The 570,379-nt window shown below is 47.2% G+C and overlaps 19 protein-coding genes and 3 long non-coding RNA genes across 40 annotated transcripts in view; 6 read left to right on the forward strand and 16 right to left on the reverse strand.

The window, feature by feature from the left end:
- Positions 1 to 4,080: 4,080 nt before the first annotated feature.
- LOC310686893 (uncharacterized protein) lies at positions 4,081 to 70,187 on the reverse strand. Its single transcript, XM_083461388.1, has 6 exons — positions 68,823 to 70,187; positions 26,108 to 26,280; positions 24,737 to 24,875; positions 21,507 to 23,060; positions 8,425 to 8,856; positions 4,081 to 5,858 (listed from the first exon to the last, which is right to left on the reverse strand). The coding sequence occupies exons 4-5, from the start codon at positions 22,935 to 22,937 to the stop codon at positions 8,707 to 8,709; spliced, it is 1,581 nt and encodes a 526-aa protein (XP_083317514.1). The 5' UTR covers positions 22,938 to 23,060; positions 24,737 to 24,875; positions 26,108 to 26,280; positions 68,823 to 70,187; the 3' UTR covers positions 4,081 to 5,858; positions 8,425 to 8,706.
- Positions 32,058 to 63,914, reverse strand: LOC310686836 (uncharacterized protein; the record flags this gene model as incomplete). Its single annotated transcript, XM_083461175.1, has 2 exons — positions 32,058 to 37,520; positions 51,856 to 63,914. The coding sequence occupies one exon, from the start codon at positions 63,912 to 63,914 to the stop codon at positions 61,800 to 61,802; it is 2,115 nt and encodes a 704-aa protein (XP_083317301.1). The 3' UTR covers positions 32,058 to 37,520; positions 51,856 to 61,799.
- Positions 70,188 to 79,611: 9,424 nt separating the features above from the next.
- Positions 79,612 to 193,730, reverse strand: LOC310686842 (uncharacterized protein). The gene is made up of 4 exons (XM_083461187.1): positions 193,547 to 193,730; positions 187,587 to 187,731; positions 84,459 to 86,655; positions 79,612 to 81,996 (listed from the first exon to the last, which is right to left on the reverse strand). Exon 3 carries the CDS (start codon positions 86,472 to 86,474, stop codon positions 84,465 to 84,467), a length of 2,010 nt encoding a protein of 669 aa, XP_083317313.1. The 5' UTR covers positions 86,475 to 86,655; positions 187,587 to 187,731; positions 193,547 to 193,730; the 3' UTR covers positions 79,612 to 81,996; positions 84,459 to 84,464.
- Positions 93,922 to 96,430, forward strand: LOC310687065. The gene is made up of 2 exons (XR_014516173.1): positions 93,922 to 94,679; positions 94,764 to 96,430. It is a non-coding gene; the product is annotated as an uncharacterized lncRNA (long non-coding RNA).
- LOC310686837 (uncharacterized protein) lies at positions 104,680 to 330,424 on the reverse strand. 3 transcript variants are annotated; one of them, XM_083461176.1, is made up of 6 exons: positions 330,252 to 330,424; positions 312,343 to 312,453; positions 216,854 to 217,026; positions 163,314 to 163,452; positions 161,367 to 161,501; positions 104,680 to 107,171 (listed from the first exon to the last, which is right to left on the reverse strand). In XM_083461176.1, the coding sequence occupies exon 6, from the start codon at positions 106,821 to 106,823 to the stop codon at positions 104,709 to 104,711; it is 2,115 nt and encodes a 704-aa protein (XP_083317302.1). In that variant the 5' UTR covers positions 106,824 to 107,171; positions 161,367 to 161,501; positions 163,314 to 163,452; positions 216,854 to 217,026; positions 312,343 to 312,453; positions 330,252 to 330,424; the 3' UTR covers positions 104,680 to 104,708. The 3 variants fall into 3 exon arrangements, with proteins under 3 accessions (XP_083317302.1, XP_083317303.1, XP_083317304.1); XM_083461177.1 differs by lacking the exons at positions 104,680 to 107,171; positions 161,367 to 161,501; positions 163,314 to 163,452 and adding an exon at positions 154,621 to 156,752; XM_083461178.1 differs by lacking the exons at positions 104,680 to 107,171; positions 161,367 to 161,501; positions 163,314 to 163,452 and adding an exon at positions 154,621 to 156,752 and having other exon boundaries at positions 216,849 to 217,026.
- Positions 117,936 to 119,243, forward strand: LOC310688123. Its single transcript, XR_014516790.1, has 2 exons — positions 117,936 to 118,320; positions 118,402 to 119,243. It is a non-coding gene; the product is annotated as an uncharacterized lncRNA (long non-coding RNA).
- LOC310686961 (uncharacterized protein) lies at positions 154,487 to 181,591 on the reverse strand (the record flags this gene model as incomplete). The annotated part of the gene is made up of 2 exons (XM_083461532.1): positions 154,487 to 154,625; positions 180,495 to 181,591. One exon carries the CDS (start codon positions 181,589 to 181,591, stop codon positions 180,617 to 180,619), a length of 975 nt encoding a protein of 324 aa, XP_083317658.1. The 3' UTR covers positions 154,487 to 154,625; positions 180,495 to 180,616.
- Positions 236,419 to 249,638, forward strand: LOC310686797 (uncharacterized protein). Its single transcript, XM_083461046.1, has 10 exons — positions 236,419 to 236,684; positions 239,528 to 240,032; positions 240,224 to 240,305; positions 240,556 to 240,638; positions 241,116 to 241,242; positions 242,939 to 244,240; positions 245,254 to 245,384; positions 245,468 to 246,357; positions 246,779 to 247,441; positions 248,789 to 249,638. The coding sequence occupies exons 2-9, from the start codon at positions 239,619 to 239,621 to the stop codon at positions 246,945 to 246,947; spliced, it is 3,198 nt and encodes a 1,065-aa protein (XP_083317172.1). The 5' UTR covers positions 236,419 to 236,684; positions 239,528 to 239,618; the 3' UTR covers positions 246,948 to 247,441; positions 248,789 to 249,638.
- On the reverse strand, positions 258,938 to 294,785 carry LOC310686894 (uncharacterized protein). Its single transcript, XM_083461389.1, has 6 exons — positions 294,565 to 294,785; positions 293,437 to 293,609; positions 272,844 to 273,099; positions 269,733 to 271,286; positions 263,281 to 263,712; positions 258,938 to 260,714 (listed from the first exon to the last, which is right to left on the reverse strand). Exons 4-5 carry the CDS (start codon positions 271,161 to 271,163, stop codon positions 263,563 to 263,565), a joined length of 1,581 nt encoding a protein of 526 aa, XP_083317515.1. The 5' UTR covers positions 271,164 to 271,286; positions 272,844 to 273,099; positions 293,437 to 293,609; positions 294,565 to 294,785; the 3' UTR covers positions 258,938 to 260,714; positions 263,281 to 263,562.
- On the reverse strand, positions 285,839 to 298,405 carry LOC310687012 (uncharacterized protein). Its single transcript, XM_083461630.1, has 2 exons — positions 298,338 to 298,405; positions 285,839 to 287,094 (listed from the first exon to the last, which is right to left on the reverse strand). Exon 2 carries the CDS (start codon positions 287,072 to 287,074, stop codon positions 286,493 to 286,495), a length of 582 nt encoding a protein of 193 aa, XP_083317756.1. The 5' UTR covers positions 287,075 to 287,094; positions 298,338 to 298,405; the 3' UTR covers positions 285,839 to 286,492.
- LOC310688155 (uncharacterized protein) lies at positions 309,006 to 327,989 on the reverse strand. The gene is made up of 3 exons (XM_083464278.1): positions 327,807 to 327,989; positions 321,087 to 323,632; positions 309,006 to 309,805 (listed from the first exon to the last, which is right to left on the reverse strand). Exon 2 carries the CDS (start codon positions 323,507 to 323,509, stop codon positions 321,191 to 321,193), a length of 2,319 nt encoding a protein of 772 aa, XP_083320404.1. The 5' UTR covers positions 323,510 to 323,632; positions 327,807 to 327,989; the 3' UTR covers positions 309,006 to 309,805; positions 321,087 to 321,190.
- LOC310686879 (uncharacterized protein) lies at positions 309,006 to 343,187 on the reverse strand. 3 transcript variants are annotated; one of them, XM_083461345.1, is made up of 2 exons: positions 343,165 to 343,187; positions 309,006 to 311,813 (listed from the first exon to the last, which is right to left on the reverse strand). In XM_083461345.1, the coding sequence occupies exon 2, from the start codon at positions 311,626 to 311,628 to the stop codon at positions 309,937 to 309,939; it is 1,692 nt and encodes a 563-aa protein (XP_083317471.1). In that variant the 5' UTR covers positions 311,629 to 311,813; positions 343,165 to 343,187; the 3' UTR covers positions 309,006 to 309,936. The 3 variants fall into 3 exon arrangements, with proteins under 3 accessions (XP_083317471.1, XP_083317470.1, XP_083317469.1); XM_083461344.1 differs by lacking the exon at positions 343,165 to 343,187 and adding an exon at positions 328,604 to 329,347; XM_083461343.1 differs by lacking the exon at positions 343,165 to 343,187 and adding an exon at positions 312,266 to 312,333.
- LOC310686928 (uncharacterized protein) lies at positions 339,417 to 347,479 on the reverse strand. Its single transcript, XM_083461475.1, has 2 exons — positions 347,376 to 347,479; positions 339,417 to 342,305 (listed from the first exon to the last, which is right to left on the reverse strand). Exon 2 carries the CDS (start codon positions 341,954 to 341,956, stop codon positions 340,697 to 340,699), a length of 1,260 nt encoding a protein of 419 aa, XP_083317601.1. The 5' UTR covers positions 341,957 to 342,305; positions 347,376 to 347,479; the 3' UTR covers positions 339,417 to 340,696.
- A 19,762-nt stretch (positions 347,480 to 367,241) lies between these two features.
- LOC310686846 (uncharacterized protein) lies at positions 367,242 to 376,453 on the reverse strand. Of its 2 annotated transcripts, none has more exons than XM_083461199.1 (2): positions 376,274 to 376,453; positions 367,242 to 371,308 (listed from the first exon to the last, which is right to left on the reverse strand). In XM_083461199.1, the coding sequence occupies exon 2, from the start codon at positions 371,179 to 371,181 to the stop codon at positions 369,199 to 369,201; it is 1,983 nt and encodes a 660-aa protein (XP_083317325.1). In that variant the 5' UTR covers positions 371,182 to 371,308; positions 376,274 to 376,453; the 3' UTR covers positions 367,242 to 369,198. The 2 variants fall into 2 exon arrangements, with proteins under 2 accessions (XP_083317325.1, XP_083317324.1); XM_083461198.1 differs by having other exon boundaries at positions 367,242 to 371,332.
- A 3,243-nt stretch (positions 376,454 to 379,696) lies between these two features.
- On the forward strand, positions 379,697 to 388,952 carry LOC310686800 (uncharacterized protein). 2 transcript variants are annotated; one of them, XM_083461051.1, is made up of 7 exons: positions 379,697 to 380,101; positions 382,216 to 382,716; positions 382,905 to 382,986; positions 383,233 to 383,315; positions 383,792 to 383,918; positions 385,615 to 387,518; positions 387,943 to 388,952. In XM_083461051.1, the coding sequence occupies exons 2-7, from the start codon at positions 382,345 to 382,347 to the stop codon at positions 388,441 to 388,443; spliced, it is 3,069 nt and encodes a 1,022-aa protein (XP_083317177.1). In that variant the 5' UTR covers positions 379,697 to 380,101; positions 382,216 to 382,344; the 3' UTR covers positions 388,444 to 388,952. The 2 variants fall into 2 exon arrangements, with proteins under 2 accessions (XP_083317177.1, XP_083317176.1); XM_083461050.1 differs by lacking the exon at positions 379,697 to 380,101 and having other exon boundaries at positions 382,191 to 382,716.
- Positions 388,953 to 417,270: 28,318 nt separating this feature from the next.
- LOC310686895 (uncharacterized protein) lies at positions 417,271 to 442,212 on the reverse strand. Of its 2 annotated transcripts, XM_083461391.1 has the most exons (4): positions 442,148 to 442,212; positions 441,019 to 441,191; positions 435,645 to 436,026; positions 417,271 to 418,754 (listed from the first exon to the last, which is right to left on the reverse strand). In XM_083461391.1, exons 3-4 carry the CDS (start codon positions 435,666 to 435,668, stop codon positions 417,762 to 417,764), a joined length of 1,017 nt encoding a protein of 338 aa, XP_083317517.1. In that variant the 5' UTR covers positions 435,669 to 436,026; positions 441,019 to 441,191; positions 442,148 to 442,212; the 3' UTR covers positions 417,271 to 417,761. The 2 variants fall into 2 exon arrangements, with proteins under 2 accessions (XP_083317517.1, XP_083317516.1); XM_083461390.1 differs by lacking the exons at positions 435,645 to 436,026; positions 441,019 to 441,191; positions 442,148 to 442,212 and adding exons at positions 421,001 to 421,139; positions 421,367 to 421,641 and having other exon boundaries at positions 417,271 to 419,324.
- LOC310687060 lies at positions 427,662 to 483,291 on the forward strand. The gene is made up of 2 exons (XR_014516168.1): positions 427,662 to 433,184; positions 480,340 to 483,291. It is a non-coding gene; the product is annotated as an uncharacterized lncRNA (long non-coding RNA).
- LOC310687442 (uncharacterized protein) lies at positions 454,542 to 459,953 on the reverse strand (the record flags this gene model as incomplete). The annotated part of the gene is made up of 3 exons (XM_083462492.1): positions 459,929 to 459,953; positions 458,874 to 459,399; positions 454,542 to 454,641 (listed from the first exon to the last, which is right to left on the reverse strand). Exons 2-3 carry the CDS (start codon positions 459,212 to 459,214, stop codon positions 454,542 to 454,544), a joined length of 441 nt encoding a protein of 146 aa, XP_083318618.1. The 5' UTR covers positions 459,215 to 459,399; positions 459,929 to 459,953.
- LOC310686844 (uncharacterized protein) lies at positions 459,942 to 542,032 on the reverse strand. 7 transcript variants are annotated; one of them, XM_083461190.1, is made up of 7 exons: positions 541,843 to 542,032; positions 540,477 to 540,649; positions 538,387 to 538,529; positions 537,095 to 537,272; positions 515,866 to 516,010; positions 474,059 to 474,197; positions 465,861 to 469,304 (listed from the first exon to the last, which is right to left on the reverse strand). In XM_083461190.1, exon 7 carries the CDS (start codon positions 469,179 to 469,181, stop codon positions 467,199 to 467,201), a length of 1,983 nt encoding a protein of 660 aa, XP_083317316.1. In that variant the 5' UTR covers positions 469,182 to 469,304; positions 474,059 to 474,197; positions 515,866 to 516,010; positions 537,095 to 537,272; positions 538,387 to 538,529; positions 540,477 to 540,649; positions 541,843 to 542,032; the 3' UTR covers positions 465,861 to 467,198. The 7 variants fall into 7 exon arrangements, 5 of the variants coding, with proteins under 5 accessions (XP_083317316.1, XP_083317318.1, XP_083317317.1 ...); XR_014516123.1 differs by lacking the exons at positions 465,861 to 469,304; positions 474,059 to 474,197 and adding an exon at positions 459,942 to 460,022; XR_014516124.1 differs by lacking the exons at positions 465,861 to 469,304; positions 474,059 to 474,197; positions 515,866 to 516,010 and adding an exon at positions 523,710 to 524,536.
- Positions 489,523 to 499,100, reverse strand: LOC310688131 (uncharacterized protein; the record flags this gene model as incomplete). The annotated part of the gene is made up of 5 exons (XM_083464257.1): positions 498,865 to 499,100; positions 497,493 to 497,665; positions 495,407 to 495,549; positions 492,101 to 494,294; positions 489,523 to 489,593 (listed from the first exon to the last, which is right to left on the reverse strand). Exons 4-5 carry the CDS (start codon positions 493,944 to 493,946, stop codon positions 489,523 to 489,525), a joined length of 1,917 nt encoding a protein of 638 aa, XP_083320383.1. The 5' UTR covers positions 493,947 to 494,294; positions 495,407 to 495,549; positions 497,493 to 497,665; positions 498,865 to 499,100.
- Positions 542,033 to 544,378: 2,346 nt separating the features above from the next.
- Positions 544,379 to 558,579, forward strand: LOC310686848 (uncharacterized protein). Of its 3 annotated transcripts, none has more exons than XM_083461206.1 (8): positions 544,381 to 544,770; positions 548,361 to 548,825; positions 549,009 to 549,090; positions 549,366 to 549,448; positions 551,092 to 551,218; positions 552,124 to 553,508; positions 554,604 to 555,422; positions 555,766 to 558,579. In XM_083461206.1, the coding sequence occupies exons 2-6, from the start codon at positions 548,424 to 548,426 to the stop codon at positions 553,227 to 553,229; spliced, it is 1,800 nt and encodes a 599-aa protein (XP_083317332.1). In that variant the 5' UTR covers positions 544,381 to 544,770; positions 548,361 to 548,423; the 3' UTR covers positions 553,230 to 553,508; positions 554,604 to 555,422; positions 555,766 to 558,579. The 3 variants fall into 3 exon arrangements, with proteins under 3 accessions (XP_083317330.1, XP_083317332.1, XP_083317331.1); XM_083461205.1 differs by having other exon boundaries at positions 548,407 to 548,825; XM_083461204.1 differs by lacking the exon at positions 555,766 to 558,579 and adding an exon at positions 549,759 to 549,836 and having other exon boundaries at positions 544,379 to 544,770; positions 548,365 to 548,825; positions 552,124 to 555,423.
- Positions 551,330 to 570,379, reverse strand: part of LOC310686947 (uncharacterized protein) — a 20,130-nt gene continuing 1,080 nt past the window's right edge. The window contains exons 2-13 of one of the 4 annotated variants that reach the window (XR_014516132.1): positions 570,126 to 570,169; positions 569,404 to 569,467; positions 568,502 to 568,642; positions 567,931 to 568,032; positions 566,913 to 566,971; positions 566,624 to 566,764; positions 566,479 to 566,521; positions 565,766 to 565,846; positions 563,706 to 563,802; positions 563,451 to 563,601; positions 561,413 to 561,483; positions 558,953 to 559,990 (exon numbers count right to left, since the gene is read on the reverse strand). Coding sequence is in view for 3 of the 4 variants with exons in the window: in XM_083461507.1 (XP_083317633.1) it covers positions 559,829 to 559,990; positions 561,413 to 561,483; positions 563,451 to 563,601; positions 565,766 to 565,846; positions 566,479 to 566,521; positions 566,624 to 566,764; positions 566,913 to 566,971; positions 567,931 to 568,032; positions 568,502 to 568,642; positions 569,404 to 569,467; positions 570,126 to 570,169 (1,059 nt within the window). In the remaining variant the exon portion in view is untranslated. Of the gene's footprint in view, positions 551,437 to 558,952; positions 559,991 to 561,412; positions 561,484 to 563,450; positions 563,602 to 563,705; positions 563,803 to 565,765; positions 565,847 to 566,478; positions 566,522 to 566,623; positions 566,765 to 566,912; positions 566,972 to 567,930; positions 568,033 to 568,501; positions 568,643 to 569,403; positions 569,468 to 570,125; positions 570,170 to 570,379 lie in introns of those variants that run through there. The other 3 variants (XM_083461509.1, XM_083461507.1, XM_083461508.1) reach the window with 3 other exon arrangements.

Raw genomic sequence — 570,379 nt, forward strand, 5'->3', positions numbered from 1 at the left:
GCAGACTCAGCCTCTTCTTCCTCCCCCTCAGAACCTTCCTGTTCTGAATCAGAAAGACATTCTGATAGAACATCACGCTTGACAGGAGTCTTTGACCTTCCATCCTCCTCATAGAACTCAGCGTGTTTGCTGATCAGCAGTTTACTCTGATCACCTGATGGGAACGCAAACCTCCATGCACGCGCTGCTGGCTCATACCCACAGAAGATCATTTTCCGGAACTTGGATCCATCTGGCCCTTGCAAAACTTCAGGCACCGGCACAGATGCATGCGAACCAAACCTGCGCAAAAAATGAATCTGGGGTTTCCTGCCATGCAACAAACTAAACGGTGTGTCACCTACCACTGAATTGTATGTCCGATTCCAGGTGAAGCTCACATATCTGATTGCCTCCAGCCAAAACTTTGGTGGCAACCCAGAATCCTTCAGCAACACCTTTGCAGTCTGGACCAGAGCCTGACATCGGAGCTCTGCCTCCCCCCTCTGATTGGGTGAAGTCACTGTGTGACGTATCCCTTTCTTGCGAAAGAACTTCTGCAAAGCAGAACCTGTAAATTGAGCACCTCTGTCACTTATGACAGCTTGCACTTTGGTGGAAAACCTTTGTTCCACCCCCTCAATCCACCCTTTGATCAGCTGTGCTGCATCATCCTTGGATTTGAGACCATGGGTCCAAGAATTCTGCGTAAAATTATCCTGCATCGTGAGCAGAAACCTTGACCCTCCCAGACTTGGATCCTTTACAGGACCCCACAAATCAATGTGAACTAGCTCAAAAGGTTTTTCGGTTACCCTATCCACTTTTGGGTAACTGCACCCTTTTACCTTTGCATGTCTGCATGCTTCACAATCCATCGCACATCCACATTCTACAATGTGGCAACCGTTAGCGACCTCGGGTAGCGTCTGTAGTTCTTCTACAGAACCATGAGCTGTTTGTGCATGCCAAGCATGGACACATGAATCATGATTGGGAATTGTAGCACGCAGTGCTTGTGCTTTCTCAACCTTCCCCTCACCCTCCAGAGACGTTTTAAGAATGAAAAGATCATTCTGCCCCTTTTTAACCTTGGCAAGCATCCTCCCTCCTTTGGAGATTGTGCAGACGTCATCCTCAAAAGAAACCTTAAATCCCTTTTTTAACAAATAAGGCACAGATAAAAGACAGTGGTGCATCCCAGGAACGGTACAACACTCCAACGTTTCCTGTAAAATAGACATAAAGAGATTTGTAACGTTAGTCACATTTCTTTTCTGTCCATTTGCAAACAGTACAGTTTTCCCGGCCGGAATTGCCTTGCAGTTCCACATCTCGACAGCAGGGGTCTCTGGAATCAAGTTGCGATTAGCTGCAGAGTCAATAACAAAACGAAACTCTGAGCCTGTCCCACAGCTGTCTTCAGACAAAGCCAGACTAGCTGTGATCTGATACGTCTCCTCCTTGTGGTCACGTCCACCTGACTCAGTCCCCCGCCTGGCTGCTCTCCCAGGCTGGTTGCCATGGAAACCCGACTGATTCCCATGGGAGCTGACCTTGACAACATCCTGTGCAGCTGCCCTCGCTCTCTGTGGGCAGTTTCGACGTACGTGGTCAGCTGACTTGCAAATGTAGCAACGACGAACTTCAGTGGAAAAACACTGCCTGGGGCTCTTTTTAGCTGGCTTGGCCCTCCTTCTTCCGGAAAAGCACTCCTTGCCAGATCCGCCCCCTCTGAACTGCACTCCAGCAGGCACAGTGGAAAACTTTTCAAACCTGCCTTTGGAATTTTCCGCCCCCCCCCCGACTTGCTCACTAGCACTCCTTGAGGCTAAATCATCAGGAACAGGGGCTCCAGCCATCTCTAGGCTTTCAGCTTCCATCTGCCCTTGGCCTCCTGCTGAGTCTTCACACAGACGTTTCAGCACTCTCCAGGCCTCACACGCAGATTCAACGCCTCCCAGGTGATGTTGCAGATTAGCATGCACACCTGCTCTCAACATGCAGATCTCAGCTCTCTCAGCTTTCTCTCTCTGCATTTTCTTCTCCAGAGAAGCAGACTTCAGCTTTCCTGCATCTCTGTCCACCAGCCCCGCACTTTCAGCAGCAGCCGGTCCGCTTGTGGACGGCTCTTTCTTGCTTACGTCCCACAAGCCAGTTGCCCAAAACCAGGCTCTCACCCTTCTGACCCAGATTTCCCACGACTGGGTGGTGAGCTCTTCAAGCTGTTCAAACGGAGCTTGAAACACCTCCTGGCCATCTGCCATGTTCTCCCGTTCTCCCAAGGGGCCCCAAGCTGTACTTACAAAACACCAGCTCTTCCGGCTCCTGCTGCGTGGAGAAACGATTTCCGCTGTTCTCAGCTCTGCTACATTCAGCACAGGCAAACCTTTGCGTCTTTCAGCTAGCTGCTTGCCTCAAATTCCGGCCTCCGCAGCATTCAGCCCAGCGTCTTTCAGCTTGCTTGCTTGCTTGCCTCAAAGACAGGCTTCAGCCTCCGTTGCGCAGAACTTCAAAGCTCCCCGACAGCCTCCAGTGACAGCTTTACGATCGGTGATTAAGGTTACCCATAACCTGTAGATGTTTTGATTAGTCCTTGACGTGCTAATTGATTTATAATCCGCAACTAGCTCTTTATGGCAGCTTCGGCAGGTCCGGCACACTTCCTCTGCGCGATCTGCTCCTTCTTTCAGTCAAGCCTCAGCAGAGTAAAACACAGCAGCAAACTGTCACTTAGATTTGATAAACACACAGAGCACAGTAACGTCCATTTACAGCTCTTTATTGCATCATTTTCTCAGAAATTTCCAGGACTCCTCGCAGCCATTATGAACTGCGTCTCTCTCTCTCAACGACCGGAGAGGAACAGACAGGAAAGCTCCTCCCAGCTTCCAAATCTGACGTCAGAATGCTGAGGCATCATGGGAACAACTTAACCTGTTAAGTTCCAACTCCCATAATTTATGCGTTGGGATTCGGCTGCAGAACTGCAGAGTTTACTAAGCACACTTGCTGGGGGAAAGTCTACACTAGCGTCCATCTGGCATACTTCTGGGCAAACATATGCAGGGTTTTATTGCAGGGTCTTCAGTAGTTTAGCCCTAAACTGAGAATTTTGGTTTGCTCCTTGGCGTATTGAGCTCCAAATTGCTGCTTGACTTCTCATGAAGCAAAGCTGCCACAAAGCACACTTGCCTCAAGGAAGACGGAGCTCACACCCACCTAACAATATGCATGCCCTGACGAAGCTAGAAGGTGCTGGGTCCCCCCCACAAAAAAAATAAAAATTATTGGTTTCCTCTTGTAATTTTGTTGTTGTTTAGTCGTTTAGTCCTGTCCGGCTCTTCGTGACTCCGTGGACCAGAGCACGCCAGGCTCTTATAATAAATAAACATAAACACAGAGAAGAACATTACATTTAACACAACTTAACAACAATAAAAATGCAAAAGATAAAAGAATATTTCCCCCCCTTCTTATTCCCTGGTATATTTACATTGCTAGAAGACTTCCTCGACACCTTCCAATCTGAATTTCATCATAACACATATTTAGCAGTTCCCATCATAACACATATATGCATCAATATCCTCTTTCATTACAAACTTCTTATCCTTACTTCCAATTGTAATCCATAATAATCATTATTATTGATCTTTCTCTATCTCTTAGCCTCATCTGTTACTTCTAGGAGTTTCTTAATTTATCTTATCGTTTACCCCACCCCTTGCGAAATCTTCAGCTCCTGCTTTCAATTACAACAAACAAGGCACGGGAGCCCTGCTTTGGGGGGGGGGGGCACAGGAGGGCAACCTGACAGACAGAGCAACTCGGGAGGCAGCCGCTCAAGTGCATCCCCCCCCCCAGCAGCCAACTCTGCCCCCTCACTTGTTGGCTCGCCTGCCTCCGTTCCGCCCCGTCTTCTTCCAAGCCTGCCTCCTCCAGCCGAGAGCGAGGTGGCAAAGCGTGGGCACTGGGGCAGCCTGCCCCCACCGTCACCGCTTTGGTTTGCCTCAATTAAATATCCACACCCCAATTAAATACCCAATCATAATACTTCAATTAAAAAACTAAAAAAACTAAAATAAAAAAGATCAAATTATAGTCCAAATTGTATTTATTAATTTCTTGGGGCTCCCCACGGTCTGGATCTCTGGAGCAGATCTCCACATCTTAGTTCTGCTTCTCCTTGTGCTTTCCATATTTTCCACATTTTGTTTCCATTATTCCACATCTTGATATTTGTTGTTGAGTCGTTTAGTCGTGTCCGACTCTTCGTGACCCCCTGGACCAGAGCACGCCAGGCCCTCCTGTCTTACACTGCCTCCCGCAGTTTGGTCAAACTCATGTTAGTGGCTTCGAGAACACTGTCCCACCATCTCGTCCTCTCTTGTCCCCTTCTCCTTGGGCCCTCCATCTTTCCCAACATCAGGGTCTTTTCCAGGAAGTCTTCTCTTCTCCTGAGGTGGCCAAAGTCTTGGAGCCTCAGCTTCAGGATCTGTCCTTCCAGTGAACACTCAAGATTTTTTTTTGAAAATCAATAAAAATTATTAAAAATAAAATAAAATCCACACCCCAGGATATTTCCCCTATCACCTCTTTTCCACCTGAGCCTCAGCCCCATACCTAAAACCCAGACATCCTCCAGTATGCCAGGATTGTGACTCCTGCCCTCAGGAAACAAAATAGCTCCCCCCCCCAATGCTTAGGTGCCCTGAGGGCTGTGCAGGACCCCCAATCCTTGAAATGAAAAAGGGAGGGGCTAAGGAACCCTGAAGGGAGCAGGCAGGGAGGGGGCTGCACAGGATCCAGAAGCTCCTTCTCGCTGATCCCCCCCCCCATGAAGTTCCTTTAAGACCCCACGTTTCAGGGGGCAGGCTCACCTGCAGCGAAACAAAATGCAGCTGCCCTGGTCGAGTGGAGCCAGGCTGGGGGGCACCGTGGGGACCCTGGAAATGCGCCCCTAGAAGAAATGCGCCTCCCCAGTTGGAGGCAGCCCTCCTTCTGAAACACCAAGAGAGTAAACGGGCAGTTCTCTGAATGGAGAGGAGCAGAAAGCGGAGTCCCCTCAAGATCAGTATTGGGACTTGTGGCTTTTCAACTTCTTCATAAATGACCTAGACTTAGGAGGGAGCAGGGAGGGGGCAAAGTTTGCTGATGGCAGTAAATGTCCTGGGGTACATGAGTGAACGTGGGGCCCCCAGGAGACTTCCCTAGTATCTGCAGCCCCTCCTTCTCTCTCTTGAAATTAGGCTTGGGGGGAAATCCAACATTCAATTTCAGTATTCCAAGTTTTCTTCAGAACGAGCATGGCAGGAGGCAGCGATGAAGTTCTGGTGAAGAAGCTGTGCTGGGAGATCATGTGGTGGGGGGGTGAGAGAGTTTGGTGAAAAACAAAGGTACTTTCATCTAAAATTATACTCACTATTGTGAGATGCTTCCTTCTTTCATTATTATAATGTTTTACATATAAACACCAGAACTTCACATATACCTCATGCTTTTAGGAATGATTTCCTGCTGAGTTCATTGCTCAGAGTGGACTCTGAGGGGAAGAAGTCCCACACTCCATACATCTAAATGGGTTCTCCCATGTGAGAGTCCTGGGATGTTCCTTGATCACTCTATTATAAATAAAGCACTTTTTGCAATCTTTTCATTTAAACTGCTTCTCCCCTCTGAGTTTGTTGATGGTTTGAAGGATTTCAACTCTTAAAGTTCTTCCAGTCCATAAGTCTTTTGATTCTGAACTTCCACTAAGAGGAACCTCTATCTACTTTCTTGATATTTGTATGGTTTGTCTTTTGTGTGAGTTTGTTGACAAAAATCAAGGGTTCCACTCTGACTGAAGCTCCTTCCACAGTCCATACCTTTAAATACTTTCTTTCTTTTTTTAAATAAATTTTTATTGGTTTTCCAAACACAAAATAAACACAAACAATATACAATACATAGACATACACACATATAAACATGTATAATTTCATAACCATCTTTTCATAAACCTTACTTCCCGGACTTCCCCATACCTCCCCCTTTCTGCATCCTTGTTTTATATTTCTTCAGCAACTCCTCAGTTAACTAATTATTCAATTCAATTTCTTTTAAATTCTTCTTAAACTTATTGATTACAGCTGCAGTTCTCTGTTTCCCAACCCCTTGACATTTAACACTCCTGAATTTTACACAAGTTCTAAGATATACTTTGAATTTCTTCCAATCTTCTTCCACTGTCTCTTTCCCCTGGTCACGGATTCTGCCAGTCATCTCCGCCAGTCCCATGTAGTCAATCACCTTCGTCTGCCATTCTTCCAGCGTGGGTAGTTCTTGTGTCTTCCAATACTTTGCTAGGAGAATCCTTGCTGCTGTGGTCGCATACATAAAAAACGTCCTATCCTTCCTTCTCACCAATTGGCCGACGATGCCCAGGAGAAAAGCTTCAGGTTTTTTAGGGAAGGTCCATTTAAGAACCTTCTTAATTTCATTATAGATCATTTCCCAGAAAGCTTTTATCCTCGGGCAGGTCCACCAAAGGTGGTAAAAGGTACCTTCAGTCTCATTACATTTCCAGCATTTATTATTGGGCAAATGATAAATTTTTGCAAGCTTGACTGGGGTCATGTACCACCTGTACCTCATTTTCATAATGTTTTCTCTTAAGGCATTACATGCCGTAAATTTAGTACCGGTGGTCCATAACTTTTCCCAGTCAGCGAACATAATTTCATGGCCAATATCTTGTGCCCATTTTATCATAGCTGATTTCACCGTTTCATCTTGTGTATTCCATTTCAACAGCAAGTTATACATTCTCGACAAATTCTTAGTATTGGGTTCTAGCAGTTCTGTTTCTAATTTTGACCTCTCCATCTAGAAGCCTATTTTCCTGTCCTGTTTAAATATCTCATTTATCTGAAGGTAGTGCAACCAGTCTCGTACTTTGGACTTTAATTTCTCATAACTCTGTAATTTAACTTTTTCCCCATCTTGTTCTAAAATTTCACAGTATTTTGGCCATTTAGACTCCATATTAAGTTTTTTCACCTCTTTAGGTTCCATTGGTGACAACCACCTGGGAGTTTTACTTTCCAATAAGTCTTTATACCGCATCCAAACATTGTATAATGCTTTCCTAACAATATGGTTTTTGAAACCTTTATGCAATTTTACCTTATCATACTATATATATGCATGTCAGCCAAATCTATTGTCAAACCTTCCAGATCCAAAATGTCTGTATTCTCAAGAAGCAGCCAATGTTTCAGCCAGCAGAAAGCCACCGATTCATAGTAGAGTCTTAAGTCCGGCAGGGCAAACCCCCCTCTATCTTTTGCATCAGTTAAAATCTTAAATTTTATTCTGGGCTTTTTGCCCTGCCAGACAAATTTAGATATGTCTTTCTGCCACTTCTTGAAACAGTCCATCTTGTCCAAAATCTGCAACGTCTGGAATAAAAACAACATTCTAGGCAATACATTCATCTTGATAACAGCAATTTGGCCTAACAAAGAGAGTCTCAACCTTGACCATATTTCTAGATCTTTCTTTACCTCTGTCCAACATTTTTCATAATTGTCCTTAAATAAGTTCACATTCTTAGATGTTAAGTTTACCCCCAGGTACTTCACTTTTTTCGTTATCACTAAACCTGTTTCACTCTGAAACTTCTCTTTTTCAGTCAATGTTAGATTTTTCTCCAACACTTTCGTTTTCTGTTTGTTCAGTTTAAATCCTGCTACTTGACCAAATATCTCAATTAGTTCTAATACTCTTTTAGTACTAGTACCTGGCTGTTGCAAGGTCAATACTAGATCATCTGCAAATGCCCTTAGCTTGTAATGTCTAGCTCCGACCTGAACTCCTTTAACCAACTGGTCCCCTCTGATCATGTTTAACAAAACCTCCAGGACTGATATAAAAAGTAAAGGGGATATTGGGCATCCCTGTCGTGTACCTTTTTCTATACGTATTTCTTCCGTAACCACATTATTTACAATTAACTTTGCTTTTTGTTTAGAATATATTGCACCTATACCGTTTTCAAAACCTTGGCCTACCCCCATCCCTTGGAGATTTTTCTTCATAAAGCTCCAGCAAATATTATCAAAGGCTTTCTCCGCATCCACAAAAATTAAAACAGCCTTCCTATTAATGTCCACTTCTAACAGTTCCAAAATGTCTATAATGTTCCTCACATTGTCTGACATATGTCTCCCTGGAAGAAAGCCAGTTTGGTCCTTATGAATCTCCCCTACCAGCACTCTCTTCAGTCTTTTTGCCAAAATGTCTGCAAAAATTTTGTAATCCACATTAAGTAGTGATATAGGGCGGTAGTTTTTAACCTGGTTCTTTTCAGTCTCAGTTTTCGGTATAAGTGAAATAAAAGCTTCATTACTACTTTATAGTCTAGATAGTCCATTAAAGTCTCATGCAACCTTTAAATACTTTCTCCCCTGTGTGTCTGCTGATGTTTTCTAAGATTTCCACTCTGAGTGAAGCAGTTACTGTACTCCATACATTGAAATGGTTTCTCCCCTGTGTGTGTCCGTTGATGTGATCTAAGCTTTCCATTATCACCAAAGGTCTTTCTGCACTCCATACATTTATATGGTTTCTCTCCTGTGTGAGTCTGTTGATGTTTCCTAAGGCTTCCATTTTCACTAAATCTCTTTCCACACTTTATACATTTAAATAGTTTCTTACCTATGTGAGTCTGTTGATGTATTCTCAGGTTTCCACTATAACTGAAGCTCTTTCCACACTCCACACATGTAAATGGTTTCTCTCCTGTGTGAGTCCGTTGATCTGATCTAAGGCTTGTATTACAACGGAAACTCTTGCTCTGTAGGGGTACTCTGTAGTCGCTTGGTAGGGGTACTGTTAAACTTGACTTTTTAAACATTACTCTAGCGAACTGCATTTACTGCCCATCAGTGGACAATTTATTATCAGTAAGGTGCTTTGCTCGTCAAGGCATAACTGTGCGTTTCTTAAAGTCAATGTTTGAGTTTTTCGAGGGGAACAAATGTCTATTGTATGCCCGGGAATCTGATGGTTCATATAGACTGTACTTTTGCACCTACTCACAATCGCCTATAAATTGCAGAGCAGCACAGTCAAGCCAGGGGTTGAGGAATGTAAGGCCACATTCCGGGTGTGTCCATGAGGCACACAGAATTCTGGGACATCTGAATTTTGCTGGTGTAATTAAGACAAAGAATATTGTTAATGGTCTCAAATTAAAACCATGTAAATTCTTTATGCAATGTCTATCCTGTTGCAAGAATAAGATTAAGGTTGCACGCAAGGGTAAGTGCTCAGATAGGAAAGTAACTGAGCCATTTGAGCGTGTACATTGTGATTTAGTTGGACCACTCCCACCATCATTAGGAGGTTCTAAGTACTGGCTTACCCTGATAGACCAGTATAGCAGATATTGTTGGATTTATGCAATAGTTGAGAAGTCCCAAGCATTTGAGAAGTACAAAGTTTTTTGCAACTGGGTAAAAACGCACTTTAACAAACCTATTAAGAACCTGTTTTCTGACCGGGGCGGGGAATTTGTTTCTGCGGATTTTGAGAAATTCCTGGAAGCGCAGAAGAAGAAGAAGAAGAAGAAGAAGAGTTTGGATTTGATATCCCGCCTTTCACTCCCCTTCAGGAGTCTCAAAGCGGCTAACAATCTCCTTTCCCTTCCTCCCCCACAACAAACAGTCTGTGAGGTGACTGGGGCTGAGAGACTTTAGAGAAGTGTGACTGGCCCAAGGTCACCCAGCAGCTGCATGTGGAGGAGCGGAGACGCGAACCCGGTTACCCAGATTACGTGACTACCACTCTTAACCACTACACCACACTGACTACAGGGGAGTACTCATGAGTTATCTTGCCCCCGAAGTCCCTGGCAAAATGGGCTTGTGGAGGTTGTGCAGCGTGACCTGCAGGCAGGGGTTAAAACTTATCTGAACGATGCCAATCTGCCCAAAGTCTTTTGGGCTGAAGCACTCAATGCCTTTTGTTATGTTAGAAATCGCAGTTATTCTGGTTTAGATGTCACCCCCTATGAGAAGTTGTTTAAAAAACGCCCTAATCTGAAATACCTACATATTTGGGGTTCAGATGTAATAATGCATTATCCCGCTAAGCAGAAATTGGGTGAGCGTAGTTGTCAGAGCTGCTTGAAGATCCTAGCTCACAGAGGATCACGCTAGCCAGCGGTCATTAAGTAAAAGTCTTTATTGAATTACAGTTTCCATTCTCACGCTGCTGCGCGCAACTCTACGCCTAGTAGCTAGGTCGGCGAAGCTCCGTCTGAGTCTCCGCCCTGTGTGCACCAACTTAATATCCTAGCCTTGCTCCACCTTTTCCTCCTGACTGTCCTCCTCTGGGTCCCTCTACCCCCCGGGGCTTCTTCCTTCCGGGATTCTTCTGACGCTGACCCAGACCCTCCTGTCTCCTTGCGCCGGGCTTTAGGACCTGGCTCTCTTTCGGGGCTGCTTACTGCGCCGCCTTCCTCTGCATTTGAACTTGGCGCGCGCGCCCAACCTTCCACTTTCCTCTCAACCGTTTCTTCGCTCCCCGATGGAGGTGTGGCCATCCCCGACTCATGTCCTCCCTCCTGTGGAGGTGTGGCCACTCCTGACTCATGTCCTCCCTCCTGTGGTGAGCTGCCAGCGCTTCCCCCCTGGCTCCCTTCCTCTTCCCTGCTTCCTGGCGGTGACGCTGGTCCCGATTTCCAGCTGCTCCCCCCTGAGTCCTCTCTGGCTCTGTCTTCCTGGGGTGCCCCCCTAGACTCCCCCCTTGCCCTCGCCACTGGTGCTCCTTTCTGTGAATCCTCTGATTCACTGGAAAGACTAGGAGATCTCGGGTCGTCGTCGTCACTCATCTTTTCTTCTGCCTCCTCCCCTTCGCTCTCTGTTTCCTCCCTTGCCCGTGCTTCTGCTCCTAAACCCCTGACATCCATCCCCCCCTCGAAGCCCCCCATTCCCCCCTCCCCTCCTTCCGGTGCTGGAGCTGGGGGCTGCTGTTGCAAAGGGACGAACGTCGGGTATCGGTCGCTTCCCGTGGCAGGCCTCCATCTGAAGTCTCCCTGGTCTTCCTCCCCGCTCTCGTCGACGACAGTCACCTCCGCTTCCATCTCTGTGCCGCCGTGCTCGAAACCAGGGTCGTCCCCGAAAACGTCCATGTCCGTCTCTCCCTCACTTCCTCCTGTCGGTGTTGCTCGTCCTGGGCCTTCCAGCCACCGTCTGCGCCACTGCTCCTCTGGCCTATCGTCCCACCAATACGAGGGTTCTGATGCAGATCCCGAGGGTGACCCCTCCGGGGAACGGACGTCTTGTGTCGGGTCCTCGTCCGAGTCGAACCCCCGGAAAGTGCTGGCCGAAAGTGTGGGCGTGAAAAGCCAGTCGTCAAAATATTCTGCTGGCATAGGTCTATGGGGAAAGAGGGCATGAAACTCGTCTTTGAGGAGAGGTTCGTCCAAGGCGTAGCCCGGCACCCAGCTGTTCGCACTGGCCGGGGTGCCCTCCTTGGCGAGAAAGTATTCTACCCCCTCTTCCCCCCATCTGGAGTCCAAAATCTCAGTGACTTCGTTGATGCGCTCCTTCTGTGCCACTTCTGCGTGCCCTGTTCTGTCTCTGACCGGACTCGGCGCTGTTCCGGGTTCCTGGAACCTGTGCGGTGCCTTGTAGGGAGTGAGCACCGATCTGTGGAATACCGGATGCATTCTGGAACCCTCCGGAAGTGCCAGTCTGAAAGCTACCGGGTTGACCTGCTCTTCGACTTGGTAGGGCCCCAGTTGCTTATGCCCTAGTTTCTTCTTGGCCAACGACCTGGCCGGCACTGCGTGGGCTGCTAACCAAACCCAGTCTCCCACGTGGAGCTCTTCTCCAACCCTTCTGTGTTTGTCTGCTTGTACCTTGTATGCGTGCTTGGCCAGCTCCAGGTGGCGCCTCAGCTGATCGTGGACCTCCTGCAGCTCCGACGCGAACGCATCTGCTGTCTGCGGCTCCCCCTCCCCCATTCTTTCCAGTCCCGGGAAGGTTCTGGGGTGCCTCCCGTTGTTGGCGAAGAACGGCGTGACCCCCGTGGACACGTGCTTCGTGTTGTTGTAGGCGAACTCGGCAAGCGGTAGGTAATCCACCCACGTCGCAGGCTGTTGATTTGCATAACATCTCAGGTACTGCTGCATGATGGCATTGACCCGCTCCGCTTGCCCGTTGGTCTGCGGGTGTCTCGCCGACGCCAGGTTGATCTTGACGTTCAGGAAGCCCATCAGCTTCTGCCAGAAATTCGAGATGAACTGCCGCCCCCGGTCGGACAGAATAGACCGTGGCAGACCATGAACCTTGAACACGTGGTCTATGAACAGTTTGGCGGTTTGCTCCGCCGTGGCCACCTTCGCACACGGAATGAAATGCGCCATCTTGGAAAACAGGTCCACCACCACCAGCACTGCCGTCTTGCCCCTTGAGCTGGGCAGATCCGTGACAAAGTCCAGAGCCACCCTTTCCCAAGGTTCGACCGGAGTTTGCAGCGGTTCCAACAGTCCGGCCGGCGGTTTGTGCACTGGTTTGGCCCTCTGGCAGGTGTCGCACCTCGCCACGTAGTCTGCGACCTCCCCTCTCATTCCAGGCCACCAGAAATCCCTGGCTACTAATTCCACCGTCTTCTCCTTGCCAAAGTGCCCGGCCGTGGGCGCGTCGTGCAGCTGCTGCAGCACCTTGGCTCGAAGTTCGTCTCCCGGCACGTAGATGGCCCCTTTTCGGATGAGCAATCCATCTCGTAGCCGGAAACCGTCGGCCGCTGCCTTGCCCCTTTGCACCTCTGCCATCTTTGCTTGTGCGAAGGAGTCCTCCTGCAACGCACGTCGCACCGCCTCTAGGTCCACGGTCGCCGCGGCGCACGCCCACACTGCTGGTGCGAAGATGTGCATGGCGGCCGCTGGCGTTGCGTCCTCCAGATACTGTGGCTTACGGGAGAGAGCGTCTGCCATGATGTTGGTGTCCCCCGGGACATACTCTATTCAGAAGTCGAAGTTTGCAAAGAACTCAGCCCAACGTATCTGCCTCTGGTTCAGGAACTGTGCCGTGCGCCAGTGCTCTAGATTCTTGTGGTCCGTGCAAACCTGCACCGTGTGCTTGGCGCCGATCAGAAAGTGCCTCCACGCCTTGAACGCTGCGTGAATGGCCAGCAACTCCCTGTCCCAGATGGTGTAGTTCTGTTCGGACTTGCTGAGCTTCCTGGAGTAAAACGCTCCCGGTCGCCACACCCCCTGCGGGTCTTGCTGCAACAGGACCGCCCCCACGGCTCTGTCCGAGGCGTCTGTCTCCACCCTCATCGGCTTGCTGGGGTTGACATGAAGCAGCTGCTCTTCCGACGCGAAGAGACGCTTGAGTGCCTGAAAGGACTGCTCCGCCTGCGCTGTCCAAACGAACTTCTTCTTCTTGGAGCTAAGCGTGTCAGTGATGGCCGCTGTCTGCATCGCGAAGCCCTTGATAAACTTGCGATAGAAGTTCGCAAAGCCGACAAACCGTTGTACCTCCTTCCGGTTGCGCGGACTCTTCCAATCCAACACCGCTCGAACCTTGGCGCTGTCCATGGCGAGCCCCTTGTCAGACAGCTTGTAGCCCAGAAAATCCACCTCCGGCACGTCAAATTGACACTTCTCCAGCTTGGCGTAGAGCCTATGTTGCTTTAGCCTGCTCAGCACTTCCTTGACGTGTCCGTCATGCTCCTGCTGCGACTCCGAAAAGATCAGGATGTCATCTAAGAAACAGACGCACGTCTTGTAGAGAAGTCCCGCCAACACGTGATGCATAAACGCTTGAAAAACGTGGGAGCCATTTTGCAATCCAAAAGGCATAACTCTATATTCGTAGGTCCCCAGTGGCGTGAACATGGCTGTCTTCCACTCATCTCCTTCCCGCATGCGAATGAGGTTGTACGCCCCCCGCAGGTCCAACTTGGTGAACACTCTGCCCTTCCGTACCTTTGCGAGGAGGTCGTCAATACGGGGCATGGGGAAGTCCGATGGCCTAGTCAGACTGTTCAAAATCCTGTAATCCACTACCAGTCTTTTCTGGGGCGTGTCCCGCTTCTTAACAAAGAATACGGGACTGCCCCCCACTGCCCTGGACTCCCGGATGAAGCCGCGTTGCAAATTATGGTCAATGAACTCTTTGAGTTCCTGCAGTTCGTCCTCTGACATGGAATACAGTTTCCCTTTAGGCAGCGCCGCCCCCGGCAGCAGGTCAATTTTGCAGTCATATGGTCTGTGAGGGGGTAGCCTGTCTGCCTCCTTCTCGCAGAAAACTTCCAAAAATTCAGCGTACTTGTGTGGAATCGCTTGCAGCGTGCCTAGCAGCAGCTGTGACTCCTCTTCCTCTCCTTCCTGCCTGGGCACGATGCAGTGTTCAGCACAAAAGGAAGAGCCGAAGGTCAGCTGCCTCTGGTACCAAGCCATCGCTGGGCTGTGCTTGTCCAGCCAACTCATGCCCAATACAATGGGCGTGTCAGATAGTCGAGTGACGTTGAAGCTGATGATTTCTCTGTGATTCCCAAGTCGCATCACCATTGGTGGCGTCTGCTTCACCACTTGCCCCCCGAGCAGCTCCCTGCCATCCACCGTGACAACCTGCAGGGGCAGTGTGGCCGGCAGCAACTGCACAGCGTGCCTGTCGACAAAGTCCTGCCCTATAAAGTCCGCATTGCTGCCTGAGTCAATGGTGATTGGCACGTCCATGGTGATTCCATTGGGCAGTTGGAGAGACGCTGTGAGCCTCACTACTGGTTTGGGCGGGAGGGGGTTCACGGGCTGTAAAATCGCTGGGGACTGCGTCACTAACACGTCTGGCTGGGCCCCAGTGCCTCTTCCTCCAGCCAGACAGCCTCGTTTCCCTGCTGTGGTCCTCCTTGCTGTGTTCATGCAGTTACCATTGCTGAGGCTGCAGTGAGCTTGTGGGGCCTCTGGGGACACTCTTTCGCCATATGCCCTGGCTCCTCACAGACGTAACACTTCCTGTTCCCTCTAGGAGGCTTCGCTTTCACTGCTGCTGGTGCTAGGGCTCTGGTTGCTGACTGAGCCCTTGCACCTCCCACCTCCATAGGTTCGGCTCCTCCTCCTGGCGGAGGCGTGGATTGCGCCCGCGCTGCTTCTCTGGGAAAGAAGGAGGGGCCCCCGGCTGGTTCGCGCCCTCCACGCCCTTCGTCCCTGTTCCACGGACGTCCTTCCAGCCTCACCCCCACTGCCAGTGCCCTCTGAACGACCTCCTGGGTGGTTCGGGGTCTCTCCCCCCTGGCGATCTCATCTTTAATCGAGTTATGCAGCCCCTCCCAAAAGAGGTCTCTTACAGGAGCCGAATCTCTGTCCCATTCCAGGGCACTGACCAAGGCGAAAAAGCGGGCATGGTACTGCCTGACGCTGGCCCTCCCTTGTCTCAGCCCATGCACCTCCTTCCGTGCAAGATCCACGTCAATACTTGATAAAAAACACCCATCCATTGCTTTAATAAAGGCATCTGCATTCTGTAGCGCCGGATCCTTATCTCTCCATAAATTGCGTAGCCATGCTCTCGCATCCCCATGCAGATGGGACATGATGAACCCCACTCTCTCTTGTTCATCTCTAAAGTCTTTATGCAGCAGTTGCAGTGCGCACAGTACGTCGGCTCTAAAGTTGGGATACTGTTGCAGGTTCCCATCGAAGTGAGAGACCAGCCCGCCTGTCCGTCTCGCCAACCCAATGCCCTCCTGCCGGGGTGTCTGCTTTGTCAGCACGTCTAACCTGACCTGGAGATCCCTGCAGGCTGCGGCTGCTTCCTCCTCCCTCTTCCTGGATGCTAGAGCCTCGGCGTTCAGTTGTGCCACCGCGTTTCTGAGTTCCTCTATCTGCTGCTCAGCCGTCATGTCGTCTGCCGTTCGTGAGCTTGCTAGTAGGCACCTGTGTCTCTCCCCTCCTCGAGGCTGTAGATGCCCACAAGTTGAGACGGAGCTTACTGTCAGAGCTGCTTGAAGATCCTAGCTCACAGAGGATCACGCTAGCCAGCGGTCATTAAGTAAAAGTCTTTATTGAATTACAGTTTCCATTCTCACGCTGCTGCGCGCAACTCTACGCCTAGTAGCTAGGTCGGCGAAGCTCCGTCTGAGTCTCCGCCCTGTGTGCACCAACTTAATATCCTAGCCTTGCTCCACCTTTTCCTCCTGACTGTCCTCCTCTGGGTCCCTCTACCCCCCGGGGCTTCTTCCTTCCGGGATTCTTCTGACGCTGACCCAGACCCTCCTGTCTCCTTGCGCCGGGCTTTAGGACCTGGCTCTCTTTCGGGGCTGCTTACTGCGCCGCCTTCCTCTGCATTTGAACTTGGCGCGCGCGCCCAACCTTCCACTTTCCTCTCAACCGTTTCTTCGCTCCCCGATGGAGGTGTGGCCATCCCCGACTCATGTCCTCCCTCCTGTGGAGGTGTGGCCACTCCTGACTCATGTCCTCCCTCCTGTGGTGAGCTGCCAGCGCTTCCCCCCTGGCTCCCTTCCTCTTCCCTGCTTCCTGGCGGTGACGCTGGTCCCGATTTCCAGCTGCTCCCCCCTGAGTCCTCTCTGGCTCTGTCTTCCTGGGGTGCCCCCCTAGACTCCCCCCTTGCCCTCGCCACTGGTGCTCCTTTCTGTGAATCCTCTGATTCACTGGAAAGACTAGGAGATCTCGGGTCGTCGTCGTCACTCATCTTTTCTTCTGCCTCCTCCCCTTCGCTCTCTGTTTCCTCCCTTGCCCGTGCTTCTGCTCCTAAACCCCTGACAGTAGTGTTCAGGGAAAATTAATGTGCTACCAGCAGGGGGCGTACAGAATTTACATACCAGCAACTGGCAAATTTCATATTACCAGAAGCATGATACAAACTGTAAATTGGAATGGAGTTGCTGTTTTCCAAGATACTAATGGTATAGATAATACAGAAGAAGAAGCAGCCGCAGCCGCAGGAAATGGTGCTTCTGAATTAATGGGAAAAGATGAAAAGCCTGTTGAATTTGCTAATTTGTTTGATGATTTAAAGTCACAGGCACCCGAGGGGAGGTTATATTCTCTTGAGTTTTCTGACCGTGGGCTTAGCCCACAGGCATCTCTTCAGCCTGACAATGATGATTTACAACCTGAAACTAGTAGTTCACTTAGTCCCATTAAGTCTGAGGAGTCTGACTCTCCTTCCGGACTGAGGCGTTCAGATAGAAAGAGGCAGAAGCCACAACATTTTGCAGATGAACATTTTAATACTGTGTATGCCAATAAGGCGGTTTTTGAGCCAAAAAGCTACAATGATGTTCAGAATTTACCTAAGCACCAAGCTGCGAATTGGTATAAAGCTATGAACTCTGAGATAGCTTCTTTAAAAGAGCACAACACTTGGACTTCCGGGTTGGCGCGACTGGCTAATGGCAGATTCCCTCCGAGCTCCGGAGGGAATCGGCGTGGCAGGGGACTGGGTCTTGCCGTGCTGGCGACACGGGGACCCTTAAAAACCACGGGCACGGAGCCCGTGGACATAGTGACTCGGCGGGCACCGTAAGCGCCCTTCCGACTCGTGAAAGAGCCTTTTTAAAGGCTTCAGATCGGGTGCCAGGGAGCGGCGTGGTGCTGTGAGTCCTCCGCTCCCCCTGCCGAGCGAAGCCGCATGCCATTCTTCGGTCAGCGCTGACTTCTTCCTGCTAAATTTGGACTTAAAAGCAAGAACATCAACCCGTGAGTAATTTGAAAATTGGATTACAATATTTTCGGTCTTGGATTTGGCACGAGCGGGGGAGCCGAAAAAAAAGGAAGTCCGTCTCCCCCCTATTGTAAACAGTGCAAAGCAAGGACTTATCAACTAAAGTTGTGTGATTGGATAAGGATACTAATTCCACAGATTTAAAACGACTAAGCTAATGTGCTGGAGGACTAGAGTTTACCTTGTTTGAATCAAGTACCACTTTTCTCAAGCCCGGGAGCAACCCGAGTTAAGAGCCTGCTGAGGACATACAGGAATCTTTGACAGCTGTCAAACTAGCTGTCAAAGTTGGAAAAACTGAAAATTGAAACTCTAACTGATTAAATTGCTACAAAATATTGAAAACAAAGAAAGATTGTTACAAACAAATTTGACTTTTGGATCGGAAGGGAAAAGAACACTAAGTAACCAGAATCCCTCTAGAGGGGATCCTTGGACATTACAAGAATGGAGCTAAAATGGGGAATACAGGAAATACGTGCTGGCTTGGAGAAGCTGACTTCTCTCGTGGGAAAATTGTTAGAGATGAATGAGAAAGGCCTTGTTTTGTCTACGAGCCCTTCAAACCCGAAGTTATCTGAAAATACACCAACTGAATTGGAAAGGGATTCATTGTCCAAAACACAGGCAGCTGGACAAGAAAAAGAACCAAAGATTGAGGAGGGAAAGACATCTGCCAAGCAAGAGGAGCTGAAAGAAGGGATGGCTGAGACATCACAGAAGAGAGAAGAGAGACGGAGATCTGCTAAGAAGAAACTCAAATTGACCAAGGTGAAAGTTGGACTATTTGGGACATTTAGATTTATGAAACAGCGCTGGAGCACCATCTTTAAACAAGTAGGTCTCGTTGGAAGAATTATGGTCAGCATGGAGAAAATACCTCTTCGATCCTGGGAGTTAAGTATGAGAGACTTTCAAAGAAATCGGCTGAAAGGGACTGTGAGAGATTTGCGTGCCTCGGACGTAAGATCACCAGGCTAAAAAGATGGACTAAATGTATTTTGGTGAAGGATTGAAACCGGGGAGAGAAGGGTGGGATTTAACAGTCCGAAGGGGGTTTGTATTTTTTTTTTTTTTGCTTTTGCAGTATAAAAATTATAGGTTTTTTATTATTATAAGAATGGGGAATTCGTGGAGGGGAAATAGTGGCAACTTTAGGAAAGGTATCTTTTTTAGTTTTACACTTACATTTTTGGTTTTTTTTCTATATATAGGGTTAAGGTATATATTTTAATAAAATGCTAAGGTATAACAATGAATTAAAGTTCAATTCTACTATAAAGAACTATTTTAATTAAATTAGGGTTAAGTGATTTTAATAAACTAAGTTTCAGGATATTAAGGGGAAAACTTGCTTGAATAAATAATCAGAGCTGGAAAACAATAAGGGGAAACGTGGGGAAGTTCTGAAAAGAAGTTACTGAAAATGTGTGTTAAAAGGTGGAAATTTTCTTTGTTGTTTTTTGTTTTTTCTTCTTCTGGTTTTCTTACTTTTTTCTCATTTTTCTATTTTTTTCTCTGCTTTGTTATGTAACCTTTTGAAAATTTAATAAAGATTATTATAAAAAAATAAAATAAAAGAGCACAACACTTGGTCTCTTGTACCACAAACCCCAGATATGAGACTTATTGATTCAAAATGGGTTTATAGAGTTAAAATGAATGACAAAAATGAAATTGTAAGGTACAAGGCTAGATTAGTTGCTAGGGGTTTTCAACAAATTCCAGGCGAAGATTATGATTTGTGTTATTCACCAAGTGTAAAATATGAAACAGTTAAGCTTTTGTTAAAAGATGCATCACAACGTGGACATTCTGTTTATCACCTAGATATAAAAACTGCACATTTGTTTGCAGATTTAAAAGAACAAATTTTTATGCGTGTTCCTGAAGGCATAGATGCCGCTGAAGGTTTGGTATGCAAATTAAATAAATCCCTTTATGGTCTGCACCAAAGTGGAAGGAATTGGCACCAAACTTTAGCAAAAGAATTGCTGGATATTGGTTTTTCAAAAGGAAAGGCAGACAATTGTGTGTTTAAAAGGAAAGGGCAAACTCTGTAGCAAAAATATGTGTGTATGTAGATGACGTGTTAATTTCTACAAAAACTAAACAGGAATATGAACAGGTAGTAACACAGTTACAGAAGAAATTTGATGTGGTGGAATTAAAGGTAAAGGTAAAGGTACCCCTGCCCATACCGGCCAGTCTTGACAGACTCTGGGGTTGTGCGCCCATCTCACTCAAGAGGCCGGGGGCCAGCGCTGTCCGGAGACATTTCCGGGTCACGTGGCCAGCGTGACAAAGCTGCATCTGGCGAGCCAGCGCAGCACACGGAAACGCCGTTTACCTTCCCGCCAGTAAGCGGTCCCTATTTATGTACTTGCACCCAGAGGTGCTTTCGAACTGCTAGGTTGGCAGGCGCTGGGACTGAGCAATGGGAGCGCACCCCGCCGCGGGGATTCGAACCGCCGACCTTTCGATCGGCAAGTCCTAGGCGCTGAGGCTTTTACCCACAGCGCCACGCGCGTCCCTCAGTGGTGGAATTAGGCATAGCTAAAATTTACTTATCCATGCAAATTGAGAAAGGCAAAAATGGATCTTTCCTGGTTCATCAAACTGCAAAAATTGATGACCTTGTTGAAATGCTATGTTTAGAAAATGCAAATGGGGAGCAAACGCCTATGGTGTGTGGTTTCACCTTTACAGGTGAAGATAAGCCATTTCCTAACAAAACTCTGTATCGTTCTGCTATAGGCAAGCTAAATTTTATTCAAAGAATCTCAAGACCAGATATAACTTATGCTTTTCACTTTCTGGCAAAATTTGTGGAAAAGCCCACTACGCAATGTTTCTCTGCTCTTAAGAGAGTGGTGATGTACCTTAAACATACCAAACATTATAGGTTGCAGTTTACATCAAGTATTGACAAAGGTTTTGAAATTTTCTGCGATGCATCTCATGCAGTGGTACAAAATAATTGCAGGGATGTGTCTGGTATGGTGTTTTGTTATAACGGTTGTCCATTTGAATGGAAGTCCCAGACACAAACGATTATTTGTCTCTCCACAGCAGAGAGTGAATTATGTGCATGTGTTCAGGCCACTCGTGATGTGGAATGGTATCTGCAGGTATTCGCAGACCTACAGGTGCAAGTAACACTACCAGTAAGAGTTTACCTTGATTCCCAGAGTGGACTCGCTATCCTGTGTTCAGAGACCAATACGCAGTGCACTAGAGTCTTAAGATTACGTTTACAGTTTGTAAAGAAACTAATTGCTGACAAAATGGTTGTATTTGAATATGTTCCAGGTGACAATCAAATTGCAGACATTTTTACAAAAGCACTTCCAAAGGTTACACATGAAAGACATGTACAAAATATGCTTTATGTTTTTGTTCCACAATGATGAACCACAGGGGAAATGTTGAATGGTTACTTTAAATGTAAAGGTTCATCATTGTTCCACCCAATGTGTATGTCTTTAAGGGGCCGGAGCAAGATAACAAGACCCAGCTTTACAGCTGTGAAACATAGCAGGTGCTGCTGAGTTGTATTGATTAAGCTGTGTTGACAATTGGGTGTAGTATATAAGGAGCAGCACCTAGCTCTCCCATTGCCCTGGGGGATGGGGTGGTGGTTGAGTCATGTTTGTTTGTTGATGTATTTAGTGTATAAGGAGTTTTTGTTTTTGTAATTAAAACCTTGTTTAAGTTATTTTTGAGTCCTTTTTTTAACTGCATGGTCTCCCCAGCAAGCTCTCTGCAGCACTACCATACTGCAAATAGCCAACACTTTCCACACTCCATGCATTCAAATGGTTTCTCCCCTGTGTGAGTCCGTTGATGATTTCTAAGGTGTGTACTCTGACTGAAGCTCTTTCCACACTCCATGCATTTAAATGGTTTCTCCCCTGTGTGAGTCCGTTGATGTCTTCTAAGGTTTCCACTTTCTTTAAAGCTCTTTCCACACTCCATACATTTATATGGTTTCTCCCCTGTGTGAGTCCGTTGATGTGATCTAAGCTCTTCACTCTGACTGAAGCTCTTTCCACACTCCATGCATTTAAATGGTTTCTCCCCTGTGTGAATCCGTTGATGATTTCTAAGGTGTGCACTCTGACTGAAGCTCTTTCCACACTCCATGCATTTAAATGGTTTCTCCCCTGTGTGAGTCCGTTGATGTCTTCTAAGGCTTCCACTTTCATTAAAGCTCATTCCACACTCCATGCATTTATATGGTTTCTCCCCTGTGTGAGTCCGTTGATGATTTCTAAGGTCTGCATTCTGACTGAAGCTCTTTCCACACTCCATGCATTTAAATGGTTTCTCCCCTGTGTGAGTCCGTTGATGTCTTCTAAGGTTTCCACTTTCTTTAAAGCTCTTTCCACACTCCATACATTTATATGGTTTCTCCCCTGTGTGAGTCTGTTGATGTCTTCTAAGCTCTCCACTCCGACCGAAGCTCTTTCCACACTCCATACATTCATATGGTTTCTCCCCTGTGTGAATCCGTTGATGATTTCGAAGGTGTTCACTCTGACCGAAGCTCTTTCCACACTCCATACATTTATATGGTTTCTCCCCTGTGTGAGTCCGTTGATGTGATCTAAGCTGTCCACTCTGACCGAAGCTCTTTCCACACTCCATACATTTATATGGTTTCTCCCCTGTGTGAGTCCGTTGATGTGATCTAAGGTCTGCATTCTGACTGAAGCTTTTTCCACATTCTATACATTTATATGGTTTCACCCCTGTGTGAGTCTGTTGATGTGTTCTAAGGCTTCCACTATTACTAAAACTCTTTTCACACTCCATACACTGAAACGGTTTCTCCCCTGTGTGAGTCCGTTGATGTTGTCTAAGGTGTCCACTCTGACTGAATCTCTTTCCACACTCGATGCATTGAAATGGTTTCTCCCCTGTGTGAGTCCGTTGATGTTGTCTAAGGTGTCCACTCTGACTGAATCTCTTTCCACACTCGATGCATTGAAATGGTTTCTCCCCTGTGTGAGTCCGTTGATGTTGTCTAAGGCTTCCACTATCATTAAAGCTCTTTCCACACTCCGTACATAAATATAGTTTTTCCCCTGTGTGAGTCCGCTGGTGTGTTCTAAGTTTTGCATTGAAAGAGAAGCTCTTTCCGCACTCCATACCTTTAAGTGGGTAATTTCCTTTTTGTGTTTGTTGATGTGAACTATGTGTGCTCATTCAGTGTAGCATATTCCACATTTCACACATTTTAATGGCTATTCCTAATGAAACGAAAGGTGCCCTGTCCCCTGCAATTCTGTCTTCTCCATCCCCTTTTTCAGAGTGGGCAGAAAGGAAATCCTGTTTGGGCTTCAGGAAAAAGAACACACACACAAAAAAGGATGCATCAATCGCCATCAGCACCTTCTCTTATTTCAACATCTCCTACATTCTCTCATGTCCTCCCCATGTTCCCGATTTTTAGGAATTGAAAATGGTATGATGTCTAATGGTAGTAATGCATCAGGAACCTTTCATAATCCTCAGTCATCTTTAATAACACAGCATCATCTTGGAATACTGTTGTCCTGTGGGACTGCATTTCAAATCAAGTGGTTGCCCCTGTTTCCACCTCTAGTTCTTCATGAATCACCTGCACAGTCCCACTGACCTCAGGAGGTCGATATGGACCATTTTGGGAGACCCAGGCCTTCATCTCTTCCAGGGACTTTGGTCTGGGTCAGTCAGAGAACTAGTGACAAGGCTTGGTGCCTGGGGTCAGCTGAATGGGTGCTCAGGGAAACTCCTGTTCTTGGAGATGGACCTCTGTCTACATGCCTCACGTTGCATGGAGAGAACAGGAGAAGCAGAAGGAGAGCAGCTGGCAAATGGGAATCCCAGGCGGAAACACCCACCCCAATGGTTCTTTATAATGATGATGTGCTGCCTGATCCTCTGCTTGTCTTCTGACAGAGGACTATCCTAATCTGGCGCTGAAAAGCAGGATATTCAAGGCGAGGAGATAACTGTACTTAATGGTAGGTAGACATATTGGTCTGACACAGTTGAAGTAAAAAAATTAACAAAAATAGTCCAGTAGCAACTTAGGGTCTTGGGAGAAAAGTAATGACAAACCTAGACAGCATCTTTAAAAGCAGAGACATCACCTTGCCAAGAAAGGTCCTTATAGTTCAAGCTCTGGTTTTCCCAGTAGTGATGTATGGAAGTGAGAGCTGGACCATAAAGAAGGCTGATCGCCGAAGAATTGATGCTTTTGAATTCTGGTGCTGGAGGGGACTCTTGAGAGTCCCATGGACTGCAAGAAGATCAAACGTATCCATTCTTAAGGAAATCAGCCCTGAGTGCTCACTGGAAGGAGAGATCCTGAAGCTGAGGCTCCAAGACTTTGGCCACCGCCTGAGAAGAGAAGACTCCCTGGAAAAGACCCTGATGTTGGGAAAGTTGGAGGGCACAAGGAGAAGGGGACGACGGAGGACAAGATGGTGGGACAGTGTTCTCGAAGCTACCAGCATGAGGGAGGCAGTGGAAGACAGGAGTGCCTGGCGTGCTCTGGTCCAGGGGGTCACGAAGAGTTGGACACGACTAATCGACTAAAAAACAACAACAGCAACTTAGGGAACAACTAAGTTTGTTCTAGGTATAACCTTTTGTGTGCATGCAAACTTCTTCATATAGTGAAGGGTAGTAGGAGATGGTAGTAGGAGTACCTTCTGAGAAAAACCCCACCCCACCCTCCCACGATATACAAGGCTCTGGTGACATCTGTGTCAGTGTATCTGAAGAAGTGTGCATGCACACGAAAGCTTTTATCTAGAACAATCATAGTTGTTTTCTAAGGTGCTACTGGACTATTTTTTAATTTTTTATTTCAACTACATCAGACCAATACGGCTACCTACCTGAATCTAGATGTCATGGGGTGTTGGGGAGCAGTAGTTCCTTTGGTGGGGGGCATGTCCTGCACCTCCTGGGGTCATTTTTCCACCCTTGGTCCCCACCCTGCACTCAGCTCTCACCTGTGGCTTCCAGAAGCTGTCAGCATGCAACAGGGGTTCAAGCAACGGCTTCAACCGGCCGGCTAAACCAGGTGAGGAAAGCTGATGGGTCTCAAATCCTTGGGGGGCTGGGGAATTCTGCTGCACCTGAAGTCAAGCCCTGGTGGATGGAGAGGAGGAGAACAACAGTCAATCCCACAGTCCAGAAGGCAGATTCTGCCCGTGCGGAAGAGGAACGTGAAGGGCAGGTGGGGCACGTCCACCTGGAGGCTTGTTATCTAGTCCCAGGGTTACTCTGACATTGAATTATATATAAAATACAGTATTGAAATGCGCCTGCTCCCACTTCCTATTCTGATATTACTCTACTGTTTGTCTGTTTCTTACTTGAGTGCTGTTTTGGCCCCTGCCTTGGCCCTGTGGACCTGAAGGAGCATCTTCACCCCCATCGCTCAGTCTGGACAGGGAGGTCCTCCTCCGAGGGTCTTCTGCTGGTTCTCTTGCTGTTAGAAGTGAAGTTCCAGGGAACCAGGCAGAGGGCCTCCTGCCCCATGGAATGCCCTCCCTTCAGAGGGCAAGGAAACAGGCAACCATCTGACATTTAGAAGACAGCTGTAGAAGACAGCTGTAGAAGACAGGTTTTTAATATTTGATGTTTTACTGTTATGTTTATGTACTGTAGGGACGCGGGTGGCTTTGTGGGTTAAACCACAGAGCCTAGGGCTTGCCGATCAGGAGGTCGGAGATTCGAATCCCCGCGACGGGGTGAGCTCCCGTTGCTCCTGCCATCCTAGCAGTTTGAAAGCATGTCAAAGTGCAAGTAGATAAATAGGTACTGCTCTGGCGGGAAGGTAAACGGCATTTCCGTGTGCTGCTCTGGTTCGCCAGAAGCGGCTTAGTCATGCTGGCCACATGACCCGGAAGTTGTACGCCGGCTCCCTCGGCCAGTAAAGCAAGATGAGCGCCGCAACCCCAGAGTCGGCCACGACTGGACCTAATGGTCAGGGGTCCCTTTACCTTTACCTATATGTACTGTAAGTTGCCCAGAGCGGCTGTGGGAAAAGAAGAATACTATGACGCCTAGAGTGGTACCTCGAGTTACAGGCGCTTCAGCTTACAGACTCTGCTAACCCAGAAATAGTACCATTTGTTAAGAACTTTGCTTCAGGATGAGAACAGAAATCGCACGGCGGCAGCAGGAGGCCCCATTAGCTAAAGTGGTGCTCCAGGTTAAGAACAGATTTTTTGTAGTTATTTTGGATTTTTTACTGCAAAATTAGCTTATGAAATATTACGGGTGGAGAAAATCACAGGGTTGCCGTAAATTATAATCCCACCCACAAACTCTCATTCACATATAGTCTGTAAATTTGGGAAGGTCACACACCTCACCTGTGCTAATACTGGCAGTTTTTGGCCTCCACAGGCACACCCTGTGTGTAGAGCCTCCAGCCCCAGGCACTGTCTATCATGAAAATGGGTCCTTTGACTGGGAAGATTCATGCAGTCGCTGTCATCAGATGATGAAGGATTGTATCTCAGCTTGTCAGTCACTCTGACATGGCCTATGAAGAATAAGAGGAACAGAAATGCTTTGGAGGTGCAACTTCTGTATCAATCCTGAGAGCCATTCCATGGACTCTGCACCCCTGTTTCTGATGACAGGTGTACATTATCCTCATTCTCAGCGGAAAAGACACTTAAAGATGGAAGCCTGAGAGAGAGGAAAAGGTTTCTGGCTGCTTCCTGGGTGGGATTGCAGAAACCAAGAGCCGCTTCTGAGAAGGCCCCTCCTCTCCCCTCTTCCTCTGGGGATTTCCTCTCCTCTCCAGGGGACCAATGGGTGGACTGGGCAGAAGCGCTGCATCCGGACAGGGCAGGGACTTATGGGGTGGGAAGAGGATGGAGGTTGCAGGAAGGAAGGGGTGGGGGGACTGGACCCCCACTTTCCAGGGATCCCTCTCTGGTCGCCTTGAAGGGGGGTGTCGATTTCTGGGCGGGAGGGAGAAGCCAAGGCGGCCCCTCCGGAGAGACCCCAAGGAAGGCACGAGGGAGACTTCTCCCCCAAGACTGGTCTGCCTAGCTCTCTCACCCTCGCCAATGCTGCCCTTCCTCCCGCCCCCCCCCACGTCATTGACCCTCTCTCTTTCTCCCGGAGTCTCCCCTGCATCCAGAGGCTTCCTTGGCTCACCCCTCTCTCCTCACTGGGGGTCTCTATCCAGGCGCCTCCCGCACCCCTTAACCCTTTCCTGGCCCGCTTCTCCGCGCCCCAGGGAGTCCTCGTGGGGGGGGGCGCCCCATCTCCGCCCCTGCGAGGAAAGCCCCCTTCGCAGCACGCGTGCAGGCGCTTGGGGGAGCTGGCGGGGGTCTCTGGGTCCTTTTCTCCCCTCTCCCCCCCACTCGCGACCCCTTTACCTTTTTGTCCTCGCTCCCGATTCTCCTTTCCTGCAACATCCACGAGGGGGGGGGTCCCCTGCCTCCTCCCTCCCCTTTCCGAAAGCGCCCCCCCCCCCAGCTACGGGGCAGAGCAGCAATCCGGAGTGGAAGCTCCACTTCCGGGAGAAGCAGGCAGGGTGGGAGGGGGGGCTTCCCCCCCCCGCATTACCGGAGCAGAAGCCGGATTGGAGGAGGAGGAAGAGGAGGAGCTATGTATTTGGGGGGTGTGATTTGGGATTGTGTGGGCGGGATGAGAGAAGGATGTGCCGGGAGGGGAGGGAAAGTGTTGAGCGGGTGGGGGGGGGGAGAAGGAGGAGTAGAAACCCCCCCCCCCGGTCTTCCTTCTGGGATCAGGAGAGCGGGGAGGGGCTGATCCCGACAATCCAACAGCGAAGTCACAAAATGAGTTCTGCATGGAAATCAGATCAGACTCCGAGTTCGTGTTTTGGCAACATGACAGGTCTGTCCGTCGGGATGCCTGAGGATTCCTGCTCGCTGCCTTTTCCTGGCCAGCCTGAGAGATCACTGGAAATGGAGGATTTCTTGACTCCAGAATCCAGCATCGCAGACCCGTTTCATTCAGGCCTAGAGATCTGTTCTTTGGACCAGTCTGCTTGGATCATACTGATCTTGATTGTCTTCTGTCTGGGATCATCTGGGCAGGGCTCCTGCAGATGTGCTGAGACAGTGAAGGGATTTTGGCTGACCCCCCTTTGTTAGTTCTTGTCATATGGAGTAAAATAAAAATGGAACAGTGCAAATCCGATGTATGGTTGATTTTCTATGAATTTATAACAGAAATGTGGCGTATGTAGTGTGTGAGTGTGAGTGTGTGTGTGAACTTTGTACAAACAGAATGATTGGGGGGGGGGGTTCCTGCTACAATGTGGATCCTCAATGGATCATATCTGGATCATCACTGATGGGGGGGGGGAGCTCAGGAAGAACCTCCTGCCACGTGACTGGGGGAGTCTGGAGGCTGACGGGGATCAGACAGGGCTGCTGTTTTGCTCTCTTTCCTATTTCAGCTCAGGTTTTCCTGGCAGAAGTTACATCTCATCAAGAAATGTGTCTACTTTGTAACCATCCAGGGAGTTGTGTTGCAAAGGCCATTTGCAGAAAGGTTTTGATAAGGAAAATTCTGGGGTTGAGAGTCTACTCAACAGCTCAGCTCATCAGGGTCCGAGTCCCCTGCGGGTCCATGTGGTCAGCAAAAGAAGGAAATTCCAGTGAAGCAATTTGGAGTAAAAGAGCAGTCAGTAGACTGAGATCCTTTATTGTTGTGCAACAGGTTCAACAACAGCGAGTGAACCCAGAGCAGGGGGCGACATTGGCATTTAAAACTTTCCCACCATATCCCAGAATACCGTTCGCACAGCATCACCAATATATCTTTTTTGCAGTGCCTTTGGCCAGGGCACAGTCCGACCCCCCCCCCTGTAATCTTCATAGAACCCTAACCCAATGGTTGCCATTAATTTGATTCTGAATTGATTCTAGAATGTATTTTAATTAATTGACTGCAATTTTCTGTACACTGGGCTATTTTTACTTGTTGTTAGCCGCTCTGAGCCCGGCTTTGGCCAGGGAGGGTGGGATACAAATAAATTTATTATTATTATTATTATTATTATTATTATTATTATTATTATTATTATTACAGTGGGATGAAGATCATATGAACTTAAGGCATTTGCAAACAACCTGGTAATAATGGTAGAAGCCCACTGGAAAGTATACCAACAGTTTTCAACAAGATTAATCAATTTGGCCAAGTCGCAGGTGTTAAATTGAATAAAAATTGAAATAAATTGTTGGTAAAAATATGAGACAACAGAAGAAAAATGAGTAGAGACAGATAGCAGAGCTGGGGATAGAAAAGATGGTGAATTTTTTTGGAGTGTGGCAGACAACAAAAAATATAAACATTTAAAAAGATCATTATTGGTAATGAAAAATTCTGGGGTGAGAGACGACTCAACAGCCGAGCTCTTCGGGGTGCTACTCCCCCGCGGGTCCATGTGGTCAGTAAAAGAAGGAACATGGTCAGTAGACCATGATCCTTATTGTTGTGCAACAGGTCCCCACAGGAGTAAGAACCCCGAGTAAGGGGTGACCCCCCTCTTTTAAAACGTCCCACAATATCCCAGAATACACTTGGAGCAGCATCACTGAGACATCATCGCTACATCACTAGCATGTCACAAAGGGGGAGGGGTCTACAAGGGTGACACAAGTCCAACATTAGGTCTCTTTATCAGGCCCCTTTCCCAACACCTCTTAAGTCCCCATCACAGGAAGAACAATAAAACTCTTGACATCTCCTTGCCCTCAGGACTGGTCTGGAGATGGGCTTTCAGAACACCTCAACTGCCTCTGCAGATGTCTATTGTTGCCCCCCTGGTCACTCCCTGGATGGGGGTCCGTGTCTCTGCTCTTACGCTTGGGGGATTATGGCGGGATGCCCTGTTCCTGCTGCCTGTTAGATTTCCAGCTCCGTGATTGCAGTCATGGCATTTTTGTCTATCACATGACGGTGTATGTTTTGACTCCACAGTGGGAAGTGATGGAGACTATGTTCCTGAAGTGAGACTATTGTCCTTTGTTCTCTCTCTTTGCTGTCTGATGCTAGAGAGAGAGGGAGCCGTGTTGCAGTGCTCCGTGTGTGTTTACATGTAAATAAAGTAGATTAGCCAAAATGCTGAGTTGCTGAGCTCTGTTACGCAAACTGCAAACACTCTGCAGATCCCTAAGTGTGCCAATGTCTGTTGGCATCAGTTGCTGTGAAGCTTTTGAAGCTCCCGAACGAATGACTAGGAGGGAGAGAACATGCCAGTCGGGCATGTGTCTCTACCAGGATCCTACTCGAGTGTAGGATGAGCGCTTGACACTGCCGATCTGATTTTCTGCTTCTTGGTTCACAGAGGGAGGTGGAGCCCAAATTCCCCTTTCTTTAAGGATCAAAATGGCATTGGAATGAGGAGAGTCAGTTAAAGTATGGATTTTCTACACATTTATAAAGCTAGGTATCTTCCCCGAGCTGTCAAGTCGAATGGATACATTCAGGCATAATATTTGCAACATTATCATCATGGCTTTCCCAGTAGCCAAGGCCATGTTAAAAACTAGGCTGTGGGACATAGATCTCCAGGAACTAATCTCAGCTGCGGAAAAAACATGGTCCCCTCTTTATTTTCGACTCTCTAGGGTGCAGGAATTTAACCTTAATTATTTACAATTTTTGTTTAACCTGCAAGGAAAAAGGGCTTTTTCTCTGCCTAGGTTCAAGTCTAATCCTCCTAACCTCCTTTGGGGCAGGTTTGTGGGTTTGGCAGAAGGAGATAGGATCTGCCCATGCGATGCCCACCTGGTGGAAACTCTAGCTCACATGGCCCTTAAATGCAAAATCTATGATGATCTTTGCCAACAATTTTTAGACCACCTATGCATTCCAACATGGAAACCAGAGAAGGAGGTTGTACACTTCTTATTCCAGGGGAGAGACCAGGAGCTCCCCAAGACACTAGCTAAGTTCCTCTATTTGATTTTTTGTCACCAAAGTACGCTGCAGGATCCTGCCCTTGCTGGAGAGATGAAGTAGATTGCTTGCCTCTTCTTCCCTTTGGCAAATGACTGTACTGTTGAAATGGAGACGAGATCGCACTGGCCTACTTATTCTGAATGTTTGTAAGTGATGCCAATAAAGGTTTGATGATTTGTAACATTGCAACAACTTTAGTTCCTTGTATCTGAAAAAAAAAAAAGCTTTACAGAGAACAATTAAAATTGCCCAGAATGTTATTGGGCTCCGACTACCAACCCTGGATGAGATCTTCACGTCTCGCATCTTGAAGAAGTCACATAATATTCTGAGAGATCCCACCCACCCTGCTCACAACTTCTTTGAACTATTGCCTTCGGGCAGAAGATATAGGACAATGAAAACACGAACCACACGCCTTCTGAATAGTTTCTATCCAAGAGCTCTGATTGCACTAAATAATGATCTCAGGGCCAGTTGCAAGGTTTAGCAAGCGGGGAGCAGGAAGGAATGAGATAGGTTTTAGGTTATGTTATGCCTTTAATAGGTCATGCTATATTCTGGATTATGTTATGTTTTATAGATTATGTCTGAATAGGATGAGAGTGTCGGAGATACGTGCAAATGTATATGTGAACCCGGTCTTTGGGTGGGTGTTTGATTTTCGTTGTTGTGTATACTGTGTATATACGGACAATGACAATAAATTTATCTATCTATCTGAAGAAGTGTGCATGCACACGAAAGCTCATACCAAGAACTAACTTAGTTGGTCTTTAAGGTGCTACTGGAAGGAATTTTTTTATTTTAACAACTTTAAAGATGTGGGTCCCACTTGTCATTTCCATAACAGTGCAAAAAACCACAGTCACACGCAGACGCACCGTCTTGCATGCTTGAGTAGAGCAACTCCAGGCCATGAGCCAAGTAGCAGCAGGGTAGGGGCCACGTGTAGAGCAAGTCCCACACTGAGGACAAAAACGCACACAGAGGCAGCAGGACTTCTTCAGTAATAGTTTACTGAGCTTTCAAAGCATACAGTTCTTTCTCACTGGGTCCCCAGTGAGGCACAAAACTTTGCTCCTGAGAGCAAATCCAGTTTCAGCCATAAAAAAATACACCACACAGGATATCTAAGTCAGGCAGACACAGACCGGCAGAAGGGAGCAAGGGAGGAAAGAGGCTGGAAGGACACAGGGCAATGGAGGCGTGTCTTTCGCTTCCTGTCGTCTGGGAGGGAAGTCAGCAACTCAGCATCTGCAGGGGCTTCACGAAGAAAAGCTTTCTTCTTTTTTTTCAAAAAAAATTATTCATTTTATAACACAAATAAAGAACACAAACAGAAAAACAAACAATGCAAACAGATTATTCTCTTATCCTTATTTTTCTAAACATTGTTAAGTGGGCTTCTCCAAGTCCCACCTATCTGATTTTCATTTTACTTCTTTAGCAGTTTACATATATCATAGTTTCTAACCATCTTTTTTTATCACACTTAAATTAACTTCACATTTTATCGCTTGCAGATAATATTATTTTAAAATACACTATCTTCTACTTCTAACCCTACAGCCTATATCCACTTCCAAAGCTATTCTAAGATTTAAATATTAACATATTTTTTCAAATATTCCTTAAGCTTCTTCCAATCTTCTTCCACCATCTCTTCTCTCTGGTCTCAGAGTCTCCCGGTCAGTTTGGCAAATTCCATATAGTCCATCATCTTCATCTGCCATTCTTCGATAGTTGGTAAATCTTGTTTCTTCCAATTCCTTTTTCCACAATTTATCCCAATCCACCATCATGATATTGTGCCCCACATCCCTGGCCCATTCAATCATTACAGATTTCAATTGTTCATCTCTCGTATGCCATTCCAGCAATAAATTATACATCTTAGATAGGTATTTTGTTTTTGTATCTAATAATTCCATTTCTAGTTTGGATTTCTCTGTTTGAAAACCAATTTTCTTATCCATTTTAAACATTTCATTTATCTGGATGTACTGGAACCAATCATCTAATTTATCTTTCAATGGATCATAAGATTTTAATCTAAATTGGTCCCCTACTTCCATCAAACTATCATTATACTTCAACCATGTATCTTTCATATTCAACCTTTTATGGGTCTTAGCTCCCAATGGTGATATCCATCTGGGTGTTTTCCTTTCTAACAAATCCCTGTATCTTATCCAAACATCATCCAAAGATTTTCTAGTTATATGATTTTTAAATCTTTTGTGAGCTTTTAGCTTGCCATACCATAAATATGCATGCCAACCAAATACATTATCAAAACCTTCTAAATCAAAAACATCTGTATCTTCCAATAAAAACCATTGTTTCAGCCAGCAAAAGGCTGCAGCTTCAAAGTAAATCCTTAAATCTGGCAGGGAGAAACCCCCCCTCTCTTTTACATCTGTTAATAATTTAATCTTAATTCTGGGTTTCCCCCCCTGCCAGATAAATTTAAATAATATCTTTTGCCATTCCTTAAAACAATTCAACTTATCAATGATAGGGAGTACTTGGAACAAAAATAACACCTTAGGCAATACATTCATCTTTATCGCAGAAATTCAGCCCAACAAAGATAGTTTCAACCTTGTCCAAATATCCAAATCTCTTTTGATATCTTTCCATAACTTTTCATAGTAGTCTTTGTACAAATGCATTTTTTGCAGTCATATTTACACCCAGATATTTCACCTTTTTCACAAACTTCAGCCCTGTGGGTTCCTCTAAGTTAAGTTTTTCATGTATCGTTATTCCCCCCCCCTAAAACTTTGGTTTTATTCTTATTCAATTTGAAACCCGCAACTTGTCCGAACTGTTGAATTATCTTCAGTGCTTTGATTGCACTGATCTCAGGGTCCTGTAAAGTCAATACCAAATCATCAGCAAAGACTTTTAACTTATATTGTTTAGTTCCCACTACTATGCCTTTAACTTCCTCATCATTCCTTATCCTATTCAGCAGCACCTCTAGGACAGCACCTCTAGGGGGAAAAGTGGGCACCCTTGCCTGGTTCCCTTCTCAATCCTAATTTCTTCTGAGACCACATTGTTAATTATAATTTTTGCTTTCTGCTCCAAGTAAATTGCATTAATACCATTAAAAAAATTTTTGACCGATCCCCATATTACACAAGTTCTGTTTCATAAAACTCCAAGAAACATTATCAAAGGCTTTCTCTTCATCAATAAACATAAACATTGCTTTAGGATTCTTTTTTGCCTCTAATCTTTCCAGCACATTCCTAATATTATCTTTCATATGCCTCTCAGATAAAAAATCTGACTGATCTTTATGTATGTGCTTATTCAAAATCTTCTTCAATCTTGTAGCCAAAATATTTGCAAATATTTTATAATCCACATTCAACAAGGAAATTGGTCGCTGATTCCTTACTTGAGCTCTATCTGTATCTGGTTTGGGTATCAGAGTGATGAAGGCCTCTTTCCAGGACTCGGGTGCTTTGTCCCCCTTTAATATTTTGTTACAACATCCATCAATGGTTGTATCAGCCAATCCTTAAATATTTTATAATACTTGGAAGTTAAAGCATCAGGTACCAGTGCTTTGCCTATTTTCATTTGGGCAATAGGAGTATAGCATCTAGATCAAGGCAAGTAATAGTGCCACTGTATTCTGCTCTGGTCAGACCTCACCTGGAGTACTGTGTCCAGTTCTGGGCACCACAGTTCAAGAAGGACACTGACAAACTGGAACGTGTCCAGAGGAGGGCAACCAAAATGGTCAAAGGCCTGGAAACGATGCCTTATGAGGAACGGCTAAGGGAGCTGGGCATGTTTAGCCTGGAGAAGAGGAGGTTAAGGGGTGATATGATAGCCATGTTCAAATATATAAAAGGATGTCACATAGAGGAGGGAGAAAGGTTGTTTTCTGCTGCTCCAGAGAAGCGGACACGGAGCAATGGATCCAAACTACAAGAAAGAAGATTCCACCTAAACACTAGGAAGAACTTCCTGACAGTAAGAGCTGTTCGACAGTGGAATTTGCTGCCAAGGAGTGTGGTGGAGTCTCCTGCTTTGGAGGTCTTTAAGCAGAGGCTTGACAACCATATGTCAGGAGTGCTCTGATGGTGTTTCCTGCTTGGCAGGGGGTTGGACTCGATGGCCCTTGTGGTCTCTTCCAACTCTATGATTCTATGATTCTAATTGCCCCTTCAACTTCTTGTCTTGTAACCAGTTCATTTAGTAGGCTTGTTTTGTCCGCTGGAATTTTCTGCAATCCATTTTTGTCCAAAAACTTTTCCATTTTATCCATTTTTCCTTTTTGTAAAGCTGCTTATAGTACTTTTGAAAACATTTTCTAATCTCTGTTGGGTTCTCAATATTCTTACCATCCTCCATAATATTAATTATTGTACTCTCCTTCTGTCCCCAAGCCAATAATTTTCTGCATTTATTTGCCGATGCAAAAGTCTTTTGTTTCATCAATATAATTTTTCATTCAATTTCTTGGTTTACTCTTTGTGAAGACTAAGATTGTAATGGTTTAATTTCCTTTTGAATCTGTTGATTTTTTGGGTTACATCTTAGCTTTTTCTCTTTCTCCTTTGAGACAGAACTTTTTCCTTTTGCTCATTCTGATAGAATTCTGTTGAATCAAAATACCTGGCATTACCACTTTACTTGCACCCCTTGCTTCAATTCCAGGATTCAGGTTCAATTCAAAATAGTCCTTTAGGGTCTTTTGAGCTTTATTTACGATCAATTCATTTCTCAGTAAAACATCATTCATCTGCCATCTAAAAGTACCCTGTAGAGACAATTTTAACTCTGTCAACACAGCACTACGATCAGAACAAGTCCTTGGGCAAATCTCTGATTTAGTGACTCTTGAGGTCAGGTCTTTAGTTAGCTGTCAGGGAATTGGAGGCTGCGAAAGAGCTGATGGGGAAACAGAAAGGCAAGAGTATCTGGTGGCGTGGGAAGGGGCCCCTAGTTCAGAGAATACCTGGGTCCCGAAGAGTTGTATCACTGATGAGGGTCTAGTGGAGGAGTTCCACAATTTCTTCCCCGACAAACCCAAACCCCGGGGTAGATTTTTCCAACAGGTGTTCGGGCCGACGGACGATGAAGAGGATTTCGAGGGATTCCCACCATCTGACGAAGAGGAAGAAGAAGAGGGAACACGAGGAACTGTGGGTTTGAGGGAGGACTGGAGGACGGTTTTTGAAGATACGGATGAGGAGGAGGGTAGTTTTCCAGGCTTCACCCCCGCCACTCCGGAGAAGGGTAAATTGGGGGTGGTCGATTCTCCCGAGGGGAAGGGGGCCTTTGAGGAGGGGGTGGATGTCAGGGAATTGGAGGCTGTGAAAGAGCTGAGGGGGAAGCAGAGAGGCAAGTACAGAGAGCCCACGCCGGTAATTAGCAGTTTCTCTTCCACTTCAGAGGAGGAAGCTGGGAGGGGGGAGCCAGTACTGGGAACCAGCCACTCACAGAGCAGAGGAAGCAAGAGGCGTGGGCTCAGGAAATGGGCTTGCTGGGGGAGGCGTAAAAAAAGTCAGGCGATTCATCTGACTCCGAGAGATGAAGTGTGCCTTTGAACTCTTGTAACTGCTTTGAAGCTTAGCAATAAATCTCTTGGACAGAGATGGCTGTGTGCCCGGAGCATTATCTCAGCTAGCTTGTCAGCACAACCCCTACATTAGCCATATATAATCCAAACGTAAAAGGTACACACAATACAGTCCTTTTGATGTTGGAAGAATTGACCGCTAATGCCTCACAGTCTCGCAGCTTCGTATAATCACAGGAAGCTTTTTGTCCGATGTGTCGCAGCTCCAACCCCCTCGTTCTCGGAGCTCAAAAGCAGAACTTTCCAGGGAGGGGGGAGCCCACTTTTGACACCTGCCAGATTCCATGTCCTCAAAATGCTCGATTTGAGGTTTTTCCGGGGGTCTGCTGCGCTGGAGCAGTTTCCCCTGCCTTTGATATACCGAGGTCTCCTCTGATAAAGAGATCTCCGACTGTGATGGCGAGCGATCAACCAGAAGCCCTTCATGAAGCAAAGCTTTCTGCTGGCTGCTTCCAGGCAAAAGGGCATCCCAGAAACACACACTGGGATTCGTGGTGTATTGCCATTTTGGTGTATTTTCCAAAGGTTATCACAATGTAGTCTAGAAACTGGTATAGGATGAGATCAATATATGGCCAGCCCTAATCCTCACTCACCACCAGAAATACAGATTCACCCTCTCCCCCTCACTATCAAAAGGTACCTTACATCTAAAATTATACTCATTATTGTGGGATATTACCTTCATTATTTCATTACTATACAGTTTTACATATAAACACCAGAACAAATACATGACATGCTTTGAAGATGGATTTTCTGCTGAGTTCATTGCTGTGAAGAGTAAACTCTGAAAGGAACCCGTTCCTCACTCCATACATTTAAATGGGTTCTCCACTCTGAGAAGAAGAAGAAGAGTTTGGATTTGATATCCCGCTTTATCACTACCCGAAGGAGTCTCAAAGTGGCTAACATTCTCCTTTCCCTTCCTCTGTGAGGTGAGTGGTGCTGAGACAATTCAAAGAAGTGTGACTGGCCCAAGGTCACCCAGCAGCTGCATGTGGAGGAGCGGAGACGCAAACACAGTTCCCCAGATTACGAACCGCTCTTAACCACTACACCACACTGGCTCTTAGATGTTCCTTAAACACTCCATTATAACTAAAGCACTTTCTGGAATCTTTCCCTTTAAACAGCTTCTCCTCTTTGAGGGTTGATGGGTTTGTAGGGTGTCAACTGTTAAAGTTCTTCCTGTCCATGAGTCTGTAGATGTAGGACTTCCATTAGGACTGAACCTCTGTCTACTTTCCTGAAATTTATATGGTTTGTCTTTTGTGTGAGTTTGTTGACATAAATCAAGGCTTCCACTCTGACTGAAGCTCCTTCCACAGGCCATACATTTAAACAGTTTCTGCCCTGTGTGTCTGCTGATGTGTTCTAAGGTGTCCATTCTGACTGAAGCTCTTTCCACACTCCATACATTTAAATCGTTTCTTACTGATGTGAGTCTGTTGATGTCTTCTCAGGTTTCCACTATAACTGAAGCTCTTTCCACACTCCATACATTTAAAAGGTTTCTCTCCTGTGTGAGTCCGTTGATGTTGTCTAAGGTATGCACTCTGACTGAAGTTCTTTCCACACTCGATACATTTATATGGTTTCTGCCCTGTATGAGTCTGTTGATGTTGTCTAAGGTGTCCACTCCGACTGAAGTTCTTTCCACACTCCATACACTGAAACGGTTTCATCCCTGTGTGAGTTCGTTGATGTGTTCTAAGGCTTCCACTATCACTAAAACTCTTTCCACACTCCATACATTTATATGGTTTCTCCCCTGTGTGAGTCCGTTGGTGTTTTCTAAGGTTTCCATTTTCACTAAAGCTCTTTCCACACTCCATACATTTAAATGGTTTCTCTCCTGTGTGAGTCCGTTGATGTTGTCTAAGGCCTGCATCGTAACTAAAGCTCTTTCCACACTCCATACATTTAAATGGTTTCTCTCCTGTGTGAGTCCGTTGATGTTGTCTAAGGTGTTCACTCTGACTGAAGTTCTTTCCACACTCCATACAATTAAATGGTTTCTCTCCTGTGTGAGTCCGTTGATGTTGTCTAAGGCCTGCATCGTAACTAAAGCTCTTTCCACACTCCATGCATTTAAATGGTTTCTCCCCTGTGTGAGTCCGTTGATGTGATCTAACCTCTCCACTCTGACTGAAGCTCTTTCCACACTCCATACATGTATATGGTTTCTCCCCTGTATGAGTCCGTTGATGCATTCTAAGGTTTCCAATCCGAATGAAGCTCTTTCCACACTCCATACATCTAAATGGTTTCTCACCTATGTGAGTTTGATGGTGTAAAGTTAGGTGCGCATTTTGACTAAAGCTCTTTCCACACTCCATGCATTTAAATGGTTTCTCCCCAGTGTGAGTCCGTTGATGTTGTCTAAGGTTTGAACTGAAACTGAAGCTCTTTCCACACTCCATACATTTAAATGGTTTCACTCCTGTGTGAAAATGTTGATGTTTTCTAAGGGTTCCACTATCACTAAAGCTCTTTCCACAAGCCATGCATTTAAACGGTTTCTCCCCTGTATGTGTACGTTGATGTATTCTAAGGTTTCCATTCTGACTGAAGCTCTTTCCACACTCCATACATTTAAATGGTTTCTCCCCTGTGTGAATCCGTTGATGTGTTTTAAGGTCTCCATTCTGACTGAAGCTCTTTCCACACTCCATACATTTAAATGGTTTCTCCCCTGTGTGAATCCGTTGATGTAGTCTAAGGCTTCCATTGTTACTAAAGCTCTTTCCACATTCAATACATTTAAATGGTTTCTCCCCTGTGTGAGTCCGTTGATGTAGTCTAAGGCTTCCACTATGACTAAAGCTCTTTCCACACTCGATACATTGATATGGTTTCTCCCCTGTGTGAGTCCGTTGATGTTTTCTAAGATATCCTCTGTTCCTAAAGCTCTTTCCACACACGATACACTTATATGGTTTCTCCCCTGTGTGAGTCCGTTGATGATTTCTAAGGTCTCCATTCTGACTGAAGCTCTTTCCACACTCCATACATTTAAATGGTTTCTCCCCTGTGTGAGTTCTTTGGTGTAATTTAAGGTTTCCACTCTGACTGAAGCTCTTCCCACACTCCCTGCATTGGAATCCTTTCTTACCCATGGCAGTCCGCTGATGTATTCTAGGTTTTTCACTATCAGTGAAACTCTTTCCACACTTCAAATCTTTAAAAGGTTTCTCTCCTGTGAGTTTGTTGATGTGAGCTATGTGTGCTCATTCAGTGAAGCATATTCCACATTTCTCACATTTCAATGTCTATTCCTGTCCCCTGGAATTCTGACATTCTTCTGTAACACCTTCTTCAGAGTGGGCAGAGAGGAAGTTCTTTTTGGATTCCAAGGAAGAGAACAAAGGGAAAAGAACAAGTCAAACACTATTTGCCCCTTCTCTTATTTCACACATCTCCTACATTCCCCCGCTTTCTACCCATGTTCCCAATTTTTATGAAATAATAATAATAATAATAATAATAATAATAATAATAATAATTTATTATTTATTATTTATACCCTGCCCATCTGGCTGGGCTTCCCCAGCCACTCTGGGCAGCTTCCAGAAAAACATTAAAATACTGTAATACATGAAACATTAAAAGCTTCCCTAAAAAGGGCTGCCTTCAGATGTCTTCTAAAAGTCTGGTAGTTGTTTATCTCTTTGACATCTGGTGGGAGGGCGTTCTACAGGGAGGGTGCCACTAGCGAGAAGGCCCTCTGCCTGGTTCCCTGTAACTTTGCTTCTCACAGTGAGGGAACCGCCAGAAGGCCCTCAGAGCTGGACCTCAGTGTCCAGGCAGAACAATGAGGGGTGGAGACGCTCCTTCAGGTATACTGGACCGAGGACGTTTAGGGTTTTAAAGGTCAGCACAAACACTTTGAATTGTGCTCGGAAACATACTGGCAGCCAATGTAGGTCTTTCAAGACCGGTGTTATGTGGTCTCGGTGGCCGCTCCCAGTCCCCAGTCTAGCTGCTGCATTGTGGATTAGTTTTAGTTTCTGGGTCACCTTCAAAGGTAGCCCCACGTATAGCGCATTGCAGTCCAAGCGGGAGATAACCAGAGCATGCACCACTCTGGCAAGGCAGTCCACAGGCAGATAGGGTCTCAGCCTGCGTACCAGATAGAGCCGGTAGACAGCTGTCCTGGACACAGAATTGACCTGCGCCTCCATGGACAGCTGTGAGTCCAAAATGACTCCCAGGCTGCGCACCTGGTCCTTCAGGGGCACAGTTACCCCATTCAGGACCAGGGAATCCTCCACACCTGCTCGCCTCCTGTCCCCCAAAAACAGTACTTCTATCTTGTCAGGATTCAACCTCAATCTGTTAGCCACCATCCATCCTCCAACCGCCTCCAGACACTCACACAGGACCTTCACTGCCTTCACTGGTTCTGATTTGAAAGAGAGGTAGAGCTGGGTATCATCCGCATATGGATGAACACCCAGCCCAAACCCCCTGATGATCTCTCCCAGCAACTTCATGTAGATGTTGAAAAGCATGGGGGAGAGTACAGAATCCTGAGGCACCCCACAAGTGAGGGCCCAGGGGTCTGAACACTCATCCCCCAACACCATTTTCTGGACACGGCCCAGGAGAAAGGAGTGGAACCACTGTATGACAGTGCCCCTGCTCCCAGCCCCTCAAGACGGTCCAGAAGGATGTTATGCTCAATGGTATCAAAGGCCGCTGACAGATCCAGCAGAACTAGGAAACCTTTGTCCCTAGCCCATCAGAGATCATCAACCAGTGCGACCAAGGCAGTTTCAGTCCCATGATGAGGCCTGAATCCCAACTGGAAGGGATCCAAATGGTCCGCTTCTTCCAGGCGTGCCTGGAGTTGTTCAGCAACTACTCGCTCAATCACCTTGCCCAGGAATGGAAGATTTGAGACTCAGTGATAGTTGGGCATCGTGGCCGCATCTAAAAATGGTTTTTTTAAGAAGCGGTTTAAGAACTGCCTCTTTCAGTGGGTCTGGAAAGGCTCCCTCACGGAGGGAAGCATTCAGCACCCCATGAAGCCCACCGCCCAACCCTTCCCGGCTAGCTTTTATCAGCCAGGATGGGCAAGGATCAAGGAGACAAGTGGTTGGTTTCACTTGTCCAAGCAGTCTGTCCACATCCTCGGGGGTAACAGGTTGGAATTGATCCCACACAACTTGACTAGACAGACTCTAGCACTCTCCCGCCCCGGCCCTGATGCCACGGTGGAGTCTACCTGAGCGACTTGAGCAACTTGAGTGAATCTGAGCGACTTTATCTGTAAAAAAACTTTGCAAAATCATTGCAGGAGATCATGTGGGCCGCACTGAGCCCTGATGGAGCAGGTGGTTCTGCTAAATTGCGAACCACCTGAAAAAGTCTCCTGCTGCTGTTTTCTGCAGATGCAATAGAGGCGGTGAAGAAAGTAGTTTTCGCCGTCACTACCGCCACTTGGTAGGCTCAACATTCAGCTCTAACCTGTGTCCGGTGAGCTTCAGAATGGGTCACCCGCCACCGGTGCTCTAGCCGTCTCAACGATTGTTCCATTGCCCTCAGTTCCGTGGAAAACCACGGGGCTGTCCGGGCTCCATGCAATCGGAGAGGGCGCTTCGGAGCCAGACAGTCGATAGCCCTGGTTAACTCCGCATTCCAGCGGGCCACCAGGGAATCAGCTGAAAGGCCATCAACATGGGATAAAGCATCCCCTACCACTCTCTGGAAACCATTTGGATCCATTATATGGTGGGAGCAGACCATCCAAATCGGTCCCACCTCCCTGCAGAGGGGAAGGGTCGCGGAGAAGTCCAGTTGCACCAGGAAGTGATCTGACCATGGCACTTCTTTTGTTTTGCTTTTACTTAGTGTCAGATCATGAACATCCATAGAGGTAAACACCAGGTCCAAGGCATGTCCGCGGCTATGGGTTGGGCCAGACTTATTCAGGGACAGCCCCATGGAGGCCATGCTTTCCACGAAGTCCCGAGCGGCCCCTTGTAAGGTCGTGTCGGCATGAATGTTAAAATCCCCTAGGACAACCAAACTAGGTGTCTCCAGGAGAACATCCGCCACGACCTGAAGCAGCTCGGGCAGGGAATCCTTGGTGCAGCGGGGAGGTCGGTACACCAATAGGAATCCTTACTGCCCCTATTGCCCAACTTCCAGAACATGCACTCGGAAAACTGGGTCTTCCGAATAGGACGCCTGGTGCAAACTAATGACTTCCTAAAAATCACTGCAACCCCCCCTCCCCGCCCACATGACCTGGGTTGCTGTGCGTAAGAGAAACCTGGTGGACAAGCAGCGGCAAGGACAGGCCCATCTGCTTCATCCAACCAAGTCTCTGTTACACATGCCAGGTCAAATCCTCCATCCACGATCAAGTCATGGATCACAATGGTTTTATGGATCATTGACCTGGCATTGCACAGCAGCACCTTCAGGTTGTGTGGGTATCCCTTGCTGATTCCAGTATCCCGTCTGGTCAAGACCAGACCTGGAGGCAGGGATAGTCCTCAAACAATGACTAAGCCCGCTTCCTCGGTAATGACGTGGTCTGGTCTTAGCGTAGCTCCTCCTCCTACCCGTGATCACTGAGATTGGTTGTCCCAGTACATCCCCCCCCCCCGTGGAACCTGCCCCAGCCATTTTGTTTGTTGGGACCCACTCCCAGGCAGCCCTGACCCCTCCCCTCAAAATCAAATTAAAACCTATACAAAAAACAAACTAACAAAACAATAAAACAAACAAAAAAAAAGAGAATGTTACAAACACACCATAATTAAATTAAACAAATTCCCGCACCCAACTAAACACCACCCCACTCCTCTTACGCACAGCAAATGAAAAAGCAATGTCATCAAATGATAGTAATGCAGCAGCAACCTTTCATAATCCTCAATCATCATTAATAGCACAGCATGATCTTGGAATACAGCCTTTTCAAATCAATTGTTTCCTCACAGGAAAGGCAGCTGCTCTCTGTCCATGAAGAGGCCCTCTCTTTCTCTGGTCCATCGTTCCTTTGGACATTCCCCATCCTCTGCATCATAATCCTTCATCCACCTCTAGATCTTTATGAATCACCTGCACAGTCTATATCTTGTCCAGGGACTGTGGTCTGGGTCAGTCAGAGAACTAGTGACAAGGCTTGGTGCTTGGGGTCAGCTGAATGGGTGCTCAGGGAAGCTCCTGTTCTGGGAGATGGAGCTCTGTCTACATGCCTCACATTGCATGGAGAGAGCAGGAGAAGCGGAAGGAAAGCAGCTGGCAAATGGGAATCCCAGGCGGAAACACCCACCCCAATGGTTCCTTATAATAATGATGTGCTGCCTGATCTCGTGCCTGTCTTCTGACACAGGACTACCCTAATCTGGCACTGACAAAGCTGGATATTCAAGGCAAAGGGATAACTGTACTTAATGAAAAGTTCAACCTTGTAACACTGTCCTAAAGGATCTTCACTCGCTCTCAGTGCATTTCCGAGCACAATTCAAACTGCTTGTGCTGATCTTTAAATTGGTTGCATCTTTCAGGCAAGAAAAGTATTGATCTGACATATAGAGATTCATTCCTAGTCTGGTGGTTCAAGAAGGTTCTGGTGGTTTTACTCTGTGTGATTCAAAGCTGGTGTTTTCTCCAGCTGGAACATCTTACCTGATCAGGGAGTTTCCTTTCTGCTGAGAGCAGGGGGTGGGATCAGTTGTTATGAGGTTATGCTGAACCTTCCTTGTTTCTGGGAACCAGAAGAAGCTGGTTTAAACTGGAGTGAGCCAAGCTTGTTATCCAGTCCCAAGGTTACTCTGACATGGAATTGTCTATAAATCACAGTATTGAAAGGTGCCTGGTCCCACTTCCTATTCTGCTATTCTCTACTCTGCTTGTGTCTTTCTTACTTGAGTGCTGTTTTGATAAGCTAATTTAGGGTTTTACTGTAAATTCAATTTTTGGATAGTCATGCTTCTTTGCCTTCTGTACTAAATTTATCTGCTGAATGGATTTTTTGCTGCCTCTGAGTGTTTTTTCCTATTCTGCTAACTATATGTTGGACTTGGAGATCATTAAGGAGGAGCAAGATCGGTGACCTAAAGCCCTCAACCGACTTGGCCCTGTAGACCTGAAGGAGCATCTCCACCCCCATCCTTCACTCTGAACACTGAGGTCCTCCTCTGAGGTCCTCCTGCTGGCCCCCTCTCTGTGATAAGTGAGGGTACAGGGAAGCAGGCAGAGGGCCTTCTCGGTGGTGGCGCCCGCCCTGTGGAACACCGTCCCTTCAGAGGCCAAGGAAATGAACAACTACCTGACATTTGGAAGACAGCTGAAGGCAGCCCTGTGTCAGGAGGTTTATAATGTTTGATGTTTTCCTGTCTTTTATATGTAGTAGATAGGTAGCCGTGTTGGTCTGCCATAGTCAAAATAAAAAAATTCCTTCCAGTGGCACCTTAAAGACCAACTAAGTTAGTTCTAACTTAGTTGGTCTTTAAGGTGCCACTGGAAGGAATTTTTTTATTTTGTCTTTTATATGTACTGGAAGCTGCCCAAAGTGGCTGGGGAAACCCAACCAGATGGGCAGGGTATAAATACTACAATTATTATTCTTTTGTGATTTTTTTGTAGTTATTTTGGAATTTGTACTGCAATATTAGCTCAAGAAATGTTATGGGTGGAGAAAATCACAGGGTTGCCATAAACTATAATCCATAAACGAACGCACATTCACATACATTCTGTAAATTTGGGGAGGTCACACACCTCACCTGTGCTAATACTGGCAGTCTTTGGCCTGCACAGGCACACCTGGTGTGTAGAGCCTCCAGCCACAAGCACTGTCTATCATGAAAATGGGTCCTTTGACTGGGAAGATTCGTGCAGTCACTGTCATCGGATGCTGAAGGATTGTATCTCAGCTCGTCAGTCACTCTGACATTGCCTACGAAGAATAAGGGGAACAGAAATGCTTTTGAGGTGCAACTTCTGTATCAATCCTGGGAGCCATTCCATGGACTCTGCACCCCTCTTTCTGATGACAGGTGTACATTATCCTCATCCTCAAGAAAGGACAATTAAAGATGGAAGCCTGAGAGAGAGGAAAAGGTTTCTGGCTGCTTCCTGGGTGGGATTGCGGAAACCAAGAGCCGCTTCTGAGAAGGCCTCTCCCCTCCTCTCTTGTCACGGCTAAAAATTGGCCGCTGTTTCTTTAATGCTTAAAAAGCTGCAGGTTGTATATATAGAGTGAGAAATGTTAGTTTGGTGTTGGGTTGGTTGGTTGGTGAAAGCTGGCAGTGTTGATGTGTGTACAGTTGGTCAGTCGCTTTTGCAGAAAGACTTTTGAGAAGACAGTGGTACCTCGGGTTAAGTACTTAATTCGTTCCAGAGTTCCATTCGTAACCTGAAACTGTTCTTAACCTGAAGCACCACTTTAGCTAATGGGGCCTCCCGCTGCCGCTGCACCACCACCACAATATTTCTGTTTTCATCCTGAAGCAAAGTTCTTAACCTGAGGGATTATTTCTCAGTTATCGGAGTCTGTAACCTGAAGCGTCTGTAACCCGAGGTACCACTGTAAAAGCAGAAAGCACTCTGCAAGGATGCTCTTCTCGTGGACTCTTTCATGCTGACAAGGGCCCAAGGACCAGGCTGAGGCGACCAAGGGAGGCCAGAACCTTCTCTTTTCTTTCCACAAATACTGACATCTCTTCCTCTGGACTTCCTCTCCTCTCCAGGGGACCAAGGAATGGACTGGGCAGAATCGCTGTGTCTGGACAGGGCAGGGGCTTATGGGGCAGGAAGAGGATGGAGATTGCGGGAAGGAAGGGTGGGGGGACAGGACCCCCCACTTTCCAGGGATCCCTCTCTGGTCGCCTTGAGGGGGGGGTCGATTACTGGGCGGGAGAGAGAGGCCAAGGCTGTTCCACCAGAGATCCCCCCCCAGCTGCCACAATGGAGACGCGATATCTCTTCCCCCCCCCCGCCAATGCTGCCCTTCCCTGCCCCAGGGATGCTCCTCGCCCTCCCCCCCCAATTTCCTTGACCCCCTCCTTCTCTCCTGAGTCTACCCTGCATCCAGAGGCTCCCTTGGCTCTGCTCACCCCACACCCTGCGCCCCCATCTCTCCAGCCGGAGGCGCCCCCCCCAAGAGAACATGGGAGGGACAGGGGGTCTCTATCCAGGCGTCTCTCGCGCCGCTTAACCCTTTCATGGGCCGCTTTTCTCCGCGCAGAGCCAGGGGAGACGGGTGAGGGGTCCGCCCTGCGAGGAAAGCCCCCTGGGGGCGCCTGGGGGAGCTGGCGGGGGTCTCTGGGTCCTTTCCCCCCTCTCCGCCCCCCCGCGACCCCTTTACCTCTTTGTCCTCGCTCCCGATTCTCCTTTCCTGCAACATCCACGGGGGGGGGTCCCCTGCCTCCTCCCTCCCCTTTCAGAAAGCGCCCCCCTCCCAGCTATGGGGCAGAGCAGCAATCCGGAGTGGAAGCTCCACTTCCGGGAGAAGCAGAAAGGTTGGGAGGGGGGCTCCCCGCCCCACATTTCTGGAGCAGAAACCGGATTGGAGGCGGAGGAGCAATGTATTGGGGGAGGGATTTGGGATTGTGGGGGCGGGGTGAGAGGAGGATGTGCCGGGAGGGGAGGAAAAGTATTGAGCGGGTGGGGGGGAGAGAAGGAGGAGTAGAAACCCCCCCCCCCGGTCTTCCTTCTGGGGATCAGGAGAGGGGGAGGGGCTGATCCCGACAATCCAACAGCGAAGTCACAAAATGAGTTCTGCATGGAAATCAGATCAGACTCCGAGTTCGTCTTTTGGCAACATGACAGGTCTGTCTGTCCGTCGGGATGCCTGAGGATTCCTGCTCGCTGCCTTTTCCTGGCCAGCCTGAGAGATCATCGGAAAGGGAGGATTTCTTGACTCCAGAATCCATCACGGCAGACCCCTTTCATTCAGGCCTAGAGATCTGCTTTTTGGACGAGTCTGCTTGGATCATGTGGATCACCAATGGATCATATGAATCATCACTAGATCATCCATGATGTCATACCCGTCTCAGGGGGGGGGGCTCAGGACGAATCTCCTGCCACGTGACTGGGGGAGTCTGGGGGCTGACGGGGGTCAGACAGGGCTGCTGTTTTGCTCTCCTTACTATTTCAGCTCAGGTTTTACTGAAATGGGTGGATTCATTGAGGAAACGGGGCTACGTTGCAAAGAGGCAAATGTCTCTACTTTGTTACCACCCAGTGAGTTGTGTTGCAAAGGCCATTTGCAGAAAGGCTCCTATTGTATCACCTGCGGCCACATGCCGGAGTTTGGGTGTTTTGTGGAAATGTGTCTCTATAAATGCATTTATCCCCGTGCATTTATAATGGCAAGACATTAAATCCCATGAAATGTGCAAACTGGAAGCACCACTCTGCAGCCCTGCCTGATGCACGCTTACTTAGGAGTAACCCCTACGCGGTTCATAGGGATTTGCCGTTCCATCTGATGCACGCTTACTCAGAAGTAAGTCCCCATAGTCGCCTTTGGCTGGACTTGACCATCCAGGGGTCCTTTACCTTGGGTAACAGGGGCCAGCCCCCGGCTGCAGCCCCAGCCCCTGCTGGCTGGTCACATCTTCCACGCCAAGAAACTGGGCAGAGCCTTTAGGAGCCTCTGTCTGAACCTGCTGCTCTTCTCCCTGGCACCGCCATCTCCACGCAGGTGCCCCCGAGGCAGGTTGGCCTGCAGTTCCCCTCAGTGCCAGCCAGCACGATGCCTGCACTCAGAACACCTGGAGGGCACTGGCTGAAGTCTGGGAGCCCTCGGTGCCAATGCGCAGCTGCTTTGCTTTTCCTCCGCCTGGCGGACATCAACACAGCACCCTACAGGGGGGTGGTCTCTTGTTCAGATGCCCTCCCTGGGGAAGAGTCTTTGGCCACAGGAAAGTGTGCCAGGAGGGGCCATTGAGAGGTCAGTCTGGCACAGCCAGTGGGGAGAGTGCCTTCCTTGGGTGGGGTGGGGGGAGCTTGGATGGCCCCCTGCCTGTGATGCTTAGCTGAGATTACTACTATGCTTGGGGTTCAACTAGATGACTCAGGAGGGCCCTCCCTACTTTACACTTGGAAGCCCCCGCACTGCCCCCTCCACACCACCCAGATGGGACTCTCTTGTCCAACCCCACAAGGCCCACGGGGAGGCGGAGATAAGGTTCGCCAGCACTGCAGCCCCTAACTTTCAAGCTGGGGGAGAGATGCAGATGCTCCAGGGTCTGGGCTGGCCACAGGCCCCCATGGGCGTGGATGTTGAGCCTTTCTTTGGGAGGGGGGGTGTTACAGAAAAATCTAGGTGCGAGGCTGCTCAGTCCCCCAGCTCGTCGGGCTGAGCCCTTCGGGTCCCTGCGGAATAAAGGGAGGAGTCCAGCCAACCAGAGCAAAGAAAGAGAGATTGCAAGGAGAGAGATAGCTAGGAGCTCCAAAGGGACTTCTCCAAACGGGCTGAATGGGCCGAAAATACAGTTCATTGTCAATGAGATTAAAGTGATGCATGTTGGGACAAAAAAACCCTACGCCCGTTAATATAATGTACAGGCTCATGGGTCTGAATTGGATTTCTCTGTGTGCTCTGGGTCACCTCATGAGAAGAGAAGACTCCCTGGAAAAGACCCTGATGTTGGGAAAGATGGAGGGCACAAGGAGAAGGGGACGACAGAGAATGAGATGGTTGGATGGTGTTCTTGAGGCTAGCGGCATGTCCATGGGGTCACGAAGAGTCGGATACAACTAAACGACTAAACAACAACAAGTGTGCTCTGGGAGACCTGGGGAGAGGGGAGCTGGTCGCAGCAGGAGGGGGAGTCTCCCTGGATGCTTCAGCAGCCGGCCTCCTCTGGGTCTCCTGGCCCAGAAAAAGCAGAAACAACAGTAAAATCAGTATGATAGCAATATGAACTGTGGGCCTCTGGTAGGAAAGCTCCCTAGCAGCATGACTGAATAAAAACTTCTGGGACTATGGAAAAATACTACCTTCCCCAAACCCCAGAAAAAGCTGGAGCTCTGGGGTTGCCCCATGGGGTTCAAGAGTGAAGATGGGCCCATCAGGAGACTTCCGTGGTCGCTGCAGCCCCTCCGTTCCCCTCTTGCAATTAGGCTTGGGGGGAAACCACCCATTAACTTACAGTATTATCAGTTTTCTTCAGAATGCTTAGGAGGCAGGGATGAAGTTCAGGTGAAGAAGCAGTGCTTGGAGATCATGCGGTGGGGGGATGACAGAGTTTGGTGCAAAAACCGTCTTGCATGCTTGAGTAGAGCAACTCCAGGGCATGGGCCAAGTAGCAGCAGGGTAGGGGCCACGTGCAGAGCAAGTCCCACACTGAGGTCAGAAACACACAAAGAGAGGCAGCAGGACTTCTTCAGTTATACTTTACTGAGCTTTGAAAGCATACAGTTCTCACTGGGTCCCCAGTGAGGCACAAAACTTAGCTCCTGAGAGCAAATCCAGTTTCAGCAATAGAAAAATACAGCACACAGGATATCCAAGCCAGGCACACAAACCGGCAGAAGGGAGCAAGGGAGGAAAGAGGCTGGAAGGACACAGGGCAATGGAGGTGTGTCTTTCGCTTCCTGTCGCCTGGGAGAGAAGTCAGGAACTCGGCATCTGCAGGGGCTTCACAAAGAAAACCTTTCTGCCAGCTGCTTCCAGGCAGATGAGCATCCCAGAAATCCAGATTCACCAACTCCCCCTCACTATCAAAAGGTACCTTACATCTAAAATTATACTCACTAGAGTGAGACGTTACCTTCATTATTTCATTACTATACAGTTTTACATATAAACAGCAGAACCTCAAATACATGACATACTTTTAAGATGGATTTCCTGCTGAGTTCTGTGGAGTTTGGATGAAAAGGTATGAACCTTTTAAGAGATCTCTTGCAGACAGTAGTCTTTACATTAGAGATTCAGGCTTGAAACAATAAGTGGATCAGGTGTTTGTTGATGATATCTTGATCATGGCACAGACAAGTAAACAGGTGGAGAAGTTTGCTAGGGAGCTTGGAAAACGGGTCAAGATCAAGCAGCTTGGAGATGTCAAATCGTATTTAGGCTTAGAGATCACAAGAGCAAGTGATGGATGCTTTTTGCTTCGCCAGAAAGGTAAGATTGAACATTTGCTTGAGAAGTTCAGGATGTCTGATTGTGCAGGTGCCAAAACTCCCATGGAGGCTGGATACGTGAAGGAGTGTCAGCAAGTAGAACGCATTGTGTTTGAAAATACTGAACTCTTTCAGTCAGCTCTGGGTAGTCTACTGTATCTGTCACAGTGGAGCAGACCAGACATAGTGTTTGCTGTCAATCTGCTCAGTAGAGAGGCTTCAAGTCCTAGTGTGCAGGCCTGGAATGGTATTAAGCGGGTGCTACGTTACCTGCAAGATACCAAAGATTTTTGCCTCAAGATGTCAGCTGAGGGCGGTGTCAAGCTGACCGCATGGGTGGATTCGGATTGGGCTAACCTTGAGGACCGCAAATCAGTGTCAGGCCTAGTGGTGAAGTTTGGAGACTCAGTAGTTGGGTGGAGGTCCCGGAAGCAAAGTCTCATAGCGCTTTCATCTACTGAAGCTGAGTTCTGTGCTCTATCAGAGGTTTGCAGAGAGCTGGAGTTCTATGTGTGTTTGGTCGAGGAAATCTGTGGAGAGCATTGTCTGCCCATTGTGGTGCATGAAGACAATCAACCATGCCTCAAATTGGCCAAGACGGGGCAATTCAAGGCGAGGACCAAACATTTGGACATACGTTTCCGGAATGTATGTCAGAGTGTTCATGAGGGGCTAGTTGCTCTGAAATACTGTCCCTCAACCAAGAACCTCGCTGATGGTTTCACAAAACCATTAACCTTCCAGAAGCACGAGGAGTTCTGTGAGGGTCTGTGTATGGGGAAAGCATTGTTGGCTATTGTCCCCAGATGCAGGACAAGAGGGGGTGTGGAGTTTGGAACTGACAGGGTTAAAACTCCATGGTGTCCTGTATCTGGGAGGAGCTTGACGCAGAGAAGTGAGTCACAGTCTGTATCTCTGTTCAGACTTGCTTTCGATTCTGCCTAAGACGCAGCTCAACTCAGAGGCTGCGTGTGTGCTTTTGAGCACAGAAGATGCCGGAAAGCTCCGATGGAATGTGACTGATTTATGGCTTGTAAATAAACGCTTCTAGAGATAAGAACCGAACTGTCTTTGGACTTGATTTATCCCTCATCTCACACGGACGCAGGACCGCTGCTACTCTGCTCTCCTGCCCAGCTCAGCCTCAAGCCCCAAAGCAGAGCTGCACAGGGGAAGCGCTGACTGGACGCAGGAATTGATTCTCCCAAAAGTTCATTGATGTGAACAAAAGAGTGGACTCTGAAAGGAACATGTCCCACACTCCATACATCTAAATGGGTTCTCCCCTCTGAGTCCTTAGATGTTCCTTAAACACTCCATTATAACTAAAGCACTTTCTGCAATCTTTCCCTTTAAACAGCTTCTCCTCTTTGAGGGTTGATGGGTTTGTAGGGTGTCAACTGTTAAAGTTCTCCCTGTCCATGAGTCTGTTGATAATAGGACTCCCACTAGGACTGAACCTCTGTCTACTTGACATTTATATGGTTTCTCTCATGTGGGAGTTTGTTGATGTAAATCAAGGGTTCCACTCGGACTGAAGCTCCTTCCAAACTCCATACATTTAAATGGTTTCTCCCCTGTGTGAGTCAGATGATGTCTTCTAAGGCTTGCATTGAAACTGAAGCTCTTTGTATTGATGGAAGAGATTCATAAAGACCAAGCGGGCTTTCTCCCGGGAAGACACTTGTCTGATAATTTGAGGAACATAATTGATATTTTGGAAAAACTAGAAGTGAATATAAACACTAAAGCAGTTCTGATATTTGTGGGTGCGGAGAAAGCTTTTGACAATATCTCTTGGAGTTTCATGAAGAAGAACCTACAGGGGATGGGGGTAGGCCAAGGTTTTGAAAATGGTATAGGTGCAATATACTCTGAACAAAAGGCTAAATTAATTGTAAATAATGTGGTGACGGAAGAATTTAAGATAGAAAAAGGGACACGACAGGGGTGCCCAATCTCCCCACTGCTTTTCATATCGGTCCTGGAGGTTCTGCTGAATATGATTAGAAGGGACTGGTTGGTTAAAGGTATACAGGTCGGAGCCAAACAGTACAAACTGAGAGCATTTGCAGATGACTTAGTATTGACGTTACAGGAGCCAGAATCTAGTACTAAAAGGGTTTTAGAATTAATTCAAGAATTTGGTCAAGTGGCAGGATTTAAACTGAACAAGCTAAAAACTAAGGTTTTAGGGAAAAAATTTAACACCAATTGAAAGAGAGAGGTTTCAGAATGAGACAGGCCTGACTGTGGTTAAGAAAGTGAAATACTTGGGGATTAATATGACAGCCAAAAATGGGAACTTATTTAAAGATAATTATGAAACATGTTGGACAGAAGTGAAAAAAGATTTAGAAATTTTGTCAAATTTGAAGCTTTCACTGTTGCGTCGTATTGCTGTGATAAAAATGAATGTATTGCCTAGAATGTTGTTTTTGTTTCAGACATTGCAAATTGTGGACAAGATGGACTGTTTCAAGAAGTGGCAGAGAGATATCTCTAGATTTGTCTGGCAGGGCAAGAAGCCCAGAATAAAATTTAAGATATTAACTGATGCAAAGGAAAGAGGTGGATTTGCCCTGCCAGACTTTAAACTTTACTATGAATCAGCAGCTTTTTGCTAGTTGAAAGAATGGCTACTTCTTGAAAATACTGACATTTTGGATCTAGAAGGCTTTAACAACGTATTTGGATGGCATGCATATTTATGGTATGATAAGGTCAAAGCACATAAAGCATTCAAAAATCATATTGTCAGGAAAGCATTGTTTAATGTTTGGATAAGATACAAGGATTTATTGGAAAATAAAACCCCAAGGTGGTTGTCACCGATGGAAGCGAAAGCTCTGAAAAGGCAATGGACAATGGTTCTGGGATCGAAACCGGGGAAGGGAGGGTGGCGTTTGGAAATCCAAAGGCTGTTTGATTTTTTTAAATTTTGTGTTGTTATTAGTATAAAAATGGGGAATCCGTGGAAGGGAAACTGGGTTGACCTTAGAAAAAATTTTTTTTAAGTATAAATGATTGATGTATATAAGTTAAAAGTTGATATGTAAACTGAATTAAATATGATAACAAATTAAGGCTAAAAATTTAGGGATAAGAACTTGTTGGATAAATATTTGGACATGGAATACAAGAAGGGGAGGTGAGGGGAAGTTCTGGAAGAAAGTTATTGAAATTTTGGATTATAAAGGGGGAAATTTTCTTTTTTGTTCTTTTTTCTTTTTATCTTTTGTCCTACTTGAAACTTTAATAAATATTATTTTTTTTAAAATAAGAACATTGGCTTCCAGGTGGAAAAATCAAAATTAGAAACAGAACTGTTAGAACCCAAAACTAAGATTTTGTCAAAGATCTATAACTTGCTGTTGAAATGGAATACTCAGGATGAAATGGTGAAATCTGCTATGATTAAATGGGCACAAGATGTTGGACATAATATTATGTTTGCTGACTGGGAACAGTTGTGGAACACAGGTATGACGTTTACGGCATGTAATGCCCTAAGAGAGAATATCATGAAAATGATATACAGGTGGTACATGACCCCAGTCAAGCTTGCAAAAATTTATCATTTGCCCGATAATAAATGCTGGAAATGTAAAGAAACTGAAGGTACATTCTTTCACCTTTGGTGGACGTGCCCAAGGATTTATTTATTTTTTAAAGATATTTATTGAAATTTTAAATAATAAAACTAACTTTATAATCAACCAGAAAAAAAGAAAACATTATCACATTCAAACAGAAACAGAAAAATACAGCAAAAAAACATACAAAAAGTAAATAAAAGAAAAACAGAAAAAAGAAACATGAAAATCCAATTTTTTACTTATTATTTTTATAACCTTCTTTCCTGACTTCCTCACACCTCCCTTTTCTTTAACACACTCATATTCAGCAGTACCTTACCTTCTTTCAAATCTTATTCTATATTTATACTTTCCAACCTATTATGTCTCCAATTTTTCCTTTCCTTGTACGTCCATTTTTACCTGTTCTTTATAACTTAATCCCTTTGTGCCATTTAGTTTAAATTTGACATAATATTATTCAATTCTTTTTCACCCTTATTCTTTTAAAACATTTTTTACATATTCCTTTCAAATATGTCACTAATGCCATATTATCTTTATAGCCTGAACATCATTTTAACATTCAAACACTTTGCAATGTTTTTGCAGGTAGTCTTTGAACTTCTTCCAATCCTCTTCTACTAACTCTTCTCCCAGGTCTCGGATTCTGCCAGTCATTTCTGCCAATTCCATGTAGTCTATCACTTGCATCTGCCATTCTTCCAGGGTGGGTAAATCTTGTGTCTTCCAGTACTTTGCGATGAGTATTCTTGCTGCTGTTGTTGCATACATTAAAAAAGTTCTGTCCTTCTTTGGCACCAATTGGCCGACAATGCCCAAAAGGAAGGCCTCTGGTTTCCTAGGGAAGGTATATTTAAATACCTTTTTCAGTTCATTATAGATCATTTCCCAGAAAGCCTTGACCTTTGGGCACGTCCACCAAAGGTGAAAGAATGTTCCCTCATTTTCTCTACATTTCCAACATTTATTATCAGGCAAATGATATACTTTTGCAAGCTTGACTGGTGTCATGTACCACCTATATATCATTTTCATAATATTTTCTTTTAAGGCATTACATGCCGTAAATTTCACACCGGTGGTCCATAACTGTTCCCAGTCAGCAACATAATGTTATAACCAATGTCTTGCGCCCACTTAATCATAGCTGATTTGACCGTTTCATCCTGAGTGTTCCATTTTAACAGCAAGTTATACATTCTTGAAAGTACCTTAGTTTTAGGTTCTAACAATTCTGTTTCTAATTTCGATTTTTCCACCTGGAAGCCTATTTTTTTATCCATATTAAAAAGCTCTCTAATTTGATAATAATGTAGCCAATCTTGCACTTTATCTTTTAATTTCTCAAAACTCTGCAATCTCAATGTGTCTCCATTTTGTTCTAATATCTCCCAATATTTCGGCCACTTGGCCTCCATATTGAGTCTTTTCAGAGCCTTAGCTTCCATGGGTGATAGCCACCTTGGGGTCTTGTTTTCTAATAAATCTTTATATCTTATCCAGACATTAAACACTGCTTTCCTGACAATATGGTTCTTGAATGCTCTATGAATTTTAACCTTGTCGTACCACAGATATGCATGCCACCCAAACGCATTGTTAAACCCTTCCAAATCCAAAATGTCAGTGTTCTCCAGAAGTAGCCAGTCTTTCAACCAGCAGAATGCTGCTGATTCATAATACAAATTCATGTCAACTTCTCGGTAGTGGCGCCCGTCCTGTGGAACGCCCTCCCATCAGACGTCAAAGCGATAAACAACTACCTGACATTCAGGAGACATCTGAAGGCAGCCCTGTTCAGGGAAGTTTTTAATATGTGACATTTTAGTGTATTTTTTATCTTTGTTGGAAGCCGCCCAGAGTGGCTGGGGAAACCCAGCCAGATGGGCGGGGTACAAATAGTATATTATTATTATTATTATTATTATTATTATTATTATTATTATTATTATTATTATTATTATTATTATGTCTGGCAGGGCAAACCCCCCTCTTTCTTTAGCATCAGTCAATATTTTAAATTTTATTCTGGGCTTTTTGCCCTGCCAGACAAACTTAGAAATGTCTCTCTGCCACCCCTTGAAACAGTCCATCCTGTCCACAATCTGCAAAGTTTGAAACAAAAACAGCATTTTTGGCAGTACATTCATCTTTATGGCAGCAATTCAACCCAACAAGGAAAACTTCAATTTTGACCAAATTTCTAAATCTTTTTTAACCTCTGACCAACATTTTTCATAATTATCTTTAAATAAATTCAAATTTTTGGCCGTCATATTAATCCCTAGACATTTCACTTTCTTCACCACATTTAAATCTGTCTCCTTCTGAAACCTTTCTTTTTCCATTGTTGTCAAATTTTTCTCCAAAACCTTAGTTTTTTGCTTGTTTAATTTAAATCCTGCCACCTGACCAAATTCTTGAATCAGTTCTAAAACTCTTTTCGTACTAGATTCTGGCTCCTGTAATGTCAAAACCAGGTCATCTGCAAAGGCCCTGAGTTTATATTGTTTAGCTCCGACCTGGATTCCTTTAATCAACCGGTCCCTCCTAATCATGTTCAGGAGCACCTCCAGGACCGAAATAAATAGCAATGGAGAGATAGGGCAACCCTGTCGTGTTCCTTTTTCAATTTTAAACTCTTCTGACACCACGTTATTAACTATCAATTTTGCTTTTTGTTCTGAATAGATTGCGTCTATACCATTTTCAAACCCCCGTCCCACTCCCATTCCCTTAAGATTTTTCTTCATAAAATTCCAAGAGATATTGTCAAAGGCCTTCTCTGTATCAATAAAAATCAAAAGTGCTCTTGTGTTAGTGTTCGTTTGCAATAACTCCAAAATATCAATAATGTTCCTTGTATTGTCAGACAAATGTCTGCCTGGGAGGAAGCCTGCCTGGTCTTTATGGATCACTTCATTTAACACTCTTTTTAATCTGTTAGCTAAAATATCTGCAAAAATTTTATAATCCACATTTAAAAGGGAAATGGGACGGTAGTTCTTGAGTTGTGTCTTTTCAGCTTCAGATTTTGGTATAAGTGTGATGAAAGCTTCTTTCCACGACTCCGGTGCCTTCTTCCCCTCCATAATCTCGTTGCACACCTCCTTTAATGGTTGAATTAAATAGTCTTTCAAAGTCTTATAATACTTGGAGGTTAACCCATCCGGCCCTGGAGACTTGCCCAGTTGCATGTTCTGAATGGCACCTTCAATCTCCTGTTCCATTATCTTATGGTTCAATATTGTCTTGTTTTCTTGAAATAGTTTTTGTAATCCATTAGTTCTTAAAAATTGGTCTATATCTGTCTCTTTCTGCGGCCCCTGTGTATAAAGTTGTTTGAAGTATCTCTGGAAGCATTTTCTAATCTCCACAGGATTTGGATATTTCTCCCCTCAATCTCAAGATTGGTAACCGTGTTCAACTTCTGTCTTTTTTTCAACTGCCATGCTAGCAGTTTTCCACATTAGCCGATTCAAAGGTCTTTTGTCTCATTTGTTTGATTTTCCATTCGACTTCCTGATTTATCAATTTCATATATTGTACTTGATATAATTTAATTTCTCTCAGAATCTCCTGTGACTTTGGTTTCAATCTTAATTTTTTCTCTCCTTCTTTTATTTTCTCCAAAATTCTGTCTTTTTTCTCATTTTGGGTTCTCTTTTTTATTGCATTCTGTTGTATCAGAAACCCCCTCATCACCGCTTTACTTGCATCCCAGATTATTCTTTTTTCCACTGTGGTTTTCAAGTTTACTTCAAAGTAGTCCCGCAGGTTCTTTGGGGCCTTCTTGACAATCTCTTGGTCTCTTAATAAGGTGTCATTCATCTTCCATCTGAAGGAGCCAGTTAAATTTAATCTCATTTCCATCTTTACTGCATTATGGTCGGAGCAGGTTTTTGGGCAGATTTCCACCTTTCTAGTCTTGGGAGCCAATCCTCTAGTTATCCATATTTGGTCAGTTCTTGTCCATGTCATTTTGGCTTCAGAGAAGAATGTCCCTTCTCTTCCTAAGGGGTTTTTTGTTCTCCAAATGTCAATCAGATCCATGTTGTCAGTTAGTTCAAAAAAAGGTTTTGGTAGCCTGCCCTCTTTTGTTATGCTTTGACTTTGCGCTTTATCCATATTCGTAGATACCACCCCATTCATGTCACCCATCATAATGATGTTATTATAGTCCACATAATCCAGCATTGTCTCATGCAACTTCTTGTAAAATTCCGACTTCCCCTCATTTGGTGCATAAATTCCCAAAATCAAAAAAATTTCTCCTTGTATTTGAATTTCAATTGCCAAAATTCTTCCTTGCTCATCTTTAAAAAGAAATTTTGGTGATAGGCTTTCTTTTGCATAGATAGCAACTCCTCTCTTCTTCACTCTATCAGATGAAATAAATTCTTGACCCAGTCTCTTATTGATTAAAACTTTCCTATGGAGCCTAATCACATGTGTTTCCTGTAGGCAAATTAAGTCTAATTGTTCCTTTTTTAATAAATGAAAAATCTTCTTCCTTTTCTCAGGGGAATTAAAACCATGAATGTTCCAACTTAGTAGTTGCAGAGACATGTTGAGATAGTTCTATTCTCCCTTTGGCGGTGGTATCACTTTCTCAGGCTCATCAGAACCCAAAGGTGTAGGTATAAAACTTTGTGGTCCAGATCCTGAGGCTCTTGATTCTCCTTCAGTCCCTTTCTGAAGGTCTTCTCCGTAGTCAAAACAAAAAAAATTCCTTCCAGTAGCACCTTAAAGACCAACTAAGTTAGTTCTTGGTATGAGCTTTCGTGTGCATGCACACTTCTTCAGATACACTGAAACAGAAGTTGCCAGATCCTTCTATATAGTGAGAAGGTGGGGAGGGTATTACTCAGAAGAGTGGTGGGAATGGGTGATTGCCAGATAGCTGTGATGAGCCTGTTGACGACTCTAAACGACTGCAATAGGTCTTACAGGAAAAAGCAAGGGGTGAGAAGGTGAAAAATGGCTTTGTCATGTATAGTGAGATAAGAATCCAATGTCTTTGTTCAGCCCAGGTCTTTCCATGGTTTTAAGTTGGGTAATGAGTTGTAATTCAGCAGCTTCTCTTTCCAGTCTATTTCTGAAATTCCTTTGTAGTAAAACAGCTACTTTGAGATCTTGTATAGAATGTCCTGGGAGATTGAAGTGTTCTCCTACTGGTGTCTCTGTCTTGTGATTCTTGATGTCAGATTTATGTCCGTTTATTCTTTGGCGTAAGGTTTGGCCTGTTTGTCCAATATAGAGAGCTGAAGGACACTGTTGGCATTTGATGGCATATACAATGTTAGACGATGAGCAATTAAATAGTCCTGAGACGGTATGTGTGATGTTGTTGGGGCCAGTAATGGTGTTGTCCGGGTGTATGTGGCAGCAAAGTTGGCATCTGGGTTTATTGCAGGCTCTGGTGCCAGTGTCCGTGTTATGTCTGGTTGTAGTATTATTGTGGGTTAGGAGTTGTTTGAGATTGGGTGGCTGTCTGTAGGCAATGAAAGGTCTTCCTCCCAGAGCTTGAGAAAGAGAACTGTCATTGTCCAGGAGAGGTTGTAGATCTCTGATGATGCGTTGTACTGTTTTAACTTGGGAGCTGTATGTGATGACTAGAGGTGTTCTGTTATTTTCTTTTTTGGGTCTGTCTTGCAGCAAGTTCTCTCTGGGTATCAGTCTGGCTCTGTTGATCTGTTGTCTAACTTCATCTGCTGGGTATTTTAGTTCTAAAAAGGTTTGCTGTAGATCTCTTAGGTGAGAGTCTCTGCCTGTAGAATTGGAACAGATACGGCTGTAACGTAGTGCCTGGCTATATACAATGGACTGTTTGGTATGTTTGGGATGGTAGCTAGAGGCATGTAGATATGTTTGTCGGTCAGTTGGTTTACGGTATAAGGTGGTGTCTATGCGCCCATCCTGTATTTTTATAGTAGTGTCAAAAAAATGTATTTCTTGCATAGATTGATTCATTGTTAGGTTGATTGTGGGGTGAAATCATTGAATTTCTGGTGGAAGGTGTCCAGGGTCTGTTGACCATGTGTCCAGATGATAAAAATATCATCAATGTATCGCAGGTACAAGAGAGGTTTGAGTGGGTAGGAGTTTAGGAAACATTGTTCTAAATCTGCCATGAAGATGTTGGAATACTGTGGGGCCATGCGGGTGCCCATTGCTGTGCCGCTGATCTGAAGGAACAGGTCATCACCGAATTTGAAGTTGTTGTGGGTAAGGACAAATTGGCAGAGTTTGGTGGCAAAGTCCGCTGTGGTTTTATCTGAAATGGTGTTCTGAAATGGTGGGAACACACTACAGCACTGTGGTCCTCTGGTGGGAAAACTCCTGAGAAGCATGATTGAATCAAAAATTCTGGGACTATGGAAAAATACTATCTTCCTCAAACCCCAGAATGAGCAGGAGCTCTGGGGTTGCCCCATGGGTTTCATGAGCGAAGATGGGGCCCCCAGGAGACTTCTCTGATACCTGCAGCCCCTCCTTCCCCCTCTTGAAATTAGGCTGGGGGGGAAATCCCCCATTCAATTTCAGTATTTCAAGTTGTCTTCAGAACGCGCAGGGCAGGAGGCAGCGAAAAAGTTCTGGTGAAGAAGCAGTGCTGGGAGATCATGCGGTGGCAGAATGACAGAGTATGGTGCAAAAACCAAAGGTACTTTCATCTAAAATTATACTCACCATTGTGAGATGTTGCCTGATTTCATTATTATAGTTTTACATATAAACACCAGTTACAGATAGGTAGCCGTGTTGGTCTGCCATAGTCAAAACAAAAAAAATTCCTTCCAGTAGCACCTTAAAGACCAACTAGGTTAGTTCTTGGTATGAGCTTTCGTGTGCATGCACACTTCTTCAGATACACATGCACACGAAAGCTCATACCAAGAACTAACCTAGTTGGTCTTTAAGGTGCTACTGGAAGGAATTTTTTATATATAAACACCAGAACTTCACATATACCTCATGCTTGTAGGAATGATTTCCTGCTGAGTTCATTGCTCAGAGTGGACTCTGGGGGGAAGACGTCCAACACTCCATACATCTAAATGGGTTCTCCCATGTGAGAGTCCCTAGATGTTCCTTAAATAAAGGTAAAGGTAAAGGGACCCCTGACCATTAGGTCCAGTCAAAGACGACTCTGGGGTTGCGGTGCTCATCTCACTTTATTGGCCGAGGGAGCCGGGCTACAGCTTCTGGGTCATGTGGCCAGCAGGACTAAGCCGCTTCTGGCGAACCAGAGCAGCGCATAGAAGCGCCGTTTACCTTCCCATCAGAGCGGTACCTATTTATCTACTTGCAATTTGACATGATTTCAAACTGCTAGGTCGGCAGGAACAGTGACCAAGCAACGGGAGCTCACCACGTTTGTCGGCCTATAGGACACATTTTTCCCCTCCAAAAATGAAGGGGAAATGTGCGTGCGTCCTATGGGGCGAATGCAGGCTTTCGCTGAAGCCTGGAGAGCGAGAGGCATCTGTGTGCACCGACCCCTCTCGCTCTCCAGGCTTCAGGAAGCTATCGGCAAGCCTCGCGCGCCCAGCGGCAGCTCCCACCGGGTTCGCAAGGCTTGCAGGCGGCAGCCTGCAGCCCGAATCATGGGGCACGCTGCAGAGCCCACCCCGTGCTTCGGGCAGATGTCCACAAGCCTTGCGCACCAGGTTCGCAAGGCTTGCAGGCAGCAGCCTGTTCTGGGGGCTGGGGTCGGGGGAAGCCAGCCAGGAAAAAAATATTTTTTCTTTATTCCCCCCCCCCTGAAAAAAAACTAGGTGTGTCCTATGGGGCGAAAAATACGGTATCTGGTTTCTCCCCTGTGTGAGTCCGTTGATGATTTCTAAGGTCTCCACTCTGACTGAAGCTCTTTCCACACTCCATGCATTTAAATGGTTTCTCCCCTGTGTGAGTCCGTTGATGTCTTCTAAGACATCCACTATCACTGAAGCTCTTTCCGCACTCTATACATTTATATGGTTTCTCCCCTGTGTGAGTCCATTGATGGTTCCTAAGCGTTCCATTTTCACTAAAGCTCTTTCCACACTCGATACATTTAAATGGTTTCTCCCCTGTGTGAGTCCGTTGATGTGATCTAAGGCTTCCACGATCACTAAAACTCTTTCCACACTCGATACATTTAAATGGTTTCTCCCCTGTGTGAGTCTGTTGATGTGTTCTAAGGTTTCCACTCAGACTGAAGCTCTTTCCACACTCCACACATTCATATGGTTTCTCCCCTGTGTGAGTCCGTTGATGTCTTCTAAGATATCCACTCTGACTGAATTCCTTTCCACACTCCATGCATTTAAATGGTTTCTCCCCTGTGTGAGTCCGTTGATGATTTCTAAGGTCTCCACTCTGACTGAAGCTCTTTCCACACTCCATGCATTTAAATGGTTTCTCCCCTGTGTGAGTCCGTTGATGTCTTCTAAGGTCTCCACTATCACTGAAGCTCTTTCCGCACTCTATACATTTATATGGTTTCTCCCCTGTGTGAGTCCATTGATGTCTTCTAAGGCTTCCACTATGACAAAAGCTCTTTCCACACTCGATACATTTAAATAGTTTCTCCCCTGTTTGAGTCTGTTGATGTGATCTAAGGCTTCCACAATCACTAAAACTCTTTCCACACTCGACACATTTAAATGGTTTCTCCCCTATGTGAGTCTGTTGATGTGTTCTAAGGTTTCCACTCAGACTGAAGCTCTTTCCACACTGCACACATTCATATGGTTTCTCCCCTGTGTGAGTCCGTTGATGTCTTCTAAGATCTCCACTCTGACTGAATTCCTTTCCACACTCCATGCATTTAAATGGTTTCTCCCCTGTGTGAGTCCGTTGATGTGTTCTAAGGCTTCCACTTTTACTAAAGCTCTTTCCACACTCCATGCATTCAAATGGTTTCTCCCCTGTGTGAGTCCGTTGATGTGTTCTAAGGCTTCCACTTTTACTAAAGCTCTTTCCACACTCCATGCATTCAAATGGTTTCTCCCCTGTGTGAGTCTGTTGATGATTTCTAAGGTTTCCACTCTGACTGAAGCTCTTTCCACACTCGATACATTTAAATGGTTTCTCCCCTGTGTGAGTCCGTTGATGTGTTCTAAGGTCTCCACTCTGACTGAAGCTCTTTCCACACTCCATACATTGAAATGGTTTCTCCCCTGTGTGAGTCCATTGATGTTTCCTGAGGCTTCCATTTTCACTAAAGCTCTTTCCACACTCGATACATTTAAATGGTTTCTCCCCTGTGTGAGTCCGTTGATGTCTTCTAAGATCTCCACTCTGACTGAATTCCTTTCCACACTCCATGCATTTAAATGGTTTCTCCCCTGTGTGAGTCCGTTGATGTTTTCTAAGGTTTCCACTCCGACTGAAGCTCTTTCCACACGCGATACACTTAAATGGTTTCTCCCCTGTGTGAGTCTGTTGATGTGTTCTAAGGCTTCCACTCTGACTGAATTCCTTTCCACACTCCATGCATTTAAATGGTTTCTCGCCTGTGTGAGTCCATTGATGTGATCTAAGGCTTCCACGATCACTAAAACTCTTTCCACACTCCAGACATTTATATGGTTTCTCCCCTGTGTGAGTCCGTTGATGGTTCCTAAGGCTTCCATTTTCACTAAAGCTCTTTCCACACTCCATGCATTCAAATGGTTTCTCCCCTGTGTGAGTCTGTTGATGATTTCTAAGGTTTCCACTCCGACTGAAGCTCTTTCCACACTCGATACATTTATATGGTTTCTCCCCTGTGTGAGTCCATTGATGTGATCTAAGTTGTGCACTCTGACTGAAGCTCTTTCCACACTCCATGCATTTAAACGGTTTCTCTCCTGTGTGGGTCCGTTGATATCTTCTAAGGCTTCCACTATTATTAATGTTCTTTCCACACACCATACATTCATATGGTTTTCCCCCTGTGTGAGTCCCTTTGTGCAATTTAAGGTTTCCACTCTGACTGAAATTCTTCCCACACTCCCTGCACTTAAAACGTTTTGTCTCTGTGTGAGTCCGCTGGTGTGTTCTAAGTTTTCAGTTGAAAGAGAAGCTCTTTCCGCACTACATACCTTTGAATGGCTTCTTTCCTTTTTGTGTTCGTTGATGTGAACTATGTGTGCTCATTCAGTGATGCATATTCCACATTTCACACATTTTAATGGCTATTCCTAATGAAACGAGAGGTGCCCTGTCCCCCGCAATTCTGTCTTCTCCATCACCTTTTTCAGAGTGGGCAGAAAGCAAATCCTGTTTGGGTTTCAAGGAAGAGAACAAAGGGAAAGAGAACACATCAACCGCCATTAGCACCTTCTCTTATTTCAACATCTCTTACATTCTCCCATGTCCTACCTATGTTCCCAATTTTTAGGAAATGAAAATGGTATAATGTCAAATGGTAGTAATGCATCAGGAACCTTTCAAGATCCTCAATCATCTTTAATAACACAGCATGATCTTGGAATACTGTTGTCCTGTGGGACTGCCTTTCAAATCAAGTGGTTGCCCCCGTTTACACCTCTAGATCTTCATGAATCACCTGCACAGTCCCACTGACCTCAGGAGGTCCATATGGATTATTTTAGGAGACCCAGGCCTACATCTCTTCCAGGGACTGTGGTCTGGGTCAGTCAGAGAACTAGTGACAAGGCTTGGTGCTTGGGGTCAGCTGAATGGGTGCTCAGGGAAGCTCCTGTTCTTGGAGATGGACCTCCATCTACATGCCTCACATTGCATGGAGAGAGCAGAAGAAGCAGAAGGAAAGCAGATGGCCCATGGGAATCCCAGACGGAAACACCCACCCCAAAGGTTCTTTATAATGATGATGTGCTGCCTGATCCTGTGCTTGTCTTCTGACAGAGGACTATCCTAATCTGAAAGTCAGGATATTCAAGGCAAGGAGATAACTGTTCTTCATGGTAGGTAGACATATTGGTCTGACACAGTTGAAGTAAAAAAGTAAAAAAATAGTCCAGCTGCACCTTAGGTCTAGATATAAGCTTTTGTGTGCATTCACAGTTCTTCATATAGTGGGAGATGGTAGTAGGAGTACCCTTCTGAGAAAAACCCCACCCCACCCTCCCACGATATACAAGGGTCTGGTGACATCTGTGTCAGTGTATCTGAAGAATTGTGCATGCACACCAAAGCTTATACCTAGAACAATCTTAGTTGGTCTCTAAGGTGCTACTGGACTATTTTTAAATGTTTTATTTCAACTGTGTCAGACCAACACGGCTACCTACCTGAATCTAGATCTCATGGGGTGTTGGGGATAAGTAGTTCCTTTGGTGGGGGACATGTCCTGCACCTCCTGGGGTCATTTTTCCACCCTTGGTGCCCACCCTGCACTCGGCTCTCACCTGTGGCTTCCAGAAGCTGTCAGCATGCAACAGGGGTTCAAGCAACGGCTTCTACCAGCCGGCTAAACCAGGTGAGGAAAGCTGATGGGTCTCAAATCCTTGGGGGGCTGGGGAATTCTGCTGCACCTGAAGTCAAGCCCTGGTGGATGGAGTGGAGGAGAACAACCGTGAATCCCACAGTCCAGAAGGCAGATTCTGCCCGTGCGGAAGAGGAACGTGAAGGGCAGATGGGGCACGTCGACCTGGAGGCTTGTTATCTAGTCCCAGGGTTACCCTGACATTGAATTATATATGAATTACAGTATTGAAATGCGCCTGCTCCCACTTCCTATTCTGATATTACTCTACTCTGCTTGTCTGTTTCTTACTTGAGTGCTGTTTTGGTTTGCTAAGTCAGGGTTTTACTGTGAGTTACATTTTTGCTATCTTTTTGGATCCTGTCATGCTTCTCTGTCTTCAGTAATAAATTTCTCAGATGAATTATTATTTTTCTGCCTCTGAGTGTTTTCTCCTACTCTGCTATCTATACATCGATCATTATGGAGGAGCAAGATCTGCAACCTAAAGCCCTCCTCAGCCTCGGCCCTGTGGACCTGACGGAGCATCTTTACCCCAGTCGTTCAGTCCGGACAGGGAGGTCCACCTCCGAGAGTCTTCTGCTGGTTCCCTTGCAGTTAGAAGTGAAGTTCCAGGGAACCAGGCAGAGGGCCTCCTGCCCCATGGAATGCCCTCCCTTCAGAGGGCAAGGAGGTAGGCAACTATCTGACATTTAGAAGACAGCTGTATCAGGAGGTTTTTAATTTTTGGATGTTTTACTGTCTTGTATATGTACTGTAGGGACGCGGGTAGCGTTGTGGGTTAAACCCCAGAACTTAGGACTTGCTGATCAGAAGGTCGGCGGTTCAAATCCCTGCGACAGGGTGAGCTCCCGTTGCTTGGTCCCTGCTCCTGCCAACCTAGCAGTTCGAAAGCACATCAAAGAGCAAGTAGATAAATAGGTACCGCTCTGGCGGGAAGGTAAACGGCGTTTCCGTGCTCTGCTCTGATTCGCCAGAAGCGCTTAGTTCTGCTGGCCACACGACCCGGAAGCTGTACGCCGGCTCCCTCGGCCAATAAAGCGAGATGAGTGCCGCAACCCCAGAGTTTCCCGCAACTGGACCTTCCGGTCAGGGGTCCCTTTACCTTTACCTATATGTACTGTAAGCTGCCCAGAGTGGCTTGGGGAAGATACTAATAGTATAACATCTAGAGTGGTGCCTCGGGTTACAGGCGCTTCAGGTTACAGACTCTGCTAACCCAGAAATAGTACCTTGGGTTAAGAACTTTGCTTCAGGATGAGAACAGAAATCCTGCTCTGGTGTGTAGGGATATTGCGGAGTGGGCAGTGGGGTCCGGAGGGAGACACTTTCCACCAGCAGGCAGCCACAATCTGCCTGCACGCGTGACCTTGGGGTGCAGGGCAACCCCCCCCCCGACAAGCCACAGCTGTCTGTATATCGTTCCACCTCTGCCTGACCTTTTGCGATCTCAGCAGTTTGCGGTGTCCTGTCTGTAACCCTTTTCCATGAGACGTTTTTCTCCATTCATCATACATTGAGCAAGGGGGAAATGACGCTGTGGAACAGGTGCCAAAATAGCTTTGTACCACCCCACGATTTTGGGACGGAAGATGTAAAGGTCACAGCCCAAAAATGTATTTGCCTGGCTTGCATACTTGTGTCAATAAAAGGAGGCTCCACAGGAATGGCAGTAGCTCGCTTCAGCCCACCTGTGCGCAGCTCACATGATGATCAACACCTGTCTTGGGCAGCAGGAGGCCCCATTAGCTAAAGTGGTGCTTCAGGTTAAGAACAGTTTCAGATTAAGAACAGAGCTGCAGAACGAATTCAGTTCTTAACCCGAGGTACCAGTGTACTATTATTATCATCTTGTGATTTTTTGTAGTTATTTTGGAATTCGTACTGCAATATTAGCTTACGAAATGTTATGGGTGGAGAAAATCACAGGGTTGCCGTAAACTATAATCCCACCCACAAACTCTCATTCACACACAGTCTGTAAATTTGGGAATGACACACACCTCACCTGTACTAATACTGGCAGTCTTTGGCCTGCACAGGCACACCCGGTGTGTAGAGCCTCCAGCCCCAGGCACTGTCTATCATGAAAATGGGTCCTTTGACTGGGATGATTCATGCAGTCACTTTCATCGGATGATGATGGGTTGTATCTCAGCTTGTCAGTCACTCTGACACTGCCTACAAAGAATAAGAGGAACAGAAATGCTTTTGAGGTGCAACTTCCATTCCATGGACTCTGCACCCCTGTTTCTGATGACAGGTGTACATTATCATCATCCTCAAGAAAGGACAATTAAAGATGGAAGCCTGAGAGAGAGGAAAAGGTTTCTGGCTGCTTCCTGGGTGGGATTGCGGAAACCAAGAGCCACTTCTGAGAAGGCCTCCCCCCTCCCCTCTTCCTCTCGGGATTTCCTCTCCTCTCCAGGGGACCAGTGGTTGGACTGGGCAGAATCGCTGTGTCCGGACAGGGCAGGGGCTTATGGGGTGGGAAGAGGATGGAGATTGCAGGATGGAAGGGTGGGGGGGCAGTACCCCCACTTTCCAGGGATCCCTCTCTGGTCGCCTTGAAGGGGGGGCATTCCTGGGCGGGAGGGAGAAGCCAAGGCGGCCCCTCCGGAGATTCCCCAAGGAAGGCACGATGGAGACCCCCCCCCCCAAGAGTGGTCTTCCTATCTCCCCCCCTGCCAATGCTGCCTTCCCTCCTCCCCCCACTTCCTCGACCCCCTCCCTCTCTCCCGGAGTCTCCCCTGCATCCGGAGGCTTCCTTGGCACCACTCCCCCCACGTCCTGCGCCCCCATCTCTCCAGCCGGAGGGGCCCCCCAAGACGAGCCGGGGAGGGACAGGGGGGTCTCTATCCCTCGTGCCCGTTAACCCTTTCGTGGCCCACCTCTCTCTGCGCGGAGCCCCTAGCGCTCCGGATATTCCCAGCGGGCGCCACGATGGAGACTTCTCCCCAAATACTGGTCTTCCTATCTCACCCCCCCCCGCTGCCCTTCTCTGACCCAGGGATGCTCCCCTCCCTCCCCCCATTCCTCGACCCCCTCCCTCTCTCCCGGAGTCTCCCCTGCACCCAAAGGCCCCCTTGGCTCGGGTCACCCCTCGCCCTGCGCGCCCACCTCTCCATTCGCAGCCCCCCCGACAGGAGCAAGGGAGGGACAGGGGGGTCTCTATCCAGGCGCCTCCCTCACCCCTTAACCCTTTCCTGACCCGCTTCTCCGCGCCCCAGGGAGTCCGCGTGGGTGGGCGCCCCATCTCCGCCCCTTCGCAGCACGCGTGCCGGAATCCAGGCCCCACGGAAGGCGCTTGGGGAGCTGGAGGGGTCTCTGGGTCCTTTTCTCCCCTCTCCCCCCCCCCCGGACCCCTTTACCTCTTTGTCCTCGCTCCGATTCTCATTTCTTTCCTGCAACATCCACGTTGGGCGGGGATCCTCCTCTTCCCGTCCTCCTCCCCCCCCCCCCCCAGATACGCCGCAGAGCAGCAATCCGGAGTGGAAGCTCCACTTGCGGGAGAAGCAGACAGGTTGGGAGGGGGGCTCCCCCCTCATTTCCGGAGCGAAGCAGGATTGGAGGAGGAGGAGGAGCAATGTATTGGGGGAGGGATTTGGGATTGTGTGGGCGGGATGAGAGGAGGATGTGCCGGGAGGGGAGGGAAAGTGTTGAGCGGGTGGGGGGGAAGGAGGAGTAGAAATCCCCCCCCCGTCTTCCTTCTGGGGATCAGGAGAGGGGGGAGGGGCTGATCCCGACAATCCAACAGCGAAGTCACAAAATGAGTTCTGCATTTAAATCAGATCAGACTCCGAGTTCGTGTTTTGGCAACATGACAGATCTGTCTGTCCGTCGGGATGCCTGGCGATTCCTGCTCGCTGCCTTTTCCTGGCCAGCCTGAGAGATCACTGGAAAGGGAGGATTTCTTGACTCCAGAATCCATCTTGGCAGACCCTTTTCATTCAGGCCTAGAGATCTGTTCTTTGGACCAGTCTGCTTGGATCATGTGGATCACCAATGGTTCATATGGATCATCCATGATGTCATACCCATCTCACGTGGGGGGGGGGCTGAGGAAAAATCTCCTGCCACGTGACTGGGGGAGTCTGGGGGCTGACGGGGGTCAGACAGGGCTGCTGTTTTGCTCTCCTTACTATTTCAGCTCAGGTTTTACTGAAATGGGTGGATTCATTGAGGAAACGGCGCTACGTTGCAAAGAGGCATATGTGTATACTTTGTTACCACCCAGTGAGTTGTGTTGCAAAGGCCATTTGCAGAAAGGCTCCTGTTGTATCACCTGCAGCTACATGCCGGAGTTTGGGTGTTTTGTGGAAATGTGTCTCTATAAATGCACTTATCCCCTTGCGTTTATAATGGCAAGACATTAAATCCCATGAGATGTGCAAACTGGAAGCACCACTCTGCAGCCCTGCCTGATGCACGCTTACTTAGGAGTAACCCCTACGCCGTTCCATCTGATGCACGCTTACTCAGAAGTAAGTCCCCATAGTCGCCTTTGGCTGGACTTGACCATCCAGGGGTCCTTTACCTTGGGTAACAGGGGCCAGCCCCCTGCTGCAGCCCCAGCCCCTGCTGGCTGGTCACATCTTCCACGCCAAGAAACTGGGCAGAGCCTTTAGGAGCCTCTGGCTGAACCTGCTGCTCTTCTCCCTGGCACCGCCATCTTCACGCAGGTGCCCCCTAGGCAGACTGGCCTGCAGTTCCCCTCAGTGCCAGCCAGCACGATGCCTGCACTCAGAACACCTGGAGGGCACTGGCTGAAGTCTGGGAGCCCTCGGTGCCAATGGGAGGGGGGTGTTACAGAAAAATCTAGGTGCGAGGCTGCTCAGTCCCCCAGCTCGTCGGGCTGAGCCTGTGGGTCCCTGCGGAATAAAGGGAGGAGTCCAGCCAACCGGAGCAAAGAAAGAGACATTGCAAGGAGAGAGATTGCAAGGAGCTCCAAAGGGACTTCTCCAAACGGGCTGAATGGGCCGAAAATACAGTTCATTGTCAAGGAGATTAAAGTGATGCATGTTGGGGGAATGCGCCAATGCGCAGCTGCTTTGCTTTTCCTTAGTGTTATGTACTGAGTTGAATAGGATCCAAACTGCAGCAGTCTGATTGGTCCTAGAACAATAGGATCCAAAATGCAGCAGTCTGATTGGTCCTAGAACAATGCAGCAGTCTGATTGGTTGGCAGGAACCACCCAATCCTGCTCCAGATAGAAGTGAATCCACAACCTGATTGGCTTACAGTAGAATTCCGGAATTAGCCAATCATGTGCGGCCCATTGTGTAAATAATGTATATAAAGCAGATACTGTGAGGGGACATTCATTCATTCCTCCTCACCACTATGAGCTGAATAAAGAGCATGAAATCACTTTGCGACTCTGAGTATATTTCACTGGCGACGAAGGTGGGATTCCGCTGAGCTAACTGCCACACACAGCACCGCAGCACCGCCGCCTGCCGCACCGCTGCCTCGCACCGTGTATCCAGGCTTCAGCTCCGGGACACAAGGAACGCAGAATGGCAGCCAACAGCAGCTTCTCGCCATTCAACCCAGCATCTGGAGACTGGGAAGCATACGCCTCCCATTTCACCTTCCTCCTAGAAGCCAAAGGGGTCACCGACGAAGAAGACGCCAAGAAGAGGGCGATATTCTTCAGCGTCTGCGGAGAGGAGACGTTTGAAATCGCCTGGGCTCTCCTTGCACCTGAAGACGTCGCTACTGTTCCATACAAAACAATAATGGAACAGCTGAAGGGGCACTTTTCGCCGCAGCCTTCAGTGGTGGCTCGTCGAAATGCCTTCTGCACAAAGCGACAAGCCCCTGGGGAAACCGTAACTGGGTTTGTGACCTCTCTCCGCCAAGCCGCCCGGTTCTGCAACTTCTCAGAGCTGGAGAACATGCTTCGTGACCGCCTCGTCGGTGGCCTGAAGGATGAGAAGCTGCAACGACGCCTCTACGCTAAGAAGGACCTAACGTTCCAGGTCGCTCTAGAGGAGGCCCTGGCAACGGAAGCTGCCGAGAGGTCGACACAAGAGGCACGGCCGAGCCTGCCATCCCAACCGAGGGTCCACCACGAAGACCTCACCGACGACTCAGGATCCGACAGGGAGGAGGTGCACCGAGTACAGCAGCACACTCAAGCAGCGCACAGACCACAGCTGCCTCGACGAGAAGGAGGAAACTGCGCAAGCTGCAGGGAGAGTCACGAGAGGAGGACCTGCTGTTTCCGCAACGCAGAGTGCAGGCAGTGCAGAAAATCGGGACACATCGCCCGGGTGTGTCGGGCTCGGCCCACCCGACACCAGGCATCAGATGACCAATCCAAGAGCCCCAGGTCCCGGGGCCCAACGCTCCAAGGCAACTCAACGGAGCTCACGGACTGCCAGGTATACCAGTTGCCCCACCCCAACGTAGAGAAAATTTATGTAGAGGTACAGATAGAGGGGGGCCCCATGCCGCATGGAGCTTGACACGGGCTCAACTCTATCCATAATCTCGGCAAGGACCTTAAGGAAACTGTGTCCTACTGGGGGTCCCAAACTCAGGCCGGCCCCATTCACCCTACGGGACTTCCAGAAACGTAAGGTCCCTTGCTGACTCTCCACAGAGAAGAGGAGGCATGTCCTGCCTATTAACTTATTCTGCCCAGCAACATATCTGTGTGTGAGAGAGAGAGTCAGTCAGTCAGTGTATTGGAGAGAGTGAGAGTGTTAGAGATCCTAGAGATTAGATTGCTGCTAAGAGCAGCTGCAGACTCTCAGTGTAGCATTGCTTTTATGCTTAGAATACGTACCTCTGTATATAGTTTTGTACCATAGTTATAGTTATAGAATAAAAGGAAGATATTTTACAGAGCTGCTCTCCGAGTGGTTTATACTCTGCAAGACTCTGCAAAACTCTGCTGCGCAACGACTGAAGTATTGAGACAGTGAATCCGGTGCTCTCAGCTCTAAGCTGTGAGTCCACAGCACTGTGACCATTTCCTGCGGGAAGGAGGTCTCTGGCGGTGCTACCCAGCTCGCTCAGCCCAGTCGGGGTTGAGGTGCAAGAGTCCAGTTGGTGCACTGGCTCTCTAAGGCGATGCTGACATCGGTTATGGGCCCAGTCGTTGTTCCAGTCGTCTGACCTGACGTTGTCCCAGGCGTCCCAGTCGTCCCAGTCGCCAGAGGTTTCTGTCGCTGATTGCTGGACGGTGGAACGGACGCTGCATGCTGGACTGATTTGTGGTGCCCAGAAGCAGAGCTGTTTTGGAGCAGAGTGTTCAAGCTGCCGCTGTTGCTGTTGCTGCTGCTTGATTTATGGAGGTATGTTGCTGACTGCCAAAGGAAGAAGATAGCATCCCTGTTTGCCTGTTAATTGCGCTCTGAGTGGGAGAGAGAGTGGCTGAAGGAGTCAAGGCCTTATCTGTGTTGCACGAGGGAAGTGTCTTGCTCTAAGTAATAGCAGACATGGCCTGTGCACATTCTGGCCAGATGGCTCTGTCCTTTCCCCTCCTGACGCCTGAAAACTATGGAGTTTGGCAAGTAAAGATGAAAGCGCTTTTACAGAGGGAAAAGCTATTTCACACGATAGAAGATGAGCCTCCAGATAAGGATGATGATGGTTGGGCTGAATGGCATGCTGCAGATATGAAAGCCCGAGGGACAATTATTTTGAGTGTTTCAGACCACTTGCTGGTGAACCTAGAGGGTCAAGAGACTGCACAAGCTGTTTGGAATAAGTTGAGAGATATGCATCTGAGGCAGAATGCTGGTTCCAGTGTGATTTTCTTTAAGAAGCTGTGCAGGCTGCAGTTGGAGAAAGGTGGTGATTTACCTAGCCATCTATCTCAATTAAAGCGTCTCAGACAGGACCTTGTTCAGCGATACCTGGCTATTTCAGAGGCTGTATTTGCAATGCTGATGATCAATAGCCTAGATGAGTCTTATGATGGAGTAGCTGCCCAGATTTCCACAATGCCTTCTGACCGGCTAACAGAAGATTATGTCTCTAGCGTGCTTCTGAATGAGTGGGATCGCAGACAGGCTGTTAGAGAAAGCCGGGAAAATTGTGCTGTTAAAAATGTGCTTGAAAATGTGCCTGAGTCTTCAGCAGGGGAAAGTGAAAGTGAAACTGCTGCTGTTAAAGCTTTGAAATTGAAGCGGTGCTATTCGTGTGGAGCACAAGGCCATTTGAGTTTCCAGTGCAAGAAATCTTCAAAGAAGAAGGGAAACTTCAGAGGCAGAGGGGGAGGAGGAAGAAATCCCCAAGCATCTGCTGCTTCAAAGGCCTTGATCTCTCGCTGTTCCAGTCAACGTGGGCGGAGTTTCTTCGTGGTCGACTCTGGCTGTTCAAACCACGTGGCCAAAGATAAGAATCTCTTTGTTCAGCTTGAGAAGCAAGAGAAAGAAATTCATCAAGCAGATGGGACAGTTCTCACGAGTGTGGCTCAGGGAACTGTGTTCTTAAAGAGCCTGAATGCAACTATTAAGAATGTTCTGTATGCGCCTGATATTCAGGACAATTTGTTGAGTGTTTCCCAGCTTGATCGTCAAGGGTTTAAGGTGGTGTTTGCTAAATCTCGCTGTGAAATTCTTAGAGATGGCAAGCTCATTCTGTATGCAAAATGTGTAAATGGATTGTACCAATTGCCTTTTGTTTCAGGTACAGGCACTGCAGAAGCAACTGAGAAAGAGTGTTGCAATTTGTCTGTAGATAAGAATGAGAAGTTGCATGACCAATGTATTCATTATTACCACCGTATTTATGCTCATCTGAATTTCCAGGCTGTGGCAAAAATGCCTGATATGGTTCAGGGTATGAGGTTGAAAGAATGTCCCTACCACATGAAATGTGTTTCTTGTGCTGAGAGTAAGGCAAGGCAAGCTCCCAAAGGTACAGAGTCTGGGAGAGAGGCCAAGAAACCATATGAAGTCATTCATGCAGACTTAGTGGGGCCTCTAGCGCTCTCTAGAGGCAATTCAAGGTTTTTCATGGTTCTGATTGACTCCTATTCAAAATATGTTTGGGTCTATGTGCTGCAGAAAAAGTCTGAAGCCTTTACCAAGTTTCGTCAGTTTTGTAAATGGCTCAGAAATGTACATAATGAGAATGTACATTTTCTTTTCACAGACAGGGGTGGAGAGTTTTGTTCAGAAGAGTTTGAGAGTTTTCTTTCTGAACAGGGCATTGAGCATAGGACCGCCACGCCCAGATCACCCTGGCAGAATGGTTTATGTGAGAGAGTGAACCAAACCCTGCAGCAAGGAATCAGAACGCTGTTACATGATTCGGGGCTGCCCAATCCCTATTGGGCTGAAGCTCTTTCGTTTTTCTGTCACGTGTATAACAGGAGGTACCAGTCTAGTATAAATTGCACCCCATATGAGATGCTTCACGGAAGAAAGCCATGTGTAAAGCATTTTAAAATTTTTGGTTCGCAGGTTTGGGTGCACACCTTGCATGGTGACAAACTGAGCAAGCGTGGAGAACATGGCATTTTCCTAGGATATGAGAAAGGGTCTTATCGTGTTCTGATCACAGACACGAAAACCATAAGGCTGACCAGGAGTATTGATGACAATCCACAATGGGACAGAGTTGGTGTTTTTCAGTATCATCCCATTTGTGATGATGGTGCAAAAGGGGCAAAGAAAGTTAAGAGAGAGGCAAGTGTTGTTGGTGGTGATAATCCTGATGCCAATGTAGTTCCAGATGAAGGCACAGATTATCAGAGCCCAAAAGCCTCAGGTGAGTCTGACGCTGACTCAGACTTAGCAGCTTCATATACTTTAGCTCCCCATTCTCCCAAAGAGGAGGAAGCACCAGAACAAGAGAATCAGAGAGTTTTGCGCAGATCCGAGAGAACAACCAAGGGTGTACCACCGAAAAGGTTTTCTGAAGAGTTTGCAAAGACTGCGGTCACGAGCAACTCTGGTGGGGTTTTTAAACCTAGCATGAAGTGTGCTGAGAGTAGTAGCACAAAACGCTTTATTTATTTCCTTACCTGATATTTGAAGGAAAGCGTGTATTTAAGTTCTGAAAAAATGGTTTGTTCAAATCTGCCTAATTAGAGATGTCAATTTGCATTTAAAAGAGAGAAACGTGTGTGTAGATTTTTCTAGAAGCTGCTTATTCAATGGTATTGTAAAAGAGTGTCATATGCTGGGAAGAGAGATATCTGCAAATATGTTAACCAAGGTTGTAAGCAGAGAACAACTTTTGGAGTGTGTGTGCAAATAGCAGTTATGTAAAAGATTCTTGAAATGGTCGGATGAAATGGGGGAGGATGAGGAGATTTCACCCCTCCCATACCCAAGAATCTCCTGACCATCTCCTGATGATCTCTGCTGACTCTCCACAGAGAAGAGGAGGCGTGTCCTGCCTATTAACTTATTCTGCCCAGCAACATATCTGTGTGTGAGAGAGAGAGTCAGTCAGTCAGTGTATCGGAGAGAGTGAGAGTGTTAGAGATCCTAGAGATTAGATTGCTGCTAAGAGCAGCTGCAGACTCTCAGTGTAGCATTGCTTTTATGCTTAGAATACGTAGCTCTGTATATAGTTTTGTACCATAGTTATAGTTATAGAATAAAAGGAAGATATTTTACAGAGCTGCTCTCCGAGTGGTTTATACTCTGCAAGACTCTGCAAAACTCTGCTGCGCAACGACTGAAGTATTGAGACAGTGAATCTGGTGCTCTCAGCTCTAAGCTGTGAGTCCACAGCACTGTGACCATTTCCTGCGGGAAGGAGGTCTCTGGCGGTGCTACCCAGCTCGCCCAGCCCAGTCGGGGTTGAGGTGCAAGAGTCCAGTTGGTGCACTGGCTCTCTAGGGCGATGCTGACATGGGGACCTTCAGGGTGCAATACCGAGGGCGGATGCGGCAACTGGACTTGCTTGTGGTCAAGGGCCCCTACATTAGCTTACTGGGATTGGCATGGTTTGGACCACTGGGGCTAGCTGTCACCGGGGTGAACCACACTAGCTTACAAGTGGACGTGGACGCCATCTGCAAGGAATTTCCAGGGGTTTTCGATGGGAATTTGGGACAGTATACGGCCCCCCCATTGCTCTATAGCTTGACCCCGCAGTACGACCGGTCAGGCTCAAGGCCCGCCAGGTCCCGTACGCCCTGAAACCCCGTATAGACAAGGAATTGGACCGGCTCGTGGAGCAAGGAGTGCTGGAGCCGGTGCCTAATGCCCCCTGGGAAACCCCAATCGTCACACCCGTCAAGCCTAATGGTTCGGTCCGCATCTGCGCAGACTACAAATGTACCATAAACAAGGCCCTCACGGCCCATGCATACCCAGTGCCAGTGGTCAGCCATGTCCTTGCCACCCTGGCTGGGTCAATGGCTGGAAGTCGCACTGGTACCGTCCACTTCCACGTCCGCAGCCATCCGGGTACTACGCAGGCTGTTTGCAACCCACGGGCTCCCTGACACTCTCGTCTCAGACAACGGGACTGCATTTACGTCAGGAGAATTCCAAACCTTCACAGCGCAGAACGCCATCCGCCACATCCGTTCGGCACCGTTCCACCCGGCCACCAATGGCCAAGCAGAACGCATGGTGCGGACCACCAAGGACACCCTTCGCCGCATGACGCAAGGGGACTGGGAGTACCGCCTTGCCACATTCCTTCTAGCACAACACAGCACCCCCAGCTCAACGACTGGCCGGAGCCCCGCTGAACTACTAATGGGTCGGCGCCTTGCAATCAGATTGGACCGCCTTCACCCCGATAGAGCTCAGGATGAGGTAGTGGTGGGGGAAGGCAGGAGCCCCCGGACCTTCGAGGCCCAGGACCCAGTGTACGCAAAGAATTTTGGGGCAGGCCCAGCATGGGTACCCACCACAGTCACCAGGGTCACTGGCCCCGTGTCGTACGAGGTGCTAACGGATGGGGGGCAATGCTGGCGCCGCCACTGCGACCAGATACGGCGACGATTCCCGGGAGAAACCCAGGAGGAGGACAGGTCAGAGGAGTCCCAAGGGAACAGCGGGGCAGTGAGGCCCATAGAGCAGGAGGGGCCAGCAGGAGAGGCAGAATCATTAAATACAGAGAGGACCTGTGAGGCCGAAAGGACACCGGAACCAGAACCACGACTGAGCGAGCCGGTTGCACCAGACCAAACAGCCCCATCACAGCCAGCATCCTTGGAACACGAGCCAGAACCTGGAGCCCGGACCAGGGAACACCCCAGGCTGCAACGCATACGTAGGCCGCCTGCATACCTTGAGGACTATGAATGCGACCTCCCGGGCAGGACTGGAACTTAGAGGGGAGGGGTGTTATGTACTGAGTTGAATAGGATCCAAAATGCAGCAGTCTGATTGGTCCTAGAACAATGCAGCAGTATGATTGGTTGGCAGGAACCACCCAATCCTGCTCCAGATAGAAGTGAATCCACAACCTGATTGGCTTACAGTAGAATTCCGGAATTAGCCAATCATGTGCAGCCCATTGTGTAAATAATGTATATAAAGCAGATACTGTGAGGGGACTTTTATTCATTCCTCCTCAACACTATGAGCTGAATAAAGAGCATGAAATCACTTTGCGACTCTGAGTATATTTCACTTAGCCTGGCTGACATCAACACAGCACCCTACAGGGGGGTGGTCTCTTGTTCAGATGCCCTCCCTGGGGAAGAGTCGTTGGCCACAGGAAAGTGTGCCAGGAGGGGCCATTGAGAGGGCAGTACAGCACAGCCAGTAGGGAGAGTGCCTTCCTTGGGTGGGGTGGGGGGAGCTTGGATGGCCCCCTGCCTGTGATGCTTAGCTGAGATTACTACTATGCTGGGGGTTCAACTAGATGACACAGAGGGCCCTCCCTACTTTACAGTTCGAAGCCCCCGCACTGCCCCCTCCACACCACCCAGATGGGACTCTCTTGTCCAACCCCACAAGGCCATTCCTCTGTCTGGACGGGGAGGCGGAGATAAGGTTCGCCAGCACTGCAGCCCCTAACTTTCAAGCTGGGGCAGAGATGCAGATGCTCCAGGGTCTGGGCTGGCCACAGGCACCCATGGGCGTGGATGTTGAGCCTTTCTTTGGGAGGGGGGGGGTGTTACAGAAAAATCTAGGTGCGAGGCTGCTCAGTCCCCCAGCTCGTCGGGCTGGCCCTGCGGGTCCCTGTGGAATAAAGGAAGGAGTCCAGCCAACCGGAGCAAATAAAGAGAGATTAGAAGGAGAGAGATTGCAAGGAGCTCCAAAGGGACTTCTCCAAACGGGCTGAATGGGCCGAAAATACAGTTCATTGTCAATGAGATTAAAGTGATGCATGTTGGGACAAAAAAACCCTACGCCCGTTAATATAATGTACAGGCTCATGGGTCTGAATTGGATTTCTCTGTGTGCTCTGGGAGACCAGGGGAGAGGGGAGCTGGTCACAGCAGGAGGGGGAGTCTCCCTGGATGCTTCAGCAGCCGGCCTCCTCTGGGTCTCCTGGCCCCCTCCTCTCCCCTCTCTGAGCCTAAACTGCTCTCTGCACCAGCCTCTTCCTGCTCACCAAACCCTGTTTCCTCCTCAGCTTGCAACACCTCCCCTCCCGTTCTGCTCCCTTTCCTCCCTCTTTCTGCTCACTGCCATCCCCTCACCAGTCCCCAGGATCTAAGCCTTCTTCCCTTGTAGGTCCCCCAACTGGTGCCTCCCCCCCCCCAGCACCCAGCTGTTCCATGACAGAAAAAGCAGAAACAACAGTAAAATCAGTATGATAGCAATATGAACTGTGGACCTCTGTTAGGAAAGCTCCCTAGCAGCATGACTGAATAAAAACTTCTGGGACTATGGAAAAATACTACCTTCCCCAAACCCCAGAAAAAGCTGGAGCTCTGGGGTTGCCCCATGGGGTTCAAGAGTGAAGATGGAGACTTCCCTGGTCCCTGCAGCCCCTCCGTTCCCCTCTTGCAATTAGGCTTGGGGGGAAATCTCCCATTCAATTTCAGTATTTCAAGTTTTCTTCAGAATGCTTAGGAGGCAGGGATGAAGTTTGGGTGAAGAAGCAGTGCTTGGAGATCATGCGGTGGGGGGATGACAGAGTTTGGTGCAGAAACCGTCTTGCATGCTTGAGTAGAGCAACTCCAGGGCATGGGCCAAGTAGCAGCAGAGTAGGGGCCACGTGCAGAGCAAGTCCCACACTGAGGTCAAAAACACACACAGAGGCAGCAGGACTTCTTCAGTAATAGTTTACTGAGCTTTCAAAGCATACAGTTCTCACTGGGTCCCCAGTGAGGCACAAAACTTGGCTCCTGAGAGCAAATCCAGTTTCAGCAATAGAAAAATACACCACACAAGATATCCAAGCCAGGCACACAAACCGGCAGAAGGGAGCAAGGGAGGAAAGAGGCTGGAAGGACACAGGGCAATGGAGGTGTGTCTTTCGCTTCCTGTCGTCTGGGAGTGAAGTCAGGAACTCGGCATCTGCAGGGGCTTCACGAAGAAAAGCTTTCTGCCAGCTGCTTCCAGGCAGATGAGCATCCCAGAAATCCAGATTCACCAACTCCCCCTCACTATCAAAAGGTACCTTACATCTAAAATTATACTCACTAGAGTGAGACGTTACCTTCATTATTTCATTACTATACAGATTTACATATAAACAGCAGAACCTCAAATACATGACATGCTTTTAAGATGGATTTCCTGCTGAGTTCTGTGGAGTTTGGATGAAAAGGTATGAACCTTTTAAGAGATCTCTTGCAGACAGTAGTCTTTACATTAGAGATTCAGGCTTGAAACAATAAGTGGTTCAGGTGTTTGTTGATGATATCTTGATCATGGCACAGACAAGTAAACAGGTGGAGAAGTTTGCTAGGGAGCTTGGAAAACGGGTCAAGATCAAGCAGCTTGGAGATGTCAAATCGTATTTAGGCTTAGAGATCACAAGAGCAAGTGATGGAAGCTTTTTGCTTCGCCAGAAAGGTAAGATTGAACAGTTGCTTGAGAAGTTCAGGATGTCTGATTGTGCAGGTGCCAAAACTCCCATGGAGGCTGGATACGTGAAGGAGTGTCAGCAAGTAGAACGCATTGTGTTCGAAAATACTGAACTCTTTCAGTCAGCTCTGGGTAGTCTACTGTATCTGTCACAGTGGAGCAGACCAGACATAGTGTTTGCTGTCAATCTGCTCAGTAGAGAGGCTTCAAGTCCTAGTGTGCAGGCCTGGAATGGTATTAAGCGGGTGCTACGTTACCTGCAAGATACCAAAGATTTTTGCCTCAAGATGTCAGCTGAGGGCGGTGTCAAGATGACCGCATGGGTGGATTCGGATTGGGCTAACCTTGAGGACCGCAAATCAGTGTCAGGCCTAGTGGTGAAGTTTGGAGACTCAGTAGTTGGGTGGAGGTCCCGGAAGCAAAGTCTCATAGCGCTTTCATCTACTGAAGCTGAGTTCAGTGCTCTATCAGAGGTTTGCAGAGAGCTGGAGTTCTATGTGTGTTTGGTCGAGGAAATCTGTGGAGAGCATTGTCTGCCCATTGTGGTGCATGAAGACAATCAACCATGCCTCAAATTGGCCGAGACGGGGCAATTCAAGGCGAGGACCAAACATTTGGACATACGTTTCCGGAATGTATGTCAGAGTGTTCATGAGGGGCTAGTTGCTCTGAAATACTGTCCCTCAACCAAGAACCTCGCTGATGGTTTCACAAAACCATTAACCTTCCAGAAGCACGAGGAGTTCTGTGAGGGTCTGTGTATGGGGAAAGCATTGTTGGCTATTGTCCCCAGATGCAGGACAAGAGGGGGTGTGGAGTTTGGAACTGACAGGGTTAAAACTCCATGGTGTCCTGTATCTGGGAGGAGCTTGACGCAGAGAAGTGAGTCACAGTCTGTATCACTGTTCAAACTTGCTTTCGATTCTGCCTAAGACGCAGCTCAACTCAGAGGCTGTGTGTGTGCTTTTGAGCACAGAAGATGCCGGAAAGCTCCGATGGAATGTGACTGATTTATGGCTTGTAAATAAACGCTTCTAGAGATAAGAACCGAACTGTCTTTGGACTTGATTTATCCCTCATCTCACACGGACGCAGGACCGCTGCTACTCTGCTCTCCTGCCCAGGTCAGCCTCAAGCCCCAAAGCAGAGCTGCACAGGGGAAGCGCTGACTGGACGCAGGAATTGATTCTCCCAAAAGTTCATTGATGTGAACAAAAGAGTGGACTCTGAAAGGAACATGTCCCACACTCCATACATCTCAATGGGTTCTCCCCTCTGAGTCCTTAGATGTTCCTTAAACACTCCATTATAACTAAAGCACTTTCTGCAATCTTTCCCTTAAAACAGCTTCTCCTCTTTGAGGGTTGATGGGTTTGTAGGGTGTCAAGTGTTAAAGTTCTTCCTGTCCATGATTCTGTTGATGTAGGACTTCCACTAGGACTGAACCTCTGTCTACTTGACATTTATAGGGTTTCTCTCATGTGGGAGTTTGTTGATGTAAATCAAGGGTTCCACTCAGACTGAAGCTCCTTCCAAACTCCATACATTTAAATGGTTTCTTAACTGTGTGTCTGCTGAGGTTTTCTAAGATTTCCCCTTTGACTGAAGCTTTTTCTGCACTTCATGCATTTAAATGGTTTCTCCCCTGTGTGAGTCACATGATGTCTTCTAAGGCTTGCATTGAAACTGAAGCTCTTTGTATTGATGGAAGAGATTCATAAAGACCAAGCGGGCAGTTTAATTATGAAAAATGTTGGACAGAAGTGAAAAAAGATTTAGAATTTGGTCAAATTTGAAGCTTTCACTGTTGCGTCGTATTGCTGTGATAAAAATGAATGTATTGCCTAGAATGTTGTTTTTGTTTCAGACATTGCAAATTGTGGACAAGATGGACTGTTTCAAGAAGTGGCAGAGAGATATCTCTAGATTTGTCTGGCAGGGCAAGAAGCCCAGAATAAAATTTAAGATATTAACTGATGCAAAGGAAAGGGGTGGATGTGCCCTGCCAGACTTTAAACTTTACTATGAATCAGCAGCTTTTTGCTGGTTGAAAGAATGGCTACTTCTTGAAAATACAGACATTTTGGATCTAGAAGTCTTTAACAACGTATTTGGATGGCATGCATATTTATGGTATGATAAGGTCAAAGCACATAAAGCATTCAAAAATCATATTGTGAGGAAAGCATTGTTTAATGTTTGGATAAGATACAAGGATTTATTGGCAAATAAAACCCCAAGGTGGTTGTGACCGATGGAAGCAAAAGCGCTGAAAAGGCTCAATATGGAGGCCAAATGGCCGAAATATTGGGAAATTTTGGAACAAGAAGGAGATAGACTGAAACTGCAGAGTTTTGAGAAATTAAAAAACAAAGCGTGAGACTGGCTTCATTATTATCAGATAATGGAGGCATCTAATTTCGATAAGAAAATTGGCTTCCAGGTGGAAAAATCAAAATTAGAAACAGAACTGTTAGAACCCAAAACTAAGATTTTGTCAAAGATGTATAACTTGCTGTTGAAATGGAATACTCAGGATGAAACAGTGAAATCTGCTATGATTAAATGGGCACAAGATGTTGGACATAATATTATGTTTGCTGACTGGGAACAGTTATGGACCACAGGTATGACGTTTACGGCATGTAATGCCCTAAGAGAGAATATCATATACTGTGATCCACGCGACGGTCACCTCCAGACTGGATTATTGTAACTTGCTCTACGTGGGGCTGCCCTTGAGACTGACCCAGAAACTCCAGCGGGTGCAGAATGCTGCAGCGAGACTCCTTACGAGGTCTTCGCTGCGAGATCACATTCACCCGGTGCTACACCAGCTGCACTGGCTCCCGGTGGAGTACAGGATCAGGTTTAAGGTGCTGGTTTTAACCTTTAAAGCCCTCTACGGCCTAGGACCCTCGTACCTACGGGACCGCCTCTCCTGGTATGCCCCACAGAGAAACTTACGGTCTTCAAATAAAAACATCTTGAATGTCCCAGGCCACAGAGAAGTTAGGCTGGCCTCAACTAGAGCCAGGGCTTTTTCGGCTGTGGCTCCGATCTGGTGGAACACTCTGTCACAAGAGACCAGGGCCCTGCGGGACTTGACATCTTTCCGCAGGGCCTGCAAGACAGAGCTGTTCCACCAGGCCTTTGGCCAGGGCACAGCCCGACTCCCTCCCTCGGCAATCTTCGCGGAGCTCTGGCCCAATGGTTGCCAGTGGCCTGAATTAATTAATTTTATAATGAATAATTTTAGAATGTTGTTTATGCTATACTTTTATACTGTTTTATTGTTGTTAGCCGCCCTGAGTCCGGCTTCGGCTGGGGAGGGCGGGATATAAATAAAAATTTTTATTATTATTATTATTATTATTATTATTATTATTATGTATGCTACAGCAGCAGCAAGAATACTCATTGCAAAGTATTGGAAGACACAAGAACTACCCACTTTGGAAGAATGGCAGATGAAGGTGATGGACTATATGGAACTGGCAGAAATGACTAGCAGAATCCAAGACCAGGGAGAAGAGTCGGTGGAAGAAGATTGGAAGAAATTTAAAGACTATCTACAGAAATATTGTAAAATTAATGAATGATAGAATGATGTAGGATAGCAATTAAGGGTTCCCAGCTGTAATGCTTTAAGAGAATATGAAAAAAGGGTTATAATTGGGTTAAAATCTAATGGTAAGGATTTGCTGAACCAATCAATTGAAGCGGAATACAAAAAAGGGAGGTATGAGGAGGTCCGGGAAATAAGCTAAAGGAAAATAAGTAATAGAAAATAGGTGTGTTTTTAACTGTTTTTATTTTGTATTTTTCTTTTTCATTTTTACGGTAATATTTCAAAAATCTTAATAAATATTATATATATATAAAAATAGAAAAGAAACTGAAGCTCTTTCCACATTCCATGCATTCTTATGGTTTCTCCCGTGTGTGTCCGTTGATGTATATTGAGGTGTCCACTCTTACTGAAGCTCTTTCCACATTCCATACATTTAAATGTTTTCTCCCCTGTGTGAATCCATTGATGTATTTTAAGGTTTCCATTTTGAGTGAAGCTCTTTCCGCACTCAATGCATTTAAATGGTTTCACCCTTTATGAGTCCGTTGATGTTTTCTAAGGTTTCCAATCTGAATGAAGCTCTTTCCACACGCCACATATTTTTATGGTTTCTCCCCTGTGTAAATCCATTGATGTGTTTTAAGGTCTCCATTCTGACTAAAGCTCTTTCCGCACTCAATGCATTTAAATGGTTTTCCCCCTGTGTGAGCCAGTTGATGTATTCTAAGGCTTGCATTGAAACTGAAGCTCTTTCCACATTCCATGCATTAAATGGATTCTCCCCTGTGTGAGTTTGCTGGTGTAATTTAAGGTCTCCTTTTTGATTGAAGCTCTTCCCGCATGCCATACATTCATATGGTTTTCCCCTGCCTGTGTGAGTCCGTTGATGTGATCGAAGGCCTGCATCGAAACTGAAGCTTTTTCCACACTCCATACATTTATATGGTTTCTCCCCTGTGTGAATCTGTTGATGTTTTCTAAGGTTTCCACTATCACTAAAGCTCTTTCCGCACTCCCTACATTTAAAAGGTTTCTCCCCTGTATGAGTCCGTTGATGCATATTGCGGTTTCCAATCTTACTGAAGCTCTTTCCACACTCCATACATTTATATGGTTTTTCACCCGTGTGAGTCCGTTGATGTATTCTAAGTTTATCACTCTGACTGAAGCTCTTTCCACACTCCATACATTTATATGGTTTCTCCCCTGTGTGAGTCTGGTGATGTCTATTGAGGTGTCCACTCTGACTGAAGCTCTTTCCACACTCCATACATTGAAATGGTTTCTCCCCTGTGTGAGTCTGGTGATGTTTATTGAGGTGTCCACTCCGACTGAAGCTCTTTCCACACTCCATACATTGAAATGGTTTTTCACCCGTGTGAGTCCGTTGATGTGAACTTAAGTGTCCACTCCGACAGAAGCTTTTTCCACACTCCATACATTGAAATGGTTTCTCCCCTGTGTGAATCCGTTGATGTTTTCTAAGGTTTCCACTATCACTAAAGCTCTTTCCGCACTCCCTACATTTAAAAGGTTTCTCCCCTGTATGAGTCCGTTGATGCATATTGCGGTTTCCAATCTTACTGAAGCTCTTTCCACACTCCATACATTTATATGGTTTTTCACCCGTGTGAGTCCATTGATGTCTATTGAGGTGGTCACTCTGACTGAAGCTCTTTCCACACTCCATACATTTATATGGTTTCTCCCCTGTGTGAGTCTGGTGATGTCTATTGAGGTGGTCACTCTGACTGAAGCTCTTTCCACACTCCATACATTTATATGGTTTCTCCCCTGTGTGAGTCTGGTGATGTTTATTGAAGTGTCCACTCTCACTGAAGCTCTTTCCACACTCCATACATTGAAATGGTTTTTCACCCGTGTGAGTCCGTTGATGTGAAGTTAAGTGTCCACTCCGACAGAAGCTTTTTCCACACTCCATACATTGAAATGGTTTCTCCCCTGTGTGAATCCGCTGATGTTTTCTAAGGTCTCCACTCTGACTGAAGCTCTTTCCGCACTCCATACATTTATATGGTTTTTCACCGGTGTGACTTCGCTGGTGTAATTTAAGTTCTCCATTCTGCCTGAAGCTCTTCCCACACTCCATGCATTTAAAAGGTTTTTCACCCGTGTGAATCTGTAGGTGTGAACTTAAGTGTCCACTCCGACAGAAGCTTTTTCCACACTCCATACATTGAAATGGTTTCTCCCCTGTGTGAATCCGTTGATGATTTCTAAGGTCTCCACTCTGACTAAAGCTCTTTCCGCACTCTATACATTGATATGGTTTCTCCCCTGTGTGAATCCGTTGATGTTTTCTAAGGTCTCTACTATCACTAAAACTCTTTCCGCACTCTATACATTTATATGGTTTTTCCCCTGTGTGTCCGCTGATGTATATTGAGGAATCCTCTCTGACTGAAGTTCTTCCACACTCCCTGCATTGTAATCCTTTCTTGTCCATGTAAATCCGCTGATGTGTTCTAAGTTTTCCACTATCAGTGTAACTTTCCCCACACTCCATACCTTTAAATGGTTTCTCCTCTCAGAGTCATTGATGTGAGCTATGTGTCCTCATTCAATGAAGCATATCCCACATTTCACACATTTTAATTTCTATTCCTAATGAAACGAAAGGTGCCCCATTCCTTGGAATTCTGAATGTCTTCTCCATCACGTTCCTCAGAGTGGGAGGAAAGGAAATCCTGTTTGGGTTTCAAGGAAGAGAACAAAGGGAAAGAGAGCACATCAAGTGCCATTAGCCTCTTCTCTTATATCAACATCTCCTACATTCCCCCGCCTCCTACCCATGTTCCCAATTTTTTGGAAATGAAAAAGCAATGTCATCAAATGATAGTAATGCATCACCACCTTTCATAATCCTCAATCATTGTTAATAAAGCAGCATGATCTTGGAACACAGCCTTTTCAAATCAATTGTTTCCTCACAGGAAAGGCAGCTGCTCTCTGTCCGTGAACAGGCCCTCTCTTTCTCTGGTCCATCGTTCCTTTGGACATTCCCCATCCTCTGCATCATAATCCTGCATGCACCTCTAGATCTTTATGAATCACCTGCACAGTCTCATTGGCCACAAGAGGTCCATGTGGACCATTTTGGGAGGCCCAGATCTACATCTTCTCCAGGGACTGCGGTCTGGGTCAGTCAGAGAACTAGTGACAAGGCTTGGTGCTTGGGGTCAGCTGAATGGGTGCTCAGGGAAGCTCCTGTTCTTGGAGATGGACCTCCATCTACATGCCTCAGATTGCATGGAGAGAGCAGGAGAAGCAGAAGAAAAGCAGCTGGCACATCGGAATCCCAGACCCCCACTACTCCTTATAATAATGAGGGGCTGCCTGATCTCGAGCTCATCCTAAAGTGACACTGGAAAAGCTGCATATTAAAGGCAAATGGATAACTGTACTAGTGAAAACTTCTACCTTGAATATGTAGTGTTGAATTATTGAAGGCCTGAAGTTGTGTTATTTCTAGAGACATGAATTCATTCCGCTTCTGTCTCAAATATAGCTATTATATGATGTCATGAGGTGTCATGGGAGCGGTAGTACCTTTGGTGGTCCCCACCCTGCACTCAGCTCTCACCTGTGCCTTCCAGAAGCTGTCAGGATGAATCAGGGGCCACAATCCCTGGAATGGCTTCAACCGGCTGGCAAAACCAGATGAGGATAGCTGATGGGTCTCAAATCCTTCGGGGGCTGGGGAATTCTGCTGCACCTGAAGTCAAGCCCTGGTGGATGGAGAGGATGAGAAGAACAGTGAATCCCACAGTCTAGAAGGCAGATTCTGCCCATCCTGCAGAGGAAAGTGAAGGGCAGATGGGATCGTCAACCAGGGAAGGAAGCCCATCGAGAAGGAAAACTCTGGTCCTAAACCTTCACTGCCTCATGAGTTATGTTCAGGAGAAGAAAAGGCTATGGAGGGAAACCCACACAAATCCAGAGTGGAGTCTCTAAGACGGTTGGATGGTGTCCTGCACACCTTCTTCATTAACTCCTGCAGCCAAGCTGGTGCCAAACATACTGCTCTGCTTTCCTTGGGACCATATCAGCTGGGCTGAGAAGGGGGTCTGGTTGTCTAGGCAGCCCAGGACCCCCAAACACCCTGCCCAGGCTGGCAGTGCTACAAACACAGCAGTTTAAAGTGGGGAGATGGGCTCAGAGCTGTGTATCAAAGTCTCTCCGATGTGGAACAAGGGAAACAGAAACAAAATTTACATCAAAAAGGTAAAGGTAAAGAGACCACTGACTATTAGGTCCAGTCGTGGCCGACTCTGGGGTTGCGGCGCTCATCTCGCTTTATTGGCCGAGGGAGCCAGCGGCATACAGCTTCTGGGTCATGTGGCCAGCATGACTGAGCCGCTTCTGGCGAACCAGAGCAGCGCATGGAAACGCCGTTTACCGTCCCGCCGGAGTGGTACCTATTTATCTACCTGCACCTTGGCGTGCTTTCGAACTGCTAGGTGGGCAGGAGCAGGGACCGAGCAATGGGAGCTCACCGCATCACGGGGATTCGAACCGCCGACCTTCTGATTGGCAAGTCCTACGCTCTGTGGTTTAAGCCACAGCGCCACCCGGATCCCATATTTACATCATACGGCACTGTAAAAGTATTCAAAATATTTGTTTTTCGAAGAAAAGACCACAATGTATCATGTGGCCCCTTCAACGCTAATGAAAGTCTTGTGGCTGGAAGTTTTGGGGGTGCAGGACCAGGAAATCTCCTGCCACCATGATCCTTCCAATGGGGATTCAGGCCTCATCATGGGACTGAAATTGCCCTGGTTGTGCTGGTTGATGATCTCCAACGGGCCAGAGGCTGAGGGGGAAGCTCTTTCCTGGTTCTGCTGGATCTCTCAGCGGCTTTGGAGACCTTTGGTCATGGTGTCCTTCTGGACCCTCTAGGGCAGCTGGGGGCCCTGCTATGCAGTGGTTCCCCTCCTTCCTCCTGGGCCATGTCCAGAAAGTGGTGTTGGGTGATGAGTGTTCAGACCCCTGGATGCTTACTTGTGGGGTGCCTCAGGACTCCATTCTCTCCCCCATGCTTTTTACTATCTATATGCAGCCACTGGGAGAGATCATCAGGGGGTTTGGGCTGGGTGTTCACCAGTATGTGGATGATGCCCAGCTCTTCCTTTCTTTTAAATTGGAACTAGTGAGGATGGTGAATGCCCTGTGTGTCTGTTTGGAGGTGGTTGGAGGATGGATGGCGGCTAACACATTGAGGTTGAATCCTGACAAGACAGAAATACTGTCCCTGGGGGAGGGTGGGAGCCTTCCTGGTCCTGATGGGGTAACTGTGCCCCTGAAGGACCTGGTGTGCAGCCTGTGGGTCACCGCCTTCTGGGATCCATTTGTGAACATAATGTGTGAGTCAACTCTTTTTATACTTTTATAGAAGATTGTGTCGTGTCTATCTTTTTATGAGGGACTAAAGTGGAAATTACCAAGGAATCTTATTTTAGAGGCTTATCGAGCCTAAGCAAATGCATCGGCTGTAAGTTTAAAATGGAGAATGTTACTCTGCTAAATTGTACAGGCATAGAAAATTACGGATCTAAGTACAGCGATAATTCCTAACCTATCGGTTCAAGAAAGTTCTTGTAGTTTTACTCTGCATGATTCAAAGCTGGTGTTTTCTCTAGATCATGGGGAGGCAAACTAAGGCCTGGGGGTATAAATGCGATGATGATGATGATGATGATGATGATGATGATGATGATGATGATGATGATCTTGTGGGGTTTTTAAAAGTTATTTTGGAATTCGTACTGCTATATCAGCTCACAAAATGTTATAGGTGGAGAAAATCACAGGGTTGCTGTAAAATATAATCCCACCCATGACTTCTCATTCATATACAATCTGTAAATTTGGGGAGGTCACACACCTCACCTGTGCTAATACTGGCAGTCTTTGGCCTCCACAGGCACACCCGGTGTGTAGAGCCTCCAGCCACAGGCACTGTCTATCCTGAAAAGGGGTCCTTTGACTGGGAAGATGACATGCAGTGTAAATTAATAATGCAGAGTTTTAAAGAATAAAAGCTTTACTGAATTAAAAGAAGCTTCTTCATAAACAACATGGTTCCAAACAGTTTGACTGAGATTGCATACAGACTCTGCTCACGGCTGAGACAGACAGACTCTTGCTGAAATCTTACAGAGAGCACAAAGTGCAACTGGCTACTACGTCACCTGTCAGAATGACTCCACAGTTAGCAGTTAAGCCTGAATAAATTGAGGAGGCCCAAATGACTGTGCAGTCCCTGCACTTCCCAGCCTGCTTGGCTGCTTCTGCTCTCATGTGTCTTTGTCACGTGACCAAAGATTCATGCAGTCGCTGTCATCGGATGCTGATGGGTTGTATCTCAGCTTGTCAGTCACTCTGACATTGCCTACAAAGAATAGGGGGAACAGAAATGCTTTTGAGGTGCAGCTTCCGTATCAATCCTGAGAGCCATTCCATGGACTCTGCACCCCTGTTTCTGATGACAGGTGTACATTATCCTCATCCTCAAGAAAGGACAATTAAAGATGGAAGCCTGAGAGAGAGGAAAAGGTTTCTGGCTGCTTCCTGGGTGGGATGGCGGAAACCAAGAGCCGCTTCTGAGAAGGCCTCCCCCCTCCCCTCTTGTCACGGCTAACAATTGGCCGCTGTTTCTTTAATGCTTAAAAAGCTGCAGGTTGTATATATAGAGTGAGAAATGTTAGTTTGGTGTCGGGTTGGTTGGTTGGTGAAAGCTGGCAGTGTTGATGTGTGTACAGTTGGTCAGTCGCTTTTGCAGAAAGACTTTTGAGAATACAGTGGTACCTCGGGTTAAGTACTTAATTCGTTCCAGAGTTCCATTCGTAACCTGAAACTGTTCTTAACCTGAAGCACCACTTTAGCTAATGGGGCCTCCTGCTGCCGCTGCACCACCACCACAATATTTCTGTTTTCATCCTGAAGCAAAGTTCTTAACCTGAGGTACTATTTCTGGGTTAGTGGAGTCTGTAACCTGAAGCGTCTGTAACCTGAAGTAAAAGCAGAAAGTACTCTGCAAGGATGCTCTTCTCGTGGACTCTTTCATGCTGACAAGGGCCCAAGGACCAGGCTGAGGCGACCAAGGGAGGCCAGAACCTTCTCTTTTCTTTCCACAAATACTGACATCTCTTCCTCTGGACTTCCTCTCCTCTCCAGGGGACCAAGGAATGGACTGGGCAGAATCGCTGTGTCTGGACAGGGCAGGGGCTTATGGGGCAGGAAGAGGATGGAGATTGCGGGAAGGAAGGGTGGGGGGGCAGGACCCCCCACTTTCCAGGGATCCCTCTCTGGTCGCCTTGAAGGGGGGAGGTCGATTACTGGGCGGGAGAGAGAGGCCAAGGCTGTTCCACCAGAGATCCTCCGCAGCTGCCACAATGGAGACGCGATATCTCCCCCCCCCCCCGCCGCCAATGCCCCAGGGGTGCTCCTCTCCCTCCCTTCCCCCAATTTCCTTGACCCCATCCCTCTCTCCCGCAGTCTCCCCTGCATCCAGAGGCTCCCTTGGCTCTGCTCGCCCCACACCCTGCGCCCCCATCTCTCCAGCCGGAGGCGCCCCCCCCCCAAGAGAAGATGGGAGGGACAGGGGGGTCTCTATCCAGGCGTCTCTCGCGCCGCTTAACCCTTTCATGGGCCGCTTTTCTCCGCGCAGAGCCAGGGGAGACGGGTGAGGGGTCCGCCCTGCGAGGAAAGCCCCCTGGGGGCGCTTGGGGGAGCTGGCGGGGGTCTCTGGGTCCTTTCCCCCCCTCTCCGCCCCCCCCCGCGACCCCTTTACCTCTTTCTCCTCGCTCCCGATCCTCCTTTCCTGCAACATCCACGGGGGGGGGGGTCCCCTGCCTCCTCCCTCCCCTTTCCGAAAGCGCCCCCCTCCCAGCTATGGGGCAGAGCAGCAATCCGGAGTGGAAGCTCCACTTCCGGGAGAAGCAGAAAGGTTTGGAGGGTTGCTGCCCGCCCCACATTTCTGGAGCAGAAACCGGATTGGAGGCGGAGGAGGAGGAGCAATGTATTGGGGGTGTGATTTGCGATTGTGTGGGCGGGATGAGAGAGGGATGTGCCGGGAGGGGAGGGAAGGTTTTGAGCGGGTGGGGGGGAGAAGGAGGAGTAGAACCCCCCCCCGTCTTCCTTCTGGGGATCAGGAGAGGGGGGAGGGGCTGATCCCGACAATCCAACAGCGAAGTCACAAAATGAGTTCTGCATTTCAATCAGATCAGACTCCGAGTTCGTGTTTTGGCAACATGACAGGTCTGTCTGTCCGTCGGGATGCCTGAGGATTCCTGCTCGCTGCCTTTTCCTGGCCAGCCTGAGAGATCACTGGAAAGGGCGGATTTCTTGACTCCAGAATCCATCATCGCAGACCCCTTTCATTCAGGCCTAGAGATCTGCTCTTTCGCCCAGTCTGCTTGGATCATGATGTGGATCACCAATGGATCATATGAATCATCACTGGATCATCCATGATGCCATACCCGTCTCACAGAGAGGGGGGCTCAGGATGAATCTCCTGCCACGTGACTGGGGGAGTCTGGAGGCTGACGGGGGTCAGACAGGGCTGCTGTTTTGCTCTCCGTACTATTTCAGCTCAGATTTTACTGAAATGGGTGGATTCATTGAGGAAACGGGGCTACGTTGCAAAGAGGCAAATGTGTCTACTTTGTAACCACCCAGTGAGTTGTGTTGCAAAGGCCATTTGCAGAAAGGCTCCTATTGTATCACCTGCGGCTACATGCCGGAGTTTGGGTGTTTTGTGGAAATGTGTCTCTATAAATGCACTTATCCCCGTGCATTTATAATGGCAAGACATTAAATCCCATGAAATGTGCAAACTGGAAGCACCACTCTGCAGCCCTGCCTGTTGCAGGCTTACTTAGGAGTAACCCCTATGCGGTTCAAAGGGATTTGCCGTTCCTTCTGATGCACGCTTACTCAGAAGTAAGCCCCCATAGTCGCCTTTGGCTGGACCTGACCATCCAGGGGTCCTTTACCTTGGGTAACAGGGGCCAGCCCCCTGCTGCATCCCCAGCCCCTGCTGGCTGGTCACATCTTCCACGCCAAGAAACTGGGCAGAGCCTTTAGGAGCCTCTGGCTGAACCTGCTGCTCTTCTCCCTGGCACCGCCATCTCCACGCAGGTGCCCCCTAGGCAGGTTGGCCTACAGTTCCCCTCAGTGCCAGCCAGCACGATGCCTGCACTCAGAACACCTGGAGGGCACTGGCTGAAGTCTGGGAGCCCTCGGTGCCAATGCGCAGCTGCTTTGCTTTTCCTTAGCCTGGCGGACATCAACACAGCACCCTACAGGGGGATGGTCTCTTGTTCAGATGCCCTCCCTGGGGAAGAGTCTTTGGCCACAGGAAAGTGTGCCAGGAGGGGCCATTGAGAGGTCAGTCTGGCACAGCCAGTGGGGAGAGTGCCTTCCTTGGGTGGGGTGGGGGGAGCTTGGATGGCCCCCTGCCTGTGATGCTTAGCTGAGATTCCTGTAATGCTGGGGGTTCAACTAGATGACTCAGGAGGGCCCTCCCTACTTTACAGTTCGAAGCCCCCGCACTGCCCCCTCCACACCACCCAGATGGGACTCTCTTGTCCAACCCCACAAGGCCATTCCTCTGTCTGGACGGGGAGGTTCGCCAGCACTGCAGCCCCTAACTTCCCCTCCTCACGTTTCAAGCTGGGGCAGAGATGCAGATGCTCCAGGGTCTGGGCTGGCCACAGGCACCCATGGGCGTGGATGTTGAGCCTTTCTTTGGGAGGGGGGGTGTTACAGAAAAATCTAGGTGCAAGGCTGCTCAGTCCCCCAGCTCGTCGGGCTGAGCCTGCGGGTCCCTGCGGAATAAAGGGAGGAGTCCAGCCAACCGGAGCAAATAAAGAGAGATTGCAAGGAGAGAGATTGCAAGGAGCTCCAAAGGGACTTCTCCAAACGGGGTGAATGGGCCGAAAATACAGCACACAGGATATCCAAGTCAGGCACACAAACCGGCAGAAGGGAGCAAGGGAGGAAAGAGGCTGGAAGGACACAGGGCAATGGAGGTGTGTCTTTCGCTTCCTGTCATCTGGGAGGGAATTCAGCAATTTGAAATCTGCAGGGGCTTCCCGAAGAAAAGCTTTCTGCCAGCTGCTTCCAGGCAAATGAGCATCCCAGAAATCCAGATTCACCAACTCCCCCTCACTATCAAAAGGTACCTTACATCTAAAATTATACTCACTAGAGTGAGACGTTACCTTCATTATTTCATTACTATACAGATTTACATATAAACAGCAGAACCTCAAATACATGACATGCTTTTAAGATGGATTTCCTGCTGAGTTCATTGCTGTGAACAAAAGAGTGGACTCTGAAAGGAACATGTCCCACACTCCATCCATCTCAATGGGTTCTCCCCTCTGAGTCCTTAGATGTTCCTTAAACACTCCATTATAACTAAAGCACTTTCTGCAATCTTTCCCTTTAAACACCTTCTCCTCTTTGAGGGTTGATGGGTTTGTAGGGTGTCAACTGTTAAAGTTCTTCCAGTCCATGAGTCTCTTGATGTAGGACTTCCACTAGGACTGAACCTCTGTCTATTTGACATTTATAGGGTTTCTCTCATGTGGGAGTTTGTTGATGTAAATCAAGGGTTCCACTCGGACTGAAGCTCCTTCCAAACTCCATACATTTAAATGGTTTCTTCCCTGTGTGTCTGCTGAGGTTTTCTAAGGTTTCCCCTTTGACTGAAGCTTTTTCCGCACTTCATGCATTTAAATGGTTTCTCCCCTGTGTGAGTCAGATGATGTCTTCTAAGGCTTGCATTGAAACTGAAGCTCTTTGTATTGATGGAAGAGATTCATAAAGACCAAGCGGGCTTTCTCCCGGGAAGACACTTGTCTGATAATTTGAGGAACATAATTGATATTTTGGAAAAACTAGAAGTGAATATAAACACTAAAGCAGTTCTGAAATTTGTGGATGCGGAGAAAGCTTCTGACAATATCTCTTGGAGTTTCATGAAGAAGAACCTACAGGGGATGGGGGTAGGCCAAGGTTTTGAAAATGGTATAGGTGCAATATACTCTGAACAAAAGGCTAAATTAATTGTAAATAATTTGGTGACGGAAGAATTTAAGATAGAAAAAGGGACACGACAGGGGTGCCCAATCTCCCCACTGCTTTTCATATCGGTCCTGGAGGTTCTGCTGAATATGATTAGAAGGGACCGGTTGGTTAAAGGTATACAGGTCGGAGCCAAACAGTACAAACTGAGAGCATTTGCAGATGACTTAGTATTGACGTTCCAGGAGCCAGAATCTAGTACTAAAAGGGTTTTAGAATTAATTCAAGAATTTGGTCAAGTGGCAGGATTTAAACTGAACAAGCTAAAAAGTAAGGTTTTAGAGAAAAATTTAACACCAATTGAAAGAGAGAGGTTTCAGAATGAGACAGGCCTGACTGTGGTTAAGAAAGTGAAATACTTGGGGATTAATATGACAGCCAAAAATGGGAACTTATTTAAAGATAATTATGAAACATGTTGGACAGAAGTGAAAAAAGATTTAGAAATTTGGTCAAATTTGAAGCTTTCACTGTTGGGTCGTATTGCTGTGATAAAAATGAATGTATTGCCTAGAATGTTGTTTTTGTTTCAGACATTGCAAATTGTGGACAAGATGGATTATTTCAAGAAGTGGCAGAGAGATATCTCTAGATTTGTCTGGCAGGGCAAGAAGCCCAGAATAAAATTTAAGATATTAACTGATGCAAAGGAAAGAGGTGGATTTGCCCTGCCAGACTTTAAACTTTACTATGAATCAGCAGCTTTTTGCTAGTTGAAAGAATGGCTACTTCTTGAAAATACTGTCATTTTGGATCTAGAAGGCTTTAACAACGTATTTGGATGGCATGCATATTTATGGTATGATAAGGTCAAAGCACATAAAGCATTCAAAAATCATATTGTCAGGAAAGCATTGTTTAATATTTGGATAAGATACAAGGATTTATTGGAAAATAAAACCCCAAGGTGGTTGTCACCGATGGAAGCGAAAGCTCTGAAAAGGCAATGGACAATGGTTCTGGGATCGAAACCGGGGAAGGGAGGGTGGCATTTGGAAATCCAAAGGCTGTTTGATTTTTTTTAATTTTGTGTTGTTATTAGTATAAAAATGGGGAATCCGTGGAAGGGAAACTGGGTTGACCTTAGGAAAAAAAAAAATTTAAGTATAAATGATTGATGTATATAAGTTAAAAGTTGATATGTAAACTGAATTAAATATGATAACAAATTAAGGCTAAAAATTTAGGGATAAGAACTTGTTGGATAAATATTTGGACATGGTATACAAGAAGGGGAGGTGAGGAGAAGTTCTGGAAGAAAGTTATTGAAAATTTGGATTATAAAGGGGGAAATTTTCTTTTTTTTCTTTTTTCTTTTTATCTTTTGTACTACTTGAAACTTTAATAAATATTATTTAAGGGGAAAAAAGAACATTGGCTTCCAGGTGGAAAAATCAAAATTAGAAACAGAACTGTTAGAACCCAAAACTAAGATTTTGTCAAAGATGTATAACTTGCTGTTGAAATGGAATACTCAGGATGAAATGGTGAAATCTGCTATGATTAAATGGGCACAAGATGTTGGACATAATATTATGTTTGCAATGTTTTTGCAGGTAGTCTTTGAACTTCTTCCAATCCTCTTCTACTAACTCTTCTCCCAGGTCTCGGATTCTGCCAGTCATTTCTGCCAATTCCATGTAGTCTATCACTTGCATCTGCCATTCTTCCAGAGTGGGTAAATCTTGTGTCTTCCAGTACTTTGTGATGAGTATTCTTGCTGCTGTTGTTGCATACATAAAAAAAGTTCTGTCCTTCTTTGGCACCAATTGGCCGACAATGCCCAAAAGGAAGGCCTCTGGTTTCTTAGGGAAGGTATATTTAAATACCTTTTTCAGTTCATTATAGATCATTTCCCAGAAGGCCTTAATCCTTGGGCACGTCCACCAAAGGTGAAAGAATGTTCCCTCATTTTCTCTACATTTCCAACATTTATTATCGGGCAAATGATAAATTTGGGGTCTTGTTTTCTAATAAATCTTTATATCTTATCCAGACATTAAACACTGCTTTCCTGACAATATGGTTCTTGAATGCTCTATGAATTTTAACCTTGTCGTACCACAGATATGCATGCCACCCAAATGCATTGTTAAACCCTTCCAAATCCAAAATGTCAGTGTTCTCCAGAAGCAGCCAGTCTTTCAACCAGCAGAATGCTGCTGATTCATAATACAACTTCATGTCAACTTCTCGGTAGTGGCGCCCGTCCTGTGGAACGCCCTCCCATCAGATGTCAAAGCGATAAACAACTACCTGACATTCAGGAGACATCTGAAGGCAGCCCTGTTCAGGGAAGTTTTTAATATGTGACATTTTAGTGTATTTTTTATCTTTGTTGGAAGCCACCCAGAGTGGCTGGGGAAACCCAGCCAGATGGGCGGGGTACAAATAATATTATATTATTATTATTATTATTATTATTATTATTATTATTATTATTATTATTATTATTATTATTATCTGGCAGGGCAACCCCCCCCCTCTTTCTTTAGCATCAGTCAATATTTTAAATTTTATTCTGGGCTTTTTGCCCTGCCAGACAAACTTAGAAATGTCTCTCTGCCACCCCTTGAAACAGTCCATCCTGTCCACAATCTGCAAAGTTTGAAACAAAAACAGCATTTTTGGCAGTACATTCATCTTTATGGCAGCAATTCAACCCAACAAGGAAAGCTTCAATTTTGACCAAATTTCTAAATCTTTTTTAACCTCTGACCAACATTTTTCATAATTATCTTTAAATAAATTCAATTTTTTGGCCGTCATATTAATCCCTAGATATTTCACTTTCTTCACCACATTTAAATCTGTCTCCTTCTGAAACCTTTCTTTTTCCAAATTTTTCTCCAAAACCTTAGTTTTTTGCTTGTTTAATTTAAATCCTGCCACCTGACCAAATTCTTGAATCAGTTCTAAAACTCTTTTCGTACTAGATTCTGCCTCCTGTAATGTCAAAACCAGGTCATCTGCAAAGGCCTTGAGTTTATATTGTTTAGCTCCGACCTGGATTCCTTTAATCCAGTGTTTCCCACCCTTTTTTGGGCAAAGGCACACTTGTTTCATGAAAAAAATCTCGAGGCACACCACCATGCCAGATGGGGAAAGGTCACTTTTTACTTATGTAAAAAAAAAAAAAAAAAAATAGTAACAGCATAGAAGGTAATGGTTATCTCTTTGATGTCTGATGGGAGGGCATTCCACAGGGCGGGCGCCACTACCGAGAAGGCCCTCTGCCTGGTTCCCTGTAACCTCATTTTTCACAGTGGGGGAATTGCCAGAAGGCCCTTGGCATTGGATCTCAGTGTCTGGGCTGAACGATGGTGGCGGAGATGCTACTTCAGGTATACTGGACCGAAACCGCTTAGGGCTTTAAAGGTCAGCACCAACACTTTGAATTGTGCTCGGAAAGGTACTGGGAGCCAATGTAGGTCTTTCAAGACTGTCGTTACGTGGTCTCGGCGGCAGGTAGCAGCGCTCACAGCTTACGGACTGCACCGTGTAACAGGTGTCTGGCCCAGCAGCCTAAGGCGGACAAGCCACTGAAACAGGCATTCAGAATCCATTCATTTCATAAAACCTGCAGGGCTCAATCTCTGTGTTTGTGTATGTGTGTGTTTCTGTTTTGCCCAAGGGTCTGGGGGTGGGAGAGAGCTCTTTAGCATGATGCTTTTAAAACAATTAAATTATCAACAAACAAACCTGATGATACGAATAGCAACGTCAGGTGCTACCGGGGGGGGGAGAAGGGGGGCCTACTCGGAAGTAAATACTGCGTCCAGGCGCAATTAGCGCTGATTTAAGGTGCACCAAGACTGCCTAAAAACCTCACCAAAGATATGCAACAAAGCGCTTCGTTGCAGAGGGGAGAGTTTGTGCACCGTGGAGGCTGGAGGGCTTCTATTCTACATGCGGGGGTTGGGGGGGCGAGGAAAATGTGCTCCGTGGGGGGGCGGGGAAGGCAAGAAAAGGAGCTGAGCTCTAACTATAGGCTCCCACGCTTGAGCAGGCCCGACTCGGTGGGGCGGACCACCCTCTCTCCTGGAGGAGGAGGAGGAAGAGGAGGAGGAGATTCCCATCCATGGCGTGGCCTCCCGCGATCCTGAACAGGAAATCTCTGCAGCCCAAGACTCTCCGCAAGGCAGCTCCTCCCTTCCTGCCTTGAGCCGCCGCCAGCCGCGCCCCCCTCCCCAGTTATCTGCTGCCTGCCAAGCCCCGCCCCTCTTCATTGTCCTCCCCTTCTGTTTATTCCCCTTCCTCCATCCCTCGCTTTTTCCCCTCTCTTTCCTTTTTTTAAAAAAATATTTTCTCTTCCCCTTCTTTTTTTCCACCCTTTCTTTTTTCTCTTTCTCCCCCCCTCCCCGCCCTCCTGGGTTAAAGGATTTGAGCAATGGGTCTGGAGGTGGAGCTCGTCGGAGGATTAGCCCGACTCACCCGCCTCCCTCCCACGGCACACTAGGCAACGTCCGGCGGCACACTAGTGTGCCGCGGAACACCGGTTGGGAAACACTGCTTTAATCAACCGGTCCCTCCTAATCATGTTCAAGAGCACCTCCAGGACCGAAATAAATAGCAATGGAGAGATAGGGCAACCCTATCGTGTTCCTTTTTCAATTTTAAACTCTTCTGACATCACGTTATTAACTATCAATTTTGCTTTTTGTTCTGAATAGATTGCGTCTATACCATTTTCAAACCCCCGTCCCACTCCCATTCCCTTAAGATTTTTCTTCATAAAATTCCAAGAGATATTGTCAAAGGCCTTCTCCGCATCAATAAAAATCAAAACTGCTCTTGTGTTAGTGTTCGTTTGCAATAACTCCAAAATATCAATAATGTTCCTTGTATTGTCAGACAAATGTCTGCCTGGGAGGAAGCCTGCCTGGTCTTTATGGATCACTTCATTTAACACTCTTTTTAATCTGTTAGCTAAAATATGTGCAAAAATTTTATAATCCACATTTAAAAGGGAAATGGGACGGTAGTTCTTGAGTTGTGTCTTTTCAGCTTCAGATTTTGGTATAAGTGTGATGAAAGCTTCTTTCCATGACTCCGGTGCCTTCTTTCCCTCCATAATCTCGTTGCACACCTCCTTTAATGGTTGAATTAAATAGTCTTTCAAAGTCTTATAATACTTGGAGGTTAACCCATCCGGCCCTGGAGACTTGCCCAGTTGCATGTTGTGAATGGCACCTTCAATCTCCTGTTCCGTTATCTTATGGTTAATAATAATAATAATAATAATTTATTATTTATACCCCGCCCATCTGGCTGGGCCTCCCCAGCCACTCTGGGCGGCTTCCATAAAAACCAAAAATACAATAAAATATCACATGTTAAAAACTTCCCTGAACAGGGCTGCCTTAAGATGTCTCTTGAATGTCAGGTAGTTATTTATCACTTTGACATCTGCTGGAAGGGCGTTCCGCAGGGCGGGCGCCACTACCGAGAAGGCCCTCTGCCTGGTTCCCTGTAGCTTTGCTTCTCGCAATGAGGGAACCGCCAGAAGGCCCTCGGCGCTGGATCTCAGCGTCCGGGCAGAATGATGGGGGTGGAGACGCTCCTTCAGGTATACAGGACCAAGGCCGTTTAGGGCTTTAAAGGTCAGCACCAACACTTTGAATTGTGCTCGGAAACGTACTGGGAGCCAATGCAAGTCTTTCAAGACCGGTGTTATATGGTCTCGGTGGCCGCTCCCAGTCACCAGTCTAGCTGCCGCATTCTGGATTAGTTGTAGTTTCCGAGTCACCTTCAAAGGTAGCCCCACGTAGAGTGCATTGCAGTAGTCCAAGCGGGAGATAACCAGAGCATGTACCACTCTGGCGAGACAGTCGGCAGGCAGATAGGGTCTCAGCCTACGTACCAGATGGAGCTGGTAAACAGCTGCCCTGGACACGGATTTGACCTGTGCCTCCATGGACAGCTGTGAGTCCAAAATGACTCCCAGGCTGCGCACCTGGTCCTTCAGGGGCACAGTTACCCCATTCAGGACCAGGGAATCCTCCACACCTGCCCGCCTCCTGTCCCCCAAAAACAGTACTTCTGTCTTGTCAGGATTCAACCTCAATCTGTTAGCCGCCATCCATCCTCCAACCGCCTCCAGACACTCACACAGGACCTTCACCGCCCTCACTGGTTCTGATTTAAAAGAGAGGTAGAGCTGGGTATCATCCGCATACTGATGAACACCCAGCCCAAACCTCCTGATGATCTCTCCCAGCGGCTGCATGTAAATGTTGAAGGTCTTCTCCGTAGTCAAAACAAAAAAAATTCCTTCCAGTAGCACCTTAAAGACCAACTAAGTTAGTTCTTGGTATGAGCTTTCGTGTGCATGCACACTTCTTCAGATACACTGAAACAGAAGTTGCCAGATCCTTCTATATAGTGAGAAGGTGGGGAGGGGTATTACTCAGAAGGGTGGTGGGAATGGGTGATTGGCAGATAGCTGTGATGAGCCTGTTGACGACTCTAAACGACTGCAATAGGTCTTACAGGAAAAAGCAAGGGGTGAGAAGGTGAAAAATGGCTTTGTCATGTATAGTGAGATAAGAATCCAATGTCTTTGTTCAGACCAGGTCTCTCCATGGTTTTAAGTTTGGTAATGAGTTGCAATTCAGCAGCTTCTCTTTCCAGTCTATTTCTGAAATTCCTTTGTAGTAAAACAGCTACTTTGAGATCTTGTATAGAATGTCCTGGGAGATTGAAGTGTTCTCCTACTGGTTTCTCTGTCTTGTGATTCTTGATGTTAGATTTATGTCCGTTTATTCTTTGGCGTAAGGTTTGGCCTGTTTGTCCAATATAGAGAGCTGAAGGACACTGTTGGCATTTGATGGCATATACAATGTTAGACGATGAGCAATTAAATAGTCCTGAGACGGTATGTGTGATGTTGTTGGGGCCAGTAATGGTGTTGTCCGGGTGTATGTGGCAGCAAAGTTGGCATCTGGGTTTATTGCAGGCTCTGGTGCCAGTGTCCGTGTTAAGTCTGGTTGTAGTATTATTGTGGGTTAGGAGTTGTTTAAGATTGGGTGGCTGTCTGTAGGCAATGAAAGGTCTTCCTCCCAGAGCTTGAGAAAGAGAACTGTCATTGTGATGCGTTGTACTGTTTTAACTTGGGAGCTGTATGTGATGACTAGAGGTGTTCTGTTATTTTCTTTTTTGGGTCTGTCTTGCAGCAAGTTCTCTCTGGATATCAGTCTGGCTCTGTTGTCTAACTTCATCTGCTGGGTATTTTAGTTCTAAAAAGGTTTGCTGTAGATCTCTTAGGTGAGAGTCTCTGCCTGTAGAATTGGAACAGATACGGCTGTAACGTAGTGCCTGGCTATATACAATGGACTGTTTGGTATGTTTGGGATGGTAGCTAGAGGCATGTAGATATGTTTGTCGGTCAGTTGGTTTACGGTATAAGGTGGTGTCTATGCGCCCATCCTGTATTTTTATAGTAGTGCCCAAAAAATGTATTTCTTGCATAGATTGATTCATTGTTAGGTTGATTGTGGGGTGAAATCATTGAATTTCTGGTGGAAGGTGTCCAGGGTCTGTTGGCCATGTGTCCAGATGATAAAAATATCATCAATGTATCGCAGGTACAAGAGAGGTTTGAGTGGGTAGGAGTTTAGGAAACATTGTTCTAAATCTGCCATGAAGATGTTGGAATACTGTGGGTCCATGCGGGTGACCATTGCTGTGCCGCTGATCTGAAGGAACAGGTCATCACCAAATTTGAAGTTGTTGTGGGTAAGGACAAATTGGCAGAGTTTGGTGGCAAAGTCCGCTGTGGTTTTATCTGAAATGGTGTTCTGAAATGGTGGGAACACACTACAGCACTGTGGTCCTCTGGTGGGAAAACTCCTGAGAAGCATGATTGAATCAAAAATTCTGGGACTATGGAAAAATACTATCTTCCTCAAACCCCAGAATGAGCAGGAGCTCTGGGGTTTCCCCATGGGTTTCATGAGCAAAGATGGGGCCCCCAGGAGACTTCTCTGATACCTGCAGCCCCTCCTTCCCCCTCTTGAAATTAGGCTGGGGGGGAAATCCCCCATTCAATTTCAGTATTTCAAGTTTTCTTCAGAACGCGCAGGGCAGGAGGCAGCGAAAAAGTTCTGGTTCTTCAGAAAAAGTTCTGAAGAAGAAGTGTATCTGAAGAAGTGTGCATGCACACGAAAGCTCATACCAAGAACTAACCTAGTTGGTCTTTAAGGTGCTACTGGAAGGAATTTTTTATATATAAACACCAGAACTTCACATATACCTCATGCTTGTAGGAATGATTTCCTGCTGAGTTCATTGCTCAGAGTGGACTCTGAGAGGAAGACGTCCCACACTCCATACATCTAAATGGGTTCTCCCATGTGAGAGTCCCTAGATGTTCCTTAAATAAAGGTAAAGGTAAAGGGACCCCTGACCATTAGGTCCAGTCAAAGACGACTCTGGGGTTGCGGTGCTCATCTCACTTTATTGGCCGAGGGAGCCGGGCTACAGCTTCTGGGTCATGTGGCCAGCAGGACTAAGCCGCTTCTGGCGAACCAGAGCAGCGCATAGAAGCGCCGTTTACCTTCCCATCAGAGCGGTACCTATTTATCTACTTGCAATTTGACATGATTTCAAACTGCTAGGTCGGCAGGAACAGTGACCGAGCAACGGGAGCTCACCACGTTGTGGGGATTCGAACCACCGACCTTCTGATCGGCAAGTCCTAGGCTCTGTGGTTAAACCCACAGTGCCACCCGTGTCCCTGTTCCTTAAATACTCCATTATAAAGAAAGCACTTTTTGCAGTCTTTTCATTTAAACTGCTTCTCTTCTGAGTTTGTTGATGGTCTGAAGGGTTTCAACTCTTAAAGTTCTTCCTGTCCATAAGTCTGTTGAATTTGAACTTCCACTAAGAGTACTTTCCTGATTTTACCGTATTTTTTGCTCTATAAGACTCACTTTTTCCCTCCTAAAAAGTAAGGGGAAATGTGTGTGCGTCTTATGGAGCGAATGCAGGCTGTGCAGCTATCCCAGAAGCCAGAACAGCAAGAGGGATTGCTACTTTTGCTGCGCAGCAATCCCTCTTGCTTCTGGGACGCAGAATATTTTATTCTTGTTTTCGTCCTCCAAAAACTAGGTACGTCTTGTGGTCTGTTAAGTCTTATAGAGTGAAAAATACGGTTATATGGTTTGTCTTTTGTGTGAGTCTGTTGACATAAATCAAGGGTTCCACTCAGACTGAAGCTCCTTCTACAGTCCATACCCTTAAATGGTTTCTCCCGTGTGTGAGTCGTTGATGATTTCTAAGGCTTCCACTATTACTAAAGCTCTTTCCACACTCAATACATTTACCGTATTTTTCGCCCTATAGGACACATTTTTCCCCTCCAAAAATGAAGGGAAAATGTGTGTGCGTCCTATGGGGCGAATGCAGGCTTTCGCTGAAGCCTGGAGAGTGAGAGGCATCTGTGTGCACCGACCCCTTTCGCTCTCCAGGCTTCAGGAAGCTATCCGCAAGCCTCGCGCACCCAGCGGCAGCTCCCACCGGGTTCGCAAGGCTTGCAGGTGGCAGCCTGTTCTGGGGGCTGGGGTCGGGGGAAGCCAACCAGGAAAAAAATATTTTTTCTTTATCCCCCCCCCCCCAAAAAAAAACTAGGTGCGTCCTATGGGGCGAAAAATACGGTATCTGGTTTCTCCCCTGTGTGAGTCCGTTGATGTGTTCTAATGCATCCTCTGTTACTAAAGCTCTTTCCACACTCCATGCATTTAAATGGTTTCTCCCCTGTGTGAGTCCGTTGATGATTTCTAAGGTCTCCACTCTGACTGAAGCTCTTTCCACACTCCATGCATTTAAATGGTTTCTCCCCTGTGTGAGTCCGTTGATGTGATCTAAGGCTTCCACCATCACTAAAACTCTTTCCACACTCCAGACATTTATATGGTTTCTCCCCTGTGTGAGTCCGTTGATGTCTTCTAAGATCTCCACTCTGACTGAATTCCTTTCCACACTCCATGCATTTAAATGGTTTCTCCCCTGTGTGAGTCCGTTGATGTGATCTAAGCTTTCCACTATCACTAAAGCTCTTTCCACACTCGATACATTTATATGGTTTCTCGCCTGTGTGAGTCCATTGATGTGATCTAAGTTGTGCACTCTGACTGAAGCTCTTTCCACACTCCATGCATTCAAATGGTTTCTCCCCTGTGTGAGTCCGTTGATGTGTTCTAAGATCTCCACTCCGACTGAAGCTCTTTCCACACTCCATGCATTCAAATGGTTTCTCCCCTGTGTGAGTCTGTTGATGATTTCTAAGGTTTCCACTCTTACTGAAGCTCTTTCCACACTCGATACATTTAAATGGTTTCTCCCCTGTGTGAGTCCGTTGATGTGTTCTAAGGCATCCTCTGTTACTAAAGCTCTTTCCACACTCCATACATTGAAATGGTTTCTCCCCTGTGTGAGTCCGTTGATGATTTCTAAGGTCTCCACTCTGACTGAAGCTCTTTCCACACTCCATGCATTTAAATGGTTTCTCCCCTGTGTGAGTCCGTTGATGTGTTCTAAGGTTTCCACTTTTACTAAAGCTCTTTCCACACTCGATACATTTAAATGGTTTCTCCCCTGTGTGAGTCTGTTGATGTGTTCTAAGGTTTCCACTCAGACTGAAGCTCTTTCCACACTCCATACATTTATATTGTTTCTCCCCTGTGTGAGTCCATTGATGTTTCCTAAGGCTTCCATTTTCACTAAAGCTCTTTCCACACTCGATACATTTAAATGGTTTCTCCCCTGTGTGAGTCCGTTGATGTCTTCTAAGCTTTCCATTTTCACTAAAGCTCTTTCCACACTCGATACATTTAAATGGTTTCTCCCCTGTGTGAGTCCGTTGATGGTTCCTAAGCTTTCCATTTTCACTAAAGCTCTTTCCACACTCGATACATTTAAATGGTTTCTCCCCTGTGTGAGTCCGTTGATGTGATCTAAGGCTTCCACGATCACTAAAACTCTTTCCACACTCCAGACATTTATATGGTTTCTCCCCTGTGTGAGTCCATTGATGGTTCCTAAGGCTTCCATTTTCACTAAAGCTCTTTCCACACTCGATACATTTAAATGGTTTCTCCCCTGTGTGAGTCTGTTGATGATTTCTAAGGTTTCCACTCCGACTGAAGCTCTTTCCACACTCCATGCATTTAAATGGTTTCTCCCCTGTGTGAGTCCGTTGATGTCTTCTAAGGCTTCCACTCCGACTGAATTCCTTTCCACACTCCATGCATTTAAATGGTTTCTCGCCTGTGTGAGTCCATTGATGTGATCTAAGGCTTCCACGATCACTAAAACTCATTCCACACTCCAGACATTTATATGGTTTCTCCCCTGTGTGAGTCCGTTGATGTATATTGAGGTGTCCACTCTGACTGAAGCTCTTTCCACACTCCAGACATTTATATGGTTTCTCCCCTGTGTGAGTCCGTTGATGGTTCCTAAGGCTTCCATTTTCACTAAAGCTTTTTCCACACTCCATGCATTCAAATGGTTTCTCCCCTGTGTGAGTCTGTTGATGATTTCTAAGGTTTCCACTCCGACTGAAGCTCTTTCCACACTCGATACATTTATATGGTTTCTCCCCTGTGTGAGTCCATTGATGTGATCTAAGTTGTGCACTCTGACTGAAGCTCTTTCCACACTCCATGCATTTAAACGGTTTCTCCCCTGTGTGAGTCCGTTGATATCTTCTAAGGCTTCCACTATTATTAATGTTCTTTCCACACACCATACATTCATATGGTTTTCCCCCTGTGTGAGTCCCTTTGTGCAATTTAAGGTTTCCACTCTGACTGAAATTCTTCCCACACTCCCTGCACTTAAAACGTTTTCTCTCTGTGTGAGTCCGCTGGTGTGTTCTAAGTTTTGAGTTGAAAGAGAAGCTCTTTCCGCACTACATACCTTTGAATGGCTTCTTTCCTTTTTGTGTTCATTGATGTGAACTATGTGTGCTCATTCAGTGATGCATATTCCACATTTCACACATTTTAATGGCTATTCCTAATGAAACGAAAGGTGCCCTGTCCCCCGCAATTCTGTCTTCTCCATCACCTTTTTCAGAGTGGGCAGAAAGCAAATCCTGTTTGGGTTTCAAGGAAGAGAACAAAGGGAAAGAGAACACATCAACCGCCATTAGCACCTTCTCTTATTTCAACATCTCTTACATTCTCCCATGTCCTCCCCATGTTCCCAATTTTTAGGAAATGAAAATGCTATGATGTCAAATGGTAGTAATGCATCAGGAACCTTTCAAGATCCTCAATCATCTTTAATAACACAGCATGATCTTGGAATACTGTTGTCCTGTGGGACTGCCTTTCAAATCAAGTGGTTGCCCCCGTTTCCACCTCTAGATCTTCATGAATCACCTTCACAGTCCCACTGACCTCAGGAGGTCCATATGGATTATTTTGGGAGACCCAGGCCTACATCTCTTCCAGGGACTGTGGTCTGGGTCAGTCAGAGAACTAGTGACCAAGGCTTGGTGCTTGGGGTCAGCTGAATGGGTGCTCAGGGAAGCTCCTGTTCTGGGAGATGGACCTCTGTCTACATGCCTCACATTGCATGGAGAGAGCAGGAGAAGCAGAAGGAAAGAAGATGGCAAATGGGAATCCCAGACGGAAACACCCACCCCAAAGGTTCTTTATAATGATGATGTGCTGCCTGATCCTGTGCTTGTCTTCTGACACAGGACTATCCTAATCTGGCACTGAAAAGCAGGATGTTCAAGGCGAGGAAATAACTGTACTTAATCGTAGGTAGCCGTGTTGGTCTGACACAGTTGAAGTATAAAAGTAAAAAAAAAATAGTCCAGTAGCCCATTAGGGACCTAGTTTGTTCTAGGTATAAGCTTTCGTGTGCATGCACACTTCTTCATATAGTGAAGGATAGTAGGAGATGGTAGTAGGAGTACCTTTTTGAGAAAAACCGCAGCCCACCCTCCCACGATATACAAGGGGCTGGTGACATCTGTGTCAGTGTATCTGAAGAAGTGCGCATGCACACGAAAGCTTATACCTAGAACAATCTTAGTTGGTCTCTAAGGTGCTACTGGACTATTTTTAATTTTTTTATTTCAACTGCGTCAGACCAACCCGGCTACCTACCTGAATCTAGATGTCATTGGGTGTTGGGGAGCAGTAGTTCCTTTGGTGGGGGACATGTCCTGCACCTTCTGAGGTCATTTTTCCACCCTTGGTCTTCACCCTGCACTCAGCTCAAACGGGTCGTTCGCTACGGCGAAGCGGAGACCCAGACCGGAAAACCACAGGCAGTGATAGCCTGTGGCTGTGGGACTCGGCGGGCACCCTGAGCGCCCCCTGAAACATTGAAGGGACCCCGTAAGGGGCTCCGGAGCGTGGAAGGGCTGGCGCGGTGCTGGATTGGATTACCTATGCAGACTTGGTGGTGAAGGAAGGAGGAAAGTGGAGGTTAAAACCATATGAACAAGTAAAGGAATATGTCTATGATTGGTTGCACTACCGCCAAATAAATGAAATGTTCAAAAAGGAAGAGAAAGAAAGAGGGTATAAAGAAAAAGATTCAAAATTCCAAACAGAGATAGTGAATAATGACTGCAAAATAATTTCTAAAATGTACAAAATTTTGTTGGAATGGCATACAATGGATGAGGAGGTAAAAGTAGTTATGATTCAGTGGGCCAAAGATTTAGGATATAACATAGAATTGGATGATTGGCAAAAAATATGGAATGAAAATTTGAAGTTTACTGCATGTGTTACATTAAAAGAAAATACAATGAAGATGGTTTACAGGTGGTATATGACACCAGCAAAATTAGCAAAAATGTACAAAATTTGTAACAAGTGTTGGAGATGCAGGGAGAAAGAAGGCACATTTATGCATATGTGGTGGGATTGCAGGAAAGTAAGGGGGTTCTGGGAGATGATATACAATGAACTAAAGAAAATGCTAAAATATAGCTTTGTTAAGAAACCAGAAACCTTTCTGCTGGGAATAACAAGAATGGATATAAGTAGGAGAGACTGTAAACTGTTTCAGTATGCGATCACCGCGGCAAGGACATTGTTGGCCCAAAGATGGAAACAAGAAGAGGTTCCGACCTTGGAAGAATGGAGGACAAAATTAACAGATTATGCAGAACTGGACAAATTAACTGGAAAAATTAGATACCAAAAAGACCAAAGATTCTTTGAGGACTGGGGGAAATTTACGGAGTATTTGGAAAATATATGTGAAGATTGTACAACGCTAGTGTGTTTTAAAGAAGCTTTGTGAAAACATAAGGAAATATTACCAAAAGGCAAATAAGAATAGAAATATAAAATTTGATGGAAATATTGAAACAAAGGAATGTGAAGATAGGATTTGAATTACGAATGATTGTCAGAGAAGTTGAGGGAGGTCCAAATAAGACAAATTATGTGATATGTAAATGGATATGTTTGGTGTTTTTAATGGAAAATTTCAATAAAAAAATTAAAAAAGGAAACATTGAAGGGACCCCATAAGGGGCTCTGGAGCGTGGAAGGGCTGGCACGGTGCTGTGAGTCGATCGCTCTTTCTGTGGAGTGAAGCCGCAAAGCTGCTGTCGGTGAGCGCTGACCCTTTTCCTGGGACTATTCAGCTACAAAACAACTTCCCGTGAGCAGGTGAAGTTTGATATTCGGGACTAAATTTATTTAAATTTTGGCACTGAAGCGGGAAATGCAACCAGGAAGTCCGTCTCCCGGCACTGTTTAAAGATCAAAAGCAAGGATTTAAACTTTCTAATGCCTTTGGAATTGTGACTTAAAAAGGAATTAATCTGAGCATCAATTGAACTGAGGCGCAGGGAGAAAGCTGGAATTTTACCCCGTTATTTGTGAACTTTACCTTCTTATTATTGGACAATTTTTTTTACCTCTTCTTTTGTGGATTTACAAAACTACCGAAATCCCGGTAGTCGGGCTGCCAGATCTTTAGAGCTGCGGGACTGTGGGACTGTGTGATTTGTTACATTGGACTGATACATTGGATCGTTACACTGAATTGCTACATTGAAGCTGGCACTTTTTAGAGACATTGTAAGTACTTTAAGGTTAACTCTGCTAAGGATAAAGGATCTGGAGGACTTTTGAGACTTTGATCCTGTTTGATATTACCATCAAATTTTAAGGGATTTGGAGCAACCTGGAATGTATGAACAACAACTTTTTTCCCCTTAGGATATACCTATCTCCCTCTAGAGGAACTTTGAAAATTTGCAACTACTGGGGGTGTTTTTTTTCCATCTGTGGACTCGTGGATTCCCATGGGAATTGCAAAGTGTGAGACTGACCTTGGCGCATAGACAGAAGTGGAATGAGTGGGACTGGGAGAACAAGATCAGCCAAAGCCAAGACACAACAACCTAATATAATCTCACAGCTGCGTAGATCATCCGTTCCCATTGTTTCTGTAACACAAGAGGAAGAATCAGAGCAAGCTAGGCCGGAAGGAATGGCCACAGGAGGGGACTCTACTTCGGTATTAGAAAAAATCTTTGAAAAATTAGAAGGCCTGAGTAAACAAGTGACTGAACAATCATCTAAAATTGACCAAAACACAGCTAGTGTTAATAACTTGACTCAACAAGTTAGCTTAAATGCACAATCAATTGGGAAACTACTGGAAGCCACTACTGAAAATCGTAAAGTAGCTGATGAGGCCAAACAGAAAGCAGAGGCGGTGCAAGAGGAAATCAAACCTATGCGCAAACAGATTGATGAACATGAGGAATACCTGTCTATGATAGAATTAAGAAGTAAGGAAAATAATTTGAGATTGAGGGCAGTCCCAGAACTTGAAAAAGGAGACTTAACTGGATATTTGACAAAAGAATTTACAGAATTTTGGCTTTTGGAAGAAGATAAAGACTTTAAAATCGTAAGTGCATTCAGACTTGGAAAAGGAGGGGGAAAGGTAAAGTCCAGGGACTGCCTGATCTCTCTCAGAACGAAGGCAGAAAGAGACAAAATATTGAGTGAACACTTTCAAAAGACGCTTGAAATTCAGGATTCGAGAGTGGAAATCTACAAGGACATCCCGAAACACCTACTGGAACTTAGATCCAGGTACGGAGACCTGGTGAAATTATTGAGAAGCAGCAGAATTATTTTTAGGTGGGAGTTCCCCCAGGGATTATCCTTTACCTTCAGTGGGAAGAAGGTGAAAATCAAAACAGCTGAAGACAAGGAGAAATTTTTGAGTGACTACGGAGAAGACCTCCAGAAAGGGACAGAAGAAGATCCAGGAGCCTTAAGACTTGGACCACGAGGGTCTACACCTACACCCTTGGGTTCTGCCGAACCGGAGAGAGCGATACCACCACCACCAAAGGGAGAATAGAGTAGTCCAACATGTCGCTGCAACTATTAAGTTGGAATATCCACGGTTTTAACTCCCCAGAGAAAAGAAGGAAGATTTTCCATTTATTAAAAAAGGAACAATTAGACCTCATTTGCCTGCAGGAAACGCACGTGATTAGGCTTCACAGGAAAGTGTTAATTAACACGAGACTAGGTCAAGAATTTATTTCATCTGATAAAGTGAAGAAGAGAGGAGTTCTTATTTATGCAAAAGAAAGCCTATCACCAAAATTTCTTTTCAAAGATGAGCAAGGAAGAATCTTGGCAATTGAAATTCAAATACAAGGAGAAAAATTTTTGATTGTGGGAATTTATGCACCAAATGAGGGGAAATCGGAATTCTTCAAGAAGCTGCAGGAGACAATGTTGGACTATATGGACTATAATAACATCATTTTGATGGGAGACATGAATGGGGTGGTATCTACGAATATGGACAAAGCGCAAAGTCAAAGTGTGACAAAAGAGGGCAGGCTACCAAAACCTTCTTTGAATTAACCGACAATATGGATCTGATTGACATTTGGAGAACAAAGAACCCCTTAGGAAGAGAGGGGACATTCTTCTCTGAAGCCAAAATGACACGGACAAGAACTGACCAAATATGGATAACTAGAGGATTGGCTCCCAAGATCAAAAAGGTGGAAATCTGCCCCAAAACCTGCTCCGACCATAATGCAGTAAAGATGGAAATTAAATCAACCTGAACTGGTTCCTTCAGATGGAAGATGAATGACACCTTACTAAGAGATCAAGAGATAGTCAAGAAGGCCCAAAAGAACTTGAGTGATTATTTTGAAGTAAATTTGAAAACAACGGTGGAAAAAAGAGTAATCTGGGACGCAAGTAAAGCGGTGATGAGGGGGTTTCTGATACAACAGAATGCAATAAGAAAAAGAGTTCAAAATGAGAAAAAGGATAAGATCTTGGAGAAAATAAAAGAAGGGGAGAAAAAACTAAGATCGAAACCAAAGTCACAGGAGATTCTGAGAGAAATTAAACTTTATCAAGCACAATATACGAAATTGATAAATCAGGAAGTCGAGTGGAAAATCAAACAAATGAGACAAAGGACCTTTGAATTGGCTAATAAAGGCGGAAAACTGCTAGCATGGCAGTTGAAAAAGAGACAGAAGTTGAACATGGTTACTAACTTAGAGATTGAAGGGAGAAACATTCAGAACCCTGTGGAGATTAGAAAATGCTTCCAGAGATACTTTAAACAACTACATACCCAAGGGCCGCAAAAAGAGATTGACATAGACCAATTTTTAAGAACCAACGGATTACCAAAACTATCTCAAGAAAATAAAACAATATTGAACTATAAAATAACCGAACAGGAGATTGAAGGTGCCATTCAGAACATGCAATTGGGCAAGTCTCCAGGGCCGGATGGGCTAACCTCCAAGTATTATAAGACTCTGAAAGACTATTTAATTCAACCACTGAAGGAGGTATGTAACGAGATTATGGAGGGGAAGAAGGCACCGGAGTCGTGGAAAGAAGCTTTCATCACACTTATACCAAAATCTGAATCTGAAAAGACACAATTTAAGAACTACCGTCCCATTTCCCTTTTAAATGTGGATTACAAAATTTTTGCAGACATTCTAGCCAATAGATTAAAAAGAGTGCTAAATGAAGTGATTCATAAAGACCAGGCAGGCTTTCTCCCAGGTAGACATCTGTCCGACAACACAAGGAACATTATTGACATTTTGGAGCTATTGCAAATGAACACAAATACAAAAGCAGTGTTGATTTTTATTGATGCGGAGAAGGCCTTTGACAATATTTCATGGAATTTTATGAAGAAGAATCTTAAGGGAATGGGAGTGGGACGGGGTTTTGAAAATGGTATAGACGCAATCTATTCAGAACAAAAAGCAAAACTGATAGTTAATAATGTGGTGTCAGAAGAGTTTAAGATAGAGAAAGGAACACGACAGGGCTGCCCTATCTCTCCATTGTTATTTATTTCGGTCCTGGAGGTGCTCCTGAACATGATTCGAAGAGACCGGTTGATTGAAGGAATTCAGGTCGGAGCTAAACAATATAAACTGAAGGCCTTTGCAGATGACCTGGTTTTGACATTACAGGAGCCAGAATCTAGTACAAAAAGAGTTTTAGAACTGATTCAAGAATTTGGTCGGTTAGAGGTATTTAAACAAAATATGCAAAAAACTAAGGTTTTGGGGGAAACCTTAACTACTATGGAAAAAGAAAGGTTTCAGAAGGAGACAGAGTTAAATGTGGTTAAAAAAGTGAAATACCTAGGGATTAACATGACGGCTAAAAACTTGAATTTATTTAAAGATAATTATGAAAAATGCTGGTCAGAGGTTAAAAAAGACTTAGAAATTTGGTCCAAATTGAAACTTTCCTTGTTGGGTCGAATTGCTGCTATAAAGATGAATGTATTGCCAAAAATGCTGTTTTTGTTTCAGACTTTGCAGATTGTGGACAGGATGGGTTGTTTCAAGAGGTGGCAGAGAGACATTTCTAAATTTGTCTGGCAGGGCAAAAAGCCCAGAATAAAATTTAAGATATTAACTGATGCTAAAGAAAGGGGGGGATTTGCCCTGCCAGACATGAAGTTGTACTATGAATCAGCAGCATTCTGCTGGTTGAAAGACTGGCTACTTCTTGAAAACACTGACATTTTGGATTTGGAAGGGTTCAACAATGCGTTTGGATGGCATGCATATCTGTGGTACGACAAGGTTAAAGCTCACAAAGCATTTAAGAACCATATTGTCAGGAAAGCAGTGTTTAATGTCTGGACAAGATACAAAGACTTATTAGAAAATAAGACCCCAAGGTGGCTGTCACCCATGGAAGCTAAGGCTCTGAAAAGACTCAATATGGAGGCCAAGTGGCCAAAATATTGGGAGATATTAGAAAAAGTTGGAGACATATGGAGATTGCAGAGTTTTGAGAAGTGTGAGATTGGTTACATTACCGTCAAATCAGAGAGGTCTTTAATATGGACAAAAAAACAGGTTTCCAGGTGGAAAAATCGAAATTAGAAACAGAACTGTTAGAACCTAAACCTAAGGTACTTTCAAGAATGTATAACTTGCTGTTAAAATGGAACACTTAGGATGAAACGGTTAAATCAGCTATGATAAAGTGGGCGCAAGATATTGGTTATAACATTATTTTTGCTGACTGGGAACGGTTGTGGACCACTGGTGTGAAATTCACGGCATGTAATGTCTGAAAAGAAAATATTATGAAAATGATTTATAGGTGGTACATGACCCCAGTCAAGCTTGCAAAAATATACCATTTGCCGGATAATAAGTGTTGGAAATGTAAAGAAGCTGAGGGAACATTCTTTCACCTTTGGTGGACGTGCCCAAGGGTCAAGGCTTTCTGGGAAATGATCTATAATGAATTGAAAAAGGTATTTAAATATACCTTCCCTAAGAAACCAGAGGCCTTCCTTTTGGGCATTGTTGGCCAAATGGTGTTAAAGAAGGACAGAACTTTCTTTATGTACGCAACAACAGCAGCAAGAATACTCATCGCAAAAGACACAAGATTTGCCCACTTTGGAAGAATGGCAGATGCAACTGATAGACTATATGGAATTGGCAGAAATGACTGGCAGAATCCGAGACCTGGGAGAAGAGTTAGTGGAAGAGGACTGGAAGAAATTTAAAGACTACCTGCAAAAGCATTGTAAACTGTATGAATGTTAAAATGATGCAAGATATAAAGATAATATGGCATTAGTGACTTAGTCGAAAGGAGTAGGCAAGGAATGTTCCATAAGAATAAGGGTGAAAAAAGCTAGAATAATATTATGTCAAATATAAATAAGTGGAAACAAGGGGGAAAAAATGGAGACATAATAATTGAAATGTATAATATAGAATAAGATTTGAAAGAGGAAAGGTACTGCTGAATATGATCGTGTAAAAAGGAACACAGAAAAGGGAGATGTGAGGGAGTCTGGAAAGAGGGATATGAAAAAACTTTAGTAAGAAATTGGATTTGTATGTTTTATATGTCTTTCTTCTTTTTTTCTCTTTAGATGTGCACTGTATTTTTATGTGTTTGTTTGAATGGGACACTGTTTTTTCTTATTTCTTGTGTACGGTTGGGGATGTCTGTTTTAATTCTTTAAAATCTTAATAAATATCTTTAAAAAAAAGAAAAGCTGATGGGTCTCAAATCCTTGGGGGGCTGGGGAATTCTGCTGCACCTGAAGTCAAGCCCTGGTGGATGGAGAGGAGGAGAACAACCGTGAATCCCACAGTCCAGAAGGCAGATTCTGCCCGTGCGGAAGAGGAAAGTGAAGGGCAGGTGGGGCACGTCCACCTGGAGGCTTGTGATCTAGTCCCAGGATTACTCTGACCTTGAATTATATAGAAATTACAGTATTGAAATGCGCCTGCTCCCACTTCCTATTCTGATATTACTCTACTCTGCTTGTCTGTTTCTTACTTGAGTGCTGTTTTGGTTTGCTAAGTCAGGGTTTTACTGCGAGTTACATTTTTGCTATTTTTTGGATCCTGTTATGCTTCTCTGTCTTCGGTAACAAATTTCTCAGCTGAATTGTTTTTTTGCTGCCTCTGTGTTTTCTCCTACTCTGCTATCTATACATCAATCATTATGGAGAAGCAAGATCTGCAACCTAAAGCCCTCATCAGCCTCGGCCCTGTGGACCTGACGGAGCATCTTCACCCCCATCGTTCAGTCCAGACAGGGAGGTCCGCCTCCGAGGGTCTTCTGCTGGTTCCCTTGCTGTTAGAAGTGAAGTTCCAGGGAACCAGGCAGAGGGCCTCCTGCCCCATGGAATGCCCTCCCTTCAGAGGGCAAGGAAGGAGGCAACCATCCGACATTTAGAAGACAGCAGTTTCAGGAGGTTTTTAATGTTGGATGTTTTACTGTCTTGTATATGTACTGTAGGGACGCTGGTGTCGTTGTGGGTTAAACCATAGAGCCTAGGACTTCCTAATCAGAAGGTCGGCGGTTCGAATCCCCGCGACGGGGTGAGCTCCCATCGCTCTGTCCCTGCTCCTGCCAACCTAGCAGTTTGAAAGCACGTCAAAGTGCAAGTAGATAAATACGTCCCGCTCCGGCGGGAAGGTAAACGGCATTTCCGTGCGCTGCTCTGGTTCGCCAGAAGTGGCTTAGTCATGCTGGCCACATGACCCGGAAGCTGCATGCCGGCTCCCTCGGCCAATAAAGCGAGATGAGCGTTGCAACCCCAGAGTCGGCCATGTAGCAGGAACCCCCCCACCCCAATCATTCTGTTTGTACAAACTTCACACACACTCACACTCACACACTACATACGCCACATTTCTCTTATGAATTCATAGAAAATCAACCATACATCGGATTTGCACTGTTCCATTTTTATTTTAATATCAAAGGAGGGTGGCTTGGTTTCTGGTCAGCCATAATCTCTTCAGCATACCAGCACATCCACAGGAGCCCTGCCCAGTTGCTATGTCAGCCTTGATAATCCCAGACAGAAGACAATCAAAATCACAAAGAACAGTGGATTCACCACAGGCTGAAACAAAGGACAATGATCAGATCTTCCCTCTGGGGGCAGGAAACTGCAAACTCCCCATTGTCACCTGGAAAGTACTCATGGGGAGGGGGAAAGGACGAACCAGCCAGGTGACAGGACACTCAGGTTACCACCACAACTCCTCCCTCATCACCTCCTTTCTGTAATGTATGCATGATGTCAACCCCTTCTGTAATGTATGCATGATGTCAACCCCTCCTTTCTGTAATGTATGCATGATGTTTCTGGGGGTGGGCTTGACCTAGAGGAGGGGAAATTCAAAAGTTTTTATAAGGTCTTGCAGCCCATGGTTCTGGGTCTTTTCCTCTCTCTTGCAAGTGAAGGAAATACCCTGTTGCAACAGTTCAATAAAGGCCAAGCCTACAGGCTGCTGTTTTGCTCCAAGTTATCCTGGTTGGTGTCTTTGTTTTGTCCAAGAGAGCCCTCGGATTTTTCCGTTAACAGTTGGCACCGCGACTCAGGGACACTTGGTTCTCCTGTAAAGGTGAGAGGGGAGATAGAAGGGATCGGGCGCCACTGGGCAACCTTAGCCCAGAGATCCTTCTTCCTCTCCCTGCCTCCTCTTTGCGGGCGGTAATCAATCGTCACCAAAAGCTCAACCAGGGGAGCAAAGGCGAGGTCAAAGCCGGCTAAGGGAAAAGGATCCCGGGATCTGCGGGGGGACATCTTCGAACGTGAGTATGGTTTGAAGTAAATACAGAGGGAGGGGGGTTGGAAAGGGAATATCTCCACGACAGCCAGACTTTCTTCTTTCATTTCTGACGTTACCCTTCGGAATCGGCCGGGAACGTTTCTAAACTTTTCCTTTCTCTCCCCCGATTTTCCCCTTCGGAAAGTGGCCAGGGAAATCGTGGTACTTTTACTGGTTTTCTGGCGTTACCTCTCGGAGTCGTCCAGGAACGCCTTAATCTCTCTCTCTCCTTTTCTCCCCCGTTTTCCCTTTCGGAAGTGTGGCCAGGAAAACGTGGTGCTTATTGTTTCTCTGATGTCCTTTTCGGAGTCGTCCAGGGGCATCCTTACAAACCTCTCTCTACTTTCTCTGCTTATGCAAATGAAGCTGCCCCTCCTGCCCGGCGACCTTTGTTAGGGATGACCCGGGTACGTGAGAACGCAAGGTCATTTGCTTCCTTTCAAAACTTTGTTTTCTCGGGTCCTGATCTGGCACTGCACTGTGCAGGCGTTTAGTAAGGAATCCGAACTTAGTCCGAAGGCTAGGCAGGAGGCTGTTGTGGAAGGTAGAGGGGAGGTTCACAATTGGGGCCCCACACTAGGGTTAGTCTTGAAACAGTACTGTGGTTTAGGTTTCCGGGCAGTGACCCGTGGTTTAGGTTTCCGGGCAGTGACCCGTGGTTTAGGTTTCCGGGCAGTGACCCGTGGTTTAGGTTTCCGGGCAGAGACCCGTGGTTTAGGTTTCCGGGCAGAGACCCGTGGTTTAGGTTTCCGGGCAGAGACCCGTGGTTTAGGTTTCCGGGCAGTGACCCGTGGTTTAGGTTTCCGGGCAGAGACCCGTGGTTTAGGTTTCCGGGCAGAGACCCGTGGTTTAGGTTTCCGGGCAGAGACCCGTGGTTTAGGTTTCCGTTCAGGCTTGAGGTTTTTAGCAAATAGCTCGTGGTTAAGAAACAAGTAGGGATTGCGCTAAGTCAAGGATATTCCAAATACTGAAAGAATCTTTCTTCTACCCCTTTCTTTCCCATTGCCCCTCCTCCCTTGTGTGTGTGTTTCCACTCTTTCTGTCTTTAGCGTACTTCGTTAACGAAAAAAAAACAAACAAACAAAAAAAAAAACAACCCAATAATAACATATGAGAGAATGGGAGCTCACTAAACACCCTAGCTGGACTCCTCCTGGCAACAAAGCTTCCATGAAGCCTTTTGCCCCAGAGAGGACTCTAATATGCCCCTCCAGCTTGTCATCTCCAATTAGAGAAAAAATAGAAATAAAATAAAGGGGCAAAATGGTCTTTCCAAGTACAAAGTACGAGACCGTTGTAACTTTTAGTGGGTGGCTTAGGCCCACCACCTAGAACCCAGGGCACAGTGGCCACCTCAGGGATCCTTCAACAAAATCAGGGTGTGAACTCTTAGGGAGAGCTGAACACATCAAATTTGTGTTGTTAAACTATAATCTAAAGCTAGAACATGAAACTGTAAACTTAATGGTGCTCAGAAGGCAGTAGATATAATAACAGCCCAGCATTAGAGATCTTAGTTTCTCTTAAAATAAATATTTCAAGGGTTTGTATTTACATTGGCCTTGGCATCCACAAACTGTTCTTAAATGCACATAGTTTTAAATTGCAAGCTTGCTTCAAAATTTTAAATCTAAGGAAGCCATGTTGCGCCTTATTGATCTTAAACAAAACAAAATGGAGAATGGAGTGTACAAATCTTTGTTATTTGAGAGAGGCTCTAAAAGAGAGTTTTCCTCCCAAGTGGTAAGATCCTGTATATGTGCTACTTGTGTTCTGAAAGGGGGATTACCCCACCTCTTTCTTCTAGTTTTAAGTGAGGAGGGTGATTTTAAGTCTAATGGTAAATGATGTTTTATTTGCTCCAGTCTATTTTGGAAGGAGAAGTTAACCAAATGTTTCTGCTGCAAAAGCCTAGTTGAGCACAACTGCTCTCTCAAGCTAAAATGCAGTGTATGTATTTCATTAAGCGTATGCCTATAAAAGTATGGTGTTCATTCTAAGAAAAAATATTTGAGTCCAGTTTCAACTTTGATTTGGTTGGACAGAAGAGTTATTGTAAGGCTCCTGATATCAGTCTGTATAAGACTTCATGGCCTCTTTTGTTAGAAAATGCCCCCCCTCCCCCTTGTTTCACTCTGCCTCTTTCAGTTGTTTTCTCCCTTCTTACTTCTGTGCTAGGTAAATTTACTCCCGAGTAAGCTTCCTTTAAAGGAAACTGCAAAGAGGGGAGGGGGCAACACTTGTGTATTCCCTCTAAAAAAAAAAAAAATCAAACCTAGGGCTGCTTTAACTGTGCTTTATAAGAGATCCTCTCAGGAGTATAGATGTTTCCTTTCCCAGCTGTAAATCTGTACTTAAATGTGTATGCCTCTTTGGTAGTACAAATCTTGCTGTGAAATCTTGCTGTGAACCCTATACTTTGGAGGGTTGGACTAGATGACCCCAGGGTCCCTTTCAACTCTCCCAATTTGTGGCTGTGTGGAAGACCATGTGTCTGCAAGCATTGGAGGGTAATTCTTAAATTCTGGTGTGGTAATGGAGTTGAAATTCAGCCTAGCTTTGCTCTTTAGTTTTAAAAGGTGAGAGGTGAAGCCCAACTGGTAATATCAAGCATTTGAGTGATTACAGTGTTTATCATTTTGTCTACTATTTAAAAATCAGACTTAAAAGTCTACTCAAAGTTTAAGCACATACAAATGAATAATCAAGTAGAATTAGCCTTGACCATTCCTGTAAATAAAGGGCAGGAAATAATAATATTAATAATAATAATAATATTTTTTGTCTGCAAATGGTAAGGCTGAAATGGCTGAGAAGTTTAAAAAAGAAAAAAAAATCCTATGAATTCTAACTCTGGCCATTTTTACTCATAAATAAGAGAGCGGTTGATTGTTCCGCGAATGGCCAGAAGGATATTAGCCCTTTCCTGTACATAAAGGAAGCAGTCTCAGTTTGCTTGGGCTGAAATTGCTAGCTTTGGTGAATACTTAAATTGCTGAGTTTCTCTTTTTTGTTTAAAATCAAACCCTGTTTTCAAAATCTACTCCTTACCCTTCCTTTCCCTTATTCAAATGGTAATTTAGCCAAAGGATGCAACATTTTCAATAGTATAAAAGGTTTGCTGAGACATGAACTCTGCACATGCACAGAGGCTAGATCAGCTAAAGAAGAGAGAGAGAGGAAGGGGGGAACTGTAAGGGGGGAGAGGAGGTTTCTTCCAAATGTAAAAGAAAACTTGGAACCATTGAGGAACCATTGAGGGAAATCACCCTTAATCTGTCTTTGCTCCAGGGCTACTTAAGACAAAAGGCTAAAAAAAAACACAAAAAAACACACACACACACACAAAAAAACAACAAAAAAACTAGCCCATCAAAAGTCAAGAGCTTTCCAGGTTCCAAATCTTAACATGCCAAATTCTTTTCGCAGGTAAATATCAAAGCATTCCCCCCCTCAATGGGAATTTTAGGAACAGCATTTCCTGACAAGCTTCTCACATGAAATAATTTTCCCTTTTAACAGGATATGTGAACCCCGATAACAAAGTGTTTGCCCCTTTTTCCTCCCACAGCAACTTTCTTTCTGTTCTGTGAAACAAGTCTGAATCCCTGCTATATTAGTAACTTCAATCTCTTTGTGGCCTTGACACTTTTTTTTAAAGTTACAAATAATCTGTTTTCATTTATTTAATCTGTTTCTCCATGATGTCTATGAAGTTAATCGAAGCACAACCAAACATTGTTTGTGGAATGGTATTTGTTTACCTTTTTGCCTGAGCATTTCTTATTAATTCTGTCATTTTGGCTAGTGCAAGGTACCTGCACAACTTTAAATTGCCATTCATTTTTCTTGGTATTAACTCATTTCCCAGTATTAACATTACAGTTGATGTTGTCACATCAAGAAACACTATTTTATTTTCATTTGGGATGTTAGAATGCCAAAACAGATTACTTCAGGTTACCTATTAATTGTGTGTTTTAGCATTTATTTATTTGGTTCCTCATAGGTCATTTTGTGTGTGTGTGTTTTACTTTGGGGACATGTTCATCACATGTTGGAAGTCAGTTTCATGAAGTTCTTTTATCAAATAGCACATGGTGAATTTAAAGTTTTTTCCCCATGGTTTTCCCATTTTTTCAGTCTAGTAGTAATCTGCGTGGTTTTGATAATATATTTAATAATAATTCTTTTCTAAATCTGATGTCTTTGTGTCAAGTTTGTTTTCATCTGACTGGTAATCAAATTTTTTGCTTTCTTTTGTATTTTTTAACCTTTGTATTTTTTTACAGTTCTCTTTCTCTCCAAAGTGAAGGAAAGCAAATGAACTTGGCAGATAATAACAGTAGTTATAGGAAAATGTGATAATAATATTGGAATGAATGAAACGCTTAATTCGCTAAGATTTTTATTATTTGCAGCTTCCAACAGAAACCGAAGGACATCCTTTTTGCCTTTTGCCCCCTCCCTTTTCTAACTGTCTTTAAGCCCCAAAACCCTGCCCCTTACAGGATATCACTTCTACAGATGTGCAATGATGAAAACCAGCAACAACCCCTCATGGCTAAGGGGAGGAGTTGAATTGCAAGGACATTTTCTCACTTTTGAACCTTAAGACTGTGCTCCAGGATTCAAAAGATACATGCATAAAAGATCACAATTGTGTCAAGATATGTAACTGATATTTAATTAGTTTGTTTTGTATTATGTGTTATTATGTAAGAATGTTGAAATGTGTCTGACAGTGTGATTTCCACAAAGGGGGGCAATTTTTGTGTGTAATTGTTTTTTTGTTTAATGTCTTATTGCTTACACACCAATGGAGAATTCTCATGCATTTTATACTTTCTAATAGCTCGCACTATTGTGTAGTCCAATGTTTAGATCAACTTATAACCACATTTAATTGTTCCACCTGGCACTCTGCCAACTTTCCCTATCCATTTTGAAATGTGTTAAACCTCATTTTGCCAAGGACAATCTTCTGGATCCATAAAACAACAGGTACATGAAGGTGCATATGCTTTGGTTTAGCAGGAATGATCCCTTATAGAGTTAAATTGACTTATTTGGACAACTGCCCTTGTTAAGAATGGTTTTCTTTTAACAGATTGGTTTCAAGAGTTGAGAACCATGGGGCACATAAATTCAAATTGGACTCAGTTTGAATTGGGCAAGTGTATCCAGGCTGCAATTAGCTCTTTGATCCTTAAAGTGCAAGTGAGCAACTCCCATGACTGCAAGACCAGAGCCTGTAATAATAATAAGGAATCCCATGGATTTTGGCCAAGGCAAAGACATTTCTCTCAGGACGTGTCCGAAACCTGTGCCAGCTGTGGTGGGTACCAGGCTACATGATAAATATGAAAGCCCTAAGTGGATTCACCAGGGATTGCCACTACTGCGACACCATGCCGATGTGAGACCACAGAAGAGCTACCTTGACACCTGAGAACACAAAAATGGCGGGGGGGAAGCAAACTGCACTTTTCAGTCATTAGTGGACCTTCCTGCCTAAATGTAAAGCATAGATCACTATTGAGAAAATATTTCTTCCAAGGTGCTAGAATATCCTTAAAGTAGCATGATATCCAAGTCCCTTTCAGGTTCACATGGACACACACATCTGGGACGGAGAATACCAGGTTATTATTTACCACCTTAAATTGTGCGGAGAAAAGGATTGCAAAGTAGCCACCTTTGCAATCTTATCTCCGAAGGGGGGAACTGTAGCAGGAACCCCCCCACCCCAATCATTCTGTTTGTACAAACTTCACACACACTCACACTCACACACTACATACGCCACATTTCTCTTATGAATTCATAGAAAATCAACCATACATCGGATTTGCACTGTTCCATTTTTATTTTAATATCAAAGGGGGGTGCTTAGTTTCTGGTCAGCCATAATCTCTTCAGCATACCAGCACATCCACAGGAGCCCTGCCCAGTTGCTATGTCAACCCTGATAATCCCAGACAGAAGACAATCAAAATCACAAAGAACAGTGGATTCACCACAGGCTGAAACAAAGGACAATGATCAGATCTTCCCTCTGGGGGCAGGAAACTGCAAACTCCCCATTGTCACCTGGAAAGTACTCATGGGGAGGGGGAAAGGACGAACCAGCTGGGTGACTGGACACTCAGGTTACCACCACAACTCCTCCCTCAACCCCTCCTTTCTGTAATGTATGCATGATGTCAACCCCTTCTGTAATGTATGCATGATGTCAACCCCTCCTTTCTGTAATGTATGCATGATGTTTCTGGGGGTGGGCTTGACCTAGAGGAGGGGAAATTCAAAAGTTTTTATAAGGTCTTGCAGCCCATGGTTCTGGGTCTTTTCCTCTCTCTTGCAAGTGAAGGAAATACCCTGTTGCAACAGTTCAATAAAGGCCAAGCCTACAGGCTGCTGTTTTGCTCCAAGTTATCCTGGTTGGTGTCTTTGTTTTGTCCAAGAGAGCCCTCGGATTTTTCCGTTAACAGCCATGACTGGACCTAACGGTCAGGGGTCCCTTTACCTTTACCTATATGTACTGTAAGCTGCCCAGAGTGGCTGGGGGGGAAATACTAATAGTATAACTTTTACAGTGGTACTTCGTGTTACAGATGTTTCAGGTTACAGACTCCGCTAACCCAGAAATAGTACCTTGGGTTAAGAACTTTGCTTCAGGATGAGAACAGAAATCGCACGACAGCAGCAGGAGGCCCCATTAGCTAAAGTGGTACCACAGGTTAAGAACAGTTTCAGGTTAAGAATGGACCTCCAGAACGAATTCAGTTCTTAACCCGAGGTACCACTGTACTATTATTATTATTATCGTGTGATTTTTTGTAGTTATTTTGGAATTCGTACTGCAATATCAGCTCACGAAATGTTATGGGTGGAGAAAATCACAGGGTTGCCGTAAATTATAATCCCACCCACAAACTCTCATTCACATACAGTCTGTAAATTTGGGAAGGTCACACACCTCACCTGTGCTAATACTGGCAGTCTCTGGCCTCCACAGGCACACCCGGTGTGTAGAGCCTCCAGCCACAGGCACTGTCTATCAAGAAAATGGGTCCTTTGACTGGGAAGATTCATGCAGTCGCTGTCATTGGATGATGATGGGTTGTATCGCAGCTTGTCAGTCACTCTGACATTGCCTACAAAGAATAGGGGGAACAGAAATGCTTTTGAGGTGCAACTTCTGTATCAATCCTGAGAGCCATTCCATGGACTCTGCACCCCTGTTTCTGAGGACAGGTGTACATTATCCTCATCCTCAGGGGAAAAGACAATCAAGATGGAAGCCTGAGAGAGAGGAAAAGGTTTCTGGCTGCTTCCTGGGTGGGATTGCGGAAGCCAAGAGCCGCTTCTGAGAAGGCCTCCCCCCTCCCCTCTTCCTCTCGGGATTTCCTCTCCTCTCCAGGGGACCAATGGTTGGACTGGGCAGAATGGCTGTGTCTGGACAGGGCAGGGACTTATGGGGTGGGAAGAGGATGGAGATTGCAGGATGGAAGGGCGGGGGGACAGGACCCCCACTTTCCAGGGATCCCTCTCTGGTCGCCTTGAAGGGGGGGGGCATTCCTGGGCGGGAGGGAGAAGCCAAGGCGGCCCCTTCGAAGATTGCTCAAGGAAGCCACGATTGAGACGCCCCCCCCAAAAAAACTGGTCTTCCTATCTCTCCCCCCCCCCAGTGCTCCTCTTCCCTTCCCCCTCCCTCTCTCCCGCAAATTCCCCTGCACTCTAGCGCGACTGACACCTCGCCCTGCGCTCCCCATCTCTCCATCCTAGCCCCCCCCAACAGGAGCAAGGGAGGGACTGGGGGGTCTCTATCCTGGCTTCTCTCGCGCCCCTTAACCCTTTCATGGGACGCGCGGAGCCTGGGAAACGGGGCGAGGGGTCCGCCCTGCGAGGAAAGATCCCTTCGCAGCACGCGCGCAGGGATCCAGGCCCCACGGAAGGCGCTTGGGGGAGCTGGCGGGGTCTCTGGGTCCTTTCTCCCCTCTCCCCCCCCCCGCGACCCCTTTACCTCTTTGTCCTCGCTCCCGATTCTCCTCTCCTTTCCTGCAACATCCACGGGGGGGGGGGTCCCCTGCCTCCTCCCTCCCCTTTCCGAAAGCGCCCCCCCCTAGAGCTACGGGGTAGAGCAGCAAACCCGCCCCCCATTCCTGTCACAGAAGAGCCGGATTGGAGGAGGAGGAGGAAGAGGAGGAGGAAGGGGTGCAACGTATGGGAGGGCGGGAATTGGGGTTGTGGGGGCGGGGTGAGAGGAGGATGTGCCGGGAGGGGAGGGAAAGGATTGAGGGGGGGAGAAGAAGGTTTCCCCCCTCCCCTCTTCCTTCTGGATCAGGAGAGCGGGGGAGGGGCTGATCCCGGAGATCCAGCTGCAAAGAGGGATCCCCCCCACAAGTGCAACATCCTCCTCTCCCCCACCCCGCGAGCTTAGATCCCTCCGTGTTTTAGGTCTTGGTGCTGTTCAAACCAGGAACGGGGGGGGCAGCTAAGCGACTCCCCCCAAATCCCAGCTCCCCACCCCAGCCTCTGACTCAGGCCAGGACAAGGACCGTGGACACAGGCCCCGTCCCGGCACAACAGCCAAGAGGCTCAGAAAAGCAGCCGATACAATTGGAGCCAGAAGCGGATACCGTGAATCGGACTGTTTCCTCGACTATCCAATATAGAAAGCTGAAGAAACGTCAAATAATCTCCAAAATTCTACGGTTTGACCGGTTTCCTTGCTTCCAAAGTCTAATGACTCCTCTCCAATTAGGGGATCCGGGGCTCCCCCTGACTCCATAATCCCTTAGCAGGCAGGAGGCGATCAAGGGCAGCACATGCCCCAGGCAGAAATCCATCGGGATGGCGGGTTGAATCCTGATACTTTGAAGGGAGAAGGGCAGGAAAGCCTTTCAGCTGGGGGATGGGCAAATACTATTACGTTCTTTGGGGAAGAGGTTTGGGAAATTGGGGTTATTGACGGGGTGGGTGACGGGCTCATGTTTCTAAACGCCAAAGACTCCTACTTTGTGACATATTTGTGATGCATCTATGATGCTGTTGAAAAATGTATTGTGGGAAATGGGGAGAAAAAATTGGGGGGGGGGGACCCCATGTCATGTATCAATGAAGTTGTTGGAAAATTTATTATGGGGAAGGGGGTAAAAGCCATTAAAAGTTCATGCAATCATATGTTCCTACTTTTGGGGTGTTTGAACCTTGTTGCAACAAATAAAGATCAGGTCAACTGACCACTGTTAGCTTCTTTAACTTGGCTGGACACTCCTTCTTTTGCTGACCGGAGGGACCCCCGGGGAGTGGCACCCTGAGGAGCTGGGCAGCGCAGGAAATCCACACCCCGGGATATTTTCCTTCTCAACTCTTTCCCACCTGAGCCTCACCCCCTTCCCTAAAAGCCAGACACAGCACAACGTGAGAGGATTGTGACTCCTGTCTCAGGAGTGTGGTGGAGTCTCCTACTTTGGAGGTCTTTAAGCAGAGGCTTGACAACCATATGTCAGGAGTGCTCTGATGGTGTTTCCTGCTTGGCAGGGGGTTGGACTCGATGGCCCTTGGGGTCTCTTCCAACTCTAGGATTCTATTCCTGCCCTCAGGAAGCAAAATAGCTCCCCCCCTCCCAAGCAAAGCAACCCCGGGATGCTGTGTCCCCCAATCCTTGACATGAAAAGGGGGGGCTCGGGACACCTTCAGGGAGCAGGCGGGGAGGGGGCTGCCCAGGCTCCAGAAGTGCCTTCTCGCTGGTTCCTCCCCATCGCCCTCCTGCTGCCTGCCTCCCCTCCGCTCCTATGGCTGCTTCGCAAGTGTGGGGAAGCTGCAGCCCCTCCGCCCCCCCCGGAAGTTCCCTTAAGAGCCCCACGTTGCACGGGGCAGGCTCACCTGCAGCGAAACAAAACACAGCTGCCCCGGCAGAGTGGAGCCAGATTGGGGCGCACCGTGGGGACCCCAGAAATGTGTCCCTAGAAGAAATGCGCCTCCTTCCTTCTCTGGTGCTCAAGTGCTGCCGGTGGGCTTCCCAGAAGAGGCCCCTGCTTGGCCCCTGGGAGGACAGGGGCCCCGTGGGCCTGATTCTGCAGGGCTCACCTGACGTTCTGGTGCAAGTGAGCCCCCCTTTGTCCTTCAGGGAGAAGAGGGTTTCCCAAACTTGGGTCTCCAGCTTCTTTTCGACTACGGCTCCCATCACCCTGAGCTAGCCAGACCAGTGGTCAGGGGTGATGGCTATTGCCGTCAGGATCTCCAGGTGGCTCTGGCAAGTGAGCCCAGCTGCGTGTGACAAGAGTGGGCGGAATTCCATCCTGGTGTTATGGAAATTACAAGGGTGGGTGTGTTTACCATCTGACATTATCCCCTGGGTCCAAAACCCCTCTCCCCTCAGTCGCACAAGAACAACACACACATCGTATAAATACAGGAAAACACGGTCTCTGCATTTTATGAATGGGATTTACGGACTTTGTGTTTTATGAATGGGATTTATTAATAACTGAAGCTCACCAATCAAGAGTGCTATGTTTTGACAGCTAGCCAATGGGGGAATCCATAGACGGCTGAAACTCTCTGCAAACCAGCCATTCAGCTCAACCTTTCCACGGTTGTCTCAGCGCCCTCCTGCTGCTTAGACTATGGGCAACGTATATTAAATGTATCCATTTTGGTTTCGATTGCCTAAAGTTGCTAGAATGTTACAAAGATTGTGTCTGAATGTATCCTTTCAGCTTGACAGCTCAGGGAAAGATACCTAACTTTGCAAACTCATATAATATCCATTCTTTAACCAATTCTTCCCATTCCAACGTCATTTTAAGGTGAATTTAGGCTTCACCCTCCTCCATGACCCTGGAAGCGGATAGTCACGTAGGCAGCGAGTACAGGGCCTATGCCATAATCCCCTGAGTGTGAGAGTGTTGGAAATCAAGCCTTTATCAGGAGAAACTGGCAACTCTCCAGGCACCCGGCTTGACATCCTGTTGACCTCAGCAGGATACAGGCTAGCGATCCTTCTCAGCGTGAGAAGAACACCCCCCCCCTTTACTGCCCCTTCCCGGGCAGGAGAAAGAGAGAGACAGAAACATATTTACATGCCTTTATTTCTGTCTTTGCAGTGTTCCAAAAAACATGACTGCTCTCTTCAAACTCCAGCAGTCGAGAGAGACAAACACTTCCTGTACAGCTCATATTACACTCTGAGCTAATTCCGGTGCCCTCTGCACTGTGAATTGACTGTCCCTCTGTTTCCCACGGAACAGTCCCAACATTCCACCATGTGCTGTTTTCAAGCTAGCAGCTCGCGGCTGCATTGCTTCAATATCTTAACAGAGAGAACGTACACTTCGCCCCACCCAGGGAGTGACCAAGGGGCAACAATAGACTTCCACAGAGGCAGCTGACTAAGCCAGGTGTTCTGGAAGCCCATCTCAGGAGAAGCCCTGAGGGCAAGGATGTATGTCAATAGTTTTATTGTTCTCTGGGTGGTGGGTACTTGAGAGGTGTCCAGAGATGTATCTGATAGAAGGAAGAAATGCTGAACTTGTGTAACCCTTTGATACCCCTCCCCATTTGTGACATACTAGTGAAGATGCTGCTCAAAATGTATTCTGAGTGAAGGGGGTGTTAGAAATGAAATAATGTCCCCCAGAACTTAAGGCACTGAGAGTCTTAAAAAGAAAATAATCTTGGACAATCTTTGTAAAAGGAAGATTTTAGTAGTACATTTTTGCAAACGGGTACTGCAGCAGAAAAAAAATAGCCAGCAGTACAAGTCAAAAAGATTACACACAAGTTTTAAAGCCTCATAGCCCCTTTCCCCACTCCTTCACAGAGAAGGCATGGAAAACCCCCAGCTGGGAATGTTATTTGGAGCTGCAGCTATTCTCCCGTCTGTGAGACAGGAGCCAAGAGCTCACTTCAGTCCAGATCTTTTATAGCCTGTAGTCACTCTCCCTCCTCCCTCACAGAGAAGACATGAAAATCCTCCATTGGTCAAAGACAAGCTGTATATGATGTAGGAATATTTTTGAGCCAAGATTCTGATATAATTTATAGCACAAGATTAATAAATCGTTTGATGTTCTGACATCATTTAGATACAGGATAAGCAGCAGGTCAAGAAGGTCGTTAGGTAAAGGTCAAGGGACCCCTGACCATTAGGTCCAGTTGTGGCCGACTCTGGGGTTGCGGCGCTCATCTTGCTTTATTGGCCGAGGGAGCCGGTGTACAGCTTTCGGGTCATGTGCAATAGAGACTGGCTGAGTGGGGGGGCAAACTCCTTCTCCCCCTCCCCCCTTCAGGGTGGTGGGTGCAGAGGGCGCCCTGCAGTTCTTCCCCCCTTTGCCCCCACGCTTCGCCTTACATTGGTGCCAAGTCTTCACCCTGCTTCCCTCCCCCCTCTTACCCCCACGTGTGGGGCAGGGGCAGAGTAGCCGAGGTTTGGGGTGGGGGGTACACAGTTCCCCCCTCCTTCTCCAATCCCCGAGTGCGCAGGCCTTGCTGCGTAGGAATCTGCCTCCCCTTGAGCCAGGCCCACTCAGCTCAGTATTGCCTGCAACTGGCCGACAGCATCACCTTCAGGGTTTCAGGCAGCCCTGCTTGGAGTCGCCAGGATTGGACCCGGGACCTTCTGCAGGCGGATTTGTTTCATCATTGATTAATAACTGTGTAGTATACCCCTTGGTATTTTCTGAAGTGGTTCTGATAACCGTTTGTAATTTTCTCCTTCCATTGAGAGGAAGACAAGGAAAGTGAAAGTAGGCAAACAGTATGTTTGGTGGGAAAGGGATTAAAAGGGAGAAGAAAGACAAAACAAGAGGCAGGAGAGATAAGTTAGAGGGTGCACTACACAGAAGCGTATATAAAGCACCACCTACTGGCAGAGAAGAATCTCTCTCTCTCTCTCTCTCTCTCTCTCTCTCTCTCTCTCTCTCTCTCTCTCTCTCTCTCTAGTGAGAGGTTATTGACATAGTAAAGGAGCTAAAAAGAACTAACTAAAAATAAATTATGTTAATAAAATTTGGAAAAAGGAAAGAGGGACAACTAGTGGTGGCAGTTAGAAAAATAAAGTAAAAAGGATTGTTAAGTGGAATTATGGCGTGCAGGGTCAACACCAAGAGACAGAAGGAAATCCAAACAATAACTGGAACCCAGAAATGAGATTTCAGAGATGTCTGCTGAGATAAAAAAAGACATCAAGGACATTAAGGACTATGGAAAAGAATTTGGAAAGTAAGCTTACTGGAATGGAAAAGAAATTTGACCAATCAATTACAGAATTAAAAGGACAAATTAATGAGGTAAAGACTAAAACACAAACATTAGATGACTCAATTAAAAAGTACAGAAAGAAGTCAAAGACACAAGGAAAGAAGGGGACAAAGTTAAAGGAGAAGTGACAGAGTTGACTAAACTACTTGAGGAGACACTGGATGCTCTTGCAATGATTGAAGTGAAGAAGGAGGAATTGAATCTGAGATTCAGAGGGGTGCTGGAACTGGCAGAAGAGGATATTGGGAATAAGTTAATTGTGGAAATTGCAAATTGGCTTCAATTGAAGGATGAGGATGTGGCAGCCACAACTGATAAAATTTTAAGAATCAAGACAAGATATGCAAGACAAGATATGCAAGACAAATTCCCAGGAGATTGCCTAATTTTCTTCAATTCCAGAGGTTTGAAAGATACAATTTTGTGGATGAATCAAGGGGGGATGGACGGACTGCATTGATGAGAAAATGATCATAATTTATAAAGAGGTCCCTAAAAGTTTTTTGGGGGGGTTTTTTGAAGGAAAGAGAGGCCTACAACTTTAGCAAGTGCCCTAAGGAGAAATAATATCAAATACAGATGAAAGTTTCCTGAGGGAATGGCTTAATATTATAAGGACAAAAAATTCAACATGAAAAGCCCTCAGGAAACTGAAATTTCTGGGAAAAGATATGCTAAGGAGCAGGGGGAAAGGAGGAAGGCACACCAGAGCTAGGGGAAGAGGAAGGAGAGGATAAGGAAGAAGAAGAATAATTTTAAAATATATTATTTAAACCTATATAATCAGTACAATAGATTTAATTTTTTTGACATGGAATGTGCACAGATTAAATAATAAAGTGAAAAGAAAGGATGAAACTGTCCTTTTATTTTTTTTGGATATAAATATTTATTAAGTTTTACAAAAACATACATAAAAAAGAGAACAAAAACAACATACAAAAAAGAATTAAGAAAAAATTAAAAATGAATCCAGTTTTTTTAAACTTTAAGCTCGTTTGCTTGTTTCTTTGACCTCCTCTCACCTCCCTTTCTTGTATTCCCATTGACCTAATCTTTTTTTTTTTAAAGTTTTTTTATTGCGTTTCTTTTCATAGATTCACAGATTTATTTACATAACAACATGCAAGAAACATTTTTTTATATATGAAGAAAAATAAAAAAGAAGAAAAAGTTGAATGTATTTCAGATCATCTTTCAACAACTTACTTTCTTTTGGACCTCCTCGCGTCCTCCCAACATTGCGTTCATTATACTAACCATATCAGCAATTTGTTACCTTGTTTCACACCTTATTGTACCTTTAAATTTATTATGTTGCCAATTTCCAAAGTTTGTAATTTAATTTTAACAATTTTATAATAAACATCATATACTTGTTTCAAATTTATCTCGTTTTTTTTTTATCATTTCTTACTTTATCCTTTACCTAATCAAATTGCAGAAGCGTAGCTTTTCTTAATCTTGCGCAATCTTAACATTCAAACAACTTATAGTATTTTTGCAAATAGTCCTTAAATTTTTTCCAGTCCTCCTCCATTACTTCTTCGCTCAGATCTCGGATTCTGCCAGTCATTTCTGCCAACTCCATGTAGTCCAACAACTGCGTCTGCCAGTCCTCCAGTGTGGGTAAATCTGGTGTCTTCCAGTACTTTGCAATAAGAATCCTTGCTGCTGTGGTTGCATACATAAACAAAGTTCTGTCCTTCTTTGGCACCTTCCGGTCCACCATGCCCAGAAGAAAGGCCTCTGGTTTCTTGGGGAAGGTATATTTAAATACCTTTTTCAACTCATTATATATCGTTTCCCAGAAGGCCTTTACTTTCGGGCAGGTCCACCAGAGGTGAAAGAATGTCCCTTCTGCCTCCTTACATTTCCAACACTTATTATCAGACAGGTGGTATATTTTAGCCAACTTGACTGGGGTCATGTACCACCGGTAAACCATTTTCATAATGTTCTCTTTCAAGGCACTACATGCCGTAAATTTCATACCGGTGTTCCATAACCTCTCCCAGTCCACAGACATAATGTTATGTCCTACATCCTGTGCCCATTTTATCATAGCAGATTTAACTGTCTCATCCTGTGTATTCCATTTAAGCAGCAAGTTATACATTCTCAAAAGTACCTTAGTTTTTGGCTCTAATAACTCCGTCTCCAGTTTCGATTTCTCCATCTGGAAACCAACTTTTTTGTCCATTTTAAAGACCTCTTGAATTTGAGCATAATGTAACCAATCTCGCACCTTACTTTTTAATTTGTCCTGGCTTTGGAGCTTCCAATTGTCTCCAACTCTTTCAATTAGTTCCCAATATTTTGGCCAGTAGGCCTCCATATTGGGCCTTTTTTTAGAAACCTTGGCTTCTACTGGTGATAACCACCTCGGGGTCCTACTTTCTAGTAGATCCTTATACTTCATCCAGACGGCAAAAATTGATTTTCTGACAATATGGTTTTTAAACAATTTGTGAACCTTCGCCTTGTCATACCATAAGTATGCATGCCAACCATAAGCATTGTCAAACCCTTCCAGATCTAGGACATCGGTGTTCTCCAACAAAAACCAATCCTTCAACCAGCAGAAGGCTGCAGCTTCGTAATATAACCTTAAATCCGGCAGGGCAAACCCCCCTCTTTCTTTTGAGTCAGTTAGTATTTTAAATTTTATTCGGGGCTTTTTGCCCTGCCAGACAAACCTAGATATATCCTTCTGCCATTTTCCAAAACATTCCATTCTGTCCACGACCTGTAGGGTTTGAAATAGAAATAACATTTTCGGCAAAACACACATCTTTATAGCTGCGATTCGACCTGACAAGGTAAGTTTCAATCTTGACCAAATATCCAAGTATTTTTTAAGTTCCAACCAGCATTTTTCATAGTTGTCTTTAAATAAATTTAAGTTTTTGGTGGACAAAAATACCCCCAGGTACTTCACTTTTTTGACCACACTTAGCTCTGTTTCTTTCTGGTACCCCTCTATCTCTGTAGGTGTCAAATTTTTGACCAAAACCTTAGTTTTTTGTTTGTTTAGTTTGAATCCCGCCACCCGACCAAACTCCAAGATAAGTTCAAGAACTCTTTTTGTGCTAGATTCTGGCTCCTGTAATGTCAATACTAGGTCATCTGCAAAAGCTTTCAATTTGTACTGTTTCGCTCCGACCACTATACCCTGCACCAACCGGTCCTCCCTGATCATGTTCAGCAATACCTCCAGGACAGAAATAAATAACAGAGGAGATAGGGGGCACCCCTGTCGTGTCCCTTTTTGGATTTTGAGTTCCTCTGACACCACATTGTTCACTATCAGTTTGGCTTTTTGTTCTGAATAGATTGCTTCTAATCCATTTTCAAACCCCCGTCCCACTCCCATCCCTTTCAAATTTTTCTTCATAAACATCCAAGAAATGTTGTCAAATGCTTTCTCCGCATCAATAAAGATTAAAGCCGCCCTTGTATTCCTGATTCGCAAAAGCTCCAATATGTCAATAATGTTCCTGGTGTTGTCAGACATGTGTCTACCAGGGAGAAAGCCTGCTTGGTCCTTGTGAATTACTTCATTTAATACTTTTTTAAATCTACTTGCTAAAATGTTTGCTATTAAGTAGTGGGTTGACATAGCATCCGGCACAGCGATTTCTTCAAGTAGCTCTTTATTAAGACAAGCTGGAATAGAACTGACTGCAAACAGCTCAGCCGGCCTGTATTTATAGGCAGCCGGCTGTCACATTGTAACCACAACAGCTCAGAGTTCCCGCCTAAACTAACTGCCGCGGACCTGAGTGAAAACTACCTACAGACCTGAGTGAAAACTATATACATTATCCCCCTGTTGGCCCAGGGTGAAACTACACTACATAACACCCCTCCCCACCGAGATAAGGCGTTAGTTACAATCGTAATGGTTTCCTTATATACAGCACTACGCGTAATGGTTCAATTAGGCACAAAAGCATATCGGTTACATTTCCCATACTTAGACCAACAGTGATACCTGTCCAACAACGTAGTCCTTTAAATGAGTTGGGCGCTTGGAAACTCTGCCAGACCGCCGGGGACTGGTAGCCAAGTCCGGAGGGCCACACAGTTCTCTCTGAGGCTGTGGTGCGACCCTAGGTGGCGTTGGAACCAACTGCCCTGGATCCGCTGCTGTGGGTGGAGCCTCCGCAAGTGGAGTGGTCTGAGTCTGTTCTGAGACGGCTTGGTTCGGCTCCACGCTGGCAGTTTGTGAGGGAGGTGTAGGTGGGGCCTCGCCATCTGTACTTGTCTCTTCTGGAACCGCAAGCGCAGTTGGAGGCACCTCGGTAGTGTCTAAGTCGCCAACCCTGCGCCTAAGCTGGTCTATGTGCCGCCGCCACAAACGTCCGTCTTCGAGTGCCACCTGGTACGAACGAGGTCCAGTGACTCCCACTACTGTGGCTGGCACCCAAGGAATGTCCCCCACATAGTTCCGGGCAAAGACCTGGTTTCCTGGAACAAATGACCGTGGTGCGTTGGCACAGCCTGGGGGTTCAGCCACGGCAAAGTCTGGGTGTAGCCGGTCGAGCGGTGACCTGAGGCGGCGGCCCATAAGCAGTTCAGCAGGACTCCTCCCTGTGGCCGCATGAGGAGTGATGTGCTGCACGAACAAGTATTCGGCGACTCGCTCATGCCAGTCTCCCTGGTCCAGGCGCGCCAGTGCCTCTTTTGTCGAGCGCACCATTCTTTCCGCTTGCCCGTTGCTGGATGGGTGAAAAGGTGCCGTTAGGGCATGGCGGATGCCCAGTCCCAAAAGATACCGCTCAAACGTGCCTGACGTGAACTGCGGTCCGTTGTCAGAGACAAGGATATCAGGACACCCATGCGTTGCAAACAGGCCTCGCAGCACCCGGATGACAGCTTCGGTAGTGGTGGAGGGCATCAGGGCGACCTCCAGCCATTTGGAATAGGCGTCCACCACTACCATAAAGGTCCGGCCGTGAAAAGGGCCAGCCAGATCGATGTGCACCCTCGACCAGGGTGTCTTTGGCGTCTCCCAGGTGTGTCCCTTAGCTGCCGGTGGTGCAGGCCTCGACTCTTGGCACGCTTGACAGGCGGATACCCAGGCAGTGATGGCATCGTCCATATTAGGCCACCAGACGTAACACCGAGCCAACGCCTTCATTTTGACAATTCCCGGGTGGCTAACGTGCAGAGCCTCCAGGACGCGCTGACGGAGTCCCTGGGGAATCACGACGCGGTCTCCCCACAGCAGACAGCCGCGATGAGCTGAGAGTTCATGTTGTCTGGTTGCGAAGGGCTGGAACTCCGATGCAAAAGGCCCTTGTGGCCACCCCCTCCACACCCAGTTGAGCACCCGGCTGATGGTGCGATCCTGGGCAGACGCGGAGGCCACAGTGGCAGCTGATACAGGCGCTGCCGGAAGATCCTCAATCAGAAGGAGCGATGAAGCTGGAGCCGGGTCTTCCACAAATGCTGGAAGAGGGCAACGGCTGAGGGCGTCGGCATGGCCCATCGATTTTCCCGGGCGATGGATGAGCCGGTAGTGGTAGGCAGCCAGGAAAACAGTCCATCGCAGCATGCGTGGTGAGAGGACCGGTGGAGTTGGACGATCACCGGCGAGGAGGCCCAGGAGTGGCTTGTGGTCAGTGATGAGGTCAAAAGTCCTGCCATAGAGGTATTCATGGAACCTCTTCACTCCAGCCACAAGTGCCAATGCCTCCTTGTCGAGCTGGCTGTAATTCCGTTCCGTCGGAGATAGTGTCCTGGAAAAGTAGGCGAGCGGTGCTTCTCTTCCATCTGGGAAACGGTGACTAAGGACAGCACCGATGCCAAAAGGTGAGGCATCGCAGGCAAGGACCAGCGGCCTGGATTCACTGTACTGTACCAGCACACTGTCTGAAGAAAGGAGAGCCTTGACCGCGTTGAAGGCCGCCGTCTCCCGATGACCCCAGGCCCAAGGCGTCTTAGTGCTAAGGAGTCGGTGAAGAGGCTCAGCCACAGTGGCTTTGTGGGGCAGGAACATATTATAAAAGTTCAGCAGCCCCAGGAATGCCTGCAACTCCGTTTTGTCCTTTGGGGTGGGGGCCTGCTGGATAGCGCGGATCTTGGATGTGGTTGGATGAAGGCCGGAGGCATCGATAAGATAGCCCAGGAACTCTACCTGTGGAACGGCAATCAGGCACTTCTCCCTCTTTACCTTGAGCCCGGCCTCCTGGAACCTGGTCAGCACGGCACGGAGGCGCTCGAACAGCTGCTGGTGTGATTCTGCAGACACCAAGACGTCATCAAAATATGGTACCACGCCCGGAAGGCCTTGCAGGAGACGCTCCATAAGGCTTTGGAAGATGCCAGGAGCCACACTCACCCCGAACTGCAACCGGCGGCAACGGAATGCCCCCCGGTGGGTGACGATCGTCTGGGCTTCAGCAGTGGCATCATTGACTGGCAGTTGTTGATAGGCTTGGGCAAGGTCCAGCTTAGCGAAGACCTTACCCTCACCCAGGGAATGCAGCAGGTGTTGGACAACAGGAACCGGATAAGCGTGCTGCTGAAGTGCCTTGTTGATTGTGCACTTGTAGTCAGCGCAGATTCTCACCGACCCATCTGGCTTGACAGGCGTGACGATGGGGGTTTCCCACTTTGCGTGGTCAACGGGCTCCAAAACTCCTTGGGCGATCAGTTTGTCCAGTTGTTCGTCCACCTTAGCCTTGAGAGCAAAGGGAACCCGGCGTGGCTTAAGCTTGATGGGGGCGACTTGTGGATCAAGGCTAAAGGAGATGGGCGTACCAGTATATTGTCCCAAGGTGCCGTCAAAAACCTCGGCAAAGTCTTTGACCAGACCCTCAGTCTCTGCGTTAGAGATGCAGTTGATGCCGGTGACTTCCAGGCCGAGGGCATCAAACCAGTCTAGCCCTAGGAGGCTTGGCCGCTGACCTTCGACCACCACCAACCGGAGCAGGCCCGAAAAATCCTTGAAGGCGATCCGGAACCGGCCAACGCCTACCACGGGAATGTCGTTTCCCTGATAGTCTCTCAGGTGTACGCGGTGAGAGTCGAGTTGCCTTTTGGATACTCTGGGTACCAGTCTTTTGATGGTGCTCCATGACACGACGGACAGGGCAGACCCGGTGTCGATCTCCATGTCACATGGAGCTCCTTCAATGAGCACCGTGACGTTCAGCTTGCGTCGCGTAGGCGAGTCGGTTTGGCCAATCGTGGTTCCAGACGGGCAGCGGCAGTTGGTGAGAGCGAAACAACTTTCCTTGGCAGACTGGAGTGAAGACTTGAACTTGCGAGTCGATGAAGGGGGGGTGTCAGACGGAGCCGATCGGCAGACCTTAGCGATGTGGCCCCTTCTGGAACACCTCCTACAGATGGCGTCTCTGAATCGACACTTGGCACGGGAATGGTCGCCTCCGCAGCCAGCACATTCCGGTTGGCCCTTGGACTTCTGTTGGAGCTTCCTGCGCTCCCGCTTTGTCTGGTGCACGTCATCGTCTTCACTGGAGGATGCCTCATCACTGCTGGCCTCCTCATGATGCACCGGAACTGGCCCCCTAGCAAGACGCGGGCTGCTGGACTTGCGGATCTCCTGGGCGGAGCGTTCAGCAGCTTCTGAGGCCACAGCCTCCTCAATGGCTTTCTGTAGCGTGAGGTCTGGCTTGGCTAGGAGACGCCGTTGCAGATGGATGTCCCGGACCCCGCAGACGATTCGATCCATCAGGGCATCGTCTAAGTCTCGGAACTCACAGTGCATTGCAGCCTGTCGCAGGGCGGTGGCGTAGTTGTTGATTGACTCCCCCTCTGCCTGGTTCCGGTGGTAGAACGCATGGCGGGCAGCAATCTTGGACGGCTTTGGTGCGTAGTGGTTGCGGAGCTTCTCTTGGATCGTGTCCCATGGTGTTGCCTGGACTGCTTCAGGCGCAACCAATGCTCGGGCCGTCTCAAACACCTCAGGCCCACAGAGGCTGAGGAATAGGCCCCGCTTCCGATCCACTGATACTGCTGTCAGCTCGTTGGCTTGGAGGTAGCAGTCGAACCGAGCAAGGTAGGAGTCCCAGGACTCAGAGGCTGGCGCAAACGGCGGTAGAGGCACAAATGAAGCCATGATTCCGATGCCGGCGTGAAGGGCGATGGATGGAACACAGTGCTCTAGCCAGAACAGTCAGCTCTGAATTGGTTCTGCCCAGTGATTTCGCTCAGTGATTTCGCTCAGTGATTTCGCTCAGTGATTTAGCTCAGTTCAGAGGCTGGCCGCATCTGGCTGTGCTCTGATGTCCATCCAATCCCACCTGCGTCGCCAGTATTAAGTAGTGGGTTGACATAGCAGCCGGCACAGCGATTTCTTCAAGTAGCTCTTTATTAAGACAAGCTGGAATAGAACTGACTGCAAACAGCTCAGCCGGCCTGTATTTATAGGCAGCCGGCTGTCACATTGTAACCACAACAGCTCAGAGTTCCCGCCTAAACTAACTGCCGCGGACCTGAGTGAAAACTACCTACAGACCTGAGTGAAAACTATATACATTATCCCCCTGTTGGCCCAGGGTGAAACTACACTACATAACATTTGCAAATATTTTGTAATCCACATTCAGGAGTGAGATGGGACGGTAGTTCTTAAGCTGGGTCTTTTCCGTTTCTGACTTGGGTATCAATGTGATGAATGCTTCTTTCCACGTTTCCGGTGCCCTCTTCCCCTCCATAATCTGGTTGCAAACCTCCAACAACGGTTGTATCAAAAAATCCTTCAAAGTCTTATAATATTTGGAGGTGAGTCCATCCGGGCCTGGAGATTTGCCAAGTTGCATATTTTGAATGGCACCTTCAATTTCCTGTTGAGTTATTTTGCTGTTGAGAATTGATCTTTTGTCTTGACTTATTTTAGATAGTCCATTTGTTCTCAAAAATTGGTCTATTTCCGATTCTTTCTGAGGCCCCTGTGCATAAAGATCTTTAAAGTATCTGTGGAAGCACTTCCTTATTTCTTCTGGTTTCTGAACTATTTTTCCTTGAATCTCTAAATTTGTAACCGTATTTAACTTTTGTCTTTTTTTCAACTGCCAAGCTAGCAACTTTCCACATTTGTTTGCTGATTCAAACGATCTCTGCTTCATTTGTTTAATTTTCCATTCAATCTCTTGATTAATCAATTTCGAGTATTGTGCTTGATGGAATTTAATTTCTCTTAACACCTCTTTTGACTTTGGTTTGGTTCTCAACTTTTTCTCTCCTTCACTTATTTTCTCTAAGATTTTTTCCTTTTTTCCATTCCAGAATTTTCTCTTTATTGTGTTCTGTTGTATCAGAAACCCTCTCATTACAGCTTTGCTTGCGTCCCAGATTGTTCTTTTCTCCACCGTAGTGTTCAGATTTATTTCAAAATAGTCCTTTAGCGTTTTTTGGGCCTTCTTAACAATCTCTTGATCTCTTAACAAGGTGTCATTCATCCTCCATCTGAAGGATCCGGTTGGGATAAGTCTCAATTCCATTTTCAAGGCGTTATGGTCGGAGCAGGTTTTTGGGCAGATTTCCACTTTTCTTGTTTTAGGTGCCAGCCCTCTAGATATCCAAATTTGGTCAATTCGTGTCCATGATAGATGGGCCTCAGAAAAGAAGGTTCCTTCTTTACCCAAGGGGTTCTTTGTCCTCCAAATGTCAATCAAGTCCATATTGTCTGTCATTTCGAAAAACGTTTTAGGAAGTCTGCCGTCTGTTGTTAAGTTTTGATTTTGGGATTTGTCCCTATTTGTTGACACCACCCCATTCATGTCTCCCATCACGATAATATTAGAATAGTCCAGATAGTCCAGCATTGTCTCATGCAGCTTCTTATAAAATTCTGATTTTCCATCATTTGGCGCATAAATTCCTAATATCAAAATCTTCTCCCCTTGTGTTTGAATTTCAATTGCGAGAATTCTTCCATGGTCATCTTTGAATAAAATTTTTGGTGACAGGTTCTCCTTTGCATATATTACAACGCCTCTTTTTTTGACTTTGTCTGATGAGATAAATTCTTGGCCTAGTCTTTTGTTGATTAATACTTTCCTGTGGAGCCTGGTCACATGTGTTTCTTGAAGGCATATTACATCCAATTGTTCTTTTTTTAGGATATGAAATATCCTCCTTCTTTTTTCCGGAGAATTCCCGCCATTTATATTCCAACTAAGTAGCTGCAGAGACATCCTGTTCTGATTAAAATGATCTTAAGATGAGGTGCCTTCCTTTTCCACAGATCCCGAGGTTGCAGGCGTTAGCCCGCCTCCAGGCGGTATTGGTGTTGGTAGAGATGGAAGCCAATCTGCTCCTTTTTGGAGATCTTCTCCGTGGTCGTGAAGGAACTTTTGGTTGTCTTCAGGTGTTCTAATTTTAACCTTCCTTTCTTTGTAAGTAAAGGATAATCCTTGTGGAAACTCCCACCTATAGGGAATTGCGTTGTGTCTCAGCAATTTTGCTAGTTCTGTGTAGGCGGCTCTGAGGTCCAACAGCTGTCTCGGAATATCTCTATAAATTTCCACCCTCTTGTCTTGTATTTCAATTGCTTTTTTGAAGTGAAGGCCTAGGATCTTATCTCTCTCTTCCTTTGATCTTAGAATTATCAAACAGTCCCTGGATCTGTCTTTCCTTACCAGTCTTCCCAGTCTATACGCCGAGACAATCCTAAAGTCTGTGTCTTCCGTTATACCCCAGAACTTCGAAAATTCTTGTGTCAGATATCCAATCAGGTCTCCTTGCTCGAGTTCTGGGATGCCTCTCAATTTAATGTTGCTCTCGCGGTTTTTCAATTCCACCATTGACAGGTAAATTTGTTGTTCACCCACCTGTTTGTGCAGAGGCTTAACTTCTCCTTTTATTTCTTCAACTTCTTTTTGTAAAGCTCCCACTTTCTGGATTGCTTCTCCAGCTAGTTCCCGATTTTCCGCTGTTGCTCCTTGCAAATTCTCTATTGCTTGCGTGTGCTGGGAAACTTGTTCAGTCAATTTTTGTATCGAGGAAGTCGCTTTGTCTATTTTCAAAGACTGGTCGTCCACCTTCTGATTTAAGCTTGATAATTGCTCCAATATTTGTTTTAGTAGTGTATCTGACCCACCTGCTGCCATATCTTCCTCAGTGGGCTTCTCAGTTATTTCAGCTTGCTCCCTTTGTGTCACCAGTACAGCTGGGACCGACGATCGGCGTCCTTGGGTCAGTGTTGTTTGTACAAATTGTGCTGGTTTTCTTTCCTTTTCTTTTTCCTTGGCCTCTTTAGATTCCTTAGCTTTAGATGCTCTTGTTCTCCCTGCACCACTCATTACACATCTGTCAGTGTTCAAGGTCAGATTGTCTATTGTTCCATGGGAAAGACAGATCCAGTTATAAACAACCAATAGGGTAGAAGTCAAAACAAAAGTCAGTTCCCAGGATTTTATAATCCGAAAGCCCTGTAGGGGGAGTCCCAGCAAGTTTCAAAGTTTCAAAGACAAAGAAGGAAGTATTCCGCCATTAAAGTTCCAAATTACTTCAACTCAATAGATCCAATAGTTCAACAGTCCCTTCACAGACCAAAAGTTCCCCAAAGCAGCTTTTATATTTCAACAAAGTTTCATAAGAGGTGCTTGTAACAGTATCACATCCAGTCTTTTCTGCTCAAATGTATCAGTTACGCTCCAGCAAGTTTTTGCAACTGTTTCCGCAGTTTAGCACAGTCTCTCTCCCTGGCAGCCCGACGATCTGGCACTTTAAAAATGCAGCCCAAAAGAGAGAAGAGATAGGAGGAAAGTCTCCCTTTACAGCCTCTTTTAATCAATGTCCGTGTCTACCTTCCGATTAAAAGAAAGCAAGTCTATTAGCGCAAGAAAATTAAAGCTTCCCACAGTCCCGTTTCAAGCGCTTTCCGCTTCTTAAAGCTTTGCTTTGATCTTGTCAGCAATGTCGGGAGACGGACTTCCCTTTTCTCGTCTCCCGTTTTCCGCCAGATTTAACAAATTCTTTTGCCAATTTTAAGCCCCTTACTCACGGGTATGTTGCTTGCAGTTTGGTGTTGATTTTAGGAAGAAAGATCAGCGCTCATCTGCAACAGCCGCGCGTCTTCACTTCCGCGGAAAGAGCGATGAACTCACAGCACCGCTACCCCTCCTTCACTCCGGGTCTCCTTACGGGGTCCCTTCTGTGTTTTCAGGGCAGCTTCTGGTGCCCGCCGAGTCCCACGGCCACGGGCTCACTCTACCCGTGGTTTATCTTAATGGGTCGTCGCTATGCCGCAGCGAACGACCCTTTTCCGCGGAGCCCCTCTTCAGAGGACGAAGAGGACCGCCATTACAGTTTCGCGCCGCCTCCGGAAGTTTCCCATTGACCTAATCAAATCAGCAAATCCTTACCCTCTTTCATTAATCTCAACTCTATATCTTAACATTTTATAACTCTATATATTCATTAATTTCAATTCATTTTTACATATTCTTATTAGTTTTGTTGTTAATGCCACTATTTTCAATCCAACATCATTTTAACATTCATTAATTTTACAATGTTTCTGCAGATAGTCTTTAAATTTCTTCCAATCTTCTTCCACCAACTCTTCTCCCAGGTCTCGGATTCTGCCAGTCATTTCCGCCAGTTCCATATAGTCCATCACCTTCATCTGCCATTCTTCCAGGGTGGGTAAATCTTTGCAACAAGTACTTGCTGCAATACTTTGCAATAAGTATTCTTGCTGCTGTTGTAGCATACATAAAGAAAGTTCTATCCTTCTTTAGCACCAATTGGCCAACTATGCCCAGGAGAAAGGCCTCTGGTTTCTTCAGGAAGGTATATTTAAATACCTTTTCCATTTCATTATAGATCATCTCCCAGAAAGCCTTAATCTTTGGGCACGTCCACCAAAGGTGAAAGAATGTACCTTCATTTTCCTTACATTTCCAACATTTATTGTCAGACACATGGTAGATTTTTGCTAGCTTGACTGGTGTCATGTACCACCTATATATCATTTTCATAATATTCTCTCTTAAGGCATTACATGCCGTGAATTTCATACCGGTGGTCCACAAGTGTTCCCAGTCAGCAAACATAATATTATGTCCAACATCTTGTGCCCATTTAATCATAGCAGATTTAACCTGTGTATTCCATTTTAACAGCAAGTTATACATTCTTGAAAGTATCTTAGTTTTGGGATCTAACAGTTCTGTTTCCAATTTTGATTTCTCCACCTGGAAGCCAATTTTTTTATCTAAATTGTAGGCCTCTCTTATTTGGTAATAATGTAGCCAATCTCGCACTTTAGCTTTTAATTTCTCAAAACTCTGCAATTTCAATTTGTCTCCATCCTGTTCCAAGATTTCCCAATATTTCGGCCAGTTGGCCTCCATATTGAGTTTTCTCTGAGCCTTTGCTTCCATTGATGATAACCACCTTGGGGTTTTTATTTCCAAAACTGTCCTTTTGAGGAAGATTGGCAAAAAGTATTATCAAAGTTTATATGGCAAGGAAAAAAACCTAGAATTAAATATAAGTTACTTACAGATAGTAAAGAGAGAGACGGATTCTCATTGCCATACCTTAAGATTTATTATGAAGCGTCCTATCTTTGCCATACATTTGAATTGTTTCTCCCATGTGTGTCCGTTGATGTGTTATAAGGTTTGCATTGAAACTGAAGCTCTTTCCACATTCCATACATTTAAATGGTTTATCCCCTGTGTGAGTCTGTTTATGTTGTCTAAGGTATCCACTCTGACTGAAGCTCTTTCCACACTCCATACATTCATATGGTTTTCCCCCTGTGTGAGTCCGTTGATGCGATCTAAGGGTTCCTATATGAATCAAGTTCTTTCCACACTCCATACATTCATACGGCTTTTCACCCGTATAAGTCTGCTGGTGTAATTTCAGCTTTCCATTCTCACAAAAACTCTTTCCGCCCTCCAAACATTTAAATGGTTTCTCCCCTGTGTGAATCCGTTGATGTTGTCTAAAGTGTCCACTCTGACTGAAGCTTTTTCCACACTCGATGCATTTAAATCGTTTCTTACCGATGTGAGTCTCCTGATGTGTTCTAAGGCTTCCACTATTATTAAAGCTCTTTCCACCCTCCATACATTTATATGGTTTTTCACCAGTGTGAGTTCGCTGGTGTAATTAAAGGCTTCCATTCTGAATGAAGCTCTTTCCACACTCCATGCATTTAAATGGTTTCTCCCCTGTGTAAATCTGTTGATGTGTTCTAAGCTTTCCATTCTGACTGAAGCTCATTCCACATTCCATACATTTAAAAGGTTTTTCCCCTGTGTGTCTGTTGATGTTTTTTAAGTTTTCCCATCTGACTGAAGCTCTTTCCGCACTCTGTGCATTGAAAAGGTTTCTCCCCTGTGTGAGTCCGTTGATGTCTATTGAGGATTCCACTCTCACTGAAGCTCTTTCCACACTCCCTGCATTTATATGGTTTCTCCCCGGTGTGAGTCCGTTGATGTGTTCTAAGGCTTCCACTATCACTAAAGCTCTTTCCACACTCCATACATTCATATGGATTTTCACCCGTGTGAGTCCGTTGGTGTAATTTCAGGTTTCCATTCTGACTGAAGCTCTTTCCACACTCCCTGCATTGAAAAGGTTTTTCCCCTGTGTGAATCCGTTGATGTAAACTTGTGTCCATTCTGACTGAAGTTCTTTCCGCACTCCCTGCATTCAAATCCTTTCTTGCCCACGTGAATCAGCTGATGTGTTCTACGTTTTCCACTATCAGTGAGACTTCTGCCACTGTCATATGTTCTCCCGTTTGAGTTCGTTGATGTGAGCCATCTATCCAGAAACCCTGCCGGCCCCCTCAGCTTGCTCCTGGCCAAGACACGCCCCTCTCTCCTTGTCCCTCTTTCCCTCCTTCCTCCGCAGGCTCATCCTCATATAACTTATGTAAGATGATACTTTTTTTCTGTGTTCATTTTCCCTTAATCTCTTGTGAAAGGAAAGCACCTCTGAACAATAATATGCTTTCCCTTGGATATGTTCCAGCTAGTTCTGCAGCCTGATATTGATTGTGTACTTTAGAATTCTTGTGGGCAAAAGGAACACAAGCAAGATTGACTTGGATCACAGTGGGCAGTGCAACAAAAGCCCTGCTAGTGCTTAGAATGAAAAATCACACTGATCTGTCCTCTTTGTGCCAAAAAATGGCCTGAAGTGTTGCACTGCTATACCAGCTGACAATTCCTTCTGGATCTTTGGCTTTGGTTTAATACAATGATGCTTCCTAATTCTCTTGTCTCTGTGCAGATGTGATGGCCTGGGATTCCGATTCTGAGAGTGAACCGGAGGAATCCCAGCCGGCACAGGAGTCCCCGCCTCCAGGGCCGGCTGAACTGGGGCAAGGCCTAGATGCTGAGGAGCCTGCACCTGTGCCAGATCCTCAGGAGCAGGCACCAGGTGAAACCATTCTGGCCCCAGAGGTGCTTGAGGACTCAGTGTCTACAGGTGAGCCTCCCCCGGGGCCCAGTAACCCTTCGGCCTCTCCTGAACTGCAGAGGCTTAGGGTAGAGAGGCGAAGGGAACTGGTTGCTCCCAGGAGGAGTGCTCGCCTTAAGGCCAGGAGAGGTGGGGCTTCTGGGGGCCGGGACTGCCCCTGGCCTTAGAGAAGATAAAGGTCAGTCAGCCTGGTCCCAGGTTGCGGGAGCAACGTCGTTGTGGAGTTCCTGTTCTTACCCGGACCTAGACCTGCACTTCCAGTGTTCCTGTTCCTCGCCCGGCTTCCTGCTTCTGACCTTCCAGTGTTCCTGTACCCACCCAGCTCCCTGTTTCAGACCTTCCAGTGTTCCTGTTTCCTGCCCGGCTTCCCGCTTCTGTTCTTCGAGTGTTCCTGACCCCGCCCGGCTCCCTGTTTCGGCCCTCGCGTCTCATCTTGTGAACTTCTACCAGGCTAGTGACTCAGGACTGAACTGAGGAAAACCCACACAAATCCAGAGCGGAGTCTCTAAGACGGTTGGATGGTGTCCTGCACACCTTCTTCATTCAACTCCTGCAGCCAAGCTGGTGCCAAACATACTGCTCTACTTTCCTTGGGACCATATCAGCCAGGCTGAGAAGGGGGTCTTGTTGTATAGACAGCCCAGGACCCCCAAGCACACTGCCCAGGCTGGCAGTGTTGCTAACACAGCGGTTTCAAGCGCAGAAATGAGCTCAAACCTGTTTATCAAAGTCTCTCCGATGTGGAACAAGGAAAACAGAAGTGCTGTTTACATCATACGTCCCTGTAAAAGTATTTGAAAAGACAAAGTATCTGGTGGCCCCTTGAAAGCTAATAAAAGTATTGTGGCTGAAGCTTTTGTGGGCTGCAGGACCAGGAAAGCTCCTGCCACCCTGATCCTTCCAATGGGGATTCAGGCCTCATCATGGGACTTGAACTGCCCTGGCTGATTATCTCCAATTGAGAGGAAAGCTGTTTCCTGGTTCTGCTGGATCTCTCAGTGGCTTTGGAGACCTTTGGCCATGGTGTCCTTCTGGACCCTCTTGGGGAGCTGGGGGCCCTGTTATGCAGTGGTTCCCCTCCTTCCTCCTGGGAGAGATCATCAGGGGGTTTGGTCTGGGTGTTCACCAGTATGTGGATGACACCCACCTCTTCCTCTCTTTCAAATCAGAACCAGTGAAGGCGGTGAAGGTCCTGTGTGAGGCGGTTTGGGGATGGACGGTGGCTAACAGATTGAGCTTGAATCCTGACATGACAGAAGTACTGTTTTTGGGGGGCAGGGGTCTGGCAGGTTGGGGGAGAAACTCCCTGGTCCTGATGGGGTAACTGTGCCACTAAATGATCAGGTGTGAAGTTTGGGGTCATTTTGGACTCACTACTGCCATGTGCTCTGCATGGCACCTTTGAAGGTGACCCGGAAACTGCAATTAATCCAGAATGTGGCAGCTGGACTAGTAACTGGGAGCAGTGGTCCTAAAAGGATCTTCACTGCCTCCCAGTGCATTTCCGACACCCCCCCCCCCGTGACCCCTTTACCTCTTTCTCCTCGCTCCCGATTCTTCTTTCCTGCAACATCCACGAGGGGGGGGGGTCCCCTGCTTCCTCCCTCCCCTTTCCAAAAGCACCCCCCCTAGACTAGAGCTATGGGGCAGAGTAACAATCCGGAGTGGAAGCTCCACTTCTGGGAGAAGCAGGCAGGTTGGGAGGGGGGCTCACCCCCCCATTCCCGGAACAGAGGCCGGATTGGAGGAGGAGGAGGAAGAGGTGGGACGTTTGGGGGTGGGATCTGGGGTTGTGGGGGGCGGGTTGAGAGGAGGAGGGGAGGGGAGGGGAGGGATTGAGGAGCAGGTTGGGCCCTGTGACTCCTGTGTTACGGGAAAAATGGGGCTTGTATTTTGCACACATGCCCCCCCCCGACACCCCCCCCCAGGAGTGAAGCAGCCCAGGACTAAAGCGCGTTGCAATTTGTACACCCTCAAAAAGTCACCGCCCCCATCACAGAGAGAGCACCCCAAAAACATCCCCGGTTGCGCCACAAAGGGTCTCTCCCCCCCCAAGAACAGCACATGGGGAGCAGAGAGGGGATCCTTCCATCTGGATCAGGCAGAAGGATTTTAAGAACACAATGTAGACTTCCACCCATTTACACTGAGATTAATGTCCGTCGCTAAATCACACAAGAAGAGAATTCCATTAAGACATTAAAAGGAGAACCAACAATTCAAACGTGCAGCAGGACGATCCCAATGAAACAAAACACCATTTAATGCACAGAAAGAAACAGCAATGTGTAGCAGACAACCTTCGTGGACCACATGACCCGGAAGCTGTATGCCGGCTCCCTCGGCCAGTAAAGCGAGATGAGTGCCACACGCCCAGAGTCGGCCACAACTGGACCTCATGGTCAGGCGTCCCTTTACCTTTAAGGTGTACTACTGGCAAGCCCGGTACCCCCCATCTTATACTTGTGCAGCTGATTCTTCTTGCCTAAGAGCAGAATCTTACCTTTCTTCTTAGTGAAATTTATTGGATGCTGTAGCAGGAAACCCCCCCCCCCTCCATCATTCAGTGAAGCTAATAAAAGTATTGTGGCTGAAGCTAGAGGGCGATAGGGTTAGTTTGGAATGCTGGGATTGAAAAATTGAACAATTTCCATATGAATCACGACAAGATCTGAAATATAAATACAAAACGCCAACAGCAACAACCCCCGAAAAAACTCCATGTCATCTATTGATGAAGTTGTTGGAGAATTTATTATGGGAAAGGGGGTAAAAGTCTTAAAAGTTCATGCAACCATCTTCTCGGGGTTCCTACTCCTTGTGTGTTTGAACCTTGTTGCTACAAATAAAGATCAGGTCTACTGACCGCTGTTTTGCTCCTTTAACTTGCCTGGATTCTCCTTCTTTGCTGACCCCGGAGGGACCTGGCGAGCTGGGCAGCGGAGGAAATCAGCACTCCAGGATTTTTTCCTTCTCAGTGCTTCTCCACCTGAGCCTCTTACCAAAAAGCCTGACACCCCGCAATGAGACAGGATTGTGTCCCTGCCCTCAGCAAACAAAATAGCTTTCCCCCCCCCAAGATACTGAGGTGCCCTGAGGGCTGTGCGGGACCCCCAGTCATTGAAATGAAAAGGGGAGAGGCTCAGGAAAGTTTCAGGGAGCAGGCAGGGAGGGGGCAGCACAGGCTCCAGAAGCTCCGTCTCGCTTATTCCTCCACGCCACTTCCCTCCCCCAATTATGCCTGCCTCCCCCTCCCCCCATGGCACCTTCACAAGTGTGGGGAAGCTGTGACCCCTCTGCCCCCGTCAAAGTTCCTTTAAAACCCCATGTTGCAGGGAGAAAGTTCACCTGCAGCAAAACAAAATGCAACTGCCCTGGCTGAGTGGAGGCAGGCTGGGGGGCACCTTAAGGACCCTAGAAACGTGCCCCTAGAAGAAATGTGCCTCCTCTGTCGGAGGCAAGCCTCCTTCTGAAACATCAAGATAGTAAATGGACAGTTCTCTGAATGGAGAGGAGCAGAAAGCGGAGTCCCCTCAAGATCAGTATTGGGACCTGTGGCTTTTCAACTTGTTCATAAATGATCTAGAGTTAGGCGGGAGCAAAGTTTGCTGATGGCAGTAAATTGTCTAGGGTTCTTCAAAGAACCCTTTTTTGTGGCTGATTAGCTGCTCTCCCTGTGCAAAGGTCAGAGGGGCAGGGTTTCTGTTGAGGCAGGTGATTAGCTGTGGGAGGAGCTTATCAGAGTTTGCAGGGCAGCGGTGCATGCAGTTTGATCCATCTTTTAGATTTAGGGGAGCTAGTCTCAAACGTTTGTTGGGGGAGACCTAGGTTTTTTTGTGGGGGGAGTTATTTGTCCTGTCTTCACGCTTTTTATGATGGAGGACTGCTGTAGCCACCCCCAACGACACGTTCTCAAGATGGAGGGGGAGGGAACAGCTGCAGTCGCCTGCGGTTCCTGCGCAATGTTTGCCATCTTGCCAAAGGTTGCAGGCAGCTTTACCTGCAGCAATTGCATGTTGATTGCCCTCTTAGAAGACAAAGTCCAGCAACTGGAGGAACGTGTAGCTACGCTCCAAAGAATTAAGAGAGCTGGAGCTCTTCTTGGAAGCAACAGAGCACACCGTCTCCACCAAAGATGAGACAGAGGACTCCCCTGAGAAGGAGGCTACTTCACCAACACAAGAGCCAGATATATGGAGAAACGTGACTCAAAGAAGTAGGAGGCCCAGGGTTCGCTCTGATTGTTTAGAAATACACAATCGCTTTGAGGTCCTCTCCCCTAACATGGAAGACGAAGAGCAGACTCCATTTGAGGATCTCTCCCTCATTACAGTCGATCAGGTATATGAAGACGAGCAGCAAAGTCAGTACTCAGGGAATGTGCAGGTGACTTGGAACGGACAGCTCACAGAAGACCCCCGACCAAACCTAAGAGGAGGCGTGTAGTGGTGATAGGGGATTCCCTACTGAGGGGAACAGAAGCAGTGATCTGTGGGCCTGACAAGATGTCTCGGGAAGTGTGCTGTCTCCCCGGGGCTAAGATCCAAGATGTAACTGAACGACTGCAAGGAATCATAAAACCCACTGACAAATACCCCTTCCTCTTGGTTCATGTGGGAACCAATGACACTGCAAGCAATAGCCTCCAAAAGATCAAAAGAGACTACGAGGCTCTGGGCAGGAAATTGAAGCAATTAAATGCACAAATTGTCATCTGATCTGTCCTCCCAGTTGAACGACATGGCCCAGGGAAAGAGGGAAAAATAGTGGAAGTGAACAGCTGGCTTCGCAAATGGTGTAAACAGGAACGGTTTGGATTCTTAGATCATGGACTGCAGTTTCTTGAAGATGGACTTCTGGCAAGCGATGGGCTGCACCTCACAACGGTTGGGAGAAATGTTTTTGCCAAAAATCTCAGAAACCTCATCAGGAGGGCTTTAAACTGACTAATGTGGGGGAGGGAGACAGTGCTCCTGAAGGTAGGAGTCTATCAATTGATGAAGATGATCATCCAAACGTCATAGACCAAATGGAGCAAACAGCATGCAGACCTAGTGGTGGGAGGAAAAAATCCTTAAATAAGAGACAAGGGGGAATGATTAATGGACTTCAATGTCTGTACACTAATGCGCAAAGCATGGGAAATAAACAAGATGAGCTTGAGCTCTTGGTACAGCAATCTAAATATGACATACAGTGGTGCCCCGCAAGACGAACGCCTCGCAAGACGGAAAACCCGCTAGACGAAAGGGTTTTCCGTTTTGGAGGCGCTTCGCAAAACGAATTGCCCTATGGGGTTGCTTCGCAAGACGAAAAAATCTTGCGCGTCCCCGCGGGTTTTTTTCGCTCCCCCCCTTTTCCTAAGCCGCCTATCAGCTGTTCCGCTGAAAAACCCGCTTAACAGCTGATCATGGAAAGCCGCTAGACCGCTGTAGCGCTAATCAATGGGCTTGCTTCGCAAGACGAAAAAATCGCTAGACGACGAGAATCGCGGAACGGATTCTTTTCGTCTTGCGAGGCACCACTGTAATAGGCATCACTGAAACCTGGTGGGATATGTCCCACGATTGGAATGTAATAATTAGGGGATGCAATCTATTTCAGAGAAACAGACCAGACAAGAAAGGAGGAGGAGTGGCGTTATATGTCAGGGATGTGTATACCTGTGAAGAGATCCAAGATTTAGAACCTCAAAGCCAAAGTGAGAGCATTTGGGTCAAAATTAAGGGAGAGAAGAATAACAGTGACCTCATTGTGGGAGTTTACTATAGATCCCCAAGCCAAACGGAGGACATAGATGATGCCTTCCTGGAACAGATGGTCAAGCATGCGAAAGGAAGGGAGATAGTAGTAATGGGGGACTTCAATTACCCGGATATTTGTTGGATGTCAAACTCAGCCAAGAGCATAAGGTCAAACAGATTCCTCACTGGCCTTGCAGACAACTTCATTGTCCAGAAAGTGGGAGAAGCAACAAGAGGAACAGCCGTTTTAGATCTGGTCCTAACCAATGTTGATGACCTGGTTAGTGGGGTAGAAGTGGAAGGATCATTAGGCGCGAGTGATCATGCTCTTCTGAAGTTTACTAGACAGCGGAAAGGAGCAGCCAAGCATACTAGGACTCAATTTCTTGACTTTAAGAAAGCCGACTTCATAAAACTTAGGGAAGTGCTGGGTGAGATCCCATGGACAGCAATACTAAAAGGAAAGGGAGTTCATGATGGCTGGGAGTTTGTTAAGAGGGAGATAGTAAAAGCACAACGTCAGGCAATACCAATGAGACGGAAACATGGAAGGTGCCTAAAGAAGCCAGGGTGGCTATCTAAAGAACTTTTAACTGAGTTAAGATTAAAAAAGGATGTGTACAAAAAATGGAAAAGGGGGGAACCACCAAAGAGGAATTCAAACAAATAGCCAGCACGTGTAGACACAAAGTCAGAAAAGCTAAAGCACAGAATGAACTCAGGCTTGCTAGAGAGGTTAAAAGCAACAAAAAAGGCTTTTATGGGTATGTTCGTAGCAAAAGGAAGAACAAAGAAACAGTGGGGTCACTGTTGTCCCTATTTTCAAAAAGGGGAACTTCCTGACAGTAAGAGATGTTTGACAGTGGAATTTGCTGCCAAGGAGTGTGGTGGAGTCTCCTTCTTTGGAGGTCTTTAAGCAGAGGCTTGACAACCATATGTCAGGAGTGCTCTGATGGTGTTTCCTGCTTGGCAGGGGGTTGGACTCGATGGCCTTTGTGGTCTCTTCCAACCCTATGATTCTATGATTCCAAGAGAGATTGAAAGGAGCTCCAAAAAGAGCTCTCCAAATGGGGTGAATGGGCAGAAAATATAGTTCATTGTCAATGAGATTAAAATGTTAGGACAAAAAATACCTCTTAATATCATGTACAGGCTCATGGGGTCTGAACCGGGTTTCTCTGTGTGCTCTAGAAGACCAGAGGAGAGGGGAGTTGGTCGCAGCAGGAGGGGGAGTCTCCCTGGATGCTTCAGCTGATGGCCCCCTCTGATGGTCTCCTGGCCCCCTCCTCTCCTCCCTCTGAGCCTGAACGGCTCTCTGCCCCAGTCTCTTCCTGCTCACCAAACTCCAGGCAAGTAGCAGCAGAGTAGGGGGCCACATGCAGAGCAAGTCCCACACTGAGGTCAAAAACACACAGAGAGGCAGCAGGACTTCTTCAGTAACAGTTTACTGAGCTTTCAAAGCATACAGTTCTCACTGGGTCCCCCCCCCTTTGCTTCTGAGAGCCAATCAAGTTTCAGCAGTAAAAGAATACACCACACAAGATATCTAAGTCAGGCACACAAACCGGCAAAAGGGAGCAAGGGAGGAAAGAGGCTGGAAGGACACAGGGCAATGGAAGTGTGTCTTTCGCTTCCTGTCATCTGGGAGGGAAGTCAGGAACTCAGCATCTGCAGGGGCTTCACAAAACAAAGCTTTCTGCTGCGTGCTTCCAGGCAAATGGGCATCCCAGAAACACACACTGTGATTCGTGGTGAATTGCCATATCCATTGTTTTCCAAAGGTTATCACAATGTGGTCTAGAAACCGGTATAGGATGAGATCAATATATGCCCAGCCCTAATCCTCACTCACCACCAGAAATCCAGATTCACCAACTCCCCCTCACTATCAAAAGGTACCTTACATCTAAAATTATACTCATTATTGTGGGATATTACCTTCATTATTTCATTACTATACAGTTTTACATATAAACACCAGAACAAATACATGACATGCTTTGAAGATGGATTTTCTGCTGAGTTCATTGCTGTGAAGAAGAGTAAACTCTGAAAGGAACATGTCCCACACTCCATACATCTAAATGGGTTCTCCCCTCTGAGAAGAAGAAGAAGAGTTTGGATTTGATATCCCGCTTTATCACTACCCGAAGGAGTCTCAAAGTGGCTAACATTCTCCTTTCCCTTCCTCTGTGAGGTGAGTGGTGCTGAGACAATTCAAAGAAGTGTGACTGGCCCAAGGTCACCCAGCAGCTGCAGGTGGAGGAGCGGAGACGCAAACACGGTTCCCCAGATTACGAACCACTCTTAACCACTACACCACACTGGCTCTTAGATGTTCCTTAAACACTCCATTATAACTAAAGCACTTTCTGCAATCTTTCCCTTTAAACAGCTTCTCCTCTTTGAGGGTTGATGGGTTTGTAGGGTGTCAACTGTTAAAGTTCTTCCTGTCCATGAGTCTGTAGATGTAGGACTTCCATTAGGACTGAACCTCTGTCTACTTTCCTGAAATTTATATGGTTTGTCTTTTGTGTGAGTTTGTTGACATAAATCAAGGCTTCCACTCTGACTGAAGCTCCTTCCACAGGCCATACATTTAAACAGTTTCTGCCCTGTGTGTCTGCTGATGTGTTCTAAGGTGTCCATTCTGACTGAAGCTCTTTCCACACTCCATACATTTAAATCGTTTCTTACTGATGTGAGTCTGTTGATGTCTTCTCAGGTTTCCACTATAACTGAAGCTCTTTCCACACTCCATACATTTAAAAGGTTTCTCTCCTGTGTGAGTCCGTTGATGTTGTCTAAGGTATGCACTCTGACTGAAGTTCTTTCCACACTCGATACATTTATATGGTTTCTGCCCTGTATGAGTCTGTTGATGTTGTCTAAGGTGTCCACTCCGACTGAAGTTCTTTCCACACTCCATACACTGAAACGGTTTCATCCCTGTGTGAGTTCGTTGATGTGTTCTAAGGCTTCCACTATCACTAAAACTCTTTCCACACTCCATACATTTATATGGTTTCTCCCCTGTGTGAGTCCGTTGATGTTGTCTAAGGCCTGCATCGTAACTAAAGCTCTTTCCACACTCCATACATTTAAATGGTTTCTCTCCTGTGTGAGTCCGTTGATGTTGTCTAAGGCCTGCATCATAACTAAAGCTCTTTCCACACTCCATACATTTAAATGGTTTCTCTCCTGTGTGAGTCCGTTGATGTTGTCTAAGGTGTCCACTCTGACTGAAGTTCTTTCCACACTCCATACAATTAAATGGTTTCTCTCCTGTGTGAGTCCGTTGATGTTGTCTAAGGCCTGCATCGTAACTAAAGCTCTTTCCACACTCCATGCATTTAAATGGTTTCTCCCCTGTGTGAGTCCGTTGATGTGATCTAACCTCTCCACTCTGACTGAAGCTCTTTCCACACTCCATACATGTATATGGTTTCTCCCCTGTATGAGTCCGTTGATGCATTCTAAGGTTTCCAATCCGAATGAAGCTCTTTCCACACTCCATACATCTAAATGGTTTCTCACCTATGTGAGTTTGATGGTGTAAAGTTAGGTGCGCATTTTGACTAAAGCTCTTTCCACACTCCATGCATTTAAATGGTTTCTCCCCAGTGTGAGTCCGTTGATGTTGTCTAAGGTTTGAACTGAAACTGAAGCTCTTTCCACACTCCATACATTTAAATGGTTTCACTCCTGTGTGAAAATGTTGATGTTTTCTAAGGGTTCCACTATCACTAAAGCTCTTTCCACAAGCCATGCATTTAAACGGTTTCTCCCCTGTATGTGTACGTTGATGTATTCTAAGGTTTCCATTCTGACTGAAGCTCTTTCCACACTCCATACATTTAAATGGTTTCTCCCCTGTGTGAATCCGTTGATGTGTTTTAAGGTCTCCATTCTGACTGAAGCTCTTTCCACACTCCATACATTTAAATGGTTTCTCCCCTGTGTGAATCCGTTGATGTAGTCTAAGGCTTCCATTGTTACTAAAGCTCTTTCCACATTCAATACATTTAAATGGTTTCTCCCCTGTGTGAGTCCGTTGATGTAGTCTAAGGCTTCCACTATGACTAAAGCTCTTTCCACACTCGATACATTGATATGGTTTCTCCCCTGTGTGAGTCCGTTGATGTTTTCTAAGATATCCTCTGTTCCTAAAGCTCTTTCCACACACGATACACTTATATGGTTTCTCCCCTGTGTGAGTCCGTTGATGATTTCTAAGGTCTCCATTCTGACTGAAGCTCTTTCCACACTCCATACATTTAAATGGTTTCTCCCCTGTGTGAGTCCTTTGGTGTAATTTAAGGTTTCCACTCTGACTGAAGCTCTTCCCACACTCCCTGCATTGGAATCCTTTCTTACCCATGGCAGTCCGCTGATGTATTCTAGGTTTTTCACTATCAGTGAAACTCTTTCCACACTTCAAATCTTTAAAAGGTTTCTCTCCTGTGAGTTTGTTGATGTGAGCTATGTGTGCTCATTCAGTGAAGCATATTCCACATTTCTCACATTTCAATGTCTATTCCTGTCCCCTGGAATTCTGACATTCTTCTGTAACACCTTCTTCAGAGTGGGCAGAGAGGAAGTTCTTTTTGGATTCCAAGGAAGAGAACAAAGGGAAAAGAACAAGTCAAACACTATTTGCCCCTTCTCTTATTTCACACATCTCCTACATTCCCCCGCTTTCTACCCATGTTCCCAATTTTTATGAAATAATAATAATAATAATAATAATAATAATAATAATAATAATTTATTATTTATTATTTATACCCTGCCCATCTGGCTGGGCTTCCCCAGCCACTCTGGGCAGCTTCCAGAAAAACATTAAAATACTGTAATACATGAAACATTAAAAGCTTCCCTAAAAAGGGCTGCCTTCAGATGTCTTCTAAAAGTCTGGTAGTTGTTTATCTCTTTGACATCTGGTGGGAGGGCGTTCTACAGGGAGGGTGCCACTAGCGAGAAGGCCCTCTGCCTGGTTCCCTGTAACTTTGCTTCTCGCAGTGAGGGAACCGCCAGAAGGCCCTCAGAGCCGGACCTCAGTGTCCAGGCAGAACAATGAGGGGTGGAGACGCTCCTTCAGGTATACTGGACCGAGGACGTTTAGGGCTTTAAAGGTCAGCACAAACACTTTGAATTGTGCTCGGAAACATACTGGCAGCCAATGTAGGTCTTTCAAGACCGGTGTTATGTGGTCTCGGTGGCCGCTCCCAGTCCCCAGTCTAGCTGCTGCATTGTGGATTAGTTTTAGTTTCTGGGTCACCTTCAAAGGTAGCCCCACGTATAGCGCATTGCAGTCCAAGCGGGAGATAACCAGAGCATGCACCACTCTGGCAAGGCAGTCCACAGGCAGATAGGGTCTCAGCCTGCGTACCAGATAGAGCCGGTAGACAGCTGTCCTGGACACAGAATTGACCTGCGCCTCCATGGACAGCTGTGAGTCCAAAATGACTCCCAGGCTGCGCACCTGGTCCTTCAGGGGCACAGTTACCCCATTCAGGACCAGGGAATCCTCCACACCTGCTCGCCTCCTGTCCCCCAAAAACAGTACTTCTATCTTGTCAGGATTCAACCTCAATCTGTTAGCCACCATCCATCCTCCAACCGCCTCCAGACACTCACACAGGACCTTCACTGCCTTCACTGGTTCTGATTTGAAAGAGAGGTAGAGCTGGGTATCATCCGCATATGGATGAACACCCAGCCCAAACCCCCTGATGATCTCTCCCAGCAACTTCATGTAGATGTTGAAAAGCATGGGGGAGAGTACAGAATCCTGAGGCACCCCACAAGTGAGGGCCCAGGGGTCTGAACACTCATCCCCCAACACCATTTTCTGGACACGGCCCAGGAGAAAGGAGTGGAACCACTGTATGACAGTGCCCCTGCTCCCAGCCCCTCAAGACGGTCCAGAAGGATGTTATGCTCAATGGTATCAAAGGCCGCTGACAGATCCAGCAGAACTAGGAAACCTTTGTCCCTAGCCCATCAGAGATCATCAACCAGTGCGACCAAGGCAGTTTCAGTCCCATGATGAGGCCTGAATCCCAACTGGAAGGGATCCAAATGGTCCGCTTCTTCCAGGCGTGCCTGGAGTTGTTCAGCAACTACTCGCTCAATCACCTTGCCCAGGAATGGAAGATTTGAGACTCAGTGATAGTTGGGCATCGTGGCCGCATCTAAAAATGGTTTTTTAAGAAGCGGTTTAAGAACTGCCTCTTTCAGCGGGTCTGGAAAGGCTCCCTCATGGAGGGAAGCATTCACCACCCCATGAAGCCCACCGCCCAACCCGTCCCGGCTAGCTTTTATCAGCCAGGATGGGCAAGGATCAAGGAGACAAGTGGTTGGTTTCACTCGTCCAAGCAGTCTGTCCACATCCTTGGGGGTAACAGGTTGGAATTGATCCCACACAACTTGACTAGACAGACTCTAGCACTCTCCCGCCCCGGCCCTGATGCCACGGTGGAGTCTACCTGAGCGACTTGAGTGAATCTGAGTGACTTTATCTGTAAAAAAACTTTGCAAAATCTTGCAGGAGATCATGTGGCCCCTACTGGGCCCTGATGGAGCAGGTGGTTCTGCTAAATTGCGAACCACCTGGAAAAGTCTCCTGCTGCTGTTTTCTGCAGATGCAATAGAGGCGGTGAAGAAAGTAGTTTTCGCCGTCCCTACCGCCACTTGGTAGGCTCAACATTCAGCTCTAACCCGTGTCTGGTCAGCTTCAGAATGGGTCATCCGCCACCGGTGCTCTAGCCGTCTCAACGATTGTTCCATTGCCCTCAGATCCGTGGAAAACCACGGGGCTGTTCGGGCTCCATGCAATCAGAGAGGGTGCTTCGGAGCCAGTCAATAGCCCAGGTTAACTCCACATTCCAGCGGGCCACCAGGGAATCATGGGATAAAGCATCCCCTACCACTCTCTGGAAACCATTTGGATCCATTATATGGTGGGAGCAGACCATCCAAATCGGTCCCACCTCCCTGCAGAGGGGAAGGGTCGCGGAGAAGTCCAGTTGCACCAGGAAGTGATCTCACCATGGCACTTCTTTTGTTTTGCTTTTACTTAGTGTCAGATCATGAACATCCATAGAGGTAAACACCAGGTCCAAGGCATGTCTGTGGCTATGGGTTGTGCCAGACTTATTCAGGGACAGCCCCATGGAGGCCATGCTTTCCACGAAGTCCCGAGCGGCCCCTTGTAAGGTCGTGTTGGCATGGATGTTAAAATCCCCTAGGACAACCAAACTAGGTGTCTCCAGGAGAACATCCACCATGACCTGAAGCAGCTCGGGCAGGGAATCCTTGGTGAAGCGGAGGGGGGGGGGCTTGGTACACCAAAAGGAATCCTGTACTGCCCCTATTGCCCAACTTCCAGAACATGCACTCAGAAAACTGGGTCTTCCCAATAGGACGCCTGGTGCAAACTAATGACTTCCTAAAAATCACTGCAACCCCCCCTCCCCGCCCACATGACCTGGGTTGCTGTGTGCAAGAGAAACCTGGCGGACAAGCAGCGGCAAGGACAGGCCCATCTGCTTCACCCAACCAGGTCTCTGTCACACATGCCAGGTCAAGTCCTCCATCCACAATCAAGTCATGGATCACAATGGTTTTATGGATCATTGACCTGGCATTGCACAGCAGCACCTTCAGGTTGTGTGGGTATCCCTTTGCTGATTCCAGTATCCCGTCAGGTCAAGACCAGACCTGGAGGCAGGGATAGTCCTCAAACAATGACTAAGCCCGCTTCCTCGGTAATGACGTGGTCTGGTCTTAGCGTAGCTCCTCCTCCTACCCATGATCACTGAGGTTGGTTGTCCCAGTACATCCCCCCCGTGGAACCTGCCCCAGCCATTTTGTTTGTTGGGACCCACTCCCAGGCAGCCCTGACCCCTCCCCTCAAAATCAAATTAAAACCTATACAAAAAACAAACTAACAAAACAATAAAACAAACAAAAAAAAGAGAATGTTACAAACACACCATAATTAAATTAAATAAATTTCCGCACCCAACTAAACACCACCCCACCCCTCTTACGCACAGCAAATGAAAAAGCAATGTCATCAAATGATAGTAATGCAGCAGCAACCTTTCCTAATCCTCAAACATCATTAATAGCACAGCATGATCTTGGAATACAGCCTTTTCAAATCAATTGTTTCCTCACAGGAAAGGCAGCTGCTCTCTGTCCATGAAAAGGCCCTCTCTTTCTCTGGTCCATCGTTCCTTTGGACATTCCCCATCCTCTGCATCATAAAGACACTGAGGTCCAGCTCCGAGGGCCTTCTGGCGGTTCCCTCATTGTGAGAAATGAGGTTACAGGGAACCAGACAGAGGGCCTTCTCGGTAGTGGCACCCACCCTGTGGAACACCCTCCCTTCAGATGTGAAGGAAATAAGCAGCTATCTTATCTTTAAAAGACATCTGAAGGGAGGTTTTTAATATTTAACGCTGTACTGTTTTAAACATTTGATTGGGAGCTGCCCAGAGTGGCTGGGGAAACTCAGCCAGATGGGCGGGGTATAAATAATAAATTATTATGATTATATTATTATAATCCTTCATCCAGCCCTGTTTCCACCTCTAGATTTTCATGAATCACCTGCACAGTCCCACTGCCCTCAGGAGGTCCATGTGGACCATTTTGGGAGACCCAGGTCTACATCCTTTCCAGGGACTGTGGTCTGGGTCAGTCAGAGAACTAGTGACAAGGCTTGGTGCTTGGGGTCAGCTGAATGGGTGCTCAGGGAAGCTCCTGTTCTGGGAGATGGAGCTCTGTCTACATGCCTCACATTGCATGGAGAGAGCAGGAGAAGCAGAAGGAAAGCAGCTGGCAAATGGGAATCCCAGACGGAAACACCCACCCCAATTGTTCCTTATAATAATGATGTGCTGCCTGATCTCGTGCCTGTCTTCTGACTATCCTAAAATGACACTGAAAAAGCTGGATATTCAAGGCAAATGGAAAACTGTACTTAGTGAAAACTTCAACCTTGAATATGTAGTGTTGATTTATTGATGGCCTGAAGTTGTGATATTTCCAGAGACATGAATTTATTCCTGTTCTGTCTCAAATATCATAATTATATTATGTCATGGGGTGTTGGGGAGCAGTAGGTCCTTTGCTGGGGGACATGTCATGCACCTTATGGGGTAATTTATCCACCATTGGTCCCCACTCTGCACTCAGCTCTCACCTGTGGCTTCCAGAAGCTGTCAGGGGCCATGATCCCAGGAATGGCTTCAACTGGCCGGCAAAACCAGGTGAGGATTGTTGACGGGTCTCAAATCCTTGGTGGGTTGGGGAATTCTGCTGCCGGTGATGGCAGGCCCTGGTGGATGGAGAGGAGGAGAAGAACAGTGAATCCCACAGTCTAAAAGGCAGATTCTGCCCATTCTGCAGAGGAAAGTGAAGGGCAGATGGGATCGTCAACCGGGGAAGGGAGCCCATCAAGAAGGAAAACTCTGGTCCTAAACCTTCACTGCCTCGTGTCTTATCTTCAGGAGAAGAAAAGGCTATGGAGGAAAACCTACACAAATCCAGAGTGGAGTCTCTAAGATGGTTGGATGGTGTCCTGCACACCTCCTCCAGCCACTCCTGCAGCCAAGCTGGTGCCTAACGTACTGCTCTGCTTTCCTTGGGACCATATTAGCCAGGCTGAGAAGGCGGTCTTGTTGTCTAGGCAGCCCAGGACCCCCAAACACACTGTCCAGCCTGGCAGTACTGCTAACACAGCATTTTCAGGCAGAGAGATGAGCTCAGACCTGTGTATCAAAGTCTCTCTGATGTGGAACAAGGAAAAGAAGAAGTGCTGTTTACATCAAACCGCCTTGAACCTGTTGCGCAATAAACTTGGATCTTCGGCTGAGCTCATTTTCCTCCGCAGGGACCCGCGGACTTAGTCCAACGAGCTGGGTGGCTGAGCAGCCTCGCACCCAGACTTTACCGTAACAATATGAGCAGCGATTGGCTAACATATAAGGATTTAGTAGAGGAAACAAGTAGTGATCCGAAAATAAAGGGCCTAAACGAATTGAAACAGAAGGGAATAACCTGGCTGGAGTATTATCAATTAAAAGCCACCCTTGAAAAGGAGAAAAGAACCAAAAGATTTGACAAAAAAAAAAACCTATCTGGAGAAGGATATGTACTTTTGAATTGGCAAAGAAAGGAGGAAGATATCCAAGAAATTACAGTAAAATGGGAGAGGGACCTGGGACATATGATCAAATCCAATATTTGGAACGAATTATGGACTAAAAATATAAAATTCACAGCTTGTTTCCTTATAAGGGAAAATCTTATGAAAATCTACTATAGGTGGTACCTGACCCCTGTAAAACTTGCAAAAATAAATAAATCAAATAATAACAAGTGCTGGCGATGTAAGGAACAGATAGGAACATACTACCATATATGGTGACCCTTTCTAGAGATACAAAGATTTTGGAACATGATTTATGAAGAGATAAAGAGATTGATAAAAACTACATTTAGAAAGAATTTTTACTCTAAGACTGCCTTTCAAATCAAGTGGTTGCCCCCGTTTCCACCTCTAGATCTTCATGAACCCACCCCAATGGTGCTTAATAATGATGACGTGCTGCCTGATCTCGAGCCCGTCTTCTGACTATCCTAAAGTGACACTGAAAAGCAGGACATACCTGTACTTAATCGTAGATAGCCGTGTTGGTCTGACACAGCTGAAGTGAAAAAGAATAGTCCAGTAGCACCTTAGGGACCAACTAAGTTTGTTCTAAGTATAAGCTTTTGTGTGCATGCACACTTCTTCATATAGTGAAGGGTAGTGGGAGATGGTAGTAGGAGTACCCTTCAGAGAAAAACCCCAACCCACCCTCCCACGATATACAAGGGTCTGGTGACATCTGTTTCAGTGTATCTGAAGAAGTGTGCATGCACACGAAAGCTTATACCTAGAACAAATCTTAGTTGGTCTCTAAGGTGCTACTGGACTATTTTTAAATTTTTTATTTCAACTGCGTCAGACCAACACGGCTACCTACCTGAATCTAGATGTCATGGGGTGTTGGGGAGCTGTAGTTCTCCTTTGGTGGTGGTCATGTCCTGCACCTTCTGGGGTCATTTTTCCATCCTTGGTGCCCACCCTGCACTCAGCTCTCACCTGTGGCTTCCAGAAGCTGTCAGCATGCAACAGGGGTTCAAGCAACGGCTTCAACCGGCCGGCTTAACCAGGTGAGGAAAGCTGATGGGTCTCAAATCCTTGGGGGGCTGGGGAATTCTGCTGCACCTGAAGTCAAGCCCTGGTGGATGGAGAGGAGGAGAACAACCGTGAATCCCACAGTCCAGAAGGCAGACTCTGCCCGTGCGGAAGAGGAACGTGAAGGGCAGGTGGGGCACGTCGACCTGGAGGCTTGTTATCTAGTCCCAGGGTTACTCTGACCTTGAATTATAGATAAATTACAGTATTGAAATGTGCCTGCTCCCACTTCATATTCTGATATTACTCTACTCTGCTTGTCTGTTTCTTACTTGAGTGCTGTTTTGGTTTGCTAAGTCAGGGTTTTACTGTGAGTTACATTTTTGCTATCTTTTTGGGTCCTGTCATGCTTATCTGTCTTCAGTAATAAATTTCTCAGCTGATTTTTTTTTTTCTGCCTCTGAGTGTTTTCTCCTACTCTGCTATCTATACATCAATCATTATGGAGGAGCAAGATCTGCAACCTAAAGCCCTCATCAGCCTCTGCCCTGTGGACCTGAAGGAGCATCTTCACCCCCATCGCTCCGTCCGGACAGGGAGGTCCGCCTCCGAGGGTCTTCTGCTGGTTCCCTTGCTGTTAGAAGTGAAGTTCCAGGGAACCAGGCAGAGGGCTTCCTGCCCCATGGAATGCCCTCCCTTCAGAGGGCAAGGAAACAGGCAACCATCTGACATTTAGAAGACAGCTGTGTCAGGAGGTTTTTAATTTTTGGATGTTTTACTGTCTTGTATATGTTCTGTAGGGACACGGGTGGCATTGTGGGTTAAACCCCAGAGCCTAGGACTTGCCGATCAAAAGGTTGGTGGTTCAAATCCCGTTGCTCGGTCCCTGTTCCTGCCAACCTAGCAGTTCGAAAGCACATCAAAGAGCAAGTAGATAAATAGGTACGGCTCCGGCAGGAAGGTAAATGGTGTTTCCGTGCACTGCTCTGGTTTGCCAGAAGCAGCTTAGTCATGCTGGTCACATGACCCGGAAGCTGCACACCGGCTCCCTCGGCCAATAAAGCGTGATGAGTGCCGCAACCCCAGAGTTGGCCGCAACTGGACCTAATGGTCAGGGGTCCCTTTACCTTTACCTATATGTACTGTAACGTCTAGAGTGGTGCCTCGGGTTACAGGCGCTTCAGGTTACAGACTCTTATAACTCAGAAATACTACCTTTTGTTAACTACTTTGCTTCAGGATGAGGACAGAAATCATGTTCCAGTGGCGCGGTGGCAGCAGCAGGCCCCATTAGCTAAAGTGGTGCTTCAGGTTAAGAACAGTTTCAGATTAAGAACGGAGCTGTAGAACGAATTCCGTTCTTAACCAGGACACTTCCTTTGACTGGGAAGATTCATGCAGTCGCTGTCATCGGATGATGATGGATTGTATCTCAGCTTGTCAGTCACTGTGACATTGCCTTCAAAGAACAAGAGGAACAGAAATGCTTTTGAGGTGCAACTTCTGTATCAGCCCTGAGCGCCATTCCATGGACTCTGCACCCCTGTTTCTGATGACAGGTGTACATTATCCTCATCCTCAGTGGAAAAGACATTAAAGATGGAAGCCTGAGAGAGAGGAAAAGGTTTCTGGCTGCTTCCTGGGTGGGATTGCGGAAACCAAGAGCCGCTTCTGAGAAGGCCTCCCCCCTCCCCTCTTCCTCTGGGGATTTCCTCTCCTCTCCAGGGGACCAGAGGTTGGACTGGGCAGAAGCGCTGTGTCTGGACAGGGCAGGGGCTTATGGGGTGGGAAGAGGATGGAGGTTGCACGAAGGAAGGGGTGGGGGGACAGGACCCCCACTTTCCAGGGATCCCTCTGTGGTCGTCTTGAAAGGGGGGGGGGTTGATTCCTGGGCGGGAGAGAGAAGCCTAGGCGGCCCCTCCGGAGATTCTCCAAGGAAGCCACGATGGAGATGTCCCCCCCCAAGGACTGGTCTTCCTCCCCCCACCCCCCTATTCTTAGCTTCCTTGCCCAGGGGGTGCCCCCTCCTCCCCCTCCCATCCCGGAGTTTCCCCTGCACCCAGATGGCCCCTTGGCTCACCCCTCGCCAGGCGCGACCCATCTCTCCGTCCCTATTGCCCCCCAACGGGAGCAGGGGAGGGGACAGGGGGGTCTCTATCCAGGCGCCTCCCGCACCCCTTAACCCTTTCCCGGCCCGCTTCTCTCCGCGCCCCAGGGATGCCTGCGTGGGGGAAACGGGGCTAGGGAGTCCTCGTGGGTGGGCGCCCCATCTCCGCCCCTTCGCAGCACGCGCGCAGGGATCCAGGCCCCACGGAAGGCGCTTGGGGGAGCTGGCGGGGTCTCTGGGTCCTCTTCTCCCCTCTCCCCCCCCCGCGACCCCTTTACCTTGTCGCCGGAAAACCCCCCCCCCCAACTCACTGACACGTGTTACACAAGCACCACACTCACACACGCATACATTCCCCCTTCCTGACCCTGGAGATGTCCCTTTTAGAGGGACATCCCTTAAAGCCTTCCGTAAATAAGGAAGCGCTGGCTTGACAGCTTCCCGCTATGGCGCTCCGCATCGCCCTATCTTTATTGAGAGTAGACCGGCCGACCGAACTCTGCTGTCAATCGGCGCCCGCCTCAGCCAATCAGCATTGTCGAACAGCGCCCCTTGCGGCGGCCACGCGGGTACTGCAGGCTGCTGCTGCTCTCCCCTTTACCTTGACAGCTCTCAGTACAAAGTTTCCGAGTTCAATTGACCGTGACTGATCTAATCAAATTGTAGCGAGCCGCTTCCTGAAGGCGAAAGTGCTTTGAACTTCAAAACCAATATTCTTTATAAATTCACTAAAAATCAGTCGTACTTCGGATTTTCACCGGACCACTTTTATTCTGCTGGATATTACGAGAACTATCAAAGGGGGGTGACCTGATATCGAGCGGCCATAATCCCTTAACCGGGCAGTCACGTACTCTGTATTCCTTCCTAGTAGACGTGACCACCTTGATAGCCATCGGTGATGGGCTCAGACGGAAGGCTATCAGGGACACAATGGACTGCATATCTTGGTGTATTCTGCGCGGACTCTCACAAAAGACTGTGACCGGATTCCCCTCAGGGGGGCAGGAACTTCGCCCTTTTCCTTTGTCCTCGAATATGACTCATGTAGGGAGGGGGAAGGAGGCTCCGGCCAGGTGTCAAGACACTCAAGTTACCTGTGCAGCTCCTCCCCAACTCCTCCTATTGTTAATGTAATCATGATGTAAATATGATGTAATTCTGAGGGTGTAGCTAAGGGGATTAGTAACCAATAAAAGTTAGGGTCTCCCTTTGTTCGGGGCTTCCATTTTGCTTCACCTTGTGGGCGGTGGGAGTCCTGTCGCGACAGTCTTTCTAAATAAAGACCGAGCCTACTGGCTGCTGTTTTGCTCTGACTTGCTCTGGTCGGTGTCTTCATTTGCCCAAGAGGACCCTTGAATTTCCGTTAACAGTTGGCGACCGCGACTCAGGGACACTTGGTTCTCCTGTAAAGGTGAGAGGGGAGATAGAGGGGATCGGGCGCCACCGGGCTACCTTAGCCTGAGGATCCTTTTCTTCCTCTCCCTGCCTCCTCTTTGCGGGCGGTAATCAACCGTCACCAGAAGCCCAACCAGAGAGAGCAAAGGTGAGGTAAAGCCGGCTAAGGAAAGATCCCGGGATCTACGGGGGACACCAACGGACGTGAGTATGGTTCCGAAGAAAATACATTGGGAGGAGGGTGGAAAATAACGTCTCCACAACAGCCAGATCTTTCTTCTTGTTTCCAACGTTGCATCTGCAACATCTCGAACCTCCTTTCCCTTTTCTCCCCCGTTTTCCTTTTCGGAAGTATGGCCAGGAAAACGTGGTGCTTATTGTTTCTCTGACGTCCTTTCTCGGAGTCGGCCAAAGGCGTCCCCTACAAATCTCTCCTTTTCTCCCCCGCTTTCCCTTTCGGAAGTGTGGCCAGGAAAGCGTGGTGTCTATTATTTCTCTGACGTCCCTTTCGGAGTCGTCCAGGGGTGTCCTTACAAATCTCTCTCTCTACCTTATCTGCCTGTGCAAATGAAGCCGCCCCTCCTGCCCGGCGACCTTTGTTAGGGATGACCCGGGTACGTGAGAACGCAAGGTCATTTGCTTCCTTTCAAACTTTTGTTTTTCTCGGAGCCCGATCTGGCACTGCACTGTGCAGGCGTTCAGTAGGGAAGCCGAATTTAGTCTAAAGGCTAGGCAGGGGGCTGTTGTGGAGGGTAGAGGGGAGGTTCACAATTGGGGCCCCACACTAGGATTAGCTTTGAAACAGTACTGTGGTTTAGGTTTCCGGGCAGCGACCCGTGGTTTAGGTTTCCGGGCAGCGACCCGTGGTTTAGGTTTCCGGGCAGCGACCCGTGGTTTAGGTTTCCGGGCAGCGACCCGTGGTTTAGGTTTCCGGGCAGCGACCCGTGGTTTAGGTTTCCGGGCAGCGACCCGTGGTTTAGGTTTCCGGGCAGCGACCCGTGGTTTAGGTTTCCGGGCAGCGACCCGTGGTTTAGGTTTCCGGGCAGCGACCCGTGGTTTAGGTTTCCGGGCAGCGACCCGTGGTTTAGGTTTCCGGGCAGCGACCCGTGGTTTAAGTTTCCGGGCAGAGACCCGTGGTTTAGATTTCCGTTCAGACTCGAGGTTTTAAGCAAATATTTCGTGGTTCAGAAATAAGTAGAGATTCCACTAAGACTAGGACATTCCAAAATACTGAAAAGATCTTTTCCCACCTTTTCCTCCCAAACCCTCTTCCCTCTTCCCTTGTGTGTGTACGTTCATCCCTTTCCGTCTTTAGTTTTCTTCGCTAGCGAAACAGCAACCTGATAGAAATAAAGGATGGGATCCCAATCTTCCAAACACTCAGACTGGACTCCTCCCGGCGACAAGGCTTCCGCGGAGCCTTTCCGCCACAGGGAGGACTCTGATACCCCTCTTCAATTCGTCCTCTTAAACTGGAAGGAACTGAAAGGGAGGAAGGGGCTCTCAAAGTCCAAGCTGAAGGACCTTTGTAACATCTCGTGGGTTGCCTTTACCCACCACCTAGAGCCAGCTTCTAGATGGCCATCCCACGGCTCCTTTAATCTTCAAAAAATGCAAGCACTTAAAACTTACCTGGCTGATGAGAGGCCCCGACAACTATACTACCTGAACGCCTTTGCCGAGGCCCGCGAATTATTTCAACGGCAGCAAGCCCAAATCGTCCGCCAAATGGCTGTTTTAAAAACAACTGGACCCCCCCCCCCATACGATGAGATTAGGGCTCAGGAGGAACAATTGGATCGAACTCTCGTCCCCTTCTACTACCCCGAACCCGAAGCACCCCGACAGCCAGGGCCTGGTGCGGGAGTCAGAGCGGGAGCCGGAGGGGGAGGCACAGGACCGAGGGAGAACGTAACAAACCTACCAGGCGCAGGACCAAGGGAGAATGTAACGAACCCACCAGCCACAGCCACTGCCCCTCTCCAAAGCGCCCCTAACACACTGCCGCCCGATCCTTCCTCAAGCGCATCGAACTCGGCAGAGAACCAGGCTGACTTGGACCTTGGGCCTTTACTCAATGGGTAGCTCCTAACTGAAGGAAGAGAGGGACCCGTTTCCAGTAGAACCAGAAACAGGGACAATCTGCTAAACGGAGAAATAGAAGGTGCCTTTCCACTGCGTGCATTACCTATACCTCCCGTCAGAGCAGGCGACCCTCCCCGTATGGTCTTTACGCACCAACCTTTCCTTACCTCTGACCTAATGAACTGGTCCGATAAGATGCCCTCTCTACGGGACGACCCAGACAAATGCCACCGCCAAGTGGCTACCATCTTCTCCACTCACAACCCCACGTGGGCGGATGTGCACATGTTGTTGGGAGCCCTTTTTAATGAGGCAGAGAAAAGGGAGATCTTAGCAAAGGCGGGAGAAGCCCTCGGCCGGGAAGGATACCAGCCAAACTGCCCGGCCTCAATGACCCCACTGACCACTCAGACGTTACTTAACGACCCTGACTGGAACTATAACACTACCGATGGCCAATGGGGTCTAAAAATCTTCAAGAAGGCCATCCTAGATGGCATCAAAGCTGCAGGACAGCGAACTGTAAACTGGACCAAAGTCCAAGCGGTCCTTCAAGGACCTGATGAACATCCCTCTGACTACTATTCACGGCTAGTCTCCGCTATTAAGACCTGGGGTGGAATAGACCCGGAGAGCCCACAGCACGAAGTGATAGTCAAAGGGTTTTTCAAAGATCAAGCCACCGCCGACATCCGAAAGGCGTTAAATTCACATCTCGGATACGATGGAAAAACCATAAACGAAATCCTTTCCATCGCAAAGTCCGTTTTTAACTCGAGGGATGAGAGGAAGAAGAAAGACCAAAAACCCGACCATCCCCGAGTATTAGCTTATGCGGCCGCGGTTCCCACCTTCAAAGAAAAGTTTAAATCAGGCGGACCGGAATTACCGGATGAACGCGTCTGTTTCAACTGTGAGGAAGTCGGACACATAAAAAGATACTGTCCTCTTCTGACCAGGCGGTCTGAATATAAAAATTCTAAACCATACAGGCCAGAATACAGAGAAGGTGCATATCCTAGGAGTAGGGAACCTATCTCTTCCTACGATGCGAACCGACCCCCAGCCCAAATGCAGCCCCGTGCGGGACCTCCGCAACCGCGGCCCCGAAACCTACCCTACGGCGCCACCAACCCCTTTAACCAAGGGAACCATCCTACAAACCCGACCCACGAAATGGTGATGGAAGAATATCAGGAACAATGACAATTAAAAGCAGATCCCGCCTCTTTCTCATTTCTCTGCCCGGTCTTGCAATTATCCTCAACAGACCCCATATGCACTATGCAAATCGATGGACAGTCCTACGACTGTCTCTTGGACACTGGAGCCACTTACTCCACCCTCACTAACAGCCATTTAACCCCAGGAGAGGAAACCAAAACCGTGATGGGGCTTGATGGGATCCCCCGAAATTGCCCTTTATCCAAACCTGCAAAGGTCTCCGTCGGACCGTTGTCAGTTAAACATACTTTTCTATTGACCTCCAGCCCAGTCAACCTTCTCGGTAGGGATCTGCTATGTAAACTAAATGCTACTATTCAATGCGGCCAAGAGGGAATTTACTTACATATGCCAAATGACTCCATATTCAACTTCCAAGGAGTCCTGCAAGAAGCTAACAACAAACCCATTGATCTGCCTCCTGAACTTCTAAATAGTGTTCCTTCTTGGCTATGGGGCACTGAATCGACCTCTGTTGGACTCCTAAAGTCTGCAACCCCAGTAAAAGTCAACTATAGGAAAGACCTACCCTTTCCCTGCACTAAACAATATCCCCTACCTCCCGAAGCAATCGACGGCCTCACTCCGATGATCGATGAATTTCTGAAAATGGGAGTTCTAGTTCCCTGTGCCTCACCATGTAATACCCCCCTACTTCCAGTCAAGAAGCCGAATACCAACCCCGTAAAATGGCGCTTGGTGCAAGACCTTCGATTGATTAATTCCTTCGTTATTCCCAGACACGCCGTGGTGGCAAACCCACACCACCTTTTAAGCACCATCCCGGAGGGAACTGTAGTTTATTCCGTAATAGACCTCTGCTCCGCTTTCTTCAGTATCCCCGTGGATCCAGAAAGCCAGTTTCTCTTTGCTTTTACCTGGCAAACAGGCCAATTAACGTGGACCCGGTTACCCCAGGGATATGTAGAGTCCCCAGCAATTTTCTCCTCCATATTACACCAAGATCTCCTTGATGTGAACCTTCCGGGTGGCTCAGCCATCAGACTTTATGTAGATGACATCTTACTCTGTGGACGAGATTTGGAATCCTGTAAATCAGATACTATAACTCTCCTGACAATATTAGCACATAAAGGCCACAAAGTATCCCCAAAGAAGATACAATACTGCCAAAAGGAGGTAAAATATCTTGGCCACATCCTCGGACAAGGTACCCGTGCCCTCACCACCGATAGAATTGAGGCCATAACCAGACTACCCCTTCCAAAAACCAAGAGACAACTCAGGGGCTTCATTGGAATGAGTGGATTTTGCCGAGCATGGATTCCCCGTTATGGTGAGTTCACTCGGCCCCTCACTGCAATGACGCATGATAGCGCCCCAGACCAATTGCAATGGACTGCAGAGGCACTCGAAGCCTTCGAATGCATCAAACGGGAATTAAGGTCATCGCCCGCTCTTGGACTCCCAGATTATAGACTGCCCTTCTCTCTATTTGTCCACGAAAACAAAGGGGTAGCCTCAGGCGTCCTTACACAACCGTTCCAGGGGAGGAACAGACCTGTGGCTTATTACAGCCTACAGCTCGACACTACGGTACTCGGAAATGTAGGATGTCTTAGAGCCGTAGCCGCTGCAGCCTTGCTTCTAGAAAAAGCCCAAGAAACGGTTTTGGGACATGAATTGACTGTAAACGTTCCCCACGCGGTGGCCACCCTTCTTAGCCTACAAGGCTGCCAACGCTTCACGATACAGAGACTGAATAGATACGAGGCTATCCTCCTAAGTCCATCAAACGTAACCATTAAAAGAGTAAATTCCCTCAATCCCGCAACCCTCCTACCCCTTCCAGACGACGGAACCCCACACCACGACTGTAGCCAAGTGGTACGACATGCCGAGAAACCACGGGGAGACCTCGACTATCTCCCTTTAGATAACCCACACCTAGTACTGTACACTGACGGGAGCTCGAAAGTAGTGGGAGGAGAGCGGAAAAGCGGGTATGCGGTCGTTAGTGATACTGATATCCTGGAAGCGCGCCCTGTCCATGCCAAGTATAGTGCACAGGCGGCCGAACTCATCGCTTTAATCCGGGCATGCGAGTTAGCAGCAGGAAAGAGGGTAACAATCTACACAGACTCCAAATATTGCTTCGGTTTAGTTCACGCTACCGGACAAATCTGGCTGCAGAGGGGCTTCCTAACGGCCGCAGGCACTAAGATCGCCCATGCGCCCCTAGTGCAGCGCCTTATGGATTCCATACACCTTCCCGAGGAAATAGCGGTAGTTCACTGCAAAGCTCACACCAAGGGAAAAGACCCAGTATCCACAGGGAATCGCTGCGCAGATCACACAGCACAAGAAGCAGCCCTTCAACCACTAACTTCAGATAATGAATTCCAGGGACCCCAAATTCCATCGGACATAGACTTTGACCTAATGTATAAAACCGCCACCCCTGAAGAAAGGCAAGGGTGGGAAGATCACGGAGCTATCCTTGAGAATGGCATCTGGTACCTTCCCGACAAGAGACTTATAATGCCTAGACTATGGGTGCCTAACATGTCAGAATTCTTCATCAGTGTACTCACTGGGGAAGGGACAAGCTTATAGACTCAGTACAACGCTGCTGGTATGCCCCTGGGTTAGTTCTCGCCGCAAAAACGGCAGTAAAGAACTGTCACACTTGTCAAACCTTTAACCCTAAGCATACTGCCAGAAGTCCACCCGGAGCCAGACCATGGGCTTTTGTCCCTTTTGAAAGTATTCAAGTCGACTTCATAGATTTGCCCCCTTGCCAAGGTTATAAACATGCCCTTGTCATCATTGACCAATTGACCGGATGGGTGGAATGCCTCCCAGCTCGCCGAGCTAATGCCCAAATGGTTGCAAAGACTCTACTCCACGAAATAATACCACGCTTCGGGGTGCCGAGACGTATAGACAGCGACAGGGGCTCTCATTTCACTTCAGAGATAGTTCAGCAAGTCGCCAAAGCCCTAGGGATCAAATGGAAACTGCACACCCCATACCATCCCCCACCCTCAGGGCAAGTTGAAAGAATGAATCAACAGCTGAAATCACAACTAGGAAAGCTTTGTAAGGACTCCGGAATCAAGTGGATCAACGCTCTCCCCTTAGTTTTACATAATCTCAGAGCTTGTCCCCGGGGAAACTTAAACTTATCCCCCTATGAAATACTTTTTGGTAGGCCCTCCCCTGTATATAATACTCAATTTCCAACATCCGAGTTAGAGGTAGGCGAGTCAGAACTAACACAATATGTGATGCACCTACAGAGGCAACTCATTCGTCTCCACAGATATGCTGCCTCAAGCCAAAACATCCCTCTAGATGAAAACATCCACTCGTACCTACCAGGAGACTGGATATTAGCAAAAACATATCACAAGGTACCCTTACAGCCCACCTGGGAGGGCCCCTACCAAGTACTGTTAACCACTCCAACTTCTGTTAAGGTAGCGGAAAAGACAGCCTGGTTGCATCACACCCACTGCAAGCCGGCTTTGCCACCTGAACCCACACCGGACGAGTCGCCCTACCACGTCCCACGCCAACCAGCAGACGACGACAACTGCAACGAGCAGAACCAACAGACCGGACCAGATCGGGGCACGAATCGGGCCCAACAGACCGGACCAGATCGGGGCACGAATCGAGCCCAACAGACCGGACCAGATCGGGGCACGAATCGAGCCCAACAGACCGGACCAGATCGGGGTACGAATCGGGCCCTACAGACCGGACCTGACTCACCTCTCACATCAACACTTTGGTCTTCCGAACTCATCACTACACCTAGCCATAAAGATAAACCCCCCATCCGCCTGAAACTCCGCAAGGTATCACCGCTCCCCATTTGACAGCTCTGCAGTTTGACAGCTCCACCACCCGCCGCTCCCCATTTGACAGCTCTGCAGTTTTGACAGCTTCACCGCCCGCCGCTCCCCATTTGACAGCTCTGCAGTCTGACAGCTTCACCGCCCGCCGCTCCCCATTTGACAGCTCTGCAGTCTGACAGCTTCACCGCCCGCCGCTCCCCATTTGACAGCTCTGCAGTTTGACAGCTCCACCGCCCGCCGCTCCCCATTTGACAGCTCTGCAGTTTGACAGCTTCACCGCCCGCCGCTCCTGATTTGACAGCTCTACTATGACAACCACCATACCCATCCTACTCCTCCTCCATTTCACCACCACCTTTTCCCAGAACTCCACGATCACACATCCTTCTTGCCCTGGACTACAAACTGAATACAAATACCTGAACTTTGGCATCGTTGATATGGTAAAAAGAGGGACATTAGACCGCCTTGGGGATTTCGAATTCTGCTTGCCAGAGACCCGCGTTCTCCTTCGGCACTCCGTTTCACCGATCCTCTCCGCACACCAAACCTGGGAACTCTTTGTTCGCTCACCATCCTTCCGACCTCTGGGCAAATTCATACTCACCAGAGACGGGCCTTGGAACCGTGCCCAATGCCTCAATGGCTCTTACGTACTTTTCTCCGATGGTACACCACAACAATCGCTGAACTGGACTGTCCTCGATACTAGTGGTGGTAAGTCAGTCTATACTGACCAAAACCACCCCACCGACCGTCTGATCCACGGATTCTACTGTCAAAGGGTAGATTCTGCTCCCCGCCAAACCATTTTACAAGGCATCTGCCTCCGAAGGTACTGCTGCGTCTGGGATATTGGATTAGCCTCCAATTGGGACGGCAAAATGTACCTAGAAGGATGGCACTACTCCGTACCTCCTACAGCAGAATGGGACACCACCGGCCCCCAGAGATGTGGAGGCCTTGCCACAAACTTAACCTACTTGTTGCGCCAAGACCCCCTTCATCCTGCGGGCACTGCACCTCGACAAAGGGGGGAACTGTCAACGTCCCAGGACTCCAACAACAACGACCTCTTGTCCACCTGGCATTCCAACACCTATGTGAAACTGATCTCCCAAATTGCAAGACAAACAACCACCAACGAATGCTGGATCTGCGCCAACGCTCCTTCACACCTCCACAGTGGCATACCATTCCTTGGAGTGCCCCTCACCTTGGAACAACATCTTTCCGCTGATGTACGGTCCTGGAACCTGACCGCTGTGAACTTAACTCATCAGTACATCTACCTGACAGGACCCACAACAGGCGACCTCTGCCGGAAGTTCAGCGGCAACGACAAAGTTATCGGCGAGAGCACCTGTAAGTATACCCTTGATATTACCTTAAGCGGCAGGATAACCCTATGGCACCAAGGCAACCCTTCCACCCACCCTACCTTACTGTCCGCTTGGAAACGTGTGATGAACTTGCCTGACTCCTGGGACCCTTCCCCGATTTCCCAGTGCTTCTTCCGCACCTTCCATACTGGGCGCATAGACTCGTGCCTGCAGGGGCTGTTCTGGATTTGCGGCCACCGCGGCTATACATGGGCCAGCCCCCACTGCCGTGGCACCTGTTACCTTGGACTAATCTTACCTGGGGTCCGTGTTACCCAAGAACTCCCCCCCGGAAAGAGGCGCAACAAGAGAGCGAAAGACTTGTCAGAACTCTCCGATGTTGCAGCCAACGGGGAAACTTACGGTCGGGCCCTCTTCCCCGCTTATGGAGCCGGCTCCAACCACGTCGATATCCTCAAACTGACTGACATACTGCTGAACTTTATGGAAGAATCCAATGCAGCTACCCAATCCATCTTAACTGAATTAACAGAGGTCAGGCAGAATTCCATCCAGAACCGCCTTGCTTTGGACTACGTACTCGCCTCGACTGGAGGGGTTTGTGCCCTCATAGGAACCGAATGCTGCACGCACGTCACTGATCAGACCTTGAACATCACAGGGCACCTTAATAACATCTACAAACTGACCGATAAACTCAGGGATATCCAACACGAGGGCCTATCGGACACCCATCTCTGGAACTGGCTACCTGGGTCGACTTGGATAAAGCAACTTCTGGGGAACGGCCTCTTAATATTGATCACTGTTGCCATCTGCATTGCTTTCTTCTGCTGCATGATCCACTGCTTCCCGATGTGCTGTCAAACTTGCGGCTCTTGTCTTCCTATCCTTCATCCGCGATCGACCCCCATCTACAGACCACCGGCATCAGAAATCCAATCAACTCCCATCGAGATGGGACCCTTGCACCACCTCCGGACCCTGGACTCTAGGTATGACATGTCAAGCCTCTATTGATTATGCGGAGAGAAGGATTGCGCGGTTTTCCTACCTTCGCAATCTTATCTCCGAAGGGGGGAACTGTCGCCGGAAACCCCCCCCCCCAACTCACTGACACGTGTTACACAAGCACCACACTCACACACGCATACATTCCCCCTTCCTGACCCTGGAGATGTCCCTTTTAGAGGGACATCCCTTAAAGCCTTCCGTAAATAAGGAAGCGCTGGCTTGACAGCTTCCCGCTATGGCGCTCCGCATCGCCCTATCTTTATTGAGAGTAGACCGGCCGACCGAACTCTGCTGTCAATCGGCGCCCGCCTCAGCCAATCAGCATTGTCGAACAGCGCCCCTTGCGGCAGCCACGCGGGTACTGCAGGCTGCTGCTGCTCTCCCCTTTACCTTGACAGCTCTCAATACAAAGTTTCCGAGTTCAATTGACCGTGACTGATCTAATCAAATTGTAGTAAGCCGCTTCCTGAAGGCGAAAGTGCTTTGAACTTCAAAACCAATATTCTTTATAAATTCACTAAAAATCAGTCGTACTTCGGATTTTCACCGGACCACTTTTATTCTGCTGGATATTACGAGAACTATCAAAGGGGGGTGACCTGATATCGAGCGGCCATAATCCCTTAACCGGGCAGTCACGTACTCTGTATTCCTTCCTAGTAGACGTGACCACCTTGATAGCCATCAGTGATGGGCTCAGACGGAAGGCTATCAGGGACACAATGGACTGCATATCTTGGTGTATTCTGCGCGGACTCTCACAAAAGACTGTGACCGGATTCCCCTCAGGGGGGCAGGAACTTCGCCCTTTTCCTTTGTCCTCGAATATGACTCATGTAGGGAGGGGGAAGGGGGCTCCGGCCAGGTGTCAAGACACTCAAGTTACCTGTGCAGCTCCTCCCCAACTCCTCCTATTGTTAATGTAATCATGATGTAAATATGATGTAATTCTGAGGGTGTAGCTAAGGGGATTAGTAACCAATAAAAGTTAGGGTCTCCCTTTGTTCGGGGCTTCCATTTTGCTTCACCTTGTGGGCGGTGGGAGTCCTGTCGCGACAGTCTTTCTAAATAAAGACCGAGCCTACTGGCTGCTGTTTTGCTCTGACTTGCTCTGGTCGGTGTCTTCATTTGCCCAAGAGGACCCTTGAATTTCCATTAACAACCTCTTTCTCCTCGCTCCCGATTCTCCTTTCCTGCAACATCCACGGGGGGGGGGGTCCGCTGCCTCCTCCCTCCCCTTTCCGAAAGCGCCCCCCTAGAGCTACGGGGCAGAGCAGCAATCCGGAGTGGAAGCTCCACTTCCGGGAGAAGCAGAAAGGTTGGGAGGGGGCTCACCCCCCCCATTCCTGGAACAGAAGCCGGATTGGAGGAGGAGGAAGGAGGGGTGGGATGTTTGGGGGCGGGATCTGTGGTTGTGGGGGCGGGGTGAGAGGAGGAGGGGAGGGAAAGAATTGAGGGGGGGAGAGGAATGTTTTCCCCTCCCCCTTCCTTCTGGAATCAGCAGAGCGGGGGAGGAGCTGATCCCGGAGATCCGGCTGCAAAGTGGGTCCCGTCCCTCCTACAAGATTTGCATTGCAACATCCTCCCCTCCCCCACCCCAGCCACGAGTTTAGATCCCTCCGTTTTTTAGGTCTTGGTGCTGTTCAAACCAGGAACGGGGGGGGGCAGCTAAACGACTCCCCCCAAATCCCAGCTCCCCACCCCAGCCTCTGACTCAGGCCAGGACAAGGACCGTGGACACAGGCCCCGTCCCTGCACAACAGCCAAGAGGCTCAGAAAAGCAGTCACATAATTGGAGCCAGAAGCGGATTCCAAAATCTGAGGGATCCCTTGGACCAGAAACAAGGAGACCAGCCAGGAAGAGGAGAGCAAAAGAGCAGCCAGTCGGCTTGGTCTTGATGGAAGACTGTCGCCACAGGACTCCCCCCTGCCCCCAGGTGGAACAAGATGGAAGCCCCCAACAAAAGAAGACCCCAACTTTTATTAGCTGCTAATCCCCCATGCTACACCCCCAAGACTACATCATGACTACATCATTGACACATCACACAGAGGAGGTGTTGAGGGAGTTGTGATGGTAACGTGAGTGTCTTGTCGAGAGCCAGTGGGGTGTAGTGGTTAAGAGCCGTAGATTCATAATCTGGGGAACCAGGTTCGCGTCTCCGCTCCTCCACATGCAGCTGCTGGGGTGACCTTGGGGCAGTCACACTTCTCTGAAGTCTCTCAGCCCCACTCACCTCACAGAGTGTTTGTTGTGGGGCAGGAAGGGAAAGGAGAATATTAGCTGAATGAATGCTTCGGTCTCTGGCTGTGCTCCTTTTGTTCCGCAGGGACCTGCAGACTCAGTCAGACGAGCTAGGTGGCAGAGCAGCCTCACACCTAGATTTTCCATAACAATGTCTTATATAAATAATAAATGTTCATAAATGTACCAAGCAAGCGAATACATAGATATGTGGACCACATGTCTGGAGCAGCACAGGAAGACCGTCCTGAAACCATTTTGACTCCCAAACTGACCAAATGTTTTCTCTGCAAGGAGGGAGGGGGTGAGAGAACCTTCCCATTGTCTCAGGAATTGGGTAATCACCATCTCAAAGGAATGGCCAGACTACCAGGAAAGGGAATCAGATAAGGCATTATCAGATATCCTGGCAGACAGGAAAAACAACAACATTCAAATTTCTGTTGTAGACCGCCTTTTCTGTGATGTAGGTATGATTTTTGTAGTAGGTCGTCTTGGGTTACGCCCCTTCTGTGATGTATGAATGATGTATGGAGGGGTGGTCTGGAGCTCCAGGTCAGGGAATTTAAAATGTCTATATAAGGGCTGGCACGCCTTGGTTGGGGTTCCTCCTCAGGGGCGCATCCTGTTGCAACAGATCAATCAAGATCAGGCTTACTAGCTGCTTTGCTTCTCAATAGTCTCTGGATATCTCTGTTATTTCCTCCTACCGATGGAGAACCTACAAGGGACTCTATAAAGGGCTCTTGTGTCCCCCATAAGGGAAGAAGGGCAGCTTTTGTTTACAACAGATGGCACCCCAGATGGGACCTTCGGTTGGCCGAATTCTGGGGGCAAGGAAGGACTGGTGATCCAGCACGCACCAGGCCATTTGCCAGGAGGAGCCACCAGTCCTCCAGTGACCCCAGGGTTTGGAAAGAACTGGAGTCCCAGCAGGGCTAACCAGAGGAAGCAACGCTTGATCAGGCCGGCCACAAATTGATTTATTTTTTAAAATAATCTTTATTGATTTAAATTACACACATATACAAAGAATTTGGAATCTCATACTGCATCTCCCCTTCTGGTCTGCTCCTCTTTTTCCCTCTTTCGCCTCATCCCACCACCAGTCCCTGGGCTCTGAGCCTTCTTCCCTTGTGGGTCCCCCAGCTGGTGCCTCCCCCCCCCAGCCAGTCCATATCAACAACAGCAACCACAGCACTGTGGTCCTCTGGTAGGAAAACTCCCGAGTAGCATGTTTGAAGCAAAACTTCTGGGACTATGGAAAAATACACTCTTTTCCAAACCCTGGAATAAGCAGGAGCTCTGGGGTTGCCCCATGGGGTTCATGAGTGAAGATGACCCCCCCCGGAGACTTCCCTGATACCTACAGCGCCTCCTTCCCCCTCTTGAAATTAGGCTTGGGGGGAAATCTCCCATTCAATTTCAGTATTTCAAGTCTTCTTCAGAACGCGCAGGGCAGGAGGCAGCGATGAAGTTCTGGTGAAGAAGCAGTGCTAGGAGATCATGCGGTGGGGGGGTGACAGAGTTTGGTGCAAAAACCAAAGGTACTTTCATCTAAAGTTATACTCATGATTGTGAGATGTTGCCTTCATTATTTCATTATTATACAGTTTAACATATAAACACCAGAACATCAAATATACCTCATGCTTGTAGGAATGATTTCCTGCTGAATTCATTGCTCAGGGTGGACTCTGAGAGGAAGACGTCCCACACTCCATACATCTAAATGGGTTCTCCCATGTGAGAGTCCCTAGATGTTCCTTAAACACTCCATTGTAAAGAAAGCACTTTTGCAATCTTTTCATTTAAACTGCTTCTCCTCTCTGAGTTTGTGGATGGTTTGAACGGTTTCAATTCCTAAAGTTCTTCCTGTCCGTGAGTCTGTTGATTTAGAACTTCCACTAGGACTGAACCTCTATCTACTTTCCTGATATTTATAAGGTTTGTGTTTTGTGTGAGTTTGTTGACATAAATCAAGGGTTCCACTCTGACTGAAGCTCCTTCCACAGTCCATACATTTAAATGGTTTCTCCACTGTGTGTCTGCTGATGTCTTCTAAGGTTTCCATTATCACTGAAGCTCTTTCCGCACTCTATACATTTAAATGGTTTCTCCCCTGTGTGAGTCCGTTGATGTGTTCTAAGTCTTCCATTACGACTAAAACTCTTTCCACACTCTATACATTTATATGGTTTCTCCCCTGTGTGAGTCCGTTGATGTCTTCTAAGGCTTCCATTATCACTAAAGCTCATTCCGCACTCTATACATTTATACGGTTTCTCCCCTGTGTGAATCCGCTGGTGTAATTTAAGGTCTCCGTTCTGACTGAAGCACATTCCGCACTCCAGGCATTTATATGGTTTCTCCCCTGTATGAGTCCGTTGATGTCTTCTAAGGTTTCCATTATGACTAAAGCTCATTCCGCACTCTATACATTTATATGGTTTCTCCCCTGTGTGAGTCCGTTGATGTCTTCTAAGGCTTCCATTATGACTAAAGCTCATTCCGCACTCTATACATTTATATGGTTTCTCCCCTGTGTGAATCCGCTGGTGTAATTTAAGGTCTCCTTTCTGACTGAAGCACATTCCGCACTCCAGGCATTTATATGGTTTCTCCCCTGTATGAGTCCGTTGATGTATTCTAAGGTTTCCATTACCAGTAAAACTCTTTCCGCACTCTATACATTTATATGGTTTCTCCCCTGTGTGAGTCCGTTGATGTCTTCTAAGGTCTCCATTAAGACTGAAGCACTTTCCGCACTCCAGGCATTTAAATGTTTTCTCCCCTGTGTGAGTCCGTTGATGTTTTCTAAGGTTTCCATTATCACTAAAACTCTTTCCGCACTCTATACATTTAAATGGTTTCTCCCCTGTGTGAGTCCGTTGATGTGTTCTAAGGTTTCCACTATCAGTGAAACGTTTCCCACACTCCATACCTTTAAATGGTTTCTCCCCTGTTGGAGGTTGTTGATGTGAACTATGTGTGCTCATTCAATGAAGAATATTCTGCATGTCACACATTTTAATTTCTATTCCTAATGGGGGGGAAAGGTGACCCATCCCCTGGAGTTCTGACTGCCTTCTCCATCTCCTTCAAAGTGGGAGGAAAGGGAATCCTGTTTTGGTTTCAAGGAAGAGAACTAAGGGAAAGAGAACAAATCAAGCTCAATTAGCACCTTCTCCTATTTCAATGTCTCCTACATTCCCTCACCTCCTACACATGTTACCATTTTTTAGGTACTGAAGTTGCAATGTCATCAAATGATAATAATTCATGAGCAACTATCAAAATCCTTGTTGATACTAAAGGGTTAAGAGGTAACAAGTCGCTCTAATCACTGAGCAGCTGGAAGTCATTAAGCATCCAGGAATGTGAGTTAGTTTGTATAAAGAGTCAGTTCACCCATGTTTCTCTCTCTTCTTCCCCCTTTGACCTGACTCGCAGACCCAGTTTGTGGCCAAGGGCGTGTTTGCTGATATGAGTTAAGTTTAGAGTAAAGTTTTCTTTATGCCGGAGATAAAAGCATGTGTGCTTTATTGCCAGGGTTTTTCTTTTGTGAATAAAGTTTTTCCCTGAGTTCCAAAGTACTTGCTCCAGGATTCTTCATTGAAAGGTACTGACTCTCCTGCCTCCTTCAGCCGCTGCACGAAATTCTCTGCTGAGATAAGACTTATGGCGTTGGAAGCGCACTGGACGTTTACTTAACATTAAACTAATTAAAGTTTAATGGACAGGTTATGGGTGTTTGTACATCAAGGAGATAAGGAGTGCAGTTCAGAGTGATTTATGAAAGGAATGGAGCGAAGACAGAAGCGGTTGCCGACAACGAAAGCCTTCAAAGCAGCTTGAGTCCTGCAACGTGCCGAGAAAAACGTTTTAAACAGGCACTGCGCAGTTTGTACTCACTGGAAGACGTCCTATTCCTCAAGGAGCCAACTCAGATGCTGGGAGACGGTCTACAGGTGTGTGAGTATCGTTCCTAAGCCCCAGGGAGGATGGCAGAGTCCCAGGAAAGTTTTGCTGTCCCGTTTACGCGACTCAATGGCAAAAATTGGCAAGATTGGAAGGCTAGAGTAAGGGTTTGGTTACAAGCAAAAGAGTTGTGGAGTTGTACTGAAGCACCGCCTTTACAGGCAGCTGCAGACGTGTCTGCAGAAGACAAAGCAGCAGCAGTAGCTTCACAGAAACGCGACAGGAAAGCCCAAGGTCTATTAGTTTTGGCAGTGGGACCAGAGCAAATGCCTTACGTTTCTGAGTTAAAGAACACGCATGAGGTCTGGACGGTTCTGCAACGGCTAAATTCCAGAAACACTGCGGGGGCCAAGATCCATGCTACAAGATGTTTGTTTGATTTACGTCTCCAACCGGGAGCATGTGTAAAAGAACATATTGCCAAAATGGTGTCTGCCTTTAATCAACTAAGACAGCTGGGCATTCCTTTCTCCATGGAGCAGCAGTCATACATATTGTTGTCTTCTCTTGATAAAAGCTATGAGACTCTAGCTTTAACTTTGGAAGCTATGCCTTCATCTGAATTAACCCTTGAATACATTTCTTCTCGACTTCCTGATGAACAGGATAAAAGGCAAAGAGAAAGAGGTTTGTCATCAAAGGGGGGTTGTGCTGTGCCTAAGAGTGGGGATACTGAGTTTGAGAATACAGTAAATGCTTTTGCAGCTAGATACTGTTTTCGCTGTGGTTCCTCTTCCCATTTAATCAGGAACTGCACACGTGAACCTGGTCAAGACAGCACCAAGGCCGTTACCCCTAGTTACCAGACAAGGAGTTCCAGGGGACGTCGGAGAAAAGGAGGAGGTCGTGGCTACTCCCACAGCACACAGCACATGGCTTCAGCAATGGCGTTGATGCAAGGGTGTGGCCAAGGCAGCAATCTACGCTGGTTAATTGACAGTGGTGCATCTCACCACCTGGTGGCACCATCTAGTGTCCGTTTGCAGAATTGCAGACATTTGCAAACCCTTAAAGTTGTGACAATGGCAGATTCAACTAAGCGTTCCTTAGAGACCGTAGGCACAGTATTCTTGAATTGTTTGCATACAGAAATTGATGCCTATGTGCTAAAGGGAATGAAGGGGAAGGGGTGTATTTTGTCTGTGTCAGAACTTGATAGAGATGGGTTTAAAACTGTGTTTGAAAATGGGGTTTGCACTATTTCAAAGAATAACGTATCTCTTTTGCAGGTGGAATGCAGAAATGGGTTATATTATTTTGAGACAAGTCCAGATGAAGTTGAACAGGTTCATGCTGGTTGTGTGAACTCGCCTACCCATAATTCTTGTGTTCATTTATGGCATCGCCGTTTGGGACATATTAATTTTCAGTATGTTAAAAGACAACCTGAATTATCAGAAGGGTGCAAATTGAACAAATGTACTAAGTATTTGGATTGTACTGCATGCAAAAGGGCGAAGGTTCATAGATGCAGCTATCCCAGTTCAGATAGGAAATCTGACAAAGTATTCCAACTTGTGCATATGGACCTATGTGGCCCAATGCCTGTTGCTAGCATGGGAGGTTCGAGGTATGCACTGTGTCTCTCGGATGACAAAACAAAAGTCACATGGTGTTTTCCTCTCAAAACAAAAGCAGATACTGCAGAAACAGTTAAAAATTGGGTTCGTGCAGTAGAACTTGAATTCAGTACTAGAGTACTTGCTTTTCAGACAGACAGAGGGTCAGAATTTACCGGGTCTGTGTTGCAGAATTTCTTTAAGAGAAAGGGAATTAAGCATCGTCTGTCTACACCTTATTCCCCCCAAGAAGGAGGCGTGGCCGAACGTAAAAACAGGGTTCTACAAGACTTGGCAAACTCTATGTTGTTTGATTCTAAACTCCCTCAAAGTTACTGGGCGGATGCCTGGCAGACGGCTACTCATGTTCTGAACCGAGTATATAATTCGGTAATTGATACTACGCCGTATTCTGCTTTATATGGGAAGAAGCCCAAAGTTAATTACTTTCGGGTGTTTGGTTCTCAAGCCTATGTGCTTATCCCAAAAGCGCTAAGGAAAAAGGCAAGTCCAAGGGCTAGGAAACTCATCTTTTGTGGGTACGAACCACACGCCAAATCTTGGAGGTTCGTGAACCCAAATGGGGATACTACAAGAGTGGTCATCAGTAGGAGCGCTGAATTTTGTGAGCAATCCGGATGGACTCACTTACATGCTAACCCTGACATTTTGAGAGATGATATAGGCATTTATGCTGAGAATGAGAGCCCAGAGGGTGGTGAGCCAGAAGGGGATGGTCACATGGTTCAGATGCAGATTCTGACCAGGCACAAGGTTCTTCTCCTAACGTAGAAAAGCCAGAATCTAGGAGTGTTCCAACATCGCCAGTCAGTAGGCCTAGCAGATAGCAAGAGCGAAGCAGGTCGCCTGCAACACCAAGCCCAAGGGAGGTATCTAAACGGAGGTCTTTATCCCTAGGAGCGCATCCAGATATAAAGTCTGAGACAGATTCTGACAGCCAATGGTCAGAGGGGGCACAAGAGGAACAATTGCACAGGTCAAAACATGCCACAAAGGGCAAACCACCAGAGCAGTTTAAGGTGACAAGTGTATACGTAAATATGGCACAGTGTGAGCCAGATAGCTATACAGAGGTACAACAGCTTCCAAGCTCAGAAGCCGTAAAGTGGCAGGAAGCAATGGAAAAGGAGATGGCTTCAAGGAAGTCTCTTGGTGTGTTTACAAGTACAGAGCTTCCAAAAGGGCAACAAGCTGTAGGTTGTCCATGGGTATATCATTTAAAGCCCACAACTACTGAGGAGTTGCAATATAAAGCCCAACTAGTTGCAAAAGGTTTTTCGCAGCGAAAAGGTGTTCACTATTCTCAAATCTATGCCCCTACTTCAAGATCGGAGTCATTAAGAATGCTTCTAGCCTCTTCAGCTAAGAAGGGAAATAAGCTGTTTCATTTTGATGTCAATGTGGCTTATTTAAATGCAGACTTACAGGACGAAGTCTATATGACACCACCACCAGGTTTTGAAGGAGACAAGCCAAACCAGGTCTGGCGCCTACACAAATCCATTTATGGGTTGAAACAGTCCGCCCATAATTGGAATTCCTGCTTAAACGGTGCTCTAGAGAGCATGGGGTTCAGAAAGAGTGCAGCAGATGCGTGTCTTTATCTAAAAGGCTCGGGATATGAACAAGAAGCAGTTTTGATATTTGTTGACGATTTATTATACAGTGGAAAGGATGATAAACTTGCACAACAATTTGCCACAAAGCTTGGAGAAAAGTTTCAGATAAAATCACTAGGCACTGTATCTGTTTATCTAGGAGTTAAAATTCAACAAGATGAAAATGGGAACTATTGGCTCAGCCAAGAAGCTAAGATCCAGCAGTTGCTGGAAAGGTTTAAAATGGACAACTGTGCTGGTGTTAAAAGCCCAATGGAGTTAAGTTACACAAAGGATGCTCAAACTGAGCAACAGGCAGAGTTCTGTAATCCCGGGGTTTACCAGTCAGCGATAGGCAGTCTACTCCACATTGCACAGTGGACTTGGCCTGATGTAACATATGCTGTCAACATGCTGTGCAGACAAGCTGAAAAACCATCAATGCATGCTTGGCAAGGAGTAAAAAGAGTTTTAAGGTATCTCCAAACTACCAAAAGGTTTCGCTTAAAACTATCAGCAGAGGGCAGCACACAACTTGAATGTTGGGCGGACAGCAGTTGGGCAGATGCTGGACCAGATAGAAAATCAGTGTCAGGAATGGTGATAAAATTTGGAAATGCACTAATTGGTTGGAGATCAAGAAAGCAATCACTTATAGCTTTAAGTTCAACTGAATCTGAGTTCAATGCGTTATCAGATGTATGTAGAGAACTGGAATTCTATAAGCAACTGGTACAAGAATTGTTTGGAGAATGTTCCCTACCTATCAGAGTGTGGGAAGACAATCAACCTTGTATTAAACTAGCTAAATCAGGTCAATTCAAGGCACACACAAAACACTTGGATATCCGTTATCAAAATGTATGCCAAAGTGTAAAACAAGGTTTAATTGAACTAAAGTATTGTTCAAGCAAAGAAAATCTCGCAGATGGTTTTACAAAAGCTTTGAGTCCGCAATCTCATAAATATTTCTGTTCAGGTTTAAATTTGAATTAAGGTTGGTACAGCTCAGTGTTACGAGCGAGAGGGGGTGTTGATACTAAAGGGTTAAGAGGTAACAAGTCGCTCTAATCACTGAGCAGCTGGAAGTCATTAAGCATCCAGGAATGTGAGTTAGTTTGTATAAAGAGTCAGTTCACCCATGTTTCTCTCTCTTCTTCCCCCCTTGACCTGACTCGCAGACCCAGTTTGTGGCCAAGGGCGTGTTTGCTGATATGAGTTAAGTTTAGAGTAAAGTTTTCTTTATGCCGGAGATAAAAGCATGTGTGCTTTATTGCCAGGGTTTTTCTTTTGTGAATAAGGTTTTTCCCTGAGTTCCAAAGTACTTGCTCCAGGATTCTTCATTGAAAGGTACTGACTCTCCTGCCTCCTTCAGCCGCTGCACGAAATTCTCTGCTGAGATAAGACTTGTGGTGTTGGAAGCGCACTGGACGTTTACTTAACATTAAACTAATTAAAGTTTAATGGACAATCCTCAACCAATGTTCATAAAGCAGCTTGATTTTTTAAAGAATGATGTCCTGTCTGATCTCGTGCCCATCTTCTGACGCAGAACTATCCTAAAATGACACTGAAAAGCAGGATATTCAAGGCCAAATGATAAACTGTACTTAGTGGAATATGTAGTACCTTGAAAATGTAGTATTGATTCACTAATGGACTGAGGTTGTGTTATTTCTGGGGACATGAATTTGTTCCTGTTCTGTCTTAAATATTATAATCATATGATGTCATGGGGTGTTAGGGGAGTGGTAGTTCCTTTGGTGGGGGAAATGTCATGCACCTTATGGGGTAATTTATCCACCATTGGTCCCCACCCTGCACTCAGCTCTCACCTGTGGCTTCCAGAAGCTGTCAGCATGCAACAGAGGCCACAATCCCAGGAACGGCTTCAATCGGCCGGCTAAACGAGGTGAGGATAGCTGATGGGTCTCAAATCCTTGGTTTATTAGGGAATTCTTCTGCAGGTGAAGGCAGGCCCTGGTGGATGGAGAGGATGAGAACAACAGTGAATCCCACAGTCAAGAAGGCAGATTCTGCCCCTGCTGCAGAGGAACGTGAAGGGCAGATGGGGCTCATCAGTCAGGGAAGGGAGCCCATTGATAAGGAAAACTCTGGTCCTAAACCTTCACTGCCTCGTGAGTTATCTTCAGAAGACGAAAACGCTATGGAGGAAAACATACACAAATCCAGAGTGGAGTCTCTAAGATAGTTGCATGGTGTCCTGCACACATCCTTCCAGCCACTCCTGCAGCCAAGCTGGTGCCAAACATACTGCTCTGCTTTCCTTGGGACCATATTAGCCAGGCTGAGAAAGGGGTCTTGTTGTCTAGCCAGCCCAGGACCCCCAAACACACTGCCCAGGCAGTGCTGCTAACACAGCAGTTTCAGGCACAGAGATGAGCTCGGACCTGTTTATCAAAGTCTCTCCGATGTGGAACAAGAAAAACAGAAGTACTGTTTACATCATACATCCATTAAAAAGTATTCAGAATATTTGTCTTTTGAAGAAAAGACCACCAAGTATCGGATGGCCCCTTCAAAGCTAATGAAAGTCTTGTGCCTGGAGCTTTTGGGGGTGCAGGACCAGGAAAGCTTCTGCCACCATTATGCTTCCTATTGGGATTTAGGCCTCATCATGCAACAGAAACTGCCCTGATTGCGCTGGATGATGATCTCTCATGGGCTAGAATCTGAGGGGAAAGCTGTTTCCTGGTTCTGCTAGATCTCTCAGTGGCTTTGGAGACCATGGTGTCCTTCTGGACCCTCTAGGGGAGCTGGGGACCCTACTATGCAGTGGTTCCCCTCCTTCCTCCTGGGCCATGTCCAGAAAGTGGTGTTGGGGGATGACTGTTCTGACCCCTGGGCTCTCACTTGTGGGGTGCCTCAGGGCTCCGTCCTCTCCCCCATGCTTTTTAATATCTATATGAAGCTGGTGGGAGAGATCATCAGGGGTTTGGGGCTGGGTGTTCACCAGTATGTCGGTGATACCCAGCTCTTCTTCTTGTTTAAATCGGAACCAGTGAAGGTGGTGAATGCCCTGTGTTGGTGCCTGGAGGTGGTTTGAAGATGGATGGTGGTTAACAGAATGAGCTTGAATCCTGACAAGACAGAAGTACTGTCCCTGGGGAACAAGGGGTGGGCAGGTGTGGGCGACCCCCTGGTCCTGATGGGCTAAATGTGCCCCTAAATAACCAGGTGGGCAGCCCATGGGTCATTTTGGACTCACAGCTGACCATGGAGGCGCAGCTCAATTCTGTGTCCAGGGCAGCTGTCTAGCAGCTCCATCTGGAACGCAGGCTGAGTCCCTCCTTCCCCGCACACTTTCTTGCCAGAGTGGTGCATGCTCTGGTTATTTCCGGCTTGGACTACTGCTATGTGGTCTACATGGGGCTACCTTAGAAGGTGACCCAAAACTGCAACTGAATGGGAGCAGCTGCCAAGACCACATATCACTGCTCCTAAAGGATCTTACTTGGCTCCCAGCAGATTTTCAAGCACATGTCACACTGTTGGTGCTGACATTTAAGTGGCATGGCTGCATTTTCCAGGCAAAGAAAAGTATTGATCTAATGCAGGCTTCCTGAAACTCGGCAGTTTCCTTTCAGTTGAGAGCTGGTGGTGGGATCAGTTGCGATGAGGTTATGAAGAACCTTTCTTGTTTCATGGAACCAGATGAAGCTGGTTTAAACTGGAGTGAGCCAGGCTTGTTATCCAGTCCCAAGGTTATTCTGACATTTAATATAAATTACAAGGCCGAAAGGCATCTGATCCCACTTCCTAGTCTGCTATTTCTTTACTCTGCTTGTGTGAATCTTAGTTGAGTGCTGTTTTGGTATGCTAAGTTAGGGTTTTACGTAAGTTAAGTTTTTGCTATTTTTTGGATCCTGTTATGCTTCTTTGCCTTCAGTAATAAATTTATTTGCTGAATGAGATTGTTATGGAGCAGCAAGATCTGCAACCTAAAGCCCTCAACAGCCTCAGCCCTGTAGACCTGAAGGAGCATCTCCACCGACATCGCTCAGTCTGGACAGGGAGGTCCTCCTTGGAAGGTCTTCTGCTGATTCCCCCCCCCCCCCGCGCGCACGAGAAGTGAAGTTACAGGGAAGCAGGCAGAGGGCGAGGGAATGGGCAACATTCTGACATTTAGAAGACAGCTGAACGCAACCCTGTATTGGGAGGTTTTTAATGTCTGATATTTTACTGTTTTTTATTTGTACTGGAACCAGGAAGTGGAAGAGAAACAGACCATCAGCTGTGGTGAGGACTGCAGGGCCTGCTCCCTTCCAGGGCCCTTTCCAACTGGCCCAGGCCCTCACTCTCCCAGCTACAAAGGGACCCCTGCTGTGGTGAGACCTTGGACCATCGGCTGTGGTGAGGACTGCAGGGCCTGCTCCCTTCCAGGGCCCTTTCCAACTGGCCCAGGGGGCGTGGCCCGGGCCCTTATTTGGAACAAACTTTTGGGGAAGTGCGGGAAGTTGTTCTGCTATTGCTTCCCTGTTCTAAGTGGTTAATGTGTTTTAAAATGTCCTCAAGCAGTTGGTGGCATTTTAAATTTTTATTTCTTTATTTCCTTTTTTGCTTTGTTGGGGATGGGTGGGAGGGATGGATATTTGGTTGGGGGTTAATTTGAGTATAATTGTTCTGTTTTTGTTCTTTGTTGTTTTATTGGTTGTGTATAGTTTGTGTTTTGTTTTTAAGGGGCGGAATCAGGGCTGCCTGGGAGTGGGGCCCCAGCCAACACAATGGCTGGGACAAGTTCCACGGGGGGGGGGGGAGGACTGGGACATCCGATCTCAGTGATCATGGGCAGGAGGAGGAGTTACGCTCAGACCAGACCATGTCATTACCGAGGAGGCAGGTTTAGTCGTTGTTTGAAGACTATCCCTGCCTCCGGGTCTGGCCTTGACCGGAGGGATGCTGGAATCAACAGGGGAAACCCACATGACCTGAAGGTGTTGCTGTATAATGCCAGGTCAATGATAAATAAAACCACTGCCATCCACGACCTGATTGTGGATGGAGGATTTGACCTGGCATGTGTGTCAGGGACCTGGTTGGATGAAGCAGATGGGCCTGTCCTTGCCACTGCTTGTCTGCCAGGTTTCTCTTACGCACAGCAACCCAGGCCTTGTGGGCAGGGAGGGGGGGTTGCAGTGATTTTTAGGAAGTCATTAGCTTGTATCAGGCGTCCTACTGGGAAGACCCAGTTCTGTGAGTGCATGTTCTGGAAGCTGGGCAACAGGGGCAGTACTGGATTCCTTTTGGTGTACCGACCTCCTCGCTGCACCAAGGATTCCCTGTCCGAGCTGCTCCAGGTCGTGGCGGATGTTCTCCTGGAGACACCTAGTTTGGTTGTCCTAGGGGATTTTAACATCCATGCCGACACGACCTTACAAGGGGCCGCTCGGGACTTCCTGGAAAGCATGGCCTCCATGGGGCTGTCCCTGAATAAGTTTGGTCCAACTCATAGCCGTGGACATGCCTTGGACCTGGTGTTCACCTCTAGTGACGTGGGTGATATGACACTAGGTAAAAGTGAAACAAAGAAGTGCCATGGTCAAATCACTTCCTGGTGCAACTGGACTTCTCCGCGACCCTTCCCCTCTGCAGGGAGGTGGGACCGATTTGGATGGTCTGCTCCCACCATATAATGGATCCAAATGGTTTCCAGAGAGTGGTAGGGAATGCTTTATCCCATGTTGATGGCCTTTCAGCTGATTCCCTGGTGGCCCGCTGGAATGCGGAGTTAACCAGGGCTATCAACTGTCTGGCTCCGAAGCGCCCTCTCCAATTGCATGGAGCCCAGACAGCCCCATGGTTTTCTTCGGAGCTGAGGTGATGAAACAATCATTGAGATTGCTAGAGCGCCGGTGGCGGATAACCCATTCTGAATCTGACTGGACACGGGTTAGAGCTGAATGTTGAGCCTACCAAGTGGCGGTAGCGACGGCAAAGACTACTTTCTTCACCGTCTCTATTGCAGCTGCAGAAAACAGCAGCAGGACACTTTTTCAGGTGGTTTGCAATTTAGCGGAACCACCTGCTACATCGGGGCCCAGTATGGGCCACATGATCTCCTGCAATGATTTTGCAAAGTTTTTTGCAGATAAAGTCACTCAGATTCGGGAAGAAGTAGACTCCACCGTGGCATCAGGGCCGGGGCGGGAGAGTGCTAGAGTTCTGTCTAGACAAGTTGAGTGGGATCAATTCCAATCTGTTACCCCCGAGAATGTGGACAGGCTGCTTGGACGCATGAAACCAACCACCTGTCTCCTGATTTATAAAAGCTAGCCGGGAAGGGTTGGGCAATGGGCTTCGTGGGGTGGTGAATGCTTCCCTCCATGAGGGAGCCTTCCCAGACCCGCTGAAAGAGGCGGTTATTAAGCCACTTCTTAAAAAAACATCTTTAGACCCAGCCAATTTGGCCAACTATTGCCCAGTCTCAAATCTACCATTCATGGGCAAGGTGACTGAGTGACACCACATGACACCGGTCGTGAAAGACCTACATTGGCTCCCAGGACGTTTCCGAGCACAATTCAAAGTGTTGGTGCTGACCTTGAAAGCCCTAAATGGCCTTGGCCCAGTATACCTGAAGGAGCGTCTCCACCTCCATCGTTCTGCCCGGACACTGAGGTCCAGTGCTGAGGGCCTTCTGGCGGTTCCCTCATTGCGAGAAGCAAAGCTACAGGGAACCAGGCAGAGGGCCTTCTTGGTGGTGGCGCCCACCCTGTGGAACGCCCTCCCATCAGATGTCAAAGCGATAAACAACTACCTGACATTCAAAAGACATCTTAAGACATCTTAAGACATTTTAGTGTATTTTTGTGACATAAAATGTGTGATATTTTAGTGTATTTTTGGTCTCTGTGGAAGCCGCCCAGAGTGGCTGGGGAAACCCAGCCAGATGGGCAGGGTACAAATAATACATTATTATAATTATTATAATTATTGTTGTTGTTGTTGTTATTATTATTATTATTAAGATGGAAGCCTGAGAGAGAGGAAAAGGTTTCTGGCTGCTTCCTGGGTGGGATTGCGGAAACCAAGAGCTGCTTCTGAGAAGGCCTCTCCCCTCCTCTCTTCCTGGACAGGGCAGGGGCTTATGGGGGCTCATGGGGTGGTAAGAGGATGGAGCTTGCAGGAAGGAAGGGGTGGGGGGACACGACCCCTCACTTTCCAGGGATCCCTCTCTGGTCACCTTGAAGGGGTGGCCGATTCCTGGGTGGGAAGGAGAAGTCAAGGCGGCCCCTCCAGAGAATCCCAGCAGGCTGGGGAGAAGTCTCCCCAAAGACTGATTTCCTATCTCTCTCCCCCCCCCATTGCTGCCCTTTCCTGCCCCAGGGATGCTCCCCCTCCCCACTTCCTCGACTCCCTCCCTCTGTCCCAGAGTCTCCCCTGCACCCAGAGGCCTCCCTTGGCGTGGCTCAGCCCTGCGACCCCCATCTTTCCATCCTGGGGGGCCACCCCAAGACTAGCAGAGGAGGGACAGGGGGTCTCTATCCAGGCGTCCCTCACGCCCGTTAACCCTCCTTTATCCGTGCGAAACCCACAGGGCCCCAGGGATGCCTTCGCGGGGGAAACGGGGCAAGGGGGTCCTCGTGGGGACCCCCTGCGTAGGCGTCCCATGTCCGCCGCTGCCAAGGCGCCTAAGCGTCCAAGGAAAGCCCCCTTCGCAGCACACGTGCAGGGATCCAGGCCCTGCCGACGGGGCCCACGAAAGGCGCCTTGGGGAGCTGGCGGGGGTCTCTGGGTCCTTACCCCCCCTCTCCGCCCCCCGCGATCCCTTTACCTCTTTGTCCTCGCTCCCGATTCTCCTTTCTTTTCCTGCAACATCCACGGGGGGGGGGATCCTCCTCTTCCCATCCTCCTCCCCTTTCCGAAAGCGCCACCCCCCCCCCAGCTACGCCGCAGAGCAGCAATTCGGAGTAGAAGCTCCACTTGCGGGAAATGCAGGCAGTTTAGGACGGGGGCTTTCCCCCCTCATTCCGGAAACAGACGCCGGATTGGAGGAGGAGGAAGAGGTTCAGCGCACGGTGGAGGGATTTGGGGTTGTGGGGGCGGGGTGAGAGGAGGATGTACCGGGAAGGGAGGAATTGGGGGGGGGGAGGAGATGAAGGTTTCCCCCCTCCCTTCTTGCTTCTGGGGATGAGGAGAGCGGGGGAGGGGCTGATCCCGGCAATCCATTTGCAAAGTGCGGTCCCCCCCTACAATCTTTATATTGAAAATCCTTCCCTCCCCCACCCCACGCCATGATCTTAGATCCATTCCATGTTTTAGGTATTGGTGCACATTGAGCAGCGGGTTGGGCGCTGTGACTCCTGTGTTACGGAGAAAATGGGGCTTGGGCTTTTGCACACACGCCCCCCCCCACACACCCAGGTAAAATTCATCCCTTTATGTCTCCGTCAGAGGTAACACAATGAGGCCAGGAAGAAAGCAAGGCAGCTGTTGATCTGCTTGCAGGCAGAGCCCCCCCCCCCAATGCGAGGAGTGAAGCAGCCCATAACTAAAGCGCGTTGCAATTTCTACACCCTCAGAAAGTAGCCTCTGCCGGGTGGTGAATGTTTCCCTCTGTGAGGGAGCCTTCCCAGACCTGCTGAAAGAGGCGGTCATTAAAACGCTTCTTAAAAAAACATCTTTAGACCCGGCTAATATGACCAACTATCGCCCAGTCTCAAATCTTCCATTCTTGGACAAGGTGACTGAGCAGGTGGTTGCTGAACAACTCCAAGCACGCCTGGAGGATGTGGACCATTTGGATCCCTTCCAATCGGGATTCAGGCCTCACCATGGGACTGAAACTGCCTTGGTCACACTGGTTGATGATCTCCGGCAGGCTAGGGACAAAGGTGAGAGCTGTTTCCTAGTTCTGCTGGATTTCTCAGCTGCCTTTGACACCATCGACCATCACATCCTTCTGGACCGTCTAGAGGGGCTGGGAGCTGGGGGCACTGTCATACAGTGGTTCCGCTCCTTCCTCCTGGGCTGTGTTCAGAAAGTGGTGGTGGGGGATGAGTGTTCAGACCCCTGGGCTCTTACTTGTGGGGTGCCTCAGGGCTCCGTCCTCTCTCCCATGCTTTTTAATGTCTATATGAATCTGCTGGGAGAGATCATCAGGGGGTTTGGGCTGACTGTTCATCATCATGTGTGTTACGGTAAAATCTGGGTGCGGGGCTACTCTGCCACCCCGCTCGTCGGACTAAGTCCGCAAGTCCCTGCGGAGGAAAATGAGCTCAGCCGGAGACAGGAGCAAGCTGCAGAAGATCCAAGTTTATTGCACAAGAGGTTCAAGGCAAGATTGAACAGCGGGAAAGGGGTGACATGAACTTTTAAAACTTCCCTCCATGTCCCAGAATACAGTGCAAAATACATCATAGTTACATCATGAATACATTAAAGAGAGGTTGGGTTACCCCGGATTAACATATATATATATATATATATATATATATATATATATATATATATATATTTGAATTACTATTTATTAGTTTTCCAACAGTTTTAAACACCACAAAACAAAATGAACAATGCAATACAATACAATGCAAAAACACTACATAACACTGACACATTAAACTAACAAAACAAACACAATAAACTAACAAAACAGACTAAAACCAATTTAAAACACATCAAACAATTTCAATATCTTATCTTTCATTCACTTGTTTCCACGACCTCCTCACACCTCCCTTTTTGTATTCCACTTCTGTAAATTGTTTCAGCAATTCCTTTCCATCTTCCTCTGTTTTCTATCCTATAATTATCTTAACATATTCTAACCTTATTTTTCCTTTAATGCACTAATAGTCTATTTATACTTAATTCCTTATAACATTTCTACTAAAGCCATATAACTTCATTCCCACATTTTTCTAACATTCATTAATTTTACAGTATTTCTGTAAATAGTCTTTAAACTTTTTCCACTCTTCTTCCACCGACTCTTCTCCCTGGTCTCGGATTCTGCCAGTCTTTTCCGCCAATTCCATATAGTCCATCAACTTCATCTGCCATTCTTCCCGGGTGAGTAAATATTGTGTCTTCCAGTACTTCACGATGAGTATTCTTGCTGCTGTTGTTGCATACATAATACACCGGATTAACATATAGAAGAGGGAGGGGGAATATGCAGAGCTGGAGATATGCGCAGATAAGCACTTCCTGAGTACCAGTGATGAGAAGACAATGGTCCATGTATGTATAGTCTGCCACCTGGCATTGCCCGGAGGAAAGGCTTGGCAGAGTGATTTGACCGGATTAGGGTCTTCCTGAGTACGTGACACCTCGCTCGAGGGATCATGGAGGCAGGGGAGGTGACATGGAGTCCTGAAGAGACTGAGCCGATCGGCACCAAAAGGAAGGAAATCGGAGTTGTGGTTGATTTTATACGAGTTTCTAAAGATTTTTAGTGCTTTTTAGTCCATTTTATATTGGTAATTGAAGTCGAAAACAAAATAGATACATTGTAGCAAGATTTGACACTTTTATGAGTTCACAAGTTTCGGTTCCATTGTTCTCCCAGCGGGGAGCCGTCAGCAGCTTGTCAAGAGGTTAAATGAGGCGTGCAGGAGCTCGCTGAGCTGGCTCTGCAAAGTGAATGCATGGTTCTGATTGGGTAGAACGCAGCCATTGAAAGGAATAGGGAATACAGCTTCGTACGGTCAACCCACAGTAGAGATAGAGCGGGAAAGAGGCATAAGAATTTGGGCTTATTTCACCCGTAATAGTGGATCGGTGTAGGAAAGGGAAAAGGCACTTTATTTATGGGCTTGGGGTAGAGTGTGGTGCTTGTGTAACGGTGTGGGGGCTGAGGGATCCACGTGGGGCTGGGTGCCCTTGAGGTCATCGCCTCGGACCCTCTGGTGACCGGCGGAAGGGTGAAGGAAAGCATGCCCCCCCTTCCGTATCATGTGGATGATACCCAGCTCTACCTCTCTTTTAAATCAGAACCTATGAAGGCAGTGAAGGTCCTGTGTGAGTGTCTGGAGGCTGTTGGAGGATGGATGGCAGCTAACAATTTGAGGTTGAATCCTGGCAAGACAGAAGTACTGTTCTTGGGGGACAGGAGGCGGGTAGGTGTGGACTCCCTGGTCCTGAATGGGGTAACTGTGCCCCTGAAGGACCAGGTGCGCAGCCTGGGAGTCATTCTGGACTCACAGCTGTCCATGGAGGCACAGGTCAATTCTGTGTCCAGGGTGGCTGTCTGCCAGCTCCATCTGGTACACAGGCTGAGACCCTCCCTAACCACGGACTGTCTCTCCAGAGTGGTGCATGCTCTGGTTATCTCCCGCTTGGACTACTGCAATGCGCTCTATGTGGGGCTACCTTTGAAGGTGACCTGGAAACTGCAATTAACCCAGAATGCGGCAGCTAGACTGGTGACTGGGAGTGGCCGCCGGGACCACATAACACCGGTCCTGAGAGATCTGCATTGGCTCCCAGTACGTTTCCGAGCACAATTCAAAGTGTTGGTGCTGACCTTTAAAGCCCTAAACGGCCTCGGTCCTGTATCCCTGAAGGAGCGTCTCCACCCCCATCGTCCAACCCGGACACTGAGATCCAGCGCCGAGGGCCTTCTGGTGGTTCCCTCATTGTGAGAAGTAAGCTTACAGGGAACCAGGCAGAGGGCCTTCTCGGTGGTGGCGCCCACCCTGTGGAACACCCTCCCTTCAGATGTGAAGGAAATAAGCAGGTATCCTATCTTTAAAAGACATCTGAAGGCAGCCCTGTTCAGGGAGGTTTTTAATATTTAATGCTGCACTGTTTTTAACACTCGATTGGGAGCCGCCCAGAGTGGCTGGGGAGACTCAGCCAGATGGGCAGGATATAAATAAATTATTATTAATTATTAATTATTAGTTTATTATTATTATTATTATTATTATTATTATTATTATTATTAAGGCTGCATGGCATTTAAGAATGAGTGTGAGTTTATCTTTATTTTCTGCATATACCATTTGCTACATTTCTTAAATGTGACAATTTTGTGCTATAGAAGGAGAGGAGTGACATATAAGAGGACACAGGGAGTTAAATTCTCAGGCATGAGGAGCCCGGAAGCTGCTTTAAAACCCAGAAGTGGTGAAAAGCAAAATATATTCTGTGTTCTAGGATTATAATATTTTATTCTCTTGCTGATTATGCTGTTTTCAATGTGCATTTTATATTTCCCCTCCTTTAGCAATGTTTTCTTCTGAATGAAGCTGAACTGTGACACACACCCCAAAAGAAAAAAATCTCAGGAAGGTATTTGTTACAGAAATTACAAGGCGGGGTGGGGCACATCCTTAAAGTTGTTAAATGTTACAAATATTATGCCTGAATGTATCCTTTTGGCTTGACAGCTCAGGGAAGATACCTAGCTTTAAAAAATCATATAAAATCAACTCCTTTGCCAGTTTCCTCCATTCCAAAGCTATTTTGCCCTTGGAAAAAGGGCTCTTTTTTCCTGCCACCTGTTGGACTTGGGTTCGACCGAGCTCCTCCGATGATGATTAATGACCTGAGCCTTTGATGAGGCTCCAAGTACACTCCCCATTCAGCAGAGTATCCAGCACGCAGGGAAGGACGAGAAGTTTATTAGCTACATCGCTAAAGAGTTTTATTTCTAACTACGCAGACAGAAACGAAATATACATGCTCTCTCTGTGAAAGCAGAGAGCAACTGAAAAACAAAGGAACAGGAAACAGTAACATCACATCTGTCTCCTGTCTTCCGTGAGACTTCCAACAGTCTGGAATGTCCCTGGAATGCAAAACAGAGTCCTGTGACTCCAAGAGCACGGCACAGTGGCAACACACAGAAACCAACACTCCCTCCCCAAGGGTGAAGATGTGTAGACACACCTCCTACCCCAGGAAATGCCCAGAGGTGACAATTGCTGGGCTCACTGTTAGCCAAGGGAAGCCAAATCTCTTCACCAGACTTGTCTCAGGCTGCAGACATGCAAAGGAAGTTCTGTTGTCCTTTTGGGTGGTGGGTACTTGAGACATGTTTGCCTCTGCTAATCTTATACTTGGGTGTTGCCCTGACATATCTGTCTATGCTAATCTTGTGTAACCCCCCCCCCTTTCTGACGTTTTAGTGATGTAGCAATGATGTATTGATGATGCTGTGTGAACTGTATCCTGGGATATGGTGGGAAAGTTTTAAAAGTCAATGTCGCCCCAGGGTCAGAGTTCCCTCACTGCTGTTTGAACCTGTTGCACAACAGTAAAGGATCTCAGTCTACTGACTGCTCTTTGCTCCAAAATGCTTGGCTGGAATTTCCTCCATTTACTGACCGCATGGACCCGTGGGGGACTTGTACCCTGGCGAGCTGGGCTGCTGAGTAGTCTCTCAACCCATAATTTTCTTTAACATGTTGAAAAGTCCTTTTCCATTCCCAATATTGACTGCCTGTGATAAAATCGTTGGACTCATCTCCTCCTGGCTCCTGAGTTTATTGGCCAGACCTAGGAGTTTTTATAGCCTTTGGGGGTATACAGTGGTACCTTGGTTTATAACCATACAGTGGTACCTCGGGTTAAGTACTTAATTCGTTCCAGAGGTCTGTTCTTAACCTGAAACAGTTCTTAACCTGAAGCACTACTTTAGCTAATTTGGTCTCCTGCTGCCGCCATGCCACTGGAGCACAATTTCTGTTCTCATCCTGAAGCAAAGTTCCTAACCCAAGGTACTATTTCTGGGTTAGCAGAGTCTGTAACTTGAAGCGTATGTAACCCGAGTTACCACTGTAATCCATTCCGGAGGTACGGTTGTAAACTAAAACAGGTTGTAACCCAAAGCGTGCTTTCGCCAATGGGCCCCCCCAAAAATGGGTTGTAATCCAAAACCAGGTACACACACTTCGGCGTTTGACGTGGTTGTAATCCAAAACGGTTGCAAACCAAGGAGCCACTGCACAACATTTGGTGCCGTGACTCAGATAAATTGAGGCTTTCTTTGAGCCCACCCAGCTGTGGGTGCCTGAACCGAGGGAGCCGTGGGCTGTGGCTCCGTGTGTCTCGGCCAGCTGTGGGTGCCTCAAGCAGGCAGCAGCAGGCTCCCAGCTCTGTGAATGTCTACTTATTGTCTCTAGCATGGCCAAGAGGGGCTGAGGCTGTGAGGAAAGAGGGGGAAGATTTCTCCCTTTGTGTTTTGCTTGAAGGCTCCTGTCCGGCTGAGGGCTGGGGCTGCAGAGATCAGGCTCCCTCCCCCCTTGGCACAACTGCGAGTTCCCTGCCCAGGACTGGTGGGCTGTGCAGCTGAGGGGGTTATGAGTCATTTTTTTTCTATAGGCTTTCTCACTGTGGGCCTTGCTGGCCACCAGTCTCTTTTCAAAAGGCTTTCCCACATCTTTTATTTTGTCTGCAACATGTCGGAAGGGCAGGGAGTCCCCCTTGTGTAACAGCTTAAGCAGGAGGGCATAATGGGGGGCGGGTCACACTCGCAGGAGTTTGACAATCTCAAACGCAAATATGGTGGAGTGATGAACCCCAAACGACTGAGAACACCCTGCGGACAGCCCCCCCAGCCCGGCTTGTAGGACCTGGACCTAACCAACCATGACAAAACCATGTTTTGAAGCATGACAAAACACCCTGGATGTTCGGAGCAGTTTGCATACGCAGACTCCTGGGTAGCGGTTCTGAGAGAGAGCCCTATGTGGCTACAGACATTCAATGGGCAGTACTGTACCTCGCTGAGGATGCAGTGGTCACTGAAGGAGGCAGAAATAATCAAACCCCAAAAGAAAGAGCACTTTTCCAGAGGAGAGGAGAAAATGAAAGAACCGACTTGGCCCCCAACGGCTCCCATATCAGCCTTTAATTAGCCAGACCTAGGTGTTTTGATAGCCTATGGGGGACCCGAGCCTTCTTCCCTTGGGGGTTCCCCAGCTGGTGCCTCCCCCCCCCTTAACACCCAGCTAGTGCATGACAGCAACAGCAGCAGCAGCAACAACAACAGTAAATTCAGTACGATAATAATATGCACACTGGTCCTCTGGCAGGAAGAATAATAACTACTGGGACTGTAGCACTCATGCTATGGAAAAGTAATATCTTCCCCAAACCCCAGAATAAGCAGGAGCTCTGCGGTTGCCCCATGGGGTTTGTGAGGGAAGATGGGCCCCCCAGTAGGCTTCCCTGGTTCTTGCAGCCCCTCCTTCTGCCTCTTGCAATAAGGCTTGGGGTGGGAAATCTCCCATTAAATTACAGTATTTTAAGTTTTCTTCAGAACGCGTAAGAGGGGGGAGAAGTTCTAGTGAAGAAGCAGTGTTCGGAGATCACACTGGTGGGGGCGAGAGAGTTTGCTGTAAAAACCAGTCACACACATATCCACCCATATTGCATGCTTAAGTACAGCATCTCCAGGGCATGAGACAAGTATTGGCGGGGTAGGGGCCATGTGTAGAGCAATCTGCATGCTGAGCTCAAAAACAAACACATATGCAGTAGGAGTTCTTCAGTAATAGTTTACTGAGCTTTCAAAGCATACAGTTCTCACTGGGTGAGGCACAAAACATGGCTCCTGAGAGCAAATCCAGATTCAGCAGTAAAAAAATACAGCACACAGGATATCTAAGTCAGGCACAGAAACTGGCAGAAGGGAGCAAGGGAGGAAAGAGGCTGGAACAACACAGGGCAATGGAAGTGTGTCTTTCGCTTCCTGTCGTCTGGGAGGGAAGTCAGCAACTCGGTATCTGCAGGGACTTCACGAAGAAAAGCTTTCTGCCGGCTGCTTCCAGGCAAATGAGCATCCCAGAAACACACACTGTGATGTGTTGCCATATCAATTGTTTTTGGAAGGTTATCACGATGTGGTCTAGAAACCAGTTTGGACAATATATCGCCCAGCCCTAATCCTCACTGACCACCAGCAATCCAGATAAACCCAAACCCCTTCTCTATCGAAAGGTACTTTACATCTTAGATTATTTACACATAAATACCAGGACTTCACATACACAACATGCATTTTTGCAATCTTTTCATTTAAACTGCTTCTCCTCTTTGAGTTTGTTGATTGTTTGTATGGTTTCAACTCCTAAAGTTCTTCCTGTCTATGAATCTGTTGATGTAGATCTTGCACTAGGACTGAACCTCTATCTACTTTCCTGATATTTATAAGGTTTGTGTTTTGTGTGAGTTTGCTGACATAAATCAAGGGTTCCACTCTGACTGAAGCTCCTTCCACAGGCCACACATTTAAACAGTTTCTCCCCTGTGTGTCTGCTGATGTTTTCTAAGGTGTCCATTCTGACTGAAGCTCTTTCCACACTCAATGCATTTAAAAAGGTTTCTCCCCTGTGTGAGTCCGTTGACGTCTTCTAAGGGTTGCATTCATACTAAAGCTCTTTCCGCACCCCATACATTTAAATGGTTTCTCCCCTGTGTGAGTCTGTTGATGTTTATTGAGTTGTCCACTCTGACTGAAGCTCTTTCCGCACCTCATACATTTAAAAGGTTTCTCCCCTGTGTGAGTCCGTTGATGTCTTCTAAGGGTTGAATTCAAACTAAAGCTCTTTCCACACTCCATACATTTAAATAGTTTCTGCCCTGTATGAATCCGGTAATGTATATTAAGGTGTCCACTCCGACTGAAGTTCTTTCCACACTCCATACATTTATATGGTTTCTCTCCTGTGTGAGTCCGTTGATGTGTTCTAAGATTTCCATTATCACTAAAGTTCTTTCCACACTCCATACATTCAAATGGTTTTTCTCCTGTGTGAGTCCGATGGTGTATATTGAGCTGTCCACTCCGACTGAAGCTCTTTCCACACTCCATACATTTATATGGTTTCTCGCCTGTGTGAATCCGCTGGTGTAATTTAAGGTTTCCATTCTGACTGCAGCACTTTCCACACTCCAGGCATTTAAATGGTTTCTCCCCTGTGTGAGTCCATTGATGTATATTAAGGTGTCCACTCTGACCGAAGCTCTTTCCACACTCCATACATTTATATGGTTTCTCCCCCTTGTGAGTCTGTTCATGTGTTCTAAGTTTTCCATTATCACTAAAGCTCTTTCCGCACTCCATACCTTTCAATGGTTTCTCCCCTGTTGGAAGTCGTTGATGTGAACTACGTGTGCTCACTCAATGAAGCATATTCCACATTTCACACATTTAAATGTCTATTCCTAATAAAACTAAAGGTGCCCCATTTCCTGGAGTTTTGACTGTCTTCTCCATCTCCTTCTTCAGAGTGGGAGGAAAGGGAATCCTGTTTGGGTTTCAAGGAAGAGAACTAAGGGAAAGAGAACACATGAAGCTCCATTAGCTCCTTCTCCTATTTCAACGTCTCCTACATCACCCCACCTTGCGTCCTGTTAACGGAGAAATCTGAGGGCTCCCCTGGACAAAAAACAAGGACACCAGCCAGGAATACCAGAGCAAACCATAAGCCAGCAGGCTTGGTCTTTATTGAGGACTGTCACGACAGGACTCCCACCTGCCACCAGGTGGAACAAGATGGAAGCCCCGAACAAAAGAGAACCCAAACTTTTATTAGCTGCTAATCCCAATGTTACACCCCCCAAAACCACCGTATTTTTTGCCCTATAAGACGCACCAGACCACAAGACGCACCTAGTTTTTGGAGGAGGAAAACAAGAAAAAAAATACTCTGAATCTCAGAAGCCAGAACTGCAACAGGGATCGTTGTGCAGTGAAAGCAGCAATCCCTCTTGCTGTTCTGGCTTCTGGGATAGCTGTGCAGCCTGCATTCGCTCTATAAGATGCACACACATTTCCCCTTACTTTTTAGGAGGGAAAACGTGAGTCTTATAGAGCAAAAAATATGGTACATCACTAATACGTCATGAAAAGGGAGGTCTGGTTGTGGTAATCTGAGCATCCTGGACCCTGCCCCATAATTCCCCTTGCCCTCCACCAAACATCTCTCTGTTGAAACAAAAGAGACATTTACATTTGCCTGCTAGGATCAGAAGTGCATCCATAGCCAGAGCAGAACGGGGTGTGTGCAAAGAAATATGACCGCCATGCGGCCTGACTTATCCCCCGCCAACAGAAAGGAAATGTCAGGCATGCGGTCTACAGTTTAAAGCTGCGTCAGCAGAATGAAAAGCTGCCGTGTGGCCTACGTCTGGGGGCACACGCCACCCTTCATGGCCAGTGGAACCCCTGGCCATGCTCTCCTATGCATGCCAAAAGGAAAAGGCCACCATGCGGCCTACAGTTAGAGGGTGGTGGATGGCTATGGCGGAGGAGCCATGCCCCCCCCCGCCACCGCAAAACAAAAAGGTTGCCCCTGCATCCTAGCTGGCCCCCCCGCCCAGAAAGAAAAGCGACAAAATTATGGCCTAGCCTGGCGGAGGAGCCATGCCCCTTCCAATCAGGCCAGAACTTACCTTAATCTGGCTGCCAGGACACGCTCCTAAGGATCCTGATCCTGCAAGGAAGAAAACCAAAAGAAACTTGGACAAAGGGGTCGGCCTCTTTTCTTTGGCCTTTGCCCCCCCCCCCGGCTGGCCATCCATTGTCCTTCCTGACCAAGGGCGGGTCAAAGGCCGGCCCAAGCAGGTGGGGGGCACCCGCCCAGGTGAGCCCTATCTTGGTGCCACAAACCCCACCCACCTGTGGGAAAGGGAGGGTGGACATTCCCTGTTTCCCAGCCAAGCTAATCACACCCTGAGTCTCCCCCTTGTGCTAGGACCTTCACCTGCAGAGTCAGAGACCCTCTCCTTCTCCCGTGTCTCCGATGTCAGTTCCCTGACAATAAGGGATTGAAATTATACATGTTGTTGTATGTGTTTTTTATGTTTGCATTTTTGCATTTTATGTTTTCTGTTTTTTTCTATTTTATGTAAACTTTTTTTAAAAAAACCTTAATAAATATCTTATAAAAAAAAACCTTCACACACACTCACACACTACATACGCTGCGCTTCTGTTATAAATTCATAGAAAATCAACCATACATCGGATTTGCACTGTTCCACTTTTATTTTACTCCATGAAGGAAGGACTACAAAATGGGGAAGGTTTGATACAGGCCAGCCATAATCCCTTCACCATCCCAGCACATCCACAGGAGCCCTGCCCAGTTGCTATGCCAACCCTGATGGTCCTAGACAGAAGACCATCAAGATCACAAAGAACTTGCATATGGGAGTGGATTCAGCATGGACTGGAACAAAGGACAATGATCAGATCTTCCTTCTGGGGGCAGGAAACTGCAAACTCCCCTCTGTCACCTGGAAGGTACTCATGGGGAGGGGGAAAGGGGGAACCAGCCAGGTGACAGGACACTCAGGTTACCACCACCACCTCTCCCTCAACCCCTCCTTTCTGTGATGTATGTGTGATGTTTCTGGGGGTGGTCTTGATCTACAGGGTGGCAATTTCAAAAGTTTTTATAAGGCCTTGCACACCATTTTTCGGAGTCCTTCCTCTCTCCTGCAAGTGAGGGGAGCACCCTGTTGCAACAGTTCAATAAAGGCCAAGCCTACAGGCTGCTGTTTTGCTCCAAGTTATCCTGGTTGGTGTCTTTGTTTTTGTCCAAGGGAGCCCTCGGATTTTTCCATTAACAGTCCCAGGGATGCCTGTGCGGGGAAATGGGGCGAGGGGGCTTCGTTGGGACCCCCTGGGTAGGCTTCCTAAGGGTCCAAGGAAAACCCCCTTCGCAGCACGCGTGCAGGGATCCAGACCCACGACAGGCGCTTTTGGGAGCTGGAGGGGGTCTCTGGATCCTTCTGTCGCCTCCCCCTGAGACCCCTTTACCTCTTTGTCCTCACTCGTGATTCTCCTTTTCTTTCCTGCAACATCAATGTTTTTTTGGGGGGGTCCCTTGCCGCCCCTCCTCCCCTTTCCGAGAGCATGCGCCCCTAGAGCTATGGCACAGAGCAGCAATCCGGCGCAGAAGCTCCACTTGTGGGATAAGCAGGCAGTTTGGGAGGGGGCTCTTCCCCCCTCCCCATTCCCGGAACAGAAGTCGGATGGCGAGGAGGAGGAGGTGCAATGTATGGGGGTGGGGTGAGAGAAGGATGTGCCGGGAGGGGAGGAATTGAGTGGGGGAAGGAGAGGAAGGTTTTCCCCCTCCCTTCTTCCTTCTGGGGATCAGGAGAGTGGGATAGGGGCTGATCCCGGCAACCCACTTTCAAAGTGGGGTCTCCCACCCCAAAATGTTTACATTGCAAAATCCACCCCACGCCACGAGATAGATCCGTCCGTGTTTTAGGTACTGGTGCACATTGAGCAGCGGCTTGGACTCTGTGACTCCTGTGTTACGCGAAAAAATGGGGCTTTGGCTTTTGCGCACACAGCCCCAACACCCAGGTAAAATTCATGCAGGGAGTGAAGCAGCCCAGAACTAAAGCGCGTTGGAATTTGTACATCCTCAGATAGGTTTTTTCACCTCCTCCTTCCTTGCAGAAAAACATTTGGTCAGCGGGGGAGTCTAAAGGATTTCAGGACTGTCTTCCTGTGCTGCTTCGGACATGTGGTTTATATATTTATGTACATGTTTGCTTGGTACATTTATGAACATTTATTATATATCTAAGACCTTAAAATTCTTGTAACAGAAACCACCCCCACCCCACCCCCCATGGGCAACAACGGGCTCCCATCTCTGGGTATGTCTATGTATTTTATTGTCTCTATCTCTTTTTGTGTGCTTTGCATTGAGACTTGTGTTTCCAGCTCAGCCAAGGGAGCTGGGGCTGGAGGGCCAGCTGTGTGTGTGAGTCTGTGTCTCTGTGTGTGAGAGAGTGAGTGTGGGAACCCCACCCCCATGCAACAGCAGACTCCCAGCTCTGTGTATGTCCTTGTATTTTATTGTCTCTATCTTGGCCAAGGGGGGCTGAGGCTGTGAGGAAACAGGAGATTTCTCACTTTGTGTTTTCCTTGAAGGCTCCGGCAACATGTTGGAAGGGCAGGGAGTCCCCCTTGTGTAACAACTTAAGCAGGAGCTCATAATGGGGGGGGGTCTCCACACTCACAGGAGGAATGGGCTCCTTTACAAGGCATGGCGAACAATTTTGGCAAATTCGAATGCAAATACGGTGGAGCGATGAACCCCAAACGACTGAGAACTCCCTGTGAACAGGGACCTGGACCTAACTGTTAGGGGGAAAATCTAGGTGTGAGGCTGCTCAGTCCCCCAGCTGGTCAGGCAGAGCCCACGGGTCCCTGCGGAATAAAGGAAGGAGTCCAGCCAACCGGAGCAAACAGCTGTAGACCAAAGTTTATTGAGCAATAGGTTCAAAGAGCAAATTTGAACCCCGAGGATGGGGTGACAAAGACTTTTAAAACTTTCCCACCACATCCCAGAATACAGTTCGTACAGCATCATTACTACATCACTGACATGTCACAAAAGGGGAGGGGTTAACCTTGGCAAACATGTCCAGACAAGTCCTTGGTACAAGATTAGCATAAGCAGACATGGCAGGGCAAGACTCAGGTATAAGACTAGCATAGACAAATATGTCTATGATATAGAGAGCCAGTGTGGTGTAGTGGTTAAGAGCGGTAGTCTCGTAATCTGGGGAACCGGGTTCGCTTCCCCACTCCTCCACATGCAGCTGCTGGGTGACCTTGGGCCAGTCACACTTCTCTGAAGTCTCTCAGCCCCACTCACCTCACAGAGTGTTTGTTGTGGGGGAGGAAGGGACAGGAGAATGTTAGCCGCTTGGAGACTCCTGAAGGGAGTGAAAGGCGGGATCTCAAGTCCAAACTCTTCTTCTTTTTCTTCTTCTTAAGTACCACCACCCAAAAGTACAATAGAAGTTCCTTTGCATGTCTGGAGCCTGAGGCGAGTCAGGTGATGAGATTTGGCTTCCTTTGGCTAACAATGAGCCCAGCAATTGTCACCTCTGGGAACGTCCTGGAGTCCTTTTGCAAGGGGAAAATAGCTTTGGAATGGAGGAAACTGGGAAAGGAGATGATTTTATATTATTTTTAAAGCTAGGTAACTTCCCTGAGCTGTCAAGTTGAAAGGATACATTCAGGCATAATATTTGTAATATTAAACTTTAAAGATATAACTGTTGGGATACTGCCAGGGAGAAAAAGCCCATCATGGCCCCCACGTTGCCTCCGGACGATCCATGGATCTCCCGTAGATACAGTATCAGCAATTAGCGACACGAGCTCCAGAAAATAGCTTGCCACATTCCAGAGCTGATGCACGCTCTATCAGCAGAAATCCGCACAGCGAAAGATGCACGCAGGAGAGCATTATTCAGCGTTGGTCAGAACAAAGGAAAAAACATGACTGCCTGCTTGCCTGTTCAGGCATAGAGAGAGAGAGAACAGCTCTATCAAAACAGAAACATCCTGTGAACAGGAAATACGCAGACTCTGTGACTCACAAAGCCTGCTCCCTTTTAAGGTGGAACGGAAATATCCTAACATCCTCCCCCTTTCCATGTAACCTTTAGTACCTGTGGTTCAACCCAATTGCAACCTCTGTACGTAAACCTTAAGTTGTTCTCTGTTAACAACCTTAGACAACAGATCAGCAGGAATTTCATTTCCTGCCATGTAGGACACCTATAGAATCATAAAAATGAGAGGCACAAATACAAGATGGGTGACACCTGGCTTGAGAGCAGTACATGTGAAAAGGATCTAGGAGTCTTGGTTGACCACAAACTTGACATGAGCCAACAGTGTGACGCGGCAGCTCAAAAAGCCAATGCAATTCTGGGCTGCATCAATAGGAGTATAGCATCTAGATCAAGGGAAGTAATAGTGCCACTGTATTCTGCTCTGGTCAGACCTAACCTGGAGTACTGTGTCCAGTTCTGGGCACCACAGTTCAAGAAGGACACTGACAAACTGGAACGTGTCCAGAGGAGGGCAACCAAAATGGTCAAAGGCCTGGAAACGATGCCTTATGAGGAACGGCTAAGGGAGCTGGGCATGTTTAGCCTGGAGAAGAGGAGGTTAAGGGGTGATATGATAGCCATGTTCAAATATATAAAAGGATGTCACGTGGAGGAGGGAGAAAGGTTGTTTTCTGCTGCTCCAGAGAAGGGGACATGGAGCAATGGATCCAAACTACAAGAAAGAATATTCCACCTAAACATTAGGAAGAACTTTCTGACAGTAAGAGCTGTTTGACAGTGGCATTTGCTGCCAAAGAGTGTGGTGGAGTCTCCTACTTTGGAGGTCTTTAAGCAGAGGCTTGACAACCATATGTCAGGAGTGCTCTGATGGTGTTTCCTGCTTGGCAGGGGGTTGGACTCGATGGCCCTTGTGGTCTCTTCCAACTCTATGATTCTATGAATGGATGCATTTGATCTTCTTGCAGTCCATGGGACTCTCAAGAGTCTCCTCCAGCACCATAATTCAAAAGCATCAATTCTTTGGCGATCAGCCTTCTTTATGGTCCAGCTCTCACTTCCATACATCACTGCTGGGAAAACCATGGCTTTATGGATCACTGCCCCTTCATGGATCACGGCCTTGCCGTGGCGAAGGGGCTTCCATAACTCAGAGAAGCTATGAGCTATGCCGTGCAGGGCCACCTAAGATGGACAGGTGATAGTGGATAGTTTTGACCAAATGTGATCCACCTGGAGCAGGAACCGGCAAGCCACTCCAGTATCCCTGCCAAGAAAACTCCATGGACAAAGACAACAGGCATATGAATCATGTATTACCCTCCCCTTTTCTGATGTAGCAATGATGCTCCACGAACTGTATGCTGGGATAAGATAGGAATTTTTAAAAGTCCTTGTCACCCCATCCTCGGGGTTGAAATTCCTCTTTCAACCTGTTGCACAATAAACTTTGATCTACAGCTATTTGCTCCGGTTGGTGGCTGGACTCCTTCCTTTATTCCGCAGGGACCCACGGGCTCTGCCCGATGAGCTGGGTGGCTGAGCAGCCTCGCACCTGGATTCTCCCCCCCCAAACACCAAATTAACCTTTTATTGGTCAGACCTAGGAGATTTGATAGCCTTTGGGGGCCTACAACACCCGGACTCCGAGCCTTCTTCCCTTGTGGGTCCGCCAGCTGGTGCCTCCCCCCCCCCTTTCACCCAGCCAGTCCATGACAGCAACAGCAGCAGCAGCAACAACAACAGTAAAATAAGTATGATAATAATATGCACACTGGTCCTCTGGAGGAAGAATGATAATTTCTGGGACTATGGAAAAATACTATCTTCCCCAAACCCCAGAATAAGCAGGAGCTCTGGGGTTGCCCCATGGGGTTTGTGAGGGAAGATGGGCCCCCCAGGAGACTTCCCTGGTACCTGCAGCCCCTCCTTCCCCCTCTTGCAATAAGGCATGGGGGAAATCTCCCATTAAATTACAGTATTTTAAGTTTGTCCAGGTTCTGTTAATTGATTATCATGGGAACTTACAGATTCTGGCTTCACACAATTAACTCAAGGCCGTGTCAATTTACTCTTGGCAGAAAGCCATGGTCTGCTTGACCTAGAAACTACTTACTCTGATTGGTTAACGAGCAGCACTCAGCTCTGTTATCTAGGAATGCTAGCACAGTTTGTGTGTTAGGAGAAGTGCTGTGTATGGTTGAGAGAGAGAGAGAGAGAGAGAGAAAGAAAGGATTTATTTTGCTTTGTTTTGTATGCAGAAACTCTGCTGGTTTTATTTTTCCTTTTAATAAATCCTGTAAATAGTTATTCTGAATCTAGCTGACTAGTCATTTCCACCTCGACTAGCTTCTTCACTGTGCAGGAAAACTCTGCTACGTTTGGGCTAAAGCCATTAGAGCTATGCCTGACACTTCAAAGTTCCATGAAAGTTTTCTTCAGAACACGTAGGAGGCAGGGAGAAGTTGTAGTGAAGAAGCAGTATTCAGAGATCATATGTGGGGGGTGTGTGTGAGAGAGTTTGGTGCAAAAACCAGTCACACACAGATGCACCCGTCTTGCATGTTTGAGTACAGCAACTCCAGAGCATGAGCCAAGTATCGGCAGGGTAGGGGCCATGTGTAGAGCAATTCCCACACTGAGGTCAAAAACACACACAGAGGCAGCAGGACTTCTGCAGTAATAGTTTACTGAGCTTTCAAAGCATAGAGTTCTCACTGGATCCCCAGTGAGGCACAAAACTTAGCTTCTGGGACCAAATCCAGTTTCAGCCATAAAGAAATACACCACACAGGATATCTAAGTCAGGCACACAAACCGGCAGAAGGGAGCAAGGGAGGAAAGAGGCTGGAAGGACACAGGGCAATGGAGGTGTGTTTCCCTTCATGTGGTTTTGGAGGGAAGTCAGCAACTCGGCATCTGCTGGGGCTTCACGAAGCAAAGCTTTCTGCCGGCTACTTCCAGGCAAATGAGCATCCCAGACACTGTGATCTGTGGGGTGTTGCCATATCAATTGTTTTTGAAAGGTTATCATGATGTGGTCTAGAAACCAATATGGAAAAATATATCGCCCAGCCCTTAATCCTCACTGACCACCAGCAGTCCAGATAAACCCTCACCCCTTTTCTATCAAAAGGTACTTTACATCTTAGATTATAATCATATTGTTTGACATTGCCTTCAATATTTCATTACTATACAGTTTTACACATAAATTCCAGAACTTCACATACACAACATGTGTTAAAGACTGATTTCCTGCCGAGTTCATTTCTGTGAAGAAAAGAGTGGACTCTGAGAGGAAGATGTCCCACACTCCAGACACCAAAATGGGTTCTTCCATGTGAGAGTCCCTGGATTTTCCTTAAACACTCCATTGTAAATAAAGCACTTTTTGCAATCTTTTCATTTAAGCTGCTTCTCCTCTTTGAGTTTGTTGATGGTTTGTAGGGTTTCAACTCCTAAAGTTCTTCCTGTCTGTGAGTCTGTTGATTTAGAACTTCCACTAGCACTGAACCTCTATCTTCGTTCCTGATATTTATAAGGTTTGTCTTTTGTGTGAGTTTCTTGACATAAATCAAGGGTTCTACTCTGACTGCAGCTCCTACCACACACCATACATTTAAACAGTTTCTCCGTCATGTGTCTGCCAATGTTTTCTAAGGGGTCCACTCCCACTGAGGCTCTTTCCGTACTCCATACATTCATATGGTTTCTCCTCTGTGTGAATCCGCTGGTGTAATTTAAGGTCTCCATTCTGACTGAAGCACTTTCCGCACTCCAGGCATTTAAATGGTTTCTCTCCTGTGTGAGTCCGTTGATGTTTTCTAAGGCTTCCATTATCACTAAAGCTCTTTTCGCACTCTATACATTTAAATGGTTTCTCCCCTGTGTGAATCCGCTGGTGTAATTTAAGGGCTCCATTCTGACTGAAGCACTTTCCGCACACCAGGCATTTAAATGGTTTCACTCCTGTGTGAGTCCGTTGATGTTTTCTAAGGCTTCCATTATCACTAAAGCTCTTTCTGCACTCTATACATTTATATGGTTTCTCCCCTGTATGAGTCCGTTGATGTGCTCTAAGGTTTCCATTATGACTGAAGCTCTTTCCACACTCTATACATTTATATGGTTTCTCCCCTGTGTGAGTCCGTTGATGGATTCTAAGGCTTCCATTATCACTAAAGCTCATTCCGCACTCTATACATATAAATGGCTTCTCCCCTGTGTGAATCCGTTGATGTCTTCTAAGGTCTCCATTATGACTGAAGCTCTTTCCACACTCTATACATTTATATGGTTTCTCCCCTGTGTGAGTCTGTTGATGTCTTCTAAGGTCTCCATTCTGACTGAAGCGCTTTCCGCACTCCATACATTTATGTGGTTTCTCCCCTGTGTGAATCCGCTGGTGTAATTTAAGGGCTCCATTCTGACTGAAGCACTTTCCGCACTCCAGGCATTTAAATGGTTTCTCTCCTGTGTGAGTCCGTTGATGTGTTCTAAGGCTTCCATTATCATGAAAACTCTTTCCGCACTCCAGGCATTTAAATGGTTTCTCTCCTGTGTGAGTCCGTTGATGTCGTCTAAGGTGTCCATTATCACTAAAGCTCTTTCCGCACTCTATACATTTATATGGTTTCTCCACTGTATGAGTCCGTTGATGTGCTCTAAGGCTTCCATTATAACTAAAGCTCTTTTCGCACTCTATACATTTAAATGGTTTCTCCCCTGTATGAGTCCGTTGATGTCTTCTAAGGCTTCCATTATCACTAAAGCTCATTCCGCACTCTATACATTTAAATGGTTTCTCCCCTGTGTGAGTCCGTTGATGTCCTCTAAGGTGTCCATTCCAACTGAAGCGTTTTCCGCACTCCAGGCATTTAAATGGTTTCTCCCCTGTGTGAGTCCGTTGATGTCCTCTAAGGTGTCCATTGTGACTGAAGCTCTTTCCACACTCAAGGCATTTAAATGGTTTCTCCCTTGTGTGAATCCGCTGGTGTAATTTAAGGTTTCCATTTTGACTGAAGCGCTTTCCGCACTCCAGGCATTTAAATGGTTTCTCCCCTGTGTGAGTCCGTTGATGTGTTCTAAGGTTTCCATTCTGACTGAAGCTCTTTCCGCACTCCAGGCATTTATATGGTTTCTCCCCTGTGTGAGTCCGTTGATGTGTTCTAAGTTTTCCAATATCAGTGAAACGTTTCCCACACTCCATACCATTAAATGGTTTCTCCCCTGTTGGAGGTCGTTGATGTGAACTATGTGTGCTCATTCAATGATGCATAGTCCGCATTTCACACATTTTAATTTCTATGGGGGGGAAAGGTACCCAATCCCCTGGAGTTTTGGCTGTCTTCTCCATCTCCTTCTTCAGAGTGGGAAGAAAGAAATCCTGTTTTGATTTCAAGGAAGAGAACAAAGGGGAAAAGAACACATCAAGCTCCATTAGCACCTTCTCCTATTTCAACGTCTCCTACATTCCCTCACCTCCTACCCATGTTCCCAGGGGAAGTTGCAATGTCAAATGATAGTAATTTATGAGCAACTTTCAAAATCTCCAATCAATGTTAATAAAGCAGCTTGATATTTTAAAGAACGATGTGCTGTCTGATCTTGTGCCTGTCTTCTGATGCAGGACTATCCTAAAACGACACCAAAAAGCAGGATATTCAAGGCAAATAGATAAACTGTACTTAGTGGAATGTGTAGTATCTTGAAAATGTAGTATTGATTCATTAATGGCTTGAAGGGGACATGAATTTATTCCTGTTCTGTCTTAAAGATCATAATCATACGATGTCATGGGGTGTTAGGGGAGCGGTAGTACCATTGGTGGGGGAAATGTCATGCACCTTACGAGGTAATTTATCCACCATTGGTCCCCAGCCTGCACTCAGCTCTCACCTGTTTCTTCCAGAAGCTGTCAGGATGGAATAGGGGCCACAATCCCAGGAACGGCTTCAACTGGCTGGCTAAACCAGGTGAGGATAGCTGATGGGTCTCAAATCCTTGGGGGGCTGGGCAATTCTGCTGCCCCTGAAGTCAAGCCCTGGTGGATGAAGAGGAGGAGAAGAACAGTGAATCCCACAGTCAAGAAGGCAGATTCCGCCCATTCTGCAGAGGAAAGTGAAGGGCAGATGGGGCTCGTCAACCAGGGAAGGGAGCTCCTCAGAAAGGAAAACTCTAGTCGTAATACTTTGGTGCACTCCTTCGCTTCCTCTTGAGTTATCTTCAGGAGAAGAAAAAGCTATGGAGGAAAACCTACACAAATCCAGAGTGGACTCTCTAAGACGGTTAGATGGTGTCCTGCACACCTCCTTCCACTCACTCCTGCAGCCAAGCTGGTGCCTAACATACTGCTCTGCTTTCCTTGAGACCATATAAGCCAGGCTGAGAAGGGGGTCTTGTGGTCTAGGCAGCCCTGAACCCCCAAACACACTGTTCAGGCTGGCAGGACTGCTAACACAGCAGTTTCAGGGGGAGCGATGAACTCAGACCTGTGTATCAAAATCTCTCCAATGTGGAATATGTAAAACAGAAGTGCTGCTTATATCATACATCAAATAAAAAGTATTCAGAATATTTGTCTTTTGAAGAAAAGACCATCAAGTATCTGATGGCCACTTCAAAGCTAATGAAAGTCCTGTGCCTGGAGCTTTTGGGGGTGCAGGACCAGGAAAGCTTCTGCCACCATGATCCTTCCAATTGGGATTCAGGCCTCATCATGCAACAGAAACTGCCCTGGTTGTGCTGCTTGATGATCTCTGATGGGCTAGAGTCTGAGGGGAAAGCAGTTTCCTGGTTCTGCTGGATCTCTCAGTGGCTTTGGAGACCTTTGACCATGGTATCCTTCTGAACCCTCTAGAGGTGCTGGGGACCCTGCTATGCAGTGGTTCCCCTCCTTCCTCCTGGGCCATGTCCAGAAAGTGGTGTTGGGGGATGAGTGTTCAGACCCCTGGGCTCTGTCCTCTCCCCATGCTTTTCAATATCTATATGAAGCCGCTGGGAGAGATCATCAGGGGTTTTTGGCTGGGTGTTCAGAGGCATGTGGGTGATACCCAGCTCTTCCTATATTTTAAATTGGAACCAGTGAAGATAGTGAATGGCTTGTGTTGGTGGCCTTGGTGGTTTGCGGATAAATGGCGGCTAACAGATTGAGGTTGAATCCTGACCAGACAGAAGCACTGTCCCTGGGGGACAGGTGGCAGGCAGACCCTACCAGCCTGCAGACTGTCTCACTAGGGTGGTCAGTGCTCTGGTTACCTCCTGCTTGGTCTACTGCAATGCGCTCTACATGGAGCTACCTTTGAAGGTGAAACAGAAACAGCAACTAATTCAGAATGTGACAGCTGGGCTAGTAACTGGGAGCAGCTGCCTAGACTACATATCACTGGTCCTAAAGGATCTTCCCTGGCTCCCAGTGCATTTCCAAGCGCAATTCAAACTGCTTGTGCTGATCTTTAAATTGTCATGGTTGCATCTTTCAGGCAACAAAAGTATTGATCTGACATATAGAGATCATTCCTAGTCTATTGGTTCAAGAACGTTCTGGTGGTTTTACTCTGTGTGATTCAAAGCTGAGGTTTTCTCCAGCTGGAACATTTTAGCTGATCAGGGAGTTTCCTTTCTGCTGAGAGCAGGTGGTGGAATAAGTTGTTATGAGGTTATGCTGAACCTTCCTTGTGTTTTGGAACCAGAAGAAACTGGTTTAAACTGGAGTGAGCCAAGCTTGGTATTCAGTCCCAAGGTTACTCTGACATTGAATTGTTTATAAATCGCAGTATTGAAAGGCGCCTGGTCCCACTTCATATTCTGCTATTCTCTACTCTGCCTGTGTCTTTCTTACTTGAGTGCTGTTTTGCTATGCTGTGTTAGGGTTTTACTGTAAATTCAGTTTTTGGATTGTTCTGCTTCTTTGCCTTCAGTACTAAATTTCTCTGCTGAATGGATTTTTTGCTGCCTCTGAGTGTTTTTTCCTATTCTGCTAACTATATGTCGGACTTGGAGATCATTATGGAGGAGCAAGATCTGCGACCTAAAGCCCTCAACCGCCTTGGCCCTGTAGACCTGAAGGAGCGTCTCCACCCCCATCCTTCCCTCTGAACACTGAGGTCCTCCTCTGAGGGTCTTCTGCTGGTTCCCTCCCTGCAAGAAGTTAGGGTACAGGGAACCAGGCAGAGGGCCTTCTCGGTGGTGGCGCCCGCCCTGTGGAACGCCCTCCCTTCAGAGGTCAAGGAAATGAACAACTATCTGACATTTAGAAGACAGGAGAAGGCATCCCTGTGTCAGGAGGTTTTTAATGTTTGATGTTTTACTGTCTTTTATGTGTACAGTGGTACCTCAGATTACATACACTTCAGGTTACAGACTCCGCTAAACCAGAAATAGTGCTTCAGGTTAAGAACTTTGCTTCAGGATGAGAATAGAAATCGGGCTCTGGCACTGCGACAGCAGCAGGAGGCCCCATTAGCTAAAGCGGTGCTTCAGGTTAAGAACAGGTTCAGGTTAAGTACGGACCTCCGGAACAAATTAAGTACATAATCTGAGGTACCACTGTACTGGAAGCTGCCCAGAGTAGCTGGGGAAACCAAACCAGATGGACAGGATATAAATACTACAATCATTCTTATTACATTGTGATTTTTTCTAGTTATTTTGGAATTCGTACTGCAATATCAGCTCATGAAATATTATGGGTGGAGAAAATCACAGGGTTGCTGTAAAATATAATCCCACCCATGACTTCTCATTTACATACAGTCTTTAAATTTAGGAAGGTCACACACCTCACCTGTGCTAATACTGGCAGTCTTTGGCCTGCACAGGCACACCCGGTGTGTAGAGCCTCCAGCCCCAGGCACTGTCTATCATGAAAATGGCTCCTTTGAGTGGGAAGATTCATGCAGTCGCTGTCATGGGATGCTGAAAGATTGTATCTCAGCTTGTCAGTCACTCTGACATTGCCTACGAAGAATAAGAGGAACAGAAATGCTTTGGAGGTGCAACTTCTCTATCAGCCCTGAGAGCCATTCCATGGACTCTGCACCCCTGTTTCTGATGACAGGTGTACATTATCCTCATCCTCAATGAACCAGGCAGTGGAAAAGAGACTTAAAGATGGAAGCCTGAGGGAGAGGGAAAGTGAAATATACTCAGAGTCGCAAAGTGATTTCATGCTCTTTATTCAGCTCATAGTGGTGAGGAGGAATGAATGAATGTCCCCTCACAGTATCTGCTTTATGTACATTATTTACACAATGGGCTGCACATGATTGGCTAATTCCGGAATTCTACTGTAAGCCAATCAGGTTGTGGATTCACTTCAATCTGGAGCAGGATTGGGTGGTTCCTGCCAACCAATCATACTGCTGCATTGTTCTAGGACCAATCAGACTGCTGCATTCTGAATCCTATTGTTCTAGGACTAATCAGACTGCTGCAATTTGGATCCTATTGTTCTCAGTACATAACACCCCTCCCCTCTAAGTTCCAGTCCTGCCCGGGAGGTCGCATTCATAGTCCTCAAGGTATGCCGGCAGCCTACGTGTGCGTTGCGGCCTGGGGTGTTCCCTGGACCGGGCTCCAGGTTCTGGCTCATGTTCCAAAGATGCTGGCTGTGATGGGGTTGTTTGGTCTGGTGCAACCGGCTCGCTCAGTCGTGGTTCTGGTTCTGGTGTCCTTTCGGCCTCACGGGTCCTCTCTGTATTTACTGATTCTGCCTCTCCTGCTGGCCCCTCCTGCTCTATGGGCCTCACTGCCCCGCTGTTCCCTTGGGACTCCTCTGACCTGTCCTCCTCCTGGGTTTCTCCCGGGAATCGTCACCGTATCTGGTCACAGTGGCGGCGCCAGCATTGCCCCCCATCCGTTAGCACCTCGTACGACACTGGGCCAGTGACCCTGGTGACTGTGGCAGGTACCCATGCTGGGCCTGCCCCAAAATTCTTTGCGTACACTGGGTCCTGGGTCTCGAAGGTCCGGGGGTTCCTGTCTTCCCCCACTACTACCTCATCCTGAGCTCTATCGGGGTGAAGGCGGTCCAATCTGATTGCAAGGCGCCGACCCATTAGTAGTTCAGCGGGGCTCCGGCCAGTCGTTGAGCTGGGGGTGCTGTGCTGTGCTAGAAGGAATGTGGCAAGGCGGTACTCCCAGTCCCCTTGCGTCATGCGGCGAAGGGTGTCCTTGGTGGTCCGCACCATGCGTTCTGCTTGGCCATTGGTGGCAGGGTGGAACGGCGCCGAACGGATGTGGCGGATGGCATTCTGTGCTGTGAAGGTTTGGAATTCTCCTGACGTAAATGCAGTCCCGTTGTCTGAGACGAGAGTGTCAGGGAGCCCGTGGGTTGCAAACAGCCTGCATAGTACCCGGATGGCTGCAGACGTGGAAGTGGACGGTACCAGTGCGACTTCCAGCCATTTGGTGTAGGAGTCCACCACTATGAAGAATGTTTTCCCCTGAAAGGGGCCAGCGAAATCCACATGCAGGCGTGACCATGGTGCTCGGGCGGACTCCCAGGACTGGACTGGGGCCCTTGGGGGATCTGGGCGGGATTCTTGGCAGGCCTGGCAGTGTTTGACCCAGGCCTCTATCTCTCCATCAATCCCCGGCCACCACACATAACTCCTGGCAAGGGCCTTCATTCTTACTACCCCTGGATGTGTCTCGTGTAGGGCTGTGAGGACCCTTTTGCGGAGGGGCTGCGGAACAACGACTCTGCTTCCCCATAACAGGCACCCCTTGTGGGCCGACAGTTCATGTTTGCGGGTTGTGTAGCCGGCGAATTCTGGCCCGGGGCTGCTGCTGGGCCATCCCCTCCACACCCAGTCCAGGACCCGGGAGATGACCCTATCTTTCTTGGAATGGTGTGCAACCTCTTGTGCCTGAATGGGGCGGTCGGGAAGCAGCTCCAGGCTCATAACCTCTTGTGCAGGTGCTGGGTCAGGGCCTGTTTCCGGTAGTGGTAGCCTGCTGAGGGCGTCCGCATGGCCCATCGCCTTCCCCGGTCGGTGAATCAGTGCATACTGGTAGCTGGCAAGGAAAATTGACCACCTGAGGACGCGAGGAGACAGCACTTGGGGGGTCTGCTTTTCGGGGGCAAACAAGCCAAGCAACGGCTTGTGGTCAGTCACCACGGTGAAGGGCCGCCCGTACAAGAAATCATGGAATTTTTTTACTCCCTTCACGATTGCCAGACCCTCCTTGTCAATTTGCGAGTAGTTCCGCTCGGTTGCGTTGAGTGTCTGGGAAAAGTACGCCACCGGTACCTCTCTTCCATCCGGGAGTTGGTGCCCCAGGACAGCGCCAATGCCATAGGGTGAGGCGTCGCATGCTAGCACCACCGGCAGCCTCTCGTCGAAGTGTGCCAAGACAGAGTTTGAGACAAGCAAGTCCTTGACTGCCTGGAATGCGGCCTCCAGGCGCTGGCCCCACACCCAAGGGGCCCGCTTGTCCAGGAGTCTGTGTAGGGGCTCCGCTACCGCCGCCTTGTGGGGAAGGAAGGAATGGTAAAAGTTCAATAGTCCCAAGAAGGCCTGAAGTTCAGTCTTGCTCTTGGGCGCTGGGGCATCACAGATAGCCCGTACCTTGTCCCCAGTCGGGTGGACCCCTTCTGCGTCCACCATAAATCCCAGAAAGTCCACCTGAGGCACTCCTAGTAGACATTTTTCCCGCTTCACCTTGAGACCCGCTGTCTGGAAACGGTGCAGAACGGTGCGGAGGCGGTCCTCAAACTCCTCTGGTGTGGGCCCGGCAATCAACACATCATCGAAGAAGGGGGTGACACCAGGAATCCCTTTAAGGAGAGAGTCCATTAGATTCTGGAATATGCCTGGTGCCACGCTGACCCCGAATTGCAGCCGCTTTACCCTGAACGCTCCTCTGTGCGTCACAATCGTCTGTGCCTCTGCTGTGGCCTCATCTACTGGCAGCTGTTGATATGCTTGGGCCAAGTCCAGCTTGCCAAAAATTTTCGACCCAGCCAGGGTGGCAAGGACATGGCTGACCACTGGCACTGGGTATGCGTGGGCCGTGAGGGCCTTGTTTATGGTACATTTGTAGTCTGCGCAGATGCGGACCGAACCATTAGGCTTGACGGGTGTGACGATTGGAGTTTCCCAGGGGGCATTAGGCACCGGCTCCAGCACTCCTTGCTCCACGAGTCGGTCCAATTCCTCGTCTATACGGGGTTTCAAGGCGAACGGGACCCGGCGGGCCTTGAGCCTGACCGGTCGTACTGCGGGGTCAAGCTGTAGTGCAATGGGGGGGCCCGTATACTGTCCCAATTTCCCGTCGAAAACCCCTGGAAATTCCTTGCATATGGCGTCCACGTCCACTTGTAAGCTACTGTGGTTCACCCCGGTGACAGCTAACCCCAGTGGTCCAAACCATGCCAATCCCAGTAAGCTAATGTAGGGGCCCTTGACCACAAGCAAGTCCAGTTGCCGCGTCCGCCCTCGGTATTGCACCTTGAAGGTCCCCACCCCCATTGTGGGGACCTTACGTTTCTGGAAGTCCCGTAGGGTGAATGGGGCCGGCCTGAGTTTGGGACCCCCAGTAGGACACAGTTTCCTTAAGGTCTTTGCCGAGATTATTGATAGAGTTGAACCCGTGTCAAGCTCCATGCGGCATGGGGCCCCCTCTATCTGTACCTCTACATAAATTTTCTCTACATTGGGGTGGGGCAACTGGTATACCTGGCAGTCCGTGAGCTCCGTCGAGTTGCCTTGGTGCGTTGGGCCCCGGGACCTGGGGCTCTTGGGTTGGTCATCTGATGCCTGGTGTCGGGTGGGCCGAGCCCGACACACCCGGGCGATGTGTCCCGATTTTCTGCACTGCCTGCACTCTGCGTTGCGGAAACGGCAGGTCCTCCTCTCGTGACTCTCCCCGCAGCTTGCGCAGTTTCCTCCTTCTCGTCGAGGCAGCTGTGGTCTGTGCGCTGCTTGAGTGCGCTGCTGTACTCGGTGCACCTCCTCCCTGTCGGATCCTGAGTCGTCGGTGAGGTCTTCGTGGTGGACCCTCGGTTGGGATGGCAGGCTCGGCCGTGCCTCTTGCGTCGACCTCTCGGCAGCTTCCGTTGTCAGGGCCTCCTCCAGAGCGACCTGGAACGTTAGGTCCTTCTTAGCGTAGAGGCGTCGTTGCAGCTTCTCATCCTTCAGGCCACCGACGAGGCGGTCACGAAGCATGTTCTCCAGCTCTGAGAAGTTGCAGAACCGGGCGGCTTGGCGGAGAGAGGTCACAAACCCAGTTATGGTTTCCCCAGGGGCTTGTCGCTTTGCGTAGAAGGCATTTCGACGAGCCACCACTGAGGGCTGCGGCGAAAAGTGCCCCTTCAGCTGTTCCATTATTGTTTTGTATGGAACAGTAGCGACGTCTTCAGGCGCAAGGAGAGCCCGGGCGATTTCAAACGTCTCCTCTTCGCAGACGCTGAAGAATATCGCCCTCTTCTTGGCGTCTTCTTCGTCGGTGACCCCTTTGGCTTCTAGGAGGAAGGTGAAACGGGAGGCGTACGCTTCCCAGTCTCCAGATGCTGGGTTGAACGGCGAGAAGCTGCTGTCGGTTGCCATGCTGAGTTCCTTGTGTCCCGGAGCTGAAGCCTGGATACCCGGTGCGAGGCAGCGGTGCGGCAGGTGGCGGTGCTGCGGTGCTGTGTGTGGCAGTCAGCTCAGCGGGATCCCACCTTCGTCGCCAGTGAAATATACTCAGGGTCGCAAAGTGATTTCATGCTCTTTATTCAGCTCATAGTGGTGAGGAGGAATGAATGAATGTCCCCTCACAGTATCTGCTTTATGTACATTATTTACACAATGGGCTGCACATGATTGGCTAATTCCGGAATTCTACTGTAAGCCAATCAGGTTGTGGATTCACTTCAATCTGGAGCAGGATTGGGTGGTTCCTGCCAACCAATCATACTGCTGCATTGTTCTAGGACCAATCAGACTGCTGCATTCTGAATCCTATTGTTCTAGGACTAATCAGACTGCTGCAATTTGGATCCTATTGTTCTCAGTACATAACAGAAAGGTTTCTGGCTGCTTCCTGGGTGGGATTGTGGAAACCAAGAGCCGATTCTGGGAAGGCCTCTCCCCTCCCCTCTTCCTCTCTGGATTTCCTCTCCTCTCCAGGGGACCAGTGGTTGGACTGGGCAGAATCGCTGTGTCTGGACAGGGCAGGGGATTATGGGGTGGAAGGAGGATTCCACTTTCCAGGGATTCCTCTCTGGTCGCCCTGAAGGGGGGGTCGATTCCTGGGCGGGAGAGAGAGGCCAAGGCGGCCCCTCCAGAGATTCCCCGAAGAAGCCACAACGGAGACGCCCCCTCCCGCAAGACTGGTCTTCCTATCTCCCCACCCACCCTGACAATGCTGCGCTAACCTGCCTCGGGGATGCCCCCTCCCTTCTCCCCCCACGTCCTTGACTCCCTCCCTCTCTCCCGGAATCTCCCCTGCATCCGGAGGCTTCCTTGGCACCACTCCCCCCACGTCCTGCGTCCCCATCTCTCCAGCCGGAGGGGCCCCCCAAGACGAGCCGGGGAGGGACAGGGGGGTCTCTATCCCTCGTGCCCGTTAACCCTTTCGTGGTCCACCTCTCTCTGCGCAGAGCCCCCAGCGCTCCGGATATTCCGAGCGGGCGCCACGATGGAGACTTCTCCCCAAAGACTGGTCTTCCTATCTCCCCCCCCCCCCAGTGCTGCGCTTCCCTTCCCCCCTCCCTCTCTCCCGGAGCTTCCCCTGCACTCCGGTGCGACTGACCCATCGCCGTGCGCGCCCCAGGGAGGGACAGGGGGTTCTCTATCAAGGCGTCTTTCGCGCCCCTTAACCTTTTCATGGGCCGCTTTTCTCCGCGCGGAGCCAGGGGGAACGGGGTGAGGGGTCCGCCCTGCGAGGAAAGCCCCCTTCGCAGCACGCGTGCCGGGAACTGGGTCCCACGGAAGGAGCTTGGGGGAGCTGGCGGGGTCTCTGGGTCCTTATCTCCCCCCTTCCCCATCCCGCGATCCTCTACTCCCCTCTCCTTCTCCTCCCCCCCCCGCGACCCCTTTACCTCTTTCTCCTCGCTCCCGATTCTCCTTTCCTGCAACATCCACGAGGGGGGGGTCCCCTGCCTCCTCCCTCCCCTTTCCGAAAGCGCCCCCCCCCCCGAGCTACGGGGCAGAGCAACAATCCGGAGTGGAAGCTCCACTTCCGGGAGAAGCAGGCAGAGTTGGAGGGGGCTCACCCCCCCCCACATTCCTGGAGCAGAAGCCGGATTGGAGGAGGAGGAGGAGGAGCAATGTATTGGGGGAGGGATTTGGGATGGTGGGGGCGGGGTGAGAGGAGGATGTGCCGGGAGGGGAGGGAAAGTTTTGAGCGGGTGGGGGGGGAGGAGGAGAGGAAACCCCCCCCCCCGTCTTCCTTCTGGGATCAGGAGAGCGGGGGAGGGGCTGATCCCGACAATCCAACAGCGAAGTCACAAAATGAATTCTGCATTTAAATCAGATCAGACTCCGAGTTCATGTTTGGGCAACATGACAAGTCTGTCTGTCCGTCGGGATGCCTGAGGATTCCTGCTCGCTGCCTTTTCCTGGCCAGCCTGAGAGATCACTGGAAAGGGAGGATTTCTTGACTCCAGAATCCTTCATCGCAGACCCGTTTCATTCAGGCATAGAGATCTGCTCTTTGGACCAGTCTGCTTGCATCATGGGGATCACCAATGGATCATATGGATCATCAATGGATCATCCATGATGTCATACCCATCTCACGTGGGGGGGGGGCTCAGGAAGAATCTCCTGCTACGCGACTGGGGGAGTCTGGAGGCTGACGAGGGTCAGACAGGGCTGCTGTTTTGCTCTCCTTACTATTTCAGCTCAGCTTTTCCTGGCAGAAGTTACATTTCATCAAGAAATGGGTGGATTCATTGAGGAAACGGGGCTACGTTGTAAAGAGGCAAAGGTGTATACTTTGTTACCACCCAGCGAGTTGTGTTGCAAAGGCCATTTGCAGAAAGGCTCCTATTGTATCACCTGCGGCTACATACCGGAGTTTGGGTTTTTTTGCGGAAATGTGTCTGTGTAAATGCACTCATCCCCGTGCATTTATAATGGCAAGACATTAAATCCCATGAGATCCACAAGCACCAAAACCATAAGCCCACCTAGGAGTCCAAAAGCACAGTCCAAAAGCACAGAACGAAGCAGCCCTTTATCTCTGTGTTGTTGGCTATGAAAAGCTGGGTGTCCAACGACAACAACATGTACAACAAGAACAAGAACATTGTCTCTGGGCAGCTTCCAAAAGAATAGAAGAAAACATGACCCAACATGAAATATTAAAAGCTTCCCGATACGGAGCTGCTTTCAGGCGTTTATGGAGGTTTGTCTCCTTGACATCTGGTGGGAGGGCGTTCCACAGGGCAGTCACGACAACCGAGAGGGACCTACCAGAAGGCCCTCGGAGCTGGACCTCAGTGTCTGGGCTGAGCGATGGACGTGGAGACATTCCTTCCCTTCTACTGGGCTGAGACCATTTAGGGCTTTCAAGGTCAGTGCCAGCACTTTGAATGGTCCTCGGAAACGGACCGGGAGCCAGTGAGGATTTCTTAGGACCCTTGTTCAGGGGCCAGCTGTTAGGGGGCCTTTCAGCTGCTGTCCAATACTGAATGTATCCCTTGCCATGTCGCCGGAAACCCCCCCCCCCCACTCACTAACACTTGTTACACAAGCACCACACTCACACATGCACACATCTCCCCCTCCCTGACCCTGGGGACGTCCCTTTAGAGGGGCACCCCCTTAAAAAAGCCTTCCGTAAATAAGGAAGCGCTAGCTTGACAGCTTCCCGCTATAGCGCCCCGCAGAGCCCTATTCTTATTATGAGTAGACCGGCCGACCGAGATCCGCTGTCAATCGGCGCCCGCCTCAACCAATCAGCATTACCGAACAGCGCCCCTTGCGGCGGCCACGCAGGTACTGCAGGCTACTGCCGGTCTCCTCCTCACCTTTGACAGCCCTCAATACAAAGCTTCCGAGTTCAATTGACCATGACTGATCTAATCAAAATGTAGCAAGCCGCTTCCTGAAGGCGAAAGTGCTTTGAACTTCAAGGACAATATCCTTTATAAATTCACTAAAAATCAGCCGTACTTCGGATTTTCACCGGACCACTTTTATTCTGCTGGATATTACAAAGGCTATCAGAGGGGGATGGTCTGATATCAAGCGGCCATAATCCCTTGACCGAGCAGTCACGTACTCTGTGTTCCTTCCTGGTATACGTGACAACCTTGATAGCCATCGGTGATGGGCTCAGACGGAAGGCTATCAGGGACATAATGAACTGCATATCATAGTGTATTCCGCGCGGACTCTCACAAAGGACTGTGACCGGATTCCCCTCAGGGGGGCAGGAACTTCGCCCTTTTCCTTTGTTTTTGAATATGGCTCATGTAGGGAGGGGGAAGGAGGCTCCGGCCAGGTGTCTGGACACTCAAGTTACCTGTGCAGCTCCTCCCCAACTCCTCCTATTCCTAATATAATCATGATGTAAATATGATGTAATTCTGAGGGTGTAGCTAAGGGGATTAGTAACTAATAAAAGTTAGGGTCTCCCTTTGTTCGGGGCTTCCATCTTGCTTCACCTCGTGGGCGGTGGGAGTCCTGTCGCGACAGTCTTTCTAAAATAAAGACCGAGCCTACTGGCTGCTGTTTTGCTCTGACTTGCTCTGGTCGGTGTCTTCATTTGCCCAAGAGGACCCTTAAATTTTCCGTTAACAGTTGGCGACCGCGACTCAGGGACACTTGGTTCTCCTGTAAAGGTGAGAGGGGAGATAGAGGGGATCGGGCGCCACCGGGCAACCTTAGCCCGGGGATCCTTTTCTTCCTCTCCCTGCCTCCCCTTTGCGGGCGGTAATCAACCGTCACCAGAAGCCCAACCAGAGAGAGCAAAGGCGAGGTAAAGCCGGCTAAGGAAGATCCCGGGATCTGCGAGGGACATCAACGAACGTGAGTATGGTCTGAAGTAAATACAGAGGGAGGGGGGTTGGAAAGGGAATATCTCCACGACAGCCAGACTTTCTTCTTTCATTTCTGACGTTACCCTAAACTTTCCCTTCTCTCCCCCGATTTCCCCTTCGGAAAGTGGCCAAGGAAATCGTGGTACTTTTACTGATTTTCTGGCGTTACCTCTCGGAGTCGTCCAGGAACGCTTAAACCTCTTCCTCTCTCCTTTTCTCCCCCGTTTTCCGTCTTGGAACTGAGTCCGGGAAAGCGTGGCTCTTTTACTATTTTCCCTGACGTCCCTCCCTCGGAGTCGTCCGGAGGCGCCTTTCAAATATCCTCTTACTCTTCCCTACCCTATCCATGCAAACGAAGCTGCCCCTCCTGCCTGGCGACCTTTGTTAGGGATGACCCGGGTACGTGAGAACGCAAGGTCGTTTGCTTCCTTTCAAACTTTGGTTCCTCTCGGACCCCGATCTGGCATTGCACTGCGCAAGCGTTCAGTAGGGAATTCCGAACCTAGTCTCAAAGGATAGGCAGGAGGCTGTCGTGGAGGGTAGAAGGGGTGGTTCACGAATTGGGGCCCCACACTAGGATTAGTCTTGTGAACAGCGCTGAGGTGGTGAGAAGAGAAAATAGATGTCCTAAAGAAAAAAACTTTCTCGGGCCAAGGTGTCCCGTGGCAGACGGGCCAAGGTGTCCCGTAACTAAAACTTTCTCGGGCCAAGGTGTCCCGTGGCAGACGGGCCAAGGTGTCCCGTAACTAAAACTTTCTCGGGCCAAGGTGTCCCGTGGCAGACGGGCCAAGGTGTCCCGTAACTAAAACTTTCTCGGGCCAAGGTGTCCCGTGGCAGACGTTTCTTAAGCTCAATTTTTGAGGTTTTCTAGAAACAAAAATTGTATTCTATCGATAGGAACATTCAAAATACTGAAAGGAAATTTTCCCCTTCTCTTCTTCCTCCCGTCCCCTCTCTCTTCCCCTCGTGTGTGTCTCTACCCCCTCTATCTTTAACGTAGGAAGAATGGGAACCCAGGCTTCCAAACATTCTGACTGGGCTCCTCCAGGCGATAAGGCTTTCGCGAAGCCTTCCCGCCAGAAAGAGGACTCCGATACCCCTCTCCAATTTGTTCTCTTAAACTGGAAGGAGCTGAGAGGGAGGAAAGGACTCTCAAAATCCAAATTGAGAGACCTCTGCAACATTGCGTGGGTCACCTTTACTCACCATCTAGATCCGGCCCAGAGATGGCCACCTCACGGCTCCTTTAACGTCACCAGGATGCAAGCACTTAAATCTTACCTAGCCGACGAGAAGCCCCGCCAACTTTACTATCTGAATGCCTTTGCCGAAGCCCGTGAATTATTCCAACAACAACAAGCCAGGATAGCCCGGCAGATGGCCGTTTTAAAACCTACGAGACCCCCTCCATATGATGAGATCAGGGCTCAAGAGGAACAACTGGATAGGACCCTCGTCCCTTTCTACTACCCAGAACCACGAGCCCCCCCTTCACCGGGACCTGGGGCAGGGGCTGGAAGGGGGGGTGCGGGACCCAGGGAAGACACCGCGAACGTCACCCCGGCCCCTTCTTCGAGTGCATCAAGTATACCGCCGATAGTTACCCAGCCGGCTAAGCCCCTTCCAAGTATGCCCAACTTAACCGAAGACCAGACAAATCTAGACGTGGAACCTCTACTTAATGGGCAACTTCTAAACGGGGAAAGGGAGGGTCCCGTCGCCAGTAGAACACGAAACAAAGATAATCTGCCAAATGGAGAAGTAGAGGGTGCTTTCCCCTTGCGAGCGTTACCCATACCCCCGGAAAGGGCAGGGGGTCCACCCCGTATGGTCTTCACACACCAACCCTTCCTTACATCGGATTTAATGAATTGGTCCGACAAAATGCCGTCCTTGCGGGATGACCCCGACAAATGCCACCGCCAGGTGGCCACCATTTTCTCAACCCACAACCCCACGTGGGCAGATGTACACATGCTCCTGGGGGCTCTCTTTAATGAAGCGGAGAAAAGAGAAATCTTCGCCAAGGCAGGGGAAGCCCTGGCTCGAGAGGGCTACCAACCAAATCGACCGGCATCTATGGCCCCACTAACTACTCAGTCAATCCTTAACGACCCGGACTGGGATTACAATACAACGGACGGGCTGTGGGGTTTAAAGATTTTCAAGAAAGCCATCCTAGATGGAATCAAGGCTGCTGGTCAGCGAACTGTAAACTGGACAAAAGTCCAAGCTGTCCTTCAAGGACCTGAGGAACACCCATCCGACTACTACTCCCGCCTAGTTTCTGCCATTAAAACCTGGGGTGGGATAGATCCGGAAAGCCCGCAACACGAAGTGATAGTCAAAGGATTCTTTAAGGACCAAGCCACTGCCGACATTCGGAAGGCTTTAAATTCTCATTTAGGTTACGATGGAAAAACCATAAGCGAAATTCTTTCCATCGCAAAATCCGTCTTCAACTCGAGAGACGAACGGAAAAGGAAAGATCAAAAAACCGATTCCCCGCGTGTGCTAGCTTATGCAGCCGGGGTACCAATCTCCAAAGAAAGGTTTAACTCGAGGGGATCTGAACTATTAGATGACCGCGTCTGTTACAACTGTGGGGAAATAGGACACATCCGGAGAAATTGCTCCGTCCGGGTAGGAACCAAGCGAAATGAATATAAGGACGCCCGACCCTACAACCCAGATTATAGGGAGACGGCACACCTCAGATACAGAGAGCCTACCCCTTCACACAGTCCCAGCCAACTCCAAAACCAAATACAACCCCGCGTCGACCCATCACTACCACAACCTCGCCCACGCAGTCAACCTCATGGCACAATCAACCCCTACAAATAGGGAAACCGCACTACAGACCCAACCCATGAAATGGTAATGGAAGAATATCAGCCACATTGACAATTAGAAGCAGATCCCGCCTCCTTTTCTTTCCTCTGCCCAATATTACAACTGTCCTCTTCCGACCCCATCTGCACCATGCAAATTGATGGCCAATCCTACAACTGCCTTTTGGATACCGGGGCCACCTACTCCACCCTCACAAACAGCCACCTAACCCCTGGAGAAGAGACCAGAACTGTAATGGGACTCGATGGAATTCCTCGGAATTGCCCTCTTTCTAAACCTGCAAACGTTTCCGTTGGACCCCTATCCGTAAAACATACCTTCCTATTAACCTCCAGCCCAGTCAACCTCCTCGGTAGGGATCTGCTATGTAAACTAAATGCTACTATTCAATGTGGCCAGGAAGGAATTTACTTACATATGCCAAACGACTCCATATTCAACTTCCAAGGAGTCCTGCAAGAAGCTAACAACAAACCCATTGATCTTCCTCCTGAACTCCTAAATAGTGTCCCTTCCTGGCTATGGGGAACTGAATCGACCTCTGTCGGACTCCTAAAGTCTGCGACCCCAGTTAAAGTCAACTATAGGAAAGATCTACCCTTTCCCTGTACTAAACAATATCCCCTACCTCCCGAAGCAATCGACGGCCTCACTCCGATGATTGATGAGTTTCTCAAAATGGGAGTTCTAGTTCCTTGTGCCTCACCATGTAATACCCCCCTGCTTCCAGTCAAAAAACCAAATACCAACCCTGTAAAATGGCGCTTGGTGCAAGACCTTCGATTGATTAATTCCTTCGTTATTCCCAGACACGCCGTGGTGGCAAACCCACACCACATTTTAAGCACCATCCCGGAGGGAACTGTAGTTTATTCCGTAATAGACCTCTGTTCCGCTTTCTTCAGTATCCCCGTGGATCCAGAAAGCCAGTTTCTCTTTGCCTTTACCTGGCAAACAGGCCAATTAATGTGGACCCGGTTACCCCAGGGATATGTAGAGTCCCCTGCAATTTTCTCCTCCATATTACACCAGGACCTTCTTGATGTGAACCTTCCGGGGGGCTCAGCCATCAGACTTTATGTAGATGACATTTTACTCTGTGGACGAGATTTGGAATCCTGTAAATCAGATACTATAACTCTCCTGACAATATTAGCACATAAAGGCCACAAAGTATCCCCAAAGAAGATACAATACTGCCAAAAGGAAGTAAAATATCTTGGCCACATCCTCGGACAAGGTACCCGTGCCCTCACCACCGATAGAATCGAGGCCATAACCAGACTACCCCTTCCAAAAACCAAGAGACAACTCAGGGGCTTCATTGGAATGAGTGGATTTTGCCGAGCATGGATCCCCCGTTATGGGGAGTTCACTCGGCCCCTCACTGCAATGACACATGATAGCGCCCCAGACCAGTTGCAATGGACTGCAGAAGCACTCGAAGCCTTTGAATGCATCAAACAGGAATTAAGGTCATCGCCCGCTCTTGGACTCCCAGATTATAGACTGCCCTTCTCTCTATTTGTCCACGAAAACAAAGGGGTAGCCTCAGGCGTCCTTACACAACCGTTCCAGGGGAGGAACAGACCTGTGGCTTATTACAGCCTACAGCTCGACACTACGGTACTCGGAAATGTAGGATGTCTTAGAGCCGTAGCCGCTGCAGCCTTGCTTCTAGAAAAAGCCCAAGAAACGGTTTTGGGACATGAATTGACTGTAAACGTTCCCCATGCGGTGGCCACCCTTCTTAGTCTACAAGGCTGCCAACGCTTCACGATACAGAGACTGAATAGATACGAGGCTATCCTCCTAAGTCCATCAAACGTAACCATTAAAAGAGTAAATTCCCTCAATCCCGCAACCCTCCTGCCCCTTCCAGACGACGGAACCCCACACCACGACTGTAGCCAAGTGGTACGACATGCCGAGAAACCACGGGAAGACCTTGACTATCTCCCTTTAGATAACCCCCACCTAGTACTGTACACTGACGGGAGCTCGAAAGTAGTGGGAGGAGAGCGGAAAAGCGGGTATGCGGTAGTTAGTGACACTAATATCCTGGAAGCGCGCCCTGTCCATGCCAAGTATAGTGCACAGGCGGCCGAACTCATCGCTTTAATCCGGGCATGCGAGTTAGCAGCAGGAAAGAGGGTAACAATCTACACAGACTCCAAATATTGCTTCGGTTTAGTTCACGCTACTGGACAAATCTGGCTGCAGAGGGGCTTCCTAACGGCCGCAGGCACTAAAATCGCCCATGCGCCCCTAGTGCAGCGCCTTATGGACTCCATACACCTTCCCGAGGAAATAGCGGTAGTCCACTGCAAAGCTCACACCAAAGGGAAAGACCCAGTGTCCACTGGGAACCGCTGCGCAGATCACATGGCACAAGAGGCAGCCCTTCAACCACTATCCCCGGACAATGAATTCCAGGGACCCCAAATTTCATCGGACATAGACTTTAACCTAATGTATAACACCGCCACCCCTGAAGAAAGGCAAGGATGGGAAGAACACGGAGCCATCCTTGAAAATGGCATCTGGTACCTTCCCGACAAAAGACTTATAATGCCTAGACTATGGGTACCCAAACATGTCAGAATTCTTCATCAGTGTACTCACTGGGGAAGAGACAAGCTTATAGACTCAGTACAACGCTGCTGGTATGCCCCCGGGCTAGCCCTCGCCGCGAAGACGGCAGTAAAGAACTGTCACACTTGTCAAACCTTTAACCCTAAGCATACTGCCAGAAGTCCACCCGGAGCAAGACCATGGGCTTTCGTCCCTTTTGAAAGTCTTCAAGTCGATTTCATAGATTTGCCCCCTTGTCAAGGTTATAAACATGCCCTTGTCATCATCGACCAATTGACTGGATGGGTAGAATGTCTCCCAGCCCGCCGAGCTAATGCCCAAACGGTTGCAAAAACCCTACTGCACGAAATAATACCACGCTTCGGGGTGCCGAGACACATAGACAGCGACAGAGGCTCCAATTTCACCTCAGAGATAGTCCAGCAAGTCGCCAAAGCCCTAGGGATCAAATGGAAACTGCACACCCCATACCATCCCCCATCCTCAGGGCAGGTTGAAAGAATGAATCAACAGCTGAAGTCACAACTAGGAAAGCTTTGTAAGGACTCCGGAATCAAGTGGATCAACGCTCTCCCCTTAGTTTTGCATAACCTCAGAGCTTGTCCCCGGGGAAATTTAAACTTATCCCCCTATGAAATACTTTTTGGTAGGCCCTCCCCTGTATATAATACTCAATTTCCAACATCCGAGTTAGAGGTAGGAGAGTCAGAACTAACACAATATGTGATGCACCTACAGAGGCAACTCATTCGTCTCCACAGATATGCTGCCTCAAGCCAAAACATCCCTCTAGATGAAAACATCCACTCGTACCTACCAGGGGACTGGATATTAGCAAAAACGTATCACAAGGTACCCCTACAGCCCACCTGGGAGGGCCCCTACCAAGTACTGTTAACCACTCCAACTTCTGTTAAGGTAGCGGAAAAGACAGCCTGGTTGCATCACACCCGCTGCAAGCCGGCTTTGCCACCTGAACCCGCACCGGACGAGTCGCCCTACCACGTCCCACGCCAACCAGCAGACGACGACAACTGCAACGAGCAGGACCAACAGACCGGACCAGATCGGGGCACGAATCGAGCCCAACAGACCGGACCAGATCGGGGCACGAATCGAGCCCAACAGACCGGACCAGATCGGGGCACGAATCGAGCCCAACAGACCGGACCAGATCGGGGCACGAATCGAGCCCAACAGACCGGACCAGATCGGGGCACGAATCGGGCCCAACAGACCGGACCTGACTCACCTCTCACATCAACATTTTGGTCTTCCGAACTCATCACTACACCTAGCCAAAAGGATAAACCCCCCATCCGCCTGAGACTCCGCAAGGTATCGCCGCTCCCCATTTGACAGCTCTGCAGTTTGACAGCTCCACCGCTCGCCGCTCCCCATTTGACAGCTCTGCAGTTTGACAGCTCCACCGCTCGCCGCTCCCCATTTGACAGCTCTGCAGTTTGACAGCTCCACCGCTTGCCGCTCCCCATTTGACAGCTCTGCACTTTGACAGCTCCACCGCTCGCCACTCCCCATTTGACAGCTCTGCAGTTTGACAGCTCCACCGCTCGCCACTCCCCATTTGACAGCTCTGCAGTTTGACAGCTCCACCGCTCGCCGCTCCCCATTTGACAACTCTGCACTTTGACAGCTCCACCGCTCGCCGCTCCCCCATTTGACAGTTGCTCTACTATGACAACCACCATACCCATCCTACTCCTCCTCCATTTCACCACCACCTTTTCCCAGAACTCCACGATCACACATCCTTCTTGCCCTGGACTACAAACTGAATACAAATACCTGAACTTTGGCATCGTTGATATGGTAAAAAGAGGAACATTAGACCGCCTTGGGGATTTCGAATTCTGCTTGCCAGAGACCCGCGTTCTCCTTCGGCACTCCGTTTCACCGATCCTCTCCACACACCAAACCTGGGAACTCTTTGTTCGCTCACCATCTTTCCGACCTCTGGGCAAATTCATACTCACCAGAGACGGGCCTTGGAACCGTGCCCAATGCCTCAATGGCTCTTACGTACTTTTCTCCGATGGTACACCACAACAATCGCTGAACTGGACTGTCCTCGACAACGGTGGCGGAGAGTCAGTCTATACTGACCAGAACCACCCCACAGATCGTTTGATCCACGGATTTTACTGCCAAAGGGTAGATTCCACCCCCCGCCAGACCATTTTACAAGGCATCTGCCTCCGAAGGTACTGCTGCGTCTGGGATATTGGATTAGCCTCCAATTGGGACGGCAAAATGTACCTAGAAGGATGGCACTACCCCGTACCTCCAACAGCAGAATGGGATACCACCGGCCCCCAGAGATGTGGAGGCCTTGCCACAAACTTAACCTACTTGTTGCGCCAAGACCCCCTTCATCCGGCGGGCACCGCACCTCGACAAAGGGGGGAACTGTCAACGTCCCAAAACCCCAACAACAACGACCTCTTGTCCACCTGGCATTCCAACACCTATGTGAAACTGATCTCCCAGATTGCAAAACAAACGACCGCCAACGAATGCTGGATCTGCGCCAACGCTCCCTCACACCTCCACAGTGGCATACCATTCCTTGGAGTGCCCCTCACCTTGGAACAACATCTTTCCGCTGATGTACGGTCCTGGAACCTGACCGCTGTGAACTTAACCCACCAGTACATCTACCTGACCGGACCCGCTACAGGCGACCTCTGCCGGAAATTCAGCGGCAACGACAAAGTCATCGGCGAGAGTACCTGTAAGTACACCATTGATATTACCTTAAGCGGCAGAGTTACCCTATGGCACCAGGGCAATCCTTCTACCCACCCTACTTTACTGTCCGCATGGAAACGTGTGATGAACCTGCCTGATCACTGGGACCCTTCCCCAATTTCCCAGTGTTTCTTCCGCACCTTCAATACTGGGCGCATAGACTCGTGCCTGCAGGGGTTGTTCTGGATCTGTGGCCACCGCGGCTACGTATGGGCCAGCCCCCACTCCCGTGGCACCTGCTACCTTGGACTGATTTTACCTGGCGTCCGTGTTACCCGAGAGCTTCCCCCTGGAAAGAGGCGCAACAAGAGAGCAAAGGACTTGTCGGAACTCTCCGATGTTGCAGCCAACGGAGAAACTTACGGCCGGGCCCTCTTTCCCGCCTATGGGGCCGGCTCAAACCACGTAGACATCCTTAAACTGACTGACATACTACTGAACTTTATGGAAGAATCCAATGCAGCTACCCAATCCATCTTAACTGAATTAACGGAGGTCAGGCAAAATTCCATCCAGAACCGCCTTGCTTTGGACTACGTACTCGCCTCGACTGGAGGGGTTTGTGCCCTCATAGGAACTGAGTGCTGCACGCACGTCACTGACCAGACCTTGAACATCACTGGACACCTTAATAACATCTACAAACTGACCGATAAACTTAGAGATATCCAACATGAGGGCCCGTCGGACACTCAATTCTGGAGCTGGCTACCGGGGTCAACTTGGATAAAACAACTTCTGGGGAACGGCCTCTTGATACTGATCACTGTTGCCATCTGCGTTGTTTTTTTCTGCTGTATGATCCACTGCTTCCCGATGTGCTGTCAAACTTGCGGCTCTTGTCTTCCTATCCTTCGTCCGCGAGCGACCACCATCTACAAGCCACCGGCATCAGAAATCCAATCAACTCCCATCGAGATGGGACCCTTGCACCACCTCCGGACCCTGGACTCTAGGTATGACATGTCAAGCCTCTATTGATTGTGCGGAGAAAAGGATTGCGCGGTTTCCCTACCTACGCAATCTTATCTCCGAAGGGGGGAACTGTCGCCGGAAACCCCCCCCCACTCACTAACACTTGTTACACAAGCACCACACTCACACATGCACACATCTCCCCCTCCCTGACCCTGGGGACGTCCCTTTAGAGGGGCACCCCCTTAAAAAAGCCTTCCGTAAATAAGGAAGCGCTAGCTTGACAGCTTCCCGCTATAGCGCCCCGCAGAGCCCTATTCTTATTATGAGTAGACCGGCCGACCGAGATCCGCTGTCAATCGGCGCCCGCCTCAACCAATCAGCATTACCGAACAGCGCCCCTTGCGGCGGCCACGCAGGTACTGCAGGCTACTGCCGGTCTCCTCCTCACCTTTGACAGCCCTCAATACAAAGCTTCCGAGTTCAATTGACCATGACTGATCTAATCAAAATGTAGCAAGCCGCTTCCTGAAGGCGAAAGTGCTTTGAACTTCAAGGACAATATCCTTTATAAATTCACTAAAAATCAGCCGTACTTCGGATTTTCACCGGACCACTTTTATTCTGCTGGATATTACAAAGGCTATCAGAGGGGGATGGTCTGATATCAAGCGGCCATAATCCCTTGACCGAGCAGTCACGTACTCTGTGTTCCTTCCTGGTATACGTGACAACCTTGATAGCCATCGGTGATGGGCTCAGACGGAAGGCTATCAGGGACATAATGAACTGCATATCATAGTGTATTCCGCGCGGACTCTCACAAAGGACTGTGACCGGATTCCCCTCAGGGGGGCAGGAACTTCGCCCTTTTCCTTTGTTTTTGAATATGGCTCATGTAGGGAGGGGGAAGGAGGCTCCGGCCAGGTGTCTGGACACTCAAGTTACCTGTGCAGCTCCTCCCCAACTCCTCCTATTCCTAATATAATCATGATGTAAATATGATGTAATTCTGAGGGTGTAGCTAAGGGGATTAGTAACTAATAAAAGTTAGGGTCTCCCTTTGTTCGGGGCTTCCATCTTGCTTCACCTCGTGGGCGGTGGGAGTCCTGTCGCGACAGTCTTTCTAAAATAAAGACCGAGCCTACTGGCTGCTGTTTTGCTCTGACTTGCTCTGGTCGGTGTCTTCATTTGCCCAAGAGGACCCTTAAATTTTCCGTTAACAGCCAGAAGTAATCCATAAGCCTCTCCTGCTCCGCCTTCTCGGGATGCCATTGGTGCGTGATGCTCCGGCTCTCGAGAGAGGGAGAGGCGTGAGTTGGGTGCGCTCGGCTTGCCAAGGGTTAAACGGAAACGAGCTGGATTCCTAGACAGGAAAGTAAGGGGGGGCAGGGTCCTCCAGAGCGAAAGCCCAACCCCTCCCTTTCCTGCAAGAAGTCGGGCGTGTGGGGGTCCTGTTGGTTCGGCTCTGCAGAGGCTGCCTGGGGGCGCCTGCTGGGATCCGGTGAGTCTCCTCTCTCCCAGGATAGGGCCCATGGGGAGAGCGGGGGTCCCAGCGCTGCATGGCGAGAGGGGGGCAAGTCAGGGCGCGGAGGGTCGCAGGAGGGCGGCAGCTCTGCTCTTCCTTTGCATGGATGCGCTGCTGGCCCCTTGGATCCAGGAGCGGGGAAATGCATGCAGAGAAACCCCATTCGGATGCATGGATCAGTCCCCTTTTATAACAGAGGTCGTCTGCGGATGGAAACATTTGGACATGAAATATACCCTGGTCCCTAAAATCTCACCTGTGCAAGGAAAGAAGACGGAGGGCAGAGAAGAGAAAGCGCTTCCTCTTGCAGGGCAGAGTAAAACCTGTGGAACTCCCTCCCACAAGAGGCAGAGGCCACCAGTGGTTGCAGGAATTGATGTATAGGTTGGGGGGGTTGCCCCTCCAGCAGATCTCATGCACATGCAGCCCACTACCAAAATCAGCACAATCACTTTTGTGACTTTTGTGATTTGTCCCCACAAAACACTTCATCACAGTTTCTTCCTGCCTATTCAAAGGGCCTTTGCTGCACAATACGAAATGTAACAATTCAGTGATTAATGTCTCTATGTACTGGCTCACTGGGGAAACTTCAGAAATTCCAATAGACATGTGAGCTCAGCTACTCAGCAGCCCCTCTGCCTGAGTGATAATCCCGGGCATCCTGATGAAGACAACTTGGCTGGGAAACAGGGAAATGTAAATATCTCCTTTTTTTCACTTGATGGGTGTTTGGTGGAGAGCAAGGGGAACCATGGGGCAGGGTCCAGGATGCTCAGATTCCTGCCACCAGACCTCCCCTTTCATGATGTAACCTTGATGTATGAGTGATGTAGTTGGGGGGGGGCATAACATGGGGATTAAGGGTAAAGGGATCCCTGACTGTTAGGTCCAGTTGCGGACGACTTTGGGGTTGCAGCGCTCATCTCACTTTATTGGCAGCCAACATTTGTCTGCAGACAGTTTCCGGGTCATGTGGCCAGCATGGCTAAGCCACTTCTGGCGAACCAGAGCAGCGCACGGAAACACTCTTTACCTTCTCACCACAGCAGTACCTATTTATCTACTTGCACTTGACATGCTTTTGAACTGATGGGTTGGCAGGAGCTGGGACCGAGCAACGGGAGCTCACCCCATCACAGGGATTCGAACCGCCAACCTTCCAATCGGCAAGCCCTAGGCTCTGTGGTTTATTAGTGCCACCCGCTAATAAAAGTTTGGGTTCTCTCTTGTGTGGGGCTTCCATCTTGTTTCACCTGATGGCAGGTGGGAGTCCTGTGGTGACAGACTTCAATCAAGACCAAGCCTACTGGCTGCTCTTTTGCTCTGGTATTCCTGGCTGGTGTCCTTGTTTCTTGTCCAAGGGAGCCCTCAGATTTCTCCGTTAGCACAATCAAGGTGGCGTTCAAAGAGGAGGAGACCGATCTGTGGAGAAGGAGGAGAGGGCGATGGGGGGCTCCTCTGCTCTGTCTCCCCCACAGGAGGCTGTCATGAGACAAAGGTTCTTGAGAGCAGGAGCAGCAAGCCCTACATCTTTCAAGCCTGCTGGCTGTTAACTGTTAACAGCTAATTGCTGTGTCACTGTAACTCAGGATTCATCTCGAGTGATGACTCATTTTCCCCTTGCCTTTTCCTGTAAGACCTATTGCAGTCGTTAAGAGTCGTCAACAGGCTCATCTCAGCTATCTGCCAATCACCCATTCCCACCACCCTTCTGAGTAATACCCCTCCCCATCTTCTCACTATATAGAAGGATCTGGCAACTTCTGTTTCAGTGTATCTGAAGAAGCGTGCATGCACACGAAAGCTCATACCAAGAACTAACTTAGTTCGTCTTTAAGGTGCTACTGGAAGGAATTTTTTTATTTTGACTATGGCAGACCAACACGGCTACCTACCTTTAACTCTCCCTAGAAAAGTAGCCAGTCTCTCTGTGGGCCTCAGGAGCTGAGTAGTATTGCTTTGTGTTGTTGCTGTGAATGTGTAGCGGAGTTGCCTTCAAGGGCAGTTCCACACAGAGAGCGTTGCCACCATCCCATCTGGTGCAGAGCAGGGAAGACCAGGACCATGTCCTCTCTGTCCCGAAAGGTCTGTGGGGTGGGGAAGTAGCCCGAGCTGGACATGGGCACCTGAGCCTCAAGCGACCATGATGGACCCAGGAGTGCCCTCAAGTATTCATGACTGGGGAGGGGGAGTGTTAAGCAATGTAACATCATCATCGTTACTGCTTGTTCCCTGCCTGCCACCTGAATTTCCAAGAGCAGATTACAATTTTCTTTAAAAAGCATAAGAACAGTTGAAAACGCATTACACTCATAGAAAGGCGAGTTCCACTTTATTTGCTTTTGAGTGCTGACCTTTGACCCCACCCACATGTCATTTGGCCCTCAGAAGTTAGCCAGATAAGGAAATAAATGGGCTCTGAAGTGGGGTTGGGCAGGAGAGCAACTCTTGAGGAGTCCTGGGTTAGGACTCCCACTATAACCCAATGCTCAGATAACACTCAGTACAAATGACTCACTTGTCAATCACAGTTCTGACTTCATTCCTTGATTGAAAACTCTGAAAGGCAGTAGCAACCAGGCTGATTCATCTCTTGGAAAGACCAACAGTTCCCTGCACATTTTGCATGGTCATTTTCCCTCTAGGAGGGCTGGAGACTTACTTCACCTTCTCCTTTTTATAGAAACCTCAGAGTCTGGGTTGTGGTGCAGTCCAGAGCTGGCTCTTCCAAGACTCATACGTACTTCCTCACGGAACATTTTTCTCCTCCAGGCAATATGTCAGTTTTGTAACAGAACAATGTATTCGGTTTGTAGAATTCCCTAGCACCTCTGATTTGGACAGACAGAACTTGGCAGAAGATCAAGGGATTCCTTCATCTCTCTTGGAGGCTTCCTGAGAGCACAGATGGATGAGCAAGACTCAGCTGGCCCTGAAGCAGGAAGAGGCCAGGCCATGGAAACGGGGAGCAGTGGGAGATTCTGGGGAAAAACTGTGCAGAAGATCCCGGGAGAGGAGGACACTCTCCACTCAGAGGTGCAGAGCAAGCAATTGAGGCAAATCTGCTATCAGGAGGCCAAAGGACCCCGGAAAGTTTGCAGCCGACTTTACTGCCTTGACCATCAGTGGCTGAAGCCAGAAAGGCACACGAAAGCTGAGATGCTGGACCTGGTGATCTTGGAGCAGTTCCTGGCTGTCCTTCCTCTGGAGATGGAGAGCTGGGTGAGGGAATGCGGAGCAGAGACCAGTTCCCAGGCAGTGGCCCTGGCCGAAGGTTTCCTCCTGAGTCAGGCAGAGGAGAGGAAGCAAGCAGAACAGCAGGTGAGAGAGACTTTCCTCTGGATACCCCAAAGGGGCTCCGAACGTGAGTGAGAGTATCTGAAAATTCTCCATCCTTTTTTTTGGAAAGCAGCCATTGAATGTTATCAGATTGCCCTTCAGTTTTTGCCTCTGTCATTCCTTTTCTAACTCTTCTTCATATTCTCTGTTTTGAATCTTTGTTGCTATTTCAGAGACAGGATCTCATTGCAGAAATGGGCCCAGATTCCTCTGAGACCAAAAGGACTCCGTTGGACACCAGAGAGAGGCTGCTGGGTAAGGAAGGAGTCCGTTCTCCGTTTGGTCCCTCTCTGTGGATATCAAAACGAATCCATGGGTTCTTTTCCTCTTTTTTTTTGGGGGGGGGGGGTTAGACACTTGGGGCCAGGAGCACCAAGGAGGGAGATGTATTTTTAAACCCAACTAAATTATGAAATGGGTCCAAATGTCCAGAAGCACTCAGAAGGTGAGACTTTTTGGAGAGCAGCTGCACTCCTGGCTTCCCACTTACCTCTGTCTCTCACAGGTGACCAGATGATGCCAGCAAGACCTCCTCTTCCATCTATTCCTGGTGGTGAAGGAGAAGCAACGGCTGTGGAAGCAGCTCAGGTAGAGGGAAGGAGCCCTGTGGGGAAGGGGGCTGAGGGGTGGGGCAGCCAGGGTGCCTCTGGCCCCCCGAGGAATCTCTCTCCTCCTCTTGGCTTCTGCCAAAACTTCTCTGAAGGCAACTTTGTCAAGGGCAGCCTAGACAGAAGCCAGGAGGCTGGGAATGCCATTCGAGAAGCTTAATGTGCTGAGCATAAGGAACAGCCACCTTGCCTTAACTCACCTTCTGACGGTCAATAGGATGATTCATAAGTCATTGTTGTTTTACTTGTAGAGTTATCATTGAATGCTAAAACAGGCTTCTAAGCAGTTCATCAAGCCTCAAAAATAGTTCCCAGGAATCACCTATCTTGTCGCATCAGTTGCACAATGGGGTTTCCCCACCTTCTCCTCCCCCCTTTTAATGCACAGAAAGAAACAGCAATGTGTAGCAGACAACCTTAGTGCTGTCTAAAAAGGACCTCTTCATTTCTCTCTTAGGGTCCAGTGTGCTTTGAAGACGTCGCTGTTCATTTCACAGATGAGGAATGGGCGTTGCTGGATCCTGACCAGAGAGCTCTGCATAAGGAAGTAATGGAGAAGAATCACAGGATTGTGGCCTCTCTCAGTAAGGCTCCCTTGTGGATCATGACCTCTGTTTGGAAATTCCATGCATATCTCTCTCTGATAAGCCTCCCTGGTTTTGAGGGAGTTCTGCAGGGCCACTTGCAGCACCTGGGATTCTAATACCCCCCAAACTCACCTTAAATGGAGGGCTATCAGCATGTTTTGACCGTGGACATGATGAAGCCAACATAGACATTGCTGAGAATGAAATGGGAACATGCTGGGAATCTGAGGTCAGGAGAACACATCTTTGTTGACACTGTCCTGCCTTCTATTGCCCAAAATCTTCCTGACATGGAGCATGTGGAAGGCATTGAGGGTTTTTCCCCCTAATGGTTGTAATTGTCCACAATTCACTTCACAAACTGCTTGCTCAATGCACAATCCTGATAGACCTTCCTCTTGGCATTGAAGAGTTAGTAACACATTTGCCTTGCCAATACACTTGTCCAGGTCAGCATCGATGAAGAGGTTGTTGGTTATGGTAGAACCTCCTAGGGAGACAAAATCATCCACCACCTCCAGTGTCTGAAACTCCCATAGGCGCATTTTGCAACAGGGAATTTCATAGACACGAGCAGTTTCTGAGCTCTGCGCGCAGTACTGCACCTAAGATTTCAGATTAAAACTGCGGAGTGGAAGGAAAGGAGGACCAAATTCTGCCTCCCCACCTCCAGCTACTCTCTGAAGGCTGAAGGAGAGACCTGTCAAGGTGGTGTCTGCTCTTTGCAATAAACACCCTCTGCTCACTCAGAGAGATATTTACAGTTCTTTATTTACATATGTATGAACAGCTACAGTTCAAAATCATGCATCTGAATCTGACCAGTCAGATTTGGGGAGTGGCTTCCTTCGGCTCCTTCTCCAACCCAGTAGATGTGGGAATCTCGCAAGACGTCTTTGATTCTCTCCTCGCCTGTGCCAAAGGCACCGCTTCCCCTTCTGTTCCTGAACTCCCTGGTTGGTGGCAGGGCTCTCCAGTACTGCAGAGCCCTGACACCACTTGACTGCTCTCTGCCTTCTCCTCCCCTACTTCGTCCATCATTTCCCTGTTTTCCCTGTCTGACTGTCCCTGCTCTAATACTCCCCCTTCCCTTGACCCAAGGGCTGTCTGTCCCGTGACATCACCCCCCACTAAGCCCCCCCATCTGTCTCGCTTTCAATGTCTTCTGAGGATCTGAAACCTACAAGTGGTGATATATCTGTGGGTGCGTGCATTGTGTTATTGTATGCAAACTCTGCCAGGCTCAATTTCCTCAAAACTTCTCTCTGTGTTCTCCCCTTGCCTGTCTGTCCCGTGACAAGACCTTCTTAAAAAATCAGGGGGTGGGGGTGGGCAGGGGAAGGACTAGACCATGTGAAAAATGAACATATTATTTTAGCTGCTGTTCATTCATAGAATCATAGAGTTGGAAGAGACCACAAGGGCCATCGAGTCCATTCCTTTTCAGCTTTGTATTTTTGTCATACGAAAGTGCACCTAGACATTCCATTTTTGAGCCCATAACCTAGGTATAAGGTCCTCTTTATGTCCTAGCTTTCCTATCTCTGTTTCTAACACTGACCACCTCTAGTGTGTGGTCAGCAATGTTGATGCATGGAATTCTTCCTCTATCACAAGGGTTAGTGATCAATATTCAATACAGTGGCACTCCATTTCTTCCTGCAGCTCTAATCCATTTCTTTCTTCATTGCAGGTGGTGATGATTTGGAAATTGAGAGAGAGGATGCCCATGACAGAATCCACACAGAGGAGAAGCCATTGCCACTCTTGGAGTGTGGAGAGAGCTTCAGTCACAGCTCCCATTCGACTACCCACCAAAGAAATGCTATTGGGAAGAAACCCTCTCAGTTCTCTGGATGGGGAAAAAATTTCTGTTGGAATGAAAGTCTAACTTCACAGGAAATAATTCCCACAGGGGAGGACCCACTGAAATGCTTGGAATGTGGAAAGAGCTTCAGTAAGAGTGCACATCTCATTTCACATCAAATAATTCATACAGGCGAGAAACCCTATCAGTGCTTAGAATGTAGGAAAAGCTTTAATACAAGCAAAACCTTCCGTAAACATCAGAGAATTCACAGGGGGGAGAAGCCATTTGAATGCCAAGAGTGTGGAAAGAGCTTCAGTCAGAGAACCCATCTCACAGCCCATCAAATAATTCATACAGGTGAGAAACCCTATCAGTGCTCAGAATGTGGGCGGAGCTTCAATCACAGGACGACTCTCACGGTCCATCAAAGGATTCACAGTGGTGAGAAACCCTATCAGTGCTCGGAATGTGGGAAGAGTTTCACTGTGAGCTCCCATCTCACTTCCCACCAAAGAATTCATACTGAGGAGAAACCATATAAATGTGTGAATTGTGGAAAGGGCTTCACCCAAAAGGCAAGTCTCACTTCCCATCAAAGAATTCACAGTGGTGAGAAACCCTATCAGTGCTCGGAATGTGGAAAGAGATTCTCCCAGAGAGCCAATCTCAGTTCCCACCAAAGAATTCACACAGGGGTAAAACCATATCAGTGCTTGGAATGTGGAAAGAACTTCAGTCTCAGGGCCCATCTCACTACCCATCAAAGCATTCATACCAGGGAGAAACCCTATCGATGCTTGGATTGTGGAAAGAGCTTCCTACAGAGAGCCGATCTGACTTCTCACCAAAGAATTCACACAGGGGAGAAACCATATCAGTGCTTGGAATGTGGGAAGAGCTTCACTGTGAGCGCTGGTCTTACTTCCCACCAAAAAATTCATATTGGGGAGAAACCCTATCAATGTGTGAATTGTGGAAAGAGCTTCACCCAGAAGCAAAGTCTCACTTCCCACCAAAGAATTCACAGTGGTGAGAAACCATATCAGTGCTTAGAATGTGGAAAGAGTTTCTGCCAGAGAGCCAATCTCACTTCTCACCAAAGAATTCACACAGGTGAAAAACCCTATCAGTGCTTGGAATGTGGCAAGAGCTTCAGTCTGAAGAAAAGTCTCACTTCCCACCAAAGCATTCATACTGGGGAGAAACCCTATCAATGCTTGGATTGTGGAAAGAGCTTTGTAAGAGGACCAAGCTCATGGCTCAGCTCACCAAAGAATTCACAGTGGTGAGAAACCCTATCAATGTGTGAAATGTGGAAAGAGTTTCTGCCAGAAAGCCCATCTCACATCCCACCAAAGAATCCACACTGGGGAGAAACCCTATCAGTGCTTGGAATGTGGAAAGAGCTTCAGTAAGAGGACTAACCTCATGGCCCATCAAAGAATCCACACTGGGGAGAAACCCTATCAGTGCTTGGAATGTGGGAAGAGCTTCACCCGGAAGGACAACCTCACTTCCCACCAAAGCATTCACACAGGGGAGAAACCTTATCAGTGCTTGGAATGTGGAAAGAGCTTTGGTAAGAGGACCAAGCTCATGGCTCACCAAAGAATTCACAGTGGTGAGAAACCCTATCAATGTGTGAAATGTGGAAAGAGTTTCTGCCAGAAAGCCCATCTCACATCCCACCAAAGAATCCACACTGGGGGAAAACCCTATCAGTGCTTGGAATGTGGGAAGAGCTTCAGTAAGAGGACTAACCTCATGGCCCATCAAAGAATCCACACTGGGGAGAAGCCGTATCAGTGCTTGGAATGTGGAAAGAGTTTCAGTAAGAGGACTAACCTCATGGCCCATCAAAGAATCCACACTGGGGAGAAACCTTATCAGTGCTTGGAATGTGGGAAGAGCTTCACTGTGAGCACTAGTCTTACTTCCCACCAAAAAATTCATATTGGGGAGAAACCCTATCAATGTGTGAATTGTGGAAAGAGCTTCACCCAGAAGCAAAGTCTCACTTCCCACCAAAGAATTCACAGTGGTGAGAAACCATATCAGTGCTTAGAATGTGGAAAGAGTTTCTGCCAGAGAGCCAATCTCACTTCTCACCAAAGAATTCACACAGGTGAAAAACCCTATCAGTGCTTGGAATGTGGAAAGAACTTCAGTCTGAAGAAAAGTCTCACTCATCACCAAAGAATTCACAGTGGTGAGAAACCCTATCAGTGCACGGAATGTGGAAAGAGTTTCTGCCAGAGAGTCAATCTCACTCATCACCAAAGAATTCACACAGGTGAAAAACCCTATCAGTGCTTGGAATGTGGCAAGAGCTTCAGTCTGAAGAAAAGTCTCACTTCCCACCAAAGCATTCATACTGGGGAGAAACCCTATCAATGCTTGGATTGTGGAAAGAGTTTCTGCCAGAGAGCCGATCTCACTTCCCACCAAAGAATTCACACAGGAGAGAAACCATATCAGTGCTTGGAATGTGGAAAGAATTTCCGCCAGAAAGCCCATCTCACATCCCACCAAAGAATTCACAGTGGTGAGAAACCCTATCAGTGCTTGGAATGTGGAAAGAGCTTCAGTCATAAGCAAAGTCTCCCTTCCCATCAAAGAATTCACAGTGGTGAGAAACCTTATCAGTGCTTGGAATGTGGAAAGGGCTTTGGTAAGAGGACCAAGCTCATGGCCCATGGACGAACTCACAGTGGTGAGAAACCCTATCAATGCTTGGATTGTGGAAAGAGTTTCAGCCAAAGGGCCAATCTAACTTGCCATGAAAGAATTCACACAGGGGAGAAACCATATCACTGCTTGGAATGTGGGAAGAGCTTCAACCAGAAGCAAAGTCTCACTTCCCACCAAAGCATTCACACAGGGGAGAAACCTTATCAGTGCTTGGAATGTGGAAAGAGCTTTGGTAAGAGGACCAAGCTCATGGCTCACCAAAGAATTCACAGTGGTGAGAAACCCTATCAATGTGTGAAATGTGGAAAGAGTTTCTGCCAGAAAGCCCATCTCACATCCCACCAAAGAATCCACACTGGGGGAAAACCCTATCAGTGCTTGGAATGTGGGAAGAGCTTCAGTAAGAGGACTAACCTCATGGCCCATCAAAGAATCCACACTGGGGAGAAGCCGTATCAGTGCTTGGAATGTGGAAAGAGTTTCAGTAAGAGGACTAACCTCATGGCCCATCAAAGAATCCACACTGGGGAGAAACCTTATCAGTGCTTGGAATGTGGAAAGAGCTTTGTAAGAGGACCAAGCTCATGGCTCAGCTCACCAAAGAATTCACAGTGGTGAGAAACCCTATCAATGTGTGAAATGTGGAAAGAGTTTCTGCCAGAAAGCCCATCTCACATCCCACCAAAGAATCCACACTGGGGAGAAACCCTATCAGTGCTTGGAATGTGGAAAGAGCTTCAGTAAGAGGACTAACCTCATGGCCCATCAAAGAATCCACACTGGGGAGAAACCCTATCAGTGCTTGGAATGTGGGAAGAGCTTCACCCGGAAGGACAACCTCACTTCCCACCAAAGAATTCACACAGGGGAGAAACCATATCAGTGCTTGGAATGTGGAAAGAGCTTTGGTAAGAGGACCAAGCTCATGGCTCACCAAAGAATTCACAGTGGTGAGAAACCCTATCAATGTGTGAAATGTGGAAAGAGTTTCTGCCAGAAAGCCCATCTCACTTCCCACCAAAGAATTCACAGTGGTGAGAAACCATATCAGTGCTTGGAATGTGGGAAGAGCTTCAGTAAGAGGACTAACCTCATGGCCCATCAAAGAGTTCATACAGGGGAGAATAATAGAATTTTAGACCTGCAGGAGACTTCTGGGTCGTCTAGTCCACTGCAGGACTCTCAACTAAAGTTTCCATGACACATTGCCTTCAAACTTCTCCTTACAAACCTCCAAGGAAGGAGAGTCCACCACCTTCCAAGGGCGTCTCTAATTTGAAGCCATTGGTTTGGGTCCCAGCCTCCAGAGCCGGTGAAAACAAGCTTGTTCAATCTTCCACCTGACAGCCCTTCCTGTTCCTCAGAAGGCTTGGCTCCCCAACGCTTAATTGTCTTGCTCACCCCCCTCTGCACACCTCCCAGCTTGTCAAAATCCTTCTTAAATTGGGGCACCCAGAACTGGACACAGGACTCCAGGTGTGGTCTGAACAAGGCAGAAGAAAGTGGGGCTGTTACTTCTCTTGATCTGGACACTTGACTTCTTTGGACGCAGCCTAGAATAACAGCCTATTTTGCTGATGTTGACTCATGTTAGTCTTGTGGTCCACTAAGACTCCAGGTCTTTTCCATATGTACTACTGGCAAGCCTGGTATGTCCCTTCTTATATTTGTGCAGCTGATTCGTCTTGCCCAAGGGTCTGCAACCTTTAAGACAAAAAGAGCCACTTGGACCCATTTCCGAAGGGGAAAAAAAAACTGGGAGCCGCAAAACAAGTCAAATGTAAATAACCACACATTCTTCCCCTCCCCCATTCTCTCTCTTTTCCCTGAGTCTATTTCAGATAGCAAAGAGGGGTATGGTACCTCTCATATCCATTTTTTGCAAAGCACCATGTGCATAGAGGGCATTATACAAATTAATACATAGAAAAGTGTCTGTCCCTCCCTGCAGTTCAACTCCCTCTCTTTTTACTAACAGTACATATCCATTCCTTCTGCTGGTGCAACTTTCTCATCATTTCTACATAGCAGCATTTATAAACCAGTGCCAGAGAAACTGGGTGAAAGGAAGGTGAGAGGGAAGAGATATGAATATTTATGTGTGTATATGTATACATACATACACCTGCACAATTACAGGTTTGAAGCCAACTTAAAATAAAAAGAGCTGGTAAGCAAAGGAATCTGTGGTGCTTTCCATGGGATCCGGGGACATGTCAGCTAATACTCTTCCCTTTCTTCTTCATTTGCTTGTCTCTGCAGCAAATCTCGAGGGGGAAGGGAGAAGGGCAGGAATTGCATAGGCACGAGAGAATGGGGAAATCCCGCATGCAGGATTTTGGTGCCTAACAGCCCCCCTCCCTCTGCAATTGCGCTCGTGCTCCCCCGCCTCTCCTGCTGGCTACCTCTGGACCCCCTCCTCGTCACTGACGTTATTCACCCCTTCCTCCCTGACAGGGAGGGCCGGCCCATTTTGTGGTTCACCTCAGGTGCTCTCCCTCAACTCGGCAGCCACTCAGAAGCAAGGCACGGGAAAGGATCCCGAAGCACCACCGCCACCTCTCTCTCTCTCTCTCTCTCTCTCTCTCTCTCTCTCTCTCTCACACACACACACACACACACACACATACCGCCCCGCCATCTCGAGCGCGCTCTCTCTCTCCCTCGCCTCAGGTGCCGCGCGCGCGGGGCTGAGGAGAGCGTGGCCTGGGTGGGCGGGGGAAGCTATGAGTCGTGAAGCCGCCTGGCAGAACTTCCCTCCAGCGGCGGCAGCAGCAGCAGCAGCAGCAGCAGCAGCAGCCCTTCTCTGGCCGCCGCCGCCGCCTCCTCCTCCATCCCAGCAGCCGCCGCCTCTCGAGCTCCGCTGCCGCCGCTGCCTTGCTTTGCCCGGCTCGGCTGCCCAGCTCCATCCCCCTCCTCTTTCTGGCGCTTCTGCTTTTCTGCTCAGGGTCCCCGAGGATCTGCGGAGCCGCGGCAAAGGTGCAAAAGAGCCGCATGCGGCTCCGGAGCCGCGGGTTGCCGACCTCTGGTCTTGCCTAAGAGCAGAATCTTACCTTTCTTCTTAGTGAAATTTATTGGATGCCTTCATATACCACCTGTTTCTTCAAGGAGCTCAGTGTGGTCTTAAGTCATTCTCCCCCTCATGGTTTAATCCTGACAACAACCCTGTGCGGGAGGTTGGGCTGTGAAGCCATCACCCAGTGACTGAGTGGGGATTTGAACCCAGGTCTCCCAGTTCCTAGTCCAAAACTCTTAAGCACTGCACCCCACTGGCTCTCGAATGAGACTCTTAGAAAGTGCATGCATGCGCATTTATTGAAAGTTTCAGTGCAATGTCTTGGTGTTTGTATTTAAAGTTTTATACGCATGTATCAATGACATTAATATAATAATGGTAATTACAGTAGAAGAGTAAATTTTAGGAAATGCTAGATGGTGATAGGGGTAGTTTGGAATGCTGGGATTGAGCAATTGAATGGATCAATTTCCACATAAATCACAAGATCTAAAGTATAAAAACAAAACACCAACACCAACACCCCCCCCCAAAAAAACCCAAATTCAAGAGTCTGTTCAGCAGCCTCAGCTTTTGCAGCTGGAGTCAATCCAGGCTCTGCCCTCCCAGGCTAGGTGGAAAAGGTCTCTAAGGAGAGAGCCCGTCTTCTGGGACTTGCAGCCAAGATGGTTGGCTGCCACCATTGGAGGGTGGAATGGAATGGGACAGTGGTGGCAGTTGTGGAGCAGGGTTGGTTAGACCTGTAGTAGAGAAACAGCATTATAATCCCCGTTGTTGCAGCTGTAGCAAAGTTTCAAAAGAAAAAGAAAAGAAAAGAGAACATTTGAAACCACATGTTTATGTCTCTTTTTTAAATAAATCAGTTTAATGAATCGATGCACACTTCCTCCTCTGTTATGTTTGGGGTGAAGTGTTGAAGAGTCCTCTGTGGTGGCAACAGGAATAAAGGGGAGTTTGGCGGAAGATCCATCTCCTAGCCGTGCACCTTGAATGAAACGGGAAGGTGGCCCAGGGGTGGGTGGGCAGGGCCAGAGCCCCTCTGAGCAAAGGCGGTGGGGACTCAACATGGGGAGATAAACTAGAGGACACTCGGAGAGTACAAAGCGCTTCATAAAAACCAACTCTGCTGTCTTTACAACATCCCTATGAGGTGGACCTGTAGCCTTTCCCCATTAATGTGGGAAGTCGAAGAGAAGAGGAGGAGAGCAGAGAGGGGTGTGAAGCAGAGACTCTGTCCCTCTGCCCTCTTGCAAGTTGCACACACACAATGCGCTCTGATTTGCGCTGCTCATTCACATCTGTTTTAGTCCCCCAGGCATTTACTGAAACGGTCTAGGTGCTGATTTTTAAAGTACATGATGTTGTTGTTGTTGTTTAGTCGTGTCCGACTCTTCGTGACCCCCTGGACCTGAGCACGCCAGGCACTCCCGTCTTCCACTGCCTCCCGCAGTTTGGTCAAACTCATGCTGGTAGCTTCGAGAACACTGTCCCACCATCTCGTCCTCTGTCGTCCCCTTCTCCTTGTGCCCTCCATCTTTCCCAACATCAGGGTCTTTTCCAGGGAGTCTTCTCTTCTCCTGAGGTGGCCAAAGTCTTGGAGCCTCAGCTTCAGGATCTGTCCTTCCAGTGAGCACTCAGGGCTGATTTCCCTAAGAATGGAGAGGTTGGATCTTCTTGCAGTCCATGGGACTCTCAAGAGTCTCCTCCAGCACCAGAATTCAAAAGCATCAATTCTTCGTCGATCGGCCTTCTTTATGGTCCAGCTCTCACTTCCATACATCACTACTGGGAAAGCCAGAGCTTTAGCTATACAGACCTTTGTTGGCAAGGTGATGTCTCTTGCTTTTTAAGATGAAGAGTTGGGATTTGATATCCCGCTTGATCACTCCCCTAGGGAGTCTCAAAGTGGCTAACATTCTCCTTTCTCTTCCTCCCGCACAACAAACACTCTGTGAGGTGAGTGGGGCTGAGAGACTTCAGAGGAGTGTGACTGGCCCAAGGTCACCCAGCAGCTGCATGTGGAGGAGCAGGGAATCAAACCCGCTTCACCAGATTACAAGTCCACTGCTCTTAACCACTACACCACACTGGTAGTTTGTCAAGTATTTGATAGTGGTTGCTTTTTTTATAGTTGACGGGATTTAAGAGGGGGCTTTGAGCTATGTGTGCTGCCCTCATACTGGAGCAGAGCGAAGGAAGTTGCCCTGCAGAAGGGGCAGGCCAGCCTCTCCCAGCGGACAGAGAGAAGTCCCAAGTTTGGAGCAATGAATAACCTGGTTCAATACACTCCTTCGGAACCCTGGGAGTCCCTTTCACTGAGACACTTTTCTGGAAGGGGCACCTGGAGGCTGCAAAACTTAAAGCGCAGGAAGCTTGTGGGGCACTAATGAAATTCTGCCTCACGGTGGGTGGACACTTATTAGAACCTGTGCTGAAAATTAGAAGCTGAGCTGAGGGAAGTCTTTGGGGGAGGGGAGGGTGGGTGGGAGGGGGGAGGCGGTAAATAATGAATATAATATGTTTGGATATGTTGTTGAATTGCTAATAAAATGTTTTTTAAAAAAATAAAATAGTTTAAAATAAAATAAAAATAAAAATAAAATATATAAAATAGTTAATTCACATTCTGTTCACAGAAGGATCCCAGAAGGCAGACTTAGGTTACAAAATATACACACCTGGAATCTTTTTTTTATATATATAAAATTTTTATTGGTTTTACAAAAATTTTTAAGACAATACAAACATGTAAAAAGACATACAAACATGTATAGTTTCATACCCTTTTTTTCATAACCCTTATTTCTCGGACTCCCCCATACCTCCCCTTTCTGTATTGGAATCTATCCTATAAGGAGAGAGTTCCTTTGTCCACTCTTGGCTGGAAGCATCTCAGGCTAAGGAGATGTTGCTGCTTCGAGGAATGGAGTCAGAGAGAGAGAGAGAGAGAGAGAGAGAGAGAGAGAGAGAGAGAGAGAGATGGCTGCCTGCCCTGTGCTATGTTGTTAGCTGCACAGGTGAGGTCACACCCACCTCTGGTCACATGTAGAGGAAGTTTGTCCCAGCCCAGGAGGAAACAAGAAGTTCTGAGTGGCTGGCCCAGACATCCCCTTTTATGTTCACTCTAGGGATGTTGTATTTGACTGCTCTGTGTTTCACACCCCACAGTTCAAACAAAGAGCGATTGCAAGGAGCTCCAAAAAGAGCTCTCCAAATGGGGTGGATGGGCAGTAATGACAGTTCATTGTCAATGAGATCAAAGTGATGCATGTTGGGACAAAAATACCCTATCTTCATATGTACAGGCTCATGGGGTCTGAACCAGCTTTCTCTGTGTGCTCTAGGAGACCAGGGGAGAGGGAAGCTGGTCGCAGCAGGAGGGGGAGTCTCCCTGGATGCTTCAGCAGCCGGCCTCCTCTGGGTCTCCTGGCCCCCTCCTCTCCTCCCTCTGAGTCTGACCTGCCAGGTACTTCTCCCTTCCTTAAAATGCTGTTCAGTACTTCTTTCAAGGGTGCAATCGGGGTTGGATTTAGTTTTTTTATCATATTTTGCCGGAAATCCATCCGGTCCTGGGTTTTTGATTCTTTTATTACTCGTTGGATTTCGTCTTCGTCTACTGGCTCTTTCTCTCGGCCCTTTCACTTTGCACCAACCAATACTCAGCTTTATTTAGCATTTACGTAGCACATTTAAAGCATTACAAAATATAACACATATTATCTCAGTAATCTAAACAACGGCCCTTCAAGGCTGTCCAGTGTTATAATCCCCATGGATACGAAGAGTTGAGGTTGCAGGAAGAGGAGTTTGACTCACATCTCACACTTTGACTGCTACACTACATCAGTCCTTGCTGCACTCCAGATCCTGAAAACAGCTCTGTGAGTTGCCAGAGGACTGCCCACCATCCTATTCTGAACAAGGCAGCATGGGCAGTAAGCCCTCGTCAGCAACCATTGCCAGAGATGTCTGTATGGGGAACGGTGGGCTGAGCATAACACACGGAGGCAGCTCAGAGGCATCCCTGCTGGTCGCTCGCGCCAAGGGAGGTGACATCCTACCCCAGGCTCTTTCTGTGGGAATGTTTAGGGAGGCAGGAGAGGATATACTCTTTTATGATATCCTTCCTAACTTGCGTTGGCAAGTTCTATAACTTAGCAGAGTTGTTAAACAATCCCTCTTTGAAATTACACAGCAGTTAGCTAGTTGCAGGCTCGTCTGAGCCTCACTATTTAGGATTCCTGATAAGATCCCTTTTTCTATCCCTCCTAAAAGAATAGACACGACTATCTGATTAAAGTTAACATAAAACTAGTTGACTTACAATCATCCAGTTCACGATAAGATCCCTGAAGGCAGATTTAAGTTACATAACTCTATATATCGACATGAACTATCCCATAAGGGAAATAATCTCAAGTGATTGCAACTGAGCAGTCACTTCTTCCTAACTTGTAGGAACACAAAAAGGAGGAGAAGAAGAGCAGAACATGGAGGCCGTGTGCTCCTCTGTCCAAGAACAGGCCACACCTACGTGAAGTGCCATGCAGAGGAAGTCTGTCCCAGCTCAGGAGGAACTAGCAAGTCTTCTTCTGAGTGAAACAAGCATTCCCCAGCATGTACATTGTAGGAATGTTGCATTTGACTGCAGTACAATTTCACACTCCACACCTTCACTACCCAATAATCATTTGCAAGCGTACTTCTTCCAAGGCTCAGTAGTTAAGATTCTGAGCTTGAAAAACAAAACCCCTGAGATTGAAGCATCACCAGAGAAACTTCCTCATGTGCATCTCACACAACATTCTCATCTCCAGTTGGGATCACCTGAGACCTCAGAAAGAAATCATTGTTTTTGGGGGGAGTGGCGTGGAACCATGCCTGAGTCAAAAGATTACAGAGCAAAGACAGCGCTCTATTCACGTTTCATACGAAGTTGGTATGTTCCCATGAATTGTACCAGCGAGCTTCTTCACAGAATTTCACATCCCCTTATAAAGTCATGTCCAGCAATACCTTCAAGCCCAAGCAGTCTCCTGTCTCAGATGCAAGCAATCCCCTTGGCCAGCGACCACTGGACATCCTGCACCTGGCTTTCTTTTGCAAACCTCCCAGCCTCAGCAGTTCAAATTCCAGCCTACACATGCACTTATGCGCACACACTTGTCGGAAACATGTTCTCTTTTATCCAGACCAGATAACTGTCGGCATTTAAAGGGAAAGTAGAAAGATGACAGAGAACAGGATGGAAGATGTTTAAGGGTCAATCCTAGGTACACTTGGAGTGCCATCTTCCCCCTGTCTGCTCAGTCCGGTGCAGAATATACCCAGGGAAGTGGAGTCAGGGGTCAGGACTGCAACATTATTTATGTAGATGTTTTGATTAGTCCTTGACGTGCTAATTGATTTATAATCCGCAATTAGCTCTTTATGGCAGCTTCGGCAGGTCCGGCACACTTCCTCTGCGCGATCTGCTCCTTCTTTCAGTCAAGCCTCAGCAGAGTAAAACACAGCAGCAAACTGTCACTTAGATTTGATAAACACACAGAGCACAGTAATGTCCATTTACAGCTCTTTATTGCATCATTTTCTCAGAAATTTCCAGGACTCCTCGCAGCCATTATGAACTGCGTCTCTCTCTCTCAACGACCGGAGAGGAACAGACAGGAAAGCTCCTCCCAGCTTCCAAATCTGACGTCAGAATGCTGAGGCATCATGGGAAGAACTTAACCTGTTAAGTTCCAACTCCCATACCCCCTCTGCCACACATTCTGACAATACCTGCGGAACATCCACGTAACACTCAGGTTCACACTGTGCGAAACTTACCAACGCACCTGTGGCTTGGTATCTTTCCGGTGGAACACCCTTCGTTGTGCGACTGGATCGCCTGGGCACAAACCCAGATGCTTCTCCTGGTTCACCATCACTATCATGTGTGTACTCAGCATCTCTGGATTCCCCCTCTGACTTAACACGTCTTTGAATCCTCTCCATCACACTCACTGGAGAACTAGGCTCACTCTTGGCCTCTCTTTTAACACCTTGTGGAGATGCCCCACCCTGCTCCAGACCTTGGTCAGTGACCTGATCGTCATCAGCAGACTCAGCCTCTTCTTCCTCCCCCTCAGAACCTTCCTGTTCTGAATCAGAAAGACATTCTGATAGAACATCACGCTTGACAGGAGTCTTTGACCTTCCATCCTCCTCATAGAACTCAGCGTGTTTGCTGATCAGCAGTTTACTCTGATCACCTGATGGGAACGCAAACCTCCATGCACGCGCTGCTGGCTCATACCCACAGAAGATCATTTTCCGGAACTTGGATCCATCTGGCCCTTGCAAAACTTCAGGCACCGGCACAGATGCATGCGAACCAAACCTGCGCAAAAAATGAATCTGGGGTTTCCTGCCATGCAACAAACTAAACGGTGTGTCACCTACCACTGAATTGTATGTCCGATTCCAGGTGAAGCTCACATATCTGATTGCCTCCAGCCAAAACTTTGGTGGCAACCCAGAATCCTTCAGCAACACCTTTGCAGTCTGGACCAGAGCCTGACATCGGAGCTCTGCCTCCCCCCTCTGATTGGGTGAAGTCACTGTGTGACGTATCCCTTTCTTGCGAAAGAACTTCTGCAAAGCAGAACCTGTAAATTGAGCACCTCTGTCACTTATGACAGCTTGCACTTTGGTGGAAAACCTTTGTTCCACCCCCTCAATCCACCCTTTGATCAGCTGTGCTGCATCATCCTTGGATTTGAGACCATGGGTCCAAGAATTCTGCGTAAAATTATCCTGCATCGTGAGCAGAAACCTTGACCCTCCCAGACTTGGATCCTTTACAGGACCCCACAAATCAATGTGAACTAGCTCAAAAGGTTTTTCGGTTACCCTATCCACTTTTGGGTAACTGCACCCTTTTACCTTTGCATGTCTGCATGCTTCACAATCCATCGCACATCCACATTCTACAATGTGGCAACCGTTAGCGACCTCGGGTAGCGTCTGTAGTTCTTCTACAGAACCATGAGCTGTTTGTGCATGCCAAGCATGGACACATGAATCATGATTGGGAATTGTAGCACGCAGTGCTTGTGCTTTCTCAACCTTCCCCTCACCCTCCAGAGACGTTTTAAGAATGAAAAGATCATTCTGCCCCTTTTTAACCTTGGCAAGCATCCTCCCTCCTTTGGAGATTGTGCAGACGTCATCCTCAAAAGAAACCTTAAATCCCTTTTTTAACAAATAAGGCACAGATAAAAGACAGTGGTGCATCCCAGGAACGGTACAACACTCCAACGTTTCCTGTAAAATAGACATAAAGAGATTTGTAACGTTAGTCACATTTCTTTTCTGTCCATTTGCAAACAGTACAGTTTTCCCGGCCGGAATTGCCTTGCAGTTCCACATCTCGACAGCAGGGGTCTCTGGAATCAAGTTGCGATTAGCTGCAGAGTCAATAACAAAACGAAACTCTGAGCCTGTCCCACAGCTGTCTTCAGACAAAGCCAGACTAGCTGTGATCTGATACGTCTCCTCCTTGTGGTCACGTCCACCTGACTCAGTCCCCCGCCTGGCTGCTCTCCCAGGCTGGTTGCCATGGAAACCCGACTGATTCCCATGGGAGCTGACCTTGACAACATCCTGTGCAGCTGCCCTCGCTCTCTGTGGGCAGTTTCGACGTACGTGGTCAGCTGACTTGCAAATGTAGCAACGACGAACTTCAGTGGAAAAACACTGCCTGGGGCTCTTTTTAGCTGGCTTGGCCCTCCTTCTTCCGGAAAAGCACTCCTTGCCAGATCCGCCCCCTCTGAACTGCACTCCAGCAGGCACAGTGGAAAACTTTTCAAACCTGCCTTTGGAATTTTCCGCCCCCCCCCGACTTGCTCACTAGCACTCCTTGAGGCTAAATCATCAGGAACAGGGGCTCCAGCCATCTCTAGGCTTTCAGCTTCCATCTGCCCTTGGCCTCCTGCTGAGTCTTCACACAGACGTTTCAGCACTCTCCAGGCCTCACACGCAGATTCAACGCCTCCCAGGTGATGTTGCAGATTAGCATGCACACCTGCTCTCAACATGCAGATCTCAGCTCTCTCAGCTTTCTCTCTCTGCATTTTCTTCTCCAGAGAAGCAGACTTCAGCTTTCCTGCATCTCTGTCCACCAGCCCCGCACTTTCAGCAGCAGCCGGTCCGCTTGTGGACGGCTCTTTCTTGCTTACGTCCCACAAGCCAGTTGCCCAAAACCAGGCTCTCACCCTTCTGACCCAGATTTCCCACGACTGGGTGGTGAGCTCTTCAAGCTGTTCAAACGGAGCTTGAAACACCTCCTGGCCATCTGCCATGTTCTCCCGTTCTCCCAAGGGGCCCCAAGCTGTACTTACAAAACACCAGCTCTTCCGGCTCCTGCTGCGTGGAGAAACGATTTCCGCTGTTCTCAGCTCTGCTACATTCAGCACAGGCAAACCTTTGCGTCTTTCAGCTAGCTGCTTGCCTCAAATTCCGGCCTCCGCAGCATTCAGCCCAGCGTCTTTCAGCTTGCTTGCTTGCTTGCCTCAAAGACAGGCTTCAGCCTCCGTTGCGCAGAACTTCAAAGCTCCCCGACAGCCTCCAGTGACAGCTTTACGATCGGTGATTAAGGTTACCCATAACCTGTAGATGTTTTGATTAGTCCTTGACGTGCTAATTGATTTATAATCCGCAACTAGCTCTTTATGGCAGCTTCGGCAGGTCCGGCACACTTCCTCTGCGCGATCTGCTCCTTCTTTCAGTCAAGCCTCAGCAGAGTAAAACACAGCAGCAAACTGTCACTTAGATTTGATAAACACACAGAGCACAGTAATGTCCATTTACAGCTCTTTATTGCATCATTTTCTCAGAAATTTCCAGGACTCCTCGCAGCCATTATGAACTGCGTCTCTCTCTCTCAACGACCGGAGAGGAACAGACAGGAAAGCTCCTCCCAGCTTCCAAATCTGACGTCAGAATGCTGAGGCATCATGGGAACAACTTAACCTGTTAAGTTCCAACTCCCATAATTTATGCGTTGGGATTCGGCTGCAGAACTGCAGAGTTTACTAAGCACACTTGCTGGGGGAAAGTCTACACTAGCGTCCATCTGGCATACTTCTGGGCAAACATATGCAGGGTTTTATTGCAGGGTCTTCAGTAGTTTAGCCCTAAACTGAGAATTTTGGTTTGCTCCTTGGCGTATTGAGCTCCAAATTGCTGCTTGACTTCTCATGAAGCAAAGCTGCCACAAAGCACACTTGCCTCAAGGAAGACGGAGCTCACACCCACCTAACAATATGCATGCCCTGACGAAGCTAGAAGGTGCTGGGTCCCCCCCACAAAAAAAATAAAAATTATTGGTTTCCTCTTGTAATTTTGTTGTTGTTTAGTCGTTTAGTCCTGTCCGGCTCTTCGTGACTCCGTGGACCAGAGCACGCCAGGCTCTTATAATAAATAAACATAAACACAGAGAAGAACATTACATTTAACACAACTTAACAACAATAAAAATGCAAAAGATAAAAGAATATTTCCCCCCCTTCTTATTCCCTGGTATATTTACATTGCTAGAAGACTTCCTCGACACCTTCCAATCTGAATTTCATCATAACACATATTTAGCAGTTCCCATCATAACACATATATGCATCAATATCCTCTTTCATTACAAACTTCTTATCCTTACTTCCAATTGTAATCCATAATAATCATTATTATTGATCTTTCTCTATCTCTTAGCCTCATCTGTTACTTCTAGGAGTTTCTTAATTTATCTTATCGTTTACCCCACCCCTTGCGAAATCTTCAGCTCCTGCTTTCAATTACAACAAACAAGGCACGGGAGCCCTGCTTTGGGGGGGGGCACAGGAGGGCAACCTGACAGACAGAGCAACTCGGGAGGCAGCCGCTCAAGTGCATCCCCCCCCCAGCAGCCAACTCTGCCCCCTCACTTGTTGGCTCGCCTGCCTCCGTTCCGCCCCGTCTTCTTCCAAGCCTGCCTCCTCCAGCCGAGAGCGAGGTGGCAAAGCGTGGGCACTGGGGCAGCCTGCCCCCACCGTCACCGCTTTGGTTTGCCTCAATTAAATATCCACACCCCAATTAAATACCCAATCATAATACTTCAATTAAAAAACTAAAAAAACTAAAATAAAAAAGATCAAATTATAGTCCAAATTGTATTTATTAATTTCTTGGGGCTCCCCACGGTCTGGATCTCTGGAGCAGATCTCCACATCTTAGTTCTGCTTCTCCTTGTGCTTTCCATATTTTCCACATTTTGTTTCCATTATTCCACATCTTGATATTTGTTGTTGAGTCGTTTAGTCGTGTCCGACTCTTCGTGACCCCCTGGACCAGAGCACGCCAGGCCCTCCTGTCTTACACTGCCTCCCGCAGTTTGGTCAAACTCATGTTAGTGGCTTCGAGAACACTGTCCCACCATCTCGTCCTCTCTTGTCCCCTTCTCCTTGGGCCCTCCATCTTTCCCAACATCAGGGTCTTTTCCAGGAAGTCTTCTCTTCTCCTGAGGTGGCCAAAGTCTTGGAGCCTCAGCTTCAGGATCTGTCCTTCCAGTGAACACTCAAGATTTTTTTTTGAAAATCAATAAAAATTATTAAAAATAAAATAAAATCCACACCCCAGGATATTTCCCCTATCACCTCTTTTCCACCTGAGCCTCAGCCCCATACCTAAAACCCAGACATCCTCCAGTATGCCAGGATTGTGACTCCTGCCCTCAGGAAACAAAATAGCTCCCCCCCCAATGCTTAGGTGCCCTGAGGGCTGTGCAGGACCCCCAATCCTTGAAATGAAAAAGGGAGGGGCTAAGGAACCCTGAAGGGAGCAGGCAGGGAGGGGGCTGCACAGGATCCAGAAGCTCCTTCTCGCTGATCCCCCCCCCATGAAGTTCCTTTAAGACCCCACGTTTCAGGGGGCAGGCTCACCTGCAGCGAAACAAAATGCAGCTGCCCTGGTCGAGTGGAGCCAGGCTGGGGGGCACCGTGGGGACCCTGGAAATGCGCCCCTAGAAGAAATGCGCCTCCCCAGTTGGAGGCAGCCCTCCTTCTGAAACACCAAGAGAGTAAACGGGCAGTTCTCTGAATGGAGAGGAGCAGAAAGCGGAGTCCCCTCAAGATCAGTATTGGGACTTGTGGCTTTTCAACTTCTTCATAAATGACCTAGACTTAGGAGGGAGCAGGGAGGGGGCAAAGTTTGCTGATGGCAGTAAATGTCCTGGGGTACATGAGTGAACGTGGGGCCCCCAGGAGACTTCCCTAGTATCTGCAGCCCCTCCTTCTCTCTCTTGAAATTAGGCTTGGGGGGAAATCCAACATTCAATTTCAGTATTCCAAGTTTTCTTCAGAACGAGCATGGCAGGAGGCAGCGATGAAGTTCTGGTGAAGAAGCAGTGCTTGGAGATCATGTGGTGGGGGGGGTGAGAGAGTTTGGTGAAAAACAAAGGTACTTTCATCTAAAATTATACTCACTATTGTGAGATGCTTCCTTCTTTCATTATTATAATGTTTTACATATAAACACCAGAACTTCACATATACCTCATGCTTTTAGGAATGATTTCCTGCTGAGTTCATTGCTCAGAGTGGACTCTGAGGGGAAGACGTCCCACACTCCATACATCTAAATGGGTTCTCCCATGTGAGAGTCCTGGGATGTTCCTTGATCACTCTATTATAAATAAAGCACTTTTTGCAATCTTTTCATTTAAACTGCTTCTCCCCTCTGAGTTTGTTGATGGTTTGAAGGATTTCAACTCTTAAAGTTCTTCCAGTCCATAAGTCTTTTGATTCTGAACTTCCACTAAGAGGAACCTCTATCTACTTTCTTGATATTTGTATGGTTTGTCTTTTGTGTGAGTTTGTTGACAAAAATCAAGGGTTCCACTCTGACTGAAGCTCCTTCCACAGTCCATACCTTTAAATACTTTCTTTCTTTTTTTAAATAAATTTTTATTGGTTTTCCAAACACAAAATAAACACAAACAATATACAATACATAGACATACACACATATAAACATGTATAATTTCATAACCATCTTTTCATAAACCTTACTTCCCGGACTTCCCCATACCTCCCCCTTTCTGCATCCTTGTTTTATATTTCTTCAGCAACTCCTCAGTTAACTAATTATTCAATTCAATTTCTTTTAAATTCTTCTTAAACTTATTGATTACAGCTGCAGTTCTCTGTTTCCCAACCCCTTGACATTTAACACTCCTGAATTTTACACAAGTTCTAAGATATACTTTGAATTTCTTCCAATCTTCTTCCACTGTCTCTTTCCCCTGGTCACGGATTCTGCCAGTCATCTCCGCCAGTCCCATGTAGTCAATCACCTTCGTCTGCCATTCTTCCAGCGTGGGTAGTTCTTGTGTCTTCCAATACTTTGCTAGGAGAATCCTTGCTGCTGTGGTCGCATACATAAAAAACGTCCTATCCTTCCTTCTCACCAATTGGCCGACGATGCCCAGGAGAAAAGCTTCAGGTTTTTTAGGGAAGGTCCATTTAAGAACCTTCTTAATTTCATTATAGATCATTTCCCAGAAAGCTTTTATCCTCGGGCAGGTCCACCAAAGGTGGTAAAAGGTACCTTCAGTCTCATTACATTTCCAGCATTTATTATTGGGCAAATGATAAATTTTTGCAAGCTTGACTGGGGTCATGTACCACCTGTACCTCATTTTCATAATGTTTTCTCTTAAGGCATTACATGCCGTAAATTTAGTACCGGTGGTCCATAACTTTTCCCAGTCAGCGAACATAATTTCATGGCCAATATCTTGTGCCCATTTTATCATAGCTGATTTCACCGTTTCATCTTGTGTATTCCATTTCAACAGCAAGTTATACATTCTCGACAAATTCTTAGTATTGGGTTCTAGCAGTTCTGTTTCTAATTTTGACCTCTCCATCTAGAAGCCTATTTTCCTGTCCTGTTTAAATATCTCATTTATCTGAAGGTAGTGCAATCAGTCTCGTACTTTGGACTTTAATTTCTCATAACTCTGTAATTTAACTTTTTCCCCATCTTGTTCTAAAATTTCACAGTATTTTGGCCATTTAGACTCCATATTAAGTTTTTTCACCTCTTTAGGTTCCATTGGTGACAACCACCTGGGAGTTTTACTTTCCAATAAGTCTTTATACCGCATCCAAACATTGTATAATGCTTTCCTAACAATATGGTTTTTGAAACCTTTATGCAATTTTACCTTATCATACTATATATATGCATGTCAGCCAAATCTATTGTCAAACCTTCCAGATCCAAAATGTCTGTATTCTCAAGAAGCAGCCAATGTTTCAGCCAGCAGAAAGCCACCGATTCATAGTAGAGTCTTAAGTCCGGCAGGGCAAACCCCCCTCTATCTTTTGCATCAGTTAAAATCTTAAATTTTATTCTGGGCTTTTTGCCCTGCCAGACAAATTTAGATATGTCTTTCTGCCACTTCTTGAAACAGTCCATCTTGTCCAAAATCTGCAACGTCTGGAATAAAAACAACATTCTAGGCAATACATTCATCTTGATAACAGCAATTTGGCCTAACAAAGAGAGTCTCAACCTTGACCATATTTCTAGATCTTTCTTTACCTCTGTCCAACATTTGTCATAATTGTCCTTAAATAAGTTCACATTCTTAGATGTTAAGTTTACCCCCAGGTACTTCACTTTTTTCGTTATCACTAAACCTGTTTCACTCTGAAACTTCTCTTTTTCAGTCAATGTTAGATTTTTCTCCAACACTTTCGTTTTCTGTTTGTTCAGTTTAAATCCTGCTACTTGACCAAATATCTCAATTAGTTCTAATACTCTTTTAGTACTAGTACCTGGCTGTTGCAAGGTCAATACTAGATCATCTGCAAATGCCCTTAGCTTGTAATGTCTAGCTCCGACCTGAACTCCTTTAACCAACTGGTCCCCTCTGATCATGTTTAACAAAACCTCCAGGACTGATATAAAAAGTAAAGGGGATATTGGGCATCCCTGTCGTGTACCTTTTTCTATAGGTATTTCTTCCGTAACCACATTATTTACAATTAACTTTGCTTTTTGTTTAGAATATATTGCACCTATACCGTTTTCAAAACCTTGGCCTACCCCCATCCCTTGGAGATTTTTCTTCATAAAGCTCCAGCAAATATTATCAAAGGCTTTCTCCGCATCCACAAAAATTAAAACAGCCTTCCTATTAATGTCCACTTCTAACAGTTCCAAAATGTCTATAATGTTCCTCACATTGTCTGACATGTGTCTCCCTGGAAGAAAGCCAGTTTGGTCCTTATGAATCTCCCCTACCAGCACTCTCTTCAGTCTTTTTGCCAAAATGTCTGCAAAAATTTTGTAATCCACATTAAGTAGTGATATAGGGCGGTAGTTTTTAACCTGGTTCTTTTCAGTCTCAGTTTTCGGTATAAGTGAAATAAAAGCTTCATTACTACTTTATAGTCTAGATAGTCCATTAAAGTCTCATGCAACCTTTAAATACTTTCTCCCCTGTGTGTCTGCTGATGTTTTCTAAGATTTCCACTCTGAGTGAAGCAGTTACTGTACTCCATACATTGAAATGGTTTCTCCCCTGTGTGTGTCCGTTGATGTGATCTAAGCTTTCCATTATCACCAAAGGTCTTTCTGCACTCCATACATTTATATGGTTTCTCTCCTGTGTGAGTCTGTTGATGTTTCCTAAGGCTTCCATTTTCACTAAATCTCTTTCCACACTTTATACATTTAAATAGTTTCTTACCTATGTGAGTCTGTTGATGTATTCTCAGGTTTCCACTATAACTGAAGCTCTTTCCACACTCCACACATGTAAATGGTTTCTCTCCTGTGTGAGTCCGTTGATCTGATCTAAGGCTTGTATTACAACGGAAACTCTTGCTCTGTAGGGGTACTCTGTAGTCGCTTGGTAGGGGTACTGTTAAACTTGACTTTTTAAACATTACTCTAGCGAACTGCATTTACTGCCCATCAGTGGACAATTTATTATCAGTAAGGTGCTTTGCTCGTCAAGGCATAACTGTGCGTTTCTTAAAGTCAATGTTTGAGTTTTTCGAGGGGAACAAATGTCTATTGTATGCCCGGGAATCTGATGGTTCATATAGACTGTACTTTTGCACCTACTCACAATCGCCTATAAATTGCAGAGCAGCACAGTCAAGCCAGGGGTTGAGGAATGTAAGGCCACATTCCGGGTGTGTCCATGAGGCACACAGAATTCTGGGACATCTGAATTTTGCTGGTGTAATTAAGACAAAGAATATTGTTAATGGTCTCAAATTAAAACCATGTAAATTCTTTATGCAATGTCTATCCTGTTGCAAGAATAAGATTAAGGTTGCACGCAAGGGTAAGTGCTCAGATAGGAAAGTAACTGAGCCATTTGAGCGTGTACATTGTGATTTAGTTGGACCACTCCCACCATCATTAGGAGGTTCTAAGTACTGGCTTACCCTGATAGACCAGTATAGCAGATATTGTTGGATTTATGCAATAGTTGAGAAGTCCCAAGCATTTGAGAAGTACAAAGTTTTTTGCAACTGGGTAAAAACGCACTTTAACAAACCTATTAAGAACCTGTTTTCTGACCGGGGCGGGGAATTTGTTTCTGCGGATTTTGAGAAATTCCTGGAAGCGCAGAAGAAGAAGAAGAAGAAGAAGAGTTTGGATTTGATATCCCGCCTTTCACTCCCCTTCAGGAGTCTCAAAGCGGCTAACAATCTCCTTTCCCTTCCTCCCCCACAACAAACAGTCTGTGAGGTGACTGGGGCTGAGAGACTTTAGAGAAGTGTGACTGGCCCAAGGTCACCCAGCAGCTGCATGTGGAGGAGCGGAGACGCGAACCCGGTTACCCAGATTACGTGACTACCACTCTTAACCACTACACCACACTGACTACAGGGGAGTACTCATGAGTTATCTTGCCCCCGAAGTCCCTGGCAAAATGGGCTTGTGGAGGTTGTGCAGCGTGACCTGCAGGCAGGGGTTAAAACTTATCTGCACGATGCCAATCTGCCCAAAGTCTTTTGGGCTGAAGCACTCAATGCCTTTTGTTATGTTAGAAATCGCAGTTATTCTGGTTTAGATGTCACCCCCTATGAGAAGTTGTTTAAAAAACGCCCTAATCTGAAATACCTACATATTTGGGGTTCAGATGTAATAATGCATTATCCCGCTAAGCAGAAATTGGGTGAGCGTAGTGTTCAGGGAAAATTAATGTGCTACCAGCAGGGGGCGTACAGAATTTACATACCAGCAACTGGCAAATTTCATATTACCAGAAGCATGATACAAACTGTAAATTGGAATGGAGTTGCTGTTTTCCAAGATACTAATGGTATAGATAATACAGAAGAAGAAGCAGCCGCAGCCGCAGGAAATGGTGCTTCTGAATTAATGGGAAAAGATGAAAAGCCTGTTGAATTTGCTAATTTGTTTGATGATTTAAAGTCACAGGCACCCGAGGGGAGGTTATATTCTCTTGAGTTTTCTGACCGTGGGCTTAGCCCACAGGCATCTCTTCAGCCTGACAATGATGATTTACAACCTGAAACTAGTAGTTCACTTAGTCCCATTAAGTCTGAGGAGTCTGACTCTCCTTCCGGACTGAGGCGTTCAGATAGAAAGAGGCAGAAGCCACAACATTTTGCAGATGAACATTTTAATACTGTGTATGCCAATAAGGCGGTTTTTGAGCCAAAAAGCTACAATGATGTTCAGAATTTACCTAAGCACCAAGCTGCGAATTGGTATAAAGCTATGAACTCTGAGATAGCTTCTTTAAAAGAGCACAACACTTGGACTTCCGGGTTGGCGCGACTGGCTAATGGCAGATTCCCTCCGAGCTCCGGAGGGAATCGGCGTGGCAGGGGACTGGGTCTTGCCGTGCTGGCGACACGGTGACCCTTAAAAACCACGGGCACGGAGCCCGTGGACATAGTGACTCGGCGGGCACCGTAAGCGCCCTTCCGACTCGTGAAAGAGCCTTTTTAAAGGCTTCAGATCGGGTGCCAGGGAGCGGCGTGGTGCTGTGAGTCCTCCGCTCCCCCTGCCGAGCGAAGCCGCATGCCATTCTTCGGTCAGCGCTGACTTCTTCCTGCTAAATTTGGACTTAAAAGCAAGAACATCAACCCGTGAGTAATTTGAAAATTGGATTACAATATTTTCGGTCTTGGATTTGGCACGAGCGGGGGAGCCGAAAAAAAAAGGAAGTCCGTCTCCCCCCTATTGTAAACAGTGCAAAGCAAGGACTTATCAACTAAAGTTGTGTGATTGGATAAGGATACTAATTCCACAGATTTAAAACGACTAAGCTAATGTGCTGGAGGACTAGAGTTTACCTTGTTTGAATCAAGTACCACTTTTCTCAAGCCCGGGAGCAACCCGAGTTAAGAGCCTGCTGAGGACATACAGGAATCTTTGACAGCTGTCAAACTAGCTGTCAAAGTTGGAAAAACTGAAAATTGAAACTCTAACTGATTAAATTGCTACAAAATATTGAAAACAAAGAAAGATTGTTACAAACAAATTTGACTTTTGGATCGGAAGGGAAAAGAACACTAAGTAACCAGAATCCTTCTAGAGGGGATCCTTGGACATTACAAGAATGGAGCTAAAATGGGGAATACAGGAAATACGTGCTGGCTTGGAGAAGCTGACTTCTCTCGTGGGAAAATTGTTAGAGATGAATGAGAAAGGCCTTGTTTTGTCTACGAGCCCTTCAAACCCGAAGTTATCTGAAAATACACCAACTGAATTGGAAAAGGATTCATTGTCCAAAACACAGGCAGCTGGACAAGAAAAAGAACCAAAGATTGAGGAGGGAAAGACATCTGCCAAGCAAGAGGAGCTGAAAGAAGGGATGGCTGAGACATCACAGAAGAGAGAAGAGAGACGGAGATCTGCTAAGAAGAAACTCAAATTGACCAAGGTGAAAGTTGGACTATTTGGGACATTTAGATTTATGAAACAGCGCTGGAGCACCATCTTTAAACAAGTAGGTCTCGTTGGAAGAATTATGGTCAGCATGGAGAAAATACCTCTTCGATCCTGGGAGTTAAGTATGAGAGACTTTCAAAGAAATCGGCTGAAAGGGACTGTGAGAGATTTGCGTGCCTCGGACGTAAGATCACCAGGCTAAAAAGATGGACTAAATGTATTTTGGTGAAGGATTGAAACCGGGGAGAGAAGGGTGGGATTTAACAGTCCGAAGGGGGTTTGTATTTTTTTTTTTTGCTTTTGCAGTATAAAAATTATAGGTTTTTTATTATTATAAGAATGGGGAATTCGTGGAGGGGAAATAGTGGCAACTTTAGGAAAGGTATCTTTTTTAGTTTTACACTTACATTTTTGGTTTTTTTTTCTATATATAGGGTTAAGGTATATATTTTAATAAAATGCTAAGGTATAACAATGAATTAAAGTTCAATTCTACTATAAAGAACTATTTTAATTAAATTAGGGTTAAGTGATTTTAATAAACTAAGTTTCAGGATATTAAGGGGAAAACTTGCTTGAATAAATAATCAGAGCTGGAAAACAATAAGGGGAAACGTGGGGAAGTTCTGAAAAGAAGTTACTGAAAATGTGTGTTAAAAGGTGGAAATTCTCTTTGTTGTTTTTTGTTTTTTCTTCTTCTGGTTTTCTTACTTTTTTCTCATTTTTCTATTTTTTTCTCTGCTTTGTTATGTAACCTTTTGAAAATTTAATAAAGATTATTATAAAAAAATAAAATAAAAGAGCACAACACTTGGTCTCTTGTACCACAAACCCCAGATATGAGACTTATTGATTCAAAATGGGTTTATAGAGTTAAAATGAATGACAAAAATGAAATTGTAAGGTACAAGGCTAGATTAGTTGCTAGGGGTTTTCAACAAATTCCAGGCGAAGATTATGATTTGTGTTATTCACCAAGTGTAAAATATGAAACAGTTAAGCTTTTGTTAAAAGATGCATCACAACGTGGACATTCTGTTTATCACCTAGATATAAAAACTGCACATTTGTTTGCAGATTTAAAAGAACAAATTTTTATGCGTGTTCCTGAAGGCATAGATGCCGCTGAAGGTTTGGTATGCAAATTAAATAAATCCCTTTATGGTCTGCACCAAAGTGGAAGGAATTGGCACCAAACTTTAGCAAAAGAATTGCTGGATATTGGTTTTTCAAAAGGAAAGGCAGACAATTGTGTGTTTAAAAGGAAAGGGCAAACTCTGTAGCAAAAATATGTGTGTATGTAGATGACGTGTTAATTTCTACAAAAACTAAACAGGAATATGAACAGGTAGTAACACAGTTACAGAAGAAATTTGATGTGGTGGAATTAAAGGTAAAGGTAAAGGTACCCCTGCCCATACCGGCCAGTCTTGACAGACTCTGGGGTTGTGCGCCCATCTCACTCAAGAGGCCGGGGGCCAGCGCTGTCCGGAGACATTTCCGGGTCACGTGGCCAGCGTGACAAAGCTGCATCTGGCGAGCCAGCGCAGCACACGGAAACGCCGTTTACCTTCCCGCCAGTAAGCGGTCCCTATTTATGTACTTGCACCCAGAGGTGCTTTCGAACTGCTAGGTTGGCAGGCGCTGGGACTGAGCAATGGGAGCGCACCCCGCCGCGGGGATTCGAACCGCCGACCTTTCGATCGGCAAGCCCTAGGCGCTGAGGCTTTTACCCACAGCGCCACGCGCGTCCCTCAGTGGTGGAATTAGGCATAGCTAAAAATTACTTATCCATGCAAATTGAGAAAGGCAAAAATGGATCTTTCCTGGTTCATCAAACTGCAAAAATTGATGACCTTGTTGAAATGCTATGTTTAGAAAATGCAAATGGGGAGCAAACGCCTATGGTGTGTGGTTTCACCTTTACAGGTGAAGATAAGCCATTTCCTAACAAAACTCTGTATCGTTCTGCTATAGGCAAGCTAAATTTTATTCAAAGAATCTCAAGACCAGATATAACTTATGCTTTTCACTTTCTGGCAAAATTTGTGGAAAAGCCCACTACGCAATGTTTCTCTGCTCTTAAGAGAGTGGTGATGTACCTTAAACATACCAAACATTATAGGTTGCAGTTTACATCAAGTATTGACAAAGGTTTTGAAATTTTCTGCGATGCATCTCATGCAGTGGTACAAAATAATTGCAGGGATGTGTCTGGTATGGTGTTTTGTTATAACGGTTGTCCATTTGAATGGAAGTCCCAGACACAAACGATTATTTGTCTCTCCACAGCAGAGAGTGAATTATGTGCATGTGTTCAGGCCACTCGTGATGTGGAATGGTATCTGCAGGTATTCGCAGACCTACAGGTGCAAGTAACACTACCAGTAAGAGTTTACCTTGATTCCCAGAGTGGACTCGCTATCCTGTGTTCAGAGACCAATACGCAGTGCACTAGAGTCTTAAGATTACGTTTACAGTTTGTAAAGAAACTAATTGCTGACAAAATGGTTGTATTTGAATATGTTCCAGGTGACAATCAAATTGCAGACATTTTTACAAAAGCACTTCCAAAGGTTACACATGAAAGACATGTACAAAATATGCTTTATGTTTTTGTTCCACAATGATGAACCACAGGGGAAATGTTGAATGGTTACTTTAAATGTAAAGGTTCATCATTGTTCCACCCAATGTGTATGTCTTTAAGGGGCCGGAGCAAGATAACAAGACCCAGCTTTACAGCTGTGAAACATAGCAGGTGCTGCTGAGTTGTATTGATTAAGCTGTGTTGACAATTGGGTGTAGTATATAAGGAGCAGCACCTAGCTCTCCCATTGCCCTGGGGGATGGGGTGGTGGTTGAGTCATGTTTGTTTGTTGATGTATTTAGTGTATAAGGAGTTTTTGTTTTTGTAATTAAAACCTTGTTTAAGTTATTTTTGAGTCCTTTTTTTAACTGCATGGTCTCCCCAGCAAGCTCTCTGCAGCACTACCATACTGCAAATAGCCAACACTTTCCACACTCCATGCATTCAAATGGTTTCTCCCCTGTGTGAGTCCGTTGATGATTTCTAAGGTGTGTACTCTGACTGAAGCTCTTTCCACACTCCATGCATTTAAATGGTTTCTCCCCTGTGTGAGTCCGTTGATGTCTTCTAAGGTTTCCACTTTCTTTAAAGCTCTTTCCACACTCCATACATTTATATGGTTTCTCCCCTGTGTGAGTCCGTTGATGTGATCTAAGCTCTTCACTCTGACTGAAGCTCTTTCCACACTCCATGCATTTAAATGGTTTCTCCCCTGTGTGAATCCGTTGATGATTTCTAAGGTGTGCACTCTGACTGAAGCTCTTTCCACACTCCATGCATTTAAATGGTTTCTCCCCTGTGTGAGTCCGTTGATGTCTTCTAAGGCTTCCACTTTCATTAAAGCTCATTCCACACTCCATGCATTTATATGGTTTCTCCCCTGTGTGAGTCCGTTGATGATTTCTAAGGTCTGCATTCTGACTGAAGCTCTTTCCACACTCCATGCATTTAAATGGTTTCTCCCCTGTGTGAGTCCGTTGATGTCTTCTAAGGTTTCCACTTTCTTTAAAGCTCTTTCCACACTCCATACATTTATATGGTTTCTCCCCTGTGTGAGTCTGTTGATGTCTTCTAAGCTCTCCACTCCGACCGAAGCTCTTTCCACACTCCATACATTCATATGGTTTCTCCCCTGTGTGAATCCGTTGATGATTTCGAAGGTGTTCACTCTGACCGAAGCTCTTTCCACACTCCATACATTTATATGGTTTCTCCCCTGTGTGAGTCCGTTGATGTGATCTAAGCTGTCCACTCTGACCGAAGCTCTTTCCACACTCCATACATTTATATGGTTTCTCCCCTGTGTGAGTCCGTTGATGTGATCTAAGGTCTGCATTCTGACTGAAGCTTTTTCCACATTCTATACATTTATATGGTTTCACCCCTGTGTGAGTCTGTTGATGTGTTCTAAGGCTTCCACTATTACTAAAACTCTTTTCACACTCCATACACTGAAACGGTTTCTCCCCTGTGTGAGTCCGTTGATGTTGTCTAAGGTGTCCACTCTGACTGAATCTCTTTCCACACTCGATGCATTGAAATGGTTTCTCCCCTGTTTGAGTCCGTTGATGTTGTCTAAGGTGTCCACTCTGACTGAATCTCTTTCCACACTCGATGCATTGAAATGGTTTCTCCCCTGTGTGAGTCCGTTGATGTTGTCTAAGGCTTCCACTATCATTAAAGCTCTTTCCACACTCCGTACATAAATATAGTTTTTCCCCTGTGTGAGTCCGCTGGTGTGTTCTAAGTTTTGCATTGAAAGAGAAGCTCTTTCCGCACTCCATACCTTTAAGTGGGTAATTTCCTTTTTGTGTTTGTTGATGTGAACTAGGTGTGCTCATTCAGTGTAGCATATTCCACATTTCACACATTTTAATGGCTATTCCTAATGAAACGAAAGGTGCCCTGTCCCCTGCAATTCTGTCTTCTCCATCCCCTTTTTCAGAGTGGGCAGAAAGGAAATCCTGTTTGGGCTTCAGGAAAAAGAACACACACAAAAAAGGATGCATCAATCGCCATCAGCACCTTCTCTTATTTCAACATCTCCTACATTCTCCCATGTCCTCCCCATGTTCCCGATTTTTAGGAATTGAAAATGGTATGATGTCTAATGGTAGTAATGCATCAGGAACCTTTCATAATCCTCAGTCATCTTTAATAACACAGCATCATCTTGGAATACTGTTGTCCTGTGGGACTGCATTTCAAATCAAGTGGTTGCCCCTGTTTCCACCTCTAGTTCTTCATGAATCACCTGCACAGTCCCACTGACCTCAGGAGGTCGATATGGACCATTTTGGGAGACCCAGGCCTTCATCTCTTCCAGGGACTTTGGTCTGGGTCAGTCAGAGAACTAGTGACAAGGCTTGGTGCCTGGGGTCAGCTGAATGGGTGCTCAGGGAAGCTCCTGTTGTTGGAGATGGACCTCTGTCTACATGCCTCACGTTGCATGGAGAGAACAGGAGAAGCAGAAGGAGAGCAGCTGGCAAATGGGAATCCCAGGCAGAAACACCCACCCCAATGGTTCTTTATAATGATGATGTGCTGCCTGATCCTCTGCTTGTCTTCTGACAGAGGACTATCCTAATCTGGCGCTGAAAAGCAGGATATTCAAGGCGAGGAGATAACTGTACTTAATGGTAGGTAGACATATTGGTCTGACACAGTTGAAGTAAAAAAATTAACAAAAATAGTCCAGTAGCAACTTAGGGTCTTGGGAGAAAAGTAATGACAAACCTAGACAGCATCTTTAAAAGCAGAGACATCACCTTGCCAAGAAAGGTCCTTATACTTCAAGCTCTGGTTTTCCCAGTAGTGATGTATGGAAGTGAGAGCTGGACCATAAAGAAGGCTGATCGCCGAAGAATTGATGCTTTTGAATTCTGGTGCTGGAGGGGACTCTTGAGAGTCCCATGGACTGCAAGAAGATCAAACGTATCCATTCTTAAGGAAATCAGCCCTGAGTGCTCACTGGAAGGAGAGATCCTGAAGCTGAGGCTCCAAGACTTTGGCCACCGCCTGAGAAGAGAAGACTCCCTGGAAAAGACCCTGATGTTGGGAAAGATGGAGGGCACAAGGAGAAGGGGACGACGGAGGACAAGATGGTGGGACAGTGTTCTCGAAGCTACCAGCATGAGGGAGGCAGTGGAAGACAGGAGTGCCTGGCGTGCTCTGGTCCAGGGGGTCACGAAGAGTTGGACACGACTAATCGACTAAAAAACAACAACAGCAACTTAGGGAACAACTAAGTTTGTTCTAGGTATAACCTTTTGTGTGCATGCAAACTTCTTCATATAGTGAAGGGTAGTAGGAGATGGTAGTAGGAGTACCTTCTGAGAAAAACCCCACCCCACCCTCCCACGATATACAAGGCTCTGGTGACATCTGTGTCAGTGTATCTGAAGAAGTGTGCATGCACACGAAAGCTTTTATCTAGAACAATCATAGTTGTTTTCTAAGGTGCTACTGGACTATTTTTTAATTTTTTATTTCAACTACATCAGACCAATACGGCTACCTACCTGAATCTAGATGTCATGGGGTGTTGGGGAGCAGTAGTTCCTTTGGTGGGGGGCATGTCCTGCACCTCCTGGGGTCATTTTTCCACCCTTGGTCCCCACCCTGCACTCAGCTCTCACCTGTGGCTTCCAGAAGCTGTCAGCATGCAACAGGGGTTCAAGCAACGGCTTCAACCGGCCGGCTAAACCAGGTGAGGAAAGCTGATGGGTCTCAAATCCTTGGGGGGCTGGGGAATTCTGCTGCACCTGAAGTCAAGCCCTGGTGGATGGAGAGGAGGAGAACAACAGTCAATCCCACAGTCCAGAAGGCAGATTCTGCCCGTGCGGAAGAGGAACGTGAAGGGCAGGTGGGGCACGTCCACCTGGAGGCTTGTTATCTAGTCCCAGGGTTACTCTGACATTGAATTATATATAAAATACAGTATTGAAATGCGCCTGCTCCCACTTCCTATTCTGATATTACTCTACTGTTTGTCTGTTTCTTACTTGAGTGCTGTTTTGGCCCCTGCCTTGGCCCTGTGGACCTGAAGGAGCATCTTCACCCCCATCGCTCAGTCTGGACAGGGAGGTCCTCCTCCGAGGGTCTTCTGCTGGTTCTCTTGCTGTTAGAAGTGAAGTTCCAGGGAACCAGGCAGAGGGCCTCCTGCCCCATGGAATGCCCTCCCTTCAGAGGGCAAGGAAACAGGCAACCATCTGACATTTAGAAGACAGCTGTAGAAGACAGCTGTAGAAGACAGGTTTTTAATATTTGATGTTTTACTGTTATGTTTATGTACTGTAGGGACGCGGGTGGCTTTGTGGGTTAAACCACAGAGCCTAGGGCTTGCCGATCAGGAGGTCGGAGATTCGAATCCCCGCGACGGGGTGAGCTCCCGTTGCTCCTGCCATCCTAGCAGTTTGAAAGCATGTCAAAGTGCAAGTAGATAAATAGGTACTGCTCTGGCGGGAAGGTAAACGGCATTTCCGTGTGCTGCTCTGGTTCGCCAGAAGCGGCTTAGTCATGCTGGCCACATGACCCGGAAGTTGTACGCCGGCTCCCTCGGCCAGTAAAGCAAGATGAGCGCCACAACCCCAGAGTCGGCCACGACTGGACCTAATGGTCAGGGGTCCCTTTACCTTTACCTATATGTACTGTAAGTTGCCCAGAGCGGCTGTGGGAAAAGAAGAATACTATGACGCCTAGAGTGGTACCTCGAGTTACAGGCGCTTCAGCTTACAGACTCTGCTAACCCAGAAATAGTACCATTTGTTAAGAACTTTGCTTCAGGATGAGAACAGAAATCGCACGGCGGCAGCAGGAGGCCCCATTAGCTAAAGTGGTGCTCCAGGTTAAGAACAGATTTTTTGTAGTTATTTTGGATTTTTTACTGCAAAATTAGCTTATGAAATATTACGGGTGGAGAAAATCACAGGGTTGCCGTAAATTATAATCCCACCCACAAACTCTCATTCACACACAGTCTGTAAATTTGGGAAGGTCACACACCTCACCTGTGCTAATACTGGCCGTTTTTGGCCTCCACAGGCACACCCTGTGTGTAGAGCCTCCAGCCCCAGGCACTGTCTATCATGAAAATGGGTCCTTTGACTGGGAAGATTCATGCAGTCGCTGTCATCAGATGATGAAGGATTGTATCTCAGCTTGTCAGTCACTCTGACATGGCCTATGAAGAATAAGAGGAACAGAAATGCTTTGGAGGTGCAACTTCTATATCAATCCTGAGAGCCATTCCATGGACTCTGCACCCCTGTTTCTGATGACAGGTGTACATTATCCTCATTCTCAGCGGAAAAGACACTTAAAGATGGAAGCCTGAGAGAGAGGAAAAGGTTTCTGGCTGCTTCCTGGGTGGGATTGCAGAAACCAAGAGCCGCTTCTGAGAAGGCCCCTCCTCTCCCCTCTTCCTCTGGGGATTTCCTCTCCTCTCCAGGGGACCAATGGGTGGACTGGGCAGAAGCGCTGCATCCGGACAGGGCAGGGACTTATGGGGTGGGAAGAGGATGGAGGTTGCAGGAAGGAAGGGGTGGGGGGACTGGACCCCCACTTTCCAGGGATCCCTCTCTGGTCGCCTTGAAGGGGGGTGTCGATTTCTGGGCGGGAGGGAGAAGCCAAGGCGGCCCCTCCGGAGAGACCCCAAGGAAGGCACGAGGGAGACTTCTCCCCCAAGACTGGTCTGCCTAGCTCTCTCACCCTCGCCAATGCTGCCCTTCCTCCCCCCCCCCACGTCATTGACCCTCTCTCTTTCTCCCGGAGTCTCCCCTGCATCCAGAGGCTTCCTTGGCTCACCCCTCTCTCCTCACTGGGGGTCTCTATCCAGGCGCCTCCCGCACCCCTTAACCCTTTCCTGGCCCGCTTCTCCGCGCCCCAGGGAGTCCTCGTGGGTGGGCGCCCCATCTCCGCCCCTGCGAGGAAAGCCCCCTTCGCAGCACGCGTGCAGGCGCTTGGGGGAGCTGGCGGGGGTCTCTGGGTCCTTTTCTCCCCTCTCCCCCCCACTCGCGACCCCTTTACCTTTTTGTCCTCGCTCCCGATTCTCCTTTCCTGCAACATCCACGAGGGGGGGGGGTCCCCTGCCTCCTCCCTCCCCTTTCCGAAAGCGCCCCCCCCCCAGCTACGGGGCAGAGCAGCAATCCGGAGTGGAAGCTCCACTTCCGGGAGAAGCAGGCAGGGTGGGAGGGGGGGCTTCCCCCCCCCCGCATTACCGGAGCAGAAGCCGGATTGGAGGAGGAGGAAGAGGAGGAGCTATGTATTTGGGGGGTGTGATTTGGGATTGTGTGGGCGGGATGAGAGAAGGATGTGCCGGGAGGGGACGGAAAGTGTTGAGCGTGTGTGGGGGGGGGAGAAGGAGGAGTAGAAACCCCCCCCCCGTCTTCCTTCTGGGGATCAGGAGAGGGGGGAGGGGCTGATCCCGACAATCCAACAGCGAAGTCACAAAATGAGTTCTGCATTTAAATCAGATCAGACTCCGAGTTCGTGTTTTGGCATCATGACAGGTCTGTCCGTCGGGATGCCTGAGGATTCCTGCTCGCTGCCTTTTCCTGGCCAGCCTGAGAGATCACTGGAAATGGAGGATTTCTTGACTCCAGAATCCAGCATCGCAGACCCGTTTCATTCAGGCCTAGAGATCTGTTCTTTGGACCAGTCTGCTTGGATCATACTGATCTTGATTGTCTTCTGTCTGGGATCATCTGGGCAGGGCTCCTGCAGATGTGCTGAGACAGTGAAGGGATTTTGGCTGACCCCCCTTTGTTAGTTCTTGTCATATGGAGTAAAATAAAAATGGAACAGTGCAAATCCGATGTATGGTTGATTTTCTATGAATTTATAACAGAAATGTGGCGTATGTAGTGTGTGAGTGTGAGTGTGTGTGTGAACTTTGTACAAACAGAATGATTGGGGGGGGGGTTCCTGCTACAATGTGGATCCTCAATGGATCATATCTGGATCATCACTGATGGGGGGGGGGGAGCTCAGGAAGAACCTCCTGCCACGTGACTGGGGGAGTCTGGAGGCTGACGGGGATCAGACAGGGCTGCTGTTTTGCTCTCTTTCCTATTTCAGCTCAGGTTTTCCTGGCAGAAGTTACATCTCATCAAGAAATGTGTCTACTTTGTAACCATCCAGGGAGTTGTGTTGCAAAGGCCATTTGCAGAAAGGTTTTGATAAGGAAAATTCTGGGTTGAGAGTCTACCCAAAAGCTCAGCTCATCAGGGTCCAAGTCCCCTGCGGGTCCATGTGGTCAGCAAAAGAAGGAAATTCCAGTGAAGCAATTTGGAGTAAAAGAGCAGTCAGTAGACTGAGATCCTTTATTGTTGTGCAACAGGTTCAACAACAGCGAGTGAACCCAGAGCAGGGGGCGACATTGGCATTTAAAACTTTCCCACCATATCCCAGAATACCGTTCGCACAGCATCACCAATATATCTTTTTTGCAGTGCCTTTGGCCAGGGCACAGTCCGACCCCCCCCCCCTGTAATCTTCATAGAACCCTAACCCAATGGTTGCCATTAATTTGATTCTGAATTGATTCTAGAATGTATTTTAATTAATTGACTGCAATTTTCTGTACACTGGGCTATTTTTACTTGTTGTTAGCCGCTCTGAGCCCGGCTTTGGCCAGGGAGGGTGGGATACAAATAAATTTATTATTATTATTATTATTATTATTATTATTATTATTATTATTACAGTGGGATGAAGATCATATGAACTTAAGGCATTTGCAAACAACCTGGTAATAATGGTAGAAGCCCACTGGAAAGTATACCAACAGTTTTCAACAAGATTAATCAATTTGGCCAAGTCGCAGGTGTTAAATTGAATAAAAATTGAAATAAATTGTTGGTAAAAATATGAGACAACAGAAGAAAAATGAGTAGAGACAGATAGCAGAGCTGGGGATAGAAAAGATGGTGAATTTTTTTGGAGTGTGGCAGACAACAAAAAATATAAACATTTAAAAAGATCATTATTGGTAATGAAAAATTCTGGGGTGAGAGACGACTCAACAGCCGAGCTCTTCGGGGTGCTACTCCCCCGCGGGTCCATGTGGTCAGTAAAAGAAGGAACATGGTCAGTAGACCATGATCCTTATTGTTGTGCAACAGGTCCCCACAGGAGTAAGAACCCCGAGTAAGGGGTGACCCCCCTCTTTTAAAACGTCCCACAATATCCCAGAATACACTTGGAGCAGCATCACTGAGACATCATCGCTACATCACTAGCATGTCACAAAGGGGGAGGGGTCTACAAGGGTGACACAAGTCCAACATTAGGTCTCTTTATCAGGCCCCTTTCCCAACACCTCTTAAGTCCCCATCACCGGAAGAACAATAAAACTCTTGACATCTCCTTGCCCTCAGGACTGGTCTGGAGATGGGCTTTCAGAACACCTCAACTGCCTCTGCAGATGTCTATTGTTGCCCCCCTGGTCACTCCCTGGATGGGGGTCCGTGTCTCTGCTCTTACGCTTGGGGGATTATGGCGGGATGCCCTGTTCCTGCTGCCTGTTAGATTTCCAGCTCCGTGATTGCAGTCATGGCATTTTTGTCTATCACATGACGGTGTATGTTTTGACTCCACAGTGGGAAGTGATGGAGACTATGTTCCTGAAGTGAGACTATTGTCCTTTGTTCTCTCTCTTTGCTGTCTGATGCTAGAGAGAGAGGGAGCCGTGTTGCAGTGCTCCGTGTGTGTTTACATGTAAATAAAGTAGATTAGCCAAAATGCTGAGTTGCTGAGCTCTGTTACGCAAACTGCAAACACTCTGCAGATCCCTAAGTGTGCCAATGTCTGTTGGCATCAGTTGCTGTGAAGCTTTTGAAGCTCCCGAACGAATGACTAGGAGGGAGAGAACATGCCAGTCGGGCATGTGTCTCTACCAGGATCCTACTCGAGTGTAGGATGAGCGCTTGACACTGCCGATCTGATTTTCTGCTTCTTGGTTCACAGAGGGAGGTGGAGCCCAAATTCCCCTTTCTTTAAGGATCAAAATGGCATTGGAATGAGGAGAGTCAGTTAAAGTATGGATTTTCTACACATTTATAAAGCTAGGTATCTTCCCCGAGCTGTCAAGTCGAATGGATACATTCAGGCATAATATTTGCAACATTATCATCATGGCTTTCCCAGTAGCCAAGGCCATGTTAAAAACTAGGCTGTGGGACATAGATCTCCAGGAACTAATCTCAGCTGCGGAAAAAACATGGTCCCCTCTTTATTTTCGACTCTCTAGGGTGCAGGAATTTAACCTTAATTATTTACAATTTTTGTTTAACCTGCAAGGAAAAAGGGCTTTTTCTCTGCCTAGGTTCAAGTCTAATCCTCCTAACCTCCTTTGGGGCAGGTTTGTGGGTTTGGCAGAAGGAGATAGGATCTGCCCATGCGATGCCCACCTGGTGGAAACTCTAGCTCACATGGCCCTTAAATGCAAAATCTATGATGATCTTTGCCAACAATTTTTAGACCACCTATGCATTCCAACATGGAAACCAGAGAAGGAGGTTGTACACTTCTTATTCCAGGGGAGAGACCAGGAGCTCCCCAAGACACTAGCTAAGTTCCTCTATTTGATTTTTTGTCACCAAAGTACGCTGCAGGATCCTGCCCTTGCTGGAGAGATGAAGTAGATTGCTTGCCTCTTCTTCCCTTTGGCAAATGACTGTACTGTTGAAATGGAGACGAGATCGCACTGGCCTACTTATTCTGAATGTTTGTAAGTGATGCCAATAAAGGTTTGATGATTTGTAACATTGCAACAACTTTAGTTCCTTGTATCTGAAAAAAAAAAAAGCTTTACAGAGAACAATTAAAATTGCCCAGAATGTTATTGGGCTCCGACTACCAACCCTGGATGAGATCTTCACGTCTCGCATCTTGAAGAAGTCACATAATATTCTGAGAGATCCCACCCACCCTGCTCACAACTTCTTTGAACTATTGCCTTCGGGCAGAAGATATAGGACAATGAAAACACGAACCACACGCCTTCTGAATAGTTTCTATCCAAGAGCTCTGATTGCACTAAATAATGATCTCAGGGCCAGTTGCAAGGTTTAGCAAGCGGGGAGCAGGAAGGAATGAGATAGGTTTTAGGTTATGTTATGCCTTTAATAGGTCATGCTATATTCTGGATTATGTTATGTTTTATAGATTATGTCTGAATAGGATGAGAGTGTCGGAGATACGTGCAAATGTATATGTGAACCCGGTCTTTGGGTGGGTGTTTGATTTTCGTTGTTGTGTATACTGTGTATATACGGACAATGACAATAAATTTATCTATCTATCTGAAGAAGTGTGCATGCACACGAAAGCTCATACCAAGAACTAACTTAGTTGGTCTTTAAGGTGCTACTGGAAGGAATTTTTTTATTTTAACAACTTTAAAGATGTGGGTCCCACTTGTCATTTCCATAACAGTGCAAAAAACCACAGTCACACGCAGATGCACCGTCTTGCATGCTTGAGTAGAGCAACTCCAGGCCATGAGCCAAGTAGCAGCAGGGTAGGGGCCACGTGTAGAGCAAGTCCCACACTGAGGACAAAAACGCACACAGAGGCAGCAGGACTTCTTCAGTAATAGTTTACTGAGCTTTCAAAGCATACAGTTCTTTCTCACTGGGTCCCCAGTGAGGCACAAAACTTTGCTCCTGAGAGCAAATCCAGTTTCAGCCATAAAAAAATACACCACACAGGATATCTAAGTCAGGCAGACACAGACCGGCAGAAGGGAGCAAGGGAGGAAAGAGGCTGGAAGGACACAGGGCAATGGAGGCGTGTCTTTCGCTTCCTGTCGTCTGGGAGGGAATTCAGGAATTCGGCATCTGCAGGGGCTTCATGAAGAAAAGCTTTCTTCTTTTTTTCAGAAAAAAATTATTCATTTTATAACACAAATAAAGAACACAAACAGAAAAACAAACAATGCAAACAGATTATTCTCTTATCCTTATTTTTCTAAACATTGTTAAGTGGGCTTCTCCAAGTCCCACCTATCTGATTTTCATTTTACTTCTTTAGCAGTTTACATACATCATAGTTTCTAACCATCTTTTTTTATCACACTTAAATTAACTTCACATTTTATTGCTTACAAATAATATTATTTTAAAATACACTATCTTCTACTTCTAACCCTACAGCCTATATCCACTTCCAAAGCTATTATAAGATTTAAATATTAACATATTTTTTTCAAATATTCCTTAAGCTTCTTCCAATCTTCTTCCACCATCTCTTCTCTCTGGTCTCAGAGTCTCCCGGTCAGTTTGGCAAATTCCATGTAGTCCATCATCTTCATCTGCCATTCTTCGATAGTTGGTAAATCTTGTTTCTTCCAATTCCTTTTTCCACAATTTCTCCCAATCACCATCATGATATTGTGCCCCACATCCCTGGCCCATTCAATCATTACAGATTTCACTTGTTCATCTCTCGTATGCCATTCCAGCAATAAATTATACATCTTAGATAGGTATTTTGTTTTTGTATCTAATAATTCCATTTCTAGTTTGGATTTCTCTGTTTGAAAACCAATTTTCTAATCCATTTTAAACATTTCATTTATCTGGATGTACTGGAACCAATCATCTAATTTATCTTTCAACAGATCATAAGATTTTAATCTAAATTGGTCCCCTACTTCCATCAAACTATCATTATACTTCAACCATGTATCTTTCATATTCAACCTTTTATGGGTCTTAGCTTCCAATGGTGATATCCATCTGGGTGTTTTCCTTTCTAACAAATCCCTGTATCTTATCCAAACATCATCCAAAGATTTTCTAATTATATGATTTTTAAATCCTTTGTGAGCTTTTAGCTTTTCATACCATAAATATGCATGCCAACCAAATACATTATCAAAACCTTCCAAATCCAAAACATCTGTATCTTCCAATAAAAACCATTGTTTCAGCCAGCAAAAGGCTGCAGCTTCAAAGTAAATCCTTAAATCTGGCAGGGAGAAACCCCCCCTCTCTTTTACATCTGTTAATAATTTAATCTTAATTCTGGGTTTCCCCCCCTGCCAGATAAATTTAGATAATATCTTTTGCCATTCCTTAAAACAATTCAACTTATCAATGATAGGGAGTACTTGGAACAAAAATAACACCTTAGGCAATACATTCATCTTTATCGCAGAAATTCAGCCCAACAAAGATAGTTTCAACCTTGTACAAATATCCAAATCTCTTTTGATATCTTTCCATAACTTTTCATAGTTGTCTTTGTACAAATGCATTTTTTGCAGTCATATTTACACCCAGATATTTCACCTTTTTCACAAACTTCAGCCCTGTGGGTTCCTCTAAATTAAGTTTTTCATGTATCATTATTTCCCTCCCTAAAACTTTGGTTTTATTCTTATTCAATTTGAAACCTGCAACTTGTCCGAACTGTTGAATTATCTTCTGTGCTTTGATTGCACTGATCTCAGGGTCCTGTAAAGTCAATACCAAATCATCAGCAAAGACTTTTAACTTATATTGTTTAGTTCCCACTACTATGCCTTTAACTTCCTCATCATTCCTTATCCTATTCAGCAGCACCTCTAGGACAGAAATAGAAAGCAGGGGGGGGGGGAGGAAGTGGGCACCCTTGCCTGGTTCCCTTCTCAATCCTAATTTCTTCTGAGACCACATTGTTAATTATAATTTTTGCTTTCTGCTCCAAGTAAATTGCATTAATACCATTGAAAATTTTTTGACCGATCCCCATATTACACAAGTTCTGTTTCATAAAACTCCAAGAAACATTATCAAAGGCTTTCTCTGCATCAATAAACATAAACATTGCTTTAGGATTCTTTTTTGCCTCTAATCTTTCCAGCACATTCCTAATATTATCTTTCATATGCCTCTCATATAAAAAACCTGACTGATCTTTATGTATGTGCTTATTCAAAATCTTCTTCAATCTTGTAGCCAAAATATTTGCAAATATTTTATAATCCACATTCAACAAGGAAATTGGTCGCTGATTCCTTACTTGAGCTCTATCTGAATCTGGTTTGGGTATCAGAGTGATGAAGGCCTCTTTCCAGGACTTGGGTGCTTTGCCCCCCTTTAATATTTTGTTACAACATCCATCAATGGTTGTATCAGCCAATCCTTAAATATTTTATAATACTTGGAAGTTAAAGCATCAGGTCCCAGTGCTTTGCCTATTTTCATTTGGGCAATAGGAGTATAGCATCTAGATCAAGGGAAGTAATAGTGCCACTGTATTCTGCTCTGGTCAGACCTCACCTGGAGTACTGTGTCCAGTTCTGGGCACCACAGTTCAAGAAGGACACTGACAAACTGGAACGTGTCCAGAGGAGGGCAACCAAAATGGTCAAAGGCCTGGAAACAATGCCTTATGAGGAACGGCTAAGGGAGCTGGGCATGTTTAGCCTGGAGAAGAGGAGGTTAAGGGGTGATATGATAGCCATGTTCAAATATAGAAAAGGATGTCACATAGAGGAGGGAGAAAGGTTGTTTTCTGCTGCTCCAGAGAAGCGGACACAGAGCAATGGATCCAAACTCCAAGAAAGGAGATTCCACCTAAACATTAGGAAGAACTTCCAGACAGTAAGAGCTGTTCGACAGTGGAATTTGCTGCCAAGGAGTGTGGTGGAGTCTCCTCCTCTGGAGGTCTTTAAGCAGAGGCTTGACAACCATATGTCAGGAGTGCTCTGATGGTGTTTCCTGCTTGGCAGGGGGTTGGACTCGATGGCCCTTGTGGTCTCTTCCAACTCTATGATTCTAGGATTCTAATTGCCCCTTCAACTTCTTGTCTTGTAACCAGTTCATTTAGTAGGCTTGTTTTGTCCGCTGGAATTTTCTGCAATCCAGTTTTGTCCAAAAACTGTTCCATTTTATCCATTTTTCCTTTTTGTAAAGCTGCTTATAGTACTTTTGAAAACATTTTCTAATCTCTGTTGGGTTCTCAATATTCTTACCATCATCCATAATATTAATTATTGTACTCTCCTTCTGTCCCCAAGCCAATAATTTTCTGCATTTATTTGCCGATGCAAAAGTCTTTTGTTTCATCAATATAATTTTCCATTCAATTTCTTGGTTTACTATTTGTGAAGACTAGGATTGTAATGGTTTAATTTCCTTTTGAATCTGTTGATTTTTTGGGTTACATCTTAGCTTTTTCTCTTTCTCCTTTGAGACAGAACTTTTTCCTTTTGCTCATTCTGATAGAATTCTGTTGAATCAAAATACCTGGCATTACCACTTTACTTGCACCCCTTGCTTCAATTCCAGGATTTGGATTCAATTCAAAATAGTCCTTTAGGGTCTTTTGAGCTTTATTTACGATCAATTCATTTCTCAGTAAAACATCATTCATCTGCCATCTAAAAGTACCCTGTAGAGACAATTTTAACTCTGTCAACACAGCATTAAGATCAGAACAAGTCCTTGGGCAAATCTCTGATTTAGTGACTCTTGAGGTCAGGTCTTTAGTTAGCTGTCAGGGAATTGGAGGCTGTGAAAGAGCTGAGGGGGAAGCAGAGAGGCAAGAGTATCTGGTGGCGTGGGAAGGGGCCCCTAGTTCAGAGAATACCTGGGTCCCGAAGAGTTGTATCACTGATGAGGGTCTAGTGGAGGAGTTCCACAATTTCTTCCCCGACAAACCCAAACCCCGGGGTAGATTTTTCCAACAGGTGTTCGGGCCGACGGACGATGAAGAGGATTTCGAGGGATTCCCACCATCTGACAAAGAGGAAGAAGAAGAGGAAAGTGTCTATTGGGGAACACGAGGAACTGTGGGTTTGAGGGAGGACTGGAGGACAGTTTTTGAAGATACGGATGAGGAGGAGGGTAGTTTTCCAGGCTTCACCCCCGCCACTCCGGAGAAGGGTAAATTGGGGATGGTCGATTCTCCCGAGGGGAAGGGGGCCTTTGAGGAGGGGGTGGATGTCAGGGAATTGGAGGCTGCGAAAGAGCTGAGGGGGAAGCAGAGAGGCAAGTACAGAGAGCCCACGCCGGTAATTAGCAGTTTCTCTTCCACGTCAGAGGAGGAAGCTGGGAGGGGGGAGCCAGTGCTGGGAACCAGCCACTCACAGAGCAGAGGAAGCAAGAGGTGTGGACTCAGGAAATGGGCTTGCTGGTGGAGGCGTAAAAAAAGTCAGACGATTCATCTGACTCCGAGAGATGAAGTGTATCTTTGAACTCTTGTAACTGCTTTGAAGCTTAGCAATAAATCTCTTGTAGAGAGATGGCTGTGTGCCCGGAGCATTATCTCAGCTAGCTTGTCAGCACAACCCCTACATTAGCCATATATAATCCAAACGTAAAAGGTACACACAATACAGTCCTTTTGATGTTGGAAGAATTGACCGCTAATGCCTCACAGTCTCACAGCTTCGTATAATCACAGGAAGTTTTTTGTCCGATGTGTCGCAGCTCCAACCCCCTCGTTCTCGGAGCTCAAAAGCAGAACTTTCCAGGGAGTGGGGAGCCCACTTTTGACACCTGCCAGATTCCATGTCCTCAAAATGCTCGATTTGAGGTTTTCCCGGGGGTCTGCTGCGCTGGAGCAGTTTCCCCTGCCTTTGATATACCGAGGTCTCCTCCAACAAAGAGATCTCCGACTGTGATGGCGAGCGATCAACCAGAAGCCCTTCATGAAGCAAAGCTTTCTGCCGGCTGCTTCCAGGCAAAAGGGCATGCCAGAAACACACACTGGGATTCGTGGTGTATTGCCATATCCATTGTTTTCCAAAGGTTATCACAATGTAGTATAGAAACTGGTATAGGATGAGATCAATATATGGCCAGCCCTAATCCTCACTCACCACCAGAAATACAGGTTCACCCTCTCCCCCTCACTATCAAAAGGTACCTTACATCTAAAATTATACTCATTATTGTGGGATATACCGTATTTTTCGCTCTATAGGACACACTTTTTCCCCTTCAAAAATGAAGGGGAAATGTGTGTGCGTCCTATGGAGCGAAGACGCCGTAGCCCCGCGACCCTCTCCTGGCTGGAGAGGTGAAGCACGGCTATGGCAGGAGCCTCTACAGCCCCACGTCACCTCTCCAGCCGGGAGAGCGCTCGCGGGGCTAAAGCAACCCCCGCGACCCTCTCCTGGCTCGAGAGGTGATGCGTGGCTATAGCAGGAGCCTGTCCGCTGCGCCTTTCCGCTGCTCCCTGACCTGCCCTTTGGGGCTGGTGGTGGGCTTCCCCCGCCCCAAAGAGCAGGTCGAAAGGAACCTGAAGCCTGGCGAGCAAGAGGGGTCAGTGCACACCGACCCCTCTCGCTCTCCAGGCTTCCAAGGTAGCCACCTGAACGCACCTTAAACGACACCTTGTTTTAGAGCAGGAAAACAAGAGGGGGAAAGTTCTCCCCCTCTCTGTGCAGCACCTCCTGCCGCTTCACTGAAGGGGCGCTGGGCAGAGAGGGGGAGATTTTTTTCCCCTTGTTCTCCCCCCTCTAAAACAAAGTGTGTCCTATTGTCCGGTGCGTCCAATGGTGCGAAAAATACGGTACCTTCATTATTTCATTACTATACAGCTTTGCATATAAACACCAGAACAAATACATGACATGCTTTGAAGATGGTTTTCTGCTGAGTTCATTGCTGTGAAGAAGAGTAAACTCTGAAAGGAACACGTTCCTCACTCCATACATTTAAATGGGTTCTCCACTCTGAGAAGAAGAAGGGTTTGGATTTGAAATCCCGCTTTATCACTACCCGAAGGAGTCTCAAAGTGGCTAACATTCTCCTTTCCCTTCCTCTGTGAGGTGAGTGGTGCTGAGACAATTCAAAGAAGTGTGACTGGCCCAAGGTCACGCAGCAGCTGCATGTGGAGGAGCGGAGATGCAAACACGGTTCCCCAGATTACGAACCACTCTTAACCACTACACCACACTGGCTCTTAGATGTTCCTTAAACACTCCATTATAACTAAAGCACTTTCTGCAATCTTTCCCTTTAAACAGCTTCTCCTCTTTCGAGGCTTGATGGGTTTGTAGGGTGTCAACTGGTAAAGTTCTTCCTGTCCATGAGTCTGTAGATGTAGGATTCCACTAAGAGTGAACCTCTATCTACTTTCCTGATATTTATATGGTTTGCCTTTTGTGTGAGTTTGTTGACATAAATCAAGGCTTCCACTCTGACTGAAGCTCCTTCCACAGGCCATACATTTAAACAGTTTCTGCCCTGTGTGTCTGCTGATGTGTTCTAAGGTGTCCATTCTGACTGAAGCTCTTTCCACACTCCATACATTTAAATCGTTTCTTACCGATGTGAGTCTGTTGATGTACTCTCAGGTTTCCACTATAACTGAAGCTCTTTCCACACTCCATACATTTAAAAGGTTTCTCTCCTGTGTGAGTCCGTTGATGTTGTCTAAGGTGTGCACTCTGACTGAAGTTCTTTCCACACTCGATACATTTATATGGTTTCTGCCCTGTATGAGTCCGTTGATGATTTCTAAGGTGTGCACACTGACTGAAGCTCTTTCCACACTCCATACATTTAAATGGTTTCTCCCCTGTGTGAGTTCGTTGATGTGTTCTAAGGCTTCCACTATCACTAAAACTCTTTCCACACTCCATGCATTTAAATGGTTTCTCCCCTGTGTGAGTCCGTTGATGTTGTCTAAGGCCTGCATCGTAACTAAAGCTCTTTCCACACTCCATACATTTAAATGGTTTCTCTCCTGTGTGAGTCGGTTGATGTTGTCTAAGGCCTGCATCGTAACTAAAGCTCTTTCCACACTCCATACATTTAAATGGTTTCTCTCCTGTGTGAGTCCGTTGATGGGATCTAAGGTGCCCATTCCGACTGAAGTCCTTTCCACACTCCATACATTTAAATGGTTTCTCTCCTGTGTGAGTCCGTTGATGTGATCTAAGGCTTCCACCATAACTAAAGCTTGTTCCACACACCATGCATTTAAATGGTTTCTCCCCTGTGTGAGTCCATTGATGTGATCTAAGGCCTGCATCGTGACTGAAGCTCTTTCCACACTCCATACATGTATATGGTTTCTCCCCTGTATGAGTCCGTTGATGTACTCTAAGGTTTCCAATCTGAATGAAGCTCTTTCCACACTCCATACATCTAAATGGTTTCTCACCTGTGTGAGTTTGATGGTGTAAAGTTAGGTGCGCATTTTGACTAAAGCTCTTTCCACACTCCATGCATTTAAATGGTTTCTCCCCAGTGTGAGTCCGTTGATGTTGTCTAAGGTTTGAACAGAAACTGAAGCTCATTCCACACTCCATACATTTAAATGGTTTCTCTCCTGTGTGAAAATGTTGATGTTTTCTAAGGGTTCCACTATCACTAAAGCTCTTTCCACAAGCCATGCATTTAAACGGTTTCTCCCCTGTATGTGTACGTTGATGTATTCTAAGGTTTCCATTCTGACTGAAACTCTTTCCACACTCCATACATTTAAATGGTTTCTCCCCTGTGTGAGTCCTTTGGTGTAATTTAAGGTTTCCACTCCGACTGAAGCTCTTCCCACACTCCCTGCATTGGAATCCTTTCTTACCCATGGCAGTCCGCTGATGTATTCTAGGTTTTTCACTATCAGTGAAACTCTTTCCACACTTCAAATCTTTAAAAGGTTTCTCTCCTGTGAGTTTGTTGATGTGAGCTACGTGTGCTCATTCAGTGAAGCATATTCCACATTTCTCACATTTCAATGTCTATTCCCGTCCCCTGGAATTCTGACATTCTTCTGTTACACCTTCTTCAGAGTGGGCAGAGAGGAAGTCCTTTTTGGATTCCAAGGAAGAGAACAAAGGGAAAAGAACAAATCAAACACTATTTGCCCCTTCTCTTATTTCACACATCTCCTACATTCCCCCGCTTCCTACCCATGTTCCCAATTTTTATGAAATAATAATAATAATAATTTATTATTTATACCCTGCCCATCTGGCTGGGCTTCCCCAGCCACTCTGGGCAGCTTCCAGAAAAACATTAAAATACTGTAATACATCAAACATTAAAAGCTTCCCTAAAAAGGGCTGCCTTCAGATGTCTTCTAAAAGTCTGGTAGTTGTTCATCTGGTGGGAGGGCGTTCTACAGGGAGGGTGCCACTACCGAGAAGGCCCTCTGCCTGGTTCCCTGTAACTTTGCTTCTCGCAGTGAGGGAACCGCCAGAAGGCCCTCAGAACTAGACCTCAGTGTCCAGGCAGAACAATGAGGGGTGGAGATGCTCCTTCAGGTATACTGGACCGGGGATGTTTAGGGCTTTAAAGGTCAGCACAAACACTTTGAATTGTGCTCGGAAATGTACTGGCAGCCAATGTAGGTCTTTCAAGACAGGTGTTATGTGGTCTCGGTGGCCGACCCAGTCCCCAGTCTAGCTGCTGCATTGTGGATTAGTTTTAGTTTCTGGGTCACCTTCAAAGGTAGCCCCACGTATAGCGCATTGAAGTCCAAGCGGGAGATAACCAGAGCATGCACCACTCTGGCAAGGCAGTTCACAGGCAGATAGGGTCTCAGCCTGCGTACCAGATAGAGCTGGTAGACAGCTGTCCTGGACACAGAATTGACCTGCACCTCCATGGACAGCTGTGAGTCCAAAACGACTCCCAGGCTGCGCACCTGGTCCTTCAGGGGCACAGTTACCCCATTCAGGACCAGGGAGTCCACACCTGCCCGCAGTACTTCTATCTTGTCAGGATTCAACCTCAATCTGTTAGCCACCATCCATCCTCCAACCGCCTCCAGACACTCACACAGGACCTTCACTGGTTCTGATTTGAAAGAGAGGTAGAGCTGGGTATCACCCACATATGGATGAACACCCAGCCCAAACCCCCTGATGATCTCTCCCAGCGACTTCATGTAGATGTTGAAAAACATGGGGGAGAGGACAGAACCCTGAGGCACCCCACAAGTGAGAGCCCAGTGGTCTGAACACTCATCCCCCAACACCATTTTCTGGACACGGCCCAGGAGAAAGGAGCGGAACCACTGTATGACAGTGCCCCCAGCTCCCAGCCCCTCAAGACGGTCCAGAAGGATGTTATGCTCAATGGTATCAAAGGCCGCTGACAGATCCAGCAGAACTAGGAAACCTTTGTCCCTAGCCCATCAGAGATCATCAACCAGTGCAACCAAGGCAGTTTCAGTCCCATGATGAGGCCTGAATCCCAACTGGAAGGGATCCAAATGGTCCGCTTCTTCCAGGCATGCCTGGAGTTGTTCAGCAACTACTCGCTCAATCACCTTGCCCAAGAATGGAATATTTGAGACTCAGCGATAGTTGGGCATCGTGGCCGCATCTAAAAATGGTTTTTTTAAGAAGCGGTTTAAGAACTGCCTCTTTCAGCGGGTCTGGAAAGGCTCCCTCATGGAGGGAAGCATTCACCACGCTACGAAGCCCATCGCCCAGTCCTTCCCGGCTAGCTTTTATAAGCCAGGATGGGCAAGGATCCAGGAGACAAGTGGTTGGTTTCACTCGTCCAAGCAGCCTGTCCACATCCTAGGGGGTAACAGGTTGGAATTGATCCCACACAACTTGACTAGACAGACTCTAGCACTCTCCCGCCCCGGCCCTGATGCCACGGTGGAGTCTACCTGAGCGACTTGAGCGACCTGAGTGAATCTGAGCGACTTTATCTGAAAAAAAACTTTGCAAAATCATTGCAGGAGATCATGTGGGCTGCACTGAGCCCTGATGGAGCAGGTGGTTCTGCTAAATTGCGAACCACCTGAAAAAGTCTCCTGCTGCTGTTTTCTGCAGATGCAATAGAGGCGGTGAAGAAAGTAGTTTTCGCCGTCACTACCGCAACTTGGTAGGCTCAACATTCGGCTCTAACCCGTGTCCGGTGAGCTTCAGAATGGGTCATCCGCCACTGGTGCTCTAGCCAAATCGGTCCCACCTCCCTGCAGAGGGGAAGGATCGCGGAGAAGTCCAGTTGCACCAGGAAGTGATCTGACCATGGCACTTCTTTTGTATTGCTTTTACTTAGTGTCAGATCATGAACATCCATAGAGGTAAACACCAGGTCCAAGGCATGTCCACGGCTATGGGTTGGGCCAGACTTATTCAGGGACAGCCCCATGGAGGCCATGCTTTCCACAAAGTCCCGAGCGGCCCCTTGTAAGGTCGTGTCGGCATGGATGTTAAAATCCCCTAGGACAACCAAACTAGGTGTCTCCAGGAGAACATCCACCATGACCTGAAGCAGCTCGGGCAGGGAATCCTTGATGAAGCGGGGGGGGGGGTTGGTACACCAAAAGGAATCCTGTACTGCCCCTATTGCCCAACTTCCAGAACATGCACTCAGAAAACTGGGTCTTCCCAATAGGACGCCTGGTGCAAACTAATGACTTCCTAAAAATCACTGCAACCCCCCCTCCCCGCCCACATGACCTGGGTTGCTGTGTGTAAGAGAAACCGGGCGGACAAGCAGCGGCAAGGACAGGCCCATCTGCTTCATCCAACCAAGCCTCTGTTACACATGCCAGGTCAAGTCCTCCATCCACGATCAAGTCATGGATCACAATGGATTTATGGATCATTGACCTGGCATTGCACAGCAGCACCTTCAGGTTGTGTGGGTATCCCTTTGCTGATTCCAGTATCCCGTCTGGTCAAGACCAGACCTGGAGGCAGCGATAGTCCTCAAACAATGACTAAGCCCGCTTCCTCGGTAATGACGTGGTCTGGTCTTAGCGTAGCTCCTCCTCCTACCCGTGATCACTGAGATTGGTTGTCCCAGTACATCCCCCCCCCCCCGTGGAACTTGCCCCAGCCATTTTGTTTGTTGGGACCCACTCCCAGGCAGCCCTGACCCCTCCCCTTAAAATCAAATTAAAACCTATACAAAAAACAAACTAACAAAACAATAAATCAAACAAAAAAAGAGAATGTTACAAACACACCATATTTAATTAAATTAAACAAATTCCTGCACCCAACTAAACACCCACCCCACCCCCTCTTACGCACAGCAAATGAAAAAGCAATGTCATCAAATGATATTAATGCAGCAGCAACCTTTCATAATCCTCAATCATCGTTAATAGCACAGCATGATCTTGGAATACAGCCTTTTCAAATCAATTGTTTCCTCACAGGAAAGGCAGCTGCTCTCTGTCCATGCAGGCCCTCTCTTTCTCTGGTCCATCGTTCCTTTGGACATTCCCCATCCTCTGCATCATAATCCTCCATCCAACTCTAGATCTTTATGAATCACCTGCACAGTCTACATCTCTTCCAGGGACTGTGGTCTGGGTCAGTCAGAGAACTAGTGACAAGGCTTGGTGCTTGGAATCAGCAGAATGGGTGCTCAGGGAAGCTCCTGTTCTGGGAGATGGACCTCTGTCTACATGCCTCACATTGCATGGAGAGAGCAGGAGAAGCAGAAGGAAAGCAGCTGGCAAATGGGAATCCCAGACGGAAACACCCACCCCCCATTGTTCCTTATAATAATGATGTGCTGCCTGATCTCGAGCCCCTCTTCTGACACAGGACTACCCTAATCTGGCACTGACAAAGCTGGATATTCAAGGCACAGGGAGAACTGTACTTAATGAAAAGTTCAACCTTGTAACACTGTCCTAAAGGATCTTCACTCGCTCTCAGTGCATTTCGGAGCACAATTCAAACTGCTTGTGCTGATCTTTAAAGTGTCATGGTTGCATCTTTCAGGCAAGAAAAGTATTGATCTGACATATAGAGATCATTCCTAGTCTATTGGTTCAAGAAGGTTCTGGTGGTTTTACTCTGTGTGATTCAAAGTTGGTGTTTTCTCCAGCTGGAGCATTTTAGCTGCTAAGGGAGTTTCCTTTCTGCTGAGAGCAGGTGGTGGAATAAGTTGTTATGAGGTTATGCTGAACCTTCTTGTCTTTGGGAACCAGAAGAAACTGGTTTAAACTGGAGTGAGCCAAGCTTGTTATCCAGTCCCAAGGTTACTCTGACATGGAACTGTCTATAAATCGCAGTATTGAAAGGCGCCTGGTCCCACTTCCTATTCTGCTATTCTCTACTCCTCTTGTGTCTTTCTTACTTGAGTGCTGTTTTGCTATGCTGTGTTAGGGTTTTACTGTAAATTCAGTTATATGGGAGTTGGAACTTAAGAGGTTAAGTTGTTCCCATGATGCCTCAGCATTCTGACGTCAGTTTTAGAAGCTGGGAGGAGCTTTCCTGTCTGTTCCTCTCCGATCGTTGAGAGAGAGAGGGAGTTTGCCATGGCTGCGAGAAGTCCTGGAAATATCTGAGAAAATGATGCAATAAAAGAGCTGTAAATGGACATTACTGTGCTCTGTGTGTTTGTGGGAAACTAAGTGACAAGTTGCTGCTGTGTTTTACTCTGCTGGGCGTGACGGAGAAGAAGGAGCAGAATCGCGCAGAGGAAGTGTGCCGGACCTGCCGAAGCTGCCATAAAGAGCTAATTGCCGATAGTAAATCAATTAGCACGTCACGGACTAATCAAAATACCTACAAGTTATTGGGTTGTTATGATTCTTTGCCTTCTGTACTAAATTTATCTGCTGAATGGATTTTTTGCTGCCTCTGAGTGTTTTTTCCTACTCTGCTAACTATATGTCGGACTTGGAGATCATTATGGAGGAGCAAGATCGGTGACCTAAAGCCCTCAACCGACTTGGCCCTGTAGACCTGAAGGAGTGTCTCCACCCCCATCCTTCACTCTGAACACTGAGGTCCTCCTCTGAGGTCCTCCTGCTGGTCCCCTCTCTGTGATAAGTGAGGGTACAGGGAAGCAGGCAGAGGGCCTTCTCGGTGGTGGCGCCCACCCTGTGGAACACCGTCCCTTCAGAGGTCAAGGAAATGAACAACTACCTGACATTTGGAAGACAGCTGAAGGCAGCCCTGTGTCAGGAGGTCTATAATGTTTGATGTTTTCCTGTCTTTTATATGTACTGGAAGCTGCCCAGAGTGGCTGGGGAAACCCAACCAGATGGGCGGGGTATAAATACTACAATTATTATTCTTTTGTGGTTTTCTTGTAGTTATTTTGGAATTTGTACTGCAATATTAGCTCATGAAATGTTATGGGTGGACAAAATCACAGGGTTGCCATAAACTATAATCCCACCCACAAACTCTCATTCACACACAGTCTGTAAATTTGGGGACGTCACACACCTCACCTGTGCTAATACTGGCAGTCTTTGGCCTCCACAGGCACATCCGGTGTGTAGAGCCTCCAGCCCCAGGCACTGTCTATCTTGAAAATGGGTCCTTTGACTGGGAAGATTCATGCAGTCACTTTCATTGGATGCTGAAGGATTGTATCTCAGCTTGTCAGTCACTCTGACACTGCCTACAAAGAATAAGAGGAACAGAAATGCTTTTGAGGTGCAACTTCTATATCAATCCTGAGAGCCATTCCATGGACTCTGCACCCCTGTTTCTGATGACAGGTGTACATTATCCTCATCCTCAGTGGAAAAGACAATAAAGATGGAAGCCTGAGAGAGAGGAAAAGGTTTCTGGCTGCTTCCTGGGTGGGATTGCGGAAACCAAGAGCCGCTTCTGAGAAGGCCTCCCCCCCTCCCCTCTTCCTCTGGGGATTTCCTCTCCTCTCCAGGGGACCAATGGATGGACTGGGCAGAATCATTGTCTGGACAGGGCAGGGACTTATGGGGTGGGAAGAGGATGGAGATTGCAGGAAAATAGGGGTGGGGGGACAGGACCCCCACTTTCCAGGGATCCTTCTCTGGTCGCCTTGAAGCGGGGGTCGATTTCTGGGCAGAAGGGAGAAGCCAAGGCGGCCCCTCCGGAGATTCATCGTGGGCGTCATGATGGAGATGTCTCCCCCAAGACTGGTCTTCCTCTCCCCCCCCCATTGCTGCGCTTCCCTGACCCGGGGGTGCCCCCTCCCTTCTCCCCCCACTTCCATGACCCCCTCTCTTTCTCCCGGAGTCTCGCCTGAACCCAGACGCCCCCTTGGCCCGGCTCACCCCTCGCCCTGCACGACCCATCTCTCCGTCCCTAATGCCCCCCAAGATGAGCCGGGGAGGGACGGGGGGGTCTCTATCCAGGCGCCTCCCGCACCCCTTAACCCTTTCCTGGCCCGCTTATCTCCGCGCCCCAGGGATGCCTGCGCGGGGGAAACGGGGCCAGGGAGTCCTCGTGGGTGGGCGCCCCATCTCCACCCCTGCGAGGAAAGCCCCCTTCGCAGCACGAGTGCAGGAATCCAGGCCCCACGGAAGGCACTTTGGGGAGCTGGAGGGGGTCTCTGGGTCCTTTTCTCCCCCTCCCTCTGACCCCTTTACCTCTTTGTGCTCGCTCCCGATCCTCCTTTCCTTTCCTGCAACATCCACGTGGGTGGGGAGGATTTACCTGCCGCCCCTCCTCCCCTTTGAGAACGCGCGCGCCCCTAGAGCTACGGGGCAGAGCAGCAATCCGGAGTGGAAGCTCCACTTCCGGGAGACGCAGGCAGGGTGGGAGGGGGCTCACCCCCCCTCCATTCCTGGAACAGAAGAGCCGGATTGGAGGAGGAGCAATGTATTGGGGGAGGGATTTGGGATGGTGGGGGCGGGGTGAGAGGAGGATGTGCAGGGAGGGGAGGGAACATTTGAGTGGGGGGGGGGAGAGTGTCACGGGAAAAATCTGGGTGCAGGGTTACTCTGCCACCCAGCTCCTCGGACTGAGTCCGTGGGTCCCTGCAGAAGAAAATGAGCTCAGCCGGACGCAGGAGCAAACTGCAGAAGATCCAAGTTTATTGCGCAACAGGTTCAAGGCGAGATTGAACAGTGAGAAAGGGGTGACATGAACTTTTAAAAGTTCCCTCCAAGTCCCAGAATACAGTGCGAGAAACGTCATGAATACATTATGAGAAGGTTGGGTTTCACGGGTTACATCATGAATACATCACACACGTCATGAATATATCTAAGAAAGGTGGGGTTGCACCAATTAACATTTCAGATAAGGGAGGGGGAAATATGCAGAGTGGGAGATATGCATAGATAAACACTTCCTGAGTACCGGTGGTAGGAAGACAATAGTCCAGGGATATGCATGGTCTGACACCTGGCATTGCCCGGAGGAGCGATCTGAAAGGATTAGAAAGTTCCTGTGTACGTGACTTGTCGTCTCAGGGATTATGGAAGTAGGGGTAGCATCATGGAGTCTAGAGGCAACTGAGTTGAACGGCACTAAGATGGAGAAAATCGGAGTTGTGGTTGATTTTATAGAGATTTTCAAAGTTTCCCCGCTTTGCCGGTCAAGTATACATTGAGGATCAAAGCGGAAACGAAGTGGATACATTGTATCCAGACTTTGACAGTTTTACAAGGTCCGGGGTTTCGGTTCCATTGTTCTCGCTGCGGGGGGCCGTCAGTAGCTCGTCAGGAAGTTAAACGAGGCGTGCAAGGGCTCCCTGAGCTAGCTCCTGCAGGGCGAATGCAAGGCTGTGATTGGCTAAAGCGCGGCTCATTTTAGTGAATGGGGTTACAATATGACAAGGTCTACTCACGTTAGAAATAGGGCGAGAGGAAGGCATAGAAAGGATGGGGTTTATTCCGCCCGTATGGAGATAGGAAGGAGAGCCTTTTATTCATAAGGCAGGGGTATAGTGTGGTGCTTGTGTAACGGTGTGGGGGCTGGGGTTTCCGGGCAGAGCTGGGCTCTGTCGAGGTCATCGCCTCGGGCCCCTTAAGCAAGTGGTGAAGAAAGGAAGGGTACCCCCCCATCCTTCCGTATCAAGAGGAAGGTTCCCCCCTTCCTTCAGTGGATTGGAGAGCGGGGGAGGGGCTGATCCCGGAGATCCAGCTGCCAAGTGGGTCCCGTCCCTCCTACAAGGTTTGCATGGCAACATCCTCCCCTCCCCCACCCCACGAGCTTAGATCCCTCCGTCTTTTAGGTCTTGGTGCTGTTCAAACCAGGAATGGAGGGGGGCAGCTAAAAGACTCCCCGCAAATCCCAGCCCCCCACCCCAGCCTCTGACTCAGGCCAGGACAAGGAGCGTGGACACAGGCCCCGTCCCTGCACAACAGCCAAGAGGCTCAGAAAAGCAGCCGATACAATTGTAGCCAGAAGCGGATTCCATGTGTCAAGGTAGAAATCTGCGGACGTCTTTGTACGCTTGGGGGAGTATGGCTGCCTTGTGTCAAGTCTCCCCCCTTTGATAGTCCTTCCCTCGTGGTGTAAAATAAAAGTGGAACGGTGCAGATCCGATGTATGGCTGATTTTCTATGAATTTATAACAGAAGCATTGAATATGTCGTGTGTGTGTGTGTCTTCGTTTTTGTACAAATTGAATGATTGGGGGGTTGGGGTTCCTGCAACACATGAATCCCAATCCCAAGGAAGGGCAGTGCCAAAGAATGCTCCAACTACCGCACAATTGCACTCATTTCACACGCTAGCAAGGTTATGCTTAAAATGCTACAAGGCAGGCTCAAGCAGTATGTGGACTGAGAACTCCCAGAAGTGCAAGCTGGATTTAGAAGAGGCAGAGGAACCAGAGAGCAAATTGCAAACCTGCGCCGGATTATGGAGAAAGCTAGAGAGTTCCAGAAAGACATCTACTTCTGCTTCATTGACTATGCAAAAGCCTTTGACTGTGTCGACCACAGCAAACTATGGCAAGTTCTTAAAGAAATGGGAGTGCCTGATCACCTCATCTGTCTCCTGAGAAATCTCTTTGTGGGACAAGAAGCTACAGTTAGAACTGGATATGGAACAACTGATTTCAAAATTGGGAAAGGAGTTTGACAAGGCTGTATATTGTCTCGCTGCTTATTTAACTTATATGCAGAATTCATCATGTGAAAGGCTGGACAGGATTAATCCTGTAATAAAAAAATTAAGGTCTCATATATATAATAAATGCTCATAAATGTAGCAAGCAAGCACATTCATAGATATGTAGACCCCATGTCTGGAGCAGCACAGGAAGACCGTCCTGAAACCATTTAGACTCCCAAACTGACCCAACGTTTTCTCTGCAAGGAGGGAGCGGGTCAGGGAACCTTCCCATTGTCTCAGGAATTGGGAAATCACCATCTCAAAGGAATGGCCAGACTACCAGGAAAGGGAATCAGATAAGCCATTATCAGATAACCTGGCAGACAGGAAAAATGACAACATTCAAATTTCTGTTGTAGACCGTCTTTTCTGTGATGTAGGTATGATGTTTGTGGGGGGTGGTCTTGGGTTATGCCCCTTCTGTGATGTATGTATGATGTATGGAGGGGTGGTCTTGAGCTCCAGGGCAGGGAATTTAAAATGTCTATATAAAGGCAGGCACACCTTTGTTCTGGGTCCTCCTCCTTTTCTGCGTGTGAGGGGAGCACACCAGAGAATACTGAGAAGCAATACTCTTGTGTCCCCCATAAGGGAAGAAGGGCAGCTTTTGTTTACAACAGATGGCACCCCAGATGGGACCTTCGGTTGCCCAGATTGAAGGGGGGCCAAAGAAGGACCGGTGATCCAGCGCGCACCAGGCCATTTGCCAGGAGGAGCCACCAGTCCTCTAGTGACCCCAGGGTCTGGAAAGAACTGGAGTTCCAGCGAGGCTAACCAGAGGAAGCAACGCTTGATCAGGCCAGCCACAAATTGATTTATTTTTTAAAATAATCTTTTCAAGATCTGTCCTTCCAGTGAGGACCCAGGGCTAATTTCCTTAAGAACGACTTGGATGATGGACTCAAGGGCATCCTGATCAAATTTGCAGATGACACCAAACTGGGAGGGGTGGCTAACACCCCAGAGGACAGGATCACACTTCAAAACGACCTTGACAGATTAGGGAACTGGGCCAAAACAAACAAGATGAACTTTAACAGGGAGAAATGTAAAGTATTGCACTTGGGCAAAAAAAATGGGAGGCACAAATACAAGATGAGGCACAAATTCTGGGCTGCATCAATAGGAGTATAGCATCTAGATCAAGGGAAGTAATAGTGCCACTGTATTCTGCTCTGGTCAGACCTCACCTGGAGTACTGTGTCCAGTTCTGGGCACCACAGTTCAAGAAGGACATTGACAAACTGGAACGTGTCTAGAGGAGGGTAACCAAAATGGTCAAAGGCCTGGAAACGATGCCTTATGAGGAACGGCTAAGGGAGCTGGGCATGTTTAGCCTGGAGAAGAGGAGGTTAAGGGGTGATATGATAGTGTCAGGGAACTGCCATCAGGGATGGAAAAAGAGAGAGAGCTCCAGAGGGATTCTGAAGAGAGTCCCGGGAGGGGAAGAAGCAGCCCTTCTTCTGGAGAAGGGAGGGAGCATAGCACCAGTGGAGAAGGGGGGCAGAAGGGGGAATCGTCGAGGCATTCCCATGAGTCCTTGCCGGGAACCAGCAGGGGGAGTGAGGGTCCCCCGCCACCCACACCCTTCTTGCGCAGAAGGCTTTCGCCAGGGAACAAAGGCGGAGACTTGCTGTCAAGGAATTTTTATGTTGGAAGAAGTTCAAGAGACGCCCACTGACGGATTCTGCCAGCGATTGAGACAGAGGAGCAAGCCAAGAATTGGCACCAATTTACGTATGAGCAACCCCTAGAACCATTACAGCAATCCGTCAGTCCCTGACGTTGCTTGTGTGCAGCCCAGGAAAAGCAGCATGAGCCAAACGGGGACAGCCGGAGAAACGGAGCAACAAGCCATGATGCGAGGTCTGGTCGAGAGGAACCGAGATCTGGAGGCGCATGTTGCTACCCTGAGTGCACGGCTGGAGGAGAGACGGGCTCAGGATGCTCAGGTCAGAGGTACCCCCATCACAAGAAAGGTACAGGGACTAGTACACAAGTTTGGGGGGAAGCCCCAAGACCACAATGCTTTCCGAACGGAAATTGATTATGCTCTGGAATTGCAGAAGAATGATTTTGCCGATGATGGGGAGAGGGTGGCCTACATTGTGGGGCATCTGCAGGATGAGGCGAGGGAATGGGTCAGGCTTCTAATGGCAACCCAGAATGATACCTTGATGGACCTTAAGAAATTTTATCAAGCGATGGACGCAATGTTTTCTAATCAAATTGAGATAAGCGTGACAAGACGAGAGCTGATGGGGTGCAAGCAGAGGGGCCAGTCCGTCAGAAGCTACTGGTCACGTTTTGCAATGTTAGTTCAACGGCTCGGGTGGGATCTGGACTCGGCCCCTATTCAAATGCCTTCCGACTAGGATGGGGAGGGAGAAAGAACAGGGTGAGAGACTGTTTGATCACCCTCTGATCGAAAGAGGAGAGAGACAGAATTTTCAGTTTGCACTTCCAAACTTCTTTGCAAATAAACGGTATAAGAATTGAGATTTTCAAGGATATCCCCAAATTTCTTCTAGATCTCAGGTCTAACTACGGAGACTTAGTGGCCCTCTTGAGAGGAAGTAATACAATTTTTAGGTGGGAATTCCCTCAAGGCCTATCTTTTACCTACAAAGGAAGAAAATATAAGATAAGATCAGTGGAAGACAAGGAAAAATTCCTGAGTGAGCACGAAGAAGACCTTCAAAAAGAATTTTCAGAAGAACTGAGAGCCCTGAAATGTGGCGTACAAGGTATTCTACCACCACCCACGGGATTGGACAAATTGAAAGAGATACCACCACTGGACCAAGAACATCAACTGGGAGCAGCGGGAGGAAAGTAAAATAAGTACACTATGTCTCTGCAAATATTAAGCTGGAACATTCGTGGTTTGAATTCCCCGGAAAAAAGGAGAAAAGTCTTTCATATTTTAAAAAAGGAATAATTGGACTTGATTTGCCTACAGGAAACACATGTGATAAGGCTCCATAGGAAAATTTTGATTGACAAAAGACTGGGCCAAGAGTTTATTTCATCGGACAAAGTTAAAAAAAGAGGAGTGGTCATTTATGCAAAAGAGAGCCTATCACCGAAATTTATTTTTAAAGATGAACAAGGAAGGTATGTGGCAATTGAGATTCGATTACAAAGAGAAAAATTCTTGGTAATAGGAGTTTATGCACCAAATGGGGGGAAATCTGACTTTGTTAAAAAATTGCATGAGACATTGTTGGACTATATGGACTATAATATGATCTTGATGGGAGATATGAATGGAGTGGTATCTACAAACATGGATAAGTCATTAAGACAGGTAATAACCAACGATGGCAGACTACCAAAAACCTTTTTTGAGATGACGGATAACATGGACTTGACTGATATTTGGAGAACAAAGAACCCCATGGGCAGAGAGGGAACCTTCTTTTCTGAAGCCCAAAGGACATGGACAAGAATTGACCAAATCTGGATAACTAGGGGCCTGGCACCCAAAGTCAAAAATGTGGAAATTTGCCCAAAAATTTGCTCTGACCATAATGCAGTAAAAATGGATATGAGAATAACATTGACTGGTTCCTTCAGATGGAGGATGAATGACACCTTATTTAGAATAAAAGATTCCTTCCAGTAGCACCTTAAAGACCAACTAAGTTTGTTCTTGGTATGAGCTTTTCAGATGGTATCTGAAGAAGTGTGCATGCACATGAAAGCTCATACCAAGAACTAACTTAGTTGGTCTTTAAGGTGCTACTGGAAGGAATTTTTTATTTTGACTATGGCAGACCAACACGGCTACCTATCTGTAACTGGAACCTTATTTAGAGACCAAGAGGTCATCAAGAAGGCACAAAAAGCTTTGAGAGACTACTTTGAGATCAACCTGAATACTACTATGGAAAAAAGAGTAATCTGGGATGCAAGTAAAGCCGTGATGAGGGGTTTTTTGATTCAACAGAATGCAATAAAGAAGAGGCTGCAAAATGAGAAGAAAGAGAAAATCTTGGAAAAAATAAAAGAGGGAGAGAAGAAACTGAGAGTGAATCCGAAGTCACAAGAGATTCTGAGAGACATAAAGTTATACCAAGTGCAATATATAAAGATAATAAATCAGAAAGTAGAATGGAAAATTAAACAAATGAGACAAAGGACATTTGAATCAGCTAACAAATGTGGGAAATTACTAGCCCGGCAAATAAAAAAGAGGCAAAAGTTGAATACGAATACAAATTTGATGGTGGAAGGGAAAAATATCCAGAACCCTGTGGAAATTAGGAAATGCTTCCAGAAGTACTTTAAACAGTTATACACACAAGAACCACAGAAAGAACTGGATATAGAACAATTTTTAAAGGCAAATGGACTACAAAAGGTCTCTCAAGAAAGCAAGCTAAATCTAAACTACAAGATAACAGAGCACGAGGTGGAAGGTGCCATTCAGTCTATGCAGTTGGGCAAATCTCCAGGGCCGGACGGTTTAACCTCAAAATATTATAAAATATTGAAAGATTATATAATTCAACCATTGAAAGAGGTCTGCAATGATATATTGGAGGGGGGAAAGGTGCCAGAGTTGTGGAAGGAGACTTTTATTACACTTATACCAAAAACTGAATCTGAAAATACACAACTTAAGAATTACCACCCCATATCCCTGCTCAATGTGGATTACAAGATATTTGCTGATATTTTGGCCAAAAGGTTAAAGAAAGTATTAGTGGAAGAGATACATAATGACCAAGCTGGCTTTCTCCCAGGTAGACACCTATCTGATAATACAAGGAATATTATAAATATTTTAGAGAAATTGCAAGTGAACATTAATACCAAAGCAGTTTTGATTCTTGTGGATGCAGAGAAAGCCTTTGACAATATTTCTTGGAGTTTTATGAAGAAAAATCTTCAGGGGATGGGGGTTGGTCAAGGGTTTGAAAATGGTATAGGTGCAATTTATTCAGAACAAAAGGCTAAGTTAATAGTTAACAATGTGGTATCAGAGGAATTTAAGATAGAGAAAGGTACATGACAAGGCTGTCCAATTTTCCCCCTACTCTTTATTTCGGTCCTGGAGGTTTTGCTAAACATGATTAGAAGGGACAGTCAGTTTAAAGGAATACAGGTCGGAGCCAAACAGTATAAATTGAAAGCTTTTGCAGATGACCTAGTTTGGACACTACAGGAGCCAGAACCCAGTACTAACAGAGTACTAGAACTAATTCAGGAGTTTGGTCATGTGGCAGGTTTTAAGTTGAATAAATCAAAAATGAAAATGTTTGAAAAGAATTTAACACCATTAGAGAGAGAGAGGTTTCAGAAAGAGACAGGTTTAACAATAGTGAACAGAGTTAAATACTTGGGGGTTAACATGACTGCTAAGAATTTGAACTTATTTAAGGATAACTATGAGAAATGTTGGTTAGAAGTGAAAAAAGACCTAGAAATTTGGTCAAGTCTGAAGCTTTCCTTGTTGGGTCGAATTGTTGTCATTAAGATGAATGTATTGCCAAGAATGTTGTTTCTGTTTCAATCACTGCAAATTCTGGACAAGATGGATTGTTTCAAGAAATGGCAAAGAGATATTTCTAAATTTGTCTGGCAGGGCAAGAAGCCTAGAATAAAATTTAAAATACTAAGTGATGCAAAGGAAAGAGGTGGATTTGCCCTGCCAGACCTTAAACTGTATTATGAGTCAGCTGCATTCTGCTGGCTGAAGGAATGGCTGCTTCTTGAAAACACAGACATTTTGGATCTGGAAGGATTTAATAATGTTTTTGGGTGGCATGCATATCTATGGTATGACAAAGTTAAAGTTCACAGAGCTTTTAAGAACCATATTGTAAGGAAAGCATTGTTTAATGTCTGGACTAAATACAAAGACTTACTTGAAAACAAAACCCCAAGGTGGTTGTCGCCGATGGAAGCAAAGGCTCTGAAAAAGCCCAATATGGAGGCCAAATGGCCGAAATATTGGGAAATTTTAGAGCAAGAAGGAGACAAATTAAAACTGCAAAGTTTTGAGAAACTAAAAGATAAAGTGCGTGACTGGTTGCATTATCATCAAATTATGGAAGCCTATAAATTGGACAGAAAAATTGGCTTCCAGGTGGAAAAAATCAAAATTGGAAACAGAACTGTTAGAACCTAAAACAAAGATACTGTCAAGAATGTATAACTTGCTGTTAAAATGGAATAATCATGATGAAATAGTGAAACCGGTTATGAACAAATGGGCACAAGATCTTGGCTATAGTATTATGCCAGCTGACTGGGAACAGTTGTGTACCACAGGTATGAAATTTATGGCATGTAATGCTCTAAGAGAGAATATTATGAAAATGATGTACAGGTGGTACATGACACCAGTCAAGCTTGCAAAAATCTATCATTTGCCCGATAATAAATGTTGGAAATGTAAAGAGACAGAAGGTACTTTCTTTCACCTTTGGTGGACGTGCCCAAGGATTAAGGCTTTCTGGGAGATGATATATAATGAAATGAAAAGGGTATTTAAATATACCTTTCTGAAGAAACCAGAGGCCTTTCTCCTGGGCTTAGTCGGCCAATTGGTGCCAAAGAAGGATAGAACATTTTTTATGTACGCAACAACAGCAGCAAGAATACTCATTGCAAAGTATTGGAAGACACAAGATTTACCCACCCTGGAAGAGTGGCAGATGAAGGTGATGGACTTTATGGAACTGGCTGAAATGACTGGCAGAATCCGAGACCTGGGAGAAGAGGTGGTGGAAGAAGATTGGAAAAAATTCAAAGACTATCTACAGAAATATTGTAAAATTAATGAATGTTAAAGTGATGTTGAATTGAATCTAAGTGGTATTTGGCAACAAATTATTATAAATAGGTCTAAGTGAATTGTTAACTGTTAAAGAAGAAATTATGAAAAATAGATTAATTTGCAATATGATGTTAAGACAAATGGAGGGAATAATTTGCTGAACAGAATTTTAGATTGGGATTACAAAAGAGGGAGGTGTGAGGAAGTCCAAGAAATATGTGAATGAAATTAAGTTATGGAATGTATGATGTTTCTGTTTTTTTCTTTCCTTCTTCTTTTCTCCTTCTTTTTTCTTTTTCTGTTTTCTTAGCTTTATGCTGTTTACTATCTGTCTTTATGTTATTTTGTGTATTTTATGCAAAACTCTAATAAATATATATTTTTTAAAAAAACACAAATGCTCTTTGAGGCAGGCTTATCCTCCGATGTGAAAGATGAATTGTCCCGAGCACCCCCCCTCCAGCTCGATGGATGAATTGATAAAGACGGTGCTGGCGATCGGCGTACGCCAGGAAGCGCGCGCTCCGGAGAAGCGGGAGGGGAGAGCCGAGCGTTTCCATGACAACCGCATTCCTGAAATGCCGAAGGGGCCTTCCCAGGCGACGGAGCCGATGGAAATAGATAGTGTGCGTGCGAAGTTTCAAACGCTGGTGAAGGTCGGAGGAGAGAGGGAAAGGAGTGGAAAACTACCAAGAAATGTTTCCTCTGTCAAAGGCCGGGACATTTTGCTAAGGTCTGCCCTCAACGAAAGGCCTGGCAAGGCATGATGGGGGCTGCAGGCCACGGCGAAATGGGGGAGGAAGGGCAGGTGCAGGGAAACGACAGCGCCTGGCTGCCAATCAGCAGGGGCAGCAGCCAGGCCAGCAACCAATAGAAGTACCCCAGCCTGACCCACCCAAGGCAGCTATAGCCAGAGAGGTGGTGCTAGAACTCCCGAATGGGCACCCGGTCGAGGTGAAGGCGCTGCTAAATTCAGGCAGCTCGTGTAATTTTTTCAGCAGAGACTTTGCCTTGGAGCACCAGTTCCACCTGCTGCCCTTAGATTTCCCCTTGCAGGTAACCACCATCGATGGCAGAGAACTCCTGGGAGGGGAAGTGACCCACCAGACACCGCCAATGCGAATGAGTGTCTCCAAGCACACGTAAACCATTGTTTTTCACATAGCCACACTGGCAGGACCCCCAATAATACTGGGAATGAGCTGGCTGGCTACACATGACCCAGTAGTGTCGTGGCATCAGCGGACTGTCACCTTTGGGTCAGCTTACTGCTTAGAACACTGTCTGGCGGGAAGGGAACCAAGAATGACGGTGGCCAGGGTGGCTGGGTTGACCCTGGAACAAGGAGGGGAGGTGCCACCACAATATGCTGACCTGAAGGAGATCTTTAGTGAGAGGGAGGCAGATAGGCTACCCCCCAACAGACCCTTTGACTGCCAAATCAACCTACACCCAGGGGCTCAGTTACCAGTGGGTAAGCTGTATGCCATGTCTGACCGGGAGATGCAGGAGTTGCGGCAGTTTATTGACAAGAACCTGAAGAGAGGGTTCATAAGGGAATCCAAGGCAGTGGGGGGGGGGCAGCCCGGTGTTCTTTGTGGACAAAAAGGGGACCAATAAGCCCAGGCTCGTCATAGATTATAGGGGCTTGAACCTGGTATCAGAACCTTCCCAATGCCCAGAATCGATGACATTTTGACACATGTGAGGCAGGGGAAGATTTTTACCAAGCTGGACCTCAGGGGATCCTACAACCTGATTAGGATAAGGGAGGGGGACTAATGGAAAACAACCATGTTCACCCCCCTGGGGGCCTTTGAGTACTTGGTCATGCCATTTGGATTTCAGTCGGGCTCCGCCTGCTTTCAAGGTTTCATGCACCATGTGTTGGGGTCCCTGCTGTACAAGAACTGTGTGGCCTTTTTAGATGACGTACTAATACATTCGGAGAATGAGAAGCAACACGTCAGAGACGTCAGGGAGGTGCTACAGAGATTGCAGGAGCACCAGTTGTGGGTCAAGTTGGAAAAATGCCAATTCCACGCCAGGGAGGTCGAGTTTCTTGGGTACAGATTGTCAGACAAAGGCCTAGCCATGGACCCAGGCAAGGTGAAGGCAGTGCTGGAATGGAAAGCCCCCCAAACCAGAAAGGATGTGCAGAGGTTCCTGGGCTTCAGCAACTTCTACAGGAAGTTTATAAAGAACTTTGCGCACTTGACAGCGCCCATCACAGATTGTCTGAGTAGCAAAAAAAGGTTCGTGTGGACAGAAAGTGCACAACAGTCCTTTGAAAAGCTGAAGAAGGTGTTTGCATCGGAGGAGGAGCTCCTGCACGTGGACCTGGAGAAGCCCATGAGGTTGGAGACGGACGCGTCAGACAGAGCGCTTGGAGCGGTTCTTTTGCAGCCCGGGGCCAAGCAGAGCTGGAGGCCGTGTGCCTTTTTCTCAAGGAAGCTGAGCAAGTCAGAGCAAAACTACACAGTGTATGACCGCGAACTGCTTGCCTTTCGGCGCTGGAGACATCTGTTGATAGGGGCACGGCACAAGATACAAGTCAGAACGGACCACAAGAACTTGGAATACTGGTGGACCGCACGAGTGCTCAACCAGAGACAGATTTGATGGGCCCAAGAGTTCTCCAAGTTTTCCTTCGAGATCCGATACGTGCCAGGAGAGGAAAACGTAATGGCGGATGCACTCTCCCGGAAACCGGAGTACATGGAAGGGGAGGGACCATCGGAGGCCCGACACGTGTTCCCCGAGGATCGGTAGGTGTGTGGGGGAACATTGGTTGGGAAGGGAGAACTGGTAGAGCTTACCAGAGACGATGCATTCGCTCAGACAAAAATCAGGGAACTCCGAGACGGTAGGGAAGACAAGGGAGGGTTTGAGGAAAAGGAAGGGCTATTGTATTATAAGGGGCGCTGTATGTACCAGGGGAGGCCTTGAGGGGAAGAGTACTCAAACAACTCCACGACAACCCAACAGCTGGGCATTTTGGACAGCACAAGACCATGCTGCTTGTCACCAGACAGTTCTGGTGGCCAAAGGTGAGGGAGGACATAAGAGAATACGTACGGGGATGCCATACGGGTGGGAGACCGGGTGTGGTTGTCGACCCCCGGGTTACCCCTGAAGGGAGGGTGCAAGAAGTTGCAGCCGAGGCGACTGGGGCCCTTCGAGGTCATCCAGCAGGTGAACCCCGTAGCATTCAAACTCAAGTTGCCTGACAGCATGAAAATACATCCGGTGTTCCACAGGTCCCTACTTTCACCGTACAGAGAAGGGCGGGAATTTCAGGGGCGGGAAGGAGGAACCACCACCCACCCGCAGGTAGAGGAGAGGGAGCACTGTAACCAAGCCACGGAGATAATCGATTCAAGGTGGTGAGGTCGCCAGGTGGAATACTTGGTGGCCTGGGAAGGAGCACCCCAGTCGGAAAACACATGGGTACCAGCTGATTCAATCACAGACAGGCTTCTGGTGGAAGAATTCCAGTGTTTGTTCCCAGATAAGCCAAAACCACTAGCTAGATTTTGGGAGGAAGAATTTGGGACTACAGACGAAGAAGGGGACTTTGTAGGCTTCCCTGCCTCCGAAGAAGAGGGAGGGGAGGTGTCTGAGGGAGAAGAATCAGGCCGGGAGGTGGCACCAGCGGGAAGAGATCAGAGCGGATGGGAGGCTGGGTTTGAATCCTCAGAGGACAATGAGAGCTCGTTCAGGGAATTCCCCACATTGCTGGCCGAGAGGAGAGAGGAGGTGGGATCAGAGACTCGAGCAGGGGATGAGGGGGGTCCTGGAGGGGAGGTGGATGTCAGGGAACTGCCATGAGGGATGGAAAGAGAGAGCTCCAGAGGGATTCTGAAGAGAGTCCCGGGAGGGGAAGAAGCAGCCCGTCTTCTGGAGAAGGGAGGGAGCATAGCACCAGTGGAGAAGGGGGGCAGAAGGGGGAATCGGCGAGGCACTCCCATGAGTCCTTGCCGGGAACCAGCAGGGGAAGTGAGGGTCCTCCGCCGCCCACACCGTTCTTGCGCAGAAGGCTTCCGCGCAGAGAACAAAGGTGGAGACTTGCTGTCAAGGAATTTTTATGTTGGAAGAAGTTCAAGAGACGCCCACTGACGGATTCTGCCAGCGATTGAGCGATTGAGACAGTGAGTGACTGTCCACACAGAAAGGGTTCAACCAGAGGAGCAAGCCAAGAATTGGCACCAATTTACGCACGAGCAACCCCTAGAACCATTACAGATAGGCATGTTCAAATATATAAAAGGATGTCCTATGGAGGAGGGAGAAAGGTTGTTTTCTGCTGCTCCAGAGAAGGGGACACGGAGCAATGGATCCAAACTACAAGAAAGAAGATTCCCCATCCTTGGGGTTCAATTCCTCTTTCAACCTGTTGTGCAATAAACTTCGATCTACAGCTATTTGCTCCGGTTGGTGGCTGGACTCCTTCCTTTATTCCGCAGGGACCCACGGGCTCTACCTGATGAGCTGGGTGGCTGAGCAGCCTCGCACCTGGGTCCCCCCCCCGTAACACCAAATTCACCTTTTATTGGTCAAACCTAGGAGACTTGATAGCCTTTGGGGGCATACAACACCCGGACTCTGAGCCTTCTTCCCTTGGGGGTCCGCCAGCTGGTGCCTCCCCCCCTTTCACCCAGCCAGTCCATGACAGCAACAGCAGCAGCAACAACAACAGTAAATTCAGTACGATAATAATATGCACACTGGTCCTTTGGCAGGAAGAATGATAACTTCTGGGACTATGGAAAAATACTATCTTCCCCAAACCCCAGAATAAGCAGGAGCTTATTTGGGGTTTGTGAGGGAAGATGGGCCCCCCAGGAGACTTCCCTGGTACCTGCAGCCCCTCCTTCCCCCTCTTGCAATAAGGCATGGGGGAAAATCTCCCATTAAATTAGAGTATTTTAAGTTTTCTTCAGAACACGTAGGAGGCCGCGAGAAGTTGTAGTGAAGAAGCAGTATTCAGAGATCATATGTGGGGGGGGGGGTGAGAGAGTTTGGTGCAAAAACCAGTCACATACAGATGCACCCGTCTTGCATGTTTGAGTACAGCAACTCCAGAGCATGAGCCAAGTATCGGCAGGGTAGGGGCCACATGTAGAGCAATTCCCACACTGAGGTCAAAAACACACACAGAGGCAGCAGGACTTCTTCAGTAATAGTTTACTGAGTTTTCAATGCATACAGTTCTCCCTGGGCCCCCAGTGATGCACAAAACTTTGCTTCTGAGAGCAAATCCACTTTCAGCAGTAAAAAAATACAGCACACAGGATATCTAAGTCAGGCACACAAACCGGCAGAAGGGAGCAAGGGAGGAAAGAGGCTGGAAGGACACAGGGCAATGGAGGTGTGTTTCCCTTCATGTGGTTTTGGAGGGAAGTCAGCAACTCGGCATCTGCTGGGGCTTCACGAAGCAAAGCTTTCTGCCGGCTGCTTCCAGGCAAATGAGCATCCCAGACACTGTGATCTGTGGGGTGTTGCCATATCAATTGTTTTTGAAAGGTTATCATGATGTGGTCTAGAAGCCAATATGGAAAAATATATCGCCCAGCCCTAATCCTCACTGACCACCAGAAATCCAGATAAACCCTCACCGCTTCTCTATCAAAAGGTACTTTACATCTTAGATTATAATCACATTGTTTGACATTGCCTTCAATATTTCATTACTATACAGTTTTACACATAAATTCCAGAACTTCGCATACACAACATGTGTTAATGACTGATTTCCTGCTGAGTTCATTTCTGTGAAGAAAAGAGTGGACTCCGAGAGGAAGATGTCCCACACTCCAGACATCAAAATGGGTTCTTCCATGTGAGAGTCCCTGGATGTTCCTTAAACACTCCGTTGTAAATAAAGCACTTTTTGCAATCTTTTCATTTAAACTGCTTCTCCTCTTTGAGTTTGTTGATGGTTTGTAGGGTTTCAACTCCTAAAGTTCTTCCTGTCCGTGAGTCTGTTGATTTAGAACTTCCACTAGGACTGAACCTCTATCTACTTTCCTGATATTTATAAGGTTTGGCTTTTGTGTGAGTTGGTTGACATAAATGAAGGGTTCCACGCTGACTGCAGCTCCTACCACACGCCATACATTTTAACAATTTTTCCGTCATGTGTCTGCCAATGTTTTCTAAGGTGTCCACTCCGACTGAAGCTCTTTCCGCACTCCAGGCATTTAAATGGTTTCTCTCCTGTGTGAGTCCGTTGATGTGTTCTAAGGCTTCCATTATCACTAAAGCTCTTTCTGCACTCTATACATTTATATGGTTTCTCCCGTGTGTGAGTCCATTGATGTGTTCTAAGGCTTACATTATCACTAAAGCTCTTTCTGCACTCTATGCATTTATATGGTTTCTCCCGTGTGTGAGTCTGTAGATGTATATTGAGGTGTCCACTCTGACTGAAGCCCTTTCCACACTCCATACATTTAAATGGTTTCTCCCCTGTGTGAGTCCGTTGATGTCTTCTAAGGTGTTCATTATCAGAAAAGCTCTTTCCGCACTCCAGGCATTTAAATGGTTTCTCCCCTGTGTGAGTCCGTTGATGTCTTCTAAGGGTTCCATTATCACTAAAGCTCTTTCCACACTCTATACATTTATATGGTTTCTCCCCTGTGTGAGTCCGTTGATGACTTCTAAGGTGTCTATTATCAGTAAAGCTCTTTCCGCACTCTATACATTTATATGGTTTCTCCCCTGTGTGAGTCCGTTGATGACTTCTAAGGCTTCCATTATCACTAAAGCTCTTTCCACACTCTATACATTTATATGGTTTCTCCCCTGTGTGAGTCCGTTGATGACTTCTAAGGTGTCCATTTCCAGTAAAGCTCTTTCCGCACTCCAGACATTTATATGGTTTCTCCCCTGTGTGGGTCCGCTGGTGTAATTTAAGGGCTCCATTCAGACTGAAGCTCTTTCCGCACTCTATACATTTATATGGTTTCTCCCCTGTGTGAATCCGCTGGTGTAATTTAAGGTCTCTATTCTGACTGAAGCTCTTTCCGCACTCCAGGCATTTAAATGGTTTCTCCCCTGTGTGAGTCCGTTGATGTCTTCTAAGGCTCTCACTAATACTAAAACTCTTCTCACACTCCATACATTTATATGGTTTCTCCCCTGTGTGAGTCTGTAGATGTATATTGAGGTGTCCACTCTTACTGAAGCTCTTTCCACACTCCATACATTTAAATGGTTTCTCCCCTGTGTGAGTCCGTTGATGTGTTCTAAGGTGTTCATTATCAGTAAAGCTCTTTCCGCACTCCAGGCATTTGAATGGTTTCTCCCCTGTGTGAGTCCGTTGATGTCTTCTAAGGTGTTCATTATCAGAAAAGTTCTTTCCGCACTCTATACATTTATATGGTTTCTCCCCTGTGTGAGTCCGTTGATGTCTTCTAAGGTGTTCATTATCAGAAAAGCTCTTTCCGCACTCCAGGCATTTAAATGGTTTCTCCCCTGTATGAGTCCGTTGATGTCTTCTAAGGGTTCCATTCTGACTGAAGCTCTTTCCGCACTCTATACATTTATATGGTTTCTCCCCTGTGTGAATCCTCTGGTGCAATTTAAGTTCTCCATTCTGACTGAAGCTCTTTCCACACTCCATACATTTAAATGGTTTCTCCCCTGTGTGAGTCCGTTGATGTGTTCTAAGGTTTCCATTCTGACTGAAGCTCTTTCCGCACTCTATACATTTATACGGTTTCTCCCCTGTGTGAGTCCGTTGATGTGTTCTAAGTTTTCCAATATCAGTGAAACGTTTCCCACTCTCCATACTATTAAATGGTTTCTCCCCTGTTGGAGGTTGTTGATGTGAACTATGTGTGCTAATTCAATGATGCATAGTGCACATTTCACACATTTTAATTTCTATTCCTAGTGGGGGGGAAAGGTACCCAATCCCCTGGAGTTTTGACTCTCTTCTCTATCTCCTTCTTCAGAGTGGGAAGAAAGGGAATCCTGTTTTGATTTCAAGGAACAGAACAAAGGGAAAGAGCTCCATTAGCACCTTCTCCTATTTCAACGTCTCCTACATTCCCTCACCTCCTACCCATGTTCCCAACATTCAGGAAATGAATATGCAATTATGTCAAATGATAGTAATGCATCATCAACCTTTCCTAATCCTCAACCAATGTTCATAAAGCAGCATTATTTTTTAAAGAACGATGTGCTGTCTGATCTCGTGCCCGTCTTTTGACGCAGGACTATCCTAAAATGACACTGAAAAGCAGGATATTCAAGGGAAAATGATAAACTGTACTTAGTGGAATATGTAGTACCTTGGGAATGTAGTATTGATTCACTAATGGCCTGAAGTTGTGTTATTTCTGGGGACATGAATTTATGCCTGTTCTGTCTTAAATATTATAATCATATGATGTCATGGGGTGTTAGGGGAGCGGTAGTACCTTTGGTGGGGGAAATGTCATGCACCTTACGGGGTAATTTATCCACCATTGGTCCCCAGCCTGCACTCAGCTCTCACCTGTTTCTTCCAGAAGCCACAATCCCAGGAAAGGCTTCAACTGGCTGGCAAAACCTGGCTGTTCTCAAATCCTTGGTGTATTAGGGAATTCTGTTGAGGTGAAGGCAGGCCCTGGTGGATGGAGAGGATGAGAACAACAGTGAATCCCACAGTCAAGAAGGCATATGTCAGTGAATCCCACAGTCAAGAAGGCATAATGAAAGTCCTGTTCCTGGAGCTTTTGGGGGTGCAGGACCAGGAAAGCTTCTGCCACCATAATCCTTCCAGTTGGGATTCAGGCCTCATCATGCAACAGAAACTGTTCTGGTTGTGCTGCTTGATGATCTCTGATGGGCTAGAGTCTGAGGGGGAAGCTGTTTCCTGGTTCTGCTGGATCTCTCAGTGGCTTTGGAGACCTTTGACCATGGTATCCTTCTGAACCCTCTAGGGGTGCTGGGGACCCTGCTATGCAGTGGTTCCCCTCCTTCCTCCTGGGCCATGTCCATAAAATGGTGTTGGGGGATGAGTGTTCAGACCCCTGGGCTCTGTCCTCTCCCCATGTTTTTTAATATCTATATGAAGCCGCTGGGAGAGATCATCAGGGGTTTTTGGCTGGGTGTTCAGAGGCATGTGGGTGATACCCAGCTCTTCCTATATTTTAAATTGGAACCAGTGAAGATAGTGAATGGCCTGTGTTGGTGGCCTTGGTGGTTTGTGGATAAATGGCGGCTAACAGATTGAGGTTGAATCCTGACAAGACAGAAGCACTGTCCCTGGGGGACAGGTGGCAGGCAGACCCTACCAGCCTGCAGACTGTCTCACTAGGGTGGTCAGTGCTCTGGTTACCTCCTGCTTGGTCTACTGCAATGCGCTCTACATGGAGCTACCTTTGAAGGTGAAACAGAAACAGCAACTAATTCAGAATGTGACAGCTGGACTAGTAACTGGGAGCAGCTGCCTAGACTACATATCACTGGTCCTAAAGGATCTTCCCTGGCTCCCAGTGCATTTCCAAGTGCAATTCAAACTGCTTGTGCTGATCTTTAAAGTGTCATGGTTGCATCTTTCAGGCAACAAAAGTATTGATCTGACATATAGAGATCATTCCTAGTCTATTGGTTCAAGAAGGTTCTGGTGGTGTGTGAGTCAAAGCTGATGTTTTCTCTAGCTGGAGCATTTTAGCTGCTAAGGGAGTTTCCTTTCTGCTGAGAGCAGGTGGTGGGATCAGTTGTTATGAGGTTATGCTGAACCTTCCTTGTTTTGGGAACCATTAGAAGCTGGCTTAAACTGGAGTGAGCCAAGCTTGTTATCCAGTCCCAAGATTACTCTGACACTGAATTGTTTATAAATCGCAGTATTGAAAGGCACCTGGTCCCACTTCCTATTCTGCTATTCTCTACTCTTCTTGTGTCTTTCTTACTTGAGTGCTGTTTTGCTATGCTGTGTTAGGGTTTTACTGTAAATTCAGTTTTTGATTGTTATGATTCATTGCCTTCAATACTAAATTTATCTGCTGAATGGATTTTTTGCTGCCTCTGAGTGTTTTTTCCTATTCTGCTAACTATATGTCGGACTTGGAGATCATTATGGAGGAGCAAGATCGGCGACCTAAAGCCCTCAACCACCTTGGCCCTGTAGACCTGAAGGAGCGTCTCCACCCCCCATCCTTCACTCTGAACACTGAGGTCCTCCTCTGAGGTCCTCCTGCTGGTCCCCTCTCTGTGATAAGTGAGGGTACAGGGAAGCAGGCAGAGGGCCTTCTCGGTGGTGGCGCCCACCCTGTGGAACACCGTCCCTTCAGAGGTCAAGGAAATGAACAACTACCTGACATTTGGAAGACAGCTGAAGGCAGCCCTGTGTCAGGAGGTCTATAATGTTTGATGTTTTCCTGTCTTTTATATCTACTGGAAGCTGCCCAGAGTGGCTGGGGAAACCCAACCAGATGGGCAGGGTATAAATACTACAATTATTATTCTTTTGTGGTTTTCTTGTAGTTATTTTGAAATTCATACTGCAATATTAGCTCAAGAAATGTTATGGGTGGAGAAAATCACAGGGTTGCCATAAACTATAATCCCACCCACAAACTCTCATTCACACACAGTCTGTAAATTTGGGGACGTCACACACCTCACCTGTGCTAATACTGGCAGTCTTTGGCCTCCACAGGCACATCTGGTGTGTAGAGCCTCCAGCCCCAGGCACTGTCTATCTTGAAAATGGGTCCTTTGACTGGGAAGATTCATGCAGTCACTGTCATCGGATGCTGAAGGATTGTATCTCAGCTTGTCAGTCACTCTGACATTGCCTACAAAGAATAGGGGGAACAGAAATGTTTTCGAGGTGCAACTTCTGTACCAATCCTGAGAGCCATTCCATGGACTCTGCACCCGTTTCTGATGACAGGTGTACATTATCCTCATCCTCAGCGGAAAAGTCGCTTAAAGATGGAAGCCTGAGAGAGAGGGAAAGGTTTCTGGCTGCTTCCTGGGTTGGATTGCGGAAACCAAGAGCCGCTTCTGAGAAGGCCTCCCCCCCTCCCCTCTTCCTCTGGGGATTTCCTCTCCTCTCCAGGGGACCAAGGAATGGACTGGGCAGAAGCGCTGTGTCTGGACAGGGCAGGGGCTTATGGGGTGGGAAGAGGATGGAGATTGCAGGAAGGGGTGGGGAGACTGGACCCCCCACTTTCCAGGGATCCCTCTCTGTTCGCCCTGAAGGGGGGGTCGATTCCTGGGAGGGAGGGAGGGAGAAGCCAAGGCGGCCCCTCCGGAGATTCATCGTGGGCGTCAGGATGGAGATGTCTCCCCAAAGAGTGGTCTTCCTCTCCCCCCCCATTGCTGCGCTTCCCTGACCCGGGGATGCCCCCTCCCTTCTCCCCCCACTTCCATGACCCCCTCTCTTTCTCCCGGAGTCTCCCCTGCACCCAGACGCCCCCTTGGCCCGGCTCACCCCTCGCCCTGCGCGACCCATCTCTCCGTCCCTATTGCCCCCCAAGATGAGCCAGGGAGGGACAGGGGGGGTCTCTATCCAGGCGCCTCCCGCACCCCTTAACCCTTTCCTGGCCCGCTTCTCTCCGCGCCCCAGGGATGCCTGCACGGGGGAAACGGGGCCAGGGAGTCCTCGTGGGGGGGCGCCCCATCTCCACCCCTGCGAGGAAAGCCCCCTTCGCAGCACGAGTGCAGGAATCCAGGCCCCACGGAAGGCGCTTTGGGGAGCTGGAGGGGGTCTCTGGGTCCTTTTCTCCCTCCGACCCCTTTACCTCTTTGTGCTCGCTCCCGATCCTCCTTTCCTTTCCTGCAACATCCACGTGGGTGGGGAGGATTTACCTGCCGCCCCTCCTCCCCTTTGAGAACGCGCACGCCCCTAGAGCTGTGGGGCAGAGCAGCAATCCGGAGTGGAAGCTCCACTTCCGGGAGACGCAGGCAGGTAGGGAGGGGGCTCACACCCCCCCCCCATTCCTGGAACAGAAGAGCCGGATTGGAGGAGGAGCAATGTATTGGGGGAGGGATTTGGGATGGTGGGGGCGGGGTGAGAGGAGGATGTGCAGGGAGGGGAGGGAACGTTTGAGTGGGGGGGGGAGGAGAGGAAGGTTCCCCCCTTCCTTTAGTGGATTGGAGAGCGGGGGAGGGGCTGATCCCGGAGATCCAGCTGCCAAGTGGGTCCCGTCCCTCCTACAAGGTTTGCATGGCAACATCCTCCCCTCCCCCACCCCACGAGCTTAGATCCCTCCGTGTTTTAGGTCTTGGTCTGTTCAAACCAGGAATGGAGGGGGGCAGTTAAACGACTCCCCCCCCCCAATCCCAGCTCCCCACCCCAGCCTCTGACTCAGGCCAGGACAAGGACCGTGGACACAGGCCCCGTCCCGGCACAACAGCCAAGAGGCTCAGAGAAGCAGCCGATACAATTGTAGCCAGAAGCGGATTCCACGTGTCAAGGGAGAAATCTGCGGACGTGTTTGTACGCTTGGGGGAGTATGGCTGCCTTGTGTCAAGTCTCCCCCCTTTGATAGTCCTTCCCTCATGGTGTAAAATAAAAGTGGAACGGTGCAGATCCGATGTATGGCTGATTCTCTATGAATTTATAACAGAAGTGTTGCCTATGTCGTGTGTGTGTGTCGTCGTTTTTGTACAAATTGAATGATTGGGGGGGGGGTTCCTGCCACACATGAATCCCAATCCCAAAGAAGGGCAGGGCCAAAGAATGCTCCAACTACCGCACAATTGCACTCATTTCACACGCTAGCAAGGTTATGCTTAACATGCTACAAGGAAGGCTCAAGCAGTATGTGGACCGAGAACTCCCAGAAGTGCAAGCTGGATTTAGAAGAGGCAGAGGAACCAGAGACCAAATTGCAAACATGCGCTGGATTATGGAGAAAGCTAGAGAGTTCCAGAAAGACATCTACTTCTGCTTCATTGACTATGCCAAAGCCTTTGACTGTGTCGACCACAGCAAACTATGGCAAGTTCCTAAAGAAATGGGAGTGCCTGATCACCTCATCTGTCTCCTGAGAAATCTCTTTGTGGGACAAGAAGCTACAGTTAGAACTGGATATGGAACAACTGATTGGTTCAAAATTGGGAAAGGAGTTTGACAAGGCTGTATATTGTCTCCCTGCTTATTTAACTTATATGCAGAATTCATCGTGCGAAAGGCTGGGCTGGATGAATCATGTAATAAAAAATTGAAGGTCTTATATATATAATAAATGTTCATAAATGCACCAACCAAGCACATACATAGATATGTGGACCACATGTCTGGAGCAGCACAGGAAGACCGTCCTGAAACCATTTAGACTCCCAAACTGACCAAACGTTTTCTCTGCAAGGAGGGAGCGGGTGAGGGAACCTTCCCATTGTCTCAGGAATTGGGAAATCACCATCTCAAAGGTATGATCAGACTACCAGGAAAGGGAATCAGATAAGGCATTATCAGATAACCTGGCAGACAGGAAAAATGACAACATTCAAATTTCTGTTGTAGACCACCTTTTCTGTGATGTAGGTATGATGTATGTGGGGGGGTGGTCTTGGGTTATGCCCCTGCTGTGATGTATGGAGGGGTGGTCTTGAGCTCCAGGGCAGGGAATTTAAAATGTCTATATAAAGGCAGGCACACCTTTGTTCTGGGTCCTCTTACTTTCCTGTGTGTGAGGGGAGCACCCTGTTGCAACAGATCAATAGAGATCAGGCTTACTAGCTGCTTTGCCTCTCAATATTCCCTGGTTGCCTCTGTTGTTTTTTCCTACCGATGGAGAACCTACAAGGGACTCTATAAAGGGCTCTTGTGTCCCCCATTAGGGAAGAAGGGCAGCTTTTGTTTACAACAGATGGCACCCCAGATGAGACCTTCGGTTGCCCGATTCTGGGGGCAAGGAAGGACTGGTGATCCAGCGCGCACCAGGCCACCAGTCCTCTAGTGACCCCAGGGTCTGGAGAGAACTGGAGTTCCAGCGGGGCTAACCAGAGGAATCAACACTTGATCAGGCCGGCCACAAATTGATTTATTTTTTAAAATAATCATTATTGATTTAAATTACACACATATACAAAAAATTTGGAATATCATATTGCAAAAAAGAATATTTTAAAAAAAGTAAGAAAAAAGGAAAGAAGAAAATACAGAAAAACAAAGAAGAAAAAGGAGATTTATGTGCATAAAAAAACTTAATCTTCCTAATTAAATAAAAAAGACTTCTGACAAAATGAGTCTTCCAATCATTCTCATTGTACTGTTTATACTGTCGTTTTTTTCGCACAGTTTTATATTCTTTAATATTGTTCCGGTCTACTCCACAAACGGTATTTGTTGTGTTTACAAGTATCACTCAAGTTCTGCTAATATGGTGTGGTTGGTACAATATGTTCTTTTATAATCCTTAAATATTCTCCATTCTCCAAATATTTTCTGGTTCAATACTCCTCTAACTCTTCCCTTCAGTTTTGCTAGTTGTAAATATTCTAACATGAGTATATAGCTTCTCTTGGTGATGTCCACAAGGGTATTTTTGGCTCAAGTATTCCTTTATATTTATTCCAGATTTTATTTCACATGGCTCAAAAATCCCCTGTGGACCTTCACTTTTTCGTATATTAAAGAAGCGTGCCATCCAGACAGATTCTCGTGGCCTTCCAAGTCTAACAGGTCCGTATCTTTTAGTGTAATCCAGTCTTTTATCCAAACCAATCCTGCCGCCGCATGGTAGAATTCCAAATCTGGCAATGCAAAACCTCCTCTCTCCTTTTGATCTGTTAATAACTGGCGTTTAATTCTCAGTTTCTTGGCACTCCATATAAATCTAGATATTTCCCTTTTCCACTCCTTAGAACAATTCATTTCTCCTAAAATGGGCATTGTTTGGAATAAGAAAATCATTTTGGGGAGGATATTCGTTTTCACAACCGAGACTCTTCCCCAGAGTGAGAGATGGCGTTTAGTCCAGGTTTCCATATTTTTAAAATTTTCTTTCCATACTTTACTAGAATTATCCTAAGAAAAATTTAAACTTTTTTTGAAATCCAGATCCCTAGGTATCTAACCTTATTTTTAGTTTCCAGACCTGATTTTTCTAGAAGTTCTTTTTTTTTTTTCTTCCATTGTGAGGCCTTTTGTCAGTAATTTAGTTTTTTGGTAGTTTATTTTCAGCCCCAGGCCAGCCATGAATTAATCTAGCAAAAGACCCCGGGGTGGCCAGGAGCAGCGCATGCGGACGTGAGTCTAGGAATGGAGAAGATTGTGGGCGGGATTCTCTGAAACACCCAGCAACCCAGATTCTCATCCTTGGCTGTCTCTTTTGCTTACGGTCTTCACTCCCAGCCTTCCTGGCAAGAGGTAGCGAGGAGGGGGAGGGGAGAACGGGAGACTTGGGGTTCTGCAGTTAGAGAGGCAATGAACTGCAAGGGGAGAACGCCAATCAAAGCTGTCATTCCCTGTCGGGGAACCTGAGATCTGAAACTTTTCCTTTTTCCCAAGGAAGATGCCCCAAGGCTGGTCCCAGTGGCCACTTTGGATAGCAAGGGCCTTGGGCTCGGTTTCCAATTTCTCTTTTTCTCCTAAATGCAGCTGCACCGGCAGCACCAAGATCCGGGAGGAAGTGACTGGTGCGCGTCAGAGCGCAGGGCGCTTACAGCTCCTTTCCGTTCTCTCTGGAGCAGCTGGATTTGGCATTGGCCTCCTCTGGGTCTCCTGGCCCCCTCCTCTCCTCCTTCCAAGCCTGAACTGCTCTCTGCCCCAAACTCTTCCTGCTCACGAAACCCTGTTTCCTCCTCAGCTTGCAATATCTCCCCTTCCGGTCTGCTCCCTTTTCTCCCTCTTTCTGCTCATCGCCATCCCACCACCAGGAAGGCAGCCCTCCTTCAGAAACACCAGGAGAGTAAATAGACAGTTCTCTGAATGGAGAGGAGCAGAAAGCGGAGTCCCCTCAAGACCAGTATTGGGACCTGTGGCTTTTCAACTTGTTCATAAATGAACTAGACTTAGGAGGGAGCAGGGAGGGGGCAAAGTTTGCTGATGGCAGCAATTTTTCCAGGGTTTTTCAAACAGAGAGAGATTGCAAGGAGCTCCAAAAGGACTTCTTCAAAGGGAGTGAATGAACAGATACAGCTCATTGTCAATGCGATTAAAGTGGTGCATTTTGGGACAAAAAAACAACACCTCTTAATATCATGTACAGGCTCATGGGGTCTGAACTGGATTTCCTGTGTGTTCTAGGAGACCAGGGGAGAGGGGAGCTGGTCACAGCAGGAGGGGGAGTCTCCCTGGATGCTATCTTCCCCAAACTCCTGAAAAAACAGGAGCTCTGGGGTTGCCCCATGGGGTTCAAGAGTGAAGATGCCCCCACCAGGAGATTTCCCTGGTACCTATAGCCCCTCCTTCCCCCTTTCGAAATTAGGCTGGGGGGGAAATATCCCATTCAATTTCAGTATTCTTCATGACCCGCAGGAGGCAGCGATGAAGTTCTGGTGAAGAAGCAGTGCTTGGAGATCATGCGGTGGGAGAATGACAGAGTTTAGAGCAAAAACCAAAGGTACTTTCATCTAAAGTTATACTCACCATTGTGAGATGCTGCCTTCATTATTTCATTATTATACTGTTTTACATATAAACACCAGAACTTCACATATACCTCTTGTTTTTAGGAATGATTTCCTGCTGAGTTCATTGCTCAGAGTGGACTCTGAGAGGAAGGAGTCCCACACTCCATACATCTAAATGGGTTCTCCCATGTGAGAGTTCCTAGATGTTCCTTAGATAAAGGTAAAGGGACCCCTGACCATTAGGTCCAGTCTTGACCGACTCTGGGGTTGCGGTGCTCATCTTGCTTTATTGGCCAAGGGAGCTGGCGTACAGCTTCCAGGTCACGTGGCCAGCATGACTAAGCCGCTTCTGGCGAACCAGAGCAGCGCACGGAAACGCCGTTTACCTTCCTGCCGGAGCCGTACCTATTTATCTATTTGCACTTCACATGCTTTCGAACTGCTATGTAGGCAGGAGCTGGGACCGAGCAATGGGACCTCACCCTGTTGCGGGGATTCGAACCACCGACCTTCTGATCGGCAAGTCCTGGGCTCTGTGGTTTAACCCACAGTGCCACCCGCGTCCCTGTTCCTTAAATACTCCATTATAAATGAAGCATTTTTTGCAGTCTTTTCATTTAAACTTCTTATGCTCTCTGAGTTTGTTGATGGTCTGAAGGGTTTCAACTCTTAAACTTCTTCATGTCCATGAGTCTGTTGATTTTGAACTTCCACTAAGAGTGAAACTCTATCTACTTTCCTGATATTTATATGCTTTGTCTTTTGTGTGAGTTTGTTGACATAAATCAAGGGTTCCACTCTGACTGAAGCTCCTTCCACAGTCCATGCATTTACATGGTTTCTCCCCTGTGTGTCTGCTGATGTTTTCTAAGATTTCCATTCTGACTGAAGCTCTTTCCACACTCCATACATTTAAATGGTTTCTCCCCCGTGTGAGTCCATTGATGTGTTCTAAGTTTTCCATTCTGACTGAAGCTCTTTCCACACTCGATACATTTAAATGGTTTCTCCCCTGTGTGAGTCCGTTGATGTAGTCTAAGGCTTCCATTGTTACTAAAGCTCTTTCCACATTCAATACATTTAAATGGTTTCTCCCCTGTGTGAGTCCGTTGATGTAGTCTAAGGCTTCCACTATGACTAAAGCTCTTTCCACACTCGATACATTGATATGGTTTCTCCCCTGTGTGAGTCCGTTGATGTTTTCTAAGATATCCTCTGTTCCTAAAGCTCTTTCCACACACGATACACTTATATGGTTTCTCCCCTGTGTGAGTCCGTTGATGATTTCTAAGGTTTGCACTCCGATTGAAGCTCTTTCCACACTCCATGCATTTAAATGGTTTCTCCCCTGTGTGAGTCCGTTGATGTCTTCTAAGGCATCCACTATTATTAAAGCTCTTTCCACACTCAATGCATTTAAATGGTTTCTCCCCTGTGTGAGTCCGTTGATGATTTCTAAGGTTTCCACTCTGATTGAAGCTCTTTCCACACTCCATGCATTTAAATGGTTTCTCCCCTGTGTGAGTCCGTTGATGATTTCTAAGGTATCCACTATTATTAAAGCTCTTTCCACACTCAATGCATTTAAATGGTTTCTCCCCTGTGTGAGTCCGTTGATGATTTCTAAGGTTTCCATTTTCACTAAAGCTGTTTCCACACTTGATACATTTATATGGTTTATCCCCTGTGTGAGTCCGTTGATGGTTCCTAAGGCTTCCATTCTGACTGAAGTCCTTTCCACACTCCATGCATTTAAATGGTTTCTCCCCTGTGTGAGTCCGTTGATGTCTTCTAAGGTATCCACTATTATTAAAGCTCTTTCCACACTCAATGCATTTAAATGGTTTCTCCCCTGTGTGAGTCCGTTGATGATTTCTAAGGTTTCCATTTTCACTAAAGCTGTTTCCACACTTGATACATTTATATGGTTTATCCCCTGTGTGAGTCCGTTGATGTTTCCTAAGGTTTCCATTTTCACTAAAGCTGTTTCCACATTCGATACATTTATATGGTTTATCCCCTGTGTGAGTCCGTTGATGTAGTCTAAGGCTTCCACTATCACTAAAGCTCTTTCCACACTCCATACATTTATATGGTTTCTCCCCTGTGTGAGTCCTTTGATGCTTCCTAAGGCTTCCATTCTGACTGAAGTCCTTTCCACACTCCATGCATTTAAATGGTTTCTCCCCTGTGTGAGTCCGTTGATGTTCCCTAAGGCTTCCATTCTGACTGAAGTCCTTTCCACACTCAATACATTTATATGGTTTCTCCCCTGTGTGAGTCCGTTGATGCTTCCTAAGGCTTCTATTCTGACTGAAGTCCTTTCCACACTCCATGCATTTAAATGGTCTCTCCCCTGTGTGAGTCCGTTGATGTTCCCTAAGGCTTCCATTATCACTAAAGCTCTTTCCACACTCAATACATTTAAATGGTCTCTCCCCTGTGTGAGTCCGTTGATGCTTCCTAAGGCTTCCATTTTCACTAAAGCTCTTTCCACACTCGATACATTTAAATGGTTTCTCCCCGGTGTGAGTCCGTTCATGTTTTCTAAGATTTCCATTTGCACTAAAGCTCTTTCCACACTCGATACATTTAAATGGTTTCTCCCCGGTGTGAGTCCGTTCATGTGTTCTAAGACTTCCATTTTCACTAAAGCTCTTTCCACACTCGATACATTTAAATGGTTTCTCCCCGGTGTGAGTCCGTTCATGTGTTCTAAGTTTTCCATTATTACTAAAACTCTTTCCACACTCGATACATTTAAATGGTTTCTCCCTGGTGTGAGTCCGTTCATGTGTTCTAAGGTTTCCATTATCCCTAAAGCTCTTTCCACACTCCCTACCCTGAAACGGTTTCTCCCCTGTGTGAGTCCGTTGATGTTGTCTAAGGTGTCCACTCTGACTGAATCTCTTTCCACACTCCATACATTCATATGGTTTCTCCCCTGTGTGAGTCCGTTTGTGCACTTTAAGGTTTCCACTCTGACTGAAGTTCTTCCCACACTCCCTGCACTTAAAACGTTTTCTCTCTCTGTGAGTCCGCTGGTGTGTTCTAAGTTTTGCATTGAAAGAGAAGCTCTTTCCGCACTCCATACCTTTAAATGGGTTCTTTCCTTTTTGTGTTCGTTGATGTGAACTATGTGTGCTCATTCAGTGAAGCATATTCCACATTTCACACATTTTAATGGCTATTCCTAATGAAACGAAAGGTGCCCTGTCCCCTGCTATTCTGTCTTCTCCATCACCTTTTTCAGAGTGGGCAGAAAGGAAATCCTGTTTGGGCTTCAGGAAAAAGAACACAGAAAAAAAAGGACACATCAACCTCCATTAGCACCTTCTCTTATTTCAACATCTCCTACATTCTCCCATGTCCTCACCATGTTCCCAATTTTTAGGAAATGAAAATGGTATGATGTCAAATGGTAGTAATGCATCAGCAACCTTTTATAATCCTCAATCATCTTTAATAACACAGAATGATCTTAGAATACCGTTGTCCTCTGAGACTGCCTTTCTTTCTTTTTTCTTCTTCTCTCTTTTTTTAAACTTTTATTTTGCTTTAAACAAGTACATGTAAACAGGTACTTAGAAATATAGACAACCAAAATGACAAAGAAAAATTCCTTAATAGTAATGGGAAAAAAATGAAAAAAGTCTACAAAAAATATTGAGGTACATGACACAGAACATAAGCAACTATGGGAAAGATAAAAGAAAAAAGAAAAAGAAAAAAAGAAAAAGAAAAATGAGCCTAAGCAGGAAAGCTCATCTATTGTACACTTCCGTCAAGCTCACAACAGATCATTATTCTTATCAATTCTCTCTATCTGCATTCCAAAGGAATCCCTCATCTTGGTATCAGGGAGCATTTCTCTATGCGGTATCATTCTAAACATAGCCAGATCTTTCTTGTTGAGCCCTTGTCCCCTACATAATTATTTAAATATTCCTATTCTTCTTTCACCATTTTTTAAGGTTTATCTCTTATTGCATCGGTCAGCTTTGCGAGCTCCAAGTACTCGCACAATTTGACTACCCATTCCTCTTTAGTGGGTATATTTTTATCTTTCCAGTGTTTTGCCACTACAACCCTTACTGCTGACGTTGCGTACATAAATAGCCTAGTTTTGTTTTTGGGAATAGTATCTGAAACCATTCCTAGTAAAAATTATATGGAGAGACGACCAATGAGTGACGCAAGCAAAAATCAAGTTAGCGGAATTTTTCGAGATAAATGGGAAACAAAATGCAGACATAAATGTAGTTTAGTAAAGCGTACATGAGGGGTCTTGGAATACAACAAATGGCTAGACTGAAGAAGATAAAAGACAATAATATCCAAGAGCTAACTAACCAGATAAGAATTAATGAAAAAGAGTTGATCAAAAATCCAAAAAGTCATGAAATATTACAAAAAATAAAGATATTGCAATCCCATATCTCTCGTATATTAAATAAGGAAGTAGAAAATTAAATTAAATGGGGAAAACAAAGGTATTTTGAGTCCGCCAATAAGCCCGGTAAGTTGTTAGCATAAATGAAAAGCAAACAAAAAAAGTTATAAATAAAATTTTGGACAAAGGAGAGGAAACAACAGACCCAGTAAAAATAAAAATAAAATTCTTAAACTTTTATAAAGATTTATATAAACAAGAACATTTAGAGGTTAATAAAATGGAAGAGTATTTACAACAAAATAAATTACCAAGAATTGAAAAAGAAGAAGTTGAGGCCCTAAACTCCAATATAGAAATAGATGAAATGGCACAAGTAATAAAAAAAAATGAAGAGTGGCAAATCGCCAGGTCTTGACGAATCACATTACTGTATTATAAGAACCTGGAAGAAGTAATCCTCCCTATATTACAAAGAATAATGAATAATATACTGGGAGGGAAAGATATACCACAATCATGGAAAGAAGCACTGGTCACTCTAATCCCAAAACAGGGAGTGGAGTTGACAGACATGAAAAATTATAGACCAATCTCCCTGTTGAATACAGACTATAAAATATATGCTGGGGTGATGGCTAATAGATTAAAAAAGACTCTAAACAAAATAATCAGCAGAGACCAGGCGGGCTTCTTACCGGATAGACATATAAAAGACAATACAAGAATAATAATTGACCTGTTGGAATATGTGGAAATGAAACCAAGTAAAAAGATGGCCATGTTATTGGTTGATGCAGAAAAAGCTTTTGATAGAGTATCATGGAATTTCCTATTGGAAACTTTCAAAGGTCTGGAGAAAATAATTAATGGAATTAGGGCGATATATGATAACAAAAAAGCAAAACTGCTAATAAATAACGAGATCACCGAAGAGTTCAGCATCGAAAGGGGGACAAGACAGCCCTCTCTCCCCACTTCTTTTTATTGCCACCTTGGAACCACTTTTAATAGTAATAATAATAATAATAATAATAATAATAATAATAATAATAATTTATTATTTATACCCCGCCCATCTGGCTGGGTTTCCCCAGCCACTCTGGGCGGCTTCCAAAAGAATATTAAAATACTATGATACATCAAACATTAAAAGCTTCCCTAAACAGGGCTGCCTTCAGATGTCTTCTAAAAGTCTGGTAGTTGTTGTTCTCTTTGACATCTGGTGGGAGGGCGTTCCACAGGGAGGGCGCAATAAGAAAGGATAAAAATATAAGAGGAATTAACCTAGGAACTCGATACTACCAAATTAAAGCCTTTGCCGATGATGTAATCGTAACCACTTAAAATTCAGTGGAAAGTATCCAAAAAATGCTTGCACAACTGGAAGAATTTGGGAAAGTCTCTGGGTTCAAACTGAATAAAGGAAAATCCAAATTATTAATGAAAAATTTACGTAAGTTGGAACAAGAGCAACTGGAAAATACAACAGGTTTAAAGGTAGCCAATAAGGTAAATTATTTGGGGGTTTGGATCACCAATAAGAATATAAACTTATATAAGGACAATTATGAGAAGAAGTGGAAGGAAATAAAAAAAGAATTAGAGACTTGGGGAAAATTAAAATTATTCCTGTGGGGGAGAATATCCACAGTTAAAATGATGGTATTGCCAAAGATGATTTTATGTTCCAAACAATACCTATAATTAGAGGCGTAAAGTGTTTTAAGGATTGGCAGAAGGACCTTGCCAAGTTTATTTGGCAAGGGGAAAAACCACGCATAAAATTTAAGCTAGTAACAGAGTTGAAGGAAAAAGGAGGCTTCGCGGTCCCTGACCTTAAACTGTACTTTGAGGCAGTGTGTTGGACATGGATTAAGAAGAGAAGAAGAAGAAGGAGGAGGAGAAGAAGAAGAGTAGTTTGGATTTGATATCCCGCTTTATCACTACCTGAAGGAGTCTCAAAGCGGCTAACATTCTCCTTTCCCTTCCTCCCCCACAACAAACACTCTGTGAGGTGAGTGGGGCTGAGAGACTTCAGAGAAGTGTGACTAGCCCAAGGTCACCCAGCAGCTGCATGTGGAGGAGCGGAGACACGAACCCGGTTTCCCAGATTACGTGACTACCGCTCTTAACCACTACACCACACTGGATATTAATTAAAAACACGGAAGTCCTAGATCTGGAGGGATGGGATATTGTGTACGGGTGGCATGGCTACATAGGCTATGACAAGGTTAAATCCTGCAAAGGATTTTTAAATCACATTGTGAGAAGGGCATTATATGAAGTATGGGAGAGGAGTAAAAAATCAGTAGTAACCAAAACACCATGGTGGCTGTCACCAATGGAATCTATGTCAGTTCACAGGATGAATATGAACAGCGATTGGCTAACATATAAGGATTTAGTAGAGGAAACAAGTAGTGATCCGAAAATAAAGGGCCTAAGCGAATTGAAACAGAAGGGAATAACCTGGCTGGAGTGTTATCAATTTAAAGCTGCCCTTGAAAAGGATAAAAGAACCAAAAGATTTGACAAAAAAATATCCTATCTGGAGAAGGATATTTTATATAATAATCAAAAGACACTTTCTAAAATGTACAAACTACTTTTGAATTGGCAAAGAAAGGAGGAAGATATCAAAGAAATTACAGTAAAATGGGAGAGGGACCTGGGACATACGATCAAACCCAATATTTGGAACGAATTATGGACTAAAAATATAAAATTCACGGCTTGTTTCCTTATAAGAGAAAATCTTATGAAAATGTACTATAGGTGGTACCTGACCCCTGTAAAACTTGCAAAAATAAATAAATCAAATAATAACAAGTGCTGGCGATGTAAGGAACAGATAGGAACATACTACCATATGTGGTGGTCCTGTCTAGGGATACAAAGATTTTGGAACATGATTTATGAAGAGATAAAGAGATTGATAAAAACTACATTTAGCAAGAATTTTTACTCTAAGACTGCCTTTCAAATCAAGTGGTTGCCCCCGTTTCCACCTCTAGATCTTCATGAATCACCTGCACAGTCCCACTGACCTCAGGAGGTCCATGTGGACCATTATGTGAGACCCAGGCCTTCATCTTTTCCAGGGACTGTGGTCTGGGTCAGTCAGAGAACTAGTGGCAAGGCTTGGTGCTTGGGGTCAGCTGAATGGGTGCTCAGGGAAGCTCCTGTTCTTGGAGATGGACCTCTGTCCTCATGCCTCACATTGCATGGAGAGAGCAGGAGAAACAGAAGGAAAGCAGCTGGCACATGGGAATCCCAGACGGAAACACCCACCCCAATGGTGCTTATTAATGATGACGTGCTGCCTGAACTTGAGCCCGTCTTCTGACTATCCTAAAGTGACACTGAAAAGCAGGACATAACTGTACTTAATCGAAGATAGCCGTGTTGGTCTGACACAGTTGAAGTGAAAAAGAATAGTCCAGTAGCACCTTAGGGACCAACTAAGTTTGTTCTAGGTATAAGCTTTCGTGTGCATGCACACTTCCTCATATAGTGAAGGGTAGTAGGAGATGGTAGTAGGAGTACCTTCTGAGAAAAACCCCACCCCACCCTCCCACGATATACAAGGGTCTGGTGACATCTGTGTCAGTGTATCTGAAGACGTGCGCATGCACACAAAAGCTTTTATCTAGTTGGTCTCTAAGGTGCTACTGGACTATTTTTAATTTTTTTATTTCAAGTGTGTCAGACCAACCCGGCTACCTACCTGAATCTAGATGTCCTGGGGTGTTGGGGAGCAGTAGTTCCTTTGGTGGGAGACATGTCCTGCACCTTCTGGGGTCATTTTTCCACCCTTGGTGCCCACCCTGCACTCAGCTCTCACCTGTGGCTTCCAGAAGCTGTCAGCATGCAACAGGGGTTCAAGCAACAGCTTCAACCGGCCGGCTAAACCAGGTGAGGAAAGCTGATGGGTCTCAAATCCTTGGGGGGCTGGGGAATTCTGCTGCACCTGAAGTCAAATCCTGGTGGATGGAGAGGAGGAGAACAACCGTGAATCCCACAGTCCAGAAGGCAGATTCTGCCCGTGCGGAAGAGGAAAGTGAAGGGCAGGTGGGGCACGTCCACCTGGAGGCTTGTTATCTAGTCCCAGGGTTACCCTGACATTGAATTATATATGAATTGCAGTATTGAAATGCGCCTGCTCCCACTTCCTATTCTGATATTACTCTACTCTGCTTGTCTGTTTCTTACTTGAGTGCTGTTTTGGTTTGCTAAGTCAGGGTTTTACTGTGAGTTACATTTTTGCTATTTTTTGGGTCCTGTCATGCTTATCTGTCTTCAGTAATAAATTTCTCAGCTGATTTTTCCCCCCTGCCTCTGTGTGTTTTCTCCTACTCTACTATCTATACATCGATCATTACGGAGGAGCAAGATCTGCAACCTAAAGCCCTCATCAGCCTCGGCCCTGTGGACCTGACGGAGCATCTTCACCCCCATCGTTCAGTCCAGACAGGGAGGTCCGCCTCCGAGGGTCTTCTGCTGGTTCCCTTGCTGTTAGAAGTGAAGTTCCAGGGAACCAGGCAGAGGGCTTCCTGCCCCATGGAATGCCCTCCCTTCCGAGGGCAAGGAAGTAGGCAACCATCTGACATTTAGAAGACAGCTGTATCAGGAGGCTTTTAATTTTTGGATATTTTACTGTCTTGTATATGTACTGTAGGGACGCGGGTAGCGTTGTGGGTTAAACCCCAGAACTTAGGACTTGCTGATCAGAAGGTCGGCGGTTCAAATCCCTGCGACAGGGTGAGCTCCCGTTGCTTGGTCCCTGCTCCTGCCAACCTAGCAGTTCGAAAGCACATCAAAGAGCAAGTAGATAAATAGGTACCGCTCTGGCGGGAAGGTAAACGGCGTTTCCGTGCTCTGCTCTGATTCGCCAGAAGCGCTTAGTTCTGCTGGCCACACGACCCGGAAGCTGCATGCCGGCTCCCTCGGCCAATAAAGCGAGATGAGTGCCGCAACCCCAGAGTTTCCCGCAACTGGACCTTCAGGTCAGGGGTCCCTTTACCTTTACCTATATGTACTGTAAGCTGCCCAGAGTGGCTTGGGGAAGATACTAATAGTATAACATCTAGAGTGGTGCCTCGGGTTACAGGCGCTTCAGGTTACAGACTCTTATAACTCAGAAATACTACCTTTTGTTAAGTACTTTGCTTCAGGATGAGGACAGAAATCATGTTCCGGTGGCGCGGTGGCAGCAGCAGGCGCAATTAGCTAAAGTGGTACTTCAGGTTAAGAACAGTTTCAGATTAAGAACGGAGCTGTAGAATGAATTCAGTTCTTAACCAGAGGTACCACTGTACTATTATTATCATCTTGTGATTTTTTGTAGTTATTTTGGAATTCGTACTTCAATATTTGCTTATGAAATGTTATGGGTGGAGAAAATCACAGGGTTGCCATAAATTATAATCCCACCCACAAACTCTCATTCACATACAGTCTGTAAATTTGGGGGGGGGGGTCACACACCTCACCTGTGCTAATACTGGCAGTCTTTGGCCTGCACAGGCACACCCGGTGTGTAGAGCCTCCAGCCCCAGGCAATGTCTATTATGAAAATGGGTCCTTTGACTGGGAAGATTCATGCAGTTGCTGTCATCGGATGCTGATGGGTTGTATCTCAGCTTGTCAGTCACTCTGACATTGCCTACAAAGAATAAGAGGAACAGAAATGCTTTTGAGGTGCAACTTCTGTACCAATCCTGAGAGCCATTCCATGGACTCTGCACCCCTGTTTCTGAGGACAGGTGTACATTATCCTCATCCTCAGTGGAAAAGACAATAAAGATGGAAACCTGAGAGAGAGGAAAAGGTTTCTGGCTGCTTCCTGGGTGGGATTGCAGAAACCAAGAGCCGCTTCTGAGAAGGCCTCCCCCCTCCCCCCTCCCCTCTTCCTCTCGGGATTTCCTCTCCTCTCCAGGGGAACAATGGCTGGACTGGGCAGAATGGCTGTGTCTGGACAGGGCAGGGGTTTATGGGGTGGGAAGAGGATGGAGATTGCAGGATGGAAGGGTGGGGGGACAGAACCCCCACTTTCCAGGGATCCCTCTCTGGTCGTCTTGAAGGGATGGCCCATTCCTGGGCGGGAGGGAGAAGCCAAGGCGGCCCCTCCGGAGAGACCCCAAGGAAGGCACCATGGAGACCCCCCCAAGACTGGTCTTCCTATCTCTCCCCCCCCTGCTGCCCTTCTCTGACCCAGGGATGCTCCCCTCCCTCCCCCCATTCCTCGACCCCCTCCCTCTCTCCCGGAGTCTCCCCTGCACCCAAAGGCCCCCTTGGCTCGGGTCACCCCTCGCCCTGCGCGCCACACCTCTCCATTCGCAGCCCCCCCGACAGGAGCAAGGGAGGGACGGGGGGGTCTCTATCCAGGCGCCTCCCGCGCCCCTTAACCCTTTCTGGCCCGCTTCTCCGCGCCCCAGGGAGTCCTCGTGGGTGGGCGCCCCATCTCCGCGCCTTGGCAGCTCGCGTGCCGGGATCCAGGCCCCACGGAAGGCGCTTGGGGAGCTGGCGGGGTCTCTGGGTCCTCTTCTCCCCCCCCTATCCCCGCGACCCCTTTACCTCTTTGTCCTCGCTCCGATTCTCATTTCTTTCCTGCAACATCCACGTTGGGCGGGGATCCTCCTCTTCCCATCCTCCTCCCCTTTCCGAAAGCGCCCCCCCCCCCCAGATCTACGGGGCAGAGCGGCAATCCGGAGTGGAAGCTCCACTTGCGTGAGAAGCAGGCAGGTTGGGAGGGGGGCTCCCCGCCCCACATTTCTGGAGCAGAAACCGGATTGGAGGAGGAGGAGGAGGAGGAGGAGCAATGTATTGGGGGAGGGATTTGGGATGATGGGGGCGGGATGAGAGAAGGATGTGCCGGGAGGGGAGGGAAAGTATTGAGCGGGTGGGGGGGCGAGAAGGAGGAGTAGAAATCCCCCCCCCGTCTTCCTTCTGGGGATCAGGAGAGGGGGACGGGGCTGATCCCGACAATCCAACAGCGAAGTCACAAGATGAGTTCTGCATGGAAATCAGATCAGACTCCGAGTTCGTGTTTTGGCAACATGACAGGTCTGTCAACCGGGATGCCTGACGATTCCTGCTCGCTGCCTTTTCCTGGCCAGCCGGAGAGATCACTGGAAAGGGAGGATTTCTTGACTCCAGAATCCATCATCGCAGACCCGTTTCATTCAGGCCTAGAGATCTGCTCTTTGGACCAGTCTGCTTGGATCATGTGGATCATCAATGGATCATATCTGGATCATCACTCATGGGGGGGTAGCTCAGGAAGAATCTCCTGCTACATGACTGGGGGCGTCTGGAGGCTGGCGGGGGTCAGACAGGGCTGCTGTTTTGCTCTCTGTTCTGTTTCAGCTCAGGTTTTCCTGGCAGAAGTTCTATTTCATCAAGAAATGGGAGGATTCATTGAGGAAACGGGGCTAAGCGAAAGCATCCGTTGCAAAGAGGCAAATGTGTCTACTTTGTAACCATCCAGGGAGTTGTGTTGCAAAGGCCATTTGCAGAAAGGTTTTGATAAGGAAAATTCTGGGTTGAGAGTCTACTCAACAGCTCAGCTCATCAGGGTCCAAGTCCCCTGCAGGTCCGTGTGGTCAGTAAAAGAAGGAAATTCCAGCGAAGCAATTTGGAGCAAAACAGCAGTCAGTAGACTGAGATTCTTTATTGTTGTGCAACAGGTTCAACAACAGCGAGTGAACCCAGAGCAGGGGGCGACATTGACATTTAAAACTTTCCCACCATATCGGGGAATTCAGTTCTCACAGCATCACCAATATATCTTTTGGCAGGGCCTGCAAGACGGAGCTGTTCTGCCTGGCCTTTCGCCAAAGCACAGTCCGACCCCCCCCCCTCCTTCTGTAATCTTCATAGAACCCTAACCTGATGGTTGCCATTAATTTGATTCTGAATTGAGTCTAGAATGTATTTTAATTAAGTGACTGTGCAATTTTCTGTACACTGGGCTATTTTTACCTGTTGTTAGCCGCTCTGAGCCCGGCTTTGGCCAGGGAGGGTGGGATACAAATTATTATTATTATTATTATTATTATTATTATTACAGTGGAATGAAGATCAGATGAACTTAAGGCATTTGCAAACAACCTGGTAATAATGGTAGAAGCCCACTGGAAAGTATACCAACGGTGTTCAACAAGATTAATCAATTTGGCCAAGTCGCAGGCGTTAAATTGAATAAAAATTGAAATAAATTGTTGGTAAAAATATGAGACAACAGAAGAAAAATGAGTAGAGACAGATAGCAGAGCTGGGGATAGAAAAGATGGTGAATTTTTTTGGAGTGTGGCAGACAACAAAGAATATGAACATTTTAAAAGATCATTATTGGTAATGAAAAGTTCTGGGGTGAGAGACAACTCAACAGCCGAGCTCGTCGGGGTGCAAGTCCCCTGCAGGTCCGTGTGGTCAGTAGAAGAAGGAAGCTCCAGCAAAACAGCAGTCAGTAGACCATGATCCTTATTGTTGTGCAACAGGTCCCCACAGGAGTAAGAACCCCGAGTAAGGGGTGACCCCCCTCTTTTAAAACTTCCCACAATATCCCAGAATACACTTGGAGCAGCATCACTGAGACATCATCACTACATCACTAGCATGTCACAAAGGGGGAGGGGTCTACAAGGGTGACACAAGTCCAACATTAGGTCTCTTTATCAGGCCCCTTTCCCAACACCTCTTAAGTCCCCATCACCGGAAGAACAATAAAACTCTTGACATCTCCTTGCCCTCAGGACTGGTCTGGAGATGGGCTTTCAGAACACCTGGCTTGCTCAACTGCCTCTGCAGATGTCCATTGTTTCCCCTGGTCACTCCCTGGATGGGGGTCCGTGTCTCTGCTCTTACGCTTGGGGGATTATGGTGGGATGCCCTGTTCCTGCTGCCTGTTAGAATTCCAGCTCCGTGACTGCAGTCATGGCATTTTTGTCTATCACATGATGGTGTATGTTTTGACTCCACAGTGGGAAGTGATGGAGACTATGTTCCTGAAGTGAGACTATTGTCCTTTGTTCTCTCTCTTTGCTGTCTGATGCTAGAGAGAGAGGGAGCCGTGTTGCAGTGCTCCGTGTGTGTTTATATGTAAATAAAGTAGATTAGCCAAAATGCTGAGTTGCTGAGCTCTGTTGCGCAAACTGCAAACACTCTGCAGATCCCTAAGTGTGCCGATGTCTGTTGGCATCAGTCGCTGTGAAGCTTTTGAAACTCCCGAACGAATGACCAGGAGGGAGAGAACATGCCAGTCGGGCATGTGTCTCTACCAGGATCCTACTCGAGTGTAGGATGAGCGCTTGACACTGCCGATCTGATTTTCTGCTTCTTGGTTCATGGAGGGAGGTGGAGCCCAAATTCCCCTTTCTCTAAGGCAGTGTTTCCCAACCACTGTTCCGTGGCACACTAGTGTGCCGCGAGATGTTGCCTGGTGTGCCGCGGGAAAAATTAAAAAATGTGAAAGATTTTTTTTTTTTAAAAGTCAAATTTTTGATTGGGGCGCCGTCACTAGATAACCCCTGGGGTTCCCTCCCTCCCTCCCGCTCTGCGCCTCCCTCCTCCTCCTCCTCCTCCGGGGAGGCCCTTCCTGGCTCTCGGCCAAGGCTTGACGGCTGCCACTCACTCACTCGCTCGCCCACCCGTCCCTCCATCCCTGCACCCGGCCTCTCCCCCTCCGTCCCCGGCGCGGGGGCTGCCGGGATCCGTAGTCCCCTCGCCCTTGGGCTCCGCGCCCGCAAGGGGTGCGCGAACTACGTTTCCCAGCGTGGCCTGGCGGGCCGGGCATTTTGTTTGAAGCGCTCTTCTCCCGGCCATGGAATGAGCGCAGCGGTGGCGGCCGGGCGGGCAGGGGCTCTTCCGCGCAGACCCCGCGCAGCCTGCCTGCGCCCCCGCGGAGATTGGGCGGCAGGATGGAGCCCGGGGATCCCCGCGGAGGCGGAGCGGCGGAGGCTGCCCCCCAGGTAGGGCTGCGTCGGGGTTTTTTTATTTTTGCAATGCTGCATCCGCGTCGGAGGGGACGCATCGGACCTTGGCGGGCGTGCAAGGCAATGCATGTGAGCAGGCATTGCATGGAGTGCAGTGCAATGCAATGGCAACGCGGCGCCCTGCATGCATGCATGCAACTTCCACCGGCGCTCCGGACTTGGCAGGTGAGGGGGGTCCCCAGTGGGCGGCAGAGAGAGCCGGGAGGGCGAAGGGGAGCCGGGGGGGGGAGCAGCGCTGCTCCCCGAGCCGAGCCCGGGGGGAAACTTCGGTGTTGTTGCGCCGGGCTGCGAGTGGGTCAGGCGAGTGGCCCAAGGGAGCACCCAGGGATTGTCCTGGCCAGGTGGGGTGATTTGAACCCTGCTCTCTGCCCGGTCTTTGTCCTCATTTAGCCCCCACATGTGCATGACTGTGCATGACTGAGGTTTTCCCCCCTCGTCTTGGCTATGGTGTGAGTCTGTCCTGTTAATTAATGGGGTTCTGCCTTCGAAGAAGATGAGCCAGCCCTCAAGGAGGTGATTATGTAATTTGCTAGCAATTCATGTCCCTCCCGGCGTGACGCTGCGCGCTGACATCACGGGGCTGTAATGGTGGTGTGCCTCGAGATTTTTTTCATGAAACAAGTGTGCCTTTGCCCAAAAAAGGTTGGGAAACACTGCTCTAAGGATCAAAATGGCGTTGGAATGAGGAGAGTCAGTTAAAGTATGGATTTTCTACAAATTTATAAAGCTAGGTATCTTCCCCGAGCTGTCAAGTCGAAAGGATACATTCAGGCATAATATTTGCAACATTATCATCATGGCTTTCCCAGTAGCCAAGGCCATGTTAAAAACTAGGCTGTGGGACATAGATCTTCAGGAACTAATCTCAGCTGCGGAAAAAACATGGTCCCCTCTTTATTTTCGACTCTCTAGGGTGCAGGAATTTAACCTTAATTATTTACAATTTTTGTTTAACCCGCAAGAAAAAAGGGCTTTTTCTCTGCCTATGTTCAAGTCTAATCCTCCTAACCTCCTTTGGGGCAGGTTTGTGGGTTTGGCAGAAGGAGATAGGATCTGCCCATGCGATGCCCACCTGGTGGAAACTCTAGCTCACATGGCCCTTAAATGCAAAATCTATGATGTTATTTGCCAACAATTTTTAGACCACCTATGCATTCCAACCTGGAAACCAGAGAAGGAGGTGGTAAGCTTCTTATTCCAGGGGAGAGACCAGGAGCTCCCCAAGACAGTAGCTAAGTTCCTCTATTTGATTTTTTGTCGCCAAAGTACGCTGCAGGATCCTGCCCTTGCTGGAGAGATGAAATAGATTGCCTCTTCTTCCCTTTGGCAAATGACTGTACTGTTGAAATGGCGACGAGATCGCACTGGCCTACTTTTTCTTATTCTGATGCCAATAAAGGTTTGATGATTTGTAACATTGCAACAACTTTAAAGATGTGGGTCCCACTTGTCATTTCCATAACAGTGCAAAAAACAACAGTCACACGCAGACACACCATCATGCATGCTTGAGTAGAGCAACTCCAGGCCATGAGCCAAGTAGCAGCAGGGTAGGGGCCACATGTAGAGCCAGTCCCACGCTGAGCTCAAAAACACACACAGAGGCAGCAGGACTTCTTCAGTAATACTTTACTGAGCTTTGAAAGCATACAGTTCTCCCTGGGTCCCCAGTGAGGCACAAAAATTAGCTCCTGAGAGCAAATCCAGTTTCAGCAGTAAAAAAATACAGCATGCAGGATATCTAAGTCAGGCACACAAACCGGCAGAAGGGAGCAAGGGAGGAAAGAGGCTGGAAGGACACAGGGCAATGTGTTTTGTCATGGAATGGTCTGAAGCTGAATATTCTCCTCCCCCCCCCCCTTTCTCCTTTTTTAAATTTCAAACCCAAAAAGAAACAAAGTACAAGCATCAAATTCAAAATCCATATTCGTATTTTAACATAAGCTTATTACATAGGTAAAGGAAAAGGGACTCCTGACCATTAGGTCCAGCTGTGGATGACTCTGGGGTTGCGGCGCTCATCTCACTTTACTGGCTGAGGGAGCCGGCGTACAGCTTCCGGGTCATGTGGCCAGCATGACTAAGCCACTTCTGGTGAACCAGAGCAGCGCACGGAAACGCCGTTTACCTTCCCGCTGGAGTGGTACCTATTTATCTACTTGCACTTTGATGTGCTTTCGAACTGCTAGGTTGGCAGGAGCAGGGACCGAGAAACGGGAGCTCACCCCATCGCGGGGATTCGAACCGCTGACCTTCTGATTGGCAAGTCCTACGCTCTGTGGTTTAACCCACAGCGCCACCCGCATCCCTAAGCCTATTACATAGATTACCTAAATTAAAATATACATAATCACTCTAGGCTTCCTTTTGCTATATGTAAATGAAACACAGTTTTAAAAATTATATTATAAATAATATTATAGATTCCCACAGGCCCCCCACTCCCCTTCACCCCTGTGTGATCACAGTATTTTACTTCTTCCATCTTGTTGTGTTGTTATAGTTTAATAATTATTCAATTAATTCTATTGCTCTTTTCTTGCTTACCCCTGCATGTTTTACCCATTATCTATTCCTATTTCAATTCCGGAACAATATTTTTTCATGTATTCCTTCACACCATCCCACTCCTTGATTATTCTCTGATTTGAGTGGCCTCCAATAAGTGCCGTCAATTTTGCCATTTCTACAAACTCGCAGTTTGTTTTGCCATTCTAATAATGATGAGTTTTCTCCCCCTTCCAGTTCTTTGCGATCAGTATTCTGGCCGCTGCAGTTGCGTAAAGGAATACATTTTTCTTCTCTCTGGGGATGTCATTAGATATTAGGCCTAACAAAAAGCCTCTGGTAAACGAAATCTTAAATCATTTTTTCCATTTCTCAAAGCAATCAACTTTGCCTATTATCGTTAGCATTTGAAAAAGAAACATTAACTTTGGCAGGATATTCATTTTAATCACTGATATTCACCTCCTTATTGATAACTTTAACCTTTACCAAATCTCTAATTGATTTTTAATTTCTTTCCAGGTCTTATTATAATTATCTTCAAACAAATTGGTATTTTTCATTGCTCCAAATTCTTTTTGCTCTGTTTGTCCATATTCTTAACCACCACCTTAGTTTTTTCTTTCTTTATCCTAAATCCTGCCACCTTGCCAAATTCCTCCATCTTTCTCAGCAACTTGCTTACACTTCCTGTTGGTTCTTCTATCTTTACAATCATATCATCGGCAAGTGCTCTTATTCTATATTCGACTCTTCCTAGTGTTATACCTCTAATCTCCTCCTCTGACCTGATAACTTGATTTAGTACCTCCAATATTAAAACAAATAACAAGGGAGATAGGGGACACCCTTGTCTTGTCCCCCTTTCTATTTTAAAGTATTCAGTCATCTCCCCATTCATTATTAAATTTACCTTTTGGTCTTGATAAATTGCTCTTAATCCAGTTGATATCCTTGTTCCCACTTCCATCTTTTCAATTATCTTCTCCACAAACCTCCAGGATACCTTATCAAAGGCTTTCTCAGCACCCACAAAAACAGATGCAGCCTTCTTCCCTGGGTTCCAGTCAAGATATTCAATAGCATCAATCACAAGTCTCACATTATTGCTCATCTTCCTTCCCGGTAAGAATCCTGTCTGATCTTGGCTAATGACTTCGTTCAACACTGTTTTTAATCTCTGGGCCAATATGTCCGCATATATCTTGTAGTCAATATTAAGTAAAGATATTGGTCTATCATTATTTATATTCTCTTTGTTCTTGTCTTGTTTAGGGTTTACTGTTATATGTGCTAATTGCCATGACTCCGGGATTCTTCCTTCCGCCATTATTTTATTTATGAGTACTTTCAGCGGAGTAGCCACTACTTCCTCCATATATTTTTTTTAATGCAAGGCGGTAAGGGCATCCGGGCCCAGCGACTTCCACAACTTCGCTTTGGAAATAGCCTCCTGTACTTCCATCATAGAAACTGGGGCATTTAGATATGCATTTTTTTCCCTATTCCCACTCTGGGTAAGTCTTTCCCCTGCAGATAATTTTTTATATCTTCTTCTGTTTCCTTGCCTATATTACATAAATTTTTGAAGTGGTTGATAAAACACTTGTTTATTTCTTCTCGTTTTCTCGCCGTCTTTGATTTTATCTATTAATCTCTCTTTCTGTCTCTTCTTCAGTTGCCATGCCAGTATTTTGCTGGGCCTATTTGCAAATTCAAAGGATCTCTGTTTCATCCATTTTATGTTATTTTGGATTTCAATGCTTAACAACTACGAGAATTGTGTTTGTAATAACTTGATTTTTGGTGCTACCTTTTTATTTTTTGGTTCCTTCGCTAGTATTTTTTCATTGCTCGCTATTTCTTCTCTTAACTGCTCTAAGTTCCTCTCATAAGCTCTCTTTCCCCCTGCATTTTGCTGTATATAGAAGCCTCTAAGAAATGCTTTACTGGCATCCCAAATTATTCTTATATCAGTGTCTTGTGATTTATTGATTTCAAAGAATTATTTCAACAATTCTTGTGCTTTAATCACCAGATTTTCATTGTTTAATAAATTCTCATTTAATCACCATCTTTTATTACCCTTTTGTTTATTTTCTAATTCTAATATCACTGGATTATGATCTGTTATTGTCCTTGGGTGAATCTCTGTTTATTAAATTTTTTTATTATTAAACTATTTGCGATCTAGATTGCATAAATTCTCCCTGATGATTGTTAGGCTTCTGAAAAGTGTGTGAACTGTTTCTCCAGTGGATTTTTCTCTCTCCATGCATCCCTTAGGTTTAAGCTGTCCACCATTTGAAAAAATGTATGTGGTAGTCTCTCTTTTCTAGATATTCTGTCCCTTTCTGTCCCGTCCATTTCTAATGAAGGGACTCCATTGAGCTCCCCCACCTTAAGGGGGGAATCCATTCTCAGGCCAATCAGCTTTCCTCAGAAGAGGAGCTGGAGGGGGGAAAGTCATCCCCTTCGTTTCCAGTGGTCTCAGAAGGAGGGAGAGACACAGACACAGAGCAGATTAGAGAGGAATTACCTAGCTACAAGAAAATGACAAGAGAAACAGACTCAGCTGGCCCTGAAGCAGGAAGACAGATTTCCTCTGAGTTCATTGCCGTGAAGAAGAGTGGACTCTGAGAGGAAGATGTCCCACACTCCATACATCTAAATGGGTTCTCCCACTTGAATGTCTGATATTTCTTAAACATTACATTATAGCTAAAGCACTTTCTGCAATCCTTCCATTTAAAGTTATTGATGGTATGTAGGGTGTCAACTGTTAAAGTTCTTCCTGGCCACGAGTCTGTTGATGTAGGACTGAGCCTCAATATACTTTCCTGACGTTTATGTGGTTTGTCTTTTGTGTGAGTTTGTTGATGTATATCAAGGGATCCACTCTGACTGAAGCTCCTTCCACATGCCATGCATTTAAATGGTTTCTTCCCAGTGTGTCTGCTGATGTTTTCTAAGATTTCCACTTTGATTGAAGCTTTTTCCGCACTTCATGCATTTAAATGGTTTCTCCCCTATGTGAGTCCGCTGGTGTAATTTAAGGTCTCCATTCTGACTGAAGCTCTTTCCGCACTCAATGCATTTAAATGGTTTTTCCCCCTGTGTGAGTCCGTTGATGTCTTCTAAGCATTGCATTGAAACTGAAGCACTTCCCACACTCCACACATTTATATGGTTTCTCCCCTGTGTGAGCCCATTGATGTATATTGAGGTGTCCACTCTGACTGAAGCTCTTTCCACACTCCATACATTTATATGGTTTCTCTCCTGTGTAAATCTGTTGATGTCTTCTGAGGGTTGCAATGAAACTGAATCGATTCCCACATTCCATGCATTCTTATGGTTTCTCCCCTGTGTGTGTCCATTGATGTGTTTTAAGGTCTCCATTCTGACTGAAGCTCTTTCCGCACTCAATACATTTAAATGGTTTCCCCCCTGCCTGTGTGAGTCAGTTGATGTCTTCTAAGGCCTGAATCGTAACTGAAGCTCTTTCCGCATTCCATGCATTTATATGGTTTCTCCCCTGTGTGAATCCGTTGATGTTTTTTAAGGTCTGCATTCTGACTGAAGCTCTTTCCACACTCCCTGCATTCATATGGTTTCTCCCCTGTGTGAGTCCGTTGATGTATTCTAAGGGCTCCATTTTTACTAAAGCTCTTTCCACACTCCATGCATTTAAATGGTTTCTCCCCTGTGTGAGTCCGTTGATGATTTCTAAGGTGTGCACTCTGACTGAAGCTCTTTCCACACTCCATACATTTATATGGTTTCTCCCCTGTGTGAATCCGTTGATGTCTTCTAAGGCTTCCACTATCACTAAAACTCTTTCCACACTCCATACATTTAAATGGTGTCTCCCCTGTGTGAGTCCGTTGATGCATATTGCGGTGTCCACTATGACTGAAGCTCTTTCCACACTCCCTGCATTCATATGGTTTCTCCCCTGTGTGAGTCCGTTGATGTATTCTAAGGGCTCCATTTTTACTAAAGCTCTTTCCACACTCCATGCATTTAAATGGTTTCTCCCCTGTGTGAGTCCGTTGATGATTTCTAAGGTGTGCACTCTGACTGAAGCTCTTCCCACACTCCCTGCATTCATATGGTTTCTCCCCTGTGTGAGTCTGGTGATGTTTACTGAGGTTTCCACTCTTACTGAAGCTCTTTCCACACTCCATACATTTATATGGCTTTTCACCCGTGTGAGTCCGTAGATGTGAACTTAAATGTCCACTCCGACTGAAGCTCTTTCCACACTCCATACATTTATATGGTTTCTCCCCTGTGTGAATCTGTTGATGTCTTCTAAGGCTTCCACTATCACTAAAGCTCTTTCCGCACTCCATACATTTAAATGGTGTCTCCCCTGTGTGAGTCCGTTTATGCATATTGCGGTTTCCACTCTGACTGAAGCTCTTTCCACACTCCATACATTTATATGGTTTTTCACCAGTGTGAGTTCGCTGGTGTAATTTAAGGTCTGCATTCTGACTGAAGCTCTTTCCACACTCCCTGCATTCATATGGTTTCTCCCCTGTGTGAGTCTGGTGATGTTTACTGAGGTGTCCACTCTTACTGAAGCTCTTTCCACACTCCATACATTTATATGGTTTTTCACCCGTGTGAGTCCGTAGATGTGAGCTTAAATGTCCACTCCGACTGAAGCTTTTTCCACACTCCATGCATTTAAATGGTTTTTCCCCTGTGAGTCCGCTGGTGTATATTGAGGAGTCCTCTTAGACTGAAGTTCTTCTCACACTCCCTGCATTGGAATCCTTTCTTGTCCATGTGAGTCCGCTGATGTGTTCTAAGTGTTCTACTATCAGTGAAACTTTTCCCACTCTCCATACCTTTAAATGTTTTCTCCCCTCGTGGAGTCATTGATGTGAGCTATGTGTGCTCATTCAATGAAGCATATCCCACATTTCACACATTTTAATTTCTATTCCTAATGAAACGAAAGGTGCCCCATTCCTTGGAATTCTGAATGTCTTCTCCATCACCTTCTTCAGAGTGGGAGGAAAGGAAATCCTGTTTGGGTTTCAAGGAAGAGAACAAAGGGAAAGAGAACACATCAAGCGCCATTAGCCCCTTCTCTTATTTCAACATCTCCTACATTCTCCCATGTCCTACCCATGTTCCCAATTTTTTGGAAATGAAAAAGCAATGTCATCAAATGAGAGTAATGCATCACCACCTTTCATAATCCTCAATCATCGTTAATAAAGCAGCATGATCTTGGAATACAGCCTTTTCAAATCAATTGTTTCCTCACAGGAAAGGCAGCTGCTCTCTGTCCATGAACAGGCCCTCTCTTTCTCTGGCCCATCGTTCCTTTGGACATTCCCCATCCTCTGCATCATAATCCTCCATCCACCGCTAAATGTTTATGAATCACCTGCACAGTCCCATTGGCCACAGGAGGTCCATGTGGACTATTATGTGAGACCCTGGTCTACATCTTTTCCAGGGACTGTGATCTGGGTCAGTCAGAGAATTAGTGACAAGGTTTGGTGTTGGGGTCAGCTGAATGGGTGCTCAGGGAAGCTCTTATTCTTGGAGATGGACCTCCCTCTACATGCCTCACATTGCAGTGAGAGAGCAGGAGAAGCAGAAGGAAAGAAGATGGCAAATGGGAATCCCAATGGTTCTTTATAATGATGATGTGCTGCCTGATCTCAAGCCCCTCTTCTGACAGAAGGCTACCCTAATCTGGCACTGACAAAGCTGGATATTCAAGGCAAAGGGAGAACTGTACTTATCCCTTCATCCTTGAATATGTAGTGTTGATTTATTGATGGACTGATGTTGTGATATTTCCAGAGACGTGAATTTATTCCTTATCTGTCTCAAATATCTGGGTACCTTTGGTGGGGGTCATGTCATGCACCTTATGGGGTAATTTATCCACCATTGGTCCCCACCCTGCACTCAGCTCTCACCTGTGGCTTCCAGAAGCTGTCAGCATGCAACAGGGGCCACAATCCCAGGAATCGCTTCAACCGGCCGACAAAACCAGGTGAGGATAGTTGATGGGTCTCAAATCCTTGGTGGGTTGGGGATTTCTGCTGCAGGTGAAGGCAGGCCCTGGTGGATAGAGAGGATGAGAACAACAGTGAATCCCACAGTCAAAAAGGCAGATTCTGCCCATTCTGCAGAGGAAAGTGAAGGGCCGATGGGATCGTCAACCGGGGAAGGAAGCCCATCGAGAAGGAAAACTCTGCTCCTAAACTTTCACTACCTCTTGAGCTATGTTCAGGAGAAGAAAAGGCTATGGAGGAAAACCTACACAAATCCAGAGTGGAGTCTCTAAGATGGTTGGATGGTGTCTTGCACATCTTCTTCATTCAACTCCTGCAGCCAAGCTGGTGCCAAACGTACTGCTCTGCTTTCCTTGGGACCATATCAGCCGGGCTGAGAAGGGGGTCTGGTTGTCTAGGCAGCCCAGGACCCCCAAACCCACTGCCCAGGCTGGCAGTGCTACAAACACAGCAGTTTCAAGGGGGGAGATGGGCTCAGAGCTGTGTATCAAAGTCTCTCCAATGTGGAACAAGGGAAACAGAAACAAAATTTACATCAAAAAGGTAAAGGTAAAGAGACCACTGACTATTAGGTCCAGTCGTGGCCGACTCTGGGGTTGCGGAACTCATCTCGCTTTATTGGCCGAGGGAGCCAGCGGCATACAGCTTCCGAGTCATGTGGCCAGCATGACTGAGCCGCTTCTGGCGAACCAGAGCAGCGCATGGAAACGCCGTTTACCTTCCTGCTGGAGAGGTACCTATTTATCTACTTGCACTTTGACGTTCTTTCGAACTGCTAGGTGGGCAGGAGCAGGGACCGAGCAATGGGAGCTCACCGCATCACGGGGATTCGAACCGCCAACCTTCTGATTGGCAAGTCCTAGGCTCTGTGGTTTAACCCACAGCACTACCCGCATCATACGGCACTGTAAAAGTATTCAAAATATTTGTTTTTCGAAGAAAATACCACAATGTATCCGGTGGCCCCTTGAAAGCTAAAGAAAGTATTGTGGCGGAAGCTTTTGGGGGTGCAGGACGAGGAAATCTCCTGCCGCCATGATCCTTCCAGTGGGGATTCAGGCCTCATCATGGGACTGAAATTGCCCTGGTTGTGCTGGTTGATGATCTCCAACGGGCCAGAGGCTGAGGGGGAAGCTCTTTCCTGGTTCTGCTGGTTCTCTCAGCGGCTTTGGAGACCTTTGGCCATGGTGTCCTTCTGGACCCTCTAGGGGAGCTGTGGGCCCTGTTATGCAGTGCTTCCCCCTCCTTCCTCCTGGGCCATGTGCAGAAAGTGGTGTTGGGGAATGAGTGTTCAGACCCCTGGATGCTTACTTGTGGGCTGCCCCAGGGCTCCATCCTCTCCCCTATGCTTTTTACTATCTATATGCAGCCACTGGGAGAGATCATCAGGGGGTTTGGGTTGCGTGTTCACCAGTATGTGGATGATGCCCAGCTCTTCTTCTCTTTTAGATTGGAACTAGTGAAGATGGTGAATGCCATGTGTGGCTGTCTGTAGGTGGTTGGAGGATGGATGGCGGGTAACACATTGAGGTTGAATCCTGACAAGACAGAAATGCTGTCCCTGGGGGTGGATTGGGGCATTCCTGGTCCTGATGGGATAACTGTGCCACTGAAGGACCAGGTGTGCAGCCTGGGGGTCATTTTGGACTCCCAGCTGTCCATGGAGGCACAGATCAATTCTGTGTCCAGGGCAGCTGTCTGGCAGCTCCATCTGGTACACAGGATGAGACCCAAGTAGCCTGCAGACTGTCTGGCCAGAGTGGTGCATGCTCTGGTTATCTCCTGCTTGGAGTACTGCCATCTGCTCTACATGGGGCTACCTTTGAAGGTGACTCTGAAACTGCAACTAATCCAGAATGGGGGAGCTAGACTAGTTACTGGGAGCAGCCACTGAGACCACATAACACTATTTCTAAAGTATATTCCCTGGCTCCCAGCACATTTCCGAGCACAATTCAAATGGTTGGGGCTGACTTTTAAAGTGTCTGTGGGATGTGAAACACAAGAGCAGTCAAGTACAACATCCCTAGAGTGGACATTAAAGGGGATGTCTGGACCAGCCAGTCGGAACTTCCAGTTTCTCCTAGGCTGGGAGAGACTTCTTCTGCATGGGACTAGAGGTGGGTGCGACCTCACCTGCCCAGGCAACAAAAGAGCAGGACTGGTCAGCCACTCTCTCTCTGACTACATTCGTCAAAGAAGCAACATCTGCTTAGCCTAAGATGCTTTCTTGGGCTGTCTCCTTATGGGATAGTATCCAGGAGTATGTAACTTTTGTAACTTAAGTCTGCCTTCTGGGATCCATTTGTGAACAGAATGTGTGAGTAAACTCTTTTTATACTTTTATAGAAGACTGTGTCGTGTCTTATCGTTTTATGTGGGACTAAAGGGGAAATTACCAAGGAAACTTATTTTAGAGGCTTTAGCGAGCCTGAGCAAACGCATCCGCTGTAAGTTTAAAAGGGGGAATGTTACTCTGCTAAATTGTACAATTTGTTAACACAAGTTGGAAAGGATATAATCAAACAATATATCCTCTCCTGCATTCCTGAACATTCCCAGTGTCATGGTTGCATTTTTCAGGCATAGAAAAGTACGGATGTAATGTATAGCGATAATTCCTAACCTATTTATTCAAGAAGGTTCTGGTAGTTTTACTCTGCATGATTCAAAGCTGGTGTTTTCTTTAGATCATGGGGAGGCAAACTAAGGCCTGGGGGTATAAATGTGATGCAGTTTTTAAAAGTTATTTTGGAGCTCGTACTGCTATATCAGCTCATAAAATGTTATGGGTGGAGAAAATCACAGGGTTGCCGTAAACTATAATCCCCCCCAGGAAATCTCATTCATCTACAGTCTGTAAATTTGGGGAGGTCACACACCTCACCTGTGCTAATACTGGCAGTATTTGGCCTGCACAGGCACACCCGGTGTGTAGAGCCTCCAGCCCCAAGCACATGAAAATGGGTCCTTTGACTGGGAAGATTCATGTAGTCGTTGTCGTCGGATGCTGAAGGATTGTATCTCAGCTTGTCAGTCACTCTGACACTGCCTACAAAGAATAAGAGGAACAGAAATGCTTTTGAGGTGCAACTTCTGTATCAATCCTGAGAGCCATTCCATGGACTCTGCACCCCTGTTTCTGATGACAGGTGTACATTATCCTCATCCTCAAGAAAGGACAATTAAAGATGGAAGCCTGAGAGAGAGGAAAAGGCTTGTGGCTGCTTCCTGGGTGGGATGGCGGAAACCAAGAGCCGCTTCTGAGAAGGCCTCCCCCCTCCCCTCTTCCTCTCGGGATTTCCTCTCCTCTCCAGGGGACCAGTGGTTGGACTGGGCAGAAGCGCTGTGTCTGGACAGGGCAATGGGCTTATGGGGTGGGAAGAGGATGGAGACTGCAGGAAGGAAGGGGTGGGGGGACTGGACCCCCCACTTTCCAGGGATCCCTCTCTGGTCACCTTGAAGGGGGGGCATTCCTGGCAGGAGGGAGAAGCCAAGGCGTCACCTCTGGAGAGTCATCGTGGGCGTCATGATGGAGACGCCCTACCCAGACTGTCCTTCCTTCCTATCTCTCTCCCTCCCCCCCCCAATGCTGCCCTTCCCTGTCCCAGGGATGCTCCCCTCCCTCCCGCCACTTCCTTGACCCCCTCCCTCTCTCCTGAGTCTACCCTGCATCCAGAGGCTCCCTTGGCTCTGCTCACCCCACACCCTGCGCCCCCATCTCTCCAGCTGGAGGCGCCCCCCCAAGACAAGCAGGGGAGGGACAGGGGTCTCTATCCCTCCTGCCCGTCGTGGCCCAACTCTCTCTGCGCGGAGCCCCCAGCGCTCCGGGGATGCCTGCACGGGGGACACGGGGCGATGGGGTCCTCATGGGGACTCCCTGGGTGGGGGTCCCATTCCCGCCCCTGTCAAGGCGCCTAAGGGGCCGGGAAAAGCCCCCTTCGCAGCACGCGTGCAGGGATCCAGGCCCTGCCGACGAGGCCCACGGAAGGCGCTTGGGGGAGCTGGAGGGGTCTCTGGGTCCTCTTCTCTCTCCGCCCCCCCCCCGCAACCTCTTTACCTCTTTGTCCTCGCTCCCGATTCTCCTTTCCTTTCCTGCAACATCCACGTTGGGCGGGGATCCTCCTTTGCCCGTCCTCCTCCCCTTTCCGAAAGCGCCCCCCCCCCTAGATCTACGGGGCAGAGCAGCAATCCGGAGTGGAAGCTGTACTTGCGAGAGAAGCAGGGCAGGTTGGGAGGGGGGCTCCCCCCCTCATTTCCGGAGCGAAGCCGGATTGGAGGAAGGAGGAGGAGGAGGAGGAGGAGCAGCAGCAGCAATGTATTGGGGGCGGGATCTGAGATTGTGTGGGCGGGATGAGAGAAGGATGTGCCGGGAGGGGAGGGAAAGAATTGGGGGGGGGGGAGGAAGGTTTTCCCTTATCCTTCTGGATCAGGAGAGCGGGGGAGGGGCTGATCCCGACAATCCAACAGCGAAGTCACAAAATGAGTTCTGCATGGAAATCAGATCAGACTCCGAGTTCGTGTTTTGGCATCATGACAAGTCTGTCTGTCCGTCGGGATGCCTGAGGATTCCTGCTCGCTGCCTTTTCCTGGCCAGCCTGAGAGATCACTGGAAAGGGCGGATTTCTTGACTCCAGAATCCATCATCGCAGACCCGTTTCATTCAGGCCTAGAGATCTACTCTTTGGACAAGCCTGCTTGGATCATGTGGATCATCAATGGATCATATGAATCATCACTGGATCATCCATGATGTCATACCCGTCTCACGTGGGGGGGGGGCCCTCAGGAAGAATCTCCTGCCACGTGACGGGGGTCAGACAGGGCTGCTGTTTTGCTCTCCTTACTATTTCAGCTCAGGTTTTCCTGGCAGAAGTTACATTTCATCAAGAAATGGGTGGATTCATTGAGGAAACGGGGCTACGTTGCAAAGAGGCAAATGTGTATACTTTGTTACCACCCAGTGAGTTGTGTTGCAAAGGCCATTTGCAGAAAGGCTCCTATTGTATCACCTGCGGCTACATGCCGGAGTTTTGGTCTTTTTGCGGAAATGTGTCTGTGTAAATGCGCTCATCCTCGTGCATTTATAATGGCAAGACATTAAATCCCATGAGATCCACAAGCACCAGAACCATAAGCCCACATAGGAGTCCAAAAGCACAGAACGAAGCAGCCCTATCAAAAGCTGGGTGTCGAACAACAACAACATGTACAACAAGAACAAGAACATTGTCTCTGGGCAGCTTCCCAAAGAATAGAAGAAAATATAACCCAACATAAAACATTAAAAGCTTCCCGATACGGAGCTGCTTTCAGGCGTTTATGGAAGTTTATCTCCATGACATCTGGTGGGAGGGTGTTCCACAGGGCAGTCACGACAACGCAGAAGGCCCTCTGTAACCTCACTTCACGCAATGAGGGACCTGCCAGAAGACCCTCAGAGCTGGACCTCAGTGTCCGCGCTGAACGATGGGGGTGGAGACGCTCCTTCCCTTCTACTGGGCTGAGACCATTTAGGGCTTTCAAGGTCAGCACCAACACTTTGAATGGTGATCAGAAACAGACCGGGAGCCAGTGAAGATTTCTTAGGACCCTTGTTCAGGGGCCAGCTGTTAGGGGGCCTTTCAGCTGCTGTCCAAAACTGAATGTATCCCTTGCCGGAAGTAATCCATAAGCCTCTCCTCCTCCGCCTTCTCGGGATGCTATTGGTGCGCGATGCTCCGGCTCTCGAGAGAGGGAAAGTCGTGAGTTGGGTGCGCTCGGCTTACCAAGGGTTAAACGGAAACGAGCTAGATTCCTGGAGAGGAAAGTAAGAGGGGGGGCAGGGTCCTCCAGAGCGAAAGCCCAACCCCTCCCTTTCCTGCAAGAAGTCGGGTGTGTGGGGGTCCCGTTGGTTCGGCTCTGCAGAGGCTGCCTGGGGGCGCCTGCTGGGATCCGGTGAGTCTCCTCTCTCCCAGGATAGGGCCCATGGGGAGAGCGGGGGTCCCAGTGCTGCATGGCGAGAGGGGGGGTAAGTCAGGGCACGGAGGGTCGCAGGAGGGCGGCAGCTCTGCTCTTCCTTTCCATGGATGCGCTGCTGGCCCCTTGGATCCAGGAGTGGGGAAATGCATGCAAATAAAGCCCATTCAGATGTATGGTTGTTGTTTAGTCGTTCAGTCGTGTCCGACTCTTCGTGACCCCCTGGAACAGAGCACGCCAGGCACTTCTGTCTTCCACTGCCTTATCTCCTCCTGGCACGTGAGTATTATTGGCCATACCTAGGAGTCCCTTAGGAGTCCTAAGGGACGGGGGTGGCACTGTGGGTTAAACCACTGAGCCTAGGACTTGCTGATCAGAAGGTTGGCGGTTCGAAGCCCCGCGATGGGGTGACCTCCCATCCCTCCCGTTGCTCGGTCCCTGCTCCTGCCAACCTAGCAGTTCGAAAGCATGTCCAAGTGCAAGTAGATAAATAGGTACCGCTCCAGCGGGAAAGTGAAGGGTGTTTCCGTGTGCTGCTATGGTTCGCCAGAAGCAGCTTAGTAGTCAGAAGCTACTTTGATACGGCAGACTGCAGAAGAAGCCAAGGAAAAGGCAGTTGTTGTGGAACGTAAAATTACACAATTGGAAAAAGAGAGTGTACCAGTTCTACAGAGGCAACTTGAGGATCATAGGTTGACGCTTTCTATGATTGAGCTTAAGGAAAAACAGACGAATTTGAGGATCAGAGCTCTACCTGAATTGGAGGATAGTTTAATAGATTTTCTCACGCAGGAGCTTGTGGATTTCTGGGACCTGGATTTGGAGCAGGAGTGCTTTGAAATTGTGAGAGCCTTTAGACTAGGAAGAGGAGGGAAGAAAGAGAAGAATAGAATAAGAGACTGTTTGATTACCCTCCGAACTAAAGAAGAGAGAGATAAAATTTTGGGCTGGCATTACCTGAAGCCTCTGGAAGTATTACAGTCAAGAGTGGAAATTTTTAAAGACATCCCGAAATATATTTTGGATCTTAGGTCAAATTACAGTGACTTGGTTGCCCTGCTGAGAAAGAACAAAATCAACTTTAGGTGGGAATTTCCCCAAGGTCTATCCTTCAGTTTCAAAGGAGGGGAAATAAAAATAAGATCAGTAGAAGATAAAGTTAAATTTTTGAATAACTACGAAGAAGACCTACAGAAGGAACTTGGAAAAGAGTCAAGAGCATCGGACAGAAGATCACCAGACAGAGGACTTGAACAAAAAGCATTGGACAAAAGATCACCAAAAAGAGGAATACTGGACATAGCAAAACTATGTTTTGGACTGGACAACTCAGAGAATGTGATACCAACACCACCAACAGAAGAAAAGCAAGCAGTGGGTGCAGTTGGAGGAAAATCAGAGTAATTACATCATGGCATTGCAAATATTAAGTTGGAATGTTAATGGACTGAACTCCCCCGAAAAAAGGCGCAGAGTCTTTCATTTATTGAAAAAGGAACAATTGGACTTGATTTGTCTACAAGAAACACATGTGATAAGGCTACACAGGAAGATATTGAGTAATAAAAGACTGGGCCTTGAATTTGTTTCATCAGATAAAGTTAAAAAAAGAGGAGTTGTCCTATATGCAAAGCAGAGCCTATCACCAAAATTTATATTTAAAGATGATCAAGGAAGATTTATTGCAATTGAAATCCAATCACAAGGAGAGAAATTTTTGATAGTAGGCATTTATGCACCAAATGAAGGAAAAGCGGAATTTTTTAAGAAGCTACATGAGACTTTGATGGACTATTTGGATTACAATATGATTTTGATGGGAGATATGAATGGAGTGGTGTCTATAAATATGGACAAGGCACAGAGACAGGTACTTACCAAAGATGGTAGACTACCAAAAACCTTTTTTGACATGACTGAAAATATGGATTTAGTTGACATCTGGAGAATGAAGAACCCTCTAGGAAGAGAGGGAACTTTCTTCTCGCAGGCTAAATATTTCTAAATCTTTGAGTACATCTCTTATTCATTCATTTTTTTACTTTTTTTTCGTTAACGAAGTACACTAAAGACAGAAAGAGTGGACGCACACACACAAGGGAGGAGGGGCAATGGGAAAGAAAGGGGAATAGGAAAAATATCCTTTCAGTGTTCAGAATATCTTTGACTAACACAGCTCTTACCTATCTTTAAACTACAAATTCATTTCACGAAAATCTTATACATGAACTCAAGGCTAACCACGGGTCTCCCTGCCCGAAACTTCAGCCACGGGTCTCCCTGCCCAAGAAACTTCAGCCACGGGTCTCCCTGCCCGAAACTTCAGCCACGGGTCTCCCTGCCCAAGAAACTTCAGCCACGGGTCTCCCTGCCCGAGAAACTTCTGCCACGGGTCTCCCTGCCCGAGAAAAACTTCAGCCACGGGTCTCCCTGCCCAAGAAACTTCTGCCACGGGTCTCCCTGCCCAAGAAAAACTTCAGCCACGGGTCTCCCTGCCCAAGAAAAACTTCAGCCACGGGTCTCCCTGCCCGAGAAACTTCAAAATTCCTTTACCTCAGTGCTGTTTTACAAAGCTAGCCCTAGTGTGGGGCCCCAATTTGTGAACCACCCCTTCTACCCTCCACGACAGCCTCCTGCCTAGCCTTTGAGACTAAGTTCGGGCTCCCTACTGAACGCCTGCGCTGTGCAGTGCCAGATCGGGGTCCGAGAAAACAAAGTTTTGAAAGGAAGCAAATGACCTTGCGTTAAAATACTTTTGAAAGACGCCACCAGACGACTCCAAGGGAAGACGTCAGAGAAATGACAAAGTGCCGCGTTTTCCCGGATTGTGTTCCACGACGGAAAACGGGGGAGAAAAGGAGAGAGAGATTAAGACGTTCCTGGACGACTCCGAGAGGTAACGTCGGAAAACAGTAAAAGTGCCACAATTTCCCGGCCACTTTCCGAGGGGGAGAATCGGGGGAGAAAAGGAGAGAGTTTTAGGACGTCCCGGCCGACTCCGAGGGGTAACGCCAGAAATTAAAGAAGGAAAGTCTGGCTGTCGTGGGGACGCTACTTCTTCCAACCCCCTCCCAATGTATTTACTTCAAACCATACTCACGTTCGAAGATGTCCCCCGTGGATCCCGGGATCCTTTCTCTTTAGCCGGCTTGACCTTGCCTTTGCTCCCCTGGTTGAGCTTTTGGTGACGATTGATTACCGCCCGCAAAGAGGAGGCAGGGAGAGGAAGAAGGATCCCTGTGCTAAGGTTGCCCAGTGGCGCCCGATCCCCTCTATCTCCCTCCTCACCTTCGCAGGAGAACCAAGTGTCCCTGAGCATGGTCGCCAAACTGTTAACGGAAAAATCCGAGGGCTCCCTTGGACAAAAACAAAGACACCAACCAGGATAACTTGGAGCAAAACAGCAGCCTGTAGGCTTGGCCTTTATTGAACTGTTGCAACAGGGTGTTCCCCTCACTTGCAGGAGAGAGGAAAAGACCCAGAAAGATGGTGTGCAAGACCTTATAAAAACTTTTGAAATTCCCCTGCTCTAGCTCAAGCCCACCCCCAGAAACATCATGCACACATTACAGAAAGGAGGGGTTGAGGGAGGAGTTGTGGTGGTAACCTGAGTGTCCTGTCACCTGGCTGGTTCTTCCTTTCCCCCTGCCCATGAGTCACTTCCAGGAGACAAAGGGGAGTTTGCAGTTTCCTGCCCCCAGAGGGAAGATCTGATCATTGTCCTTTGTTTCAGTCCATGCTGAATCCACTCCCATATGCAAGTTCTTTGTGATCTTGATGGTCTTCTGTCTGGGATCATCAGGGTTGGCATAGCAACTGGGCAGGGCTCCTGTGGATGTGCTGGGATGGTGAAGGGATTATGGCTGACCAGAACCAAGCCACCCCCCTTTGATAGTCCTTGTCATATGGAGTAAAATAAAAATGGAACAGTGCAAATCCGATGTATGGTTGATTTTCTATGAATTTATAACAGAAATGTGGTGTATGTAGTGTGTGAGTGTGAGTGTGTGTGAAGTTTGTACAAACAGAATGATTGGGGGGGGAGTTCCTGCTACAAGTACAATATATGAAAATGATGAATCAGGAAATAGAATGGAAAATTAAACAAATGAGACAAAAAAACATTTGAATCAGCTAACAAGTGTGGAAAACTGTTGGCTTGGCAATTGAAAAAAAGACAAAAACTTAATACCATTACGAATTTGGAAGTGGAAGGAAAGAATATAGTGAATCCAGTGGAGATCAGAAAGTGCTTCCAGAGGTACTTTAAACAACTATACACACAGGAGAAGCAGAAAGAAATCGACATTGATCGATTTTTGAAAATAAATGGATTACAGAAAATCTCTCAGGAAAACAAGTTAATGCTGAATTATAAAATAACGGATCAGGAAGTGGAAGGCGCCATACAGAATATGCAACTGGGTAAATCTCCAGGACCGGATGGTTTGACTTCAAGATACTACAGATCTCTGAAAGAATGGTTAATACAACCATTGAAGGAAGTCTGTAATGAAATTTTGGAAGGGAAAAAGGCACCAGAGTCGTGGAAGGAAGCTTACATTACCCTTATACCGAAAACAGAGATTGAAATGACACAATTTAAGAACTACCGCCCCATATCACTGCTGAATGTGGATTACAAAATTTTTGCAGACATTTTGGCTAAGAGATTAAAAAAGGTGCTTGTAGAAGAAATCCATAAAGATCAAGCAGGCTTTCTTCCGGGCAGACATTTGTCTGACAATACAAGGAACATAATTAATATTTTAGAAAAATTACAAGTGAATATTAATACTAAAGCAGTTTTGATATTTGTGGACGTGGAGAAAGCCTTTGATAATATTTCTTGGAGTTTTATGAAGAAGAACTTACAGGGGATAGGGATAGGTCAAGGTTTTGAAAATGGTATCGGTGCAATTTATTCAGAACAAAAGGCAAAATTAATTGTGAACAATGTAGTGACAGAAGAATTTAAGATTGAGAAAGGAACACGACAAGGTTGCCCAATCTCTCCGTTACTTTTTATATCGGTCCTGGAGGTTTTGCTAAATATGATTAGAAAGGACCAATTGGTTAAAGGTATACAAGTGGGGGCTAAACAGTACAAACTGAAAGCTTTTGCTGACGATTTGGTATTGACTTTACATGAGCCAGAACCTAGTACTAAAAGGGTATTGGAAATGATTCAAGAATTTGGTCAGGTAGCAGGTTTTAAGTTGAACAAGATGAAAACTAAGGTATGATAGAAAAATCTAACTGTGATTGAGACAAGTTTCAGAAGGAGACAGGATTAACATTGGTTAAGAAAGTGAAATACCTAGGGGTTAATATGACCGCCAAGAATGTGAATTTATTTAAAGACAATTATGAAAAATGTTGGATGGAAGTGAAAAAGGATCTAGAAATATGGTCAAATTTGAAGCTATCATTGTTAGGCCGAATCGCAGTGATAAAAATGAATGTATTGCCAAGGATGCTGTTTTTGTTTCAAACATTGCAAATTCTAGACAAAATGGACTGTTTCAAGAGGTGGCAGAGAGATATTTCTAGATTTGTCTGGCAGGGCAAGAAACCTCGAATAAAATTGAAGATATTAACTGATGCTAAAGAAAGAGGTGGATTTGCCCTGCCAGACCTTAAACTTTATTATGAATCAGCTGCATTTTGCTGGCTGAAAGAATGGCTGCTTCTTGAAAACACTGATGTGCTGGATCTGGAAGGTTTTAACAATGTATTTTGTTGGCATGCATATTTGTGGTACGACAAGGTTAAAGCACACAAAGCGTTTAAAAACCATATTGTTAGAAAAGCACTGTTTAATGTTTGAATGAGATACAAGGATTTGTTAGAAAATAAAACCCCAAGATAGTTGTCACCAATGGAAGCGAAGGCTCAGAAAAAACTCAATATGGAGGCCAAATGGCCGAAATATTGGGAAATTTTGGAATAAGATGGAGACAGAATAAAATTGCAGAGTTTTGAAAAATTAAAAAATAGAGTGCGAGACCGGCTCCATTACTATCAAGTAATGGAGGCTGTCAGGGAACTGCCATCGGAGCATCAGGTGGTGGAGGGGCTCAGGGAGGAAGAAAGAGACTCAACAGCTGAAGCAGGAACCAGCAGGGGGAGGAGTGGATCTCTGAGGGAAGGCGAGCAGGAGGGAGGGCTCAGGGACGCTTCCAGCGAGAACAGTGGGGAGGTATCTGAGTCTCCCATAGGGAGACCCACACCTCGCCGGAAACTGTCACGCCGTGAGTCCAGGAGACGCGTTTCCGTTAAGGAGCTTCTTTGTTGGAAACGCTTCCGCAGACAGCCACTGTCAGACTCTACCAGTGACTAGAGCAGACATGTTTGAGGAGCTCTGTCACACACAGAGGTTTGTGGAGCCGCACAAACTCTGAGGGAGCACGATTTTACGCACAAGCAGCTAATCATCCCATAACAGCAGTCTGACAGTCTCTGTACGCTGCCTGTGCAGGAGAAAGCATCATGAGCGACCCAGCCGGTACCGAAGGAGCAGGGGTTGGAGCTGGTCCAAGCTTGGAAGACAGATACCGAGCGTTGGAAATCCAACTTGCGCTGCAGACGGCGAGGCTTGAGGAGAGAAGGGCTCAGGATGCAGACAAGAAGGGGAGAGCCACCCAGTTCCCCAGAAAGGTACCAGGATTGGTGCAGAAGTTTGGGGGGGACCCCAAGGACTACCATGCCTTTAGGACAGAGATGCAATATGCCCTTAATGTGCAGTTTGATGAATTCCCTGATGAGGAATCGCGAGTTGCTTTCGTGATTGGGCATCTTGAGAGGGGGGCGAGGGACTGGGTTCGACCCCTGATGGCAACGCACAATGACGTCCTAAAGGACACTATGAAGTTCTTTCGTGCAATGGATATCATGTTTTCCAGCGATATTGAGGAGGGAGTGGTGCGCAGACAGCTAATGGCTTGCAAGCAGGGAAGCCGATCTGTCCGTGAGTACTGGACTGAGTTTACCATGCTGGTTCACAGATTGGGGTGGGACTTATCGGCGGCACCCATTCAGATGCTATTTGAAGAAGGTCTTTCTTCGGCTGTGAAAGACGAACTGTCCCGGAGCCCCAGGGCGGTGTCTATGGATCAGCTGACCAAATCTGCGCTGACCATAGGAGCGCGCCAGGAGGCAAGAGCCTTGGAGAGGCGGGAAGGGAAAGGGGAACGTTGGAAGGAGTTCCGCATTCCAGACATTCCTGAGCCAGCTTTCCCGCCGGCAGAGCCGATGGAAATCGGAACAGCGTGCGCATTTTCAAAACCCAGTGAGGGGGCTAAGAAGGAGGGAAAGGGCGCCCGGAAATGCTATCTCTGCCAACAGCCAGGCCACTTTGCCAGAGTCTGCCCCCAGAGGAAGGAATGGCAAGGGATGGTGGGAGCTGTTGAGGGAGGAGGGCAGGGAGAAACGGAGCAGGTAAAAGCCAACGCCTGGTTGCCACAATCGGGGCACTGCAGCCAGGCCAAAGAGCAGTGAAAGTGCCCGTGCCAGAAGCTCCTCGACCTGCTCTAGTGATTGAAGTGTCGCTAGAGCTGCAAAATGGACACCCCCTAAAAATAAAGGCGCTGTTGGACTCAGGCAGCTACTGCAATTTTATGAGCAAGGAGTTTGCTGCTGAACACCAGATACAGACGATCCCTTTAAGCAACCCCCTGCAGGTGACCACGATTGATGGCAGGGAGTTGTTGGGAGGAGGAGTCAGCTTGCAGACCGTCCCAATGATAATGAGGGTGGCAAGGCACACAGAACTGATAGCGTTTAATGTGGCCACCTTGGGAGGAGCTCCCATTATTTTGGGAATGAGCTGGCTAGCGCTACATGATCCGCTGGTGGGCTGGCATCAGAGAGTGGTTTCCTTTGGTTCAGCACATTGCTTAGAACACTGCAAAGGGGAAAAGGGTTCAGCAGGGGCCCAAGCCACCCTAGCAGGGACTGAAGTAATGGAGAAGGTGAAGGTACCACCACAGTATGCAGATCTCAGCGACGTGTTCAGCGAGAAGGAAGCTGACCAACTACCCCCTCATAGGCCCTTTGATTGCCAGATCAATTTACTCCCTGGAGCACAGCTTCCTGTGGGCAAGTTGTATGCCATGTCAGACAGAGAAATGCAGGAGTTGCGAGAGTTTATTGACAAGAACCTGAAGAGAGGCTTCATCAGAGAGTCCAAAGCAGCGGGGGGTAGCCCAGTGTTTTTTGTTGATAAAAAGCACACGGACAAGCCGAGACTTGTATGTGATTTCAGGAGGTTAAATGCAGTGACTGAACCAGTGACTTTCCCTATGCCCAGGATTGATGATATTTTGACCAGGGTGAGGAAGGGAAAGATTTTTACAAAGCTGGATCTAAGGGGGGCGTACAACCTGATACGCATAAGGAAAGGGGATGAATGGAAAACCACCATGTTTACCCCTTTGGGGGCATTTGAATACCTCGTTATGCCTTTTGGATTACAAGCAGGCTCAGCGTGCTTTCAATCTTTTATGAACCACGTCCTGGGTCCTTTGCTCTACAAGAATTGCGTTGCCTTCCTAGATGATGTGTTGGTGTATTCGGAGAATGAGGAGCAACATGTGAGAGACGTCAGAGAAGTGTTGAGCAGGCTGCAAGCCAACAGGTTGTGGGTGAAACTGGAGAAGTGTCAGTTTCATACCAAGGAGGTGGAATTCCTGGGGTACCGCCTGTCAGACAAGGGATTGGCCATGGATCCCGGCAAGGTGCAGGCAGTGCTGGACTGGAAAACACCCAGAACCAAGAAGGATGTGCAGAGGTTCCTAGGGTTTGGAAACTTTTATCGTAAGTTCATCCGCAACTTCGCCCATCTGACGGCGCCCATTACGGACTGTCTCAGCAGTAAAAAGAAGTTTGTATGGACGGCGGAGGCGGAGCGAGCGTTTGAGGAGCTGAAAAGGGCCTTCGCCTCTGAAGAACAACTTCTGCATGTGGACTTACAAAAGAAGCTAAGGGTCGAAACAGACGCATCTGACAGAGCCATTGGGGCGGTGCTTCTTCTGCAGCCGGGGAAGGAGGAGTCAGAGTGGCGACCGTGTGCCTTCTTTTCGCGAAAGCTGAACAAATCCGAGAGGAACTACACGGTGTACGACCGGGAACTTCTTGCTATTCATGAGGCGTTCCGGAAATGGAGGCATCTGCTAATTGGTGCACAACATAAGGTGCAAGTGTGCACGGACCATAAGAATCTAGAGTATTGGAGAACTGCGCGAGTGCTCAACCAACGGCAGTTGAGATGGGCCCAGGAGTTCTCCAAATTTAACTTTGAGATTTGTTACGTGCCAGGCCCAGAGAACGTTAGGGCGGACGCTCTCTCACGCAAACCTGAATATTTGGAGGGGGAGGGAGCACCCGAAGAGACCCATATCATTCCAGAGGACCGCTGGGTGTGTGGGGCGGCATTGGTGGGACAAAGGGAATTGGTAGAGGGTACGGTGCATGATGAATACGCCCAGGACAAACTCAGGGGTCTCAGGAGGGAGGAAGACAAACCCGGGGGTTTTGAGGAGAGAAACGGGGCATTGTACTACAAGGGAGCGTTATATATACCCGAAGGGGAATTGAGGGAGAAGGTACTCAAGCAACTGCACGATAGCCCCACAGCAGGGCATTTTGGGCAACACAAAACCATGTGGTTGGTCACCAGGGAATTTTGGTGGCCCAAGGTCAGGGAAGATGTGCGGGAGTATGTGAGAGGGTGTGAACAATGCCAACGAGCCAAGGGGGAGAGGCGGGCACCGGCAGGTTTATTAGAACCACTGCCCACACCTGAAAGACCGTGGGAAGCAGTGGCAATAGATTTCATGACTGATCTGCCAAGGTCTAGAGGGAAAACAGCCATCATGGTTGTGGTAGACCTGTTAACTAAAATGGCCCACTTTATAGCCTGCTCACATGCGGTCACAGCAGAAGAAACAGCCAAATTGTTTGTAGAAAATGTGTTTCGGTTGCATGGCACCCCCTTGAGGGTGGTTTCAGACCGAGGGAAACAATTTACTTCCAGGTTCTGGAGGAAGCTCATGAGCTTACTGCATGTAGAGGTTAATTTCTCAACGGCCCGTCATCCAGAAACCAACGGGCAGGCGGAAAGAGCTAATGGCATCCTCCAGCAATATCTGAGGTGTTATGTCAATGACAGAGAGAATGATTGGGTGGAGAAGCTGGCGTTAGCAGAATTTGCCTACAACAATGCAGAGAACGTGTCCACGGGGATGAGCCCCTTTTTGGCTAATCACGGGTGTCATCCCAGAGCCTTCCCAGGGGGGGAGGGGGAGAACTGGAGCGTTCCAGCTGCAGAACAGTTCGTTGAAGAAATGGAAGCGATCCATCGCCAGCTCCAACTCAACTTAAACAGGGCTAAGGAGGAATATAAGAGGCAGGCAGACAAAAACAGAAGGGAAGGTGAAAGCATTAGGGTGGGGGACCAGGTGTGGCTGTCAACCCAAGGGTTGCCATTCAAAGGGGGTTGTAAGAAGTTAAGACCCAAAAGGCTGGGTCCGTTTGAAGTCATGCAGCAGGTCAACCCAGTGGCTTTCAGACTCCGGTTACCGAACCACATGAAGCTGCACCCAGTTTTTCACAGGTCGTTGCTGTCACCGTATAAAGGGGACAGTGAAGGGAGGGTCACTAGGGGACCAGCAATGGAGGAGAAGGAACACAGCTACCATGTAGCGGAGATCCTCGATTCCAGGTGGAAGGGAGATCAAGTAGAGTATTTGGTAATGTGGGAAGGGGAACCGGAGTCGGAAAACACCTGGGTTAGGGCAGAGGATGTCAATGACGAAGTTTTAATAGAAACTTTTCATCAGAGGTTCCCACGTAAACCTCAGCCTGTAGCGAGGTTCCGAAGGAAATACTTTGCCACCACCGACGAGGAAGAGGAGTTGGAGGGGTTCACAGATTCTGAAGAGGAGGAGGATTCAGTGAGCCGGGACGGCGATCAATGGAGGGAATTGTTCGAGACGTCTGAAGATGAAGAAGATTCTTTTCGGGGTTTTAACCCTTCACCTCCCAGGGGAGAGGAAATGGGAGGGGGTGAGGGGGGCCCTGGAGGGGAGGTGGATGTCAGGGAACTGCCATCGGAGCATCAGGTGGTGGAGGGGCTCAGGGAGGAAGAAAGAGACTCAACAGCTGAAGCAGGAACCAGCAGGGGGAGGAGTGGATCTCTGAGGGAATGCGAGCAGGAGGGAGGGCTCAGGGACGCTTCCAGCGAGAACAGTGGGGAGGTATCTGAGTCTCCCATAGGGAGACCCACACCTCGCCGGAAACTGTCACGCCGTGAGTCCAGGAGACGCGTTTCCGTTAAGGAGCTTCTTTGTTGGAAACGCTTCCGCAGACAGCCACTGTCAGACTCTACCAGTGACTAGAGCAGACATGTTTGAGGAGCTCTGTCACACACAGAGGTTTGTGGAGCCGCACAAACTCTGAGGGAGCACGATTTTACGCACAAGCAGCTAATCATCCCATAACAGAGGCATATAATATGGATAAAAAACTTGGCTTCCAGGTGGAAAAATCAAAATTGGAAATAGAATTGTTAGACCCAAAAACTAAGCATTTGTCAAGAATGTATAACTTGCTGTTGAAATGGAATACTCAGGAGGAAACGGTGAAATCTGCTATGATTAAATGGGCACAAGACGTTGGACATAACATTATGATGGCTGACTGGGAACAGTTATGGACCACAGGTTTGAAATTTACGGCATGTAATGCCTTAAGAGAGAATTTAATGAAAATGATTTATAGGTGGTACATGACACCAGTCAAGCTTGCAAAAATTTACCATTTGCCCGATAATAAATGTTGGAAATGTAATGAAACTGAAGGTACATTCTTTCACCTTTGGTGGACATGCCCAAGGATTAAGATATTCTGGGAGATGATCTATAATGAAATGAAAAAGGTATTTAAATATACCTTCTTGAAGAAACCAGAGGCCTTTCTCCTGGGCATGGTCGGCCAATTGGTGCCTAAGAAGGATAGAACTTTCTTTATGTATGCCACAACAGCAACAAGAATACTTATCGCGAAGTATTGGAAGACACAAGATCTACCCACCCGGGAAGAGTGGCAGTTGAAGTTGATGGACTATATGGAACTGGCGGAAATGACTGGCAGAATCTGAGACCAGGGAGAAGAATCTGAGACCAGGGAGAAGAATCTGAGACCGGTGGAAGAAGATTGGAAGAAATTCAAAGACTACCTACAGAAATATTGTAAAATTAAGGAATGTTAGAAAGATGTTGGAATGAAGTTATATGGTTTTAGCAGAAAGGCTATAAAGAATTAAGTACAATAAATTGTAAAGGGATTAAAGGGAAATCAAGGTTAGAACCTGTAAGATAAATTATAGGGCAAAGAATTGAGGAAGATGGAAAGGATTTGCTGAAACAACTAATTGAAGTGGCTTACAAAAAAGAGAGGTGCGAGGAAGTCGTTGAAACAAGTTAAGGAAAGATAACATTGAAAATATTGAATGTGTTTTTAATTGTTTTTCTTTTTGATCTGTTATATTTATGTAATGTTTTTGATTTTGTTTTGTATTGTATTGTTGTGTTTTGTTGTGTTTGATTCTTTTGTGCTTAAGCAACATGCTCAGAGGGCTCATGACATATTGTGATACCAACTCCCTCAAAATTAATTTCGCCAAAACCAAAAGCCATTTTGGAATTTTGAGGGCCACTCTATTGAATATTGTTCAGCATTCAAGTATTTGGGTATCACTTTTCAGCATGGGCTTAGCTGGTCAGCTCACCTAAATACGACCATCCTGGATGCCCGCAGAACCATCAAAGCCTTGGAGAAATTCTTCTATGCAAATGGCGGCCAGTTGGTTCCACCAATCAGAAAAGCTTTTATCAGCAAAGTCCTCCCAATGTTACTGTATGGGGTTGAAATCTGGGGGTGGAATTTAAAAACACTACAACGGCTCGAGATTCTACAAAATTCTTTTGCACGAAAGTTACTGGGTCTCCCCAAGGGCTCGGTTGCTGCACAGTTAAGAACAGAACTGGGCCTCCCCTCCATTGTTGCGAGAGCCCACATTAGAATTATTAGTTTTTATTGTAAATTAATCAATGCCCCAGGTTCCCTACTAGCCAGGCAAGCCTTTTTAACTTGTTCTCATAGCAACAAATGGTCCAGGGCCATGGAGACTATTACTGCACGCTACTCCCTCCCAGATCTCGACACGCTGTCATCTTGGGACCAACATAAAATCCGGGCCTGGATTCTTACAAGAGACGAGGCCATGGACCGGGCACAGTCCTCCACAGCCCGCCTCTCCATGTGGCTCCCTAAAGTGAAAGTGGTAAGATCACTTGCCAACTACTTGATAGACCTGACGGAGCCCAATTTGAGAAGAGCGTTTACTATGGCCCGTTTCCATTCTATACCCACGGCCTTCCTGCAGGGGATTTACTCTAAGACCCCTATTACTCAGCGTTTATGTCCATGCACAATGAATGAAGTAGAGGACTTCATACATTTCTTTTTCTACTGCCCTATTTATGAGCTAATAAGAACTAAGCTCCTCCTCTTGATCCTGTCCACCATTACATCTAAGGAAGACTGTTTGAAATCACTTCTTGTGGACGCAAATCCCCAAATTTCACGTGGGGTGGCAATCTTCATAGTGCAGGCTCTGAAACTCAGGGCTACTCTGACAGGGTAGTGTGTCCTAGACCTGGACCTGTTTTAATTCTTTTATTACCTTTTTAACCTAATGTGCCGAGCCTATTTTGGGCCATTATATGCTTTATGTACATCCGCATTTTAGATTCCCGGCGCTGGCAACTAAATCTTTACATTATTGTCTTAGGGTAATCTAAATGTCATAACGCCAGTAATATCGCTTTGAATTTTGTTTGGTTGCTTGTCTCTAGCATTTTTGTCTTATCCTGCTATGGCTGTATGCTAATGCAATAAAGGTTTGATTGATATTGATTCTTTTCTTTTCTTTCTTTTCTTTTTGTAATTTTCAAACCCTTAATAAATATCATTAAAAAAAAGAAGAAGAAGAAGCGGCTTAGTCATGCTGGCCACATGACCCGGAAGCTGTACGCTGGCTCCCTCGGCCAATGAAGCAAGATGAGCGCACAACCCCAGAGTCGTCCATGACTGGACCTAATGGTCAGGGGTGCCTTTACCTTTATTATAACCTTTGGAGGTACAGTGGTACCTCGGGTTAAGAACTTAATTTGTTCCGGAGGTCCGTTCTTAACCTGAAACTGTTCTTAACCTGAAGCACCACTTTAGCTAATGGAGCCTCCTGCTGCCACTGCGCCGGCGGAGCACGATTTCTGTTCTCATCCTGAAGCAAAGTTATTAACCTGAGGTACTATTTCTGGGTTAGCGGAGTCTGTAACCTGAAGCGTCTGTAACCTGAAGCGTATGTAACCTGAGGTACCAGTGTATACATTTGGTGCTGTGACTCAGATAAATTGAGGCTTTCTTTGAACCCACCCAGCTGTGGGTGCCTCAACTGAGGGAGCAGTGCCCCCCCAGCTCTCTGTGTGTCACAGTCAAGGGGGCTGCTCTGTGTGTTTTGCTCGCAGTGAAATTGCACATTTTTTTTGGGGGGGGGGAGAGCTTTCTTTTTTGTGTGTTTTGCATTGATGCTTTTGTCTCCAGCTCAGCCAAGGGAGCTGGGCTGGGGGGCCCCCCCCTCTCTCTCTCTCTCTCTCTCTGCGTTTGTGGACCCCCCCTCCCCGGCATCAGTGGACTGCCAGCTGTGGGTGCCTCAACCAGGCAACAGCCGGCTCCCAGCTCTTTGAATGTCCATGTATTGTCTCAAGCTCGGCCAAGAGGGTGGGGGGGGGAGTTTTCTCACACTGTGTTTTTCTTGAAGGCTCCTGTCCGGCTGAGGGCTGGGGCTGAAGAGATCAGGCTCTCTCCCCCCTTGGCACAACTGTGAGTTCTCTGCCCAGGACTGGCGGGCTGTGCAGCTGAGGGGGGCATTTATTTATGAGTCTTTTCTTTCTATAGGCTTTCTCACTGTGGGCCTTGCTGGCCACCAGTCTTTTCAAAAGGCTTCCCCCCCCCTTTTATTTTATCTGCAACATGTCAGAAGGCAGGGAGTCCCCCTTGTGTAACAACTTAAGCAGGAGGGCATAATGGGGGGTGTCACACTCACAGGAGGAATGGACTCCATTACAAGGCATGGTGAATAATTTTGGCAAATTCAAGCACAAATATGGTGGAGCAATGAACCTCAAATGACTAAGAACTCCCTGCTGCCCCCCCCCCCGGCTCGTGGGACCTGGAGCAAACCAACCAGGTCTTTTGAAGCGTGACAAAACACCATGGGGGTTCGGAGCAGTCTGCATAGGCAGACTCCTGGGTAGCGGTCCTGAGAGAGAACCCTACATAAGTTGAAAGGACAGTATTGCACCTCGCTGAGGATGCAGTGGGCACTGAAGGAGGCAAAAGTAATCAAACCCCAGAAGAAAGAGCACTTTTCCAGAGGAGAGGTGAAAAAGAAATAACTGACCTGGCCCCCAACGGATCCCATATCAGCCTTTAATTGGTCAGACCTAGGAGTTTTGATAGCCTTTGGGGGCATACAAGACCCAGACTCTGAGCCTTCTTCCCTTGGGGGTCCCCCAGCTGGTGCCTCCCCCCCCCCTTTCACCCAGCCAGTCCATGACAGCAACAGCAGCAACAACAGTAAATTCAGTACGATAATAATATGCACACTGGTCCTCTGGCAGGAAGAATAATAACTTCTGGGACTATGGAAAAGTACTATCTTCCCCAAACCCCAGAATAAGCAGGAGCTCTGAGGTTGCCCTATGGGGTTCGTGAGGGAATATGGGCCCCCCCAGGAGACTTCCCTGGTACCTGCAACCCATCCTTCCCCCTCTTGCAATAAGGCTTGGGGGGAAATCTCCCATTAAATTACAGTATTTTAAGTTTTCTTCAGAACATGTAGGAGGCAGGGAGAAGTTCTGGTGAAGTAGCAGTGTTTGGAGATCACGCAGTGGGGTGGTGAGAGAGTTTGGTGCAAAAACCAGTCACACACAGATGCACCCGTCTTGCATGCTTAAGTACAGCAAATCCAGGGAATGAGCAGAGTATCGGCAGGGTAGGGGCCACGTGTAAAGCAATTCCCACACTGAGGTCAAAAACACACACAGAGGCAGTAGGAATTCTTCAGTAATAGTTTACTGAGCTTTGAAAGCATACAGTTCTCACTGGGTCCCCAGTGAGGCACAAAAATTAGCTCCTGAGAGCAAACGCAGTTTCAGCAGTAAAAAAAATACAGCACACAGGATGTCTAAGTCAGGCACACAAACCGGCAGAAGGGAGCAAGGGAGGAAAGAGGCTGGAAGGACACAGGGCAAAGGATGTATGTCTTTCGCTTCCTGTCGTCTGGGAGGGAAGTCAGCAACTTGGCATCTGCAGGGGCTTCACGAAGCAAAGCTTTCTGCTGGCTGCTTCCAGGCAAATGGGCATCCCAGAAACACACACTGTGATCTGTGGGGTGTTGCCATATCCATTGTTTTTGGAAGGTCATCATGATGTTTTTGAAGGTCATCATGACTAAATATGACATAATAGGCATCACTGAAACCTGGTGGGATAAGTCCCATGATTGGAATGTAATAATGGGGGGATACAATCTATTTCAGAGAAACAGACCAGACAAGAAAGGAGGAGGAGTGGCGTTATATGTCAGGGATGTGTATACCTGTGAAGAGATCCAAGATTTAGATCCTCAAAGCCAAAGTGAGAGCATTTGGGTCAAAATTAAGGGAGAGAAGAATAACAGAGACCTCATTGTGGGAGTTTACTATAGATCCCCAAGCCAAACGGAGGACATAGATGATGCCTTCCTGGAACAGATGGCCAAGCATGCAAAAGGAAGGGAGATAGTAGTAATGGGGGACTTCAATTACCCGGATATTTGTTGGACGTCAAACTCAGCCAAGAGCATAAGGTCAAACAGATTCCTCACTGGCCTTGCAGACAACTTCATTGTCCAGAAAGTGGGAGAAGCAACAAGAGGAACAGCCATTTTAGATCTGGTCCTAACCAATGTTGATGACCTGGTTAGTGGGGTAGAAGTGGAAGGATCATTAGGCGCGAGTGATCATGCTCTTCTGAAGTTTACTATACAGCGGAAAGGAGCAGCCAAGCATACTAGGACTCAATTTCTTGACTTTAAGAAAGCCGACTTCATAAAACTTAGGGAAGTGCTGGGTGAGATCCCATGGACAGTAATACTAAAAGGAAAGGGAGTTCATGATGGCTGGGAGTTTGTTAAGAGGGAGATAGTAAAAGCACAACGTCAGGCAATACCAATGAGACGGAAACATGGAAGGTGCCTAAAGAAGCCAGGGTGGCTATCTAAAGAACTTTTAACTGAATTAAGATTAAAAAAGGATGTGTACAAAAAATGGAAAAGGGCGGAAATCACCAAAGAGGAATTCAAACAAATAGCCAGCACGTGTAGACACAAAGTCAGAAAAGCTAAAGCACAGAATGAACTCAGGCTTGCTAGAGAGGTTAAAAGCAACAAAAAAGGCTTTTATGGGTATGTTCGTAGCAAAAGGAAGAACAAAGAAACAATGGGGTCACTCAGAGGAGAAGATGGTGAAATGCAAACAGGGGACACAGAAAGGGCTGAACTCCTCAATGCCTTCTTTGCCTCAGTCTTCTCCGATAAAGAAAACAATGCCCGACCTGAAGAATTTGGAGCAAATGATTCAGCAAAGGAAACACAGCCCAGAATAACTAAGGAGATAGTACAAGAATACTTGGCTAGTTTAGATGTATTCAAGTCTCCAGGGCCAGATGAACTGCATCCAAGAGTATTAAAAGAACTGGCAGATGTGATCTCAGAACCACTGGCAGTCATCTTTGAGAATTCCTGGAGAACAGGCGAAGTCCCGGCAGACTGGAGGAGGGCAAATGTTGTCCCTATTTTCAAAAAGGGGGAAAGAGAGGACCCAAATAATTACCGCCCAGTCAGTCTGACATCAATAGCAGGGAAGATTCTGGAGCAGATCATTAAGCAAACAGTCTGTGAGCACCTAGAAAGGAATGCTGTGATCACCAATAGTCAGCATGGATTTCTGAAAAATAAGTCATGTCAGACTAACCTGATCTCGTTTTTTGACAGAATTACAAGCCTGGTAGATGAAGGGAACGCAGTGGATGTAGCCTACCTTGATTTCAGCAAGGCATTTGACAAGGTGCCCCATGATATTCTTGTAAAGAAGCTGGTAAAATGCGGTCTTGACTATGCTACCACTCAGTGGATTTGTAACTGGCTGACTGACCGAACCCAAAGGGTGCTCATCAATGGTTCCTCTTCATCCTGGAGAAGAGTGACTAGTGGGGTGCCACAGGGTTCTGTCTTGGGCCCGGTCTTATTCAACATCTTTATCAACGACTTGGATGATGGACTCAAGGGCATCCTGATCAAATTTGCAGATGACACCAAACTGGGAGGGGTGGCTAACACCCCAGAGGACAGGATCACACTTCAAAACGACCTTGACAGATTAGAGAACTGGGCCAAAACAAACAAGATGAATTTTAACAGGGAGAAATGTAAAGTATTGCACTTGGGCAAAAAAAATGAGAGGCACAAATACAAGATGGGTGACACCTGGCTTGAGAGCAGTACATGTGAAAAGGATCTAGGAGTCTTGGTTGACCACAAACTGGACATGAGCCAACAGTGTGACGCGGCAGCTAAAAAAGCCAATGCAATTCTGGGCTGCATCAATAGGAGTATAGCATCTAGATCAAGGGAAGTAATAGTGCCACTGTATTCTGCTCTGGTCAGACCTCACCTGGAGTACTGTGTCCAGTTCTGGGCACCACAATTCAAACTGGAACGTGTCCAGAGGAGGGCAACCAAAATGGTCAAAGGCCTGGAAACGATGCCTTATGAGGAACGGCTAAGGGAGCTGGGCATGTTTAGCCTGGAGAAGAGGAGGTTAAGGGGTGATATGATAGCCATGTTCAAATATATAAAAGGATGTCACCTAGAGGAGGGAGAAAGGTTGTTTTCTGCTGCTCCGGAGAAGCGGACACGGAGCAATGGATCCAAACTACAAGAAAGAAGATTCCACCTAAACATTAGGAAGAACTTCCTGACAGTAAGAGCTGTTCAACAGTGGAATTTGCTGCCAAGGAGTGTGGTGGAGTCTCCTTTTTTGGAGGTCTTTAAGCAGAGGCTTGACAACCATATGTCAGGAGTGCTCTGATGGTGTTTCCTGCTTGGCAGGGGGTTGGACTCGATGGCCCTTGTGGTCTCATCCAACTCTATGATTCTATGATTCTATGATTCTATGTGGTCTAGAAACCAGTTTGGACAATACATCGCCCAGCCCTAATCCTCACTGACCACCAGCAATCCAGATAAACCCTCACCCTTTCTCTGTCGAAAGGTACTTTAAATATTAGATCATAACCACATTGTTTGACAATGCCTTCAATATTTCATTACTATAGACTTTTACGCATAAATACCAGAACTTCACAAACACAACATGTGTTAATGAGTGATGTCCTGCTGAGTTCATTGCTGTGAAGAAAAGAGTGGACTCTGAGAGGAAGACGTCCCACACTCCAAACATCTAAATTGGTTCGTCCATGTGAGAGTCCCTGGATGTTCCTTAAACACTCCTTTGTAAATAAAGCACGTTTTGCAATGTTTTCATTTAAACTGCTTTTCCTCTTTGAGGTTGTTGATAGTTTGAAGGGTTTCAAGTACTAAACTTCTTCCTGTCCGTGAGTCTGTTGATTTAGAACTTCCACTAGGACTGAACCTCTATCTACTTTCCTGATATTTATAAGGTTTGTGTTTTGTGTGAGTTTGTTGATATAAATCAAGGGTTCCACTCTGACTGAAGCTCCTTCCTCAGTCCATACATTTAAACAGTTTCTCCCCTGTGTGTCTGTTGATGGTTTCTAAGATTTCCATTCTGACTGAAGCTCTTTCCGCACTCCATGCATTTAAATGATTTCTCCCCTGTGTGAATCCGTTGATGTGTTCTAAGGTTTCCATTAAAACGGAAGCTCTTTCCGCACTCCATGCATTTATATGGCTTCTCCCCTGTATGAGTCCGTTGATGTGTTCTAAGGCTTCCATTATCACCAAAGCTCTTTCCACACTCCATACATTTAAATGGTTTCTCTCCTGTGTGAGTCCGTTGGTGTATATAGAGGTGTCCACTCTGACTGAAGCTCTTTCCACACTCCAAACATTTATATGGTTTCTCCCCTGTGTGAGTCCGTTGATGTGTTCTAAGGTTTTCATTAAAACGGAAGCTCTTTCCGCACTCCATGCATTTATATGGTTTCTCCCCTGTGTGAGTCCGTTGATGTATTCTAAGGTTTCCATTGAAAGTGAAGCTCTTTCCACACTCCATACATTCATATGGTTTGTGCCCTGTGTGAATCCTCTCATGTAATTTAAGGTCTCCATTCTGACTGAAGCTCTTTCCACACTCCAAACATTTAAATGGTTTCTCTCTTGTGTGAGTCCGTTGATGTGTTCTAAGGATTCCATTCTGACTGAAGCTCTTTCCACACTCCAAACATTTATATGGTTTCTCCCCTGTGTGAGTCCGTTGATGTTTTCTAAGACTTCCATTATCACCAAAGCTCTTTCCACACTCCATACATTTAAATGGTTTCTCCCCTGTGTGAGTCCGTTGATGTGATCTAAGGTGTGCACTCCTACTGAAGTCCTTTCCACACTCCATGCATTTAAATAGTTTCTCTCCTGTGTGTGTCCGTTGATGTGTTCTAAGGATTCCATTCTGACTGAAGCTCTTTCCACACTCCAAACATTTAAATGGTTTCTCTCCTGTGTGAGTCCGTTGATGTGTTCTAAGGATTCCATTCTGACTGAAGCTCTTTCCACACTCCAAACATTTATATGGTTTCTCCCCTGTGTGTGTCCTTTGATGTGTTCTAAAGGCAGCATTGAAACTGAAGCTCTTTCCGCACTCCATACATTTATATGGTTTCTCCCCTGTGTGAGTCCGTTGATGTTTTCTAAGACTTTCATTATCACCAAAGCTCTTTCCACACTCCATACAATTAAATGGTTTCTCCCCTGTGTGAGTCCGTTGATGTATATTGAGGTGTCCACTCTGACTGAAGCTCTTTCCACACTCCATACATTTAAATGGTTTCTCCCCTGTGTGAGTCCGTTGATGTGTTCTAAGTCTTCCATTATCACTAAAGCTCTTTCCGCACTCCATGCATTTAAATAGTTTCTCTCCTGTGTGTGTCCGTTGATATATATTGAGGTGTCCACTCTGACTGAAGCTCTTTCCACACTCCATACATTTATATGGTTTCTCCCCTGTGTGTGTCCTTTGATGTGTTCTAAAGGCAGCATTGAAACTGAAGCTCTTTCCGCACTCCATACATTTATATGGTTTCTCCCCTGTGTGAATCCGCTGGTGTAATTTAAGGTATCCATTATTACTAAAGCTCTTTCCACACTCCAAACACTTAAATGGTTTCTCCCCTGTGTGAGTCTGCTGATGTAAACTTAAGTGTCCACTCTGACTGAAGCTCTTTCCACACTCCATACATTTATGTGGTTTCTCCCCTGTGTCAGTCCGTTGATGAGTGCTAAGTGCATCACTCCGACTGAAGCTCTTTCCACATTCCATGCATTTATATGGTTTCTCCCTTGTGTGAGTCCGCTGGTGTATATTGAGGAGTCCACTCTGACTAAAGTTCTTCCCACACTCCCTGCATTGGAATCCATTCTTGCCCATGTGACTCCGCTGATGTGTTCTAAGTTTTCGACTATCAGTGAATCTTTTCCCACACTCCATACCTTTAAATGGTTTCTCCCCTGTTGGAGGTTGTTGATGTGAACTATGTGTGCTCATTCAATGAAGCATATTCTGCATGTCACACATTTTAATTTCTATTCCTAATGAAACTAAAGGTGCCCCATTCCCTGGAGTTCTGACTGTCTTCTCCATCTCCTTCTTCAGAGTGGGAAGAAAGGGAATCCTGTTTGGGTTTCAAGGAAGAGACCTAAGGGAAAGAAAATAAATCAAGCTCCATTAGCACCTTCTCCTATATCAACATCTCCTATATTCCCCCACCTCCTCCCCATGTTCCCAATTTTTTGGAAATGAAGTTGTAATGTTAACAAATGATAGTAATTCATGAGCAGCTTTCATAACCCTCAATCAATGTTAATAAAGCAGCATGATTTTTAAAAGAATCATGTGCTGTCTGATCTCATGCCCATCTTCTGACGCAGGACTATCCTAAAATGACACTGAAAAGTGGATATTCAAGGCAAATAGATAAAGTGTACTTAGTGGAATATGTAGTACCTTGAATAAGTAGTATTAATTTACTTATTGCCTGAAGTTGTGTTTTTTCTAGAGACGAATTTATTCCGGTTCTGTCTCAAATATCATAATTATATGATGTCTTGGGGTGTTAGGAGAGCATTAGTTCCTTTGGTGGGGGTCATGTCATGCACGTTATGGGGTAATTTATCCATCAGTGGTCCCCACCCTACACTCAGTTCCCACCTGTGGCTTCCAGAAGCTGTCAGGATAGAATAGGGGTCACAAGCCCAGGAACGGCTTCAACCGGCCGGCTAAACCAGGTGAGAATAGATGGTCTCAAATCCTTGGTGGGTTGGGGAATTCTGCTGCAGGTGTAGGCAGGCCCTGGTGGATGGAGAGGATGAGAACAACAGTGAATCCCACAGTCAAGAAGGCAGATTCTGCCCATCCTGCTGAGGAAAGTGAAGGGCAGATGGGGCTCGTCAATCTGGGAAGGGAGGTCCTCGAGAAGGAAAACTAAACCTTCACTGCCTGGTGAGTTATCTTCAGGAAAAGAAAAGGCTATACAAATCCAGAGTGGAGTCTCTAAGATAGTTGCATGGTGTCCTGCACACCTCCTTCCAGCCACTCCAGCAGCCAAGCTGGTGCCAAACGTACTGCTCTGCTTTCCTTGGGACCATATTAGCCAGGCTGAGAAAGGGGTCTTGTTGTCTAGGCAGCCCAGGACCCCCAAACACACTGCCCAGGCAGTGCTGCTAACACAGCAGTTTCAGGTGGAGAGATGAGCTCAGACGTGTGTATCAAAATCTCTCCAATGTGGATGTGCTATTTACATCATATGTCACTGTAAAAGTATTCAAAATATTTGTCTTTTGAAGAAAAGACCACCAAGTATCGGATGGCCCCTTCAAAGCTAATGAAAGACTTGTGCCTGGAGCTTTTAGGGGTGCAGGACCAGGAAAGCTTCTGCCACCATGATCCTTCCAACTGGGATTCAGGCCTCATCATGTGACAGAAACTGCCCTCGTTGCTCTGGTTGATGATCTCCAATGCGCTAGAGTCTGAAGGGAAAGCTGTTTCCTGGTTCTGCTAGATCTCTCAGTGGCTTTGGAGACCTTTGGCCATGGTGTCCTACTGAACCAGTGAAGCCAGTGAAGGTGGTGAATGCCCTGTGTTGGTGCCTGGAGGTGGTTTGAGGATGGGTGGCAGCTAACAGATTGAGCTTGAATCCTGACAAAACAGAAGTACTGTCTCTGGGGAACAGGAGGTGGGCAGGTGTGGGGGGGGGCTGGTCCTGATGGGGTAATTGTGCCCCTAAATAACCAGGTGTGCAGCCTGGGGGTCATTTTGGACTCACAGCTGACCATGGAGGTGCAGCTCAATTCTGTGTCCAGGGCAGCGGTCTAGCAGCTCCATCTGGAACGCAGGCTGAGTCCCTCCTTCCCCTCACACTGTCTTGCCAGAGTGGTGCATGCTCTGGTTATTTCCGGCTTGGACTACTGCTCTGTGGTCTACATGGGACTACCTTTGAAGGTGACCCAAAACTGCAACTGAATGGGAGCAGCTGCCAAGACCACATATCACTGCTCCTAAAGGATCTTACTTGGCTCCCAGCAGATTTTCAAGCACATGTCACACTGTTGGTGCTGACATTTAAGTGGCATGGCTGCATTTTCCAGGCAAAGAAAAGCATTGATCTAATGCAGGCTTCCTGAAACTCGGCAGTTTCCTTTCTGCTGAGAGCTGGTGGTGGGATCAGTTGCGATGAGGTTATGAAGAACCTTTCTTGTTTCATGGAACCAGATGAAGCTGGTTTAAACTGGAGTGAGCCAGGCTTGCTATCCAGTCCCAAGGTTACCCTGACATTTAATAGAATATACCGTATTTTTCGCTCTATAACACGCACCAGACCATAACACGCACGTAGTTTTTAGAGGAGGAAAACAAGAAAAAAATATTCTAAACAAAACAGTGGATGTATGATTTTGGTGGTTCATGCTGTGGCCACAGACATGTGATCTGACGGTGAGTTTGGGGTAGCCCAATGCAAAAATCCTGAGGATCCATGTGGATCCATGCTAAAGTCGCCCTAAAGTCGCAGGGGCGCTGGGGGAGTGAACGGGAAGCAAGAGAAGGAGAAGGATGCCTCTCACACATAGAGAGACACACAGAGTATCAATCCTAAAGTCGCAGGGGCGCTGGGGGAGTGAACGGGAAGCAAGAGGAGAACAATCCCTGTCACACACACAGACACACAGAGTATCAATCCTAAAGTCGCAGGAGAGGGAGGGGCGCTGGGAGTGGGAAGCAAGAGAAGGAGAACGATCCCCCCCCTCTCTCTCTCTCACACACACACAGTATCAATCCTATAGTCGCAGGAGAGTGTAGGGGCTGGGAGTGGAAAGCAAGAGAAGGAGAACGATCACACACACACACACACACACACAGAGTATCAATCCTAAAGTCGCAGCAGAGGCAGGGGCTCTGGGAGTGGGAAGCAAGAGAAGGAGAACGATCCCCCCTCTCTCTCTCTCACACACACACACACACACAGTATCAATCCTAAAGTCGCAGGAGAGCGCAGGGGCGCTGGGAGAGTGAACAGGAAGCAGGAGGAGGAGAACGATGCCTCTCACACACAGACACACACACACACACTATCAATACTAAAGTCGCAGGAGAGCGCTGGGGTGCTGGGAGAGTGAACAGGAAGCAGGAGGAGGAGAACGATGCCTCTCACACACAGACACAGACACAGACACACACACTATCAATACTAAAGTCGCAGGAGAGCGCTGGGGTGCTGGGAGAGTGAACAGGAAGCAGGAGGAGGAGAACGATAGCTCAAGCACACACACACACAGCCCCTACAGTGGCTAATCCAAAATCGGACAGCAAAAAACTGCAGGCAGGGACAGAGAGCATGGGGTTGTTTTAAAGCAGCCAACCCCGCTCTGCTTCTCTTTTTTTAGTATATGTGCTGCCGAAGCGAGCACCCCGCTCTGCTTCTCTCCCTCCTCCCAGCTAGGCTGGCTGAAAAGCTTTGCTGCTACTTAGCAGCTCAGTGGGGAGGAGAGAGGGACAGAGAGCACGGGGTTGTTTTAAAGCAGCCAACTCCCGCTCTGCTTCTCTCCCTCCTCCCCGGCTCCGCTAGCTGACAGGAGCTGCTTACACCCGCTTTGCAGTTTCAAAGAGAGCCACGGACTGCTCACAACTGCAGCGGATTCCCCTGCCATCCGTAGGCATTCGCTCCATAACACGCACAGACATTTCCCCTTACTTTCTAGGAGGAAAAAACTGCGTGTTATGGTGCGAAAATTATGGTAAATTACAAGGCCGAAAGGCCTCTGATCCCACTTCCTAGTCTGCTATTTCTCTACTCGCTTGTGTGATTCTTACTTGAGTGCTGTTTTGGTATGCTAAGTTAGGGTTTTATGTAAGTTAAGTTTTTGCTATTTTTTGAATCCTGTTATGCTTCTTTGCCTTTAGTAATAAATTTATTTGCTGAATAAGATCGTTATGGAGCAGCAAGATCTGCAACCTAAAGCCCTCAACAGCCTCAGCCCTGTAGACCTGAAGGAGCATCTCCACCGACATCGCTCAGTCTGGTCAGGGAGGTCCTCCTTGGAAGGTCTTCTGCTGATTCCCCCCTGGGAGAAGCGAAGTTACAGGGAAGCAGGCAGAGGGCGAGGAAGTGGGCAATATTCTGACATTTAGAAGACAGCTGAAGGCAACCCTCTATCAGGAGGTTTTTAATGTCTGATGTTTTACTGTCTTTTCTTTGTACTGGAACCAGGCAGTGGAAGAGAAACTTAAAGATGGAAGCCTGAGAGAGAGGAAAAGGTTCCTGGCTGCTTCCTGGGTGGGATTGCGGAAACAAAGAGCCGCTTCTGAGAAGGCCTCTCCCCTCCCCTCTTCCTCTTTCCTCTCCTCTCCAGGGGGACCAATGGTTGGACTTGGCAGAACCACTGTGTCTGGGCAGGGCAGGGGCTTATGGGGTGGGAAGAGGATGGAGGTTGCAGGAAGGAAGGGGGGGACTGGACCCCCCACTTTCCAGGGATCTGTCTCTGGTCACCTTGAAGGGGTGGCCGATTCCTGGATGGTAAGGAGAAGTCAAGGCAGCCCCTCCAGAGAATCCCAGCAGGCGCCACCATGGAGAAGTCTCCCCAAAGACTGATTTCCTATCTCTCCCCCCCCCCCATTGCTGCCCTTTTCTGCCCCAGGGATGCTCCCCCTCCCCACTTCCTCGACTCCCTCCCTCTGTCCCAGAGTCTCCCCTGCACCCAGAGGCCTCCCTTGGCGCGGCTCAGCCCTCATCCCCCATCTTTCCATCCTGGGGGGCCACCCCAAGACTAGCAGAGGAGGGACAGGGGGTCTCTATCTAGGCGTCCCTCACGCCCGTTAACCCTTCTTTATCCGTGCGAAACCCACAGGGCCCCAGGGATGCCTTCGCGGGGGAAACGGGGCAAGGGGGTCCTCGTGGGGGCCCCCTGCGTAGGCGCCCCATGTCCGCCGCTGCCAAGGCGCCTAAGGGGCCATGGAAAGCCCCCTTCGCAGCACACGTGCAGGGATCCAGGCCCTTCCCATGCGGCCCACGAAAGGCGCTTTGGGGAGCTGGCGGGGGTCTCTGGGTCCTTACCCTCTCCCTCTCCGCCCCCCGCGACCCCTTTACCTCTTTGTCCTCGCTCCCGATTCTCCTTTCCTTTCCTGCAACATCCACCGGGCGGGGGTTCCCTCCCCTGCCGCCCCACCTTTCCTTTCCGAAGCGCCCTCCCCCCCGAGCTACGGCGCAGAGCAGCAATCCGGCGCAGAAGCTCCACGTCCGGGAGAAGCAGGCAGTTCGGGAGGGGGGGGGGCTCTCTCCGCTCATTCCGGAAACAGAAGCCGGATTGGAGGAGGAGCAGAAGGAAGAGGTGCGACATAGGGGGGGGGGTTGAGGGTTGTGGGGGCGGGGTGAGAGGAGGATGTACCGGGAAGGGAGGGATAGAGGGGGGGGGGGAGACGAAGGTTTCCCCCCTCCCTTCTTCGTTCAGGGGATCAGGAGAGCGCGGGAGGGGCTGATCCTGGCAATCCAGCTGCAAAGTGGGGTCCCCCCTACAATGTTTACATTGAAAATCCTTTTCCCCCCCGCCCCACACGCCATGATCTTAGATCCATTCCATGTTTTAGGTATTGGTGCACATTGAGCAGCGGGTTGGGCTCTGTGACTCCTGTGTTACGGGGAAAATGGGGCTTGGTCTTTTGCGCACACACACACACACACACACACAGAGAGAGAGAGAGAGAGAGAGAGAGAGAGAGAGAGAGAGAGAGAGAGCCGACACAATTCCTCCCTTGTGTCTCCGTCAGAGGTAGCACAATGCGGCCCGGAAGAAAGCAAGGCAGCTGTTGATCTGTTTGCGCGCAGAGCCCCCCCCCCCCATGCGAGGAGTGAAGCAGCCCAGAACTAAAGCGCGTTGCAATTTGTACACCCTCAAATAATCGCCCCCCCGTCACAGAGAGAGCACCCCAAAAACATCCCCGGTTGTGCCACAAAATGCGTTGTACCTGGAAATCAGATCAGACTCCATGTTTTGGCAACATGACAGGTCTGTCTGTCCGTCGGGATGCCTGACGATTCCTGCTCGCTGCCTTTTCCTGGCCAGCCTGAGAGATCACTGGAAAGGGAGGATTTCTTGACTCCAGAATCCATCATCGCAGACCCGTTTCATTCAGGCCTAGAGATCTGCTCTTTCGCCCAGTCTGCTTGGATCATGTGGATCATCAATGGATTATATGGATCATCCATGATGTCATACCCATCTCACGGAGGGGGGCGGGCTCAGGATGAATCTCCTGCCACGTGACTGGGGGAGTCTGGGGGCTGACGGGGGTCAGACAGGGCTGCTGTTTTCCTCTCCTTACTATTTCAGCTCAGGTTTTACTGAAATGGGTGGATTCATTGAGGAAACGGGGCTACGTTGCAAAGAGGCCAATGTGTATACTTTGTAACCACCCAGCGAGTTGTGTTGCAAAGGCCATTTGCAGAAAGGCTCCTATTGTATCACCTGCGGCTACATGCCGGAGTTTGGGTCTTTCTGCGGAAATGTGTCTGTGTAAATGCACTTATCCCCGTGCATTTATAATGGCAAGACATTAAATCCCATGAAATCCACAAGCACCAGAACCATAGGCCCATAGGAGTCCAAAAGCACAGAACGAAGCAGCCCTTAATCCCTGCCTAGCTAGCTGTCAAAAGCTGGGTGTCCAACAACAACAACAACAACAACAACTTTTTTTGTACCCCACCCATCCGACTGGATTGCTCCAGCCACTCTGGGCGGCTTCCAAAAGAATAAAAGGAAACATAACCCAACATAAAACATTAAAAGCTTCCTGGCGCCGCTTTTAGGCGTCTATGGAGGTCATATAATGGTTTATCTCCTTGACATCTGGTGGGAGGGCGTTCCACAGGGCAGTCAGGACAACCCAGAAGGCCCCCTGTAACCTCACTTCTCGCAATGAGGCACCTGCTGAATGAAGCGGGACCACCTGGAGGAATTATACCCTTATGCTTTCCATATAATCAGTTAGCCATATATAACCATATATAACCATATAGCACCATATATCCTTATAATGCTTTTTATCCATGTTTGAATCATGAAGGCTTCTGCAAAGCTTAGGGCAAAATGCTTAGATTTGAAAAATCCAAAATGAACTCTGTCCCAGTTCTCTCCCCTTGTTCTTCTCAATGTCTCGCTAACATAAGGGGGGAAGCAATAAATCTGCTGTGCTGGCATTTTCCTCCTGTCCAGACAGGGTCCTGAGCAGCTGAAAACAGGAAGATGCTAACCGCAAAATGTCCCTGTTTGGCAGATGTTGCGTAGGAGAGCTTAACGGCTGAATACAGTTCCTTTCTCCTTTTTATTAGGTCGGACTAATGTTCAGACTGAAGAAAGCAGAAGTTGGGAGGGAACTCTTTACATGATCAGGGGGCAAGGCTTGAATGCGCTCATTGGTTTTATTTTTGCTGCCGTGTGCGATTGTATTCGATTATGTCATGATCGATGATGTATGTACTCAGATATAAAGCCTCAGGGCGCTAGTCCTATGACGCCCAGTCTCTGGAAAGGATTCCACAGGGTCAATTATTGCTCAGCAATAAATATCACTTTCTTTTTCTCCACTGCTGCGTCTGTCAATTCTGGGACACAATTTGAGTGGGTCACTGGTACCTTAAAAATCCTTGCTACAAGAAGGCCCTCGGAGCTGGACCTCAGTGTCCGGGCTGAGCGATGGACGTGGAGACGCTCCTTCCCTTCTACTGGGCTGAGACCATTAAGGGCTTTCAAGGTCAGCACCGAGACTTTGAATGGTGCTCGGAAATGGACCGGGAGCCAGTGAAGATTTCTTGGGACCCGTGTTCAGGGGCCAGCTGTTAGGGGGCCAAAACTGAATGTATCCCTTGCCGGAAGTAATCCATAAGCCTCTCCTCCTCCACCTTCTCGGGATGCCATTGGTGCGCGATGCTCCGGCTCTCGGGAGAGGGAGAGGCGTGAGTTGGGTGCGCTCGGCTTGCCAAGGGTTAAACGGAAACGAGCTGGATTCCTAGAGAGGAAACTAAGACGGGGGGGGCAGGGCCCTCCAGAGCGAAAGCCCAACCCCTCCCTTTCCTGCAAGAAGTCGGGCGTGTGGGGGCCCCGTTGGTTCGGCTCTGCAGAGGCTGCCTGGGGGCGCCTGCTGGGATCCGTTGAGTCTCCTCTCTCCCAGGATAGGGCCCATGGGGAGAGCGGGGGTCCCAGCGCTGCATGGCGAGAGGGGGGCAAGTCAGGGCGCGGAGGGTCGCAGGAGGGCGGCAGCTGTGCTCTTCCTTTTCATGGATGCGCTGCTGGCCCCTTGGATCCAGGAGTGGGGAAATGCATGCAAATAAACCCCATTCAGATGTATGGATCAGTCCCCTTGTATAACAGAGGTTGTAGGTGGATGGAAACGTTTGGACATTCGGTACCTAAAACCTCACCTGTGCAAGGAAGGAAGACGGAGGGCAGGGAAGAGAAAGCGCTTCCTCTTGCAGGGCAGAGTAAAACCTGTGGAACTCCCTCCCACAAGAGGCAGGGAGGCCACCAGTGGTTGCAGGAATTGATGTATAGGTTGGGGGGGTTGCCCCTCCAGCAGATCTCATGCACATGCAGCCCACTACCAAAATCAGCATAATCACTTTTGTGACTTGTGTGATTTGTCCCCACAAAACACTTCATCACAGTTTCTTCCTCTCTATTCAAAGGGCCTCTGCTGCACGATACCAAACGTAAGAATTCACGGATAAATGTCTCTATGTACTGACTCACTGGGGAAACTTCAGAAATTCCTATAGACATGTGAGCTCAGCTACTCAGCAGCCCCTCTGCCTGAGTGATAATCCCTGGCATCCTGATACCTGAGTACCAGACAGGTAGCCATTGTAGAAATACCAAACTCAGATGAAGACAAAAGGGTGTGATTCACTTGGCTGGGAAAAGTAAGTATCTGTTTTGTTTCACTTGATGGGTGTTTGGTGGAGGGCAGGGGGAACCATGGGGCAGGGTCCAGGATGCTCAGATTCCTGCCACCAGACCTCCCCTTTCATGATGTAACCGTGATGTATGAGTGATGTAGTGGGGGGGGGCATAACATGGGGATTAAAGGTAAAGGGTAAAGGGACCCCTGACTGTTAGGTCCAGTTGCGGATGACTTTGGGGTTGCAGCGCTCATCTCGCTTTATTGGCAGCCAACATTTGTCTGCAGACAGTTTCCGGGTCATGTGGCCAGCATGACTAAGCCACTTCTGGCGAACCAGAGCAGCGCACGGAAACACTATTTACCTTCTCACCACAGCAGTACCTATTTATCTACTTGCACTTGACATGCTTTTGAACTGCTGGGTTGGCAGGAGCTGGGACCGAGCAACGGGAGCTCACCCCATCACAGGGATTCGAACCGCCAACCTTCCAATCGGCAAACCCTAGGCTCTGTGGTTTATTAGGGCCACCCGCTAATAAAAGTTTGGGTTCTCTTTTGTGTGGGGCTTCCATCTTGTTCCACCTGGTGGCAGGTGGGAGTCCTGTGGTGACAGACTTCAATCAAGACCAAGCCGACTGGCTGCTCTTTTGCTCTGGTATTCCTGGCTGGTGTCCTTGTTTCTTGTCCAAGGGAGCCCTCAGATTTCTCCGTTAACACAATCAAGGTGGCGTTCAAAGAGGAGGAGACCGATCTGTGGAGAAGGAGGAGAGGGCGATGGGGGGCTCCTCTGCTCTGTCTCCCCCATAGGAGGCTGTCATGAGACAAAGGTTCTTGAGAGCAGGAGCAGCAAGGCCTACATCTTTCAAGCCTGCTGGCTGTTAACTGTTAACAGCTAATTGCTGAGTCACTGTAACTCAGGATTCATCTCGAGTGATGACTCATTTTCCCCTTGCCTTTTCCTGTAAGACCTATTGCAGTCGTTAAGAGTCGTCAACAGGCTCATCTCAGCTATCTGCCAATCACCCATTCCCACCACCCTTCTGAGTAATACCCCTCCCCACCTTCTCACTATATAGAAGGATCTGGCAACTTCTGTTTCAGTGTATCTGAAGAAGTGCGCATGCACACGAAAGCTCATACCAAGAACTAACTTAGTTGGTCTTTAAGGTGCTACTGGAATGAATTTTTTTATTTTGACTATGGCAGACCAACACGGCTACCTACCTTTAACTCTCCCTAGAAAAGTAGCCAGTCTCTCTGTGGACCTCAGGAGCTGAGTAATATTGCTTTGTGATGTTGCTGTGAATGTGTAGCTGAGTCGCCTTCAAGGGCAGTTCCACACAGAGAGCGTTGCCACCATCCCATCTGGCGCAGAGCAGGGAAGACCAGCGCCATGTCCTCTCTGTCCCGAAAGGTCTGTGGGGTGGGGAACTAGCCTGAGCTGGACATGGGCACCTGAGCCTCAAGCAACCATGATGGACCCAGGAGTGCCCTCAAGTATTCATGACTGGGGAGGGGGAGCGTTAAGCAATGTAACATCATCATCGTTACTGCTTGTTCCCTGCCTGTCATCTGAATTTCCAAGAGCAGATTACAATTTTCTTTAAAAAGCAATAAGAACAGTTGAAAACGCATTACACTCATAGAAAGGCGAGTTCCACTTTATTTGCTTTTGAGTGCTGACCTTTGACCCCACCCACATGTCATTTGGCCCTCAGAAGTTAGCCAGATAAGGAAATAAATGTGCTCTGAAATGGGGTTGGGCAGGAGAGCAACTCTTGAGGAGTCCTGGGTTAGGACTCCCACTATAACCCAATGCTCAGATAACACTCAGTACAAATGACTCACTTGTCAGTCACAGTTCTGACTTCATTCCTTGATTGAAAACTCTGAAAGGCAGGAGCAAAGACCAACAGTTCCCTGCACATTTTGCATGGTCACTTTCCCTCCAGGAGGGCTGGAGACTTACTTCACCTTCTCCTTTTTATAGAAACCTCAGAGTCTGGGTTGTGGTGCAGTCCAGAGCTGGCTCTTCCAAGACTCACACATACTTCCTCACGGAACATTTTTCTCCTCCAGGCAATATGTCAGTTTTGTAACAGAACAATGTATTCGGTTTGTAAAATTCCCTAGCACCTCTGATTTGGACAGACAGAACTTGGCAGAAGATCAAGGGGTTCCTTCATCTGTCTTGGAGGCTTCCTGAGAGCACAGCTAGATGAGCAAGACTCAGCTGGCCCTGAAGCAGGAAGAGGCCAGGCCATGGAAATGGAAACGGGGAGCAGTGGGAGATTCTGGGGGGAAACTGTGCAGAAGATCCCGGGAGAGGAGGACACTCTCCACTCAGAGGTGCAGAGCAAGCAATTGAGGCAGTTCTGCTATCAGGAGGCCAAAGGACCCCGGAAGGTTTGCAGCCGACTTTACTGCCTTGACCATCAGTGGCTGAAGCCAGAAAGGCATACGAAAGCTGAGATGCTGGACCTGGTGATCTTGGAGCAGTTCCTGGCTGTCCTTCCTCTGGAGATGGAGAGCTGGGTGAGGGAATGCGGAGCAGAGACCAGTTCCCAGGCAGTGGCCCTGGCCGAAGGTTTCCTCCTGAGTCAGGCAGAGGAGAGGAAGCAAGCAGAACAGCAGGTGAGAGAGACTTTCCTCTGAATACTCCCAAGGGGCTCCAAACGTGAGTGAGGGTATCTGAAAATTCTCCATCCTTTTTTGGAAAGCAGCCATTGAATGTTATCAGATTGCCCTTCAGTTTTTGCCTCTGTCTTCCTTTTCTAACTCTTCTTCATATTCTCTGTTTTGAATCTTTGTTGCTATTTCAGAGACAGGATCTGATTGCAGAAATGGGCCCAGATTCCTCTGAGACCAAAAGGACTCCGCTGGACACCAGAGAGAGGCTGCTGGGTAAGGAAGGAGTCCGTTCTCTGTTTGGTCCCTTTCTGTGGATATCAAAACAAATCCATGGGTTCTTGTCATCTTTTTTTTGGGGGGGGGGTAGACACTTGGGGCCAAGAGCACCAAGGAGGGAGATGTATTTTTAAACCCAACTAAATTATGAAATGGGTCCAAATGTCCAGATGCACTCAGAAGGTGAGACTTTTTGGAGAGCAGCTGCACTCCTGGCTTCCCACTTACTTCTGTCTCTTACAGGTGACCAGATGATGCCAGCAAGACCTCCTCTTCCATCTATTCCTGGTGGTAAAGGAGAAGCAACGGCTGTGGAAGCAGCTCAGGTAGAGGGAGGGAGCCCTGTGGGGAAGGGGGCTGAGGGGTGGGGCAGCCAGGGTGCCTCTGGCCCCCGAGGAATCTCTCTCCTCCTCTTGGCTTCTGTCCAAGCTGCTCTGAAGGCATCTTTGTCAAGGGCAGCCTAGACAGAAGCCAGGAGGCTGGGAATGCCGTTGGAGAAGCTTAATGTGCTGAGAACAAGGAACAGCCACCTTGCCTTAACTCACCTTCTGACGGTCAATAGGATGATTCATAAGTCATTGTTGTTTTACTTGTAGAGTTATCATTGAATGCTAAAACAGGCTTCTAAGCAGTTCATCAAGCCTCAAAAATAGTTCCCAGGAATCACCTATCTTGTCGCATCAGTTGCACAATGGGGTTTCCCCACCTTCTCCTCCCCCCTTTTAATGCACAGAAAGAAACAGCAATGTGTAGCAGACAACCTTAGTGCTGTCTAAAAAGGACCTCTTCATTTCTCTCTTAGGGTCCAGTGTGCTTTGAAGACGTCGCTGTTCATTTCACAGATGAGGAATGGGCGTTGCTGGATCCTGACCAGAGAGCTCTGCATAAGGAAGTAATGGAGAAGAATCACAGGATTGTGGCCTCTCTCAGTAAGGCTCCCTTGTGGATCATGACCTCTGTTTGGAAATTCCATGCATATCTCTCTCTGATAAGCCTCCCTGGTTTTGAGGGAGTTCTGCAGGGCCACTTGCAGCACCTGGGATTCTAATACCCCCCAAACTCACCTTAAATGGAGGGCTATCAGCATGTTTTGACCGTGGATATGATGAAGCCAACATAGACATTGCTGAGAATGAAATGGGAACATGCTGGGAATCTGAGGTCAGGAGAACACATCTTTGTTGACACTGTCCTGCCTTCTATTGCCCAAAATCTTCCTGACATGGAGCATGTGGAAGGCATTGAGGGTTTTTCCCCCTAATGGTTGTAATTGTCCACAATTCACTTCACAAACTGCTTGCTCAATGCACAATCCTGATAGACCTTCCTCTTGGCATTGAAGAGTTAGTAACACATTTGCCTTGCCAATACACTTGTCCAGGTCAGCATCGATGAAGAGGTTGTTGGTTATGGTAGAACCTCCTAGGGAGACAAAATCATCCACCACCTCCAGTGTCTGAAACTCCCATAGGCGCATTTTGCAACAGGGAATTTCATAGACACGAGCAGTTTCTGAGCTCTGCGCGCAGTACTGCACCTAAGATTTCAGATTAAAACTGCGGAGTGGAAGGAAAGGAGGACCAAATTCTGCCTCCCCACCTCCAGCTACTCTCTGAAGGCTGAAGGAGAGACCTGTCAAGGTGGTGTCTGCTCTTTGCAATAAACACCCTCTGCTCACTCAGAGAGATATTTACAGTTCTTTATTTACATATGTATGAACAGCTACAGTTCAAAATCATGCATCTGAATCTGACCAGTCAGATTTGGGGAGTGGCTTCCTTCGGCTCCTTCTCCAACCCAGTAGATGTGGGAATCTCGCAAGACGTCTTTGATTCTCTCCTCGCCTGTGCCAAAGGCACCGCTTCCCCTTCTGTTCCTGAACTCCCTGGTTGGTGGCAGGGCTCTCCAGTACTGCAGAGCCCTGACACCACTTGACTGCTCTCTGCCTTCTCCTCCCCTACTTCGTCCATCATTTCCCTGTTTTCCCTGTCTGACTGTCCCTGCTCTAATACTCCCCCTTCCCTTGACCCAAGGGCTGTCTGTCCCGTGACATCACCCCCCACTAAGCCCCCCCATCTGTCTCGCTTTCAATGTCTTCTGAGGATCTGAAACCTACAAGTGGTGATATATCTGTGGGTGCGTGCATTGTGTTATTGTATGCAAACTCTGCCAGGCTCAATTTCCTCAAAACTTCTCTCTGTGTTCTCCCCTTGCCTGTCTGTCCCGTGACAAGACCTTCTTAAAAAATCAGGGGGTGGGGGTGGGCAGGGGAAGGACTAGACCATGTGAAAAATGAACATATTATTTTAGCTGCTGTTCATTCATAGAATCATAGAGTTGGAAGAGACCACAAGGGCCATCGAGTCCATTCCTTTTCAGCTTTGTATTTTTGTCATACGAAAGTGCACCTAGACATTCCATTTTTGAGCCCATAACCTAGGTATAAGGTCCTCTTTATGTCCTAGCTTTCCTATCTCTGTTTCTAACACTGACCACCTCTAGTGTGTGGTCAGCAATGTTGATGCATGGAATTCTTCCTCTATCACAAGGGTTAGTGATCAATATTCAATACAGTGGCACTCCATTTCTTCCTGCAGCTCTAATCCATTTCTTTCTTCATTGCAGGTGGTGATGATTTGGAAATTGAGAGAGAGGATGCCCATGACAGAATCCACACAGAGGAGAAGCCATTGCCACTCTTGGAGTGTGGAGAGAGCTTCAGTCACAGCTCCCATTCGACTACCCACCAAAGAAATGCTATTGGGAAGAAACCCTCTCAGTTCTCTGGATGGGGAAAAAATTTCTGTTGGAATGAAAGTCTAACTTCACAGGAAATAATTCCCACAGGGGAGGACCCACTGAAATGCTTGGAATGTGGAAAGAGCTTCAGTAAGAGTGCACATCTCATTTCACATCAAATAATTCATACAGGCGAGAAACCCTATCAGTGCTTAGAATGTAGGAAAAGCTTTAATACAAGCAAAACCTTCCGTAAACATCAGAGAATTCACAGGGGGGAGAAGCCATTTGAATGCCAAGAGTGTGGAAAGAGCTTCAGTCAGAGAACCCATCTCACAGCCCATCAAATAATTCATACAGGTGAGAAACCCTATCAGTGCTCAGAATGTGGGCGGAGCTTCAATCACAGGACGACTCTCACGGTCCATCAAAGGATTCACAGTGGTGAGAAACCCTATCAGTGCTCGGAATGTGGGAAGAGTTTCACTGTGAGCTCCCATCTCACTTCCCACCAAAGAATTCATACTGAGGAGAAACCATATAAATGTGTGAATTGTGGAAAGGGCTTCACCCAAAAGGCAAGTCTCACTTCCCATCAAAGAATTCACAGTGGTGAGAAACCCTATCAGTGCTCGGAATGTGGAAAGAGATTCTCCCAGAGAGCCAATCTCAGTTCCCACCAAAGAATTCACACAGGGGAAAAACCCTATCAGTGCTTGGAATGTGGAAAGAACTTCAGTCTCAGGGCCCATCTCACTACCCATCAAAGCATTCATACCAGGGAGAAACCCTATCGATGCTTGGATTGTGGAAAGAGTTTCCTACAGAGAGCCGATCTGACTTCTCACCAAAGAATTCACACAGGGGAGAAACCATATCAGTGCTTGGAATGTGGGAAGAGCTTCACTGTGAGCGCTGGTCTTACTTCCCACCAAAAAATTCATATTGGGGAGAAACCCTATCAATGTGTGAATTGTGGAAAGAGCTTCACCCAGAAGCAAAGTCTCACTTCCCACCAAAGAATTCACAGTGGTGAGAAACCATATCAGTGCTTAGAATGTGGAAAGAGTTTCTGCCAGAGAGCCAATCTCACTTCTCACCAAAGAATTCACACAGGTGAAAAACCCTATCAGTGCTTGGAATGTGGCAAGAGCTTCAGTCTGAAGAAAAGTCTCACTTCCCACCAAAGCATTCATACTGGGGAGAAACCCTATCAATGCTTGGATTGTGGAAAGAGTTTCTGCCAGAGAGCCGATCTCACTTCCCACCAAAGAATTCACACAGGAGAGAAACCATATCAGTGCTTGGAATGTGGAAAGAATTTCCGCCAGAAAGCCCATCTCACATCCCACCAAAGAATTCACAGTGGTGAGAAACCCTATCAGTGCTTGGAATGTGGAAAGAGCTTCAGTCATAAGCAAAGTCTCCCTTCCCATCAAAGAATTCACAGTGGTGAGAAACCTTATCAGTGCTTGGAATGTGGAAAGGGCTTTGGTAAGAGGACCAAGCTCATGGCCCATGGACGAACTCACAGTGGTGAGAAACCCTATCAATGCTTGGATTGTGGAAAGAGTTTCAGCCAAAGGGCCAATCTAACTTGCCATGAAAGAATTCACACAGGGGAGAAACCATATCACTGCTTGGAATGTGGGAAGAGCTTCAACCAGAAGCAAAGTCTCACTTCCCACCAAAGCATTCACACAGGGGAGAAACCTTATCAGTGCTTGGAATGTGGAAAGAGCTTTGGTAAGAGGACCAAGCTCATGGCTCACCAAAGAATTCACAGTGGTGAGAAACCCTATCAATGTGTGAAATGTGGAAAGAGTTTCTGCCAGAAAGCCCATCTCACATCCCACCAAAGAATCCACACTGGGGGAAAACCCTATCAGTGCTTGGAATGTGGGAAGAGCTTCAGTAAGAGGACTAACCTCATGGCCCATCAAAGAATCCACACTGGGGAGAAGCCGTATCAGTGCTTGGAATGTGGAAAGAGTTTCAGTAAGAGGACTAACCTCATGGCCCATCAAAGAATCCACACTGGGGAGAAACCTTATCAGTGCTTGGAATGTGGAAAGAGCTTTGTAAGAGGACCAAGCTCATGGCTCAGCTCACCAAAGAATTCACAGTGGTGAGAAACCCTATCAATGTGTGAAATGTGGAAAGAGTTTCTGCCAGAAAGCCCATCTCACATCCCACCAAAGAATCCACACTGGGGAGAAACCCTATCAGTGCTTGGAATGTGGAAAGAGCTTCAGTAAGAGGACTAACCTCATGGCCCATCAAAGAATCCACACTGGGGAGAAACCCTATCAGTGCTTGGAATGTGGGAAGAGCTTCACCCGGAAGGACAACCTCACTTCCCACCAAAGAATTCACACAGGGGAGAAACCATATCAGTGCTTGGAATGTGGAAAGAGCTTTGGTAAGAGGACCAAGCTCATGGCTCACCAAAGAATTCACAGTGGTGAGAAACCCTATCAATGTGTGAAATGTGGAAAGAGTTTCTGCCAGAAAGCCCATCTCACTTCCCACCAAAGAATTCACAGTGGTGAGAAACCATATCAGTGCTTGGAATGTGGGAAGAGCTTCAGTAAGAGGACTAACCTCATGGCCCATCAAAGAGTTCATACAGGGGAGAATAATAGAATTTTAGACCTGCAGGAGACTTCTGGGTCGTCTAGTCCACTGCAGGACTCTCAACTAAAGTTTCCATGACACATTGCCTTCAAACTTCTCCTTACAAACCTCCAAGGAAGGAGAGTCCACCACCTTCCAAGGGCGTCTCTAATTTGAAGCCATTGGTTTGGGTCCCAGCCTCCAGAGCCGGTGAAAACAAGCTTGTTCAATCTTCCACCTGACAGCCCTTCCTGTTCCTCAGAAGGCTTGGCTCCCCAACGCTTAATTGTCTTGCTCACCCCCCTCTGCACACCTCCCAGCTTGTCAAAATCCTTCTTAAATTGGGGCACCCAGAACTGGACACAGGACTCCAGGTGTGGTCTGAACAAGGCAGAAGAAAGTGGGGCTGTTACTTCTCTTGATCTGGACACTTGACTTCTTTGGACGCAGCCTAGAATAACAGCCTATTTTGCTGATGTTGACTCATGTTAGTCTTGTGGTCCACTAAGACTCCAGGTCTTTTCCATATGTACTACTGGCAAGCCTGGTATGTCCCTTCTTATATTTGTGCAGCTGATTCGTCTTGCCCAAGGGTCTGCAACCTTTAAGACAAAAAGAGCCACTTGGACCCATTTCCGAAGGGGAAAAAAAAACTGGGAGCCGCAAAACAAGTCAAATGTAAATAACCACACATTCTTCCCCTCCCCCATTCTCTCTCTTTTCCCTGAGTCTATTTCAGATAGCAAAGAGGGGTATGGTACCTCTCATATCCATTTTTTGCAAAGCACCATGTGCATAGAGGGCATTATACAAATTAATACATAGAAAAGTGTCTGTCCCTCCCTGCAGTTCAACTCCCTCTCTTTTTACTAACAGTACATATCCATTCCTTCTGCTGGTGCAACTTTCTCATCATTTCTACATAGCAGCATTTATAAACCAGTGCCAGAGAAACTGGGTGAAAGGAAGGTGAGAGGGAAGAGATATGAATATTTATGTGTGTATATGTATACATACATACACCTGCACAATTACAGGTTTGAAGCCAACTTAAAATAAAAAGAGCTGGTAAGCAAAGGAATCTGTGGTGCTTTCCATGGGATCCGGGGACATGTCAGCTAATACTCTTCCCTTTCTTCTTCATTTGCTTGTCTCTGCAGCAAATCTCGAGGGGGAAGGGAGAAGGGCAGGAATTGCATAGGCACGAGAGAATGGGGAAATCCCGCATGCAGGATTTTGGTGCCTAACAGCCCCCCTCCCTCTGCAATTGCGCTCGTGCTCCCCCGCCTCTCCTGCTGGCTACCTCTGGACCCCCTCCTCGTCACTGACGTTATTCACCCCTTCCTCCCTGACAGGGAGGGCCGGCCCATTTTGTGGTTCACCTCAGGTGCTCTCCCTCAACTCGGCAGCCACTCAGAAGCAAGGCACGGGAAAGGATCCCGAAGCACCACTGCCACCTCTCTCTCTCTCTCTCTCTCTCTCTCTCTCTCTCTCTCTCTCTCACACACACACACACACATACCGCCCCGCCATCTCGAGCGCGCTCTCTCTCTCCCTCGCCTCAGGTGCCGCGCGCGCGGGGCTGAGGAGAGCGTGGCCTGGGTGGGCGGGGGAAGCTATGAGTCGTGAAGCCGCCTGGCAGAACTTCCCTCCAGCGGCGGCAGCAGCAGCAGCAGCAGCAGCAGCAGCCCTTCTCTGGCCGCCGCCGCCGCCTCCTCCTCCATCCCAGCAGCCGCCGCCTCTCGAGCTCCGCTGCCGCCGCTGCCTTGCTTTGCCCGGCTCGGCTGCCCAGCTCCATCCCCCTCCTCTTTCTGGCGCTTCTGCTTTTCTGCTCAGGGTCCCCGAGGATCTGCGGAGCCGCGGCAAAGGTGCAAAAGAGCCGCATGCGGCTCCGGAGCCGCGGGTTGCCGACCTCTGGTCTTGCCTAAGAGCAGAATCTTACCTTTCTTCTTAGTGAAATTTATTGGATGCCTTCATATACCACCTGTTTCTTCAAGGAGCTCAGTGTGGTCTTAAGTCATTCTCCCCCTCATGGTTTAATCCTGACAACAACCCTGTGCGGGAGGTTGGGCTGTGAAGCCATCACCCAGTGACTGAGTGGGGATTTGAACCCAGGTCTCCCAGTTCCTAGTCCAAAACTCTTAAGCACTGCACCCCACTGGCTCTCGAATGAGACTCTTAGAAAGTGCATGCATGCGCATTTATTGAAAGTTTCAGTGCAATGTCTTGGTGTTTGTATTTAAAGTTTTATACGCATGTATCAATGACATTAATATAATAATGGTAATTACAGTAGAAGAGTAAATTTTAGGAAATGCTAGATGGTGATAGGGGTAGTTTGGAATGCTGGGATTGAGCAATTGAATGGATCAATTTCCACATAAATCACAAGATCTAAAGTATAAAAACAAAACACCAACACCAACACCCCCCCCCAAAAAAAACCCAAATTCAAGAGTCTGTTCAGCAGCCTCAGCTTTTGCAGCTGGAGTCAATCCAGGCTCTGCCCTCCCAGGCTAGGTGGAAAAGGTCTCTAAGGAGAGAGCCCGTCTTCTGGGACTTGCAGCCAAGATGGTTGGCTGCAACCATTGGAGGGTGGAATGGAATGGGACAGTGGTGGCAGTTGTGGAGCAGGGTTGGTTAGACCTGTAGTAGAGAAACAGCATTATAATCCCCGTTGTTGCAGCTGTAGCAAAGTTTCAAAAGAAAAAGAAAAGAAAAGAGAACATTTGAAACCACATGTTTATGTCTCTTTTTTAAATAAATCAGTTTAATGAATCGATGCACACTTCCTCCTCTGTTATGTTTGGGGTGAAGTGTTGAAGAGTCCTCTGTGGTGGCAACAGGAATAAAGGGGAGTTTGGCGGAAGATCCATCTCCTAGCCGTGCACCTTGAATGAAACGGGAAGGTGGCCCAGGGATGGGTGGGCAGGGCCAGAGCCCCTCTGAGCAAAGGCTGTGGGGGCTCAACATGGGGAGATAAACTAGAGGACACTCAGAAAGTTCAAAGTGCTTCATAAAAACCAACTCTGCTGTCTTTACAACATCCCTATGAGGTGGACCTGTAGCCTTTCCCCATTAATGTGGGAAGTCGAAGAGAAGAGGAGGAGAGCAGAGAGGGGTGTGAAGCAGAGACTCTGTCCCTCTGCCCTCTTGCAAGTTGCACACACACAATGCGCTCTGATTTGCGCTGCTCATTCACATCTGTTTTAGTCCCCCAGGCATTTACTGAAACGGTCTAGGTGCTGATTTTTAAAGTACATGATGTTGTTGTTGTTGTTTAGTCGTGTCCGACTCTTCGTGACCCCCTGGACCTGAGCACGCCAGGCACTCCCGTCTTCCACTGCCTCCCGCAGTTTGGTCAAACTCATGCTGGTAGCTTCGAGAACACTGTCCCACCATCTCGTCCTCTGTCGTCCCCTTCTCCTTGTGCCCTCCATCTTTCCCAACATCAGGGTCTTTTCCAGGGAGTCTTCTCTTCTCCTGAGGTGGCCAAAGTCTTGGAGCCTCAGCTTCAGGATCTGTCCTTCCAGTGAGCACTCAGGGCTGATTTCCCTAAGAATGGAGAGGTTGGATCTTCTTGCAGTCCATGGGACTCTCAAGAGTCTCCTCCAGCACCAGAATTCAAAAGCATCAATTCTTCGTCGATCGGCCTTCTTTATGGTCCAGCTCTCACTTCCATACATCACTACTGGGAAAGCCAGAGCTTTAGCTATACAGACCTTTGTTGGCAAGGTGATGTCTCTTGCTTTTTAAGATGAAGAGTTGGGATTTGATATCCCGCTTGATCACTCCCCTAGGGAGTCTCAAAGTGGCTAACATTCTCCTTTCTCTTCCTCCCGCACAACAAACACTCTGTGAGGTGAGTGGGGCTGAGAGACTTCAGAGGAGTGTGACTGGCCCAAGGTCACCCAGCAGCTGCATGTGGAGGAGCAGGGAATCAAACCCGCTTCACCAGATTACAAGTCCACTGCTCTTAACCACTACACCACACTGGTAGTTTGTCAAGTATTTGATAGTGGTTGCTTTTTTTATAGTTGACGGGATTTAAGAGGGGGCTTTGAGCTATGTGTGCTGCCCTCATACTGGAGCAGAGCGAAGGAAGTTGCCCTGCAGAAGGGGCAGGCCAGCCTCTCCCAGCGGACAGAGAGAAGTCCCAAGTTTGGAGCAATGAATAACCTGGTTCAATACACTCCTTCGGAACCCTGGGAGTCCCTTTCACTGAGACACTTTTCTGGAAGGGGCACCTGGAGGCTGCAAAACTTAAAGCGCAGGAAGCTTGTGGGGCACTAATGAAATTCTGCCTCACGGTGGGTGGACACTTATTAGAACCTGTGCTGAAAATTAGAAGCTGAGCTGAGGGAAGTCTTTGGGGGAGGGGAGGGTGGGTGGGAGGGGGGAGGCGGTAAATAATGAATATAATATGTTTGGATATGTTGTTGAATTGCTAATAAAATGTTTTTTTAAAAAATAAAATAGTTTAAAATAAAATAAAAATAAAAATAAAAATATATAAAATAGTTAATTCACATTCTGTTCACAGAAGGATCCCAGAAGGCAGACTTAGGTTACAAAATATACACACCTGGAATCTTTTTTTTATATATATAAAATTTTTATTGGTTTTACAAAAATTTTTAAGACAATACAAACATGTAAAAAGACATACAAACATGTATAGTTTCATACCCTTTTTTTCATAACCCTTATTTCTCGGACTCCCCCATACCTCCCCTTTCTGTATTGGAATCTATCCTATAAGGAGAGAGTTCCTTTGTCCACTCTTGGCTGGAAGCATCTCAGGCTAAGGAGATGTTGCTGCTTCGAGGAATGGAGTCAGAGAGAGAGAGAGAGAGAGAGAGAGAGAGAGAGAGAGAGAGAGAGATGGCTGCCTGCCCTGTGCTATGTTGTTAGCTGCACAGGTGAGGTCACACCCACCTCTGGTCACATGTAGAGGAAGTTTGTCCCAGCCCAGGAGGAAACAAGAAGTTCTGAGTGGCTGGCCCAGACATCCCCTTTTATGTTCACTCTAGGGATGTTGTATTTGACTGCTCTGTGTTTCACACCCCACAGTTCAAACAAAGAGCGATTGCAAGGAGCTCCAAAAAGAGCTCTCCAAATGGGGTGGATGGGCAGTAATGACAGTTCATTGTCAATGAGATCAAAGTGATGCATGTTGGGACAAAAATACCCTATCTTCATATGTACAGGCTCATGGGGTCTGAACCAGCTTTCTCTGTGTGCTCTAGGAGACCAGGGGAGAGGGAAGCTGGTCGCAGCAGGAGGGGGAGTCTCCCTGGATGCTTCAGCAGCCGGCCTCCTCTGGGTCTCCTGGCCCCCTCCTCTCCTCCCTCTGAGTCTGACCTGCCAGGTACTTCTCCCTTCCTTAAAATGCTGTTCAGTACTTCTTTCAAGGGTGCAATCGGGGTTGGATTTAGTTTTTTTATCATATTTTGCCGGAAATCCATCCGGTCCTGGGTTTTTGATTCTTTTATTACTCGTTGGATTTCGTCTTCGTCTACTGGCTCTTTCTCTCGGCCCTTTCACTTTGCACCAACCAATACTCAGCTTTATTTAGCATTTACGTAGCACATTTAAAGCATTACAAAATATAACACATATTATCTCAGTAATCTAAACAACGGCCCTTCAAGGCTGTCCAGTGTTATAATCCCCATGGATACGAAGAGTTGAGGTTGCAGGAAGAGGAGTTTGACTCACATCTCACACTTTGACTGCTACACTACATCAGTCCTTGCTGCACTCCAGATCCTGAAAACAGCTCTGTGAGTTGCCAGAGGACTGCCCACCATCCTATTCTGAACAAGGCAGCATGGGCAGTAAGCCCTCGTCAGCAACCATTGCCAGAGATGTCTGTATGGGGAACGGTGGGCTGAGCATAACACACGGAGGCAGCTCAGAGGCATCCCTGCTGGTCGCTCGCGCCAAGGGAGGTGACATCCTACCCCAGGCTCTTTCTGTGGGAATGTTTAGGGAGGCAGGAGAGGATATACTCTTTTATGATATCCTTCCTAACTTGCGTTGGCAAGTTCTATAACTTAGCAGAGTTGTTAAACAATCCCTCTTTGAAATTACACAGCAGTTAGCTAGTTGCAGGCTCGTCTGAGCCTCACTATTTAGGATTCCTGATAAGATCCCTTTTTCTATCCCTCCTAAAAGAATAGACACGACTATCTGATTAAAGTTAACATAAAACTAGTTGACTTACAATCATCCAGTTCACGATAAGATCCCTGAAGGCAGATTTAAGTTACATAACTCTATATATCGACATGAACTATCCCATAAGGGAAATAATCTCAAGTGATTGCAACTGAGCAGTCACTTCTTCCTAACTTGTAGGAACACAAAAAGGAGGAGAAGAAGAGCAGAACATGGAGGCCGTGTGCTCCTCTGTCCAAGAACAGGCCACACCTACGTGAAGTGCCATGCAGAGGAAGTCTGTCCCAGCTCAGGAGGAACTAGCAAGTCTTCTTCTGAGTGAAACAAGCATTCCCCAGCATGTACATTGTAGGAATGTTGCATTTGACTGCAGTACAATTTCACACTCCACACCTTCACTACCCAATAATCATTTGCAAGCGTACTTCTTCCAAGGCTCAGTAGTTAAGATTCTGAGCTTGAAAAACAAAACCCCTGAGATTGAAGCATCACCAGAGAAACTTCCTCATGTGCATCTCACACAACATTCTCATCTCCAGTTGGGATCACCTGAGACCTCAGAAAGAAATCATTGTTTTGGGGGAGAGTGGCGTGGAACCATGCCTGAGTCAAAAGATTACAGAGCAAAGGCAGCGCCCTATTCACGTTTCATACGAAGTTGGTTTGTTCCCATGAATTGTACCAGCGAGCTTCTTCACAGAATTTCAGATCCCCTTATAAAGTCATGTCCAGCGATACCTTCATGCCCATGCAGTCTCCTGTCTCAGAGGCAAGCAATCCCCTTGGCCAGCGACCACTGGACATCCTGCACCTGGCTTTCTTTTGCAAACCTCCCAGCCTCAGCAGTTCAAATTCCAGCCTACACATGCACTTATGCGCACACACTTGTCGGAAACATGTTCTCTTTTATCCAGACCAGATAACTGTCGGCATTTAAAGGGAAAGTAGAAAGATGACAGAGAACAGGATGGAAGATGTTTAAGGGTCAATCCTAGGTACACTTGGAGTGCCATCTTCCCCCTGTCTGCTCAGTCCGGTGCAGAATATACCCAGGGAAGTGGAGTCAGGGGTCAGGACTGCAACATTATTTATGTAGATGTTTTGATTAGTCCTTGACGTGCTAATTGATTTATAATCCGCAATTAGCTCTTTATGGCAGCTTCGGCAGGTCCGGCACACTTCCTCTGCGCGATCTGCTCCTTCTTTCAGTCAAGCCTCAGCAGAGTAAAACACAGCAGCAAACTGTCACTTAGATTTGATAAACACACAGAGCACAGTAATGTCCATTTACAGCTCTTTATTGCATCATTTTCTCAGAAATTTCCAGGACTCCTCGCAGCCATTATGAACTGCGTCTCTCTCTCTCAACGACCGGAGAGGAACAGACAGGAAAGCTCCTCCCAGCTTCCAAATCTGACGTCAGAATGCTGAGGCATCATGGGAAGAACTTAACCTGTTAAGTTCCAACTCCCATACCCCCTCTGCCACACATTCTGACAATACCTGCGGAACATCCACGTAACACTCAGGTTCACACTGTGCGAAACTTACCAACGCACCTGTGGCTTGGTATCTTTCCGGTGGAACACCCTTCGTTGTGCGACTGGATCGCCTGGGCACAAACCCAGATGCTTCTCCTGGTTCACCATCACTATCATGTGTGTACTCAGCATCTCTGGATTCCCCCTCTGACTTAACACGTCTTTGAATCCTCTCCATCACACTCACTGGAGAACTAGGCTCACTCTTGGCCTCTCTTTTAACACCTTGTGGAGATGCCCCACCCTGCTCCAGACCTTGGTCAGTGACCTGATCGTCATCAGCAGACTCAGCCTCTTCTTCCTCCCCCTCAGAACCTTCCTGTTCTGAATCAGAAAGACATTCTGATAGAACATCACGCTTGACAGGAGTCTTTGACCTTCCATCCTCCTCATAGAACTCAGCGTGTTTGCTGATCAGCAGTTTACTCTGATCACCTGATGGGAACGCAAACCTCCATGCACGCGCTGCTGGCTCATACCCACAGAAGATCATTTTCCGGAACTTGGATCCATCTGGCCCTTGCAAAACTTCAGGCACCGGCACAGATGCATGCGAACCAAACCTGCGCAAAAAATGAATCTGGGGTTTCCTGCCATGCAACAAACTAAACGGTGTGTCACCTACCACTGAATTGTATGTCCGATTCCAGGTGAAGCTCACATATCTGATTGCCTCCAGCCAAAACTTTGGTGGCAACCCAGAATCCTTCAGCAACACCTTTGCAGTCTGGACCAGAGCCTGACATCGGAGCTCTGCCTCCCCCCTCTGATTGGGTGAAGTCACTGTGTGACGTATCCCTTTCTTGCGAAAGAACTTCTGCAAAGCAGAACCTGTAAATTGAGCACCTCTGTCACTTATGACAGCTTGCACTTTGGTGGAAAACCTTTGTTCCACCCCCTCAATCCACCCTTTGATCAGCTGTGCTGCATCATCCTTGGATTTGAGACCATGGGTCCAAGAATTCTGCGTAAAATTATCCTGCATCGTGAGCAGAAACCTTGACCCTCCCAGACTTGGATCCTTTACAGGACCCCACAAATCAATGTGAACTAGCTCAAAAGGTTTTTCGGTTACCCTATCCACTTTTGGGTAACTGCACCCTTTTACCTTTGCATGTCTGCATGCTTCACAATCCATCGCACATCCACATTCTACAATGTGGCAACCGTTAGCGACCTCGGGTAGCGTCTGTAGTTCTTCTACAGAACCATGAGCTGTTTGTGCATGCCAAGCATGGACACATGAATCATGATTGGGAATTGTAGCACGCAGTGCTTGTGCTTTCTCAACCTTCCCCTCACCCTCCAGAGACGTTTTAAGAATGAAAAGATCATTCTGCCCCTTTTTAACCTTGGCAAGCATCCTCCCTCCTTTGGAGATTGTGCAGACGTCATCCTCAAAAGAAACCTTAAATCCCTTTTTTAACAAATAAGGCACAGATAAAAGACAGTGGTGCATCCCAGGAACGGTACAACACTCCAACGTTTCCTGTAAAATAGACATAAAGAGATTTGTAACGTTAGTCACATTTCTTTTCTGTCCATTTGCAAACAGTACAGTTTTCCCGGCCGGAATTGCCTTGCAGTTCCACATCTCGACAGCAGGGGTCTCTGGAATCAAGTTGCGATTAGCTGCAGAGTCAATAACAAAACGAAACTCTGAGCCTGTCCCACAGCTGTCTTCAGACAAAGCCAGACTAGCTGTGATCTGATACGTCTCCTCCTTGTGGTCACGTCCACCTGACTCAGTCCCCCGCCTGGCTGCTCTCCCAGGCTGGTTGCCATGGAAACCCGACTGATTCCCATGGGAGCTGACCTTGACAACATCCTGTGCAGCTGCCCTCGCTCTCTGTGGGCAGTTTCGACGTACGTGGTCAGCTGACTTGCAAATGTAGCAACGACGAACTTCAGTGGAAAAACACTGCCTGGGGCTCTTTTTAGCTGGCTTGGCCCTCCTTCTTCCGGAAAAGCACTCCTTGCCAGATCCGCCCCCTCTGAACTGCACTCCAGCAGGCACAGTGGAAAACTTTTCAAACCTGCCTTTGGAATTTTCCGCCCCCCCCCGACTTGCTCACTAGCACTCCTTGAGGCTAAATCATCAGGAACAGGGGCTCCAGCCATCTCTAGGCTTTCAGCTTCCATCTGCCCTTGGCCTCCTGCTGAGTCTTCACACAGACGTTTCAGCACTCTCCAGGCCTCACACGCAGATTCAACGCCTCCCAGGTGATGTTGCAGATTAGCATGCACACCTGCTCTCAACATGCAGATCTCAGCTCTCTCAGCTTTCTCTCTCTGCATTTTCTTCTCCAGAGAAGCAGACTTCAGCTTTCCTGCATCTCTGTCCACCAGCCCCGCACTTTCAGCAGCAGCCGGTCCGCTTGTGGACGGCTCTTTCTTGCTTACGTCCCACAAGCCAGTTGCCCAAAACCAGGCTCTCACCCTTCTGACCCAGATTTCCCACGACTGGGTGGTGAGCTCTTCAAGCTGTTCAAACGGAGCTTGAAACACCTCCTGGCCATCTGCCATGTTCTCCCGTTCTCCCAAGGGGCCCCAAGCTGTACTTACAAAACACCAGCTCTTCCGGCTCCTGCTGCGTGGAGAAACGATTTCCGCTGTTCTCAGCTCTGCTACATTCAGCACAGGCAAACCTTTGCGTCTTTCAGCTAGCTGCTTGCCTCAAATTCCGGCCTCCGCAGCATTCAGCCCAGCGTCTTTCAGCTTGCTTGCTTGCTTGCCTCAAAGACAGGCTTCAGCCTCCGTTGCGCAGAACTTCAAAGCTCCCCGACAGCCTCCAGTGACAGCTTTACGATCGGTGATTAAGGTTACCCATAACCTGTAGATGTTTTGATTAGTCCTTGACGTGCTAATTGATTTATAATCCGCAACTAGCTCTTTATGGCAGCTTCGGCAGGTCCGGCACACTTCCTCTGCGCGATCTGCTCCTTCTTTCAGTCAAGCCTCAGCAGAGTAAAACACAGCAGCAAACTGTCACTTAGATTTGATAAACACACAGAGCACAGTAATGTCCATTTACAGCTCTTTATTGCATCATTTTCTCAGAAATTTCCAGGACTCCTCGCAGCCATTATGAACTGCGTCTCTCTCTCTCAACGACCGGAGAGGAACAGACAGGAAAGCTCCTCCCAGCTTCCAAATCTGACGTCAGAATGCTGAGGCATCATGGGAACAACTTAACCTGTTAAGTTCCAACTCCCATAATTTATGCGTTGGGATTCGGCTGCAGAACTGCAGAGTTTACTAAGCACACTTGCTGGGGGAAAGTCTACACTAGCGTCCATCTGGCATACTTCTGGGCAAACATATGCAGGGTTTTATTGCAGGGTCTTCAGTAGTTTAGCCCTAAACTGAGAATTTTGGTTTGCTCCTTGGCGTATTGAGCTCCAAATTGCTGCTTGACTTCTCATGAAGCAAAGCTGCCACAAAGCACACTTGCCTCAAGGAAGACGGAGCTCACACCCACCTAACAATATGCATGCCCTGACGAAGCTAGAAGGTGCTGGGTCCCCCCCACAAAAAAAATAAAAATTATTGGTTTCCTCTTGTAATTTTGTTGTTGTTTAGTCGTTTAGTCCTGTCCGGCTCTTCGTGACTCCGTGGACCAGAGCACGCCAGGCTCTTATAATAAATAAACATAAACACAGAGAAGAACATTACATTTAACACAACTTAACAACAATAAAAATGCAAAAGATAAAAGAATATTTCCCCCCCTTCTTATTCCCTGGTATATTTACATTGCTAGAAGACTTCCTCGACACCTTCCAATCTGAATTTCATCATAACACATATTTAGCAGTTCCCATCATAACACATATATGCATCAATATCCTCTTTCATTACAAACTTCTTATCCTTACTTCCAATTGTAATCCATAATAATCATTATTATTGATCTTTCTCTATCTCTTAGCCTCATCTGTTACTTCTAGGAGTTTCTTAATTTATCTTATCGTTTACCCCACCCCTTGCGAAATCTTCAGCTCCTGCTTTCAATTACAACAAACAAGGCACGGGAGCCCTGCTTTGGGGGGGGGCACAGGAGGGCAACCTGACAGACAGAGCAACTCGGGAGGCAGCCGCTCAAGTGCATCCCCCCCCCAGCAGCCAACTCTGCCCCCTCACTTGTTGGCTCGCCTGCCTCCGTTCCGCCCCGTCTTCTTCCAAGCCTGCCTCCTCCAGCCGAGAGCGAGGTGGCAAAGCGTGGGCACTGGGGCAGCCTGCCCCCACCGTCACCGCTTTGGTTTGCCTCAATTAAATATCCACACCCCAATTAAATACCCAATCATAATACTTCAATTAAAAAACTAAAAAAACTAAAATAAAAAAGATCAAATTATAGTCCAAATTGTATTTATTAATTTCTTGGGGCTCCCCACGGTCTGGATCTCTGGAGCAGATCTCCACATCTTAGTTCTGCTTCTCCTTGTGCTTTCCATATTTTCCACATTTTGTTTCCATTATTCCACATCTTGATATTTGTTGTTGAGTCGTTTAGTCGTGTCCGACTCTTCGTGACCCCCTGGACCAGAGCACGCCAGGCCCTCCTGTCTTACACTGCCTCCCGCAGTTTGGTCAAACTCATGTTAGTGGCTTCGAGAACACTGTCCCACCATCTCGTCCTCTCTTGTCCCCTTCTCCTTGGGCCCTCCATCTTTCCCAACATCAGGGTCTTTTCCAGGAAGTCTTCTCTTCTCCTGAGGTGGCCAAAGTCTTGGAGCCTCAGCTTCAGGATCTGTCCTTCCAGTGAACACTCAAGATTTTTTTTTGAAAATCAATAAAAATTATTAAAAATAAAATAAAATCCACACCCCAGGATATTTCCCCTATCACCTCTTTTCCACCTGAGCCTCAGCCCCATACCTAAAACCCAGACATCCTCCAGTATGCCAGGATTGTGACTCCTGCCCTCAGGAAACAAAATAGCTCCCCCCCCAATGCTTAGGTGCCCTGAGGGCTGTGCAGGACCCCCAATCCTTGAAATGAAAAAGGGAGGGGCTAAGGAACCCTGAAGGGAGCAGGCAGGGAGGGGGCTGCACAGGATCCAGAAGCTCCTTCTCGCTGATCCCCCCCCCCCATGAAGTTCCTTTAAGACCCCACGTTTCAGGGGGCAGGCTCACCTGCAGCGAAACAAAATGCAGCTGCCCTGGTCGAGTGGAGCCAGGCTGGGGGGCACCGTGGGGACCCTGGAAATGCGCCCCTAGAAGAAATGCGCCTCCCCAGTTGGAGGCAGCCCTCCTTCTGAAACACCAAGAGAGTAAACGGGCAGTTCTCTGAATGGAGAGGAGCAGAAAGCGGAGTCCCCTCAAGATCAGTATTGGGACTTGTGGCTTTTCAACTTCTTCATAAATGACCTAGACTTAGGAGGGAGCAGGGAGGGGGCAAAGTTTGCTGATGGCAGTAAATGTCCTGGGGTACATGAGTGAACGTGGGGCCCCCAGGAGACTTCCCTAGTATCTGCAGCCCCTCCTTCTCTCTCTTGAAATTAGGCTTGGGGGGAAATCCAACATTCAATTTCAGTATTCCAAGTTTTCTTCAGAACGAGCATGGCAGGAGGCAGCGATGAAGTTCTGGTGAAGAAGCAGTGCTTGGAGATCATGTGGTGGGGGGGTGAGAGAGTTTGGTGAAAAACAAAGGTACTTTCATCTAAAATTATACTCACTATTGTGAGATGCTTCCTTCTTTCATTATTATAATGTTTTACATATAAACACCAGAACTTCACATATACCTCATGCTTTTAGGAATGATTTCCTGCTGAGTTCATTGCTCAGAGTGGACTCTGAGGGGAAGACGTCCCACACTCCATACATCTAAATGGGTTCTCCCATGTGAGAGTCCTGGGATGTTCCTTGATCACTCTATTATAAATAAAGCACTTTTTGCAATCTTTTCATTTAAACTGCTTCTCCCCTCTGAGTTTGTTGATGGTTTGAAGGATTTCAACTCTTAAAGTTCTTCCAGTCCATAAGTCTTTTGATTCTGAACTTCCACTAAGAGGAACCTCTATCTACTTTCTTGATATTTGTATGGTTTGTCTTTTGTGTGAGTTTGTTGACAAAAATCAAGGGTTCCACTCTGACTGAAGCTCCTTCCACAGTCCATACCTTTAAATACTTTCTTTCTTTTTTTAAATAAATTTTTATTGGTTTTCCAAACACAAAATAAACACAAACAATATACAATACATAGACATACACACATATAAACATGTATAATTTCATAACCATCTTTTCATAAACCTTACTTCCCGGACTTCCCCATACCTCCCCCTTTCTGCATCCTTGTTTTATATTTCTTCAGCAACTCCTCAGTTAACTAATTATTCAATTCAATTTCTTTTAAATTCTTCTTAAACTTATTGATTACAGCTGCAGTTCTCTGTTTCCCAACCCCTTGACATTTAACACTCCTGAATTTTACACAAGTTCTAAGATATACTTTGAATTTCTTCCAATCTTCTTCCACTGTCTCTTTCCCCTGGTCACGGATTCTGCCAGTCATCTCCGCCAGTCCCATGTAGTCAATCACCTTCGTCTGCCATTCTTCCAGCGTGGGTAGTTCTTGTGTCTTCCAATACTTTGCTAGGAGAATCCTTGCTGCTGTGGTCGCATACATAAAAAACGTCCTATCCTTCCTTCTCACCAATTGGCCGACGATGCCCAGGAGAAAAGCTTCAGGTTTTTTAGGGAAGGTCCATTTAAGAACCTTCTTAATTTCATTATAGATCATTTCCCAGAAAGCTTTTATCCTCGGGCAGGTCCACCAAAGGTGGTAAAAGGTACCTTCAGTCTCATTACATTTCCAGCATTTATTATTGGGCAAATGATAAATTTTTGCAAGCTTGACTGGGGTCATGTACCACCTGTACCTCATTTTCATAATGTTTTCTCTTAAGGCATTACATGCCGTAAATTTAGTACCGGTGGTCCATAACTTTTCCCAGTCAGCGAACATAATTTCATGGCCAATATCTTGTGCCCATTTTATCATAGCTGATTTCACCGTTTCATCTTGTGTATTCCATTTCAACAGCAAGTTATACATTCTCGACAAATTCTTAGTATTGGGTTCTAGCAGTTCTGTTTCTAATTTTGACCTCTCCATCTAGAAGCCTATTTTCCTGTCCTGTTTAAATATCTCATTTATCTGAAGGTAGTGCAACCAGTCTCGTACTTTGGACTTTAATTTCTCATAACTCTGTAATTTAACTTTTCCCCCATCTTGTTCTAAAATTTCACAGTATTTTGGCCATTTAGACTCCATATTAAGTTTTTTCACCTCTTTAGGTTCCATTGGTGACAACCACCTGGGAGTTTTACTTTCCAATAAGTCTTTATACCGCATCCAAACATTGTATAATGCTTTCCTAACAATATGGTTTTTGAAACCTTTATGCAATTTTACCTTATCATACTATATATATGCATGTCAGCCAAATCTATTGTCAAACCTTCCAGATCCAAAATGTCTGTATTCTCAAGAAGCAGCCAATGTTTCAGCCAGCAGAAAGCCACCGATTCATAGTAGAGTCTTAAGTCCGGCAGGGCAAACCCCCCTCTATCTTTTGCATCAGTTAAAATCTTAAATTTTATTCTGGGCTTTTTGCCCTGCCAGACAAATTTAGATATGTCTTTCTGCCACTTCTTGAAACAGTCCATCTTGTCCAAAATCTGCAACGTCTGGAATAAAAACAACATTCTAGGCAATACATTCATCTTGATAACAGCAATTTGGCCTAACAAAGAGAGTCTCAACCTTGACCATATTTCTAGATCTTTCTTTACCTCTGTCCAACATTTGTCATAATTGTCCTTAAATAAGTTCACATTCTTAGATGTTAAGTTTACCCCCAGGTACTTCACTTTTTTCGTTATCACTAAACCTGTTTCACTCTGAAACTTCTCTTTTTCAGTCAATGTTAGATTTTTCTCCAACACTTTCGTTTTCTGTTTGTTCAGTTTAAATCCTGCTACTTGACCAAATATCTCAATTAGTTCTAATACTCTTTTAGTACTAGTACCTGGCTGTTGCAAGGTCAATACTAGATCATCTGCAAATGCCCTTAGCTTGTAATGTCTAGCTCCGACCTGAACTCCTTTAACCAACTGGTCCCCTCTGATCATGTTTAACAAAACCTCCAGGACTGATATAAAAAGTAAAGGGGATATTGGGCATCCCTGTCGTGTACCTTTTTCTATAGGTATTTCTTCCGTAACCACATTATTTACAATTAACTTTGCTTTTTGTTTAGAATATATTGCACCTATACCGTTTTCAAAACCTTGGCCTACCCCCATCCCTTGGAGATTTTTCTTCATAAAGCTCCAGCAAATATTATCAAAGGCTTTCTCCGCATCCACAAAAATTAAAACAGCCTTCCTATTAATGTCCACTTCTAACAGTTCCAAAATGTCTATAATGTTCCTCACATTGTCTGACATATGTCTCCCTGGAAGAAAGCCAGTTTGGTCCTTATGAATCTCCCCTACCAGCACTCTCTTCAGTCTTTTTGCCAAAATGTCTGCAAAAATTTTGTAATCCACATTAAGTAGTGATATAGGGCGGTAGTTTTTAACCTGGTTCTTTTCAGTCTCAGTTTTCGGTATAAGTGAAATAAAAGCTTCATTACTACTTTATAGTCTAGATAGTCCATTAAAGTCTCATGCAACCTTTAAATACTTTCTCCCCTGTGTGTCTGCTGATGTTTTCTAAGATTTCCACTCTGAGTGAAGCAGTTACTGTACTCCATACATTGAAATGGTTTCTCCCCTGTGTGTGTCCGTTGATGTGATCTAAGCTTTCCATTATCACCAAAGGTCTTTCTGCACTCCATACATTTATATGGTTTCTCTCCTGTGTGAGTCTGTTGATGTTTCCTAAGGCTTCCATTTTCACTAAATCTCTTTCCACACTTTATACATTTAAATAGTTTCTTACCTATGTGAGTCTGTTGATGTATTCTCAGGTTTCCACTATAACTGAAGCTCTTTCCACACTCCACACATGTAAATGGTTTCTCTCCTGTGTGAGTCCGTTGATCTGATCTAAGGCTTGTATTACAACGGAAACTCTTGCTCTGTAGGGGTACTCTGTAGTCGCTTGGTAGGGGTACTGTTAAACTTGACTTTTTAAACATTACTCTAGCGAACTGCATTTACTGCCCATCAGTGGACAATTTATTATCAGTAAGGTGCTTTGCTCGTCAAGGCATAACTGTGCGTTTCTTAAAGTCAATGTTTGAGTTTTTCGAGGGGAACAAATGTCTATTGTATGCCCGGGAATCTGATGGTTCATATAGACTGTACTTTTGCACCTACTCACAATCGCCTATAAATTGCAGAGCAGCACAGTCAAGCCAGGGGTTGAGGAATGTAAGGCCACATTCCGGGTGTGTCCATGAGGCACACAGAATTCTGGGACATCTGAATTTTGCTGGTGTAATTAAGACAAAGAATATTGTTAATGGTCTCAAATTAAAACCATGTAAATTCTTTATGCAATGTCTATCCTGTTGCAAGAATAAGATTAAGGTTGCACGCAAGGGTAAGTGCTCAGATAGGAAAGTAACTGAGCCATTTGAGCGTGTACATTGTGATTTAGTTGGACCACTCCCACCATCATTAGGAGGTTCTAAGTACTGGCTTACCCTGATAGACCAGTATAGCAGATATTGTTGGATTTATGCAATAGTTGAGAAGTCCCAAGCATTTGAGAAGTACAAAGTTTTTTGCAACTGGGTAAAAACGCACTTTAACAAACCTATTAAGAACCTGTTTTCTGACCGGGGCGGGGAATTTGTTTCTGCGGATTTTGAGAAATTCCTGGAAGCGCAGAAGAAGAAGAAGAAGAAGAAGAGTTTGGATTTGATATCCCGCCTTTCACTCCCCTTCAGGAGTCTCAAAGCGGCTAACAATCTCCTTTCCCTTCCTCCCCCACAACAAACAGTCTGTGAGGTGACTGGGGCTGAGAGACTTTAGAGAAGTGTGACTGGCCCAAGGTCACCCAGCAGCTGCATGTGGAGGAGCGGAGACGCGAACCCGGTTACCCAGATTACGTGACTACCACTCTTAACCACTACACCACACTGACTACAGGGGAGTACTCATGAGTTATCTTGCCCCCGAAGTCCCTGGCAAAATGGGCTTGTGGAGGTTGTGCAGCGTGACCTGCAGGCAGGGGTTAAAACTTATCTGCACGATGCCAATCTGCCCAAAGTCTTTTGGGCTGAAGCACTCAATGCCTTTTGTTATGTTAGAAATCGCAGTTATTCTGGTTTAGATGTCACCCCCTATGAGAAGTTGTTTAAAAAACGCCCTAATCTGAAATACCTACATATTTGGGGTTCAGATGTAATAATGCATTATCCCGCTAAGCAGAAATTGGGTGAGCGTAGTTGTCAGAGCTGCTTGAAGATCCTAGCTCACGGAGGATCACGCTAGCCAGCGATCATTAAGTAAAAGTCTTTATTGAATTACAGTTTCCATTCTCACGCTGCTGCGCGCAACTCTACGTCTAGTAGCTAGGTCGGCGAAGCTCCGTCTGAGTCTCCGCCCCGTGTGCACCAACTTAATATCCTAGCCTTGCTCCACCTTTTCCGCCTGACTGTCCTCCTCTGGGTCCCTCTACCCCCCGGGGCTTCTTCCTTCCGGGATTCTTCTGACGCTGACCCGGACCCTCCTGCCTCCTTGCGCCGGGCTTTAGGACCTGGTTCCCTTTCGGGGCTGCTTACTGCGCCGCCTTCCTCTGCATTTGAACTTGGCGCGCGCGCCCAACCTTCCACTTTCCTCTTAACCGTTTCTTCGCTCCCCGATGGAGGTGTGGCCACTCCTGACTCATGCCCTCCCTCCTGTGGTGAGCTGCCAGCGCTTCCCCCCTGGCTCCCTTCCTCTTCCCTGCTTCCTGGCGGTGACGCTGGTCCCGATTTCCAGCTGCTCCCTCCTGAGTCCCCTCTGGCTCTATCTTCCTGGGGTGCCCCCCTAGACTCCCCCCTTGCCCTGGCCACTGGTGCTCCTTTCTGTGAATCCTCTGATTCACTGGAAAGACTAGGAGATCTCGGGTCGTCGTCATCACTCATCTTTTCTTCTGCCTCCTCCCCTTCGCTCTCTGTTTCCTCCCTTGCCCGTGCCTCTGCTCCTAAACCCCTGACATCCATCCCCCCCTCGAAGCCCCCCATTCCCCCCTCCCCTCCTTCCGGTGCTGGAGCTGGGGGCTGCTGTTGCAAAGGGACGAACGTCGGATATCGGTCGCTTCCCGTGGCGGGCCTCCATCTGAACTCTCCCGGGTCTTCCTCCCTGCTCTCGTCGACGACGGTCACCTCCGCTTCCATCTCTGTGCCGCCGTGCTCGAAACCAGGGTCGTCCCCGAAAATGTCCATGTCCGTCTCTCCCTCACTTCCTCCTGGCGGCGTTGCTCGTCCTGAGCATTCCAGCCACTTTCTGCGGAACTGCTCCTCTGGCCTATCGTCCCACCAATACGAGGGTTCTGAGGCAGATCCCGAGGGTGACCCCTCCGGGGAACGGACGTCTCGTGTCGGTTCCTCGTCCGAGTCGAACCCCCGGAACGTGCTGGCCGAAAGCGTGGGCGTGAAAAGCCAGTCGTCGAAAAAGTCTGCTGGCATAGGTCTATGTGGGAAGAGGGCATGAAACTCGTCTTTGAGCAGAGGTTCGTCTAAGGCGTAGCCCGGCACCCAGCTGTTCGCACTGGCCGGGGTGCCCTCCTTGGCGAGAAAGTATTCTACCCCCTCTTCCCCCCATCTGGAGTCCAAAATCTCCGTGACTTCGTTGATGCGCTCCTTCTGTGCCACTCCCGCGTGCCCTGTTCTGTCTCTGGCCGGACTCGGCGCCGTTCCGGGTTCCTGGAACCTGTGCGGTGCCTTGTAGGGAGTGAGCACCGATCTGTGGAATACCGGATGCATTCTGGAACCCTCCGGAAGTGCCAGTCTGAAAGCTACCGGGTTGACCTGCTCTTCGACTTGGTAGGGCCCCAGTTGTTTATGCCCTAGTTTCTTCTTGGCCAACGACCTGGCCGGCACTGCGTGGGCTGCTAACCAAACCCAGTCTCCCACGTGGAGCTCTTCTCCAACCCTTCTGTGCTTGTCTGCTTGTACCTTGTATGCGTGCTTGGCCAGCTCCAGGTGGCGCCTCAGCTGATCGTGGACTTCCTGCAGCTCCGACGCGAACGCATCTGCTGTCTGCGGCTCCCCCTCCCCCATTCTTTCCAGTCCCGGGAAGGTTCTGGGGTGCCTCCCGTTGTTGGCGAAGAACGGCGTGACCCCCGTGGACACGTGCTTCGTGTTGTTGTAGGCGAACTCGGCAAGCGGCAGGTAATCCACCCACGTCGCAGGCTGTTGATTTGCATAACATCTCAGGTACTGCTGCATGATGGCATTGACCCGTTCCGCTTGCCCGTTGGTCTGCGGGTGTCTCGCCGACGCCAGGTTGATCTTGACGTTCAGGAAGCCCATCAGCTTCTGCCAGAAATTCGAGATGAACTGCCGCCCCCGGTCGGACAGAATAGACCGTGGCAGACCGTGAACCTTGAACACGTGGTCTATGAACAGTTTGGCGGTTTGCTCCGCCGTGGCCACCTTAGCACACGGAATGAAATGCGCCATCTTGGAAAACAGGTCCACCACCACCAGCACTGCCGTCTTGCCCCTTGAGCTGGGCAGATCCGTGACAAAGTCCAGGGCCACCCTTTCCCAAGGTTCGACCGGAGTTTGCAGCGGTTCCAACAGTCCGGCCGGCGGTTTGTGCACTGGTTTGGCCCTCTGGCAGGTGTCACACCTCGCCACGTAGTCTGCGACCTCCCCTCTCATTCCAGGCCACCAGAAATCCCTGGCTACTAATTCCACCGTCTTCTCCTTGCCAAAGTGCCCGGCCGTGGGCGCGTCGTGCAGCTGCTGCAGCACCTTGGCTCGAAGTTCGTCTCCCGGCACGTAGATGGCCCCTTTACGGATGAGCAATCCATCTCTTAGCTGGAAACCGTCGGCCGCTGCCTTGCCCCTTTGCACCTCTGCCATCTTTGCTTGTGCGAAGGAGTCCCCCTGCAACGCTCGTCGCACCGCCTCTAGGTCCACGGTCGCCGCGGCGCACGCCCACACTGTTGGTGCGAAGATGTGCATGGCGGCCGCTGGTGTTGCGTCCTCCAGATACTGTGGCTTACGGGAGAGAGCGTCTGCCATGATGTTGGTGTCCCCCGGGACATACTCTATTCGGAAGTCGAAGTTCGCAAAGAACTCAGCCCAACGTATCTGCCTCTGGTTCAGGAACTGTGCCGTGCGCCAGTGCTCTAGATTCTTGTGGTCCGTGCAAACCTGCACCGTGTGCTTGGCGCCGATCAGAAAGTGCCTCCACGCCTTGAACGCTGCGTGAATGGCCAGCAACTCCCTGTCCCATATGGTGTAGTTCTGCTCGGACTTGCTGAGCTTCCTGGAGTAAAACGCTCCCGGTCGCCACACCCCCTGCGGGTCTTTCTGCAGCAGGACCGCCCCCACGGCTCTGTCCGAGGCGTCTGTCTCCACCCTCATCGGCTTGCTGGGGTTGACATGAAGCAGCTGCTCTTCCGACGCGAAGAGACGCTTGAGTGCCTGAAAGGACTGCTCCGCCTGCTCTGTCCAAATGAACTTCTTTTTCTTGGAGCTAAGCGTGTCAGTGATGGCTGCCGTCTGCATCGCGAAGCCCTTGATAAACTTGCGATAGAAGTTCGCAAAGCCGACAAACCGTTGGACCTCCTTCCGGTTGCGCGGGCTCTTCCAATCCAACACCGCTCGAACCTTGGCGCTGTCCATGGCGAGCCCCTTGTCAGACAGCTTGTAGCCCAGAAAATCCACCTCCGGCACGTCAAATTGGCACTTCTCCAGCTTGGCGTAGAGCCTATGTTGCTTTAGCCTGCTCAGCACTTCCTTGACGTGTTTGTCATGCTCCTGCTGCGACTCCGAAAAGATCAGGATGTCATCTAAGAAACAGACGCACGTCTTGTAGAGAAGTCCCGCCAACACGTGATGCATAAATGCTTGAAAAACGTGGGAGCCATTTTGCAATCCAAAAGGCATAACTCTATATTCGTAGGTCCCCAGTGGCGTGAACATGGCTGTCTTCCACTCATCACCCTCCCGCATGCGAATGAGGTTGTACGCCCCCCGCAGGTCCAACTTGGTGAACACTCTGCCCTTCCGTACCTTTGCGAGGAGGTCGTCAATTCGGGGCATGGGGAAGTCCGATGGCCTAGTCACACTGTTCAAAATCCTGTAATCCACTACGAGTCTCTTTTGGGGCGTGTCCCGCTTCTTAACAAAGAATACGGGACTGCCCCCCACTGCCCTGGACTCCCGGATGAAGCCGCGCTGCAAATTATGATCAATGAACTCCTTGAGTTCTTGCAGTTCGTCCTCTGACATGGAATACAGTTTCCCTTTAGGCAGCGCCGCCCCCGGCAGCAGGTCAATTTTGCAGTCATATGGTCTGTGAGGGGGTAGCCTGTCTGCCTCCTTCTCGCAGAAAACTTCCAAAAATTCAGCGTACTTGTGGGGAATCGCTTGCAGCGTGCCTAGCAGCAGCTGTGACTCCTCTTCCTCTCCTTCCTGCCTGGGCACGATGCAGTGTTCAGCACAAAAGGAAGAGCCGAAGGTCAGCTGCCTCTGGTACCAAGCCATCGTTGGGCTGTGCTTGTCCAGCCAACTCATGCCCAATACAATGGGCGTGTCAGATAGTTGAGTGACGTTGAAGCTGATGATTTCCCTGTGATTCCCAAGTCGCATCACCATTGGTGGCGTCTGCTTCACCACTTGCCCCCCGAGCAGCTCCCTGCCATCCACCGTGACAACCTGCAGGGGCAGTGTGGCCGGCAGCAACTGCACAGCGTGCCTGTCGACAAAGTCCTGCCCTATAAAGTCCGCATTGCTGCCTGAGTCAATGGTGATTGGCACATCCATGGTGATTCCATTGGGCAGCTGGAGAGATGCTGTGAGCCTCACTACTGGTTTGGGCGGGAGGGGGTTCACGGGCTGTAAAATCTCTGGGGACTGCGTCACTAACACGTCTGGCTGGGCCCCAGTGCCTCTTCCTCCAGCCAGACAGCGTCGTTTCCCTGCTGTGGTCCTCCTTGCTGCGTTGCTGCAGTCACCATTGCTGAGGCTGCAGTGAGCTTGTGGGGCCTCTGGGGACACTCTTTTGCCATATGCCCTGGCTCCTCACAGACGTAACACTTCCTGTTCCCTCTAGGAGGCTTCGCTTTCACTGCTGCCGGTGCTAGGGCTCTGGTTGCTGACTGAGCCCTTGCACCTCCAACCTCCATAGGTTCGGCTCCTCCTCCTGGCGGAGGCGTGGATTGCGCCCGCGCTGCTTCTCTGGGAAGGAAGGAGGGGCCCCCGGCTGGTTCGCGCCCTCCACGCCCTTCGTCCCTGCTCCACGGACGTCCTTCCAGCCGCACCCCCACTGCCAGTGCCCTCTGAACGACCTCCTGGGTGGTTCGGGGTCTCTCCCCCCTCGCGATCTCATCTTTAATCGAGTTGTGCAGCCCCTCCCAAAAGAGGTCTCTTACAGGAGCCGAATCTCTGTCCCATTCCAGGGCACTGACCAAGGCGAAAAAGCGGGCATGATACTGCCTGACGCTGGCCCTCCCTTGTCTCAGCCCATGCACCTCCTTCCGTGCAAGATCCACGTCAATACTTGATAAAAAACACCCATCCATCGCTTTAATAAAGGCATCTGCATTCTGGAGCGCCGGATCCTTATCTCTCCATAAATTGCGTAGCCATGCTTTCGCATCCCCATGCAAATGGGACATGATGAACCCCACTCTCTCTTGTTCATCTCTAAAGTCTTTATGCAGCAGTTGCAGTGCGCACAGTACGTCGGCTCTAAAGTTGGGATACTGTTGCAGGTTCCCATCGAAGTGAGAGACCAGCCCGCCTGTCCGTCTCGCCAACCCAATTCCCTCCTGCCGGGGTGTCTGCTTTGTCAGCACGTCTAACCTGACCTGGAGATCCCTGCAGGCGGCGGCTGCCTCCTCCTCTCTCTTCCTGGATGCGAGAGCCTTGGCGTTCAGTTGTGCCACTGCGTTTCTGAGTTCCTCTATCTGCTGCTCAGCCGTCATGTCGTCTGCCGTTCGTGAGCTCGCTAGTAGGCACCTGTTTCTCTCCCCTCCTCGAGGCTGTAGATGCCCACAAGAGGGAGACGGAGCTTACTGTCAGAGCTGCTTGAAGATCCTAGCTCACGGAGGATCACGCTAGCCAGCGATCATTAAGTAAAAGTCTTTATTGAATTACAGTTTCCATTCTCACGCTGCTGCGCGCAACTCTACGTCTAGTAGCTAGGTCGGCGAAGCTCCGTCTGAGTCTCCGCCCCGTGTGCACCAACTTAATATCCTAGCCTTGCTCCACCTTTTCCGCCTGACTGTCCTCCTCTGGGTCCCTCTACCCCCCGGGGCTTCTTCCTTCCGGGATTCTTCTGACGCTGACCCGGACCCTCCTGCCTCCTTGCGCCGGGCTTTAGGACCTGGTTCCCTTTCGGGGCTGCTTACTGCGCCGCCTTCCTCTGCATTTGAACTTGGCGCGCGCGCCCAACCTTCCACTTTCCTCTTAACCGTTTCTTCGCTCCCCGATGGAGGTGTGGCCACTCCTGACTCATGCCCTCCCTCCTGTGGTGAGCTGCCAGCGCTTCCCCCCTGGCTCCCTTCCTCTTCCCTGCTTCCTGGCGGTGACGCTGGTCCCGATTTCCAGCTGCTCCCTCCTGAGTCCCCTCTGGCTCTATCTTCCTGGGGTGCCCCCCTAGACTCCCCCCTTGCCCTGGCCACTGGTGCTCCTTTCTGTGAATCCTCTGATTCACTGGAAAGACTAGGAGATCTCGGGTCGTCGTCATCACTCATCTTTTCTTCTGCCTCCTCCCCTTCGCTCTCTGTTTCCTCCCTTGCCCGTGCCTCTGCTCCCAAACCCCTGACAGTAGTGTTCAGGGAAAATTAATGTGCTACCAGCAGGGGGCGTACAGAATTTACATACCAGCAACTGGCAAATTTCATATTACCAGAAGCATGATACAAACTGTAAATTGGAATGGAGTTGCTGTTTTCCAAGATACTAATGGTATAGATAATACAGAAGAAGAAGCAGCCGCAGCCGCAGGAAATGGTGCTTCTGAATTAATGGGAAAAGATGAAAAGCCTGTTGAATTTGCTAATTTGTTTGATGATTTAAAGTCACAGGCACCCGAGGGGAGGTTATATTCTCTTGAGTTTTCTGACCGTGGGCTTAGCCCACAGGCATCTCTTCAGCCTGACAATGATGATTTACAACCTGAAACTAGTAGTTCACTTAGTCCCATTAAGTCTGAGGAGTCTGACTCTCCTTCCGGACTGAGGCGTTCAGATAGAAAGAGGCAGAAGCCACAACATTTTGCAGATGAACATTTTAATACTGTGTATGCCAATAAGGCGGTTTTTGAGCCAAAAAGCTACAATGATGTTCAGAATTTACCTAAGCACCAAGCTGCGAATTGGTATAAAGCTATGAACTCTGAGATAGCTTCTTTAAAAGAGCACAACACTTGGACTTCCGGGTTGGCGCGACTGGCTAATGGCAGATTCCCTCCGAGCTCCGGAGGGAATCGGCGTGGCAGGGGACTGGGTCTTGCCGTGCTGGCGACACGGGGACCCTTAAAAACCACGGGCACGGAGCCCGTGGACATAGTGACTCGGCGGGCACCGTAAGCGCCCTTCCGACTCGTGAAAGAGCCTTTTTAAAGGCTTCAGATCGGGTGCCAGGGAGCGGCGTGGTGCTGTGAGTCCTCCGCTCCCCCTGCCGAGCGAAGCCGCATGCCATTCTTCGGTCAGCGCTGACTTCTTCCTGCTAAATTTGGACTTAAAAGCAAGAACATCAACCCGTGAGTAATTTGAAAATTGGATTACAATATTTTCGGTCTTGGATTTGGCACGAGCGGGGGAGCCGAAAAAAAAAGGAAGTCCGTCTCCCCCCTATTGTAAACAGTGCAAAGCAAGGACTTATCAACTAAAGTTGTGTGATTGGATAAGGATACTAATTCCACAGATTTAAAACGACTAAGCTAATGTGCTGGAGGACTAGAGTTTACCTTGTTTGAATCAAGTACCACTTTTCTCAAGCCCGGGAGCAACCCGAGTTAAGAGCCTGCTGAGGACATACAGGAATCTTTGACAGCTGTCAAACTAGCTGTCAAAGTTGGAAAAACTGAAAATTGAAACTCTAACTGATTAAATTGCTACAAAATATTGAAAACAAAGAAAGATTGTTACAAACAAATTTGACTTTTGGATCGGAAGGGAAAAGAACACTAAGTAACCAGAATCCCTCTAGAGGGGATCCTTGGACATTACAAGAATGGAGCTAAAATGGGGAATACAGGAAATACGTGCTGGCTTGGAGAAGCTGACTTCTCTCGTGGGAAAATTGTTAGAGATGAATGAGAAAGGCCTTGTTTTGTCTACGAGCCCTTCAAACCCGAAGTTATCTGAAAATACACCAACTGAATTGGAAAGGGATTCATTGTCCAAAACACAGGCAGCTGGACAAGAAAAAGAACCAAAGATTGAGGAGGGAAAGACATCTGCCAAGCAAGAGGAGCTGAAAGAAGGGATGGCTGAGACATCACAGAAGAGAGAAGAGAGACGGAGATCTGCTAAGAAGAAACTCAAATTGACCAAGGTGAAAGTTGGACTATTTGGGACATTTAGATTTATGAAACAGCGCTGGAGCACCATCTTTAAACAAGTAGGTCTCGTTGGAAGAATTATGGTCAGCATGGAGAAAATACCTCTTCGATCCTGGGAGTTAAGTATGAGAGACTTTCAAAGAAATCGGCTGAAAGGGACTGTGAGAGATTTGCGTGCCTCGGACGTAAGATCACCAGGCTAAAAAGATGGACTAAATGTATTTTGGTGAAGGATTGAAACCGGGGAGAGAAGGGTGGGATTTAACAGTCCGAAGGGGGTTTGTATTTTTTTTTTTTTGCTTTTGCAGTATAAAAATTATAGGTTTTTTATTATTATAAGAATGGGGAATTCGTGGAGGGGAAATAGTGGCAACTTTAGGAAAGGTATCTTTTTTAGTTTTACACTTACATTTTTGGTTTTTTTTCTATATATAGGGTTAAGGTATATATTTTAATAAAATGCTAAGGTATAACAATGAATTAAAGTTCAATTCTACTATAAAGAACTATTTTAATTAAATTAGGGTTAAGTGATTTTAATAAACTAAGTTTCAGGATATTAAGGGGAAAACTTGCTTGAATAAATAATCAGAGCTAGAAAACAATAAGGGGAAACGTGGGGAAGTTCTGAAAAGAAGTTACTGAAAATGTGTGTTAAAAGGTGGAAATTTTCTTTGTTGTTTTTTGTTTTTTCTTCTTCTGGTTTTCTTACTTTTTTCTCATTTTTCTATTTTTTTCTCTGCTTTGTTATGTAACCTTTTGAAAATTTAATAAAGATTATTATAAAAAAATAAAATAAAAGAGCACAACACTTGGTCTCTTGTACCACAAACCCCAGATATGAGACTTATTGATTCAAAATGGGTTTATAGAGTTAAAATGAATGACAAAAATGAAATTGTAAGGTACAAGGCTAGATTAGTTGCTAGGGGTTTTCAACAAATTCCAGGCGAAGATTATGATTTGTGTTATTCACCAAGTGTAAAATATGAAACAGTTAAGCTTTTGTTAAAAGATGCATCACAACGTGGACATTCTGTTTATCACCTAGATATAAAAACTGCATATTTGTTTGCAGATTTAAAAGAACAAATTTTTATGCGTGTTCCTGAAGGCATAGATGCCGCTGAAGGTTTGGTATGCAAATTAAATAAATCCCTTTATGGTCTGCACCAAAGTGGAAGGAATTGGCACCAAACTTTAGCAAAAGAATTGCTGGATATTGGTTTTTCAAAAGGAAAGGCAGACAATTGTGTGTTTAAAAGGAAAGGGCAAACTCTGTAGCAAAAATATGTGTGTATGTAGATGACGTGTTAATTTCTACAAAAACTAAACAGGAATATGAACAGGTAGTAACACAGTTACAGAAGAAATTTGATGTGGTGGAATTAAAGGTAAAGGTAAAGGTACCCCTGCCCATACCGGCCAGTCTTGACAGACTCTGGGGTTGTGCGCCCATCTCACTCAAGAGGCCGGGGGCCAGCGCTGTCCGGAGACATTTCCGGGTCACGTGGCCAGCGTGACAAAGCTGCATCTGGCGAGCCAGCGCAGCACACGGAAACGCCGTTTACCTTCCCGCCAGTAAGCGGTCCCTATTTATGTACTTGCACCCAGAGGTGCTTTCGAACTGCTAGGTTGGCAGGCGCTGGGACTGAGCAATGGGAGCGCACCCCGCCGCGGGGATTCGAACCGCCGACCTTTCGATCGGCAAGCCCTAGGCGCTGAGGCTTTTACCCACAGCGCCACGCGCGTCCCTCAGTGGTGGAATTAGGCATAGCTAAAAATTACTTATCCATGCAAATTGAGAAAGGCAAAAATGGATCTTTCCTGGTTCATCAAACTGCAAAAATTGATGACCTTGTTGAAATGCTATGTTTAGAAAATGCAAATGGGGAGCAAACGCCTATGGTGTGTGGTTTCACCTTTACAGGTGAAGATAAGCCATTTCCTAACAAAACTCTGTATCGTTCTGCTATAGGCAAGCTAAATTTTATTCAAAGAATCTCAAGACCAGATATAACTTATGCTTTTCACTTTCTGGCAAAATTTGTGGAAAAGCCCACTACGCAATGTTTCTCTGCTCTTAAGAGAGTGGTGATGTACCTTAAACATACCAAACATTATAGGTTGCAGTTTACATCAAGTATTGACAAAGGTTTTGAAATTTTCTGCGATGCATCTCATGCAGTGGTACAAAATAATTGCAGGGATGTGTCTGGTATGGTGTTTTGTTATAACGGCTGTCCATTTGAATGGAAGTCCCAGACACAAACGATTATTTGTCTCTCCACAGCAGAGAGTGAATTATGTGCATGTGTTCAGGCCACTCGTGATGTGGAATGGTATCTGCAGGTATTCGCAGACCTACAGGTGCAAGTAACACTACCAGTAAGAGTTTACCTTGATTCCCAGAGTGGACTCGCTATCCTGTGTTCAGAGACCAATACGCAGTGCACTAGAGTCTTAAGATTACGTTTACAGTTTGTAAAGAAACTAATTGCTGACAAAATGGTTGTATTTGAATATGTTCCAGGTGACAATCAAATTGCAGACATTTTTACAAAAGCACTTCCAAAGGTTACACATGAAAGACATGTACAAAATATGCTTTATGTTTTTGTTCCACAATGATGAACCACAGGGGAAATGTTGAATGGTTACTTTAAATGTAAAGGTTCATCATTGTTCCACCCAATGTGTATGTCTTTAAGGGGCCGGAGCAAGATAACAAGACCCAGATTTACAGCTGTGAAACATAGCAGGTGCTGCTGAGTTGTATTGATTAAGCTGTGTTGACAATTGGGTGTAGTATATAAGGAGCAGCACCTAGCTCTCCCATTGCCCTGGGGGATGGGGTGGTGGTTGAGTCATGTTTGTTTGTTGATGTATTTAGTGTATAAGGAGTTTTTGTTTTTGTAATTAAAACCTTGTTTAAGTTATTTTTGAGTCCTTTTTTTAACTGCATGGTCTCCCCAGCAAGCTCTCTGCAGCACTACCATACTGCAAATAGCCAACACTTTCCACACTCCATGCATTCAAATGGTTTCTCCCCTGTGTGAGTCCGTTGATGATTTCTAAGGTGTGTACTCTGACTGAAGCTCTTTCCACACTCCATGCATTTAAATGGTTTCTCCCCTGTGTGAGTCCGTTGATGTCTTCTAAGGTTTCCACTTTCTTTAAAGCTCTTTCCACACTCCATACATTTATATGGTTTCTCCCCTGTGTGAGTCCGTTGATGTGATCTAAGCTCTTCACTCTGACTGAAGCTCTTTCCACACTCCATGCATTTAAATGGTTTCTCCCCTGTGTGAATCCGTTGATGATTTCTAAGGTGTGCACTCTGACTGAAGCTCTTTCCACACTCCATGCATTTAAATGGTTTCTCCCCTGTGTGAGTCCGTTGATGTCTTCTAAGGCTTCCACTTTCATTAAAGCTCATTCCACACTCCATGCATTTATATGGTTTCTCCCCTGTGTGAGTCCGTTGATGATTTCTAAGGTCTGCATTCTGACTGAAGCTCTTTCCACACTCCATGCATTTAAATGGTTTCTCCCCTGTGTGAGTCCGTTGATGTCTTCTAAGGTTTCCACTTTCTTTAAAGCTCTTTCCACACTCCATACATTTATATGGTTTCTCCCCTGTGTGAGTCTGTTGATGTCTTCTAAGCTCTCCACTCCGACCGAAGCTCTTTCCACACTCCATACATTCATATGGTTTCTCCCCTGTGTGAATCCGTTGATGATTTCGAAGGTGTTCACTCTGACCGAAGCTCTTTCCACACTCCATACATTTATATGGTTTCTCCCCTGTGTGAGTCCGTTGATGTGATCTAAGCTGTCCACTCTGACCGAAGCTCTTTCCACACTCCATACATTTATATGGTTTCTCCCCTGTGTGAGTCCGTTGATGTGATCTAAGGTCTGCATTCTGACTGAAGCTTTTTCCACATTCTATACATTTATATGGTTTCACCCCTGTGTGAGTCTGTTGATGTGTTCTAAGGCTTCCACTATTACTAAAATTCTTTTCACACTCCATACACTGAAACGGTTTCTCCCCTGTGTGAGTCCGTTGATGTTGTCTAAGGTGTCCACTCTGACTGAATCTCTTTCCACACTCGATGCATTGAAATGGTTTCTCCCCTGTGTGAGTCCGTTGATGTTGTCTAAGGTGTCCACTCTGACTGAATCTCTTTCCACACTCGATGCATTGAAATGGTTTCTCCCCTGTGTGAGTCCGTTGATGTTGTCTAAGGCTTCCACTATCATTAAAGCTCTTTCCACACTCCGTACATAAATATAGTTTTTCCCCTGTGTGAGTCCGCTGGTGTGTTCTAAGTTTTGCATTGAAAGAGAAGCTCTTTCCGCACTCCATACCTTTAAGTGGGTAATTTCCTTTTTGTGTTTGTTGATGTGAACTATGTGTGCTCATTCAGTGTAGCATATTCCACATTTCACACATTTTAATGGCTATTCCTAATGAAACGAAAGGTGCCTTGTCCCCTGCAATTCTGTCTTCTCCATCCCCTTTTTCAGAGTGGGCAGAAAGGAAATCCTGTTTGGGCTTCAGGAAAAAGAACACACACACAAAAAAGGATGCATCAATCGCCATCAGCACCTTCTCTTATTTCAACATCTCCTACATTCTCCCATGTCCTCCCCATGTTCCCGATTTTTAGGAATTGAAAATGGTATGATGTCTAATGGTAGTAATGCATCAGGAACCTTTCATAATCCTCAGTCATCTTTAATAACACAGCATCATCTTGGAATACTGTTGTCCTGTGGGACTGCATTTCAAATCAAGTGGTTGCCCCTGTTTCCACCTCTAGTTCTTCATGAATCACCTGCACAGTCCCACTGACCTCAGGAGGTCGATATGGACCATTTTGGGAGACCCAGGCCTTCATCTCTTCCAGGGACTTTGGTCTGGGTCAGTCAGAGAACTAGTGACAAGGCTTGGTGCCTGGGGTCAGCTGAATGGGTGCTCAGGGAAGCTCCTGTTCTTGGAGATGGACCTCTGTCTACATGCCTCACGTTGCATGGAGAGAACAGGAGAAGCAGAAGGAGAGCAGCTGGCAAATGGGAATCCCAGGCGGAAACACCCACCCCAATGGTTCTTTATAATGATGATGTGCTGCCTGATCCTCTGCTTGTCTTCTGACAGAGGACTATCCTAATCTGGCGCTGAAAAGCAGGATATTCAAGGCGAGGAGATAACTGTACTTAATGGTAGGTAGACATATTGGTCTGACACAGTTGAAGTAAAAAAATTAACAAAAATAGTCCAGTAGCAACTTAGGGTCTTGGGAGAAAAGTAATGACAAACCTAGACAGCATCTTTAAAAGCAGAGACATCACCTTGCCAAGAAAGGTCCTTATAGTTCAAGCTCTGGTTTTCCCAGTAGTGATGTATGGAAGTGAGAGCTGGACCATAAAGAAGGCTGATCGCCGAAGAATTGATGCTTTTGAATTCTGGTGCTGGAGGGGACTCTTGAGAGTCCCATGGACTGCAAGAAGATCAAACGTATCCATTCTTAAGGAAATCAGCCCTGAGTGCTCACTGGAAGGAGAGATCCTGAAGCTGAGGCTCCAAGACTTTGGCCACCGCCTGAGAAGAGAAGACTCCCTGGAAAAGACCCTGATGTTGGGAAAGTTGGAGGGCACAAGGAGAAGGGGACGACGGAGGACAAGATGGTGGGACAGTGTTCTCGAAGCTACCAGCATGAGGGAGGCAGTGGAAGACAGGAGTGCCTGGCGTGCTCTGGTCCAGGGGGTCACGAAGAGTTGGACACGACTAATCGACTAAAAAACAACAACAGCAACTTAGGGAACAACTAAGTTTGTTCTAGGTATAACCTTTTGTGTGCATGCAAACTTCTTCATATAGTGAAGGGTAGTAGGAGATGGTAGTAGGAGTACCTTCTGAGAAAAACCCCACCCCACCCTCCCACGATATACAAGGCTCTGGTGACATCTGTGTCAGTGTATCTGAAGAAGTGTGCATGCACACGAAAGCTTTTATCTAGAACAATCATAGTTGTTTTCTAAGGTGCTACTGGACTATTTTTTAATTTTTTATTTCAACTACATCAGACCAATACGGCTACCTACCTGAATCTAGATGTCATGGGGTGTTGGGGAGCAGTAGTTCCTTTGGTGGGGGGCATGTCCTGCACCTCCTGGGGTCATTTTTCCACCCTTGGTCCCCACCCTGCACTCAGCTCTCACCTGTGGCTTCCAGAAGCTGTCAGCATGCAACAGGGGTTCAAGCAACGGCTTCAACCGGCCGGCTAAACCAGGTGAGGAAAGCTGATGGGTCTCAAATCCTTGGGGGGCTGGGGAATTCTGCTGCACCTGAAGTCAAGCCCTGGTGGATGGAGAGGAGGAGAACAACAGTCAATCCCACAGTCCAGAAGGCAGATTCTGCCCGTGCGGAAGAGGAACGTGAAGGGCAGGTGGGGCACGTCCACCTGGAGGCTTGTTATCTAGTCCCAGGGTTACTCTGACATTGAATTATATATAAAATACAGTATTGAAATGCGCCTGCTCCCACTTCCTATTCTGATATTACTCTACTGTTTGTCTGTTTCTTACTTGAGTGCTGTTTTGGCCCCTGCCTTGGCCCTGTGGACCTGAAGGAGCATCTTCACCCCCATCGCTCAGTCTGGACAGGGAGGTCCTCCTCCGAGGGTCTTCTGCTGGTTCTCTTGCTGTTAGAAGTGAAGTTCCAGGGAACCAGGCAGAGGGCCTCCTGCCCCATGGAATGCCCTCCCTTCAGAGGGCAAGGAAACAGGCAACCATCTGACATTTAGAAGACAGCTGTAGAAGACAGCTGTAGAAGACAGGTTTTTAATATTTGATGTTTTACTGTTATGTTTATGTACTGTAGGGACGCGGGTGGCTTTGTGGGTTAAACCACAGAGCCTAGGGCTTGCCGATCAGGAGGTCGGAGATTCGAATCCCCGCGACGGGGTGAGCTCCCGTTGCTCCTGCCATCCTAGCAGTTTGAAAGCATGTCAAAGTGCAAGTAGATAAATAGGTACTGCTCTGGCGGGAAGGTAAACGGCATTTCCGTGTGCTGCTCTGGTTCGCCAGAAGCGGCTTAGTCATGCTGGCCACATGACCCGGAAGTTTACTGGCTCCCTCGGCCAGTAAAGCAAGATGAGCGCCGCAACCCCAGAGTCGGCCACGACTGGACCTAATGGTCAGGGGTCCCTTTACCTTTACCTATATGTACTGTAAGTTGCCCAGAGCGGCTGTGGGAAAAGAAGAATACTATGACGCCTAGAGTGGTACCTCGAGTTACAGGCGCTTCAGCTTACAGACTCTGCTAACCCAGAAATAGTACCATTTGTTAAGAACTTTGCTTCAGGATGAGAACAGAAATCGCACGGCGGCAGCAGGAGGCCCCATTAGCTAAAGTGGTGCTCCAGGTTAAGAACAGATTTTTTGTAGTTATTTTGGATTTTTTACTGCAAAATTAGCTTATGAAATATTACGGGTGGAGAAAATCACAGGGTTGCCGTAAATTATAATCCCACCCACAAACTCTCATTCACATATAGTCTGTAAATTTGGGAAGGTCACACACCTCACCTGTGCTAATACTGGCCGTTTTTGGCCTCCACAGGCACACCCTGTGTGTAGAGCCTCCAGCCCCAGGCACTGTCTATCATGAAAATGGGTCCTTTGACTGGGAAGATTCATGCAGTCGCTGTCATCAGATGATGAAGGATAGTATCTCAGCTTGTCAGTCACTCTGACATTGCCTACAAAGAATAAGAGGAACAGAAATGCTTTTGTGGTGCAACTTCCGTATCAATCCTGAGAGCCATTCCATGGACTCTGCACCCCTGTTTCTGATGACAGGTGTACATTATCCTCATCCTCAGTGGAAAAGACATTAAAGATGGAAGCCTGAGAGAGAGGAAAAGGTTTCTGGCTGCTTCCTGGGTGGGATTGCGGAAACCAAGAGCCGCTTCTGAGAAGGCCTCCCCCCTCCCCTCTTCCTCTGGGGATTTCCTCTCCTCTCCAAGGGACCAATGGTTGGACTGGGCAGAAGCGCTGCGTCTGGACAGGGCAGGGGCTTATGGGGTGGGAAGAGGATGGAGGTTGCAGGAAGGAAGGGGTGGGGGGACTGGACCCCCACTTTCCAGGGATCCCTCTCTGGTCGCCTTGAAGGGGGGTGTCGATTTCTGGGCGGGAGGGAGAAGCCAAGGCGGCCCCTCCGGAGAGACCCCAAGGAAGGCACGAGGGAGACTTCTCCCCCAAGACTGGTCTGCCTAGCTCTCTCACCCTCGCCAATGCTGCCCTTCCTCCCGCCCCCCCCCCACGTCATTGACCCTCTCTCTTTCTCCCGGAGTCTCCCCTGCATCCAGAGGCTTCCTTGGCTCACCCCTCTCTCCTCACTGGGGGTCTCTATCCAGGCGCCTCCCGCACCCCTTAACCCTTTCCTGGCCCGCTTCTCCGCGCCCCAGGGAGTCCTCGTGGGTGGGCGCCCCATCTCCGCCCCTGCGAGGAAAGCCCCCTTCGCAGCACGCGTGCAGGCGCTTGGGGGAGCTGGCGGGGGTCTCTGGGTCCTTTTCTCCCCTCTCCCCCCCACTCGCGACCCCTTTACCTTTTTGTCCTCGCTCCCGATTCTCCTTTCCTGCAACATCCACGAGGGGGGGGTCCCCTGCCTCCTCCCTCCCCTTTCCGAAAGCGCCCCCCCCCCCAGCTACGGGGCAGAGCAGCAATCCGGAGTGGAAGCTCCACTTCCGGGAGAAGCAGGCAGGGTGGGAGGGGGGGCTTCCCCCCCCCGCATTACCGGAGCAGAAGCCGGATTGGAGGAGGAGGAAGAGGAGGAGCAATGTATTGGGGGAGGGATTTGGGATGATGGGGGCGGGATGAGAGAAGGATGTGCCGGGAGGGGACGGAAAGTGTTGAGCGTGTGGGGGGGGGGAGAAGGAGGAGTAGAAACCCCCCCCCGGTCTTCCTTCTGGGGATCAGGAGAGGGGGGAGGGGCTGATCCCGACAATCCAACAGCGAAGTCACAAAATGAGTTCTGCATGGAAATCAGATCAGACTCCGAGTTCGTGTTTTGGCAACATGACAGGTCTGTCCGTCGGGATGCCTGAGGATTCCTGCTCGCTGCCTTTTCCTGGCCAGCCTGAGAGATCACTGGAAATGGAGGATTTCTTGACTCCAGAATCCAGCATCGCAGACCCGTTTCATTCAGGCCTAGAGATCTGTTCTTTGGACCAGTCTGCTTGGATCATACTGATCTTGATTGTCTTCTGTCTGGGATCATCTGGGCAGGGCTCCTGCAGATGTGCTGAGACAGTGAAGGGATTTTGGCTGACCCCCCTTTGTTAGTTCTTGTCATATGGAGTAAAATAAAAATGGAACAGTGCAAATCCGATGTATGGTTGATTTTCTATGAATTTATAACAGAAATGTGGCGTATGTAGTGTGTGAGTGTGAGTGTGTGTGTGAACTTTGTACAAACAGAATGATTGGGGGGGGGGTTCCTGCTACAATGTGGATCCTCAATGGATCATATCTGGATCATCACTGATGGGGGGGGGGAGCTCAGGAAGAACCTCCTGCCACGTGACTGGGGGAGTCTGGAGGCTGACGGGGATCAGACAGGGCTGCTGTTTTGCTCTCTTTCCTATTTCAGCTCAGGTTTTCCTGGCAGAAGTTACATCTCATCAAGAAATGTGTCTACTTTGTAACCATCCAGGGAGTTGTGTTGCAAAGGCCATTTGCAGAAAGGTTTTGATAAGGAAAATTCTGGGTTGAGAGTCTACCCAAAAGCTCAGCTCATCAGGGTCCAAGTCCCCTGCGGGTCCATGTGGTCAGCAAAAGAAGGAAATTCCAGTGAAGCAATTTGGAGTAAAAGAGCAGTCAGTAGACTGAGATCCTTTATTGTTGTGCAACAGGTTCAACAACAGCGAGTGAACCCAGAGCAGGGGGCGACATTGGCATTTAAAACTTTCCCACCATATCCCAGAATACCGTTCGCACAGCATCACCAATATATCTTTTTTGCAGTGCCTTTGGCCAGGGCACAGTCCGACCCCCCCCCTGTAATCTTCATAGAACCCTAACCCAATGGTTGCCATTAATTTGATTCTGAATTGATTCTAGAATGTATTTTAATTAATTGACTGCAATTTTCTGTACACTGGGCTATTTTTACTTGTTGTTAGCCGCTCTGAGCCCGGCTTTGGCCAGGGAGGGTGGGATACAAATAAATTTATTATTATTATTATTATTATTATTATTATTATTATTATTATTACAGTGGGATGAAGATCATATGAACTTAAGGCATTTGCAAACAACCTGGTAATAATGGTAGAAGCCCACTGGAAAGTATACCAACAGTTTTCAACAAGATTAATCAATTTGGCCAAGTCGCAGGTGTTAAATTGAATAAAAATTGAAATAAATTGTTGGTAAAAATATGAGACAACAGAAGAAAAATGAGTAGAGACAGATAGCAGAGCTGGGGATAGAAAAGATGGTGAATTTTTTTGGAGTGTGGCAGACAACAAAAAATATAAACATTTAAAAAGATCATTATTGGTAATGAAAAATTCTGGGGTGAGAGACGACTCAACAGCCGAGCTCTTCGGGGTGCTACTCCCCCGCGGGTCCATGTGGTCAGTAAAAGAAGGAACATGGTCAGTAGACCATGATCCTTATTGTTGTGCAACAGGTCCCCACAGGAGTAAGAACCCCGAGTAAGGGGTGACCCCCCTCTTTTAAAACGTCCCACAATATCCCAGAATACACTTGGAGCAGCATCACTGAGACATCATCGCTACATCACTAGCATGTCACAAAGGGGGAGGGGTCTACAAGGGTGACACAAGTCCAACATTAGGTCTCTTTATCAGGCCCCTTTCCCAACACCTCTTAAGTCCCCATCACCGGAAGAACAATAAAACTCTTGACATCTCCTTGCCCTCAGGACTGGTCTGGAGATGGGCTTTCAGAACACCTCAACTGCCTCTGCAGATGTCTATTGTTGCCCCCCTGGTCACTCCCTGGATGGGGGTCCGTGTCTCTGCTCTTACGCTTGGGGGATTATGGCGGGATGCCCTGTTCCTGCTGCCTGTTAGATTTCCAGCTCCGTGATTGCAGTCATGGCATTTTTGTCTATCACATGACGGTGTATGTTTTGACTCCACAGTGGGAAGTGATGGAGACTATGTTCCTGAAGTGAGACTATTGTCCTTTGTTCTCTCTCTTTGCTGTCTGATGCTAGAGAGAGAGGGAGCCGTGTTGCAGTGCTCCGTGTGTGTTTACATGTAAATAAAGTAGATTAGCCAAAATGCTGAGTTGCTGAGCTCTGTTACGCAAACTGCAAACACTCTGCAGATCCCTAAGTGTGCCAATGTCTGTTGGCATCAGTTGCTGTGAAGCTTTTGAAGCTCCCGAACGAATGACTAGGAGGGAGAGAACATGCCAGTCGGGCATGTGTCTCTACCAGGATCCTACTCGAGTGTAGGATGAGCGCTTGACACTGCCGATCTGATTTTCTGCTTCTTGGTTCACAGAGGGAGGTGGAGCCCAAATTCCCCTTTCTTTAAGGATCAAAATGGCATTGGAATGAGGAGAGTCAGTTAAAGTATGGATTTTCTACACATTTATAAAGCTAGGTATCTTCCCCGAGCTGTCAAGTCGAATGGATACATTCAGGCATAATATTTGCAACATTATCATCATGGCTTTCCCAGTAGCCAAGGCCATGTTAAAAACTAGGCTGTGGGACATAGATCTCCAGGAACTAATCTCAGCTGCGGAAAAAACATGGTCCCCTCTTTATTTTCGACTCTCTAGGGTGCAGGAATTTAACCTTAATTATTTACAATTTTTGTTTAACCTGCAAGGAAAAAGGGCTTTTTCTCTGCCTAGGTTCAAGTCTAATCCTCCTAACCTCCTTTGGGGCAGGTTTGTGGGTTTGGCAGAAGGAGATAGGATCTGCCCATGCGATGCCCACCTGGTGGAAACTCTAGCTCACATGGCCCTTAAATGCAAAATCTATGATGATCTTTGCCAACAATTTTTAGACCACCTATGCATTCCAACATGGAAACCAGAGAAGGAGGTTGTACACTTCTTATTCCAGGGGAGAGACCAGGAGCTCCCCAAGACACTAGCTAAGTTCCTCTATTTGATTTTTTGTCACCAAAGTACGCTGCAGGATCCTGCCCTTGCTGGAGAGATGAAGTAGATTGCTTGCCTCTTCTTCCCTTTGGCAAATGACTGTACTGTTGAAATGGAGACGAGATCGCACTGGCCTACTTATTCTGAATGTTTGTAAGTGATGCCAATAAAGGTTTGATGATTTGTAACATTGCAACAACTTTAGTTCCTTGTATCTGAAAAAAAAAAAAGCTTTACAGAGAACAATTAAAATTGCCCAGAATGTTATTGGGCTCCGACTACCAACCCTGGATGAGATCTTCACGTCTCGCATCTTGAAGAAGTTACATAATATTCTGAGAGATCCCACCCACCCTGCTCACAACTTCTTTGAACTATTGCCTTCGGGCAGAAGATATAGGACAATGAAAACACGAACCACACGCCTTCTGAATAGTTTCTATCCAAGAGCTCTGATTGCACTAAATAATGATCTCAGGGCCAGTTGCAAGGTTTAGCAAGCGGGGAGCAGGAAGGAATGAGATAGGTTTTAGGTTATGTTATGCCTTTAATAGGTCATGCTATATTCTGGATTATGTTATGTTTTATAGATTATGTCTGAATAGGATGAGAGTGTCGGAGATACGTGCAAATGTATATGTGAACCCGGTCTTTGGGTGGGTGTTTGATTTTCGTTGTTGTGTATACTGTGTATATACGGACAATGACAATAAATTTATCTATCTATCTGAAGAAGTGTGCATGCACACGAAAGCTCATACCAAGAACTAACTTAGTTGGTCTTTAAGGTGCTACTGGAAGGAATTTTTTTATTTTAACAACTTTAAAGATGTGGGTCCCACTTGTCATTTCCATAACAGTGCAAAAAACCACAGTCACACGCAGACGCACCGTCTTGCATGCTTGAGTAGAGCAACTCCAGGCCATGAGCCAAGTAGCAGCAGGGTAGGGGCCACGTGTAGAGCAAGTCCCACACTGAGGACAAAAACGCACACAGAGGCAGCAGGACTTCTTCAGTAATAGTTTACTGAGCTTTCAAAGCATACAGTTCTTTCTCACTGGGTCCCCAGTGAGGCACAAAACTTTGCTCCTGAGAGCAAATCCAGTTTCAGCCATAAAAAAATACACCACACAGGATATCTAAGTCAGGCAGACACAGACCGGCAGAAGGGAGCAAGGGAGGAAAGAGGCTGGAAGGACACAGGGCAATGGAGGCGTGTCTTTCGCTTCCTGTCGTCTGGGAGGGAAGTCAGGAATTCGGCATCTGCAGGGGCTTCATGAAGAAAAGCTTTCTTCTTTTTTTCAGAAAAAAATTATTCATTTTATAACACAAATAAAGAACACAAACAGAAAAACAAACAATGCAAACAGATTATTCTCTTATCCTTATTTTTCTAAACATTGTTAAGTGGGCTTCTCCAAGTCCCACCTATCTGATTTTCATTTTACTTCTTTAGCAGTTTACATACATCATAGTTTCTAACCATCTTTTTTTATCACACTTAAATTAACTTCACATTTTATTGCTTACAAATAATATTATTTTAAAATACACTATCTTCTACTTCTAACCCTACAGCCTATATCCACTTCCAAAGCTATTATAAGATTTAAATATTAACATATTTTTTTCAAATATTCCTTAAGCTTCTTCCAATCTTCTTCCACCATCTCTTCTCTCTGGTCTCAGAGTCTCCCGGTCAGTTTGGCAAATTCCATGTAGTCCATCATCTTCATCTGCCATTCTTCGATAGTTGGTAAATCTTGTTTCTTCCAATTCCTTTTTCCACAATTTATCCCAATCCACCATCATGATATTGTGCCCCACATCCCTGGCCCATTCAATCATTACAGATTTCACTTGTTCATCTCTCGTATGCCATTCCAGCAATAAATTATACATCTTAGATAGGTATTTTGTTTTTGTATCTAATAATTCCATTTCTAGTTTGGATTTCTCTGTTTGAAAACCAATTTTCTAATCCATTTTAAACATTTCATTTATCTGGATGTACTGGAACCAATCATCTAATTTATCTTTCAACAGATCATAAGATTTTAATCTAAATTGGTCCCCTACTTCCATCAAACTATCATTATACTTCAACCATGTATCTTTCATATTCAACCTTTTATGGGTCTTAGCTTCCAATGGTGATATCCATCTGGGTGTTTTCCTTTCTAACAAATCCCTATATCTTATCCAAACACCATCCAAAGATTTTCTAATTATATGATTTTTAAATCCTTTGTGAGCTTTTAGCTTGTCATACCATAAATATGCATGCCAACCAAATACATTATCAAAACCTTCCAAATCCAAAACATCTGTATCTTCCAATAAATACCATTGTTTCAGCCAGCAAAAGGCTGCAGCTTCAAAGTAAATCCTTAAATCTGGCAGGGAGAAACCCCCCCTCTCTTTTCCATCTGTTAATAATTTAAACTTAATTCTGGGTTTTCCCCCCGGCCAGATAAATTTAGATAATATCTTTTGCCATTACTTAAAACAATTCAACTTATCAATGATAGGGAGTACTTGGAACAAAAATAACACCTTAGGCAATACATTCATCTTTATCGCAGAAATTCAGCCCAACAAAGATAGTTTCAACCTTGTACAAATATCCAAATCTCTTTTGATATCTTTCCATAACTTTTCATAGTTGTCTTTGTACAAATGCATTTTTTGCAGTCATATTTACACCCAGATATTTCACCTTTTTCACAAACTTCAGCCCTGTGGGTTCCTCTAAATTAAGTTTTTCATGTATCATTATTTCCCTCCCTAAAACTTTGGTTTTATTCTTATTCAATTTGAAACCTGCAACTTGTCCGAACTGTTGAATTATCTTCTGTGCTTTGATTGCACTGATCTCAGGGTCCTGTAAAGTCAATACCAAATCATCAGCAAAGACTTTTAACTTATATTGTTTAGTTCCCACTACTATGCCTTTAACTTCCTCATCATTCCTTATCCTATTCAGCAGCACCTCTAGGACAGAAATAGAAAGCGGGGGGGGGGGGGAGGAAGTGGGCACCCTTGCCTGGTTCCCTTCTCAATCCTAATTTCTTCTGAGACCACATTGTTAATTATAATTTTTGCTTTCTGCTCCAAGTAAATTGCATTAATACCATTGAAAATTTTTTGACCGATCCCCATATTACACAAGTTCTGTTTCATAAAACTCCAAGAAACATTATCAAAGGCTTTCTCTGCATCAATAAACATAAACATTGCTTTAGGATTCTTTTTTGCCTCTAATCTTTCCAGCACATTCCTAATATTATCTTTCATATGCCTCTCATATAAAAAACCTGACTGATCTTTATGTATGTGCTTATTCAAAATCTTCTTCAATCTTGTAGCCAAAATATTTGCAAATATTTTATAATCCACATTCAACAAGGAAATTGGTCGCTGATTCCTTACTTGAGCTCTATCTGAATCTGGTTTGGGTATCAGAGTGATGAAGGCCTCTTTCCAGGACTTGGGTGCTTTGCCCCCCTTTAATATTTTGTTACAACATCCATCAATGGTTGTATCAGCCAATCCTTAAATATTTTATAATACTTGGAAGTTAAAGCATCAGGTCCCAGTGCTTTGCCTATTTTCATTTGGGCAATAGGAGTATAGCATCTAGATCAAGGGAAGTAATAGTGCCACTGTATTCTGCTCTGGTCAGACCTCACCTGGAGTACTGTGTCCAGTTCTGGGCACCACAGTTCAAGAAGGACACTGACAAACTGGAACGTGTCCAGAGGAGGGCAACCAAAATGGTCAAAGGCCTGGAAACAATGCCTTATGAGGAACGGCTAAGGGAGCTGGGCATGTTTAGCCTGGAGAAGAGGAGGTTAAGGGGTGATATGATAGCCATGTTCAAATATAGAAAAGGATGTCACATAGAGGAGGGAGAAAGGTTGTTTTCTGCTGCTCCAGAGAAGCGGACACAGAGCAATGGATCCAAACTCCAAGAAAGGAGATTCCACCTAAACATTAGGAAGAACTTCCTGACAGTAAGAGCTGTTCGACAGTGGAATTTGCTGCCAAGGAGTGTGGTGGAGTCTCCTCCTCTGGAGGTCTTTAAGCAGAGGCTTGACAACCATATGTCAGGAGTGCTCTGATGGTGTTTCCTGCTTGGCAGGGGGTTGGACTCGATGGCCCTTGTGGTCTCTTCCAACTCTATGATTCTAGGATTCTAATTGCCCCTTCAACTTCTTGTCTTGTAACCAGTTCATTTAGTAGGCTTGTTTTGTCCGCTGGAATTTTCTGCAATCCAGTTTTGTCCAAAAACTGTTCCATTTTATCCATTTTTCCTTTTTGTAAAGCTGCTTATAGTACTTTTGAAAACATTTTCTAATCTCTGTTGGGTTCTCAATATTCTTACCATCATCCATAATATTAATTATTGTACTCTCCTTCTGTCCCCAAGCCAATAATTTTCTGCATTTATTTGCCGATGCAAAAGTCTTTTGTTTCATCAATATAATTTTCCATTCAATTTCTTGGTTTACTATTTGTGAAGACTAGGATTGTAATGGTTTAATTTCCTTTTGAATCTGTTGATTTTTTGGGTTACATCTTAGCTTTTTCTCTTTCTCCTTTGAGACAGAACTTTTTCCTTTTGCTCATTCTGATAGAATTCTGTTGAATCAAAATACCTGGCATTACCACTTTACTTGCACCCCTTGCTTCAATTCCAGGATTTGGATTCAATTCAAAATAGTCCTTTAGGGTCTTTTGAGCTTTATTTACGATCAATTCATTTCTCAGTAAAACATCATTCATCTGCCATCTAAAAGTACCCTGTAGAGACAATTTTAACTCTGTCAACACAGCATTAAGATCAGAACAAGTCCTTGGGCAAATCTCTGATTTAGTGACTCTTGAGGTCAGGTCTTTAGTTAGCTGTCAGGGAATTGGAGGCTGCGAAAGAGCTGAGGGGGAAGCAGAGAGGCAAGAGTATCTGGTGGCGTGGGAAGGGGCCCCTAGTTCAGAGAATACCTGGGTCCCGAAGAGTTGTATCACTGATGAGGGTCTAGTGGAGGAGTTCCACAATTTCTTCCCCGACAAACCCAAACCCCGGGGTAGATTTTTCCAACAGGTGTTCGGGCCGACGGACGATGAAGAGGATTTCGAGGGATTCCCACCATCTGACAAAGAGGAAGAAGAAGAGGAAAGTGTCTATTGGGGAACACGAGGAACTGTGGGTTTGAGGGAGGACTGGAGGACAGTTTTTGAAGATACGGATGAGGAGGAGGGTAGTTTTCCAGGCTTCACCCCCGCCACTCCGGAGAAGGGTAAATTGGGGATGGTCGATTCTCCCGAGGGGAAGGGGGCCTTTGAGGAGGGGGTGGATGTCAGGGAATTGGAGGCTGCGAAAGAGCTGAGGGGGAAGCAGAGAGGCAAGTACAGAGAGCCCACGCCGGTAATTAGCAGTTTCTCTTCCACGTCAGAGGAGGAAGCTGGGAGGGGGGAGCCAGTGCTGGGAACCAGCCACTCACAGAGCAGAGGAAGCAAGAGGTGTGGACTCAGGAAATGGGCTTGCTGGTGGAGGCGTAAAAAAAGTCAGACGATTCATCTGACTCCGAGAGATGAAGTGTATCTTTGAACTCTTGTAACTGCTTTGAAGCTTAGCAATAAATCTCTTGTAGAGAGATGGCTGTGTGCCCGGAGCATTATCTCAGCTAGCTTGTCAGCACAACCCCTACATTAGCCATATATAATCCAAACGTAAAAGGTACACACAATACAGTCCTTTTGATGTTGGAAGAATTGACCGCTAATGCCTCACAGTCTCACAGCTTCGTATAATCACAGGAAGTTTTTTGTCCGATGTGTCGCAGCTCCAACCCCCTCGTTCTCGGAGCTCAAAAGCAGAACTTTCCAGGGAGTGGGGAGCCCACTTTTGACACCTGCCAGATTCCATGTCCTCAAAATGCTCGATTTGAGGTTTTCCCGGGGGTCTGCTGCGCTGGAGCAGTTTCCCCTGCCTTTGATATACCGAGGTCTCCTCCAACAAAGAGATCTCCGACTGTGATGGCGAGCGATCAACCAGAAGCCCTTCATGAAGCAAAGCTTTCTGCCGGCTGCTTCCAGGCAAAAGGGCATGCCAGAAACACACACTGGGATTCGTGGTGTATTGCCATATCCATTGTTTTCCAAAGGTTATCACAATGTAGTATAGAAACTGGTATAGGATGAGATCAATATATGGCCAGCCCTAATCCTCACTCACCACCAGAAATACAGGTTCACCCTCTCCCCCTCACTATCAAAAGGTACCTTACATCTAAAATTATACTCATTATTGTGGGATATACCGTATTTTTCGCTCTATAGGACACACTTTTTCCCCTTCAAAAATGAAGGGGAAATGTGTGTGCGTCCTATGGAGCGAAGACGCCGTAGCCCCGCGACCCTCTCCTGGCTGGAGAGGTGAAGCACGGCTATGGCAGGAGCCTCTACAGCCCCACGTCACCTCTCCAGCCGGGAGAGCGCTCGCGGGGCTAAAGCAACCCCCGCGACCCTCTCCTGGCTCGAGAGGTGATGCGTGGCTATAGCAGGAGCCTGTCCGCTGCGCCTTTCCGCTGCTCCCTGACCTGCCCTTTGGGGCTGGTGGTGGGCTTCCCCCGCCCCAAAGAGCAGGTCGAAAGGAACCTGAAGCCTGGCGAGCAAGAGGGGTCAGTGCACACCGACCCCTCTCGCTCTCCAGGCTTCCAAGGTAGCCGCCTGAACGCACCTTAAACGACACCTTGTTTTAGAGCAGGAAAACAAGAGGGGGAAAGTTCTCCCCCTCTCTGTGCAGCACCTCCTGCCGCTTCACTGAAGGGGCGCTGGGCAGAGAGGGGGAGATTTTTTTCCCCTTGTTCTCCCCCCTCTAAAACAAAGTGTGTCCTATTGTCCGGTGCGTCCAATGGTGCGAAAAATACGGTACCTTCATTATTTCATTACTATACAGCTTTGCATATAAACACCAGAACAAATACATGACATGCTTTGAAGATGGTTTTCTGCTGAGTTCATTGCTGTGAAGAAGAGTAAACTCTGAAAGGAACACGTTCCTCACTCCATACATTTAAATGGGTTCTCCACTCTGAGAAGAAGAAGGGTTTGGATTTGAAATCCCGCTTTATCACTACCCGAAGGAGTCTCAAAGTGGCTAACATTCTCCTTTCCCTTCCTCTGTGAGGTGAGTGGTGCTGAGACAATTCAAAGAAGTGTGACTGGCCCAAGGTCACGCAGCAGCTGCATGTGGAGGAGCGGAGATGCAAACACGGTTCCCCAGATTACGAACCACTCTTAACCACTACACCACACTGGCTCTTAGATGTTCCTTAAACACTCCATTATAACTAAAGCACTTTCTGCAATCTTTCCCTTTAAACAGCTTCTCCTCTTTCGAGGCTTGATGGGTTTGTAGGGTGTCAACTGGTAAAGTTCTTCCTGTCCATGAGTCTGTAGATGTAGGATTCCACTAAGAGTGAACCTCTATCTACTTTCCTGATATTTATATGGTTTGCCTTTTGTGTGAGTTTGTTGACATAAATCAAGGCTTCCACTCTGACTGAAGCTCCTTCCACAGGCCATACATTTAAACAGTTTCTGCCCTGTGTGTCTGCTGATGTGTTCTAAGGTGTCCATTCTGACTGAAGCTCTTTCCACACTCCATACATTTAAATCGTTTCTTACCGATGTGAGTCTGTTGATGTACTCTCAGGTTTCCACTATAACTGAAGCTCTTTCCACACTCCATACATTTAAAAGGTTTCTCTCCTGTGTGAGTCCGTTGATGTTGTCTAAGGTGTGCACTCTGACTGAAGTTCTTTCCACACTCGATACATTTATATGGTTTCTGCCCTGTATGAGTCCGTTGATGATTTCTAAGGTGTGCACACTGACTGAAGCTCTTTCCACACTCCATACATTTAAATGGTTTCTCCCCTGTGTGAGTTCGTTGATGTGTTCTAAGGCTTCCACTATCACTAAAACTCTTTCCACACTCCATGCATTTAAATGGTTTCTCCCCTGTGTGAGTCCGTTGATGTTGTCTAAGGCCTGCATCGTAACTAAAGCTCTTTCCACACTCCATACATTTAAATGGTTTCTCTCCTGTGTGAGTCCGTTGATGGGATCTAAGGTGCCCATTCCGACTGAAGTCCTTTCCACACTCCATACATTTAAATGGTTTCTCTCCTGTGTGAGTCCGTTGATGTGATCTAAGGCTTCCACCATAACTAAAGCTTGTTCCACACACCATGCATTTAAATGGTTTCTCCCCTGTGTGAGTCCATTGATGTGATCTAAGGCCTGCATCGTGACTGAAGCTCTTTCCACACTCCATACATGTATATGGTTTCTCCCCTGTATGAGTCCGTTGATGTACTCTAAGGTTTCCAATCTGAATGAAGCTCTTTCCACACTCCATACATCTAAATGGTTTCTCACCTGTGTGAGTTTGATGGTGTAAAGTTAGGTGCGCATTTTGACTAAAGCTCTTTCCACACTCCATGCATTTAAATGGTTTCTCCCCAGTGTGAGTCCGTTGATGTTGTCTAAGGTTTGAACAGAAACTGAAGCTCATTCCACACTCCATACATTTAAATGGTTTCTCTCCTGTGTGAAAATGTTGATGTTTTCTAAGGGTTCCACTATCACTAAAGCTCTTTCCACCAGCCATGCATTTAAACGGTTTCTCCCCTGTATGTGTACGTTGATGTATTCTAAGGTTTCCATTCTGACTGAAACTCTTTCCACACTCCATACATTTAAATGGTTTCTCCCCTGTGTGAGTCCTTTGGTGTAATTTAAGGTTTCCACTCCGACTGAAGCTCTTCCCACACTCCCTGCATTGGAATCCTTTCTTACCCATGGCAGTCCGCTGATGTATTCTAGGTTTTTCACTATCAGTGAAACTCTTTCCACACTTCAAATCTTTAAAAGGTTTCTCTCCTGTGAGTTTGTTGATGTGAGCTACGTGTGCTCATTCAGTGAAGCATATTCCACATTTCTCACATTTCAATGTCTATTCCCGTCCCCTGGAATTCTGACATTCTTCTGTTACACCTTCTTCAGAGTGGGCAGAGAGGAAGTCCTTTTTGGATTCCAAGGAAGAGAACAAAGGGAAAAGAACAAATCAAACACTATTTGCCCCTTCTCTTATTTCACACATCTCCTACATTCCCCCGCTTCCTACCCATGTTCCCAATTTTTATGAAATAATAATAATAATAATTTATTATTTATACCCTGCCCATCTGGCTGGGCTTCCCCAGCCACTCTGGGCAGCTTCCAGAAAAACATTAAAATACTGTAATACATCAAACATTAAAAGCTTCCCTAAAAAGGGCTGCCTTCAGATGTCTTCTAAAAGTCTGGTAGTTGTTCATCTGGTGGGAGGGCGTTCTACAGGGAGGGTGCCACTACCGAGAAGGCCCTCTGCCTGGTTCCCTGTAACTTTGCTTCTCGCAGTGAGGGAACCGCCAGAAGGCCCTCAGAACTAGACCTCAGTGTCCAGGCAGAACAATGAGGGGTGGAGATGCTCCTTCAGGTATACTGGACCGGGGATGTTTAGGGCTTTAAAGGTCAGCACAAACACTTTGAATTGTGCTCGGAAATGTACTGGCAGCCAATGTAGGTCTTTCAAGACAGGTGTTATGTGGTCTCGGTGGCCGACCCAGTCCCCAGTCTAGCTGCTGCATTGTGGATTAGTTTTAGTTTCTGGGTCACCTTCAAAGGTAGCCCCACGTATAGCGCATTGAAGTCCAAGCGGGAGATAACCAGAGCATGCACCACTCTGGCAAGGCAGTTCACAGGCAGATAGGGTCTCAGCCTGCGTACCAGATAGAGCTGGTAGACAGCTGTCCTGGACACAGAATTGACCTGCACCTCCATGGACAGCTGTGAGTCCAAAACGACTCCCAGGCTGCGCACCTGGTCCTTCAGGGGCACAGTTACCCCATTCAGGACCAGGGAGTCCACACCTGCCCGCCTCCTGTCCCCCAAAAGCAGTACTTCTATCTTGTCAGGATTCAACCTCAATCTGTTAGCCACCATCCATCCTCCAACCGCCTCCAGACACTCACACAGGACCTTCACTGGTTCTGATTTGAAAGAGAGGTAGAGCTGGGTATCACCCACATATGGATGAACACCCAGCCCAAACCCCCTGATGATCTCTCCCAGCGACTTCATGTAGATGTTGAAAAACATGGGGGAGAGGACAGAACCCTGAGGCACCCCACAAGTGAGAGCCCAGTGGTCTGAACACTCATCCCCCAACACCATTTTCTGGACACGGCCCAGGAGAAAGGAGCGGAACCACTGTATGACAGTGCCCCCAGCTCCCAGCCCCTCAAGACGGTCCAGAAGGATGTTATGCTCAATGGTATCAAAGGCCGCTGACAGATCCAGCAGAACTAGGAAACCTTTGTCCCTAGCCCATCAGAGATCATCAACCAGTGCAACCAAGGCAGTTTCAGTCCCATGATGAGGCCTGAATCCCAACTGGAAGGGATCCAAATGGTCCGCTTCTTCCAGGCATGCCTGGAGTTGTTCAGCAACTACTCGCTCAATCACCTTGCCCAAGAATGGAATATTTGAGACTCAGCGATAGTTGGGCATCGTGGCCGCATCTAAAAATGGTTTTTTTAAGAAGCGGTTTAAGAACTGCCTCTTTCAGCGGGTCTGGAAAGGCTCCCTCATGGAGGGAAGCATTCACCACGCTACGAAGCCCATCGCCCAGTCCTTCCCGGCTAGCTTTTATAAGCCAGGATGGGCAAGGATCCAGGAGACAAGTGGTTGGTTTCACTCGTCCAAGCAGCCTGTCCACATCCTAGGGGGTAACAGGTTGGAATTGATCCCACACAACTTGACTAGACAGACTCTAGCACTCTCCCGCCCCGGCCCTGATGCCACGGTGGAGTCTACCTGAGCGACTTGAGCGACCTGAGTGAATCTGAGCGACTTTATCTGAAAAAAAACTTTGCAAAATCATTGCAGGAGATCATGTGGGCTGCACTGAGCCCTGATGGAGCAGGTGGTTCTGCTAAATTGCGAACCACCTGAAAAAGTCTCCTGCTGCTGTTTTCTGCAGATGCAATAGAGGCGGTGAAGAAAGTAGTTTTCGCCGTCACTACCGCAACTTGGTAGGCTCAACATTCGGCTCTAACCCGTGTCCGGTGAGCTTCAGAATGGGTCATCCGCCACTGGTGCTCTAGCCAAATCGGTCCCACCTCCCTGCAGAGGGGAAGGATCGCGGAGAAGTCCAGTTGCACCAGGAAGTGATCTGACCATGGCACTTCTTTTGTATTGCTTTTACTTAGTGTCAGATCATGAACATCCATAGAGGTAAACACCAGGTCTAAGGCATGCCCGTGGCTATGGGTTGGGCCAGACCTATTCAGGGACAGCCCCATGGAGGCCATGCTTTCCACAAAGTCCCGAGCGGCCCCTTGTAAGGTCGTGTCGGCATGGATGTTAAAATCCCCTAGGACAACCAAACTAGGTGTCTCCAGGAGAACATCCACCATGACCTGAAGCAGCTCGGGCAGGGAATCCTTGATGAAGCGGGGGGGGGGGGGGTTGGTACACCAAAAGGAATCCTGTACTGCCCCTATTGCCCAACTTCCAGAACATGCACTCAGAAAACTGGGTCTTCCCAATAGGACGCCTGGTGCAAACTAATGACTTCCTAAAAATCACTGCAACCCCCCCTCCCCGCCCACATGACCTGGGTTGCTGTGTGTAAGAGAAACCGGGCGGACAAGCAGCGGCAAGGACAGGCCCATCTGCTTCATCCAACCAAGCCTCTGTTACACATGCCAGGTCAAGTCCTCCATCCACGATCAAGTCATGGATCACAATGGTTTTATGGATCATTGACCTGGCATTGCACAGCAGCACCTTCAGGTTGTGTGGGTATCCCTTTGCTGATTCCAGTATCCCGTCTGGTCAAGACCAGACCTGGAGGCAGCGATAGTCCTCAAACAATGACTAAGCCCGCTTCCTCGGTAATGACGTGGTCTGGTCTTAGCGTAGCTCCTCCTCCTACCCGTGATCACTGAGATTGGTTGTCCCAGTACATCCCCCCCCCCCCCGTGGAACTTGCCCCAGCCATTTTGTTTGTTGGGACCCACTCCCAGGCAGCCCTGACCCCTCCCCTTAAAATCAAATTAAAACCTATACAAAAAACAAACTAACAAAACAATAAATCAAACAAAAAAAGAGAATGTTACAAACACACCATATTTAATTAAATTAAACAAATTCCTGCACCCAACTAAACACCCACCCCACCCCCTCTTACGCACAGCAAATGAAAAAGCAATGTCATCAAATGATATTAATGCAGCAGCAACCTTTCATAATCCTCAATCATCGTTAATAGCACAGCATGATCTTGGAATACAGCCTTTTCAAATCAATTGTTTCCTCACAGGAAAGGCAGCTGCTCTCTGTCCATGCAGGCCCTCTCTTTCTCTGGTCCATCGTTCCTTTGGACATTCCCCATCCTCTGCATCATAATCCTCCATCCAACTCTAGATCTTTATGAATCACCTGCACAGTCTACATCTCTTCCAGGGACTGTGGTCTGGGTCAGTCAGAGAACTAGTGACAAGGCTTGGTGCTTGGAATCAGCAGAATGGGTGCTCAGGGAAGCTCCTGTTCTGGGAGATGGACCTCTGTCTACATGCCTCACATTGCATGGAGAGAGCAGGAGAAGCAGAAGGAAAGCAGCTGGCAAATGGGAATCCCAGACGGAAACACCCACCCCCCATTGTTCCTTATAATAATGATGTGCTGCCTGATCTCGAGCCCCTCTTCTGACACAGGACTACCCTAATCTGGCACTGACAAAGCTGGATATTCAAGGCACAGGGAGAACTGTACTTAATGAAAAGTTCAACCTTGTAACACTGTCCTAAAGGATCTTCACTCGCTCTCAGTGCATTTCGGAGCACAATTCAAACTGCTTGTGCTGATCTTTAAAGTGTCATGGTTGCATCTTTCAGGCAAGAAAAGTATTGATCTGACATATAGAGATCATTCCTAGTCTATTGGTTCAAGAAGGTTCTGGTGGTTTTACTCTGTGTGATTCAAAGTTGGTGTTTTCTCCAGCTGGAGCATTTTAGCTGCTAAGGGAGTTTCCTTTCTGCTGAGAGCAGGTGGTGGAATAAGTTGTTATGAGGTTATGCTGAACCTTCTTGTCTTTGGGAACCAGAAGAAACTGGTTTAAACTGGAGTGAGCCAAGCTTGTTATCCAGTCCCAAGGTTACTCTGACATGGAACTGTCTATAAATCGCAGTATTGAAAGGCGCCTGGTCCCACTTCCTATTCTGCTATTCTCTACTCCTCTTGTGTCTTTCTTACTTGAGTGCTGTTTTGCTATGCTGTGTTAGGGTTTTACTGTAAATTCAGTTATTGGGTTGTTATGATTCTTTGCCTTCTGTACTAAATTTATCTGCTGAATGGATTTTTTGCTGCCTCTGAGTGTTTTTTCCTACTCTGCTAACTATATGTCGGACTTGGAGATCATTATGAAGGAGCAAGATCGGTGACCTAAAGCCCTCAACCGACTTGGCCCTGTAGACCTGAAGGAGTGTCTCCACCCCCATCCTTCACTCTGAACACTGAGGTCCTCCTCTGAGGTCCTCCTGCTGGTCCCCTCTCTGTGATAAGTGAGGGTACAGGGAAGCAGGCAGAGGGCCTTCTCGGTGGTGGCGCCCACCCTGTGGAACACCGTCCCTTCAGAGGTCAAGGAAATGAACAACTACCTGACATTTGGAAGACAGCTGAAGGCAGCCCTGTGTCAGGAGGTCTATAATGTTTGATGTTTTCCTGTCTTTTATATGTACTGGAAGCTGCCCAGAGTGGCTGGGGAAACCCAACCAGATGGGCGGGGTATAAATACTACAATTATTATTCTTTTGTGGTTTTCTTGTAGTTATTTTGGAATTTGTACTGCAATATTAGCTCATGAAATGTTATGGGTGGACAAAATCACAGGGTTGCCATAAACTATAATCCCACCCACAAACTCTCATTCACACACAGTCTGTAAATTTGGGGACGTCACACACCTCACCTGTGCTAATACTGGCAGTCTTTGGCCTCCACAGGCACATCCGGTGTGTAGAGCCTCCAGCCCCAGGCACTGTCTATCTTGAAAATGGGTCCTTTGACTGGGAAGATTCATGCAGTCACTTTCATTGGATGCTGAAGGATTGTATCTCAGCTTGTCAGTCACTCTGACATTGGCTACAAAGAATGAGAGGAACAGAAATGCTTTCGAGGTGCAACTTCTATATCAATCCTGAGAGCCATTCCATGGACTCTGCACCCCTGTTTCTGATGACAGGTGTACATTATCCTCATCCTCAGTGGAAAAGACAATAAAGATGGAAGCCTGAGAGAGAGGAAAAGGTTTCTGGCTGCTTCCTGGGTGGGATTGCGGAAACCAAGAGCCGCTTCTGAGAAGGCCTCCCCCCCTCCCCTCTTCCTCTGGGGATTTCCTCTCCTCTCCAGGGGACCAATGGATGGACTGGGCAGAATCATTGTCTGGACAGGGCAGGGACTTATGGGGTGGGAAGAGGATGGAGATTGCAGGAAAATAGGGGTGGGGGGACAGGACCCCCACTTTCCAGGGATCCTTCTCTGGTCGCCTTGAAGCGGGGGTCGATTTCTGGGCAGAAGGGAGAAGCCAAGGCGGCCCCTCCGGAGATTCATCGTGGGCGTCATGATGGAGATGTCTCCCCCAAGACTGGTCTTCCTCTCCCCCCCCCATTGCTGCGCTTCCCTGACCCGGGGGTGCCCCCTCCCTTCTCCCCCCACTTCCATGACCCCCTCTCTTTCTCCCGGAGTCTCGCCTGAACCCAGACGCCCCCTTGGCCCGGCTCACCCCTCGCCCTGCACGACCCATCTCTCCGTCCCTAATGCCCCCCAAGATGAGCCGGGGAGGGACGGGGGGGGTCTCTATCCAGGCGCCTCCCGCACCCCTTAACCCTTTCCTGGCCCGCTTATCTCCGCGCCCCAGGGATGCCTGCGCGGGGGAAACGGGGCCAGGGAGTCCTCGTGGGTGGGCGCCCCATCTCCACCCCTGCGAGGAAAGCCCCCTTCGCAGCACGAGTGCAGGAATCCAGGCCCCACGGAAGGCACTTTGGGGAGCTGGAGGGGGTCTCTGGGTCCTTTTCTCCCCCTCCCTCCGACCCCTTTACCTCTTTGTGCTCGCTCCCGATCCTCCTTTCCTTTCCTGCAACATCCACGTGGGTGGGGAGGATTTACCTGCCGCCCCTCCTCCGCTTTGAGAACGCGCGCGCCCCTAGAGCTACGAGGCAGAGCAGCAATCCGGAGTGGAAGCTCCACTTCCGGGAGAAGCAGGCAGGGTGGGAGGGGGCTCACCCCCCCTCCATTCCTGGAACAGAAGAGCCGGATTGGAGGAGGAGCAATGTATTGGGGGAGGGATTTGGGATGGTGGGGGCGGGGTGAGAGGAGGATGTGCAGGGAGGGGAGGGAACATTTGAGTGGGGGGGGGAGAGTGTCACGGGAAAAATCTGGGTGCAGGGTTACTCTGCCACCTAGCTCCTCGGACTGAGTCCGTGGGTCCCTGCAGAAGAAAATGAGCTCAGCCGGACGCAGGAGCAAACTGCAGAAGATCCAAGTTTATTGCGCAACAGGTTCAAGGCGAGATTGAACAGTGAGAAAGGGGTGACATGAACTTTTAAAAGTTCCCTCCAAGTCCCAGAATACAGTGCGAGAAACGTCATGAATACATTATGAGAAGGTTGGGTTTCACGGGTTACATCATGAATACATCACACACGTCATGAATATATCTAAGAAAGGTGGGGTTGCACCAATTAACATTTCAGATAAGGGAGGGGGAAATATGCAGAGTGGGAGATATGCATAGATAAACACTTCCTGAGTACCGGTGGTAGGAAGACAATAGTCCAGGGATATGCATGGTCTGACACCTGGCATTGCCCGGAGGAGCGATCTGAAAGGATTAGAAAGTTCCTGTGTACGTGACTTGTCGTCTCAGGGATTATGGAAGTAGGGGTAGCATCATGGAGTCTAGAGGCAACTGAGTTGAACGGCACTAAGATGGAGAAAATCGGAGTTGTGGTTGATTTTATAGAGATTTTCAAAGTTTCCCCGCTTTGCCGGTCAAGTATACATTGAGGATCAAAGCGGAAACGAAGTGGATACATTGTATCCAGACTTTGACAGTTTTACAAGGTCCGGGGTTTCGGTTCCATTGTTCTCGCTGCGGGGGGCCGTCAGTAGCTCGTCAGGAAGTTAAACGAGGCGTGCAAGGGCTCCCTGAGCTAGCTCCTGCAGGGCGAATGCAAGGCTGTGATTGGCTAAAGCGCGGCTCATTTTAGTGAATGGGGTTACAATATGACAAGGTCTACTCACGTTAGAAATAGGGCGAGAGGAAGGCATAGAAAGGATGGGGTTTATTCCGCCCGTATGGAGATAGGAAGGAGAGCCTTTTATTCATAAGGCAGGGGTATAGTGTGGTGCTTGTGTAACGGTGTGGGGGCTGGGGTTTCCGGGCAGAGCTGGGCTCTGTCGAGGTCATCGCCTCGGGCCCCTTAAGCAAGTGGTGAAGAAAGGAAGGGTACCCCCCCATCCTTCCGTATCAAGAGGAAGGTTCCCCCCTTCCTTCAGTGGATTGGAGAGCGGGGGAGGGGCTGATCCCGGAGATCCAGCTGCCAAGTGGGTCCCGTCCCTCCTACAAGGTTTGCATGGCAACATCCTCCCCTCCCCCACCCCACGAGCTTAGATCCCTCCGTCTTTTAGGTCTTGGTGCTGTTCAAACCAGGAATGGAGGGGGGCAGCTAAAAGACTCCCCGCAAATCCCAGCCCCCCACCCCAGCCTCTGACTCAGGCCAGGACAAGGACCGTGGACACAGGCCCCGTCCCTGCACAACAGCCAAGAGGCTCAGAGAAGCAGCCGATACAATTGTAGCCAGAAGCGGATTCCACGTGTCAAGGGAGAAATCTGCGGACGTCTTTGTACGCTTGGGGGAGTATGGCTGCCTTGTGTCAAGTCTCCCCCCTTTGATAGTCCTTCCCTCGTTGTGTAAAATAAAAGTGGAACGGTGCAGATCCGATGTATGGCTGATTTTCTATGAATTTATAACAGAAGCATTGAATATGTCGTGTGTGTGTGTGTCTTCGTTTTTGTACAAATTGAATGATTGTGGGGTTGGGGTTCCTGCAACACATGAATCCCAATCCCAAGGAAGGGCAGTGCCAAAGAATGCTCCAACTACCGCACAATTGCACTCATTTCACACGCTAGCAAGGTTATGCTTAAAATGCTACAAGGCAGGCTTAAGCAGTATGTGGACCGAGAACTCCCAGAAGTGCAAGATGGATTTCGAAGAGGCAGAGGAACCAGAGACCAAATTGCAAAAATGCGCTGGATTATGGAGAAAGCTAGAGAGTTCCAGAAAGACATCTACTTCTGCTTCATTGACTATGCAAAAGCCTTTGACTGTGTCGACCACAGCAAACTATGGCAAGTTCTTAAAGAAATGGGAGTGCCTGATCACCTCATCTGTCTCCTGAGAAATCTCTTTGTGGGACAAGAAGCTACAGTTAGAACTGGATATGGAACAACTGATTTCAAAATTGGGAAAGGAGTTTGACAAGGCTGTATATTGTCTCGCTGCTTATTTAACTTATATGCAGAATTCATCATGTGAAAGGCTGGACAGGATTAATCCTGTAATAAAAAAATTAAGGTCTCATATATATAATAAATGCTCATAAATGTAGCAAGCAAGCACATTCATAGATATGTAGACCCCATGTCTGGAGCAGCACAGGAAGACCGTCCTGAAACCATTTAGACTCCCAAACTGACCCAACGTTTTCTCTGCAAGGAGGGAGGGGTTGAGGGAACCTTCCCATTGTCTCAGGAATTGGGAAATCACCATCTCAAAGGAATGGCCAGACTACCAGGAAAGGGAATCAGATAAGCCATTATCAGATAACCTGGCAGACAGGAAAAATGACAACATTCAAATTTCTGTTGTAGACCGTCTTTTCTGTGATGTAGGTATGATGTTTGTGGGGGGTGGTCTTGGGTTATGCCCCTTCTGTGATGTATGTATGATGTATGGAGGGGTGGTCTTGAGCTCCAGGGCAGGGAATTTAAAATGTCTATATAAAGGCAGGCACACCTTTGTTCTGGGTCCTCCTCCTTTTCTGCGTGTGAGGGGAGCACACCAGAGAATACTGAGAAGCAATACTCTTGTGTCCCCCATAAGGGAAGAAGGGCAGCTTTTGTTTACAACAGATGGCACCCCAGATGGGACCTTCGGTTGCCCAGATTGAAGGGGGGCCAAAGAAGGACCGGTGATCCAGCGCGCACCAGGCCATTTGCCAGGAGGAGCCACCAGTCCTCTAGTGACCCCAGGGTCTGGAAAGAACTGGAGTTCCAGCGAGGCTAACCAGAGGAAGCAACGCTTGATCAGGCCAGCCACAAATTGATTTATTTTTTAAAATAATCTTTTCAAGATCTGTCCTTCCAGTGAGGACCCAGGGCTAATTTCCTTAAGAACGACTTGGATGATGGACTCAAGGGCATCCTGATCAAATTTGCAGATGACACCAAACTGGGAGGGGTGGCTAACACCCCAGAGGACAGGATCACACTTCAAAACGACCTTGACAGATTAGGGAACTGGGCCAAAACAAACAAGATGAACTTTAACAGGGAGAAATGTAAAGTATTGCACTTGGGCAAAAAAAATGGGAGGCACAAATACAAGATGAGGCACAAATTCTGGGCTGCATCAATAGGAGTATAGCATCTAGATCAAGGGAAGTAATAGTGCCACTGTATTCTGCTCTGGTCAGACCACACCTGGAGTACTGTGTCCAGTTCTGGGCACCACAGTTCAAGAAGGACATTGACAAACTGGAACGTGTCTAGAGGAGGGTAACCAAAATGGTCAAAGGCCTGGAAACGATGCCTTATGAGGAACGGCTAAGGGAGCTGGGCATGTTTAGCCTGGAGAAGAGGAGGTTAAGGGGTGATATGATAGTGTCAGGGAACTGCCATCAGGGATGGAAAAAGAGAGAGAGCTCCAGAGGGATTCTGAAGAGAGTCCCGGGAGGGGAAGAAGCAGCCCTTCTTCTGGAGAAGGGAGGGAGCATAGCACCAGTGGAGAAGGGGGGCAGAAGGGGGAATCGTCGAGGCATTCCCATGAGTCCTTGCCGGGAACCAGCAGGGGGAGTGAGGGTCCCCCGCCACCCACACCCTTCTTGCGCAGAAGGCTTTCGCCAGGGAACAAAGGCGGAGACTTGCTGTCAAGGAATTTTTATGTTGGAAGAAGTTCAAGAGACGCCCACTGACGGATTCTGCCAGCGATTGAGACAGAGGAGCAAGCCAAGAATTGGCACCAATTTACGTATGAGCAACCCCTAGAACCATTACAGCAATCCGTCAGTCCCTGACGTTGCTTGTGTGCAGCCCAGGAAAAGCAGCATGAGCCAAACGGGGACAGCCGGAGAAACGGAGCAACAAGCCATGATGCGAGGTCTGGTCGAGAGGAACCGAGATCTGGAGGCGCATGTTGCTACCCTGAGTGCACGGCTGGAGGAGAGACGGGCTCAGGATGCTCAGGTCAGAGGTACCCCCATCACAAGAAAGGTACAGGGACTAGTACACAAGTTTGGGGGGAAGCCCCAAGACTACAATGCTTTCCGAACGGAAATTGATTATGCTCTGGAATTGCAGAAGAATGATTTTGCCGATGATGGGGAGAGGGTGGCCTACATTGTGGGGCATCTGCAGGATGAGGCGAGGGAATGGGTCAGGCTTCTAATGGCAACCCAGAATGATACCTTGATGGACCTTAAGAAATTTTATCAAGCGATGGACGCAATGTTTTCTAATCAAATTGAGATAAGCGTGACAAGACGAGAGCTGATGGGGTGCAAGCAGAGGGGCCAGTCCGTCAGAAGCTACTGGTCACGTTTTGCAATGTTAGTTCAACGGCTCGGGTGGGATCTGGACTCGGCCCCTATTCAAATGCCTTCCGACTAGGATGGGGAGGGAGAAAGAACAGGGTGAGAGACTGTTTGATCACCCTCTGATCGAAAGAGGAGAGAGACAGAATTTTCAGTTTGCACTTCCAAACTTCTTTGCAAATAAACGGTATAAGAATTGAGATTTTCAAGGATATCCCCAAATTTCTTCTAGATCTCAGGTCTAACTACGGAGACTTAGTGGCCCTCTTGAGAGGAAGTAATACAATTTTTAGGTGGGAATTCCCTCAAGGCCTATCTTTTACCTACAAAGGAAGAAAATATAAGATAAGATCAGTGGAAGACAAGGAAAAATTCCTGAGTGAGCACGAAGAAGACCTTCAAAAAGAATTTTCAGAAGAACTGAGAGCCCTGAAATGTGGCGTACAAGGTATTCTACCACCACCCACGGGATTGGACAAATTGAAAGAGATACCACCACTGGACCAAGAACATCAACTGGGAGCAGCGGGAGGAAAGTAAAATAAGTACACTATGTCTCTGCAAATATTAAGCTGGAACATTCGTGGTTTGAATTCCCCGGAAAAAAGGAGAAAAGTCTTTCATATTTTAAAAAAGGAATAATTGGACTTGATTTGCCTACAGGAAACACATGTGATAAGGCTCCATAGGAAAATTTTGATTGACAAAAGACTGGGCCAAGAGTTTATTTCATCGGACAAAGTTAAAAAAAGAGGAGTGGTCATTTATGCAAAAGAGAGCCTATCACCGAAATTTATTTTTAAAGATGAACAAGGAAGGTATGTGGCAATTGAGATTCGATTACAAAGAGAAAAATTCTTGGTAATAGGAGTTTATGCACCAAATGGGGGGAAATCTGACTTTGTTAAAAAATTGCATGAGACATTGTTGGACTATATGGACTATAATATGATCTTGATGGGAGATATGAATGGAGTGGTATCTACAAACATGGATAAGTCATTAAGACAGGTAATAACCAACGATGGCAGACTACCAAAAACCTTTTTTGAGATGACGGATAACATGGACTTGACTGATATTTGGAGAACAAAGAACCCCATGGGCAGAGAGGGAACCTTCTTTTCTGAAGCCCAAAGGACATGGACAAGAATCGACCAAATCTGGATAACTAGGGGCCTGGCACCCAAAGTCAAAAATGTGGAAATTTGCCCAAAAATTTGCTCTGACCATAATGCAGTAAAAATGGATATGAGAATAACATTGACTGGTTCCTTCAGATGGAGGATGAATGACACCTTATTTAGAATAAAAGATTCCTTCCAGTAGCACCTTAAAGACCAACTAAGTTTGTTCTTGGTATGAGCTTTTCAGATGGTATCTGAAGAAGTGTGCATGCACATGAAAGCTCATACCAAGAACTAACTTAGTTGGTCTTTAAGGTGCTACTGGAAGGAATTTTTTATTTTGACTATGGCAGACCAACACGGCTACCTATCTGTAACTGGAACCTTATTTAGAGACCAAGAGGTCATCAAGAAGGCACAAAAAGCTTTGAGAGACTACTTTGAGATCAACCTGAATACTACTATGGAAAAAAGAGTAATCTGGGATGCAAGTAAAGCCGTGATGAGGGGTTTTTTGATTCAACAGAATGCAATAAAGAAGAGGCTGCAAAATGAGAAGAAAGAGAAAATCTTGGAAAAAATAAAAGAGGGAGAGAAGAAACTGAGAGTGAATCCGAAGTCACAAGAGATTCTGAGAGACATAAAGTTATACCAAGTGCAATATATAAAGATAATAAATCAGAAAGTAGAATGGAAAATTAAACAAATGAGACAAAGGACATTTGAATCAGCTAACAAATGTGGGAAATTACTAGCCCGGCAAATAAAAAAGAGGCAAAAGTTGAATACGAATACAAATTTGATGGTGGAAGGGAAAAATATCCAGAACCCTGTGGAAATTAGGAAATGCTTCCAGAAGTACTTTAAACAGTTATACACACAAGAACCACAGAAAGAACTGGATATAGAACAATTTTTAAAGGCAAATGGACTACAAAAGGTCTCTCAAGAAAGCAAGCTAAATCTAAACTACAAGATAACAGAGCACGAGGTGGAAGGTGCCATTCAGTCTATGCAGTTGGGCAAATCTCCAGGGCCGGACGGTTTAACCTCAAAATATTATAAAATATTGAAAGATTATATAATTCAACCATTGAAAGAGGTCTGCAATGATATATTGGAGGGGGGAAAGGTGCCAGAGTTGTGGAAGGAGACTTTTATTACACTTATACCAAAAACTGAATCTGAAAATACACAACTTAAGAATTACCACCCCATATACCTGCTCAATGTGGATTACAAGATATTTCCTGATATTTTGGCCAAAAGGTTAAAGAAAGTATTAGTGGAAGAGATACATAATGACCAAGCTGGCTTTCTCCCAGGTAGACACCTATCTGATAATACAAGGAATATTATAAATATTTTAGAGAAATTGCAAGTGAACATTAATACCAAAGCAGTTTTGATTCTTGTGGATGCAGAGAAAGCCTTTGACAATATTTCTTGGAGTTTTATGAAGAAAAATCTTCAGGGGATGGGGGTTGGTCAAGGGTTTGAAAATGGTATAGGTGCAATTTATTCAGAACAAAAGGCTAAGTTAATAGTTAACAATGTGGTATCAGAGGAATTTAAGATAGAGAAAGGTACATGACAAGGCTGTCCAATTTTCCCCCTACTCTTTATTTCGGTCCTGGAGGTTTTGCTAAACATGATTAGAAGGAACAGTCAGTTTAAAGGAATACAGGTCGGAGCCAAACAGTATAAATTGAAAGCTTTTGCAGATGACCTAGTTTGGACACTACAGGAGCCAGAACCCAGTACTAACAGAGTACTAGAACTAATTCAGGAGTTTGGTCATGTGGCAGGTTTTAAGTTGAATAAATCAAAAATGAAAATGTTTGAAAAGAATTTAACACCATTAGAGAGAGAGAGGTTTCAGAAAGAGACAGGTTTAACAATAGTGAACAGAGTTAAATACTTGGGGGTTAACATGACTGCTAAGAATTTGAACTTATTTAAGGATAACTATGAGAAATGTTGGTTAGAAGTGAAAAAAGACCTAGAAATTTGGTCAAGTCTGAAGCTTTCCTTGTTGGGTCGAATTGCTGTCATTAAGATGAATGTATTGCCAAGAATGTTGTTTCTGTTTCAATCACTGCAAATTCTGGACAAGATGGATTGTTTCAAGAAATGGCAAAGAGATATTTCTAAATTTGTCTGGCAGGGCAAGAAGCCTAGAATAAAATTTAAAATACTAAGTGATGCAAAGGAAAGAGGTGGATTTGCCCTGCCAGACCTTAAACTGTATTATGAGTCAGCTGCATTCTGCTGGCTGAAGGAATGGCTGCTTCTTGAAAACACAGACATTTTGGATCTGGAAGGATTTAATAATGTTTTTGGGTGGCATGCATATCTATGGTATGACAAAGTTAAAGTTCACAGAGCTTTTAAGAACCATATTGTAAGGAAAGCATTGTTTAATGTCTGGACTAAATACAAAGACTTACTTGAAAACAAAACCCCAAGGTGGTTGTCGCCGATGGAAGCAAAGGCTCTGAAAAAGCCCAATATGGAGGCCAAATGGCCGAAATATTGGGAAATTTTAGAGCAAGAAGGAGACAAATTAAAACTGCAAAGTTTTGAGAAACTAAAAGATAAAGTGCGTGACTGGTTGCATTATCATCAAATTATGGAAGCCTATAAATTGGACAGAAAAATTGGCTTCCAGGTGGAAAAAATCAAAATTGGAAACAGAACTGTTAGAACCTAAAACAAAGATACTGTCAAGAATGTATAACTTGCTGTTAAAATGGAATACTCATGATGAAATAGTGAAACCGGTTATGAACAAATGGGCACAAGATCTTGGCTATAGTATTATGCCAGCTGACTGGGAACAGTTGTGTACCACAGGTATGAAATTTATGGCATGTAATGCTCTAAGAGAGAATATTATGAAAATGATGTACAGGTGGTACATGACACCAGTCAAGCTTGCAAAAATCTATCATTTGCCCGATAATAAATGTTGGAAATGTAAAGAGACAGAAGGTACTTTCTTTCACCTTTGGTGGACGTGCCCAAGGATTAAGGCTTTCTGGGAGATGATATATAATGAAATGAAAAGGGTATTTAAATATACCTTTCTGAAGAAACCAGAGGCCTTTCTCCTGGGCTTAGTCGGCCAATTGGTGCCAAAGAAGGATAGAACATTTTTTATGTACGCAACAACAGCAGCAAGAATACTCATTGCAAAGTATTGGAAGACACAAGATTTACCCACCCTGGAAGAGTGGCAGATGAAGGTGATGGACTTTATGGAACTGGCTGAAATGACTGGCAGAATCCGAGACCTGGGAGAAGAGGTGGTGGAAGAAGATTGGAAAAAATTCAAAGACTATCTACAGAAATATTGTAAAATTAATGAATGTTAAAGTGATGTTGAATTGAATCTAAGTGGTATTTGGCAACAAATTATTATAAATAGGTCTAAGTGAATTGTTAACTGTTAAAGAAGAAATTATGAAAAATAGATTAATTTGCAATATGATGTTAAGACAAATGGAGGGAATAATTTGCTGAACAGAATTTTAGATTGGGATTACAAAAGAGGGAGGTGTGAGGAAGTCCAAGAAATATGTGAATGAAATTAAGTTATGGAATGTATGATGTTTCTGTTTTTTTCTTTCCTTCTTCTTTTCTCCTTCTTTTTTCTTTTTCTGTTTTCTTAGCTTTATGCTGTTTACTATCTGTCTTTATGTTATTTTGTGTATTTTATGCAAAACTCTAATAAATATATATTTTTTTTAAAAACACAAATGCTCTTTGAGGCAGGCTTATCCTCCGATGTGAAAGATGAATTGTCCCGAGCACCCCCCCTCCAGCTCGATGGATGAATTGATAAAGACGGTGCTGGCGATCGGCGTACGCCAGGAAGCGCGCGCTCCGGAGAAGCGGGAGGGGAGAGCCGAGCGTTTCCATGACAACCGCATTCCTGAAATGCCGAAGGGGCCTTCCCAGGCGACGGAGCCGATGGAAATAGATAGTGTGCGTGCGAAGTTTCAAACGCTGGTGAAGGTCGGAGGAGAGAGGGAAAGGAGTGGAAAACTACCAAGAAATGTTTCCTCTGTCAAAGGCCGGGACATTTTGCTAAGGTCTGCCCTCAACGAAAGGCCTGGCAAGGCATGATGGGGGCTGCAGGCCACGGCGAAATGGGGGAGGAAGGGCAGGTGCAGGGAAACGACAGCGCCTGGCTGCCAATCAGCAGGGGCAGCAGCCAGGCCAGCAACCAATAGAAGTACCCCAGCCTGACCCACCCAAGGCAGCTATAGCCAGAGAGGTGGTGCTAGAACTCCCGAATGGGCACCCGGTCGAGGTGAAGGCGCTGCTAAATTCAGGCAGCTCGTGTAATTTCTTCAGCAGAGACTTTGCCTTGGAGCACCAGCTCCACCTGCTGCCCTTAGATTTCCCCTTGCAGGTAACCACCATCGATGGCAGAGAACTCCTGGGAGGGGAAGTGACCCACCAGACACCGCCAATGCGAATGAGTGTCTCCAAGCACACGTAAACCATTGTTTTTCACATAGCCACGCTGGCAGGACCCCCAATAATACTGGGAATGAGCTGGCTGGCTACACATGACCCAGTAGTGTCGTGGCATCAGCGGACTGTCACCTTTGGGTCAGCTTACTGCTTAGAACACTGTCTGGCGGGAAGGGAACCAAGAATGACGGTGGCCAGGGTGGCTGGGTTGACCCTGGAACAAGGAGGGGAGGTGCCACCACAATATGCTGACCTGAAGGAGATCTTTAGTGAGAGGGAGGCAGATAGGCTACCCCCCAACAGACCCTTTGACTGCCAAATCAACCTACACCCAGGGGCTCAGTTACCAGTGGGTAAGCTGTATGCCATGTCTGACCGGGAGATGCAGGAGTTGCGGCAGTTTATTGACAAGAACCTGAAGAGAGGGTTCATAAGGGAATCCAAGGCAGTGGGGGTGGGGCAGCCCGGTGTTCTTTGTGGACAAAAAGGGGACCAATCAGCCCAGGCTCGTCATAGATTATAGGGGCTTGAACCTGGTATCAGAACCTTCCCAATGCCCAGAATCGATGACATTTTGACACATGTGAGGCAGGGGAAGATTTTTACCAAGCTGGACCTCAGGGGAGCATACAACCTGATTAGGATAAGGGAGGGGGACTAATGGAAAACAACCATGTTCACCCCCCTGGGGGCCTTTGAGTACTTGGTCATGCCATTTGGATTGCAGTCGGGCTCCGCCTGCTTTCAAGGTTTCATGCACCATGTGTTGGGGTCCCTGCTGTACAAGAACTGTGTGGCCTTTTTAGATGACGTACTAATACATTCGGAGAATGAGAAGCAACACGTCAGAGACGTCAGGGAGGTGCTACAGAGATTGCAGGAGCACCAGTTGTGGGTCAAGTTGGAAAAATGCCAATTCCACGCCAGGGAGGTCGAGTTTCTTGGCTACAGATTGTCAGACAAAGGCCTAGCCATGGACCCAGGCAAGGTGAAGGCAGTGCTGGAATGGAAAGCCCCCAAAACCAGAAAGGATGTGCAGAGGTTCCTGGGCTTCAGCAACTTCTACAGGAAGTTTATAAAGAACTTTGCGCACTTGACAGCGCCCATCACAGATTGTCTGAGTAGCAAAAAAAGGTTCGTGTGGACAGAAAGTGCACAACAGTCCTTTGAAAAGCTGAAGAAGGTGTTTGCATCGGAGGAGGAGCTCCTGCACGTGGACCTGGAGAAGCCCATGAGGTTGGAGACGGACGCGTCAGACAGAGCGCTTGGAGCGGTTCTTTTGCAGCCCGGGGCCAAGCAGAGCTGGAGGCCGTGTGCCTTTTTCTCAAGGAAGCTGAGCAAGTCAGAGCAAAACTACACAGTGTATGACCGCGAACTGCTTGCCTTTCGGCGCTGGAGACATCTGTTGATAGGGGCACGGCACAAGATACAAGTCAGAACGGACCACAAGAACTTGGAATACTGGTGGACCGCACGAGTGCTCAACCAGAGACAGATTTGATGGGCCCAAGAGTTCTCCAAGTTTTCCTTCGAGATCCGATACGTGCCAGGAGAGGAAAACGTAATGGCGGATGCACTCTCCCGGAAACCGGAGTACATGGAAGGGGAGGGACCATCGGAGGCCCGACACGTGTTCCCCGAGGATCGGTAGGTGTGTGGGGGAACATTGGTTGGGAAGGGAGAACTGGTAGAGCTTACCAGAGACGATGCATTCGCTCAGACAAAAATCAGGGAACTCCGAGACGGTAGGGAAGACAAGGGAGGGTTTGAGGAAAAGGAAGGGCTATTGTATTATAAGGGGCGCTGTATGTACCAGGGGAGGCCTTGAGGGGAAGAGTACTCAAACAACTCCACGACAACCCAACAGCTGGGCATTTTGGACAGCACAAGACCATGCTGCTTGTCACCAGACAGTTCTGGTGGCCAAAGGTGAGGGAGGACATAAGAGAATACGTACGGGGATGCCATACGGGTGGGAGACCGGGTGTGGTTGTCGACCCCCGGGTTACCCCTGAAGGGAGGGTGCAAGAAGTTGCAGCCGAGGCGACTGGGGCCCTTCGAGGTCATCCAGCAGGTGAACCCCGTAGCATTCAAACTCAAGTTGCCTGACAGCATGAAAATACATCCGGTGTTCCACAGGTCCCTACTTTCACCGTACAGAGAAGGGCGGGAATTTCAGGGGCGGGAAGGAGGAACCACCACCCACCCGCGGGTAGAGGAGAGGGAGCACTGTAACCAAGCCACGGAGATAATCGATTCAAGGTGGTGAGGTCGCCAGGTGGAATACTTGGTGGCCTGGGAAGGAGCACCCCAGTCGGAAAACACATGGGTACCAGCTGATTCAATCACAGACAGGCTTCTGGTGGAAGAATTCCAGTGTTTGTTCCCAGATAAGCCAAAACCACTAGCTAGATTTTGGGAGGAAGAATTTGGGACTACAGACGAAGAAGGGGACTTTGTAGGCTTCCCTGCCTCCGAAGAAGAGGGAGGGGAGGTGTCTGAGGGAGAAGAATCAGGCCGGGAGGTGGCACCAGCGGGAAGAGATCAGAGCGGATGGGAGGCTGGGTTTGAATCCTCAGAGGACAATGAGAGCTCGTTCAGGGAATTCCCCACATTGCTGGCCGAGAGGAGAGAGGAGGTGGGATCAGAGACTCGAGCAGGGGATGAGGGGGGTCCTGGAGGGGAGGTGGATGTCAGGGAACTGCCATGAGGGATGGAAAGAGAGAGCTCCAGAGGGATTCTGAAGAGAGTCCCGGGAGGGGAAGAAGCAGCCCGTCTTCTGGAGAAGGGAGGGAGCATAGCACCAGTGGAGAAGGGGGGCAGAAGGGGGAATCGGCGAGGCACTCCCATGAGTCCTTGCCGGGAACCAGCAGGGGAAGTGAGGGTCCTCCGCCGCCCACACCGTTCTTGCGCAGAAGGCTTCCGCGCAGAGAACAAAGGTGGAGACTTGCTGTCAAGGAATTTTTATGTTGGAAGAAGTTCAAGAGACGCCCACTGACGGATTCTGCCAGCGATTGAGCGATTGAGACAGTGAGTGACTGTCCACACAGAAAGGGTTCAACCAGAGGAGCAAGCCAAGAATTGGCACCAATTTACGCACGAGCAACCCCTAGAACCATTACAGATAGGCATGTTCAAATATATAAAAGGATGTCCTATGGAGGAGGGAGAAAGGTTGTTTTCTGCTGCTCCAGAGAAGGGGACACGGAGCAATGGATCCAAACTACAAGAAAGAAGATTCCCCATCCTTGGGGTTCAATTCCTCTTTCAACCTGTTGTGCAATAAACTTCGATCTACAGCTATTTGCTCCGGTTGGTGGCTGGACTCCTTCCTTTATTCCGCAGGGACCCACGGGCTCTACCTGATGAGCTGGGTGGCTGAGCAGCCTCACACCTGGGTCCCCCCCCCCCCGTAACACCAAATTCACCTTTTATTGGTCAAACCTAGGAGACTTGATAGCCTTTGGGGGCATACAACACCCGGACTCTGAGCCTTCTTCCCTTGGGGGTCCGCCAGCTGGTGCCTCCCCCCCTTTCACCCAGCCAGTCCATGACAGCAACAGCAGCAGCAACAACAACAGTAAATTCAGTACGATAATAATATGCACACTGGTCCTTTGGCAGGAAGAATGATAACTTCTGGGACTATGGAAAAATACTATCTTCCCCAAACCCCAGAATAAGCAGGAGCTTATTTGGGGTTTGTGAGGGAAGATGGGCCCCCCAGGAGACTTCCCTGGTACCTGCAGCCCCTCCTTCCCCCTCTTGCAATAAGGCATGGGGGAAAATCTCCCATTAAATTAGAGTATTTTAAGTTTTCTTCAGAACACGTAGGAGGCCGCGAGAAGTTGTAGTGAAGAAGCAGTATTCAGAGATCATATGTGGGGGGGGGGGGTGAGAGAGTTTGGTGCAAAAACCAGTCACATACAGATGCACCCGTCTTGCATGTTTGAGTACAGCAACTCCAGAGCATGAGCCAAGTATCGGCAGGGTAGGGGCCACATGTAGAGCAATTCCCACACTGAGGTCAAAAACACACACAGAGGCAGCAGGACTTCTTCAGTAATAGTTTACTGAGTTTTCAATGCATACAGTTCTCCCTGGGGCCCCAGTGATGCACAAAACTTTGCTTCTGAGAGCAAATCCACTTTCAGCAGTAAAAAAATACAGCACACAGGATATCTAAGTCAGGCACACAAACCGGCAGAAGGGAGCAAGGGAGGAAAGAGGCTGGAAGGACACAGGGCAATGGAGGTGTGTTTCCCTTCATGTGGTTTTGGAGGGAAGTCAGCAACTCGGCATCTGCTGGGGCTTCACGAAGCAAAGCTTTCTGCCGGCTGCTTCCAGGCAAATGAGCATCCCAGACACTGTGATCTGTGGGGTGTTGCCATATCAATTGTTTTTGAAAGGTTATCATGATGTGGTCTAGAAGCCAATATGGAAAAATATATCGCCCAGCCCTAATCCTCACTGACCACCAGAAATCCAGATAAACCCTCACCGCTTCTCTATCAAAAGGTACTTTACATCTTAGATTATAATCACATTGTTTGACATTGCCTTCAATATTTCATTACTATACAGTTTTACACATAAATTCCAGAACTTCGCATACACAACATGTGTTAATGACTGATTTCCTGCTGAGTTCATTTCTGTGAAGAAAAGAGTGGACTCCGAGAGGAAGATGTCCCACACTCCAGACATCAAAATGGGTTCTTCCATGTGAGAGTCCCTGGATGTTCCTTAAACACTCCGTTGTAAATAAAGCACTTTTTGCAATCTTTTCATTTAAACTGCTTCTCCTCTTTGAGTTTGTTGATGGTTTGTAGGGTTTCAACTCCTAAAGTTCTTCCTGTCCGTGAGTCTGTTGATTTAGAACTTCCACTAGGACTGAACCTCTATCTACTTTCCTGATATTTATAAGGTTTGGCTTTTGTGTGAGTTGGTTGACATAAATGAAGGGTTCCACGCTGACAGCAGCTCCTACCACACGCCATACATTTTAACAATTTTTCCGTCATGTGTCTGCCAATGTTTTCTAAGGTGTCCACTCCGACTGAAGCTCTTTCCGCACTCCAGGCATTTAAATGGTTTCTCTCCTGTGTGAGTCCGTTGATGTGTTCTAAGGCTTCCATTATCACTAAAGCTCTTTCTGCACTCTATACATTTATATGGTTTCTCCCGTGTGTGAGTCCATTGATGTGTTCTAAGGCTTACATTATCACTAAAGCTCTTTCTGCACTCTATGCATTTATATGGTTTCTCCCGTGTGTGAGTCTGTAGATGTATATTGAGGTGTCCACTCTGACTGAAGCCCTTTCCACACTCCATACATTTAAATGGTTTCTCCCCTGTGTGAGTCCGTTGATGTCTTCTAAGGTGTTCATTATCAGAAAAGCTCTTTCCGCACTCCAGGCATTTAAATGGTTTCTCCCCTGTGTGAGTCCGTTGATGTCTTCTAAGGGTTCCATTATCACTAAAGCTCTTTCCACACTCTATACATTTATATGGTTTCTCCCCTGTGTGAGTCCGTTGATGACTTCTAAGGTGTCTATTATCAGTAAAGCTCTTTCCGCACTCTATACATTTATATGGTTTCTCCCCTGTGTGAGTCCGTTGATGACTTCTAAGGCTTCCATTATCACTAAAGCTCTTTCCACACTCTATACATTTATATGGTTTCTCCCCTGTGTGAGTCCGTTGATGACTTCTAAGGTGTCCATTTCCAGTAAAGCTCTTTCCGCACTCCAGACATTTATATGGTTTCTCCCCTGTGTGGGTCCGCTGGTGTAATTTAAGGGCTCCATTCAGACTGAAGCTCTTTCCGCACTCTATACATTTATATGGTTTCTCCCCTGTGTGAATCCGCTGGTGTAATTTAAGGTCTCTATTCTGACTGAAGCTCTTTCCGCACTCCAGGCATTTAAATGGTTTCTCCCCTGTGTGAGTCCGTTGATGTCTTCTAAGGCTCTCACTAATACTAAAACTCTTCTCACACTCCATACATTTATATGGTTTCTCCCCTGTGTGAGTCTGTAGATGTATATTGAGGTGTCCACTCTTACTGAAGCTCTTTCCACACTCCATACATTTAAATGGTTTCTCCCCTGTGTGAGTCCGTTGATGTGTTCTAAGGTGTTCATTATCAGTAAAGCTCTTTCCGCACTCCAGGCATTTGAATGGTTTCTCCCCTGTGTGAGTCCGTTGATGTCTTCTAAGGTGTTCATTATCAGAAAAGTTCTTTCCGCACTCTATACATTTATATGGTTTCTCCCCTGTGTGAGTCCGTTGATGTCTTCTAAGGTGTTCATTATCAGAAAAGCTCTTTCCGCACTCCAGGCATTTAAATGGTTTCTCCCCTGTATGAGTCCGTTGATGTCTTCTAAGGGTTCCGTTCTGACTGAAGCTCTTTCCGCACTCTATACATTTATATGGTTTCTCCCCTGTGTGAATCCTCTGGTGCAATTTAAGTTCTCCATTCTGACTGAAGCTCTTTCCACACTCCATACATTTAAATGGTTTCTCCCCTGTGTGAGTCCGTTGATGTGTTCTAAGGTTTCCATTCTGACTGAAGCTCTTTCCGCACTCTATACATTTATACGGTTTCTCCCCTGTGTGAGTCCGTTGATGTGTTCTAAGTTTTCCAATATCAGTGAAACGTTTCCCACTCTCCATACTATTAAATGGTTTCTCCCCTGTTGGAGGTTGTTGATGTGAACTATGTGTGCTAATTCAATGATGCATAGTGCACATTTCACACATTTTAATTTCTATTCCTAGTGGGGGGGAAAGGTACCCAATCCCCTGGAGTTTTGACTCTCTTCTCTATCTCCTTCTTCAGAGTGGGAAGAAAGGGAATCCTGTTTTGATTTCAAGGAACAGAACAAAGGGAAAGAGCTCCATTAGCACCTTCTCCTATTTCAACGTCTCCTACATTCCCTCACCTCCTACCCATGTTCCCAACATTCAGGAAATGAATATGCAATTATGTCAAATGATAGTAATGCATCATCAACCTTTCCTAATCCTCAACCAATGTTCATAAAGCAGCATTATTTTTTAAAGAACGATGTGCTGTCTGATCTCGTGCCCGTCTTTTGACGCAGGACTATCCTAAAATGACACTGAAAAGCAGGATATTCAAGGGAAAATGATAAACTGTACTTAGTGGAATATGTAGTACCTTGGGAATGTAGTATTGATTCACTAATGGCCTGAAGTTGTGTTATTTCTGGGGACATGAATTTATGCCTGTTCTGTCTTAAATATTATAATCATATGATGTCATGGGGTGTTAGGGGAGCGGTAGTACCTTTGGTGGGGGAAATGTCATGCACCTTACGGGGTAATTTATCCACCATTGGTCCCCAGCCTGCACTCAGCTCTCACCTGTTTCTTCCAGAAGGCTTCAACTGGCTGGCAAAACCTGGCTGTTCTCAAATCCTTGGTGTATTAGGGAATTCTGTTGAGGTGAAGGCAGGCCCTGGTGGATGGAGAGGATGAGAACAACAGTGAATCCCACAGTCAAGAAGGCATATGTCAGTGAATCCCACAGTCAAGAAGGCATAATGAAAGTCCTGCTCCTGGAGCTTTTGGGGGTGCAGGACCAGGAAAGCTTCTGCCACCATAATCCTTCCAGTTGGGATTCAGGCCTCATCATGCAACAGAAACTGTTCTGGTTGTGCTGCTTGATGATCTCTGATGGGCTAGAGTCTGAGGGGGAAGCTGTTTCCTGGTTCTGCTGGATCTCTCAGTGGCTTTGGAGACCTTTGACCATGGTATCCTTCTGAACCCTCTAGGGGTGCTGGGGACCCTGCTATGCAGTGGTTCCCCTCCTTCCTCCTGGGCCATGTCCATAAAATGGTGTTGGGGGATGAGTGTTCAGACCCCTGGGCTCTGTCCTCTCCCCATGTTTTTTAATATCTATATGAAGCCGCTGGGAGAGATCATCAGGGGTTTTTGGCTGGGTGTTCAGAGGCATGTGGGTGATACCCAGCTCTTCCTATATTTTAAATTGGAACCAGTGAAGATAGTGAATGGCCTGTGTTGGTGGCCTTGGTGGTTTGTGGATAAATGGCGGCTAACAGATTGAGGTTGAATCCTGACAAGACAGAAGCACTGTCCCTGGGGGACAGGTGGCAGGCAGACCCTACCAGCCTGCAGACTGTCTCACTAGGGTGGTCAGTGCTCTGGTTACCTCCTGCTTGGTCTACTGCAATGCGCTCTACATGGAGCTACCTTTGAAGGTGAAACAGAAACAGCAACTAATTCAGAATGTGACAGCTGGACTAGTAACTGGGAGCAGCTGCCTAGACTACATATCACTGGTCCTAAAGGATCTTCCCTGGCTCCCAGTGCATTTCCAAGTGCAATTCAAACTGCTTGTGCTGATCTTTAAAGTGTCATGGTTGCATCTTTCAGGCAACAAAAGTATTGATCTGACATATAGAGATCATTCCTAGTCTATTGGTTCAAGAAGGTTCTGGTGGTGTGTGAGTCAAAGCTGATGTTTTCTCTAGCTGGAGCATTTTAGCTGCTAAGGGAGTTTCCTTTCTGCTGAGAGCAGGTGGTGGGATCAGTTGTTATGAGGTTATGCTGAACCTTCCTTGTTTTGGGAACCATTAGAAGCTGGCTTAAACTGGAGTGAGCCAAGCTTGTTATCCAGTCCCAAGATTACTCTGACACTGAATTGTTTATAAATCGCAGTATTGAAAGGCACCTGGTCCCACTTCCTATTCTGCTATTCTCTACTCTTCTTGTGTCTTTCTTACTTGAGTGCTGTTTTGCTATGCTGTGTTAGGGTTTTACTGTAAATTCAGTTTTTGATTGTTATGATTCATTGCCTTCAATACTAAATTTATCTGCTGAATGGATTTTTTGCTGCCTCTGAGTGTTTTTTCCTATTCTGCTAACTATATGTCGGACTTGGAGATCATTATGGAGGAGCAAGATCGGCGACCTAAAGCCCTCAACCACCTTGGCCCTGTAGACCTGAAGGAGCGTCTCCACCCCCCATCCTTCACTCTGAACACTGAGGTCCTCCTCTGAGGTCCTCCTGCTGGTCCCCTCTCTGTGATAAGTGAGGGTACAGGGAAGCAGGCAGAGGGCCTTCTCGGTGGTGGCGCCCACCCTGTGGAACACCGTCCCTTCAGAGGTCAAGGAAATGAACAACTACCTGACATTTGGAAGACAGCTGAAGGCAGCCCTGTGTCAGGAGGTCTATAATGTTTGATGTTTTCCTGTCTTTTATATCTACTGGAAGCTGCCCAGAGTGGCTGGGGAAACCCAACCAGATGGGCAGGGTATAAATACTACAATTATTATTCTTTTGTGGTTTTCTTGTAGTTATTTTGAAATTCATACTGCAATATTAGCTCAAGAAATGTTATGGGTGGAGAAAATCACAGGGTTGCCATAAACTATAATCCCACCCACAAACTCTCATTCACACACAGTCTGTAAATTTGGGGACGTCACACACCTCACCTGTGCTAATACTGGCAGTCTTTGGCCTCCACAGGCACATCCGGTGTGTAGAGCCTCCAGCCCCAGGCACTGTCTATCTTGAAAATGGGTCCTTTGACTGGGAAGATTCATGCAGTCACTGTCATGGGATGCTGAAGGATTGTATCTCAGCTTGTCAGTCACTCTGACATTGCCTACAAAGAATAGGGGGAACAGAAATGTTTTCGAGGTGCAACTTCTGTACCAATCGTGAGAGCCATTCCATGGACTCTGCACCCGTTTCTGATGACAGGTGTACATTATCCTCATCCTCAGCGGAAAAGTCGCTTAAAGATGGAAGCCTGAGAGAGAGGAAAAGGTTTCTGGCTGCTTCCTGGGTGGGATTGCGGAAACCAAGAGCCGCTTCTGAGAAGGCCTCCCCCCTCCCCTCTTCCTCTCGGGATTTCCTCTCCTCTCCAGGGGACCAATGGTTGGACTGGGCAGAAGCGCTGCGTACGGACAGGGCAGGGACTTATGGGGTGGGAAGAGGATGGAGATTGCAGGAAGGAAGGGGTGGGGGGACAGGACCCCCCCCACTTTCCAGGAATCCCTCTCTGGCCGCCTTGAAGGAGGGGCCCATTCGTGGGTGGGAGGGAGAAGCCAAGGCGGCCCCTCCGGAGATTCATCGTGGGCGTCATGATGGAGATGTCTCCCCCAAGACTGGTCTTCCTCTCCCCCCCCATTGCTGCGCTTCCCTGACCCGGGGGTGCCCCCTCCCTTCTCCCCCCACTTCCATGACCCCCTCTCTTTCTCCCGGAGTCTCGCCTGAACCCAGACGCCCCCTTGGCCCGGCTCACCCCTCGCCCTGCACGACCCATCTCTCCGTCCCTAATGCCCCCCAAGATGAGCCGGGGAGGGACAGGGGGGTCTCTATCCAGGCGCCTCCCGCACCCCTTAACCCTTTCCTGGCCCGCTTCTCTCCGCGCCCCAGGGATGCCTGCGCGGGGGAAACGGGGCCAGGGAGTCCTCGTGGGTGGGCGCCCCATCTCCACCCCTGCGAGGAAAGCCCCCTTCGCAGCACGCGTCCAGGGATCCAGGCCCCACGGAAGGCGCTTTGGGGAGCTGGAGGGGGTCTCTGGGTCCTTTTCTCCCTCCGACCCCTTTACCTCTTTGTGCTCGCTCCCGATCCTCCTTTCCTTTCCTGCAACATCCACGTGGGTGGGGAGGATTTACCTGCCGCCCCTCCTCCCCTTTGAGAACGCGCGCGCCCCTAGAGCTACGAGGCAGAGCAGCAATCCGGAGTGGAAGCTCCACTTCTGGGAGACGCAGGCAGTTAGGGAGGGGGCTCACACCCCCCAGTCCTGGAACAGAAGAGTCGGATTGGAGGAGGAGGAGCAATGTATTGGGGGAGGGATTTGGGATGGTGGGGGCGGGGTGAGAGGAGGATGTGCAGGGAGGGGAGGGAACGTTTGAGTGGGGGGGGGAGGAGAGGAAGGTTCCCCCCTTCCTTTAGTGGATTGGAGAGCGGGGGAGGGGCTGATCCCGGAGATCCAGCTGCCAAGTGGGTCCCGTCCCTCCTACAAGGTTTGCATGGCAACATCCTCCCCTCCCCCACCCGCGAGCTTAGATCCCTCCGTCTTTTAGGTCTTGGTGCTCTTCAAAGCAGGAACGGGGGGGGGGCAGCTAAACGACTCCCCCCAAATCTCAGCTCCCCACCCCAGCCTCTGACTCAGGCCAGGACAAGGACCGTGGACACAGGCCCCGTCCCTGCACAACAGCCAAGAGGCTCAGAGAAGCAGCCGATACAATTGTAGCCAGAAGCGGATTCCACGTGTCAAGGGAGAAATCTGCGGACGTGTTTGTACGCTTGGGGGAGTATGGCTGCCTTGTGTCAAGTCTCCCCCCTTTGATAGTCCTTCCCTCATGGTGTAAAATAAAAGTGGAACGGTGCAGATCCGATGTATGGCTGATTCTCTATGAATTTATAACAGAAGTGTTGCCTATGTCTAGTGTGTGTGTCGTCGTTTTTGTACAAATTGAATGATTGGGGGGGGGGGTTGTTCCTGCAACACATGAATCCCAATCCCAAGGAAGGGCAGTGCCAAAGAATGCTCCAACTACCGCACAATTGCACTCATTTCACATGCTAGCAAGGTTATGCTTAAAATGCTACAAGGCAGGCTCAAGCAGTATGTGGACCGAGAACTCCCAGAAGTGAAAGCTGGATTTCGAAGAGGCAGAGGAACCAGAGACCAAATTGCAAACATGCGCTGGATTATGGAGAAAGCTAGAGAGTTCCAGAAAGACATCTACTTCTGCTTCATTGACTACGCAAAAGCCTTTGACTGTGTCGACCACAGCAAACTATATCAAGTTCTTGAAGAAATGGGAGTGCCTGATCACCTCATCTGTCTCCTGAGAAATCTCTTTGTGGGACAAGAAGCTACAGTTAGAACTGGATATGGAACAACTGATTGGTTCAAAATTGGGAAAGGAGTTTGACAAGGCTGTATATTCTCTCCCTGCTTATTTAACTTATATGCAGAATTCATCATGCGAAAGGCTGGGCTGGATGAATCATGTAATAAAAAATTGAAGGTCTTATATATATAATAAATGTTCATAAATGTACTAAGCAAGCACATTCATAGATATGTCGACCACATGTCTGGAGCAGCACAGGAAGACCGTCCTGAAACCATTTAGACTCCCAAACTGACCAAATGCTTTCTCTGCAAGGAGGGAGTAGGTGAGGGAACCTTCCCATTGTCTCAGGAATTGGGAAATCACCATCTCAAGCGAATGGCCAGACTACCAGGAAAGGGAATCAGATAAGGCATTATCAGATAACCTGGCAGACAGGAAAAACAACAACATTCACATTTCTGTTGTAGACCACCTTTTCTGTGATGTAGGTAAGATTTTTGTAGTAGGTGGTCTTGGGTTATGTCCCTTCTGTGCAAGGGGAGAACGCCAATCAAAGCTCTCATTCCCTGTCGGGGAACCTGAGATCTGGAACTTTTCCTTTTCCCCAAGGAAGATGCCCCCAAGGCTGGTCCAAGTGGCCACTTTGGATAGCAAGGGACTTGGGCTCGGTTTCCAATTTCTCTTTTTCTCGTAAATGCAGCTGCACCGGCAGCACCAAGATCCAGGAGGAAGTGACTGGTGCGTGTCAGAGCGCAGGGCGCTTACAGCTCCTTTCCGTTCTCTCTGGAGCAGCCGGATTTGGCACTGGGCTGCCAGGCGTCCAATGGAAAGAGATTCTTTTCCATTGCGTGTAAGAGGCAGAAAAGGTTGCTGGGACCCCATGGTAAGTAAAGGGAGGGAGAAGGACTTTGTAGAGAAGATGAACAACTGACAGGTCTGGAAAGACCTGGGAAAAGGCTAGCGGGTTTTTGTTTTTGTTTTGGCTTTGGTTGAAAAATGGGATCCCCACATTCTAAGAGTTCTAACCGCCAGACTCAAAGGCATGTGCTGGTCGGAGTCTCCCTGGATGCTTCAGCAGCTGGTCTCCTCTGGGTCTCCTGGCTCCCTCCTCTCCTCCCTCTGAGCCTGAACTGCTCTCTGCCCCAGACTCTTCCTGCTCACCAAACCCTGTTTCCTCCTCAGCTTGCAACATCTCCCCTTCCGGTCTGTTCCCCTTTCTCCCTCTTTCGGCTCATCGCCATCCCACCACCAGGAAGGCAGCCCTCCTTCTGAAAAACCAAGAGAGTAAACAGACAGTTCTCTGAATGGAGAGGAGCAGAAGCGGAGTCCCCTCAAGATCAGTATTGGGATCTGTGGCTTTTCAACTTGTTCATAAATGATCTAGACTTAGGAGGGAGCAGGGAGGGGGCAAAGTTTGCTGATGGCAGCAATTTTTCCAGGGTTGTTCAAACAGAAAGAGATTGCAAGGAGCTCCAAAAGGACTTCTTCAAAGGGAGTGAATGAACAGATACAGCTCATTGTCAATGAGATTAAGGTGGTGCATGTTGGGACAAAAAAACAACACCTCTTAATATCATGTACAGGCTCATGGGGTCTGAACTGGATTTCCCTGTGTGCTCTAGGAGACCAGGGGAGAGGGGAGCTGGTCACAGCAGGAGGGGGAGTCTCCCTGGATGCTATCTTCCCCAAACTCCAGAAAAAGCAGGAGCTCTGGGGTTGCCCCATGGGGTTCAAGAGTGAAGATGCCCCCACCAGGAGATTTCCCTGGTACCTACAGCCCCTCCTTCCCCCTCTTGAAATTAGGCTTGGGGGGAAATATCCCATTCAATTTCAGTATTACAAGTTTTCTTCATGACCTGCAGGAGGCAGCGATGAAGTTCTGGTGAAGAAGCAGTGCTTGGAGATCATGCGGTGGGAGAATGACAGAGTTTAGAGCAAAAACCAAAGGTACTTTCATCTAAAATTATACTCACCATTGTGAGATGCTGCCTTCATTATTTCATTATTATACTGTTTTACATATAAACACCAGAACTTCACATATACCTCTTGTTTTTAGGAATGATTTCCTGCTGAGTTCATTGCTCAGAGTGGACTCTGAGAGGATGACGTCCCACACTCCATACATCTAAATGGGTTCTCCCATGTGAGAGTCCCTAGATGTTCCTTAAATAAAGGTAAAGGGACCCCTGACCATTAGGTCCAGTCTTGACCGACTCTGGGGTTGCGGTGCTCATCTTGCTTTATTGGCCAAGGGAGCTGGTGTACAGCTTCCAGGTCATGTGGCCAGCATGACTAAGCTGCTTCTGGCGAACCAGAGCAGCGCACAGAAACGCCGTTTACCTTCCCACCAGAGCAGTACCTATTTATCTATTTGCACTTCACATGCTTTTGAACTGCTATGTAGGCAGGAGCTGGGACCGAGCAATGGGACCTCAACCTGTTGCGGGGATTCGAACCGCCGACCTTCTGATCGGCAAGTCCTGGGCTCTGTGGTTTAACCCACAGTGCCACCCGCATCCCTGTTCCTTAAATACTCCATTATAAATAAAGCATTTTTTGCAGTCTTTTCATTTAAACTGTTTATGCTCTCTGAGTTTGTTGATGGTCTGAAGGGTTTCAGCTCTTAAACTTCTTCATGTCCATGAGTCTGTTGATTTGGAACTTCCACTAAGAGTGAACCTCTATCTACTTTCCTGATATTTATATGGTTTGTCTTTTGTGTGAGTTTTTTTGACATAAATCAAGGGTTCCACTCTGACTGAAGCTCCTTCAACAGTCCATGCATTTACATGGTTTCTCCCCTGTGTGTCTGCTGATGTTTTCTAAGATTTCCATTCTGACTGAAGCTCTTTCCACACTCTATACATTTAAATGGTTTCTCCCCTGTGTGAGTCCATTGATGTGTTCTAAGTTTTGAATTCTGACTGAAGCTCTTTCCACACTCGATACATTTAAATGGTTTCTCCCCTGTGTGAGTCCGTTGATGGTTTCTAAGGTCTCCACCCTGATTGAAGCTCTTTCCACACTCCATGCATTTAAATGATTTCTCCCCTGTGTGAGTCCGTTGATGTCTTCTAAGATATCCTCTGTTACTAAAGCTCTTTCCACACTCCATACATTTATATGGTTTCTCCCCTGTGTGAATCCGTTGATGTAGTCTAAGGCTTCCATTGTTACTAAAGCTCTTTCCACACTCAATACATTTAAATGGTTTCTCTCCTGTGTGAGTCCGTTGATGTAGTCTAAGGCTTCTACTATGACTAAAGCTCTTTCCACACTCGATACATTGATATGGTTTCTCCCCTGTGTGAATCCGTTGATGTGTTCTAAGATATCCTCTGTTACTAAAGCTCTTTCCACACACGATACACTTATATGGTTTCTCCCTTGTGTGAGTCCGTTGATGATTTCTAAGGTTTCCATTCTGATTGAAGCTCTTTCCACACTCCATGCATTTAAATGGTTTATCCCCTGTGTGAGTCCGTTGATGTTGTCTAAGGCTTCCATTAGTACTAAAGCTCTTTCCACACTCGATACATTTAAATGGTCTCTCCCCTGTGTGAGTTCGTTGATGTTTCCTAAGGTTTCCATTTTCACTAAAGCTGTTTCCACACTCGATACATTTATATGGTTTATCCCCTGTGTGAGTCCGTTGATGTTGTCTAAGGCTTCCATTAGTACTAAAGCTCTTTCCACACTCGATACATTTAAATGGTTTCTCCCCTGTGTGAGTCCGTTGATGGTTCCTAAGGTTTCCATTCTGACTGAAGTCCTTTCCACACTCCATGCATTTAAATGGTCTCTCCCCTGTGTGAGTCCGTTCATGTGTTCTAAGGTCTCCATTATCACTAAAGCTCTTTCCACACTCAATACATTTATATGGTTTCTCTCCTGTGTGAGTCCGTTGATGTAGTCTAAGGCTTCCACTATGACTAAAGCTCTTTCCACACTCGATACATTGATATGGTTTCTCCCCTGTGTGAGTCCGTTGATGTGTTCTAAGATATCCTCTGTTACTAAAGCTCTTTCCACACACGATACACTTATATGGTTTCTCCCTTGTGTGAGTCCGTTGATGATTTCTAAGGTTTCCACTCTGATTGAAGCCCTTTCCACACTCGATACATTTAAATGGTTTCTCCCCGGTGTGAGTCCGTTCATGTGTTCTAAGATTTCCATTTTCACTAAAGCTCTTTCCACACTCGATACATTTAAATGGTTTCTCCCCGGTGTGAGTCCGTTCATGTGTTCTAAGGTCTCCATTTTCACTAAAGCGCTTTCCACACTCAATACATTTAAATGGTTTCTCCCCGGTGTGAGTCCGTTCATGTGTTCTAAGTTTTCCATTATTACTAAAACTCTTTCCACACTCGATACATTTAAATGGTTTCTCCCCGGTGTGAGTCCGTTCATGTTTTCTAAGGTTTCCATTATCCCTAAAGCTCTTTCCACACTCCCTACATTGAAACGGTTTCTCCCCTGTGTGAGTCCGTTGATGTTGTCTAAGGTGTCCACTCTGACTGAATCTCTTTCCACACTCCATACATTCATATGGTTTCTCCCCTGTGTGACTCCGTTTGTGCACTTTAAGGTTTCCACGCTGACTGAAGTTCTTCCCACACTCCCTGCACTTAAAACGTTTTCTCTCTGTGTGAGTCTGCAGGTGTGTTCTAAGTTTTGCATTGAAAGAGAAGCTCTTTCCGCACTCCATACCTTTAAATGGGTTATTTCCTTTTTGTGTTCGTTGATGTGAACTATGTGTGCTCATTCAGTGAAGCATATTCCACATTTCACACATTTTAATGGCTATTCCTAATGAAACGAAAGGTGCCCTGTCCCCCGCAATTCTGTCTTCTCCATCACCTTTTTCAGAGTGGGCAGAAAGCAAATCCTGTTTGGGTTTCAAGGAAGAGAACAAAGGGAAAGAGAACACATCAACCTCCATTAGCACCTTCTCTTATTTCAACATCTCCTACATTCTCCCATGTCCTACCCATGTTCCCAATTTTTAGGAAATGATGTCGAATGATAGTAATGCATCAGCAACCTTTTATAATCCTCAATCATCTTTAATAACACAGAATGTTCTTAGAATACCGTTGTCCTCTGAGACTGCCTTTCTTTCTTTTTTCTTCTTCTCTTTTTTTAAAACTTTTCTTTTGCTTTAAACAGGTACATGTAAACAGGTACTTAGAAATAAAGACAACCAAAATGACAAAGAAAAATTCCTTAATAGTAATGAAAAAAATTGAAAAAAGTCTTCAAAAAATATTGAGGTACATGACACAGAACAAAGCAACTATGGGAAAGATAAAAGGAAAAAGAAAAAGGAAAAAAGAAAAAAGAGAAAAATAAAAATAAAAATAAAAATGAGCCTAAGCAGGAAAGCTCATCTATTGTACACTTCCGTCAAGCTCACAACAGATCATTATTCTTATCGATTCTCTCTATCTGCATTCCAAAGGAATCCCTCATCTTGGTATCAGGGAGCATTTCTCTATGCGGTATCATTCTAAACATAGCCAGATCTTTCTTGTTGAGCCCTTGTCCCCTACATAATTATTTAAATATTCCTATTCTTCTTTCACCATTTTTAAAGGTTTATCTCTTATTGCATCGGTCAGCTTTGCGAGCTCCAAGTACTCGCACAATTTGACAACCCATTCCTCTTTAGTGGGTATATTTTTATCTTTCCAGTGTTTTGCCACTACAACCCTTACTGCTGACGTTGCGTACATAAATAGCCTAGTTTTGTTTTTGGGAATATTATCTGAAACCATTCCTACTAAAAATTATATGGAGAGACGACCAATGAGTGACGCAAGCAAAAATCAAGTTAGCGGAATTTTTCGAGATAAATGGGAAACAAAATGCAGACATAAATGTAGTTTAGTAAAGCGTACATGAGGGGTCTTGGAATACAAGAAATGGCTAGACTGAAGAAGATAAAAGACAATAATATCCAAGAGCTAACTAACCAGATAAGAATTAATGAAAAAGAGTTGATCAAAAATCCAAAAAGTCATGAAATATTACAAAAAATAAAGATATTGCAATCCCATATCTCTCGTATATTAAATAAGGAAGTAGAAAATAAAATTAAATGGGGAAAACAAAGGTATTTTGAGTCCGCCAATAAGCCCGGTAAGTTGTTAGCATAAAGGAAAAGCAAACAAAAAAAGTTATAAATAAAATTTTGGACAAAGGAGAGGAAACAACAGACCCAGTAAAAATAAAAATAAAATTCTTAAACTTTTATAAAGATTTATATAAACAAGAACATTTAGAGGTTAATAAAATGGAAGAGTATTTACAACAAAATAAATTACCAAGAATTGAAAAAGAAGAAGTTGAGGCCCTCAACTCCAATATAGAAATAGATGAAATGGCACAAGTAATAAAAAAAAATGAAGAGTGGCAAATCGCCAGGTCTTGACGGAATCACATTACTGTACTATAAGAACCTGGAAGAAGTAATCCTCCCTATATTACAAAGAATAATAAATAATATACTGGGAGGGAAAGATATACCACAATCATGGAAAGAAGCACTGATCACTCTAATCCCAAAACAGGGAGTGGAGTTGACAGACATGAAAAATTATAGACCAATCTCCCTCTGGAATACAGACTATAAAATCTATGCTGGGGTGATGGCTAATAGATTTAAAAAGACTCTAAACAAAATAATCAGCAGAGACCAGGCGGGCTTCTTACCGGATAGACATATAAAAGACAATACAAGAATAATAATTGACCCGCTGGAATATGTGGAAATGAAACCAAGTAAAAAGATGGCCATGTTATTGGTTGATGCAGAAAAAGCTTTTGATAGAGTATCATGGAATTTCCTATTGGAAACTTTCAAAGGTCTGGAGAAAATAATTAATGGAATTAGGGCGATATATGATAACCAAAAAGCAATATTGCTAATAAATAACGAGATCACCGAAGAGTTCAGCATCGAAAGGGGGACAAGACAGCCCTCTCTCCCCACTTCTTTTTATTGCCACCTTGGAACCACTTTTAATAGCAATAAGAAAGGATAAAAATATAAGAGGAATTAACCTAGGAACTCGATACTACCAAATTAAAGCCTTTGCCGATGATGTAATCGTAACCACTGAAAATTCAGTATCCAAAGTATCCAAAAAACGCTTGCACAACTGGAAGAATTTGGGAAAGTCTCTGGGTTCAAACTGAATAAAGGAAAATCCAAATTATTAATGAAAAATTTACGTAAGTTGGAACAAGAGCAACTGGAAAATACAACAGGTTTAAAGGTAGCCAATAAGGTAAATTATTTGGGGGTTTGGATCACCAATAAGAATATAAACTTATATAAGGACAATTATGAGAAGAAGTGGAAGGAAATAAAAAAAGAATTAGAGACTTGGGGAAAATTAAAATTATTCCTGTGGGGGAGAATATCCACAGTTAAAATGATGGTATTGCCAAAGATGATTTTATGTTCCAAACAATACCTATAATTAGAGGCGTAAAGTGTTTTAAGGATTGGCAGAAGGACCTTGCCAAGTTTATTTGGCAAGGGGAAAAACCACGCATAAAATTTAAGCTAGTAACAGAGTTGAAGGAAAAAGGAGGCTTCGCGGTCCCTGACCTTAAACTGTACTTTGAGGCAGTGTGTTGGACATGGATTAAGAAGAGAAGAAGAAGGAGGAGGAGGAGAAGAAGAAGAGTAGTTTGGATTTGATATCCCGCTTTATCACTACCCGAAGGAGTCTCAAAGCGGCTACCATTCTCCTTTCCCTTCCTCCCCCACAACAAACACTCTGTGAGGTGAGTGGGGCTGAGAGACTTCAGAGAAGTGTGACTAGCCCAAGGTCACCCAGCAGCTGCATGTGGAGGAGCGGAGACACGAACCCGGTTTCCCAGATTACGTGACTACCGCTCTTAACCACTACACCACACTGGATATTAATTAAAAACACGGAAGTCCTAGATCTGGAGGGATGGGATATTGTGTACGGGTGGCATGGCTACATAGGCTATGACAAGGTTAAATCCCGCAAAGGATTTTTAAATCACATTGTGAGAAGGGCATTATATGAAGTATGGGAGAGGAGTAAAAAATCAGTAGTAACCAAAACACCATGGTGGCTGTCACCAATGGAATCTATGTCAGTTCACAGGATGAATATGAACAGCGATTGGCTAACATATAAGGATTTTGTAGAGGAAACAAGTAGTGATCCGAAAATAAAGGGCCTAAGCGAATTGAAACAGAAGGGAATAACCTGGCTGGAGTGTTATCAATTTAAAGCCGCCCTTGAAAAGGATAAAAGAACCAAAAGATTTGACAAAAAAATATCCTATCTGGAGAAGGATATTTTATATAATAATCAAAAGACACTTTCTAAAATGTACAAACTACTTTTGAATTGGCAAAGAAAGGAGGAAGATATCAAAGAAATTACAGTAAAATGGGAGAGGGACCTGGGACATACGATCAAACCCAATATTTGGAACGAATTATGGACTAAAAATATAAAATTCATGGCTTGTTTCCTTATAAGAGAAAATCTTATGAAAATGTACTATAGGTGGTACCTGACCCCTGTAAAACTTGCAAAAATAAATAAATCAAATAATAACAAGTGCTGGCGATGTATGGAACAGATAGGAACATACTACCATATGTGGTGGCCCTTTCTAGAGATACAAAGATTTTGGAACATGATTTATGAAGAGATAAAGAGATTGATAAAAACTACATTTAGCAAGAATTTTTACTCTAAGACTGCCTTTCAAATCAAGTGTTTGCCCCTGTTTCCACCTCTAGTTCTTCATGAATCACCTGCACAGTCCCACTGCCCTCAGGAGGTCCATATGGACCATTTTGGGAGACCCAGGCCTTCATCTTTTCCAGGGACTGTGGTCTGGGTCAGTCAGAGAACTAGTGACAAGGCTTGGTGCTTGGGGTCAGCTGAATGGGTGCTCAGGGAAGCTCCTGTTCTTGGAGATGGACCTCTGTCCTCATGCCTCGCATCGCATGGAGAGAGCAGGAGAAGCAGAAGGAGAGCAGCTGGCAGATGGGAATCCCAGGCGGAAACACCCACCCCAATGGTGCTTTATAATGATGACGTGCTGCCTGATCTCGAGCCCGTCTTCTGACTATCCTAAAGTGACACTGAAAAGCAGGACATAACTGTACTTAATCGTAGATAGCCGTGTTGGTCTGACACAGTTGAAGTAAGAAAGAATAGTCCAGTAGCACCTTAGGGACCAACTAAGTTTGTTCTAGGTATAAGCTTTCGTGTGCATGCACACTTCTTCATATAGTGAAGGGTAGTGGGAGATAGTAGTAGGAGTACCTTTCTGAGAAAAACCCCAGCCCACCCTCCCACGATATACAAGGCTCTGGTGACATCTGTGTCAGTGTATCTGAAGCAGTGTGCATGCACATGAAAGCTTTTATCTAGAACAATCATAGTTGTTTTCTACGGTGCTACTGGACTATTTTTTAATTTTTTATTTCAACTGTGTCAGACCAACACGGCTACCTACCTGAATCTAGATGTCATGGGGTGTTGGGGAGCCGTAGTTCCTTTGGTGGGGAACATGTCCTGCACCTTCTGGGGTCATTTTTCCACCCTTGGTGCCCACCCTGCACTCAGCTCTCACCTGTGGCTTCCAGAAGCTGTCAGCATGCAACAGGGGTTCAAGCAACGGCTTCAACCGGCCGGCTAAACCAGGTGAGGAAAGCTGATGGGTCTCAAATCCTTGGGGGGCTGGGGAATTCTGCTGCCCCTGGAGTCAAGCCCTGGTGGATGGAGAGGAGGAGAACAACCGTGAATCCCACAGTCCAGAAGGCAGATTCTGCCCGTGCAGAAGAGGAAAGTGAAGGGCAGGTGGGGCACGTCCACCTGGAGGCTTGTTATCTAGTCCCAGGGTTACTCTGACATTGAATTATATATGAATTACAGTATTGAAATGCGCCTGCTCCCACTTCCTATTCTGCTATTACTCTACTCTGCTTGTCTGTTTCTTACTTGAGTGCTGTTTTGGTTTGCTAAGTCAGGGTTTTACTGTGAGTTACATTTTTGCTATTTTTTGGGTCCTGTCATGCTTATCTGTCTTCAGTAATAAATTTCTCAGCTGATTTTTTTCCCTGCCTCTGAGTGTTTTCTCCTACTCTGCTATCTATACATCGATCATTATGGAGGAGCAAGATCTGCAACCTAAAGCCCTCCTCAGCCTCGGCCCTGTGGACCTGACGAGAGCATCTTCACCCCCATCCCTCAGTCCGGACCGGGAGGTCCGCCTCCGAGAGTCTTCTGCTGGTTCCCTTGCTGTTAGAAGTGAAGTTCCAGGGAACCAGGCAGAGGGCCTCCTGCCCCATGGAATGCCCTCCCTTCCGAGGGCAAGGAAGTAGGCAACCATCTGACATTTAGAAGACAGCTGTATCAGGAGGTTTTTAATTTTTGGATGTTTTACTGTCTTGTATATGTTCTGTAGGGACACGGGTGGCGTTGTGGGTTAAACCCCAGAGCCTAGGACTTGCCGATCAGAAGGTTGGCGGTTCAAATCCCCGCAATGACAGGGTGAGCTCCCATTGCTCAGTCCCTGTTCTTGCCAACCTAGCAGTTCGAAAGCACATCAAAGAGCAAGTAGATAAATAGGTACGGCTCCGGCAGGAAGGTAAACGGCGTTTCCGTGCTCTGCTCTGATTCGCCAGAAGCAGCTTAGTCATGCTGGTCACATGACCCGGAAGCTGCACACCGGCTCCCTCGGCCAATAAAGCGTGATGAGTGCCGCAACCCCAGAGTTGGCCGCAACTGGACCTAATGGTCAGGGGTCCCTTTACCTTTACCTATATGTACTGTAACGTCTAGAGTGGTGCCTCGGGTTACAGGCGCTTCAGGTTACAGACTCTTATAACTCAGAAATACTACCTTTTGTTAAGTACTTTGCTTCAGGATGAGGACAGAAATCATGTTCCGGTGGTGCGGTGGCAGCAGCAGGCCCCATTAGCTAAAGTGGTGCTTCAGGTTAACAACAGTTTCAGATTAAGAACGGAGCTGTAGAACGAATTCAGTTCTTAACCAGAGGTACCACTGTACTATTATTATCATCTTGTGATTTTTTGTAGTTATTTTGGAATTCGTACTGCAATATTTGCTTATGAAATGTTATGGGTGGAGAAAATCACAGGGTTCCCGTAAACTATAATCCCACCCACAAACTCTCATTCACATACAGTCTGTAAATTTGGGGAGGTCACACACCTCACCTGTGCCAATACTGGCAGTCTTTGGAAGGGTGGGGTGGGCAGGACCCCCACTTTCCAGGGATCCCTCTCTGGTCGCCTTGAAGGGGGGTTGATTGCTGGGCGGGAGAGAGAAGCCAAGGCGGCCCCTCCGGAGATTCCCCAAGGAAGGCACGATGGAGACCCCCCCAAGAGTGGTCTTCCTATCTCCCCCCCTGCCAATGCTGCCTTCCCTCCTCCCCCCACTTCCTCGACCCCCTCCCTCTCTCCCGGAGTCTCCCCTGCATCCAGAGGCTTCCTTGGCACCACTCCCCCCACGTCCTGCGCCCCCATCTCTCCGTTCCCCCCCAGACGAGATGGGGAGGAACAGGGGGGTCTCTATCCAGGCGCCTCCCGCGCCCCTTAACCCTTTCTGGCCCGCTTCTCCGCGCCCCAGGGAGTCCTCGTGGGTGGGCGCCCCATCTCCGCCCCTTGGCAGCACGCGTGCCGGGATCCAGGCCCCACGGAAGGCGCTTGGGGAGCTGGAGGGGTCTCTGGGTCCTCTTCTCTCTCCGCCCCCCCCCCGCGACCCCTTTACCTCTTTGTCCTCGCTCCGATTCTCATTTCCTTCCTGCAACATCCACGTGGGGCGGGGATCCTCCTCTTCCCATCCTCCTCCCCTTTTCGAAAGCGCCCCCCCCCCTAGATCTACGGGGCAGAGCAGCAATCCGGAGTGGAAGCTCCACTTGCGGGAGAAGCAGGCAGGGTGGGAGGGGGGCTCCCCCCTCATTTCCGGAGCGAAGCAGGATTGGAGGAGGAGGAGGAGGAGGAGGAGCAATGTATTGGGGGCGGGATCTGGGGTTGTGGGGGCGGGGTGAGAGGAGGATGTGCCGGGAGGGGAGGGAAAGTATTGAGCGGGGGGGGGGGGAGAAGGAGGAGAGGAAATTCCCCCCCCCCGTCTTCCTTCTGGGGATCAGGAGAGGGGGGAGGGGCTGATCCCGACAATCCAACAGCGAAGTCACAAAATGAGTTCTGCATTTCAATCAGATCAGACTCCGAGTTCGTGTTTTGGCAACATGACAGGTCTGTCCGTCGGGATCCCAGACGATTCCTGCTCGCTGCCTTTTCCGGGCCAGCCGGAGAGATCACTGGAAAGGGCGGATTTCTTGACTCCAGAATCCATCACCGCAGACCCCTTTCATTCAGGCCTAGAGATCTGCTCTTTGGACCAGTCTGCTTGCATCATGGGGATCATCAATGGATCACATCTGGATCATCACTGATGGGGGGGGGGAGCTCAGGATGAATCTCCTGCCACGTGACTGGGGTCAGACAGGGCTGCTGTTTTGCTCTCTGTTCTGTTTCAGCTCAGGTTTTCATCAAGAAACGGGAGGATTCATTGAGGAAACGGGGCTAAGCGAAAGCATCCGTTGCAAAGAGGCAAATGTGTCTACTTTGTAACCATCCAGGGAGTTGTGTTGCAAAGGCCATTTGCAGAAAGGTTTTGATAAGGAAAATTCTGGGTTGAGAGTCTACTCAACAGCTCAGCTCATCAGGGTCCGAGTCCCCTGCGGGTCTGTGCGGTCAGTAAAAGAAGGAAATTCCAGCGAAGCAATGTGGAGCAAAACAGCAGTCAGTAGACTGAGATTCTTTATTGTTGTGCAACAGATTCAACAACAGCGGGTGATCCCAGAGCAGGGGGCGACATTGACATTTAAAACTTTCCCACCATATCCAGGATAGAGTTCTCACAGCATCATCAATATATCTTTTTGCAGGGCTTGCAAGACGGAGCTGTTCTGCCTGGCCTTTCGCCAAAGCACAGTCCGACCCCCCCCCCCTTCTGTAATCTTCATAGAACCCTAACCCGATGGTTGCCATTAATTTGATTCTGAATTGATTCTAGAATGTACTTTAATTAATTGACTGCAATTTTCTGTACACTGGGCTATTTTTACCTGTTGTTAGCCGCTCTGAGCCCGGCTTTGGCCAGGGAGGGTGGGATACAAATTATTATTATTATTATTATTATTATTATTACAGTGGGATGAAGATCATATGAACTTAAGGCATTTGCAAACAACCTGGTAATAATGGTAGAAGCCCACTGGAAAGTATACCAACGGTGTTCAACAAGATTAATCAATTTGGCCAAGTTGCAGGTGTTAAATTGAATAAAAATTGAAATAAATTGTTGGTAAAAATATGAGACAACAGAAGAAAAATGAGTAGAGACAGATAGCAGAGCTGGGGATAGAAAAGATGGTGAATTTTTTTGGAGTGTGGCAGACAACAAAAAATATAAACATTTTAAAAGATCATTATTGGTAATGAAAAATTCTGGGGTGAGAGACGACTCAACAGGGTGCTGGTCTCCCGCAGGTCCATGTGGTCAGTAAAAGAAGGAACATGGTCAGTAGACCATGATCCTTATTGTTGTGCAACAGGTCCCCACAGGAGTAAGAACCCCGAGTAAGGGGTGACCCCCCTCTTTTGTGGGATATTCCCACAATATCCCAGAATACACTTGGAGCAGCATCACTGAGACATCATCACTACATCACTAGCATGTCACAAAGGGGGAGGGGTCTACAAGGGTGACACAAGTCCAACATTAGGTCTCTTTATCAGGCCCCTTTCCCAACACCTCTTAAGTCCCCATCACCGGAAGAACAATAAAACTCTTGACATCTCCTTGCCCTCAGGACTGGTCTGGAGATGGGCTTTCAGAACACCTGGCTTGCTCAACTGCCTCTGCAGATGTCCATTGTTTCCCCTGGTCACTCCCTGGATGGGGGGCCATGTCTGTGCTCTTATGATTGGGGGATTATGGCAGGATGCCCTGTTCCTGCTGCCTGTTAGAATTCCAGCTCCGTGATTGCAGTCATGGCATTTTTGTCTATCACATGACGGTGTATGTTTTGACTCCACAGTGGGAAGTGATGGAGATTATGTTCCTGAAGTGAGACTATTGTCCTTTGTTCTCTCTCTTTGCTGTCTGATGCTAGAGAGAGAGGGAGCCATGTCGCAGTGCTCCGTGTGTGTTTATATGTAAATAAAGTAGATTAGCCAAAATGCTGAGTTGCTGAGCTCTGTTGCGCAAACTGCAAACACTCTGCAGATCCCTAAGTGTGCCGATGTCTGTTGGCATCAGTTGCTGTGAAGCTTTTGAAACTCCCGAACGAATGACCAGGAGGGAGAGAACATGCCAGTCGGACATGTGTCTCTACCAGGATCCTACTCGAGTGTAGGACGAGCGCTTGACACTGCTGATCTGATTTTCTGCTTCTTGGTTCACGGAGGGAGGTGGAGCCCAAATTCCCCTTTCTCTAAGGATCAAAATGGCGTTGGAATGAGGTCAGTTAAAGTATGGATTTTCTACACATTTATAAAGCTAGGTATCTTCCCCGAGCTGTCAAGTCGAATGGATACATTCAGGCATAATATTTGCAACATTATCATCATGGCTTTCCCAGTAGCCAAGGCCATGTTAAAAACTAGGCTGTGGGACATAGATCTCCAGGAACTAATCTCAGCTGCGGAAAAAACATGGTCCCCTCTTTATTTTCGACTTTCTAGGGTGCAGGAATTTAACCTTAATTATTTACAATTTTTGTTTAACCCGCAAGGAAAAAGGGCTTTTTTCTGCCTAGGTTCAAGTCTAATCCTTCTAACCTCCTTTGGGGCAGGTTTTTGGGTTTGGCAGAAGGAGATAGGATTTGCCCATGTGATGCCCACCTGGTGGAAACTCTAGCTCACATGGCCCTTAAATGCAAAATCTATGATGTTATTTGCCAACAATTTTTAGACCACCTATGCATTCCAACCTGGAAACCAGAGGAGGAGGTTGTACACTTCTTATTCCAGGGGAGAGACCAGGAGCTCCCCAAGACAGTAGCTAAGTTCCTCTATTTGATTTTTTTGTCGCCAAAGTACGCTACAGGATCCTGCCCTTGCTGGAGAGATGAAATAGATTGCCTCTTCTTCCCTTTGCCAAATGACTGTACTGTTGAAATGGCGATGACATCGCACTGGCCTACTTATTCTGAATGTTTGTAAGTGATGCCAATAAAGGTTTGATGATAGGTAACATTGCAACAACTTTAGTTCCTTGTATCTGAAGAAGTGTGCATGCACACGAAAGCTCATACCAAGAACTAACTTAGTTGGTCTTTAAGGTGCTACTGGAAGGAATTTTTTTATTTTAACAACTTTAAAGATGTGGGTCCCACTTGTCATTTCCATAACAGTGCAAAAAACCACAGTCACACGCAGAGTCAAGTCTTGCATGCTTGAGTAGAGCAACTCCAGGGCATGAGCTAAGTATCAGCGGGGTAGGGGCCACGTGTAGAGCAATTCCCACGCTGAGGTCAAAAATGCACACAGACGCAGCAGGACTTCTTCAGTAATAGTTTACTGAGCTTTCAAAGCATACAGTTCTCACTGGGTCCCCAGTGAGGCACAAAACTTAGCTCCTGAGAGCAAATCCAGTTTCAGCAGTTAAAAAATACACCACACAGGATATCTAAGTCAGGCACACACACCGGCAGAAGGGAGCAAGGGAGGAAAGAGGCTGGAAGGACACAGGGCAATGGATGTGTGTCTTTCGCTTCCTGTCGCCTGGGAGGGAAGTCAGCAACTCAGCATCTGCAGGGGCTTCACGAAGCAAAGCTTTCTGCCAGCTGCTTCCAGGCAAATGAGCATCCCAGAAATCCAGATTCACCAACTCCCCCTCACTATCAAAAGGTACCTTACATCTAAAATTATACTCACTAGAGTGAGACGTTACCTTCATTATTTCATTACTATACAGTTTTACATATAAACAGCAGAACCTCAAATACATGACATGCTTTTAAAATGGATTTCCTGCTGAGTTCATTGCTGTGAACAAAAGAGTGGACTCTGAAAGGAACATGTCCCACACTCCATACATCTAAATGGGTTCTCCCCTCTGAGTCCTTAGATGTTCCTTAAACACTCCATTATAACTAAAGCACTTTCTGCAATCTTTCCTTTTAAACAGCTTCTCCTCTTTGAGGGTTGATGGGTTTGTAGGGTGTCAACTGTTAAAGTTCTTCCTGTCCATGAGTCTGTGGATGTAGGACTTCCACTAGGACTGAACCTCTGTCTACTTGACATTTATAGGGTTTCTCTCATGTGGGAGTTTGTTGATGTAAATCAAGGGTTCCACTCAGACTGAAGCTCCTTCCAAACTCCATACATTTAAATGGTTTCTTCCCTGTTCGTCTGCTGAGGTTTTCTAAGATTTCCCCTTTGACTGAAGCTTTTTCCGCACTTCATGCATTTAAATGGTTTCTTCCCTGTGTGAGTCACATGATGTCTTCTAAGGCTTGCATTGAAACTGAAGCTCTTTGTATTGATGGAAGAGATTCATAAAGACCAAGCGGGCTTTCTCCCGGGAAGACACTTGTCTGATAATTTGAGGAACATAATTGATATTTTGGAAAAACTAGAAGTGAATATAAACACTAAAGCAGTTCTGATATTTGTGGATGCGGAGAAAGCTTTTGACAACATCTCTTGGAGTTTCATGAAGAACCTCCTACAGGGGATGGGGGTAGGCCAAGGTTTAGAAAATGGTATAGGTGCAATATACTCTGAACAAAAGGCTAAATTAATTGTAAATAATGTGGTGACGGAAGAATTTACGATAGAAAAAGGGACACGACAGGGGTGCCCAATCTCCCCACTGCTTTTCATATCGGTCCTGGAGGTTCTGCTGAATATGATTAGAAGGGACAGGTTGGTTAAAGGTATACAGGTCGGAGCCAAACAGTACAAACTGAGAGCATTTGCAGATGACTTAGTATTGACGTTACAGGAGCCAGAATCTAGTACTAAAAGGGTTTTAGAATTAATTCAAGAATTTGGTCAAGTGGCAGGATTTAAACTGAACAAGCTAAAAACTAAGGTTTTAGAGAAAAATTTAACACCAATTGAAAGAGAGAGGTTTCAGAATGAGACAGGCCTGACTGTGGTTATGAAAGTGAAATACTTGGGGATTAATATGACAGCCAAAAATGGGAACTTATTTAAAGATAATTATGAAACATGTTGGACAGAAGTGAAAAAAGATTTAGAAATTTTGTCAAATTTGAAGCTTTCACTGCTGCGTCGTATTGCTGTGATAAAAATGAATGTATTGCCTAGAATGTTGTTTTTGTTTCAGACATTGCAAATTGTGGACAAGATGGACTGTTTCAAGAAGTGGCAGAGAGATATCTCTAGATTTGTCTGGCAGGGCAAGAAGCCCAGAATAAAATTTAAGATATTAACTGATGTAAAGGAAAGAGGTGGATTTGCCCTGCCAGACTTTAAACTTTACTATGAATCAGCAGCTTTTTGCTAGTTGAAAGAATGGCTACTTCTTGAAAATACTGACATTTTGGATCTAGAAGGCTTTAACAACGTATTTGGATGGCATGCATATTTATGGTATGATAAGGTCAAAGCACATAAAGCATTCAAAAATCATATTGTCAGGAAAGCATTGTTTAATGTTTGGATAAGATACAAGGATTTATTGGCAAATAAAACCCCAAGGTGGTTGTCACCGATGGAAGCGAAAGCTCTGAAAAGGCAATGGACAATGGTTCTGGGATCGAAACCGGGGAAGGGAGGGTGGCGTTTGGAAATCCAAAGGCTGTTTGATTTTTTTAAATTTTGTGTTGTTATTAGTATAAAAATGGGGAATCCGTGGAAGGGAAACTGGGTTGACCTTAGAAAAAAATTTTTTTAAGTATAAATGATTGATGTATATAAGTTAAAAGTTGATATGTAAACTGAATTAAATATGATAACAAATTAAGGCTAAAAATTTAGGGATAAGAACTTGTTGGATAAATATTTGGACATGGAATACAAGAAGGGGAGGTGAGGGGAAGTTCTGGAAGAAAGTTATTGAAAATTTGGATTATAAAGGGGGAAATTTTCTTTTTTGTTCTTTTTTCTTTTTAGCTTTTGTACTACTTGAAACTTTAATAAATATTATTTAAGGGGAAAAAAGAACATTGGCTTCCAGGTGGAAAAATCAAAATTAGAAACAGAACTGTTAGAACCCAAAACTAAGATTTTGTCAAAGATGTATAACTTGCTGTTGAAATGGAATACTCAGGATGAAATGGTGAAATCTGCTATGATTAAATGGGCACAAGATGTTGGACATAATATTATGTTTGCTGACTGGGAACAGTTATGGACCACAGGTATGACGTTTACGGCATGCAATGCCCTAAGAGAGAATATTATGAAAATGATTTATAGGTGGTACATGACCCCAGTCAAGCTTGCAAAAATTTATCATTTGCCCGATAATAAATGCTGGAAATGTAAAGAAACTGAAGGTACATTCTTTCACCTTTGGTGGACGTGCCCAAGGATTTTTTTTTTTTTAAAGATATTTATTGAAATTTTAAATAATAAAACTAACTTTATAATCAACCAGAAAAAAAGAAAACATTATCACATTCAAACAGAAACAGAAAAATACAGCAAAAAAACATACAAAAAGTAAATAAAAGAAAAAAAGAAAAAAAAGAAAAAAAGAAAAAAAGAAACATGAAAATCCAATTTTTTACTTATTATTTTTATAACCTTCTTTCCTGACTTCCTCACACCTCCCTTTTCTTTTACACACTCATATTCAGCAGTACCTTACCTTCTTTCAAATCTTATTCTATATTTATACTTTCCAACCTATTATGTCTCCAATTTTCCTTTCCTTGTAAGTCCATTTTTACCTGTTCTTTATAACTTAATCCCTTTGTGCCATTTAGTTTAAATTTGACATAATATTATTCAATTCTTTTTCACCCTTATTCTTTTAAAACATTTTTTACATATTCCTTTCAAATATGTCACTAATGCCATATTATCTTTATAGTCTGAACATCATTTTAACATTCAAATACTTTGCAATGTTTTTGCAGGTAGTCTTTAAATTTCTTCCAGTCCTCTTCCACTAACTCTTCTCCCAGGTCTTGGATTCTGCCAGTCATTTCTGCCAATTCCATGTAGTCTATCACTTGCATCTGCCATTCTTCCAGAGTGGGTAAATCTTGTGTCTTCCAGTACTTTGCGATGAGTATTCTTGCTGCTGTTGTTGCATACATTAAAAAAGTTCTGTCCTTCTTTGGCACCAATCGGCCGACAATGCCCAAAAGGAAGGCCTCTGGTTTCTTAAGAAAGGTATATTTAAATACCTTTTTCAGTTCATTGTAGATCATTTCCCAGAAAGCCTTGACCTTTGGGCACGTCCACCAAAGGTGAAAGAATGTTCCCTCATTTTCTCTACATTTCCAACATTTATTATCAGGCAAATGATATACTTTTGCAAGCTTGACTGGTGTCATGTACCACCTATATATCATTTTCATAATATTTTCTTTTAAGGCATTACATGCCGTAAATTTCACACCGGTGGTCCATAACTGTTCTCAGTCAGCAACATAATGTTATAACCAATGTCTTGCGCCCACTTAATCATAGCTGATTTGACCGTTTCATCCTGAGTGTTCCATTTTAACAGCAAGTTATACATTCTTGAAAGTACCTTAGTTTTAGGTTCTAACAATTCTGTTTCTAATTTCGATTTTTCCACCTGGAAGCCTATTTTTTTATCCATATTAAAAACCTCTCTAATTTGATAATAATGTAGCCAATCTTGCACTTTATCTTTTAATTTCTCAAAACTCTGCAATCTCAATGTGTCTCCATTTTGTTCTAATATCTCCAAATATTTCGGCCACTTGGCCTCCATATTGAGTCTTTTCAGAGCCTTAGCTTCCATGGGTGATAGCCACCTTGGGGTCTTGTTTTCTAATAAATCTTTATATCTTATCCAGACATTAAACACTGCTTTCCTGACAATATGGTTCTTGAATGCTCTATGAATTTTAACCTTGTCGTACCACAGATATGCATGCCACCCAAACGCATTGTTAAACCCTTCCAAATCCAAAATGTCAGTGTTCTCCAGAAGTAGCCAGTCTTTCAACCAGCAGAATGCTGCTGATTCATAATACAACTTCATGTCAACTTCTCGGTAGTGGCGCCCGTCCTGTGGAACGCCCTCCCATCAGATGTCAAAGCGATAAACAACTACCTGACATTCAGGAGACATCTGAAGGCAGCCCTGTTCAGGGAAGTTCTTAATATGTGACATTTTAGTGTATTTTTTATCTTTGTTGGAAGCCGCCCAGAGTGGCTGGGGAAACCCAGCCAGATGGGCGGGGTACAAATAATATATTATTATTATTATTATTATTATTATTATTATTATTATTATTATTATTATTATTATTATTATTATTATGTCTGGCAGGGCAAACCCCCCTCTTTCTTTAGCATCAGTCAATATTTTAAATTTTATTCTGGGCTTTTTGCCCTGCCAGACAAACTTAGAAATGTCTCTCTGCCACCCCTTGAAACAGTCCATCCTGTCCACAATCTGCAAAGTTTGAAACAAAAACAGCATTTTTGGCAGTACATTCATCTTTATGGCAGCAATTCAACCCAACAAGGAAAGCTTCAATTTTGACCAAATTTCTAAATCTTTTTTAACCTCTGACCAACATTTTTCATAATTATCTTTAAATAAATTCAAATTTTTGGCCGTCATATTAATCCCTAGACATTTCACTTTCTTCACCACATTTAAATCTGTCTCCTTCTGAAACCTTTCTTTTTCCATTGTTGTCAATTTTTTCTCCAAAACCTTAGTTTTTTGCTTGTTTAATTTAAATCCTGCCACCTGACCAAATTCTTGAATCAGTTCTAAAACTCTTTTCGTACTAGATTCTGGCTCCTGTAATGTCAAAACCAGGTCATCTGCAAAGGCCCTGAGTTTATATTGTTTAGCTCCGACCTGGATTCCTTTAATCAACCGGTCCCTCCTAATCATGTTCAAGAGCACCTCCAGGACCGAAATAAATAGCAATGGAGAGATAGGGCAACCCTGTCGTGTTCCTTTTTCAATTTTAAACTCTTCTGACATCACGTTATTAACTAACAATTTTGCTTTTTGTTCTGAATAGATTGCGTCTATACCATTTTCAAACCCCCGTCCCACTCCCATTCCCTTAAGATTTTTCTTCATAAAATTCCAAGAGATATTGTCAAAGGCCTTCTCCGCATCAATAAAAATCAAAACTGCTCTTGTGTTAGTGTTCGTTTGCAATAACTCCAAAATATCAATAATGTTCCTTGTATTGTCAGACAAATGTCTGCCTGGGAGGAAGCCTGCCTGGTCTTTATGGATCACTTCATTTAACTCTCTTTTTAATCTGTTAGCTAAAATATGTGCAAAAATTTTATAATCCACATTTAAAAGGGAAATGGGACGGTAGTTCTTGAGTTGTGTCTTTTCAGCTTCAGATTTTGGTATAAGTGTGATGAAAGCTTCTTTCCATGACTCCGGTGCCTTCTTCCCCTCCATAATCTCGTTGCACACCTCCTTTAATGGTTGAATTAAATAGTCTTTCAAAGTCTTATAATACTTGGAGGTTAACCCATCCGGCCCTGGAGACTTGCCCAGTTGCATGTTCTGAATGGCACCTTCAATCTCCTGTTCCGTTATCTTATGGTTCAATATTGTCTTGTTTTCTTGAGATAGTTTTTGTAATCCATTAGTTCTTAAAAATTGGTCTATATCCGTCTCTTTCTGCGGCCCCTGGGTATAAAGTTGTTTGAAGTATCTCTGGAAGCATTTTCTAATCTCCACAGGATTTGGATATTTCTCCCCTCAATCTCAAGATTGGTAACCGTGTTCAACTTCTGTCTTTTTTTCAACTGCCATGCTAGCAGTTTTCCACATTTATTAGCCGATTCAAAGGTCTTTTGTCTCATTTGTTTGATTTTCCATTCGACTTCCTGATTTATCAATTTCATATATTGTACTTGATATAATTTAATTTCTCTCAGAATCTCCTGTGACTTTGGTTTCAATCTTAATTTTTTCTCTCCTTCTTTTATTTTCTCAAAAATTCTGTCTTTTTTCTCATTTTGGGTTCTCTTTTTTATTGCATTCTGTTGTATCAGAAACCCCCTCATCACCGCTTTACTTGCATCCCAGATTATTCTTTTTTCCACTGTGGTTTTCAAGTTTACTTCAAAGTAGTCCCACAGGTTCTTTTGGGCCTTCTTGACAATCTCTTGGTCTCTTAATAAGGTGTCATTCATCTTCCATCTGAAGGAGCCAGTTAAATTTAATCTCATTTCCATCTTTACTGCATTATGGTCGGAACAGGTTTTTGGGCAGATTTCCACCTTTCTAGTCTTGGGAGCCAATCCTCTAGTTATCCATATTTGGTCAGTTCTTGTCCCTGTCATTTTGGCTTCAGAGAAGAATGTCCCTTCTCTTCCTAAGGGGTTTTTTGTTCTCCAAATGTCAATCAGATCCATGTTGTCAGTTAGTTCAAAAAAAAGGTTTTGGTAGCCTGCCCTCTTTTGTTATGCTTTGACTTTGCGCTTTATCCATATTCGTAGATACCACCCCATTCATGTCTCCCATCAAAATGATGTTATTATAGTCCACATAATCCAGCATTGTCTCATGCAACTTCTTGTAAAATTCCGACTTCCCCTCATTTGGTGCATAAATTCCCAAAATCAAAAAATTTTCTCCTTGGATTTGAATTTCAATTGCCAAAATTCTTCCTTGCTCATCTTTAAAAAGAAATTTTGGTGATAGGCTTTCTTTTGCATAGATAGCAACTCCTCTCTTCTTCACTCTATCAGATGAAATAAATTCTTGACCCAGTCTCTTATTGATTAAAACTTTCCTATGGAGCCTAATCACATGTGTTTCCTGTAGGCAAATTAAGTCTAATTGTTCCTTTTTTAATAAATGAAAAATCTTCTTCCTTTTCTCAGGGGAATTAAAACCATGAATGTTCCAACTTAGTAGTTGCAGAGACATGTTGAGATAGTTCTATTCTCCCTTTGGCGGTGGTATCACTTTCTCAGGCTCATCAGAACCCAAAGGTGTAGGTATAAAACTTTGTGGTCCAGATCCTGAGGCTCTTGATTCTCCTTCAGTCCCTTTCTGAAGGTCTTCTCCATAGTCAAAACAAAAAAAATTCCTTCCAGTAGCACCTTAAAGACCAACTAAGTTAGTTCTTGGTATGAGCTTTCGTGTGCATGCACACTTCTTCAGAAGTTGCCAGATCCTTCTATATAGTGAGAAGGTGGGGAGGGTATTACTCAGAAGGGTGGTGGGAATGGGTGATTGGCAGATAGCTGTGATGAGCCTGTTGACGACTCTAAACGACTGCAATAGGTCTTACAGGAAAAAGCAAGGGGTGAGAAGGTGAAAAATGGCTTTGTCATGTATAGTGAGATAAAAATCCAATGTCTTTGTTCAGACCAGGTCTCTCCATGGTTTTAAGTTTGGTAATGAGTTGCAATTCAGCAGCTTCTCTTTCCAGTCTATTTCTGAAATTCCTTTGTAGTAAAACAGCTACTTTGAGATCTTGTATAGAATGTCCTGGGAGATTGAAGTGTTCTCCTACTGGTGTCTCTGTCTTGTGATTCTTGATGTCAGATTTATGTCCGTTTATTCTTTGGCGTAAGGTTTGGCCTGTTTGTCCAATATAGAGAGCTGAAGGACACTGTTGGCATTTGATGGCATACACAATGTTAGACGATGAGCAATTAAATAGTCCCGAGATGGTATGTGTGATGTTGTTGGGGCCAGTAATGGTGTTGTCCGGGTGTATGTGGCAGCAAAGTTGGCATCTGGGTTTATTGCAGGCTCTGGTGCCAGTGTCCGTGTTAAGTCTGGTTGTAGTATTATTGTGGGTTAGGAGTTGTTTAAGATTGGGTGGCTGTCTGTAGGCATTGAAAGGTCTTCCTCCCAGAGCTTGAGAAAGAGAACTGTCATTGTCCAGGAGAGGTTGTAGATCTCTGATGATGCGTTGTACTGTTTTAACTTGGGAGCTGTATGTGATGACTAGAGGTGTTCTGTTATTTTCTTTTTTGGGTCTGTCTTGCAGCAAGTTCTCTCTGGGTATCAGTCTGGCTCTGTTGATCTGTTGTCTAACTTCATCTGCTGGGTATTTTAGTTCTAAAAAGGTTTGCTGTAGATCTCTTAGGTGAGAGTCTCTGCCTGTAGAATTGGAACAGATACGGCTGTAACGTAGTGCCTGGCTATATACAATGGACTGTTTGGTGTGTTTGGGATGGTAGCTAGAGGCATGTAGATATGTTTGTCGGTCAGTTGGTTTACGGTATAAGGTGGTGTCTATGCGCCCATCCTGTATTTTTATAGTAGTGCCCAAAAAATGTATTTCTTGCATAGATTGATTCATTGTTAGGTTGATTGTGGGGTGAAATCATTGAATTTCTGGTGGAAGGTGTCCAGGGTCTGTTGACCATGTGTCCAGATGATTAAAATATCATCAATGTATCGCAGGTACAAGAGAGGTTTGAGTGGGTAGGAGTTTAGGAAACATTGTTCTAAATCTGCCATGAAGATGTTGGAATACTGTGGGGCCATGCGGGTGCCCATTGCTGTGCCGCTGATCTGAAGGAACAGGTCATCACCGAATTTGAAGTTGTTGTGGGTAAGGACAAATTGGCAGAGTTTGGTGGCAAAGTCCGCTGTGGTTTTATCTGAAATGGTGTTCTGAAATGGTGGGAACACACTACAGCACTGTGGTCCTCTGGTGGGAAAACTCCTGAGAAGCATGATTGAATCAAAAATTCTGGGACTATGGAAAAATACTATCTTCCTCAAACCCCAGAATGAGCAGGAGCTCTGGGGTTGCCCCATGGGTTTCATGAGCGAAGATGGGGCCCCCAGGAGACTTCTCTGATACCTGCAGCCCCTCCTTCCCCCTCTTGAAATTAGGCTGGGGGGGAAATCCCCCATTCAATTTCAGTATTTCAAGTTTTCTTCAGAACACGCAGGGCAGGAGGCAGCGAAAAAGTTCTGGTGAAGAAGCAGTGCTGGGAGATCATGCGGTGGCAGAATGACAGAGTATAGTGCAAAAACCAAAGGTACTTTCATCTAAAATTATACTCACCATTGTGAGATGTTGCCTGATTTCATTATTATAGTTTTACATATAAACACCAGTTACAGATAGGTAGCCGTGTTGGTCTGCCATAGTCAAAACAAAACAAAATCCTTCCAGTAGCACCTTAAAGACCAACTAGGTTAGTTCTTGGTATGAGCTTTCGTGTGCATGCACACTTCTTCAGATACACATGCACACGAAAGCTCATACCAAGAACTAACCTAGTTGGTCTTTAAGGTGCTACTGGAAGGAATTTTTTATATATAAACACCAGAACTTCACATATACCTCATGCTTGTAGGAATGATTTCCTGCTGAGTTCATTGCTCAGAGTGGACTCTGAGAGGAAGACGTCCCACACTCCATACATCTAAATGGGTTCTCCCATGTGAGAGTCCCTAGATGTTCCTTAAATAAAGGTAAAGGTAAAGGGACCCCTGACCATTAGGTCCAGTCAAAGACGACTCTGGGGTTGCGGTGCTCATCTCACTTTATTGGCCGAGGGAGCCGGGCTACAGCTTCTGGGTCATGTGGCCAGCAGGACTAAGCCGCTTCTGGCGAACCAGAGCAGCGCATAGAAGCGCCGTTTACCTTCCCATCAGAGCGGTACCTATTTATCTACTTGCAATTTGACATGATTTCAAACTGCTAGGTCGGCAGGAACAGTGACCAAGCAACGGGAGCTCACCACGTTGTGGGGATTCGAACCACCGACCTTCTGATCGGCAAGTCCTAGGCTCTGTGGTTTAACCCACAGTGCCACCCGTGTCCCTGTTCCTTAAATACTCCATTATAAAGAAAGCACCTTTTGCAGTCTTTTCATTTAAACAGCTTCTCTTCTGAGTTTGTTGATGGTCTGAAGGGTTTCAACTCTTAAAGTTCTTCCTGTCCATAAGTCTGTTGAATTTGAACTTCCACTAAGAGTACTTTCCTGATTTTACCGTATTTTTTGCTCTATAAGACTCACTTTTTCCCTCCTAAAAAGTAAGGGGAAATGTGTGTGCGTCTTATGGAGCGAATGCAGGCTGTGCAGCTATCCCAGAAGCCAGAACAGCAAGAGGGATTGCTACTTTTGCTGCGCAGCAATCCCTCTTGCTTCTGGGATGCAGAATATTTTTTTTCTTGTTTTCGTCCTCCAAAAACTAGGTACGTCTTGTGGTCTGATAAGTCTTATAGAGTGAAAAATACGGTTATATGGTTTGTCTTTTGTGTGAGTCTGTTGACATAAATCAAGGGTTCCACTCTGACTGAAGCTCCTTCTACAGTCCATACCCTTAAATGGTTTCTCCCGTGTGTGAGTCCGTTGATGTGTTCTAAGGCAGTGTTTCCCAACCTTGTGCCTCCAGCTGTTTTTGTTCTACAATTCCCAACATCCCTTGCCACTGGCCTTGCTAGTCAGGGATGATGGGAGTTGTAGTTCAAAAACAGCTGGAGGCACAAGGTTGGGAAACACTGTTCTAAGGCTTCCATTTTCACTAAAGCTCTTTCCACACTTGATACATTTAAATGGTTTCTCCCCTGTGTGAGTCGTTGATGATTTCTAAGGCTTCCACTATTACTAAAGCTCTTTCCACACTCAATACATTTACCGTATTTTTCGCCCTATAGGACACATTTTTCCCCTCCAAAAATGAAGGGGAAATGTGCGTGCGTCCTATGGGGCGAATGCAGGCTTTCGCTGAAGCCTGGAGAGCGAGAGGCATCTGTGTGCACCGACCCCTCTCGCTCTCCAGGCTTCAGGAAGCTATCCGCAAGCCTCGCGCGCCCAGCGGCAGCTCCCACTGGGTTCGCAAGGCTTGTGGGCGGCAGCCTGCAGCCCGAATCATGGGGCACGCTGCAGAGCCCACCCCGTGCTTCGGGCAGATGTCCACAAGCCTTGCGCACCATGTTCGCAAGGCTTGCAGGCAGCAGCCTGTTCTGGGGGCTGGGGTCGGGGGAAGCCAGCCAGGAAAAAAATATTTTTTCTGTCCCCCCACCCCGAAAAAAAACTAGGTGCGTCCTATGGGGCGAAAAATACGGTATCTGGTTTCTCCCCTGTGTGAGTCCGTTGATGTGTTCTAAGGCATCCTCTGTTACTAAAGCTCTTTCCACACTCCATACATTGAAATGGTTTCTCCCCTGTGTGAGTCCGTTGATGATTTCTAAGGTCTGAACTCTGACTGAAGCTCTTTCCACACTCCATGCATTTAAATGGTTTCTCCCCTGTGTGAGTCCGTTGATGTCTTCTAAGATCTCCACTCTGACTGAATTCCTTTCCACACTCCATGCATTTAAATGGTTTCTCGCCTGTGTGAGTCCATTGATGTGATCTAAGGCTTCCACGATCACTAAAACTCTTTCCACACTCCAGACATTTATATGGTTTCTCCCCTGTGTGAGTCCGTTGATGTGATCTAAGGCTTCCACGATCACTAAAACTCTTTCCACACTCCATACATTGAAATGGTTTCTCCCCTGTGTGAGTCCGTTGATGTCTTCTAAGATCTCCACTCTGACTGAATTCCTTTCCACACTCCATGCATTTAAATGGTTTCTCCCCTGTGTGAGTCCGTTGATGGTTCCTAAGCTTTCCATTTTCACTAAAGCTCTTTCCACACTCGATACATTTAAATGGTTTCTCCCCTGTGTGAGTCCGTTGATGTGTTCTAAGGTCTCCACTCTGACTGAAGCTCTTTCCACACTCGATACATTTAAATGGTTTCTCCCCTGTGTGAGTCCATTGATGTGATCTAAGGCTTCCACGATCACTAAAACTCTTTCCACACTCCAGACATTTATATGGTTTCTCCCCTGTGTGAGTCCGTTGATGTGATCTAAGGCTTCCACGATCACTAAAACTCTTTCCACACTCCATACATTGAAATGGTTTCTCCCCTGTGTGAGTCCGTTGATGTCTTCTAAGATCTCCACTCTGACTGAATTCCTTTCCACACTCCATGCATTTAAATGGTTTCTCCCCTGTGTGAGTCCATTGATGTTTCCTAAGGCTTCCATTTTCACTAAAGCTCTTTCCACACTCGATACATTTAAATGGTTTCTCCCCTGTGTGAGTCTGTTGATGATTTCTAAGGTTTCCACTCTGACTGAAGCTCTTTCCACACTCGATACATTTAAATGGTTTCTCCCCTGTGTGAGTCCGTTGATGTGTTCTAACGTCTCCACTCCGACTGAAGCTCTTTCCACACTCCATACATTGAAATGGTTTCTCCCCTGTGTGAGTCCATTGATGTTTCCTAAGGCTTCCATTTTCACTAAAGCTCTTTCCACACTCGATACATTTAAATGGTTTCTCCCATGTGTGAGTCCGTTGATGTCTTCTAAGCTTTCCATTTTCACTAAAGCTCTTTCCACACTCGATACATTTAAATGGTTTCTCCCCTGTGTGAGTCCGTTGATGGTTCCTAAGCTTTCCATTTTCACTAAAGCTCTTTCCACACTCGATACATTTAAATGGTTTCTCCCCTGTGTGAGTCCGTTGATGTGATCTAAGGCTTCCACGATCACTAAAACTCTTTCCACACTCCAGACATTTATATGGTTTCACCCCTGTGTGAGTCCGTTGATGTCTTCTAAGATCTCCACTCTGACTGAATTCCTTTCCACACTCCATGCATTTAAATGGTTTCTCCCCTGTGTGAGTCTGTTGATGTCTTCTAAGGTTTCCACTCCGACTGAAGCTCTTTCCACACGCGATACATTTAAATGGTTTCTCCCCTGTGTGAGTCTGTTGATGTCTTCTAAGGCTTCCACTCTGACTGAATTCCTTTCCACACTCCATGCATTTAAATGGTTTCTCCCCTGTGTGAGTCCGATGATGTGTTCTAAGGTCTCCACTCTGACTGAAGCTCTTTCCACACTCCATACATTGAAATGGTTTCTCGCCTGTGTGAGTCCATTGATGTGATCTAAGGCTTCCACGATCACTAAAACTCTTTCCACACTCCAGACATTTATATGGTTTCTCCCCTGTGTGAGTCCGTTGATGTCTTCTAAGATCTCCACTCTGACTGAATTCCTTTCCACACTCCATGCATTTAAATGGTTTCTCCCCTGTGTGAGTCTGTTGATGATTTCTAAGGTTTCCACTCCGACTGAAGCTCTTTCCACACTCGATACATTTATATGGTTTCACCCCTGTGTGAGTCCATTGATGTGATCTAAGTTGTGCACTCTGACTGAAGCTCTTTCCACACTCCATGCATTTAAACGGTTTCTCCCCTGTGTGAGTCCGTTGATATCTTCTAAGGCTTCCACTATTATTAATGTTCTTTCCACACACCATACATTCATATGGTTTTCCCCCTGTGTGAGTCCCTTTGTGCAATTTAAGGTTTCCACTCTGACTGAAATTCTTCCCACACTCCCTGCACTTAAAACGTTTTCTCTCTGTGTGAGTCCGCTGGTGTGTTCTAAGTTTTGAGTTGAAAGAGAAGCTCTTTCCGCACTACATACCTTTAAATGGCTTCTTTCCTTTTTGTGTTCGTTGATGTGAACTATGTGTGCTCATTCAGTGAAGCATATTCCACATTTCACACATTTTAATGGCTATTCCTAATGAAACGAAAGGTGCCCTGTCCCCCGCAATTCTGTCTTCTCCATCACCTTTTTCAGAGTGGGCAGAAAGCAAATCCTGTTTGGGTTTCAAGGAAGAGAACAAAGGGAAAGAGAACACATCAACCGCCATTAGCACCTTCTCTTATTTCAACATCTCTTACATTCTCCCATGTCCTACCTATGTTCCCAATTTTTAGGAAATGAAAATGGTATGATGTCAAATGGTAGTAATGCATCAGGAACCTTTCAAGATCCTCAATCATCTTTAATAACACAGCATGATCTTGGAATACTGTTGTCCTGTGGGACTGCCTTTCAAATCAAGTGGTTGCCCCCGTTTACACCTCTAGATCTTCATGAATCACCTGCACAGTCCCACTGACCTCAGGAGGTCCATATGGATTATTTTGGGAGACCCAGGCCTACATCTCTTCCAGGGACTGTGGTCTGGGTCAGTCAGAGAACTAGTGACAAGGCTTGGTGCTTGGGGTCAGCTGAATGGGTGCTGAGGGAAGCTCCTGTTCTTGGAGATGGATCTCCGTCTAAATGCCTCACATTGCATGGAGGGAGCAGAAGAAGCAGAAGGAAAGCAGATGGCACATGGGAATCCCAGACGGAAACACCCACCCAATGGTTCTTTATAATGATGATGTGCTGCCTGATCCTGTGCTTGTCTTCTGACAGAGGACTATCCTAATCTGAAAGGCAGGATATTCAAGGCAAGGAGATAACTCTTCTTCATGGTAGGTAGACATATTGGTCTGACACAGTTGAAGTAAAAAAGTAAAAAAATAGTCCAGTTGCACCTTAGGTTCTAGATATAAGCTTTTGTGTGCATTCACAGTTCTTCATATAGTGGGAGATGGTAGTAGGAGTACCCTTCTGAGAAAAACCCCACCCCACCCTCCCACGATATACAAGGGTCTGGTGACATCTGTTTCAGTGTATCTGAAGAATTATGCATGCACACCAAAGCTTATACCTAGAACAATCTTAGTTGGTCTCTAAGGTGCTACTGGACTATTTTTAAATGTTTTATTTCAACTGTGTCAGACCAACACGGCTACCTACCTGAATCTAGATCTCATGGGGTGTTGGGGATAAGTAGTTCCTTTGGTGGGGAACATGTCCTGCACCTCCTGGGGTCATTTTTCCACCCTTGGTGCCCACCCTGCACTCAGCTCTCACCTGTGGCTTCCAGAAGCTGTCAGCATGCAGCAGGGGTTCAAGCAAAGGCTTCTACCAGCCGGCTAAACCAGGTGAGGAAAGCTGATGGATCTCAAATCGTTGATGGGCTGGGTGGGGAATTCTGCTGCATCTGAAGTCAAGCCCTGGTGGATGGAGTGGAGGAGAACAACCGTGAATCCCACAGTCCTGAAGGCAGATTCTGCCCGTGCGGAATAGGAAAGAGAAGGGCAGGTGGGGCACGTCCACCTAGAGGCTTGTTATCTAGTCCCAGGGTTACTCTGACTTTGAATTATAGATAAATTACAGTATTGAAATGTGCCTGCTCCCACTTCATATTCTGATATTACTCTACTCTGCTTGTCTGTTTCTTACTTGAGTGCTGTTTTGGTTTGCTAAGTCAGGGTTTTACTGTGAGTTACATTTTTGCTATTTTTTGGGTCCTGTCATGCTTATCTGTCTTCAGTAATAAATTTCTCAGCTGATTTTTTTTTCTGCCTCTGAGTGTTTTCTCCTACTCTGCTATCTATACATCAATCATTATGGAGGAGCAAGATCTGCAACCCAAAGCCCTCATCAGCCTCGGCCCTGTGGACCTGAAGGAGCATCTTCACCCCCATCGCTCCGTCTGGACAGGGAGGTCCGCCTCCGAGAGTCTTCTGCTGGTTCCCTTGCAGTTAGAAGTGAAGTTCCAGGGAACCAGGCAGAGGGCCTCCTGCCCCATGGAATGCCCTCCCTTCAGAGGGCAAGGAAACAGGCAACTATCTGACATTTAGAAGACAGCTTTATCAGGAGGCTTTTAATTTTTGGATGTTTTACTGTCTTGTATATGTACTGTAGGGACGCGGGTAGCGTTGTGGGTTAAACCCCAGAACTTAGGACTTGCTGATCAGAAGGTCGGCGATTCAAATCCCTGCAACAGGGTGAGCTCCCGTTGCTCGGTCCCTGCTCCTGCCAACCTAGCAGTTCGAAAGCACATCAAAGAGCAAGTAGATAAATAGGTACCGCTCTGGCGGGAAGGTAAACGGCGTTTCCGTGCTCTGCTCTGATTCGCCAGAAGCGCTTAGTTCTGCTGGCCACACGACCCGGAAGCTGTACGCCGGCTCCCTCGGCCAATAAAGCGAGATGAGTGCCGCAACCCCAGAGTTTCCCGCAACTGGACCTTCCGGTCAGGGGTCCCTTTACCTTTACCTATATGTACTGTAAGCTGCCCAGAGTGGCTTGGGGAAGATACTAATAGTATAACATCTAGAGTGGTACCTCAGGTTACAGGCGCTTCAGGTTACAGACTCTGCTAACCCAGAAATAGTACCTTGGGTTAAGAACTTTGCTTCAGGATGAGAACAGAAATCCTGCTCTGGTGTGTAGGGATATTGCGGAGTGGACAGTGGGGTCCGGAGGGAGACACTTTCCACCAGCAGGCAGCCACAATCTGCCTGCACGCGTGACCTTGGGGTGCAGGGCAACCCCCCCCCCCGACAAGCCACAGCTGTCTGTACATCGTTCCACCTCTGCCTGACCTTTTGCGATCTCAGCAGTTTGCGGTGTCCTGTCTGTAACCCTTTTCCATGAGACGTTTGTCTCCATTCATCATACATTGAGCAAGGGGGAAATGACGCTGTGGAACAGGTGCCAAAATAGCTTTGTACCACCCCACGATTTTGGGACGGAAGATGTAAAGGTCACAGCCCAAAAATGTATTTGCCTGGCTTGCATACTTGTGTCAATAAAAGGAGGCTCCACAGGAATGGCAGTAGCTCGCTTCAGCCCACCTGTGCGCAGCTCACATGATGATCAACACCTGTCTTGGGCAGCAGGAGGCCCCATTAGCTAAAGTGGTGCTTCAGGTTAAGAACAGTTTCAGATTAAGAACAGAGCTGCAGAACGAATTCAGTTCTTAACCCGAGGTACCAGTGTACTATTATTATCATCTTGTGATTTTTTGTAGTTATTTTGGAATTCGTACTGCAATATTAGCTTACGAAATGTTATGGGTGGAGAAAATCACAGGGTTGCCATAAACTATAATCCCACCCACAAACTCTCATTCACACACAGTCTGTAAATTTGGGAATGACACACACCTCACCTGTACTAATACTGGCAGTCTTTGGCCTGCACAGGCACACCTGGTGTGTAAAGCCTCCAGCCCCAGGCACTGTCTATCATGAAAATGGCTCTTTTGACTGGGAAGATTCATGCAGTCACTGTCATCGGATGATGATGGGTTGTATCTCAGCTTGTCAGTCACTCTGACATTGCCTATGAAGAATAAGAGGAACAGAAATGCTTTCGAGGTGCAACTTCTGTATCAATCCTGAGAGCCATTCCATGGACTCTGCACCCCTGTTTCTGATGACAGGTGTACATTATCCTCATCCTCAGGGGAAAAGACAATAAAGATGGAAGCCTGAGAGAGAGGAAAAGGTTTCTGGCTGCTTCCTGGGTGGGATTTCGGAAACCAAGAGTCGCTTCTGAGAAGGCCTCCCCCCTCTCCTCTTCCTCTGGGGATTTCCTCTCCTCTCCAGGGGACCAGAGGTTGGACTGGGCAGAATCGCTGTGTCCGGACAGGGCAGGGGCTTATGGGGTGGGAAGAGGATGGAGATTGCAGGAAAATAGGGGTGGGGGGACAGAACCCCCACTTTCCAGGGATCCCTCTCTGGTCGCCTTGAAGGGGGGGCATTCCTGGGTGGGAGGGAGAAGCCAAGGCGGCCCCTCCGGAGATTCCCCAAGGAAGGCACGATGGAGACCCCCCCCCCCAAGAGTGGTCTTCCTATCTCCCCCCCTGCCAATGCTGCCTTCCCTCCTCCCCCCACTTCCTCGACCCCCTCCCTCTCTCCCGGAGTCTCCCCTGCATCCAGAGGCTTCCTTGGCACCACTCCCCCCACGTCCTGCGCCCCCATCTCTCCAGCCGGAGGGGCCCCCCAAGACGAGCCGGGGAGGGACAGGGGGGTCTCTATCCCTCGTGCCCGTTAACCCTTTCGTGGCCCACCTCTCTCTGCGTGGAGCCCCCAGCGCTCCGGTTATTCCCAGCGGGCGCCACGATGGAGACTTCTCCCCCAAGACTGGTCTTCCTATCTCCCCCCCCCCCCGCTGCCCTTCTCTGACTCAGGGATGCTCCCCTCCCTCCCCCCATTCCTCGACCCCCTCCCTCTCTCCCGGAGTCTCCCCTGCACCCAAAGGCCCCCTTGGCTCGGGTCACCCCTCGCCCTGCGCGCCACACCTCTCCATTCCCGGCCCCCCCGACAGGAGCAAGGGAGGGACAGGGGGGTCTCTATCCAGGCGCCTCCCGCGCCCCTTAACCCTTTCCTGGCCCGCTTCTCCGCGCCCCAGGGAGTCCTCGTGGGTGGGCGCCCCATCTCCGCCCCATCTCCGCACGCGTGCCGGGATCCAGGCCCCACGGAAGGCGCTTGGGGAGCTGGAGGGGTCTCTGGGTCCTTTTCTCCCTCCGACCCCTTTACCTCTTTCTCCTCGCTCCGATTCTCATTTCTTTCCTGCAACATCCACGTTGGGCGGGGATCCTCCTCTTCCCGTCCTCCTCCCCCCCCCCCCCAGATACGCCGCAGAGCAGCAATCCGGAGTGGACGCTCCACTTGCGGGAGAAGCAGGCAGGTTGGGAGGGGGGCTCCCCCCTCATTTCCGGAGCGAAGCAGGATTGGAGGAGGAGGAGGAGGAGGAGGAGGAGCAATGTATTGGGGGCGGGATCTGGGGTTGTGGGGGCGGGGTGAGAGGAGGATGTGCCGGGAGGCGAGGGAAAGTGTTGAGCGGGTGGGGGGGGAGGAGAGGAAATGCCCCCCCCCGGTCTTCCTTCTGGGATCAGGAGAGGGGGAGGGGCTGATCCCGACAATCCAACAGCGAAGTCACAAAATGAGTTCTGCATGGAAATCAGATCAGACTCCGAGTTCGTGTTTTGGCAACATGACAGGTCTGTCTGTCCGTCGGGATGCCTGAGGATTCCTGCTCGCTGCCTTTTCCTGGCCAGCCTGAGAGATCACTGGAAAGGGAGGATTTCTTGACTCCAGAATCCATCAACGCAGACCCCTTTCATTCAGGCCTAGAGATCTGTTCTTTGGACCAGTCTGCTTGGATCATGTGGATCACCAATGGTTCATATGGATCATCCATGATGTCATACCCATCTCACGGAGGGGGGGGGGGCTCAGGATGAATCTCCTGCCACGTGACTGGGGGAGTCTGGGGGCTGACGGGGGTCAGACAGGGCTGCTGTTTTGCTCTCCTTATTATTTCAGCTCAGGTTTTTCTGAAATGGGTGGATTCATTGAGGAAACGGGGCTACGTTGAAAAGAGGCCAATGTGTCTACTTTGTTACCACCCAGTGAGTTGTGTTGCAAAGGCCATTTGCAGAAAGGCTCCTATTGTATCACCTGCGGCCACATGCCGGAGTTTGGGTCTTTTTGTGGAAATGTGTCTCTATAAATGCACTTATCCCCGTGCATTTATAATGGCAAGACATTAAATCCCATGAAATGTGCAAACTGGAAGCACCACTCTGCAGCCCTGCCTGATGCACGCTTACTTAGGAGTAACCCCTACGCGGTTCATAGGGATTTGCCGTTCCATCTGATGCACGCTTACTCAGAAGTAAGTCCCCATAGTCGCCTTTGGCTGGACTTGACCATCCAGGGGTCCTTTACCTTGGGTAACAGGGGCCAGCCCCCTGCTGCAGCCCCAGCCCCTGCTGGCTGGTCACATCTTCCACGCCAAGAAACTGGGCAGAGCCTTTAGGAGCCCCTGGCTGAACCTGCTGCTCTTCTCCCTGGCACCGCCATCTCCACGCAGGTGCCCCCGAGGCAGGTTGGCCTGCAGTTCCCCTCAGTGCCAGCCAGCACGATGCCTGCACTCAGAACACCTGGAGGGCACTGGCTGAAGTCTGGGATCCCTCAGTGCCAATGCGCAGCTGCTTTGCTTTTCCTTAGCCTGGCGGACATCAACACAGCACCCTACAGGGGGGTGGTCTCTTGTTCAGATGCCCTCCCTGGGGAAGAGTCGTTGGCCACAGGAAAGTGTGCCAGGAGGGGCCATTGAGAGGTCAGTCTGGCGCAGCCAGTGGGGAGAGTGCCTTCCTTGGGTGGGGTGGGGGGAGCTTGGATGGCCCCCTGCCTGTGATGCTTAGCTGAGATTCCTGCTATGCTGGGGGTTCAACTAGATGACTCAGGAGGGCCCTCCCTACTTTACAGTTCGAAGCCCCCACACTGCCCCCTCCACACCACCCAGATGGGACTCTCTTGTCCAACCCCACAAGGCCATTCCTCTGTCTGGACGGGGAGGGGGAGATAAGCTTCGCCAGCACTGCAGCCCCTAACTTTCAAGCTGGGGCAGAGATGCAGATGCTCCAGGGTCTGGGCTGGCCACAGGCACCCATGGGCGTGGATGTTGAGCCTTTCTTTGGGAGGGGGGGTGTTACAGAAAAATCTAGGTGCCAGGCTGCTCAGTCCCCCAGCTCGTCGGGCTGAGCCTGCGGGTCCCTGCGGAATAAAGGAAGGAGTCCAGCCAACCAGAGCAAAGAAAGAGAGATTGCATGGAGAGAGATTGCAAGGAGCTCCAAAGGGACTTCTCCAAACTGGCTGAATGGGCCGAAAATACAGTTCATTGTCAAGGAGATTAAAGTGATGCATGTTGGGGGAATGCGCCAATGCGCAGCTGCTTTGCTTTTCCTTAGTGTTATGTACTGAGTTGAATAGGATCCAAACTGCAGCAGTCTGATTGGTCCTAGAACAATAGGATCCAAAATGCAGCAGTCTGATTGGTCCTAGAACAATGCAGCAGTCTGATTGGTTGGCAGGAACCACCCAATCCTGCTCCAGATAGAAGTGAATCCACAACCTGATTGGCTTACAGTAGAATTCCGGAATTAGCCAATCATGTGCGGCCCATTGTGTAAATAATGTATATAAAGCAGATACTGTGAGGGGACTTTCATTCATTCCTCCTCACCACTATGAGCTGAATAAACAGCATGAAATCACTTTGCGACTCTGAGTATATTTCACTGGCGACGAAGGTGGGATTCCGCTGAGCTAACTGCCACACACAGCACCGCAGCACCGCCGCCTGCCGCACCGCTGCCTCGCACCGTGTATCCAGGCTTCAGCTCCGGGACACAAGGAACGCAGAATGGCAGCCAACAGCAGCTTCTCGCCATTCAACCCAGCATCTGGAGACTGGGAAGCATACGCCTCCCATTTCACCTTCCTCCTAGAAGCCAAAGGGGTCACCGACGAAGAAGACGCCAAGAAGAGGGCGATATTCTTCAGCGTCTGCGGAGAGGAGACATTTGAAATCGCCCGGGCTCTCCTTGCGCCTGAAGACGTCGCTACTGTTCCATACAAAACAATAATGGAACAGCTGAAGGGGCACTTTTCGCCACAGCCCTCAGTGGTGGCTCATCGAAATGCCTTCTGCACAAAGCGACAAGCCCCTGGGGAAACCATAACTGGGTTTGTGACCTCTCTCCGCCAAGCTGCCCGGTTCTGCAACTTCTCAGAGCTGGAGAACATGCTTCGTGACCGCCTCGTCGGTGGCCTGAAGGATGAGAAGCTGCAACGACGCCTCTACGCTAAGAAGGACCTAACGTTCCAGGTCGCTCTAGAGGAGGCCCTGGCAACGGAAGCTGCCGAGAGGTCGACGCAAGAGGCACGGCCGAGCCTGCCATCCCAACCGAGGGTCCACCACGAAGACCTCACCGACGACTCAGGATCCGACAGGGAGGAGGTGCACCGAGTACAGCAGCGCACTCAAGCAGCGCACAGACCACAGCTGCCTCGACGAGAAGGAGGAAACTGCGCAAGCTGCGGGGAGAGTCACGAGAGGAGGACCTGCCGTTTCCGCAACGCAGAGTGCAGGCAGTGCAGAAAATCGGGACACATCGCCCGGGTGTGTCGGGCTCGGCCCACCCGACACCAGGCATCAGATGACCAATCCAAGAGCCCCAGGTCCCGGGGCCCAACGCTCCAAGGCAACTCAACGGAGCTCACGGACTGCCAGGTATACCAGTTGCCCCACCCCAACGTAGAGAAAATTTATGTAGAGGTACAGATAGAGGGGGGCCCCATGCCGCATGGAGCTTGACACGGGTTCAACTCTATCCATAATCTCGGCAAGGACCTTAAGGAAACTGTGTCCTACTGGGGGTCCCAAACTCAGGCCGGCCCCATTCACCCTACGGGACTTCCAGAAACGTAAGGTCCCTTGCTGACTCTCCACAGAGAAGAGGAGGCGTGTCCTGCCTATTAACTTATTCTGCCCAGCAACATATCTGTGTGTGAGAGAGAGAGTCAGTCAGTCAGTGTATCGGAGAGAGTGAGAGTGTTAGAGATCCTAGAGATTAGATTGCTGCTAAGAGCAGCTGCAGACTCTCAGTGTAGCATTGCTTTTATGCTTAGAATACGTAGCTCTGTATATAGTTTTGTACCATAGTTATAGTTATAGAATAAAAGGAAGATATTTTACAGAGCTGCTCTCCGAGTGGTTTATACTCTGCAAGACTCTGCAAAACTCTGCTGCGCAACGACTGAAGTATTGAGACAGTGAATCCGGTGCTCTCAGCTCTAAGCTGTGAGTTCACAGCACTGTGACCATTTCCTGCGGGAAGGAGGTCTCTGGCGGTGCTACCCAGCTCGCCCAGCCCAGTCGGGGTTGAGGTGCAAGAGTCCAGTTGGTGCACTGGCTCTCTAGGGCGATGCTGACATGGGGACCTTCAGGGTGCAATACCGAGGGCGGATGCGGCAACTGGACTTGCTTGTGGTCAAGGGCCCCTACATTAGCTTACTGGGATTGGCATGGTTTGGACCACTGGGGCTAGCTGTCACCGGGGTGAACCACACTAGCTTACAAGTGGACGTGGACGCCATCTGCAAGGAATTTCCAGGGGTTTTCGATGGGAAATTGGGACAGTATACGGCCCCCCCATTGCTCTATAGCTTGACCCCGCAGTACGACCGGTCAGGCTCAAGGCCCGCCGGGTCCCGTACGCCCTGAAACCCCGTATAGACGAGGAATTGGACCGGCTCGTGGAGCAAGGAGTGCTGGAGCCGGTGCCTAATGCCCCCTGGGAAACCCCAATCGTCACACCCGTCAAGCCTAATGGTTCGGTCCGCATCTGCGCAGACTACAAATGTACCATAAACAAGGCCCTCACGGCCCACGCATACCCAGTGCCAGTGGTCAGCCATGTCCTTGCCACCCTGGCTGGGTCGAAAATTTTTGGCAAGCTGGACTTGGCCCAAGCATATCAACAGCTGCCAGTAGATGAGGCCACAGCAGAGGCACAGACGATTGTGACGCACAGAGGAGCGTTCAGGGTAAAGCGGCTGCAATTCGGTGTCAGTGTGGCACCAGGCATATTCCAGAATCTAATGGACTCTCTCCTTAAAGGGATTCCTGGCGTCACCCCCTTCTTCGATGATGTGTTAATTGCCGGGCCCACACCAGAGGAGTTTGAGGACCACCTCCGCACCGTTCTGCACCGTTTCCAGACGGCGGGTCTCAAGGTGAAGCGGGAAAAATGTCTACTAGGAGTGCCTCAGGTGGACTTTCTGGGATTTATGGTGGACGCAGAAGGGGTCCATCCAACTGGGGACAAGGTACGGGCCATTTGTGATGCCCCAGCGCCCAAGAGCAAGACTGAACTTCAGGCCTTCTTGGGACTATTGAACTTTTACCATTCCTTCCTTCCCCACAAGGTGGCGGTAGCGGAGCCCCTACACAGACTCCTGGACAAGCGGGCCCCTTGGGTGTGGGGCCAGCGCCAGGAGGCCGCATTCCAGGCAGTCAAGGACTTGCTTGTCTCAAACTCTGTCTTGGCACACTTCGACGAGAGGCTGCCGGTGGTGCTAGCATGCGACGCCTCACCCTATGGCATTGGCGCTGTCCTGGGGCACCAACTCCTGGATGGAAGAGAGGTACCGGTGGCGTACTTTTCCCAGACACTCAATGCAACCGAGCGGAACTACTCGCAAATCGACAAGGAGGGGCTGGCAATCGTGAAGGGAGTAAAAAAATTCCATGATTTCTTGTACGGGCGGCCCTTCACCGTGGTGACTGACCACAAGCCGTTGCTTGGCTTGTTTGCCCCCGAAAAGCAGACCCCCCAAGTGCTGTCTCCTCGCGTCCTCAGGTGGTCAATTTTCCTTGCCAGCTACCAGTATGCACTGATTCACCGCCCGGGGAAGGCGATGGGCCATGCGGACGCCCTCAGCAGGCTACCACTACCGGAAACAGGCCCCGACCCAGCACCTGCACAAGAGGTTATGAGCCTGGAGCTGCTTCCCGACCGCCCCATTCAGGCACAAGAAGTTGCACACCATTCCAGGAAAGATAGGGTCATCTCCCGGGTCCTGGACTGGGTGTGGAGGGGATGGCCCAGCAGCAGCCCTGGGCCAGAATTCTCTGGCTACACAACCCGCAAACATGAACTGTCTGCCCACAAGGGGTGCCTGTTATGGGGAAGCAGAGTCGTTGTTCCCCAGCCCCTCCGCAAAAGGGTCCTCACAGCCCTACACGAGACACATCCAGGGGTAGTAAGAATGAAGGCCCTTGCCAGGAGTTATGTGTGGTGGCCGGGGATTGATGGAGAGATAGAGGCCTGGGTCAAACACTGCCAGGCTTGCCAAGAATCCCGCCCAGATCCCCCAAGGGCCCCAGTCCAGTCCTGGGAATCTGCCCGAGCACCATGGTCACGCCTGCATGTGGACTTCGCTGGCCCCTTTCAGGGGAAAACATTCTTCATAGGGTGGACTCCTACACCAAATGGCTGGAAGTCGCACTGGTACCGTCCACTTCCACGTCTGCAGCCATCCGGGTACTACGCAGGCTGTTTGCAACCCACGGGCTCCCTGACACTCTCGTCTCAGACAACGGGACTGCATTTACGTCAGGAGAATTCCAAACCTTCACAGCGCAGAACGCCATCCGCCACATCCGTTTGGCGCCGTTCCACCCGGCCACCAATGGCCAAGCAGAACGCATGGTGCGGACCACCAAGGACACCCTTCGCCGCATGACGCAAGGGGACTGGGAGTACCGCCTTGCCACATTCCTTCTAGCACAACACAGCACCCCCAGCTCAACGACTGGCCGGAGCCCCGCTGAACTACTAATGGGTCGGTGCCTTGCAATCAGATTGGACCGCCTTCACCCCGATAGAGCTCAGGATGAGGTAGTGGTGGGGGAAGGCAGGAGCCCCCGGACCTTCGAGGCCCAGGACCCAGTGTACGCAAAGAATTTTGGGGCAGACCCAGCATGGGTACCCGCCAGTCACTAGGGTCACTGGCCCAGTGTCGTACGAGGTGCTAACGGATGGGGGGCAATGCTGGCGCCGCCACTACGACCAGATACGGCGACGATTCCCAGAAGAAAACCAGGAGGAGGAAAGGTCAGAGGAGTCCCAAGGGAACAGCGGGGCAGTGAGGCCCATAGAGCAGGAGGGGCCAGCAAGAGAGGCAGAATCAGTAAATACCGAGAGGACCCGTGAGGCTGAAAGGACACCGGAACCAGAACCACGACTGAGCGAGCCGGTTGCACCAGACCAAACAGCCCCATCACAGCCAGCATCCTTGGAACACGAGCCAGAACCTGGAGCCCGGACCAGGGAACACCCCAGGCCGCAACGCACACGTAGGCCGCCGGCGTACCTCAAGGACTATGAATGCGACCTCCCGGGCAGGACTGGAACTTAGAGGGGAGGGGTGTTATGTACTGAGTTGAATAGGATCCAAAATGCAGCAGTCTGATTGGTCCTAGAACAATGCAGCAGTATGATTGGTTGGCAGGAACCACCCAATCCTGCTCCAGATAGAAGTGAATCCACAACCTGATTGGCTTACAGTAGAATTCCGGAATTAGCCAATCATGTGCAGCCCATTGTGTAAATAATGTATATAAAGCAGATACTGTGAGGGGACTTTTATTCATTCCTCCTCAACACTATGAGCTGAATAAAGAGCATGAAATCACTTTGCGACTCTGAGTATATTTCACTTAGCCTGGCTGACATCAACACAGCACCCTACAGGGGGGTGGTCTCTTGTTCAGATGCCCTCCCTGGGGAAGAGTCGTTGGCCACAGGAAAGTGTGCCAGGAGGGGCCATTGAGAGGGCAGTCTGGCACAGCCAGTGGGGAGAGTGCCTTCCTTGGGTGGGGTGGGGGGAGCTTGGATGGCCCCCTGCCTGTGATGCTTAGCTGAGATTCCTGCTATGCTGGGGGTTCAACTAGATGACTCAGGAGGGCCCTCCCTACTTTACAGTTTGAAGCCCCCGCACTGCCCCCTCCACACCACCCCGATGGGACTCTCTTGTCCAACCCCACAAGGCCATTCCTCTGTCTGGACGGGGAGGGGGAGATAAGGTTCGCCAGCACTGCAGCCCCTAACTTTCAAGCTGGGGCAGAGATGCAGATGCTCCAGGGTCTGGGCTGGCCACAGGCACCCATGGGCGTGGATGTTGAGCCTTTCTTTGGGAGGGGGGGTGTTACAGAAAAATCTAGGTGCGAGGCTGCTCAGTCCCCCAGCTCGTCGGGCTGAGCCCTGCGGGTCCCTGCGGAATAAAGGGAGGAGTCCAGCCAACCGGAGCAAAGAAAGAGAGATTGCAAGGAGAGAGATTGCAAGGAGCTCCAAAGGGACTTCTCCAAACGGGCTGAATGGGCCGAAAATACAGTTCATTGTCAATGAGATTAAAGTGATGCATGTTGGGACAAAAAAAAAACTACGCCCGTTAATATAATGTACAGGCTCATGGGGTCTGAACCGGATTTCTCTGTGTGCTCTGGGAGTCCAGGGGAGAGGGGAGCTGGTCACAGCAGGAGGGCTAGTCTCCCTGGATGCTTCAGCAGCCGGCCTCCTCTGGGTCTCCTGGCCCCCTCCTCTCCCCTCTCTGAGCCTAAACTGCTCTCTGCCCCAGCCTCTTCCTGCTCACCAAACCCTGTTTCCTCCTCAGCTTGCAACACCTCCCCTCCCGTTCTGCTCCCTTTCCTCCCTCTTTCTGCTCACTGCCATCCCCCCCACCAGTCCCCAGGATCTAAGCCTTTTTCCCTTGTAGGTCCCCCAACTGGTGCCTCCCCCCCCCCTGCACCCAGCTGTTCCATGACAGCAAAAGCAGAAACAACAGTAAAATCAGTATGATAGCAGTATGAACTGTAGGCCTCTGGTAGGAAAACTCCCTAGCAGCAAGACTGAATAAAAACTTCCGGGACTATGGAAAAATACTACCTTCCCCAAACCCCAGAAAAAGCTGGAGCTCTGGGGTTGCCCCATGGGGTTCAAGAGTGAAGATGGGCCCATCAGGAGACTTCCCTGGTCCCCGCAGCCCCTCCATTCCCCTCTTGCAATTAGGCTTGGGGGGAAATCACCCATTAACTTACAGTATTATCAGTTTTCTTCAGAATGCTTAGGAGGCAGGGATGACGTTTGGGTGAAGAAGCAGTGCTTGGAGATCATGGGGTGGGGGGGGGATGACAGAGTTTGGTGCAAAAACCGTCTTGCATGCTTGAGTAGAGCAACTCCAGGGCATGGGCCAAGTAGCAGCAGGGTAGGGGCCACGTGCAGAGCAAGTCCCACACTGAGGTCAAAAACACACACAGAGGCAGCAGGACTTCTTCAGTAATAGTTTACTGAGCTTTCAAAGCATACAGTTCTCACTGGGTCCCCAGTGAGGCACAAAACTTGGCTGCTGAGAGCAAATCCAGTTTCAGCAATAGAAAAATACACCACACAAGATATCCAAGCCAGGCACACAAACCGGCAGAAGGGAGCAAGGGAGGAAAGAGGCTGGAAGGACACAGGGCAATGGAGGTGTGTCTTTCGCTTCCTGTCGCCTGGGAGAGAAGTCAGGAACTCGGCATCTGCAGGGGCTTCACGAAGAAAAGCTTTCTGCCAGCTGCTTCCAGGCAGATGAGCATCCCAGAAATCCAGATTCACCAACTCCCCCTCACTATCAAAAGGTACCTTACATCTAAAATTATACTCACTAGAGTGAGACGTTACCTTCATTATTTCATTACTATACAGTTTTACATATAAACAGCAGAACCTCAAATACATGACATGCTTTTAAGATGGATTTCCTGCTGAGTTCTGTGGAGTTTGGATGAAAAGGTATGAACCTTTTAAGAGATCTCTTGCAGACAGTAGTCTTTACATTAGAGATTCAGGCTTGAAACAATAAGTGGATCAGGTGCTTGTTGATGATATCTTGATCATGGCACAGACAAGTAAACAGGTGGAGAAGTTTGCTAGGGAGCTTGGAAAACGGTTCAAGATCAAGCAGCTTGGAGATGTCAAATCGTATTTAGGCTTAGAGATCACAAGAGCAAGTGATGGAAGCTTTTTGCTTCGCCAGAAAGGTAAGATTGAACAGTTGCTTGAGAAGTTCAGGATGTCTGATTGTGCAGGTGCCAAAACTCCCATGGAGGCTGGATACGTGAAGGAGTGTCAGCAAGTAGAACGCATTGTGTTCGAAAATACTGAACTCTTTCAGTCAGCTCTGGGTAGTCTACTGTATCTGTCACAGTGGAGCAGACCAGACATAGTGTTTGCTGTCAATCTGCTCAGTAGAGAGGCTTCAAGTCCTAGTGTGCAGGCCCGGAATGGTATTAAGCGGGTGCTACGTTACCTGCAAGATACCAAAGATTTTTGCCTCAAGATGTCAGCTGAGGGCGGTGTCAAGCTGACCGCATGGGTGGATTCGGATTGGGCTAACCTTGAGGACCGCAAATCAGTGTCAGGCCTAGTGGTGAAGTTTGGAGACTCAGTAGTTGGGTGGAGGTCCCGGAAGCAAAGTCTCATAGCGCTTTCATCTACTGAAGCTGAGTTCAGTGCTCTATCAGAGGTTTGCAGAGAGCTGGGGTTCTATGTGTGTTTGGTCGAGGAAATCTGTGGAGAGCATTGTCTGCCCATTGTGGTGCATGAAGACAATCAACCATGCCTCAAATTGGCCGAGACGGGGCAATTCAAGGCGAGGACCAAACATTTGGACATACGTTTCCGGAATGTATGTCAGAGTGTTCATGAGGGGCTAGTTGCTCTGAAATACTGTCCCTCAACCAAGAACCTCGCTGATGGTTTCACAAAACCATTAACCTTCCAGAAGCACGAGGAGTTCTGTGAGGGTCTGTGTATGGGGAAAGCATTGTTGGCTATTGTCCCCAGATGCAGGACAAGAGGGGGTGTGGAGTTTGGAACTGACAGGGTTAAAACTCCATGGTGTCCTGTATCTGGGAGGAGCTTGACGCAGAGAAGTGAGTCACAGTCTGTATCTCTGTTCAGACTTGCTTTCGATTCTGCCTAAGACGCAGCTCAACTCAGAGGCTGCGTGTGTGCTTTTGAGCACAGAAGATGCCGGAAAGCTCCGATGGAATGTGACTGATTTATGGCTTGTAAATAAACGCTTCTAGAGATAAGAACCGAACTGTCTTTGGACTTGATTTATCCCTCATCTCACACGGACGCAGGACCGCTGCTACTCTGCTCTCCTGCCCAGGTCAGCCTCAAGCCCCAAAGCAGAGCTGCACAGGGGAAGCGCTGACTGGACGCAGGAATTGATTCTCCCAAAAGTTCATTGATGTGAACAAAAGAGTGGACTCTGAAAGGAACATGTCCCACACTCCATACATCTAAATGGGTTCTCCCCTCTGAGTCCTTAGATGTTCCTTAAACACTCCATTATAAATAAAGCACTTTCTGCAATCTTTCCCTTTAAACAGCTTCTCCTCTTTGAGGGTTGATGGGTTTGTAGGGTGTCAACTGTTAAAGTTCTCCCTGTCCATGAGTCTGTTGATGTAGGACTTCCACTAGGACGGAACCTCTGTCTACTTGACATTTATATGGTTTCTCTCATGTGCGAGTTTGTTGATGTAAATCAAGGGTTCCACTCGGACTGAAGCTCCTTCCAAACTCCATACATTTAAATGGTTTCTCCCCTGTGTGAGTCAGATGATGTCTTCTAAGGCTTGCATTGAAACTGAAGCTCTTTGTATTGATGGAAGAGATTCATAAAGACCAAGCGGGCTTTCTCCCGGGAAGACACTTGTCTGATAATTTGAGGAACATAATTGATATTTTGGAAAAACTAGAAGTGAATATAAACACTAAAGCAGTTCTGATATTTGTGGATGCGGAGAAAGCTTTTGACAATATGTCTTGGAGTTTCATGAAGAAGAACCTACAGGGGATGGGGGTAGGCCAAGGTTTTGAAAATGGTATAGGTGCAATATACTCTGAACAAAAAGCTAAATTAATTGTAAATAATGTGGTGACGGAAGAATTTAAGATAGAAAAAGGGACACGACAGGGGTGCCCAATCTCCCCACTGCTTTTCATATCGGTCCTTTTCATATCGGTCCTGGAGGTTCTGCTGAATATGATTAGAAGGGACCGGTTGGTTAAAGGTATACAAGTCGGAGCCAAACAGTACAAACTGAGAGCATTTGCAGATGACTTAGTATTGACGTTACAGGAGCCAGAATCTAGTACTAAAAGGGTTTTAGAATTAATTCAAGAATTTGGTCAAGTGGCAGGATTTAAACTGAACAAGCTAAAAACTAAGGTTTTAGAGAAAAATTTAACACCAATTGAAAGAGAGAGGTTTCAGAATGAGACAGGCCTGACTGTGAAATGAAAGAAAGTGAAATACTTGGGGATTAATATGACAGCCAAAAATGGGAACTTATTTAAAGATAATTATGAAACATGTTGGAAAGAAGTGAAAAAAGATTTAGAAATCTGGTCAAATTTGAAGCTTTCACTGTTGGGTCGTATTGCTGTGATAAAAATGAATGTATTGCCTAGAATGTTGTTTTTGTTTCAGACATTGCAAATTGTGGACAAGATGGACTGTTTCAAGAAGTGGCAGAGAGATATCTCTAGATTTGTCTGGCAGGGCAAGAAGCCCAGAATAAAATTTAAGACATTAACTGATTTAAAGGAAAGGGGTGGATTTGCCCTGCCAGACTTTAAACTTTACTATGAATCAGCAGCTTTTTGCTGGTTGAAAGAATGGCTACTTCTTGAAAATACAGACATTTTGGATCTAGAAGGATTTAACAATGTATTTGGATAGCATGCATATTTATGGTATGATAAGGTCAAAGCACATAAAGCATTCAAAAATATTGTCAGGAAAGCATTGTTTAATGTTTGGATAAGATACAAGGATTTATTGGAAAATAAAACCCCAAGGTGGTTGTCACCGATGGAAGCAAAAGCTCTGAAAAGGCTCAATTTGGAGGCCAAATGGCCGAAATATTGGGAAATTTTGGAACAAGAAGGAGATAGACTGAAACTGCAGAGTTTTGAGAAATTGAAAAACAAAGTGCGAGACTGGCTTCATTATTATCAGATAATGGAGGCATATAATTTGGATAAGAAAATTGGCTTCCAGGTAGAAAAATCAAAATTAGAAACAGAACTGTTAGAACCCAAAACTAAGATTTTGTCAAAGATGTATAACTTGCTGTTGAAATGAAAAACTCAGGATGAAACAGTGAAATCTGCTATGATTAAATGGGCACAAGATGTTGGACATAATATTATGTTTGCTGACTGGGAACAGTTATGGACCACAGGTATGAAGTTTACGGCATGTAATGCCCTAAGAGAGAATCTTATGAAAATGATATACAGTCAATGATATACAGACACCAGTCAAGCTTGCAAAAAATTATCATCTGCCCAATAATAAATGCTGGAAACATAAAGAAACTGAAGGTACATTCTTTCACCTTTGGTGGACGTGCCCAAGGATTAAGGCCTTCTGGGAAATGATATATAATGAACTGAAAAAGGTATTTAAATATACCTTCTTGAAGTAACCAGAGGCCTTTATTCTGGGCATTGTCGGCCAATTGGTGTCAAAGGAGGACAGAACTTTTTTTATGTACGCTACAACAGCAGCAAGAATACTCATTGCAAAGTATTGGAAGACACAAGAACTACCCACTTTGGAAGAATGGCAGATGAAGGTGATGGACTATATGGAACTGGCAGAAATGACTAGCAGAATCCGAGACCAGGGAGAAGAGTCAGTGGAAGAAGATTGGAAGAAATTTAAAGACTATCTACAGAAATATTGTAAAATTAATGAATGATAGAATGATGTTGGATAGCAATTAAGGGTTCCCAGCTGTAATGCTTTAAGAGAATATGAAAAAAGGGTTATAAATGGGTTAAAATCTAATGGTAAGGATTTGCTGAACCAATGAATTGAAGCGGAATACAAAAAAGGGAGGTATGAGGAGGTCCGGGAAATAAGCTAAAGGAAAATAGGTAATAGAAAATGGGTGTGTTTTTAACTGTTTTTATTTTGTATTTTTCTTTTTCTTTTTCTTTTTCATTTTTACTGTAATATTTCAAAAATCTTAATAAATTATATATATATATATATATATATATGCAGGTTTTGGTGTATATATGAAAAGACTCTTAAGCTCTTTCCGCATTCCATGCATTCTTATGGTTTCTCCCCTGTGTGTGTCCGTTGATGTATATTGAGGTGTCCACTCTTACTGAAGCTCTTTCCACATTCCATACATTTAAATGTTTTCTCCCCTGTGTGAATCCGTTGATGTGTCTTAAGGTTTCCATTTCGACTGAAGCTCTTTCCGCACTCAATGCATTTAAATGGTTTCACCCTTTATGAGTCCGCTGATGTTTTCTAAGGTTTCCAATCTGAATGAAGCTCTTTCCACAGTCCACACATTTATATGGTTTCTCACCTGTGTAAATCCGTTGATGTGTTTTAAGGTCTCCATTCTGACTGAAGCTCTTTCCGCACTCAATGCATTTAAATGGTTTTCCCCCTGTGTGAGCCAGTTGATGTCTTCTAAGGCTTGCATTGAAACGGAATCTCTTTCCACATTCCATGCATTAAATGGATTCTCCCCTTTGTGAGTCTGCTGGTGTAATTTAAGGTCTCCTTTTTGACTGAAGCTCTTCCCGCATGCCATACATTCATATGGTTTTCCCCTGCCTGTGTGAGTCCGTTGATGATATCTAAGGACTCCACTATGACTGAAACTCTTTCCACACTCCATGCATTGAAATGGTTTCTCCCCTGTGTGAATCCGTTGATGTTTTCTAAGGTTTCCACTATCACTAAAGCTGTTTCCGCACTCCCTACATTTAAAAGGTTTCTCCCCTGTATGAGTCCGTTGATGATTTCTAAGGTGCCCACTCTGACTGAAGCTCTTTCCACACTCCATACATTTATATGGTTTTTCACCCGTGTGAGTCCGTTGATGTATTCTAAGTCTATCACTCTGACTGAAGCTCTTTCCACACTCCATACATTTATATGGTTTCTCCCCTGTGTGAGTCTGGTGATGTTTATTGAGGTGTCCACTCCGACTGAAGCTCTTTCCACACTCCATACATTTATATGGTTTCTCCCCTGTGTGAGTCTGGTGATGTTTATTGAGGTGTCCACTCCGACTGAAGCTCTTTCCACACTCCATACATTGAAATGGTTTTTCACCCGTGTGAGTCCGTTGATGTGAACTTAAGTGTCCACTCCGACAGAAGCTTTTTCCACACTCCATACATTGAAATGGTTTCTCCCCTGTGTGAATCCGTTGATGTTTTCTAAGGTCTCCACTCTGACTGAAGCTCTTTCCGCACTCTATACATTTATATGGTTTCTCCCCTGTGTGAATCCGTTGATGTTTTCTAAGGTCTCCACTATCACTAAAGCTCTTTCCGCACTCTATACATTTATATGGTTTCTCCCCTGTGTGAGTCCGTTGATGCATATTGCACTGCCCACTCTGAATGAAGCTCTTTCCACACTCCATACATTTATATGGTTTTTCACCAGTGTGACTTCGCTGGTGTAATTTAAGTTCTGCATTCTGCCTGAAGCTCTTCCCACACTCCATGCATTTAAAAGGTTTTTCACCCGTGTGAATCCGTAGGTGTGAACTTAACTGTCCACTCTGACAGAAGCTTTTTCCACACTCCATACATTGAAATGGTTTCTCCCCTGTGTGAGTCCGTTGATGATTTCTAAGGTCTCCACTCAGCCTGAAGCTCTTTCCGCACTCTATACATTTATATGGTTTCTCCCCTGTGTGAATCCGTTGATGTTTTCTAAGGTCTCTACTATCACTAAAGCTCTTTCCGCACTCTATACATTTATATGGTTTCTCCCCTGTGTGAGTCCGTAGATGTGAACTTAAGTGTCCACTCTGATGGAAGCTTTTCCCGCACTCCATGCATTTAAATGGTTTTCCCCCTGTGTGAGTCCGCTGGTGTATATTGGGGAATCCTCTCTGACTGAAGTTCTTCCACACTCCCTGCATTGTAATCCTTTCTTGTAAATGTAAATCTGCTGATGTGTTCTAAGTTTTCCACTATCAGTGAAACTTTTCCCACACTCCATACCTTTAAATGGTTTCTCCTCTCAGAGTCATTGATGTGAGCTATGTGTCCTCATTCAATGAAGCATATCCCACATTTCACACATTTTTATTTCTATTCCTCATGAAACGAAAGGTGCCCCATTCCTTGGAATTCTGAATGTTTTCTCCATCACCTTCTTCAGAGTGGGAGGAAAGGAAATCCTGTTTGGGTTTCAAGGAAGAGAACAAAGGGAAAGAGAACACATGAAGCGCCATTAGCCCCTTCTCTTATTTCAACATCTCCTACATTCCCCCACCTCCTACCCATGTTCCCAAATTTTTGGAAATGAAAAAGCAATGTCATCAAATGAGAGTAATGCATCACCACCTTTCATAATCCTCAATCATCATTAATAAAGCAGCATGATCTTGGAATACAGCCTTTTCAAATCAATTGTTTCCTCACAGGAAAGGCAGCTGCTCTCTGTCCATGAACAGGCCCTCTCTTTCTCTGGTCCATCGTTCCTTTGGACATTCCCCATCCTCTGCATCATAATCCTGCATCCACCTCTAGATCTTTATGAATCACCTGCACAGTCCCATTGGCCACAAGAGGTCCATGTGGACCATTTTGGGAGGCCCAGGTCTACATCTTCTCCAGGGACTGTGGTCTGGGTCAGTCAGAGAACTAGTGACAAGGCTTGGTGCTTGGGGTCAGCTGAATGGGTGCTCAGGAAAGCTCCTGTTCTTGGAGATGGACCTCCATCTACATGCCTCACATTGCATGGCGAGAGCAGGAGAAGCAGAAGAAAAGCAGCTGGCACATCGGAATCCCAGACCCCCACTGCTCCTTATAATAATGATGGGCTGCCTGATCTCGAGCTCATCCTAAAGTGACACTGGAAAAGCTGCATATTAAAGGCAAATGGATAACTGTACTAGTGAAAACTTCTACCTTGAATATATAGTGTTAAATTATTGAAGGCCTGAAGTTGTGTTATTTCTAGAGACATGAATTCATTCCACTTCTGTCTCAAATATAGCTATTATATGATGTCATGAGGTGTCATGGGAGCGGATGTACCTTTGGTGGTCCCCACCCTGCACTCAGCTCTCACCTGTGCCTTCCAGAAGCTGTCAGGATGAATCAGGGGCCACAATCCCAGGAATGGCTTCAACCGGCTGGCAAAACCAGGTGAGGATAGCTGATGGGTCTCAAATCCTTGGGGGGCTGGGCAATTCTGCTGCCCCTGAAGTCAAGCCCTGGTGGATGGAGAGGAGGAGAAGAACAGTGAATCCCACAGTCCAGAAGGCAGATTCTGCCCATCCTGCAGAGGAAAGTGAATGGCAGATGGGATCGTCAACGGGGGAAGGAAGCCCATCGAGAAGGAAAACTCTGGTCCTAAACCTTCACTGCCTCGTGAGTTATGTTCAGGAGAAGAAAAGGCTATGGAGGGAAACCCACACAAATCCAGAGTGGAGTCTCTAAGACGGTTGGATGGTGTCCTGCACACCTTCTTCATTCAACTCCTGCAGCCAGGCTGGTGCCAAACATACTGCTCTGCTTTCCTTGGGACCATATCAGCCGGGCTGAGAAGGGGGTCTGGTTGTCTAGGCAGCCCAGGACCCCCAAACACCCTGCCCAGGCTGGCAGTGCTACAAACACAGCAGTTTCAAGTGGGGAGATGGGCTCAGAGCTGTGTATCAAAGTCTCTCCGATGTGGAACAAGGGAAACAGAAACAGAAATAAAATTTACATCAAAAAGGTAAAGGTAAAGAGACCACTGACTATTAGGTCCAGTCGTGGCCGACTCTGGGGTTGCGACGCTCATCTCGCTTTATTGGCCGAGGGAAACAGCAGCGTACAGCTTCCGGGTCATTTGGCCAGCAGGACTAAGCCGCTTCTGGCGAACCAGAGCAGCGCATGGAAACACCGTTTACCTTCCCGCCAGAGTGGTACCTATTTATCTACCTGCACTTTGACATGCTTTCGAACTGCTAGGTTGGCAGGAGCAGGGACCGAGCAATGGGAGCTCACCGCATCACGGGGATTCGAACCGCCGACCTTCTGATTGGCAAGTCCTAGGCTCTGTGGTTTAACCCACAGCGCCACCCGGATCCCATATTTATATAATACTGCACTGTAAAAGTATTCAAAATATTTGTTTTTCGAAGAAAAGACCACAATGTATCATGTGGTCCCTTCAAAGCTAATGAAAGTCCTGTGCCTGGAGCTTTTGGAGGTGCAGGACCAGGAAATCTCCTGCCGCCATGATCCTTCCAATGGGGATTCAGGCCTCATCATGGGACTGAAATTGCCCTGGTTGTGCTGGTTGATGATCTCCAACGGGCCAGAGGCTGAGGGGGAAGCTGTTTCCTGGTTCTGCTGGTTCTCTCAGCGGCTTTGGAGACCTTTGGCCATGGTGTCCTTCTGGACCCTCTAGGGGAGCTGGGGGCCCTGTTATGCAGTGGTTCCCCTCCTTCCTCCTGGGCCATGTCCAGAAAGTGGTGTTCAGACCCCTGGATGCTTACTTGTGGGGTGCCTCAGGACTCCATTCTCTCCCCCATGCTTTTTACTATCTATATGCAGCCACTGGGAGAGATCATTAGGGGGTTTGGGCTGGGTGTTCACCGGTATGTGGATGATGCCCAGCTCTTCCTTTCTTTTCCCCCCCAAATTCTTTTATTAATCTTCCAAACAATTATACAATTTTCCAAAATACAACAGATTACTTCTTATTTTTTTTTGAACTTCCTTCAGCGTCTCTGACAATCATCCATATTTATAACTGTAGTTACACATTCCTCCTTTCGTATTGCCATTACACTTCCCTTCTCCCACTATTTCCCTTTAACAATACTTCTCCGTTTTTACAGTGCCTCTTGAAATCCCACTAGCGTTGTGTTCACACCACATATGTTTTTCAGCTAATCTACAAACTTTCCCCAGTCTTCGATGAACTTTTGGTCTTTGGTATATCTGATTTTCCCAGTTAATTTATCCAATTCCGCATCGTCTGTCATTTTCAATCTCATTTCTCTTCCTTTCTTTTAAATTGGAACTAGTGAAGATGGTGAATGCCCTGTGTGTCTGTTTGGAGGTGGTTGGAGGATGGATGGCGGCTAACACATTGAGGTTGAATCCTGACAAGTCAGAAATACTGTCCCTGGGGGAGGGTGGGAGCCTTCCTGGTCCTGATGGGGTAACTGTGCCCATGAAGGACCAGGTGTGCAGCCTGTGGGTCACCGCCTTCTGGGATCCATTTGTGAACAGAATGTGTAAGTAAACTCTTTTTATACTTTTATAGAAGATTGTGTCGTGTCTATCTTTTTATGAGGGACTAAAGTGGAAATTACCAAGGAATCTTATTTTAGAGGCTTATCGAGCCTAAGCAAATGCATCCGCTGTAAGTTTAAAAGGGAGAATGTTACTCTGCTAAATTGTACAGGCATAGAAAATTACGGATCTAAGTACAGCGATAATTCCTAACCTATCGGTTCAAGAAAGTTCTGGTAGTTTTACTCTGCATGATTCAAAGCTGGTGTTTTCTCTAGATCATGGGGAGGCAAACTAAGGCCTGGGGGTATAAATGCGATGATGATAATGATGATGATGATGATGATGATCTTGTGGGGTTTTTAAAAGTTATTTTGGAATTCGTACTGCTATATCAGCTCACAAAATGTTATAGGTGGAAAAAATCACAGGGTTGCTGTAAAATATAATCCCACCCACGACTTCTCATTCATATACAATCTGTAAATTTGGGGAGGTCACACACCTCACCTGTGCTAATACTGGCAGTCTTTGGCCTCCACAGGCACACCCGGTGTGTAGAGCCTCCAGCCACAGGCACTGTCTATCCTGAAAAGGGGTCCTTTGACTGGGAAGATGACACGCAGCGTAAATTAATAATGCAGAGTTTTAAAGAATAAAAGCTTTACTGAATTAAAAGAAGCTTCTTCATAAACAACATGGTTCCAAACAGTTTGACTGAGATTGCATACAGACTCTGCTCACGGCTGAGACAGACAGACTCTTGCTGAAATCTTACAGAGAGCACAAAGTGCAACTGGCTACTACGTCACATGTCAGAATGACTCCACAGTTAGCAGTTAAGCCTGAATAAATTGAGGAGGCCCAAATGACTGTGCAGTCCCTGCACTTCCCAGCCTGCTTGGCTGCTTCTGCTCTCATGTGTCTTTGTCACGTGACAAAAGATTCATGCAGTCGCTGTCATCGGATGCTGATGGGTTGTATCTCAGCTTGTCAGTCACTCTGACATTGGCTACAAAGAATAAGAGGAACAGAAATGCTTTTGAGGTGCAACTTCTGTATCAATCCTGAGAGCCATTCCATGGACTCTGCACCCGTTTCTGAGGACAGGTGTACATTATCCTCATCCTCAGCGGAAAAGACATTAAAGATGGAAGCCTGAGAGAGAGGAAAAGGTTTCTGGCTGCTTCCTGGGTGGGATTGCGGAAACAAAGAGGCGCTTCTGAGAAGGCCTCTCCCCTCCTCTCTTGTCACGGCTAACAATTGGCCGCTGTTTCTTTAATGCTTAAAAAGCTGCGGGTTGTATATATAGAGTGAGAAATGTTAGTTTGGTGTCGGGTTGGTTGGTTGGTGAAAGCTGGCAGTGTTGATGTATCTACAGTTGGTCAGTCGCTTTTGCAGAAAGACTTTTGAGAATACAGTGGTACCTCGGGTTAAGTACTTAATTTGTTCCGGAATTCCATTCGTAACCTGAAACTGTTCTTAACCTGAAGCACCACTTTAGCTAATGGGGCCTCCTGCTGCCGCTGCACCACCACCACAATATTTCTGTTTTCATCCTGAAGCAAAGTTCTTAACCTGAGGGATTATTTCTCAGTTATCGGAGTCTGTAACCTGAAGCGTCTGTAACCTGAAGCGTCTGTAACCCGAGGTACCACTGTAAAAGCAGAAAGCACTCTGCAAGGATGCTCTTCTCGTGGACTCTTTCATGCTGACAAGGGCCCAAGGAGCAGGCTGAGGCGACCAAGGGAGGCCAGAACCTTCTCTTTTCTTTCCACAAATACTGACATCTCTTCCTCTGGACTTCCTCTCCTCTCCAGGGGACCAAGGAATGGACTGGGCAGAATCGCTGTGTCTGGACAGGGCAGGGGCTTATGGGGCAGGAAGAGGATGGAGATTGCGGGAAGGAAGGGTGGGGGACAGGACCCCCACTTTCCAGGGATCTCTCTCTGGTCGCCTTGAAGGGGGGGGGTCGATTACTGGGCGGGAGAGAGAGGCCAAGGCTGTTCCACCAGAGATCCCCCGCAGCTGCCACAATGGAGACGCGATATCTCCCCCCCCCCCGCCGCCAATGCTGCCCTTCCCTGTCCCATGGATGCTCCTCTCCCTCCCCCCCTCTACCCCCTCTCTCTCTCCTGAGTCTCCCCTGCATCCAGAGGCTCCCTTGGCTCTGCTCGCCCCACACCCTGCGCCCCCATCTCTCCAGCCGGAGGCGCCCCCCCCCCCAGAGAAGCAGGGGAGGGACAGGGGGGTCTCTATCCAGGCGTCTCTCGCGCCGCTTAACCCTTTCATGGGCCGCTTTTCTCCGCGCAGAGCCAGGGGAGACGGGTGAGGGGTCCGCCCTGCGAGGAAAGCCCCCTGGGGGCGCTTGGGGGAGCTGGCGGGGGTCTCTGGGTCCTTTCCCCCCTCTCCGCCCCCCCCCGCGACCCCTTTACCTCTTTCTCCTCGCTCCCGATCCTCCTTTCCTGCAACATCCACGGGGGGGGTCCCCTGCCTCCTCCCTCCCCTTTCAGAAAGCGCCCCCCCCCCGAGCTACGGGGCAGAGCAGCAATCCGGAGTGGAAGCTCCACTTCCGGGAGAAGCAGAAAGGTTGGGAGGGGGGCTCCCCGCCCCACATTTCTGGAGCAGAAACCGGATTGGAGGAGGAGGAGGAGGAGCAATGTATTGGGGGTGTGATTTGGGATTGTGTGGGCGGGATGAGAGAAGGATATGCCGGGAGGGGAGGAAAAGTGTTGAGCGGGGGGGGGGGGAGAAGGAGGAGTAGAACCCCCCCCCCGTCTTCCTTCTGGGGATCAGGAGAGGGGGGAGGGGCTGATCCCGACAATCCAACAGCGAAGTCACAAAATGAGTTCTGCATTTAAATCAGATCAGACTCCGAGTTCGTCTTTTGGCAACATGACAGGTCTGTCCGTCGGGATGCCTGAGGATTCCTGCTCGCTGCCTTTTCCTGGCCAGCCTGAGAGATCACTGGAAAGGGAGGATTTCTTGACTCCAGAATCCATCATCGCAGACCCGTTTCACTCAAGCATAGAGATCTGCTCTTTGGACCAGTCTGCTTGGATCATGGGGATCATCAATGGATCATATGAATCATCACTAGATCATCCATGATGTCATACCCGTCTCACGGAGGGGGCGGGGGCTCAGGATGAATCTCCTGCCACGTGACTGGGGGAGTCTGGGGGCTGACGGGGGTCAGACAGGGCTGCTGTTTTGCTCTCCTTACTATTTCAGCTCAGGTTTTACTGAAATGGGTGGATTCATTGAGGAAACGGGGCTACGTTGCAAAGAGGCATATGTGTATACTTTCTTACCACCCAGTGAGTTGTGTTGCAAAGGCCATTTGCAGAAAGGCTCCTATTGTATCACCTGCGGCCACATGCCGGAGTTTGGGTCTTTTTGCGGAAATGTGTCTCTATAAATGCACTTATCCCCGTGCATTTATAATGGCAAGACATTAAATCCCATGAGATGTGCAAACTGGCTGCTTTGGGAAGCACCACTCTGCAGCCCTGCCTGATGCACGCTTACTTAGGAGTAACCCCTACGCCGTTCCATCTGATGCACGCTTACTCAGAAGTAAGTCCCCATAGTCGCCTTTGGCTGGACTTGACCATCCAGGGGTCCTTTACCTTGGGTAACAGGGGCCAGCCCCCTGCTGCAGCCCCAGCCCCTGCTGGCTGGTCACATCTTCCACGCCAAGAAACTGGGCAGAGCCTTTAGGAGCCTCTGTCTGAACCTGCTGCTCTTCTCCCTGGCACCGCCATCTCCACGCAGGTGCCCCCGAGGCAGGTTGGCCTGCAGTTCCCCTCAGTGCCAGCCAGCACGATGCCTGCACTCAGGAAACCTGGAGGGCACTGGCTGAAGTCTGGGAGCCCTCAGTGCCAATGGGCAGCTGCTTTGCTTTTACTTCGCCTGGCGGACATCAACACAGCACCCTACAGGGGGGTGGTCTCTTGTTCAGATGCCCTCCCTGGGGAAGAGTCTTTGGCCACAGGGAAGTGTGCCAGGAGGGGCCATTGAGAGGTCAGTCTGGCACAGCCAGTGGGGAGACTGCCTTCCTTGGGTGGGGTGGGGGGAGCTTGGATGGGCCCCTGCCTGTGATGCTTAGCAGAGATTACTACTATGCTGGGGGTTCAACTAGATGACTCAGGAGGGCCCTCCCTACTTTACAGTTTGAAGCCCCCGCACTGCCCCCTCCACACCACCCAGATGGGACTCTCTTGTCCAACCCCACAAGGCCATTCCTCTGCCTGGACGGGGAGGGGGAGATAAGGTTCGCCAGCACTGCAGCCCCTAACTTTCAAGCTGGGGCAGAGATGCAGATGCTCCAGGGTCTGGGCTGGCCACAGGCACCCATGGGCATGGATGTTGAGCCTTTCTTGGGGGGGGGGTGTTACAGAAAAATCTAGGTGCGAGGCTGCTCAGTCCCCCAGCTCGTCGGGCTGAGCCCTGCGGGTCCCTGCGGAATAAAGGGAGGAGTCCAGCCAACCGGAGCAAAGAAAGAGAGATTGCAAGGAGAGAGATTGCAAGGAGCTCCAAAGGGACTTCTCCAAACGGGCTGAATGGGCCGAAAATACAGTTCATTGACAAGGAGATTAAAGTGATGCATGTTGGGACAAAAAAACCCTACGCCCATTAATATAATGTACAGGCTCATGGGTCTGAATTGGATTTCTCTGTGTGCTCTGGGCCACCTCATGAGAAGAGAAGACTCCCTGGAAAAGACCCTGATGTTGGGAAAGATGGAGGGCACAAGGAGAAGGGGACGACAGAGAATGAGATGGTTGGATGGTGTTCTTGAGGCTAGCGGCATGTCCATGGGGTCACGAAGAGTCGGATACAACTAAACGACTAAGCAACAACAACAAGTGTGCTCTGGGAGACCAGGGGAGAGGGGAGCTGGTCACAGCAGGAGGGGGGGTCTCCCTGGATGCTTCAGCAGCCGGCCTTCTCTGGGTCTCCTGGACCCCTCCTCTCCCCTCTCTGAGCCTAAACTGCTCTCTGCCCCAGCCTCTTCCTGTTCACCAAACCCTGTTTCCTCCTCAGCTTGCAACACCTCCCCTCCTGTTCTGCTCCCTTTCCCCCCTCTTTCTGCTCACTGCCAACCCCCCACCAGTCCCCAGGATCTACGCCTTCTTCCCTTGTAGGTCCCCCAACTTCCCCCCCCTGGCACCCAGCTGTTCCATGACAGCAAAAGCAGAAACAACAGTAAAATCAGTATGATAGCAATATGATCTGTGGCCCTCTGGTAGGAAAACTCCCTAGCAGCATGACTGAATAAAAACTTCTGGGACTATGGAAAAATACTACCTTCCCCAAACCCCAGAATAAGGAGGAGCTCTGGGGTTGCCCCATGGGGTTCAAGAGTGAAGATGGGCCCATCAGGAGACTTCCCTGGTCCCTGCAGCCCCTCCGTTCCCCTCTTGCAATTAGGCTTGGGGGGAAATCACCCATTAACTTACAGTATTATCAGTTTTCTTCAGAATGCTTAGGAGGCAGGGATGAAGTTTGGGTGAAGAAGCAGTGCTTGGAGATGATGCGGTGGGGGGATGACAGAGAGCAAATCCAGTTTCAGCAATAGAAAAATACAGCTCACAGGATATCCAAGTCAGGCACACAAACCGGCAGAAGGGAGCAAGGAAGGAAAGAGGCTGGAAGGACACAGGGCAATGGAGGTGTGTCTTTCGCTTCCTGTCGTCTGGGAGGGAAGTCAGCAACTCGAAATCTGCAGGGGCTTCACGAAGAAAAGCTTTCTGCCAGCTGCTTCCAGGCAAATTAGCATCCCAGAAATCCAGATTCACCAACTCCACCTCACTATCAAAAGGTACCTTACATCTAAAATTATACTCACTAGAGTGAGACGTTGCCTTCATTATTTCATTACTATACAGATTTACATATAAACAGCAGAACCTCAAATACATGACATGCTTTTAAAATGGATTTCCTGCTGAGTTCATTGCTGTGAACAAAAGAGTGGACTCTGAAAGGAACATGTCCCACACTCCATACATCTAAATGGGTTCTCCCCTCTGAGTCCTTAGATGTTCCTTAAACACTCCATTATAACTAAAGCACTTTCTGCAATCTTTCCCTTTAAACAGCTTCTCCTCTTTGAGGGTTGATGGGTTTGTAGGGTGTCAACTGTTAAAGTTCTTCCTGTCCATGAGTCTGTGGATGTAGGACTTCCACTAGGACTGAACCTCTGTCTACTTGACATTTAAAGGGTTTCTCTCATGTGGGAGTTTGTTGATGTAAATCAAGGGTTCCACTCGGACTGAAGCTCCTTCCAAACTCCATTTAAATGGTTTCTTCCCTGTGTGTCTGCTGAGGTTTTCTAAGATTTCCCCTTTGACTGAAGCTTTTTCCGCACTTCATGCATTTAAATGGTTTCTCCCCTGTGTGAGTCCGATGATGTCTTCTAAGGCTTGCATTGAAACTGAAGCTCTTTGTATTGATGGAAGAGATTCATAAAGACCAAGCGGGCTTTCTCCCGGGAAGACACTTGTCTGATAATTTGAGGAACATAATTGATATTTTGGAAAAACTAGAAGTGAATATAAACACTAAAGCAGTTCTGATATTTGTGGATGCGGAGAAAGCTTTTGACAACATCTCTTGGAGTTTCATGAAGAAGAACCTACAGGGGATGGGGGTAGGCCAAGGTTTTGAAAATGGTATAGGTGCAATATACTCTGAACAAAAGGCTAAATTAATTGTAAATAATGTGGTGACGGAAGAATTTACGATAGAAAAAGGGACACGACAGGGGTGCCCAATCTCCCCACTGCTTTTCATATCGGTCCTGGAGGTTCTGCTGAATATGATTAGAAGGGACTGGTTGGTTAAAGGTATACAGGTCGGAGCCAAACAGTACAAACTGAGAGAATTTGCAGATGACTTAGTATTGACGTTACAGGAACCAGAATCTAGTACTAAAAGGGTTTTAGAATTAATTCAAGAATTTGGTCAAGTGGCAGGATTTAAACTGAACAAGCTAAAAACTAAGGTTTTAGGGAAAAAATTTAACACCGATTGAAAGAGAGAGGTTTCAGAATGAGACAGGCCTGACTGTGGTTAAGAAAGTGAAATACTTGGGGATTAATATGACAGCCAAAAATGGGAACTTATTTAAAGATAATTATGAAACATGTTGGACAGAAGTGAAAAAAGATTTAGAAATTTGGTCAAATTTGAAGCTTTCACTGTTGCGTCGTATTGCTGTGATAAAAATGAATGTATTGCCTAGAATGTTGTTTTTGTTTCAGACATTGCAAATTGTGGACAAGATGGACTGTTTCAAGAAGTGGCAGAGAGATATCTCTAGATTTGTCTGGCAGGGCAAGAAGCCCAGAATAAAATTTAAGATATTAACTGATGCAAAGGAAAGAGGTGGATTTGCCCTGCCAGACTTTAAACTTTACTATGAATCAGCAGCTTTTTGCTGGTTGAAAGAATGGCTACTTCTTGAAAATACAGACATTTTGGATCTAGAAGGCTTTAACAACGTATTTGGATGGCATGCATATTTATGGTATGATAAGGTCAAAGCACATAAAGCATTCAAAAATCATATTGTCAGGAAAGCATTGTTTAATGTTTGGATAAGATACAAGGATTTATTGGAAAATAAAACCCCAAGGTGGTTGTCACCGATGGAAGCGAAAGCTCTGAAAAGGCAATGGACAATGGTTCTGGGATCGAAACCGGGGAAGGGAGGGTGGCGTTTGGAAATCCAAAGGCTGTTTGATTTTTTTTAAATTTTGTGTTGTTATTAGTATAAAAATGGGGAATCCGTGGAAGGGAAACTGGGTTGACCTTAGAAAAAAAAAATTTTTAAGTATAAATGATTGATGTATATAAGTTAAAAGTTGATATGTAAACTGAATTAAATATGATAACAAATTAAGGCTAAAAATTTAGGGATAAGAACTTGTTGGATAAATATTTGGACATGGAATACAAGAAGGGGAGGTGAGGGGAAGTTCTGGAAGAAAGTTATTGAAAATTTGGATTATAAAGGGGGAAATTTTCTTTTTTGTTCTTTTTTCTTTTTATCTTTTGTACTACTTAAAACTTTAATAAATATTATTTAAGGGGAAAAAAGAACATTGGCTTCCCGGTGGAAAAATCAAAATTAGAAACAGAACTGTTAGAACCCAAAACTAAGATTTTGTCAAAGATGTATAACTTGCTGTTGAAATGGAATACTCAGGATGAAATGGTGAAATCTGCTATGATTAAATGGGCACAAGATGTTGGACATAATATTATGTTTGCTGACTGGGAACAGTTATGGACCACAGGTATGACGTTTACGGCATGTAATACCCTAAGAGAGAATATTATGAAAATGATTTATAGGTGGTACATGACCCCAGTCAAGCTTGCAAAAATTTATCATTTGCCCGATAATAAATGCTGGAAATGTAAAGAAACTGAAGGTACATTCTTTCACCTTTGGTGGACGTGCCCAAGGATTTATTTATTTTTTAAAGATATTTATTGAAATTTTAAATAATAAAACTAACTTTATAATCAACCAGAAAAAAAGAAAACATTATCACATTCAAACAGAAACAGAAAAATACAGCAAAAAAACATACAAAAAGTAAATAAAAGAAAAACAGAAAAACAGAAAAAAAGAAACATGAAAATCCAATTTTTTACTTATTATTTTTATAACCTTCTTTCCTGACTTCCTCACACCTCCCTTTTCTGTGTTCCCTTTTACACACTCATATTCAGCAGTACCTTACCTTCTTTCAAATCTTATTCTATATTTATACTTTCCAACCTATTATGTCTCCAATTTTCCTTTCCTTGTAAGTCCATTTTTACCTGTTCTTTATAACTTAATCCCTTTGTGCCATTTAGTTTAAATTTGACATAATATTATTCAATTCTTTTTCACCCTTATTCTTTTAAAACATTTTTTACATATTCCTTTCAAATATGTCACTAATGCCATATTATCTTTATAGTCTGAACATCATTTTAACATTCAAACACTTTGCAATGTTTTTGCAGGTAGTCTTTGAACTTCTTCCAATCCTCTTCCACTAACTCTTCTCCCAGGTCTCGGATTCTGCCAGTCATTTCTGCCAATTCCATGTAGTCTATCACTTGCATCTGCCATTCTTCCAGGGTGGGTAAATCTTGTGTCTTCCAGTACTTTGTGATGAGTATTCTTGCTGCTGTTGTTGCATACATAAAAAAAGTTCTGTCCTTCTTTGGCACCAATTGGCCGACAATGCCCAAAAGGAAGGCCTCTGGTTTCCTAGGGAAGGTATATTTAAATACCTTTTTCAGTTCATTATAGATCATTTCCCAGAAAGCCTTGACCTTTGGGCACGTCCACCAAAGGTGAAAGAATGTTCCCTCATTTTCTCTACATTTCCAACATTTATTATCAGGCAAATGATATACTTTTGCAAGCTTGACTGGTGTCATGTACCACCTATATATCATTTTCATAATATTTTCTTTTAAGGCATTACATGCCGTAAATTTCACACCGGTGGTCCATAACTGTTCCCAGTCAGCAACATAATGTTATAACCAATGTCTTGCGCCCACTTAATCATAGCTGATTTGACCGTTTCATCCTGAGTGTTCCATTTTAACAGCAAGTTATACATTCTTGAAAGTACCTTAGTTTTAGGTTCTAACAATTCTGTTTCTAATTTCGATTTTTCCACCTGGAAGCCTATTTTTTTATCCATATTAAAAACATCTAATTTGATAATAATGTAGCCAATCTTGCACTTTATCTTTTAATTTCTCAAAACTCTGCAATCTCAATGTGTCTCCATTTTGTTTTAATATCTCCCAATATTTCGGCCACTTGGCCTCCATATTGAGTCTTTTCAGAGCCTTAGCTTCCATGGGTGATAGCCACCTTGGGGTCTTGTTTTCTAATAAATCTTTATTTCTTATCCAGACATTAAACACTGCTTTCCTGACAATATGGTTCTTGAATGCTCTATGAATTTTAACCTTGTCGTACCACAGATATGCATGCCACCCAAACGCATTGTTAAACCCTTCCAAATCCAAAATGTCAGTGTTCTCCAGAAGTAGCCAGTCTTTCAACCAGCAGAATGCTGCTGATTCATAATACAACTTCATGTCAACTTCTCGGTAGTGGCGCCCGTCCTGTGGAACGCCCTCCCATCAGATGTCAAAGCGATAAACAACTACCTGACATTCAGGAGACATCTGAAGGCAGCCCTGTTCAGGGAAGTTTTTAATATGTGACATTTTAGTGTATTTTTTATCTTTGTTGGAAGCCGCCCAGAGTGGCTGGGGAAACCCAGCCAGATGGGCGGGGTACAAATAATATATTATTATTATTATTATTATTATTATTATTATTATTATTATTATTATTATTATTATGTCTGGCAGGGCAAACCCCCCTCTTTCTTTAGCATCAGTCAATATTTTAAATTTTATTCTGGGCTTTTTGCCCTGCCAGACAAACTTAGAAATGTCTCTCTGCCACCCCTTGAAACAGTCCATCCTGTCCACAATCTGCAAAGTTTGAAACAAAAACAGCATTTTTGGCAGTACATTCATCTTTATGGCAGCAATTCAACCCAACAAGGAAAGCTTCAATTTTGACCAAATTTCTAAATCTTTTTTAACCTCTGGCCAACATTTTTCATAATTATCTTTAAATAAATTCAAATTTTTGGCCGTCATATTAATCCCTAGATATTTCACTTTCTTCACCACATTTAAATCTGTCTCCTTCTGAAACCTTTCTTTTTCCATTGTTGTCAATTTTTTCTCCAAAACCTTAGTTTTTTGCTTGTTTAATTTAAATCCTGCCACCTGACCAAATTCTTGAATCAGTTCTAAAACTCTTTTCGTACTAGATTCTGGCTCCTGTAATGTCAAAACCAGGTCATCTGCAAAGGCCCTGAGTTTATATCGTTTAGCTCCGACCTGGATTCCTTTAATCAACCGGTCCCTCCTAATCATGTTCAAGAGCACCTCCAGGACCGAAATAAATAGCAATGGAGAGATAGGGCAACCCTGTCGTGTTCCTTTTTCAATTTTAAACTCTTCTGACACCACGTTATTTACTATCAATTTTGCTTTTTGTTCTGAATAGATTGCGTCTATACCATTTTCAAACCCCCGTCCCACTCCCATTCCCTTAAGATTTTTCTTCATAAAATTCCAAGAGATATTGTCAAAGGCCTTCTCCGCATCAATAAAAATCAAAACTGCTCTTGTGTTAGTGTTCGTTTGCAATAACTCCAAAATATCAGTAATGTTCCTTGTATTGTCAGACAAATGTCTGCCTGGGAGGAAGCCTGCCTGGTCTTTATGGATCACTTCATTTAACACTCTTTTTAATCTGTTAGCTAAAATATGTGCAAAAATTTTATAATCCACATTTAAAAGGGAAATGGGACGGTAGTTCTTGAGTTGTGTCTTTTCAGCTTCAGATTTTGGTATAAGTGTGATGAAAGCTTCTTTACATGACTCCGGTGCCTTCTTTCCCTCCATAATCTCGTTGCACACCTCCTTTAATGGTTGAATTAAATAGTCTTTCAAAGTCTTATAATACTTGGAGGTTAACCCATCCGGCCCTGGAGACTTGCCCAGTTGCATGTTGTGAATGGCACCTTCAATCTCCTGTTCCGTTATCTTATGGTTAATAATAATAATAATAATAATTTATTATTTATACCCCGCCCATCTGGCTGGGCCTCCCCAGCCACTCTGGGCGGCTTCCATAAAAACCAAAAATACAATAAAATATCACATGTTAAAAACTTCCCTGAACAGGGCTGCCTTAAGATGTCTCTTGAATGTCAGGTAGTTATTTATCACTTTGACATCTGCTGGAAGGGCGTTCCGCAGGGCGGGCGCCACTACCGAGAAGGCCCTCTGCCTGGTTCCCTGTAGCTTTGCTTCTCGCAATGAGGGAACCGCCAGAAGGCCCTCGGCGCTGGACCTCAGCGTCCGGGCAGAATGATGGGGGTGGAGACGCTCCTTCAGGTATACAGGACCAAGGCCGTTTAGGGCTTTAAAGGTCAGCACCAACACTTTGAATTGTGCTCGGAAACGTACTGGGAGCCAATGCAAGTCTTTCAAGACCGGTGTTATATGGTCTCGGCGGCCGTTCCCAGTCGCCAGTCTAGCTGCCGCATTCTGGATTAGTTGTAGTTTCCGAGTCACCTTCAAAGGTAGCCCCACGTAGAGTGCATTGCAGTAGTCCAAGCGGGAGATAACCAGAGCATGTACCACTCTGGCGAGACAGTCGGCAGGCAGATAGGGTCTCAGCCTACGTACCAGATGGAGCTGGTAAACAGCTGCCCTGGACACAGATTTGACCTGTGCCTCCATGGACAGCTGTGAGTCCAAAATGACTCCCAGGCTGCGCACCTGCTCCTTCAGGGGCACAGTTACCCCATTCAGGACCAGGGAATCCTCCACACCTGCCCGCCTCCTGTCCCCCAAAAACAGTACTTCTGTCTTGTCAGGATTCAACCTCAATCTGTTAGCCGCCATCCATCCTCCAACCGCCTCCAGACACTCACACAGGACCTTCACCGCCTTCACTGGTTCTGATTTAAAAGAGAGGTAGAGCTGGGTATCATCCGCATACTGATGAACACCCAGCCCAAACCTCCTGATGATCTCTCCCAGCGGCTGCATGTAAATGTTGAAGGTCTTCTCCGTAGTCAAAACAAAAAAAATTCCTTCCAGTAGCACCTTAAAGACCAACTAAGTTAGTTCTTGGTATGAGCTTTCGTGTGCATGCACACTTCTTCAGATACACTGAAACAGAAGTTGCCAGATCCTTCTATATAGTGAGAAGGTGGGGAGGGGTATTACTCAGAAGGGTGGTGGGAATGGGTGATTGGCAGATAGCTGTGATGAGCCTGTTGACGACTCTAAACGACTGCAATAGGTCTTACAGGAAAAAGCAAGGGGTGAGAAGGTGAAAAATGGCTTTGTCATGTATAGTGAGATAAGAATCCAATGTCTTTGTTCAGACCAGGTCTCTCCATGGTTTTAAGTTTGGTAATGAGTTGCAATTCAGCAGCTTCTCTTTCCAGTCTATTTCTGAAATTCCTTTGTAGTAAAACAGCTACTTTGAGATCTTGTATAGAATGTCCTGGGAGATTGAAGTGTTCTCCTACTGGTTTCTCTGTCTTGTGATTCTTGATGTTAGATTTATGTCCGTTTATTCTTTGGCGTAAGGTTTGGCCTGTTTGTCCAATATAGAGAGCTGAAGGACACTGTTGGCATTTGATGGCATATACAATGTTAGACGATGAGCAATTAAATAGTCCTGAGACGGTATGTGTGATGTTGTTGGGGCCAGTAATGGTGTTGTCCGGGTGTATGTGGCAGCAAAGTTGGCATCTGGGTTTATTGCAGGCTCTGGTGCCAGTGTCCGTGTTAAGTCTGGTTGTAGTATTATTGTGGGTTAGAAGTTGTTTAAGATTGGGTGGCTGTCTGTAGGCAATGAAAGGTCTTCCTCCCAGAGCTTGAGAAAGAGAACTGTCATTGTGATGCGTTGTACTGTTTTAACTTGGGAGCTGTATGTGATGACTAGAGGTGTTCTGTTATTTTCTTTTTTGGGTCTGTCTTGCAGCAAGTTCTCTCTGGGTATCAGTCTGGCTCTGTTGATCTGTTGTCTAACTTCATCTGCTGGGTATTTTAGTTCTAAAAAGGTTTGCTGTAGATCTCTTAGGTGAGAGTCTCTGCCTGTAGAATTGGAACAGATACGGCTGTAACGTAGTGCCTGGCTATATACAATGGACTGTTTGGTATGTTTGGGATGGTAGCTAGAGGCATGTAGATATGTTTGTCGGTCAGTTGGTTTACGGTATAAGGTGGTGTCTATGCGCCCATCCTGTATTTTTATAGTAGTGCCCAAAAAATTTATTTCTTGCATAGATTGATTCATTGTTAGGTTGATTGTGGGGTGAAATCATTGAATTTCTGGTGGAAGGTGTCCAGGGTCTGTTGGCCATGTGTCCAGATGATAAAAATATCATCAATGTATCGCAGGTACAAGAGAGGTTTGAGTGGGTAGGAGTTTAGGAAACATTGTTCTAAATCTGCCATGAAGATGTTGGAATACTGTGGGGCCATGCGGGTGACCATTGCTGTGCCGCTGATCTGAAGGAACAGGTCATCACCAAATTTGAAGTTGTTGTGGGTAAGGACAAATTGGCAGAGTTTGGTGGCAAAGTCCGCTGTGGTTTTATCTGAAATGGTGTTCTGAAATGGTGGGAACACACTACAGCACTGTGGTCCTCTGGTGGGAAAACTCCTGAGAAGCATGATTGAATCAAAAATTCTGGGACTATGGAAAAATACTATCTTCCTCAAACCCCAGAATGAGCAGGAGCTCTGGGGTTTCCCCATGGGTTTCATGAGCAAAGATGGGGCCCCCAGGAGACTTCTCTGATACCTGCAGCCCCTCCTTCCCCCTCTTGAAATTAGGCTGGGGGGGGAAATCCCCCATTCAATTTCAGTATTTCAAGTTTTCTTCAGAACGCGCAGGGCAGGAGGCAGCGAAAAAGTTCTGGTTCTTCAGAAAAAGTTCTGAAGAAGAAGTGTATCTGAAGAAGTGTGCATGCACACGAAAGCTCATACCAAGAACTAACCTAGTTGGTCTTTAAGGTGCTACTGGAAGGAATTTTTTATATATAAACACCAGAACTTCACATATACCTCATGCTTGTAGGAATGATTTCCTGCTGAGTTCATTGCTCAGAGTGGACTCTGAGAGGAAGACGTCCCACACTCCATACATCTAAATGGGTTCTCCCATGTGAGAGTCCCTAGATGTTCCTTAAATAAAGGTAAAGGTAAAGGGACCCCTGACCATTAGGTCCAGTCAAAGACGACTCTGGGGTTGCGGTGCTCATCTCACTTTATTGGCCGAGGGAGCCGGGCTACAGCTTCTGGGTCATGTGGCCAGCAGGACTAAGCCGCTTCTGGCGAACCAGAGCAGCGCATAGAAGCGCCGTTTACCTTCCCATCAGAGCGGTACCTATTTATCTACTTGCAATTTGACATGATTTCAAACTGCTAGGTCGGCAGGAACAGTGACCGAGCAACGGGAGCGCACCACGTTGTGGGGATTCGAACCACCGACCTTCTGATCGGCAAGTCCTAGGCTCTGTGGTTAAACCCACAGTGCCACCCGTGTCCCTGTTCCTTAAATACTCCATTATAAAGAAAGCACTTTTTGCAGTCTTTTCATTTAAACTGCTTCTCTTCTGAGTTTGTTGATGGTCTGAAGGGTTTCAACTCTTAAAGTTCTTCCTGTCCATAAGTCTGTTGAATTTGAACTTCCACTAAGAGTACTTTCCTGATTTTACCGTATTTTTTGCTCTATAAGACTCACTTTTTCCCTCCTAAAAAGTAAGGGGAAATGTGTGTGCGTCTTATGGAGCGAATGCAGGCTGTGCAGCTATCCCAGAAGCCAGAACAGCAAGAGGGATTGCTACTTTTGCTGCGCAGCAATCCCTCTTGCTTCTGGGATGCAGAATATTTTTTTTCTTGTTTTCGTCCTCCAAAAACTAGGTACGTCTTGTGGTCTGATAAGTCTTATAGAGTGAAAAATACGGTTATATGGTTTGTCTTTTGTGTGAGTCTGTTGACATAAATCAAGGGTTCCACTCTGACTGAAGCTCCTTCTACAGTCCATACCCTTAAATGGTTTCTCCCGTGTGTGAGTCCGTTGATGTGTTCTAAGGCTTCCATTTTCACTAAAGCTCTTTCCACACTGGATACATTTAAATGGTTTCTCCCCTGTGTGAGTCGTTGATGATTTCTAAGGCTTCCACTATTACTAAAGCTCTTTCCACACTCAATACATTTACCGTATTTTTCGCCCTATAGGACACATTTTTCCCCTCCAAAAATGAAGGGGAAATGTGCGTGCGTCCTATGGGGCGAATGCAGGCTTTCGCTGAAGCCTGGAGAGAGAGAGGCATCTGTGTGCACCGACCCCTCTCGCTCTCCAGGCTTCAGGAAGCTATCCGCAAGCCTCGCGCGCCCAGCGGCAGCTCCCACTGGGTTCGCAAGGCTTGCGGGCGGCAGCCTGCAGCCCGGATCATGGGGCACGCTGCAGAGCCCACCCCGTGCTTCGGGCAGATGTCCACAAGCCTTGCGCACCATGTTCGCAAGGCTTGCAGGCAGCAGCCTGTTCTGGGGGCTGGGGTCGGGGGAAGCCAGCCAGAAAAAAAAATTTTTCTTTATTCCCCCCCCCCCCCGAAAAAAAACTAGGTGCGTCCTATGGGGCGAAAAATACGGTATCTGGTTTCTCCCCTGTGTGAGTCCGTTGATGTGTTCTAAGGCATCCTCTGTTACTAAAGCTCTTTCCACACTCCATACATTGAAATGGTTTCTCCCCTGTGTGAGTCCGTTGATGATTTCTAAGGTCTGAACTCTGACTGAAGCTCTTTCCACACTCCATGCATTTAAATGGTTTCTCCCCTGTGTGAGTCCGTTGATGTCTTCTAAGACATCCACTATCACTGAAGCTCTTTCCGCACTCTATACATTTATATGGTTTCTCCCCTGTGTGAGTCCGTTGATGGTTCCTAAGCTTTCCATTTTCACTGAAGCTCTTTCCGCACTCTATACATTTATATGGTTTCTCCCGTGTGAGTCCATTGATGTCTTCTAAGATCTCCACTCTGACTGAATTCCTTTCCACACTCCATGCATTTAAATGGTTTCTCGCCTGTGTGAGTCCATTGATGTGATCTAAGGCTTCCACGATCACTAAAACTCTTTCCACACTCCAGACATTTATATGGTTTCTCCCCTGTGTGAGTCCGTTGATGTGATCTAAGGCTTCCACGATCACTAAAACTCTTTCCACACTCCAGACATTCATATGGTTTCTCCCGTGTGAGTCCATTAATGTCTTCTAAGATCTACACTCTGACTGAATTCCTTTCCACACTCCATGCATTTAAATGGTTTCTCCCCTGTGTGAGTCCGTTGATGTGATCTAAGGCTTCCAATATCATTAAAGCTCTTTCCACACTCAATACATTTAAATGGTTTCTCCCCTGTGTGAGTCCGTTGATGTCTTCTAAGCTTTCCATTTTCACTAAAGCTCTTTCCACACTCGATACATTTAAATGGTTCCTCCCCTGTGTGAGTCCGTTGATGATTTCTAAGGTTTCCACTCCGACTGAAGCTCTTTCCACACTCGATACATTTAAATGGTTTCTCCCCTGTGTGAGTCCGTTGATGTGATTTAAGGCTTCCACGATCACTAAAACTCTTTCCACACTCCAGACATTTATATGGTTTCTCCCCTGTGTGAGTCCGTTGATGTCTTCTAAGATCTCCACTCTGACTGAATTCCTTTCCACACTCCATGCATTTAAATGGTTTCTCCCCTGTGTGAGTCCGTTGATGTTTTCTAAGGTTTCCACTCCGACTGAAGCTCTTTCCACACTCCAGACATTTATATGGTTTCTCCCCTGTGTGAGTCCGTTGATGTGTTCTAAGGTCTCCACTCTGACTGAAGCTCTTTCCACACTCCAGACATTTATATGGTTTCTCCCCTGTGTGAGTCTGTTGATGATTTCTAAGGTTTCCACTCAGACTGAAGCTCTTTCCACGCTCCATACATTTATATGGTTTCTCCCCTGTGTGAGTCCATTGATGTTTCCTAAGGCTTCCATTTTCACTAAAGCTCTTTCCACACTCAATACATTTAAATGGTTTCTCCCCTGTGTGAGTCCGTTGATGTCCTCTAAGCTTTCCATTTTCACTAAAGCTCTTTCCACACTCGATACATTTATATGGTTCCTCCCCTGTGTGAGTCCGTTGATGATTTCTAAGGTTTCCACTCCGACTGAAGCTCTTTCCACACTCGATACATTTAAATGGTTTCTCCCCTGTGTGAGTCCGTTGATGTGATTTAAGGCTTCCACGATCACTAAAACTCTTTCCACACTCCAGACATTTATATGGTTTCTCCCCTGTGTGAGTCCGTTGATGTCTTCTAAGATCTCCACTCTGACTGAATTCCTTTCCACACTCCATGCATTTAAATGGTTTCTCCCCTGTGTGAGTCCGTTGATGTTTTCTAAGGTTTCCACTCCGACTGAAGCTCTTTGCACACGCGATACATTTAAATGGTTTCTCCCCTGTGTGAGTCTGTTGATGTGTTCTAAGGCTTCCACTCTGACTGAATTCCTTTCCACACTCCATGCATTTAAATGGTTTCTCCCCTGTGTGAGTCCGTTGATGTCTTCTAAGGCTTCCACTCTGACTGAATTCCTTTCCACACTCCATGCATTTAAATGGTTTCTCGCCTGTGTGAGTCCATTGATGTGATCTAAGGCTTCCACGATCACTAAAACTCTTTCCACACTCCAGACATTTATATGGTTTCTCCCCTGTGTGAGTCCGTTGATGTGATCTAAGGTGTGCACTCTGACTGAAGCTCTTTCCACACTCGATACATTTATATGGTTTCTCCCCTGTGTGAGTCCGTTGATGGTTCCTAAGGCTTCCATTTTCACTAAAGCTCTTTCCACACTCCATGCATTCAAATGGTTTCTCCCCTGTGTGAGTCTGTTGGTGATTTCTAAGGTTTCCACTCCGACTGAAGCTCTTTCCACACTCGATACATTTAAATGGTTTCTCCCCTGTGTGAGTCCGTTGATGTTTTCTAAGGCTTCCAATATCACTAAAGCTCTTTCCACACTCGATACATTTATATGGTTTCTCCCCTGTGTGAGTCCATTGATGTGATCTAAGTTGTGCACTCTGACTGAAGCTCTTTCCACACTCCATGCATTTAAACGGTTTCTCCCCTGTGTGAATCCGTTGATATCTTCTAAGGCTTCCACTATTATTAATGTTCTTTCCACACACCATACATTCATATGGTTTTCCCCCTGTGTGAGTCCCTTTGTGCAATTTAAGGTTTCCACTCTGACTGAAATTCTTCCCACACTCCCTGCACTTAAAACGTTTTCTCTCTGTGTGAGTCCGCTGGTGTGTTCTAAGTTTTGAGTTGAAAGAGAAGCTCTTTCCGCACTACATACCTTTGAATGGCTTCTTTCCTTTTTGTGTTCGTTGATGTGAACTATGTGTGCTCATTCAGTGATGCATATTCCACATTTCACACATTTTAATGGCTATTCCTAATGAAACGATAGGTGCCCTCTCCCCTGCAATTCTGTCTTCTCCATCACCTTTTTCGGAGTGGGCAGAAAGCAAATCCTGTTTGGGTTTCAAGGAAGAGAACAAAGGGAAAGAGAACACATCAACCGCCATTAGCACCTTCTCTTATTTCAACATCTCTTACATTCTCCCATGTCCTACCTATGTTCCCAATTTTTAGGAAATGAAAATGGTATGATGTCAAATGGTAGTAATGCATCAGGAACCTTTCAAGATCCTCAATCATCTTTAATAACACAGCATGATCTTGGAATACTGTTGTCCTGTGGGACTGCCTTTCAAATCAAGTGGTTGCCCCCGTTTACACCTCTAGATCTTCATGAATCACCTGCACAGTCCCACTGACCTCAGGAGGTCCATATGGATTATTTTGGGAGACCCAGGCCTACATCTCTTCCAGGGACTGTGGTCTGGGTCAGTCAGAGAACTAGTGACAAGGCTTGGTGCTTGGGGTCAGCTGAATGGGTGCTCAGGGAAGCTCCTGTTCTTGGAGATGGACCTCCGTCGAAATGCCTCACATTGCATGGAGAGAGCAGAAGAAGCAGAAGGAAAGCAGATGGCCCATGGGAATCCCAGACGGAAACACCCACCCCAAAGGTTCTTTATAATGATGATGTGCTGCCTGATCCTGTGCTTGTCTTCTGACAGAGGACTATCCTAATCTGAAAGGCAGGATATTCAAGGCAAGGAGATAACTGTTCTTCATGGTAGGTAGACATATTGGTCTGACACAGTTGAAGTAAAATAGTAAAAAAAATAGTCCAGCTGCACCTTAGGTTCTAGATATAAGCTTTTGTGTGCATTCACAGTTCTTCATATAGTGGGAGATGGTAGTTGGAGTACCCTTCTGAGAAAAACCCCACCCCACCCTCCCACGATATACAAGGGTCTGGTGACATCTGTGTCAGTGTATCTGAAGAATTATGCATGCACACCAAAGCTTATACCTAGAACAATCTTAGTTGGTCTCTAAGGTGCTACTGGACTATTTTTAAATGTTTTATTTCAACTGTGTCAGACCAACACGGCTACCTACCTGAATCTAGATCTCATGGGGTGTTGGGGATAAGTAGTTCCTTTGGTGGGGGGCATGTCCTGCACCTCCTGGGGTCATTTTTCCACCCTTGGTGCCCACCCTGCACTCAGCTCTCACCTGTGGCTTCCAGAAGCTGTCAGCATGCAACAGGGGTTCAAGCAACGGCTTCTACCAGCCGGCTAAACCAGGTGAGGAAAGCTGATGGGTCTCAAATCGTTGATGGGCTGGGTGGGGAATTCTGCTGCACCTGAAGTCAAGCCCTGGTGGATGGAGTGGAGGAGAACAACCGTGAATCCCACAGTCCAGAAGGCAGATTCTGCCCGTGCGGAAGAGGAACGTGAAGGGCAGATGGGGCACGTCGACCTGGAGGCTTGTTATCTAGTCCCAGGGTTACTCTGACATTGAATTATATATGAATTGCAGTATTGAAATGTGTCTGCTCCCACTTCATATTCTGATATTACTCTACTCTGCTTGTCTGTTTCTTACTTGAGTGCTGTTTTGGTTTGCTAAGTCAGGGTTTTACTGTGAGTTACATTTTTGCTATCTTTTTGGATCCTGTCATGCTTATCTGTCTTCAGTAATAAATTTCTCAGCTGATTTTTTTTTTCTGCCTCTGAGTGTTTTCTCCTACTCTGCTACCTATACATCGATCATTATGGAGGAGCAAGATCTGCAACCTAAAGCCCTCCTCAGCCTCGGCCCTGTGGACCTGACGGAGCATCTTTACCCCAGTCGTTCAGTCCGGACAGGGAGGTCCGCCTCCGAGAGTCTTCTGCTGGTTCCCTTGCAGCTAGAAGTGAAGTTCCAGGGAACCAGGCAGAGGGCTTCCTGCCCCATGGAATGCCCTCCCTTCAGAGGGCTAGGAAACAGGCAACTATCTGACATTTAGAAGACAGCTGTATCAGGAGGTTTTTAATTTTTGGATGTTTTACTGTCTTGTATATGTACTGTAGGGATGCGAGTAGCGTTGTGGGTTAATCCCCAGAACTTAGGACTTGCTGATCAGAAGGTCAGCGGTTCAAATCCCTGCGACAGGGTGAGCTCCCGTTGCTTGGTCCCTGCTCCTGCCAACCTAGCAGTTCGAAAGCACATCAAAGAGCAAGTAGATAAATAGGTACCGCTCTGGCGGGAAGGTAAACGGCGTTTCCGTGCTCTGCTCTGATTCGCCAGAAGCGCTTAGTTCTGCTGGCCACACGACCCGGAAGCTGTACGCCGGCTCCCTCGGCCAATAAAGCGAGATGAGTGCCGCAACCCCAGAGTTGGCCACGACTGGACCTAATGGTCAGGGGTCCCTTTACCTTTACCTATATGTACTGGAAGCTGCCCAGAGTGGCTTGGGGAAGATACTAATAGTATAACATCTAGAGTGGTGCCTCGGGTTACAGGCGCTTCAGGTTACAGACTCTGCTAACCCAGAAATAGTACCTTGGGTTAAGAACTTTGCTTCAGGATGAGAACAGAAATCCTGCTCTGGTGTGTAGGGATATTGCGGAGTGGACTGTGGGGTCTGGAGGGAGCACACTTTCCACCAGCAGGCAGCCACAATCTGCCTGCACGCGTGACCTTGGGGTGCAGGGCAACCCCCCCCCCCCGACAAGCCACAGCTGTCTGTACATCGTTCCACCTCTGCCTGACCTTTTGCGATCTCAGCAGTTTGCGGTGTCCTGTCTGTAACCCTTTTCCATGAGACGTTTGTCTCCATTCATCATACATTGAGCAAGGGGGAAATGACGCTGTGGAACAGGTGCCAAAATAGCTTTGTACCACCCCACGATTTTGGGACGGAAGATGTAAAGGTCACAGCCCAAAAATGTATTTGCCTGGCTTGCATACTTGTGTCAATAAAAGGAGGCTCCACAGGAATGGCAGTAGCTCGCTTCAGCCCACCTGTGCGCAGCTCACATGATGATCAACACCTGTCTTGGGCAGCAGGAGGCCCCATTAGCTAAAGTGGTGCTTCAGGTTAAGAACAGTTTCAGATTAAGAACAGAGCTGCAGAACGAATTCAGTTCTTAACCCGAGGTACCAGTGTACTATTATTATCATCTTGTGATTTTTTGTAGTTATTTTGGAATTCGTACTGCAATATTAGCTTACGAAATGTTATGGGTGGAGAAAATCACAGGGTTGCCATAAACTATAATCCCACCCACAAACTCTCATTCACACACAGTCTGTAAATTTGGGAATGACACACACCTCACCTGTGCTGATACTGGCAGTCTTTGGCCTGCACAGGCACACCCGGTGTGTAGAGCCTCCAGCCACAGGCACTGTCTATCATGAAAATGGGTCCTTTGACTGGGAAGATTCATGCAGTCGCTGTCATCGGATGATGATGGGTTGTATCTCAGCTTGTCAGTCACTCTGACATTGCCTATGAAGAATAAGAGGAACAGAAATGCTTTTGAGGTGCAACTTCTGTATCAATCCTGAGAGCCATTCCATGGACTCTGCACCCCTGTTTCTGATGACAGGTGTACATTATCCTCATCCTCAGTGGAAAAGACAATAATGATAGAAGCCTGAGAGAGAGGGAAAGGTTTCTGGCTGCTTCCTGGGTGGGATTGCGGAAACCAAGAGTCGCTTCTGAGAAGGCCTCCCCCCTCTCCTCTTCCTCTGGGGATTTCCTCTCCTCTCCAGGGGACCAGAGGTTGGACTGGGCAGAATCGCTGTGTCCGGACAGGGCAGGGGCTTATGGGGTGGGAAGAGGATGGAGATTGCAGGAAAATAGGGGTGGGGGGACAGAACCCCCACTTTCCAGGGATCCCTCTCTGGTCGCCTTGAAGGGGGGGCATTCCTGGGTGGGAGGGAGAAGCCAAGGCGGCCCCTCCGGAGATTCCCCAAGGAAGGCACGATGGAGACCCCCCAAGAGTGGTCTTCCTATCTCCCCCCCTGCCAATGCTGCCTTCCCTCCTCCCCCCACTTCCTCGACCCCCTCCCTCTCTCCCGGAGTCTCCCCTGCATCCAGAGGCTTCCTTGGCACCACTCCCCCCACGTCCTGCGCCCCCATCTCTCCAGCCGGAGGGGCCCCCCAAGACGAGCCGGGGAGGGACAGGGGGGTCTCTATCCCTCGTGCCCGTTAACCCTTTCGTGGCCCACCTCTCTCTGCGCGGAGCCCCTAGCGCTCCGGTTATTCCCAGCGGGCGCCACGATGGAGACTTCTCCCCCAAGACTGGTCTTCCTATCTCCCCCCCCCCCCGCTGCCCTGCTCCCCTCCCTCCCCCCATTCCTCGACCCCCTCCCTCTCTCCCGGAGTCTCCCCTGCACCCAAAGGCCCCCTTGGCTCGGGTCACCCCTCGCCCTGCGCGCCACACATCTCCATTCGCAGCCCCCCCACAGGAGCAAGGGAGGCACGGGGGGGGTCTCTATCCAGGCGCCTCCCTCACACCTTAACCCTTTCCTGGCCCGCTTCTCCGCGCCCCAGGGAGTCCTCGTGGGTGGGCGCCCCATCTCCGCCCCATCTCCGCACGCGTGCCGGGATCCAGGCCCCACGGAAGGCGCTTGGGGAGCTGGAGGGGTCTCTGGGTCCTCTTCTCTCTCCGCCCCCCCCCCCCGCGACCCCTTTACCTCTTTGTCCTCGCTCCGATTCTCATTTCCTTCCTGCAACATCCACGTTGGGCGGGGATCCTCCTCTTCCCGTCCTCCTCCCCCCCCCCCCCCAGATACGCCGCAGAGCAGCAATCCGGAGTGGACGCTCCACTTGCGGGAGAAGCAGGCAGGTTGGGAGGGGGGCTCCCCCCTCATTTCCGGAGCGAAGCAGGATTGGAGGAAGGAGGAGGAGGAGGAGGAGCAATGTATTGGGGGCGGGATCTGGGGTTGTGGGGGCGGGGTGAGAGGAGGATGTGCCGGGAGGGGAGGGAAAGAATTGAGCGGGTGGGGGGGAGAAGGAGGAGTAGAAACCCCCCCCCGGTCTTCCTTCTGGGATCAGGAGAGGGGGAGGGGCTGATCCCGACAATCCAACAGCGAAGTCACAAAATGAGTTCTGCATTTAAATCAGATCAGACTCCGAGTTCGTGTTTTGGCAACATGACAGGTCTGTCTGTCCATCGGGATGCCTGACGATTCCTGCTCGCTGCCTTTTCCTGGCCAGCCTGAGAGATCACTGGAAAGGGAGGATTTCTTGACTCCAGAATCCATCACCGCAGACCCCTTTCATTCAGGCCTAGAGATCTGCTCTTTGGACCAGTCTGCTTGGATCATGTGGATCACCAATGGTTCATATGGATCATCCATGATGTCATACCCATCTCACGGAGGGGGGGGGCTCAGGATGAATCTCCTGCCACGTGACTGGGGGAGTCTGGGGGCTGACGGGGGTCACACAGGGCTGCTGTTTTGCTCTCCTTACTATTTCAGCTCAGGTTTTACTGAAATGGGTGGATTCATTGAGGAAACGGGGCTACGTTGCAAAAGAGGCATATGTGTCTACTTTGTTACCACCCAGTGAGTTGTGTTGCAAAGGCCATTTGCAGAAAGGCTCCTGTTGTATCACCTGCGGCTACATGCTGGACTTTGGGTGTTTTGTGGAAATGTGTCTCTATAAATGCACTTATCCCCGTGCATTTATAATGGCAAGACATTAAATCCCATGAGATGTGCAAACTGGCTGCTTTTGGAAGCACCACTCTGCAGCACTGCCTGATGCACGCTTACTCAGGAGTAAGTCCCCATAGTCGCCTTTGGCTGGGCTTGACCATCCAGGGTCCTTTACCTTGGGTAACAGGGGCCAGCCCCCTGCTGCAGCCCCAGCCCCTGCTGGCTGGTCACATCTTCCACGCCAAGAAACTGGGCAGAGCCTTTAGGAGCCTCTGGCTGAACCTGCTGCTCTTCTCCCTGGCACCGCCATCTCCACGCAGGTGCCCCCGAGGCAGGTTGGCCTGCAGTTCCCCTCAGTGCCAGCCAGCACGATGCCTGCACTCAGGAAACCTGGAGGGCACTGGCTGAAGTCTGGGAGCCCTCGGTGCCAATGCGCAGCTGCTTTGCTTTTCCTTAGCCTGGCGGACATCAACACAGCACCCTACAGGGGGGTGGTCTCTTGTTCAGATGCCCTCCCTGGGGAAGAGTCGTTGGCCACAGGAAAGTGTGCCAGGAGGGGCCATTGAGAGGGCAGTCTGGCACAGCCAGTGGGGAGAGTGCCTTCCTTGGGTGGGGTGGGGGGAGCTTGGATGGCCCCCTGCCTGTGATGCTTAGCTGAGATTCCTGCTATGCTGGGGGTTCAACTAGATGACTCAGGAGGGCCCTCCCTACTTTACAGTTCGTAGCCCCCGCACTGCCCCCTCCACACCACCCAGATGGGACTCTCTTGTCCAACCCCACAAGGCCATTCCTCTGTCTGGACGGGGAGGGGGAGATAAGCTTCGCCAGCACTGCAGCCCCTAACTTTCAAGCTGGGGCAGAGATGCAGATGCTCCAGGGTCTGGGCTGGCCACAGGCACCCACGGGCGTGGATGTTGAGCCGTTCTTTGGGAGGGGGGGGGGTGTTACAGAAAAATCTAGGTGCGAGGCTGCTCAGTCCCCCAGCTCGTCGGGCTGAGCCCTGCGGGTCCCTGCGGAATAAAGGGAGGAGTCCAGCCAACTGGAGCAAATAGCTGTAGACCAAAGTTTATTGCGCAACAGGTTCAAGGAGGAAATTTGAACCCCGAGGATGGGGTGACAAGGACTTTTAAAACCTTCCTACCATATCCCAGAATACAGTTCGTACAGCATCATTGCTGCATCACTGCTACATCACTGTCATGTCACAAAAGGGGAGGGTTACGCATCATTAGCATAGACAGATGTGTTAGGGAAACACAGAAGTATAAGATGAGCATAGACAATTATGTCACAAGTACCCACCACCCAAAAGTACAATAGAAGTTCCTTTTCATGTCTGGAGCCTGAGGCGAGTCAGGTGATGAGATTTGGCTTCCTTTGGCTAACAATGAGCCCAGCAATTGTCACCTCTGGAAACTTCCTGGAGTCCTTTTTCAAGGGGAAAATAGCTTTGGAATGGGGGGAACTGGGAAAGGAGATGATTTTATATTCTTTTTAAAGCTAGGTAACTTCCCTGAGCTGTCAAGTTGAAAGGATACATTCAGGCATAATATCTGTAACATTTAGCAACTTTAAAGATGCGCCCCCCCCCCCGGTAATTTCCGTAACAGCGGGGTTCACTTGCCTTCGGCTTCTAGGCCAGGGAGGGGGAAGCTCAGCCCCCGGCCAGGAGGGCCCCCCAAATAAAGCATCTCTGGGTGCTTTGCGCGCCATGCGCGTGGCTCCTCCGGGGCTCCTGCTCTCCAGAGGGAGAGAAGAGGGAGAGCTGGGTGCCTCCGGCCTGCCAAGGGTTAAACAGAAAGGAGCTGGATTCCTAGAGAGGGCAGGAAAGAAAGACGGGGAGGGCAGGTCCTCCAGAGCAAAAGCCCCTCCCCGCCTCCCCAGACTTTTCCTGCAAGAAAAGGGGGCGCTTCTGTCTCTCCCTGCCAATGCTGCCCCGGCGGCGCCTGCTGGGATCCGGTGAGTCTCCTCTCTCTCCCTCTCCCAGATGGTGCATTGGGGGTCCCAGGGCTACAGGGGAACCTGCATGTGGGGAGCCTGTAAGGGGGGGACCCCAAGTCAAGGAGCGGAGGGTCCTGCCAGGGAGGGGCGAGGTCGCAGGAGGGCAGCAACTCTGCTCTTCCTTTGCATGGATGCGCAACTGGACCCTTTGGGGAGGGTCTTTGGGTCGAAGGGGGGCGGCGCGGGAAACGCATGGGAATGAACCCCGGTCAGATTGATGGATCAGTCGCGTTTATGAACGGAGGCTGCAGCCGCACGGAAACACTCCGACATGAAACGTGTTGTAAACAAAATCTGTCCTTTTTCCTTTATGGGGAACACAAGAGCCCGTATAGAGTCCTTACGTGGGTTCCCTATTGATAGGAGAAAAGAACAGAGGCCAAGCAGAGACTATTGAGAAGCAAAGCAGCTAGTAAGCCTGATCTTTATTGAACTGTTGCAACAGGGTGCTCCCCTGAGGAGGACCCCGAACCAAGGCGTGCCTGCCCTTATATAGACATTTTAAATTCCCTGCCCTGGAGCTCAAGACCAACCCTCCATACATCATTCATACATCACAGAAGGGGTGTAACCCAAGACCACCCCCACAAACATCATACCTACATCACAGAAAAGGTGGTCTACAACAGAAATTTGAATGTTGTTGTTCTGGCAGTTCCCTCATTGCAAGAAGTGAGGCTACAGGGAACCAGGCAGAGGGCCTTCTCGGTAGTGGCTCCCACCCTGTGGAACACCCCCCCCCTTCAGATGCGAAGGAAATAAGCAGCTATCCTATCTTTAAAAGACATCTGAAGGCAGCCCTGTTTAGGGAAGTTTTTAATATTTAATGCTGTATTGTTTTTAACACTTGATCAGGAGTCGCCCAGAATGGCTGGGGAAACTCAGCCAGATGGGCGGGGTTTAAATAATAAATTATTATTATTTTTAAATTATTTTTCCTGCCTGCCAGGTTTTCTGATAATGCCTTATCTGATTCCCTTTCCTGGTAGTCTGGCCATTCCTTTGAAATGGTGATTACTAAATTCCTGTAACAAGGAAGGTGTTTTTTCCACCTCCTCCCTCCTTGCAGAGAAACATTTGGCCAGCTGGGGGGGGGGGTCAAAATGGTTTCAGGACTGTCTTCCTGTGCTGCTTCAGACATGTGGTTTATATATTTATGCACGTGTTTGCTTGGTACATTTATGAACATTTATTATATAGCAAAGACCTTAAAAAATTCTTATAACAAACGAAACCCTGTGCCAGAAAGAAAGAGTGGATGTTGACAGATGGAGGGCTCCCAAAGGAAAGTCCTTCCATCATGCAATGTGCACTGAAACCTCTGGAACCGGGGTGGCTTTGAAAGAGGACGAGGCCAGTTGGCGGAGGAGCAGAGGGCGATGCAAGGCTTGAGAGTCCCAGTTGCAGGGAGACCTTTGATAACGAACCCCAGAAAAGTCTTCGCTCCCTTGCCTTCTGCTGTTTGGCCCCTTTTACCATGCGAACTTGACCAGACAGGACGTATCTGACCTCTTTAAGGCCAGGCCACACGCTCAGAAACCTTCTGTTCCGTTTTGTAACCCAAGATTTCTGCCTGTGTTTTCTTGCTGCTGCATGGAGATATGCATGAATCTGAACTTGGAAAGTTTGTAAGTAAAAAAAACATCTTCACTTACCAAAGTGTGTGGTCTCTTCTATGCCAGAAGGGTAGAAAGGGGAAGCGCTGGTAGCAACGAGATGTTGAAAAATGTCTCATAGCCCATATCCCGGTGCTTCATTTCTTTGCATGTTTTGTAACTTTCCCCCCAGATTTATTTATTTAATTTGTGATATACAAATTTACACTCACACCACAACATGTTATATAAAGGAACACAGGGTTCCCACGAAATCCCCTGGGCTTTCCTCCTCCCCCTTGTGGGCCTTATTGTTAAACTTTTCCTACCGTATCTTTTGCAATAATTCAGAATTTTTCTATCTCTGTTGTATCCGTAGTTCTCGTTACATTACAAGTATTATTGAAATCGCACTGTTTACAATGGTTTTTTAAGATAAGTTATAAATTTTCCTCATTCCTTATTAAAGTTTTGGTCTTCTTGATTTCTTATTTTTCGGGTCATTTTTGCCATTTCATCATAGTCCATTAACTTGAGCTGCCATTCTTCTCTGGTAGGGACTTTGTCTTCTTTCCATCTTTGGGCCAAGAACATCCGTGCAGCGGTTGCCACATACATAAACAATCTTTTCTGTTCCCTTGGAATTTTAGCACCTATATTTCCTAAAATAAAAACTTCTGGCTTTTTAAATAAAAGTTATTTTAAACATTTCCCAGAATGCTTTTGTTACTTTGCCTGTCCACCACATATGATAAAAAAGGGCCTTCTTTTTACATACATTTCCAACAGATATTTGTAGCTGTCTTATACATTTCTGCTATCTTACTGGGAGTTAGATACTAAAGGTACATCATTAATATATATTTTTCTTTCAACATACAACATGCTGTAAATTTCAGATCATCTTTCCATAACTTCTCCCATGATGAAATCTACATTGTACCCAAAATCGCTCACTGTATCATTACAGATTTAACTTCTTCAGCTTTTGTATACCATTCTAAAATTAGTTTGTACATTTTAGAAAGTAATTATAAATTATTCTCTAACAATTCTTTTTCAAACCTTGAGATTTCATTACTAAAACCATTCTTTTTATCCATCTTAATTATATCATCTAGTTGGTGATATTGTAACCAATCAGTTAATAAATTTCATATGTCCTCAAAATTTTGCAATTTCAACTGTTTTTCTACTTCCGTTAACAAATTTTTATATGTTGCCCAGTCGTTTCTGGTATTTAATTTTTTCAAGGATATTGCTTCTAGTGGGGAAAGCCACCAGGGTGCTTTCTGTTCTAATAAATTTTTATATTTCTCCCATACCATATACATTGGTTTTCTTACAAGATGATTCAAAAAACCTTTATGTACTTTTGCCTTCTCATACCATAAATATGCCTGCAACTAAACCTGCTATCATGACCTTCCAGGTCTAGAATATCCATATTTGTTAATGTTATCCAGTGTTTTGTAAGTTTTTAAACTGCTGCACCTCTTTCTTACCAGAGGCTGTGCTCACTCTACGTTTGCCTCCACCAAATTCTTTTTAATTAAGCAAATAATATTAAATAAATACTGACAGTCTTCTCATGTCATGTGTATAACACAAAATTAGCACAATAAATTTGCAGGTATATCTACAGCTGATTCATCTCACAGAAATCCCTGCAGTTGCCAGCACATTGTCCATAGTCACTTTCCTTCTAGAAGGGCTAGCCCAGGCATAGGCAAACTTGGCCCTCCAGATGTTTTTGGCCTACAACTCCCATGATCCGTAGCTAACAGGACCAGTGGTCAGGGATGATGGGAATTGTAGTCCCAAAACATCTGGAGGGCCGAGTTTGCCTATGCCTGGGCTAGAGGTTTACTTATTTTTCTTCCTGACAGTCAGTTTTATTGCAGAATAATGTGCAAGCTTTGTAGAATTTGCTGACACCTCTAATTTGGACAGACAGAACTTGGCAGAAGATCAAGGGGTTCCTTCATCTCTCTTGGAGGCTTCCTGAGACCACAAATGGATGAGCAAGACTCATCTGGGCCTGAAGCAGGAAGAGGCCATGCCATCAAAACAGGGAACAGTGGGGCATTTTGGGAAAACTCTGTGCAGAAGATCCTGGGTGAGGAGGACACCCTCCGCTCAGAGGCTCAGAGCCAGCAGTTCAGGCAGTTCTGCTTCCAGGAGGCCAAAGGACCTCGAGAGGTTTGCAGCCGACTCTACAACCTTTATCATCAATGGCTGAAGCCAGAAAGGCACACGAAAGCTGAGATGCTGGACCTGGTGATCTTGGAGCAGTTCCTGGCTGTCCTTCCCCCGGAGATGGAGAGCTGGGTGAGGGAATGTGGAGCAGAGACCAGTTCCCAGGCAGTGGCCCTGGCCGAAGGTTTCCTCCTGAGTCAGGCGGAAGAGAGGAAGCAGGTAAGAGAGACTTTCCTAAGCAGCTCAGAACATGAGGGAGAGTCTCCCTAAATTTTCTACTAATGGCCCACCCCTTTTTGGAAAGCACCCAAGGAATGAGATTGGATACCCCTCAGGTTTTCACCTCAGTCATTGCTAATCTTTCTCCCCATTTTCTGTTCTGAATCCTTGTTGCTATTTCAGAGACAGGTTCTGTTTGCAGAAATGGGTCTGGATTCCTTTAAGACTGAAAGGACTCTGTTGGACACCAGAGAGAAGCCACTGGGTAAGGAGGAAGAAGATTGTTCTCTGTTTGGTTCCATTCTGTGGATTTCAAAACAGACACATGGGTTCTTTTCATCTTTTGGGGGAATATTGTCCAAGAGCCCCAAGGAGGGAGATGTATTCTTAACACAACTAAAATATGAAATGGGTGCAAATGTCATAATCCATTCAGCAGGCAAGACTTTTTCAAAGGCCCATTTGTAGTTTGATATGTAGTGTTTAACCTCTGAGAAAAGCATCTACTCCTGGCTTCCCTCTTACCTCTGTCTCTTGCAGGCGCCCAGATGACGCCAGCAAGACCTGCTCTTCCATCTATTCCTGGTGGTGAAGGAGGAGCAACGGCTGTGGAACCAGATGGGGTAGGGGAAATTAGTATTGTGGGGAAGGGGCAGCCAGGGTCCCTCCAGACCCAAGCAAATCTCTCATTTTCTTAACAAATCTGCCCTGAACTATTTATTTTAGAAGGCTTATGTGCTGGGAATAAGGAACAGCCATCTCACCTTCTGAATGTTGCTAATATGATTCACCGAGTCGTTTGCAGTTTTATTTCTAGATTTATTATTAAATGCAAACACAGGCTTCTAAGCAGTTTACACACCATGCAAAAGTGTGTGGGAATGTTCAGGGCGGCAGGAGAGGATATATTGTTTATTAATATCCTTCCTGCAGAGACGCGGCTGGCGCTGTGGTCTAAACCCTGAGCCTAGGACTTGCCGGAAGGTCGGCGGTTCGAATCCCCATGACGGGGTGAGCTCCCGTTACTCGGTCCCTGTTCCTGTCTACCTAGCAGTTTGAAAACACATCAAAGTGCAAGTAGATATATAGGTACCGCTCCAGCGGGAAGGTAAATGGTGTTTCCGTGCGCTGTTCTGGTTCGCCAGAAGCAGCTTGGTCATGCTGGCCACATGACCCGGAAAAACTGTCTGTGGACAAATGTCGGCTCCCTCGGCCATTAAAGCAAGATGAGCGCCACAACCCCAGAGTTGTTCATGATGGGACTTAACTGTGAGGGGTCCTTTACCTTTACCTTTTTAAAATATGATTCCTAACTTGCGCTAGCAAGCAGAGTGCATTCCCTCTTTACACAGCAGAAAACTGGTTGCAAACTCATGTGAGTTTCTTAAGACAATAAGCAATTCAATCTGGCTTGTCCAGATTGAAGTGTGTTCTGATATTTTCCTTCCTAATTGAATAAATACAGCACAGTCTTCTTCATAAGCAATAAAAAGAAAGTTTACTGATGATCAGGCAGAGCACAGTGTGATCCCTGAAGGCAGACTTAAGGCTGAAAGTTGCAAGCATATAAAAACAGGATTACCCCATAAGGGAGATGACCTGGGGGGCTGCTTGGCTGGCAGCCAGCAGTTCAGTCCAGGAAGTTTGCAGGACGAAAGGAAGATGGAAAAGAGAGAGAGAGGCAGTATGCCTTGGCCTTTTCCCAGGTCTGGGAAGGTCACACCCACCCACTAGTCACATGCAAGGAAGGATGCTCCAGGCCAGGAGGAACAGGAAGTTCAACTGACTGGACCAACATCCCCGGCATGTCCACTCTAGCAAAACAAGGAATGTTGTATTTGACTGCTCCCAGTGGATTGCATCCCACAAAGGGGCCAGGATTCAGCTAACCAGCCCCAAGAGTTACAGAATGGGGCTTTTGCCCCAATCTCCTCCCCCTTCCTGTGCCCCCGTGTTTCTCTTAAAGTTGACTTCAGGGTATCAGGTTCCTCCAAAAGAGCACACAGGGAAAGGAGAGCGGCAAGGCTGGCACAGACAGAGTGATTTGAGAAACACATTGTGGAGTCCCCCCATTTACACTAAGGTTAATGTCCATCATTAAAATGCACACTAAAATAATTCCATTAAGATATTTAAAGAAACACCCACAATTAAAATGTGCAGCAAAACGATCCCATTAAAACAACACAGCAGAAAGCAATAGAGCAATTTATAGTAGATCATCTTCATTCTGACTAAGAGGAGGACCTTTCTCTTTCTCTCTTAGGGTTCAGTGTGCTTTGAAGATGTCGCTGTTCATTTCACAGACAGGGAATGGGCGTTGCTGGATCCTGACCAGAGATCTCTGCATAAGGAAGTCATGGAGGAGAATCGCGGGATCGTGGCCTCTCTCAGTGAGGCTCCCTTGTGGATCATAATATCTCTTCGGAAATTCCACACATATCTCTCTGTGATAAGCCTGTTGGCATGCAACCAAGGAAACAGGGGCAGTTGGCAGGCCCCCCGCTGGCTCCAGCCCACCGGCCAGTGTACCGGGTGATCTCCAGTCCTTGATGCAGCATCTGCGACCCGAGCTTCAGAAGCTGGGGCACGCTACTCAGCAGAGTAAACACTACGCAACAGAAGCGGAAGGAGAAGTTGTGTGAGCATATTTACAAGCAGTTTATTCAGCTACATCAGGACAAAAGGAAAACATGTCTGATCTCCTTCGTGTCCAAAGCAAGACAGCAAAAGCTATACACAAACAGAAGTTCCCAGCAAGCTGTGCTGGAGTGTAAACAGACATGTGACATACAACAATTCCACATGTCTGTCCTTAAGGTGGAACAGAATATCCCAACAAAGCCTCCCCGATTTTGATGGAAATCAACAGGGCCACTTGCAGCATCTGGGATGCAATGCTAACACCCCCACAACTCACCTTGCATGGGGGGCTGTTGATTATTTTGTCTGTTAATATTGTTCCTCCTGTTGTTTCTTTTTAGACATTGATCAGGCTGGTCTGAACTGCTTTTTTCTTCTTTGCTTCTGTCTGTTTTTGATTGACTAAAGAGAGGACAGCTATTGGAGGTGGAGCAGATTCCATGATTGGGCAATATCTATCCCAGGAGAGAGACAGGCTGTTCGAATCTCAGGTTCTCATAGGTATTTCTGTTAATGCCAGCAATCAAAGGCCGTGAACCCTGGAATAAGACTTTCCATCTAACTCCCTGTATCACAAGTGTTAATGAGCATTGCTCCATAATTGGGAACTCCCATTTCTTCCTGAGACTCTAATCCATCTTTTTCTTCATTTCAGGTGATGATAAATGGGAAAATAAGAAGAAGGGAGACCATGACATAATTCACACGGTGGATAAGCCGTATCAACATTTGGAGTATGGAGAGAGCTTCAGCCAGAGCTCCCATTCCACTTCCCATCAAAGAAATCCCATTGGGAACAAACCTTATCAATGCTTGGAATGTGGAAAGAGCTTCAGTCGGAGGGAAAGTCTCACTTCCCACCAGAGACTTCATACAGGAGAAAAACCTTATCACTGCTTGGAATGTGGAAAGAGATTCATTCGGAAGAGAAGTCTCACTTCCCATCAAACCACTCATACAGGAGAGAAACCCTATCAGTGCTTGGAATGTGGGAAGTGCTTTAACATACACACAAACGTCCGCCGACATCAGGTAATTCACAGTGGGGAGAAACCGTATCAGTGCTTAGAATGTGGAAAGAGCTTCAATAAGAGCTCCAATCTCACTTCCCATCAAAGCATTCATACAGGGGAGAAACCCTACCAGTGCTTGGAATGCGGAAAGAGCTTCGGTCGGAACTCCCATCTCACGTCTCATCAAAGAATTCATAGAGAGGAGAAACCCTATCAGTGCTTGGAATGTGGGAAGAGCTTCCCTTGGAAGGAAAGTCTCACGTACCACCAAAGAATTCATACAGGGGAGAAACCCTACCAGTGTCTGGAATGTGGGAAGACCTTTACTACAAGTGCAAATATCCGCCGACATCAAAGTATTCACCGTGGGGAGAAACCATTTCAGTGCCAAGAGTGTGGAAAGAGCTTTAGTCGGAAGGAAAGTCTCGCTTCCCATCAAAGCATCCATACAGGGCAGAAACCCTACCAGTGCTTGGAATGCGGAAAGAGCTTCAGTCGGAACTCCCACCTCACTTCCCATCAAAGCATTCATACTGGGGAGAAACCATATCAGTGCCCGGAATGTGGAAACAGGTTCAGCAGGAGAGCCAATCTCGCTACCCATCAAAAAATCCACAGCAGGGAGAATAATAGAATTGTAGAATTGCAGAGTTCGAAGGGACCCCGTGAGTCATCTAGTCCAACCCCTTGCAATGCAGGAATCTCAGCTAAAGCATCTGTGACAGACGACCAGGCGACCTCTGCTTAAGAACCTCCAGTGAGACCCCACCACCTCCTGAGGGAGTCTGTTCCTCTGTCAAAGAGCTCTTGCCTAGTGCAGAATTTCAGTCCATGTGTTCAGTGCTGCTCTGAGCTCCAAGCACAGCAGTGGGTAGATGGTAGCAGGTCAGCGCTTTATTGACCGGCTTAAGGCAAGTGGTAGCTGACCAGTGAGGCACTGAAATCTATCCCACCAACAAAGGCAACCTGTAGCTCTCATATCGTACGCCAATCAGGTCAAGCTTTTAACCCATAGCTGCTGCCTTCAGTATTGTTTGTGCCTTGCAGAGTTTCGAAAAATTGAAGGACAAAGTGAGAGATTGGCTTCATTATTATCAGATAATGGAGGTTTATAAATTGGACAGGAAAATTGTCTTCCAGGTGGAAAAGTCAAAATTAGAAACAGAGCTGTTGGAATCCAACACTAAAAATTTATCGAAGATGTATAACTTGCTGTTGAAATGGAATACGCAGGATGAAACAGTTAAATCAGCTATGATTAAATGGGCACAAGATATTGGTCATAACATTATGTTTGCTGACTGGGAACAGTTGTGGACCACCGGTATGAAATTTACGGCATGTAATGCCTTAAAAGAAAATATTATGAAAATGATTTATAGGTGGTACATGACCCCAGTCAAGCTTGCAAAGATTTACCATTTGCCTGACAACAAATGTTGGAAATGTAAAGAAACTGAAGGTATTTTTTTCACCTTTGGTGGACATGCCCAAAGATTAAGGCTTTCTGGGAAATGATATATAATGAAATGAAAACGGTATTTAAATATACCTTCTTGAAGAAACCAGAGGCCTTTCTCCTGGGCATAGTCGGCCAATTGGTGTCAAAGAAGGATAGAACATTCTTTATGTATGCCACGACAGCAGCAAGAATACCCATCGCAAAGTATTGGAAGACAGAAGATCTACCCACCTTGGAAGAATGGCAGATGAAGGTGATAGACTATATGGGACTGGCAGAAATGACTGGCAGAATCCGAGACCAGGGAAAAGAGGCGGCGGAAGAAGATTGGAAGAAATTTAAGAACTATCTTAAGAAATATTGTAAAATTAATGAGTGTTAGAATGACGCTGGTTTTATAAATTAAGGGGTTTACAGCTGTAAAGGTTAAGATTAAAGAAAAAAGGAGGTTATAAATTTGATAAAACTAAGAGTAAGGATTTGCTGGAAAAAGTTTGAAAATAGAATGCAGAAAGGGGAGGTATGGGGGAGTCGGGGAAATAAGTTACACGAAAATAAGGATTCGAAATTATACATGTTATTTGGTTTTGTGTTTGTTTGTGTTGTTGTGTTAAAAAATTTTGTGAAATTTGAATAAAAATTTATTTTTAAAAAAAACAGTATTGTTTCTGCCGCAGGGAAGAGGAGGAGGCCTATTGTGAGCAGAGCTGAAACGTCAGCCCGACATCATTCGCTCCATTTCCTTTACTAGTATTTCTTCGCCATCTGCTTGAGGGCTTTGCAGAGCCAGAGCACACGCTCGGCATCTCACAAAGAGCCAAGCAGGACACACCTGGGCTCCTTGGTGTGTGTGTGGGTGTGTGTGTGTTGCATCCTGGCCTGCTTAAGAGCTGTGGAAGCACCCTAGAATCATAGAATCGTAGAGCTGGAAGGGACCCCAAGGGTCATCTAGTCCAACCCCCTGCAATGCAGAAATCTCAACTAAAGTCTCCCTGAAGGATGGCCACCCAACCTCTGCTTAAAAACCTCCAAGGAAGAAGAATCCACCACCTTCCGAGGGAGACTGTTCCTCTGCCAGAAAGTCCCCCCCCCCCTGACAGTTTAGCCTTGCCGGCTGAGTCAGGCTCAGTTTTGCCCAGCCAGCTCCCCCTGTGCTCTGCAAGGATCCTTCGACAATGCACAGGGTAGTGATATAATAGCAAAATGCAAAGTCACACAAAATATATATCACCAAGGGCAAATGCTCCACAATAAGGAATTCCTAACTTCACTCTTAAATATGTGAGTCCTGCCAGCATCTCCCAAGGAAGGGTAACAAATAGAAGGCCTTTTTCTGTTCTTCCCTGCATATGGGGACAGGGATATTCTACAGATTTTTCATACAAGCGATGGAGGCTGGGATTAGTTCTACAAACCTTTTGTGATGAAATTCATAACTTTGTCATTTTTCTACCTTTATAGATATGCCCGTTTCTCTAAGCCAGGGGTCTGCAACCTTTAAGACAAAAAGAGCCACTTGGACCCGTTTCCGAAGAAAAAACAACAACTGGGAGCCGCAAAACCATTGCAACATTTAAAACAAATATATCTCCGGAGCCACGATCTGACAGCGGGCGGGAAGGTGACGTCGGGACGGTGCGTGACTAATGCACGCACCACCCCCATGCGACGTCACAGCCAGTACAGCGCCTGCCACAGTGAGGAGTGTCGGGGCGCACAATGCGCCTCCTCCCCTCGCTAGTATCCGCCCCGGAGCCGCAGCAAAGATGTAAAAGAGCCACATGCGGCTCCGGAGCCGCGGGTTGCAGACCCCTGCTCTAAGCTATGGATGCATAGTCTTCTGTGTAGAGGTTACATATATGGGATATATTCTCACTGTAATTCTCTCCCCCCCAAAAAAAACCGAAAAAAGAAAAATTACAAACATCAAATTCAACATCCATATTCATTTTCTAACATAAACCTATTACATAATTAACTAAATTAAAATATACCTAATTATTCTAAACTTCTCTTTGCTGTATACAAATACAACACAGTTAGAAATTTTATATTAAAGTTTTTATATTAAAAATATTTCGAATTCCCCTATACCCCCGTTTCCCTTCACTCATGTGTGATCTCATTTTTTATTTTTATTTTTACTTCTTCCGTCTTCCTGTGTTGTCATATTCTCACCGTAATTCAACCATTCCATATGGAAATAGATGTTGACTATAATCATTGCTTTTATTGTATCAGCTCAATGATTAAGCCCCTTTGTGGGTTGAAGTGCTGATTGTACTGGAAAAGCATCCAGGGGTTGACTTGCGAGTTGACATTGCTTCTATCAAATGCACAAGTGATTGCAAAGAAAAAGACAACGTCTGAGATTTCTCTGTTTGCTTGTTTAGACTCCTTATTGTGGAGCAGTTGCCCTTGGTGATATATTCTTGTATGACTTCACATTTTGCAAGATTCCTAGCAGGTGCTCCAGAAAGTGGCACCTGGATCAGGGCCATTGCCCAGCCCTGCTCTGGGGAGGAGGAAGCAAGGCAGCGTCTTCGCAGCTGAGTCGGCTTCTTTTCCCGCAGAACATCCGGTCCTGGGTGAAGGACAAGTCTGAGGTGGAGGTGGTCGACCTGGTCCTGAAGCTCCAGGAGAAGCTGGTAAGCAGGATGCTCCCAAGCGAGTTGCGCCCGATGGGTGGAAGGTGCTCGGATCGGGGCTCTCTCCTCGAGGGAGCAGAGCGGACCCTGGCTGGCTGGCTAGCCCCTCCGGACTCTGGCCAGGCCTGTTTCAGCCTTGGGAATCCCCTAAGGAAACCTCAGCGGACGAGAGTCAGGGCTAAACTCCTACAGATCCCTCCGCTGAACTTTTGCATGTGGGCAATAACTGGGATCCTGAAGGAGGAGGAGACTCTCTTGGGTCATTGGGGGATGTGTTGGTCCCCGTCTGTGGGGACAGGCAGGCAGGTGAGCATCCCTGTTGCCAAAGGGAGAGAGGAGCAGCTTCTCTCAAGGTGGCCACTTGGTACGTCAGAAAGAAATGGTGATACAGACGTTGGAAAGGATGTGCTGCCCAGTTCACGGGGCGGCTTCAACCAGTCAGTCACTTTTAATGACCTGATTCTGCCTCTCCCAGTAGACTGGGAGCCAGAGACTGGATCAGGCCACAGGGGCCCATCTTGGCCAGCATCCTGAAGCTCCAGGAGCAGCTGGTAAGCAGGGCGTTACCAAGTGAGTTGGGCCTGATAGGTGGAAGGTGCTCGGATCGGGACTCTCTTCTCGAAAGGCAAGCAGCCGCAGGTCTGTGCCCTGCTAGGATCTCACCCTTGAGAACCAAAAGGGGTGCAGCCTCTACTGGGGGGCTGAGCAGAGCCTTGTTCTGCTTTAGAAGGAAGGAGGCCTTTGAAGGAGAAAGGCAGCGTTGTCTGCCCCACTTGCCATCTCTCTCTGCCCCCCGCAGACAAGGGCTGCTAGCCGGGACTTATCCTCCCTCAACTTGCCCCTTGCTGTCTGAAGTCAGGCTTTCTCCGTGGGACCCACCCAGAGATGGTAGGAGGGGTGAGAGCAGCATCAGGCTGGCACTCTGCCAATGGGGCATCTGTCCTTTTCCCTGCATTTTATCTAAAGAGCATCCAGAAATGTACAAACTGAACCTATTGAGAAGGGATGAGCAGTTTTACAGCATGCTATGACTTAAAAGAAAACTATATGAAAATGATGTGTATTTGACGCCTAGTAGGTTAGCTAAAATGTACAAGACTGAATCAAATACATGCTGGAATGTAAAGAGAAGGAAGGAACCTTTTTCATATCACACCTACAGGACCGCTTCTCCTGGTATGTCCCACGGAGGACCTTACGGTCTTCAAATAAAAACATATTGGAGATCCTGGGCCACAGGGAGGTTAGGCTGGCCTCAACCAGAGCCAGGGCTTTTTTTGGCCGTGGTCCCGATCTGGTGGAAAGCTCTGACACGAGACTAGGGCCCTGTGGGACTTGACATCTTTCCGCAGGGCCTGCAAGATGGAGCTGTTCTGCCTGGCCTTTGGCCAAGGCACAGTCTGACCCCCTCTCTCCTTCTGTAATCCTCACAGAACTCTAGCCCAATGGTTGCCATTAATTTGATTTTGAATTGATTTTGGAATGAATTGATTTTAGAATGTATTTCTATTAATTGATTGTGATTTTATGTAAACTGTGTTATTTTTACTGTTGTTAGCCGCTGTGAGCCTGACTTCGGCTGGGGAGGGCGGGATATAAATAAATTATTATTATTATTATTATTATTATTATTATTATTATTATTATTATTATACCATGTAAGATAGTAAAAGTCTTCTGGGAGTTGATTTTAAAGAACAGAAAAAATCTCTTTAGGTATGCTACTACGGCTGCCCGAATGGTGTACGCCCAGAAACGGCAAGAAGAAAGAGTTCCAATGAAGGATAACTGGCAGCTAAAATGGATGGAGTAGCAAAATGGCAAAACTTACCGGAATAATAAGTGCTAAAGATGAGAGTTTTCTTAGAACAGAATGGGGGGAAAATGTGTTGAATACATGAAGATGCACTGTAAACAATTAAAAACATTAGCAGGAATGATGTAATAAACATGAGCAGTAATAATTAAAAAGAATTATAAAGGGAAAATTTGTAAATAGGTCTGAACTGGATATGCAGCAAGAATAAGATACAAAATAAGTAACCACGGGGGGGGGGGAGTAAAAGAAAATGCAGATTGATTTGGGATGAATTTATTTGTTGTTAAAATAATTGTAAAAATGGAAAATTATAGAGGGGGGGACGGGGGCAGTAAAATATGCCCTGGGGTCAGTCAAAGCCATTTTCCAGAGTGTGGCCCCTGTTGCACCATGCTGGCAGCTACTAGGAGCCCCAGATGAAAGCCGAGGGCAGACTGGGGACCAAACTGCCCCAGAAGGAGCACGGTGTGTCCCCCACCAGAGGTACTGCCCCCCAACTAGCCCTCATAAATCCTGTTTTATGAATGGGAAAACCGTAGATATTAAAATAAAATAGTTTATTCATGAATAGAACTCAAGGCAAAGGTCACAGAATCATAGACAGAGTGAACCAAGGTGGTTCTGAGCAACAGAGTCTGAGCATGTCATGGCTGCAGCCACAGTCCCCGAGTCCTGACCATGGGCAATACAATGGGCTGACAACGGAAGGAAGGATCCTGATCTGCCCAGGAAGAAATCGCTGAGCAAGAGACTAGGTGAATGGATTGGGGCGAAGGTTATTTGTGACGCCAAAGGGGTGTGCTCATGTTTGTCCAAAGATGAGCAGAGGAGAGAGGAGACTTGCCATGCTCAGATATCTTGGAGACAAGGCAAGGACTCAGGTTTCTGAAAAACGTCACCTCTCCCTGTGATGCCTTGCAACATTTGGACGGTGCTTTTTGGGAGTGGATCTCTGGGCCAAAGGCAAACTTTTCAAAGGAGTTGCACCCTTTGCTGGCGCTGCTGCTGCTTCTGCCTTTCAGAAGTAGGAACCTCGCTGTGACAACAATAAAAAGATTGGGCCTCCTAGTCGCCTTGCTTTTCATATACCTGGCTGCCTTTTCGTGCTTTGCTCTGACCGCCAAGTGGACCCCAGGGGATCGTGAGACCCCAGAGCAAAGGGGGGGGGGACGACAACTATCTCCTGAAGCCCCTGTAGCAAGCAGAGCGCACGGCTCCTACGCGTCTCTGGTGTGATCCTGCTGGCTGCTGGGCTAATCAAGTCCTGAGCAAAATACCCTTACAAAAAAACCCAGAGGTGGAGGGGCTTGTAATGAACCCCCACCCCGGCGGGGGGGGGGGGGAAGCAGAGCTGAGCTGCTCCCTGCCTGAGTTTTGCAGCACTCTGTTCTGGGGAGACCCCGCCTGCCCCTCTCTCTTCAGCCCTCCCTGCATACGGCCAGGGAGTCCTCGAAAAAGGCTTTCTGGCCCAGGTGGCCCAGGAGGGGCATCTGCTCCCCGGTCACCTCCCGGCGGAAGTTCTGCCGCAGCCACCCGTAGACCAGGCTGTGCAAGAAGCCTTGGAGGGAGACGGTCAGGGCCTGCGGAAAGGGAAAAGAGGGGGCGTTACGCTTAGGGGGGGTCCAAAATCCAGCAGCTTCAGCATCTCGGGGGGAGACGGGTGTGCTCTGGCAGAGCAACGGGAGGCTGGGGAGGGGTGAAACTTCACGGGGGCCCGGAGATCCAGGGAGTTGAGACCCCACTTGCAATCCTGCAATTGCTTAAAGTATCGAAGGCCGCCTCTGTGGATTGCTCTGCTGGCATTTCTGTGGCTGACCACCGCATGGCTTTGTTTGGTTAGATCAGTGGTTTTCAACCAGTGTGCTGTGGCACCCTGGGGTGCCTCGAATGAAGGGCAGGGGTGCCTCAGGCAACCCTGGCCTCTGTCCTTCTGTCCTTCCCTCCCTCCTCAGGTGCCCTCTCACATCTCTGCCTGACAAAGGCTTGCACAGCTCTTTGTTGCAGCAGCCCCGGTGTAATAAGAATTTTAAGGTCTTAGATATATATTAAATGTTCATAAATGTACCAAGCAAACACATGCATAAATATATAAACCACATGTCTGGAGCAGCACAGGAAGACAGTCCTGAAACCATTTTGACTCCCAAGCTGACCAAATGTTTCTCTGCAAGGAGGGAGGAGGTGGAAAAAACACCTTCCTTGTTACAGGAATTTAGTAATCACCATCTTAAAGGAATGGCCAGACTACCAGGAAAGGGAATCAGATAAGGCATTATCAGAAAACCTGGCAGGCAGGAAAAACAACAACATTCACATTTCTGTTGTGGACTGTCTTTTCTGTGATGTAGGTATGATGTTTGTGGGGGGTGGTCTTGGGTTACGCCCCGTCTGTGATGTATGGAGGGGTGGTCTGGAGCTCCAGGGCAGGGAATTTAAAATGTCTATATAAGGGCAGGCACGCCTTGGTTTGGGGTCCTCCTCAGGGGAGAACCCTGTTGCAGCAGATCAATCAAGATCAAGCTTGCTAGCTGCTTTGCTTCTCAATATTCTCTGGTTGCCTCTGTTATTTTCTCCTACCGATGGAGAACCCACTTAAGGGCTCTTGGATACCCCATAAGGGAAAAAGGGCAGATTTTGTTTACAACACTGACTATAAGCTCTGCAGGCAAATGGCGCCTCTAGGGCTGGCCAGGGGTTGCATCCCAAGCCCCTGTGGGGCAGTGTGAGGAGGCACCTCTCTCTGGGGCAGGAGGGGACAGCTCAGAGACCAGGGGCGGCAGCTGCGGCTGCCCAGGGGATTCCGAAGGAGAGGGGAGAGGAGAGGAGGCTGAGGGAACACGCCACAAGGGAGGGCGTTTGGAAAAGGAATGGGGCTGCCAGCTCTGCAGGAAAGGGGTGGCATAAGTGGGAGCCCCTCCCTTCACCAGCACTGAAGTCCAGGAGCCAATGCAAGACCAGTGCATTTGCTTCAGCCCCTCCAAGGACCCCCCCCCGTCACTCACCACAGCCAAGTAGAGAGGGAAGAGGATGGCCGGCTGGAGACTGGAGAAGGAGAGCAGGCACAGGAAGAAAGCTGAGGGGGAAGGAGAGAAGAAGGGGCCACGTCACTTTTCCTGGCCAAGGTCACCAGGCTGGCAGGGGGCACCATGGCCCCAGGTTGAAGTGATGGACATGAGGCAGGAGTTGATAATGCAGGTGAGCTGCAAGCAAGCTGCCGGCCAGCTCTGTGGAGGCTCCTTTTATTGACACAATATGCAAACCCAGGCAGATACATTTGGGGCTGTGACCTTTACACATCTTCCAGTCCCGAGATCGTGGGGTGGTACAAAGTTATTTTGGCACCCGTTTCCACCGCATCATTTTCCCCTTGCACAGTGTATGACAAAGGAGACAAAAGGTCTCTGAGACAAAGCTTACAGACAGGGCACCGCAGACTGCTGAGACGGCAAAAGGTTAGACAGAGGGAAGGGTGTTCAGACAGCGGTGGCTTGTCTGTGGGGGAGTGTGCCCTGCACCCCAAGGTCACGCGTGCAGGCAGGCTGAGGCTGCCTGCAGGTGGGGAGTGTCCTCCCTCCGGACCCAGCGATTATCCCTACACCTGCTGAGTCACCATCCCCTGAGAATGTAGCTCACGGTTTGGGATCGCGGCCACTTTTTCTCCCTCGGTGACCAAGCGGGTGCTCAGCGGGGCGAAAGATGGAGCTGGCCTCTGGCAGGGCAGAGTTCCTATAAGCCTTCCCTCTCTCCCTCCACCCCGAAAAGGCCTTTGTCTGCCGCCAGGGAACAAGTTCTTTCTTCCATCCGCTTAGGGTGGCTCCTGTCGCCCATGACCCCTCCCTCACCAAGGAACCCAGAACTACTCCTTGCCAGTGGAACAGACTCTCTGGGAAGGTGCCAGACCCTCCTGCCTTGGTGGCTCACCCATCTGGGACTCTCCAGCTGTGATTCCTGCAGGGCGGGCGGTTGGGCTAGATGACCCTTTGGGGTCCCTACAAGCCTGCAATTCTATAAATGCACAAACACGGGGCATCTGGGGAGGAGGGGGGAGGGAGGAAGCTCCTCCCATTTACACCTTTCCAGGTATTTCCACAGTTCGAAATGTTGGGTTCAGCCAACATGCGGCAACTTAGCAAACCTCCAGGATCTCCTCTGCCTGGGTGCTGATCCCTCTGCCCATCTTGGCAGACACACCCCATAATAGCCCTGATTTAAAATTGAACTGGGCGGTCTTTGTCTCTGCGCTGGGGGAAAACCGCCTGCCACCTGATGGATCAGAAGAAGAAGAAGAGTTTGGATTTGATATCCCGCTTTATCACTACCCTAAGGAGCCTCAATGGTTGGACAGTGTTCTTGAAGAGACCACCATGAGTTTGACCAAACTGCGGGAGGCAGTGGAAGACAGGAGTGCCTGGCGTGCTCTGGTCCAGGGGGTCACAAAGAGGCGACCACGACTGAACAACTAAACAACAACAAAGGAGCCTCAAAGTGGCTAACATTCTCCTTTCCCTTCCTCCCCAACAACAAACACTCTGTGAGGTGAGTGAGGCTGAGAGACTTCAGAGAAGTGTGACTGGCCCAAGGTCACCCAGCAGCTGCATGTGGAGGAGCGGGGAAGCGAACCCGGTTACCCAGATTACGAGTCCACCACTCTGAACCACTACACCACACTGGCTCCCAGAGACTCTCCCCGCCCCCAGCAGCCCAAAGAAAGCTCTCAGGGTCTGTATCTGATTTGCGGATCCACCCCACGGGTGGGGAGTAGTTGTTAGACAATGTGTCTTGATAGTTCTCGACTCATTCAATAAACATCAGAAACCTGGAGGTAAGTGATGAGGCTTAACTTGGGGGTCTCCACGCTTGCCAAACAAGAAGAGAGTCTGCCTCTTTCCCCTCGGAGATGCCTTGAGGCTGGATTTCCATGTCTTCAGACCCAAGTATTGCAACGTGGAAGGCAAGTGGCCCCAAAGCAGTCTCTCAGCGGTGCTACCTCTCAGGGGAGGCAGAAGCTAGAGGAGGAGACAAGGCTCCTAGGTCACTCACCTGGCATCCAGCAGACCAGGAAGACCAGCTGGAAGAAGCAGGCGATGCGGGTTCTGATGGCACAGCCGTCACTCTCCGGAGCTGGCAGGGTCAGGGTGGGGCCACCTCTCTGCCTGCGGCGACACCAGCACTTCACCCTGCAGTAGAGGACCTGGCCAGGGGCAGCGGGAGGCAGCCATTAGGGGCAAGGAAAGGGGCAGAACTCAGACCCCCCACCCTTCTCTGGGCTCTTTCCCCATTGGCATGCCCATTCACCTGGCCAAGAAGAGCAGGTCATTTGGTCAGCCAGCGAATGGGCCTCAGACCAGGCTCCATTTTTACCCGAGTAAAATACTTTTGACGTATTTGCTGCCTGCATTGAAATGTAAGTAAAGTTAAAAGGCGGTGATTTGTTAGATCTAGAAGGGTTTAATAATCATTATGGTTGGCATGCGTATTTAGCTTATGAAAAAGGGAAAGTACACAGGGGATTTATGAATCATGTCCTAAGGAAATCATTATATAAAACATGGACAAAATATAAGAATCTCCTAGAACCGAAAACACCATGGTGGGCATCACCTCTAGAAGCAATTACAATAAAAAAGAAAAATATGGAGTTAGAATGGGCCACATATAAAGATCTGATTAAGGAAAAATACATTAAATTAGTAATTAAAGATTAGGAAGATGAGGAAGTTAAACAACACCTTACAGGTTGGATCCAATACCATCAATTGCACGAAGTGTTCAGGACAGATAAGAAAAAAGGTTTCTAAAACGAACCTTTATTATTAGAAAAACAAAAACAAGGTAATATAAAAAATGAATGATACATTATTGGAGTAGGAGGTCAAAGACGAAAAGGTCAAGGAGGTAATGATCAAGTGGGCTTTAGATATTGGGAAAACCATTAACAGCATGGGAAGAACTATGGAGAAAGAACTGGAAATTTACAGCCTGTGAAGTATTGAGGGGAAACCTAATCAAGATGTTTAACAGATGGTACTTAACACCTACCAAAATAGCTAAAATGTATAAGACAAAAACTAATCTGTGCTGAAGGTGTGGTAAAACAGAGGGGACACTTATACATGTTTGGTGGACCTGTGGAAAAATCAAAAGCTTCTGGAACACAGTGTATGACAAGCTTAAAAAAATGTTTAAGTATAATTTTATGAAAAATATAGAAGATTTTCTACTAGGGATAACGGACACAGGTATAGCAAGAGAAGATAAGAAAATATTCCTCTATGCCACAGGAGCGGCAAGGATCCTAATTGCTAAAAACTGGGAAAAAGAAACTGTGCCAACAAAAATGGAATGGCAAGATAAACTGTTAGAGTATATTGAACTGGCTAGATTAACAGAGGCAATTAGTAGAGATCACACTAGACAAGAATTTCAAAAAGCATGGGGAAAAGGCAAAGAATACTTCACAAAACAGTGCCCTAAAATACCTGGACTTGTTTTGATTAATGTCTGCAGGAGAGCTTTGTGGATATTTAAGTTATAATTAGAAAAATCTAAATAATTATTCATAAAGGAAACAGTTTATAAGAAGTGAATAAGGAGGCCAGATACAGGGGAAAGGAAGTCTCTTATTTGGTTGTTTGCTTATTGTATGTTATGTTCACGTTTAATGAGGGTGGGTTTGTGTATTGCGGGAGTGGGGGGGGTTGTGTTATGTTGTAAATAAAATTCCGATTAAAAATTAATTTTTTTAAAAAAAATATGAAATGTAAGTAAACCATTTTTGTTTTTACTAAAATGTGCAGCTTATTCCTAGCAAAAGGGACAAAGAAGGGAAAGGTCAGCAGACCACAAATGGGGGGGGGGGGCTATTGGGTTGTTGTTTTTATCTTCATTGTGTATTTTGTGATTTTATATCTTGATTTTATTCTGTGAACTGCCCTGAGACCCCTGGGTATAGGGCGGTATATAAATTCAATAAAAAATAAAAAATAAAAATTGTTATGCACTGAGTTGACTAGGATCCAAAATCAAACAGTCTGATTTGTCCTAGAACAATAGGATCCCGAATGCAGCAGTCTGATTGGTCCACAGGAGCCACCCAATCCAGCTCCAGGTGGAAGTGAATCCACAACCTGATTGGTCTACAGGTGAATCCCGGAATTAGCCAATCACGTGCAGCCCATTGCGTAAATAATGTATATAAAGCAGACATCTCAGGGGAACTTCCATTCCTCACGACTATGAGATGAATAAAGAGCATGAAATCCACTCTCAGCTCTGAGTATTTTTCAAAAATAAATAAACAGGCCCTGGTGGATGCCCACACTTACACGGACGGACGGACGGACGGACACACTTACTGTGCAGCAGGCGACAACCAGAGAGATGAAGACGAGAAAGAAGATCTTGACTTCTTTGCCAGAGTCGTCCCTGCCTGTGTACTGGGGGGGGGAGGGGGGAAGCGCCTCAGTAAGGGGGCCAACACTGGCGGGGGGTCCAAGGGTAACCCCCCCCCATGGAAACAGGCCCCGTGGCCCTTCTGCAAGTGTTCTGGAAAGAGCCTCTGAAGCCCATGGGGGCACTTTGCCCACCCCCATTGGGGCTCAGCTGCCCAGGCAGACAGGAGGGTCTCCTGAGAATCCCACCACCCTCTGTTTTGGGGGGCAGCGAGTTCCTGCTCTCCTGTGACAGGAGAGATGCTGCCAGGAGGAATACTGGAAATGGAAGGGGAACAAACCTCCCCAAGTTCAACCAGAGATTCATGGGGCTTGGGGTTAGTTTGGATGATCCTTGGGACCCCATGAGACTAGCCCCATGCCAATATCTGTGCACTATCACCACCTGAGAAGGAAGTGAAGGAGGCAGCATTTGGGGCAGCCGTCTGGTCCTCCAGGGGAGCTGGGGGGGCAGCTGGTTTCACAGCACCACAACCCTGCTGTTGCTGGGGGCCCCTTGACCCAGAACTAAGGGACCTTGTGCCCCTAAAGGATGGGGGTGGGGTCCAAGAAAGGGCATCCCAGACCAACAGGGAGAGGAAGCAGCTGATGGAGGAAGCACTGGGGGGGGGCAGTACCTTGTAGCAGGTGTCATGCGAGTGGCGGATGAGGATCAGGCAGCTGGAAGGAAAGTGGGAGGGTTTGGCTAGCTGGACGCAAGAGACCACCCTCCTCTGCAAAATCCCACCCCATCCCAAGGGAGAGGAAGGGGGCAGGTTCTACCTGGAGCAGTAGAGGCCGTGGGACCCTCGTGAGCCGTTGCCAGCCTGTAACGCCAATGGGGGGAAGGCCCAGGGCGCCACATCTCTCAGGGACGAGCCTCGAATCACCAGCAGGACTACGAAGACCAGGAACGGGAGCAGCCTTTATTGCGAGAAGACACAGGGTGGGGTGTTGTGGAAGGCGATGGCTCAGAGGCAGTGGGGCTGAGAGGTGGCTTCCAGGGGCCAAGAGGGCCCCCTCCCAAAGGGAAAGGGTGGCAGGACAGTCCCCGCCAGTCAGTTGCACCTACCAGGCCAAGAGACGGGGCAGATTTATTCGGAGCCTCTCGTTGAACCTGCCGCTCTCCTCCTTGGGGGGAAACAGAGACGGCAGGTGAGAGGAAAGCAGCCTCCTTAGCAAAGGCAAACACCCGCCGGGAATCGTCCAAGTCCTCCTCTCCCCTGCTTGTGTCTCCCCCAGGTGCCCCCCAGCCTCTTGAGCCTCCCCCAACTGGGCAGGGGCCTCTGCCAGAGCCTTTCCCAGCCAGAGCATCTTGGGCACCCATGGGCGGAGTCCCGGGAAGCCCCCCCCCCCCATGGAGCCAGGCCCCAGAACAGGGGTCAGCAAACTTACTGCGCCTTGGGCCGGTGTCTCCAGCGCCGATCGCGCAGTGGGCCGGAGGGCAGGGGAGCCTGTGCCCATACGCGTGCCCACATGCTATTTCTGGCGCACTTTCGGGTTGGAGGAGCACCAGAAATAGCTTGTGCGCATGTGCACGGACCTCCTCTGACCCGGATGTGCACCAGAAACAACGCTTGTGCATGCGCACAAGCTATTTCTGGTGCTCCTCCGACCCGCAAGTGGGTAGCCGCACAGTGCAGTGCCAGTAAGAGTGGGCAACGGCAGCGGGGGTCACCATGGACCGGATAAACGAGTCCCTCGGGCCTTATCAGGCCCACGGACCTTAGTTTGGGGACCCCTGCCCTAGAAGGAACAGCCCAGGTCCTTGCAGACGCCCCCTCTCCAAGGCTGGCCAGCAGCCCTCTGGCGCAGCCTTGCCCAGGCTGGTGCCCCCCCCTCCAGGCATGTTGGACTACAACTCCCATCAGTGCCGGCCAGCAGGGTGCCTGGGGCTCAAAAAACCTGGAGGACCCCAGCGGAAATGCAGGAACTCCCATTGCCAATGGGTAGAAGAAGCCTCACGTTTGGTGAGGAGACCCTCTGCTATCTTGGCTTTGATTGAGGCACTGCAAGGGGCTGGACTAGATGACTCTTGGGGTCCCTCCTAAGCTCTCAGAGACCAGGCAGGGGCCCCGCGCCCTTCCTACCTGCAGCAGGGCAGAGGAAGGGGCCTCCCTCCAGCCCCCCAGAGCTCGCTTCACTTCGTAGGCATAGACGACGACCATCAGCAGAGAAACGGCGTAGAACATCTGGGGAAGAGGAAGGCAGGGCAAGGGCAGGTGAGTGCCAAGAGGGGCCTGGCAGAGGACAGAGGGGGCCAACCTGGCTCTGGCACAAGGCAGGGGGCGCCCTGACCTGGGCAGGGCTGGTGGGCTGGTTCCAGAGCCAGGAGGCTGCCCCATCCATCTGTCTGCAGGAACTGGCAGGACTCACTTGGGTCAAGCTCTCAGCAAGGGAGACCCCAGGAAGGGGTGGCAGAGCCTTGCAAGCCGAAGGTCCTGGTTAAAATCCCCCTTAGCATCTCCAGGTGGGGCTTGGAGCGACTCCTCCGCCTGAAAACCTGGAGAGCCCTGGCTGCCAGTCAGGGCAGGTAATTCTGAGTTGGCTCAGAGCAAGGCAGCTGACTGCATTCCATGCCATCCATTGGTGCGAGAGGCGGCTGCCACACACCCCTGCCAGCTCTGCCACGGAGGCCGGGCAGAGCAACGGCTGCCTTACCAGGCCCAGCATCAGCAGGTAGGGACAGGCTTGGTAGGCCAAGACGAAGAGCCGCGGTGGAAGGAGCTGGATGGCAGCTGCGGAGAGGAGGGCTGAGGCACCCAGGAGATCCGCCAGGGAGAGGAGGAAGAGCGGGCAGAGCTGGGGGGAGAGGAAGGGGTCAGGGCCAGCTCCAGACCAGCAACCGGCAGGACCCCTCTGCCCCCCTGCACCCAGAGCCCACCCTCTGGACCAGGGGTCAGCAAACTTTTTCACCAGGGGGCCGGTCTACTGTCCCTCAGACCTTGTGGGGGGCCAGACTATATTTGGGGGGGGGGGTGGACAAATTCCTATGCCCCACAAATAACCCGGAGATGCATTTAAAATAAAAGGACACATTCTACTTATGTAAAAACACCCCGATTCCCTGACCGGCCATGGGCCAGATTTAGAAGGCGATTGGGCTGGATCCGGCCCCCAGGCCTTATTTGCCTACCCATGCAGATTGAAGGGGACTCAAAGGTCAGGCAGGCCAGGGAGTAGCTCCCCCCCCCCCCCCGGCTTCTCTTGTCCCTTTCCCAGAGCTCAGCCTGATGCACAATCTAGACATCTGGGGAAAAGCTTGACAACTTTTCTGTCTGGATTTTCACGTTTTGAAATACAGCAACCCTAACCTTTCAAAGTCTCCCTCTCCCCCCACTTTAAGTTGGGCTGGATGGGGAGCTCGGGGGGGGGGGGGCTCCCAGATTGCCCATCCTCTTGCAGGCTGCTCTCTTTGGGGGCAGCACTCAGGTGAGGATTTTGAAGAGCGCCTGTCAAATGCAAGCGACTCTCCCGTGCGCCCAGGGGCTCCTGCAGAACGATGCCCTGGGTGGCGGAGCATTCGGGGGGGGGGCTGCGTTGGAAACCCCACCCTGGCAGACCTGATCCTGGCAGCATCGCCTTCGGAGGAGGGAGGCAGCCACAATGGAACCGCTGCCCAGCAGGCTGCAAGACAAAGACGGCCAGGAGTCAGCTGGGCTCTCGCCTGGGAGAAGGGAACCCCCACGCCACCCAGCTCCCCCTCCATCGCCTGCCCATGGGCAGAGGAGGCAGCCCCCAAGAACCGGGCAAGTCCTGGGGAGGGAGGCCGGCTGCTCCCTCTTTCCTCCAAATTTGGAGAGGAGCAGCTTGGACTCCTATGCTCTGCCCTCAACTGCTGGTGTCAGCTGCATAGCTGTCAACTTTTCCCTTTTCTTGCAAGGAATCCTATTCGGAATAAGGGAATTTCCCTTAAAAAAAGGACAGTGTTGACAGCTATGGACTCAGATGTGCCTGACACCCTTGGGTGCCTCCAGAGAAGGCGGGTGGGGGGGTGCCAAGGCAGGCAGACTCTGCAGGCGCCCCCTCCCCCCATGGCGGGCAGACGAGTAGCCAGGACCCACCCAGGCAAAGGGCACAGCGTGTGGGTGCCCTTGCTCACCCCCTACCATCAAAGGCCCCCTGAAAGCTACCTGGATTCCCTGCGACCCACAGAGTATGGGGCTGGAGATCCCACCAGAAGGAGGGCAACAGGGGGTCAGGCTGCTCCCCTTGTGCTTGGAGGGCAGAGAAGAGGCCTGGCTGGAGGGAAGGAGGGAGGGAAAGGTGGTCTTTGGCCACTCACCTGAGAGCCAGGGCAAGCAGGTAGACCCACGCCAAGGCCAAGACCTAGAGGTTGCAGGCAAGAGGTCTAGGTTAGGAGGTGCCCCACACAAGCACTCCAGTCAAGGTGTGACTAGACTGCTGAGAGTCCCCCCCCCACCTTTCCAGTCTGTTCCCCGTAATTCACCAGATGTCCATGATGAGGACCCCAAGGTGGGGTGGGGGTCCCACCAGGATGGGGGCCAAGGAGATCCCTGCAGAGAAGCAGCTGAGGCC

This window comes from Podarcis liolepis (genome assembly GCF_965112155.1).
Source record: "Podarcis liolepis genome assembly, chromosome: 10".
Taxonomy (NCBI): domain Eukaryota; kingdom Metazoa; phylum Chordata; class Lepidosauria; order Squamata; family Lacertidae; genus Podarcis; species Podarcis liolepis.

Bases quoted from the DNA above. Each gene is read 5' to 3' on its own strand.
- LOC310686893 (XM_083461388.1), bottom strand. From the start codon at position 22,937: ATGAGCACACATAGTTCACATCAACAAACACAAAAAGGAAATTACCCA. The intron at 8,857-21,506 runs GTATGGTAGTGC...CAAGTTTAACAG, and splicing joins GAAAGTGTTGGCTATTTGCA to TACCCCTACCAAGCGACTAC.
- LOC310686842 (XM_083461187.1), bottom strand. From the start codon at position 86,474: ATGGAGTGTGGGGAAAGTTACACTGATAGTGGAAAACTTAGAACACAT.
- LOC310686837 (XM_083461176.1), bottom strand. From the start codon at position 106,823: ATGGTGTGTGGAAAGAACATTAATAATAGTGGAAGCCTTAGAAGATAT.
- LOC310686797 (XM_083461046.1), top strand. From the start codon at position 239,619: ATGGATGAGCAAGACTCAGCTGGCCCTGAAGCAGGAAGAGGCCAGGCC. The intron at 244,241-245,253 runs GCATTCATACTG...TCATCACCAAAG, and splicing joins AAGTCTCACTTCCCACCAAA to AATTCACAGTGGTGAGAAAC. The intron at 245,385-245,467 runs GCTTCAGTCTGA...GATTGTGGAAAG, and splicing joins GTGCTTGGAATGTGGCAAGA to AGTTTCTGCCAGAGAGCCGA.
- LOC310686894 (XM_083461389.1), bottom strand. From the start codon at position 271,163: ATGAGCACACCTAGTTCACATCAACAAACACAAAAAGGAAATTACCCA. The intron at 263,713-269,732 runs GTATGGTAGTGC...CAAGTTTAACAG, and splicing joins GAAAGTGTTGGCTATTTGCA to TACCCCTACCAAGCGACTAC.
- LOC310687012 (XM_083461630.1), bottom strand. From the start codon at position 287,074: ATGGAGTGTGGAAAGAGCTTTAGTTACGATGCAGGCCTTAGACAACAT.
- LOC310686879 (XM_083461345.1), bottom strand. From the start codon at position 311,628: ATGGAGAGTGGGAAACGTTTCACTGATATTGGAAAACTTAGAACACAT.
- LOC310688155 (XM_083464278.1), bottom strand. From the start codon at position 323,509: ATGAGCACACATAGTTCACATCAACGAACACAAAAAGGAAAGAACCCA.
- LOC310686928 (XM_083461475.1), bottom strand. From the start codon at position 341,956: ATGGAGTGTGGAAAAAGCTTCAGTCGGAGTGGACATTTAAGCTCACAT.
- LOC310686846 (XM_083461199.1), bottom strand. From the start codon at position 371,181: ATGAGCACACATAGTTCACATCAACAACCTCCAACAGGGGAGAAACCA.
- LOC310686800 (XM_083461051.1), top strand. From the start codon at position 382,345: ATGGAAATGGAAACGGGGAGCAGTGGGAGATTCTGGGGGGAAACTGTG. The intron at 383,316-383,791 runs GTAGAGGGAGGG...TTTCTCTCTTAG, and splicing joins CGGCTGTGGAAGCAGCTCAG to GGTCCAGTGTGCTTTGAAGA. The intron at 383,919-385,614 runs GTAAGGCTCCCT...TCTTCATTGCAG, and splicing joins CAGGATTGTGGCCTCTCTCA to GTGGTGATGATTTGGAAATT.
- LOC310686895 (XM_083461390.1), bottom strand. From the start codon at position 419,201: ATGAGCACACATAGTTCACATCAACAAACACAAAAAGGAAATTACCCA.
- LOC310686844 (XM_083461190.1), bottom strand. From the start codon at position 469,181: ATGAGCACACATAGTTCACATCAACGAACACAAAAAGGAAATAACCCA.
- LOC310686848 (XM_083461204.1), top strand. From the start codon at position 544,740: ATGCTGCCCCGGCGGCGCCTGCTGGGATCCG. The intron at 548,826-549,008 runs GTAAGAGAGACT...TTGCTATTTCAG, and splicing joins AGGCGGAAGAGAGGAAGCAG to AGACAGGTTCTGTTTGCAGA. The intron at 549,449-549,758 runs GTAGGGGAAATT...TCCTTCCTGCAG, and splicing joins CGGCTGTGGAACCAGATGGG to AGACGCGGCTGGCGCTGTGG.